The 454627-nt window shown below is 32.6% G+C and overlaps 26 protein-coding genes and 1 long non-coding RNA gene across 56 annotated transcripts in view; 16 read left to right on the plus strand and 11 right to left on the minus strand.

The window, feature by feature from the left end:
• Window positions 1-16773, plus strand: part of LOC129804040 (zinc finger protein 665) — a 39255-nt gene extending 22482 nt beyond the window's left edge. For 6 of the 19 annotated variants that reach the window (XM_055851042.1, XM_055851039.1, XM_055851038.1 and 3 more), the window contains exons 3-10: window positions 2467-2606; window positions 2669-2730; window positions 2824-3024; window positions 3190-3308; window positions 6270-6721; window positions 6815-7539; window positions 10677-11038; window positions 16285-16773. In XM_055851042.1, the coding sequence (XP_055707017.1) occupies window positions 2467-2606; window positions 2669-2730; window positions 2824-3024; window positions 3190-3308; window positions 6270-6721; window positions 6815-7539; window positions 10677-11038; window positions 16285-16536 (2313 nt within the window). In that variant the 3' untranslated portion in view covers window positions 16537-16773. Of the gene's footprint in view, window positions 1-2466; window positions 2607-2668; window positions 2731-2823; window positions 3025-3189; window positions 3309-6269; window positions 6722-6814; window positions 7540-10676; window positions 11039-16230 lie in introns of all 19 variants that reach the window. The other 13 variants (XM_055851045.1, XM_055851044.1, XM_055851048.1 and 10 more) reach the window with 5 other exon arrangements.
• A 3604-nt stretch (window positions 16774-20377) lies between these two features.
• On the plus strand, window positions 20378-79215 carry LOC129804042 (protein yippee-like). 3 transcript variants are annotated; one of them, XM_055851051.1, is made up of 7 exons: window positions 20390-20657; window positions 20735-21024; window positions 65933-66162; window positions 68734-69012; window positions 69105-69148; window positions 73336-73444; window positions 73509-79215. In XM_055851051.1, the coding sequence occupies exons 4-7, from the start codon at window positions 68911-68913 to the stop codon at window positions 73596-73598; spliced, it is 345 nt and encodes a 114-aa protein (XP_055707026.1). In that variant the 5' UTR covers window positions 20390-20657; window positions 20735-21024; window positions 65933-66162; window positions 68734-68910; the 3' UTR covers window positions 73599-79215. The 3 variants fall into 3 exon arrangements, with proteins under 3 accessions (XP_055707027.1, XP_055707026.1, XP_055707025.1); XM_055851052.1 differs by having other exon boundaries at window positions 20378-21024; XM_055851050.1 differs by lacking the exons at window positions 20390-20657; window positions 20735-21024 and adding an exon at window positions 52292-52665.
• A 10875-nt stretch (window positions 79216-90090) lies between these two features.
• On the minus strand, window positions 90091-139598 carry LOC129804043 (mucin-2-like). Of its 3 annotated transcripts, none has more exons than XM_055851055.1 (11): window positions 138254-139598; window positions 131881-131954; window positions 103825-105816; window positions 99753-99947; window positions 94659-96041; window positions 93959-94210; window positions 92522-93274; window positions 92215-92457; window positions 91315-92058; window positions 90704-90829; window positions 90091-90635 (listed from the first exon to the last, which is right to left on the minus strand). In XM_055851055.1, exons 2-11 carry the CDS (start codon window positions 131938-131940, stop codon window positions 90558-90560), a joined length of 5826 nt encoding a protein of 1941 aa, XP_055707030.1. In that variant the 5' UTR covers window positions 131941-131954; window positions 138254-139598; the 3' UTR covers window positions 90091-90557. The 3 variants fall into 3 exon arrangements, with proteins under 3 accessions (XP_055707030.1, XP_055707029.1, XP_055707031.1); XM_055851054.1 differs by having other exon boundaries at window positions 90704-90871; XM_055851056.1 differs by having other exon boundaries at window positions 90704-90871; window positions 95589-96041; window positions 138254-139596.
• Window positions 139351-147861, minus strand: LOC129804044 (polyglutamylase complex subunit TTLL1). Its single transcript, XM_055851057.1, has 4 exons — window positions 147777-147861; window positions 147382-147716; window positions 143682-144468; window positions 139351-139736 (listed from the first exon to the last, which is right to left on the minus strand). The coding sequence occupies exons 1-4, from the start codon at window positions 147827-147829 to the stop codon at window positions 139604-139606; spliced, it is 1308 nt and encodes a 435-aa protein (XP_055707032.1). The 5' UTR covers window positions 147830-147861; the 3' UTR covers window positions 139351-139603.
• Window positions 147862-147992: 131 nt separating this feature from the next.
• Window positions 147993-148650, minus strand: LOC129804045 (39S ribosomal protein L23, mitochondrial). Its single transcript, XM_055851058.1, has 2 exons — window positions 148268-148650; window positions 147993-148202 (listed from the first exon to the last, which is right to left on the minus strand). Exons 1-2 carry the CDS (start codon window positions 148559-148561, stop codon window positions 148044-148046), a joined length of 453 nt encoding a protein of 150 aa, XP_055707033.1. The 5' UTR covers window positions 148562-148650; the 3' UTR covers window positions 147993-148043.
• A 2871-nt stretch (window positions 148651-151521) lies between these two features.
• LOC129804046 (cytochrome b-c1 complex subunit 8) lies at window positions 151522-151859 on the plus strand. Its single transcript, XM_055851059.1, has one exon. It carries the CDS (start codon window positions 151548-151550, stop codon window positions 151794-151796), a length of 249 nt encoding a protein of 82 aa, XP_055707034.1. The 5' UTR covers window positions 151522-151547; the 3' UTR covers window positions 151797-151859.
• A 125-nt stretch (window positions 151860-151984) lies between these two features.
• Window positions 151985-171922, plus strand: LOC129804047 (heat shock 70 kDa protein 4). 2 transcript variants are annotated; one of them, XM_055851060.1, is made up of 6 exons: window positions 151987-152310; window positions 157752-158629; window positions 161708-162330; window positions 166345-166449; window positions 167225-167347; window positions 170851-171922. In XM_055851060.1, the coding sequence occupies exons 1-6, from the start codon at window positions 152204-152206 to the stop codon at window positions 171589-171591; spliced, it is 2577 nt and encodes an 858-aa protein (XP_055707035.1). In that variant the 5' UTR covers window positions 151987-152203; the 3' UTR covers window positions 171592-171922. The 2 variants fall into 2 exon arrangements, with proteins under 2 accessions (XP_055707036.1, XP_055707035.1); XM_055851061.1 differs by lacking the exon at window positions 166345-166449 and having other exon boundaries at window positions 151985-152310.
• Window positions 171923-175608: 3686 nt separating this feature from the next.
• Window positions 175609-187772, minus strand: LOC129804050 (uncharacterized). The gene is made up of 5 exons (XM_055851063.1): window positions 187255-187772; window positions 180298-181257; window positions 180035-180192; window positions 179490-179692; window positions 175609-177026 (listed from the first exon to the last, which is right to left on the minus strand). The coding sequence occupies exons 1-5, from the start codon at window positions 187584-187586 to the stop codon at window positions 176400-176402; spliced, it is 2280 nt and encodes a 759-aa protein (XP_055707038.1). The 5' UTR covers window positions 187587-187772; the 3' UTR covers window positions 175609-176399.
• Window positions 187773-196275: 8503 nt separating this feature from the next.
• LOC129804065 (uncharacterized) lies at window positions 196276-196944 on the minus strand. The gene has a single exon (XM_055851085.1). The coding sequence runs from the start codon at window positions 196745-196747 to the stop codon at window positions 196301-196303; it is 447 nt and encodes a 148-aa protein (XP_055707060.1). The 5' UTR covers window positions 196748-196944; the 3' UTR covers window positions 196276-196300.
• Window positions 196945-207825: 10881 nt separating this feature from the next.
• LOC129804049 (probable serine/threonine-protein kinase nek3) lies at window positions 207826-258180 on the minus strand. The gene is made up of 7 exons (XM_055851062.1): window positions 257834-258180; window positions 251035-251782; window positions 230632-230740; window positions 225046-225415; window positions 224582-224669; window positions 211866-212112; window positions 207826-211792 (listed from the first exon to the last, which is right to left on the minus strand). The coding sequence occupies exons 3-7, from the start codon at window positions 230738-230740 to the stop codon at window positions 209169-209171; spliced, it is 3438 nt and encodes a 1145-aa protein (XP_055707037.1). The 5' UTR covers window positions 251035-251782; window positions 257834-258180; the 3' UTR covers window positions 207826-209168.
• A 4420-nt stretch (window positions 258181-262600) lies between these two features.
• On the minus strand, window positions 262601-304612 carry LOC129804051 (protein Fe65 homolog). Of its 4 annotated transcripts, none has more exons than XM_055851067.1 (14): window positions 304430-304612; window positions 288024-288057; window positions 283498-283665; window positions 283214-283406; window positions 282802-283142; window positions 282419-282731; window positions 276953-277142; window positions 276743-276870; window positions 276385-276483; window positions 276132-276262; window positions 271201-271403; window positions 270950-271129; window positions 269059-269137; window positions 262601-265579 (listed from the first exon to the last, which is right to left on the minus strand). In XM_055851067.1, exons 3-14 carry the CDS (start codon window positions 283640-283642, stop codon window positions 265545-265547), a joined length of 2037 nt encoding a protein of 678 aa, XP_055707042.1. In that variant the 5' UTR covers window positions 283643-283665; window positions 288024-288057; window positions 304430-304612; the 3' UTR covers window positions 262601-265544. The 4 variants fall into 4 exon arrangements, with proteins under 4 accessions (XP_055707042.1, XP_055707043.1, XP_055707039.1 ...); XM_055851064.1 differs by having other exon boundaries at window positions 265516-265579; window positions 268976-269137; XM_055851066.1 differs by lacking the exon at window positions 304430-304612 and adding an exon at window positions 291192-291641 and having other exon boundaries at window positions 265516-265579; window positions 268976-269137.
• A 244-nt stretch (window positions 304613-304856) lies between these two features.
• LOC129804057 (transcriptional adapter 3-B) lies at window positions 304857-314503 on the plus strand. The gene is made up of 3 exons (XM_055851076.1): window positions 304857-305777; window positions 313229-313628; window positions 313703-314503. The coding sequence occupies exons 1-3, from the start codon at window positions 305005-305007 to the stop codon at window positions 313862-313864; spliced, it is 1335 nt and encodes a 444-aa protein (XP_055707051.1). The 5' UTR covers window positions 304857-305004; the 3' UTR covers window positions 313865-314503.
• Window positions 314114-318916, plus strand: LOC129800935 (pupal cuticle protein-like). Its single transcript, XM_055845679.1, has 2 exons — window positions 314114-314128; window positions 318460-318916. The coding sequence occupies exons 1-2, from the start codon at window positions 314114-314116 to the stop codon at window positions 318787-318789; spliced, it is 345 nt and encodes a 114-aa protein (XP_055701654.1). The 3' UTR covers window positions 318790-318916.
• Window positions 318917-324343: 5427 nt separating this feature from the next.
• On the plus strand, window positions 324344-325239 carry LOC129804063 (pupal cuticle protein-like). Its single transcript, XM_055851083.1, has 2 exons — window positions 324344-324437; window positions 324527-325239. The coding sequence occupies exons 1-2, from the start codon at window positions 324426-324428 to the stop codon at window positions 325115-325117; spliced, it is 603 nt and encodes a 200-aa protein (XP_055707058.1). The 5' UTR covers window positions 324344-324425; the 3' UTR covers window positions 325118-325239.
• Window positions 325240-328561: 3322 nt separating this feature from the next.
• On the minus strand, window positions 328562-329266 carry LOC129804068 (odorant receptor 4-like). The gene is made up of 2 exons (XM_055851087.1): window positions 328885-329266; window positions 328562-328822 (listed from the first exon to the last, which is right to left on the minus strand). Exons 1-2 carry the CDS (start codon window positions 329155-329157, stop codon window positions 328769-328771), a joined length of 327 nt encoding a protein of 108 aa, XP_055707062.1. The 5' UTR covers window positions 329158-329266; the 3' UTR covers window positions 328562-328768.
• A 7967-nt stretch (window positions 329267-337233) lies between these two features.
• Window positions 337234-338143, plus strand: LOC129804067 (pupal cuticle protein-like). The gene is made up of 2 exons (XM_055851086.1): window positions 337234-337332; window positions 337418-338143. Exons 1-2 carry the CDS (start codon window positions 337321-337323, stop codon window positions 337832-337834), a joined length of 429 nt encoding a protein of 142 aa, XP_055707061.1. The 5' UTR covers window positions 337234-337320; the 3' UTR covers window positions 337835-338143.
• A 4146-nt stretch (window positions 338144-342289) lies between these two features.
• LOC129804069 (uncharacterized) lies at window positions 342290-343331 on the plus strand. Its single transcript, XR_008751934.1, has 2 exons — window positions 342290-342590; window positions 342658-343331. It is a non-coding gene; the product is annotated as an uncharacterized LOC129804069 (long non-coding RNA).
• On the minus strand, window positions 343020-350713 carry LOC129804058 (septin-2). Its single transcript, XM_055851077.1, has 4 exons — window positions 350624-350713; window positions 349741-350001; window positions 349404-349590; window positions 343020-344162 (listed from the first exon to the last, which is right to left on the minus strand). The coding sequence occupies exons 1-4, from the start codon at window positions 350654-350656 to the stop codon at window positions 343381-343383; spliced, it is 1263 nt and encodes a 420-aa protein (XP_055707052.1). The 5' UTR covers window positions 350657-350713; the 3' UTR covers window positions 343020-343380.
• Window positions 350714-353233: 2520 nt separating this feature from the next.
• On the plus strand, window positions 353234-354654 carry LOC129804060 (DNA polymerase interacting tetratricopeptide repeat-containing, protein of 47 kDa). Its single transcript, XM_055851080.1, has 2 exons — window positions 353234-354429; window positions 354509-354654. Exons 1-2 carry the CDS (start codon window positions 353363-353365, stop codon window positions 354606-354608), a joined length of 1167 nt encoding a protein of 388 aa, XP_055707055.1. The 5' UTR covers window positions 353234-353362; the 3' UTR covers window positions 354609-354654.
• An 83-nt stretch (window positions 354655-354737) lies between these two features.
• Window positions 354738-355292, plus strand: LOC129804064 (cytochrome c oxidase assembly factor 6 homolog). Its single transcript, XM_055851084.1, has 2 exons — window positions 354738-354808; window positions 354882-355292. The coding sequence occupies exon 2, from the start codon at window positions 354895-354897 to the stop codon at window positions 355156-355158; it is 264 nt and encodes an 87-aa protein (XP_055707059.1). The 5' UTR covers window positions 354738-354808; window positions 354882-354894; the 3' UTR covers window positions 355159-355292.
• A 2217-nt stretch (window positions 355293-357509) lies between these two features.
• LOC129804052 (U4/U6 small nuclear ribonucleoprotein Prp3) lies at window positions 357510-369283 on the plus strand. Its single transcript, XM_055851069.1, has 3 exons — window positions 357510-357660; window positions 357747-358993; window positions 368439-369283. The coding sequence occupies exons 2-3, from the start codon at window positions 357799-357801 to the stop codon at window positions 369188-369190; spliced, it is 1947 nt and encodes a 648-aa protein (XP_055707044.1). The 5' UTR covers window positions 357510-357660; window positions 357747-357798; the 3' UTR covers window positions 369191-369283.
• On the minus strand, window positions 362147-364332 carry LOC129804061 (uncharacterized). The gene is made up of 2 exons (XM_055851081.1): window positions 363971-364332; window positions 362147-363820 (listed from the first exon to the last, which is right to left on the minus strand). The coding sequence occupies exon 2, from the start codon at window positions 363422-363424 to the stop codon at window positions 362531-362533; it is 894 nt and encodes a 297-aa protein (XP_055707056.1). The 5' UTR covers window positions 363425-363820; window positions 363971-364332; the 3' UTR covers window positions 362147-362530.
• A 3638-nt stretch (window positions 369284-372921) lies between the features above and the next one.
• On the minus strand, window positions 372922-374644 carry LOC129804056 (trafficking protein particle complex subunit 12). 2 transcript variants are annotated; one of them, XM_055851074.1, is made up of 3 exons: window positions 374485-374644; window positions 373372-374417; window positions 372922-373305 (listed from the first exon to the last, which is right to left on the minus strand). In XM_055851074.1, exons 1-3 carry the CDS (start codon window positions 374552-374554, stop codon window positions 373048-373050), a joined length of 1374 nt encoding a protein of 457 aa, XP_055707049.1. In that variant the 5' UTR covers window positions 374555-374644; the 3' UTR covers window positions 372922-373047. The 2 variants fall into 2 exon arrangements, with proteins under 2 accessions (XP_055707049.1, XP_055707050.1); XM_055851075.1 differs by having other exon boundaries at window positions 373372-374408; window positions 374485-374624.
• A 3785-nt stretch (window positions 374645-378429) lies between these two features.
• On the plus strand, window positions 378430-388659 carry LOC129804062 (mitochondrial inner membrane protease ATP23 homolog). Its single transcript, XM_055851082.1, has 3 exons — window positions 378430-378685; window positions 378746-379203; window positions 388424-388659. Exons 1-3 carry the CDS (start codon window positions 378540-378542, stop codon window positions 388618-388620), a joined length of 801 nt encoding a protein of 266 aa, XP_055707057.1. The 5' UTR covers window positions 378430-378539; the 3' UTR covers window positions 388621-388659.
• Window positions 388660-388914: 255 nt separating this feature from the next.
• LOC129804054 (chitin deacetylase 1) lies at window positions 388915-416041 on the plus strand. 2 transcript variants are annotated; one of them, XM_055851072.1, is made up of 6 exons: window positions 388915-389061; window positions 389143-389269; window positions 390195-390352; window positions 390476-390725; window positions 410410-410731; window positions 411234-416041. In XM_055851072.1, exons 2-6 carry the CDS (start codon window positions 389215-389217, stop codon window positions 412060-412062), a joined length of 1614 nt encoding a protein of 537 aa, XP_055707047.1. In that variant the 5' UTR covers window positions 388915-389061; window positions 389143-389214; the 3' UTR covers window positions 412063-416041. The 2 variants fall into 2 exon arrangements, with proteins under 2 accessions (XP_055707047.1, XP_055707048.1); XM_055851073.1 differs by having other exon boundaries at window positions 388915-389050.
• An 8123-nt stretch (window positions 416042-424164) lies between these two features.
• On the plus strand, window positions 424165-439343 carry LOC129804053 (chitin deacetylase 1). Of its 2 annotated transcripts, none has more exons than XM_055851070.1 (5): window positions 424165-424554; window positions 429853-430018; window positions 430132-430262; window positions 434814-434963; window positions 437770-439343. In XM_055851070.1, the coding sequence occupies exons 1-5, from the start codon at window positions 424503-424505 to the stop codon at window positions 438921-438923; spliced, it is 1653 nt and encodes a 550-aa protein (XP_055707045.1). In that variant the 5' UTR covers window positions 424165-424502; the 3' UTR covers window positions 438924-439343. The 2 variants fall into 2 exon arrangements, with proteins under 2 accessions (XP_055707045.1, XP_055707046.1); XM_055851071.1 differs by lacking the exon at window positions 430132-430262 and adding an exon at window positions 430454-430566.
• A 3040-nt stretch (window positions 439344-442383) lies between these two features.
• Window positions 442384-444021, plus strand: LOC129804059 (endoplasmic reticulum-Golgi intermediate compartment protein 3). Its single transcript, XM_055851079.1, has 4 exons — window positions 442384-442592; window positions 442679-442837; window positions 442905-443136; window positions 443201-444021. Exons 1-4 carry the CDS (start codon window positions 442511-442513, stop codon window positions 443895-443897), a joined length of 1170 nt encoding a protein of 389 aa, XP_055707054.1. The 5' UTR covers window positions 442384-442510; the 3' UTR covers window positions 443898-444021.
• Window positions 444022-454627: the final 10606 nt, after the last annotated feature.

Consider the following 454627-nt stretch of genomic DNA (forward strand, 5'->3'; position numbering starts at 1 on the left):
ACATAAATTTCTCTAGTGTGTAGAGGCCATTAGGCTCTCTGTTTGAGTCATATGTTCCCTTCAGAGGGGTACTATTGCACAATCCCAGGACCTTCTGGATGCGTCCATACATTTTGAGGGCGGTTCAAGATCGCGGTAGGGCTTGCAGGAAATGGAGGAGCTTCGGTCAGTCTTCTGACTGGTCCGCTTTTAAAGTTCTTCGTAACAAAATGAAAACTTTGTTGTGAAGCGAAATAGGGGGCTTATCTTGAGTCATGTGGCCTCCAATAACAACTCGTCCTAACTTATTGTATAGGACCAACCTTTGTTCAGAGGACCCCTGTAGCCGATCGGCCGCAAAGTTTCATAGTACCAGAAAATTCCCTGGAATTTATCTTGTATTTTTCCGCGAGAGTTTTCGTGGAAATAAACGCTAATATTCCGCTTGGAATTCTGCGGAGTTATCAGCTTTTTTTCGCGTGGATTTCCTGGAAAAAAAGTCCGAGAAATTTTCTTGCAACATAAATCTGAGAGCATTCACTGGAAATTGATTCAAAATTTCTTTTGAATATTCCGAGTATATTTTCTGATATCTTTCCGACCAAGACTCCACGGAAATAAATGCGAAAATTCTGCAATTATTTTTCACCCTAACGCTATAATTCTTACGAGCTAGACATACTCAAATGAACGATATGGTAGCAATATTTTCAATTCAAAAGCAGATCAATTACGTGTTTGTCTGGTAGATGAATACTCTCCAAGTTCTAAGCTGCCAATTGGAACTGATCGTCCATTTATTTGTGGATGTTTTTGTGTGTTGAAATTCTCTATGAAAGTTCCACGAAATTTTTAATCAATTTTTGGAATTATTTTGAAGAAAAATATATTTAAAAAATCTACTGGAAAAGTCGTGGAATTTCGTAATATTAAACCACGGAAGCCACTAAGGCCGTTGCATGGAAATTTCCACGGAGAATTTCGTGGAAATACAGAGGATTTTTCCAAATTCTTAAAGGGTTAACTGCCGATTATACGCTAATAATTCATAGGAAAAGCCGTGGAAATATTCGTCAAAGAAAAGTCCATGGAAACTCGCGGACATTTCTTATTAGATGGTCTTATACAGAGTTCCACAAACGTCTATGGAACGCTAGGAAGAAATTTAGCGTCAAATTCAATCTCGGAAGCTTACGCGGATTTCGAGCGGTAAAATCCAGGGAATTCCACGCGGATTTTTAGCGGTAAAATCAGCGAACATAGCAGAAAAGACTGCTTGAAATCCAATGGAATCGCCGCGGCCGTTGGATGTAACAGTGTCTCCTGTCAGCCAATCCCCCACACGGAGGGCAACAGAACTATACTGCCAATAAAAGGCTTTGGTTGTAGCGAGAGACGGAAAATACGAATTACCCGCGAACAGGGAAGGGAATCCACCAGCAGGGCTGAATTTCGCTATCAGGTGTAAAATATCGACAACAAGGGAATACTTCGAAAGCCATAGGTAACACTTGGGTACTCATGAAGTGTTTCTGACTTTAGTTCTTTGGAGTTTATATTAATAATTCAAGGGAACTCACGCGGACTGCTGGCTTACACTGAGAGAAATCCGAAAAACTTAAAATAACATTCCTGAAATGTTAATTTTACCCTGCAGTATTGATCCAAAATCGGTGTAAATATTACCCTTTTTAGGTGTATTAGGGGTTAAAGTTACCCTTTTTCATGTTAATTTTGCCATTAACAAGGTGTAAATTTAACATTAAAATATGTTGATATATTTTTACACATAAAAAGTGTTAAAGTTCTGAGGAAAAAAAGTTAATCGCACCCTCTTTTTTTCTCAGTGTAGGACTCGGGAATCCATTGGAAACTCGACCACTTTGATTTTTTACCCCTTGGGGATGACCAATACCAATTTCCAAACTAAAATGTTCCTCCGAAACTTTCAAGTGAAGCATTGCACTCTCTTATAGTTGCTACTTTTACGTATATGCGTTGCTCGCAAGAATTGTAACCTAAAGTGAAAAATTGCTTTCTTGCGGAAAGTCGTAAAAAATCGCAACAACAAATAAAAGGATTGAACAATACTAAACAGAAAATGAAGATAAAGAAGCCCTTATAAGTCTAGTGAAGAAGGAGTTATAATGATTTTAAATTAGTAAAATAATGTAAAATTAGACTGTGTGTGAAGAATTTTGTTACAGAATTAACATAATTATTTCATAGAAAAGATATTTCATTATTAATTTTATGTATGAAGCAGTATTTCAATGAATTTGTTTTATGATTTTGGTTTGGAATAGGAAAAACCAGCTTTATTCATGTCATTCTGTTGTTGTATCTCTTCGTTAAGTTGCAATTATGAATGATGTTCGATAGTTGAATGAATGTGAATGAATGAGAAATCACAATTGAAAGCTTTTTCACTGTACACACTGCTTCTTCTCTTTTATCATGCGCGATTTATTTGCGCACATTTCACAGATGCCATACTTGCAGTTGACCGATTCTGGTGGGATTACGGTGCAGAAGGATTCAAAAGGAGCTATAGCTCATACAAACAAAGGAGTTGTTCGAAGGATGATTGTCATGAATGAGCCTTTCCCGCAGACCACAACACAGAGGTGGGTGGACATAGTTGATATGTTGCAGATAGAATTACTAAAATCTCCAATATCCTTTTCAGGGTTATTACAACAGGCAGTGGAGCCACCACAGTCACTCACCACAAGAAACATGATGTGCTGAGTACGTGATAGTATTATATACTTTTCAAAGTCTTGCTATCGTTTGAGGTTTGCCTTTCATATTAAATTTGCAATGCTTATTCTTTCTTTTCAGCCAATGGAATAATTGATACAAAAGCCCAGACAGTTTTGACAACAGCCAGCGGAAAGATGCATTTTATGAGTCCCATTGGACCACTTCAACTCACAGCAGAGGAGTGTAATGAGATTTTGGCTAAGAGAGCCATGAGTGCTGCCCAAACTCAACATACCACAATAGCAACAACTACAGATGGGCATCATGCAGGTTGGTCTGGTCTGTTAAACATGATTTTATTTTATTTCTGTTCTTCCTATGATACGCCTTGGCTTTTGTTGAAATCCTAGTGTCATGCATTAACATTTCCTCTAACGTAATAGAATAGCATATAATATATATAATGCAATGGATGAACATTAAGGATAATTTTGCTCTTTGCAGGAATCGCCGTACAAGTGCAAAAAGTTATTCAGGGTTTGGAGGAAAATGATGATTCACAGACAGCCTCATCGACACATTGCAAATTGGAACCCGTTATGAGTATCTCACCGAAATTGGAGGTAAGATTTCCCCAACATTTAAAGTACCTTTCCTTTTCATCTATTCAACCATTTAACCTTACTGGACTTTAATGAGAGTTAAACCCCGGAAGGAAATCTTAATTTTTGGAAAAGATATAATCTTTTAATGTTTGATCCATGTGCTCTGTTGTTGCAGATCTTTGTTAGAAAAGAATAATTTTCCATGGCATTATTACCTGTTTAAAGGAACATTTCGTTTCCATGAGGTCTTCTTTCCTCTTGTTGTCTCTATCGTTCGGGAATGAAAAGTTTAATATCCGGCTCAAAGGATCAAAAATGTCTTTCATTCACTGAACTTTATTACCTCTCGAAGGTACATATACAAGTGAATCGCGTTAATTTCCTTTTGAAATTACTATCTCTCTTGGAGAACCATCCTTTCCTGGTTCAAACAAATTCAAGATTTACTACACCAATTATTATTATATAAAACGAATCACACGTGGCATATTCCAAGGACTTAATTTCAATAAATAATAATTGCAATTGATGGTAGTATGTAAAACATAAACCCACATTTCAATTCATTTCTATAAATAAGATAATTCAATTCTACTTTAATCTCAAACAGATTCCGTTTGCTTCCATCAAATTGCAATTTGATTAAATAAACTTCATCCGATTGCCATATTGAAACCTTAATTTTCTATTAAGCTACCAAGTTATATACTCTTAGTCTTCACTCAAAACTTAGCTTGATCAACATGAGAAAAGATGATTTTCTTAATTATCATCAAAAAAGATTATCACGCAAATTACAGTCCCAAAAGGATTTCACAATTGCACGTCATGCCACGCTTTCTACAAAAAGACTGACAATTTTGCCGGAAGGGGTTACATAATAAACTTTCGAATTAATTCCGCCAGTTGGCGTTCGCGTTTGCAACAATCTCAAACGATTAATTCACTTGATTCATATAATTCTACATCTCTATTGTGCAGTCCTTAGCTTTAATAAAGAATTTGTAGTGGAAAAAGAATGTGAATTTACAAATAAAATTAATATTTTGACATTATTCGAGATGTTTGAGACACTGAAGATAAAAAAAAACAAAGGAATGACATGTGAGCTTACAGAGTGAAGTTATTCGCATTTGCTAACGATCAGAGGGCCATCACTTGCACTCGTACCCGTCAGCTGTTTAGTGCCCGAGAAAAATCTGCTCGCACATTCCGCTGATTCAAATCCTTCTGTAACGACTGCTTTATAACATAAAGTACAGTAGACTTTCTCTGAAATGGGCATTTGGGGCGAAATGTCATCCAGTTTATCGATAGATTTGGTCGTCAAAGCCTTTGCAAATTCCACAAAAAGCGCTCAATTATAAAAAATCACGATAAAATAGGAAGAACTACAGCGAATTTGAGCAAATTAGCTTCATGTTTAAATGTGAAAATTGTCAACAAAATTTTGCGCTCGATTGAAGAAGAGCCGATTGAGCGAGAGCCTACTGTAGTCGTTAGACGTACTCAAGAATCTGCGGGGTGTGCGAGTCGAGTTTCAAAAATTGGCCCTCAGATTCTTATTGAAATTTAGCCCCAAATATTGAAATTGGTTGTCCCCCAATATGGCAATTAGGTTGGAAACATATTAATATAATTACAGTAAATACGTTGCTATAATAATGATAAATTGGGATGTGGGCCAATCCTCTAACCATGAACGTAATACGAGTGAATTAAATGTCCATGAGCTTTCCTTTACTACTACTAAAAAAGTTTAGTAATTATGAGTGTACCGAAAGGAAAAGTGTACTCTGTGTTCACAAGTTCATGAAATTTAGGAAGTTCAACAAAATTTTATTTCGTTAAATATAGAAAACTAATAAATGCATTGTTAAGAAGTTAGTGGTTGTATTTTTAAGCTAAATAAGACATTCCTTGTGTGGAGGATTTACCTGCACAATTCAAAGTAAGGGTTAGGTTAGGTTGATTGTCTTCCTACAGAAATCCACATGTGCCCGGAATAGATACCCAAATGAATCACAATGATAGCCTGATTAATTCCTGATCTATTACTGCAACTCACTTTCAGCAGTATCTGTTGAAGAGACAAAGTGATTAAATCTGGTTCGATTGACCGGATTGACCGGATTTCTTTGTGCCACTTTGACTCCTTGAAAAGCTCCCTGAAGTTCAAAAATATGAAATCTATTCAGTAAATTTTTAATCAATACTCTTCCTGACAAACTTCTTAAATGCTACAACTCTATTACAATGATATCACAATTAATTAATAAATTGAAAAATTCAGAATAAATCTTAGCGTTTGTTAATGGCGTCTTTTCTCGACGAAGATTTTTCTCCAAGTCAAAGCGGCTTCTTCTTCAAGAGCTTTATCCAAGTTGCCGTTAGATAAAAATTTCCCTTTTTTCCCCTCTCTTGGGAAATTACATTTGACATAATTCCAAAAACATGTCCATGCTGAAAATATGGACCAATTTCCAACACCTCGTTTCACTTTTGAAGATTACATCACATTCACCAAAAAATGACAAGTGAAAAACATAACCTCAAAATGAATGCTTCTTTTGAAGTTGTCACCGTTGTCACACGTTTCTGAATCTTACTATGAATCGGTCATGAATTATAACAGGAGAATCGATCAACCGGCTGGATTAGGGGGGTCCCTTTAGTAATGGAAACATATAAAACCCGTCTTCTGAACTCTAATACCTAATTTGAAAAAAAAAACGCAGTGTCTATAGCTACCCCATGTCTGCTACTATCCGAGTTTCCTTTATATTCTACGTAATACTGAAATATTTAATAAAGTATTACAAATTGAATAGCGTAGTAATCCTATGTAAAGGTATTTCCGAAATTATAGGTTTCATTTTTAAGCCTTTTAAGTATCTTAGTTAATTTTTTTAAATTGATTTTACCTAAAAGTAATTTTAATTTAATAAACTAAAAATATAAAAACAATTTGAAATGCAGTTCATCGAACAACCAAGTAGCCATGAGGAAGCCATACCGAAGAAAGAACGTCCCTACTCGTGTGATGAGTGCGGCAAATCTTTTCTGCTAAAACATCATCTTACGACTCATGCTCGGGTACATACGGGCGAACGGCCGCATGTATGCGTCCACTGTGGCAAGAGCTTTGCCCACAAGCACTGTCTCAACACACATCTTTTGCTGCACTCTACGGATCGACCGTATCAGTGCAATGAATGCAAGAAAAGCTTCACACTGAAGCACCATCTGCTTACGCATTCACGTGTCCACAGTAGGGAACGTCCATTTGTGTGCCAGGAGTGTGGGAGATCGTTTCCATTGAAGCGTCATCTCGTCACCCACAGCAAATTCCATGCCGGCGAACGACCATACGTGTGTGATGATTGTGGTGAGAGTTTTGCACAGAAGGAGCACCTTGTAATGCATTCACGGTGAGTTAACTTTGTGAATTGGGAACTGTTCACTGTCAGACAAAGGAAAATATGTTGGAAAGGAATTAACAATGATTTACATGTGGTTTTCAGTTTTCACGGATCCCTGAATCCTTTTGTCTGCCAAGATTGTGGTGCAACGTTTCCACGGAAATTCCAGTTAGTGAACCATGGACGAATTCATGGACGAGTGCCCCACTCCTGTCCCATTTGTGGTAAGGAGTTTCTCCAGAAGCGCACTTTGGTTGCTCACACTCGTCTCCATACGGGTGACCAGCCATATCCATGCACAATCTGTGGAGAGGGTTTTCGCACGAAGCCCGAACTCAATCAACACAACCGACAAGTCCATGGCGGTCAATCAACCACAACAACCGCGACAGCTAATACAATTGTGGCAACGAATGCAATTGTTGCAAACAATCAACACGCACAGCATGTTCAGGTGCATACATCGCAGCAGCAACAACCACAGCAGCAGACGCATCAGGCACAAGCGGCAGCACAGCAGCAGCAACAACAGCAGCAGCAACAGCAACAGCAGCAGCAACAACAGCAGCAACAGCAACAACAGCAAACGGTGACTGTGGTGACCAACACAAACAACGGACTAGTTACGACGATAGCAACCCCTTCGACAGCAGCAGAGGCGGCCCGTCCGCAATTTGCTTGCCGTGAATGTGGCAGTGCCTTTAACAGTCGTGAAGCCCTTGCTCTCCATTTGCGACTTCATACCGGAGACAAGAGCCTCATGACAGATCTATGTGCTCTCACAGCAGCAATTCCTGGACATTTCTTAAATACCAACATTAACTCCGGTAAGTAAAACAAATTGACAAAGTTAATTTACAAATTGTCATTTTTTGAGAACGGTGCAAAATCAACAAAATCCCGAATATCAATTTGATTGAATAGATATTATGAAAACCAAAAAATCGTGATACTAATCTTGGTCATTCTAGTTAAAAATCTCTCTGTTATCTAACTTAATCTTAAACAAGACTAAAGAAAAAACGGTCAGTATTACTTCGAAAGAAAAAGAGGAAGAAATAAATAATAGCAAACAGGTTGTCCGATAATGACTTATCGTTTTTGGCAACTCGGAATCGTGCGTGAAATTAGCTGCAAAACCGATTCTTCACTGTTTTGTTTTTGACGTTTTATTTACAAGTGACAGTTATTCAAATAGTTTACTATAGCCCAGAGGTGCGCAAGAACCGTTTAAAACCGAACAAACATCAAATGAAACTTGTACGTCAATGGTCAAAACGCTACCTGAATAAACTTATTTTGACGTTTATTCGATTTCAAACGGTTCTTGCACACCTCTGAGCCGAAACGTGTACTGTTTTCATATTTTTTCTTTTGTGCAAGGCGAAATATCGATTAGTTATCGAAAAATATGAAGACTAAGATCGTGGTCGCGGGCCAAGGACACCTAGATTAGTAGCCTACATCTGACGAATCTCCGCTATTACAGAAAGTATTCGAAGACAATCCCAAAATCAAAGCAAGATCCTGAATTTGATTCGTTTATCTTGTCCCAGGTCCCGGGTCTGCACTGAAGTTACAATACCTTTAAAATTAGTGATTAAAACAAAGGTTAACCGGTTTTGAAAAACCGGTTAACCGCCCTATTTTGGAGACGGTTTCAAAACCGGTCTTTAGAGATGAAACCGGTTTAAAACCGTCTCTTTATTGCTCAGAAATTCCATAATCTAATCCTAAATTTGAAACCGGTTATAAACCTGTTAACCGGTTTAAGACCTGTTAGGGTTTACCTGAGAAAATGAGCATTAAAAGCATGAGTTCCAATGTGACTATAGTAGAGTCCATATTTGGTTCCAGATTTGACGCTTGGGTCGCACTATAGTCCATGTCATTTTTTAAAATTATCGACGACTTTTAGTATTGAAATTGCTCGACGGCTTCCACTTTCTTTGCGATTGTGGTACTTGTCCTCGCTCTCTTCAATATGGATCACAATTATCACAATTACTCAATACAGTTTGCCAAAAATATTATATTAAAATAATTATGACAACATTTCATGTCGCGTACTAAAAAACATAACCTGACTTAAAATCAGTGTTTTAAAATCAACGGTCGCTAAATTGTGGACTATACAGCGATGGACTATAGCGGGACTCTACTGTATTCTTGTGAGGGATGATTCCTATGATTTACCTATGATCGAAAGAATGAAAGCATGAGATCCTGAACCTCAAGTACTTCCGTGAGAATTATGGCAAGAGATATACCTGTGAAATATATATTGGGTTAAAGATGCGGCGAGAAAGAACAATTTTTGATATTTTCTCCTTTTTATATATACTTCACTTCACTCACAACTAATTAATCTACAAAAGGAACTTAGATATGATGCGTTCTGATGAACGATGTAGATGATAAATTTAGAAATTTATGGAATTGGTGATAATGTGATATTGCGCGTGTCGCGGTGTAGAAGGCAGAGAGAGAGAGAGAGATAAAAAGAAAGCTTGACAGCATAAAATGTGAAGCTAGCTACAGGTCCGAAATTCCCGTTGGTGTCGCTGTCTTCGATGAGGAGGCAGTGGCGCCAACAAGACCCTTCTATAACCGGTTAACCGTCTATTAACGGCCGGAAAAAACCCGGTTATTTGGAATCACTATTTAAAATGCCGTTGTTGTCGCAGTAGGTTTGCCAGACCCAATGTGACTTTTTTGCAAGCGGAGTACTGTTAAACAAAGTGCAAGCCTGAGGTCATAGGCCTCCTTACCTAGGAGACAGGGGTTTTGAGGTGGTCCGTTGTTTTGTATTTACTAAGGACTTCTCGTAGATGCAAGACTGCCAATGCATGAATGCAGAAATTCCCAACAAACTGTAAGCGACATTTGGGACCATTACTTTCTATCGTTAAGATGACTGAACAGACTTTTGTTCGCTTGGTACGTAATCCCGAGAAATTTTGTGTTTGTGAACAGAGAGCGACAATCAGAACAAGTGATTCCTAACCCACAAATTTAACACAAATAGAGACTAGAAATATTCCTGCCTCCACCCAAGCTTGATCGGGGGCCTTTCGCTATCTAGGCGAATTCTCTACCAACTGAGCTATGGGGGCACTGGCTCTGATTGTCTTTGCCACTGATCTCAACCAATAGCCATGTGCACTTCAAGTCATTTCTGTCCGTCACATGGGACATGCTCGATGGGGTACCCCAACCGCACGCATGAAAAATAGAAAACATGTTTTTTAAGGTAACCATTCCCTTCGAAAGAAAAAAGACGCTGCTGTCAAATTCAAGTTCTGAAATAAGTTCCACAGTCGAGACACCCCTGTGGATCTTAAGCTATTGTTTGGAACGTTAAAAATTGAATATTCGGGTCAACAATGATAAGTGGCGGGATGGATTATCTTAAGCTCAGTGATTGTTCTAAACTTTACTCTCAGGTACACAAGTATTAAACAGGTTCCACAGTCATGAATTTCTCATATAACTTAGACTGTGGTCACAATCTAGTTGGCCGCTGGGTCTCTCTTAATTTTTTCTGTCTTAAAATTGTTTAAATGTGTTAGCAGAAGCGTTTTCGTTAACCTCCTGACTTTCGGTAGAAAAATTCGATACACACATTATTGTTTTCTTTTTACGGATTTTCTTAATTTTCTGTCAAATAGAGAACAATTTAAAGTAGAATAGTATGAGGAGAACAGTCGAAATAAAAATCCTACAACTTCATTCCTTATTTAGTAGTCCGTCAGAATACTAAACACTGTATTCATTAGCTCTTCGTTTCCTATTCATACAAAATAAAAGAATACGCATCAACTCATCTCTTATAAAATGAATAATGTGATGCAGAGTTTCAATTTTGTTGAGAAACGTGACCAAAAGAAGTGATATCATTGGCATTTTAATGGACTGCTTTCAAATGGGTGTCTTTTTTCTTGTGTTTCTTTATGGTGTGCAGGAACAACTGTCGTGGCTGCAAATCCCGCCGTGGTATCTCCTACACCCGTGCCCGTGCAAATAATAACATCGTCGGGTCAAGTGGTGAGTCAAGCCATGGCGGTGCAGAGTGCACCTCAACCACAACAAACGGTGGTGCAGACGGTAGCACCTCAGCAGAAGCCCAAGACGCACTTCTGCAGCAGTTGCGGTAAGGGATTTGCTGCCAAACATGGCCTCCTGCAGCACAATAGACGTCATACAAATGGAAGTTGCACGCTGAGAACACATGTTTGCGAATGCGGAAAGGCCTTCTTCCAGAAGAACCATTTGATGCTCCATCAACGTCAGCATCTAGAGACCAAGCCCAATATCAGCCAGCAGGTCAGTGAACACAAACCTTAAGTATAAACACAATCAAAAGGTACTCTTTCAATTTCCATTTCACTTTCATTTGATCATCATCATACGGGAAGGCATTCTTTTGCATTTTCTTTTTATTTGTTCATCATAGAATTCAATGCTCAATCATTTTATTGTAACGTAAGGTGTAGGAAAGCATATTTCAGGTCATCAAGAAGCATTTAATTAAAAATTATGCTTTTTTGGATAAAAAAAACAAATTTTAAATTTAATATCTTGTGACTCCGATTTTATAAAAATTTAGTTCATTAACTTCAAGATCAGAGCTGAAATCTGATTTCGATGAATAAGAAAAATCTCTGAATTGGTATTTATAACTCTGCAAAGCTCTCTAAAATAGTGAATAAAGAATGACATTTGCGTTTACAAGAAATTAAAAAGGGATAGAAAAGGGGGGTCTTCGCAGAACGGAAACTGATATATCTTATCGTTTGAATTTTATATGGACTAGAAGACCGAAAAAAACGAAAAACAAAATGAAAACAAAACGAAAAACACGAAAAATAAGTCTATTACTTATATACTTTGTCCGTGTTTGTCCGTACTATTGTGCCCGATGAAGTTGGGTTGGTAATTTCAAGACCTTTCAGATAAATCCAAATTTGACCTAATTGGTTGAAAATTAGGCCCTCCCAGAGTGGTTGATTAACTAAATCAGGTTGTCAAAAAAAATCATCAGCCTTTTTGTATGAAAATGAAGCATTTTTGGATTCGTGGTGGCGACTAGTGAAACTAAAATCCAGTAATATTTATAGAATTTTCATATATTTTAGAATTAGTTTCTTACAGATTAATAGATGATATTTTTGAAAAGATTTTTATTATTATTGAAACGCGGGAAGCGGCTGTCAAACACACGTCTTAACGATCACTGAATTCAAATTCTTTACAAATTTATTACAAACTATGGATTTAGATAGAGTAACTATCTAAGAAAACAAATTGGCAATCAGAATTCAAAAGAAAGGGGATTGAGGTTACTTTTAATAAATTCGACGGGATGTCGAATTTTCTGTCCGCTATTTTGATTAACAATTTTACATAACTCCGCGAAGCGAGAAAAGAACAACAAAATATAATTCCGATTGCTATTGGGCTATTTTTCCCAAGTAATTGTAGGACTAAAGTAACTAAAAATCCATTGCCGACAGCAATTCGGATAATAATTGTCAAGAAATAAATCATCTAAAATCACTCAATTTGCGTATAATGTGTAATACCATGGTAAGGAATGGGCTAAACTAGTGAAATTCTGGAAATGACTCTATTATAATAATGCTAACTATATTGGGACTATAAAGGTGCTATAATGGCTAACTTCAGAAGGTACTAATCGCTAGTTTCCGCCGATAGACAAAGTGGTTAGCAGCCGATGAATTACCCCTGTAATCTCGAAGCCGTGAAACGGTTACGCAGTCCGTCTTAACAAAACAATGAGAATTCCAGATTTGTGGCTCTCTTGGAATGGACAATGGCGTTTAATGGGTGGTTATGAATTACCTGTTTGTAAAGATAAAGAATAAATCCGGTGAAAAGGACCAGTTTTATGGTTAGGAATTACATGTTCATAACTAATCTGCGTTAATAAATGCGTCATGTGATACTTCCCAGAAATACCCAAATCAGATACCTCTTTGTAAAGATAAAGAATAAATCCGGCGAAAAAGGATCAATTTCCTGATATCACTTCTTTATTTAAGAGTTAATAAAAAAACACCTTTAAAACAACTTTCCAACAAAATAATGATTAAATTAAATGGATAATTGATTATTTTCCACGAGGTCTTGACAAGAATAGAATGATGGATGATTTGACAAATTTTGACAATTTCTTTAGTACTCAAAAAATATAGTTCTAAAAAATTATTTCGGATGATTTCCGACAGAGCGTATGGTGTTCTTCACCAATGGGATCATATCTAGGACAGTTGAAAGGAGTGCCCTTTGCTTTTCGTAAGCTTTTCTTTAATTATAGAACTTAGGGATAATCTTGATCGATCAAACATGGTAGATTGGACCGACGAAGACCATCCTTCAATGCTAGAATAAATGAAAAGCTTACGAACAGCAGGGGGATAAAATCTGCTCCGGAATAGGTCAAACTCTAAGTATTAAGACATTAAGAGACTCTGAGGCACAACTGCTAGCCAGACTTTTGTCCTGAGCTATTTCTTATGGAAAATAGCTCCTAAACTAAAGAATATCGCGACAAATTGCCTGGAAGTGACAGTGACCCTGTTCTGTGGCCCTAAATACTTCAAGTGTTTTCTGATAGCCAACAGAACTATACCGAAAGTAAACAGTAACGAAAGTACGGTGTTTTTACATCGGTACACGTATAGGATTCTGCATCCTATACACTTTATGGAAATTTTGTAATTTTTTGTATAAGACGGTCCTGGAACTTAATTAATTCGCTATGGCGCCCACAAAGGTCTGATGAAATTCGGAAGTCATGATCGTCAGAATTTCTCGAATCCCGAACTCTTTCGTTAGTCCTTACTTGGAACGTGTGGCGGGAATACGAATTTCCGACGAATAAGGAAGGGTATAAACCAGCTGCAACCAGCTGGCCTTTAATTCGCTATCAAAAGGAAAATCTCGACAACAATATCACACATTCGAACGCTCATTAGCGACAATTAAAGTGAATCATATTAAAAGTTTAATGAGCAAAAATGTGCTATACCATTTTGATAATTTCATGGACGTCAGTGGAAATATCTAAATTGGAAATCTGGAAATTATCCATGGTTTATGTCTAAGATATCAATAGATGTGTGTCATCTTTTTATAGATTTGTGTCATCTTAAACTCGGTAAATACCAAAATGTTAGTATTTAGATAGTGCAAAGAGGAACTAAATGGGCACTCAATGGGTCAAGTAGTAGAGTACACGCTCTCTCATTGCACTTGATTCTATGGGACATGGGATTGACAATCCTATCCCTGTAGAAGAAAAAATAATAATGGCCCAAGTTCCTCTATGGAACGTTGTGCCATCATTATTATTATTATTATTAACAGGAACTAAATCAAGAGATTTTTCACAGGTTTTGTTTTCTTAAGTAATAAATCTTATATAATAAATTTTACTTTTTAAAATTTTGGAATATTCACGGTTTGGTCTTGGATAATAAAATGTCAAAAATGACAGTCTTCCCATGACATAGATGAAGTTTGATTCTCCAATAGTGTCTTGGATAAAACGTAAATGGAACTCTATTTGCGCAAAGTCTTTGATCTCTTTGGTGTTCGAAGAATCTAAACTCAATTTTGAATTTTCGGATAAAATTTTCACAGAAAGTTGGGAATATCTATAATTTATCTATCGCATAAGCAGGTGAATTTTTTGATTGTCCCCACAATAGGGTAAATGTCCTAATTCAAAACCATTTCCAGACGCTTTAACTTTGACAGAAGATTCAACACTTTAAGTTCATATTTTTTCTGTAAAGAATTACATAAATTTGCTCCTTGACTCTTCTAAAATGTTACTAGTGAAAATTCTTTAGATATAATTTGAAAACTTCTTAAATACAAGAAAAATACGCGAGTGTAAAATGCTTCTATTGGAAACAAATTAATCCAAATGGAGACAAGGGAAAGTTTCTAATTGGAGACAAACAATGAAAGTGAAACCGTGACGAAAGGCTTCCAAAACTTTGTTGAGTTGCTCTTGAGTGCAGGATTTGTTCTTATTCCTGGTCTTTTCTCCTTTCCTATCTAAAACAATAAGAAAATCTCTCCAAAAAAAAAGTCATATTTCCGGAGTTTCCTATTGCAGCATTTGCATACACTTCAGAAAAACCCTTTTCGTTCACGAAATAGGTAATTGTTTCATTTGAAAACTTCACGTACCGTTAACAATAAAGATTAGGACTTAATTTAAATAAAATTAGCCAGAAATATGACATAAATGTTAAACGAAACGTATAAACAACGGTCACTTTATTGTATTTTTCATTGGAAGACATGGTCGACCGATAAAAAATTCGATGGTGAAAAAGTATACTTTAAATTTTTCTGAAAAATTGACAAATTAAAATTTGTGAATATGAATGGATTTTCGCTTCATTTGGAGCGAAATTAACTAAACAATGAAACTGTGATATAGAAAATATATAATAATTTACTGTATTTATCGTGCAAACATTGACGTTCCCATTTGGAGTAGCGAAAAATTTCCATTTTAAGCAGGTTTTGAATTAGCTTAATTTACCCTAAAGCAAAAAAACAGATATTTTTGCACTCAAGACACTTTGAAATTCGAACAGGAAGTACTTTAGCTACCATGCTAACGAAACGAGAAGTAAAAATGTATTTTCTTTTGCTTGCGAAACCGGTCCTCGAATTTGCTTGTGAATTTCTGTTAATGAACCAACTTTTTTTTTAATTTGAGAATTTTGAATATTAGCGTGTTTATTTTGATCTCGGAACTCGGGCCGTTATCCTCAGATTGAAAAAATTCTATTGTTAGTAATTGGATTGTATAATTTCGTAGAATAAACAATATATTTAGCAGAAAGATCAAAGAATTTACTGTTCTAATGAAACGCAACAAATGTTTATTTTAAAAGTATATTATATAAATACTTATAATTAACAAATAAATATGGTAATTTTTTCCACATTTAACAAGTTACTGGTAAATAATACTCGTGGGAAAATTGTTTGTTTTCGTTAAATACAAAGTGCACGTGTATTTGACGATAAACTCGCATTGACATGAAGCAGTCTTTGAAGTGCTCTGGATGTAAGTCAAGTTTTTTAATCTGTCATTTAGTTTAGTAAAATTTCTAAAGTTAAATGCTTCTTGATTGAGCTGTTGATGCAAACAAAAACAACAAAGATATTATTGTAGTGTCTATCGATTTCATCATTTTATAGTATAATTACATAAGAGTTCTTTTTTTATTTATTTATTATTTTTTCCTCCATTTTGGGTAAATCCTTTGGGATAATTTACAACCGGATCATACCTGGGTTCCCCCTTTTCCCTTGCTGGATTCCGAATATTGTTTTGCCTCCTTGGATGCATAACCACCAATCTAAACACACACACAAAATATTCCAACGCAAATGAAATGAAATTGAAATTGATGGGAATGCAAAAATAAAAAAAAAAACAAAAAACAAAAAACAAAATGCAGACTCAAAGTCAGAGTGCACAAGAGAATCAAGACAATACATTATCTGCTCAGCAGCAAGCTCAGCAGAATCAGCAAGCGGCGCAACAGCAAACGCAGGCTCAGCAGGCGCAGCAACAGTCGCAGCAGCAGTCACAACTTAGTCAACAGCAGGCGCAACAGCAGTCACAACAGCAGTCACAGCAGGCCATGACTAGGGAACTGGTTATCAATTCGCAACCCGTGCAGGTGCAGGTGTTGCAGGGCAATGCACCTCAAATTATCAAATACGAAATAATGTCACATGAGCCGGGTCAAGCAATTGAGTGAGGACAGGAGGCCATGCTCCGTATACAGCATCCAGATGGTACGGCAGAAATGCGCAAAGTTATGATCATCAAGTGATCATTCAAATGAGGAGAACATTGTCAAGTGAAAAAGTGACAGGTTAGGAATATAGGATGAAGCTTAAGATTTTCTTTTGAAAATTATATATTTTTCTTTTTATTTTTTTTTCTTTACTTGTTAAGCTGGAATGAAATAAAAGTTATTGAAGAAAGTAAAAAACATACAATATTAATCTTATTTTGTGTCTGTGGAATTTAAATATTTTGTTATTACAGATCAAATATATATTTTCAAGGCCTTGATCGATGTATCTTGTACATAAAATAGATATATATGATACTTTTATAGAATTTTAGGCTATAAACTATTTCTAAGAACTTAAAAGGATAATAACATGGAACATTATAATTCACAATGTTGTCTTATATCGTTCACCTGATGTGGGCAAAGCCTCGTCGAAACACCTTTTTTTTAAAGTCATTTAAAAAAGAAACACGTACGATTGACGACAAAAAAAAAGTTCTAACTTGTTGAAACAACCCATTGTTTGCCATATTTGCTTTTCATTTATTTCGCAATAATAACTTTTAGATAGTTTACTATATTTTCAATAAATTATATCTATTTTTTCTATATTTTAAATAACAAGTACAATACAAATTTAATTCTAAAAGTCAATAAATACTGTAATATTTTAATATTTTTGTGTCTTTAAATTAATTGAAATAAAACAATGAAAGAATTTTTATTTTCGATAATGACTTTCGAAATTTCGGATGGGGTGAGAGAGATGATTAGATTTGACTCGTCCTGTCATTCAAGTGTCAAACATGTTTGACATTTAATGACATGTTTTTGATACAGTAGAGTCTCTCAAATCTAAATCTTTCAAATTCGAACGCCGTTTGGATTCAAAACGTCAATTGTGAGGTTATGCTAGAAAGTTCGTATTCTTGGTGAATGAAAATCGTATTTATGTGCTTCTTCCTGAATGTTTACATGCATTATGGTCGTGTAAAATGAAAAGGAAGTATGTTACCACTAAGACTTGCGAGAAAGTACGGGAATTTGATTCAAAGTACAATTTAATCTCACACGAATTTCGTTAGTTTTGAAAAAATCGTTCGAATTTGGGAGGTGAGAAATGTCAAAAATACCCCCCGAGCGTTCGAATTTAGAAGATTCTACTGTATTTGAATGAGAGTGAATGAAATTTATATCTAGTCTTCTCGCTCACTCTTATAGGCAGTTTCGAAAACATGTTTACAAAACAAAAGTTTTTGTGTGCACTGCACTATTCTCGCAAAAAAAAACTGAGGGCAAATGATTGAAATCGTACTCGCACCTGTCAGTTCTTTAGTGTCCGAGTGAAATCTACTCGCACACCCCGCAAATTCTTGAGTAGTGGAGACTGGGGCAAGAAGTCACAAAACGGATATTTTATTTTTTTACAAGCTACTCGAGCGCTTCAAAAATGTCTAATTCGCGCAGTTTTATAGGAAATTTACCGCTCTACAACTTTGTGAAAGTAATTTTCCTCTATTTTGTAAGGAAATACGTTTATCGAGCCAATTTCTAAAAGGTAATTTTGTGACTACAGTTGACTCTCTCTCAATCGGGAATATGGGGCAAAATGTCATCCGGTTTAGCGATAGAATTGAGCGTCGAAGCCTGTAAATTCCACAAAAAGCGCTCAATTATAAAGAATCACGATAAAATTGGAAGAACTACAGCGAATTTGAGAAAATTAGCTCCATAATTAAGCGTGAAAATTGTCAACAAAATTTGCGCCCGATTGAAAAAAAACCGATTGAGTGGGAGTCTACTGTATTCTCAAAAATGCTGGGGCAACTAGTACCAGACATTGGGTATTATCATATTTTGATTCGCTTCATTACAGGCTTCCGTAAATTTGAAAAAATACCTAGAGGACATATTTTCATAGAAAATTTATTCATCGACACCTTTGTAATACACCGTTTTCTCTGCGAGAAAAGTGAGAAAACGAGAAAAGGGCTTTTCAAGCTATTTTAGAAAAAAAAAACACACAGAAGACTGCAAATCGTTTGACCAATGCAAACAACAAGCGGCGAGACTTGCTAATGACGTTTCTTTTCGCCGTGAGACATCAGAAACTGCTTTTTTTACTTTTTGCTCTATACCTTTTGTTACTTTTTACCCCAAGTGGCCATTTTTAATAAAAGGATTTCTGGAGAAAAGAACTTCTGTGAAATTCTAAAATAGATAGCGGATTCGTATTCAGAAAATGGAAATTATTTGGAAAATATTCACTAGTGCATCAATTTTGGAAAATAAGTAGATAATAATTGTTATCTTCTGCAAGGAAAATATTTCAAAAATAGGGTTAAAAATTTCGATATTTTTTATTTTCTAAATTCCCTGTTCGAATTCTAAGAAACTTACGACATTGAAAAAGGTCTATGGAGGCTATCTATAGAAAAAAAATTGAGCCGCTATCTTTTTCACCTTGGAAGGTATTGAATTTTGAATTTTTCGATTTGTGACTTTTTGCCCCAGTCTGCCCTACGTACAGCATGTACTTCATTTTATAAAGAAGTAATTACAAAAGGATTTGAATCTGTCGGGAAGAGGTGTGCAAGAACCGTTTGAAACCGAAAAAATGTCAAATAAAGCTTGTTCGTCAATGGTCAAAACGCTACCTGAGCAAACTTATTTTGACGTTTATTCGGTTTCAACGGTTCTTGCACACCTCTGCTGTCGGGTGTGCGAGTGGATTTCTCTCGGCCCCTAAAGAACTGACGGGTACGAGTACGATTTCAATAATTTGCCCTCTGCATCACACACAACTCACTGAAGAGTTTACTGAAACTACGTTACAGGATTAACATTTCTCAAGATAACTGATAATATTTAATGAACTGAATAGTGGTTGTATATAGTCGTTTCTTCGCTTAAGAATAAACTGCGTGAAATGAGAAAAAAAACATTGTATATGACTACAGAAATAAAAAAAAGTATATATATATAAAACTTATCTTAAAGTTTAGAAAGCTAGAGTAATTACAGACCTAATTGATTTTTAAAAGATAAGAATTACAGTGTTAGGATATCAGAATAATAATAATTGTGAGAAAATATAATAAGAAGCACCATCGATAGAAATATGATACTTGAATGAGAATTGTAAAGAACATATTACCAGATTAAAAATTCTCAGAAAAGAAAATATATTTGAGAAAATCTTTTTTTTTTAGTTTTAGGATGAAGCAAAAATAAATGTAGGAAGTTGAAAACAAGAGAAGAGAAAATGTCAAAAGGAATATTCTTAAGAGATGAGATATATATTATTGTATATCAGAGGTGTGAGAAAAAATAACGATTTTTTCGTATTATTTTAATGTAAAAATATTTTATTGAATAATAAATAAATATGTTTAATAATTGATTTTGCCATGATTTTAATTTCTCAAAAAAAAAAAAAAAAAACAAAATATGAAATATATCTATAAAGGCTCCAGGATTTTCTGTTTCACATGCGAGAGCGAGATGGATAGAGATGGTCGTGTTACGTCTAAAGAATGAGACAAAAGAGGAATTTTCCTAGAGAATGACAGAGACAGGACGTTTTCTCGATTAAACGAACACATATAGTTGACTCTTTCTAACTAAAAAACAAATTGCTCGAAAAGAGTGAGATGGATCTAGTTTACAGTGAAAACTGTAAAACTCCACCTATTTCCATCTCTGTCTTTGATGCAGCAAGTGGGTGAATGTGTGACAGAGACAATTGGTATATTAAACAAATAGTCATGTATATTGCTCTCTTTAATATATTTTATCTGGCTTATTTTGTTGTATTCCTTTGGTAGTTTCACATCAAAGTCGACATTTGGGTCTAGAAGAGAGAAATTTCTCCGTGGAAAACGTTCAATTGGTTCTTTTCCATCGAAATTGCTCCCTGCAGGTGGTTCGTGTGCATTTCGAATGGGACACTATTTTTGCATCAAGTGACAAAACGCGAAAATTGTTCGTCAGCTTGGAAATACTTTTCAAAGCGTTACGAGAAAATTTTGACGTTCAATTTCACTTTTGTGCCAGGTTGAACGGGTGTTTTGCTAAACGTAGGTTGATAGCCTAGATCCCTTTTTGTCATCAAATAGAGGTCAGGTGATCCAAAGTGTACAGTTAAATGTTCTAGGTCTTCTAGGCATACCTATAAAATCGTGCTAGGCTGACTTTTTTTGGGATTTTCCTGTGCGATATTTGCAAGTGTTTGGGACATATAAGCAATTTAAGACGTCAAAATCCAGTTTGCTTCGATTTTGTCCAGAGAGACATTGTAGTTGTGTTTGCAGAGAGATAATCTGCAATTCTGTTTGTGTGTGTCCTCCAGGTCACTAAGTTTGATCAACAATTGCTCAACTTACTGAATATTTCAGACAGCATTTCCCGAGTTAACTAATAACTTTTGGATTGTCGTCAATGAAGGTGAGTTTACTGGTTTTTTACCTTTCGATCAATTAACATTTAAGCAGGTATTGCCTCATCCTTACTCTAAGTTCTCTAAGTCCAATTCCAAAGATTGATAGATTACCCTATGTGTCCACCACATTATCAATTCCCTTGTAACCTAGAAAGTTTTCTGATAGTGGCTAGGAAAAGAAAAAAAATTGTGCGCAGAAAATTTTCACCCATATACATTTGCGTTGAAAGAACGCAAATATCAACACTGCGATGGAGACGAAGAAATTGGAGCAGAAAGTACACACAATATGTAAGAATGAAATGGATTAATCGGAAAATCCATGAAAAAGACTGAGACAACATGTCCTATTCGATTTCGTCGTCCTGTATGACCGAAGGATCTGCAGAAAGGCACAGTTTTGACATCATTTCTCATACCCTGAATCAACATACAACCTCCCACACAACATATCCTATCCCATACAATACACCAAACAGAATTATGGCATTGAGTGAAAAGTTTGGTGAAAGAGAGAAAGCAAATGAATAACAAAAAAAAAAAACAAGAAAACAGCGATAAGATAAAATCGTGTGGATTTTTATTTTATAAATAAACCCGATAGCGCTTTATCTCCCGCATAGAAATATCATTGCATTTCCAAAGCAAACACTACAATAACAAAACATGTCTCAAAGTTTTCTGTATACTAATAATAAATTTGAGTGAGAGAGAAAGGTCATGTAGTGAAGGGAGAAAGACAGATGTCACATTGAGATGTAAACAAATAATGTTCTATCTGAAAAAATTAAAGGATCCTCCGTCATCTCACTCCCCATGAACTCTCATTTTGGTGGCGTCTCAAAGTGAAATTCACATACAATTTTCCATCCAATTGACTCAATTTGCTGTTATTTTCTTTTTATTTAAATTAATTCATCTCAATTTTAGCTTTTTAGATTGACTCTCTCTCTCTAAATTGATATACATGTACACAATGTCACAAGAGGGGTCGATATTCATGTTGAGAATTTGACAGAAATGAACAAAAGTATCCAATAATACGTATGTTTTATCAAAATAATTAAAATAATTAATATACAACATACTCGTGAATGTTAATTGAAGGATACGCTTACCTTTGCGAAAAGTGTCGACCCTGTAAGTTTTCGTAGAGCCACGGCTGCTGTACCTTGCATTCACAAGTTCCTGGTTGGCCTGTAGGTGAAAAAAAACTTATTCGGCTCGAAGGAGTCAAAAATGATCCTTTTTGTATCACATTTAAAGAACAACTAACAATCCATGAGGAATTGCATATGCTATTTGACGTCTGATAGCAATGCTCTGAAGATAGGTACAAATGCAAATTCTTATAAATTTCAAATTTGAATCAGTTAATGGACAAAACTCAAATTGGTTTATAGCACAGATTACATAAAGATCGATACACATTCACAGAGCCATATAAAGCAATAGTCGGAGTCGTAAACATTAATACAGCTAAAAAAATATCAGAACGATCCGATATTTATTTGTTTTAAAAGAAATACAAGCTATCAAAGAACAGGACAACTTGTGGTGTAAATCAGGAATCAAGATATTTATAAAGGGAAGTGGGGCCCCTCGGAATTGGAGCAGCTTTGAAATTGGGGATTTTTCTCCTATTTTCAAATGAAACTGGATCCTACCATGAATAATTAACAGAACGAATCGAGTCTTTCTGAATATACATACGCTCTGAAAAAGTCAGAATGGGAAAGAATAGCAAAACATTAGAGAACATTCACTTTAACGAAATATCTTGGAAATGCGAATAATGTTTAGAAACTTTTTAAAAATGTAACTGACGCCAGGACTATTACAGGTACACGGAAAAGCGATTCACTATAAACATCATTACTAATTATTATTACAAATTATTATATTAAAAAAAATACAGCAAATGCTTGTTATTTTAAAATTGGAATTTGGAACCAGATTAAATTAAGTTTTAGCCTCTGTAAAATACCGGATTTAAAACCGGCCAGTGCAGATTTTTCTGGTCATATCAGTTTTTAATTCGACTAGTGAATGATTCCAAAACCAGTGTTATCATCCTCTTTAAATGCGACATCAGCGCCAATGCTGAAAATAAAAAGCTTCACTTTGGGTGTTTTTGGATACTTTTCGAAATGTCAATTGGATGAAAAAACATGATTGAGTCTGACAGCCAAAAATATAAAAAGAAGAGAGAGAGAGAGAGTTATGGGAAACTACTCTCCTTTCGAACGTTCATGCCTTCGAATAATGTGAATTTTCTTTTGGCTTTACTAGGAGATTTTCACATTTCCATTATTAGTTGGCTTACCATCAGTTCTTGATAATTTCGTGGCAATTTAGTGTAAATCTCTTACGAACAACAAAAGAAATTCTCATTATTCGAAGGCATGAACGTTAGAAGGGAGAGCACTTTTCCCTAATAGTTCGCAATGTTGCAATAAGATTGGAGTAATGAGAAGGTCAGAGTGCTCCTTCCTGTACGAAAAATCCATTGATAATGCACTTAAGAAGTGTTTCAGCAATCAAAGTGTGGAGATTTAATAGAAATTTACGCTGTAAACGCTAATCCTTAATCCTAAATCCTCAACGTATGATAGTTTGGGTTGGTCCTTTACCGCCAAATTTTTCGAGCTGAGTATTCTCCAGGATCAGCCTGTGCCTATTTTTGGCATTAGAAGGAGAAATGATGGTTCTTGGGTCCCCTTAATGCCGAAAATAGACACAGGCTGATCCTCGAGAATACTCAGCTCGAAAAAATTGGCGGTAAAGGATCAGCCCAAACTATCATACACTGAGGATTTTGGATCAAGGATTAGCATTTTTCGTAAATTTCTATTAAATGTGCAGACTTTGATTGCTGAAAGACGTCTTAAGTGCAATATCAATGGGATTTTCGTACAGAAAGGAGCACTCTGACCTTCCATAACTCCAATTTTAATGCTTCTCCTCATTATTCTGCATGTTTTTCACCCAATTGACATTTCGAAAATCACCCAAAAACCCAAAAGTGAAGCTTTTTATTTTCAGCACTGGCGCTGATGTCGCCGATCCTTGTGTCTATTTTAGGCTTAACGCTAATGAGAAATGTTCTTCGTGAACTAAAGGCTTTGCCCTTTTATTTTCGGAACTTGGATTTCAAATTTAAATGTTAATAACATGTTCAGATAGACAGGTTAATTATAAATATATTTCAGTCACACAGACTAGAACAGTAAAGAACTTATGTCAGTAATATTAAAAAATGGACATGCTGGTAAATAGTTCAGTATAATGGGTTCCCATCTTATGCCGAAAATAGACACAGGCTGATCCTGGAGAATACTCAGCTTGAAAAATTTGGCGGTAAAAAATCACCCCAAACTATCATACACTGAGGATTTTGGATCAAGGATTAGCGTTTAAAGCGTAAAGACTTCTTAAGTGCAATATCAATGGATTTTTCGTACAGATAGATTCACTCTGTTCTTCCCATTACTCCAATCTTAATGCATTTTAAGATTTTGCGACAATGCGTACCATTACTCTCTTTTTCTTCTTCTTCTATTTTATGTAAGGCTGTCGGACTCACTCGGGTCCATATAGCCAACCATTACTCTCCATGTTTTTTCACCCAATTGACATTTCGAAAAGCACCCAAAATACCCAATGTGAAGCTTTTTATTTTCAGCATTGGCGCTGATGTCGCCTAATCCCCTTAATTTCAATAGACCTAATGAATTTAGAAGATCAGCCTGATCCTCCAAATTTTAGGCTGATTCCTGAACGTATCGACACCAATCCTCATTTTTCGGGCTGATCCCTAAGCTGATCCCTGTGTCTATTTTGGCTTTAAGCTTTAAGCTTACGGCCACTGACTTAACTGGAAAAGCCATTTCGTATTTGCTTTTTTTGGTTATGTCTCACAGACAATTTGACATATTTGGCGTTAAAAGTTAATATTATATGTAAAATATATACTTGACTAGAAGACAATGACAATTTTTTCAGTTTTATGAATTATGAAAGATAATCTTTTGCTGTAAGATGAAGGTCTGTGTCACCCAGTCACCAAGCAAATTAGGTTAGTGTTAGCAATTTGTTTGACTTGTTAAAATATCATGAATTATCGTTTGATGTTGTTTGTTATTCAACTTTCTATGCCAAACCATGGAAACATACAAAGTGTATTTAGGTTATCAAAGCATTGATATTGGTTTAGATTAGGATACAACATGCATATGGGGAATTAACTATAACAATGATGTGCATTGTTTATAAAATTTGTATATCTTATCATGGAAAGAAGTTCTTAAATATTTCATGTATAGTTCAGAGGGACAAATTTCTGTAGTTGTTTTGTTCTGTAATTTGAATTTAAATTATGAGATATTATAAAAATTAGAGCCAAATTTTACGTCATCCTTAATGCCAAAACAAAAGGGTCTTGGCACTTGCAGAAGAAAATGTTGGAACAATTCTTTGATTGCATAACAATAATGTCAAGTAGGGATAATTTGGTTTAGCTTAACTCTGACAACTACCATGTATTTGTTTAGTTGAAAAGCATGAATTCAAATGAATGTTTATAGAGGAAGTATGTAATATTTAATACAGTGAGAAGGCAAATATAATGGTTCTCTTCATATTACTACATTGCAATTTTCCCTATCTCTTTATCTAACAATCCATGTATGGGAGTCAAAGTAAAAAAAAGGCAGTATGAGGAATTCAAAGAAAAATGACAATTACACCTACTTTGAATTCAGTACTTTTCTGCGTTATGCAATTCAATTGTTTTGCTTAGCATATAGTACTTATGGCAGTGTTCGTGAGATTGTTTTTTTTTATATAATCATTAAATGATCGATGCTAGAAGGAAGAGATTTCTTAATAAAATGGTGGGTTCTCACACGAATGTGATGCGTTGTTTGGTGTATGAGAGGGATAGAAAAGGTTCGAAAACAAAAACATCTCGAGGAAAATAATTTTCCCGCTTCACACCAAGTAGGCATGGGGAAGGGGGTATCAAGTCTAAAAATGTATGACGCTTTTGGCTTCAATCCCAGTAAAAACATCTTTTTCGGCGAAACATAACACACACTTAGGCAAAATTGCTTCTCATCTTGAAATGTGGTTTTCTTGCAACATACGTTCTGAATAATATGAGGATTTTCTGCCAAAGTTTTTCTTTTCGCTCTTTTACTGCAAACGTAAATAAAGTGGATTTGAGGAAACATCTTCACGTGGAAATAGACAAGGTAAAGCTTAGCTCAGGTGTGGCTGCTTTCGTTCACGATTAAAATGTTGTTTCGGAATTGAGCATAGCGGCAAAAAATATTTCGTTATAGTCGATGTTCTATTTCAATGAAAACTTCCTATTCGCATAGTTCTACTTTGCACATAATTTCTTCTGAGCTAGTTACACTTAAAGTACAATTTATGTTCAACGAAAAGAATAACAGGATATATCCAAACTGAAAAATAATTGTATGGCAGCTGGCAGCTAAACCGGCTAAACCTTTGTAATACTGGTAAACAATTTTTATGTTTCTCTTACAGGATAATCAAGTTATTTCTTATTATTAAATTGCCTGAAATATGGTAGTTTTACTGCAAAGTCTCTGATGGAAGATTCTTTGTTATAGATATAAATTAAAACACTTCAGAATTGATATAACAGCAACATAGTAAAAGTGTTATGCTACTATAAAGGTGTCTACACATTGGGAGCAATTTTCGTCAAAAATTGCGTTTTTGACAGAAATTTGACGTTTCCCCCTACAACGCTGCAGGGAATTTCCTTCAAAAAGCAATTTTTGACAAAAATTGCTTCCAATGTGTAGAGGCCATAAGATATGACATACAAAAGATTGTGGATTACATTGGGAAAATGGGCAAAAAACATAAGATTTCTCATTGTTTATAATGATGCAGTCATTATGTTTTAGAACTAAGGGACAGAAGGCTTCCGAAAGAGACTTCCAAAATAACCTTGACAAATTTCGGAGGCGACGTCTCCTACGGAATAGTTTCATCTCAGGCTCAAACATGATGGCACTGTGCTTCTAAGAAAGCTTTCCAATTAATTGCCCCATTTTTGCAACATCGCTGCCAATTTGGCATTTGGGATGCAAATCAATTATGGAAGAGCATTTTAATTAGTTTTTTATGATGTTCTCTCCCGGAGTATGCAGTTAAGAAAACTCCGTATAGGGTTGCTGTCTCTGGCCTTGTTGTATTCTTGCCAGTTTCGTGTTTGAACTAATCTCACTCTCGGCAGAGCGTACTATCAAGTTACTTTTTAGAACTTTCCCTCCCGAAGTATATATAATTCTTTATTAGCGTCCATTATGGACCTTTTAGAAAATACATTAGTTCTTACATTGTCAACATCGGTATTTTTGTTTGACTCCAAACTTCACAAATATTCTTAGTTTTTTCTATACTACCCTTTTATTTTTTTTGCAAAATCCTCCCGAAGTATAGGGTTAATTTTTTTCATAGGTAATTCCTTATTTGTATTTAAGGTAAAGTAAGCTCAAGTCGACCAGTTCGTCAACGCGGCCGGTGGAATTATTTTATCATTTTTTAACGTTTTGTAGTCAATTTCTATAAAATTTTCACTATTAAGTAAACTGAATAAATAATCCTATATTGACCGAGTTGAGGAACAGGCCGACTGAAGAACACTTTATCGTATTTTAGCATAAAGGCGCTCTAAACCCAGTGTGAGAATATGGATGTTTTCGATAGCTATCTTCTAACAGAGTACTGTTGTTAAGAACAAGGGGTAACTCATTTCGGATAACTCGAGCCAATCTGGCCACGGAACCCACGGGGAACCCGGGGAACTCACGGGGAACTCGGGGAACTCATACATTTTTTTCAGGGAACCCGTCGAACCCATGTATTCTTTTTAGGGAACCCGGGGAACTCATATTTTTTAGGGAACTCATGTATTTTTTCAGGGAACCCGGGGAACCCATACATTTTTTCAGGGAACCCGGGGAACCCATGTATTTTCTCAGGAAACCCAGGGAACTCATGTATTTTTTTCAGGGAACTCGCGGGGAACTCAGGGAACCCATACATTTTTTCAGGGAAGCCGGGAACTCAAGCCACTCTATTTGCATATGAATAACCCCTTGGTTAAGGAAACTAAAGCGATATACTACACTGTTCTGAATTAGAGTTTTGAAACCATAATTTAATTTAGATCAGGATTTTCGGTTCATTATTAATTTCTGAGTTTGCCAGACTGATGACAATTTGGTATGAGCTGGTAATCTTAACACCATTATTAGCATTTTTACAACCAATTGCTGACATTGACCTGCCTCAGCACTTCGGTATTTGAACTTCTCATGCTCAAGATCCCTTTAATTCGACGTCCTCAATGATAAGGCGTCCTAGATTTGCATTATGCTATCGGTGACTCATAATTTAGGTTAGTTTTGTCTGATATAAAACTTTAGCATAACATCACTTACTTCTTAATAGCGCTGTAGTTGCATGAGATTCACAATACTTCTTTTTCATATAAGGAATAAAGTAGTCAAAAATATTTTAGAATTTGCAATTCCAAGCTAAGTATCGAGTACCAAGTACACCAAGTACACTACAGTTAATTCACTACTGTTAGTTCTGTTGAGAGGGCGTTGACAGTAGAACTTCTGATATAAACTGATAAGATTTCTTAACATTTTGCGACGTATTTGTTAGTACTACACGACATCTTTGGAGTATTATAAATTCATAATTCATTACTGATATTAAAAAGTTAGAAGCTAGTGAAAAAAAACTAACCGGTATAGGGATTGTTGTCGAGTTTTCAACAAACTCACTTTTACAGTATTTTAAATAACCCCATGTGTAAAGAAATATCTGAGTGTACAAAAAGGTCGATGAATATTCCATATCTTGAATAAATCGATAAATACGTACTTCTATATAAGTATATCATATATACTTTCAGGAAGGCAAGATTTTGTTGAAGAACAGGCGTAGGAGGGCAATGAACAAGTTAATTGGTCATTTTCGTGTAATGTTTTTATTTTTGTATTCAATCTCTTCCCACTCAATTTCTGATGTGTATACATAAAAAGGAACAAAAGGGCACAGAAAGAATCTCATCTGACCCCATGACATTATATATTTGTTTTTGTTTTTCAATTTTCGTCGTCAAATTGATATATTGTATTTAAGGAAATGTAGGACAGTTCATCATGACATTTGTAGAGAAATGCACGCGACAGATTTTGCAAAATGGCAAGAGGTATTATGGCTTGTTCCAATGTAGCTACATACTCTACATAAATTTCTAATGCTACATATACCTACCTATGTCGTTTACAAAGTGCGCAACACACAATAAGGATCCGTATCCTACCTGTACGTACTGAATGTATGGCAACATAGCAAGCAAAGCAATAGAGGTAGACAAAAAAATGAGAGAATGGATAAATTCTGAGAAATAATTTGACATAAAGAGAGTAAGAGAGAGAGAGAGAGTTCACTGAGAGCGGGGTCAAATGAATGTTTTCTAGCAGCGAGTCAGCTGTTTTACATCTCGTGGGCTTTCTTGAATGTGTTTGTGCAAGAATTGTGCGAATAAGCATGAGATATCATTCTCAGGAAGCACTATAGTTGTCTCATTCTCCCCAAAGCAACTCCATTGAATTTCTTTGTGTACTGTATCAAAACTTGTGTATTATTAATTTTTTTTTCAAGATTGAGAATGAAAAAAAACATGTCTTTAACGTGTATGCGTGTGCCTTTCAATTATGCCTCGCAAATGGAAATGACCCCCTTAGAGATATATCTCTTTCGCTCTGTCCCTTTCGTGTGTTTGAAAAAATGATGTTTTCGTAATATTGTTTTTCTTTTTATCATGTAAATAGAACCAGCCAGATGAAAATAATGAAAGGGAATTTCATTAAGTGTATAAAAGGTTATATAAAAAATTGCACTGTGAAAAGAGATTAATGTTATTTGCAAATTTATTACTTGTCCTATTCTTTATAACAGTGAACCTAAATTTTTATTACATATTAGTATCATATTACCAATTTACAAATTTAAATTACTAGAGCAGTAGAGGTAATGGTACAGCTAAGAGAAGGTTGATTTAGAACTTTAGTATTTTATTCTAAACTAAAATATAATTTTGTTTAGAGCTTGTAAGACACAGTGCTTCAGTTGTTCTATGTCGAGTTTATCACTTGTATAATTGGTTAAAACTGGTATAACTGGTTTATAACAGTTTACTAAGTCTGACTTGTTAAGGATTTCAAGACCTTTACAAGGAACCAAATCTTGCCCAAATCGGTTAAGAAATACCCACATTCAGAGTATTTTTAACTCTTGAATTTCTATCGTCCTAAGTTAATCTCAAAACATGCAAAAACTAAAAGAAATTGAATGACGTGACAGCTTTTTGAGTTTGTTACAGTTTGTGACAGTTATAAGTTTTTGGAAATTTTTTTTGCCAATTTTGGTAAATTTCTTAATGATTTAATATATTTTTAATTGATTTTTTTTATCAGTGAAATAATTTTTTTTAATATTCACTACTTAAAGGTCTTTACACATTGAAAGTACTTTTCGTCAAAAATTTTATTTTTGACAGAATTTTGACATTTCCACCTACAGCAGTGCAGACAAATTCTTTCAAAAAACCTATTTTTGACGAAAAGTGCTTCCAATGTGTAGACGCCTTGACTATGTTCCGAAGAAAACTAATTTCAAGTACTAATTCTGTATAGGGGAAAGTGACCATGCTTGATACTGTAAAATGATGTCCGAGTTTTGGATTTTTTTTCTGACTACCACATAAATCGCAGCGTTTTTTTCCACTATGACAAAAAAATGTTTTACTTATAAGGTTCATAATCCCACCTGAAGTAATTCCTGGAAATCCTTCTAATTTCCTCAGAAGGAAAATGAAAATACAGTGGCGATTTTTATAAAGGTTGGACCAGATGCCTACCTGTATAGAGATTTTCCCTACCTATATAAGCCCATTTTCCGCTGTAAATATTACACCGGACACAAAAAATGACACATTAATATTTAGACAGAACTCCAATCTACCTGATTAATTTGTTTGCACATGGGATAAGATAATAAAGAATCACTTTTAAGCAATTTTTCTAGGACGTATTTTCACGTGAAGACGTATTTTGACGTATTTTCACAACAAAAATGAAACCATTCTTCTAAAATATGGACACGAAAGTTGAAGGTTACATCAATTGACATAAACGAAAATAAAACATCTGATGAATAATATTACTAAACAATTCTATTTTCCAATGTTTTATGAATTTTTAAGTTAATAAGTGAGTGAAGAACGTGAAGAGGAAGACCACCTAAGTTCCACCGTTGCCTTGTGAAGCCTGATATCCTCTAAAAATTTCTTTGGAGGCACGCACAACTCCCTGAAGATATCCAATCTACACAGTAGCAGAATTAGGGATTTGGCTCAGGATTAAAGCTTTATCGGATGAACAGGACCATCAGTATAGATTTTGAGAAACCCTCAGGAGCAGTTGAGCATCTCAAGCGGTTTTCATTGAGTAAGATTTTCGTAAGATTTCATTGAGTAAGATACCACTTCCGGAAACCATTGAACTCAAAGTCCACTGCTGACTTTCCGGAAGATCAGGATTCCAAAGGCTGCAGAAGTGTCCTGTCCCTAGTTTTCGTTCTGTTTTGGGAAATTTCCTGAAGATTAGTCTGCATTGACTGTCTCATCCAAACTGTTGCGTTTCTCGCTTCTCACTTTGTTTTTCACCATCTTCTGGATCTTCTGCGTAAATAAATAGAATATATTTTATATTGTATTTATCGCTAAAATGAATAAAATAATTAACTCACCTTACTTTGAACTGAATCACAAAATGTTTCACAATCTTCATGAACTTACTCCTTTTGAAAAACAAAAAAAAACAAAATATGAAAGTGAGGTTATGTTAAAGATACACAAAAATCAGTTATAAGCTGTAGGAGCTTATGGGAGATGTGATTCTTTCATTGTGTAATCGGTTTTTGCAATCTTGAAAAAATATTCTTATGTGAAAATAATGCAAATTTGTTCCATAAATACTCAACTGCGGCATAACTGAGTCAGATTATTTTTGGTTTATTGACTTTAAGTTTTTTTTCTTTCTAGATTCTAGTATTCGATCAAATCGCATGATTGCAATAGGTGTGAGGACGAAAGAATCTGACATAATGATAGTGAATTATCAAGCATGGCTCTTTCTTATTTTAAAACATGGACACAGGCAGGATTTATTAATTTTCCACCACCTACACAACAAGGCTTTCTTAGGAAAAAGATTTTTCCAGAAATATTAACCTTGATGAACCCTCAATGACCTGTAATTGAAATTTCTTTTGATAAATAATATTAACTATGAAAAATCGTATGAAATATCATCCATCGAAATTACAGATTTGGGTCTATTTTTGATTTTTGCTTCCCAAAACTGGGAAAAAAGGGCTACGCTCCTAATTTTTTCAGGAAATGTGAGGCTTAGGACTAGCTATTAAAATATATTGCCATGAGTCACAATTATTGATTAACATAGGAAAAAATTAGTTATTATCAAGGTTGAACATTATCAAGCATGGTCACTTTCCCCTACTCATCTATATTTCAAATTTTATAATTTTTCATAAGAAAGTTAAGTTAACCTGGCTTATCTGTAAAACTTAATAACCTGCTTATTAGAAATGTGCATTCATATTACAAACTCTGAGGCGATATACCTTTAAAGAGTGTCTTTTGACGTAATAGGAGATGAAATAATAGAAGGTGTGGATTTACCTTCCATCCAATCATTTAACTCGTAATTCATTTTCGTATACAAAATGAAAACGACACGCATCATTCCACCGATTCAATCGATGACCTGCGGAAGTTGCGTGTGGTAAAATGAAGATGAACTGACAAGAAATTCAAACGATGACCACCCACTTGTCAGCTTTTCCGGCTTTTCCACTCAAAATGTTCATCATTTTGCGTTTATTTTATCTTCCTTAAACATAACTATAAGATGATTGGAAAATTATGTTCTATAAGTGATTACGTCCTTTGTGGCACGAGGCGTAATTGTCACGTGTCTTCGTCACAAGAAACATCAAAATTGTGTAATAATAAATAGGCGTCACTAATTTTATTTTTGGTATCACGCTGTTTTACGTGAAGTGAAATACGAAATGAGGATTAATTATGCAAATTCACTAATTTTGTTGTAATATATAGGTATTTTAAGATGTATATTTTCTGCTACTGAACTGCTACTGAATTCATTATAGGGTGAATGCACCTTTTTTTAATCTCACCCTACTTATATCTGTGCAATAAAATAGTTAATTTTATTCATTATTTATATCACGCAGAGTTCAAGCGAAATGAGAAAATTTGTATGATATAGATTAAATTTACTCTAAGTTCAGTTGATTTAAGTTTAAAATTTATAGAACAATATGTACTAAATTTTAGGATATTGAGGATGACTTCATAAATCGTGTCACTTCTGTAGAATTATGATAAGTCTTTTATGCAATGCCTATACTCTAGCTTCGAAAACTTCACACATATTTTTCCATATTCTTTTAATGAATAAGAGCTAGGGTAAAGTGGTACAAGTTGAACAGTGCTTTTTTTCTTTATAAATTTAGTACTTCTTTTTTATTTGTATATTTTTAATGCTTAAGTTTTATAATTTGGTTCCTTGTGCTTAAAAACAAATTTTGTACTGTATTTATCAAGAAAAAAAAGCCATGTCCAACTTGTACCGGCGAATTGTCCAACTTGTAACACTATGCTCAACTTATATCACTTTACCCTACTGGCAATATATTTTAATAGTCTTAAGTCATATATTTCCTAAAAAAAATAAGTCAGATTCATTGAAGGAATATGGGAAAAATGTTAAGTGCTCAAAGCCGGAATATGTACGAAGCCTGAAAGACTCCACCTACCCTCTAATGCTGCTTAATCTTTTAAGGATCAGTGGGTCTCCGATATCTCAAAAAAATTCTGACTATTTTTAGAGCACAAAATGTCCTCCTATAGCAAAAGAATGGGTTTGTTTTTGGGTCACAGGCGAGGGATCAAAATTCGAAAAATTGAGTTACCCATATGTCTGAATTAATTAACATTTTGGTTTTAAAAATTTGTCATTAATGACGCTACCATTCCTTAAACACTCAACGTTTTATTTTCAAAATTATTATCGTAACTTGATTAAATTTTTCAGTAGCTCAGGCTGTCATGTTTCCGTTGAAAAGTGTCCCTATGTTTTGATAGAACAGGAAATATAATGTCTTCACTACACCTTTCAGCTCGGTATAATTTCATGAAGTCAAAATTCGTGTCCCTTTTTATTAAACTAAATTTAATTTGTTTTGATGTTTAAAAGAAGAAGAAGAAGAAGAAGAGTGCAAAAAACTAGAAGAATTTTGACTTTAAGAAATTTTCTTGAGCTAAAAAGTGTGCCGGAGCCAGAGGCATGACATTTCCTATGTTTCCCATATGTATCTTGCGAGCCGAAAAAAACTTTTGGGTTTATTAGCTGTTTTCTGTCAGTGTAGAATGAATTAGCAAAAAATAAAAATATAAAATAAAAGCCAAGTTAATATTGAATAGGCAACCGAAAACGACAAATTGGCAACCTACGTAGTTTTGGAGATATCTTGTGAAATGTGTACGAAAACAGGGAAAAATTTAAGCTAAAATCGATCTCATTTTTCAGAGCTAATGTAACCCCCCTGGCCGGAGCCATAAGGAAAGGAATCAAGATTTTATTTGATGATCTCGGTTACAAATGCAAAGTCTCACTAAATAGTACTCGTAAACTGTCTGCAGCATTTGAAAAACTGCGTAGAATGGTAGAATCAACAGTAGAATTTTGTAATATTTTAGAAACCGATTTCTGTAACATATAACGTCAAATATTTTGAGTCTTGGTGGCTTCCGGAGTCTCTTGACCCCCTTGACCGAATTTGATTATCTACTAAAGTACAAAAAAAGTCCATGAAAAATAATTACAACTTTCTAGGATCAACTTGCTAGGGTTTAGCAACTCCAGTTCCCACAAAAAGAAAGCCACATTAGAGCACCAAAGAAGAAAGAAAGAAAAGTGTTTTAGCCAAAGAAATTATTTATTGTAGAAATTGTTGAAAGTTTTTTGTTAATTGCTGTAAAGTTATCTAAAAGTGTTTAAACTTAGTTATCTATGTACCAAGGAAAGACATCATCCTTGTCCCCCCATCGAAACGAAGACCCAGAAAAAGACTAACATTTTCGACCGCTGAAGAAGGTGCCTGGAGCATCGAAAGCTCTGGGAAGAAAAGAAATTTTTATTCTGGGCTGAACCTCCTCCCATCCGGCGATCACCGGATTTGTTCATTGATTTAACTTTATAGGCCCTACGCTAGGACGATAAATTCACAAAAGACTTTCGATAACACATAACATCCAAAAATGTCAATTCCTGTTTAAGGCTCTCTAATTATTTGACGAATAATTTTCGTCAAAAAAGCAATTTTTGACGAAAATTACTCCCAATGTGTACAGGCCTCAAACGATTTTGATTATTTTTTGACATATTAATTTTTTGACATTGTGATTTATATTTCGTTTGGGTTACTACTCGCTCAGTTTATTCTTTAGTCAACCATAATTATCTCGACTCCTACGTAACTCATAAGGTCATGTATTTTGATAAACCGATAAAGGATATTTCAAACCTACATTTCAGCAACATATAATTTATTCAATCCTTTTCGGTCTTAGATTTTTTATTTAAAGACCAAATCAATAAACAATAATAATACAATAATTAACAATTAACAAAAATTTGCAATAAACTGATATCAAATTTTCAAAACCATAAATTTTATTTTAAAAAATTAGTATGATGTTTTACATAAGTGACACCCTTATCGTTTGGTTTCTATAAGACACTCATGAGCGATAGAGACAATCAAAAATTTAATTTGAAATTTTAATCACGATAAATGCTATTAATAATGTTAAAACCTTGACATATTGGCGCAGTTTCTTTATTGGTTTTTTTTACGCACTTTAACGCGCCATTTCCTGCAATGTGACAGAGTTATTTTGCGGCTTCGTACAAGTAAATGTAAAGAAGTAGAAAAGTGAGACAGTAAACATTGAGTGCAAATCTGCTAAGATGAGTGTTAAGTAGTTCTGAATTGTTGACCATTTTAACTTGATTAACCCACATTTCTCAATTTTGTATTTCATATTCTAGGTTTATTCGTACAAAACAAACTATGACGATTGCTTCCTTTTGCGTTGTAAAATTTTAACACAAAGACTTTTTAGTGGTAGAAATATTGAGCGTTTAATTTGTTTATCACTGAAGAGTTATCTTCGTTGGAACGATTATGAAAATAGTATTTGAGAGACAAACAAAATAAAACCCATCAATTTGAATAGCAAAAAAAATGTCAAGAAGCACTAAATTGTTTTATTATCATCCCTTTCTATTGGAATCTTAAGGTGGTAATTTAGAAAGTTCCACCACTTTTCTTGTTTGATCGTTCTACATTAGCTAAAAATAGTCATGGAAAATGGCATAGAATGCGAAACGCGTAGAAAACTCACCGTCCTATACCCATGGGCATATTGACGAGGGTTGGCAATGGATGGAGGAGGTGATTCACCTCCTGGCAGATATCAATAACCTCGTTGTCTGGGATGTGATATGTTAAAGTTAATTATTTTGTTATGGCGAGTTTCACTCATCATCGTTGTCATTTCTGATGAGATTTGCTCCCTCTTATCATAGAAAGGGTATGGTGTTGGGTGTTTGTGTCACGTAATAATTAAGTTCGTACCATGACGGGACGATTTTCATATTAATATCTCATATAGTTAAGCTCAGATGGGGGAATTACAACGCTAAAGTGAATAATCCTTTTCCGATAATCCCAGCGTAATTGAAAATAAAATGCAAATATATGTTATAAAAATATGTGATATAATATCAATTTTATTGTATTTAAGAGTTTCGAAAAATCAATTTGGGTTAAATGTGTTTAACTGTGTGAAATTTCTTGTTTTTTTTTTTTAATTTACGAATTTATGATAAAGAAAATTGGAATGATATCAAAGAGTAAAAGCATTCCTTAATTTTACTGCTTTAGTTATGGCCACCATTAAAATAAATAATAACAAATAAATAAGGATTTCCTTTATTGCAATAAACATTTAATTTATTTAAAGTTCTTAGTATAAATACAGGGTGTGGAGGACGTACCTTTAATTAAAATAAAACACGAAGGTTTAGAACCCCTGCCCTGGCTATGGCTTCTTCCTCCTCGTGAATTACCTTAAAATAAAATATCACTCCTATGAAAACTCCTGCAAGTCAAATGGACTCACTTTCCCTTGTTGGTTACCTTTAAAATGATAAAATAGCAATTACAATCCGTCGCGAACGACCGGATAAACGCCACAGGATCCAGATGCTGACCACCGCTCCAGAGAAAAACTTTTTATTAAACAAACTAAATTTATTTTCACCAATTCTCAAAAATTCTCCTGAACACGCTGTTCTTCACTCCTTCTTCTTTTTTGACAAATTTTCTCAAGACTTTATTTTTCAAATTTTCCACTAGGGGGCAACTTCTCCAACTTTCCAGTCACCCCTTCAACCAAAGTGCCGTGGATCTTTCCGCGGAATAGTCGACACAGGGAGAGGGCACTAGAGTTAGAAAAAAGGGTAAAAAAAATAAATGTTCGAACAGAAGGAATGAAATAATAAAACTCATTATTTTAGGTTTGGAATTAAGTATTTAAAAGTGCATTGTGTATGATTTTAGGATTTTATCACTTCTCTTTAGACTGTTGTAAATTGGTACGTGCCACAAGTTATAATATTTCTTGGTAAATTACATATTATTTATAATTTACATTCATAAAGCAACAATTTTAACACTCTAAAACTCTTTTGAATAATATAAAACTTATTTAAAAGTTATATTATAATATCGTCGGATCAGAATATAAAACGAATAAGTCGCGAATGGCTAACCACAAAAGAGCGATTTCAAGATTAGATTTTGCATGCTGAGGATAGAATTTTTAAGATTTGAAATCCACATAAGTTTGGGAATACTTAACTTTCTGGTATAATATTGCCAGAGACGGTAAGGGATATCAAGGAGTACCCAAGAAGCGAAAAAACCGAATTTTTCAAAGAAGAAAGACTTATTTGATTTATATTCTGAGAAGTCGATACATTGTTTGTCGCGCAAAATTTAAAAATTATTATTAATTAACATTTGATTAAATACTTTTTTATCTGTTACTTGCAACAATTCATAACATACTTCAAATGATTTTATATGTGTATTTCTTTAAATCAGCTCCCCAAATTCTAAGACAATTTTACTAAAACAATAAATCAACATTGAAAGGCTAGTGACAAAGATTTATAATTTTAAAGTGTCAGATTTAGTAACCTTTAAGCTAAAGCGAATCAAATGTCACAAAAAAAACAAATTTTAAATAGAGAAATAAAAATTTCTTAAAATATTATATGTATGTTATATTCTGAAGGTGGAGTCTTAAATTATTTTAATTTTTTTCTTTTAAAATGATTTTGAAACTAAATTTTTAAATCGAAATTTAAAATATCTTAAATAGTCAAAATTTTGAATTTGTAAATTATAGAGCATCATTAAAATTCCTAGAATTTAGATAAGTATTTAAAATTTTACCTCATCCACTTTTGAACCTTTTTTAACTAAATACTGAAAAGTAAAAGATGTTATTAGGTGAGATTCTTAACAATCTCACCTACTATAATCCTAACAAAATTTCATGTCGTCCGATCGACCTCAAATTTGGCCAAAATGTGTTTCAGCACTTCCTGATCACGAATATATATGTGGCTAATTTACGTTCCCGGCCGGCCGGCCGGCCGGCCGGCCGCTCTTTGGAGCTTAATAGCTCCTAAACTAAAAAAGATATCGACTTGCGGTTTTCGGCAAAGGTTATATATCGGGTGAAAATTGCAACTTGGTGCATAGACCCCCCACCCCCCACCCCTCCTTCCGCCATTTTGAAGACCCCCCTTTTTTTGTTTTCTCAATAGCTCCGCCCCTATGGCATTCAGCGGACTCAAATTTTAGTATGTTATAGCTGGGCCTTAGAGCTTTCCATCAATACCAAACTTAAGGTCCCCCGACCCCCCTGACCCCAGCTATAAGGGTCCAAAAAAAATTTCTTAAAATGGCCATAACTCCGGTTCTAATTGTCAGAATTTAAAAAGTGAGGGCTTTTTGGAAAGCTCTCGTGAAATGCCACTTCCCCTTCTAACATCGCAAGTTCATAAAACCACCGCTAGGGGCGCTTTTTTTAAAAAGAAAATTTTTAAATCTTAAAAGTTAAATAACTCAAAAATTCCATTGTGCATCGGGCTGAAAATTTAGTATGTTGTAGCCGTTGATTATACCTATCAAACAAAAAAAACCTTAAGTCGATCCATAACCCCTGACCCGAGCTATAAGGGGTCAAAGTTCGAACATTGACCGGCCTCTATCTCCGGTTCTAATTAACATAGCGACCTAAATTTTACCTTTTTGGTTTCGTCTCGATGAGCACTTTCAGATGGAAGTTCAAAAAGTCACCACAGGTGGCGCTGTGATAGCGTCAAAATTCATCGAAATTCAAAGTCACTTTTCTCAAAAACGGCATTGTGCAAGTTAATGAAATTTTAGTATGTTGTAGTCCAGTCTAGGGCGTTTCCAAAATGGTGCGTATGCGCGCTGTGGTTTCAATAGAACCGGAGATATGAGGGGTCAAAGTTCACGAAATTCAAAAAATCATATCTCCGGTTCTATGTGACCGATTTTGATGAGTGAGGGCTTAAACGAAAGATCTCACCAAATGCTACAACTTTCTAGAATATTTGAACTTCGTGGGACCAACACCAGGGGCGCCACAGTCGAAAAACCAATTTCAATATCACATAACCTCAATTATCTCGACTGTCGCTAAACCGATTTTGATGATTACTTCGACACAATTGTAGAACACATTTGTCTCTACATTTCGCCCATACATCATTTTCCGCTCAGACTACGCTATCACTCCGATTTTGCCGTTTAAGTGTGAAAAAAATGATTTTTCCAATAATAACGCTTTGAAATCACTCAGATGCCAATTTAACTGCCTCTACTCCACCAAGACACTTAAAATAGGGTTTTAAATGGAAAGTCCCACAAAATACAACAATTCTTTCATATAGTTGAAGTTCAACAAATGACTACTTGGGGCACTCTGGATGAAAAAACGAGTTAAGAAACAAAAAACCTCGCTTATCTTGGCTTCTGAGTAATCGATGAGATCATGTTCTATGGGAAAATTATAGAGAACATTCTGGTCTACATTTCACCCATATAACACTTTTCTGTCAGTTCATCCAAATCCTTGACATTTTGGTTCAAATACAAAACTTGTATAATTTCACGAATTTGGTTCAAGATAACTGAATGGCGTCTCCCTACTTCAGCATCAAATCGAATTTGCATGCACTCCGAGTTAGCTCACGTTAAGAATCTCACCTACATAAGCCGGTTAGGATTATCTGTCCCTTTTAGCTCTATTCAAAAGATAAAGGCAATGCAAAGCACTAATAAATCGTAGTGAATTAAGTATTTAAAGGTGACGTTATGTAATTAGAAAGGATGAAATGCATATTTGAAAAGGACGGAAAGCTGGATGTAGGTTTATGAAAATTGTTTATGAGTTGTAAAAAATAACAATGGCCTATACGACCAGTGATCCAGGATTTTCTGCCGTCTTGCCCAGTTAGGTTGGTTGTGAAGTCGGCGGCAGCCGTAGATGGATTAAGAGAAAATAAAATCTATTTCTGGTAGGGGCAAGTAGGGCACTTTGGAATTGGGGTACCTTTGAAATTAACCTTTTTCTTCTATTTTTTAAAAGGAATTGAGGCTTATAACAGTGTAATTTAGCATCACAATTGGTTTATGAAGGCAAATAATATCACGGTAAAGTTCAGTTCCATTTAAAAATTAGAGAAAAAAGCCTAATTTTAAAGGTCCCCCCACTAATTCCTCCTCTCTATATTCTTACTGTTTTTACAATCATTCTATACCAAATTACTATACAATTTATAAAATGTATTTTCAGATAATCCAAATTTGATTTTTAATTTTAACGATTTTATGTATATTCTGTTGTGATTTTCCATTAAATTAGACAAATAAAGACACAGATTCACACCGGAAATATTTCTGGACGTTTTTCTTTCTTTTAACTTCTTGTAACTCGCCATTTTAATCTAAATTATAAATTAACAAAAAGTACAATATTTATCTTTACTTTTATATGCATATATTGACCACTGAAAACTTTAGAATTGTGCAAACTGACTAAAATAACTTCATAATATAACTGGTTTTAGGATGTTGATTGCAACGTGTTTGACTATTTTGAGCCTTTTTTTTAAATTTGTAAAGAAACTTTTGGCCGAAGAAAATATTCAACTTTTGAAAAAGAATTATTTTTGATATGAAATTTTTTTCTGAAATACATAAATAACATCTCAAACATTGCTTTGTCAAGAAACTTTTGGCCGATACTGTATATTGCTATTAGGTCGTATTCATTAAAGGAATACGGGAAAAAATAAAGTTTTCGAAGCTAGAGTGCATGCGAAGCCTCAAAGCCTTCCCCTACGGATATTTCGAGGTATCAAAGAATCGAAAGAATAACATATATTATATAACAAATTGTTCTCTCTCTCTCTATGGGATTTAAGCAATAAAAAGTAAGTCAATCTATTCAATATAACTAGATTCGGAATAAAAGTATTTTTATAGCTATATTTTGCCTACATTGGCGCTCGATGTATTACATTGCCAGTTTAGTAAAATTTAAAGCTTCATTTTATTTAACTCCTAAATTCATGTCCCTCCTATTAATATACTGTCGTAATTTAATTCAATCTCAATCAATTTGCATCATTCTACATGATGTTTTTGTCCTACTTTCTTTCACATGGCTGAAATTTCAAATTTTCCATGAGCAACAAACGGGGTAGACAGAATAGGAAATGGAGTGAGAAAAAGAAGTTGCTCAAGTGTCATTAAAGCTATTAAGAGAAATAAACCAAGTTAAGGCTAATATAGTGTTTTTAATAGGATAAATTGCTGGCATATGGCTTAAAACATAGTATTACATTTTATTGTGATAATTTGCATAAAAATCAATTGAGAGTTTAAGCATAAGGACTTTCTCATTTAAACTCTGGTGAATACAGCATAAATGGGTGTCTGAAAAGATTGAAAATGCACCGAGTTCTCCATCGTCTACAACTTTATGATTGGGATCTATTCTGAGCTTAAATAGGTCACCGGGCCAGAACATTTTGAGCTCTAAAATATGCTCTCCCGAATAAACGTTGGGAGTTCTTCCGGTTGCAACACTAAATAATATAAAAAGAACTCATAATGCACTCTATGTGGGTGGAAGCATAAGACATTTTTTTTATAGTTTCTCAATTGTGAAATTTCCACACGGAAAATTTCGTAGAAAAAGAATATGTTTATTTTTCTAGGAGACAGAACCGTTCCTGTTATATATTTCGTAAACTATACTAATCTATAAGTTCGAAAAGTATAAAAAGATATGATTCTCAAGAAAATTTCTTATAGAATTAGTAGATGAGTGTTTTCTCTGAATCACAACTTTCAGAGAAAATTATTTCTTCTTATGAACGATGCAAGAAGAAAGTGGTTATCTATGTGTCGTTATATATTTTTAAATAATACCCATTTTACCAATACATAATGTAATGAAATATTCTGTCTTCATCTAAACTTCTTATTATATATTTCCTTTGTTCGAAATTCTCTTTTCTCCGAAACACATCACTATTTATAAGTTAGGTAATCTAATAACAAGTTGGAGGAATATTTTACTTCTTAGAAAATATTATTAATATTTAGGAACTGAAAGATATTTTTATACTTTTAAACAATATCAAGGAAAGCAAAGACAATGGCTGGGGGGGTAACATATTCCATACTTTATTGTTGTCAATTCAAAAATATTTTTTTTTTATAATAAAGTTTCCGTCATTTGTACAAAATGATTTAGAAGTTTTTTAATATTCCCTTACATAATTCTCTTTTTTGTAAATTCACATTCAACTATTCATTTTTTAACTTGATAATCCTGTTCGAAACAGTAAGTAGAATGTTATATGCTTTCAGATTCTTTTTTGTGCAACGTGAATCATAAAAGTACTTTTTTCATTATGTGTATGAATAAACAGAATTTTGTCTGGATAAAAACCCTCAAAGGACTAGCGGGTATTCCCTCCGTAAAAGAATATTTTAAAATATTTAAAAACCGAATTTTTTTTTTAATTTTGACATATCAAAATATATGTAATAATGTCTTATTAATAAGTTAATGCAAAATACTAAATTTGACTCTCAATCCTTAGTTAAACATAATAAACTTCACAAAAACTAAACAAATTGGAAATTTTAAACTTTCTTAGATATGTAAAGATTTTTTAAACTTTAACTGCGATATATTCAAAAATAAGCCATTAAATAAAGCATCATTCGCTTTTACAAAGGGAATTTTTGATTTTAATAACAAATAATTTAATATTATATCTTAGGACTGTCTTTAGAAGCAAGAGAGAGAACTCATTCAATTTCGTATTTTATGATATTAGGTCTTAAGACAAGATTTTCAATCACCTTGCATCCTTAAATTTTACAATGTTTGAGTATGCGTTTCCCGTCGTCTTACCATTCCTACTTTTCAAATTTTATGAGCCAGTAAAAAAAATGAATAGTAAATACAATAATAGTACATAATATTACAATAGTCATAGTTTGCTATAAATTAGCGGCATAGGGAAATACACAGAAAAAATATTTTGTTAAAATGTTTGTAAATGTTTGTGAATTCCTATGGGGAACTTACAAAATGCTCGTAAATCTTTACAATCCACTAAAAAATTCGTAAAAATTTTTACTTTTTTCACAAACATTGTTCGTAACATGATCATTTCAAGAGCATTTTTTAAACCTTTACAAACATTTGTTCGTAAATGTTCATAAACACACTAAAATGTTCGTAAATTTTGGTTTGCCTGATGAACATTTTACGAACAAATGTTTGTAAAAGTACAAAAAATGCTCTGTTACAAACAATCTTTGTGAAAAAGTACAAACTTTTGCGAACTTGTTTGTGGATTATACGATTTAAGAGCATTTTGTAAGTCCCCCATAGGAATTCACAAACATTTACGAACATTTTTACAAAATTTTTTTTTCTGTGTAGGAAAAAGCTTTCAGGCTTCGCATATACACTGGCTTCGAACATTTCATATTGATGATGAGCCTGCAAAGCCAATCGGAGGAAATGCTTCTTCTCAGGCTGTAGGGGTAAGTGGGGCACCTTTGAATGTGGGGTATACCTTTGAAATTGGGATTTTTCACCTATTTTTAAATAAAATTGAGCCTCATAGAGATATAATTCAGCTGCACAAACAGATTAAGAAGCTAAATTACGTTACGATATGGCTAAATTCAATTTAAAAAATAGGAGAAAAATTCCAATTTCAAAAGTTCCCCACTTTCAAAGGTCCCCACTTCCCCCTATAGTCTTATGTCGTATTAAACGATATTTCTCTGAAGTATAATAAATGCGGTACTCACAGGGCTTTATGGGAAGGAGACTAACTACTTTATAAGACACGTGGGAGATTCGATAAAAAACATAGATTTTTGTCTCCGGGGCGCGTTGTCCCTTCAGGACTTCAGTAGTTCAATATAGAGACGGCAAGAAGCGTCAAGAAGACGTGAGGAAATGCATTGATAAAATGAAGAAATTTCTAACAAAGGTGTCGTCTGGAAAAGTTCAAAGATGAAAATCCATGGTACTATACCAACAAATTTATAACTGAGAGACGTAACACAGGTCGGGCTACAATAAATTTTCAGCTAAAAGAATTTTGGTGGTGTAACTGAAGGTGAATTACTAGCACAAAGACGGTTCTAGAAAAAAAAATAAAATCCACAGTATGAAAAACGTATTTCCACCATAGCTTTACTTAGAGATTCAGAATCAGCTTCGCATTTCTGAATTAAAAATGCAGCTTCTCTTGAATGCTGATTAAATATACTTTGGACAAAGCAAAAATTAAATACTATTCCAAACATTTTGTTTTCTAATTTGGCACAAATCATTGTTTAGTTCTTGTCCAACTGCTTGTTTGGTATTTTCAAGTAAATAAATTGTAGCTCTGCAGAGGGCAAAGTTTGAGGCGTTAAGTTTTATGTAATGAAATTCAATGACTAAACAACGAACGTGAGAATGAACTCAGTACGTGTCGAAAGAACGAAGGCACAAATACAAAATTGTTTTGTTTTCAAAATATAATTAATTGAAATCCTCAATGAATGGAAGTTAAATTGGCTTTGTTGGTAGTTCGAGAAATATTAATCTATGCTGATGAAGTTTCTGGTGACTAATGATGGAGTGTCTGGAAAATTGTCTGGCCAGGGTGCAATTTAATTGATTCTGGGTATTTCTCTTTTATTTTCTTTGGATTTCTCAAGCACTTCCTCTCCTAAATATTGATGTGTACTTGAGAGTGCATCACCATTAATTTCCACTTTGTTATATCGTTCTTTCGCATCAACTCCTGCTCGTGTCAATGACATTTTATTTTCCCTTTGTTTTCCCTTATTAAAAGTCTGATAGGTATATATCTATATCTCTGTATATATTGTCTATGTAAATTTTATTATAATATTCTGTTTGAAAAAAATATATGAGGGGGATTATATTGACACTTCCTTCTTTTTGCCCCCATTAATCTGCATAATTCAACACTTTATTAAATTATCCTCTTAGCATAAAATCAATCGTGTTGCACAGCTGAAAATTTTGCTTTAACAGTTGTTTTTTCTCTTTTTGTTTATCCTTTGCTAAATATTCTTAAATTTACAGAAGTAAAATTTAATTATTACCTTTTGTACTGAAAGGAAATAAATCATCTTCGTCGCTTCACTAATTGCGTTAGAAGTCATATAAAGAATTGCCAAGAATTGCGCATTAACCCATTGAATTGTTAAGAAGCAAATATTATTCTACTTTTATTATGTTAAAAGCAATGCTCAAAGTATATGGTATAAAATTTATATCAGATTATCATATCATTCCTGGTACTTTATTATTTCAGGCTAAATAAAGTATATGAGAGACGATTGAGCTAATTGTAAACACGCCACAAGCGTTTATCCCAGGTTCTAAAGAGATAAAAACTGATGCGTAAAATGCGTGATAAACAAAAGGGTAATGGTAGTATCATTAAGTTATTGGTGCATCGCAATTTAGAATTTTATAAGACTCACTTTACTATATTTTTAGAGTTTAATATAAGGGGAAGCACTTGGTGTTTAAATTTTTTCTACAATTCATCAGTAGAATATTATCAAAATTATAATAAATTAGCAAGATTACTGTAATTTAAATAAATCAAATATTTAATTCCCTTTACCTAAAATGAAGTAATAAGTTTACAAAATTTCTTGGACCTGTGCAAATTTCTTTAAAAACATGCAGGGGAAGGTTTTCAAGCTTCGCATACCTTCTGGCTTCGAACACTTCATATATTTTCCATATTCCTTTAATGAATATGACTTAATTTTTTTCATGAAATGTGTGATTTAAGACTATTAAAATATTAGGTCTGATTAATTAAAGGAATATGTTAAAAAAATGAAGTATTCGAAGCCAAAGAGTGTACGATGTCTCAAAGCTTTCCTCTAGTTGGCATTTAGAAGGTTTTTTAACGGTGGCAGTCAAAATCCCGAAAGCCAAAATCCCAAAAGCCAAAATTCCGAAAGCCAAAATCCCAAAAGCCAAAATTCCGAAAACCAAAATCCCGAAAGCCAAAGTCCCGAACGCCAAAATCCCGAAAAGGCCAAAATCCCGAAATCCAAAATCCTGAAAGCTAAAATCCCGAATGTTCAAAATCCTGAAAGGGATGAAATTATAAGTGGAAAAATGTTTAGAATAATTTGCAAGACACAGAAGATTTCCCTTTGCCTTCAGAAAGCACGGGTGCAATCGTGGGAGTAGCTATGACAATTTTAAGAATTCGGGATTTTGGCTTTCGGGATTTTGGCTTTTGGGGTTTTTGGCGTTCGGGATTTTGGCTTTCGGGATCTTGGCTTTCGGGATTTTGACCGGGATCCGTTTTTTAATACCTCTCAAAAATTATTAAATTTTGAATATATGTCAATTGAGGCGCACGGAGCAAAAAAAAACTCTAAGTCGTATGCACTTCCCTATTAAAATAGCGTTTTTTTGCTCTGAGCTCCTTAATTAAAAAAACATGATGATTTTTTTTTAAAAATAAATATAAATAAATGTTTAAATTGAAATATTATATATTACAGTAGGAAGTTCCTTGAAACATTGCAATATTTTTGGCATGTAAAAAAGTTTTTCAATACCTTTCGAAAGTATAAAAAACTTTAAAAATCTAACGATCAACAAAAATAATTACAATATTTTAGGTAAAGGAAATTAGGTAAAATTTTAAACTAAAATTTCTATATTAAAATTAAAATTTTTAAATTAAAATTTAAATTAAGTTCGAAAATTGACCCGCTTTCCTGTTAATTTTGGTCTTCTGTATTTTGGTTTGAGCACCTTTTCTATTTAATTCAGAGATTTACAAGTGGTGTTTTTGATTTAGAAAAGAGGACTTTTTAATTTTTTTACGTATTGCATTATAGATAAATTTTTTATGCATTTTTTCAATTTCTTCTGGAAATGAATCTCCATATTTTGTGATTACGCAAAGAAATTGTGTAACAAAGAAGTGATATACCAAGGCCCCTATACCCAACAGTTCAGTGGCTTCACTATATGGCATCGGCCGGCACTTCAAATGTATCTACTAGTTATATAGCAGGTGTATATGCAACTTAAGAACGGGACTTCTTATCATTTACCACAGTTAAACAATAATTTTTATTCCATTTACTCGTCTAGCTGATATAAATAGTGTTTATTGCTTGTTCTAAGACGTATTTAATTGTCCTCTTTGTCCTGTATATGTTCTGTTTTGACTTAACCGGGGATTTTCTAGGATATGTACACATAAGAAGTCATATAGTAACAATTTTAATAAAAAAGTAAATGTTCCTTCCCAGAACAAAATATTAGATAATTTTGAGGTAAGACGGAAAAGTGAGACAGTTGGAAAACAAAAATATTTACAATGTAAATTTTTATTTTGGTTTCTAAGCTCATAATTCCTTGATAATGATTTCTTATCATTATTCTGTTAGACACTTGTATACACAATAAGAAATGTGAGAATATCATTAAATGACGTGGGTTTCAATGTCTCCTCCGTAGTAGAAGAAAGAACACTCTCTTGTTATTGGAATTCTTCATATAAAATTACTAATTGATTTCAGGTTTAACACCTACACATTCCAAGGAAAAAAGAACATTTTCGTCACAATGACCGTAATTCTGTTCATTATGTATAGCGTTTCAATTTGTCATAAAACATTAAAAATTCATAAGTGACGCTACATACAAGTGGAAAAAGGGTAAAATTTATTATCTTCTGTACAAAATATCTCGATAAGTGGACTTATTGTCACTTAACCTTTTATTATGAAAATGTAAATTATTATTTTTTTAAATTATATTTTTTACCATTTTCTAGAAATAATTTCTAACTAATTTCAATTGTTATTTTTTAACCTTTCTGTTTTTTGATTACATTTTTATGGTTTGTGAATTAAAAGATAAATTTAAGAACCCTCAAAATACATTTTTATTTTTGAGATTTCGAAAACCTGTCCGAATGTCAAAAAACAGATTTTTATACTTCATTAAGAAGTAAGTCAAAATAACCAAGGCTAATAACTAATATCCCACTTAATGATTAAGCAACTTTCAAGTCTATCTCTATATACAAAATTGAGACCGAATTTTTCGAATATCAATAAAGTTTTGTGCTAACAAATCATAAGGTACATTTTAGCCGAGACACTTTTAAACAGAAAAAACCCTAAAGCTGTTGACAATTATAAAGTCAAATAAGTAAAAATATTCATGACACACAGTTGCAGTTTAAAAGATTCAAAACCTCAATGACATTTTTACTTCTCGTTATGGTTGTCATAATTAGTACATTCTGTTGGAATTTCGAGGTATCTTGAGTGTCAAAATATATCTCTTTTGCGCTGTTATGGAGAAAATTCAAGCAACAAAACTCATTTTATTATAATTATCCTCATAATATCACTGAATCAGCTGCTTATTTCGAAAATTTAAATTGAAAATTCGGAACTGAGTTTAAATTCTTCGAACATTAACGACATTTTGTGCAAATAAGAGTTTCATCTACCTTCTGGCCAAGACACTATTGAATAATCAAACCCAAACTGTCAATGGAAATGATTATTAACCTAATTACGCTTCTGTGTTTAAGAATGGGAAAGTGTCTTGGATAAAAAAAGTGGTATGTTGTACTTACTAAATAATCAGCATTTTCCATAGCTCAATTTCTGTTTATCATTTGAAAATCGCCTAAATATTGAAGATAGTAATCAGGTCCCTTTGATTACGATCGTGAATTTGACTTGTGATTTGAAATGTTGTAGGGTAAGGTGTGGTATTTCTGGACAAGGTGCTTTTCGGAACATAATATGAGTATTTTGGGACACATCAAAAATCTTATAAATATTTGTTTTCTAACTATTTTTAAGTTCTATATGAAATATTAAGCTCTTTACATATCAGATAAGCATTAAACTTCTGAAATTTTATTTAATATAAAGCGTGAAATATCCGAGAATTGTAAGTGTCACATTTCCCTTTTTACAAGACCTTCAGTGTGGTCAATTTTAGAGATGTCAACACAAACAGTGCTTTGTTTTTTTCGATTTAGGGCACTTTAAAAGTCAAATTTAAACAACATTTTTATGAAAGAGTGAAGTTTAGAACTTCTACTTAAAGGTAAATAATCAGGCTCGGTGAAATTTATTTGTATAATAGCGACTTTTGTCTATCCCGAAATACCTAACTGTCCCGAAATATACCACTCTTACTTCTTTACATTTTTTGATATTTTATATAAAAAATTTTGCATTTTTCAACATTTTTCGATAAGAATCATACTCTGGATAGCATAAGGAAAATAAATATTTGTGTCAACAAAGAAAAAAATTATTTGAGAAATCATTAAGCTGTTTGAAACTTAAAAGTGCTAAAAAGTGTCCCGAAACACCACACGTTACCCTATGAATAATTTGCTATAAAATTTTTAAAACTAATTAATGTGACATATGATTAAAGTTAAAAAATGGTTGAGAAGAAGAGTTTTAGACTACAGGTTTGGTCCGGTTCAAGATTTTGAATTTTTAAAGTTTGTTAAGTTTTTGTAATTATGATTTTCCAAAATCTGATGGATCAATTATCCAATCCTTATTAAAAGTTTTGGTAAAATATTCCCGTCTAAGAATTAAAAGTACTTAAGCTACATGGCTTATCATTAAAGCCCAAATAGATTCAGGCTGATTCTCGAGAATAGTAGACTGTAAATTTTAGCAGTAATGGATTAGGTAAAAGAAATTTATGCAAGGGATCTCTAATTGATAATCCGAAACCCTTAACGTATGACATTTTGGGATAAATCTTTACTGTTAAATTTTTAAAGGCTAAATATTCTCGAGGATCAGCCTGAGCCTATGTAGGCCCTTATGCCCTAGACACACTTACGACTTAAGCCGAGAGACGACTTAAGTGAAAAATGATGGAAATGTATTTCGACCATTATTTCTAATATAATTACGCTAAGCCGTCTCTCGGCTAATCCTTATATTAAAAAAAATTAGCCCATAAAATTTTGCAAGTAAGAATCAGCTGAAACGGATAGTCGTTTACAAAAGCTTTTTTGAAAGCAGTGAAAAATTTATCCTAAAAAAGAGTTATAACCTGAACAAAACATATCGTTGTCATTTTTGTTTATATTTACTGCACTATATACTTAAACTTTATCGTGTGATTTTTTTTTTCGGGAAATAAATTTCTTTGAATTCATTGTTTTTCATTTACACAATTTGTATTCTTGTACTCTTTTCGACAATACTAAAGCAATATAAAATGTTTTTATTTATATTGTGCAAAAAAGGTTGTTTTTATTTGTCAACAATTTGTACCAACTCTGTTGAAATAATTCACCTTGAAGAATGGTTTTTTTTCTCTAACTATTTCATCTGAATTAATTTTAATCTCATTTCACAGTGAAGTAATTTTTCTACTGTTTGTTTTTTATTTCAATGAAGTAGCAAAAATCTGAATTACACAAACACAAATTAATTTGTATCCGCGAATTTTCTCAATTTTCACTGTTCTGGGTCTTTTCTGTCTCGGTCTTGAATTCTTCGATTTTTCTTTATGTTTTGCTATTTTGAACTCTAAAATGGGGGTGGAAGTGCATGTAGACGAAAAAAAAGGAGTGAAAAAAAAAATGATGTGACAGAATAAAAACTCGTCTAGCCAGAGACCAATTGGGGGTGGTTGAGGTTATTTCCACCAACTTTCGTATTTTTACAAAAGCTCTACATCTTCCAATGAAATTCATATCAGCAGGTTATCTCATTCCCTGCACCCGCGCACAGTTAAAATGTATTTCAGTGGGTGGATTGGGTTGAAAATTTATTTAGATCAATGTGTGTGAGTGAGTCAGGTTATGGTTTTCGTCCTATGTGGACATAGTCATAGGGATTTTTGGATTTATTTGGAAATACAATGAGTGGGAGCGAGAGGGAAAATTTGGATTTTCCGATACAGACGCAAAATTGATGCTCTGTTTACATTTTCTCATTGCAAATGTGAGAAAATGGGACAGAGAGTGTGGGAATAGAAAGAGATAGAGAGAGTTAGTATCACATTGTCTAGTTGTAGCAATTTTTTTTAAAATGATAAATATATAGTTGTCTCTGTCTAATCAACTCTTTAATTCTCTTTCACACAGTTCTTTGTGTGCAAGTCTGTTAATATTTTTTTTTATTTATTTATATCCTCCTTTTATAGAGACTTGAACTTTTGTTTCTTCTCTTTCTCACCACACTTGGATGGATTTCTATCTCTTTCACACACAAACTGTGTTTTGTTTGTGATTTGCGTTTCTTGGATTGTGTGTTGCAAGATTCTTGGTTCGGAAAAGCACAACCAACAACACTCGAGAGAGTGTCTGGCAGAACAGTCAGTCGTTGATTTTCACAGTGGACAGATCATTTGGGCTGAAGATTTTCCTTTGTACAGAAAATTGTTAGCTTCAATGATACTTTAAAATTTTTGACAAACTTTATTTGGTGCTTTTTGTTTTCTAAATTCATTCAAAACATTCCTCTGCCTGAAGGCTTTTGTCCATTAGAATAACTTGAATTGGTTTTTTAAACTAAACTGTACTTGGTGGTTTTTCTTGTGGAAGAATGAATAAGTGAGCAGAATAACTGTTTATCCAAGAAGCAAATTTGGTTCTTGCACAGCATCCACTGTAGTAAAGGTAAGACAAAAAGCTTCTTGTCGTAACTGCTCTGGATTCTTGCTCAATCTTAAATTTTTCAAAATTTGTCAAATCAAAAGTTGTCTGGGATGATGCCTAAGACTAAGACTAAAGGGGGGGGGTCTAATATTGTTCTGCACGGGAGGGTGATGGGTGCAAGACGCATGAAAGGTGCACAAGACGCTACCGGATTTTATATATATGTACATAGGTATGTCAGATATTGTGGATGCGAGGTGAACGTTTTCATTGTTCTCGTAGGTCGGGATTTTCCGTGTGTCACAGACAAGGATCTTCTTGGTATAGGTTTGTGTGTAGGAGTGAGAAAACTCGAGACAGTCATCCAAAGTACCTCCCAGACTTCTATAGGGATAAAATAGAATTTCCCTTTGTTTCACACTTGGACAAATTTCATGTTACTCTCTTCTTGCTGGGAAATACCATGAAAAATTGTTCTTTTGCACTTCTCTTCTTTTTCTCTGCTGGTGCTTTATTTTGAACTTGCTCTAAAGTATCCGCCATATCGACAAACTCTTTATATAAGCTTATTTTGAAATAGGGGATAGCCAGGGTCTTTGAAACACTACAATATTTCGTAGTGTTTATTTAAGCTTTCTTTTATTTCTTTCCTCAAGGAAACTTTAATATTAAACAGATTATATTAAATATATTGGCCAATATGTCAATAAAATTAATTAATTCATTTTTTTAATGAAATTATCAGTTTACACCACTGAATTCGCACTTATCTAAATATAAAAGAAATTTCAGCTAATGTCTAGCATAGGTGCAAGTACATTGCGACTCCAAGAGTGTCAATGCATCTAGTTCATGTGTTCCTACCACGGGCCCATCAAGTATAATAATAAGTGAAGCTATTTTTCACTTTTCCTTGCAAAAATTTTGCAGCTATTGCACCGCGACAAACAAATTTGCTCGTAGTTCTTGTATAATTTTGGCGAACATAATGAAATGTGTATTTTTAGATAGCTTTTAATGCACGATTTCGAAATATATCAGACTGATAAGTAAATTCTCTTTAGGAAAAAACTTGCCAATAGTCTTCAGTGCCTCTATACAAAAACGTATGGAAAAATGAAATGTCGAGAGGCCCCTGGTTCCTATAGTTTTCTAATGTCATATTTATTCTAGTTTCTATGTAAATAATTTAACAGTAGATTAAAAATTTGACATTTACCTTGACATTTTATTACTGTTTAAAATTTTTATGCATCGATACAATTGAAGTCGTACTGTATGTAAGTCTTTTTCCTGTTTATTTAAATTTTCAGTATACAAGTAACGAATCGACACTATAAGACTAACGGTGCTATCACACTAGGATTTTCACAATTTAATTTTAAATTCAATTGAGCCAATTGAGCATTATAAGATTTCTAGTGTTTACTTGAAAATTCTCACAGCCAGGACACATTTTGCAAGAAATTTGCTCAATTTTAAATAGTGCCGCTAGATTTTTGATTGTGAATGACTCCGGAAAATGTGTGATAGTACTTAAAATGTCTTATAAGTCACTTATCTTTTATGCAAAAGAATCCTTAAAGCCAGAAGAAAGGGTTGTAGGCAAGGGAGCTCATGAAGAGACTCTCATACAGTCTTGTTGAAAATTTGTATGAAGTCATTCCAACTGAGATTTCCTTCACAACAATTTCCTTCGAATTGCTTTGGATGAACTTAGCAAATTACCCCCGATACTGAAGCTTCACTTGCGTACAAGTTTATCACTAAATTACAGTACTTATCCTATTTTTTTGGCCACAAATAATAATTACTTACGAATAAATAAATTTAATAAGAAAAAATTGGTTCAAAAGGATACTTGTTCAATTGCAGTAAAATTGAAATTAATGAGCAATTTTAACATTTTAATTTGCTGAATTCAAATTTAATTGAGCAACTACATTTATATTGTTTTGGTGGATCAAATGTTAGTGTATATCAATAAATAAGCGAAAATCTATCAATACCAAATGATTTTTAGTGCAAAATAACGCATAGGAACAATTCATCTGAAAATTAAATTGAATTTACAAATTGAAAAAATCCTAGTGTGATAGCACGGTAATATTCTATTAAAAAACAATGACTCCCAACTTCCACAAAATATAGGAATATCAACAGAAAGTCAAATGACACTCATTCAGATAAAATATTAAAGTTTAAAAATTTTATTTAATTTTTGGTATGTCGTAGTACACTGAAGACCTCTGTGGATTTTTTAACTCTAAGGAAGAAAATCCTGTGGACCAACCTTTAACAAACAGACTTACAAATGAGATTCAAATGCATACAAAGGAGACCCTTCTTGCTCTGAGCGTCTCAAATTTCTTATTTCAGAGTAGTTTTTAATATTTGCTCATATGAAGTAATAAATTTCGACACCACGTATGTCTCAACTATGCCCGCTTTCCCCTAAAAATGCATAGCTTTGTTGCTGCAGATATTTGCAGCAAAGGCTATGAGGACCAAGAGACAAAGAAGAGTTCTTGCAATACTTTTTTTTTGTTGTCTCGCAGAAGTGAAGACTTTATGTACAATTAACAACGTAAATAAACTTTAGTCATAATTCCTGATAAAACTCTAATTGTTCTTCTCTAACATGCCTTTTCATAATTTGCCGTTTTGTTACAAAATCCATTGTTCTATATTCAGATAGGTTGACAAACAGGAAATGATTGTACGATGGTATAAATTTTGCAAAAAGACTTACAATATGATTTCAAACAATGCAGTATAAGATTTGATTGGTGGTAAATTAAGAAAATCTCTTTTCCTGATACACTTGGTGTATCACATCCCGAGAGTGAATATGTGTTGAATTGCGTTGGGGTAAAGGACCTGTCGAATTGGGCAATGAATCAGTGGCTTGAGAAGCAATATCATGGGAAAAAAATATCGATAAAATATATTTGGTGGAAGAGAGGTTCCCTCAGTCATGATCGTGTCTCAGACATATGATCACTAAAGTGTAAGAGTGAGACACACAAAGTGCATTGACCATTTGAACACCGCAAAAGTCTCACAATGGGTATAGAAGATCACTGCGCAAAATACACAGAGAGAAAATGAGAATTTCTTCTCTTCTCCACGAATACACAAATCCCATGACGACTTTACATTTTCAATTCACGTGCGTCTTAAATCATGGCTCAATTCGCTAAAAGATCGTTATTAGAGCTTGTGTTTAATTTTTCTACATTTGTCTCATTTTCACCTCCAAGAATGCTATATATTTAGGGTGGAGTCATGATTTATGGCCACATCCGCCTGTTTACAGCCGTAGCTTGATTCTCCAAAAATGTCTCAGCTAAAAAGCAAATACGCAGAGCTTTTCGATATTCGGGTGACAGCTGTCAAATACACGAAAGCTGTCAAAATCCCCCCTTCTCGCAAAGGTATTTATATGTGATCTTCGGCCCCAATCAACAGGTGATCGGAGTTCTGTGTAGCTTTCTATTTAGGCAATATGTCGTTTATGTTCGAATCTAGCAGAATTTCGAATTTTAAAGGCCTCTACACACTTGAAGCAATTTCTTTAAAAAATGCCTTTTTAATGAAATTTCCCCTATTCTTGTAAGCAGAAACGTCAGAATTTCTTAAAAAGGCAATTTTTGACAAAAATTACTTCTAGTGTGTAGACACCATAAAAGTTCATGCAAACTTTTACAAAAATCAAGAAGCTGTCAAAGGAGTTATTCAGTGACTATGAAGGGATTTAATAAAAAGACAGGAATAATCTGAGGCTTATTGCTTTGATTCTTATTTTGAGGAAACACTTCTGCCACCACGCGAGCAAAACATGAATTAAAAATGTCAATCCTGTGGCGCTTTGGCTTTTCGAAACCGATCTTCGAATGTCTTTTCTCTTGCGGAAACTCCGAATGCAAGCACGTGTACGATTTAGAGAAAAGCACGTTAAACTTTGAAGATTCAAAATAAATTTCAAATCGTAGTGCGACTTCGATAGAGTAAACGCTTTATAATTTCACAAACCATAAAAATGAAAGTAAAATTAAAGGCTTTTTTCAAACTTTTAATTTTTTTATTATTTCTATTTAATTTTTTAGCAAAAATTTCTGAGAAATTAGGAAATACTTATGAAATGCTTTTACGTAGAATCGGCGCCACTTCGAAAAGCAAGGGATTTAACTGTTGGGACTAAAGGCCTCTATACATTGGGAGCAATTTTTGACAAAGACTGTTTTTTGTAAGGAAATTGCATGCAGTGCTCTAGGTCGAAACGTCAAAATTCTGTCAAAAATGCAATTTTTGTCGAAAATTACTGCCAATGTTTAGAGGTCTTAAGCTTGTGATCCTAGGTGATTTTTGTCATAATATCCAAATGATGAATAAGTAGGGTTGGACTTTTCTTCATTCTTTCGTCTCTGAATGACATTTTCGTGGATTCGTTCTAAGTCCTAACTAATAATGTAGAATTTCTATCACACGTTTCTTTTCTATCACCTTCATTTTGGCTCTGCGATAGGCTCCGTGAGCACATGTTTTGGAGATTTCCCAATACGAACTGTTGCGGTCTCGATCTACATTACAATACCTCATAGGGGAAACTGGGGCACCACTAAACATGAGGACCACCAAACACTGCGATTTTTTAATCGGATATTGGATATCAGAGGATAAGACCGATAGGAATTTATAGGCACTATAGGGATGCTTGTCCACTGAAGGAATGGTCGAGATAGTTTAGAAATAAAAATTAGGGTTTGGTGGTGCCCCAGTTTCCCCTACATCCTTTTTCGGTGTTTTCTGTTTTGTCTTTATTTGGCAAAACGATAAAAGGCACAAAGAAAAAGCTAGGTTATTGAAAATTACTAGGTTATTAAAAATCTAATTGAAATTGAATACTGTTAATTTTGTGCTTCTCCAAAATCATTTTGTAATAAAGATTTCTGCAAAACTTCCATAAATACTTTACTAGCTATAAATCATACTATCACCCTATGTAACAAAATTCTCTGAGATTCTGTCTATGCTCGAATTCATGGAAGCTAAAACAACGGATCTGCTATTATGAAATGTGTAGTATATAATCTCTCAAATTCCCCGTGTGAATGTGGCGCAATTTACAATTTCGTTAATTCTTTCCTGCTATTTGTATGTGTTTTATTATTTCTCGTCTTATTCATCATCTTGCGGTTCTTTGATTTTTTTTAACATTTTTTTTGCACTCATCATGTAAGTCATACAAGAAGTTTTGCAAATAATGAGGTCAGAGGAGTATATTTTTTTTATCTTTTAAAATCCAACGGGTTTTCCTCCATCCTTTAGGTCAATGAATCACGAAATATAACGTCTGCAACAGCAAAAAGACACTTTTTTATCGTGTCGGAAATTCAACGTTTTTAAGTGACAATCAACATAAAAAAATTAGCACATTTTCGAGCTTTACATCAAGGCCGTACAAGCTCAAGTCATGCTATTGTGAACTGTTGTTGTTGATCCTAGGCTTTAGCATTGTCGTTTAAATCATATGGCTAAGACGGTTCTAAAATATAATTACGACTACCTAGAGGTTATCTTAAACTTTGGTGTTTGTAAACTTTTTGGCACTCAAATGTGCTTTTTAATATATACCTTAGTTTTCTATCGGTGCTATCACACTAGGATTTTCACAATTTAAATTTAAATTTAATTGAGCCAACTGAGCACTATAAGATTTCTAGAATTTACTTGAAAATTCTCACAGCCAAGACACATTTTGCAAGAAATTTGCTCAATTTTAAATATTGCCGCTAGATTTTTGATTGTGAATGACTCCGGAAAATGTGTGATAGTACTTAGAATGTCTTATAAGTCACTTATCTGTTATTCAGAAGGATCCCCAAAGCCAGAAGAAAGATTTGTAGGGAAAAGGCTGATAAAGGGACTCTCATACATCTTGTTGAAAATCTGTGTGAAGTCATATAAACAGGAGATTTCTTGGCACAATAATGACTTTGGAGGAACTTAGCAAATTACTCCCGAAACTGAAGCTTCACTCGCGTACAAGTTTATCACTAAATTGCAGTACTTGTCCTATTTTTTGGCCACAAATAATAATTAATTACGAGTAAATAAATTTAATAAGAACAATTTGGTTCAAAAGGATACTTGTTCAATTGCAATAAAATTTAAATTAATGACCAATTTTAACATTATAATTTGCTGAATTAAAATTTAATTGAGCAACCACATTTATGCTATTTTACTCAGGGAAACACATTAACTATCTCCAGCACTTTCGGCTTGGTCTCCAAGCCTTCATCAGTGGTCAAGTCTTGTAATTTTTCTCTGAGACTCGTTCAGGGTTTTGGTCTGGATTACAACAGGACATGAGAGGGAACAGGGGCACTATTCTTACACTGTCTTTTACAATTTTTATGTAATATTTGGCACAATTTTCGGATCTTCTTCTTCGTCTTGGGTCCTGAACGATTCTCAGAGAAAAATTGCAAGACTTGACCACTGATGAAGGCTTGGAGACCAAGCCGAAAGCTCTGGAGATAGTTGATGTGTTTCCATGTGTAATTGTCTCTTCCCGACGACTTCCGGATTTCCCTATTGATTGCAATTAACGTCGGCTTATTTCCACATATGGCTATAAGTCTTAGGTCTGAAGCCGGCCTTACAATAACTTGTGAGCGGTATATACACCTTTTCCGACTTATCATAATATATATATTTTAATTCCTAATGGTGTAGAAATTCTTCCCCACCCCTTATATATTTTTCAGTCTTTAATTTATTAGTGCCGTGGAACATGTAAGAGTATGTTTTATTTTGACAGAAATTTAACACATAAGAAGCAAACAGCTGATAAAATTAAATTAGTGCTTTTAATTTTATGATATTTGCCATGAGAGTTTAATTGCAAATGTATTGTGACATATTTTAAACTCAGTCATTGATAATTCAGTCATTCTTATCAATTTGTCATAGTATTGCTGTAGGCAGGAAATAAAAATCAAAATGATAATGAACGTAGCACTTAACACAAAAATAGCAATTGATAATCAAACACGCGTTTATTATTATTTATTTTTTTTATTGTTGATTTAATAAATTACATTCCTCTCTGAAATATATTTTTTCTAATATCTTGGGAACTTGAGAGAAATGTCAATTGATGAAATGGAAATTATAGCTGGGATTTTTTGAATTAATTGCGTTGAATGGAATGAAAATCGATCTGAAACATGACATTTTTCTTGCGTGTCGATGAATATATGATGTGAACGAGAAAAAAAGGCTGAGGGAATTGTAAAATAATTTCACAGAATTTAGCAAAATTGAATTTTAATGAGAATTCATCGAGTTCTCTTCAAAATTAATCCCATTGAAGTGGCCCAGAAATTGGTGGGTGGGATGTTTGTGGGTATTGTAATTCGGTGAACTTGAAAGCTTCATTAAATCGATTTATGTGACTCGTTGGTTATTTTGTCAGGATGAAATAACAATTGCAAAGAGGAGGTACATGAGATTGGCCAAAGAGTGGTCATCAATTAAAGCAAAAGGTGACACTTTGGACAGGGAAATTTGTGAAAGCTACATAATTTTCAATTGTGGTCAGACTGGAGAGTGTTCGAACTTGACCTTCGTTTTAGATCATTTTGCGTGTCAAAAACCTCGTTGGTGAGAGGCAACGTGCAATTGGTCACAGTTCAAATAGCTATCTACAATTTAACAACCACGTAGAGAACTTATCGATTTTCTATTGTTTTATCCTTTATTTTCATAATTGCTTTTCCCATTTCGAAGACTCTTCATATTGTACTAAGAACTACCTGTTACCGGCTTCTCTTTTGTTTTGCAATTAGGTTGAAAATAGAATACCGCAAAACTTGCGATGAGAAGGTTAATTGGTGCATATATGAAAATTGTTTTGAGGGTATTATAAGTACACTTGAAAAGGAAAAAACCTGAAGGTTTCGCATTGTAAAAATCCAATAAATTATACATATTTTGAGTATTTAGGGGAAAGCGGAGTAATGTGAGTGCTTTCCAGTAGAGTTTCCTGAAGAAAAAAAAATTTGAAGATCGGTTTCGAGAGCTAACACAAAATTTGGCTATTTACAAATGCAGTTTAAAAAATTCGAAGATCGGTTTCGAAAACCAAACACAAGATATTTTTACATCTTATTATTCTTGAAATTAAAGCAACAAGGCTCATTTAATTATAATTCTCCTCATAATCACTAAGCAATACCTTTACCGTTTTCCTGGGGAGACCTGTAGTGAAGTCGGTCGGCAGCCGCAAACAGTTGATTGAAATAAATTTGAATTGAATTGAATTGAATTTAACACCTTAATGTGATACTTTATAAAACTTAACCACCTTGTGCGAAAATTTAGTTTGAAAATTCGAAACTAGGTTTGGATTCTTCGAACATCAAAAACTGCGCAAAAAGAGTTTCATTGCGCCCAAACAGAAGTAGATTTTGATTCTCCAATAGTGTCTTGGATGAAAGATAAATGGAACATCTATTTGCACAAAAAATCGTTGATGTTCGAAGAATTCAAATTCAGTTTAGAATTTTCATACTAAATTTTCGAACAAAGTGGGGAAAATTTAACAAATATCACACTAAAAAGCTGGCAAAAGAGTTACTCAGTGATTATGGAGTGACTAAATACTGGGGCCACTGGGGCAAGAACAGTAAACGTCTTTCTGTTTTTTCCTCACAATAATGTGAAGATCGTCACATTTTGACACTTGAGCACTTCGAAATTCGAACAGGATGTAACTTCCGCCACCTTGCGAAAGTAATAAGAAGTAAGAAAGTCTCTTCTTTGGATCTTTAGATAGATTTTCGATTTTTTCAAGATCTGCTTCTGTAGATAGTATTCGAATACCTGACATTTTGTGCAAGTAGAATGTCATTCACCTTTTACCAGAGACACTTCTGGGGAATCATACTTTAGCTGTGAGAACATGGATCTACGATAATTCAAATAAGTTCGAATATTGTTTACTAAAATATCGCATAATTTTTCGTACATTTGTTGAAACAGGAACTTTGAATAAATACATCCTATAAACAATTACTCAATCTTATTTATTTTTTATTTACGTTTTATCCAAGACCCTATTGTAATTAACCTCTAACTGTAAATTGGAAGATTTCCTGTTCAAATTTCGAAGTACCCAGAGTTTCAATATGTAACGAACGATTTTCTCTTTCTTATTATTTTTTGGTGCGAAACAAAACCAAAAAGATCTAAGAATTAGAAATAATTAGCTAATATTTTTTTCAAATAATTTTCAAAAACTGATTTGAATGTACTTATCGTACTTATCAGTTCAAATGACTATACTTGTGAACTCAAGGACTTTCTTCCGGTTGCTCTTCTCAATATTGATTATAACGACATACAAATTAATAGGTTAAGTCTTAAGAATTAAAATTCTGCCACATCATTCCTATTCAAGTTGCCTTGCACTCCCCTACTCCAAAACTAGTAATCAATTTAGTTTTTTTTTTGCTCGTGCGAACCTTCGATATTCAAGAAAACATAATGATGAACAATTTAATGTCCTTGACTCACATGTTACGTTTGGTCGCCAAACTGTTAAAAATAGATTTCACTGAACATGGTATTTTCTGATAGTAAACTTTTGTTTATAATCATAAATTAAATTTGCAAGAGGAGATAGTATTGATTTTTTTGTATTCTTATACACACATAAAGAATTGTAATCAATAAAAAAAACGGTCAATACTGTCCTAGTATTATAACCGTGAACCATTAAATCATGAAATAGAATAAAATGTTTGCTTTCTCACTTTTTTACAATAAATTGACGAATTTCCTGGCACATAATTAAATAAATATTTCTTCTCTATTTCGCACAAATGCAATAGGTGTGTATATGAAATAAAATCATTGAACCTCATGGACTCCAAACAAGTTATCTTGAAATTTTTGAGTGGCTTGTCGGTTATAAAAATACAATTTCATTTAATTGTTATTTAATGGATAGAAAAAAAATACCTTAGTGATAAAGGAAATATTAAACCAAAAATATATTAGTAGTGCGTATTTCAGGGTTTTCTTCGCAGTTACAAATTTTGTTTAGATATTTCATTAAACTTCCGGGTTACGAAAAGTTTTGTTGAACAAGTCTTACGGCTTAGCTCTATTTTCTTTATACTTTATCAGTGTCAACTCTAATCAAGTTCAGTACCATTTTTTCAGTTCATCGCATTTTGTTTTGCTTTTCAATGAGAGATAGTGGAAAATACAGATTACAGTTTCGTTAACACGTGTTACTTTTAATCAAAAATCAAAATAGTTTATTTTCTTTCTAGTTCCTTAAACAGCTGATTTTTATTTTTTTTTTATTTTCGAATTTATTTTTGTAAACATGATTTCGAAACTGTTGAGTTCTTCAAATTGTTTTGAAAATAAAGATTTATTTATAATTGTCGAAAGTTGTCCAATTTACAGCCAGTCATTAATTATGAAACGTGTCTTGACTAATAGGTAAATATAAAATTTTATTTTTATATAAAATGTCGTTCATTATTGAAAAATTCAATTTGAATTTTGAATTTTCGAACTTAATTTTAAAGTGTTAAATTATTAAAGTGCTCAAGAATCAAGAAATTAAAATCTCTTTAGTCTTTGGGATCGATCTACTGATTTTTTAAACCGTGGCACAAATGTGTACATTTCCTGAATTTTGCAAAAAAAAGAAACAAGATAGCTGAATTTGAAAGATGTGTCCAGGAGGGGAATTCTGTAACACTCTGGCAATGCCATATGACAAATTGGGTTCGAATATTAGGAGAGCTTTTTCGAAAATGCGATTCTGTAGCCGTGATATTGGTATTTCAGCTCACGTGGCATTGTTAGAAGTCACATATTTGAGATTTATGGCAATTCAAATGACAATAAATTTAGTTAAACAAATCAATAAAGACGTACTGTATTTTCATAAAATCATCAAGTAAAGGATTTTCATTAAAAATTCAATGAATTGCATTTTCGACATTTTCGAACTCATATGATATGACAAAGAAAGCTCGAATTGCATTGTCAGGTTTCGAAGTCACGCGTTACAATGCCACGAAAATTACAGAATCCCCTACAGGCGTTCACAGCTGAAGTTTCTCCAAGCGAGAAAACCTTCGAAGATAGGTTTTAAAAGTCATTGAATAGACATTTATGATTCTCGTCTCTTCCGCGTGGCGACTGAAATTTTTCCTGTCCGAAGTTTGAAGTGTCTCGAGTATTATGTCAATTGAACATTAGTCAATCTTCACTTTGACATTTGTGAAAAATTATATAAGGTAACTACCATCATTATACTGCTATCCCATCCTCTCGCTCACTAATAACATTCCCGATTTGAAAGCTCGCTCCGATTGAGTTTTTTTTCTGTACCAATTCGAAAGTATATCAGAGAGAACTTACCTAAAACCCCGTTGGAAGTTTGAACGTTTAAATCGACGAGTTACATGAAAGTGAGCAAGTTCATCAAAAGAATATTTACTTTAATGAAATGCAATTCAAACGTTTTTCCATCCGGAAATTTCACAAAATTACACAAAAATTCACTTTTTGTAGCAAATGTTTACTTTTGTTGACATTATTGACGACAATCAGCGCTAAAGCGGCGAGTACGTGAACTTACACTTCAGGCTTCCTGTAGATTTTCGAATTCGAATAGATTTAGCTTGGCTTGAACTGGCTTTGTCTCTTCGAAAGATTATTACTGATCGGAGCCAATTTCTTTAACCACTGTAATTTTTTTTAACAGCTTTTTAGTGTAGTAATTAATAAATTTTCCATACCTTGTAGGGTCGGAGGAATGTCTGTTCGACAGGGAACCCCTATTGACACTTTTGTCAAAATGTTGAATATTATTTAATGTATCTAGTAAAATATAAGTTGGTTGTGAAGTCGGCGGCAGCCGCAGATGGTTTAAGAGCAAATAAATCTATATCTATCTATCTATCTATATAACGTTTTTTCTGTAATATACATTTTACTATAAACAGACAAGTTCAAATTTTATATCCCAAATGGTACAGAGTAGAGTGTCAATAGGTGCTGACACGAGTTCTTAAAGTGTCAATAGACGTTCCTTTCACTCTATAAAAATTTTGTTTCAAAATTCGAAATTGCGTTTCAAGTATTCGATCACCTGACATTTTGTGCAAGTAGAATGTCATTCACCTTTTACCAGAGACACTTTTGGGGAATCATACTTTATCTGTGAAAACACCAATCTATGATAATTCAAAAAAGTCGAATATTGTTTACTAAAATATTGCATAATTTTTCGTACATTTGTTAAAACAGCAACTTTGAATAAATACATCCTATAAACAATTAGTCAATCTTATTCATTTTTTTTTAATATTTTTTTGTAAAGTATCCCATAATATGTTTTGCAAAATGAAAAATTAAATTTTTAGGTAAACTTTTTTGCATTAAGATTTGTAAATATGTTATGTGAGGTAGAAGAACTGTTTGAAGTTTGAACTAGTTACTCTTTTCTCTGCAATATCAAATTCATATTTACGAATCAAAAATAAATTGTGTGTTACCTATATGTAACTTACTACTATGTTGATACGTCTGTGAAACATACAACACAAAGGGAGATTAAATACGTTCCTGTGTGGAGTATGATAAGAGAAAATGCGCAGATTTTATATTGGCAAACTGTTGAGGCTTGCAGCTGTATATTTATAGTCTTGACAGCTGGATGACAAGATGTTAATTGTGTTTTGTTTTTCATCCACTTATCGATTATCAATTTTCCCCCACTCCCGGTATAAAATTATCTGCTTCTCTCTAGGTTTCCCATTCATTGGCACGTACAAGTAGTGCTACAATTGCTCTATGTCAATATGTGTAATAATTAATATCTGCGTGATGGATTTCCTGGTGTTATCACGATGGAATCAGGTGCTAATATGATATGGGAAAATTATTAACACTGTCCACCCCAATGTGACCTACTTTACTTCCCCTTAAATTTTCTCTTATGTCGCATGATAACCCTTTTGCAAAAAAAAAAATTAAGATCAAGTAGAAAAAAGGCTCTCTTAAAGCTCATTGAGATAATAGCAATATAACATTGGCGGAAATTTCCAAATTAATATTGTTCTACTCATTGAAGCCATATATCATTTATGATTAAGAGAAATCAATAAGTCATTGACATTTCGAGAAATTATACAATTTTGTTTTCTTTTATTTTTAACCCGCATTCCTTTCGTCACTTTTGTAGGTTTCACAGCTGTGACACACGCCTTCAGCCGGCAGAAACGGCATTAAACATCATTCGGAAGTTGTATTGCTAGAAGGAAGTAGCTTGCAATTGTCCAGGGTCCATAGAAAAGGATTCACGTTGTCAAATTAACGAACGACTTCGTAGGACTTCCTACATTTTTCTGGACAATTTCTTCTTTAGGAGGAATATTTTAGTTTTTCGGACTGGACATCGATAGGGAAAGTCAAGTAAGTTTCAGAGAAATCCCAATATAAATTTTTATTTTGCCTTTTAATTTCTTTTCTAAGCCTAATTCATTTTTATTTGAAAATGCTAGTGCATTATTGCAATAGAAAAAAATATCAATTAATGTAATGTTTGAAAGACTTTGCCGTATTCGAAATGATCATTTTCTATTGGTTAACCCTTATAACTTCCAGAAACAAGAAATTGGGTAATGAAAAACTACAACTTTCATCAAAAATCCATTGATAAAAAGAACTGTTTAGCTAATTGGTTGCAAAAAAAGGTAAAATTATTTCAAATTAAATTCTTCGTCAAGCGGTTTTCGATCTTTTTTTTTATGCTGTTCGAAATCAGAGTTTTAGAAATTCGGAGATTGGTTTCTAAAGCCAAAAAGATTAGAAATTTCGAATTTCGATAACTCCGAATGAGCATATGTGATTGCCCGTTCGAATTGTGAAGTGTCTATGGTGTTAAATGCATCAATCTTCATAATACACTCAGTACTTCGTTATTCGGCACTTCTATATCCGGCTGACAGCTGTCAAAACACTGACGGTTGATGAATTCAATTTTTTTTACTAAGCGTGCACTTCTCCTGTATGATTTTAATTTGTTCAACTTTCTTAATAAACAATGCATAATTATTGTAATACAAAATAAAATGTAAATATACCACAAAGAAAATCCTTTTCTTCAAACCAAGCTCAAAATAGAAAAACAGTTGATCAAATTCTAAAACCCTAAATGACATTATGTCCTCTAATCATACGGATATCGAAAGAGCTAAGTACACTGTAAAAACAAATCAAATCAACAAATAGAATTAAAAGAAAAGTCCTGTAATATCTTCTTAATGTGATATTTCATAAATTTTTAAAAGCTTTAGCTTTTGAAAAATTCAAAATTCGGTATGAATTTTTCGAATATTAACGACATTTTGTGTGTAGCGATTTGGCAAAGATACTTGTAGATATCCAAATTCCGGTCATTAATAGCACCGTAAGGTAAATGTCCTAATTCAAAACCATTTCCAGACGCTTTAACTTTGACAGAAGGTTTAACACTTAAAGTTCAATTTTTTTTCTGAGGAGAATTACATAAATTTGCACCTTGACTCTTCTAGAATGTGACTGTTTAGTGAAAATTCTTTAAATATAATTTGAAAACTTCTTACAAGAAAAATACGCGAGCGTAAAATGCTTCTATTGAAAACAAATTAAGCCAAATGGAGACAAGGGAAAGTTTCTAATTGGAGACAAACAGTTTAAGTGAAACCGCGACGAAAGACTTCAAAAACCTTGTTGAGTTACTCCTAAGCGCAGAATTTGTTCTTATTCCTCGTCTTTTCCCGTTTCTTATCTAAAACAATAAGAAAATCGCTCCAAAAGAAATCATATTTCCGGGGTTTCCTATTGAAGCATTTGCAGACACTTAAGAAAAACCCTTTTTGTTCACGAAATAGGTAATTAATTCATTTGAAAACTTCACGTACCGTTAACAATAAAGATTAGCACTTAATTTAATTAAAATTAGCCAGAAATATGACAAAAATGTTAAACAAAGCGAATAAACAACAGTCACCTCATTGTGTTTTTCATTGGAAAACATGGTCGATCTATGAAAAATTCAATGGTGAAAATGTACACTTTTAATTTTTCTGAAAAATTGACAAATTAAAATTTGTGAATATGAATGGATTTTCGCTTTATTTGGACCAAAATTAACTAAATAATGAAACTGAGGTATAGAAAATTTATAAATATAGTAATTTAGTACTGTATTTATCATGAAAACAATGACGTTTCCATTTGGAGTAGCGAAAAATTTCCATTTGAAGAAGGTTTTGAATTAGCTTAATTTACCCTACTTCTTCCAAGTGAAGAATTATGAAAGATTGAATTCAAAAGCCAAATAAGCCATTTTGACTTTGTAATAATTCCGCTATAGGGCCTAAAATTTTCTGTATGAATTTCAAAATGCAGCAAGTGACAATTTTTAGCCTGGTATTTCAAGAATTGCACAAATTTGCTTTAAAAATAATTTATTTCAAATTAATTTTAACCATTCGAACTTTGAAAAAATACTCGACATTTTTTCCAAGTTCAGGCCCTTTTAGTCAAGACACATTTAGGTAAAGAAAATACTGCTCTGAATACGCGGTTGAGCTGAAATAAAATACAATGTTTCTGGTAAAATTCAATAAGTTTTTAAGTACAATAAGCTTCTTTGAGAAGTAAATTGAATTTTTAAGATTTTTTTGTTCGAATCGGAAACTTTTTGACAGTTTATTAAGATGAATTCCGAAAATTAAATTTTCGAGAAGAAAGTGTTCAAAATATCGCGCAAAATTGCTGTCAGTTTCTTCAAAGGTTTTATTCCAAATTCGATAGGCGAAAATCGAACTTCATTCCTTAAGTGTCTGGATTCTCTGAACATCACATCAGCATAAATGCAAAGCATTTTTATATTACCTTGATAGAAGATTTTTTTTTTGAGTTTATTTTGCTACATTCTTGTCCGAAAATATTTGTGGATAATTTGCTATTTTCTTTTTTTTTCTTTTACCTTTTTAGTTACTTCCCTGTTTGCATGAGAAAAGGTCCTTTTCTTTCTGTCTGGTAAATTATTTGTCCATCCTAAAATTAATTGTTAACAAAACAACCTCCAAAAAGGAGGAAGCGGCGTCCACAAACGGCGGACACGCAAACGGTGGGACCACAAATTCAACAAACGGCGCCAACGGTGGCACAATGGTGAAGACGTTCCAAGCATATCTACCACCGACAAACAGAACTTACTCCTGCGTCCACTGCCGGGCCCATTTAGCTAGTCACGATGAGCTGATATCTAAGGTGAGAATTTACCTCTCTCTCTTAATACAACTTGCATTGCCTTCAATATTGAGTTCAAGCACCGCAATGAGTCTCAATTTCTCTCTTTTCAGTCGTTCCAAGGGAGTCAAGGACGAGCCTATTTATTCAATTCCGTGTAAGTTTCATGAATTATTACTCTGTCTTTTTTTTTCATAAACATACATGGGAGACTTACAAAATGCTAAAGAACACGATTTTGATCTTGAATTTAATCTTGTTTGTTAAACATTGTTGGGTTCTTAGTCGATTCTTGTAAGATTTCATTTCTTTGTTCATGTGCCAATGAAGTCTATCAGGGACTAAAAAGTATCTGACAGTGAACTTTTCTATCGTTAAAATACGCAGTTGATTTGAATTTCCGATATACTTTTATCAGGTAAATCTCTAATTACGCGGAGAAAGTCATTATTTCAGATCCATTTCTACCTAGATAACCTTATGATAGCTGAGATTCTTTTTAAATAGTTTCGGAGTGTTTGCAAAATCGATTGCAAGTTGAACTTTGAGGGTATTAAATCGTGACGAAACCAATTAAATTCACTATCGAATTTGCATGCATCCCTAGTTTCAAGGATTAATAAGTTACATGAAAAGGATCAAAGCTATCATAGGCCTATTCGTGCTTTATCTCCAATTTGGCTCTTTCAATTAGTTTAATTGCAGGACAACTTCGTGTGCCTTACAATATTAATAAAGTTAGTTAATTTCGATGAGAAGAATGATCTCGAGTCTTTCTAATTACAGTTGTTTTGTCAATGCGTCTTTGGTGGTTTAAGATTTTAATTAAATTTTAACAATAATATTTAATTAGGTACCACTTAGAAGTTCAAACAGTAAAACCACAATTCGAACTATTAGAAACAAAAAAATAGTAAAACATTATTTTTTATTAGGAGTTTCGTAAGTAGCAGTGCCATGACCAATCTTAATGATTTATTCTGCAAGACTATTGATTTAATTACTTATTATGTCGTTGATTTAAATGTATTTTGAACATTATTAAAGCATTATTGAAAGATCGGTTTTAAGATGTAAAGATGAGACCTGTTTTCTTTTCGAATTTTGGAATGTCACAAGTGTCAGTAGAGACAATTTTTATTTTCTGTCTATAAGAAAATTTTAGCAACATAATACATAATTATTTATACCTCATTAAAATCTCTAAAAGATACAGTAATCTGTCGTATTGTAGTATTTTGTCTAAATAACTCAACGCAGTAATAATCTTTGAGTATATTTTCGAAAAGACAAAGCTAAAACAAGCTTATTCGAAAATAAATCGTCAAGCGCAATTTGAATTTCAAATATTTGCCGTATGATTACTGAAAGTAATTTCTGTTTGAACTTACTATATTTTCGATTTAACAGAATATTTAGGTTTTTACTAAATATAAATATGCATTTTAGAATATTACGATATTTTCTTTTTCCTTCTAGAAGTTATTATTACTAGTTAAATTAAAAATTGAAAACAACACCCTTTTAATATTTTAATTGGCTTAAAATTTCGAACATCAGACGGTTTTTTACATAAATTCTTTTCGATATATCTTGTTTTCTGTAATATTCCTAAATATTTTCAAAACAGAAAAAAGTTTAGAAGGCCCTGTGGGCTATTAGTTTCAGTAAAAACGAATAAATACCGAATGTTCAGTTCTCCTGAGAGACAAGAAAAATTCCTGCCTTTATTTTATATCAGTATGGATTGGTATAGATCAATTTCAGAGGACTTGAGTTCTTTTATCGTTTCTACCCAAAATTTCAAAATCAAAAATCACGAAACAGAAAAGCCCGAACACCAAAATCCCGAAAAACCAAAATTTCGAAAAGAAAATCCCGAATGGGTCTAAATTCCGAATGGATAAAATCCGGAAACGTCAAAATCTCGAAAGCCAAAATTTCGAACGAAAAAATCTCGTAAAAACCAAAGTTCTGAAAGCCAAAATTTCAAAAGTTATGATCTCGAATGGTTAAAATATTGAAAGGATCAATTTATACGGAGCAAAAAAATTGTGGAATTATTTCCTGGAATACAGAAAATTTCCCTTTGCCTTCAGCAAGCGCGGGTGTAATCGCCTGAGATCCCATGGCATTTTTAAAAATTCGGGATTCTGGTTTTCGGCATTTTGATCCATTTGAGATTTTAGGTATTTGGGATTTCGACCTATTTGAGATTTTGGATTTTTGGATATTCACGTTCGAGATTTTTCTATTTACTCTAGTAAAAATGAAAGGTTCACTGTGGCCTTTGGAGTTGGGGATAATATTTGATCTGTTTAAGAATCACTTTTCCTTCAAAATGAACTTTTCGGCGCTCAAAATCTACCCTAAAACTTTTCAGGGTTTAAAATCACCCATGAGAAGTTCCAAATGATTTTACATATCAACTTTTTTTTGGTGTTCAGAACAAGATTCTGAATCAAATCGGAAAGATTTAATATTTTTTTCTTAACAAAATTTATTATTTAATTTGGGATTAAAAATCAGCTCTGAAATATTCAAAATGAAACCTTTTTCATCAAAATAAACCTTTTGATATTCAAAATTAACCCTTAAAGCTTTAAATAAACCTTTTGTTCGTAAAACTCAATCTTTTTATGTTCAAATTTCATCCCGAATGATTTAAAATTATCCTCTTTTCTTCACAATAAACCTTTCGTGGTTCAAAATCAACCCTGAAGGGATCACAATAAATCTTTTTTTTTTCAAAAAATGAATTTTTAGGCTTCAGAATCAACCATGGAAGGTTTTAAATGAAGAAACTTATTGGTTTTTATAGTTGAAAATCACACACTGAAAGGTTTAATTTTTTTTTAAAGGAACTGTTAGAGGTTAAAAGTCAGGTCTAAAATTTTTAAAATGAACTTATATGTCTTCAAAATGAACCTTTTGAGGGTCGAAATTAACTAAATTAACCCTGAAAAGTTCCAAATAAACAATTTTTCTTCAAAATCAACGTTTTTAAGTTTAAAAACAACCCTTAAAAATTTTAAATGAACCCAACTTTTTAAAATTAATCGTGAAAGACTTAATTGCATGAAATTTGTCGAGTAGGGAATCTCTAGGGAATCAATTGTCGCCTCCGTATGTACATAAACACAAAAATTCTTGGGATTACGTACATGGTAAAAAATTTCGTCAAATATTTGTTTCAAAAATTAGCTCGTCCACGGACACCATAATTTTTGGCATAATCTTGTTCATTTTACGAGACTCAAAAAGATGCCCAATATTAGTAACGAATTTGTTCCAAAATGTAGCTCGTCCACGGACACCGAAAATTTTTGGAACAAATTTGTACCTTTTAGGAGGAACAAAAAGATACCCAATATTAGTAACGAATTTGTTCCAATAAATAGCTCGTCTAGTATATAAAATCGTATCCCTCATCCTCTCACACTCAGTCACTCGTCACCAACGAAGCTAGGAGGACGCCAAATCTATCGCAATTTTCGTGCTATATGGTTCCACTTTTTTAATTCGAGATTCCCTTCCCCTCCTGCTGCCAGCACTCGCATATGATTTCATCATGCACGCGTCTGTATAAAACACTTTTAAGTTGATTTTTATTTGATGTTCCTTATGAACTTTCGCCACCGAAATCCATCTCGACTGAAGTATAGGCCTTAACTGTAAGACGAAAGCACTTACACGAAATTGTTTCCGACAATGGGAACAAAAAGATTCCCCATATGAGTAACAATTTCGTTCCAAAAATTGCTCGTCCACGGACACCGAAAATTTTTGGAACATATATGTTACAGATGTAGGAATAATGTTGTTATAAAGAAAATGTACCAATTTGTTCCTGAAAGTGGGGACAAAACCGCCGAGTGCAACAAATTCTGTTCCAAATTTCAGGAACAAATTTGTATAAAACGAAATCAACTCAAATTTGTAGACATTCCACTGTATCAAAACGGTTCCAAAAGAAAACTCTAACAAAATTATAATTGCATTACATAATAAAACTGTAAAGAAGACTTTTTGGAAGAAAAAAATCTTTTCCAAAAAAACTTGTTCCAATATATTGGTCAGTGTCCAAAAGTTTTTACCGTGACCAAACGAACAGAGGTCTGTTCAAAAACGCTCACAATTAATGTCTTTTCTTCACAACAAAACTTTTGGGGTTTAAAATAAGCCCTGAAAGGTTCAAAATTAATCCTCCAAGGAAATTAAATAAATGTGCAGACTAGAATATTCCGCCAAGCTTGTACTGTTTGCTATCCCCTTTTAAATGCAACAAGTTGAAGCAGTAAAAACTTAACAGACAGTTTCAAGATTGTTTTATTTTCTCGACAGAGTTAATGTGGCGTGTGGTCAAGCAGAGGAGAGAGTATTACTAACAGGACTCCATGCAGTTGCAGATATTTACTGTGAATGCTGTAAAACGCCTCTTGGCTGGAAATATGTAAGGGAAAAGTAAAGAAAAAAGTAAGATTTTGCAATATAAATGCAAATTTGTCTTTCTGCAGGAGCATGCCTTTGAGTCGAGTCAGAAGTACAAGGAGGGCAAATATATTATCGAATTGGCACATATGATTAAGGAAAATGGCTGGGATTGATCGATGAGCGCCTGCCACATGGCTGAATCCCATCATCCCACGCAAATTTGTCCCATGCAGTGAAGTGAAAGTTTTAAGAAAAGCGCGTGTTTTTTGCGTAGAGGAACAAGAAAAAAAGAGAGAAAAGAATGCGAGAAAGTTGATGAGAAAAATCCCTTTTGACGATGCAGAGGAGAAAGAGAGTTGAGAGAGTGTGAAAAAGGGACTCTTTTCTTTTTTTTGTAAAATGGGGATTGTTTCTTCAAAGCTTTTTCTTTTTTCACGTCAAACAAATTTTCTGGAGACAACAAACAATCTTCCATCCCCATTGCAACACATCACATCTTCTGTAATATGAGAATGTGTTCAATGGATATTGATGGAAATGTTCACAATAGATGCCAATAGGTCCCCCCCTTACCCCTGAACGTCTCCTCCAAAATTCTTTACACTGAAATTGTATGTTGAGTAAAGAATGGAGACTGTGAATCCTTTGGGATCTATTTTATGGTGATTTAATGGAAAAATATGGGGACCTCATACAAGAGATAAACAATTTTCTCTTATTTTATTCATACAGATTTTTTTCAAAATTAAATTTGACTTTGCAAACTTGCAAATTGGACATTTTGACTTCTTTGACAATATATACAACTATTTTTAAAATGAATTTTTAGTCAGTTTGTTAATTTATTTTGATTTTTTAAATTTCAAAAAAAAATTTAGCGTTTCTCCAACAATCCAAGAAATGAGAATGGTAAATTTGGCAAGAATGGTAAATGATGAGATGATGAAATTAAATCATAAAACTTTGCATTATAGACTGATAAATAAATGAAATTTCTGGAAATGGCGAAATTTTTCCGGAAATTGCATCGTTTTAGTTTAAATTTTTGCACTTGTTGTTTTTTTTCTTCTAATTACTATTTCCTTATAGAATTGGCAAATTAATGGGGGATATTAGAAATGAAAAAGAAAAGCCAGTAGAGAGAAAAAAAGAAAAATTATTGCGAATTTAAAATTTAAGGCTCACGGTGCTTATTTCGGCAACAGAAATTCTTGCATCGGTTTTCTATTCACTTTGACAACAAATTTCTACCGTTCAAATACGTTTCATTTATTTTTTTAACAAAATGCTCAGAGGACTTTTACAACTTTTACCCTAAGTTATTCCTTGAATTAAATATAAAGGGGAAAAAAGGGAAAGCAGAGAGAATAGAATGGCTGGTGGCAAGTTTTCTTGTACCGCAATATCGCTGTCATTCACCTTTTTTTCCTAAATAAACTATTAGCTGATATTTTTTCTTACATAATTGCTGGAATGTTAAATTATTCTTAACACGTGAAGGAGAGAATAATATAAGAAAAAAATACGTGAAATAACATAGAAAAAAATATTAATATTGAAATTAATTTTCGAGAGAAAAAAAAGCTGAAAAACAACCAAGATTCAACAACGATTTTTGTTGTCATGAATATTCATGAAATTTTTCTTTATCTTATCAAAAATATCAATCATTCTTGGAGAAGATGAAGAGAATACCAAGAACAACAAATACAAATATTTTCTATTATAAATGGAAAAAAAAGAAACTAAATATGAAAACTGCCAAACAAAAATGTCGCTCTTAAAGAAAAGATAAAATAAAATAAAACCTTAAATTAAAAAGGAAAATAAAACAAATAATAGTTAAATACAATATGCAAATAAACAGCAAAAACCACTACCAACACTGTTAAATGGGGGAAAAAAATAAAAAATAAGCATGAAATAGACTAGTGAAATATTATCTCGTAATAAGAAATCTTTAAGGACATGAAAATGGAACTCTTAAATGTTAGAATCAGTTGTGGGATTTTCTAATTGCACCAGCATTTAGCAGATTCTGACAATTTCAGAAGCACAATCAATGTTCTTTAGCTACGTGAAAGAAGTTCATCAAGCTAGAAAAAACATTTTGTTACAAAATTTGATTGGGATTTTAACCTCAAAATAAATACAATCTATAAAAATCTTATTGCTTCATAAAAAATTAAAAGTTATGTTGAAAACATTGACTTCAAGACAACCTAACAGCTGTATAACCCATTGAAATTTTATTGCTAGTCCAATAAAAGTTAATTCGATTTGACTTTGCAGCAAACATAAGGTTATGTTGCAAAATTTTTCCATGAGTTGATCTTAAAATGACATAACCTATAAAAGTTTTATTGTAGGTTTCAATTAAATTTTAATTTGGAATACTTTGATATATTGGACTTTATTTTCTTATTTGACTAAGAACTTGGTTTAGAAATTCCAGGATGTGCTACACATAACCTCAAAAGTAGGAAAAGTATGGAACAGCAAGTTTTTATTTTAGATTTTGGGTCCGGACACAAAAGTTTGAACTGTAACTTAGTTTGAAACATCAGATTTTTTTTTATAAATTCGCAAAGAAAGTTAAAATGGAAGTTTTATTATCTTAATTCTAACCTCTCTGGTTCGAGTTAGGTTATGCTGCAAAATCAAAAATAAGCTCTGAATAAAAAAGAGATACAACTGGATAGACACATTAATACTCCAGTGATCTAAAGATTTTGTTGCAAATGTAACTACCTAAAACATAACCTAAAAGCCTCATAACCTAGTGGTCATTTCATAAGGAATGCTCCACAAGGAAGTTAGGTTACAAAAGATATTTTAATGTCATTTTTAACAAATGGGGCCCATTCTCTAAATTACCTGACAGATTGAAAGACTTCAAGGTTACAATTTGATATCTTTCAGATTAGAAACAAGACTTTTAAAATGTCTGTCCACCGAATAAAATTAAAATCCAACTACTTCTCTTGACAATGGACAGCTTTGTGAGAATAATCTTTCCATCTTTGGAGAATTTTGAAGTTTTTTTCTATTTGAAGTTGAAATACCTTTTTTAAGGTTATGTTCAGTATAACCTCACATTACAGATTTATGTTTTTACTAACTTAAAATAATTGTGCAAAATATACACAATGGGCACTCAATGGGTCAAGTGGTAGAGCACTCGGTCTATGATGCAAGTGTCCCGGGTTCGAATCCCCTTTAGGTCACCAGGAATTTTTCTGGCGTTAAAGGTGTTCGGATTGCATCCAGAGAGATTCACTGGCATGAGACTGACAAGACAACCTCATCCCGTACAATAAAAAAATAATGCATGTCTAGAAATCCCCTTGCGGGAAGGCCTAGTTCCTTCATTGAATGTTGTGCCAGTACAGTAGATTCTTTCTCAATCGGGCATACGGGGCAAAATGTCATCCGAATTAACGAGAGATTTGGGCACCAAAATCATTGTAAATTCCACAAAAAGTCCTCAAATATAAAGAATCACGATAAAACAAGATAATCAAAATAAAATAAATGATTTTTTGAGAGAAAATTCTGTTGTTCATAAGTCATTCAAATACGTAATTTCTGGATAACGGTATATTTTACGACTCTATGATATTCAGGGGACTATTTTTGTAAAGGATTCAAGTCGTCCCACGCATCCTTTTCATGGATTTGGAGGATATTTAGGGGTTTATGAAACAAATCTAAAAAAATGAAAAGATAGGGATATGCGAGGTTCCAGGAAAATTGTCCTTAAATCCTCCTCTACACATCCTTGAGTTATCATTTGATACCAAAATCCTAGGATGTACCGTTATTGATCATAAACAAGTTTTTTTCAAATTTTTCGAAAAATTTCTTAAAGATCTTTTTCTTAAGATATCTCAGAAACTTGAGGTGATGGACAATAAGTTTCTTCGGGAGAAATGTTCAGGACATACCAAGGAACAAGAAACTACTCATTATTTTCCATCCCATTTGTGGCTGTTGCACAGTGTTATCTACAACACATTTTGAAACATAAAACATAGGGCCCGGTCCTCTAATTTAGTACTGAAAATCTTCTAAAGTTTGAGGTTATATATGCTACCTCGAATGTGTGCATTTAGAAAACAAAGAGGCAAGATCATAGCAGAAAACTTTCAAGTTCAACATAACACGTATTATTCTCTTTAAAAACAAAATATTACAGTCCATTCTGCCTCAGAATTTAGTAAACACTTCAAAAATACTTTTAATTTAAAACGATAAATTAGGTTTTTGAGGTTAGATTCGCTTAATACAGAACTTCTTGATCGTTTGTTTTGTTCAATCAACAAAAAAAACATGTGTAACAGACAAAAAGATTCTGCAACTACAAACTTTGAGTTTTGAGGCTAGGCTTAGCATAACCTAAAAGTTTTTCAATTAACCTATTGGTCAAAAGAGAATAAATTCCATAACTATATAACTCTGAGATGGTGTCTTATATATGCAAACGAGAACTTTGCAAATGTTCCAAAACTGAAAAAGATGTTTTCAAGCTACTGTTTTTGAGGTTATGTACCAATAATAAATAATTAAGAATACCTCCTATAAATTATGAAGGATTAAAATTATTTCAATATAATCAAAATGTTTCCCAAGTTGTCGCTTTATATTAACATAACCTCAATTTAGTTTTCGCTGTTGCAATTAGGAAATCTCACACCATGAAGAATATATCACTTCTCTTGATTATATAGAGGAAATGCTGAATATTGTAGTGTTCTCGACAGGCTATGCGTATAAATTATAAGAGAGTGAAAGGAATTCTTTCTATTTTCATTGAGCCTAGGTTTTTGGTGAGAAATAAGAAGTAGAAAAGAAAAACAAACTGGAAGGTTTTTTTCTGACAATTTAAATTTTTGTTTGTGAGATAAACGAAACATAATTTTTGTGATAATGAATGTTAAAAAAAAAGAATAAAAAAGCGGTAACTGATACGGTGTTAGATGTTGGAAATGTAAGCTGACGATGGTAATTAGATTACGTGAATTTCAATGAACAAGAAATCAATGCAATTTTTTTATTTACATTTTTTTATAGTTTGATATGAAAATTAAGTTTTGGATGTATTGCAAGAGTTAATTTTTGCCGAATGGATTTTGTATTCCGATTTGCAATTTTTTTTTGTAAATTTTGCTTTCGGTAAGAAGGAGAGGAAAGAAATTTTATCGAAATTTAATTACTTTTATTGCGATAAACCTTTGCTATTCGTATTTTTTCAATGGAAAAAGAGAAAGAATTAAAATATTTTCATATTAGACACATTAAGCATAAGAGAACTTATTAACAATAATCAATATGATTAGAATAAAGAAAATATAATGAAATAAATTATATTAATATTAAATGTATAACTGTGCAATTGTGATATGAGAAACTTCTATAAAAACATAACTCTAAAAAAAAATGTATGGAAAAATATGAATCTAAAGTAGTGACAGAGAAAATTATAGAGAGAGAATATGTGGAAGAAATAATGCTATGAAGAAAAGGAAGATTTGAAAATTTCTTTTTGAATGGTGAGACCAAACCTATTGAGGAAACGTGTGATATACATAAAATTAAACTTGTAAAAGAAAAAAAAATTTAAAAAAAATACTTGAAAATCTGAAAATATTTGTGGAACTTTATTATTAACATTTTTTAGTAGAATTAATTGATGTTTGTTTTAATTTTTTGAAACACACACAATCTGCTATTTTTATGATAAATTAGAATTATAATGAATTTTTCTATTAAATAATTACTGAGCTGAAATTACCTTTTTTTATTTTATTGGTTTTCTGTTTTCTTTCTTTTTATTTCTTGTAGACATCATCATCTAATTTGAGTTTTGTTTTTACTTTCCAGAACGTGAGTATAACAATCATTTATTTTTTTTAAATAATTTTTTGGAAGCAAAGATAAATAAATGGGAAAATTGATGTTGACACAGAAATTTCTTGAGGAAATGATCAAACATCGAAATTATCCAAGACAGAGAAAACTTATTGATGATAAAAATTCAATTTTGAGGCCTTTATAACATTTTAGACAAGAATTAAAAAAAAAGGAACACATGATGATAAATTTGATAGAATACAATCCCAAATAAACTAAAGAATATAGCTAATATTTAACTAATTTCCCAGAAAAAAAATGCAATATTCTTTTCTCTATTGCCAAGAAAGGATTAACAAAAAGAGAATCGTCAACATCAATTAGAACCAGCACAAAAGAAATTATGGAGATTACATAAAACACTTCATAGAAGAAATATTTAAACATAAAAAAAACAGAAATAATCGTGAATTTGATGAAAATGTCTTACATGGAAAATAAAATTTATGCAGCTATTATATATTTGTGCATCTTGCCATTGAAATGAAACATTAAAAAACATATATTGAGATGGAATAGTGAAAAAAAATAATATGAATAATTTCAATTTGTAGTATCAACACGAAACTAGACATAACTCTGATTAGATTGAAGAATATTAGTATAAGGCCGAATCACAGTAACAGAATAACTTCACTCTGAAATATTTTCAATTTTTTAAACATTTTGGTGCCCTCCATTTAAAGAAAAAGTTGTCAATATTGGAATTTTACAAAAAAAAAAACTTATATTTCCATCCTTTTTGCAATTTTTGCCTTTCCTGAATTTTGGAAAATCTTCCCTATAGGCGTCTTCTATACGGGGGGATTTCGAAATGCACCCCACTGACTGTACTATGCACCAATGAGTCTCGGGAAATCTCCCCTAGTGGTTCATTTCTGAGATAAATTTTCTCCACCCTCTGTTATAAATTCTCCAAGTGTGCTCTAACTAAAAAAGATAGTCTGGAAGACTCTGTTTTATTTCGAAACGTTTCGAACGTCAATCACACCAGTGTTTTACAATTACAGAATTTGTTAAAGAGTGGTAAAATTATTATTTATGCCTAGTGACGAGCACTTTATAAGGAAGAGGAGATGGGACACCCAACCTCTATATCAAACGCAATATCAAAATAGCGGTTTCGAAATAAAATCCCCTTGTTTAGATGCTCCCATAGTGGTTTGCTTCTGGAATTAGATGTATCTGCTGTTTGTTATACCAATCTCCCTACTTGCGTATCTGCTAAAATAAAAAAAATCAAAATAATTTGCGAAGAATAATTTACGAATTCTAAAAGCACAGATCTTTTTCAGAAGAATTGTAATGTGTCAATATCTTATAAACATAATTGTAAGCTCAATGGGAGATATTCATTTCGAATGGAAGATTTGAAATCCAAATGCCTTCGTTAGAATTGATCTAAATTTCCATTTGGAAATAAAAATCTTCTAATAAGCTTTATTTTATCAAAGCTCTTCTTGTTTGAAATAGACGTTGTGTGATATGATTGTGCTATAAAAGAGATATTACAATATAAAAAGCTTTTAACAATAAAATTGGGATATTCTTCAAAAATTTAATTACTTCACATAATATTCTCAAAGTCTTATTTAATTAGAGTTTATTTTATTTACAATTTATATTAATAGAATAAACCTGCTCTCATCTATAAACGTTTCAAAATAACGAAAAAGTCTGTTAAATTGTTAATTGTAGTCAAGAACACATTCTCCCCATTCACAGCTGGAGTTTGATTCTCAAATTGTGTCTTGAATAAAACATAAATGGAGCATTAGGGGAATGTTGGTATGGTTCGCACAGAGTGAACCTTCAAACAATGTAAATTTTCTCTTTGTTTGCAAAGAGCTAGTTCGTCATTTCTTAGCCGTAAGATAGATAATTAAGGCCATGAAACGAGATGAGAAATGGTAAGTCAGCTCTTTTCTAACAAAAATAAAATTCGCATCGTTTGAAGGATCACTCTGTGCGAACCATGCCTACATTCGCCTAATTGCACAAAATGTTATTGATATATTTTGAAGAATGTAAACTTAGTTTCGAATTTTCAAAGTAATTTTCGCAAAAGGTAAGCAAGATTTCTGAAAAATGGCACAGAAGAAGTTAAAAGTATTACTTAGTGACTTAAAGAGAGGAATTATAATGAAATGAACCTTTCTGATTTGATTTTACTTACGACAATTCGAAAATCTCAGCTAACATATACCTTTTGGCACTCGAATCATTTCGAAATTTGAACAGAAAATACTTTAGCCATCATGCGTACAAAACGAAATATAAAAATGTCTTTTCGATTCGATCGAAAATCGATTTTTTAAGTCCTGCTAATGAAGCAAATTGCTTCACTCACAGCTGTTGTTCAAGATATTTGAAGATCGATTTCGAAAACCTAAGAAAAGGTTTTTTTTCCTTTGTCTGCATGGTGGCCGAAGTACTTCCTGTTTGCAATTAATTTCATTCACAGGTTGTCATTTAGACCTTTTGATCCTCCGTCACTGGAAAAGAAGGATTTCGAAAATAATTCCTATAGACGTTTGAAGATGAGATCCGGAATCTAATTCAGTTACCTAGTCTACCCCGTATAGCTTCTGTCCCCTCATAATAGCTTGCAAAGATTTTCTGGGAAATCTTTCTTTACTTTTGTGTTGGACATGTTTATATCATTGAGTCTGTGACTTACCAATATAAACAAATAGCTCCATGACCTTTAGTTACTCTCGAAGCTCTCGAATTTCAAAGTTCCTCACTCGATTTTTGCAACTGATTCCCTTAATCGCATCGGAAGAATTATGTCTCTGTAGCCTGCAGTTATGACTTATACTTTATTCTTTTGGTCATTACCCAAATCCTATGAGCCATATATAGTCAATATAGAATAGAATCAATAGAAGAGGGTGAAAAAAACATAGCTTTGAGATTCAGTTAGTACTTGCATTATGAGACCTAATGACCAAACTCTTAAAAGAAAGAGTTTCTAAGGTTTCTAGGGACCACCCTAAAGACGAATATGGGATTATCAGGATTTAAGCTTTAATTTTCTTTTAAATTCTTGTAGAACCATCCCGGCTAACACAATAATTTTGAATTAAGCACTTAATAAGTATTAAAATTCAATGAAATGTCAAAATTTTAGGTAAGTTGTTGAACAACTAACTTACTAACCAAATGTATGAAAATGAGACAATCAGAGTAAAACCCTTGTGTTAGAAGATATGGTTTTTTTTTTAATTATCACGAAAGTTCATCGTACATCGTACAATCTTCTTCTTGGTAGATGATCCTTTTGCCATCGCCTTTAACCTTAATGATAATTCATGTTAACCGTTTTTTTTTCTTAAACCGTTTCGAATATATTTTTAAAGGGTCTTTCAATGTTTTGAGAGTCTAACTCGAATTAAATTTGGTTTAACCTTTTAAAGACGATTGGGTCACCGGTGACCCAAAAATGAAATTTTTCCTACGGTCATCTAAAGTTGTGTATTGCTCTAAAAAGTCAGAAAAAGTGATTTTTTCTGACCCTCGATTTTTGACCTTCTCGCCTTTAAAGGGTTAAACCGATATTTGTGTTTCTTACCTGAAACTCAGAACTAGGATAGGCTTGAAAGCATTAAGCTAAGTAACTCCTAATTAGTTAAATTATACTTGAGATATTCGAAAATCATCAAAAACTTTTGATAGTATCCTTATAATTCAAGTTTTTAACATTTTACGAGCACGATTATAGCACTATAACAATTCTCATTTAAAAATCTAAAACATATAAAAAAATTCCATATTGACATAATCTTGTGTGGAGGTAACTGAACATATTTATCACTATCGAACAAATGTTTTGAAGGTTTTTAAATGTGTATATTCTCATTTTTTTAAAGATTATTTTCACCGTTTAATATTATTTCAAATTACATTTAGCATTCCACAAAAAAACATATTGAAATTGTAATAAGGGCAAAAAGATTATTCTGGAACAAAAGCATTATTTTAGGAAAAATTTTAAAAAAGGAAGAAGACTGGATGACATTTTTATATTTAAAATTCTTTCGTAACCTTTATGTTTTAAAGATCTTAGATTATTCTTTTAATTTTTAATTTTCATAATAATTTCTTTTTAGATATTGTTCATTTAAAAGAGTGAATAACATTTGAATATAAGAGAATTTCCGCTGACATCATTCTCGACAGTTTGAACTCTTAAATATAGTATCGTACATTTGAAAACAAAAAATGAAAAAAATGCACATAAGTATGTTAGAAAATAGAGACTTCTAATAAAAATAGAAATGAACAAAAAAAAGAAGCTGAAAAAATATATTTTGGATAACAGAATGGAAAAGAAAATTATCATATAAAACAAATACAGAGAAATTTACAGAAAAGAAATATTTTTTCACAGAATTTTTTTCCAAGGGTAGCGTTGAAAACAACGTGTGGAAAATAAAAAAATGAAACTGAAATCGTGACGAAAATTTTGCCTCAAAATAAAGAAAAAAAAAACACAAACGGAAAGAATACATGTATTTTTTGATAAACAATACTCAAATCCATTTAAAAGAAAATAAAATTTTAAAAGAAAGCACTAAAATAAAACAGAAATTTATGGAAAATTACAAATGATGTCAGTTTCTCTAAGAAAACAACAAATGCAAACATGAAAAATTATTTACAATGCTTTTAGGAAGAGGAGTGAATGTTACAGAAACCAATCTTCAATGTACTAGTTGGACAAGTGAAAAATTAATTGCTAAATCAAAAATATTCTGATAAAGAAAAACTATAATCATTGTACTGCCAATAGTTGATAACGTTTTAGGAAGGTTACACATAAACAAGTTTAACTGCATTTCTTGCATAGGAAAAACAAAACTAACACCAGAAAATATCTCAATTGTTCACAAAAGAGAAAAAAAATATAGGAAAACCAGGTCTATTCTCTCAGAAATTAAGAAAAAAAGACAGAATGAAATATTCATATAGAAAAATTTTGAACCCATTGTTCCCAATTTCATTTATAATTTTTACTTTCATTTTAAATATGACATTTTAAGAAACTGTTGATTTTTTGAAAGCCCAAATGCAACAGATATCTTTTGACAGCGGAAGAAGATCAATGTTAATCATAAGACGATAATAAATTAGAAATAAATAGTGAAATATTTGACTATAATTAACACTTATTTCATAGCGTTGTAGTCGTTTTAAGGACATGTTTTTGGTATTACTCGAATTAAGTATAATACTTGAAAACTATAATAAATTGAATATTGAAAATGAACTGAATATTTCATTGAACTTTTTATTCAATTTGGAGCATTTTGTGCTGACTTTGGCAGTGTAGACGCCAAGTGATCGTATAAGTGAAAGCAATGGTAACAATGGAGGCGCCTGGTGGCAATGGAGACGCCATGTGATGATGGAGGCGCCTGGTTATAACTGAATTTAAACAAACCTCTCGGAGAATCATTCAAATTAAAATGAGCAAAAGTAGGGGGAAGTGGGGCACCTTTGAAAATGGGGCACCTTTGGAAATGGGGCACCTCTGAAAGTGGGGCACCTTTGAAATTAGTATTTTTCTCCTATGTTTAACTCTTTCACGTCTTTAGGGTAATGTCATGACTCGGGGAAAAAAGTTTTTTTTTGGGTATTTACATTAATTGAAATCTATCTGTTCGTGCACGACATCATAATAGAAGGATGTAAGATTCTTGGCTCATTTTCTCAAGACTCCAGTTAGATTTAAATTAATGTAAATAGCCAAAAAGAAACTTTTTCCCCGGGTCATATATGACCCTAAAGACGCGAAAGAGTTAAGTGAAACTGAGCCATATCATAATGTAATTTAGCTTCGAAATCTATTTCTGCAGCTAAATTATATCACGATAAGACTCAATTTTATTTAAAAATAGGTGAAAAATTCCAATTTCAAAGGTGCCCCTCTTTCAAAGGTGCCTCAGTTCCCCCTAGATAGATTGTGTAGGGAGTGTTGTGCAATTCCTAGGCTGCAGACACCTAGGCTACATTTGATTACCTTATATCTACCCAAATAACCTTACTCCAATTTTCTAAAAATTGCCTGAAAAGCAAAATAGCTTGAGCACTTGCTTTTTCCATATTTTCCAGTATTAGCATTTCTTTTTAAAAATTTAAATTAGTTTTTCTGGCTTGATAATTTAGAACCTTAGGATAAAATATGTACTGCTGTTTCCAAACTCTCTATACAATCTTTGAAAATTTAGTTAACATTTACTCTACACCCTATACTTTGCAAGATGAAAATTTAAACACTGCAGCCCTATATTATCCTATAATAAATGCTATAATTTCCCTAAATTTTCTTAGGATTTTTTTTATATTTAAACTACCTTTCACAGATTTTACGAAACTCCAGCTTTGGACTCTAGTCCAAAAGAGTTGTATGCTCTCTGTAATATCAATATATCTAGGGGAGACTGGGGCAAAAAGTCACAAAACGGATATTTGATTTTTTACAAGCTACTCGAGCGCTTCAAAAATTTCTAATTAGCGCAGTTTTATAGGAAATTTACCGCTCTACAACTTTGTGAAAGTAATTTTCTTCTATTTTTTAAGGAAATACGTTTATCGATCCAATTTCTAAAAGGTAATTTTGTGACTATTCTCAAAAATGCTGGGGCAAATAGTACCAGACATTGGGTGTTATCATATTTTGATTCGCTTCATTAGGGTCTTCCGTAAATTTTGAAAAAATACCTAGAGGACATATTTTCATAGAAAATTTATTCATCTATACACCTTTGTAAAACACCGTTTTCTCTGCGAGAAAAATGAGAAAACGAGAAAAGCGCTTTTCAAGCTATTTAAGAAAAAAAACACACAAAAGACTGCAAATCGTTTGACCAATGCAAACAACAAGCGGCGAGACATGATAATGACGTTTCTTTTCGCCGTGAGACATCAGAAATTGCTTCGCTTTTTGTTACTTTTTGCTTTATCTTTTGTTACTTTTTACCCCAAATGGCCATTTTTAATAAAAGGATTTCTGGAGAAAAGAACTTTTGTGAAATTCTAAAATAGATAGCGGATTCGTATTCAAAAAATCCAAATTATTTAGAAAATATTCACAAGTACATCAATTTTGGAAAATAAGTAGGTAGTAATTGTTGCCTTCTGCAAGGAAAATACTTCAAAAATAGGGCTAAAAACTTCGATATTTTTTTTTATTTTCTAAATTCCCTGTTCGAATTCTAAGAAACTTACGACATTGAAGAAGGCCTATGGAGGCTATCTATAGAAAAAAATTTGAGCCGCTATCTTTTTTACCTTGGAAGATATTGAATTTTGAATTTTTCGATTTGTGACTTTTTGCCCCAGTCCCCCCTAATATATATTCTGCAATATATACCATACAAACACGAGTATACCTCACCCACCTCACCAGCTAACAGTAAATATTTCGTTTTTGGACGTCAGATGAATTTATTTTGAATAATCTTACCCAACGCAAAGTAAGTTTTTTTCAAAACCCATCTCCGGAAATCAGCCCCAAATGGCTAAATTTTTATAATTATTTTAATGAGAAATTTCAGAAAATATAGGGTAAGTGTGCCAAATTTCGGCATAGTTGCATGCAAGCGTCATAGTCTTAAGTTTGAAATGTAATATTTTAAATACAAATTGATTTTTTTATTCTTTCTTCTGAAAGAGTATTGCTTGGAACCTTGTAAAGAGTTTACCGTCTTGATTTACTCTAAAATCATTCTGAATACATTTTAAAATGAATAAAAATATAGGCATAGCTTTGGTGCCTTATTTCGGTCACCTTCATTCTCATAGTTCCTTGCCCTTCGGGAATTCTTCCAATATCTTTTTGACGTCATCTCGTTCGTCGAAGCTACATTTTTTGTTATTCTTTTGCATTGTATAATCTCTAGAGTACGTAAAATCTAAAAGTTCATGGAAATTCGAGGAACAAAAAAAGGTGGCCGAAATTGCAAGCTGGCCGTAATTTGGCACACTTACCCTACTTTAAATTTTCTATTTTTAAATTGAATTAAATTATTTTTTATTACGTTGAAAAAAAAAAGTAAAGAAAATATGCTGTTTTTTAGCCTGTATGACCCTTTTAACCCCTCAAAGCTTGTTAAGTCTCAAAGACCGATTTATGGCTTATCACGTCTTGATGAACACCAATCTCCGCAAGCCTCTCTTCTAATTTATTTCCTCATTAAACTTAGTAAAAGAAATAGTTTTGTCTATAAGAAAACATTCTTTATGGAACTCGAAATAGTAGTATGATTTTGAATTACTATATTTTGTATTAGGCATTTGTAAGATCTCAAACTTAAAATAGACAAATTTTTACGAATAATTAATATTGTTCGCATATACAGACAGCGCAATGTTTTTGAACATTGAAAATTTTTCAACATATTACCGGGGTAAAAGAAACTGAGGCATTAGTAAACCTGAGACAGTTAAACATTGATTTTTATTTGTACACTACTTGAACTTATTTCGACAAATTTTTCAGTGGACAAGGATCCGTAGTATCTGTAGTGTCGCCATCGAAAATCCATACATTAAAAAAACGTAGTGGTTATTCTAGTAGATAAGAGAGGTAGAGGTACAATGATAACAGATTTCAACTTCTGGTCTTCGGTGACCCTGGTAAGGTGTTTTCACTTTATTAAAATCCTATCCTTCAAACTTATGAGTTTTCCAGAAAACTGTTTTTGGATATCATGTCAATGTCAAAGATACCAACTCTGGAACGTTTCTTTTTCGGCATTTTTGGTCAATTCAGCATGTTTTTTAGCTTTAAAAGATTTAAAAATTTCCTATTCCACTGAATCAGTCCCAATCGGGAATAAATCGGTAGAATATCCAAATTTCACTTATGCTTTTCGAATATTACTTCTTTAATTTTCATATTTTTGCAGCCCAATCAGAGGTTGAACGGTTAGATATATAGACTTTCTGTCTTTAGTAACCCCCTCACCCTATCTCAGCATTTTTTCTTCTTCCCCTCAATTAACCCTTTTCGTAAAATTATATATTTTTTAAAAGATTTTTCAATAAAATTGAACCAGATTTAACCATTTCTACCCCAGTAATGATTGACCAATATTTTTTTTTCGAAATTTCCTTGTACGATAACAAAAAAATGATATTCAAATGTGTCATTAAGTTTCAAGGTGATCTGAAAGCTTACGGTAATCCATGCAGACGTCCAAAGGCGCATCAGTACCAAAACCACTAAAAACTTTTATGTTACTAGTTCTTAAGACCCGAGTGCGACTACAAGTTAAATTTCACCCAGGTGTATTAAATAGGGTCGCATGAACACCTCTTCGACAGGGAACCCCTATTGACACTTTTGTCAAGATCTTTAAATTTATAAAATGCATCTAATAAAATGTAAGTAATATGGCGTTTTTTCATTAATTTACGTTTTTCGATAAGTGTTCAATTTTCGTATTCCAAATGGTATAGAGTAGGTTGTCAATAGGTCCTTACACGAATTTTTAAAGTGTCAATAGGTGTTCCTTTCACCCTAAACGGATTTAAAACACTTTGTAAAAAAAAATAGGATAGTGGAACCGTCTAAGGGATAATATCTATCTGAAATCTGAACGAAAAATTACAGAGTTTTGTAACTTTTTAATGAGAGGCGATCAGTATGAAATTTTTAGGGGTTTATGGGGTTTATGTCTTGAAGTCTTGCAGTAAAAGTCATCATCGATTAGAAGGGTCTTGGAAATTTTCATAATTTTGTACCGTGTTCTTCAATCGGTCAGGAATCAATAACCAAACAGTTGAACCTGTAAGTAATTTTTATCCTAAAATAAATTTTATTACTTCTAATCTGAGGATCTCAGTGACGCAATAAGCAAAACTGTTTTCTCCTGGGCGGATCGATCCCCGTCTTGACGACTCATAGTAATTGTGAGTTTAAGTCCCGCCCGGTGCAAAGATCTGAATGTCTGATTTAGACAATTATCACATGTAATAATAATGTAATATAAAATGTACCGCCTTCGCCCAACAACTCCGGGAGCATGGAAAAAGCATCCACGCCACGGAAAGGCGCTTCTGCGCAGTCTACAATGGACTTAGTAGATCTCAATACGAGAATTGATATTGTAAAAAAATGATTGCATTGTAATAAAATATTTCGATACGATTAAAAATAATAACTTTTAATCTATTTTTGGTGTTCGTTTGAGATATTTATTGGACAATTCAAATCGGTAAGATGCGAATTTATTTACTTTATCTTTTTTTAATGTTATTGTTTTATCTATCTTAAAAATCGTGTATATACACTTTCAGAAACACATTTCTGCTATGCAACTGAATTATTGGAGTGTCTTTGGACCAAGTTGATTGAAGTCAAGATAGATTAATTAGTAAAGTAAAATCATTTTTTTTTTTTGGTATTAGGGGATAGCCGGCATGTTATGGATCACTCTTTTTATGTTTTGACTTTAAGCATTATTTCCAAAACTCAGAAAATTATGTTAAAATTTTGTATACTTAGTATCCTTAATATACACTTTATTTACTGCTTTTGTCACATTTAAATAATAACAGAATAAAAAAATAGAATAAAAAATAAGGAATAATACTCTTCCTTACGTCTTGTTTTTTTTATATCCATTTTACGGACTTTTCAGGGTATCTGTACAAAGCAATATTTCTTACCGTTTGTCTTCCAAAAGATAACAATATCATGTCCTAGAGAAAGCATCCACCAAAAAGTAAAACACAGTGTTCTTAATTGATGTCCTATTTTAATTATGCTCAGGCAAGTATATAGCTCACAACATATTCACTAAATTTGAAACATAATCGATCTGTCCCTTTGCTTTTTTTCTCTAAATCTAATGGCATCTTACGTGACGTAAACATTTAAATATATGTAAATTTATACTGATTCTTCAGACAAGAAAAACAGTAATTACACAAATTTATCTCAGTTCTGCTTATCCTTAAGACATTATTTACACACATCAAATTCTTATTTTCTGCTACAAAATTAAATAATCATCATAAAAATCGATTAAGACTTCCACGTTCGTTGGCGACATAGAAAACTTCTTTATACATAAAACAACAGTATACCTATGACAGAAAAATTCCTAAAACGCATTCTTGAATTCTCATTACCACAAAAAAAAACTTATGCGAGTCCTTAAAAATCTAGTGACGTAGAGATTGAGAGAGGAATTGTGGAAATTCTATCATCTTCCACTCAAGCGGTAATAACGATCATCTGTTGGATTGCTGTTAAAAGCGTTCTGGAACGATCTTGTTGCTCCCTAAAAAAATTATTAAAACTTCAATGAATGATCGGAAATGCTATATTTTATGCCGCGGAGGGCCTTACTTGAAACGCGACTCCCAGAAATTGTGTCACGGCCTGAGTCACGCCAATTGCTGCGTTAAGTAATTGTCCACCTACGCCAAATCCTGAACTACTTTGATTCGAGTCATAGTTTGCATCCAAAGGTCTCTGCAGAGAAATAGGTGATTCAGAATGATGCACAGAAGCATTCTTTCACCATCAGACCAAGTGTTAATTGTTTTGTCAGTATGTGTTTTCAATAAATATGTTTCAAGTTTAATTGAAAGCCTATTCAAATGAAGGACATTCGTTTGGAAATTAGTACAGAGTTTGTCAATTCTATGTAAGTAAATACCAAAATTAACTTCACTGAACCATTACAACTAAATATCCTTAAAAATTCAAAATTGAGAACAGTTGCCAGCGCCACTCGCGGAAGAAATCAATGCCTCCTATCGGAGAAAATGTTGTGAAAAATATAAAAGCCAATTTTTGTATCTCGCGTCCAATTCACAATGTTGATTTAGTTTGCATTCGGATTATGTCTAGTTGTAATGTTTATAATGTAAATTGTTTTTTTTTATCGTTTGATTTGTGCTCAAGAATGTCTCAAATATGTATGACTATTAAGAAATTAAAATATTCCCACTTACCGGAATCGCATCTTGATCGATGCCTCCATTGTCAGGACTTTCGTTATCTTGTGTGGATTGATAGGCTTGGAAGCCAGAAATTTGAAGAATCGGTCTAGTTGGTGGCGCTGGTTCTCGATTTGAACGCGGTGCTGTATCTTGCCACGTGCGCCATAGCCATGCCAGTCCATCGAGTATAGGTCGTCTTGATGTTGGTGGTAATAGTCTGGGTCTCGCTGTTGTGGTTCTTGGTGTTTGGAAGAGTTCCTCAATAGGAACACTGTTGTGAGATGGACCAATGCCTCTCTGTTTGAGAACTGCCGCCAGAATAGCATCATCTGTCTTTCCATAATCCGTTGGCCGAATGCCAATATCACTTGAAGTTGATGTTGTACTTCGAGATGATGTTGATGAAGCTGTTGACGCTGTTGCTGATCCAAGTGCTGAGCGTGTTGATGAAGGGAACTCCTTCGTGAGATTTGGTAAATCAGACAGAGACACTGGACGACCAAGAAGTTGAGATAACAACTCCAAATCCTTTGAAACGGATTGCAAATCTTCTTTTAGAGATTCAGGACTATCTTTGCTGGTAGTTGATGCAGTTGATGTGCCCTTTGTAGGAACTATGGGTGTTGTTGCAACAGAATCTCTTGGATATTCACTAGCAGCCTTTCCACTCCTATTTACAGCCAATTCAACAATTCTACTCGCTAAAGTTGGTCCCTGTGAGGGTCGTGGCGTGTTGATTAAATTGGCGTAATTCCGCTGTATTAACAAACGAATTAAAGGATATTCTATAGGTCAATTACATTTGACTTTTCATTTATGTGGGTTTGTCCAATAGAGAAAACAACAAACAATTTAACAAATTTAACAAAACAAGATAAAGAAGATTTAGCTAGTTGTTGTGGTTAGACCTACCAAACTATTCAGGAATTCAATATCCTCTTTATCCGTATGCACCGTAGGAATTCTAGATGGTGCACTTGTGCTGGCTGAAACCTCGTTGAGTTTCAATAAAAGTTCTAAATTGTGAGTCTTCGAAGTGGATGGTTCTTCTGTTGTAGTCGTTGTAGTGGTTGTTGTCGTCGTTGTTGTTCTACTTGTTGTTTTCTTCGCTTTTGGCCGAGCTGTTGTTGGACTGACTACTTGAAACAGTTGCCTCTGTGAATCACATAAAAGAATTTAGAATTTGGTACACAAATGAAGAACATGTTAATCTTCTCACTAGTCTATTGAGGAAGGCCAAATCTTCAAAATCGGTATGCGTTGTTGTTCGAACAGGTTGCTTTGTTGTGCTCCTCCTCGTTGTAGTTGATGGAGTTGTAGTTGTGGTTGTTGTTGTTGTTGTAGGGGTTGTTGTCGTTGTTGTTGTAGTCGGAGTAGTTGTCGTGGTTGTAGTTGTAGGTGTCGTTGTAGTAGAAGGAGTTGTTGTAGTTGTGGTAGTTTTCCTTGTAGTTGTAGTTGGAATTGTGGTTGTAGTCAATCTAGAAGTAGTACCTGGTGTAATTCCTGTTGTCTTTTTCTTCGGTGGCTGAGTAACTAATCCTAGAAGTGTTTGCAAATACTCTAAATTCTTTTCCAATGTTTCCCGTTCCTCTTCTTCACTCAGAGTTGGCTTAGCTGTTGTAGTTTTACGCCTTGTTGCCTGTTTCTTGGTTGTTGTAGGTCGTGTGGTAGTTGATCTTGTTGTTGTTGTCGTCGTTGTTGGCTTTGTTGTTCGTCCAACAGTTGTTGGTGGTGATGTTTCTTCATCGAATATTAAATTATCCCTATCCCTTGGTGTTTCTGTACCACCAATGCCAAGAAGTGACTTTAAGGTTGTCAACGATTGTACAACAGATTTCTCTCGAGCCGGAACTACAGTATTGATCTCTTCTGTGACTTTTGTTTCTGTTGGTAAATTTGTCGTCGTGACAGGTTTCCAATTATATATTGTTCCATCTAATTTAGTATCAACTCCTGTTCGCACTTGATTTGCCTGCAAAATGTGGGGAAAAATACCGCATGAGTTAAGGCAAAGGTCTTATTTACAATTTTTTTTACGCAAATTTTTTCGCTTCATTGTACACAAATGATGCAACACGACGCTTTTATAATATAACGAGCTAACAAGTTATAGAGTTGAAAGTGAAAAGCTCAATATTGCTTCTCTATTTTTGCCCATAAGTTAAAACAAGAAATGTATGCTGAATTTATTGGAGGAAGTATGCAATTGAAATAACCAGAGCATTTTTTTTACATTAATAAAACATTGAAATGAAGCGCATGATATATAATTTTCTGCACTCAGGTGAAACAAAATTGGATATGAAGGAGATTTTATTTAAGAAAATACACTTTCCGCCTCTGTCCAAGAGATTTTTTTTTAATAAATTTATCGCCGGAAAAATTCACAACAACCTAATTATACATTGTTAGTGTTACTGGTGTGGTCTGTAATTTAGACGAAAATAAAACATATTCGAAACACTTAATAAAATTGTATGATAGAAAGTTGAATTTTGTGCTTTACTGATCAAGTCAAAATTAAAAGTAATTTTAAAATTTCATCTCGTTTAATGAATAGTTTGGGGAAATTGTTTCTTGAAAAGTTTGGGGAGTAACTTGCATTTTAGCAACCACAAATTTAATTATATATTTTGATTTTTTTTTCTTAACTGACCAGTGGATCGATGTCCAAAGTGAGATAATTAGTTGGCTTCTGCGTTCCTGGACTAACGAATTTGGTTGTTGATGTTGTAGTGGTTGTAGTTGTTGTAGCCGGCGTACTAATCGGTCTAACCGGTGTCACAATTTCCACATTGCCCATGTTCTCGGCTCTCGAAGGCACTAAACTGATAATGTGATCAGTCTTAGCACGTGCCTCTTCAGATTGATTGAGACGCCTCAGAAGATTGATGATTTGTGGTGAACTCTGCAATAATTGTACATAGGACACACATATCCAACAAAAATACTTGAAGATATATTGTGTTTAGCTACACAGAAATCTTTTCTCATTGATCTCTGAATCTAAGTTTTTTTTTGCCAATTCTTACAAAAGGTTGGGGATGCAAATTTCTCTCATATTTTTTTTTTCTTCTTCCTCCTCACACCACTTCTCCAGCTTCTACCATAAATATTTATAATATTTTGAGTTGTATATGGAATAGGATGTGAAGCAACTAATGCACCTAGTATTACAAAAAAATAGTCTCCTATTAAGCACCTTAGAGCCAAGGACTAACTAATTAGGAGTGTTATGGGAATTTAGTGAAGGAAAAAATTGATCTACTAGTTAGTGAGTAGTAAGAATACTTATCTCTCTAGGACAGTATACATACAGTGAACATGGGAAAAAATATCCCATTGGAATTAGTTACCGTTGTGACACTCTGGGGATCACTTAAGAGCCGATGAAGTTCACTATTGGGATCTGTGAGACTCTTTGGATCAATATCAGTTATTAGTATTTGATTTTTAGTGATTTCCGGTACTATTGTGCCATTGGGATACTTTCGAACCACAGTGTTGTTGGGATAGATGCCATATACGATGAGGGAATTACTGCCCTGGTCCTCTCGAACTACCTCTTCTTCCGGATACCTGGCGACAACGGTGTTGTTTGGCAAAATTCCAAACACCACGTAATCCCTTCGTCGTGGGATATGTGTTGCTGTTGTCGGAACTGTGGTTGTTGATGGCGGTTGTGGTGTTGTTGTCGAAAGACTACGGGTTGTGATGATACTCCCTAGTGGCAAAGCTGGTAAACGGTAGTCACCGAAACGGGATGGGAAGCTAGTAGTTGTCTCTAGGCTTGTATCATAATCTTTAGTAATCAAAGTTGTATAATCAACCATGGTTGTAGGTCTATCCGTTCGACCTAAGCCATCATCGTCTCTATCCACAACAGATTGTGTTCCCGATGGTGTCATAGTGGTAGTACTAGTTTCAATTAGTGAGTATGTGTTAGTTTCAGCAGGGGTGTCTGTGCTAATGGCAGTGGGTTCAAGTGTAGTGCTTGGAGGGATTGTGGTGATAACGTCCGTTTGGACATCATCTTCCACAGGGGTTGTGATAGTTGATAGGATACTTTCTGTGGTGACAACAGTGGATTCTTGTGGGATATAGGAAGTAGTGGTGTCTGGTATTGAGGTATCGGGAATTTGCGATGTTGTATCAACATCGGGCATCCGAAGATGCCGAATGTTATCTCTTGACACTTCATTTTCATCCTCATTGTGACTTTGGCCAAACCCACCCACGTTGCTATGTACAAGGAGTGTTGAAACGGTACTGGGCATATCCACTACCTGTTCCGTGGTGGTACCACTGGCCACAGTTGTTGTGGGTTCTGTGGTAGTTGTGGTGGTGGTGGTTGTAGTGGTTGTGGAAGTAGTTGTGCTAGTTGTTGTCGTGGTAGTAGAAACTGGTGAAGTAACCGACGAAGTGGTGTCTTCAGTATTCTTACGATTATTTGTGCTACTATCGCCAATGATGGGATTTTCCGTGGAGCTAGACGACATTTCAATACTTTCTGTTGTCTGGGAGAGTATATCCGCAAGGGCACTGAAGATTGACACCGTCACAGACGGTGAATGATTTGATGTCTCAACATTGATTTGACTCTGGGTCAAACCACTACTGTACGGCTGCTTTTCACCCTGACCATCTGCACGACGCTCGGCAAATTCCGAATCATAATCATAGGCATATGGATCTCTATTGAAACCACCGCGGGGTCCGCGTGCTCCTACAGCAAATTCCTGCAAATTTGTTTTGTTTGTTTTTTTTTTTCATACACCAAATTTACGATAAAAGTACATAATAATCTCTATAAATTTTGCTGCACACTTATCAAAAAGCTAATTTGAGACTCCTTTACTTTACTGACACTGAAGTTTTTTTTAAAAACTTTTTCTTTATAGAGTTATGATTAAGACCTTTTCAGAAAAACATATCCATAAATAAATTTAGGTGATACACTCTTTTGGACCTTAAAAGAAAATCCTAAAATAAATCGTGTTTAGTTTTTTTTTAAAGACTTCGCAAAAGGAAACTTAATTAGTGCACATATTTAGTTTATTTTAAAAATACGAAGTTATATATGTTTTGCTAGAAGAATGCGATTTTGCACTTTAAGGCTATAGTTCTTGTGAGCAACACATATGCAATTGCAATTATATGCTAGTAGAATATTTCATTTAGCAGATTGAGTACAATGTCGATTTATCTAGCGATCCTAGAGATCTGCCCCGGTTGTCTAGGGAATCTTTTGAGAAGTTTTCCTTTTACGCCGAAGACTTTTCTAACAAAGACCTTAAGAAATGTTTACTTTTCAACTTATGAGTAGGGGAGACTGGGACAAAAAGTCACAATTCAAAAATTTTAAAATTCAATATCTTCCAAGATAAATAAGATAGTGGCTTAAAATTTTTTACATGGATAGCCTCCATAGGTCTTCTTCAAAGTCGCAAGTTTTTTAGAATTTGAACAAGGAATTTATAAATTCAAAAATATTGAAATTTTTAGCCCTATTTTTGAAATATTTTCCGTGCAGAAGATATCAATTATAAGCTACTTATATTAAATTTTATGCACTGGTGAATATTTCCCAAATTATCTGGATATACTTTGAATACGAATCCGCTATCTATTTCAGAATTTTACAAAGATTCTTTTCTCCAGAAATCTATGTTACAAAATGTATGTTACAAAAGCTTGCTCAGATAGAGAAAAGGGTGTTTTACAAGGGTGTAGAAGAATAAATTTCCTATGAAAATATGTAATCTCGGTATTTTACTTAAATTTAGGGAATCCCGTAATAAAGCGAATCAAAATATGATAATATCTTATGCCTGATACTATTTGCCCCAGCATTTTCGAGAATGATCACAAAATTACCTTTTAGAAAACGGCTCGATAAATATATTTCCTTACAAAATAGAAGAAAATGACTTTCACAGAGTTGTAGAGCGGTAAATTTCCTATAAAACTGTGCTAATCAGAAATTTTGGAGGTGCTCGGGTTGCTTGTAAAAAAAAATAAAATATCTGTTTTGTGACTTTTTGCCCCAGTCTCCCCTATAAAAAAATCTAAGCGCAGGGCAGATAAGGGGCGATAAGCGAACATTCAGCAAGTTTAGGAGTTTTACTGAGAAGACCCTCGAATTGACTATGAATACGTTCCTTAAGTAGCGATAGATCGAGAGACGTTAATGGCTTATCTAACATCTAATAGGTATTCTTAGTCTGCTACCCCGGCTTGAAAGATTCTGGGATTACCTAAATCTGTCGGAATGAACTGTCTAGGACAAGTGGGGTTAACTCACTCTTAAGCACCCTTCTATAAGTAATAGGACATAAATAAAAGGCTTGGATAATTTTGACCGCTGACTAGGTTAAAAATTGTCAAGTAGGTCGCACACTTTACGCTTATATTGAAATTTTGAAATATAACCTCTGTCTAGGTATAGGTTTCGCAGGGGGCGTGGCTTAAATTTATTTATGGATAGATCTTACTCATAAGATCCACTATTAACATCTATAATATCTTTTAGTCAGCAAAGTAAAGTCACGTCACAAATTTTGACTAAAAACACAGAAGAATCAGACCAAAAATATAGTAAACACAGTAAAAAAAAGAACAGTAAATTTTTCGAAAGAAAGTATAACAAGGGAAAATCGCTTCATCACTTCAAAAAGCCAAACATCGGCGTAATTCATCGAGTTGCATCTTCGTGAAAACTTCACTCAAATTCGTCCAATGAATGAATGAAATTTGCATTAATGATGTATGAGATAAATTTCAACAAATATTGCAATAATGAGCCCAATAACCTCTATGTATAAAAACTATATATTGCAAGCTACACTTAATAAAAAATATCATAAATTATAATAAAAATGAAAAATGATTCTTGACTTTTTGAAGCATGAAACTACATTAAAAAAACAGAAACCATTTATTAACACCAATGTCCTTTTTGCAATGAATTTTATCAAAATAATGCATTTTAAATTGCAATTACTGCAGCAAATTATTTTTGCAAATTAGTGGAAAAAAAGAGAAATAAAACGACTCAATTGAATGGATAATAAAATCAATCATATTCCACATGACCATGATATTTATAATAATGCATACAAGCAAGATATATAAAAAAAAATCAATAAAATATTGTTAGAATAAATGGTGCATAAAGGGTTATTTATAATAAAGAGAAAATAACAAATAATATGTAAATGAAATTAAATGAGTCAAATGATGATAACAGCAAAAAAACAAACAAGATGAATTGATGATAAATGGTGGTTTTGGTATCTCGTCAGTTTCTTTTTTTTAGTTAAATAGGAGCGCCTTAAAAACATTGTGCAAAAACTGGGGACAGGAGGTCACTCTCAGATAAAGAAAAAACCATCCCTAAACGGTTCACCCAAGGTCCACCGATGAGTCGGGAGAGGACTGGAAATCAGGCTCCACGGCGATTCGCTATGCAATTCGTTGATCCTCACCGGTGGATGCAATATAGACCATTCCCATTCAAATGCCTTTGCAAGAGAAAAAAAGAGGACACAAAAAGGATTTTCTTTTACTTTTCCCACACATCAAAAAAAAACAACAAATAAAACACACACTCAAAACAAAATGTGCAAAAATCTTAAAAACTTGTGGGGTTAACATTAACTAACTAACTAACTAATAAATTTCAAACGAATCGTATTTTATCGTTTGGTTTTGCTAAGAAATTCAAAAAAGCAAATTTTGCTAAGAACTAAAAGTGTGTTTTTTGTGATTTTCTTTAAACTAATAAGGTACCATTTCGTAAGTATACCTTTTTTAAAAAAAAAATTTGCACTAATAACAAAATTCTAACAAAGTGATTTGTGAAAAATTGTGGTGGGACTACAACAAAACTCTGTGTGTGGGTGTGATAAGGAAAGAAAGAAAAAAAAGAGAAAATATAAGAGAAAAGAAAAGTATTTTAAAAAAAATACATAAACGTAGGGGAAATAACAGAAAAAAGATGAGAGAGAAATGGTGAATGATGAAAATCAATGTGTGAGAATGAAAATGAATTTAAAATGAGCAATATTATATCTTCATTTTTTTTCTTCGTGTTCTTCCGTCCGGTCTCACCATAAAATCAAGGTGAAGATGTTTTGTCAATTTAATTTGATGATGATGCCATTCTTTTTGTCAGATGTAGAAAAAAAGAAATTGTAATACCAAAAGAAAAAAATACAAAATTATAATTATAAATTTCACCAATGTTTGGCTTTCTTTGTCTTCCGATCACCAAAAGTGACCTTGGCTTTTGAAGCGCCACTGCCAAAAAGCGCTTTATTATCCGTGGCGGATGCATCTGAAAATGCCTTGACCACCGTAATCATCACGCGCTGTCGCAACTTATGCAAATATTTCAATAAAGAGTGTACAGCGGCATTTTTAGAGCCAGTCTCATATTTGAAACGTACCGGTTGTTGTGTTGTGGAATGGGTGGTGCGTATGGATGGAATTGTGGGAATGTAAACGGGATGACCAATTGCTGCAGATGGACCATGTCTTTGGGACACAAAGGAACTCGCTGGTGCCCTGTAAACGTTCCTGTAGCGTGAACTAAATCGCGATGATGTTGTTGGAATTGTTGATAGCGTTGAAGAATGTGAAACCTGAAAAAGTAAAGATTTGATGAGGATTTTTGGTGAATCATATTAGGGTCGAAGGAACACCTCTTCGACAAGGAACCCCTATTGACACTTTTGTCAAAATATAAAAACAAGGGGTAGGTAACTGTGCCGCTCACAATTCACTCGATTGCCTATCTTTTGTAAAAATTGTGCCAATTTCACATAAATTTTGTCGATCTTCGTGCCGGTTTGCCGAGTAAGTCTAGAAGATTAACCCATTCCTTACCATGGTATTATACATCATACGCAAATTGAGTGATTTTAGATGATTTATTACTGGGAAATTTTTATCCGAATTGCTGTCGGGAATGGATTTTAAGTAACTTTCGTCCTTCAATTACTTGGTAAAAATAGTCCGACAGAGATAAAAATACATTTTGTTATTGTTTTCTTGCTTCGCGGAAGGTCATGCAACATTTTTGCTCAAAATGGCGTACGGAAAATACAACATCCCGTCGAATTTGTTAAAATTGGCATCTTTCCTCTTTCTTGATTTGAATTCTAGTTGCCAATTTGTTTTGTTTGGATAGTTACTCTATCTAAAGCAATATAGTTTGTAATGAATTAATGCACATAATTTAAATTCAGTGATCGTTACGACGTGTGTTTGACAGGGGCTCCCCGCGCCCCCATAATAGGTAATTTTTTTTTCTTTTCAAAAAATTCATCTATTAACCTGTAGGAAACTAATCCCAAAATATGAACATTCTATCTCAAGTATTTCTGGTACATTGACTGAATGGGTTAATGTTTCCAGTATACAATACATTAAAATTTAGCACTGGATTTATCTGTAGGATATTTATGGTGTTATACGAGTTTAAAGGAATCTACTCTGCTATTTCAGGATGAAATTGTCCTTCCAGTGAGCGTCGGTGAGGTGGTTTAATCCAAACTTAAAACTTAAGTATCCAGAGCTTTCGACACTGTATTGTGTCTTCTTCAGTGGTTCTTGGTTAGTCTAATATCTTGGATTATGTCACTATTCTGTCTCATTTTCCACTCATTAGATTTGGAAAACAGTTGGGAGCTATTAATGAAAAATTACAAAATTATCACTAAAAATATTTTTCTGACTTTTCGCTGCAAACGGCTTGGTACTCGAATCTACGGATATTTCGTTAATATTGTGTCGATCGGCGCAATTTTAACTCCAGATCGGCACAATTTTACCGATCGCCGTTCACGGTGCACTCTGAGAGCCATTTATTCATCCCTTGTGTAAAAAATTATTTAATGCATATAACAAAGTCTAAGTAATATGACATTTTTTCATTAATCTGCGTTTTTCGATAAGGATAGGTATTCGAATTTCGTATTCCAAATGGTACAGAGTAGGGTTAAGTCCTGACATGAAAGTGTCAATAGGTGTTCCTTTCACCCTACCAAAATAGAATAGAATTAGAATAGAATATTTATTTGGTTAATGCCCCGGTTGAATGCAACAAGTTGGGACTATACAATAAAATACAGCAGTAAAGAACATTTCTAGGAGCTACTGGTTAAAAATTATCTGATAAACTAGGTTAGGGATGTTTTACCGTACTTAAAAAAAATTTAAAACATTTTCTTTCCTGGTGGCTACACACTAGAAGAAATTTTCCTCAAAAATTGTCTTTTTTTAAAAAATCTGACGTTTCTGCCTACAAAGATAGGGGAAATTTTCTTTAAAAAGGCATTTTTTTTTAAATAGCTCCTAGTTTGTAGAGGACATAGAGGAAAAACTAAATTAATCGAACTATAGATGCATCAAGATTAACCCACATCCAAGTTGGGTCATCTAATGGCTAAAAGATTCCAAAAAAGGGGTGAGGAAAACGTTAGAAATCGCGTCAGACAACCTTATCAGGTAGGAATACTGTAAGTAAGTTATCCGTTCATTTGCATTTTGAATTGATCAATTACATTACTAGACTTTTTTAAAAATATATAAAAAATATAATGATAATTTTTAACGCATTCTCAAAACTATTTATACATTTTTTTCGATTAAATAACATGCACGCACATCATCTAAATTTTTCATTTTCCTGGTGAGTCATTCATTGACAATAGTTAGAAAATCCCTTCCCTTGATCTGGAAGGAGGAAGTGATTAAAATTAGCTGTAAGGAAAAAATTGGACTTCTGAACAAACCAATTTTAAAGCTTGGACTTTGTTAATTTACTATTAATGATGTAAGTGCAAATAATTTAATTAAGAAATATTATTTAATTGATTTTTAAATAATATTGAAAGTTGTAAAAAGAACAAAAAATATTGCAAATTTCTTCAAATAATTCTATTTTTTTTTTAAATTTATATAGGGGAAATCGCGCTACCTTTTAACGATTTATGCTACGCACAAATAATTTTTTTTTGTATTATAAATGAATTTGGTCCATTATTTTAATAGCTAGTTTAATGCCTCAAATTTTCAGAAAAGACCTATGGGTGAGTTCCACAAGGAACCTAGAGAAAAATTGAATTATCCGACGCTTGATCCGTCCGAAGGTAGCGTGCTTTCACCTATATAATAAAAATACTTTAATTCCTTGAAATAATTGTGAATAATTGGTACAAGTAGTTATGGATTCATAAGGATAATGTAACACCAATTTTCTCCACATTTCAATTTTTTTTGATATACCGAATATTACCTTTAATAATTTCCTTGTTTAGCTTTTTTCCTAAAATCTCGTACAATTTGTCTTACAATAGTACCCTTAATGAGGCATAACTTATTTAAAGGGAGGATGAGCGTAAGTTTTTTAATAATAGAAAATTTAATAATAATAATAATAATAATAATAGGAATAATTTTATTTTATAATGCCAAACGCGCAATAACTTTTGTTTAAAAACATATTTTTAAAATTTCCTGTGAGAGCGAGCGAAATGACTAGATCCACATCTTGCTCAGTCGTCTTACTGAAGCATCAATGCATCAAAAGCATGTGGAATAAAAGCTCAAGTAACTGTACATAAAAAAATTTAAAATAAATACTGCATTAAGGTAAAGTGCCCTCAAATCGACCGGTAGAGGTTTTTAATCAATTTATTTATATTTGCACTAATATTTGGCGTATGATCTAACATTAATAGGTAAATAATTCAATAAATAAATACGAATCGGTGACAATTTTATAGAAATTCACCATTAAAACATTCAATATTGACCACCGGTCGACTCGAGGGCACTTTACTTTACTATGTGACTTGCTATGTCAAATGCAATCTTGAAATTTAAAAGCATAATACCTCCCCTCTTAACTTGCTAAAATAACTGTCGAGAAAATATCATAAATAGACAAAAGGTAAGAGGGTACATTAAAAAGTGAGATGGTACTAAAACTTATGTAATTTAGACGAAAATATAAAGAAACGGCAGTTAAGTTCAGTCTTTATGCTCACATTTTATGGTTTTTTTTGTAAAAAAATATGTATTGGTATTTATTAATGATTAGCCCTGATTTTAAATCAAATTCTGGGATATTCCTAATCGTGGAAATATTTTTTTTTTATTACAAAATCAGAATGCATTAATGACGTATGTAATAAAATATATCCATTAATTCGTTTAATTTTACAAATCTTGTCAAATGTTCATTGACATTTAGATCATATTGATTAGGTAATGCTTAATTAAAGCAAAACTTGTTATGCATATCATTATGCGATATTTCGACAATTTAGATTTTCTTAAAATAAAAAAAAGACAAAACCAGAAATGACAAGATACTCAAAGGTTAATAGACGTTGAATAAAAATGGACCAAACAAATTAAACATGAAAAAAGATTATGATGCTGAGATTAAGCAGCAATATAAACGAAATCACAAATGAAAGTTGATCTTTTTTAACATATATATATACTTACTGTGGGAAGGTGAAAATTTACATAATTCCCCTGGATCAGATTTTGATGGTGTGGCTGAGTTGGTGTCACTCGACCACTGTATTGATGGGTGTATGTGCCGAAATCATCAAAGTCTTTTGGGAAAGGATTAAAACTATTGCTGAAGGTATGTACGAATTTTGCCGTAGTCACTGGTAGTTCAGATGTTGTAGTTGGTGTTGCCGTTGGTATAAACGCTGTTGAAGTTGTTGGCTTCCTTGTGCGTGACCTCCAATCAGATGGTGCGTCCCAGTTCTTGGTTGGTTTCTTCCTTTCCACCGAACTCTGTGTACTTATGCGTGAGTAACTTTCCTGGACAACAACCTTGGAGCGTTTTGGTGATGGCGAAAATCTCGGTGTCTCTTGGGTAGTTGTTGTGGTGGTGGTGGTTGTGGTGGGAAAAGTGTGAGGTATCGAATTATCACCATCAACAGCAATTGCCGGATTAAAATTCTCCACCAATTTTACACGTTGCGCTTGTTTAGGCGGAAAATTCACATTGCCATTGTCTCTTGTACCGCTCAATTTCACTTTCGACCCCACACTGCTACTTATTGTCGTGGTCGAGGTTGATGACGGTGGTGTTGGTCTTTCACGAGGAATAAATCGTGGTCTTACTGGTTCAACTCGACGGGCTTTTTCTGTGGCTGTACTCAGAGAACCTTCTTTTTCTTGTTTCTGCCGAAGCAATTTCTTAAAGTGTTCTGGATAATTTTCTTCCTCATCATCATCTGAGCCTGATGTGTTCTCTGGCTGTTGTCTTGTGTAAGAGATCGCATTTCCTCGTGATACCGTTGCTGGACGAGTTCTCTGAGTTTGTGTCTGACCTAAGGAGTTTTCCAAATTCTTGAAGTTTTCTGAATAATTATTTTCCTTGTCATCATCTGACCCTGACAAATTCTGTGACTGCTGTCTGGTGTAAGCATTCGCATTTCCACGCGATACTACTGTTGGACGCGTCCTCTGGGTTTGTGTCTGACTTAAAGAGTTCTCTAAAGTAACCTTAGTCAAACTTGAAATTTTAGATGGTTGTTCTGTAGTTGTTGGAGAAAATTTGTTTAGAGGTCGTAACTTTGTTGTAGTTGGTAATTTTGTTGTAGTTGGCAATGTTGTTGTAGTTGGCAATCTCGTTGTAGTTGGCAATTTTGTCGTAGTTTGCAATCGCGTTGTAATTGGTAACCTGGTTGTGGTAGGTGATGGTGTGGTTGATGGATATTTTCTAGGAGTTGTTGTGGGACTTTCACTCCTTGTTGTATATGGTAATGAAGTTGTAGTTGTTGGCACAAATTTAACTGCAGTCGTAGCTATTGATTCAGTTGTTGTAACAATTCTACCCCTACGACTTCCACGATTTACCGGATTATACGTTCTCTTTTCTTCTTTTCTAGGAAGTTCCTTTGAATCTCTCGTCTTGTTTTTCACCATTGTTGCATATCCTCCACGTGACCTTATTGGACTCGATGGAGTCTCATTCTGTCTACGTGAACTTGTCTCTGTTGTTCCCTTAGTTCGACTACGAGGTTCGTATCTTCTCGGAGGATTCTTACTTTCTTCGTCTGTCTTCTCATAAATTACATCTTTTCGCCAACTGTATTGGCTTTCTGGGGTATTTCTTGGTCTCTGTGTTGTCGTATAAGGTCGATTTGGTACATTGACTTGTCGATTTCGTGAATACTTTGACACTCGCGACGTTGTCTCTGTGGCTCTCGTAGTTGAGTCAGATCTTGGGGAGGAGGGTTGAAACCGTCCTCTACCTCTTACTTTTACTCCTACACTCGTTCCATTTTCTTTGTCTTGCGACACTTTGGCATCGTCACTTTTCTTTGTAAAGTGTGCATTTGGCGCATATGCACGTACAGCCCTAGTATCTACAATTTTTTCATACCCATAGTCTTCATATTCTGGAAGATCTACAGGATCTTTGTCTCTGTCAAAATCATCCCAGCTACTGTGCCATGATCTTCGCTGTTGTGACTGTAAAAATATAATCCAAAAATGAAATAAATTAGTAGACGGAAAATACATGATAATGTATAATATACACTGAAGAGAACTCCGAAAAAGTTAAAATAACATTACGGAAATGTTAATTTTACCCTGCAGTATTGATCTGAAATCGGTGTAAATATTATGCTTTTTTTTAGGTATATTATGGGTTAAAGTTACCCCTTTTCATGTTAATTTTACCCTTAAAAAAGTGTAAAATTAAGATTAAAAAATGTTGATATATTTTTACACCTAAAAATTGTTAAAGTTATGACGAAAAAAAGTTAATCGCAGCCTTTTTTTTCTCAGTGTTAGTATACTACACTTTATTTAAATAACTCGATTAGTACTTTTGTCACATTTAAATAATAATAGAATAATCCAGCACAGTTATGAGGAAAAAAAGTTATTATTGATCCTAAATCGGTGTAAATATTACCCTTTTTAGGTGTATTGGGAGTTAAAATTACCCTTGTTCATGTTAATTTTACCTTTAAAAAGGTGTAAAATTAGCATTAAAAAATGTTGATATATTTTTACACCTAAAAAGTGTTAAAGTTATGAGGAAAAAAAGTTAATCGCATCCTCTTTTTTTCTCATTGTATGATATGGTCCTTTCCTAGATCCTATTCAAAATAAAATTTGATTCCGAGTTTGGCCGCTCATAACAATCAACAAAGACTTGGAAAATTAGCATTGGCATGACATGCGAAAATACTCAATGAACCTATAAGGAGTTATCCTGATTATTTGATGAGGGATAGCTTTCAGTATGAAGGAGGTTTTCGTAAGAAGTAAGTTAGTGTGAAAATAAGCATTTAGTGAGGGGTGAAAAGAACGTTAACGATTAATCTATTAAATCCGAAGGGGGCTGATAGGCTTTAACGATGGATCCAATGTTGAGTGCTCTTTGGGAGCTGGTTACCATTGTTCTATTTCAGATCTTCAGCTAAGAGACTTAGTGTCCTTTTTCAAAGGACAACAATATTACAGTCTCAGATTGCTTGAAATATTGTTAAAATCGATCTAGTAATTATGAGAGTCTGGCCTATACTGACTACTTAGGAATAGAGAGAATTTATAGGGTTTATAGGCAATGAAAAAGCGCACCGCTTGGAGGTTACATGAGCTAACGTCAACTTTATTGTATCTAAGCCAGTAGTAGGAGTATCCTCAGAAACAGGAAATCTTGTGAAAAGAGAAATATGTTCAAAGCTTTTCTATTCTGGACCACGGTAACTAACTGTCGTATGTTTAGTAGATAGTTTACAAATGATATTAACAGGAAATGGGTAATGTATGTTGTGAGCGGCAGGTGCATGAGAGCTCCACGAGGTGCTAATCTCCTAACTAAAAAATTCCTGAATAAGCACTTGAATAAGATGGACTTCCACTTCGATATATTATGCAGTAGATGCAATGCAATTCAAGAAGATGGTCATACATCTTGTATCATCATCTCCAGATGTCATACAAGAATGTCATATTATTCAGATATTAGCATAGCTAAGTGTACTACTTAGAGAATCGTGTACTACTTAGTGTACTACTTAGAGCAGCGATCAATTTTGTTTTGAAGTATTATTTCGTCCTTAAAATATTATTTTTTTTAAATGTGAAACTGATTGGGCGAAATGTCTCTTTTTGAATATTTAAAACTTATAAATTTTCCATTTTATTATTTTTTTCACAATTACAGAAGAGCATGTGATCTAAAATTATTTTCCTTACTTCAAAATTATAAGAAAAATCATAAGAAGCTTTTAATAGGGAACTGTGCCAAATTTCGGACAGTTTGCTTATTAGGACCAGTATTCCAAGTTTAAAGCGTCATATTTCAAATATAAGTTGATTTTTTATTATTCCCTTTTCAAGAGTATTATTTGGAAATTATGGTTTGTTTAACTTGTTTAAATAATTCTTGATACAATTAAAAATGCATAAAAATATAAACATTGCATTGTGTGAAATATCGGACACAAAATTTTTTGAAGTTATTTTACCATTTGGAAACTCTTCCAAAGCTTTGCAGAGCATCTACTTCATAGAGGCTACGTTTTCTTGGAATTCTACAAGTACAACCTCTAGAACATAGAAGACTGAAAATTAATGAAATTTTGAGAAACATAACAAGTGTTCGATATTGCAAGCTGTCCGAAATTTCGCGCAGTTGATATTTTATTTATTTTTCTATGCATTCTGGAAATAAATAAAGTTAGTTCAGCCCTTTCATAAGACCAGAGAACAAAACCTTAGTGTCAGTATTTCCAAAAACTGTCTCCATCTATGACAAAGAATGTTCATTTATATTGCAAAGAAAGGGAAAATAATTAAAGAAAAAACACAAGGTTTTTAGCGTCATTAAGCCGGAAAGAAGAAAGTTCAATTGGATTAAATTACAGTGAATTTCAATTGTAAATTGATTGTTGTCTTCAAGTAATGTGTTTTTTTTTAGCTTTTATACTTTTTACATATCTATACTAAATCCACATATCCACACTTAAATCTGAAAAGTGGAAATTAGGGAAAAATACATATGATAAAAAAACTCTAAAATATCTTAGCAAAATTAACAAACTTCCTCGTTTCTTCATTCATTTTTTTTTTCAAAGTTTCTTTTTCACAAATGGCTTAATGTTGTTGATGATTAGTAATGTCTTCACTAAATGCTTGCATAATTTCTACTCAAAATATTCTTTCCTTACGTTGATTGATAGGTTTTTCTCCCAACACGAAATATCTCCACCAATTTCATGTTTTGCGGCACTTTTTCATTATAGTATTTTCATTTTTGCACCTTCTTCGCAACAAAGGTTTCATCTTCAAAATAAAAAAGAAAAAGATTCGTAACACAACCCCCATGTCGCTCTAAAGTATGTACAAGTTAAAAAACTATAGCTCACATTATCACTTTCATAACATCTTTTCTTTTTTGCTTTGAGTGATCGCTTTTTTTTTAAATCGAACTACATGGTTAAAAAAAAATCATGCACCTAGAGTTGTAATATCTATAATCACTGATGCACGTAATCATAGAGTCTATCGATGTGTAATCCTCAATGTAAAAGCGATTAGTCATGAAAATGAAGAAGTCGCAAGTGGTAGAAAGTAAAATTGATCGCGAGATGCGTGAGTAATACAAGGTGATCGCATCATAATAAATTTGCTGTTTACTCAATGTTAGTAATGAGGAAAAGAAAAAAACAGAAGAACAACATTTGTTAAAATTTAGACACGATATGCATTATTTAATTTACACCTTGAAATTTCTTCCTAAAGACTTATTTTCTCTTTCATTTGATATAATTTTGTTGAAGATGGATTAGACCTATTTCTTTTCTTCTTAACTCAATTTGTATTTCCGGTTTAATATGGAAAGTTTCGTGGAAAATCTAAAAGAAATTAAAATCAGAAATTCAAAAGATCAAGAGAATTTTGTCACAACAATGTAATTACATTCCTATACTGATATATCTCAATTTGTGCATAAAATTTCACATCATCAAAATAAGGGAACCATAATCACCCAACAAGACTTGATTTGACTCCCACGCATTCACTTTTCAGTTGATGAGCACTAGTAAATTAATTTTGGGCTATTATATTGTCCTTCTTGCTAAGATACCATGAAATTTTTTTTAGTATATTTACTTATACTGTAACTTTTGAGAAAAAGACAGACTTTTGCCATCTCATTTCACTTAATGGTTTTATTGCTCAACATCTCTCTTTTTTTTCTCAAGCTCAAGAGGAAGAAAGTGCTGTAAACCACAGAAAATGTTTTTATCGGACTTAAGCTGATTTTATTATACGCCCGTGCATAGGAATAAAAGTCAATGAGATTGATTGAGCTAATGATGAGAGACGCTGTGGCTTTAGTGATGTCAAGTCTGCATATGTATATGGTCTTATCACCCAGCTACTTCTTATATATAATTTCTCGATCATTGACTGACAAAGTATTATCACCCACTTTCTTCTTACACTTTTTTTTACTTATGCATAAATGCAACAGAAAAGGAACAAGAGAGATGAAAAGGAGAGTGAAAAACTTGTAAAACCGGTATATGGAGCACACCAGAGATTCGTAATTAAATTGTAAGATCACTTCATCGAGTCAAAAGAATTGCACGCCATCAACACAAACGGAAAGATTTATAATTACACTCATGTAAGTCCATAATCTCCCATTATTACTGATATTAAATATTGCAAGTCTTTTGAGATATAATTTTTCACACTGAAATACTTAATCCAATTTTTAATGCAATAACTCTTCAAAGCCATTCAATATAAGTAATAATAAAAACCAGATAAACTTATGGTAGTTAAAGTTCTTTTTGAACGACACTGAACTTCTTGTTATACAACCATTTCAAAATTAAAAAGAAAAACGTTTCTAGTTTTCTAAAACCTTGTATAACTAGGCTGGAGACCAAACAGTAAGAGATATCGACTTTTAATCTTTGATGATCACGAACGGACAAACAACGTGACATCATAAATTTGAAATTTCGGATTTCCAAAATTCTTACAAGATTTTGAGGAGTCGAAATATGTTATATATACTCCATCTAATTCAAAAAAAAAAGTCGTATATTTTTTTATTAAAATGTAATAGCAAACGTATGATTTTTTTTTGGAACTGAGGGAGTATAATTTTACTCAAAATCAAGGGATTATTGCTCTTTCTGTGGAGTTTAAGTTAAAGTAGTAAAGTGTCTAAGTCAACATTTCGTTTGTACAATATAAATAAAGGTTTTGATACAAAATTAATACAAAGAAAAACAAATGAGCATTTACAAAAAAAAAACTAAACATAAGCAAAATAATCAAAACTAAAAAAAACATATATCTTTGCAATAATAGATTTAGGATAAAAGGAAGCAATTTGAATTTGAAACCATTTTCAATTTGAAATTTTGAGATTTCCTTATTGTTTTAGAAATTAGGGCAGAATCACATTGACCGTCAACCATTTTTCTTTAATTTACGCATTTTCTTTGCAATATACTTACGCAAATTCTCAATTACTGTATTACCTCATCATATATTTTGAGTTGCGGCACGAGATGAAAATAATTTAAGAAAATTAAAGAAATAAAACGAAAATGCTATAAACGGTGAGCAAAAAAATGGTACGATCAATTTCTCGTACAGTTCTTTTACTCGTATTTTCGTTTTATTTCTTCAATTTTCTTATATCATTTTCACCTAGTGCCATTGAGTATAAGATTAAGGTATAATACGGTATTTGAGAATTTGCGTAAGAATTGCAATGAAAATGCGTAAATTAAGGAAAAATGGTGAGCTTTTGACGGTGACGGTGAGAATATGACTGTCAATGTGATTCTTTTCCTAAAATAAAGTGCTCTTTTTCTTGTATTTTGTGGTCTTTTTTCCTATAATGCATATCTAAAACAGGGAGCAAATCTTAAAATTGTAAATCGGAAATGATTCCAAATAACTCTACCCCTCAATTCTAATAGCACCTACACACTAGAAGCAATTTTCGTCAAAAATTACCTTTTTTACAAAATTCTGATGTTTCTGCCTACAAGTATAGGGAAAATTTTCTTTAAAAAGTCATTTTTTAAAGAAATTGCTCATAGTGTGTAGAGGCCATAAGATAAATAACACTGTGCAACAATTTTGAACTTTTTTTTGTCCCTGGGTTCTCATGCTATTTTTTCTATTGCTAGGGTCAAATGATTTACGAAAATACTTATCATTTTGATTTCATTTGGATTTTGTGTCTGGAATCTAGGTAAAACCGTTTTTGCCGTTTTTTGATATTTGGGTGCCTATATCTCCGATTCTGCTGAACCGATTTATTTCTCACTATGGAATAATTTGTTTTCCTTTACATGCCCGATAAATCCTCTGAACAGATGAAGTTCGTACAACTGACACCAGGGGCGCTGTAGTCTCAAATATGTCAGAAAACATGGGAAAATCGAACTTTTTAGCAACTTTGATCAAAAATATCTCGAAAACTAGGACTGTCCCTAACAATCTGATTTATGGGTTTGATAGATAATTTAATCAGCTACATTTTTGTCCATGTACAACTTTTCTCTCAGATTATTTTTTAACCTCGATATTGAGGTTCAAACGAAAAACGAGCTTTCAGCCAACTAAAGAAAAACTTAACTAATTTCGCAAATTTTGACTTTTTCTTTTCAAGTTTAGATAACCCAGAGTATTATTTACACTTTTCTTACAATTGTAGGACTTTATTAATACTTATTGCATTATAAAATGTGTTTAGATATAATACAAGGTAATAACTCAAACAATATCTTCAGTAAGATTTCAGTGTTATTTCAATCTCAAAAGACTATTACAAAAAAGGCATATTAACCGCATATTGCAAAATTTTAAATATTTCAAAGAATATTTCTTGTTAAATTTACGTTTTAGAATCAATAAGTATCTATTTTACCTTTTACATACCAGTTACATATGGAAAACTTTGCAAAAAATCCTTTTTCTAAATTCATTTCTTTTTATAATTCTTTAAAAAAATATCCTACGTTTATCTACAATCCTACAATTTTAACCTCATAATTACGTGATTTTCCTCGAAATAAATCTAAAACTAGTTTTTGAACTTGTAATTGTTACTTTATGTATATCACATACGTTAAAGTTTTTTACAAGTTTCCAAGTAATAAAATAATATTTAAAAATTTAAAATGTCATATAAAAATCACCATAATATCGATATTTAAGTATTAAACAATATAATAAAAGCTTGTACTGTCTAATTGCGAGGAAAAAAAACAATAACACTCGAAATTATGAAGGTTTGATTTAATTGGCTGAATGCTCATTTTTCGTTTGAACCTCAATATCGAGGTTAAAAAATAATCTGAGAGAAAAGTTGTACATGGACGAAAATGTAGCTGATTAAATTCTCTATCAAATCCACAAAACAGATTGTTAGGGACAGTCCTAGTTTTCGAGATATTTTTGATCAAAGTTGCTAAAAAGTTCGATTTTCCCATGTTTTCTGACATTTATGAGACTATAGCGCCCCTGGTGTCAGTTGTACAAACTTCATCTGTTCAGAGGATTTATCGGGCATGTAAAGGAGAACAAATTATTCCATAGTGAGAAATAAATCGGTTCCAGGCGCAAAATCCAAATGAAATCAAAATGATAAGTATTTTCGTAAATCATTTGACCCTAGCAATAGAAAAAATAGCATGAGAACCCAGGGACAAAATCATCGTTGCACAGTGTAATAAGCTTGAAGGTTTAAAATTACATATTTAATGTCAAAGCTAGAGATTTTGGGTTCTACGTGGAAGCTTAATAACGCTTCATAACAATTTTACGAGTTCTCATAATTAATTTTCAGTATTCAAAAATTAAAAAGGTCCTCGTAAATTTAAAGAAAACCCAGAAAACCTAAAGAAGCTTGGCAGTTCCAATTCAGCTCCACTATTGTGCAGTGCAGTTTATAATATTACAGTTTTAAGGCTTAAAATAATTGACACTTTTAAATTAAATATTTTTATAACACATTTCCAAACAGCCTTTCAAGGTCAATTTAAAAATTTAAAATTTGGAAATTTATCTTAGAATTGCAGAGCTAATCATAATTAACATCTTGCAGTTTAAATGAAATACTTTTTTTTCTTTACCAAAGCTCGTATAGTAATTTCATTTCTTTTAAAATTTTAAATACTTTACTGCTAATTTGTATATTTCTTAAAATTAAGGTTTTGTTTCTTGCTATGGTTTTCAGAACTTGGCAGATGGGGTTAGCTTTAAAAAATTGGCTGTGTACTTAAGATTTTAGGTGTTTTAATTTAACATATTTATACAGTAAAGGGAAATAAAAAAGGATTATAAATAGTTAAATGATTGATCTTTTTATTGAATAAATTAAAAGAAAAAATATTTTTGTTAAAATTCCACCAGTCAGTGGCTTATAATAATCCAATCGCCTTTGATTTTAATTTTTCTAACGCCGACTGTAGTAGCATAAATTGGTAATGTTCTAAAAGGTTAATAGTATTTCAAGAGCCTATTTAAATGCGTTATTAATTAATAGATGATCAAACGTGGGTTGTGTTAATTTTAAAATCAATTTTTGATAGCCCAATATCTAAGATCACCAATCCACCTTATGGTGATGCCAAGTTCTTTTTTTTATAAAATTTTAGAAAGAAAGGAAACAAACCATCCAATTCCGAAAAATCTCTACAATTACTTATTTTTTGGGAATTTGAGATAATCTTTAGTCTGAAGACCGCTTTCTGGTCGTGAAATCGGCATCTGAAAGTTATGAGAAGCTATAAGTAGATTATTTGGTTTGGTATTAAAGATATTTAAATTCAAATCGCTTGCAGGAGTCTTACTGCACTTCATTCTACAAAACTTTGGTCTAAAACTCGTATCCCTATTGAAAAAACTGTCGTGTATTGAAATTAGCAAGTGACGGTAACTGCTATTGTACTAAAATATGTACTAAGTTAATAATTATTGTACATAGAGGGAGTTACTGTTAGTGAAAGAATGAGAAGGTCACTTGTAGCTGAACCTTCGGAGAGACAACATCTAATAAAAGTAAGTCTGTAAATAAACTTTAATATCCTTCCCCAAAAGTGTGTGTTCATTCGTATCGGCTGAAAAATCCACTCGACCACCACGGATTTATCAGCTGGCGACGGGAAAACTGAGAAAAAGCCAGTGATCGCGAAGATGCCTACGGAATATGAAGAGGGCACGTCGAAAAACGTGGTCACCGCGTGTGGAAAATTTCCCGCGGCAGACCCTGAAGAAGACTTTGTGGGGTACAAAGACCGCGTGGAACAGTATTTCATCGCCGGAAGTGTTCCAGAATCATTGAGAGTTGCGTCATTAATCGCTAATATGTCCAACGAAGTATATAAAACCCTCAAGAAGCTTTCTTACCCGAAATTGCCCAGCCAGATGACTTTTAAAGAAATTATGGCGCTTTTGGGTCATCATTATAAGAAGACAGTGAATATCCGCTCTGAGAGGTTTAAATTTCACCAAGCAAATCAGCAGATTGGTGAAAATATTAGCGATTATATTCTACGACTCCGTGGGTTAGCCGAGAGCTGTGAATTTGGAGAGTATTTGCCATCTGAAACAAAAGATTGCGCAAAACTGAAGCAGCTTGCGCTCGAAGACAGTCTAATGGACAGATTCGTCAGTGGTCTTCGCAGTGAATATATTCAGCAGCAAGTCCTGGCAAGTGAAAAAGCTAATTTCAAGGAAATGTGTGAATATGCATTGAACTTGGAAATGGCGTCTAAGGAGGAGAAGAACATTCACGGGGAGCAAAATGTCCAAAAAGTCTCTACAAAGTCACATCATGGCGGTCGTCATAACCAAAATGGCGCTAAGCCGAAGTCCAAAGTGAAGACATCCGTTGGTAGAGCAGCAGAGACACCCACCAAAAGTGACAGCAAATCGTTGTGTCGTCGCTGTGGAAAGTATTCCCATGACTCGGATAAATGTCCAGCCAAGGATTGGAAGTGCTTTGTTTGTTCGAAGAAAGGACACACATCAAAAGTTTGTCGTGATAAGCAGAGTTCCAGCAAGGGGAGTGTCCAGTATATCAACGAGATAACCGGAGCATCGCTTGAGCATCGTCCGGAGACAGTTACGCTGAAGATAGAGGGGGAACCGGTGACTATGGAGGTGGATTCAGGATCGGGGCCGTCACTTCTTTCGATTCAGGATTATAAAGCTAAGTTAAAACATTTGCCTTTGAAAAAATTCACATGTAAATTAAAATCCTTCACTTCACAGTCAATTCAGGTGGTAGGAGAAATCACTGTTCATGTGGAATTGGCGAACTCGGCAGTGTTTGAACTTCCATTGATCATTGTGAAGAAAAAAGAGAATTTCAACCCTCTCTTGGGACGTTGCTGGCTTGACACGATGAATCCTAGTTGGAGGAAAAGTCTGGTCTTCAACGTGAATACTCCAACTGAAACAGGTGTCGTGAATACGATTAATACCGATATGCAAAAAGAAATACTGAGTAAGTACCCGTCTGTTATTTCTCAAAATCCAAATCAGGCGATTGTGGGGTATAAGGCTGATGTTCAAGTTCAATGTCAACCCATATTTCACAGAGCATATCAGGTGCCTATCAGGCTCCAAGATAAAGTAGAGGCTGAATTGAATCGTCTAGAGTCCGAAGGGATAATTGAAAAAGTCTCACATTCATTATGGGCCAGTCCAATTGTCGTGGTACCCAAGACTAATGGGGATATTCGGTTGTGCATGGACGCTAAAGTAACAATAAACCCATTTATGAAAGTTGATCAATATCCTTTGCCACATATTGAGGACATTTTTACGTCTTTGGTCAATTGTAATTGTTTTACAATAATTGATTTGTCAAATGCATACTTACAACTCGAACTAACTGACCAGTCAAAAGAAATCCTCACAGTCAATACCCATAAGGGGTTATATCGCTATAACCGTCTCCCTTTTGGAGTTTCATCCGCGGTTGCCATTTTTCAAAATATCATAGAAAGGATATTGTCTGATATTGAAGGCGTTAGGGCTTTTCTGGATGATCTCATCATAGGGGGAAAGGATAAAGCGGAATGTGAGAAACGAGTTCATGAAGTCCTGAAGAGATTGAATGATCATAAAGTTAAGATTAATCTCGCAAAAAGTTCGTTTTACCAAGAGTCAGTCGAGTATTTGGGGCATATATTGTCTCATAATCAGATTAAACCCAATCCAAAAAAGATTGAGGCTATCATGAATGCTCCGTCTCCGAAAAATGTCAAGGAATTGCAAGCGTTTTTGGGTCTGATTAATTATTACAGGAAGTTTATACCTGATCTCAGTACGAAATTAAATTGTCTTTACGCATTGCTCAAAAAAGGAGTTAAGTTTAATTGGTCTCGCGAATGTGAAACCATTTTCAGTGAAGTCAAGTCACTCCTAACTAAAGAATCGGTTTTGGAAATATTTGATCCGAAAAAACCTGTCATTATCACTACAGATGCATCTCCTTATGGAGTATCTGCTGTATTAAGTCATTCGGTCGGTTCAATTGAGAAACCAGTCATGTTTGCCAGTAGTGTTCTTTCTAACGCTGAAAAGAATTACTCACAATTGCATCGCGAAGCACTTGCAGTCGTGTTTGCTTGCAAAAGATTTTTCAAGTACATTTATGGAAAACCATTTGTCTTGTACACTGATTCTCAAGCATTAAAAGAGATTTTCAGTCCGTCAAAGAATAATGCTTCTGTTGCTGCTGCCAGATTGCAACGATGGGCAGTACAGCTTTCGATCTATTCTTATAAAATTGTTCACAAGAGCGCAAAGAATTTGCAAAATGCTGATGCATTGTCAAGACTTCCGTTGAAAGAATCTACGGGAATCACAGAATTTCAAATAAAAACTATCGATTTAATTTCGTCACTAAAGATCAAGTCCGATGAGATCAAGACGGAATTAAGTAAAGATGTCGTTTTGTCAAAAGTCTACAAGTTTGTCATGTGGGGTTGGCCTACAAAAATCGATAGTGATGAAGTCAAAAAATATTTCAAAGTCAGAAATGAGTTGTCAGTCGAAAATGAGCTCTTGTTTTACAGAAATCGTTTAATTATGCCGTTCAAGTTAAGGCAGAGAACATTGCGTTTGCTTCATGAAAACCATAGTGGTATAGTCTTGATGAAGAAACTTTCGCGCAGTTATGTCTGGTGGCCAAATCTTTCTGTTGAAATTGAATCATGGGTCAGATCTTGTATGCCTTGCCAGAAAACTCAAAATGTACCTAAACCAAAAATTGAAACCAAGTGGGCTCAGACGACGTATCCTTTTGAGCGAATCCATTTGGACTTTTTCCATTTTGGGGGTAAGACTTACTTAATCTTAGTCGATTCATTCAGTAAGTATATTGATGTCCATTCAATGTCATCCACCACCGCGCAAATGGTAATTTCTAAATTGAGCAAAATCTTTAGTCAATTTGGTTTGCCAAAGAAAATCGTAACCGATAACGGTCCACCGTTTTCATCCTCTCAATTCAGTGCCTATTGTGTGGAAAATGATATAGAGCTTGAGCACAGTCCAGCTTTTTTCCCTCAGTCGAATGGTCTGGCTGAAAGAGGAGTCCAGACGGTGAAACGCGTTTTGAAGAAATTTTTGCTGTGTCAGGAAGGAAAAGTATCAAACGAAAAATTGATAGAAAAATTTCTGTTGCATTACAGAAACGCGCCAAACACTGTCAGTTCGACAAGTCCTAATGAAGTCGTGTTTTCATATAAACCAAAAACACAATTAGATTTTTTGAGACAAAAAGATCAAGTTGAAACTGATGATTCAGATTCTGTGAGCGAAGATTTAAATCAATCAAGAGAATCCATTACAGTAGTAGAGTACAAACCTGAAGAAAAAGCGTTTTATAAGAATTCTCGAGTTGGATTTGAAAAATGGATTCCATGTGAAATTAAAGTCAAAGTCTCACCAACATTGTATATAATTGAAGTTGAAGGAATCATCCGGAAGGTTTCAGTCTATCAGTTGAGGAAGTACAAGAAACCATTTGCTAATAATTTTAATAGCTATAAAGATTTTGAATTAACAGAGTCTCCGAAACGCAAAATTGTCAAAAGAAAACCAAGCAGATTACCTCAAAGTTTAAATTTGTCAAGAGAGGATAAAAATCTTTTCAAGAAAAAGAAGAAGAAGATAATAGTCCCGAAAACAGTAGTTACCAGGTCAGATGCAAAGAAGCTGTCTAATAACGAAGCAGACTAATTTCAATAATTGTAAATAGTTTAATTAAGATTGTACAAAGTTAGATTAAGAATTTTTTTTATACTGAAGTAATATCAAAAAATTAGGGGGAAATTGTCGTGTATTGAAATTAGCAAGTGACGGTAACTGCTATTGTACTAAAATATGTACTAAGTTAATAATTATTGTACATAGAGGGAGTTACTGTTAGTGAAAGAATGAGAAGGTCACTTGTAGCTGAACCTTCGGAGAGACAACATCTAATAAAAGTAAGTCTGTAAATAAACTTTAATATCCTTCCCCAAAAGTGTGTGTTCATTCGTATCGGCTGAAAAATCCACTCGACCACCACGGATTTATCAAAAACCTAATTAATATTTGTCTATAAGGGTCCCGGTTAAAATCTCGAAACCCAAAATCCCGAAAACCAAAATCCCGAACGCCAAAATCCCGAAAGCCAAAATCCCGAAAACCAAAATCCCGAACGCCAAAATCCCACAAGCCAAAATCTCAAATTCTAAAGTGTCATAAGGTACTCCAATGATTGCATCCGCGCTTTCTGGAGGCAAAGGGAAATTTTCTGTCTTGGGAAATTATTTTACACATTATCCTTCATATAATTTTATCCCTTTTAGGATTTTGGCTTTGGAGATTTTGGGGTTCGGAATTTCGGCTGCCTTCGGTCTATAAATCTAATTTACGAGAAAGCCTATGTAGTTCTTCTCTAAAATATTGTGCCCGCAATAATAAAATTAATATAAATCTTCTGTCGAGTTACTATAATTATTTCAATCGCTGTTTCTTACGATACATTATGTGAATGAAAGTGAAATTAGTGCAATTGCAGTACATCAGAAAATTTATTTTCCGTAAAATTATATATTTTCCGTGTGACAACCAGAGAAAATGACTCAATCTTCTAAAAGTCAATTTTTATTGGTGGTGTTCGGTCCTAACCCACTAAAATTGAATTTAAATTAAGTTCTTTTTCATGCTTTTCAAAAGGTTTGATTCAATTTGCACACGATCCTATTGATTTTAATTTTCAAACGAATATTGCAATTCACTCTCAGCAAAACTATATATAAGAGATTGTACAATGTTGATTAGTTCAGAGACCAAAAAATCACTCAAGATCGTATGCATTGCGAGTGTATGTAAATTCTATTTTTTTTTTTTATTAATCCACCTCAACGACCTTGTTTTCACTTGGCGCACTATATATATATTAAGACTAGATATATTATTATACCTCCATGCAATTAATAGGTGAACATAAAAATCTGATTGTATAGCGTTTAAAGAAGTGTCTAGTTGAGTTCTTTGTATGAACCTTCGGACAATAAATGATTCAAAATCAACAAAAAAAAATGGATCATGTCGCGGAAAAGCTTTTTTTTATCAAGAAGTTCACTGACAAAAAAATACAATATGATCCAATTGAGTAAATTGCACGATATTAAACCGGTTGAACTCGAAATAATTGATCAACTTTAAAAAACTTAAATGCCATCGAGATTCCACAATATCAAATCCGCATTCAGATAAAAAAAAGCCTGCATTCTATTAATACAATCCTTCTGGCTGCTCTTTCTGTCGAAATTGGTGAGAAACGGACTCACCTTGCTCTTTAATTTTCTTGTGACTTTTATATTTTCAGATGGTTTTATTTCTTCTGTTTACAGAATTACATAAAATTCAACGCGGGCATAAATTAACTTTCATTTTTGACTTGCCGCATTCTTTTTATAACAAGACACCAACCATTCTTATTTTGCACCACTTCTTTTTCCTTACAATATTTTTTTCCACCTTTGTACGAGCTTATCAAATTTTATAATTGAGTAAAAAAAAACAATTTTTTTTAAAGGTGTCAGGCAAAAGATGATGAATTAGCACGGAATTTCGTGTAATTTTGTGAAATATGTTATCATATTTTTCCTCGATCACGACAGCAACCAATTCCGATTGCATGAAAACCAAAAATCACGATTACAATTTTGTAATACGATTATCTATTAAATTACATTATAACATGTAAATGAAAAAAAACAAGAAATTAAATAAGAAACTAGTGGTAGTCAAAATTTTTGTAATTTTTTTTAACGTTTTGTGCTCCAATGGTTATATTTAGAAATTTTTACCTTTTTCGTCTTTTAATTTTTACTAAGCGAAAATTTAAATCATGTTTTTATTTTCTCTCAGTACCAAATCCACAAATGGTAGCAATTAAAACGACATTGATGTTATTTTATTTATACTTGCAGAAGAGGAAACATTCGTGATTTTCACTGGAGCTCAACGACTCTGTTCACCACTTTGGGTGCACTTATTAACTTTTCTTTTCATTTTCATAAAGAGAAAACCAACAACTTCTTATATTAAAGAACTCTCAATTATCAAAACAATAAATATTTTTGTATTATACAATGGAAGGCATTTTTTACATTTTTTTGTTTTATTAGTCTTTCTTCTTGTTGCTCCATTGTGAAAGACATTGAATTTGCAAAAAGATGTATTCAATTTTATTTTGTGTATGTTATATTTATGAACAGCATCAATAAAAGAGTGACTTTAGTAACTTAATCATTCCGGAAGACTTGGTTTTAATAATATGAAAACTCGTTTTTTATTATTATTTTTTTTAAATTTCATATAAGGGTAGTTTCAGACATCGCATCGTCTAGGCTTGATCTATTATTCTTATCATTTTCACTTCAGGGCACTTATAGACTCTCTGTAAATCTTTAAGGCCCATAGGGACACCAGTGCTTCAAAAAAGAAATGTTTCCTACGGCCTTCTAAAGCTTTAGCTTAAAAATTAGAAAAAGTGATTTTTACTGACCTCCAATTTTTAACCCTCTCGTCCTTAAAAGGTTACAGGTTAAATAATCTTTAATAATAATGTGAGTTAATAAACCCATGAAAATTACCAATTTTAATCAAGTAGAAGGATAAGCAAAGTAATTTATGACCTTTACGATAATTCCTTGCTCGCAAAGCTTCAAACACTAATAGGAAAATAGGAATACTAATAGGAAAAGTTTTATCTAATGGCCCGTAAGTGTTTGAGGCTTTAAGAGCAAGGAAAGATCTTAAAAGTCATAAATTACTTTGCTAAATTGTTGAAATCAATAATTCCCTACTTTTTAAAGTACTCCCTCTGTTCCGAAAAAGTCATACATTTGGGATAAAATTAAGATTGAGAAACAGTCCTAAAGCAAATGAGTTGTATATACTACAAATATCTTTTGTATGAACAATTCTACATGTTTAGTGATAATATTGGGGTTGAGCCACGATTATAAATTAAGGAACCAATGTCTTAAAAATTCCTTATTTCCTTTTTTTCAAATTAAATTTAGGTGATTGAGAGATAGCCACTTGTAATGTTAAGAGGACCTTCCATAAGTCAACCTTGGGATTATTTACATGACTATCATTTTCCCCCCATCCCTCTCCTTCTCTTCTAAAAACATATATTTTTGGTCGGTGGCAGCCATAATCCCGAAAGCCAAAATCCCGAAAGCCAAAATCCCGAAAGCCAAAATCCCGAATTTTAAAAATCCTGAAAGGGATGAAATTATATGGAGGAAAATGTTTAGACTAAATTTCCAAGACACAGAAGATTTCCCTTTGCCTCCAGCAAGCGCGGGTACAATCGTGGGAGTAGCTATGACACTTTTAAGAATTCGGGATTTTGGCTTTCGGGATTTGGGCGTTCGGGATTTTGGCTTTCGGGATTTTGGCTTTCGGGATTTTGACCGGGACCCATTTTTGGTATATCTTCCAAACGACTTAAAAAATCTTTTATTTTTGATATGCTTTTTAGATAATGTCCAGTCGAATATTTCTTCCATTCGCCAATGGACGTAATATCACTCCTAACAGTTTTCTGAAGTCAAACTAGGTTCTTCTGCAATGTTCGAGCAATTAAAATTGATATGACGGAATTGACTACTGATTTCTCCTTTTACACACTAAGATTAGAACAAACGTTAATCGCAGACCAATTTTTAACAATTAACTATCTACCGGAGCTTATTGAAAAAAATGCAACAAAAAGTCAATTTTAATGCTCTCGTTCTTTAACTTATAGTCGAAGCAGAACCCCAATATTATCCCTGAACATGGAGGGTAGTTCATACTTAGGATAGGTATTTACCAATAACAAAAATATTCCCTGAAATAATTTCTTAATCTTTGATTTTTTCCCAAACGTACAACATTTTTCGGAACGGAGGGAGTAATATTTTCATAAACTTTACACTTCTAAGAATATCCTTTGAGCTAATCTTTTAAATGAAACAAGATCAACTCTGAATTTTTAAAATGTAAAATGTTCTAAAAAATTACTTTTAAATTGATATTCCTAAAAAAAATGTAATGCGGAAAATCATCTCAGGTAAGTCCAGAAAAATTTAAAAATGAACTGTGATTGATTGGATTGTTGTCGTGGCCGATAATGATGACACTGTTAATATCATTGAAAAGAGAGATGTATTATTCAACAAGTACCAAGCTTTCAATGAGGATATTAGCACAAAAGTACTTCTTTCAAATGACACTAGCATTTTTCGACGGAAAATGCTATTCGTGACACCATCTAAACAAGAGCTAGTATTTGCATCAATCAGAAACCTTTTTTTTCAATTTGTAAGAATATTATTTTATTCACATTTCTCTATATATAATTTTTCAGACTTCCCCAAATTCCCAATATTTTAAATAAATGTATATACTTCCCTCAATTAGTCGAAAAATACGTTTTGAAATATTTTAATATTCAATTATTAATATTAAGCTGTTTAACATTGGACCCAGAAAGAACATTTTATAAAACAAAAATGATTTAATGCCATTTTTGTATAGGAGAATGTTGGCATGGCTCGCACAGAGTGATCCTTCAAACGATGTGTATTTTCTCTTCGTTTTCAAAGAGCTGACTTACCATTTCTCATTTCGTTTCATGAGCTTAATAATTATCTATCTTATAGCTAAGAAAAGACGAACTAGCTCTTTGTAAACAAATAGAAAATTTGCGTTGTTTGAAGGTTCACTCTGTGTGAGATTAAATAATATACAAAACCATGAGTTTTAGTAAGGAAACGTTTAATATTACTGGTTATTATGTAATTAATACAAATGCTGACATATGGGAGGGTCTTCTGAAAACCCGAAGCCACTATGTGCAATCACTTGGCTTGTAGTTCTATCAACGACCAAACGGACGAGATTAAAATTTAGGTGTTACTATAGTATATTGATCTCTCAATGGTAAAAAATCCAAATTTGACAAAAAATATTATATTATCACAAACTTAGAACATCAGTGTTAGTTTTTATTTGCGAGTAAATAAAGACCTAGTACAAGGATCCTGAAGAGTTAAAAACTTTGCCAATAATTATTCTCTAAAGATCAAAGGGTCCTTTTTCGGTCTGTAGAAAAAGTTTTTAGATACTAAAAAACATATCTTTTATATTCTGAAAAAAAAAAAATTGTCAAAGTAACAAGAAAAGTTTGTCAAAACGACGTTCTCCTATACAGAATATGACAAAGTTTTTCTTAAATCGACGGCCAAGTGAATCTTGTTCAACGCTTGTTAAAAACGTTTATCAAGCATATAAAACGCGTGAAAAAGTATTTTTAAATTAGGAAACAACATTCTTTTGAACAAATTTTAATAAGATACATTGTCCGCTTAACAAACCTTTTTTGAAGTATTCAAATAGGTTGTAGAAAATTAAGAATTTGTCATCTGTGTTGTTTTTCACTGAGATAAAAATGGGGATGCGATTAACATTATTTCTCATAACTTTAACACTTTTTAGGTTTAAAAATATATCAACATTTTTTAATGTTAATTTTACATCTTTTTAAGGGTAAAATTAATATGAAAAAAAGTTAACTTTAACTCCTAATACACCTAAAAAGCATAATATCTACACCGATTTCGGATTAATACTGCAGGGTAAAATAAACATTTCCGGAATGTTATTTTAACTTCTTCGGATTTCTCTGTGTTAATAAATAATTCAAACTTAATTATACTTATGAGTATCTATCAATCAATTTGTTTTATTATTTTTTACAAAATAAAATTTGATAATTTATTGAAACTAGTAATGAAAATTATTAAAATTTAATGCAAGTGCGTTATTGTAAAAGTGTTGAAAATGTTAAATTTTATTAAACATGCTTTGTTTTATTACAAACAAGAATGCAATTTTATAAATTCGAATTTCATAAAGTTTGAATATAAACTGCTAACCATCATGGAATTATTGATTGCAGTACTCGTAAAATAAAGAATTGCTATAGTAGAGCTTAAATCACTTTGAAATCGGCACTGTTACAAATGAGCGATAAATAATTAAACTTAATCAACACACAATTTAGAATATTAAAGGCAATTAAATTTTCATGGGAGTTTGAGCAAAAGCAAAATAAAGAGGTTTTCATTTCACCTGCAACCATATTAAAAGTTGATTATACAATTAGATACAATTTATTTTTTATTTTAAATAATTTTTAACTTTCTGATCAAATTTAATTTTTTAGTGTTTCAGTTTCTATTGCTCATTTGGTTTTTTGCTAATAAAATTGTCTAATTCTTCATTAAATCTGTGAAGATAGGGGAATGTAGGCATGGTTCGCACAGATTGAGCCTTCAAACAATGTGAATTTTCTCTTTGTTTGCAAAGATGTGATTTATCATTTCTCATCTCGATTCATTAGGTTAATAATTATCTATCTTATGGCTAAGAAATGACGAACTAACTCTTTGTAAATAAAGAGGAAATTTGCGTTGTTTGAAGGTTCACTCTGTGCGAACCATACCAACATTCCCCTAGAGATATTTAAATTTGTAACATTTGTAACAGCCCGATTCAGGTTCAAGTCAGTTTAAGACTTCATTTGTATTAATAAGATCTTTCAAACCTTTTTGGCCTATATTTGCAGAAATTTTTAAAGGTGTGTAGAGGCTGTTCTGTAAAATATATTAATCTATCTTAAAGTTTCTTCGAATTCGTTGCACAGTGTAGAAGATTAATTGTTTAAACTTATTTTCCTTTCACCTTAGTTGACAATTTTCTCTTTTGGCTCCTTTTGTCTGGCATAAATCATAAATTATGCTATAATCCAAAGAAACACTTGATCTGCATCTATGATAAAGTTGCTCTAAATAAGAAAAAATGTAAAGAAAGCCAAGCTATACTGTCTCTTTTACAAAATACCAGAATGCGATTAAACACAAATTGTATGTTTTCATTTTTTTTGTCATATGTCTTAAATAACATTTCTATATAACGAAAGCTTTAAATGCATATATACATGAACGAGTTCTTATAAAATTTGTATATACTGTTTCAATTGACTTTTGTTTGTATCCTAGATAATAAAAGTCTGGAGATTAATGTTGATCTTTGTGTTTCTTTTTTTTTCAAATATTTGTTGCATCTGAAGAAAATGTTTGCAAATGTTGAGAGCATATAACATTATACCATGTACAATTTTAATGTCTTGAAATACGCATGATACTGCGGGCAAAAAAATAATTCTCGTGTCTTGCATCAAAACATATTAAAGAAGAAGTATTCTGCGTATATTCAAGTGAGTGGAAATAATTGCAGTGTGATCGAAAATGTATATACAACTTGTATTATATCTGCAAATGCTCTCTTGTAGTCTCAACACTCTCAACAGATGAAAAAGAGCTTTCTTGTGAAATTTCCTCTTTTCAAAATAACATGGACTCTTTGTAAAACATAAATTTGCACAATTGACTCACCATGTCCCTACAAATTACCATCCTCATTCATATGTAAAATTTTTTAGATGCAATATTAAAAAAAAATGTAGTCACGTTTACAAGTGTTATTAGTTAAGATGAAAATGAATATGTCACATTCCAATTTTCATGCTCCTTTATAAGAATAATAAGTCATGTTTTAACTATGCACATATCTTTTGTAATCTTACATCTCACCATTTGTCGTTTATTGCAAAGTTTATAATATTTTTTTTATTCCATATTTTGGAGAGTGAAAACAGCACAATGACGTGGTTGCGATTCAAATTGATTCAATCATAAAGTTTACTTTCGCTTTTTGCCGCCAAACCGGATTACAAGGCTCTCTAATAAAGTATATATAAACTAATAGCCATATTCAAAATAGAGGGATAAGATTTAACTTCAGGATACCATAGCACCTTTCAGCTATTATTTTATGCAATTAAACAATAATCTACAGGTGTTCAAAATATATAAAAACAAAATATATATAAATATAATAACTTTATATCTTTATTTTCCATAGGAATGTAATATTGAAATTGAAAAAACTCGTGTCGTCTCATTAAGTATCACCCAATTTACTTTAATGAATGCTTCTTATGTCTTCATGGTTCCATTCTCATCTCTTTAGTTATAAGCAATTTTTGCTGCTTTTTCTGTTCAATTTCACATTTGACACACATCTTCTCTTCTTTTTTTTGCGTGAGATGGAAAATTGAGCGAAAAATCACAAATTTAGCCCTCTCTTTATTGTCTTTCACCGTAAAAACAGTGAAGAAAGTTTTATGCCCATATTATTAGCCAGAATTACCTAAATTATCATGATAAACTAATAAGCGTGACTATATTTTGTCACATGCAATAAAATATTGACATTTCTTTTTACCAATAGAGTTGATCATAAAAGAAGAAGGATTTATGAGAAAGTACCAGTGGTAGTGTACCACCCAGTAGCACTTAATGTACATAGTTGGTCTATTAGAATCACGTAAGTTAACAAGAAGTGAAATAATCTGACCAATTTATTAACACGAAGATTGAGTTACCAACTCCCTGATTATGTACCCTGAATGGGATAACATTTATATAAAATAATCACCTCTTCGTGTAATGATTTAACTACTTGGAAAGTGAACACACGAAATATCGTTGTTTGACCTATAAGTTCCTAATCAACTACTCACCTCACGTATCCTAAAGATTGTGATAAATTGGTCTGTTATCGAAATTAAATTTTTAATCGTAATTCATTTTTAAAAAATAAGCGTTTAAGACTTTTGAATCATTTCGATACCCTCTACTCAGCATTGACTTAAATTTTATAAACAGAAGACGACGATGGAATATCTGATTTTTTTTCAATTTCCAATTGTTGTGTTTCAGTAAAAATATAGCAGAACAAAATAAAAAGGAATTTCTTAAAGTAATTATATTAGTTGAACACATGTTTATATTTATGCTTATGATACAATAGGTTTAAAAATATTTGTACATAAATATTTGGTGTCTAATTTTAAGAACAGTTGTATTCCTATGACTTGGAAGTAAAACATTTTTCATGAAAATGATCCTATTCAAAATTAATTCTCTGATAAAAGGGATTCCGTAAAACTTTTGAAATTACTCTAAAAAACATTTTTTGTATTTTTTTTTAATTTCAGAATATTTTCTTTTCTTCTTAATGGATATAATTTTCAATAAGTTTCATATGTTCTGGTAACTCCAACAACAAACTAAAAAACTTATCAAATTTCAATATTTTTCATGAAAATTCATTGATTTTCAAAAAGATAAGAATAAAGCAAGTTAGATATAAAGCTGAAAAATTGGAGAACTCTATAAAATTGGAAAAAGATAAAATATAATAACTCTCGTATATTTTATTTTAATCATAACCAACATACGTATGTATAGAGTAGAATAACCTAATTCAGAACATGATTCAAATGAGAATTTTCCACAACTCCTGATGGGAATACAGATTTTTTTTTATTAAACATAATATTTTTTATATATTCTCATTATTATTATCATATTATTATCTATCGCTACTGATAAATTAAAATTCCTTTCATAATGATAGGTTTTTTAGGACAATCTTCCGGTGAGCGTCGGAATCTGTTGATCAAATCCTATGAATCAAATACACAATTTAACAGATTCCGAATATCTTCCATTCCATTCCATTGATATCTTTTGCTTAGAGCTAATCTTATATTATTTACAGTAAAATTGTGGGGTAAAAGTTCGATTATTATGGTATCGAGTGATTTTCAGTTTTTTTCTTAAACATTTGCAGGAATAACTGAACCAATATAACATTTTTTGGGGATGTAGATTCAACGTTTCTGCATCCAATGATACCATCTTTCTTATACTACTGTAAATAGACTTAGAATAACCTTATTTGGAGCCGACGATATATCTGAGCATATCTAGAAGCTAAACGAATAAAGCTAACGAAATTGAGCCTTCGAAGACCCCCTACAAATCAACCTTCACATAATTATCAGTCCCTTCATTTTACCTCGCCTTTTATCACATATTATAAATTACTATTTGGTTGCCTATATCTTTGAAATATTCCTTATAACAGTTTTTTAAGGTAAAATAACCAAAACACTTTGGAATGCACATTTGGGAAAAGATAGATAGTTTTTTAAACGGTCTAAGGAACCGTTTAGCATGAAACACTATGAACCCTGTTTCTGAACCTATTTTAAATATAAAATCCAGTTATTTTACAGTAGACTATCTTAAATTCGGGCATTTGGGACCGAAATGTCACGCGAAAGAGAAATTCGGGCGTTAAATTTGTTTGAAATGCAACGGTGTTTTGTACTTCTGCATTCTCATATTAAGCTTATAAACTCTTATGATAAATTTAATGAAAATCCTTTAATAATGCATAATCACATGATGACTAATACAAACCATGGCAAATTTGAGTGTATTGCTTCATTTAAAAACTTAAAAAATGTCGATAAACCTTTTCAAATTTAACTGCTGCCCGAAAGTAGTCCGAACTTAACCCTTTAACGAGGAAACACTTTTTACGGACTGAAAATCAACAATAAAAATTAAACTAAACAACATAATCAATGATAAGTTTTACGCCTAACCTTGGAAATTCCAACAGAGTCTGATTCGGTGTATTTTGTGCTTCTATGAACGATAGGGACAAAAATAGCCCAAAAATTTAAGTAATTTTTCTAACAAAACCAATGAATAATGACATCAAGAATGAATAAAGTTGGTAGAGCACTCGTCTAGTTAACGAGAGGTCTCCAGTTCGATTCTGGGTGGAGGCAGGAATTTTTCCTACCTCCATTGAGAAAAAACTGGATGATTTGAGTGTCATTTGCTCTGATTGACGATTTCTCTGTACATAAATACAATTAAAGAACTAAAGTTCGTAAAATTCTCCCAATGACTAATATTTTTCGCTTTAATGAAAAGTATTACGTATGAGTATTGTAGTTTTTATTTCCAAAAGGGTTTTCTTAAAAAACAAATTAGAAATATAAAAAATAAATAAAATCAATTATGAAATTGAGAATTTAAAAATTCGCCATTTTTGAGCTTAAATATTTACTACATAGTGAATAGCTAGAGACTTGCAAAAAATATGCTACATTCCTTTAACCTTCTACTTTACAATTATGTACAGACATAAGAAAAAAATAATTTTAGGTAGTCAGGAAAAATTATTTTCTTTATGGAACACCGGTATTCCAATCGTCCTTAAAGGGTTAAAAGAGTCAAATTAGCAAGAGTGTATTGTACTTTTTAATAAAGCATCAAAACCGCGATATTCATAGTGATGGGTACTTTTTCTCTCTTTTTTGCAATAAAGCTTATACCTTTAGGGGGAACTGGGGCAGTAGTAAACTGGGGTAGTTGTAAACACTGTGATTTTTTCCATTAATTTTAAGACTCCAGAGGATAAAACCCATAAGCATTCATAGATACCATGGGGATGTATGTCCACAGATGAATTGGTCAATAAAATCCTAATACTTTAAAAATAAAAATCACTTTTCCCGAAAATGTTGATATTTCCATTATTTTGGTTATTTGGATTTCCACCTGGAAATTAAAAACTGTGTAAAATAATCGAAATGTAGCAATACCAGTTCTTTCCTACATCTTTTAGGATAATATTTATGCATTTACTAGAGAAATTGAGATTCACATTATTTCAAAAGAATTAATAATTGGTCAGAAAACAGCATTTGGGGTAGATGTAAACAGGCAATTTCAATTTCACAAAATGAGTAGGTAAAAGAGCGGGAAATTGACCTTCATGCGAAATGTCTAATTCATTGACTACGAAAAAATTGGTGGTGCTGTGTTCAATAAAAAGTCACATGATGTCAAAATATGGGGAAACTCCATTGAAAAATGTCTTTGATATGCATGCTTTTAGTTTTTTTTGCTATTTTAATTATTCTTTGTAAAAAGTATCGTGATTTTTTGAAAAATATGCAGTCTTTATATATCTCTTAAGTAATTAAAATAATCGAAAGTGGTGCAAAGTTAATTTCAAGGGTGGAAAAAAGGGTGTTTACATCCTCCCCAGAAAGTGTTTACTTTTACCCCAGGTATTTTGTGAAAAGAGAAAAATGCACGGTGACACAAATTTTATTTTTATGGAAAACTCAATTGTTTTCCAGCATCCGCATTACCTTCGATGTATTGCCTATACCCAAGGGTAAAACATTAGCTAAGAAAGATTTTCCAAAAAATTACGGTGTCCTTGGAAAATCACCTCAAATTCGCATATCTATCGAAAATGGTTACATGTGCCCCAGTCTCCCCTATGGACTTTAAACAAGAGGTTAGCCTAGATCCTGACAATTTTCATTTTATAAACAGCAAAGAATTTCAGTGTTTTATTCGAGATTTAATAAAACAATTTCTATAAAATATACATTACTGAGTGAGTAAATATTTTCTCAAAAATAATACATACTGAAAAATTGCAGCAGTTAAACCATTAGGCTTTAAACATTACATCTGAAGCCCGCATAACAATGTTGTACACCTAATAAGTTTTTTTTTAGCAATAAGTTTGTTAGATTTCCTATATAATGAGCATTGAAGAGTTACTTAGGATTATCTGTTAAAAAAAAGTACTTCAAAAATACTTCAACTTTATTGAAGTGTCAAGAAAAAAACAATAAGGAAAGTGCGAAATGTACAAAGTTTGGTATACAATATAATAGGATCTAAAGTCTAAATTGTTTATACTTTAGAGAGCATTTATTTTATATGAGAAAGTATATGTATACATAACTACTTCTGCTTTAAAATACTCGCATAAAATTTAATTATTTAAAACTCTATATATCACAGACTCTTCTTCGACGTAGAAAAAAATAGGAAAGTTGTGAAGATGAATGAAAGATGCAAATTAATTGAATATTTTTCTTTGGGAAGAAATTGGAAATCACATATTTTAGAAGAAAATAAAAGTTTAAAAGTTTAAACTTACATTGACAATTCCAAACAGACTGAAGAGTGCAACGACCAGTAGGAGGTGGATCAGTCTCATGGTGTAATGTTCACCTACAAAATAGACGGTAAAAGCAAACGTAAATTAATGTGAATTAATGTCGAGGAGAACAATAATCATGATTCAATTGTTGGCACGTGGCTGCAGTGTGGGAATCATATTAGTTACATATGCTTAGGTTTTCAAAACAACAAACTGCACAAAACCTCAAGATCAACTGTGAAGATCATGCAATACACACTGAGGATTTACCATATATATATATATATATATAAATATATATATATACATATATATTTTCTTATTATCATGCACGAATTGCTCAAATACCATTAGCATTCTTGCAACATTCAACCGTATATAGCCAAAAGATAAATGCGGATGGATATAGGAAATTTTGCACAAAAAAAGAAATGTTCATGTTACAAGGAACACTCGTTTAAACAATTAACGTGCTTTTAATGGATGTGCTTATTTACAAAATGTATGCTTTTTTCCACTTTTAATGAACTCTTGTTCGTTGTAATTATTTGCTTCAACTAAATTTTATTTAACATAACAATTAGTGTAAATGATGTTCCATGAATGAAAAATTAGTCTTCTTTAAATGTGTTTATTGTGTCTTCAAGTGTCGTTTCGACAATCTCACGCTTTTTTTAAATATTTTTTTTTATTTGTGACTTGTTGTTTTCCAAAAACAGCTTAGTTAACTCTACATTATAAAAGCTTTTTTAAAGAAATGCTTCAATTCGATAACTATATGAAGAAAACATTCCACAATGCCATTCAAGCAAAATAAACGTAGATATTCTGCAATATGGTTTTTCCTTTCTAATGAGCCACGGAGTGTTGAAAGTTCATTGAAATATGTACATAAAAATCCATCAAGAAGTGAGAATTTAGTTCATTAATAATAGCAATAATACTAAGCTAAGAGTATTCAAGCTAAGGACGTTCCTTTCAACATTTTTTTATTGTACATCATTCTCTCTTTCACTCTCAATTTTTTTTTCTTTTTGGCAAAAGTTTTCAGTTGAGCTTTTTGCACCTTTTTTTAATCTTCTCCTTATGCACAATCTCTTCAGCATTGGAATAACATTACCATATATAAATTATAACTATTTATTGTATTTTGTTATTATGTTAAGTGCAATTATCATGCCAATTTCGCTTTCACAAATTAATAATACGCTATTTTCCTCCACTTTTCAATTGACTCCGTGGCAATTGTTACCTGATTTATACTTCTTTTGGTTCTCTTGTTGAATAATAAAATTGATCCAATATGCCTCAATAGCATAAAACAAAACAGGAAAATAGTCACACATAAAAAGCACTGTAGGAAAATTTTGCACTGTGACAGAAACTTAAAAGCGTTTCGGTTATATGTCACAAATTATCAAATTATATACCTAAACTTTTATATTCTTCATTGCACAAAAGTGGATAATTTGTATATATATAAATTGCACATTCCCCTTTTACAATAATGAATGAATGTGTTACAGTAAAAGTGACTTCTCTCAATATTCCGTGCTTCAAGTATTTTTATTAAATTATTATTAAATAATAAAATATATAGTAAAAACGAAACGGAAAATTTTTTTCTTCTCTAATTCAATGGTTCAATAGCCGGAACCATAGTCAGAGTCCATAAAACATCGTCCATGTGTATAACTTAATTTCCTACTTTCGATAGCATTTTTTTCTACATCTTACACACTCTTTTTTTTTTAATACGTGCCTGAACATTATACTTGGGTATCTCTTCCAAACCATCCCACCTCCTCTTTTGTGATACATCTTTCACTCACTTTTCATTCCAATAAACGAAAATTAATATCAAAAATTCGTGGGTACGAATTTCAATTGAGTGAAAAGTTCACAAAAGAAACCCCATGCAGTGCAAACACATTAACATACAACTCTATCATAGAAAAAAAAATCATTAAAAGAAATTAGATGCCTTCACGGGAATTTCCAACATTAAATAGCAAATATATTTAAAGATCTAAATTATATAAAAAAAATCTTTCAAAGTAAAAGTATTCTATTTTACAACATACTAAAAATTTAGTTTTGATTAATTTCAGGGATTCCTTTGCATTAATATTTCATTGGCAGTCTTCCTGATGTAAAAAATGATTAGAAAAAAATTTAAAAAAAAAAACAAAATTGAAAGAATCATAAAAAAAACACGAAGTAATATTGCCCAACGCACAATAACTTTTGTTTAGTAAACATGTTTTTAACATTTCAATGAGAGTAAGTGAGATCTAGATCTAGTCATCTCGCTCATTCTCATGGGAAATTTTGAAAACATATTTACAAACAAAAGTTATTGTGCGCTGGTCATAACAACCCATTAAAATATTTAACTAAAAAACATTAAATAATTTATTTTATAAAACAAAATCTTTAAAGTTGAAGAAGTGCCTTGTTGATTACTTTGTTGACATTATATTATTAATAAATTAAGTTAGAGTGAAAGAGAAAAAATACGAAAAATTTTTACATTATGTCTAGCATACAATAGTTTTTGTTTTGTAAACATGTTTTCGTGACTGCTCATAATGACCAGCGCAGAACAACTTTTGTTTGTAAATATGTTTTTGAAATTTTCTATGAGAGTGAATAAAACCGTTATCTATTCACTTCGTCCACTCATAGCAAATTTTGAAAACATGTTTACAAACAAAATTTAGGGGAAACTGGGGCACCACCAAACACGGGGTACCACCAAACACTGCGATTTTTTAATCGGATATTTGACTTCAGAGAATAAGACCTATAGGAATTTATAGGCACTATAGGGATGCTTGTCCACTGAAGGAATGATCGAGATAGTCCGAGTAGTTTGGAAATAAAAATTAGTGTTTGGTGCTACCCCGTGTTTGGTGGTGCCCCAGTTTCCCCTATTGTGCACTGGCCATTAAACTGAGACACACACTAAAAAAATAACTTTTACACTTTCAAAAAGTGAGTTGAATTTGTCTTGTTCAAACATAAATAGTTGAAATTGAAAAAAATTAAACTAAGTGAACAGTCCCAACCTCCCATCAATCCATTTCATCTTATTGTTTTTTTTTTATTTTATTTATATATTTTATTTTTTTGATAATTAATATGATAATTAATACCCCTTGAATTATATACATATAATTTTTTTTAGAATAAGAGGAATGTGCCTTTCGAATAACTATACTTATTGTTATTATATTTATTCTATTAAAGTTTAATAAAACGTTTACTTTAGTAAAGAGTCTTCTTAATCCTTATCCACATTAAATATTTAAATTAATAAAATATTTTAGTCAAATCACGTTCTCTGATCGATAAGACCTTTAACATCTCTAAATCTTTAAGGTTAAGGGTAGAATCACATTGACAACAAAATGCTCGCCATAGCCTCACCGTATTTCATTAATTTACGCATTTTCATTGCTATTCTTACGCAAATTTTTCATTACCGTATTACCTTATCTCATACTCGATGGCACTAAGTGAAAATAATATAAGAAAATTAAACAAATGAAATGAAAATTCGATAAACGGTGAGCAAAAAAACTGTAAGAGAAATTAATCGTACAGTTTTTTTTGCTCACCGTTTATCGAATTTTTGTTCTATTTCTTCAATTTTCTTATATTATTTTCACCTAGTGCCACCGAGTATGAGATAAGGTAATACGGTAATCGAGAATTTGCGAATGAATTGCAATGAAAATGCGCAAATTTACGAAATAGGGTAAGCATTTTACTGTAAAAGTGATTCTGCCCTAAACCAATCAAATATTGTGATAAGATTGAAAAAAAGGTTTTATCTATATTTTTAAGTTATCAATCATGTTATACCAGATAATATTTAATCGTTCATATGAGATTATAATTTCATAATTTCATTTATAAAATCCGAAGTGATAAGGATTAAATAGGGGAAAGTGGCCTGTCTTTGAATAATTAAATTTTTCTTTTATAGTTAACTAAAGTTTATGTTTTTTTTTACTTTTAAAAATAAGAGACAAATTGAAATATTTAAAGCATTCAAAGGCAGGCCACTTTTGCTTACATGGAAAGGGACAAGTGATGCATTTTTCTAAAGAGCTACTTGAAGCGACTCCAAATAACAAAATAAAATTAGTTTCCTAATTCATGTTTTAATTTATTGTTCTTCCGGTGCCATCACACTTGGATTTTCACAATTTAATTTTAAATTCAATTAAGCATTAATATTTCTAGAATTTACTTGAAAATTCTCAGAGCCGGGATACATTTTGCAAGAAATTTCTTTTGAAAGGCTTTGAAAGAGCTTAGCAAATTGCTCCCGATACTAAAGATTCACTCCCGTACAAGTTTATCACTAAATCACTGTACTTATTTCATTTTTGGTCATAAATAATATGTATTAGTTACGAATAAATAAATTTATTAAGAACAATTTGGTTCAAAAAGCTACTTGTTTAACTGCAATAAAATTGAAATTTATGCTATTATTACCACATTTATGCTATTTAACCATGTTTAAACTTGTTTTTGTGAACCACGTATAAATTTATATCAATAAATAAATGAAATCTATCAATTCAAATGATTTTTAATGCAAAATAACGCATAGGAACAATTCATCTGATAATTAATTTGAATTTACAAGTTGAAAAAATCCTAGTGTGATAGCACGATTCGATACGTGTAAAAAATTTATTAGCAGTGTTTTTAGCAAAAAAAAATGGTAGGAGAGGGCCTGCATGTTTAAGACGCAGGTTTTTCGAAACGCGGTCTGAAAAGTTCGTAAACGGGATTTGAAAAAATAATACCTAAGGAAGAGCCTGCATGTTTGAAAAGTTGTGGAATATTTTTTGAGTGTTTAAATGTGACAAAAGCACTAATCGAGTTATTTTAATAAAGTCTATACTAGTGAGTACACAACATTTCAAGATAGTTTCCTGAGTTTTAAAAATATTGCCATAAAGTCAAAATCAAAACATAAAAAAAGTGTCTCAACCATGCCGGCACTTCCCTAACTATAAAAAAAAATTTCCATCACGATTAAAAAGCTAAAATTTGTGATTTTTTAAAAGCGGATTGAGCAATTAAAAAGTGTTCTTACAAAAAGAAGATGCTATCACCTATTCTTTGATTGATCACAGAGAAACTGAGAACCAATTGATAACGAGTAGGGTGGTGTCACCACTTCTCGCCAGTGACCCACTTCATATAATATCATATAAAATCATATAATATGAGTAATATTAAAAAGGGTATCAGGAAGAAAAACAACGCTGAATATATTTTTTAATAATATTGTCCAAAATAATTGAGTTTGGACCTTTTCAAGTAAGTGGCGAGGGCGAGAAGTGGTTATTTTTGAATTTTTAATAAAAATATATTTTTTTAAGTAATCCACCGTTAAATTGAGGGACTATTAGTTTGATATTTCTATAGACAACATATCTAAGTAACTTTGTGTCAAATTTAAGTTACTTTATAATAAGGGTTTAAAAAATTATAATTAAATTAATTTCAGTTTTTCCTAAAAGTGGCGATAAGTGGTTACTCCACCCTATGTAATTTCAGAAGTTTGAATTTGAACTTTACCCGGTCAACCAGCATGGCACGCACTTATTCTCTTTTCTTTGAAGATCAGGAATTTGATATGAAAAGTAGTTTCATATTTCCAACTTCTAGACTGTTTTTCGTGGTATTCTTACAAGGTTGAAATTAAAAATTTTAAAATGTCGATAGAATACTACGGAAGGAATACTTAAACAATATAAAACAGAAAAGCAGATAGTGGACGGAAAAATTGACTTCTCTTGGTGTTTTCTTACGAATCCTTTGAGAGAATGGATGTTCTCTTTATCTGCTACATCTCATTAGACCTAAAATTCATTCAAAACTACTTTTTAAAGTCAAGATTGAATTTTTTTTTTCAAAATTGAGTCCATCGAGCCTCGATAAGTTCAAATTTTAATCTGGGAAGAATAATAATGTAAAGGATATTCTAATTAGAAATTTGAAGTTACTTTACTGTTTAACGAACTTACATAGACGTCCTAATTCTCAAAGGAATCATTCTCATTTTTTGATAAGTCTTTCTGGTTTCTCGAGTTTCCCGATGCAAGAATTGGGTTTCTCAATATGAGTTACATACCTCTTGCTATTTTTTTTACTTCTAAACGTTTAGATATAGCAAATCATAGTACAAAAGCAGAGGTATTCTATGTTAATGTGTTTTGCACAGGTTGTTAAATGGTTAATGATCACAAATTAGATAGGTGATCATTTACAAATTGCTGATAGTCATTTAGCAAAATGAAAAAAAGATATATATAATATGCAATGATGAAAGTCTCACCTTGAGATTAGACAACGTTGATGATCTCAATGATGTTAGTGGCTTTTACTTCAAGTCCTCCTCAATGTGCAATTTCTTATCTTCACTTCCTTCTCCAATTCCACGTTGGGCAAATGGTTATATATTAATGTCGCTGAACTCTGTCATATCACAGCACTGAAAGTGGTTTTCACTGAATTTCCTTCTTCTTTTTTAATTAAATTTCACAATTTAATCACATCACTCTCCTGTTTGGTCACACAAGTCTTTCACTTCTTTAGCGGAAACTCAAGAATTTTTCTTTCTTTCTTTTTTCACAACAATCCAAAGAATTTCCTATTCTACAGATTTCATTCTTTTTTCTTTTAAGTTTCTACAGTGGAAAATTTTGCAAATCCATAGTGTTCACTTTTTCTTAAGGTGATTTGGGAGGGAAGGAATAAAAAAAACGGATTTTCGTAATAGGTCTAACCAATACTTTTTGGAGTCTTTTTTTTTCAAAACATAAAAATCGATTTACTTTCTTTTTCTCTCTCACAACATTTCTTTTTTTTTTCTTTTGTGCCACAAAATATAAAATTCCACTCACAGCACACAGTCACTTAATACGATCAAAGGTGTAATAACTATAATAGCACAACTTATGGTCAGGTTAAAAGAGTTATAGTCAAAGAGAAGGCAGGAGAAAGATTACGTTTCAGCTGCCCAGACCAACCGACTGTCCGCACAGTTTAAATTGAACTGAATCACATGTGGCGGTAAAAGACTTGAATGCCTGCTTGAAACTGAGCGTGATGGTAAAAATTCACTTCGCGAAACGGTAGGTGAACTGTGCAAGATTTTTTTTTAACAGTCTTTCCTTTCCCCCCACAAGGCACTTTTTTTTTGTATATACTATATAAAATAAAACATTATGTATTTAAAGGTGTTTTACTTGGAAATCTTAGCAGTGTCTGAGAGACTCCTTCGTTCATTGCCTTGGCAAAGTGGCTTTTTTCCATCCCCTCCGCCAATCATGAAAAATCTATTTGCTCGAAAAAAAAGCACATAAAGAAAATTGCAAAGTTGCAGAACTCCTTTCGCGCGTGCACATTTAACCATATACATATACACAAAAATCCCATTGACAAGAGTCATTTTATCTCTCCTCCAAAGCATTGAACGACACTCACCGCACAGTCTATCTCAAAATAATGCAATTTTTTGTCCATTTAACCATTTACCATTAAGTGCACTAAGCCTCCCACTTGATTGATGAGCAGCTGATGATTTATACCTTTTCTGTGCACTTCTTCCAATCCCAAGATAAATTTTGAACAAGTAAAAGTTAGTGCGTGTTGTTGGTTGAAGATCTTTCGAGTGACTTTACGGTCATTTCCAGCGATTTCCGTTATGTTTCTTGCTGACAATTGACGAGTTTTCATCTTGAGCTGCAATCTCCTCATCCAATAGCAATTCAAAATTTCCCAAAGCCTCTTGACTGGGAATTTTATTCCAGCGAACACTAAAAAAATATACACAAGAAAGCCAAAAAATACCAATGATTACTCACCATCCACGATGGACTTAAAGTATTTCAATAAAACGGAAATAAAGCAATATAAATGGTAAGTTGCCGGACTTTGAGAAATAATAAAAAAAAATTGCAAAATGATAAAATCGGTCAATTTCACTTGTGACATTTTGAAAAAACCGCAACTATAAAACTTGTCATATTGGATTAAATCTGGTCATCATGGGAAATATGTGATATTGAAACGATAAAAAAAATAAGTTAGCGAAGAGCTAAATAATTTTAATTTGCGCAATTGTATTTCATAATTATGTTGGTAATGTTCAGATTATTATATCAAGAAAGATTTTTTCCTTGGAAATTCAAAAATATTTTATCTAAATACCTTGCTATGCCGGTTTATAGTTTTGCATCATTCTGTATTTCATTCTGTTTAATGAACTAACAACACTTTCAAATGCCTAATTTATCTGTAATACTAATTTTTCCGAAAAAATATTTAATAACTTGTTCTTTGTAACACAGAATTTTTTGTACTGACTTCTTAGATGAATACTACGGAATGGGTCCATAGAACATTTTCCTAAGGAGCTCATACAGATTTTACGTTATGTTATTAGTAACTCTTCAGGCTAAGAACAGGGGATGTACGATCAGCAAGTAAAGCATATATGTTAAATCGGCGTCGGTCGACCTGCATGACCGGTTGATCGGCGCCGATCTTGCTTAATGATCAGCTAATTGAGATATAATTCAGGAAATAATTTTCAGAGACCTGTTTTGGAAAAACTTACTTTCCGGTAGTCAGAATTTAAAAAAAAATCCTGTAAGCAGATAGAGTTAAACGTGTAATTTTGACGAAGAGTTTTTCGCAGGGGCATGACATTTCCTATGATTCCCATATGTTTCTAGCGTGCCGAAAAAACTTTTGGGTTTATTATCTGTTTTCTGTCAGTATAGAATGAATTAGCAAAAAATATAAATACAAAATAAAAGCCAACTTAATATTGAATGGGCAATCTACATAGTTTTGGAGATATCTTGTGAAATGTACACGAAAACAGGGAAAAGTTTACAATAAAATCGATCGCATTTTTCAGAGCTAATGTCATCCCCTTGGTTTTTCGTTTCCCTGATCACAACGATTACAACTTATTTTACATTGTGGCAAATACACCAAAAATGATAATTTTTTGTATTTTAATTTTCCTGAAAAATACAAATTATTTTTATGAAAAATACTTTGTTTAAATACTAGTTTCACTCATCAGTTTGCAGGAAATATTTTGTTTTTTTGACTTATGATGAAGCTAAATTAAGTAATCATGACTACTGTAAGATAAGTTTTCACCAAAAAGAGTTTCCGAAAATCGAATATAGTTTTAAAACATATTATACTACTATATACTTAAGAGTTTGAATTAAATAAATTTTATCGAAAGAAAATTAGAGAAAATATGCAGTTTTTTTTGTTTAACACATGTAACCCCTTAAGTATTTGATCTAACATTAAAGTTAGATTTTTTTTTATTTCTGTTTAGAAGTTTTCACTTCAGTTTTTTTGTTACATAGTGAATTATTCATAGACCTTGTTTTTCATATTATATTTTTAAAAACATTTTCTCCATAGAATGAGATGGTTGATGATGATGAGGATCAAATTATTCTACCGGAGGATTTTCAACCCGTGTGAAAACGCATCGTCAATGAAGAATTTGCCACAGTTCTCGGCAGTACTTGTATGAACTCCATAGAAGCTGCCAAATTTATGACAGCGACAATCCAGAGTCTTGACCAAAGCTCTCAAGATTACAAGATTTCACGGTCAACTATCTAAAGAAAAAGACTAACTAAATAGCTAATAACTAAACCAAAAGTAACTTTCAACCACTAACCCTTTAATTGGATGGAAAACTTTTTCCTGATCTGGTTCACTGAGAGAAATCCGAAAAAGTTAAAGTAACATTCCAGAAATGTTTATTTTAACCTGAAGTATTGATCCTAAATCGGTGTATATATTACGCTTTTTAGGTGTATTAGGGGTTAAAGTTACCCTTTTCCTATGTTAATTTTACCCTTAAAAAGATGTAAAATTAACACTAAAAAGTGTTAATATATTTTTACACCTAAAAAGTGTTAAATTTATGAGGAAAAAAGTTAATCGCACCCCCGTTTTTTTCTCAATGTTGGAAGAAGTATAAAATTAAACGCATTGCAATAGTTCTAACAGGACCATCAACAGATAGTCTTAATTATTTTGCCAAGAAGTAGTAGTAGAAGATCTGTAGACCGGTTCCGGTCTGACCAGTTCCGGAAGTCGCTTTGGAGACACCTTGGAAATCATCTTGAAAAAAATTTGATCTAACAGGATGTAACTGGCAATGGACTGAAAACTTAAACCCTTCTTGATATATCCGTTTTATTTTTCAACAAGGAAGTAGTAGTTAGAATGTATGTAGATTTGTCTCCAATTTATTCTTCGACAGATCTTCAACTACTTACTACTTTGTTGTTGGCTTCGTTTTATCCTTCTACAGATCACTACTATACTTCTTTATTGGAGAATAAAACGGAAAAATCAAGAAGGGTCTAAGTTTTCCGTCCATTGCCAATTACTTACATCCGATCAGATCGAAATTCTTCAAGATGAATTGTAAGGGCGTCTCGGGCGTCTCCAAAGTGATTTCGGCAAATGATCATACCATTGCCGAAGCTATATTTGCGGAAGTGCAGAAATGGGATGTCGATCATGGTATTAAAGTATTTTCATCTGACAATACATCCGTTAATACAGGCAAGTAACTTTAATTGTGATTTTTAAAAAATAACTTTTATTACAAACCAAACGTATAAAAGTAATTTTGTAAAATTTACCATCTTGCACACAAAATTCTACTAGCCAGCTAATAAAAAAGTCATTAAAATTAGGAGACTTTTCTTAAATTGTTTTTGTGATGAGGAGAAAAAGTGATAGGAAAGTTTTTTGTCTCATTACAAAGAACAATTTAATAAGTGGTTTATTGAGATTTTTGGGGTAGCCTTAGGGCCTTGACAGACCTGAGGATTAGCCGAGAGACGGTTTAGTGTTATTATACTCGACATAATAGTTAAACTTCATTTCCAACATTTTTTATTAAGTCGGCTCTCGGCTCAAGTCATAAGTGTGTCTAGGGCATAAAGTAACTTTCAGATCAGAGGTTTAGCCCAGTTCCTGAAGGGCTCAATATCCTGAATATAGCAATCAATTTTATTGGTTTCTCAGAATTTAATGAATCATTATCCCTTAGTATATAATCTTAAATCAAAATATTACAGAAAAATCTTGAGTGATAAGAAATTAGAAAAGTTAAGCCATATGGCTAAGCCTTTAGATCTGATGCCCGTATAATGCACTCTAATGCACGCACACTCATTGTATTCCACTTGGAATCTCACCTAAAATAATCCTCTTCACATTTTATTATTCAAACTCAAAGATAGAGCGGAATATATGAGATCCGTTTCTTTGCTAAAGAGCTCCTTCCGTAGTATTCTTTCAAGGTTTATTCTAACTTCATGTCATTTTAACACATTGTGTTACTGTAATATTAGATTAACAAGGGAAAAAATAGAATTTTACTGTTTCGAGAACAATGACGTCATTGTTTATTCATAGGATTTTCTATACTCTCCTGCTTACAGGGCAAACTGTTAGAGGTATCGTTATCTGGACTTCTATGACTTTCCATGAATCAGTATTTTCTATATTGAAATTATGACTAAAATTTTAAAATTAAAATTTATCTGAAAGAGATTATATAAAGCGAAAAAAGATTTTTTAAAGAAATTTTTACAAAATTACCAAAAATTCAATCTTAAAATACCGTGGATCTGAATGCCATATGATATAATTTTTTTGTAAAAAAAATGTAATGCAATATAATCCAATTAACTTACTCTGGGACTCCATCAGGTGGCAATACAACGGAAAGGATGTTATCGATGAGTTTATATTTGAGAATCCTGTCGTTAACCGTTGTTGACGTCAACGATGGTGATGCATTAACTTCTACCAGCCAGGGTTTGAGGGTGTTATCAATGATGATATCATAACCGTAGCACTCAAAGCAATGCCTATCACTCGCCATAACAGGAGACACAGCTCTCAATGAGTGCACAATTAACCAAGTAATGGATCCAAATAATTTATCCGTCACCTCTTTGCCGCGAGTTCCCTCCAAATAGAGCCTCAAGTTCTGGACACTCCATTTGCCACCATGGAGATTATTGTACTCACCCCCATGCTTCTGCACACTCACATTGGTCAGGTGGACGTACATATTGTCCAGTTCGGTGACACTGGTGTCATACTTGACGGTACAGAAGCGACAAAAGCCCAATTTGAATTGATACGCCTTCAGGGGACGAAATGATGTAACGAGCACATAGAGACGCAGATCAAATTTCTTCCCACCGATTAGCAGTGGATTATCAATATAGCGCGATATCACGTAACTTTCTTTTCCAATTTGCGGATGAAATGCTGTTTTAGCTTCTCGGGACCATTTTTTCAATTTCGAAAGTTTATTTATCAGAAATATTCCAGCTCCTTGAGACTTTCCGCAAGGCTTCATGATCCATGTGCTGGAAGGATTTTTTCTGTATTCCTCCACAAACATGTTGTAATCAGCAGGAAGGACAAATGTTACAGGAATAAAGTCCAAGTACAGATACTTGGTTCCTCCTACAATAAAGTTGAAGAAGACTTTTATTATTTGCCTCTCTTAATCCTAGATTATTATTTGATTATTCTAGATCCATATTTAACTTTTTTTGTCATTTCGTAAGTTCGTGATTTCTTTCTTTTTTTTGATAATTGATTGATGGTATAGAGTAAGTATCTTGCAACTCTTCTAACTTCCTCCACCTAAGTTATATTAATGGTAAAGTTTTATCATTTCTTAAATTCGTGAATATCGTGCTTAATGGCTCCACCACACCTTTTAGATCAGGGAAATTTCATGAAAACAAAATTCACATTACTTTCTTTCTCACATGTTTTGCATCTCATTCTTTCGCGCTCGAAAATAGATTGAACTAAATTTAAATTAGTCTGATGTTTAAATGAAGGAGAAGAGTCCGAAAGTATGGGATAGACATATGCAAAACGTTTGAAAAAGAAAGATGTGTAAATTTCGATTACATGAAATTTTCCTGATCTAAAAGGTGTGCCGGAGCCATAATGGTCCAATTTAATAATTTTTCATAATTTTTTTCTTAGAAGGTATAAGATTATTTTCCCAGAAATATTTTTGACTAATAAAAAACCAAATTTGGTCAGTAAAAATTCAAATTGACCTAAATATTTACAAAAATTGATCAAATTTACATAATTAGTATCAAGGAGATAATTATATTAAAAATAAAAAACTCTCATCCTTTAAAACTGTAGAAACGCCCAGTAAAAATTTAAATTTGATCAGCAAAAAATATAAATTCATCGGCTCAATTTAGGATTTAAATTGCAGTGAAATCATCATGCAAATTTTAGCAAAGGGAAAATAAAGAGTTTTTAATTTTAACTACAACCACATTAGATTCTATGGCTCACATTTGGCATTATAATGACAGATCTTTTAAATCAAGATTTCATGAAATCAAAATTCCTAACAATTGTTCTCAAATGTTTTACATGTTTTTCTTCTCCTTTTGAAACCCACTACAAATTCCATTTAGTTCAATTTAATTTGAGTTGCAAGAAGTAGAATGTGGAATTTATACAGAATCTTCCAGAACAAAAAGTAATATGAATTTTGATTTCATGAAATTTTCCTGATCTAAAAGGTGTGTTTATTTTAAATAAATTTCATTAGGGATTATTTCTGAATTATTAAATTAATAAATTAATTTAAGAAAGTTTGATAAAGTAATTGTACAATTGAATAGGATTAAGATAACTGATTTTACTGTTCGAACTCCACAGAGAGAGCAGTACAATATAAATCCCTCAATTTTTTCACCGCCCCCCCCCCCCCCCAAATTTCCACCTTCCAACCCCCGGAGACCACTTTTATCAACAAATCTTCACGTTTCAGACGATTTCTGAGAAATGTCGTCACGCTGTTTGTCCGTCTGTCCGTCCGGCTGTCGCCAGCTTTAGAGGCCAAACGGTTAGAGATAGCGACTTGGGACCTGCGGGGGACCCCCCATAAGTCGACCCAAGGATCGTTAACATGCCCCTCATTATTCCCCCACCCCTCCCCTTCTTTGGGGAGGGTTTTTTTTTCATTTTTGGATATGTTTTAGAGATTATCCAGGTGGACATTTCGTCCTTAGACCAAAATACCGTTGAATCATTCATAGTATCGGTTTTTCAAGGTCAAAGGTTTAAAAGACACTAGAGAACGCATTTTTCAACAGAATGGTATCGTGTTTGCGCTTATTTGAAAGGTATTTGAATTTCTTATAAAACTGAATCGGTTCTAATCGGTTCTGAACCGGTAATAAACTGGTTCATATCCGATAACTAATTTTTATCCGAAAATCAATTCTATTTACTTTTAAAACAATTTTGGAGGATCTTTATGAATCGGCTCAAATCGGTTGAGAACCGGTAAATGATAAATGATGCGAAGTTACTTTTAACGTACACTGAGAGAAATCCGAAAAATTTAAAATAACATTCTGGAAATGTTAATTTTACCCTGCTGTATTGATCCAAAATCGGTGTAAATATTACCTTTTTAGGTGTATTAGGGGTTAAAGTTACCCTTTTTCATGTTAATTTTACCCTTAAAATGGTGTAAAATTAACATTAAAAAATGTTGATATATTTTTACACCTAAAAAATGTTAAAGTTCTGAGAGGAAAAAAAGTTAATCGCACCCTCTTTTTTTTCTCAGTGTATAGATCTAAGTCACGAGTAGGAGCATTTCGCAAAGCCTGGGACGCTTTGCCACCCCTTTTTTTTAGGAATTCTGTGCAAAACATTATGACCTAATTGGAGTAGAATAACTTACAGCTAGTTTTACAAAATTTCATATTTTTGAATACCACACGTGCCTGAAATGGCTCCAACCTCCCCTACTAATTTTTGAATATATAAGCAGTAAAATTACAAATTGGAAAAAGTACTTGTTTTTAAACTTCAAAAATAATTTCTTAGTCAACATTAAAAGGCCTGCAAAGATTATTAGTAATCTTATAGGTTTTTACCGAACAATAATAATTTTTTGTTGACTAACTGACTAACTTCAATATTTTGATTTCTTCTACAATTTTGAAGATAGAGTCGCATCGAACAAGTCGAAAATCACCTATTGCTTAGCAGACTGTTATTGATAAGTTTATTGAAAATTTTTTGTTAATGATTAAAATAGATTTAATTGGTTCAATTTATTTCTACTTCTTAGGATTTATATTTGGATATTCCCTTCGATAAAAAAAATTTAATTCAAGATAAAATGCATTTGTTCCTGGTTGATCAACAGATCAATATCAAAACATGCTCAACAGGTATATAAAGTTTCATAAAACAGGAATGAAACACTGATTTCATGCGCAAATACCTATGAAACATCATCTCAATCAACATTGATATTTAAAACATGTTTCATGAAATGTGCTACCCAAAATTTTCTGGAGATTTTCTTCTTACCTGATTGATTAGTCTCTGTCTTCTCAGCCAGGGGACTTCCATCCCTCTCCAAGTCCTTCCTGTACCTTTTGATATTCTTCACGAGGAGATCCTTCCGAGAAAGTTCATAATGATTAGGAAAATGATTGATGATTTGATTATCGTGCATACGATAGCCACTATCAACGCTGAAGATATTCCTACAGGTCTGAGTTCCTGCCCAGTAAAAGTTCCAATCATCATCTGCAGCCACTTGAACCCATCCCCGTTTTTCAAAATTATTTATCAGCACGGATTTGTCGAGGTCAGTGCAGAAATAAATTTTAATCTTCTCATGATTCCCCGACGGTGCAATCCTGGAGGGAAAGATTCTTTTGACGCAGAGGGTCTTATTTATTGGAAATATCTTCACTTACCTGCCATACATTGTGGTCAAATTTGTGGTAACACGTTTAGAATCGTGAGCCATGATTGATGAAGTTTTAACAATTTTCCAAGAAATCAATTGAGATACAACAAATCTTTTAGTTTCCCGGACAACATCTTTTGACCTACTCAACTCACCTTTTCCTTAGTTTCACGTACATTTTCTTTTATAGGAATCAGAAGAAAAATGAAACAAACTCTTCATGATTTTTGTTGATAATTTATTCAGCCTACTGGAAAAATACATTCAAAAGCTCCTAAATTGAATACCATCCGGGAACCGAGGGCCGCGATTTGTTTCTATCTAAAAATTTCTTGTGATTCTTCTTGCCTTCATCGAGGGATTTTTCCTCCTTCAACTTCTCCTTTTTGTCTTTAGGGAAGATATCAGGGAACTCAAAGCTCATATCCTTTGGCTAAAATGAGAGAAAATTCTTTCAGAAATATTCCAATTAAAATGTCGGTTCCGGGAGATACTTACAAGGATCACATAAGCAATTTTCACGTCATCAGCCTTTTTCACGAAGCCAAAATTAGAATCTTGAGTCGTCTTGCCACTCTCTATCCTCGTCCTTACATCAACTACGGGAACTTTGTAGATTTTCTCTAGGTAATTCTGAATGTCGTATTTTGTCATTTCCAAGGAACATGAGAATTCAACAACATTCTTTGGCTGCTCCTCCTTGGACCTTATGAGTTTCATCCAGAAATTCGGCAGGAAGACTCTCAGTTGAGGATTCCCCTTCTGATAGATGGGATACCAACGAGTCGACATGGTATTCTATGGAAAGAAACAGGAAAATAAACTGGACTTCACTAATTCCCCGGAAAATTGTTTTGACAAGAGCGCGTGAGAAAGGCCTATTCGGTCTTAGACTTTGAGAAACATGTTTCGTGAAACACACATGAAACATTTTTAAAATTGTAATTTAAGTTATTAGGAACAAGGGGTGAATCATTTAATTCTCCAAGAAACACTTTCGCTAAACCCGAAAAAAACTTTTTTCATCGCGAAATTTAAGAAACCAGAGATCTGTTAGTAAAAATGGAAATGTGAGTTACCTCTTGATCAAGAACGTTAAAAAGAATTTTGTTTAACCCTTTAAGGGTGAGAGCAGGAGAGGGTCAAAAATTGCGGGTCAGAAAAAATCTCTTTTTCTGACTTCTTTAGAGCAAAAGCGTAGGAAAACTTTTTTTGGATACTGGTGTCCCTATCGACCTTAAAGGATTAATTGAGTTAATTCGGTTGATTTATTTCAGCATATTGAAATTTTTCCTCTTTTCTTCACAAATTTTCGAAAATTTCTTCGCTTAAATCAACGTCTCCTGTGTATTTGGAGAAGGACTGTAATTGGTTCTAAATTCAACATTAATTCTCTCAATTCAATATTAAAATTTGCAGAATGTGTCTGTAATATTGATTTTATTAATAATATAATAATTAAAAACAAAGTTAATCTAAAGTTCTTTTATTTTCTTATTTGAAAATTTTTGTAATTATAATTAACAGAGAAAACGAGAAAACTTTTTATCAAAGTGAAATTTTGAAAGCTCTAGAAAAAAGTTTTTTGTTTTTTTTTGTATTAAAGCACGGATGTAATCATAGTAATCAAATTGAATCATTTTTTTCTGTGAATTCATGAAAATAGAACATACAGTAGAACCCCGCTATAGGCCATCGCTCTATAATCCACAATTCATTGACCGTTGATTTCAAAACACTGATTTTACAGTAGACTCTCTCTCAATCGGGAATATGGGGCAAAATGTCATCCAGTTTATCGATAGATTTGGGCATCAAAGCCTTTGTAAATTCCACAAAAAGTGCTCAATTATAAAGAATCACGATAAAACAGGAAGAACTACAGCGATTTTGAACGAATTAGCTTCATAATTAAACGTGAAAATTGTCAACAAAATTTGTCGCCCGATTGAAAAAGAGCCGATTGAGTGAGAGTCTACTATAAGTTAGGTTATGTTTTTTAGTACCCAACAGCAATGTTGCCATAATTATTTTAATACTTTTGTCAAACTTAATTGAGTAGTTGTGATAATTATGATCCATAATGAAGAGAGCGAGGACAAGTACCACAATCGCAAAGAAAGTGGAAGCCTTCGAGCAATTTAAATACGAAAAGTCGTTGATAATTTTAAAAAATGACATGGACTATAGTAATTCGTTAAGATCTGGCTACTTTTAAATTTCGGCGGCAGTTAAATTTGAAAAAGTTTGTTGGCATTTTTTAAATATATTAAGATTAAGGTTATTTAGTTAAGCAAATATGCTCAAATTTGCCATGGTTTTCTTAGTGTTATGTTGTAACTTTTCGTTCAAAAATTTAATACACTCAGTCCCGGGATTATGCAAATTTTCGGGACCGATAGAAAAACGCGCGAAATGGCTTTAAGCATCTAGAAAATTTGCATACTCGCAGACGATTTCTTTTGAATGAATCGGTCGTAGAACGAATTTTGCGCGGAGTAAAAGTACACTCAACTCTTCGTTATCCGGCTGACTGGGGGACAAAATGACATTTAGGTTTTTTGAATGATCAACGGTTTTTCTATTTTGTGCTGTGTGAATTTATTTTCTGTCTGACAAAAAACAAGAGAATTTTCTTCATGGTATGCTTATGTTTCATTTTTTATCACAATTATGTATTAAAAACTTCGATACAATGATAATAATACTTTAATTCACTATAGAGAAACTTTATGTTTAGTAAAAATAATTTTGAATACATCAAGCGCCAGTGTTTGGCAGCTGTCACCCGGATAACGAAGTGCCGGATAACGAAGAGTTGAGTGTAGTCAGAATAAAAAGATTCAACTGTTTGAAAGAAATTCATCAACAAACACTACGCTATGGCCAGAGTTCTTCCATAAATTGTTAAAATATTTAAAATTTTTACCTTAATAAAATAAATCGGCACATGAGGCAAATTCGTCGCAATTAGCCAGGGGGGTGACATTAGCTCTGAAAAATGCGACCAGTTTTAGTGTAATTATTTCCCTGTTTTCGTACAGATTTCACGAGATATCTCCGAAACTATGTAGGTTGCTAATTTAGGGTCTTCGGTTGCCTCTTCGTTATTAAATTGCCTTTTATTTTGTATTAGTATTTTTTACTAATTCATTCTACAATGACAGAAAACACCTAATACACTCAAAAAGTTTTTCGGCTCACTAGAAACATATGGGAAAATAGGAAATGTCATGCCCCTGCAATTAGCAATGTTTTGGAAAATGTTTCTGGAAACATTCTTAGTCTTAGACAGAACAATTTCTAGGTTTCATAATTCCTAAACAAAAAACTATTAGAAAGAAAAAAAATATTAGAAAAATATGTTTTTTATATACGCATGCCCACAATAAAAAATCTTAATGAAGGCCAATTTCTTTAAAAAAAAATAACTATTAATTTTAGTGACTACGCCCTTGTCTCTAACTTCAATGAAACATGAAACATATTGAATCCAATAGGCTTTTTTACAATAGTCTTTCCACTGCGCAAAAGTCATCAACCGCTGTCAGTGTGTTTTGCAAAAGGTGAGTAAATTTTCTTGATTATTGCTGCTTTAAATAGTTTTATTAGTGAAAATCATCTTAAATCTGTGAATTTATTGTTTAGTAATGTCTTCAAAGTATAAATTATTCTTCAAGAAGCATTTTTTGCCGAGAAATTGATTATGTAATCTTTTGTTTTGCTTTCCTAACCTCTCGACTGCCTTTCCAGGGAACTTGAGAAAAGTTGGTGAAAAATGGGAAAACACTTTGGCGAGTTAGCAAAGGTGCGTGGGATTGTTACCTACAAGCTGTCCCCATTCGAGCAGAGGGCATTTGCCGGTGTTGTTAGCCATGGAATCCCAAATACGTTGAGGAGGATCCGTTCAAGCATATTCCGAGTTGTTCCACCATTCATCGTGGGATATTTGGTGTACGACTATGTGGAGACACTCCATCACAAAATGAGCCGTAAGAATCCAGCTGACTACGAAAATGATGTTTAGAGAAATCATGTAAAAAATAAATTATTGTAGACCTAAAGGGGAATATAAATTGCTGGGCAGTCATTGAAAAATCATTTTTATATCATTGTGGTTTTTGTCTTTGGTTTTGTTGAGTGTTTGCGGTGGTATTCTGGTAGATGGCGGTTTCGTATTCACCATCTTTTGGATATTCACCATTTTTCCGTCAATCGATTGTCATTCGAAACATCACATTGAAAGCTCTCTGTTCTCGAATCTTCCAAATTTCTCTGAGAGTTTGTGGTGTTGCAGTTTTGTGACGCTGATTTTTCAGTCATTCACAAATCCCACTGTGTCCAGCATCTCGGCAATCGAAGCTGTGTTTCTTGGATTACCGGAAAAGTGTGTTTGGATATTGCAAGAAGTGGCGAAAACCCAAGTGAGAGAAGATGTCTGTGATCGGTATCGATTTGGGGAATGAGTCGTGTTATGTGGCTGCCGCAAAGGCCGGTGGTATTGAGACTCTGGCCAATGATTACAGTTTGAGGGCTACTCCGTAAGTAAATTCATTCACAAACCCATTGACTTTCCCATAAAACAGAAAAAGAAAAAAAATGTCAAAATTTTCCAAGAAATTTCCGGATATAAGATGTCTGTACTTTTTTTTCTCGAAACGTTTCCATGGCATTGTGATTATAGCGAAAAATTCGCAGAAATCAATCACAATTGGCCTTATCTCACAAAGGATTTCTAATAAAGAAATCAATAAAATTCGTATTTGGAAGAAGAAAAAATGATTGAGGTTAGGGATAGGAGGCGCTGTGGAAAAATTGCACGATGCGCTATTGTGTCAAGGCCAGCGGTCTGGCGATTGTTGGAAGAATTTTCCAGAAGGTTCTTGACTTTTTCCAGAAACTTCCAACTGGATATCCCGAAGACCAATGGAATCGTCCCTTGGCAACGTGCTAACCCCGTGCCTCCTAAGTTCGTTCTGGAAAAAAATGAATATAACTATTTTTTCTCTCGCTCTCTCTCACACTCCATTTAGTCCGATCTTTGCCTTGAGCTTTACCTCTCATTAGCAACGTGAATTTATCGTCTCAAACACTCCAATTCGAAACCATATGGGATATTCCTCTCCATCCCTCTCATAAAGTTAGGCATCAGTCAGATCCATGAGCAAGCGACATTAGATGACTTTTCTTAACACGTGGTGTCGCAATTTTTATCAAAGATCATTCATCGTTTTATTTATATCTCAAAAAAAAAAATTCTTCACGCAATATTTCCCAAATTTTGCAACTTTTACAACTCTTGAGGCCACGGATGAGACAATTCTCAGCCTAAATTTGGCCAGAGAGGTAGAACGCGATGGAAGAGAGAAGACAAAAGACACACGATCAATGAGATTTATGAGAGTGCAAGAGGGAGAAGGATAGAGAAATAAGCCTTTAATGGAAACTCGCGGGTCTCCAATAGCAAATAAAATATTTTCCGCACGATTCTATTGATGCTGACGCATTGATTTTTTTTATCTGCATTTTTTTTTCTTTTCAATCTAGGTGTTTATTTTTCTCTAGCTTTTTTTTGCTAGCCTTCCAAAAAAAGCAAAGTTGCAGTTTTCATTTTTGGAATGAAATTGGGCTTTTAAATGTTTCATGTTTCATTCTTGCCAAGAGATCTCAATGTTTCATGTTTCTTTTAAGTAACGTCAGTTAAATAAGTATTTGTCGTAACTTTATATTTAACATTTGATTGCTTTAATGAACTCACTTCGGAAATAGGGAAATTTTATAACCTTGTTAAAAAACGTTTAAAAAAATTATCCTAAATGCCTTACTGTGTTATCACACTTGCACATTAAAATTTTAATATGATTCACATTAATTGTCGCTGGTGAGAGTCCAAATGTGTAATTTGTGTGTGTGAATCATTTTATATTCAAAATTTGATCTATTTGTTGATAAAAAACTAGACTTGGCCCGCAAAATTTGATATAAATTAATTTATAGCATTAATGCGAAAAATTAATGCAATTTTCTCTTTAATTTTTTAATGTGAAAAATATTTATGCTTTAAGTAAATTTAAACTTGTTTTTGCAGGCCAAGTCCACTTCTTTATCAATAAATAGAAAAATCCCAAATATTAAATGACTCAAAGACACAAATAACATATTTGGACGCTCACAAGTGACAATTAATGTGAATAACATTAAAATTTTAATGTGTAAGTGTGATAACGCCGTTAAATTAATGAAAATTTATAAGTAGGGGGACTGGGCTGGGGCAGTAATAAACATAGGGTAGTTGTAAACACTGATTTTTGATTCACTACCTGGACTTCTGTTGATCATTACTTGAGTGGACAAGGATCTTTATAGTTTCTATGAATTCATAGGTCACATTTTCTGAAGTCTAATAGTTAATTTTTTAAAAAAAAATCAATATTTATAACTGTACTGACTGCCACATTTCCCCCTAGTTTTTGAAACACCCATTTTTTGTGAAGTTCCGATGAATTTCTAAACAAAATTTTCTTCAACAGCATTTGTGGTAACTTTTTAAGCTCATTTGTTTTTCTTTTCATTTGTTGCAAATAATAATTTATTGTAATAATTTCCTAATTAAACATTCACATACTTTTCCAAAATATCCAAAGACAGCGTTGATAACGTGTTGAACCATATTTAATTGAATATTTGTAAGAAAAAAATGCGAACATAGGGTAAAGGCTCATAATTTTGTCCAGTCTGCTTATAAGCATCGATGTTCCAAGTTTGAAGTCCGATATTTTCAATCTAATTGACTTTTTTTTGTTACTCTTTTCAGAAGGGTTGTTTATTGTCTTTGTTTTTACTAAAATTAGTCTTAATACGTTTAAAAATGAATTGATATGTAGAGGTGAATTTGACCCGAAATTTGGACAACTTGACTGTAAATTTGGACAGCTAATCCGCCTCAACTGGATGCCCATTGTTCTTCATTTCATGAACCAATCTTACCAAGTCCTCTTCCTGTTCATGTAAGGCAAACGTAGAATGTCACAGAAGCCCGGAAACTTTCCATATCATTCATTAAAGTGAGTTGACTTCGGTACTCCAAGTACGTGCGGATTCGCTCATTCCCTGACCTTTCCGGGAGCCTTTCAAGGCATTTCTCGCTACATCTCTTTCGTAGAGATGATGTTCCTTTGTTTCTCCAGGCATTTGTCCAACCTAGTCATCACAAAAGCTAAAACTTCAAGAAATTTCGTGAGAAAAACACCTGTCCAAAATAAGGATTATCACCTCACTGGTAAATGTCTTAAAAACTTTCCCATTTTTCACACGAAAAATCTAATTCACAAGGCAAATCTCACTTCAAGTCAAATGTACAAATCACCAGTAACGTGAATCAACACAATATTCAATGAATATTTAATAATATCACTCAAAAAAAGCGAAGAAACATTGTTAGTACTTCACCGCAGCTAAATAAGACTGAAGTAAACACGAAGATCTGTCATATTTCTCGTAAGCAATTGCTCACACTGAATTTTCAACAAAGCAATTTCAACTCAAATCATATTCAAAATTTAACGTATTTAGTGTCAAAATCTTCCAAAAAGAACAAATATTTAGATAGAATTCATTATTTATCAAATATTGGAATAAAAATCCATCATTTTAATCAATTTATTTTTAGTGTCCATTGTTATCCTCAAAGTGTCCAAAATAAGAAACTGGACAAAATTATGAGCCTTTCCCCTAGAGGTGAATTTGACCCGAAATTTGGACAACTTGACTGTAAATTTGGACAGCTAATCCGCCTCAACAGGATGCCCATTGTTCTTCATTTCATGAACCAATCTTACCAAGTCCTCTTCCTGTTCATGTAAGGGAAACGTAGAATGTCACAGAAGCCCGGAAACTTTCCATATCATTCATTAAAGTAAGTTGACTTCGGTACTCCAAGTACGTGCGGATTCGCTCATTCCCTGGCCTTTCCGGGAGCCTTTCAAGGCATTTCTCGCTACATCTCTTTCGTAGAGATGATGCTCCTTTGTTTCTCCAGGCATTTGTCCAACCTAGTCATCACAAAAGCTAAAAATTCACGAAATTTCGTGAGAAAAACACCTGTCCAAAATAAGAACCATCATCTCACTGGTAAATGTCCTAAAAAATTTCCCATTTTTCACACGAAAAATCTAATTCACAAGGCAAATCTCACTTCAGGTCAAATGTACATATCACTACTAACGTGAATCGACACAATATTCAATGAATATTCAATAATATTACTCAAAAAAAGCGAAGAAACATTGTTAGTCCTTCACCACAGCTAAATAAGACTAAAGTAAACACGAAGTTCTGTCATATTTCTCGTAAGCAATTGCTCACACTGAATTTTCAACAAAGCAATTTCACCTCAAATCATATTCAAAATTTAACGTATTTAGTGTTAAAGTCTTCCAAAGAGAACAAATATTTAGATAGAATTCATTATTCATCAAATATTGAAATAAAAATCCATCATTTTAATCAATTTATTTTTAGTGTCCAATTTTATCCTCAAAGTGTCCAAAATAAGAAACTGTACAAAATTATGAGCCTTTCCCCTATATCTCAAATACGACTTTGTAGAACAACAAAAACAAAAATATGTTGCGTGCTCCATTCTAAAGAAACAGAAAAATCTAAGAGATATTTTATTGACTCGATAGCTTCCAAGATATTATTAAAATTGTTAACGAGGTGTATAAGTAAGACAAAAACGATTGCAAAGTGTTCGAGCTTTGCGGAATGCTCTGAAATACCATAGATGCTTGCTATCTACGAAGAATAATTTCTCCTTATATATCTACCCAATAGTAAAGTTTTTTATTTATCAAAATGATGGATAAAGTATCGTACTATAAGTGTCATCATTCTGCAATGTATTTTTCCATTTTATTTCTTTTTTAATGTTTATCGGTTTACAGCGTTTACAGCCTATTTTATCAATTTAGAATTTATTTTAAAAAATACCGAAAGTAGGGAGAAATAATACAGTTATTTTCGGATAAAATATTTGTATCGGTTCATAGCCGATTGGAACCGAAAATTGTAATAAAATTTTCAAAGACCGCGTTATGAACAGCAAACCTTCGTTTCTGAGAATTATAACACCTATCGAACACATTTAATTTAGCCCAAGAATTGTCCCCTTGGTGAGTTCAATCTTTGGTAATGAAAATACCTTTAGAAGGAACGAATAATGCCTTTGAGGAGTATGGACGAAATTTTCACATAGATAACCTCTGAAGCATTTTTTTTATAATTATTTAACAATGATAATGTAATTTACCTCTAAATTCTTTGACTCTAAAATTATCGAAATCGGTTTTTATTACTTCTTTTTTTCTTGAGTTCGAAAAACAAAAGAAACGATAAAAATTATATTAGACTTGAACAGACAGAATTATCAAAATAAATTTAAAAATTTATCTTAGATTTTAAATACGTTAGGTTATATCAGTTTCTAGGTTATTTATTCACTGAGAGAAATCCGAAAAAGTTAAAATAACATTCCGGAACTGTTAATTTTACCCTGCTGTATTGATCCGAAATCGGTGTAAATATTACCCTTTTTAGGTGTATTAGGGGTTAAAGGTACCCATTTTCATGTTAATTTTACCCTTAAAAAGGTGTAAACTTAACGTTAAAAAATGTTGATATATTTTTACACCTGAAAAGTGTTAAAGTTCTGAGGAAAAAATGTTAATCACACCCTTATTTTTTCTCAGTGTTTTAACAAGACAATTATTTTTTCTAATGTCACTATGTTACCTAATGGTTTCAGACATTATATCTAGAATTGTTTTTGGCATGCATAAATATTCTTATTGGATTATTCATTCATGATTTCCCAAAATATTTCATCATAATTTCATGATAAAACCAAAAAATTTCATCATTCATTCTTAAAAAATAAAGAATTAGAGTTTATACAAAAATGCATTAAATTTTATCCCCTCAGTTCATGTGTCGCTTTTGCTGGTAAAAAACGAATACTGGGAGTAGCTGCGAAGAATCAGATGGTGACGAATCTGAAGAATACCATTTTTGGATTCAAGAGGCTCTTGGGACGCAAGTTCAATGATCCCCATGTCCAGAATGAACTGAAAAAATTGCCTTTCCGCGTCGAACCGTTCCAGAACAATCTCATTGGCATACGTGTTAACTATTTGGATAAGGAACATGTTTTCACGCCGGAACAAATCCTGGCGATGCTCTTTACCAAACTCAAAGAAACATCAACGAGTGCCCTCGGTGGTGCTCAGGTGAATGATTGTGTCATTGCTGTTCCTTGGTATTTCACAAATGCCGAACGAAAAGCCCTTCAGGATGCTGCAGCTATTGCTGGATTGAATGTTCTGCGTCTGCTGAATGAGACAACAGCCACGGCACTTTCATATGGTTTCTACAAGCAAGATCTACCGGCACCTGAGGAGAAATCTCGATTTGTGGCATTTGTAGATTGTGGCCATGCATCACTCCAAGTGTCCATTTGCGCCTTCAATAAAGGCAAATTGCGAATGGTAACGAGTGCATGTGAGCAGTATGGAGGACGGGATTTCGATGAAATCCTGGCCAATTACTTCAGTGATGAATTTGTGGCTAAATACAAAATCGATCCACGATCAAATGCAAGGGCATACTTGAGACTTCTCACGGAAGTTGAGAAGATCAAGAAGCAAATGTCTGCAAATAGCACAGTTTTGCCGTTCAACATTGAGTGCTTTATGAATGACATTGATGTGTCATCGAAATTGCAAAGATCGAAATTTGAGGAATTATCTGGACATCTTCTGAAGCGCATTGAAGAGACTATGAGAAAATGTCTCAAGGATTCAAGTAAGTAAATAATTTTATTTTTGAATAATTATTTCTTAAATTCAATTTGATTTATTTATAAATTTAAATTGCATTCTGAACAATATATTCTTAAGATAAATGGGATAGGGGACGCTGAGGCAGTTCACGCAGCTGAACTTTTTACATACATATTTATTTATACATAAATAATGTAAACGAGGAAAATTGGAAGAGAAATGCATAAAAATGTCTAAAAAACTTTAAAGTCGATTTTCTCGGAAATTATGAGAGATAGAGGCCTCTAACATGACATCACATTAGAGTTTCATTTAGGCTTAAGAAGTGCAAGATCCGCAAACAATTTCGCGACACGCGAAAAATTTCGCGACCCGCAAAAATACGCGAAAAAGCTCACGATCCACGAAAAATTTCGCAAGCCGCGAAAAACTTCGCGAGCCGCGAAAATCCGCCAAAAATTTCGCGAGCCGCGAAAATCCGTGAAAAATTTCGCGAGCCGCGAAAATCCGCCAAAAATTTCGCGAGCCGCGAAAATCCGTGAAAAATTTCGCGAGCCGCGAAAATCCGCGAAAAATTTCGTGAGCCGCAAAAATTTCGCGAGCCACGAAAATCCGCGGAAAATTTCGCGAGCCGCGAAAATCCGCCAAAAATTTCGCGAGCCGCGAAAATCTACGAAAAATTTTGTGAGCCGCGGAAATCCGCGAAATATAGAGGGAGAAAGAGGGGGAAATGGCACAACACCATGTGTCACGCAGTTTCTCCCGCTTTTTTTCCCACCAGACGCTACGAGCAAAATTTTTTAAAATTGCAATCTTCAACTTGAAAAATCTCGAGAAATCATGAAGCAATCTCCATTTTTTTTTAAATTGTTCTACTCAAGTAGCTCTACAACATGAACATAAAATGGTTCAAATTGCATAGGCCAATTTCTAGAAAACCTATAAAAACCGGTTTAGAATGGGTTTTTCAAAAAACTAATAACAGAAATCGTCACATGCGCTAGTAAATATGTTTAAAAAAAATTTATGAAGATATCTCTTTCCAAACCGGAGATATTGCGTACTACGGACGGCCGGCCGGACCCGAAAATGGCGGCTTATCATTTTCGGCATTCGGGATGTTCAAAATATATACCCTGTGAATTTCAGCTCTATCGGAGCACTTTTAGGAAATCGGAGTATCACAATTACTGTGATTATGAAGGAATCACACCTAATTAATAGATGTCCCAAACTCCTCTTAGGGTATGACCCAAGTTCTTTTATGGAATATTGTGCCTGCATTATTGTATTATCACTGATTTATTGTCAATTCTAAATAGTTTTAAAATAGATACCTGATGAAAAAAGAAAAGTTCATAAGAAATCGATTAAGAAGTATCGGGAATAGTCTGGTCAAGTGTGCCTTGGGTCAGGTCAGGATGCATTGAGGGGAGAAGGATGTCACCTATCATTGAAAATGTCTCGATCTTGCTTATAAAATATTTTAAAATTTCGAAATAAAAAATGGAGTATCTCTAAAGAATCAAGATTACAATTTTCGAAAAAATGATTTTTCACGTTTCATCAAGGGAGGAGTGTAAGTCATTTTTGGAAGGCCTCGATCTCAGCATAGGATACTAAAATTTCATCGATATGCATCGTATGATTTTCGAAATATTTTACGTTGAATTTTCGAAAATCGATTATTCGTTTTAAGCACTCCTAGTGGTGGTTCAACGATGTTTTGAAAAGTTTTAGTATTGTAGAACGATGCATCACGGATTCGATGAAATTTTATTAAAAGTCCCATTAGAGTAGCATAATTAATACTTGAGCCATCATCGCATCTGTGCTCGTTGGGATAGAAGCCGTCACTTAAGGTGTTAACGTCTTGAGGGGAGCTGTGCGCACGTCCTTTTCTATCAGTCATTCTATCGTTGCCTTTTGGTGAGTGCAGTGAAAAAACACGTAGGATATAATTTGGAAAGTCGGCTAATTAGGAAAGAGCTTAATTTCACATGGAATATTGTGATGAAGCCGCCTTCGATGTGCCCGTCTTTCGATGTGTCCGACCTTCGATGTGTCTGACTTTCGATGTATCCGACTTTCGACGTGTCCGACATTCGGTGTATCCTACTTTCGATGTATCCGACATCCGATTTTCGATGTGTCCGACTTTCGACGTGTCAAACTTACGATGTGTCCGACTTTCGATGTGTCTGACTTTCGATGTATCCTACTTTGGATGTATCCGACATAGGATTTTCGATGTGTCCGACTTTCGACGTCAAACTTTCGATGTGTCCGACTTTCGATGTATCCGACTTTCGATGTGTCCGTGTCCGACTTTCGATGTGCCAAATCTTTCAATGTGTCTGACTTTCGATGTGTCTGACTTTTGATGTGCGCGTCTTTCGATGTGTCGGACTTTCGATGTGTCCGACTTTCGACGTGTCAAACTTTCGATGTGTCCGACTTTCGATGTGACTTTCGATGTATCCGTCTTTCGATATGTCCAACTTTCGACATGTCAAACTTTCGATGTGTCCGACTTTCGATGTATCCGACTTTCGATGTGTCCGTGTCCGACATTCGATGTGCCCGTCTTTCGATGTGTCCGACTTTCGATGTATCCGACTTTCGATGTGTCCGACTTTCGGTGTATTCTACTTTCCATCTATTTGACATCCAATTTTCGACGTGTCCGACTTTTGACATGTCAAATTTTCGATGTGTCCGACTTTCGATGTGCCCGTCTTCCGATGTGTCCGACTTTCGATGTGTCTGACTTTCGATGTGTCCGTCTTTCGATGTATCCGATGTGTCCGACTTTCGTTGTGTCCGACTTTTAGTAAATAACCCAAGAAAGTCTAAACAATATAAAATTTAAGTTCCGATCTGTCGAGGTTTCTATTTCCCTCGGGTCACAGGAGTTCATAGATTGCAAGGAATGTCAAACTAATTTTATTCATTAATTTAAAAAAAATCAATTCTAGGCTGTATATATTTCAGTTCAAAAATAGTTTTTTTTTAAATTTACTACCATTACAAACATTTAAGTTAAATGTGTGAGATCACATTTGGATTTATTGAATTATTGTATTTGAAAATTCAATAGAACTCTCTCTGGATGAGATTCATTCTGTTGAAATTGTGGGCGGAAGCACACGTATTCCGGCAATTAAAGCAGCAATTGAGAGAGTATTTGGCAAGCAGGCCAGTACGACTCTGAATCAAGATGAGGCCGTATCGCGTGGTGCTGCACTTCAGTGTGCAATTATGTCGCCAGCTGTCCGTGTGCGTGACTTTAAGGTGCAGGACATTCAGAATTATCCAGTTCACGTGAGTTGGGACGGTGATCCGAGTGTTGAGAATCGAATGGAAGTATTTCCAGCACTTCATGCTGCACCATTTAGTCGCATGTTGACCCTCTACCGTCGCGACCCATTTGCCATGGAGATTTTCTATGGTGATGTTGTACCGTATCCGGATCCACATATTGGACGTTGGGTGATTCGTGACATCAAGCCAAACAGTGCTGGGGAGTCACAGGAGGTCAAAGTGAAAATCCGTATTAATCAGAATGGCATTATAACCATTGCGAGTGCATCGTTGACGGAGAAGAAGGATCAAAATGACACCAATGAGGCAAATGCTCCTGAAGTCAGTGAAGGAGGACAGCAGGAGCAGAAGCAACAGACTGCGCAGCAACAACAGGAAGAAATGGATGTTACACCTGAGGTATGTAGTTGCTGTTTCATTTCACAAATCCTACTTAGCAGGTAGATTTATTTATCAATATTCTTTTCTTGCTCTTACGAAACTTTTGTGTAAATTCCACATAAATTGTCTCTTTTTTTTCAACTTTCACCAACATGACAGAGTGATGGATAAATAATCAAAGCTTTATTATCTCATTCTTTACACATTCTAATTTCTTAAATTTTCCTTATTACAAAGATTTTTTTTTGATAAAAACTTTGAATGTAATTTGTGTACAAAGGACAAGGAGGAAATTTTTATATTGCATTGTGTGCTAAGGATTCAGGAGAAAACAGTGTTGAATGCGATTAAATTTAATTTTGTGTTGAATTTTGGGGACAAAAAATCGCATCAGGGGAGGCTATAAATAGACCTGCAGCCAACTTCAGTTCTGTTCTACAGATTTTAAACTGTTGGTCATAGCCTACTCTGATTTCGCCCAATGCAAATCTCTTGTGGACCCCAAAATACTACCGTTCGGAGAATCTTGCCTACTATTGAAAGCTTATTTGTAAAATAATTCTAATACCCTTGAACAGGGGCATGGGGGGCCGTGACATTTCCTGTGTTTCCCATATGTTTCTAGCGTGCCGAAAAAACTTTTGGGTTTATTAGCTGTTTTCTGTCAGTGTAGAATGAATTTGCAAAAAATATAAATATGAAATAAAAGCCAACTTAATACTAAATGGGCAACGGAAAACTACAAATTGGCAATCTACGTAGTTTTGGAGATATCTTGTGAAATATGTACGAAAACAGGGAAAAATTTACACTAAAACTGGTCGCATTTTTCAGAGCTAATATCACCCACTTGCCTCTGAATGTGCACAATTTCTTACGGTAAATTTTAAAACTAAAACTTTATGGAATTTTCATATATGAATGAAATGGCCGAAATTGCAAGCCGGTCGAAGTTTAATGCAGCCCCTTAGGATAATTCTCTAGACACACTTACGACTTAAACCGAGAGACGACTTAGTGGAAAACGATAGAAATGTAATTTAACCCTCTAACGGTGTTTTCTTTAATATGCGAAAAAAAGTTCTAAAACAATGTTTTCTATGATAATTATGATCCAATAAAGTTGAAAAAACTATCCATTCTTCATTATCTCTTTTAGTTTAGGCGCTAAGTGAGAAAATATAGAATTTTTTTGAAACTCTTTTTGCTTCTAAAATTCACATTTTTAGTTTTCTCAATTTTTTTATATAAAATATACAAAGGAGAATGACATATCTTTCAGTAAAAAATAAATTTATTTTAGTCAGATAACTTTAAATCGGTATTTGTATGGAAATTGGAAATGATTTTTTTTGCACAAATATTTTTTGTTGCTTTTTCTCTGACCTGTCCCACAAAACTGGGAATAGCAACAAAACGAAGAGTCAAAATGAGTTCAAACTTTCATAAGATGTTTATAAGACTATTACCGAGGACACTATAGCACTTTTAAATAAATAAAACCTTTATTGTCGCTGTAAATGTGATTTTTGTGAAGACCGTCTGGAGGCGGTCTTACCCGTTAGAGGGTTAACCATTACTTCTAATATAATTACGCTAAGCCGTCTCTCGGCTAATCCTCAGGTCTGTCAAGACCCTAAAGCGGCCTTCAGACTAGAGGTTTAATCCAGTTCTCGATGGTCTCAAAATCCTAAATAACAAAAAATTTTATTGCTTTTTTAGAATTTAATAGGTCATTTGCCCTTAATAATCGAATCCTAAGTCATTTTTTTCCAAAAATCGTGATTGCTGAAAAATTAGAGTAGTTAAGCCATATGGCTAAGTCTTGCGTCTGAAGCCCGTATAAGACGGGGTAATTCGGAATCATGTCTATTTTGGAATTTTGTGATTTTCTCTATTTCAGATGTTCAAAAAGAAAAAGAAGACCACATTTCCTAAAAAGGCGAGCTTCCACTTTTGCGCTTATTTTTTTAAAAAAACATTCAAAATTTCATAACATTTTCAAAAAAGGAAAAATACCAGTTAAACACAAAATTTTGAGTTTAACTTTTCAGGGAATACAGTACTCCACAATACTTATAAACAGTTAAAAAATCAAAATTTTTCGAAATCGCGTTTTTGAAAAATATTGTTTTTTGATTTTTCAAAAGAAAATGTATTTTATTGACAAGTTTACAAATTTAAGATACATTTGACACACGTGTTGAAATGTTGATTTTTTTAACCGGAATTAAAAAAAAATTTAATTTTTTCAAAAAAAAATCCAAAAATTTTCAAAAAACATTTTTTTTGAGAAATTAAAAAAACAAAAAAAAACATAATTAGTACATTTATTAAATGTGATTTAAAGCTTTATTTTGTCAATAAAAGGCATTATTATTTGAAAATAAAAAAAAAATGTTATTTTCAAAAACGCGAGTTAGAAAAATTTTGATTTTTTAACTGTTTATAAGTATTGTGGAGTACTGTATTCCCTAAAAAGTTGAACTCAAAATTTTAAGTTTAACTGGTATTTTTTTTCTTTTTTGAAAATGTTATGAAATTTTGAATGTTTTTTTGTTTTTTTTTTTTAAATAAGCGCAGAAGTGGAAGCTCGCCTTTTCAGGTAATGTAGTACTCAATGTTACTGATCAACAGTAAAAAAAATGAAAATTTTTGAGAATGGGGTTTTTGAGAAAAAATAATTTTTAAATTTTTTCAAAAAAAAATTCAAAAGACCGTTACAAAAAAACTTAAAGTTATACTTTAAGTAAAACTTTAAGTATAACTTTAAGTATAAAACTTAAACTTATACTTTTAAAGACTATAAAATTATCTTTCAAATAAAAAAAGAGTAGGAAGAAATCTCAACCCGTTCGCGAGATAGAGCATTTTGAAATATTTGCTAAAAATCTCAATTGACGAATGAAGCGCGAGACGCCATCTTTGGCGCCCTGTATCTCCGGCCAGAAAAATTTTTTGGGCAAAAAAAAATAGTGATATATTATTTTATCGTGTATTTTAACATATGTAAAATTCAGAAACATCTGAGACCATGAAGGGTACCCGACGGTACCCCTACGGTCGTCTTGAGATGGATTGGCCCAAATAGAATTGATTTTCGGATAAAAATTAATTATCGAATATGAACCGGTTCAGAACCGATTGGAACCGGTTCAGTTTTATAGGAAATTCTAAGACCTTTCCAACGAGCCCAAACATGACCTCATTCGCTTGATAAATACGCTTTCTAGTGTCTTTTTAACCTTTGACCTTGAAAACCGTTATTAGGAATGATTCAACGGTATTTTCGTCTAAGGACGAAATGTTCGCCTGGATAATCTCTAAAACATATCCAAAAAATGAAAAGAATCGCACGACGCGTTTTCGAACAATCCCAAAAAACATGGTTTTGAACAATTTTTTACAGTTAATGTAAAATGGAGCTTTGGGAAGTTTCTGGCATCATTCTCCAATGTGAACTTCAAAGGATTTGTAATGTAAAAAGTTCCGTGCGCAGCCCTTTAGAATAAAGTATATCATTGTTCTCATTAATAATGGAAAGTTGGTCGATACAATGTAGTTACTCCAAAGAACTGTTAATAGAAAGGAAAGAAATGAGAGCAAATGAATATTAAAATGCATAACTTGGATGTCACTGACCCTGTTGGTAGTAAAAAGTTTCCTGAATATTTTTTTTGTGATTCTGAATTATTTACATGTAAATACATGCAAATGTTCTAGCAGGTGCTGAATTATTGGTTTTTATTCTAAGAAAGGTATCCTTTTGAAGAATTAAATGAATTGTACTTAGTTTTTTTTTATTTAACCATTTATTAAACTTCTATTAGGATTTATCCATGCATATTCAACTTTCGTAAAGAGTTTTCACTAATTAAAACGTAACACAACATGTTGAGAAGAAGAAAAAAAGAAAAGAAACAATTTTGGAAAAATATTCTAAGTTGATTTTTAATTTGAAAGAACAAAAAAAAACAATAAAATTGTAGAGAAGTATTTACCGGGATAATTGATACATTGCATAATGCACAGGATTGCAGTGACAATGAGGATGAGAAGTATGATGGAAAAGACATAAAATCGCCATCGGCATCAGGACCAGGGTGGGCGCAGCGGGTAAAAGGATGGTTTACCTCGGTACGTGTATTTGTCAACCCTATTAATTTTTCTGCGATCACTTTGAAATTCCAGTCAGAGAAAAGGCAAAATAAAGATGATGAAACTAAAAAAAAAAGCCAATATCCATTGAAAAACGTTTCCAATCTAACACTAAACATTTCATTTAATAAAAAGTTTTGACCTTTTTTATTTGGATGACTGGATCTGAAATTGAGTCTAAATCTTTTTTTTTTGAGTAACTTTGTATAAAATTTACCATCAGCCGCCTGCCTGCCCTGCTCCACAGTGCCAGTGTTATAAAAGCAAAAACTGAAAAAAGAGCGAAAGAGAGAGAGAGGGAGAGAGAAAGTGATAAAAGACACATTGTGATGTGAGAAAAAGGGGGTGGAATTTTCTTTGAGAAAGAGAATGTGTTGAGTTGTTTTTGGCTTTTATCATTATTTGTATAGTTTGCATGTAATTTTCATCAAATTTCGATGGATTTTTATTTATTTATTCATTGTACATTTTTTTTATGATATTGTTTATAGTTTGTGTTGATAATTTTGTTTAAAAAAAGTCGTTGAATTTAGGTTATTCATTGGAGCTTTGTCCTTTTATTTATCCATCCTTCTCTTTTATTGTTTATTTTTCTTTCTTTTTTTGTAAAATAGTTTTAGCTTTTGTTGGGGGCATGTGGAGAGCATCCAGGCTGGCCAAATTAGATTATCATAGTGATATCATTCATTCATTGTTTTAAAGTGAAATTAACAGTAGACAATCTTTTTCTTTTCTCTTTTCCTTTGATCAACAGGATAACAGTGGCGATGCTAAGAAAGAAAAGAAGAAGTCAGGTGTAAAAATAATTGAATTACCAATTGATGTGCAGACTCATGGATTTTCATCAACTGAACTGGGCAGTTACATTGAACAAGAGGTAGGTTCATTTATATTATGATTGGGCAATGGTTTATTATTTGTTTTGCGAAATATGAGAAATCGACTTTGATGATACACCCCAAAAAAATGGTTACGTATTGAGTATTTTATTGGGGAAAGTTGTTTAACAGTATTAAAATGAAAAAGGATTTTATCACTTCTTTTTTTAAACCGGGTAAAAAATTAAAATTTACTCAGAATTGAGTTGAAAATAATCCGTTAATAATATATTATCTATGAATTTTCTGTTTATTATCTCTTCATAACCGGTAGAAAGTGGTTTTGACTTTTCTGGGATGTAAAAAGCCCTATCAAGTGAATCAATACTTCCCTCAATGGTTTTAGCAATATTGTCTCTAGATTTACCGTTTACCGATTCTTAACCGATTCATAAATCATTCAAAAGATCGGCCAAAATATTTTAGAAGTAATAAAATTGATTTTCGCTAGTTACTGGTTCAAAACCGATTGGAATCGATTCAGACTTCTCAAAAAATCCAAGATCTTTCCAATGAGTCCAAGCATGATATCATTCGGTTTAGAAATACGCCCGGTCCTCCTACAGTCTTTTAAACTTTTGATCTTGAAAAACAGTTATTATGAATGATTCAACAATATTTTCGTGAAAGGGCGAAATGTCCGCCTGGATAATCTCAAAAACATATCCAAAAATGAAAAAAGCACACGACACGCTTTCAAGCAATTGTTGGGGAACGGGAGAGATATCGGAACAATAAGGAACATCTTAATGGTCCCAGGGTTACTCCGAAGTTAAGCTCGCAAACCGTTTCTCATCTAGATATGATAAGTGAAAAAGCAAAAAAAGACTATCCAAGATAATATTAACTTACGGAGGCAAGGGTGGTGTCATTGAAAACCAGATGCAGATATCTTGTACGTTTAGCCTCTAGCCTTGTGGCAAACTTTCGGACAAATTTAAAAAAAAAAAAGATTTTTTTAAAAATATTCGAAAAGACTATCTCAGTAAAATAAAACAATCATGGGTTAACCGATTAAGATCAATACAGCCGAGTTGCAATTTTCAATATCTTTCAAAAAAAAATCCAAATTTAAGAAAATTGGTTGAGCAATAGACCTTCTGATGTGATTTAACTTTGACCTTCGAAAACTCTTGTTGAACCGTAATCATTGGTGCCTATTGACGAAATATTCACCTTGACTATCTCCAAAATATAACCACAATCAACGTGATTCTGAAGAAAGGGCAAGGAAGAAACGTCTGATACGTCTGATGATAATATTCATTTATAGAGGGTCATCGAAAACCGGAAGTCAATATCTCTTAATGTTTGGGTTCTTCCGACGCGACTGGTGATAAATTAAAAAATCGGATTATCTATTTTTGAATTCGAGCACGAAAAAACATGGTTTTGAAGGAATGTTGAGAAAATTAACCCTTTATGGACGAGAAGCTTTCCGCTGAGCGAAATTCAATGAAATCAAGTTTTCCTCGATATTTTAGCGTAAATAAGAGTTTTACGGTTAAAAAGAAATTTTCCCATCCCTACGAGTCTTGGAAAGCTATGGGTCATATATAACCCAATCGTCCTTAAAGGTAAAAAAACACAAAATTTTTCAGACGACTAGTTTACTCGTTTGCTCTATTATTTTTGAAAGATAAATAACTTGAATATATTTGTAATATTAAAAAAATATATTTAGAATACGAGTAAAAATTAAAACGATCAAAAATTAATTTAAAAAAATCTCATTCAATTTTTGGCCTCAAACACTCTTGGAGACTTGTACACAAAAACAATAATTTTTATGAAAAAATGTATTATTGTTTACTTCATTTTTAATTTTTATGATATTCTCGAAACAAATTTCGCATACTGGTAAGGGTGGTAAGGTAACACAGAAATAAATGTCGCATGCCTCACAAATACAATTGGTCTTATAATCCTTTTTTCTGATAGCACCATGTGTACCTCAGTTTTCTTCGAAACATGTTTGATGGTAATGTTGTTTGTCTCTGGGAATTTAAGACGTACAGTTGCACATTTCTGTGGATTCCGGAGTTCTTCCGGAGTTGATGCGTTCTCGATGAAGACTTCAAAGTCCACTTCTTCCACGTCTTGTTCCAAGTATATTATGTCGCTTTCGTTCACGACAAGATTGTCGGCATCATCGCTATCTTCCGGGCATAATATGTGGATGATTTCGGGTTCATTGATCATGAAATTTTTTTTTCCATTTTTGAAGTCATCTACAAGATTAAAAAGTTATGAATTTACAACATATACGCAGAAGTATCTTATAAATTATCAAAATATTACCTTCTTCAGTCAGTATTGCACTGGGAAATCTCAGCTATCTCACCTCAACTATTTTGCGCACACATAAACAAAAACATGAAACAGTCTAACCTCAAATCTTCGAAAATCCACTAGAGACAAATTCGGTGTTTTTTACCTTTAGGGACGATTGGGTCATATATGACCCATGAAAATTATGAAGCTTTTCTGAAAATACCAATAAACTATCACTTTTACATTGTTGAGAAATATTATGTATAGTTATTATAGTTTCTAGTCACAAGAGGTTTTTGCTTAAAAAAAAATAGAAATATTAAAAATATTAAAATTCAAGTACCAACATGAATATTTGAAAATTCTTTATTTTTGAGCTCAAATATTTTTTATATAGCAAATAGCTGGAGATTTGCAAAAAATATCCTAGATTCCTACATCTTTCTACTTCGTGATTAGGTACAAACATTAGAAAGAACTAACTTCAGGTAGTCACGAAAAATTATTTTCTCTATGGGTCACGGGTGACCCAATCGTCCTTAAAGGATTAACCTTTTTTTTATATTTAGTCACATCTGATCTTTGGGATACAGAAAAAATTAGTTAAAAAAACGAACATATTCAGTCATCCTTTGCCAGCAATTTGTCTGAAATGAAGTGATCTTTTAAAAAGATATGAATAAAGATGTAATAGGATTTATAAAATTTATAAGAATATTCAAATCTAAATTATTTAGGAAGTTTTTGGTTCATGAGATTCATACAATGATGGAACTTGTCAAGAGTCGTCTTGGGGCGGGGGAGGGGGTTGTTGAAGCTCTGAAATCGCTATCTCAAACTGCTTGATCTGTAGTTCAAAAAGTAATCGTCAAACGCATGTAAAATGTTAAATGCATGTGTGTAAATACGAGCAAAGAGTTTTTGGGAGTAGTAATTCGTCTAAATCGTCTTCCGGAAGCCTTCTCTCTGTCCAAGACTTGCTCTTTTGAAAATATTGTTCAAATTTGAGGAGTGAGAAATGTCATCTATATCCCCCAAATGTTCAAATTTGAGGAACTCTACTGTATTTCCAAACTGAGGAGTTAATTATTGCACTCTCTGGTTGGAATTGCATATGCGTTGCTCACAAGAATTATAGCCTAAAGCTAAAAATTGCTTTCTTGCGAAAAATCACATATAAAATCGCAACAATATATTGATGCATTATGAAATTATTTGTGCGTTTTAGAGCAAAATGATCTTCAATGATGTCGATGAGAAGGAGAGGGTAGATGCTAGAAATGCTCTGGAAGAGTATGTCTACGAAATGAGAGATAAATTGCAGGAAGATGGTCCACTAAGTAATTATGTTGCATCGAGTGATCGTGAGAATTTGGTAAATCAATTGAATAATTTGGAGAATTGGCTGTATGAAGAGGGTGAAGATTGTCCCAAGGATGTCTATCGCAATAAATTGACATATTTGCGTGAGCACATTGATCCAATTAAGAGTCGCTGTGCGGAATATGAGGCAAATCCAGGGGCACTAAATGAGCTTGGGCATGCTATACAGTTGGCTCATAAAGTTATCAATGAGTATCGCAGTGGTGATGCAAAGTATGAGCATTTACTGGAGACGGATATGCTGAATATCAGTGAAACGGCTGATAAAACACTGAAATGGCTGGAGGATACACGAGCAAAATTGGTTGCTACGCCCAAAACTAAGGATCCACCTGTGAAAATTGTCGATATTCAGCATGAATATCAAACACTTACCACATGTGTGAATTCTGTACTTAGTCGACCTAAGCCGAAGCCACCTACGCCACAGCAGCCGCCGCAGCAGAATAATGGGGCGACGGAGGGTGGTCAGGCGAATCATGATCAACAGCAGCAAAATCACAGTGAGGACAAGAGCGGAAGTCAACAGCAGCAACAATCGCAACAGCCAAAACATGCCAACGAGGACACAATGGACATAGATTAAATTCAACAATATTTACGTATGTAAACTTTAATTTGCTGAACATGTCTAAATTAATTCAAATAATTTTTTTTTGATTGATATGATTGATTGATGAGAGTAGCTGATTTATGCGGAATTGACTATAATTATTATTATTATAAAATTCTAATTGTTTGGAATTATATACTGAACATTGCAGAAATATAATACCCCAGCACAGAATCAAGAATTTCAACAGTTTCGCTTCGAAAATGTTTTATTGAAGATTCGATCACAAAAGAAAAAGAATACTGCCCCATTGTACCTTAGAACAGAAAGTTAAGTCCGTTTATAGTTTGCATAGATTCAAAAACTGATACCGCAAGGTGTCCTTCAGGAAAATTTAGGAACTTTAAAAAAAAAATCTTTAAAAAAAAGCCACTGTGTCTGAATCAACCCCATTGCCCTTGCTAGGTTTTCAATCCATTACTAAAAAAAACAGAAAAATCACTTTGTGAAGAATTTCTCAATATAAATTGAAGAGTTCAATAAAAAAAAAGAAGAATTAGTTATAAATAGAAGATAATTTAAATTGGTGGAAAAAACGTGGTATTTTAATTCATTGCAGTTTTTTTTTAAATACTATATACAGAAAAAAAAAGAAGAAAGTAACAAACTAATGAATTGCACTAATATTGCTTCATTCCATTTCTTCTCAAATTTTTGCAAAAAAAAAATGAAATTTCAACTTGAAATTGTTATCCTGAGAAATTATCCGCAGTAAATTGCTGATTTATGCGATTGATAATGTCCATAATTTTTGAGGAAAGTAAAGGAAAATAATAGAAATGATTGTAATCACAGAGAGAATGAATGATGATATGATTTGTATTCTCTTTGAAAATTTGAGAGAAATAAAAGGTGTAAACATTTAATGTGTATCATTTATTTTTTTGGTTTGAGGGAGTTTTTGGGTCATTGCATAACTTCATGCCGTGTTTCCTATATTTTTTTTAACCATGTGCTTGACGATTCCATTTTCAAAGAACGAGAATGCTTTTCTTTCGAGAAAAATAAGTTTTTGAATCTCTGAAACGTGGCTGACCCTCTGTCCCTTGTCAAGAGAGAAGCCAAGTATCCCGGGATTCCTTTTGAAACAAGACGATTGAGAAACACAAAGGAACCCATCAAAAGAAAGGTAAGTTGCATCCAAAAAAATACATCCTTCCGACCCTAGACCGCAGATAGTTATACCTTATGCAGTTTTTGAAGGCTACAAATTAAGCGGTACATCGTCTCACTATCTGCTAAAAAAAAACTTACAGTGGCGACAAGATAAATAGCACAGTTTCGGGCACTGTAAAAATTACACTGTAAAATTACGGAAAATTATGCTTTTGAATTATGAAACTAATAATAATAAATAAACTTGTGAATAATTACATTTTGAATATGAAGAAAAAACCTGAACGTTCTATCAAAAAATTTAGTACGGTAAAAAAATTCTTGAAATGGCACATATTAAGGGGACAATATAAATATCACACTCTATAAGAAGTGATAGTTTTTGGCTTCTACTGTAGCAATTAATAACTTACGAATTCTATTTAAAAATTAAATTTGGATTACTTTAGTATTTAGTTAAGTAACTTCTGGAAAAAATAAGCGCTTGACAACGAAGGATCATTAAGGAAATCAGGATTTGGCACTATTCTAATGTGATTGTATTTCATGTAGTGTGAATATCTGCTTAAAATTATTTTAAATTAGTCACATTCGAGAGATTTATCGTCTGATCAATCTTTTCCTTTAAGTTCAACAGGATTGATGTCCTTAGATCGTCCTGACCAATCCAGAAGGTCAATTTTGTCCTGATTGAATTACTTTTTAAAACTCTTGACAGTGTGTTTGGGATCATTAGCTTGATTAAAACTTAAAAACCAAAAGCAAATTCTTTTCGATCTTGAAGTACATGTCTTGTCCACAGATATCCTTGTAAACAAATTGGTTTATATTGCCTGATATTCCATATACAGACCATACGCCACTTCGCAAAAAGTAACCCCATACTATAAAATTACCACTGCTAAGTTTTACATTTTTAGTTATGTATCAAGGACAAAATTCTTCACTTTTGAGACATTTAATATTTTATTATGTCCAATGATATTAAACTTAAAGAATATTATTCCAGAATTACAGGTCCTCCTGCATATCCTTTAACAAAAATCAAACAACAGGTACGGTTTCGTTTAAATACTAACTTTGTACGTCTGGCAACGCTTCTAAACCGGGTATTTTTACATAATTGACTTTTAGTAATGCTCACTTGAGTTATTTCTTTAAATTTCTTTAAATTTTGTTCAATTTGTTCCTTTGTTTTCGGTACTGCTGCAGAAGAATTCAATTTTATTATACGAACAATGGCAGAGTCTTTACTAGAAATGGTAATTCTTTTCAAAATTTATGATTTTTTGCGTGATTTTTAAGTTTGATCATAAAAAATTATTGAATTAATCGTTCTCGTCCTTGAACAACACAATTTATTAAAAACATTTTAGTTATCCTAAACTTTTTTTTTACATAAAGCTTGTACATTTGCACCAAAGGCTTTACTTACATGATTTTTAAGTTCTCATAACTTTATTTTACGAAAATTTGTGGCATTAATGTCTACAAAGTCTACAAATGATCAAAATTACAGGAATATAATGAATTTGCAAATAAAACAAAATTTCAGGTAATATTCTTAGAGAAAATTTAAGTGTGCTATTTAAATTGGCCGCACGAATTATCCCTAAACTCATTAAATGACAAAAACACATAGTTTTAACAGATACAAATATTAAATAATTATCATTTTTATTTATAAAGGTCATTATATTTTCAAAAAAAAAAATAAAGAATAATCAGGTATAAAGATTGATATTGTATCAGAAAACATCAAAATCGGAAAATCGCTGAAGGTGTGCTATTTATCTTGTCGCCACTGTATGTGGGGGTTAAGCGGTCTTCAGACTAGAGGTGTAGCCTAGTTCCCGGAGGTCTTACGATTCCAAATGGTAACCAATTTTATTGCTAAATCTAAATCTGAATCTAAAAGATCATTTTTCTTTGATAATCCAATCCTAAGTCTAATTTCCCAAAATATCTTGACTTGACTGATAAGAAATTATAACAGTTAAGCTATATGGCTAAGCCTTAGGTCTGAAGCCCGTATTAGAGTATCGAGTTATTTCTGACTGACCGGACTGAATCAGTTAAGTATATAAAAGGTATAGAGCGACAATCAGAACAAGTGATTCCCAACCCACAAATTTAACCAAAATACAGACAGGAAAAAGTTCCTGCCTCCACCCAAGCTTGAACTGGGGACCTTTCGCTATCTAGGCGAATGCTCTACAAACTAAACTATGGGGGCCACTGGCTCTGATTGTCTTTGCCACTGATCTCAACCAATTGCCAAGTGCACTTCAACTCATTTTCGACTCACTACGAGCCTGGAGAAATAGTATCATGCGTTCAATTGAACCAGCAGCCCATGTCTTCCATGGAGAATTAATTTCTCTCTGTGCATAAACACAAAGTCTGTTCAATCACTTTCACAATAAATTAATTCTACATGGAAAACATGGGCTGCTAGTTCAATTGAACGCATGATACCGTTTCTCCATGATTCTCGTTTTCTGGCGATTTTTTCAGGTCAGGTATGTTTGGACGAAATGTTCGCCTAGACCACCTCCAAAACATATCCAAAAATAAAAGAAATCAAAGGAGCCGTTTTCGTGATAAATCAAAAGACAAGGTTTTGTAGAGGATTTAAGGGGGTAGGAGGGGGGAAATTAAAAAAAACGTCTAGAGCTACGATTTTTTTATTGGGGGTCACGAAGACCGGAACTTGATATCTCTTTTCGTTTAAGCTCTAGGACGGTGCCAAGTTAAAAAAAGTCGATTATATAATTGCTCTCTCTTTGAGTTCGAGCAGTAAAAATAGAATATTTCGAAGAAAGGTTCACAGGAAATGCTTTTTAGTGGAAAATAGAAAAATATGTTGTGTGATTTTATTAAAAGTTCATTTAATTTTGTTTTTATGTCCATTTGGTAGATGTCTTAGCTAAGGGCCTTGACAGACCTGAGGATTATCCGAGAGACGGCTTAGCGCATTTATATTAGAAATAATGGTCGAACTACATTTCCATCATTTTCCACTAAGTCGTCTCTCGGCTTTAGTCGTAAGTGTGTCTAGGGCATAACTGTTTTTAGTTATTGGATTTGATTATTTCTGTTGTTTCTCTTTGAGTAATGTTTGTCAAATAATAAGTCAATCAAATAATAAGTCAAAAAAAGACTAAGTATATCTTTTTTTTTAACAATTTTAATCAAGTTCCATTTCATTTTCAATCACACATTTCTCACCGAATTAGATAATTCAAACTAACATTTGATATAAAGAAAACATTCTAATTTGTTCAACAATATAGTTACATAAAAGATTTTTTCCAGTGAATAACAGTATCATAAATATTATTTTGACTAGATGACTTTAGCATGATATTTTTTAAAAACGATTTTTATAAATCAGGAGATAAAAACTTAATATCTTAAGATATAAAAAAAGAACAAATTGAAGAGAATATATTACGAGATTGGTTTTATTTTAGCAAAGAATTTTTAAGGTCTCAAATATATATTAATATTGTATTTTTTAAGGATTTAAATTCGTTTTTGTTTTAACCTTTAAAGTTCTTATTGTCATGTCAGCTTTCAAGCTATTTTAGCTCATAGAAAAGCACGCAGATATAAGCATATCTTGGAATATAGCATACAATCCACTTTTCCAAAGATTCTTCTTAACTTTCTGCTGCTGACTGAGTATCTGTACTAAGTTCTATTTTGGGGCTGGTTGAATGAACCGAATGAACTGATGCTAAATCCACTGGTGATCCATTCTGTGAATTCTTTAAAGATGCTTCTTCAGCCATTTTTAGTCCAATGGTAGCTCCAATCTTGGCACTAGCATGCTTAAAGCTATCACTGAGTTTCACTTGAACGACATTGATGCACATTGATGTGAGTGAGAGGCCAAACATAAGGTAGACAATGCTAGCCATCATGTACATTGGATGATTTGGCACGAAATCTCCAAAGCCAATTGTTGACATGGAGATAAAGACAAAATAGAAGGATTCGAAGAACGACCAATCCTCCCACGTGGTGTATATACTAGCACCGATAAGGATATATGTGATGAGTATGAAGAAAGCCAAGGATATAGGAAGATTGAACTCATCGTCTATCTCGATTTCGGACGGCATCGGAGTTTGTGGAGTCCCAAGATCCTGCTGTGATGGTGACAAATGCAAGCCCGTGGCGTTTCCTTCTTGAGAATTTTTGGCCTCCTCGTCCTCCTTTGTAAACATACTCGGACGTCTAAATGTTGCAATTTCATACGCCATGTTAATTCCACGCATCATGTCCTGTTAGAAGAAGAATCAATTTATTAGATATGATCTATAAAGGAAATAGGGGAGACCGGAGCAGAATTAGCCACGCATGGTATTAGACAGTGGGATACTATTGCCTGCCCTAGAAGGAATATTCAAGAAACCATTACTTATTCGAAGAAAACACATCGCTTTCTATTCATTGAAATATTTATCAGCCTGTTGCAAACATTTTTCTTACAAATTATAAGCAATGAAAAATTTCGTTTGCTGGCTAATTCTTCCCCGGTCTCCCATAATAGAGGAAAGTGGGGTCTAAATTGTGAATCTTTTAAAATTGCTATATTTTTTGTAATTTTTAACTAGAACTGGACCACATAACGGTATATAATTTAGCTTCATCCACCACTTATTGTAAAACTAAATTGTAGGATAAGGCCTAGCCTAGCCTAGTTTCATTTAAACAGGCTTTGTGAACTGCTCGAACTCCCGAGAAGGAGCTCTGCCTTATATTCCTTTTCGCAATTTTTTCTGGTGCATATAAAATTATTATCGAATTTAATTTGTCTATAAATCACCACAGAACCATCTTGAAGTTGAAAATTGTTCAAGAAGAAGGTTTCAAAAAATCATTAACCTTTTAATTAATGGCAAAAAAACAAACGAGTAGTAAAAAATTCTAAATGGGCAGTAAAAAATTAAAAATGAGCAGTAAAATATCTAATTATGGTCAGTAAAAAACTTAAATCTTTACAAAAATGGGCCTAATTTATATATTTAACATTTAAAATTGTTGCAGATAGAATGAAAAGCCCTTTATTTTCCCTTTGCCAAAATCTGGACGATAATATCACTGTTTGAAATTTTTTTGTTACTGATCAATTTTAACTTTTTACTGCTCATTTATTCAATGCCATTAATAAATTAATTGACCAAAAAGGATGAAAATTAGACTTTTGACCTTCAATAATTCAAGATGGCGACTTTTCCGGTAAAAGGTGTCTAAGGACGAAATGTTCAGCTTGACTAACTACAAAACATATCCAAAAATCATTGAAATCGCTAGGGTCAATTTTTTGCAATGTTAGAAAAACCTCATTTTTGACGTATTTTAGGGGGATTTTGAACGCATGAAGGGGGAGGGGGAAAAACTAAAGAGATTAACTTCGAGATAATGTCGTTTGAGTAGGGGTCATCGAAGACTGTAAGTCGATATCTCTTACCGTTTGAATTTTATATGGGTCAAAAGACTGAAAATAGGAGAAAAACCCAATTTCAAAGATACCCGACTTCCCTCCGCTATTCCATTATTTTTTAAAAGCAATTTAAGGGGAGTGCAATTTCGACTTTGACTTTACAGCCGTAAAGTCAAAGTCGGAATTAAACTAAAGCTTGATTTGTCCAAAATTCCACGTTATTCTAAATTTCAAATTTTTAGCAGGAAATTAAATGTCAATATCGATCTCAATAAATTCAAAATCTAGGTTTTATACAAATTCTTGAAATAGAGACCAATAAATGCTGAAATTTTTGTTGTCTCATACAAATAGGACATTTTATAAAATTAATCTAAATTATTATCATTCTAAAAAATTTAATAACTGTTTTTATTTCTTATATAGGGGAAGGTTTCGCAGCTTCGTAAAAGTTGATTTTTTCAAGTTACTTAACAAATTTCATCCATGGTCATATATTCTAAAAGCTAGTCCAATATCTCACATTTCCTGACAAACTTGGAAGCATAGACCTTTTTTCCTGGGTCCAAAACGCAAATACAAAAAAATGGACCTAAGTCATGTGTCCATGTCTTCATGTGTTCTTGGATCCATGGAGAGGATAGACACAGAATCCTGTGTCTATCCTCTCCATGGTGATGAGCTCCGTGATCCAACCTTGTCCACCAACTCCAGTGCAAATCAAGTGTAACGATATATACCTTACGTGTTTCTTCCTTAATTATGCTATACCTGATGAAGGGGACATCGTATTCCCGAAACGTTGTAGCGAATAAAAATTGAAAGAGGCGAAATAGGGTCTTACTCCGTTTTCACTAAATATAGCCTAAAATTGTTTTTTTTTTAAATGCGTGGTACCTCCTACAAACGGTGAAAACAAATAGATGAAAGTTTTAGCTAGGTAGTGATGCGAAATTTTTCGTGTACAGTGTAATGTTTTCGGGGAAAATGAGGCCTACAGAGGTGGGAAAAAGTGGTACGAAGCTGAACAAACTAGGGCAGCTTCGTAAAAGTCGCCACTAAATTTACATTTTCCTGTAAAGGAAAATCCAAGGATTTCCAGGAATTTTGTGAGGCGGAATTATGAACCTAATATGTAAGAGATTTTTTTGACATAGTGACATAATTGATTTGGTTTTTGTAGCATTCAGTAAAAAATCTTAGTCTTGGACAATTTTTTCCCTACGAATCTGCACAATCTCCCCTTAGCTTTAAGATTTTAACATTTTTTTATTATGGGTTATATATCGGATTTTCATACCTGGACTTGAGCTTGCTTCCGAACTTTACGACAGGATCCTGTGTAGTAGAGTCGCCTTACGTACGACCATAGGAATTTTATTCCTCTTGTGAAAAGTTTACCAAAATCTGCTAGAAGAATTAAAAAGATTGGTATCCCTATGACAGCGTATACAATAGTAATGGCCCTTCCTGTAGTAGTAGCCGGAGAAATGTGACCATATCCTTTTGAAAGAAATTAAAAAAAAAGAAAATATCAAAAAAAGAAATTCAATTTTCAATACAATTTTTTGCAAAAAGAGTATACCATCAGGGAGTTAACGAGTACCTACGTCTACGCTTAGTACGAGTGAACTACGAGTGATAGACTTGTTTACTCCCTGAATATTAGCCAACAAGAAACTTCTGTATTTAGCATGACGGTCCTTAAACTATTTTCTTTTGGTATTTTTTAATTTAAGAATGTAGCATTACTAATTAGGATTTATTATTATGATTTATTATTTAGTCTATTATTAAATATTCCCAGGATTTATTATAATGTTGTTCTCAAGGATGTTTAATTACCAATTGTTGTGACAACAGTCAGACAATAGGCCCAACCATTGAGAAAAGACCATGCCTTTTGACCACTGTAACTCGTCATACCGGCCTCATGAGCAGTATGGAGTTCTTCTTCAAATTTGCGCAACCGAGCACGAGCTTGTGCCTTCCAGTCCTCCTCCCTAATCAACATGTAGACCCAAGTACAAGGAAGAAATATTTTACCACAATAAGAAAAGAAAAGTATAATCAAAGATACTGAAGGAAGAAGGAATTTATTTGACCACCTGAGATTGTGACTGGAGATCCAAAGTTGATCAACAAAGTCTCGCTTGACTCGCTTGACGCCACACTTGTAGAAATTCTCAAATGCTCCCTCGACAAAGCGAAAGATGATACCACCAATTCCACAGAAAATAATCAAAATTATAAGATTGGATAGGCATCGATTTCGTAGGAGGCAAATCTTTTCAACTTCTTCGCTATTTGCTGCTTTAAACTCCTGCCAAAGTTCCCATTTGGTTTTCACCTTAGTTGTGTCCATTGTACCCAACTTATCCACTGAGGATGAAGTCTTTCTATCGCTTTTACTTATTCCTGGAGCTTGTGCATGTACACCATTAGACCTAGGCAAATTGGTATCAATCAATTTCCTCAGATCATTGGAACTCTCAGTCGGAGTATTTTTATTGTTTGTATCACATTCAGCTTCATCTCCAACGTCTTCCTCAGTGGTCGAACAAGAAACGGTTGATGATTCAAAATCCACAGGTTCAAGAGACACTTTCCTATTGGTCTCCCTCATGGATGACGATCTTTGAGGTGTTTGGGATCGTTTCTCCGCAACAAGTAACTTAGGCTGTGTTTCTTCAGGAAGCACCTGTTGCTCCTGATTGGTCAGATTAGACATCTTCTGTGCTCTATTGAAATTTTCAATTAGAGTTTGCTTGTCTTCAACACCCTTCCTGGCACTCATTCGTGGAATTTGAGATTTGAATTGATTGTATCCTTCAGTGATACGTTTTCGGTCAAATTCTTCAAGTTTTCTCACCCTCAAACGATCCAAATCACGCTTTTCCTGCTCAAATTTGCGCCTCTCAATTTCCAGACGCTTCCTCTCTTCCTCAAATCGCTTGAGATTCTCTTGCACTTTGCTTGCAGATAGTCTCATTGCTGCTGGTGGAGATTCTATCTTCTTTGTATCTCTAGTGTCTTTTACACAGTTTTCCAACGCCTCATCCTTGTGTCTAAAAATAATGAATAGATTTATCTAGGAATAGTTAATAAAATTATTGTCTATGTACTTGCAGCATTTAACATGATTTCGCTTAAGATCGGGGATTAATAGAATTATCCTTTTTGATGAACTATCATTACAGAAAATCGAAAATTCGAAAATTTCACATAAAGGTGAACTAGGATCTAGATTCTAGTAAAAGGATTGATTAGGAGAATGTTGGCATAGTTCGCACACAGTGAACCTTCAAACGATGCGAATTTTCTCTTCGTTTGCAAAGACCTGGAGGGGAATTCTGTAACTCTCTGGCAATGCCATATGACAAATTCGGTTTGAATCTCAGGAGAGCTTTTTTGAAAATGCGATTCTGTAGCCGTGGCATTGCCATTTCAGCTCACGTGACATTGTCAGAAGTCACATATTTGAGATTTCTGGCAATTAAAATGACACTGAATATTGTTAAACAAATCAACCAAGACAGACTGTGTTTGCATAATATCACTAAGTAAAGGCATTTCATTAAAAAATCAGTGAATTGCATTTTTGAACTCATGACAAAAAAAGCTAGATTGGCATTGCCAGGTTTCGAACTCACGCGTGACAATACTACGAAAATTACAGAATTCCCCTACTGGTTTATCATTTCTCATCTCGTCTCGTGAGGTTAATAATCAACTATCTTATGGCTAAGCAATGACGACCTAGCTCTTTGCAAACAAATAAAAAAATCGTATCGTTTGAAGGTTTAATCTGTGCAAATCATGTTTACATTCCCCTAATTCATTATAAGTTTTGGCTATCGATCTACGTTAAGCGTGAAAGTTCTAAAATCTACGACAAATTCAAGTGAGAAATGAGAATAATTTTGATATTTAGAGGAAACTGGGGCATCATCGAACAGTAATTTTTATTTTTTTTATCTTCTAGACTATGACGAACATTTCTTCAGTGGGCAAGCATTTCTAGTATCTATGAATTCATACAGGTCTCATCCTCTGAAGTCTAATATCAAATTAAAAAATCGCAGTGTTTGGCGGTGCCCCAGTTTTCCCTAATATATAAAGATTAACAAATTTCAAGCAATGAGCAACTACTCTGTGAAGTTACCGTCGCTAAATCTATAAACGTGTTAAAAATTTTCATAAAAATCATTTAAAAATAAAATTGTTTTGAGTAATGCAGTCGACGATATTGTTACGGTTGCATGGCCTCTACAAACTAGACAAATTTATGTCCATATTGAACATTTAAAGCTTCTACAAACTAGAGAAATTTATGTCCATATTGAAGCATGTTCCCTACGCTTGTGTAGGAAAAAACTCTTCAATACGTACATAAATTTCTCTAGTGTGTAGAGGCCATTAAAGGAATCATTCTCCGAGATCGAATGGGGAACGTAGCCGTTCGTGAGGAGCTGAAAGTCGAGGAGTTGCTTCTTCGAGTTGAAAGGTCCAAACTTCGATGGTATGGTCATGTTCATCACATGAATAAAGAAAGATTCCCCAAAAAAGCTATACAAACCATTGTGAGGAGATCTCGAATTTGGGGTAAACCTAGGACAAGGTGACGGAATCAAATTCAGGATCATGCCTTAGAGCACTCTGGCCTAGGATCGAACCCGAACATCTTCCTGAAGTGGCAGATGAACGACAGACGTAGTGTGTTAACCTTGATGTAATGGGTCCGCGTTCCCAATAGAGATAAACGTTTGAAAATGCAAATGATGAATTTCTATAAATGAAATACAAGTCTACCAGGGAAGCGTTTAAACGTTCTCTTGCGTCCATAATCTTCTGTCACTTTCCGTTCGGTCGGACGTTTATTGAAAGTTGCTACAAAGGGTGGTATGCTTTTACCCTCTCCAAGCATTAGTAACTATATATTATTACTATTTCAGAAAGATAGTCCTTTGGGACTGAGCATTTTATGGAAAAGGATTCACAGAGTAACAGGTGGAAGTTTAAATAATTATTGATTATAATAAGGGTCCACCGTTATCTAAGCGTTGGAGGCCAAACTTTCAGATCCAATCAATGGAAATGTTTTTTCTCGGGTTATAAAAAACCAGTAAAATAAGGGAAAAGAATGGGGAAAAAATGAAAAAATCAAGTAGGGAAGACTGGGGCAAATTTGTCAAAATAAAAATTTCAATATTCACTATTTTCTAAAATAAAAGAGCCTTCATGAACCTTTTTAAACTTACAAAGTATCAAGGGATTCGAGGAAGGATTATGTAAAATAAAAAATAATGAAATTTTGAGCCCTATTTTTGGAATATTTGGCTTACAGAAAATATTAATACTGATTTAGTTCAATTTAAGCACATTTCTCGTTAAGATAGAGAAAATTTATCTTCGACAAAGTTGTAGAGGAATAAATTTCCTATAAAAATATGTCTATGTGATATTTTTAACGTTTGCGAGAGTAAAACGTCACAAATTATACGAAAACTGACAAAATTTGCCCCGGCAATCTCCACAAAATAGACTTTTAGAAAATGATTCGAAAATCACATTTTTCCGAGATAGAGGATAATAGTCTTCTGCAATGTTGTAGAGCAGTAAATTTCCTAAGAATATGCTCATTATAAAACGTGTAAGTTTTCTCAGAGCTCGTGAAAGAATTAAATATGGGTTTTGATAAGTTTTGCCCCAGTCTCCCCTAATCAGTATATTTTCCAAATTTGAAATAATCCTAAATTTTATATTTTTGAAAATTATATGTCCCAAAGATCCCTACCCTCTCCTATACGCTACACCGCAAAAGTGGTCTCGCATTAATCGTCTAAAGAATTATTAAGTTCTTTAGCGTTCTAGCTCATAAAAATAAGCCTCATGCTCACAGTTTTAGCTTTCTGCAAAAATATTTTCAACTGCACTATTTATCTGGCCTAAATTGATTGAAACCTAGGTTTGTGCGAGATTTAAAGATCATTCATTGTAGAATTTATGCTTTATCAATGGGGTAGAAGAATACAATGTTTACCACTTTCATAGCCCTTAACATTGGAAAATTACTAAAGGCTATTTAAAGTTATCGTCGTATGGTAGAAATATTTTTCTGGGAATTCTCATAATCATAATTGTGGAGCTCAGAGGCAAAATGACACATATCCTATGCTTTAGCCATAGGATATGTGTCATTTTGCCTCTGAGCTCCACAATTGAGACGCTCAGAATCGAAGTGGACTGTTTTAATAGGGAAATGCATACGAAGGAGACCACTTCTGCTCTGAGCGTCTCAATTAGGAATGAAAGAAGAGTGCGACATATCATCGAAATGTAAAAACATAATTTCGACTATGAAGGGGAAGGGTGAATGTAACTTAAAACCATGTTATTAAGATCGATTTTTGTGTGGTTCCTCGACAACTCGAAACCGCTATTTCTAACCGTTCGACCTGCATATAAATCTTGTAACCGCCCGGATGTAAAATCAATTTCAGCTATTGACACCAATTAAATTAAAAAAAAAAACAGAAAGTAATCCATATGGGATGCAATTTTCGTTAAACTTGTAAAATTGTATTAAAATCTTTACAGGGAGGTGGGGCTACTTTGATCTGTAGAGCTACATTGATATACGATTTTTGTGCATATTTCTAAGGAAAACTGGGCTTTAACGTAATGTAATTTAGCTCTACAAAGCAATTGTGAAACTAAAAAAAAATAGGGGAGAGCGGGGTAGAATTAGCCACCAAATGAAAATTTTCATTGTGTATAATTTGTACAAAAAATGTTTCTATGAGACTGATAAATATTTCAATGAATAGGAAGGGAAGTATATATTTAAAAGGGACAGATAATCCTAACCGGCTTATGTAGGTGAGATTCTTAACGTGAGCTAACTCGGAATGCATGCAAGTTCGATTTAGAGCTGAAGTTGGGAGACGCCATTCAGTTATCTTGAATCAAATTCGTGAAATTATACAAATTTTGTATTTAAACCAAAATATCAAGGATTTGGATGAACTGACAGAAAAGTGTTATATGGGTGAAATGTAGACCAGAATGTTCTCTATAATTTTCCCATAGAACATGATCTCATCGATTACTCAGCAGCCAAGATAATCGAGGTTTTTTGTTTCTTAACTCGTTTTTTCATCCAGAGTGCCCCAAGTGTTCATTTGTTGAACTTCAACTATATCAAAGAATTGTTGTATTTTGTGGGACTTTCCATTTAAAACTATATTTTAAGTGTCTTGGTGGAGTAGAGGCAGTCAAATTGGCATCTGAGTGATTTCAAAGCGTTATTATTGGAAAAATCAATTTTTTCACACTTAAACGGCAAAATCGGAGTGATAGCGTAGTCTGAGTGGAAAATTATGTATGAACGAAATGTAGAGACAAATGTGCTCTACAATTATGTTGAAGTAATCATCAAAATCAGTTCAGCGACAGTCGAGATAATTGAGGTTATGTGATATTGAAATTGGTTTTTCGACTGTGGCGCCCCTGGTGTTGGTCCCACGAAGTTTAAATATTCTAGAAAGTTGTAGCATTTGGTGAGATCTTTCGTTTAAGCCCTCATTCATCAAAATCGGTCACATAGAACCGGAGATATGATTTTTTGAATTTCGTGAACTTTGACCCCTCATATCTCCGGTTCTATTGAAACCACAGCGCACATACGCACCATTTTAGAAACGTCCTAGACTGGACTACAACATACTAAAATTTCATTAACTTGCACAATGCCGTTTTTGAGAAAAGTGACTTTGAATTTCGATGAATTTTGACGCTATCACAGCGCCACCTGTGGTGACTTTTTGAACTTCCATCTGAAAGTGCTCATCGAGACGAAACCAAAAAGGTAAAATTTAGGTCGCTATGTTAATTAGAACCGGAGATAGAGGCCGGTCAATGTTCGAACTTTGACCCCTTATAGCTCGGGTCAGGGGTTATGGATCGACTTAAGGTTTTTTTTGTTTGATAGGTATAATCAACGGCTACAACATACTAAATTTTCAGCCCAATGCACAATGGAATTTTTGAGTTATTTAACTTTTAAGATTTAAAAATTTTCTTTTCAAAAAAAGCGCCCCTAGCTGTGGTTTTATGAACTTGCGATGTTAGAAGGGGAAGTGGCATTTCACGAGAGCTTTCCAAAAAGCCCTCACTTTTTAAATTCTGACAATTAGAACCGGAGTTATGGCCATTTTAAGAATTTTTTTTTGGACCCTTATAGCTCGGGTCAGGGGGGTCGGGGGACCTTAAGTTTGGTATTGATGGAAAGCTCTAAGGCCCAGCTATAACAAACTAAAATTTGAGCCCGCTCAATGCCATAGGGGCGGATCTATTGAGAAAACAAAAAAAGGGGGGTCTTCAAAATGGCGGAAGGAGGGGTGGGGGGTGGGGGGTCAATGCACCAAGTTGCAATTTTCACCCGATATATAACCTTTGCCGAAAACCGCAAGTCGATATCTTTTTTAGTTTAGGAGCTATTAAGCTCCAAAGAGCGGCCGGCCGGGAACGTAAATTAGCCACATATATATTCGTGATCAGGAAGTGCTGAAACACGTTTTGGCCAAGTTTGAGCGCGATCGGACGACATGAAATTTTGTTAGGATTATAGTAGGTGAGATTGTTAAGAATCTCACCTAATATAGAGTGGTTTCCTCAATATTCCTTCGCAGGTAAACTATAAGATACCACTAACTAATACTATACGTGGCTAATTCTGCCCCGGTCTCCCCTAATTGTAAGGCCCAGTTTCCTTTAAAAATATGCGAAAATATCGTAAAACAATCTAGCTCCACAGCTCAAAGTATTCCTACCTCCTCCTAATTGACATAGTTTTCTTTTTCAAAATCGCGTGAACCCCTCGGTTTGAAAAGGATTTTGTTCTAGTGTGTGAAAGTTGAAAGGTGTTATCTGCTGCATATTACTTTAATTCTTACATGGGACTGTAAATAGGTGTAAGACCAATAAAATAAGTATATCAACTTATTTTCACGATCAAAAGCAAAAAGAAATTAAATGCTGCAAGTAAATTCTAAAATTCCCACCGTGGTGATGATAGACTCCTTCTGGCTGTTCTCATGAGAGATGCAACCTCAGTTGTGCTATTTGTGGGATCAACTCTTGGTGTACTCTGGCTCCGTGTGTTGCTCACTTTGCGATCGCGACGTCCCAAGATTTTTGATCGATATGCTGAGACACCTCCACGTGCCTCACGGTGACCTCTAGCATCTTCAGCTACACCATAGACATTCTCATCTTCATCTGAGGAACATCTCTGGCCCAGACGATATCCCTCAGCCAATTGTCCATGGTGCTGACGATTAATTTTGCGCCTCCTACGCACAACACAAGGCACATCGCGATTCCCATCAGCCATTTTTCCTCAAGCACTCCACACACCGAAAATTTTATTATCACTTTTCAATCAAATTTAAATAAAATTTATCACGGACACAGTATCATTGCAGATCAAAAAAATACCCTTTTCTCTCTCTCAATTTTCACTGAATATCCGGGGAGACCGATCGAATCAGTGGCCTTAAGACTTGCGCCATTTTGGAAACTTGTGTAGAAAATTTACTGTGGTGTGAAATTTTCATCTCGCGAAAGATCCCGAACAGCTAAATATAAAACATAGTGTGGAAATCATGCTCATTTTTATGATATAATCTATTTTGGACCACACTCTACCGTACACACAGAAGTGATCTGCCTTTCTGTAAGATCAACAAATGCGGATGACGTTAGAGTAGAAAGCTCTAAATATTCTGAACACATTCTCTCCTGAAGACTCAAACCACATTGACTAATTCAAGGAAGCAAGTTCATTGAAACATCTTTATTATGTCATCAGTTAAGTATTGCAAATATTCTGTTTGAATGTTTGTAGTATTTAAAGATCTTAATTTAACAGGTTCCGAAGATCAAAGAATGAAATTTGTGATAATTCTGTTATGCAGCGGGTGTGATTTACTAAAAATACTTTTGCGACAACCAAATATAAATTCAGATCAATTTTGTATATAAATAGATTACGATCAGTAATTGTGTTATTGATGAACACAACTGTCTCTAAATTTATTTGAAATCATTGAACGTTGTGTTAATTATGATCATAGCACGATCAATTAAATAAATAGTAGAGAAAATGGTCACGCAGACATCCATTAGTGATTTGTTACAATACACGAGAAATTTATAACTGAAAATTCACTTTGAAATTGCAATATTACTATGCTACATCTTACATTTTCATTCTTAAAAGAAATTTAAAAATAATGCTCTTCACTCTTCCTAATAAATTTGTTATGCAGATCGTTCCAGATGACATGAAACATTTTAGTAGCAATTAACTAAGATGCTTTATTGAAAATTTCATTGAAGCATTGAGAAAATTCAGGAGGACGATTTTCAGTCTTCCACATTTGTCACAAATGTTTTTAACGCCTCTTAAATTGACAACATTTTAAGTATAGCCTGGTACATTGTACTTCGAAGTAGATCACATCAAAGGAAAAGAGGTGACAAAATGACCAAGACTTCGCGGAACACTTGAACTTGCTGTGACTCAAAAAATGTAAAAGAGCATTAATGTGAGTCTCATTGTATTTATTGGAAGAATAGAATTGTTTAGGGGAAAGTGCCCATGCTTTACATGGTTCCAAGCTTTACAATGACTAAGTTTTTCGTATGGTTCTCAATAAATGTGACTCATCACATCCATATTTTAAAAACTAGGGGAAGTTGTCTTGTTTTTAAAATATAACTTGGGGTCGCATTTATTCAAAAACATAGGAAAAAATTAGTCATTATAAAGTTTGGGACCGTTCAAAGCAAGGGCACTTTCCCCTAGCAGTCTAAGGGCTTTGACTGACTTGAGGATTAGCCGAGAGACGGCTTAGCGTAATTATATTCGAAATAATGTTTAAACCACATTCCTATAATTTTCCACTAATCCGTGTCTTGTCTTAAGCCCTGACTGTGTCAAGGACCTAATACTCATGGAAATCTTAGGCTGAAATCATAACTTGCGGCTGTATTTGCGTCATTTTCGTATTTTTTACTCAATTTAAATAAAATATTCAGTAAAACTCATATACGGAAGAATTCGTTTTGAAATATTCAGTCTTAACGTATTTTTAGAATACCTTCCTTAACTTTCAAAAAAAAAAAAAACTCCTGCTATTCTGTAAATTTGGAACTTTATCTGATATTTATCTGTTATTCTACTTTGAGCAACTCAAGTTTCGAACAACTCTTTTTTTATCAATATATTCTTAATTAATTTAACCCATTATAATATCATATTTTAATAGCTAATCCAATGTCTCCGATTTCTTGATGAGACCCATGAGTCAAATCCACCAGGAACATTGAGAAAAATGAGACGTCCGAAGCTTGAGTCCTTCGAAGGTAGCGCGTATTTCCCTACGCTTTGTAGGGAAATTTGTAAATATTTTACGAACATTTAACTAAGCGCTCCAATTAAACCTTTTTATGAAACGGGATTTAAGCTTCCGGGAATTTGGCTTTTCGAGGTTTTGGCCAATGCCACTTTTGGATACTATTTCGGCCAACCTGATTTTCGTAATAATTTTGCCATTCGAGAACTCTGATCAGGTCTTTTCCTTATCATCTCGTTTATATGGGCGACACATTTTTTTTATTTTCTAGTGTACAACCTTTAGCTAGAGAATAAAAAAAAAGACTAAAAATTTATGGAATTTTCAGAAACAAATATAGGGCCGAAATTACAAGCTGTCCAGAATTAGGAGCAGTTCCTCTAATAACACTAAAAATTTTAAAAATTGATCTGATTATTGGCAGAAGTTTCGATTCTCGGTTGGGACATTTCTCAACTGTTTGATCTTTTTTTTATAACGGATAGAAAGCATTTTGCCTGAACACAGCCATAGTTCTCCCAAATATACGAACGGTTTTGTAAGCCAAAAGCTATAGATTTTGATCAACTCATTGAATTCCAAAAGGATACTCATAAGATTTCTTGTTCGAATTACGATGTGCTTCGGGTATAAACGTGGAAGTCATTACTTTATTGCAATGAAAACCAAAATTGACAAAAAAAGGAAACAAAAAAAAACAACATTGTTTTGTCTCCTTATGTGAAATCACGCACGTAATCATTGAGCAAATCAATGCTAATGCAAAAGGTAGTTCGAAAATTGGAATTTCATATTGAATTTTTGAAAATCAATAAAATTTCTGTCTAACTAGAGCTAGGAAGTTTATATAGAGATTGGCTGGGCTCACAGTTGAAGTTTGACTTCCCAGAAGTGTCTCCACTAATAGGTAAATGGCGTTGTATGAGGCTCGTGCTTATCCGGGCTTTTAGGGCCAAAATGTTATTGAGGGACATCAAACTGTTTGAAATCTAATGCTTGTTTAGTTTTAGGCGAAATATACTCTGCCGCTAAAGAGAAGACATAGAATCTCTATAATCATAACTGGAGTTTGATTAATCAATAGTGTATTGGATGAAAGGTAGATGAAACTTTGTACAAAAAGACGTTGATTTTATAAGAATTTAAACAGTTTCGAATTTTCACAGTGATTTTCTTCCTCAGTAATTATATATGAGGAATTATAATAAATTGAGCGTTTGTTACTTTTATTTTTTTTCACACAACAAAGCCAAAACAGATAAATTTTAAAACTTGAGACACTTTAAAATTCGAACAGGAAGTACTTCGGCCACTATGAGGGCTAAACGAGGACTAAAATATTTTTTCTTTGGCTTTCGAAACTGTTACAGTAGACTCTTGCTCAATCGGCTCTTTTTCAATCGGGCGCAAAATTTTCTTGACAATTTTCACGTATGATTTTAAAGCAAATTTGTTCAAATTCGCTGTAGTTCCCCTTGTTTTATCGTAATTCGAATGTTTTTTTTGTGGAATTTACAATGACTTTGATGCCCGAATCTCTCGATAATTTGGATGACATTTTGCCCCATATGCCCCATTGAGAGAGAGTCTACTGTATTCGAATTTTTTAAACTCAAGCCGTGTATCGTACAAACAAGAAATGAAGACTGATAGATAAGTACTTTGATAAAATCGAATATGAAATATTCCAGCCAGTATGTGGGATAAAATGAGAAGTAAAATTCCTTTTCTCTGGTTTTTCAATATCGAACTTCGAAAGTCTTTTTTGGTGATGCTCTGACTGTGAACACTCGGATTTTCTATTTAGCTCAGACACCTTAACTAGGTATTGACAAACCTATATATTTTTTATTTTCAATCTAAATCATTACCCGTGTCTGATTAATTAATTTTAATTAATTAATTAATAATTAATCTGATTAATATGCAAATTTTTACGAATTGGATAAATTACGAATAAATTTGTAAACAGATTTGCAACTTCGGAAGATTTTTTTATATTACAAAATATCTAAAGGTTCATGCTGCAGACGTAATTTTCTTTGACTTATCACTATTCCATTGTTACAACAGTCTCTTATTGTTATTGTAAATATAATTTTTACATATCTTAACCATCCAACATTTTATGTAAATTCCTACGTATAGGCTCAAGAGTATTTTAGAAATCTCGTAAACACAATATTTTTGTCAGATTTTGCAAGAATTTTCTTCTTCTGAGAAAAATAAGGAGAAAATTATAGCTTTTGTGTGTTCTTTCTTTATTCTGTGGGAATGAGATAAGAAATTGAAAAAAGAAGAAATTTTTGAATTGCGAAAATGTTGCTAGTGTCATCCATATTTTGGCACTCAACCAGAAGAGTGAAGAGTTGCGCATCCTTTGCGTGGTAAATGAGTATTTTCGTGACGTAGCGTTTAGTGTCACTAAATCACCGTATAGTATGAATCACAGATGGAGAATAGAGCAAGGATGAAGTATCTCAATAAATTCTACATTATTCATCAAAATGAAATTAAGAAGAAGAAAAAAAGAAAAATATTTTGCTGAAAAATCACAAATATTTGTGTCTGTGACATCTTACCGATTGTCGTGTAAATAGTACCGCAGTAGAATACAGAATTCCAGAATGACCACACTTTCTCCGGTGAATTATTGTAACCATTTTTGTAGTATTGAAAGAGACTTTGACGAAAATCATCTAATTTTTCTACAATAGCATCCTCCCATTGCTCTTGATCCTGTTTAAAGAAAAACATCAGCGATTTAATTTTAAGCATTAATTTATGAATGTATTAATCTACTCACACGTGTTAATCGAGGATTAAAACTCAATTGTCTGATTGCTTTCGCAATAGCGAAACTTTCTTTTCTTACATCCATTATGAGTCTTTCTTCATGAGATCCTTTAAAGAAGATAAGAAAAGAGATAAGAGCATAGATAAAATTTCGTTTATTTTCTTGATGATGAACTTTTTTAATCATATACGGAATTAGTATCTCACTTTTCATTTTGTAGAATTTTAAATTATTAAAATATTTGATTTATCGCTATTTAAAAAAAAACATATTTTATTTCTAAACTATTTAGAGTGTTTTAACAAGTTGAATACTATATAGTGCTCGTGCATATAACTCTTTTTAACCTACTACCGTAATTAATAGACTGTTAATACTAACATTGATATCAGAACAATGCAAGAAACACTTATAGAAAAAGTTAAATTATAAAATTTTAATTACCTATAACTAACTTTGTACTGTTTTAGGCTAACAAAAGCTGCTAAATGATTTATCTATAGAGTAAATATTCCTTCAGTGTGTTCAATGTTATTATATTGGCGTAATCAATATTACATTTTGCCGAAAGACACCTTAATATTACTAAGAACACTTATGAAAACGATACGTTTTAAAGTATCAAATGTTCCTTTTTACTTAATTGATAACCTTGAGCATATTAAAATGACTGTTAGCACAGGATTCTTTGAGTACATATATCACAAAGCACTAACAATATAGAAACCTCGATGATATTTAAAATATTTATATCAATAACGAAAACAACATAAGCCTACACCCCCACAAAATTAACTTCGTATTTCTGTAATATTTCAGGAAATGTCGCTTTTAGGATTAGTTGTCCTCCAAATAAAGATATTGTAATCCCAGATAAAATAGAGAGTCCAAGGGATTAAAAATCTTTTGAAGTTTAGGGAGTTTAGGCATTTGGCATAGATCTTTTTTTAGATTTCATTCATATCTTAAATATTTTTAGTATTCCCATTTTATATTCTCCTTTTAGTGCTCATTGATTACTATAGGCTTTCCTGTTTTAAACTATCCACGCATTGTGAAAATTATATCAAGACTGATATTGAAAAGAACTAATTATTTAAATTCAATTGTTAAAATGAAGTTGAATTAAATTTTTCCACAATTAGGCGAATTACCAATTTCTTTAAATATTTTTTAATTCATTATTGCTGGTTTGAGAATTTATATTATAGATATAGACCATTGCAGTTTAAATTGTGCAATTATTGGTTTAAAAATATTCTTAACTCAATATATTCTACTACTTATGACAAAGAAACCTCTTGTGGGCGCTTGATCTTTTTGCACCAGATGGGAATCGATATCAAAACCGCAAAAATCGAGCTAGGGATCACTCCATTCAAGAGTTAATACCTGTAATTGCACCACGAGATCTTCTGGTCTAGAGAATTTATTTATTATTTTGACATATTGCTTATGTAATTTCATAGATGTGATGCTCTTGAAATAGTTTTTTTTTTGCAAAAAAAAACAGCTTTGTATTGTATAAATGAATAGTGTTTTTTAAGGGGTTACATAGGCCATGAAGCCTAAAAAAAGCATATTTTCTCAATTTTTTTAGAGTAGTAAAAATATTATGTAATTCAAGCTCTGTAATTACATTTAAATTGTATTTTCTGAAGTTTCCATATAAACATTTTGAAAATTCAGTCGTTCGTGCCAGATTTTCAGACACACTTTAGGAAAAGAAAAAGATTTTACAGTAATCTCGATTACTCAGAATTGATTACAGTGCTGTCTCTCTATATGCACACTCTCTATATGCACAGCTTTTGTGTCGGTTGCATTCAAAATCAATTTGTTTACATTTTGACAAAGTAATAAAGAAAATTATTTTCTTCGTAACTAATTTTTCTTGTTTTTGATTTTCTTAATTTATTTTTTCTGTCTCATATTATATTTAAATAAAATAACACGGGAAAATCTAGAACAATAAAAAAATGATAATTTATTAAAAGAAAGAAAAAAAACCGTTGGGAATTTCAAAAAAAGTTGTGCATATTCAGAGAGAGAACTGTCAAAAAAAGTACCCAAACTGTGCATATAGCGAGACAGCACTGTATTCTCAAGTCAAAAAAACAAATGTTTTCCATTATTTAAACTCTTACTTGAACGGTGGATTTTGTGTTTCCTCAAACACAACTTATTTTACAAGACAAAACGCTGTGTAAAATATCCAAAAAATTATAATTTTTATATACTCCGAAAACTACATTTTTTCAAGAATTCTTCGTCCAAGTACGAGTTAAACTTATCTTTTATCAGGAAATATTTTGTTTTTCTACCTTCAGATGAATCTACTCTGTGTAATCTTGTTCACCGCAAAGTAAGTTTTTTTTTTCTAAAAGCTCCCCGAAAATAGTTTCCAATGCAAAAGGTAAATTTTTAAAACTTTTAAATAAAAATTTTAGAAAATATATTTAAATGTTTTACTATTATGTGTTTAACGCTCAACGTAAAATAACTTTTGTTTAAAAAACATGTATTTAAAATTTCCAATGAGAGAGAGCAAGATAACTAGATGTCGGTTTCATTCGCTCTCATTGAAATGTCAAAAACATGTTTACAAAATAAAAGTTATTGTGCGCTGGGCATAAGAGCTTCAATTAAATATTTTTTTATATTATTTTGAAAGAAATAGAAAAAAAATCATGTTTTTGGTGTTTGTGACCACGTAACCTCTTAACTCTTTATGGACGAGTGGGACATCGGTGTCCCAAAAACAAAAATATATTTTTGACTATAAAAATTTATCATGTCCTCTAAATAAGTCATAAAAAATAGTTTTTGTTTTTGGGACACCGATGTCCCACTCGTTCTTAAAGGGTTAAAGACTTTTGGACAAGTATTTAATTAATTTTGGAAAAAAAATGAAATGTATGTGTTTGGAGAACCTATACCAAACCTATACCTATGGAGAATCTATACTATTTGCAAAAACATTAATTAAAATGTCAAAAATAGTTTATTCTCTTCCAATTTTTTTAGAACATATCAAAAAGAAAATATTAAATTGTTTTTCCAAGAAACCAAACTCTTTCGCTTTTTAAAAGAGAAGTAATGTTTTTTTATAGTATAGTGTTAGCAGTGTTTTAAGAAGGGAAGAAATGGAAAAAAATGTAAAAAGTCAGATCAAATTAATAACAAAAATTTTGTACATACATTATTTATATTCAATATTGCGAAATTAGACTTCAGTATATTTCATGCCTTTTAGATCTACACACAGATCTCTTCTTAAGACTATATTTGGAAATAATAAAATTATTAATTATTTTTCCAGAATGTGTATTAGTATTTAATAGGGAATTATTTTTTTTATTTTATTTTTTTATTTTTTTTGGAAATATTCTTATTTTATTATTGTCCTTGTGTTAAATCTGAGTCGTCGAATTATTGTTTTACATACTAAAAAAAACATAGACAGTATTTCTCAACACTTTGCAAAGGGGAAACAATTTCTTATCTTTGATAAATTTATTGAATTAAATTTCTTTCAAAGGAAAGAAAGTTTTATACGGACTAAGGTTAAAAAATATGGCTTAGCTGCGTTTATTTTTTAAAAGTAAAATATTATATAAATAAAAGATTAGTCTATGAAATTTTGAAGAAACATTAGTCCTGCTTCTTATTTAGAAATTTTGAAATTTTAATCATCAGACGTATTAACCGTGCAGTCTGATATTGCTTCATAACTTGTCAAAACTTTTTATAAAAATGACTGAAATTGGTAAAACTAAATTAAGCACTTTTTGTAAATGTAAAAAGACCGTAAATTCCTTCTGTTATATTTGAATATTTGTTAATTCTAATTTTTTGTTGTAAAAAATAAAATAAAATAAATAATAAAATTTAGACAAACTTACCCTCAACAGCTTTGAAAATATATGCCCCAGCTAAACTGTACAGAAGCACCACAATCACAAGGAAGATATGGGTGAACCACTTTTTGGACCAACTACTGAACTTCTCATACACCCATAGGGCAACTTTTTCCCCGTGCCCCAGTCCCAATTTGGTGAAATCTTTGATACCCTCGAATTGCTTAGACATAAAGTCGCCATACTTGGCTGGATGGTCAGTGCCGAACGGATCAAAGAACGAGGGTTTTCTCAGGTTGGCATCACTGGTCATAGCTGTGGGTGGCATAGTGGTTGCAGTTGAAGGTCCATAGGGAGAATACCGAAACGGTGATTGTTGGTGATTTGGTGGAATTGTAATGGTAATTCGAGGACGATTTGGTCGACGAATTCCTCCGCCAGACAGACTCGGTGAAGCTGGAGTCTTTGGCGCCTCCATTGTGTACTCAGTAATTTTTCCAGCAGAATTTTCCAATATTTGATTAAAAATAACTAAATGCACCCTCCTCAAGTTGATACACAAGCAAAAACCTTCTTTTTCACTCTCAGAAGATTTTCATTTTGCTCCAGTTTGAAATCACTATCCCACATTTTATTTAAATAACTTCTTCTCTTCTATATAACTTTGAAAATACATTTATCTAAAATCTTGCATATTTTTGAGAACTTAATAAATTGTTCGAAAAGTAAAGTTATTACTTCAAATTTGCAATTTAAACTCAATTTACGTGCACTTTTCAACTTAGTCAATTTACAAATATTTGCATTGAGAAATTTATAAAGTTTTCGCCTATTTTCAGGTTAAAATATTGAAGTTCTCCCTCGATGAAACAGAAGATATTCAGAGCAGAGTTCTAGTAAATAAATTAATTTATTGTGTTCTTAATTCTCAATATGTTTGTATAGTCTCTAAATTTACACAATTTCCGGTCATATTACATGCGTATTTACTATTTTGAGTGTAGTCTCATTTACACTGCAATCATCATTTGAAATAAATTTTGATTCATTCACAGTCACAGCTTCTGTAATCTAGCAGTTCACAAATTGCATTCGACCCCTTCATAAGTCAATAGGATAGTCTTTTTTCTTCCCCCCCCCCATCCCTCTCCTTCCCCTTCAAAACCATGTTTTTTTATTTATTTCGAAAACGGGTCGTACGATGTCCTTCATTTTCGAATATGTTTTAGAGGTAGTCAAGCCGAATATTTCATCCTTGTATATGTTCGAAAACCATTTCGATATCGAATTTTCGTAGATCAAAGTTTAACCACTTTAGAGGAGCTATTTTTCAACTGATTTGCTTAAATTTGGATTTTTTTGAGAGACCTTGAAATTTCCAACACGACTGTTTTGAACTTAATCGTTCATGAGTCGGTATAGTACACGTAAATGATTTACTTTTTTATAAATTTTCGAAAGTTTGTTACTCATGCTCAAGTAAAGTAAGTGTACCAAATTTCAACCAGCTTGCAATTCCAGCCACTTTTTTTGTTCCTCGAATTTCCATGTTCTTTTAGTTTTTGCATACTCTAATAGATTATACAATGCAAAAAAATGGCAAAAAAAACCGCTTCGACAAACGAGATCATGTGATATAGACATTGGAAGAATTTCGGAAGGGGCACGGAACTATGAGAATAAATGTGGCCGAAATAGGCCACCAAAGCTATATCTACGTTTTTATTCATTTTAAAATGTATTAAGAATGATTTTAGAGAAAATAAAGACGATAAACTGTATACAAGGTTCCAAGCAACACTTAAGAAGAAATAATTTAAAAAAAAAATCAATTTGTATTAAAAATATTACATTTCAAACTTGCGACTACGGTGTTTGCATGAAACTATGCCGAAATTTGGCACACTTACCCTATTCTAAAACTTACTTTTCATACGTGATTTTTTATTTCGGAATGATTTTTTTAAATTTATCAATCAATTTAATCGGTAGTAGTAAAGCAGTATGAATCCAAAATGCATGCGAAAAGCTAATACACGGATGGCTCTTACTGGAGAGTTCGACCACTCCGCAAATCTGGGACGCTTTGGCATTTCTTTTTCAATTTGATTGAATTTTTAAGGCCTTTACACATTGGAAGCTTTTTTCTGTCAAAAATTGCATTTTTGACAGAAATTTGACGTTTTCGCCTACAGCAATACAGACCATTTCCTTCAAAGAGACATTATTTGACAGAAAATGCTCTCAACTCAACAAAAAGTGGCCTTTACACTAAAAGTTTGGGAATTAAAATATAGAAACAACTACTAGCGCCACTCACGGATGAAAATAGTGCCCTCACGCGGAGGAAAATGTTTCAACTGTCAAACCTCTTACGTTGTCTTTAAATTTGAAGCGTATCATGATGATCATTCAACTCTTTCGTATATGGAAGAGTAAGGAATATGGGGAAAAATATGAAGTGTTCGAAGCCACACTGTATGCGAAGCTTGAAAACCTTCCCCTACTTGTTAATGAATACAAACTATAAGGATATTTAGATTATCCTAGAATACCAGGATTCATTTCTGAGCTAAAATATTTTTAATCAAAAAATCGTGAAGTTGGTCCAAGAAGAGTTTAACCTTTTCATTTAATATTGAAATTTTTGAAGTGATCTTGTAATGTCTATCAAATCAATCCTCATTTATGTAGGGGAAAGTACTCTCCCTTCGAACGTTCATGACTTCGAATAATGTGAATTTTCTTTTAGTTTTCCTGAGAGACTTACACATTTCTATCAAATATCATTTGGCGTATCATCAATTGTTGATAATTCCGTGATAATTTAGTGTAAATCTCTTACGAAAAACAAAGGAAATTCACTTTATTCGAAGGTATGAACGTTCGAAGGGTGAGCACTTTCCCCTATCTTGAAACTCAGAAAAAGAAATTTTTGAACTCTTCAATTTTAGCACTAAATATTTCACTTTTAAGCTTTTTTACATACATTGAGAAAAAACGGAGGTGCGATTAACTTTTTTTCCTCATAACTTTAACACTTTTTAGGTGTAAAGATATATCAACATTTTTTAATGTTAAGTTTACACCTTTTTAAAGGTAAAATTAACATGAAAAAGAATAACTTTAACCCCTAGTACACCTACAAAGCATAATATTTACACCGATTTCGGATCAATACTGCAGGGTAAAATAAACATTTCCGGAATGTTATTTTAACTTTTTCGGATTTCTCTCAGTGTAAGAATTGAGAGCTTTGCTATTTAAGATTTACTGTTTGTCAGTATATAGGCTTTATACAAAAAAAGACAATACAAACTAATTCAAAATGTGATTTTTTTCAATTGTGTGAAAAATTTCAACATTAGCAATTCCTGATTAGGCATAAGTTATCTATTATAACAATTCTGGTATCTACATATGAACTTTTGCATCCTCTCGTACGAGATAAAAACCACTTCCTTCAAGTTAAGTCCAGGAACAGAATTTTCAATGAAAAGAAATCACAGTTGTTGTAAGCAAAAACAAGCTTATCAGTACCTTTTGGTATACGGAAAAGTGATATAAAGAATTCAATAAAGGAGATATAATTTTACATCGTGAAAGAAAACAGTGGTTATTTTGACTTTTTCAAAGAGTTTCCTTGTTCACTTATTAACATCTTGTCTTTCTTGCTAAATAATGTACTGGCTAGCACTTTTTGAACATTTGATTGGACTGGTGGGTGATATAAACAAACATATGTTGATTTGGTGAGTTTGCTGCACACCAAACAGAAATAAATTGAAATTTTCATCTCTTTTTCCACTGCCATGTATATATTAGCAGCCATTGCCATTGAGCAGTTGATTTGTGAAAAATCGTAGGTTTTGCGCAAAAAAATTATGAGCTAAATTTGATTGAGAATTATTTCTGGACACCTAATCTGCTCTGAATTTGATAGAACACAAAAGGAAATATAGAAAGACTTTCAACACAATCACAAATGTTAAGATTCGTCTAAGAAGTGGATTATCTAAGAGGTCAAAGAGTGCACATGAACCAAGTTCAACAGTTTTTTTTTATCTCTTTTTATACTTTCAAAATCCAAATAATAAATGAAAGTCACATAATTTTTAATATATTCATTTTTCTCTCACTAAACACTTGAAATCCTTTTTGGCACAACACATAATGCGAATTCAATTGCCGATCTTGGGTTAGACGGATTGGCAAGGAAACGTTAAAAATACAAAATCTCCTTCATACAGCATTCCGTCAGGGCAAAGTTGCCGAATGAGACTGACTTGGACGATTTGTATGAATATCTCGTGAAATGATGCTTGAGAAATTTTCAGCATTGCGACTCCACGAGATGACAATGACGACGTCGACGCAAAGATAAAAGCGTCAGATTACTCACAATTTTCTGTGGTTTCTCAAAAAAAAAAATTATATATATGTAAATGCCATTCACACTAACATCCTCTCAAATATCTTATTTTCCAATTCTTTTTCACTTCTTATACCCATAATCACTAAATTCATCTGTATGGTGTTTTTTTTGTCTCAATTATTATTGTTAGGCCTATTTTTAAATAAATCTTTTGACTAATCAGCAAAAATTTCACTCAGTACATTAGAATATGTCTTCCACACCACTTCCATAGGTTTATCGGTTTTTCGAATTTTCAAAACGGATTCTGACTACGATATTTTTAAATTTTTCCCAGTATTTTGGTAAAATAATAATAATATCATTGCCTCTTGGATTTATCATGAATAACCAATTTCAGAAAAGACGATTATTAATTGACTCGATTTAATCCATTTAGAACGATGCAACTGATTTAGAGTGTGTCATCCTTGCGCAGGGAAATTTCAAATATTAATTTAGATTTGGTCAAATTAAATATATTATCCATTTTCAAAGATCTAGAAAATCTACAAAAATCTTCTATTTTCGGGCAATTTTCAACAGCTTTCACAGGAAAAATCTTTCCTGTAGTATCAGCATATTTTTATCTTCTGAATGTACGATTAGAAATATGGACATTTGCATTGCATATCGGACAGATAGAGAGCTTTAACTCTTTCCGGACCGCAGCATATGCTGCAAGCCAATTTCACAATTTTTAATCAAAAATATCTAAGCTCAAGAATTAATTGAGGTCCTACAAAAAATATCTTACATTTGGACATCCTTATAGTTTGTAATCATCCACAAGAATAGGATTTTTATCAGTTCTGAATAATTAAAAAACATTGTTTTTCATAGAAAATGCATATGCTTCTTTGGGTACTACAGTCCCAAAAGAGACGAAAGAGTTAAGAGAAATTGCAGAGAGAACAACTGATGATTCATAACTAATAAGAAAACCCAACAAGTGTCCACAGCTAATTCTCAGTGAAAATAATAATTTTGTTCTGAAAGGATGGATTAAGCATTTAGTATTGTCATATGAACAAATTTCAGTTAAAATATCACGAGTTTAAATGTAACCTTACATAACTGCTAACAATACAATGGCACAAATTGAAGGTAGATAATTAACCAGGATCAACTATCCCAACTAATACGAGCTTTAGACTTAAGGTTTTTCATAACTCATATTCAAAAAATGTCGCACATTTGGGAAAAAATAGAATGGGACAGTCTTACGGCGTTATCACACTTGCACATTAAAATTTTAATGTGATTCACATTAATTGTCGCTCGCGAGCGTCCAAATATGTTATTTGTGTCTTAGAGTCACTTAATATTTAGGGTTTTTCTATTTATTGATAAAGAAGTGGCCTGGGCCTGCAAAAATAAGTTTAAATTTACCTAAAGCATAAATATTTTTCAGATTAAAAAATTAAAGAGAAAATCGCATTAATTTTTCGCATTAATGCTATAAATCAATTTATATCAAATTTTGCGGGCCAAGTCTACCTTTTTATCAACAAATAGATCAAGTTTTGAATATAAAATGATTCAAACACACAAATTACACATTTGGACTCTCACCAGCGACAATTAATGTGAATCATATTAAAATTTTAATGTGCAAGTGTGATAACACAGTTAAGATAAATCTTTTGTGTTAAATATCTTTTGTTAAGGTTCAGTGCTAATATTGGAGTCCAGCAGCGACGGTAAGTTGAGAAACAAGTCTTATAAATGTCTCATTTTCCGTGCTTTATTTTTTATCTGATTTAGAAGCTTAACGATAAAAAAGATAGCAACTTGTAATGTTCAAAGGATGTCCCCATGTATAAACTTTAGGATCATTACCATGTCCTTCACTTTTAGCCCATTCCTCCAATTGTTTTGTAAAAAGCAAATGTTTCTAGTATTTATTTAAAACGGCTTAAAGGATCTTTTTTATTTTTGGATACGTCTTAGATATAGTCAAGATGAACATTTCGTCCATATTCATCAATTACGTAATGTCACTTTTTCTATCGGTTTTCCAATGTTAAATTTTTTTCTGCAAAGTTTCAATAAAAATAACATAACGGAATTATCTGTTGATTTTTCCATTTACACACTAAGTTTAAATCGAACAAATCCTATTTGTTATAAATTAAGTTGATCTAAATTTGATTCTTTTGCAAAGGATGGATCAAATTTCAAACTTTGAATGCACATTTGTCATAATAGAACATGTTAATTTGATCCATCCTTTGCAAAAGTATGAAATTTGGATCAATTTGATCCTTTTATTTTTATCAATGTTCAGTAATTAATTATCTACCGGAGCTCATTGAAAAAAATGCAGGAAAAAGACAACTTTAACATATTTGTTCCTCAACTTACCATCGCAGCAGCACATCAATGTTAGCATTGAACATAGAGAGTAGTTCACATTATAAGATATTTACCAATAACAAAAACATTTACTGCAACGTTTCCTTAATTCTCGTTTTTTCCCCAAAGGTGCGACTTTTTTTTTATACGAAGCGAGTATGTTATTTTAAGATTTTAAGACCTTTTGGGAACCTGAACCTTTCTGTAACCTTTCATTGAGGAACTGGCATTCTCCAAAGTTTCATTCCAAATTACAAATAATTACAAATAATTTTCAAATTAGGATCATTTTTTTACTTTTTAAGGAACAAAAATGGGTTTTCATTCATATCAGAATATAGTTTTAAACTGTTAAAAAAGCCAGGATAAATCGTATGTCTTTACATCCTTAAAAGGATACGAGTAATTCAACACGACAGTTGAACAGTTTTGGCTTTACCAAGACTTCAGAAGGGTTTTCGTTGTCCCTCCTTTTTAAGTCAATGGAAAGGATTTAAGATCAATAAGAGAGGAATAGTTTAATTAATATATATATACCTATCGTTTTTAGTTATGGTTAAATCGAGTCAGTTCACGAAGTGCCGTGAAAGTGCCTCACTTTAAGGGCAAATATTAAAAAAACTAGGATGTTAAACGATCATGAACTTTTACCATCCTATTTTCTGTATCCTTAAGTTTACTTTGTATTGGTCCCACTCTAATCGTTAATTTTAAAGATATTACAAATTGAAAATTGTCAAATTCTTATTGAAATTAAATCACTACTCTCAGTGTTAATGATACTCGTCCATTCCCTTCTAGATCAGCATTTTTGTCAAAAAATTAAAGAAGTGCAAATTCTGATTTAGGATAAAATTATTATTAAGGCCAAAGCTTGTATTAAATTTTGAAAAACAAATTTATTTGGTTGCTATTTAGGATTTTGAGATCTTCGAAAAAGGTCTAAACCTCTAGTCTGATGATGGCTTTACGATCGAGGGTAGATTTTTTAAGGAATATTTCTTGGGTGAATTTCTGTTGGAGAATTTATTCGCTAGAGGCATTTATTTGTCGGGCTGCAAGAATAGGAAATTTATTTTCTGATTTTAATTTAAAACTCTCTCGAGCAGCTGCGGGGATAGCCTACACAAGGCGGGCCATTACTGCTTAAGTCCGGTGGATCGAAAAAGCCGTTACGAGAGGCAGTGAAAACAGCCGAGAATCAGTTCGAATAGAGAACGAATTCCCCGGAAATTCCAGGAATATTCTTATCAGAGTAAGGGAATATTCTGACAGGGTTCGGACTATTTTTATTCTTTTGTCTTGGGCTCTTCAGCTGAATGGAGTCGTAATACTTACCGTCTGCCAAATCCTCCTTCAGGATGCGCAAATATCCAAGAAATGAGATTACGGGCAGGGTTTCGAACATCGATAGAGAAAAACTTTCATGTTGTTGAATCTTGCGACAGGTTTTCATAAGTCTCAAATGAGAAAATTAAATATTGTGAAAGGATACATATGAACATAAATCCACAATAAATCTGCTCGAAAATTAAATGGACATTGTCATTAATTGACGGACATTCCTCGAAAATCTTTAAGAATTTATTGATGGATTAGATATTTTTGGAGATTGTCCAAGGACTAAACTAAGCCTAGAATAAGACTTCGATCTTCTTGATTTTTAGATCAAGGCAGAGAGAATTTGGGGATAAGGGATAGGATCATCTTATCTTTGATCTTTTCAAAAATCTCTTAAGATCTACATCTTCAACATAATATGAAAGTTTTAACTTTTCGAAAAAAAAATGGGTTAACCATAAAAAATTTAACTGAAACGAAGAATATATGTTTATTTTATATATATTTTCTCAGGTATTTTAATGAACTTCAAGGATTGTGAATAGAAAAAATCATATAATCTATATCGATAGTTCTACAAATATCCGCGCTTTAGTGAACCGTGAGTAGCACTCTGCTTAATAATTTCTTTCTTAATCACTGGATAAATCAGGGAGTGATTTCATTCGATTATGAACATTATGAATTATTTATTTAAGACTGCTGAAATAAATACAAACCTCTAATACTGCTTATTTGTAGAAATCCATTTTTGTAATTAGCTAATTAAAATGAAATGAAATTATTTACTTAAACAGCAAAACAGCAAATAATAAGTACTTTGAAGCGAAATTTCACTGAAGAATGAGTTAAAGATTTTGCATAATGTTGTTTTTTTTTTATTTATTGAGAATACTTCTATTAACATGTATGAGCTTTACTTTACTTTTAAACCACATACACTGTTATTATATCTCTCGAATAACTAAATGACATTTTAGTAAAATATTTACTATGTACAATTTCAAATAATGTCAGAATATCTATAATATTCAATTTTAAGTTATCACATAAAAAGTTATTTTATGATATATCATCAATTCCATAATTCTTTTAACGCTAACCACTTTGTGATACAACTGTCAATAGAGTACGTTTTTTTCCTCAAATATACTTTCATTTTCTCTAAAATGCTTCTCAACAATTTCTATTAGTTTATTACGTCCTATTAGGTTGTAATTTGTCATTCTCTAAAACAACAATTAACATCCAATAAAATATAAACACTTTTAAAATTTTCTATATGAGCAATTATGTTCTTGAAGACAAACTTTTTTGATTGATTTGATACACACTTAGGAAAATTTAACTGTGCTATTTTTTTTACTGAGCAATGAAAAATTTTGTATATTACTTTCGACGGGGTCCTTAATTTTCAAATACATATATATAAGTTTTTTTTAATGGCAATACATTTTTTTTTTACTAAACATTTTCATGGAAACATTTTCGTCTAAGGGTAATAGAGAATACTCTGTGTATGTTTGTTCAGAAAAATTTTTAAATTACACAAAATATTTCGCGTAATTATCTATAGTGTTTAGCAAATCAAGTTATGGGATATACACAATTGTTTTTGATTTCTAAACATATTTTTAAATCTGGGTATTAAAGTGAGCGAGAAAAATACAAGGAAGTCTTGCTTATGCCCAATGCACAATAACTTTTGTTTTGTAAACATGTTTTTGACATTTCAATGAGAGCGAGTGAGATCTAGATCTAGTCATCTCGCTCTTTCTCATGGGAAATTTTGAAAACATGCTTACAAACAAAAGTTATTGTGCGCTGGTCATGATATCCAACGCACAATAACTTTAATTTTGTAAAATGTTTTTGATATTGCAATTTTAGTGAAGGAAATGGAGATCTAGTGATCTCACTCACTCTTCTTAAAAAAGTTGAAAACATGTTTACGAACAAAAATTATTGTGCGCATATCCAGTGCACAATAATTTAATGTTTGTAAATGTGTTTTCAAAGTTTCCTATGAGACTGAGCAAGACGACTAGGTCTATATTTTATGCCTAAAGCACAACTTTTGTTTTGTAAACAAGTCTTTGACATTTCAATTTATTATTAATCGTATCGAAATATATTCATTACAAAGGTAATCATTTTACAATGTCCATAACCCGTGTTAGAAAAATCTGCTAGTCCGTTTGTAGACTCGCTCAAGAGCGAGGGGAATCGATCCGCCCAAGAGCCAACGATCTTGCCTATTGCGTCACTGATTCCCCGACATTTCAATGAGAGTGAGTGAGATCTAGATCTAGTTATCTTGCTCACTCTTATAGAAATTTTTGAAAATATGTTTACAAACAAAAGTTATTGTGCGCTACACAGTAAAAAAAAATTAACACTATTATAGTGTGTAATCTTTCACACCACTATTATAGTGTTAAATTTGGAAAAAGTGTTTAATTTAAAATTGTTTAAATTAAAGTTGTTGAATTTCAAGATGTTGAATTTGGAATTGTTGAATTTAAAAATTGTTGAATTCTGTTTATTGTTGATTTTTTTTTCATTTCGGAGATTTTGATTTTTTTGCCTTTTTAGACATTTTTATTGGTTTTTCCTGTACTCGGGATCCACCCTAATGCGAAATGATTATATCTGATGCTCGGATCTTCATGATATACTTATTATGCATATAAATATTTGATGTTCTATATGAGTTTTGCCCAATGAAAAGCATCTCGACTGAAGTATAAGTCTTAATTGGAAATTCAACAATTTTTACACGACTTTTGTTTAAAAATTCAACAAATTTGGTTGAAATACATAAGGCTTCACAATATAATAGTGTTAATTTTTGATCATGTGACAAAAAATACCATAAAATTGTGTATTTTTTCACACTATAGTAATGTGAAAAACTGTAATCATACTATAATAGTGATAATTTTTAGAATTTGTTAAACAGTTTTAAATCACGAAACATTGTTGAAAATTTTTTATGATTATAACAGTGAGAAATTTTACACAGATCGCAATTAAATAATTAATTTATCCGATTTCACACTATTATAGTGTTAAAATTTTACACATTTTCAAATTAAACAATATTGTTGAAAATTTTTCAACTACACACAGAAAAATGGAAAATTCTTAAATAGAAACACCCAGGAATTTAATTTCAAATCCCATCCAATGAATGCCAATATAGAGGCCAATATCCTAATTCTAAATCCTTGATCATTTAGTTTTAGTTGCAATTTGCAAATCTGTATACATTTTTCATTTTCCAGCTAATGCAGAACTTAAGTTCCCGATCTCTTAACTTGAAAGAGCTACGGATTCTAGCCCATTTCTTTCGCTCAGAGCTTCCAAACTTAAACTCCCTGGGGATTCACGTCCAATTTAAGTTCCCAGGATTTTATATATTCTTAAATTTAGAGTCAAAATTTTTCTGTGTGTATAATAGTGGTAATTTTCAATCACGTGACAATAAAATTACCAAAATGTTGTGCATATTTTAAACATTTTTAAATTAAACAACCAAAATGGTCGATTTTGCACTATTATAGTAGTAAAATTTTACACATTTTTTTACTGTGTAGTCATTATTCACTCTCACTAAAATGTCAAAAATATGTTTACAAAACAAATGTTATTTTCAAAATTGTAACATATTCTCAAGATTGCCGATGAGAGTGAGCGAATTGACTATACACAAAAAAAAATGTTTTGTAAAATTGTTTGTAAATATTTGTGAAATCCTATGGAGGACTTACGAAATGCTCGTGATTCATATAACCCACAAACAAGTTCGTAAAATTTTCTAAATTTTTCACAAACATTGTTCGTAAAATGATCATTTGACAAACATTTTTTGTACTTTTACAAACATTTGTTCGTAAATGTTCGTAAACACACAAAAAAATGTTCGTAAAATTTTGTCAATTGTTCGTATCTGTTCGTAAATTGTTGTTTGTCTGGCAAAAAAAATTACGAACAAATACGAACAAATGACAAAATTTTACGAACGCGTGTTTACGAACATTTACGAACAAATGTTTGTAAAAGTACAAAAAAAACTTCGTCAAATGATCATTTTACGAACAATCTTTGTGAAAAAAGTACAAAATTTTACGAACATGTTTGTGGGTTATACGATTCACGAAGATTTACAATTTTATAAAATTTTTTTTTTCTGTGTAGATCTCACTCATTCTCATTGAAATGTCAAAAACATGTTTACAAAACAAAAGTTTTTTATGCGCACAATAACTTTTGTTTTGTAAACATGTTTTTGACAATTCAATGAGAATTAGTGAGACATGGAGATCTAGTTATCTCGTTCACTCTCATAAGCAATTTCGAAAAACTGTTTACGTAACTAAAGTTACTGTACATTGAACATAAGAAAGAAAAAATCTAAGATTCAGTTTGTGTTGTCCCGCTCACTCTTTTATGTAGCTTCGTAAAAACACGTTTAGAACCGAAAACTATAAATGTTTATACGCCATTTTAAAGAACTAGGGTAAAGTGGTATAAGTTGGACAATATGGTACAATTTGGACAGGGCTTTTTTCTTGATAAATTTAGTACTTCATTTTTATTTGTATATTTTTAATGCTTTAGTTTTATAATTCGGCTCCTTGCTTAAAAACAAATTTTGTACTGGATTTATCAAGAAAAAAAGCCATGTCCAACTTGTACCAGCGAATTGTCCAACTTGTAACACTATGTCCAAATTATATCACTTTACCCTACTGTTTGTATTAAAGAATTATTTTTGATTTATTTACTTGCAAGCGTCCTTAGCTCGTTTCTCCCATTCAGCGCGTCGTTGCAGGATCCCCTTAAATTCACAGATATCCTCATCCGTGGAGCTAACATTGTCATCTGCTGTGGTATTTGTCTGACCTGCAGAGACTGCATGTCGTCCATTAATCGTTGGATTGTTGTTGTTATTATTGCATACACCATTGGTGATTGCAACATTGTTATTGTTGTTGGATTGATTTGTTTGATTTGTCGGTTCGAGTGTGGTGACCGAGACACCTAAACTCTTGCGAATATCATGAAATGTTGTTGGTGTTGTACGATAGTTCAGTACACCGCTAGAAAAGCGATTTGGACTATTTGCAGCAAATGGCTTTGGAGTTATTAGGTTACTCTTGCGATAATTATCACAAGTTTCAACATTCTTTTTCGGTGTGACCACTTTCTCCTCAATCTGTGCACTTTTTTCCCTTCCTGACGGTGGTTTTGTAAAATTCCCATTGGTCACTGTTACAATCTGGGATTCGGTCTTGGACAATCGATCGAGCTTCTCCTCACTCGATGACTGATTCTCTTTATCACTATCTACATTGCTGGACTTTGTGGATTTACCAACAATTGTTCCTGCTTTCTCAAATTGCTCATAGAGTTGCAATTCATCGGAATCTTTGATCTTCAGAGATCGTCGAGCAAATACTTTCATCAATTCTGGTGTATTGTCCTCCTTTGATGAATTTGCCGATGATTTCTTCCGCAGTACAACTACATTTTCATCATCTGATGATGCCTTACGACTACTAGACACAACTCCAGAATCTTCAGATGTTTTCCTACTGGGCCGTTCAACTTTTGTATCTTCACTCACAGACAGTCTCCGTTCAATTTTTGCTTTCTCATCTGACACAGACAATCTCCTCTCAGCAATAACAGTCTTCACCTCATTCAGTGCTTCAGTTGTCCGGGAAATTATTGGTTCAGGCACCTGAATGACATCCGTTAGGATTTTCTTTGAGGCATTTTTGTGTACAGGGGCAGGTGTAACTTTTGGTGGTTGTTTCTTGTCCTCCAGTGATACTTTAGTTGTATCCAGAATTTCTGTACTATGTCTTCTGGTATCTTCCTTGACATTCTTCGATAGCACCACATGACTCTTCGGACGGGTTGAATCCACCCGATTCAGTTGAATCTTCATAAATTCAGGAACTTTTGGATCATCTTCCGATGCAAATGTTGCCGATCGGCGATTTTTTACCGCGTCGGCGCTACTGTTATCTCGTAGATCTCCTTCAGAACCATCACGATCAATCGATGTCTCCCGGGTTGGTGTATGGCGAATCTTAGCTTCAACCACTTCTGTGCCATTGTTCGCAGACTTTTTCAGCACCGTAACAAAGGTACTTTTAACCAATTTATCGATGTTCTCTTCAATTTGCGAAATATTTGTGGGATTGCTGACTTTATTGGGAGTCAAAATGATATTCTTGCCACACGAATTGGTCATCTCAAAGTGATGCTTCTCTTCCTTCGGATTCACCAGATTGTTATCATTTATCTCAAATTTCATGCTTGGTGTGTACTTTAGGGAATTTCTCCTCGTGGTCGATGACGATTTATCATCATACGTGGCCAGGGAGAGATCTGGTAGACTCGGTAGGTGATTCTGTGACAATTTTTCTGCATCATTTTCCGTATAGAAACGGAAACTCTTGGATTTTTCTACACTCTTTCTCCGTGGTGACTTTCTCATCTCTACAGTTCTGGTCTTTCCCGCCGAAAATGCATTATCTGGCCAGACTACCTTCGGTGGAGGTGCCACAGCATCCGAATGCTCATCATTGCCTCGAATTGGTGTCACAGTTTCGCGACATTTCACCGAAATTCCACCCTGAATCAGAGACTTGGCAAATAATTTCTCACTTGAGATCTTTGGTTCGGATCGTGGCAGATAATCACAAATTTTTGGAATCTCCGATGTCTCCTTCAGCACAGCTGAAGTAGTAGTGTCACCAATTGCAATTTTTGTGCTTCTTGTGATTTCTGGAGAGAATGACAAATCTTTGGGTATAATACGTTGCCTGGCTGCTGCTCCTGATCGTGGTTGTCTTATTTTATTCTCCATCAATCCCTTCGGTCTTCCACTTTCATCACTAATTTCCTTTATACGTTCCTCCCCATTCAATTTATCAAGATTTTCCCCACTTCCATTACTCAATTTGCGCAATTTCGCTTTTATGTCCACAGCCAGGGCATCTGATCGTTCCTCTGATGACACACTCTCGGTCTCCTTCTCAAATGCATAACTCTTGGACAACTGCGGATTGACATAAATTGTAGATGATGATGACTCAGTTGAACTTGTGAACATATTTGTGGATGATTGCAGACAATTTCCAGATTGTTGTTCCATCATCTTCGAATTAACACCCGGTGGCAGAGACTTTGATCTCACTTTTTTGTCCAATGCATCCCTCGACGCTGACTTAATTGTCTCTTCATTGAGTTCCGGTGTGACTGGCAAAACTGTATTTTTTAGCTCAATTGCCTTACGATGTCTACTGGGCCCCTTCTTCTTATTCGGTCGTACAGCCATTTTATGCTTGGCAGCCGAATGACTCAGTTTTGATCCAATTGACAAATTCAAGTCTGCAAAATTGGACCAAATTAAAATCCAGACTCACACAACTATAATATATATTTTTTTTAAAGAAATTCTTACCATGTTCTTCTGAAATTTGAAAGATGTCAAGGGATCTCTTTGCAGTCCCATTGCTGCCGCTTAGAATGGTGTAAGGTTCTGGCTCCATGTCCGAACTAACCATACTCAATAAACTCAGTGATCCTTCGCTGTGATTCAACGGGTAATCCTTCCTCTGTGGTGTCGTTGGGCTATGTGGTAAACCTAAGTCCTCGTCGGATGCATCAGGACGATTTCTCCGTTTTCGCAATACATCAACTAGTTCAGCCTAGAAGTGTAAATAAAATGCAAAGATTTCCTTTTACTGTAAATTGTATGCGCATCTTTTCAATAAAGAAAAAATTGATTAGCTGAATGATAAGACGGCAATGGTCGCTAAATAAAATGCAAAGATTTCCTTTTACTGTAAATTGTATGCGCATCTTATCAATAAAGAAAAAAATGATTAGCTGAATGATAAGACGGCGATGGTCGCTGAGGTAAAGTTAATTAATTGATTTGGAAAACAATGTTTCAGACCATAAAGATAAATTCAGTTTTTACAATAACCGTTATTTTTAAATCCCAATCATGTAATGGTTCAGTATAGTAAGGTATGGGGTAACTGGATCGTTTTCCGAAGAGTGCTGCTTAAACGCTTGTTTTTGGACTGATGAAATTCTTTTTTACTTCTTCTAAATCCATAAAATTAATCACTGTTTCATTCAGAAACATAATACAAAAAAAATATCAAAAATATTGAAGAAAATTTTTTAAAATAATGATAATACTGAAATAAGTCAGCATGCACTGACTGGGTCGCCTTTTCGCTATTTCACTTTTAATTCAACCTTTGGATTTAAAATACTTTTTTCATAAAGAAAAAAACAATAAATGTTTTCGATCAACCAGTTGTCATTAGCGAAAATATCACTGCTAGAAAATTTTTGGTGAAGAACCCAGCTGGCACAAGATTGAAATGAGTCGATTACACTCACTTATTTAATGGATAAAAATATTATTTTTGCTTTTTCTCAAACTTATAGTTATATATTATGTTACTGTAGTGACTATATTACGGAAATAAAAATAAAAATATTATTTTAAGTGGATTAGTCATAAACGATCCAGATAGTGAAGCCCCCAGATTAGCACACTTGACTGTAGACTCTCTCTCAATCGGACATATGAGGCAGAATGTGATCCAAATTATCGATAAGATTTGAGCGTCAAAGTCATTGTAAATTCAATAAAAAGCGCTCAATTATAAAGAATCACGATAAAATAAAAGGAACTACAGCAAATTTGAGAATATTTGCTTCATAATTAAACGTGAAAATTGTCAACAAAATTTTTCGCCCTATTTAAAAAAAGCCGATTAACTCTTTCGTCTCTTTTGGGACTCTGAGTACCCAAAGCAGCATATGAATATTCAGTGAAAAGCAGTGTTTTTTAATTATTCAGAACTGACAAAAATCCTATTCTTGTGGATGATTACAAACTATAAGGATGTCCAAATGTAAGATATTTTTTGTAGGACCTCAATTAATTCCTGAGCTTAGATATTTTTGATTAAAAAATTGTGAAATTGGCTTGTAGCATATGCTGCGGTCCGGAAAGAATTAAGCGAGAGTCTACTGTAATGGTACTATTCCATTAAAAATGAACATTTTTACTTTGTCAATATACTGTGCTCAAGTGCTTCTGCATTATCGACTTGTCTTTCTGTTAGTTCCTGTCTCAGCTGTTTTCTCCAGTCCTAGTCGTGTTCTAAAATTATCAAACAGTCGTGACAGGAACCAACACAAAAATATCGATTATGTTGTATAAGTATTTGAGAATAGTAAAATGCTAAAAGAACATGTTCATTTTTTTTTATTGGAATAGTAATAATAATGCTGGCACAACATTCCATGAAGGAACAAGGCCTTCCCGCAAGGGGCTTTCTAGACATGCATTATTATTTTTTCTTGTACGGAATGAGGTTGTCAGTCCCATGCCCGTGGAATCATGTGCAGTGAAGCTCACTGGATACAATACGAACACCTTTAACGCCAGAAAAAAAATTCCTGGTGACCTAAAGGGGATTCAAACCCGGGACACTTGCATCATAGAGCGAGTGCTCTACCACTTGACCCATTGAGTGCCCATTGAGCTATTTTATTGGAATAGCTCCATACATTATGTTTTTTTTCAATAAACATTTATTCTTAATAGGGTAAGTGTGCCAAATTTCGGCATAGTTGCTTGCAATGTAAATGCAATGCAAATGCCAAAGTCTTAAGTTTTAAATTTAATATTTTTAATACAAATTGAATTCTTTGTTATTTCTTTTTAAGGAGTTTTGCTTGGAACCTTGTATACAGTTTATTGTCTTTATTTGCTTTCAAATTATTCTTAATGCATTTTAAAATGAATAAAAATGTAGACATAGCCCTGTAGTTTGACGGCCTATTTTGGCCACCTTGGTTCTCATAGTTCCGTGCCCTTTTGGAATCCTTCCAAAGCCTTTTTCACATCATCTTGATCGTAGAATGGACATTTTTTTTTGCTATTATTTTGCATTGTATATTCTCTGGAGTTTGCAAAAACTAAAAATTCATGAAATTTTGAGGAACAAAAGAGGTGTCCGAAATTGCAAGCTGGCCGAAATTTGATACACTTACCGTATTAACTGTAAATTGAGAATTTTAATTGTGTTTACTAACTAAGAAAATTATTGGCCAAAATTGCATATTTTTTACTAACCAAAAGAACAAAATACTCTACCACTTTATTATCTTTTGGACTTCAAATTGCAGGGGTGGAAAATAAAATGATTTTCTATGAATAATGAGGAATTCAGCAATTTTTTTTTACTAACCGTCCTTTCAATTAAAAAGTAAATTTGCATTGGAATTCAAAAGTTATGAGTTTAATCAACAACAACAAAAAAACTTCTAATGAAACTCAATTTCACTGATTTACTGTAAATATTTTAAAAGTTTGCAACGAGGTGAAGAATTTTTTATAAAATTATTTATAAAAATGAGGAACGAAATTTAATAATTCTTACTCTTCAATATTTATACAACAGAGAGAGAACATCAATTTTGAAAAATCTCTTTATCTTTCTTCCATTGGCACACCTTTTAAAGAACAGATAGTTCAAACTTTAAAATTCACACACCTCTTTTTTCAGTTATCAACAACATTTAAGCGGCAATATTATGAAAGACACCGTCAAAAAATGCTAGGAATTTCTTTAAATTTCTTTAAGAAAAAACAAAGACTATGAATCGAAATTATTAACACTTGTTTCGTAAATATTTATCAAAATCAATGTGGGAGTTCGAATAAAAGGTGGTCCATAAAAAATTATTAAATAATCAATAATAATTCATTGAATCAAATGATGTTACAGATTAAGAAAACATCTTATTAGTAGCTTTATTTTATGGACATTACTAATTACAAATTCAAGTTAAATCTGTATTTAAGTATTCAAAAATTAAGCCTGAATTGTGAAATAAATATGGATTTAATTTTTGAATTGGCCTATAAAACTTATTACCAGCCATACAAGACCAATTGGTCATCTAAGAGATTAAAGCAAATTTAAGAGATATCTAAATAAGCATTATCATAATGAGTTTGCATTTTGCTTATCACAGTGATATTAGCATGAAGTTTGTTAAGCAAAACTTTCTCTTTAGTTCAACAAATATTAATTGTAAAATTATATGAGAAATTTTTATTAAAGCTATAATACTTTTACGACACATTCTTCCAATACTATTCCTAATATCAGATTGAGTGCAACAGTAAGAAAGGTTCACGTGAAGTAAAATGCATAATCTTAAAGAGCAATTAAGAAAAAACGAAGGGAAATAGAATTTATGTAAATAAAATAATAATATAGTTTTATTTTACATAAAAGTTTTTAATTCTGTATATGTATACATATACTCTGAAAGCTGGTTATCAATGCCAAGACAGCGGTGGACATTAAAACTATGACGTAATTGCATTGTATTTTTTCCGTGTTGAGCTTTATCTATTATAGCTTTAAATATTGTAAATGAAAAAACATCTGTAAATTAATTTATCTATAATACAAAATTTAAGCAAGGAATTATGTGCTGAGATGATTGAGCACTTATAGGGTAAGTGTGCCAAATTTCGGCATAGTTGCATGCAAGCGCCAAAGTCTCAAGTTTGAAATGTAATAGGGTAAGTGTGCCAAATTTCGGCATAGTTGCATGCAAGCGCCGTCTCAAGTTTGAAATGTAATATCTTTAATAGAAATTGATTTTTTCATTCCTTTCTACTTAAGGAGTGTTGCTTAGAACCTTGTAGACAGTTTATCGTTTTTATTTACTCTAAAATAATTCTTAATACATTTTTAAATGAACAAAAATGTAGACATAGCTTTGGTGCCCTATTTCGGCCACCTTCATTCTCAGAGTTCCTTGTCCTTCAAGAATTCTTCCAATGCTTTTTTCACTTCATCTTGTTTGACGAAGCTACATTTTTTGTTATTCTTTTGCATTGTGTAATACCTATAGTATGTAAAAACTAAAAATTCATGGAAATTCGAGGAACAAAAAAGGTGGCCGAAATTGCAAGCTGGCCGGAATTTGACACACTTACTCTACTGTAATTTTATTTTTTTAATTTAAAATTCTTATTCTGCAGCATCTCTTTCTGAATAAATATCTGTCTCTGTACTTATTTTAGAATGACACTATACAACTGAGCAGTAAAAAATAATTTAAACAGCACAATATCAAATTTGTGTAGTGCTGAATTTAAAACTTTAAAATCAGTGACTTTATCATGTATGGGAAAGCGCGCTACCTTCGGAAGATTCAAGCTTTGAATGATTCTTGTTTTTTTTTAATGTGTTTCAAATGTTTACGATAACGATAAAACGAGGTTTCTTTGGACCAAAATCATTCATACATCTAATATTTGACGTCTTCAAAATTAGCAAAGTCTGCTCAGGGATACCTTGAGAAGTCAACCAACGCCATGAGAAGTCGGAAGGAGCTAGATCTGAATAAAACAGCGAGGGTAGTAGCATATCTCAATTTAGCTTTCGATCTTGTCTTATGCCAAAGAAGTGCAATGCTACGAAGCATTGTCGTGTTGTAATATCATTTGTTAGTGCTTTGTTTTCACTAAATTTGGCCCATTTTCGACTAATACATTATCGAAATTGATCGGTAGTAATGTCTATTGATAGTATCACTTGATTTAAGAAATTCATCTTGCATGATCCTCTGTCGGTCCCACTTAACGTTTATGGCACTGTCTTCTTCCAAAGAGAATTGGTCGTGAGTTCAATTTTGATGCTTTGATAGAGGAAACCTACAATATTTTGGATTTTGAATACTCAAGCCGCTTGATTAAAATCAAATTTAACTTCTTTTATTCCGCAAAGGCAAAACTTCAAAAGTCGATTTTTGAATTTTAATTTGCCTTTCAGTCAAACCGGTAAGCCCATGTTGTTCTCCATTTGGATTTTTGCATGGCTCGTAAATGCTATAAAACTCCTTGGAGAAATATATTTAATGCTTTCGTAAGCTAATCTTGTAATTTCCATCCAGCAACACTTGCAGATCGGCTCCATCACTTGGTTTTGGTCTTCCTGTACAATGCGTTCAAATAGTCATTTTTGAAGCATTTAGACTTATTTTCTCAGATTGTTCTCGGTCGTGGATGTTCGTTATAGGACTCCTTGACCAAATAATATGCTTTATGTAATTTTATGTTTGAGATAAAGAGCAAAAGAACCACTCCCCGCAATTATTGCTTCATTTAGCAGAAAACTAAAATTCTTAGTTGTCAGAAAAAAAGTTTTATTGCGATATCTATCGGTATTGTAACTGGTTATTATTGACAGATTTACTAACCTACACTGGTAAAAATAAAAGGGTCAAATTGACCCTTTTTAACAAAAATGAATGATATTTGACCCTTTGAAAGGTTCACTTGAATCTTTTGAAATCTTGTAGGCATGTTTATCACGATAAATCGTCTTTTATCGTAAATTTATTACTCTTATCGTATTTCTCTCATCTAAGCGAACACCAAATGTGACTTTTTCATCGTTTTTATTCGTTTATTTCGGAGATAAATAGGTGTCAAAACAGTTACCCTTTCAAAGGGTCATCGGTGACCCTTTTATTTTTACCAGTGTAAAATAAGTGCAACTTTGGATATGTATATACCAACTATGTGTGGCATCAGTATCAGTATCACTTGTGTCTGATGTCTAAAAAAATATTTGCGGCCCTAGTACATGATCACAAGAATTAAATTAAATTTAAAAAAAATACTAATGCAATAAAGTTCCTAATTCCTGGATTTTTTTTACAAAAAAAATCTCATACAATTAAATCATTCTGAATGAAAAGGAATATTATTCATCATATATTTTGAATTTTAAATAAATACTAACACGATTTTATGCATTTCTCTGAGTAAATATATGCAGATCATTATTCAAGATCACTTAATAAATTTGTTTCATTAATTTTTTATGAAACCAAAATTTTCAGTGTAGGTCACAATAAATCATTGCATTGGGAATACTTGTAATAGAGATTAGTGAGCAGAAAAAAGTAAAACGGTTTAGCAAATATGATTTATTGCATTCATTTTTAATTAAATTACTACTCTTGAAACATTAAAAAATTAACTCACCGCACATAATTTAATTATAACTTTACCATTAGCATTAGCGCAATTGATAATTGTGATTTAATTTGTAAAATTCATACATAGAAAGCAATGCGGTAGAAAAATGTAACTTATTTTCCATTAGAATTGGAAATTACAATTGTAAAATAAAACACAATGAACAAATGATGACAAACATAAAAAGGGTTAATTTTTTACGCATATAAATAGAAAGATAATAGTCTCCATAGCAAATCGTTCAAAATAAATCAAAAATTTCTATTTCCCGCATTATCTTTATTCATTTCCGGATGTTGTCACCTTTGTTTCATTTCGTTTCTTTTCTATTTATCTCCAATTTCCAAAGAATTTATACATTGGGCCAAATTGTTACGTTGATTTTTGTTTTTGAGTTCATTCACATAAAATTAGTTGGAAGTGAACTGAATAGAGTCGATTTCAGGTAATGTACAATGAAATAAAGCTTTAAACGAATTTTCTTCGCTAATTTATAGAGTTTAAAAAAAACACGAATTTTCACAATAGATGGAAACGCAACATTTTTTTCCAATTTGCAACGATAGTTATTGCCAATGGATTGGCACAATTTTCATAAAATGATGCCATAGCCATAAACCACCTACACGAAAGTTATTTCTCACCTACATATTATTAGATTTTTTTTCAGCTTAACAAAAAAGGTAATTCTGAATTATTAACTAGTAAATTGCGTGGATAATATCTCCACTTCCATACTTCATCAGTAATTGTGATCATGTTATTTCTCTTTTTTTTCATCTTTTCATCTCTTGTGATACTCTGAGAAAATCACAAGAACATAAGACACCACAAACATATTCAAAATCACAATGAAAATATTTTTTTTATTCTTTCTCTCTCAAACTAAATTATACCAATGAATGTCTTACAAAGAAAATTTCTCTCACTTATTTCTCTCTTAGTCACTCCTTCACACATTGGGATTAAGAGGGAAAAAAACGTGTTAAGATTTAATTTATTCCGTTAGGTTGTGGTCTTTCTTTTTCACCAGATCTTCTTCCATTGAAATATATTTTATAACACAATTTTGTCTTTTCTCAAACCAAAAAAAAATCAACCTCAAACACACAAAGTGAAGATCAACACACTCAATACCACTCTTTCTATGTCACTATTCCTATTTTTATTTATTCCAAACCGAAAAAATGTGAATAAGTACAAAGGGATTGTTACCAATGTTTGCAAAACACAATTTGCAAATTCAAAAGACAAACTTCTCTTCTAAACACTTAACCAGGAAATTAATATTCACCTAAAAAAAAGTTGTTGATTTAACTCACTTTAATAATATTAATCAGGTTCAGCAATAAACTTTAAGGAAAAAAAAATAGCAAACACTCTGAGGTGGAATGTCTTGGAGGAAACGCGTTTTTATGAGACTTTGAGGTATCGTGGTCAGACGACAACTTCGTCTCGTCTGCAGAGAGTGATGCAAAATGCCGTTTCCCGACCTGACATTTTCTTCAAAGTACACCAAGATCTTAAAATGTTAGTGGTAGGGGAACCTTGAGACTCTTGCAAACCTACATAGCACTAGTAACAATTGTATGTAACACCAAAAGAGATAGAAAATAAGATTATTATACACAATCACTCTACATCTAATACACTAGAATTCAACCACAAAGTGAGAAAGAATTTTTTTCCAAACAGCAAAATTTATTCTCACTGAAAATCCATTACTTTCGTTTTGATTAAATGCGCGAAAACGATTGATGGTCAAAGAAGTTTTAATGCAACACTAAATAAAACGATATTAGAAATATAGTGTAATAGACAATTTGAAGTGCACCAAAGTGTTGCAAAGTGGAACGATGAGTATGTACAACTGAAGGGAAAAAAATTGTAAGAAACAACACCATAAGCTCAATATAATGGGAACTCCTTCACTCCCATAAATGAAATTGGAAAAAATGCTTTAGCAAAACCTAAGAGCTTTTACATTGTGGTAGTTACTTTGAGTGCTTTGTTGAGGATTGTTGAAGTTCAAATTCAGGAAAGATTTCTTAACCCTTTAAAGATAACAAAAAGATAGTGTGTTGCAAAGCTAGGCTTTTTTTTGTTGAAGAGAATCAAATAAAGGGGAGACTGCAATAAATGTTTTGATAGATAGCCCTGAAAAAAACCACAGTTCAAATTCATAAAAAAAAATAGAAAAAATTAAATTGTCCTATTTAAGCTTAAGGGCAGAATCACATTGACAGTAAAATGCTCACCATATTGTCCTAATTTACGCATTTTCATTGCAATTATTACGCAAATTTTCCATTACCGTATTACCTTATCTCATACTCGGTGGCACTAGGTGAAAATAATATAAGAAAATTGAAGAAATCAAACGAAAATGCGATAAACGGTGAACAAAAAAACTGTACGATTAACTTCTCTTACAGTTTTTTTTGCTCACCGTTTATCGCATTTTCGTTTTACTTCTTCAATTTTCTTATATTATTTTCACCTAGTGCCACCGAGTAGAAGATAAAGTAATACGGTAATGGAAAATTTGCGCAAAAATTGCGATGAAAATGTGTAAATTAACGAAATACGGTGAGGCTACGGCGAGCATTTTATTGTAAATGTGATTCTGCCCTAAATCATCCAAAGGTACCGAACTTTCCTCTTTATTGAAAAATTTCAAAAAATAATGCTTGCTCCAAAATGTGTGACATACAAATTTTAACTGTTCATAATATTCACAACCATAGTTTAGTTATAAGTGTCTCGCGCAAATAAAAATTGCATTCTACTTTCATAAAACGTTATTCATTTTAAAATTTTCGACAAATAAAATTTTCTAATAAGTTTATGAGAATTTACAAAAAAAAACATATAGGAAGAACCCGTGACCCCAATAGGGCCAAGCCGTTGAAAATAAATGAATGAATCTATAAGAAAATAAGGCTTTATAAATCAAAGTATTTCCATTTTATATTTTTCATAAACCCGACCATAAACCCTTTTCTTAGTACTATAAAAAAAATTTGGAAACAAAAAATCAAAATTAAGAATTTTCCGTGATTTTTAAATTTTTTTGTGTTTTTTAAACTGTGTAGTCAAACTAGCTTCTAAAACTAACGAAGAATTGCCGGATTCTTGATCTTGTGTTAGTTATTTAAGTAAATATTCATATATGAAATATATTATAAAAAATAAGAATATAATTCTCTTATTAGGCCAATTAATTAAATCCAAAAGTTTTTTGTCTAAGCTAACGTCTAATCTAAGCTAACCTTGAAAATTTAGTATTATATTTTTATTAAGTGACACAAAATAATGCTTTTTAAAACCAAAAACTACAACAAAACATCATGATTTGTAAATGAATTAGAATCTAACCATAAATACAATTTAAAAAAATATATAACAAATAAGTAAAATAATGAATCAAATTTACTAAATCGTTAAAAAATTCTAGTTTTTAGTTGTTTGTGTTTTATCTAACCACAAAAATCTGTAAAATTTTTGAAAATCACATTTTCTAAATTTTATTTTAAATTATATATTGATGAATTCAAAGACAAATTGACAGTTTTGTAAAGTTTTTGCTTGGAATTCAAAACCGAATTGAACTTAAAAAAATAAGCCTCGAAACATTTTTAAATTACAATAATTAAATTTCAAATTAAATGATATTAGGAAATTAATTAATTAAAGTGAACCAAATTGCTTTATTCCTCAATAAATGCATAATTTAAAGATGATAAGGAATTTTGAAATATGAGAGGTTATGCTAAACCTCACCACAATATTCATAACCTCTTTGCCAAATAACAGAACCAGACTCTAGATATGTGACGAAAATTTGATGCCTTGTATGTCTCCAATTAGTAATCAAATTTTTCTCAAAGGACTAAATTCAAACTCGTACCGCTAATTCTTATAACTAGTTAAAAGATCTTCATATTTGAGGTTATATTCTCCTAACTATTTGCTATATTATTTGAAACAATTTTATCACTACTACTTTGCAATACAGTTATGTTACTAAAAACATCCAAAAAATAGGGAATCTGAAATTTTCGTTTGTTTTTGTAAGGCTAGAATTAGATACTTTGAGATGCAAATAATATTAACAAAATAAAACAAAACAAAGTAAATTATTTTGTTTCTGAATGTATAAATTGATGATAAAATTAAAAGTAAAATAAAAATAAAGAGTTGATCAAAATAAAGGATTGGGTTCAATATTAAGTATTTTTAATACCCAGAGTATGATTTTGATATTTCGGAATTTTTATTAATATTTATTCCTCACAGAATTTGTAGAATTCCTCGTTCTGTAGTTATGTGAAATGCAATAAATTTGCAATTTGAGCTGTATTTCGGCAAAAAAAAGTAAAAATCCGATATTTAGGCAATTAAAACAGAAAACATGAATTCTCATATATTTAAAATTACAGAATTCTTTCAGAAAAATTATAAAAGTTATGGATCCGCCACATCTTTTAAATTAGGAAAATTTCATGAAATCAAAACTCATATTCATTTCTTTCTCATATGTTTTGCATATGCCCATTCTTTCGCATTCCAAATTCGATTGAGCTAAATTGAATTTATGATGAAGTTTAAAAGAAGAAGAAGAGTACGAAAGAATGAGATAGACATATGCAAAGCGTGTGAAAAAGAAAGAGATTAAAATTTCGACTTCAGGAAATTTTCCTAATCTAAAGGTGTGCCGGAGCCATTATGAATCAAATTGGCAACATCGATTTTAATTGAAGCAATTTTTGATAATTTTTTGCATTTTTTACCAACCAAAATGTTTTTTTTTCTGATATAAATTAAATATTTTTATTATCAATATTTTTAACTGATCTATTTTTTTTGAGAAATTTTCAAAAACTCTTTAAAATACCTATAAATAATATCACAAAAATTTGAAAATAAGATCTATATTTGGAAAATTCTGTCATATTGACAATCAAAATTGTATCAATTTTTGAGGTTAGGAGTTAAGACATACAATGTGACATTCTGAAGTTAAACTAAGGGGTAAACTTTGAATTGGATTAGCAATATGTCGGTATAATAAATCCAAAAAATAAATATAAAAAATATATTTAGTAAAAGAATAAAATGCATAATCATAACGCAATCTTTGAATGATCGAGATCCAACAAAGGAAAAGATATATGTATTTGTAAATATTATTTCTAACAAACATTTCTCTGTGGCCAATAAGACAGAAGAAGTTAGTGCGCGATGTTACAATTAAAACTGCAATAGGAAACTCTCTTTGATGGAAGGTACAAAAAATGCACTTACGCAATAAATTCAAAGTAAATAGAATTTACATAATGTTAATTCGCCATTAAATACCAATGGTCAATTGGAGGTGGAATATCCCTCCTACAACAAAATCGTATTGGCGTTCAAACAAATAATGATTTCCCTTACTGATTTTATGGCAGAGACATTAACAATGCGACTGATAGAACAAATTCAATTAACTTTATTGTTGGGATATTTTGAGAAGAAAAAAAAAACAACAATCATTAAATGGGTAATAACACTTATACTGATACGCATGTCACAGATAATTGCGATAACGAATTTTATCTATTCCCCTTCATTAATTAATTGGCATTGAATGCATGTTATGTATAAATATCTCTATACACAAATTTATGTGTGGACAGCAGAGATAAGCTTTTTTTTTGTTTAAATATAAACAATAAGTTGATAAAAAAGAATTTCTCATAGAAATCCACATAAAGGAGTGAATGAATATATGAATATGAATATGAAAACCATATTACTATGTCGGAGATTATTATTTTTTTTTTGGCTGAAGGTTTATTTTCCTACTTTTTGTGCATGAAATTTGCATTGGATTTACATTTGACATACTTTAAAATTAACTCATCCGTGATACCAAGACTGGTTTCAAAGAATTTCACTTTCACTATCTCAAAATATTTCACTATTTTCTTGCAAAATCACACCATTTACACCCACGCATAGGTATAGAGCAATTATTGTGAAAAAGATAATAATTCGGTAGTATGTAATATAGGATGTTTCTGGCTTACCTTCAGAACAATTGATAAACTGCTAGCCGTAGCTGATTCGGAGAATACGCTATCATGAGACTGCGATAAAGCCTCTCGACTGTATCCGCTGAAAATAAAAACGTTTGCAATGTTTAGTATTTATAACCACTTAATACAGCAAAATTCACTATTATCGAAACGCTTCAAATCAATTTTCACTTCATTTTTTAAGATTGATAGATGTTACAATATACAGACTGATTGGTTAACCATCGAAATGCTATTTCGTGTTTATGATTTCTTTTATGGCAGAATAGTCTATTCTTGTTTTCCATAATCTGTTACCATAGCAAAACTCACATATATTTATTTAATCAATATGCAATATTGATTAGTAGCACTCAAGAACAAAAAGAAACTGCTAAAAATGGTACAAAACTCCGATTGCAAAATTTTCCAACATTCAAAAATCTTGGAATTCTAAATACGCATTTTTTTCTTACCTGTCCAGGAGTAGTCCTTCACTAAAACTTCTTTGATAGTCAGTCATGTCTCGATCCATCTCATCCAGCGTGTCTTTTCTTTTACCGACCCTTCCTGTTCGGCTGTCTAAATTAGTTTCCAGTCTTTCCTTTGTCAAGTAAATGGTTGTCGTATATCCACCAGACGTGACTGATCCAGATGCCGTAACATCAACTATTGATGGTGGTGAACTGGAGTCAGACGAATTAACCATCTGACTAGTTCTACCGCTCGGAATACTACTGCAGTTGTCGCCACTTTGTCCTGCGAAGTCACCTCGTGGAACAGTTCGTCTCCGGAAGATTCGCCGAAGATTTCTCAGTGGATGAAATCGCCTGCGTTTCTGTGTTTCTGCAAATTCACGATATCCTTCTAAGTTCAATATTTAAAAACAATTTTCTTTCCAAAAAAAAATTAATAATAATAACCACGCACTCTTTACACTTGAGCTGCTGAAACGCGACTACATGAATTCTATGGTACTTGAAGAAATTCAATTGGTATCTTTTTTTCTTGTTTTCCCTTCCTTCAACAGAAATAATCGGGAAAGAGTAACTTAGTTTATTGCAACTGAAGATTTGGATGAATACCATAGAAACAAAATTTGTCTTATAAAAGTCAAAGATTCCGTGATTTGTATTCTTTTGGGTCATTTAAAGCAATTTCGGATGCATTTTTCTAAAATATAAAAATATATTGTTCTTTTTATTTTTTCAAGACTTTTTTCTATATAGCCAACAAAATAAAATAGATTTGAATACTTATGAATCAGGGTAACTGTAGAGGAGACTGGGGCAAAAAGTAACAAAACGGATATTTTATTTTTTACAAGCTGCCCTAGAAATTTCTAATTAGTATAGTTTTATAGGAAATTTAATACTCTACAACTTTGTGAAAGTCATTTTCCTCTATTTTATAAAGAAATACATTTATCGAGCTGTTTTCTAAAACGTAATTTTGTGATCATTCTCAAAAATGCTGGGGAAAATAATATCAGACATGGGGTGTTACCATATTTTGATTTGCTTTATTACGGGCTTTCATAAATTTAAAAGAAAATAGCTAGGTGACATTTTTCATAGGAAATTTGTTCCTTTACACCTTTTTAAAACACAGTTTTCTCTATCTGAACGAGAAAAGCGCTTTTCAAGCTATTTTAGAAAAAAAAATACACAAAAGACTGCAAATCGTTTGACCAATGGAAACAAAAACCGGCGAGACGCGGAAATGACGTTTCTTCTCGCCGTGAGATATCAGAAATTGCTTCGGTTCTTCTTACATTTTGCTCCATACCTTTTGTTACTTTTTACCCCAGGTGGTCATTTTTATTAAAAGGAATTTCTGGAGATAAGAATCTTTGTATAATTCTAAAACTGATAGTGGTTTCGTATTCAAAGAATTGAAATCATTTAGGAAATATTTACCAGTGCATCAATTTTGGAAAACAAGTAGGTCAAAATTGATATCTGCTGTAAGGAAAACATTTGAAAAATAGGGCTAAAAACTTCAATATTTTTTATTTTCTGAGTTCCTTGTTCGAATTCTAAGAAACTTACGACTTTGAAGAAGGTCTATGGAGGCCATCTGTGGAAAAAAATTTAAGCCGCTATCTCTTTTATCTTGGACAAATTTTCAATTTGTGACTTTTTGCCCCAGTCTCCCCTACCGAATTTCGGCACAGTTGTATGCAAACACCAAAGTCTCAAATTTGAAATGTAATATTTAATACAAATTGAATTCTTCTTTACTTCTTTTTTAGGAGTGTTTCTTGAAACCTTGTAGATAGAATATCGTTTTTGTTTTTTTTTAATCATTCTAAATATATTTTAAAATGAATAAAATATAGACATAGCTTTGGGTAATATTTCGGACACCTTGATTCTCACAGTTCCCTAGCAAAATTTCGTTCTGCAATTCTGCAATTTTTCTTCTTCTCCCTTTTTTTTAACGGATATCAAACGCTAACCGCACTAGTGATCACGACGGCAATTAATCAAAGTTATCCAAATTTGTCTCGAATAAGCGCATACCCGTCACCTAATGGCTGCTTCAGGGATGTTTATTTAAAATCTCTACATTTTATTGCAAAAATTAAGGAAAATATACTTCTTGAAAAGAAAAGAATAAGTTTTTCATAAATAATTTATAGCCCTCTCCTTAATATCACACCGTGAAAACAATTTTTGTTCTCAAGAAACTTCTGGTACAATTTACCAAAAAATGAAGAATTTTTGGTTGGAAATATACTTTATAATCCTATTTGACCATTCTCTATAGACAGCATACCCTTGCAATATTTATATGTATATTTAAAATACGCCATGAAGCTCATGATTATGAATTCCATCAAGTTGATAAATAATTTCAGAGAAAATGTTCCAAGTCCATTTTGGCAGGTCGTCATCTTGAGAAAAGTGCCGAAAATTCATAAAATTTTCATACAACGATCAGATCCACCTTGGAGTAAAATTCTGCAGAAATTATGCAGAATTATCGTCAGTTACATTTTCAAATCTGACGAATTTTTGCAGAATTCTGTAGAAATTTCTGAGTGGGTCCTTGCCCTTTCGGACCAATTCCAAATGAAAAGGAAAAATCTTTCTGATGAACATTTTTAATCACTTTGCTATTCCCAAGTGCTTCTGCATCATCAACTTTTCTTTGTTTTGGTTCCTGTCTCGACTGTTTTCCTTAGTCCTCGCAGTGTTATAAAATCACCAATCAATCGTGACAGAAACCAACACAAAAGAAAAGTCGACTATGTGGAAGCAATTGAGAACAGTAAAGTTCTAAAAAATAACATGTTCATTTTTCATTAGAATAGGACCATTATGCTCCTTTTACTCTTATAAGGGATAAGATCGCGGCAATTCTTGTGGTATATATGATTAATGATAACACATCACATTTTTTTGGTTTTTGGAATTATTTTCTAACAAAAATTGCGATGAGGCCATAAATAAAGACAGGCCACAAGTAATGCCGCCACACTATGTTATGCTTAAACTAGTATTGAAGGCTAATTGGTAAGATTAGGGCATCAAGTCTTGATTGTTTATGTACATATAGGGGAAAGTGCGCTACCTTCGGACGACTCAAGCTTTGAACAATTCATCTTTTTTAATGTGTTATAAATTAATTTGGGTCCTTATAATATTATATTATAATAGCTAGTCCAATGGCTCATATATCGCAATGTAGGGGAAACTGGAGCACCACCAAACACGGGGTAGCACCAAACACTGCGTTTTTTTAATCATATATTCCACTTCTAAGAACAAGACCTATAGGCGTTATAGACATATATGCTTGCCTACTGAAAAAAAAAAATGGTTGAGATAGTCCAAGTAGTTTAGAAATAAAAACTAGTGTTTGGTGCTACCCCGTGTTTGGTGGTGCCCCAGTTTCCCCTAATCCATGGGTCAAATCCATTAAGAACAAAGAAAGAAAATTGAGTTGTCCGAAGCTTGAGTCGTCCGAAGGTAGCGCGATTTCCCCTATAGTAGATATCATAATTTGGATTTTTCCTTTATGAAACAATATAAGACTGAAGTAGGGCTACTTTTTGGTGTTCCCGATCAACTTCCTGTCTTCGGGCCTATTCTCCAGGATTTTTCCATGTTGTAGATTCTCATCCCTGTCTCCTATTTTCTTCTTTATACGCTTATGATCTATTTTGGATCCTTTTTATTAGGTTTTTCAAAGTCAAAAGTCAAAACCTAATAAAATAGGGGGAGGTGAGGCTACTTCGAGCTGTGGGGCTACTTTGTAATACTAATTTTTTTGCATATTTCTTATGGAAAGTGGGTTTTAACGTTATGTAATTTGGATTAGACCAAATATTTGTGGATTTAAATAAAATAATTGTAAGAACAAGCTTTATTTAGAAATAGGCGAAAAATTTGTATAACAATCTAGCTCCACAGCTCAAAATAGCCCCACTTCCCCTTACATCTCATCTTATGTGCTGTGTATTAATATATGCTTCATTTAAAAGATCTCTAAATTCTGAATAAAGTCTAAACTGGTTCCAATCCTGGTTCCAATCAAAAAATATAAACTAATCTAAATCATGAGATATAATACGTAAACTCTCCTTATTCTTTGTTCTTTCTTCCAATTAAGAAGAAGTCTTAAGGTTATGTCAAATTATTGGGTGGTCATTGACGACCAGAAGACGATATCTCTTACTAATTAGCTCCTTCTAGATTTATGATGAACAGACAAAACAAAGGTCGCAAACCATTGGGGATGTTATATGTACTCAAGGGACTTTCTGAGGCCCCAAATAAAGAAACAAGAAAAAATGCGGAAGAACTTAACACTCGTCTAAATCGATTACAATAGCAGCGATAGCAGCTCAGGTAATAAAGCCACAGATAAGCGATAATTGTCTATTTGAATTCTTATCTTTTAAATGGTAAATATTACAGCAGTAAAAGTCAGAAACGAAAAGGCACTTTGCGTATTATTTATATCGTTTCGAATACCATACACGTGACAAATTTAAGCTTCTGCAAATTGCTTATAGCTAGAGAACTTGCAAGACGCAAAAGAATTATATAGCAAAAACGATATGTTTATTTTTTTTAAATAAGAAACCAAATTTTTTTTTAATCTGGCTTGTATTTTTTTAAAGATTTAATTTATTTGTAGGGGGAGATACAAGAATGGGTTTCCCTTGCACATCTCCGAGAAAAGATTCTTATCCAAAATGGTAAAAATAAGCAAATTGATAACCTTATCATCAATGTTCGAAGATCACAATTAGACAAATTTAAGCAGAATTCAATATTTACTCCCTCACATTTTTTTGTGTACATTTTCAAGTATCATATAAAACAATTTGCGATTGCACAGACGAGGGCGCAATCGATTAGATAATTTGTTCTACTTTTTGTTAAATGAAATTCAATTGTAATTCACCGAGAAAATGAGGGCAATTGGACCATTTATTTAATGTATATACACACTTTTTTTTAGCATGTCGCAAAAAAAGGAAAAGTCAATTGAAAGAAAAAAATCGCAACCTGTATGCATTAAATGGATTGGTCTGGTGAGAGGGAGGAGTTCAAAGACCATATCAAATGGTTGACTTGTTTTTTCACAGACAAAAATTCCTTATTTAGCAATGTTTAGGTTGTCACACAATTCTCCTCGCGAGACACAATTTCTTATACACTAACGTTAGTTCTTGTAGAAAATAAATTATTTAACAAACTACATAAAATCCGGCAATTTTACACATCAAGCGCTTACTTCTTCTATCGCGCCTTAGATGGCGTGGCTGGAAATACTTAACTTGAATCTTAACTAAATAATTAATAAAGAAAAAGTTTTATTTTGTGCTTTCTGTTTCAGAAAGTCTCTTTTAGTATGTGGAAACGTGAATCACACATTCTCTGTTATAGTAGTAATTCTTATCTTGACTCACATCCTCTAGAGAAAAATTTCTTCCTCTTATTCTTTGTGATAAAATTATAAACAAAGTCATTCTTGCAAGTTTTTTGTAATATTTCAAAAATTACTAGCTAAACTGTTGAGGTCTTTCTTAAAATACAATTTACCTGGTGGTTCAGGTGAATGTGAGAATCCCCCATCATCCTCCTGTTGTATGGATACACCTTCCAATGGAGGTGAATTTTCGCGCACACAAGACATTAATCCAGTTGACATCTGCAATAAAGTGAATATTAAATTTATTATTAAAGTATATTAATTTTATATAGGTTTAAAGATACTAAAACTAAAATATGATATGTAGTAGCTTTTCCTATCTGTTTCATGGGCAGAATTGCAAATCGTGTTATAGGTTGCGCACAAAGCATTTAACGCAAAAATCAGAATGGTCAAATGTTAAATTTCGTTACATAGGGGAAAGCGCGCTACCTTCGGACGACTCAAACTACGAATATCCCATGTTTTTCAATGTGTTTTTAATTAAATTGATCCATTAAAATTTTATGTTTTAAAAGTTAGTCCAATGCCTCAAACTTCCTGAAAAAAAAGTAGGGGAAGGCTTTGATGTTTCGCACACAAAAATTATGTTCAAGTTCAGTGATTTTTTCTGACTACCATGCAAACCGTATCGATTTTCCAGCTATGCCAAAAATATCTCTTACTTACAAGGTTCATAGTCCCACATCACAAAATCTCAGGATACCCATCGATTTTCTTCTAGAGGAAAATGAAAATTTAGTGGCGTTTTGTGCTATGCATCTATCAAGTTTCCATCTCTGCACACGATTCACGCCATCTTTGAACACCCCTTTTTCACCGTAAATTTTGCACCGAACAATAAAAGATGCCCGTCAAATCAGTGCTCTACCTGCCGATTTTACTCGGAGGTTTTTTGAATTTTAACGGTATATTCTAGTACATTTAGAGAAATTCTGCAGATTTTCGGCAGAATTTCTGCCTGAAAATCTGTAGATTTTCGGCAGAAATTCTTCCGAAAATCTGCAGATTCTCGGCAGAATTTCTGCATAAGAAATCTGCATAGTCTCCATTGTCTCAACAAAAATATTGTTGATTTATCAAGAAACTGTAGAAGTTACAAAGAAAATGGTATGCGCTGCTTAACAAGCATTACCCATTAAACATTTTAGATGAGTAAAAAGAATCAAGACAAAAATACTAATTTCTTAAAAATCGCCCATGAAATGATACAAAAACACGAAATTTAGGTCGACACTGTGTTTAAAGATAATTACTTCACTATTCTCTACTTATAACACGACGTCGCAGAATTCTTTATTTTATATAAACACTGTGATATCACCAAGAATAACTCTATTGAATTTTGCAAACAAAATTCAATGAAAAATATGCACAGCATTGTTTGAAGGGAACCCTAATCTACTTGATTAAACCGTTTTTATAAGGAATAAAACGTTTTAATACCACTTTTTTGGAACTTTTCTGAGAGATGTTTTCATGACACTAAAAACCACTTTTTTGCTAGATTCCATGGGAATTTTATTCTGGAAACGATAAATCTGGTGAATGCTTTCTTGAAAAGTCCAAATATCACCAAATTTACACAAATCAATAAGTTTTTAACCTAATCTAATTTCACTAGACCTCCCGAATTTAGAAGATCAGCCCGATCCTCCAAATATTGGGCTGATCCCTGAGTGTATTGACACTGATCCTCATTTTTCGAGCTGATCCCTAAACCGATCCCTGTGTCTAATTTGGGCTTTAGTCTTTAGTGGTGGACCAAATCGGCAGATTACAGTAGATGTGAGTATGAGAGATCGCATCTAAAATGAACTTTCCTGGAAAATGTCTGAAGAAGCAATGTCTTCTATGTGCGATCAATCAATGTGAGTCAAGTTTTTGAATTTTTTTCCACCCACAAAAAGGGGCTCCTCCAGCCTAAAAGGTTTTTACATAAATATAAACCCTAATAACCCCTCTACCCTCTGTGATAGTCGTTTTTCTGAAAAGTTATATTAATTGTGCAAAATCAGCAAAATTACAGTTTTGGACTTATTTTTAATTTTTGCTTCCTGAAATTAGAAAAAAAAGGATTAGACTCCCAAGTTTTTCAGGTAAGGTGGGATTTAAGGCTAGCTATTAAAATATATAGTCATAGGTGAGATTCATAAAGAAATACCGAAGAAATACGAAGTATTTGAAGGTAGCGTATGAGCAAACCATCAAAGTCTTCCCCTATGGGTCAAATCTATCAAGAACATAGAAAAAACAAGTTGTCCGAAGTTTAAGTCATCCGAATATAGCGCGTTTTCCCCTATATGCACTATTTGTAATATAATTTCTTTGACACAACAACGTTTTGATCATTTATAACCAAAGTATCATATAAAACACCTCTCATAGTGTTTTGCATCACAACGTAATATACATCAATACGTCATCCATCACGTTTGCAATACAATGACGCAAAACATGTTCTCTATAGGCAAATCAGGATAGCAGTCTTATAAGTTATTTTTTCCATAAAATTATCTATTTTTATTATTTTATTAATTAATATTTTACCCTGTATTTAGCTAAAAAATATTTTTAGAAAGGTCTTAAAATTCACTGTCGAAATATAATAAAGCATTATTTTTTCCATATCATTTCAAAATTATTCAGCTTCCTTAATTCTATATAATGTTACTTATTTATGAATTAGAATTTTAATGTAAATTATTTACTAATTCTCTCAGCTCAATTTAAAATATAAACTTTAATGTTATTTATTTCCAGACAGTACAAATCTGTTCATATACCACCTTATTATTAACCATGTATTGAAAAAGACAACAATATCAAACCATGGAGAATGTACAAACAATATATTGTTATTGATAGTGAACAATAGAATTAAGAGAATTAGCGAATTATCAACAATGTTCTGCAATTTGCACCTACATCTTAACTGATTGTATCTTATCCGGATCACACAAATACTTTAACTCGGTTGACACCTTTTTGTGATAAAGTCTAATAATATGTTATTGGCAATATTATCGCTGTCTTCATAAAATATTGTGCCAAATCTGTGATCTAGACTATTTAAGAGTTTTAAATAAATTGATTGCAGAGTTTCTTCGGTTGTTTGACCTACATTTTTTTTTTTACTAAATAAATCATTAAATAGTACAATTACCTTTTTGTGTCTAATTACGAAAAGTCAGTTATAAAATTACAGTCAACTTAAATTTTATGAGAGTGTTACTTGAATTGCATCTTTTATATACTAAAGTTATGAGCAGTAAAATTGTTATCTCGTTAGTAAATCACTCAAATAAATCATTAGATGAAATAATTGCTCTCTCGGTAGAATTCGAACAATTTAATAACTGGAAATTTTAAGGATATTTATAACAATATCATCGAATTGATCATATTTTTAGACAAAAATAGAAGTTTTTTGATCTAAAAAGAATAAAAAGTTAATTCATCTAAAGGATATAATCGAACTTCGCCAATATAAGATAAAATTCTTTTAGAAATGTAAATTAATTCGATATAGGTATAGGAAGAGCACCACCGATCGGCAGTATTCATCGGATCGTCCGGTTAATACCGTATCGTTTCTCCAAATAAAATGAATTTTTAAAAATTATTAGTTATACTTTTTACCATTTAACTCTCATAAAAATGCAGTGAATTAACTCAGATTTAATTTTTAAAAATAATTTTCTATGAGACAACAGATTAATCGCTATTTTATCTTACTTTATTGTAAATATTTAAAAATAAAATGCACAGATATAGTTAAATGGATAATTAGTAGACTAATAGCAAAAACAAATATACCAAAAAGTGTTTGGAGCTCATATTTTCAATTAAATATGAAACATTCTTAATATTCCGATCCGTGGTGCTCTTCCCTTATACTAATACGATAAAACAAGTTTTCACATTTTCAACAGAAGCGCATGACATTTTAATAATATCCAATGCTTCTTTCGAATTTATTACAGTCTTTTTATAGCTTTTTTAGTGAAGTTAGTATAAACTTTTGCCAAAATTTGTTGTTGTTGTTCAAGAAAAGAATTTGTTGTTGTTCAAGAAAAGTTTAGTGTTTCCGTTCATCTCCTACTGCTTTCTTTTTTTCTAAAATATATATTTTTTTATTTTTTCCCATTTACAAAATATTGCTTGAATTTTTTTGTTACTTTCGTTACACGTAGGAAGTTTTTTTTAAAAATAATTCAGCTAGATTCTATAGCTGTCAATGTGTAATTTTTTAAGATTAAATGGATACGTTGGAAGGGTGTAAATCGTATAAATTCGTACATCAAAATCATTGCAAAATTAATTATCGACTATCACGAAAGTATTGCAAATAGGGGAACCTGGGGTAAAATGTGACAACACGATTAATTTTTCACGAGGGTCGAGAAGACCTAAAAACATTCTAATCAGAACATTCTTATAAGAAATTTACCTGTTCGAATCGTTTTCTAAAAATTGATTTAGTAGGGATTTGCAAAAATGCTTGGTCTAAGTATTACCACAGAAACGGGATTATTTGGGACATTACGCTTTCTTATGGATTCTAATTCTTTTATATTATTGTGTGTATTACAGTAGACTCTCGTTCAATCGGCTCTTTTTCAATCGGGCGAAAAATTTTATTGACAATTTTCACGTTTAATTATGAAGCAAGTTTGCTTAAATTCAGTGTAGTACCTCTTATTTTATCGTGATTCTTTATAATTGAGCGCTTTTTGTGAAATTTACTATGACTTTGACGCCCAAATCTGTCGATAAATCGGATGACATTTTGCCCCAAATGCCCAATTGAGAGAGAGTCTACTGTATTTATGTTATATTAGCGCGATGAATCGAATTTATTGGAAAATATAGGAAAAATTAAGTCATTACAAAGGTTGGGATCGTACGAAGCATGGGCATTTTCCGCTCTAATCCGGTAAAAGATCCGCTAGAGAAGGGAATGAAACGAAAGTATTTATATCTATATAATATATAATATTAATATCTTTGAGGTAGAAAATATTTTAAAAATAAGACCTAACGTTTTAATATTTTTCATTATTTTTATTCCTTGCATAAATTGTTTTAAGATTGTATGTTTGATATCTTAGAAATTTTCAGATCATCACATTTTATACTAGATTCCCTGTAGGGAAAGTGTGCCAAATTTCGGCATAGTTGCATGCAAGCGCCAAAGTCTCAAGTTTGAAATGTAATATTTTTAATACTAATTGAATTATTTTATTACTTCTTCTTAAGGAGTGTTCACTGGAACTTTGTAGACAGTTTATCATCTTTATTTTCTCTAAAATCATTTTTAGTACGTTCAATTAATGAATAAAAATGTAGACATTGCATTGGTGGCCTATTCCGGCCACCTTCATTCTTATAGTTCCTTGTCCATCCGGAATTTTACTAATGTCTTTTTCAAATCATCTTGTTTGTCGATGCGACATTTTTTGTTATTTTTGCATAGTATAATCTGTAAAACTGAAAATTCATGGAAATTCGACGAACAAAAAATGTGGCCGAAATTGCAAGCTGGCCGGAATTTGGCACACTTACCCTACTCATTACTGGACAAATAAGAGTAATTTTTATAAATTTTACAAATTGCACTTTTAAATTATTTTCAAGCAAAACGGTAAATACCATTAAGATTGATGTTATCCCTATGCTATAAATGCTTAAATGCTTTTTTCAAATTCCAAAGTGAAAACGGTAAAAAATAAAACTGTAATTACAAAGTAATGAAATAACATGGAATATTTCTGCATCTCCCCCGCTAATGTGCAAAGTGCATTAAAAAAATGCGAATATGCATTTTATGATATTTCTCAATGAATAATCTCTCATATAAGAACACTTCTCTTATTTAATTATTTTTTCATTCTCTCTCTCTCTATGACACTTCCATTCTTTTTCTTATGATAAATCATAATGAAATGTTCATCCTAATTTGTGTTACTTTGCAAGCAGTAGACAAAGGGGCATAAACAATGTCAATATTGCACAATATCTCTCCTCAATAGCGTGAATTGTTGAAACTTACAAAAAAAAGAGACAATAATTACTCATAATGAGAAAATTACTATATAAGTATAATCTAATTCAACTACCACCTACATAATGTACCTTTAATCGCCGTTTGCGTAAATTTCGAAGTCAGTGAAGGTTATATAGTGAAGAAAAATATTTTATTGCCTTATTGCAAAGATCTTTTTTCTTGCCTCAAACACGTGAATACAATTAAATAGAATAAGCTCTACAGAGCAATGACATAAGAGAAGAAGAGCGCATTTACATTACTTTATCGTCTTCCCCATGTGACGCCGCAGCATCCGACGCCAAATGTAATCCTCCCTCTCTCATGGAGTATCTCACTTCGTCCTTTTCCTTATTTTCGTGTCATTCGGAAAGAAAGCGAACCAAGGAGCAAATCAAGGTCATCACATGGGATGGATCAATATGTAGCAGTAAGAAAAGGGATGAAACGAGAATTGGAACATATTAACGCAAAAAAAACGCATAACGACAAAAATTATGACTGGCCTCCCATTTTAAAATTTTTTATGAGATTGTGCTAAAAAATAGGTTATATATTTAAAGTTTGCTTTCAATGCGTTAAAATTAATCTATGAAGAGGTTTGAGTCATCAAAATAAAGAAAAAAAAACGGAGGTGATCTTTCGTTCTACTCCAAATATTCACATGAATTAGGCATTGGAATATTATATGCGTATTGGAGCGGTTTGAGTGAATCAGAATGAATCATTTCTGGCAATGCAGAAGAACAAATTACTCAAATTATAAACTATAAAAGAAAATTGCTTACACATTGAAATTCAAGCAAGAAATAATATTTTAAGATTCACTTTTCATATACAGATAATTCATATATTCAACGAGGAAAAAGAGGAATGACATGACCTATCTCATTGAAAATTTTATTTTAATGTGAAACGGTATATAATGTTATTATATTGAATATAATAAAGAAAATGTTGTTCTCAGATTTTTAGCACATGACTGTTCTACAGCAAGTCGTAAAATATTTTTTGAATTTTATATAGGGGAAAGGCTCATAATTTTGTCCAGTTTCTTATTTTGGACACTTTGAAGATAAAATTGGACACTAAAAATAAATTGATTAAAATGATGGATTTTTATTCCAATATTTGATGAATAATGAATTCTATCTAAATATTTGTTTTTTTGGAAGGTTTTAGTACTAAATACGTTAAAATTGAATATGATTTGAGTTAAAATTGCTTTGTTGAAAATTCAGTGTGAGCAATTGTTTACGAGAAATATGACAGAACTTCGTGTTTACTTCAGTCATATTTAGCTGTGGTGAAGTACTAACAATGTTTCTTCGCTTTATTTGAGTGATATTATTGAATATTCATTGAATATTGTGTTGATTCACGTTAGTAGTGATTTGTACAATTGACTTGAAGTGAGATTTGCCTTGTGAATTAGACTTTTCGTGTGAAAAATAGGAATTTTTTAAATACATTTACAGCATTTACCAGTGAGGTGATACTCTTTATTTTGGACAGGTGTTTTTCTCACGAAATTTTGTGAATTTTTCCGGAAACCGGAATACCGGAATACCGGCTTAAAGCCGGCGGCTTTTAATTATAATGACTGTATTTTGAAAACTCTCAATACGAATATTTTGATTTTTTTTAATTTGATATTTAAAAAAAAAACTTTCTACGTCTTGGCTGCAGTAAGATTAACTTAATTGCAATATTCGTAATCATTTGAAACGATTATTCTATCCGTAATTACTACCAACCCGCCTGACATAGGATAAGGGGGCCCGGCGCTAAGACTTTAATTTACTTCCCAGCCTTAGGCATTATCTCAGTCCTTAAAGCTAAGATTTGAGTGGTAGGTCTTAATTAAGGACTGAATTTTTCTACGTATATTAAATGCCGGACGAATGAAATTGTCTCCGGCACCTCATGTTTTTAATTCCAAATATTGTACGAATGGTAGAATGTAGAATTAAAAACTACAATAATACATTTCGTTTAATCAGTGATAACGACTAAACACTTTAGAATGTATAAAAAATACCCCCTAAAAAATATCCATGTAAAATTAATAGTAATACGTTTGCAACTAATGTCCAACGTACAATAACTTTTGTTATGTAAACATGTTTCCGAAATTGTCTATAAGAGTGAGCGAGATGACTTGATCTAGATTTCATTCACTCTCATTGAAATGTGAAAAACATGTTTACAAAATAAAAGTTATTGTGGACATAATAGTAATAGGTTTGCTACTTTTTTAATGTGTAACTTTCAAAACAATAAAACATCTTGGAGATTAATTTCATGTTATCAATGACACCTGAGCAACACGGTTGACACCCCTATTTTTTTTTAGTTCCTATGCTCGTCACTAAGAGCGCAAAAACAGTGCCCTTTGAATGTATTTGTTAAGGTGTATTTTATATCGGAGCTTCTTAAAAGTCAGGTATGAAAGATAAGGATCATTTCAGGGTTTAATGCAGGATTATCTGATCAAACGGGAATAGAACAATCAGTTGTAACAGCACTATCTGTCAAATTTAATTCATGTCATAGGTTATTCCTAATCTATTTCAACGATGACTGTACAAATTTTAAGGGTATAGAAAACCATTCATTACTTGTCTTTCAATATCCGGGAGATAGCTGTCATATTACACTTTTTATCCGAAATATGCGGATTGAGTGAATTACTTTAGGTTACTGACGTTAGTACCAATGTACAAAATGTTCAAAAATGGACAGGCGTTTTCAGGAATAGATGTCAGATTCATAAACTAATGACTAAAGGCCTCTACACACTAAGAGCAATTTCTTTAAAAAATTCCCTCTTAAAGAAAATTTCCCCTATCCTTGTAAGGAGAAACGTCGGATTTTTTTTTAAAAAGGCAATTTTTGACGAAAATTGCTTCCAGTGTGTAGAGTGTAGACACCATAATGCAAGTCAAAGGATAATCGAAATTAAATTTCCCTTGTACGATTTTTTTTGGTAATTTTTTTAACGCTATTGCTCCGTGTGCTATATTTTTTTTAATTAATTTTATCGATGTATGAGTCATACAGTAGACTCTCTCAAATTCGGGCATTTAGGATCGAAAAATCACCCGAATTAGAGAGAAATTCGGGCATCAAATTGTTTGAAATTCAACGATTTTTTGTTTATCTGCATACTCATATTAAGTTCACATGCTCATATTAATTGTAAATTTAATGAAAGCCCCTTAATATGCAAAATAACATCACAACTGAGATAAAGCATAGCAAATTTGATCACATTTGCTTCATTCGATAATCATAATCGAACTTGAAAAATGTCAACAAACTTTTTCCAAATTTAACTGCCGCCCGAATTAAAAGGTAGCCCGATCTTAAAAGAGCCGAATTAGCGAGAGTCTACTGTATTTAATTTATAAAATTAATTTTTACATTATGCCTTCCCATCCATGGGTTCATTCCATATTACTCTATCTCAGAATGGCAATTTTTCAGCAGAGCCATTTGAAGTTAGCAATTTCCTAAGATGCCCTTGTAATTTTTTTCCGAAAAAATTGAATATCTCCTTATCCGAACTTCTGATGACCACCAAATTTTTACCAATTTTAGATCTCGATCCCAGAAACAACATATATCTCGCAGTAATATGATTCTAAGTAAAATTAGAATAGTATGAAATGAAACCGTTGATATTTACGTCTTTTCGTGTTGTGCCTGATCTTTATATATAAAATCCAGTTGATATCCATTTATAAAACGAAACATATCCCTCTTCTGAAGAATGAAAAATCCTTTAATAGGTTATATTTTGAGAATCTTGCCGCACAATCAGAATTTTGAGATTTTTTATGCTTAGACAACCAAAAAGCTCACCATTAAACTATTAAATCACTAAATAGGTAACATAACTGAATAACATAAACATAATAGAAACTTTTTACTATTTACAACTATAAATTCAAATAAATTTGGATGTTTTGAATGTTTTACAGGGTTGTACCAAATGGAGTATAACATCCAATTTCCTGTTTTATTTTTATTCTATATAGTCTAACAACATAATGGAAGTGAATTCAAGTATCAATGTATTCTTTTTATTGTTATATTACATAAGAAACATCTCTACATATACGGCTTTTGAATATGTCATTAAAATTCCTATTTTGCCGACTATAATCAATGGCACTATTGAAAAAGTGAATCAGTTTGGTTTTGTCTTTTCACAAAACACGTGGTATTGAAATTGCCAATAATAGCCACTCAAGGTTTCACACGTAATATGTATTTTACAGAATATTCTCATAAACTTAGTTAAACTTTAATTTAATTACTTGAATTATTGCGCCTCATTGTTTTTCGCAGACAAGCTTCATAAGACTTGCACTTGTATGATTTACCACGGTGTGTAATAAATAAATTTCATTCCAGACAACAAAAATTTTCATACTTCATTTTGTCAAAATTTAACGAAGCATCATTAAAGAATATTTATTGGAGTTAATTGAATGAAGTTCATTTTTACGTAATTTAATTTGACAGTTGTTCGACTTAATCATCTATTTTTAATTTTTTTGAAAATGAATCCTTAAATTAGTTAAGGATTTACGTTAGTCCATATCTTAAGCATTTTGACATCTTAAGCGAAGCTTCAGGTTCAATGACTTTTTCACTTATGATGATAGAGATACAATATTATAAAAATCAAGTGGTTGTTAATATTAAAGTGTTTTATCTGACATAAATTTTAATAAGATAATTTCAAATCTAGAAATATTTTAAAATTGCAGCAAATTACTACACATTGAAAACACTCGAAAAAAGTTAGTGACACTTTTAACCCTTTAAAAACGAGTGGAACACCGGTGTCCTATAAACGAAAACGATTTTTTAACTATAGAAATAGAAAATTATTTTGTCCACTAAATAGTAAGAAAAATTATTTGCGATTTTCGGACAGCAGTGTTCCACTCATCTTTAAATAGTTAACATTAAATCAACAACAATTAAATTATTAAATATAAATTATTTCAAATATAAATAATTGAATATTTAAAATAAATTTTGAAAATCTTGAATCCTAATAAAATACTTTAGGATTTTTCTAAAACAAAAAACGAACTTCAACAAGAACAACATTTAACAAAAAAATCCAAAATCTTTGAAGTTGGGCTACGATATCAACAAACGGACACAACATGTTTTTATACTAACTCTCTATTTTAATTCATTTTTAGTAAACTTTTAAAGTATAGTCCCAATTTGTTGCACTCCAAAAGGGGCATGAAGTCCTGAATAAATCTGAATCTGAAGAAATCTGAATCGAATCTAAATCTGAGTGAATTTTCAATTCAAATTAAAATTCAGTATTTAATTCTAAATCCGATCCCACTTCTGAGAACATATTTGGAGATCTCGTAATGTAATTTGTAAGATTGACAGCACTTGGACGGAGTGATCTCTGGCCCGACGTCTTGCTATATACAATAGTCTTATAGGGTAAGTGTGCCAAATTCCGGCCAGCTTGAAATTCCGGCCACTTTTTTGTTCCTCGAATTTCCATGAATTTTTAGTTTTTACATACTGTAGAGATTATACAATGCAAAATAATAACAAAAAATGTAGCTTCGACAAACGACATGACGTGAAAAAAGCATTGGAAGAATTCCCGAAGGGCAAGGAACTATGAGAATGAAGGTGGCCGAAATAGGGCACCAAAGCTATGTCTACATTTTTATTCATTTAAAAATGTATTAAGAATGATTTTAAAGTAAATAAAGACGATAAACTGTCTACAAGGTTTTAAGCAACACTCCTTAAGTAGAAGGAATGAAAGAAATCAATTTCTATTAAAGATATTACAATTCAAACCTGAGACTTTGGCGCTTCCATGCAACTATGCCGAAATTTGGCACACTTACCCTAAAGCGTATTAAGATAAATAAACACTTTTAAACTAGTAAAATGTACGATATAGCCCAAAGTGGCCAGTATAAATAAATAAAATATAATTTATTTTAAATTCTAAAGCACTCGTGTAGGTATAACGTTTATGTGTATAACTTGAATCTACCTGTACTTTGAATCGTATTCTGTGCCAAATGGATGCATTGTGTATGTAAAAATTAAGCATATTAATGCGATTTGAAGGTCGTAAAGAATAGTTCTTGTGTTGCGCAGAGTTTTCGCATTAAGATTATAATTCATGCCAGCGACACATACCATTATACGTTAGTCCAATGACCTAAACCAAGTCACGTGCCCGTTTTCTTGTCTTAAACAAACAATTTTTTGATTTTGATGCCACTATTATCATTATACTTATGTCATTATTTCCTGATTTTTTAGTTAGTTACAAAAACTTTTTATTAAACCAGGGTTATTTCTCTATTAATCGATATTATCCTTTTGAATTTATCAAACTTTCCTAATTCACAGTAATTTTGAAACAGAAATAACGATTTAATCATCGATTTTCAGATCAATCCGGGAAGATCCGTAATTGGGTCAACAAAGACCATTATTTTGAAGAATAAATTCCAACTGATTAGTGGTCCAATTAAGGATATCTTCTTCTCTCCAGACAACCAGCGAATTGTTTGTAAAATACAAATTTAACAAACAAATGTCCATGATCATGAATATTTGGAAAAAAAGTGGAACAAGCTCATAAAACGAGAAATCGAGAAATATAAATATGAAAAGAGCTTGTACACTATTAAATCCTTTAAGCAAACAAATATAGCTCATTTTACACTTTTTCCATACAAGTTGATTGTGATAATTGTTCGAATAGAAACTTGTTTCAAATACGTATATGATAGATATATCAAATTACTAAAATATTATAAACAGTGTGTTTGGTGCATGTATGACAAGTTAAGTATTTTCTAAAGAAAATTCTACACACAGTGTCAGTATATGAATGTAACATACCTATTTTGTGATTCACGTTGTTATATACAATGTATGAAGAAAACCGATTATGTGAATAAAGAAAAAAACAAGAGATAGACAGTATGAGAGAGAGTGTACAGGAAAATTATTATGCAATCGTATCTTGGTCAGATAATTTACATAGAGTGTCTCTGAAACGTAGATTTTCAACTTAAAAACTACTTTCCATGGATTCAGTCTCAAGACTAGAATTTTGCATATGATATTTCACTCATCATGTAACAGCTATATGCATACATAATTTATGTAACTGATTTCAATTGTATCTTTCTAAATTCACTATAACATTTTTGAACCACGTCTTCCATGTGATTTTATTAAGACATTGAATTTTCAAAGCAGAAGTAAGAGTTGAAGCTACAATAGTATATTCTTTGTGCGGTAGAATGTACCAAATTTATTCACAGTTTTCGTCATATTTTCACTTTCAAGCCCTTTCTTGTGGTATTCTAAATCCGAAACCCATGACCAAAGCGAGTTAAAGAGTTTGGGTGCATCTCAGTCAGAACCTTTGAGTAACTCAAGTCAAGCGAATGGGAAATAAACTATCGGATCGTTAAACGAATTTTCCATTAGCACCCAGCTTACCTTTTAACCTGTAATTTTTGTGCGTTCAAATTGAAGAAAAGGTCACTGATTCCTTTAGCAATTAGCGCTTGTGTGGTCAGATCAGTCATGAATTTTGGGTCAAACTCGATATAACAAGCAGGTTTCGGGTGTGACTCAACTTGCAAAAAGCACCATTTTTGTACATATCTACGTGTATATATAGTGGTTAGTTATAAGAGTTAGCAAGTTTTTTTATGGCAGCATCGTTTAAAATAGTGAATTTAGGACAAAAAAAATTTTAAGGGCAAGAATTTCTTCGCAAACACAGTAAAATGAAATTAAATTCGTGAGCCCCACGTTAGTTCATGTGTTGAATCTTTCGCGTTCAGAGAATCATGACGATGGAAAGATTATTAACCGGTTCTACGGTCTGTGATCACCATCATCAACAACACACCAACGAAAAATTTCACGGAATACATCCAACACAATGAAAAAGGAAAATGTGGAAGAAGTTTTAAAGCTATCAAAGTGCAATTGCAAACCAATATTAAGCATTCAATGATGCGAGAGATGCATTAAATGTAAATATTAATAAATTTATTTTACATGGGCAATTATTGTGATATTGAGCACTTCATAAGTAACCAGATGAACTTTCCATATACATTCATTTTTAGATGCTTTTTTTGCCATGCCAATAGCTTTTTGTGTCATTTAAATTGAAAAGTCCATTGAACAATAAAGTTATGTATGCATATTTGCAAGAAATCATGTAGACGAATACCATACTATAGATATTTCTTGCTAAAGAAATTGTTAAATGTCTTGCTCATTCTTGAAAACCTTGATGATTCAAATGATGCATAAATTGGTTATGTTGAACCCTCAGGCAAAAATAAAATTATAAATGTTATAATTCAGTCAGAAAAAAAATTTTCCGCTTTATTGGCAACAATGCAAAGCACGAAATCATTTTTTTTCTCTTTCATCATACATCAATGATTTTCTTACAAATATCATACGCTATACATAAATAAACTCATACATTGTACATGTGCCCAAAACCAAGATGGTTTAGTGACTCCATCCACGACTACAAATTTAACAAAAAGTTACTTGCATTATGTCGTGCAGTTTGTTTTATATATTTTACCACTTAAATTTTCTGTTGATTTTCTCACTTTATCCAAATTTTCGAATAGAAAGAAGCCACTGATTTGGTGAACGGAAATGTTCTCGAGATCGATAATTAGTATCTGAAATTTTCTGACTTATATTGAGTAATTTAGGAGCTCTCAGAAAAACCATTGGATAGGACAACTGTATCAAATTCCGACCAGCTTACAATTTCGGCCACTTCCTTTGTTGCTTAAATATCCATGATTTTTTTAGTTTTTGCATACTCTAGGCCTATAGAGACTCTACAATGCAAAAAAAAATGTGTCACTTTGACGAACGAGATATTGTGAAAAAGACTGGAAGAATTCCAGAAGGGCAAGGAACTATGAAAATTAGGGTGGTCGAAATATAAACCAAGCCTATGACTATATTTTAATTCTTTTCAAAATGCATTAAGAATGATTTTAGATAAACCAAAGACGATAAACTGTCTGTAAGGTTCCAAGCAGTACTCCAGAAGTACCAAAAAATCAATTTGTATTAAAAATATTACATTTCAAATTTAAGATTTTGGCGCTTGCATGCAACTATGCCAAAATTTGGTACATTTACCCTATATATGTTACAAAGTTACATATATATGTTGCAACGTTTTGTTTGTATTTTTACTAACAGTTTTATTAACGTTTTTTTAAATTTCTTTTTTAAATATTTTTAGAAAACTGGAAAATAATATTAACCGGAAGAAAGTCCACAGAGTTCATAAATATGAAAATTTTGCTCCAATTTCCAGAGAGTTTACGGTTTACCTGAATTTTTCTACTTAATCTTATAAGTGAGTTTTGCTAAATGAAAATCATCTCAACCGAAGTATAGACCTTAAGTAAAAATTTTCGTGTGATTTAAATGGAAATTGCGATAAACGGAAAAATAACCTGTTTATAATTTCTCGAATGTTTTGTTGACGGCTTTGTTAAACGAAATATTGAAAAATTTATAAATTACAAAATTTTTCAGCATTTTTCTATGTATAAGATGGGGTATTTTAGAATCATGTCTAATTTGGAACTCTGAGATTTTCTAACAGTTTTAGATGGCACAAGGAAAAAATAACGAAAGAGTAGTCCCGAATGTGAAGTCTTGTAATTCCTCGTGGTTTTATTTTTCTCTTTGACCATTTAAAACAGTGAGAAAAACGAGAAAAACTCAAAATGCTAAAATAGACATGGTTCCAAATTACCTCATCTTGCCGTAAGTACAAGAAAGTTACCAAAATTGTCACTAACATGCTCTCAAAAGTGTAATTTTTGTCTTTAATTCAGTTAATTTGCTAGACATTTGATTCATTTAGTGATAATAAAACGAACTTATAGGGGCTAGGGCTTCTTATTCCTTTTAATATGAAACATTAATAATGCTATTTGTATCAATTTTATATAATTTTCTTAGGTCAAGGCGAGCTCCTATCACTAAAGAAAAAAATCATAATTTCAGTTATTAAATGTTAAAATAATACACACATTAGCACATTTAAGCAGCAAAAATTTATAAGAATCTTTGTTAAAATTTTAATTTGTATTGTGTCACATTATAAAGTTTTTGTTTTCTTTTGACCAAATAACCGATGAAAAAGCTACTTTATACTAGAAAAATCCCAAAATTGTCTCATAAACTTATAATTTCTAAACGAAAACAATTTTTTGCAATTTATTATATTTTATATAAACGCAGCCGTAGAGTAAATTAAAATAAATTCTGCGTCAACATCTCCTTAATGTGGTTTTTTTTATAACTTTGCACTAAATGATGCAAACACCGATTAATTTTTCATTGTTCATTCCTAAGGAATTAGAAATGACTTTAAGATGGTAGTGGCTACATATGAGAAATGGAATCTAAAGATAGATAACAACCCAAGTAGCAAAAACTAGTCATAACCACGTAAATTTTACTGTCACGTGTAACGTACTAATTACACTTATATGAGTCGCTTCAAAGTCATTTGTCTGAATTTATAGAATTATTAAAAAGAAATACAACATTTCAGAATTTTCTGAGAATCTTTTATTATAAAAAAGATTATGACAAATAGGATCAGAGGTTTTAATATGACAAATTTTGAATATTCTAAAAAAGAAAGTTAAGTATATGCAAAAACACAAGTTTTTGCAAAAACTCTTCGATGATTTTTAAGGGATTGTGGGTAAAAATAGACAAAAAAGCATATTTTATTTAATTTTTGTTTCAACATGACAAAAAAATTTTTTAATTCAAGTTTTTAGACACATAAAAGTAAAACATAGATAAACTTTATTTTCTAAAATTTTCATTTTAAAATTTTAAAAATTCGGCCATTGGGACCTGATTTTCGGGGACCTTTTTTGAAAAAAAAACGTACGTTTCTGTGGATAAGATTTCTCTAAATTGGTTTATCTGAAACCCAAAAACCAATATTTCCTATTAATTGATGAGTTAAACTAATCCTTGAACGAAAGATTTTTGTAAAATAATTAAATTTGAATTTTTGAGAGAATTTCATACACAAATACCATTTTTGACGTATTTTACATTAGAATCAAAGGAACACCTCTTCGACAGGGAACCCCTATTGACATTTTTGTCAAAAGTAGGGAAATGTTGGCATGGTTCGCGTAGAGTGAACCTTCATACAACGCAAATTTTTCCTTTGTTTGCAAAGAGCTAGTTCGTCATTTCTGAATCATAAGATAGATCATTATTAAGCTCATGAAACGAGATGAGAAATGGTAGGTCAGCTCTTTGCAAACAAAGAGAAAATTCGCATCGTTTGAAGGATCACTCTGTGCGAACCATGCCTACAGTCCCCTAATAGGGTGAAAGGAACGTCTGTTCGACAGGGAACCCCTATTGACACTCTCATCAAAATATTGAAATTTATTTAATATAAATTGTTTATATCTAGTGAAATTCATGTAATCTGACCTGCTTTCCTTTAACCTACCCTTTTCTAGAACTGTTCTGCGAATTTAAGAAGGTTTTAAAAAGGTTTAAGCAATTTCAATTGTCGACGTGGAGAAATTTCAAGATTCTTATGAAAAAATGTAAGAAGGAAGCTTTTACAAAAATAATTTTTTTCTATTTTTTTTTAATAAAATGAACGTATAACTGTTGCATAACAGTCAAAAAATAACTAAGTTTTAATTTAATACACAATTTGCATCAATTTATTTTAATTAAAATGAATTTAATTACAGTGTCAATAAACCGAGACAAAATCGTCGATTTCAACGTCTATTGACAGGTACAGATTGCCGACTTTTGTATCAGGTTGATAGATGAAGAAGAATAAGAAGAATGAATAAAAGTAAGCAAAGTTGCTGCATTTTTGTGAAAGAAATAGTGAAATTACTAACAAGTTAAGTGTTTGTGCGCAAAAAAGACTAAGAATGTTTGTTGATGAGTTGCCACTGGTGATATTTTTATAGTAGAACTTCCTTCAGCTCTAGCACTGCAGAAATCTAATGCGTGAGAAAAATTTCGACTGCACCAGAGATGCCCCAATGGAAAGAGTATTGTCTATAAGCTGTTGAGAGAGAATTCTTAAGGAGAGTGTCAAGTTTTATAAATCTAAAAGCTGCCCATTGCATCCTGTAAGGAATACAATGTAAGATTATGAGGATAGAGAAGTTTATCATCACGAGAATGGCTGCTGTGAAGGGACATAAGATTTACAGAAATCTCTGTGAGGGAGAGTTTCTTACGGAAGGACGGGACGTTCTGGATGGAGATTTAATAGATTCCCTGGTTGGCAGTCCCCCAGATGGAGTCATCCAGTGCAATAAGGAAGTTTTCAGCCAAAATCTCAATCAAAGGTGTAAAGAAAAAGTGTCCAATAGGTGTTCAAATTTCGTGTGTCAATAGATACCGAAAGTGTCAATAGATATGGCATTTAGTCATGATCTTAAAAAATACAGTTTTTTTTAGTTTTTCAAACATTTTGAGAAAAGTGAATGATACTGAACGGTAGTCAAATTAATAAGTTGATATAAGTTAATATTTAAACACAAAAAAATTTAATACAATAGAAGATATCAGTCAGGAAAGTCACGAAAGTTCTTAAAGTGTCAATAGACGTTCCTTTGACCCTATGATGTTTTTTTCTGTAATCTACATTTTCTTATAAAAAAAAGTTCAAATTTCATATCCTAAATCGGTACTAAAAGGGTCAAAAAGTATGGCATGATAAATTTTTAAAGTGTCAAAAGGTGTTCTTTCACCCTATGTTTCGTCTTGTAGAATAAGTTGTGATCGAGTAAACATAAAAATCCTTCGTTCAAGGGCTAGTATAACCCATTTGTTGACAGGCAATATTTGTTTTTTGGATCTCAGATAAACCAATTCTGATAAATCTTGTCCACCGAAAAGTATGTTTTTTTTTTTCAAAAAAAAAAAGATCTCAAAAAATCATGCCTCATTGGCTGATTATTTTTAGATGAAAATTTTTGAAAACATAGTTCAATGGATATACTTTTATATGCCTAAGATCTTGAATAGCATAAATTTTTTATAAAGTTGAAAAAAAAAAATTTTTGGTCTTCTCGACCCACGTAACCCTTTAATTCAACTCTAAATTTGTTTTGAGCATTTTAACCCCATTATATTCCTTGATAAGTCAATGTGTCAGGTCGAAGTTTGAGAAAAAAGTATCAAATAAAATAATTGGAGAGGAAATTACTTCACAGTGTAGGCTAGCATTAAAAAAATAGTCAATGGAAACTCTTTGGATTTAGATATTTCATTTTGATGGCCATTGAGCACGTCATAATTACTCGTCACCGTAACATCGGCACTTCGAATTTTGATTGTCGTTAAATAGGCAATTATTAATCTGCTAATGCAGCATTAAACACGTTCAAATGCCGTCGTCATGACCTAATTTCATGCATCTTGTGCATATGTGGTACCCTCTTTGAATAAAATCAAATTTAATTATTGTAAATTTCGTGAATTGAACAGAAAATGAGAGGGTTTTATTTTGTGATCAAGAAGGAATACCTTCCACCTTCAAGCGCTACAAAAGACTCAGAGTAGGGGAAAACTTTCAGGCTTCGCACATACTATGGCTTCGAACACTTCATCGTTTTCTATATTCCTTTAATGAATTTGGCAATATATTTTAATAGCTAATCTTAAGTCACACATTTTCATTAAAGGAAATGATATCAAATAGGGAAAAGCGCGCTACTTTCAGACGACTCAAGCTTCGGAAAACTTAATTTTTTCTTTATGTTCTCTATGGATTTCACCCATTGCTCTTTTCTGAAAATTTGAGGAATTGGACTAGCTATTAAAATATAATATTATAATGAGCCAAATTAATTTATAACACTTTAAAAAAAAAATGATTTGTGCGAAGTATAAATCGTCCGAAAGCGCGATTGCCCCTACTGTTAGTTTCAGAGTTTAAAATTCTAATGGAATAATTTAGAATACCGGAGTAAAACAAGAGTATTAATTCTTGATTTTTGCACGGAAATTTCTTAGGGTTATTACCAGACTAATGTATTCTTTTGTCTTGATTTAACGATCAACAATTAAAACTGTTAATTGTTTAAATTTAAATAGTTCGACAAATTTACACTGTGACGCATCTTTAGTGTTTAGTGCAACACTCATTATATTTGAATTTACATTCATGCCAAATTTTACGCAAATTTAACCATTCAAGATCATATGAATTAACCATTAGGTGTTTTGTTTCAGAAATTAATTATCCGAAGAGGGCTTTTTGTTTTTTTGATCTGTGAATATCGTATCCAGTCAATGATAAACGTGAATGTACAAAAAAAAAGAAGAGTGGTCTTACCTTGAACAGATTGAGGAAAAAATCTGTCAATAACACATCCAGTGGACAAAAGAGAAAGATGAGAGTTAATTATCCTTGATGATGTGTGTAAAATCCGTGCAGTTTTCTCTATATCGATTGTTGAATCCACTTGAGTGATTTCTGTGTTAACCAGACACTTTACAAACTCTTTTTTCTCCTCTTCTTTTTATCCTCCAATAACGTTGAACTAACAGTATTTCACATCTTCTTTTAATAAAAAAAATAATCTTTCTTTTTTTTTCTTCTTAAACCACACGAAGCACTCAAATATTTATAATTTCACTTTACTAACCAGTGAGCACAAACACCTTCGAAATACTATTTCTTTCTTTTATGTTTTAAAATTATAATACTGGTATAATAATAATAACACAGAGAAATGAATTAATGTGAAGTGTTGAAAAAAAAACACTCGAGGTGCTCTATAACCGTCCAGCGGAGTAGAGCAGAGTTATCTCATGTGGAACCAAATAGCGCAATTCGCCATTTAATGTTAAATACTCGTGCCTTTTTTACGAAAGACTGAATTTCAGTACTTTTCGTATTGAAGATGTGGAGAAAAGAAACTGCACTGGATCATCACGAACAAATCCACTCAGTAAATAGCACAGAATTTAATAAATTCCACTTTAGAATGCACGTAAAGATGAATTCACGATTGGCATTTTGCAGAAGTAATATCTTTACGGAGCTCTGAAGATATACCAGGAATATGCGCGTTCAAAATCTGAAAAAAATATTAATAATATTTTTTTTGTTATAAATCACAAAAAGAAATTCCTAAATGATTTGTAATAAAAAATTGTAGAGCATGAGGCAGAGTGATAAATTGTTTTTCTATGACAAATCGCATTTTGCAATGGAAAATATCTCTTCTCTATTTTCACAATTTTGCAATTTAAACCTAATTCTGTATAAGACGTCTAGAAAATTACTTAAGAAAAAATTATAAATACCGCTGACATAATGAGCTTATTCAATATGCACATCATTGACCTCGTTTTTTTCCAATCATTTTTTTTCCAAATTGCCAAGGTCAAAACCAGATTAAAATGCGTATTTTCAAATTATTTGCATGACACTAGTTTTACCTGTTTTGGAATGTTTTATTTATACACCGGTTGCTAAAATAGTGACGTCTAACTTTCAGTTTAATTTAATTAGTTTTTGGTGACAATGCTTTGTATAAAAACTTCCTAATTTTCCTCAACACACTCACTACCGCCAATTCAACTTTCCAATTTAACTAATTAACGGACTGAGATAAATCGCCAACGCATCAGTCTTCAGCCTAATTAGAATTATGACTAATTTCATCTTAATGATTTTGAAACAGTAGCAGACAATTATCAACATTTGGAATAAGATCTCTAAAGTCTGAGCATTCACTAAAAAAATTGAGTTTTGATTTAAAAACAATCAAAGTGAGGATAAATCTAGCATAAGATTAGTGATAAAATTTACTTATCTCTTCTGAAGGATGCAGTCATGAAATGCACTGCACTTATCACCCTGAAACTGCAGGAAATGCAATAACTGGGTTGATAGGGAGAAAGAAAAAAATGAGGGTTTATTATATTATGGCCATTTCCTCTCAGTCATTTGCACTAACTCAATAAGTTGCTTTGAAACTTTCAAGTGATGCTTTTAGCGTAAGGCCTCGAATAGACGAGGAAAATATAAAAACTTATTAATTCTTTTGGCTCATCACACGCTGTTTGATCGTTTGATGTTTTTTGATATACTGATTCAATAAATTTATTAAATTCATAAATTATTGAAATATTTCTTTGATAGCTTAATGTTGAAACGAAGATAATTTTAGGTGTACAACAATTACATGAGCTTCAGACAGAGACTTATGTAATACGGGCTTCATACCAAAAGTTTAGTCATATGGCTTAACTGCTATAATTTCTTATTAGGGTGAAAGGAACACCTATTGACACTTTAAGAACTCGTGTCAGGACTTATTGACACCCTACTCCACGGGGGTGACATTAGCTCTGAAAGATGCGACCAGTTTTAGTGTAAATTTATTCCTGCTTTCGTACATATTTCATGAGATATCTCCAAAACTACGTAAGTTGCCAATTTAGAGTTTTCGGTTGCTCATTACATATTAAATTGGCTTTTATTTTGTATCTGTATTTTTTGATAATTCATTCCACAATGACAGAAAACACCGAATAAATTCCAAAGATTTTTCGGCACGCTAGAAACATATGGGAAACATAGGAAACGTCATGTCCCTGCCCTACTCTATACCATTTGGAACACAAAATTCGAACACTTATCCTTATCGAAAAACGCAGATTAATGAAAAAACAAAATATCACTTAGATTTTGTTAAATGCATTAAATTAATTTCAACATTTTGAAAAGATTACCAATAGAGGTTCCTTGTCGAAGAGGTATTCTTTCCACCCTACTCAATTTTTTTTTTTTTGGAAATTTAAATTAGGATTGGATTATTTAGAGCAAACGATGTATTATGCCCTAGACACACTTACGACTTAAGCCGAGAGACGACTTAGTGGAAAATGTCGGAAATGTAGTTCGACCATTATTTCTAATATAATTACGCTAAGCCGTCTCTCGGCTAATCCTCATGTCTGTCAAGGCCCTTAGATTCTGAAAAACCAATAAAATTGGTTGTTAGTTAGGATTTTGAAACTTTCGAGAACTATGCTAAACCAAGGGGTGAATAAGTGGCTATCAGAGTGAACTGTGAGCGGCAAAAATCAACAGATTGGCACTCTTTTGCTAAGAAATCGACAGATCGGCACAATTTGACCAGAAATCGTCAGATCGGCACGATTTTAGCGAAGAATCGGCGTATTTAACTGACAGTTCGCTCTTATAAAGTATAGCGTTCGTTTAAGCTCATATAACATTATAAATTTCCTACAGAGAATTCCAGTGGTAAATTTTAATGCAGGGCTGAGCAAGAACAGTTTGAAAACGAATAAACGTCAAAATAAGTTTGTTCAGGTAGCGTTTTGACTATTGACGTACAATTCTCATTTGACGTTTATACGGTTTCAAATGGTTCTTGCTCACCTCTGTTTTAATGTACTTAACTGGAAACACTAATTTTGTAGACGTACTTGCAGAAGATCGGCAAGAGATCCACAGATCGGCACTCGAGTGAACCGTGAGCGGCATAGTTATCTACCCTTTGGGCTAAACCTTTAGTCTGCAGTCCGTATAAGAGTCTTATGTCCTCTACACACGTACCACTTAAGCCGAGAGACGACTTAACGTAATTGTAATCAAAATAATCATCAGATTACATTTCTATTAGTTTTTAACTAATCCGTGTTCGACTTAATTAGTGGGAAACTAATAGGTATTTAGTCAAATCATTATTTTGAATTTAATTAAATTACACCGCCTTCAGACTTAAGTCGTTAGTGTATCTAGGGCATTAAAGTTTAAGTCACAGTCTGATGTACTGGATTGGGGCTAAAGATCATTACACTTTAAGAGGAATTTTCATTAAAAAAATATTTTCATAGATTTTGACATTTCTTCATACAGTACTACAGAAGATTTCTTTAAAAAAAAAAACAATTTTTAATAAGCTTTGGGTCTGACGATCGTGGTTTATCAATGAAGACCTAGTCTTGTAGTGATACAATAAAGCATAAAATTGATCCTAGCGAGGGTCAGTAAAATAGTTGCTTAGAATGCGATATTTTTTTTTAAATCGACGGTTCAAAATAAAACTTGAACAAATCGAAATTTCATAAAATTCGTTTTTTTCACTTTATTAGTATCTCGTGACACCAGAAAATGAACGAAAAGACTAGACCTTCCTTGACTTTCATAATTTTATTCTTTACGACGCTTTGAGGATCACAGCTCGAGATTAGCAGTTCATCATTTGAATGATCGACAAATCGATCAGTAACGATAAACTTCAAATTACGAGCTGTGATTTAAGTCCAAGTGCAGTGTAACTGTTTCCCGTCTATACGTGTTTTTCTTAATAATATTCGATACCTGATTAAGAGACATTCATCTTCAAAGCGTCGTTAAGAATAAAATTTGGAAAATCAAGGGAAATTTTGTCAATTTTCTGCCACATCCTATTAAACCTAGATTTTTCACTTCTTCATACTCTCTACCTTCCCTGCGTGTGTAAGGTTATAGGATTTTTATATCATTGGTTGCATCGATCGTTACCTGTCTGTATTTATTTTGTATCTGCATTTGGTGCAAAGGACGATATCTTGTATAAAATTCTGACATAAAAAATGTAGATACGATAACAGTCGTAACAGGTACGATATCTTAAAAACTCTATACTCTACATGAAAAATATCGGCTTTAAATTTCTCTCCTTAAAATTTGTCGTTTGGCAGTTAGTCTGAACCATCGAAACTTTGATGGATATGTTTTGCAGTTTTCGCTAAGACGGCAGCGGACACACGGTTACCATTAAAAAAATGTCATTTCACAGCCTACTAGCTTTTAATGATATATATGATGTGAGGGACAAACCAAATTCTGTTCTAATATCTATAATAATTGGGAATGACCTGCTTATGCATCGACTGGTGTGGGCTCCAGACTGTTTCGAGCTTCCGCACTACGTCCTAACACTTTCACGACTCACCAAGTACTGACGTCCGTACTCACTGAGATCGTACGATCGACTAACTCTAACACAGTCGTCTTCTCCACCACCAGAGACGCTGGCCTAGAAAGGAGACATTGCGTCTTTAATATTTAGGGTTGCCTTAACAGAGCATTTATGGCTATTAGGCGGGAAATTTGACTGCTACAATAAGAAATTTAAATAAACACTAAATCTAAATCTCAATTTAGATATAAGGTATCACTCCTATCCTTAGTTACCAACTAAGTTATTAATCGTATCGGAATACTTTGTTACAATGTAATCACGTTGTTATATTGCTGTTGTATTCCGTGGTGGAAGAATCCGCTAAGTCCATGTGAAGACCATCCAGGAGCGCCTTCTCCGCAGTGTGAATGCTTCTTCCATGCTCCCAGACTTTTAGACAGAGGCGGTGCATTTGTATTACGTTTTATCGCACTTAAAATGTCTTTTCCTGACATTCAGTTGATTGCACCCGGCGGGACTTGAACTTATAACTAAGAGAGTCGAGTCAAACATTTCAACCGCCCAATCCGGTCTTGCCTATTGCGCCACTGAGATCCCCAACTAAGTTATTTCAGTGAGGAACCGTGACATGAATATGAGATCTAAAGCCGCATTATTTAAGAAGATACGTAGGTTTCTACAATTTTATTTTATGCCAGAACGTAAGTAATATGGCATTATTTGCCTCATATGGCAACCCTATTTTATAGTTTTTATAGCATGTCAAAAAATATGAACTCAGTAATATCTAAGTCAGAGGTGTGCAAGAACCGTTTGAAACCGAAAAAACGTCAAATAAAGCTTGTTCGTCAATGGTCAAAACGCTACCTGAGCAAACTTATTTTGACGTTTATTCGGTTTCAACGGTTCTTGCACACCTCTGATCTAAGTTCTGTTAAATCTGATTCTATGAAGTTTTTTTATTATTTCTTAATTATCTTGAAATACCCAGGCTTGATAAATATCCATCAAGATAACAAAAATGTAAATCGAAATTGTATCAAAAGTCACAGATGCATTATAATTCCGGAATGCAAGAAAAGACAATCCTACTACAATAGCGTCTAATTGAACTCAACCGAGGTCAGTTTTATGTGATCCATTTTTAAGTGTGATTTATTCATAAATCACACCTGTTTTGAAACCATTAATTTAGTTTATTTAGACAACTCAGTTTACGATTGATGGAAATAGCTTAATAATTATTTTGATTGTAATTACGCTAACCCATCTCTGCTAATCTTCAGGCCTGCGTCGGCCCTAAAGATAACTGTTAATAACCTTATTTATCCTTATACCAAAATTTAAATTATACAATACGGTAAGGGCATTATTGCTCTTATTAAATTTACACTACTGCTAGTTAAAATGCTAGAAAACGGATGATCCACTTTCAAAGTTTGTCAATCTCGTTGTGTCATATCAAAATAGGGAACCGATTGCATTAATCTTTTTAACTTCTTCTGCGACTGTTTTATCACTCCGACTCACTACACGCATTCAATGCATTAAATCTTCAATTCATTCAATGATATAAGAAGAATTCCTAAATTTTTCAATAAATTTCAGATGAATCATAGATATTTATAAGATATTAACCAATTTTGTGAAAGAGTACTATAAAATTATAAAAGCATTATGAAAAGCTTTCAAAGGACAATTAGTCATTATGAATGAAATGTTTCGAAATTTTATGAAGTTCAATATTTTATTATCTCAACGATTTTATTCACTTGTCTAAGACTTAAGATTAATATATTGATTAAAAAACATATATAAAAATCTCTGCATTTTATTTTATTATAAATATCATTTATTATTAGTTATTAAAAATTATTATGAATATTATTAAATATTAACCAAGGTATTAACTTAGATTTTGATATCAATTTTGCATATTAATAAATAAAACCTTTAGCAAAATGTAAAAGAATTATCCTCCATTTTCACTGCATATCCGGAGCGGAAGGGTTAGCAATGCACTATGATTTTGCTACTTTATTCGTGTCATTGTATTTGTATGGGATAATGTCATCAAACCATGAAGGTGGGGAAGAATTTCAGCATTTTTATGGAATTTCAATATTCCTATGTCATTTCACAATATATCACTCTAATGCCCTTTTGAAGAAGAAATATATTCACCAGAGGTCACCAGGGTGTCTTATGATGGAAGACTGCCATATGCATCCAATAATGATGAAAAATCACTTTGGAAATTCACTTATTTCCTGCCTGGGCTGGCGTCTTCCTTGCACAATTTTCCCGAATTTTACTTTTACAACAATACAGAATACTGTATTTTAAAATAAAATCAGTATTTAGGCTTTTTAACTCATTTACTGTCACAAATTAAGACGAAGAAAAAAAAAGATCACATTAAATTCAACAAGACCAAATGAATGAGAAGAGTGAATTTTTGCAGCTGCTGCGTCTGCCTTCCAGTCGGGTTCACTACTTTATGTTGCTGTAGCAAATGCCTCAACACAACTGAACCTTCGACGGAGCTCTTTCTCTCTCGCTTCTCTCATTTTTGCTATTCGGTGACATACGCATACATACCCATGTCGTAGGTTAATATATGATTCAGTTACACATACATCGATATTTTGGGATCGGGAAGTTTCGGAAGAAAACGACCACTTCACCATAATTTCTTGTACGGCGTTCTTGCTGATGACAAAAGAATCAGGGGTTGCTCATTGCTGTGTATTTCAGTTCGGTTTGTTCCTCTTAAACGTGATAAAAAGAGAAGTTTGACAGTTTCATAGGATTTGCGCTCATGGCCTCTCTTTCTCTCTACAAACATCTTGCTGCAGGACATGTTTCAGGCATGTTTCGTACAATTCGGCTACTTGCGATCAGTCACATTTTAATAATCAGTGAGATAAGACGATTAAAACGTGAGAAAACTAAGCATAAAATAAACAAAACTGTTTTGCATTTTACATTTACATTTATTGATAAAACAGTTGGGCATGCCCTCTTATACAAGAAAAGTGTGCGTAATAAAAGAAAAAAATGCAAATGAACAACAGGAAAATAAAACGAAAAGGAAAAACAGATCTTATACACTCCCAATCAATGACGAAAAACGACTCAAAAGCTCCCGCTTACGAGTTCGTGGGAGTTCATTCCAAAAAATGACTCCCCCAACGAATAAAGAGCAACGCAGGATACGACCCACCGATCTTGGAATGAGCAGACACGAAGACCTCTCCGACGGCCCGCGCTCAATCAACTCCGCAAGATATGCCGGTCGACCTGTCCATAACAGGCGACAGATGAACCCAACAGCCCGAGACTGAAAGTGGTCCAGCAATGCCCGTCCCAGGATCTTGGCGGCCCAAGAGGAGACATAATCAAAACGGCCAAGGTCAAATACATACCTCGCAAGAGAGTTAAATGCTCTAGGGTAAAAGGAACGTCTATTGACACTTTAAGAACTCGTGTCAGCACCTATTGACACCCTACTCTGTACCATTTGGGATACGAAATTTGAACATCTCTGTTTAGTAAAAGGCATGTTACAGAAAAAACGCTATATTACTTATATTTTACTAGATACATTAAATAATTTTCAACATTTTGACAAAAGTGTCAATAGGGGTTCCCTGTCGAATAGACGTTCCTTTGACCCTATTCAGCATTTTTGAAGAAGTCTTGTCAGTTGCAAAAAAAAGTTCCGCTCCGTACGTAAAATGTGGAATGAGCAAAGCTCTCACCAGAAGTAGACGAGTCTCGATAGGGGTAAAGGACTGGAGTCGACGCAAAGTCCGAAGACCATAATAAACCTTCCTACACACCTCAGAGAAATGATTACTCCACGTGAGAGTATCATTGAATATTACTCGAAGATTCTCCACACAATCAGTCAAAAAAATCACCTCATCCAGCAGAACAATAGAAGAAACAGCATGGCACCGAAAGCGACTATGAGCTTCGAAACCGTTGAGTTTTCGAAACTGCTTATAGAATGAGCGAGATGACTAAATAGAGATCTCACTCGCTCTCATTAAAATTAAAAAAAAAAATGTGTGCAAAACAAAAGTTGTTGTGCGTTGGGCATTAAACTCGAATACTTTAACTCCGCATATGAAAGAAATTGCTTCAGCGGATGAACTCAGTGTATAGTATCTCAGAAATTGATGAAAACATAGAACCGAGGTTGGAGAAAATAATTGCAAGAACAAACTGAAAATTAAAAAAAAGAACTCTTACGATTCTTCATGTTGGAGCAGATAAGAAAGGTATAGTAAGACAGTCTAAACAAACTATAAAAAATAATATATATTTTTTCGAATATAAATAGATTCAAATAAGACTTCATTATTGTTTGTTCTCCCAATAGGTATTAGCAGTTACTACCATCTGAAGATATAGTGTGAACAACAGTGCGAACGGAATAAGCAGAAGAGATGATGCCCTGTTACAAAATAAGAGACTGTCCCAGTTGAATCATTTGAAACACATTATTGCAGAACGCAAACGTTTTAATTGCCCAACATTGAAGTTATTTTAACTGAAAACTATTTATTTTATTATTATTTTTTTATTATCATCTCTCTGATTTTGGACCCACCCCCTATGCGACCATCGCCGTCTTAGCGTCGATTCCAACCTACTCTGGGCAACACACCAATCGCGCAGAAAATAATCATACGATAAACGCGGCTTATTAATAGCAAGAGTGAGTTTGCCATATTTTCAATGTAAGTTTTTCAGGAAGCATCTCATCAATGTCATAGGACGCTCCACACTCGCGGTTAAGGAAACATTCGTCGAAGTAACCGCAACAAATGAGAGAATGGGACTTAAGGTTAACGAAAGTAAAACGTAGTACCTAGTACCTACATGATCACTGGCTGGCGACACATCATGCAGATCCCATCAGAATGTTACTTTGGAAAAGTGGAATTTTGAGGTTGTTAACTCTTTCGTCTCTTTTGGGTATCCAAAGCAGCATATGAATATTCAGTGAAAAACAGTGTTTTTTTAATTATTCAGAACTGAGAAAAATTCAATTCTTTTGGATGATTACAAACTATAAGGATGTCCAAATGTAAGATATTTTTGTAGGACCTCAATTAATTCCTGAGCTTAGATATTTTTGATTAAAAAATGGTGAAATTGGCTTGCAGCATATGCTGCGGTCCGGAAAGAGTTAAAGTATTACACTGTGCAACAAATTTGAACTTTTTTTTGTCCCTGGGTTCTCATGCTATTTTTTCTATTGCTAGGGTCAAATGATTTACGAAAATACTTATTATTTTAATTTCATTTGGATTTTGCGCCTGGAATCTAGGCAAAACCGTTTTTGCCGTTTTTTGATACTTGGGTGTCTATATCTCCGATTCTGCTGAACCGATTTATTTCTCACTATGGAATAATTTGTTCTCCTTTACATGCCCGATAAATCCTCTGAACAGATGAAGTTCGTACAACTGACACTAGGGGCGCTGTAGTCTCATAAATGTCAGAAAACATGGGAAAATCGAACTTTTTAGCAACTTTGATCAAAAATATTTCGAAAACTAGGACTGTCCCTAACAATCTGTTTTGTGGGTTTGATAGAGAATTTAATCAGCTACATTTTCGTTCATGTACAACTTTTCTCTCAGATTGTTTTTTAACCTCGATATTGAGGTTCAAACGAAAAACGAGCACTCAGCCAACTAGAGAAAAAATTAACTATTTCGCATATTTTGACTTTTTCTTTTCAAGTTTAGATAACCCAGAGTATTATTTTAACTTTTCTTACAATTGTAGGACTTTATTAATACTTATTGCATTATAAAATGTGTTTATATATAATACAAGGTAATAACTCAAACAATATCTTCAGTAAGATTTCAGTGTTATTTCAATCTCAAAAGACTATTACAAAAAAGGCATATTAACTGCATATTGCAAAATTTTAAATATTTCAAAGAATATTTCTTGTTAAATTTACGTTATAGAATCAATAAGTATCTATTTTACCTTTTACATACCAGTTACATATGGAAAACTTTGCAAAAAATCCTTTTTCTAAATTCATTTCTTTTTATAATTCTTTAAAAAATTTTCCTACATTTATCTACAATCCTACAATTTTAACCTCATAATTACGTGATTTTCTTCGAAATAAATCTAAAACTAGTTTTTGAATTTGTAATTGTTACTGTATGTATATCACATACGTTAAAGTTTTATACAAGTTTCCAAGTAAATAAAATAATATTTAAAAATTTAAAATGTCATATAAAAATCACCATAATATCGATATTTAAGTATTAAATAATATAATAAAAGCTTGTACTGCCTAATTGCGAGGAAAAAAACAATAACACTCGAAATTGTGAAGGTTTTATTTAGTTGGCTGAATGCTCATTTTTCGTTTGAACCTCAATATCGAGGTTAAAAAACAATCTGAGAGAAAAGTTGTACATGGACGAAAATGTAGCTGATTAAATTCTCTATCAAACCCATAAAACAGATTGTTAGGGACAGTCCTAGTTTTCGAAATATTTTTGATCAAAGTTGCTAAAAAGTTCGATTTTCCCATGTTTTCTGACATATTTGAGAATACAGCGCCCCTGGTGTCAGTTGTACGAACTTCATCTGTTCAGAGGATTTATCGGGCATGTAAAGGAGAACAAATTATTCCATAGTGAGAAATAAATCGGTTCAGCAGAATCGGAGATATAGACACCCAAGTATCAAAAAACGGCAAAAACGGTTTTGCCTAGATTCCAGGCGCAAAATCCAAATGAAATTAAAATAATAAGTATTTTCGTAAATCATTTGACCCTAGCAATAGAAAAAATAGCATGAGAACCCAGGGACAAAATCATCGTTGCACAGTGTTATGGAAAGGTCGAAGAATTCGGCGACGCCTTGTGTTTAGGAATCAAGATAAAAACAATTCAATTAAAAGCAATGCAGTCATTTATTTTGTAGCAATCTTTTTTTTTCCTTCAAATAATGTGATACAAATGTTGGACTTAATTCATCTTATTTAGTGACAGAAAACGAAAATTTTATCAATCATGTAAACCTATCTCTCTTCCTGATTAGGACATTAAACATTTTTTTTTTGTCTAATGAAGACCGTGTTAAATGTTCCAATACATTCTTTATTAAAAAAACAAAGTTAAAATATTCGAAAATCAAATTTCAATGTAGTGACTATTTTTCAATTATTACATATTGTTTATCTCTATTTTTTCTTTTTTTCTTAATTTTTTTTCCGCATTGTGCACAAGTGCAAAGCAAGCAGTAATTTTACATTCAACGTTCGTCTTTCATCTCGCAAGATTTAAGTGTTGGTTTTTTTGTCTAATTTTATATGATAACAGTTAGAAAAATCTTGCCAGGAAAGAATTTACCTTTTTCATTTTCTTTTTTTTTCTGTGGACAATATATATTTCAAGGTTAATTGATAAAAAAGCTTGATTACTGACGTAAAATTCTTGTATAGAATTAAAAAAAAAAAGAAAGCATAATTGTTACATGACGTTATTATATGTTGTCATAAAAAATGGACAATTTTTAACTCTTAATGGCAATCTGAATCGTACAAATAAATAACTTAAAGAATAATATAACATTTAAAATGGCACGTTTATAGAGTATTAAGTTTCTTGAGTCATAGTAATAAAAGTTAAAATTAAAAAAAAAATGCTTAAAAAAGATTTTAAAAAATGGGATTATAAATTTAAAAAATATATATATTAATATATTTTCAATAAATAGAGAAAACAAAGCTATATCATAAAAAATAATCAGAATAAAAAAATATGTAAATAAATAATAAAAAATCCTCATTGTTTATAAACTGCATAGACCCTTGCTTTAGTATATTTCATTATTTTCCTTTTTTTTTGAGAATTTCGTTATTGCAATTAAAATAAAAACACTGCGTTAAAAGGAATGGTAAACATACATACATCTTTAAAATAATACCTTTGTGTCTGTATATGAATAATTTTATCCTCGATTGTACAGCTTATGTTGCTTACTTGTCTGTTATTCAATTCAATATTACGTCACAAAAAGCTCCTACATTGTTTTTTTTTTTAATATTCCTCATTTCTTCTCTTCTTTAATTTATGTTTTCTTTTTTTTCCTTTTCATCTAATATAATTAGTAAAATACCAATCTGTGTTAAATCTTACTAAAATTCTTCACAATTCTTCCGTATTTGAAGTTCACTTCAAAATGCTCGATTTTTCTCTTCATTTTCCCTCTTTTCCTCTCAAATTTATTCATTTTTTTTTTGTTTTCACAAAGGCAAGAAATTATTTACATTTTTATACTAGATATTTCATAATCTTTTACAAATTGCTAGCCGAGGTACACAAATACTAGTGGAGCACATTTCTGACTTTTTTTTTCTTTTGTAATTAGCATCAATAATTTTTTCCAAATTCAATTTTTACGTTATGCAATTATGTATAGTCAATAATACATTGGACAGCCTGTGCATTAATCGCTTTTCCATAGCAACATTTTTGGCGTTTCTTCTTTTTTTTTTCTTCTAAATAACCAGATTTTTATTTTTTGAAATATATACTTCTTTTTTTTTTAATCTGAATTCGAAATGAAAAGTCAAAGTTCAAAAGAAACTAATAGTAAATAGCATACCAATTCAGTTTTTGATGTAAATATATGCTTTTATATATGTTCTTTTTAAATAGGATTGTTAACACCGCAAAAGCCTAACATTTTATATATTTATTTATAAATATTCTTATTTTTTTTGTATCTTTCTTTTAACTTCTACTATCCATGATCATTTTTTTTCTTGAAATTAAAATAATTGTTGCCATTTTCTTTACCTTTTTTTTCTTTTTTCTAAGTTAAAATTCAGTTACTTCTTTTTTTTTAAATTTATATACGCAATTTGTCTTTCGGTTTTGTAAACTTTTAAAAAATGAAATCTATTGAACTAAACCTACAAAATTTCAAAGACTTCCATTCGCTAAAACATTTTTCCTTCATAAGAACAAAAGAAAATTCAAATTTTTCTTTTTTTGAAATATTTTCAGTAGATATGTAACTGGTTTTAATATGTACGCTTTTAGTGATTCTAACAATTTTTTTTCTCTGAATTTTTGGTTGAAGTTACGGTTTTGCCACGGAAATGGAAATAAGTTCGAAATGGAATCATTAGATGAGCTTTCTTTATACTCATTCAATTTACTATTTTTGTTTTTAACTATTTTTAATGTTTGTGTTATTAATATGTTTTAGATTAAGAACTTGTATGTTCTTTTTGTATGCATTTTCCCTTTTTCTTTGCTTGGTCTCAACTATGTTAAAAAAAAAACAAAGCACACGCCTATAAGAAAATGTTATTGGAAATAAACTAATACTATAAGTTAAGAAAAATTAGATAATATACATTACGTCATCCATCCTTTTTTTTTAATACTCACTATAAACAAATCTCGCGGAAATGTTTGAACTGCTCCATTAAAATATTTTTTTTTAATCAAAAACTAATTTAAAATCATGTCTCGTGAATGGTTGCTTGATCTGGAACTATTGCACTAGTCAGTTCTACTGACAAGAGCAAAAAACTTCTGATCCGTTTTTAAAAAAAAAAAAACAAATCTTTCTAGAAATTCCAACTCTTGTCAATAGTAAAGTTACATTGTTCAAAAGAACTTAAGAAATACAAATAAATATGCCTCAGCTCTCAATAAAATTACACTAAAAAAGTAGGAAAATTTTGCAGTTTTGCCCAAGAATCGTGTATACAATATAAATAAATTTCCATAACAAAAGAGGCAATTGTTACGGACTGTGAGGATAATCAAAATGTTTCTTACTAATTAATGGTGACTGCAGGTGTCTATGTGGAATTACCTCACGTTCTGTTCCCATGGAAAGTGGCCAGATTTCCTGAAACAATTACGTTGAACGGAGAAAGAGTAAATTTTACGCATTATTTTTTTTAATTTTAAAAATTTTTTCACTTGATATTACCTTTTTTGAATTTTTTTTCCTACAATTTTGCAAAAAGATTATTGATCTTCTGAACAAGATCCATGCTTAAAATTGACCTGTAGAGGAATTCGTGAGTTCAAAATCTTACAATGCCAATCGAGCTTTTTTCACATATCACATGAGTTCGAAAATGCAATTTATCGCATATGTCTTAGTCATTTGAATTGCCAGAAAACTAAAGTTCATGACTTCTGACAATGTCATTTGAGCTGAAATGACAATATCACGGCTAAAGAATCACATTTTCGAAAAAGCTCTCCTGAGATTCGAACGCAATTTGTCATATGGCATTGGCAGAGAGTTACAAAGTTTCCCTTTCTGGGCATGACTCCGTCAGAAAATATCATACATTAATCTTGATACCGTAATACGGGCTTCAGACCTAAGGCTTAGCCAAATGGCTTAATTGCTCTAATTTCTGATCAATTACGAGTTTTCGGAAAAATTTAACATTGGATTGGATAACTAAAGATAAATGACTTTTGCGGCTCTCAGAAGGCAACGAAGTTGCTCGCTATTCTTTCCGTACAGAAGTAGATCTCGAAAAATTCGAAAATCTATTTGAAGATCCAAAAAAGAGACATTCTTACTTTACGTAAATTACATCCTGTTAGGGGAATTCTGTAATTTTCATGGCATTGTCACGCGTGAGTTCGAAAAATGACAATATCAATCGAGCTTTTTTGTCACATCATATGAGTTCGAAAATGCAGTTCATTGAATTTTTAATGAAATCCCTTTACTTGATGATTTCATGAAAATACAGTACGCCTTGGTTGATTTGTTTAACACAATTCATTGTCATTTTAATTGCCAGAAATCTGAAATATGTGACTTCTGACAATGCCACGTGAGCTGAAATGGCAAATGTTGTCATGGCTACAGAATCGCATTTTCGAAAAAGCTCTCCTAAGATTCGAATCCAATTTGTCATATGACATTGCCAGAGCGTTACAGAACCCCCCTTCTGGCTACGTCCTTGTTTTATAACCTGAATTTCGCAGTTATATTTCGATTATGATGAAGTATCTCAGCTAAATGAGATTTTTTTTGATAAATTGACTTTGATGTTCGAAAATTCAAAGTAAATTTCGAATCTTGAACATTAATTTTCAGAATTCAAATAAAGCCTTGTGAAAATACCGCTATAAAAGATGTTAAAGGAGTTGTTCAATTCAGCAATTATGTAAAGAATTGTTGTATAGAATAGGTATATTCTGAAATTTATTAGGAAATTTTCCTAACAAAATGGTAGTTCATCTGATAACTTAATAAACAAGAAGCCAGAATATTGTGCCGCATTATTATCATTTTATTATTATTTTGTGGAAATTGTTTTAGTAAAACCAATAATTCTTATTCTATTAATAGGGGAAAATAGTCTGCCTTTTAATTTTTCTCTTATTTCCCGAAGCAAAAACTTGAAATTATAGAAAATAGTTAAGAATATTGACTAATATTTTATAGAATAGAATTTTTCTTTAAGGAAAAAGAGAAAAGTTTAAATAACCAAATGCTTACAGAATCAAAGACATTCTACTTTTTCCTTAAATTTGGAATAAGATTTATTGATCTTACTATTTCGATTTCCGCAAAGGGGCGTGGCCAATTGTTTCTAGAATAATATTTATGTAGATAACAATAGGTATACAGTAAAAAATTTTTGGCTGCTTTACCATGATTTTCACTGTAAATTTTACATTAAACATGTAATCGTGTGTACTAATACACATTTGTGTAATTTGTACACATTTTGTGTGAAAACTGTGTAATTTGTACACCTTTTATTTGTAAACTTTGTAATTTTACACAAAATATGTAAGAAAATATACAAAACTGTGTAATCATTCCCAGTTGATTACACGGTTTACAATTGCATAAAATTTAAATTACACATTTTCAGACTACACGTTTTGTTGAAATACATAATTTGTGTAACTTTACAAGAATAATCGTGGTAAAAAAGCAAACCAACGATTATCCTTGTATTTTTTTTACTGTGTAATAATGCGGCACGATATCTCACAATGGTACTAATCCTTTTCCAAAGTGACATTTTTCTAGGAATGCTTTCTTGTTTATTTCAAATACAAGAATATTATGGTGTCAAAGAATTAACAGCATTGAATTGCATAAGATGATGCAAGTCGAATATCTTAAAAGTTAGATAATTTCTAGTGTCCTTAAGAATATTCGAAAACGGGACACTTTGCATCATAAATCAAGTGTTTTTTTTTCACTCAGCGTAAGATTTCCGACAAGGGCGTGGCCTATTTTTACATAAAACATCTCGAGACACCGCCCAAAATATTAAATATTAGGTAGGTACAAGAAACTTACGGGATGATAAAAAATCCAGGAAAGAGCCAGATCCCAGATCGACTCTTGCAATTGTCAGATCAAATCCCGCCTAGTGCAAACAGATTAGATGTCCGAAAAATGACCTTATCAGATATAGTAAAATGTATTGACATAAAAAAACACTTTGTTAACCAATAATTGTACAATATACAGTAGAGTCTCGCTATAGTCCATATTTGGTTTCAAATTTGACACTTGGGTCGCACTATATAGTCCATGTAATTTTTTAAAATTATCAACGATTTTTAGTATTGAAATTGCTCGACGGCTTCCACTTTTTTTGCGATTGTGGTACTTGTCCTTGCTCTCTTCATTGTGGATCACAATTATCACAACTACTTAATAAAGTTTGCCAAAAATATTAAAATAATTATGCATGTCGCATATTAAAAAACATAACCTAACTTAAAATCAGTGTTTTGAAATCAACGGTCGATAAATTGTGGACTATAGAGCGATGGCCTATAGCGAGACTCTACTGTAGCCTGAAATGGCCCTGTACATAAATAAATTTAATTTTATTTAAATTTTCTGAAGGAGCTGTAACTGTTATAAGTTCTCGCACGGATCATTCAGTAAACCCAAATAATCTTCATGTAAATTATTAAAAAAAAAACACTCAAATTAGGTAATACCAGGTAAAATCGTGGCAAATTTTGCAAATATGTCTTATCAATTTCTAGACAATTTGTACCACAAATTTGGTAGCACAATGTAGACAAGGTTCTACTGAATTTAGCATTATGCAATATGAAAAGAATGAAGTTCAATGAAATAAATTAATAAATTTGGAATTTAGGTAAATACGATGCAATTTGTCAAAGCTGCTATATTTTCTTACTTCTTTTTTTTTCATTCTAATATGAAAAATTTTATGCAAATGCGTCTCTAATGGTTTTCTTTGACAGATAATGAGACAAGCTAGTCTACCTGCAGAGATTGAGCTCTTTCTCAGGAACTAGCCTTGTCCTTTTTAAGTGAAAATGTATTCATCAAGTTTTTTATCGTCGCACCTAAACCTTTACTCGGTGTCTGCGTATCAGCCAGCAAGCGATTCTCCGGATGAGCATCGAGACATTTCTGATACCGCAACTGAAGACAAATATTAAAAATAAGAATTAAATTTAATCAATTTAGTAAAAAGCCTAAGATTTGTTTCAGTTTATAGGAAAGGTTATTTTTTCATTGTAAATTTGGTTTGTGAATCAACTCGAATGAAGTGAAAGATGTAGGGTAGAATCACATTGACAATAAAATGCTCGCCGTAGCCTCACCGTATTTCGTTAATTTACGCTTTTTCATTGGAATTCTTATGCAAATTTTCCATTACCGTATTACCTTATCTCATACTCGGTGGCACTAAAAGTGAAAATAATATAAGAAAATTAAAGAAATCAAACGAAAATGGGATAAACGGTGAGCAAAAAAAACTACGATTAATTTCTCTTACAGTTTTTTTTTGCTCATCGTTTATCGCATTTTCGTTTTACTTCTTCAATTTTTTTATATTATTTTCACGTAGTGCCACCAAGTATGAGATAAGGTAATACGGTAATCGAGAATTTTCGTAAGAATTGCAATGAAAATGAATAAATTAACGCAAAACGGTGAGAATTTTATTGTCAATGTGATTCTGTCCGTATTCCGAAAACGACTTAAAGGTAAAATATCGAATTTCTGACAACCAATTTGGAATTTCATACTCTGGCAATCTAGTAATTTAGTAAATATGCAATTTTAGAATACTTTGAAGATTACTAAATTGATTTTTGTAAAATTTCAAGCTTGAACTCTAAATTCCGTTATTCGAAAATGCGCGTTGTCCGAAAATCTGAATTTAACTCTAATGAATTTTAGGTATTAAATATTTTCGAACGTTCTGAAGTGAAGTACGCTTATAATCAGAAAGAGGATTCAACTGATAACCAATTTTTAAAAAATGACAAGGAAACCACGAAACCAGATAATTTTGAAACAGATTTTTCTTAATTTCGAAAAAAAAATACACAGGAGCAAACTTATATCTTTAAAAAAAATGTATTGATTTATGGCTTCTTGCATCAACAATTGTTCTATTTTGTAACTAAGTTTTAACCGTTAAAAACGCAATCGAAATGTGATACAGCTCCTCACTAGGGCACACTGCTCCCTAGCGGAGAGATTACAAACATCTATGACGCTCGATAGAAAGTTTCCGGTTGTCTACTTGTTCGCGAAACCAAGCTCTTGGTTTATTAATTCAAAATCACAGCGTTCTGATTCAAGTTCTGGTACTTAGGGGAGACCGGACCAGAATTAGCCACGTATAGTATTAGATAGTGATATCTTATAGTTTGCCTGCGAAGGAATATTGAAGAAATCACTCTTTATTCTAAATATATACTTCCCTTCCTATTAATTGAAATATTTATCAGCCTCATACAAACATGTTTTATACAAGTTATACTCAATGATAAATTTCATTTCGTGGTTAATTCTACCCCGGTCTCCCCTATCCCTTATATCTAATTGAAAAAATGTTAAAGACTATTCAAAATTCAAATTAAAAAAAAATGTCGGAATCAGAACCATCGATTTTCAAGTATGGAATCGTATTAGACTAGTCTCAAGTAGGTCTCTAGCATCCAATAAGTTACCCTTTAGTGACTAGTTAGTTTTCATAAATATTTTAGAATATAGGAGCTGTGTAAAAGCAAGCTAAATATTTAAATTTAAAAAAAAGTTTAAATCTCTTTCAAACCGGATCTTTAGAGGCCGATTTGATTAGTTTTTATGCATATTCATTTTCGGAATCAGAGATGTTAATAAAAGCTTAAACGGAAAGGAATGACTAAACCGTTGTTGTTATTTTTAAAAATCACTACTTAAAATAAATATGTCTTTACGAAATAAAAATGTCTTTACCTTGCAAGCCGCTTCAATTGTTTTGCAGAGAGCCCCACTCGATGGTTCACATTGGAATACATGAACAATGAATTTATCCTGTGCCGTGTGCATTATAAATGCACAATTTTTCACATTTTTCCCAATTCCCAGAAAACTCAAATATCTAACGCGGCATTCAACTAGCAATCGAGAATCGTCCTAAAAGACAAACAAAATTCAGATCAATGGAAAATAGTCGCCGGATAATTAAAGATTTATTATGGACTTACCCCAGCTGAGTAAATACTAATCATACTAGGAGCTACCGATACATTGACTTTTTCCCATGATTCCGGATTAGTTTGCTGCAACACAGACTCAATGGCACTATTTAGAATATCCATTCCAGTTGCTTGATTGACTTCTTGTGATCCCAAGTACTGTGCCTTTAAAACCTTCTTTGGCTCTTCCATTGGTGTTGGGAACGATTGAGCTGAAAATAAATCTCATTGTTACATCGGTATTGCTTCTTACTAACATTTATTTTAGGCTTGAAAATAGAAACTTCACAAAATGATAATAATTTTGGAAATAAAAGAATTTTAAATCAAAGTAGAAACTAAATATACAAAAGTGCAACAGAATAATGGCAAAAAAATCTATAGCCTCTTTTCTAAATTCCCTATTGAAAATGCGTTCATAATATGAATTTCGTATTAGGACTTTCGTTCATGGAAATTTCAGAATTAGCATTCTTGGCAAGGACCCATCAAGCCAAAAAAATAGTGACGCTATTTTTCACTTTTCCCTGTAAAAATTTTGCAGATATTGTACCGCGACTTAAACAAATTTACTCGTAGTTCTTGTATTATTTCGGCGAACATTATGAAATACATATTTTTAGATAATTTTTAATGCACAATTTCGAAATATATCAGAATTATAAGTCAATTCTCTTTAGGAAAAAACTTGCCAATAGTCTTCAGTTCAGTGCCTCTATGCAAAAACGTATGGAGAAATGAAATGTCGAGAGACCCCTGATTCTTGTAAATTTCGTACTACTTATCTAGTATAAGTTTTAAACATAAAATCTATTTTGAAAATACAGTTATAGTTTAATAAATAATTCCATTCAAATAATCCTATATCTTCAGTTAAATACTGTAATAATAATGCTGGCACAACATTCCATAGAGGAGCTAGGCCTTCCAGCTGGGAACATGCATTATCAATTTTTTCTTATACAGGGATGGGGTTGTCAATCCCATGCCTCTTAAAATCAAATTCAGTGAAGCTCACTGGACACACTACCCTGCAGTTCAAACACCTTTAACGCTAGAAAAATTCCTAATGATGCAAAGGGGATTCGAACCTGGGACAATTGCATCATAGTTCAAGTGCTCAATCATATGGCCAATTGATAAAATCGTGAAATATCCTTCCGTTCCGAAAAAAGTAGAACAGTTGGGCAAAATTTTACGATTTAGACATGCTCTCAGGGAGTTCTTTTATTACTTGTAATAAAATTTTCATACATGTGACTCATTTGTATAACATTAAACATGTACTTCAAAAGTTCCATTATTTTTAACTATTTTAATTTTCAACCAAAAACATTTTTGAAAAAAAAAACTTTCTCAAACGTACGACTTTTTCGGACCGGGGAAAATATTAAATAAAAATTAGACCTAAAATTATACAGAATGTCTACTAAATTGGATTGCCATGTCTGGCATTCCCGGCATTCCCAATAATTTTTTAATAGCTTCTATTCAAATTAGTTCGTAATTGTTCTTTTCTGAAGGAGTATCATGACCAAGAGCACAATTTTAGTATTATTTCTTGATCTTTATCTTCATTGAATTATCTAGTAAAATTACTAGATAAACAGTGTTCTAGTTTACTTTACTCCAATAATATAGACATTATTAATACACCAATATTCTGCTAGATGATTAATTTACTTGACTTTCATAATAGGGGGAAGTGGGGCACCTTTCAAATTGGGATTTTTCGGATTTTTCACCCATTTTTAAATAAAATTCAGCCTTATCGTTAACATTGTGATATGGCTAAGTTCTTTTAAAATATAGGTAAAAAATCTCAATTTTAAAGGTGCCCCACTTTCAAAGGTGCCCCACTTCCCCCTACTGTAATTTTAGTAGATATATAAAATATTTTTGGGATGTTGTCTTTCGCCATAAACGACCTAGAAAATGCTTCACGGTGATATTTTACGAGGTGAGTGCTGTCCTTGTAGATTTTCTCTTTACCCGTATACTTCATCTGAAGAACACATATAGCCTATGTGTATTGTACCGAAATAATTTTGAAATTGAATTTGAACTTAAGTTTATTCTTCCCTCCTGTTTTTTAATCTATTATTACTGTCTTAGAGCGCAAAACACTCGTCTGAGCGTTCTTATGACATTTTGTGAAAAAGGTATGTCCAAATGGAACATTTTGACACTTTTTGACGCAATTAACGTGCACAAATATTTAAGGGATTTTCTTCAAAATGCTTTATTTTAGATAAAAAATCTTAGAATGTGTAGAGCATACTGGGGCGCCAATGAAGAATTAATTTTAGATAATCAAAAAAAATTATTATCTCTTGGATTACGACACCAGTGAGTGGCTCACTTGTCCTTAAAGGATCAAAGTCGTCACAAGACTCACTTCGCAAACACATCCACTGTAACATTAGTAAATGAAATAAAATATCCAATGGAGCTACTCGAGCTACCCCTTGTGGCTTTGTCACTAATTTCACAAAATCCTCCACCAATGTAACTAGTAATCTAGTAATTTGATTAATTGGAGGAAAATCACTGTCCCAAAGATTGCTCAAGGAATACCTATTATATTTCCAAAGGAAGGGGTGACAAATTGTGTAACCTTTGCGAAAGGCACTAACTATTAATTTTACACGCCATAAGTTGGTTACTTACTGTATCAATTGGAAAATGAACAATGAAATTAGCAGAATCTTCTGAAATTGTAGGACTTTGTATGTTTTGTGAGTGTTCTCTTTACAAAGAAAGTGTAATAAAATATCCTACAAAATGCAGAAGTGGGATAAAAATCTGGGGTGACATCATAACTTCTTTTCAATAGTATCGACTGCCGATTTTGAAAAATTGAAACAATGACTCTAGTTTTGGTATCTTATACAAACATTTACAAATATTTATCAACAATCACATTCTACCACTGAGAAAAAAAGGGTGCGATTAACTTTTTTCCTCGTAACCTTAACACTTTTTAAGTGTAAAAATATATCAACATTTTTTAATGTTAATTTTACACCTTTTGAAGTGTAAAATTAACATGAAAAAGGGTAACTTTAACCCCTAATACACCTAAAAAGCATAATATTTACACCGATTTCGGATCTATAATGCAGGGTAAAATTAACATTTCCGGAATGTTATTTTAACTTTTTTCGGATTTCTCTCAATGACTAAGAATATCATAATAAATGGCCTAACAATGCGTAAAAAGTCACCATTCACTTAATCCAACAGATACAGATTTATTGATACTATCGATTCGATAGCATCGAAAGTTATCATTCTACTCCTACTTTAGTTTCTGATATATCTCTGTTCTAAACGATGTTGAGACTTCAGCACCCTCGGGTGTCTCTCATACTAATTCCATTAGTTTTTAAGGAATTGTTGCTAATTAAAGGCCTTTTTTACTATAGAGAATTACACTATTTTAGTGAAACAAAAGCTATAGATAGGCTTTATATGGGGTAGATTTGACCTAGTTGTTTCAGAATGAACAAAGAGAAAAGGATGAACAGGCCCTGTAACTGAAGAACATTTTTTGCCTAGTCTATTTCTTCTGCCCATATGAAATAGTAAGAAATTCTCAAAGTTCAAAATTAAATGATGTTCAAAATTTCCCATTTTATCGTATTCAAATAAAATAGTGTAGGGGAAAGTGGCCTACCTTTGAATGCGGCAGCCTTTAAATGCTTCAATTTTTCTTTTATTTCCCAAAGCTGAAATTCCATTTTGTTAATCGAATTTAATAGAAATTCGTTAATAGTATTAACTATAGTTCACAAAATACAATTTTGGCTTTGAGAAATAAGAGAAAAATTGAAACATTCAAAGGCAGACCACTTTCCCCTAACAAGATTGCTACAGGTCTTACACCAGAACATGCTGGAGCACCCTTCATCGCTAGCCTCCGGGAATTGAGCCCCATTGCCCATTCCAAGACACCCACGACTCTGTCGTCCTCTTCGCTTCACTGATGAAGACCGACTGAGGAGCACAAGACCAGAAGGCTAATTTTTGAAACTCTCACTCGCACTCGCAATCTCTTTAGTGGCCGAGAGAAAATGACTCGCACACCCCGTAGATTCTTGAATACGTGCAACGAGTACTTTAGGTTATAAAGAAATCGTTATAGAATGATTTGTATCTGTGGGATGTGCGAGTCAATTTCTCTCGGCCACTAAAGAGCTCGCGAGTGCGAGTGAGAGTTTCAAAACTTGGCCCTCAGATTCGATTGTGCTTTCAGAATAACTCGTCAAGTACTCACAACCCCATCTAGCGGAACTATAGCGATATCGTAACTTGAAGTTAGCCACCGTTATAGCACCCCTCAAGTCACCACCTTAGCTGAACAGTGATTGGTACCGTTGGCTTAGAAAAGTCTTCGTCAGAACGGGCTTTCTCCCTCAAACTCCTCTAGGCTCAACAGTCCTACTATAATAGTTTGGCCCAGGGGCATTACGTTTCCTATGTTTCCTATGTGTTTCTAGCGTGCCGAAAAAACTTTGGAGTTCATTAGGTGTTTTCTGTCATTGTAGAATGAATTAGCAAAAAATACAAATACAAAATAAAAGCCAATTTAATATGGAATGGGCAACCGAAAACCCCAAATCGGCAACCTACGTAGTTTCGGAAATATCTCGTGAAATGTGTACGAAAACGGGGAAAAAATACACTAAAACTGGTTGCATTTTTCAGAGCTAATGTCATCCCACTGGTTTGGCCTATAACGCGCGTAAAAGCAAATTAACATCAAAATTTTCGTTATTGATTGCCCTAATGTCGTAAAAAAAGTAGCAAGAGAATCCTAATATAAAAAATCATCTTAATACATCTTATAGTGAAAATACGATATCCTGTTGAAATGTTTATGCTAAAATAACTGAAAATGTCGATCTTAATAAAATAAAACTTAAAGAATGACTTACTATGCCGCACCCAACGCCGATTCTCAGTTGGTAAATCAGTGGGACGTATTGCAGATCGAGCACCATTCGAATTTGTACCACTCGCATCCAGCTGCAAAGAACGTTCTATCATGATCCGCTTGCAAATGTCCCTGAAAATATATACATAAATATTTTAATAAATTTCACAGAATAACATTTTTCTTCTTTTTCCCCCGGTTTATAGATAAGTCGTTCAAATATTATAAATATTTAATTGTAATAGTAGACATACCTTAAAGTGTTAGCTATGGTTCTGGCAGCTGTGTCACAGCGAAAGACGTGACACATATGTATTCTGGTTAGACGGTCTCTGGCTACATATGCAAAATCCCTATAATAAAACCATTTCAAGTCAGTCATGCCATTCTGTATGTGTACATTCAAATATGTAATAAAGAAAAATAAAAACAAATAAGAATGCAAGAGAACAAAAGGACATTCAAACTTACCTTTCTCTGTTTTGAAGGAATTTTGATACAATTTGTTTAATTGATTGAAAAGAAAACAATATGGAACAATGTTATATTTCTGAATACTTTGGAGTAAGATTTTAAATACTGAACATTTCAAAGGAAAAAAAAAGAACTTACCTTCCATTATCTCTACCAACACCCCAAACTCGAATAGTATGAATTGGTTGTGTGTTGAGTATTGTCAAGTTTTCTGGGTCTATTAATTTTAAAGCACCTTCATCTAAGTCCATAAACAAATCTTTGCCCTGAAGAAAGAAAAAAAAGAGCAAACATTGTTAGGAATCTCGGGCAACAGTACACAGATAAGGATATTGCAATAAAACTTACATCTCCCCAGCGTCCTACAACATCCAATAAATCATTTCGGCCCAGTGATAAATCCACAATACATTTATTTACAGCTTTTGAGGAACGTTCTGGTGTTAAGTCCTCTTCTGCAATTTCCACCCAACCAAGAGATCTTACGGCAAAACGTATGGGTCTGTCTGATTCAGATTTAAGAGGATAGCTCCGACGTCTACAAATCAGACATGCAAATTATTATTAGCATTAAATTATGCAATTTCAATGCGCAATAAGCTGTGATTCCTTCATAAATTGAAGTTCTCCTTTTATCCTGTCATTCAAATGATTTTAGGGGAATGTTAAACCTGGTTCGCACGAAGTGAGCCTTCAAGCAATGCAAATTTTTTCTTTGTTTGCCAAGAGTTAGTTCATCATTCTTCATTTTATTTCAGGTTTCTGAGTACTTATCGTATGGCTAAAAGAAATTACGAACGAGCCTTCTTGCAAACAAAGAGAAAATTCGCATCGTTTGAAGGCTCATTGAATGCAAATCTTGCTTATAATTCCCATTTTAAGAACCATCCGCAAAATCTATGCCTAAAAAGATCGTGCTACGCTCTACATTTGTTATAAATGACTTAACAATTTTTTTTAAAAACGTTTTCAACGATATTCAAACTTTTAAACGAAATTCGAATTCTGATAAAAATTATCACGAAAAAACTTCAACTTTCATGGTGAGAGATCAAAACTTCGATATTATGATCATGTTCAACGTATGAAGAAAGACTTCCCAGAAAAGTTATGGAAGTTACAGTAGACGTAGACTCTCTCACAATCGGGAATATCCCCATTGCAAAAGAAAGCGGAATAGGAATAACAAGCGAAAAATTCCTTGGAATTTTCCACTATTTTTCCTTAAAAAATTCCATAGGAATTTTTCATAATAGGTTCCAAGGAAAATTTTATGGATTTATGCTGGATTTTTTCTATAGAATACATCCATGGAATTGCTCGTGGAATTTATGTGGATTTTTCCACCAAAATAAAATGGAGAAAAAATGAACCTGTCACATGCACCTCATGATTTTACTTCCGAATTTTATAGAAACGGCAAAGATTACGAGGATTATAATATGTTTTTAAAAACCAGCAATAACGAATTAACACTTTGAGCAATAAAAAAATATTTTATTAAAAAAATTTTTTTTTCCTAAAATATATAATTATTAACATAAAAACAGCATTATTTTAGGTTGGCGACCTATTTAATGTAATCACTTCATTATTATCTACACGAAACGCAGCATCGCATAATTAATTATATTATAATTGCCACATGAATCACTAGAAATGTTTGCGGAAGGTTTGGAAACAAATTCTAAAAGTTGTCGCAACACCATTTTATTTGTTTGACATTTCAGAAAACTAGTGGAAAAATCCATATAAAACACTATGGAAAGATAGTGGAAATTTCCATATGTTTTTTCCAGCTTATCCCGCGGACGTTTCACGTGTGAGTTTCCATATAAATCTTCCGCGGAATACCGCGGAATTTAACGCTGGAATTCCAGCATGTGGTACTAGTAAATTCCATGGAGCACTATGATTTCCATGGAATTTCCGGCTTTAAATTCCATAGGAAAACTTAGTGGAATTTTAGCGTCAAATTCCAGCGAATTTAGCCATTTGGACGCAAGTTTTCCATTGGAATTTTTGCGGAATTTTGCTATAGGGATCCCAGCAAAACTTCGATCTGCAATTCTGGACTTTTGAAATTTTAACGTTTCTTGTCAATCAATCGGATACTTCGTGTGGCTTCGGGATAGTCGTGCGACTTCGTGAGCATCGCGAATTTCTTTCGTGTTTTCTAACCATTTCCTTCCCCTTCGTATTTTCTATTATGGCTGATTTAATAATATTGTATTATAACATTATAATAATATTGTAAAAAAAAGAGAGTATTCACGTAAAATTGTTGAATAAAAATTGAATTTTAAATAAATTGAAATACATATTTTTATGTAGTTAAAATAATGTTTAGAAACATTAGAAAGGGTAGAAGAAATGTAGAAATAATCTAAATACTCTAAAGAAATTCTGCCGATAATTTTAAAATTTTCTATAGAAATTCTGCAGAAAATTCTGCAGAATTTTCATACAACGATCGGATCCACCTTAGAACAAAATTCTGCAGAAATTCTGCTGATTTTTCGGCAGTTAGTAATTCAAATCTGACGAATTTCTGCAGAATTCTGCAGAATTTGCCGGGTGGGATGGGGCAAAATGTCATCCGGTTTAGCGATAGAATTGAGCGTCAAAGTCTTTGTAAATTCCACAAAAAGCGCTCAATTATAAAGAATTACGATAAAATAGGAAGAACTACAGCGAATTTGAGCGAATTAGCTTCATAATTAAACGAGAAAATTGACAACAAAATCTCGTCGGTTGCCTCAGCAACTGTGCTAACTGCATCTGCTTTGTGTCTGCATTCGTTGCAAACGCCGCGCAGCGATGCGTTGCTTACAACAAATGCTGACACAAAGCAAATGTAGTTAGTCCAGTTGCTGAGGCAAACGACGTTTGTCGCCCGATTGAAAAACAGCAAATTGAGTGAGAGTCTACTGTATTCTGAAGAGCCGTCGGCTTCGAGACAGATCTAGGACAAGGTGGCTGAAGCCCAAAAACTGCCGTCCGTACTATGCGATATCTCTGGTTTGGAAAGAGATATCTTCATAATTTTTTTTTAAATATATCGTCGGTTGCGTCTACCTCTGTCGTATCTGCATTTCTTTTGTGTCAGCATTTCACGCAAGATGGGACGTCTGTATTGCAGCTTGCACCAAATGCTGATACAAAACAAATGCAAATACGACAGAGGTAGACGCAACCGACGATATCTACTCGCACGTACAACGATTTCTGTGCTATTAGTTTTTTGAAAAACCGGTTCTACACCGGTTAAAGATCACGTTTTGTAGTTTATCTCGAAATCTAAGAATACAATTTTGAAAATTTTATGTTTATGTTGTAACCCAGAAAATTTAGACCAATTTTAAAAAAAATTTAAGTCATTCATCGAGCAGTTCTCGAGATATTTCACTTTAAATATCTAAATTTTAAGAAAATTTGCTAATAGCGTCATGCGGAAAAAAAGCGGCATCGGACAAGCTTTTTCCATATATATATAGCACTCTCTCACTCTCCCTTTCTCTCTCTCTCTCTCTCTCTCTCTCTCTACATAGTGAACCTATATTCGAAGATTTGTAAGATGACATATACAATTCGCGATCCGCGATGTCTTTCGCGGATCTTCGCGAGGCGCGAATTTTCTCGCGGATTTTTGCGGGGCGTGAATTTTTCCGCGGATTTTCGCGAGGCTCATATTTTTTCGCGGATTTTCGCGGGGCGCGTATTTTTTCATGGATTTTCGCGGGGTCCAAAAATTTCCGCGGATTTTAGCGGGGCATGAATTTTTTCGCTGATTTTTGCGTGACGAGTTTTTTCGCAGATCTTCACGGGCGTGTATTTTTTGTGGATCTTCGCGAGACGCGAATTCTTTTTTTAATTTTCGCAGGGAGCGAATTTTTTCGCGGATTTTCACGGGGCGTGAAGTTTTCTCAGATTTTCGCGGCGCCCGAATTTTTTCGCGGATTTTCGCGGGGCGCGTATTGTTCGTGGGTAATAAATATCTTCGCAGATTATCACGGGTCGCTGACAGAGGTTCTAAACGGATGTAAAGTTTGAGGCCTCTGTTCCTCATAGTTTCCGAGAAAATCAAATTTAAAGTTTTTCAGACACTTTTATGCATTTTTCATCCAATTTTTCTTATTAATAACGATAATGTTACATACAGTTTAAGAATTATTAAACGAAATTTGCATTATTTATGTATAAAGATCGTTCGAGTTTGCCACAATCCAAATTTACAATGAAGGAATCGCACCTCTATAAGCTAAGCCAACGATAAGACTAGATCAGCTTATAAAGGTGCGATTCCTTCATTGCAAATTTGGATTGTGACAAACTCGAACGATATTTATACATAAATAATGCAAATTTCGTTTAATAATTCTTAAACTGTATGTAACATATTATCCTTAAATAAATAAACAAAATTGAATGAGAAATGCATAAAAATATCTGAAAAATTTAAAGTTGATTTTCTCGGAAATTATGAGGAATAGAAACTTTACATCCATTTAGAACTGTCTGTAGGCTTGAGGTGTGCAAAATTTCATCAGTTTCCGAGATAATCAACTTTACAGATTTTCAGATACTTCTATGCATTTCTCATCCAATTTTTCTTATTAATAACGATAATGACTTACATACAGTTTAAACGACATTTGCATTATTTATGTATAAATATCGTTCGAGTTTGCCACAATCCAAATTTGCAATGAAGGAATCGCACCTCTATAAGCTGATCTAGGCTTATCACTGGCTTTTTCTCTCCCTTAACCTTTGATACAGCGATCGTCCGTCTGTCCGTCTGTCCATCCAACTGTGTACAGGTCTAGAGTTCAAACGGTTAGAGATAGGGAATTGGTACATTTTTGCGAAGCCCCATAAATTGATCCAATCAACCCAATCGATCTAATCGTAACAGGGATCCAAGTCGAAGGTCAAAGGTCAAAGGTTTAAAAGGCTCAAAAGAGCGTATTTCTCAACCGAATGGTATCATGTTTTGGGATCGTTGGAAAGGTCTTAGAATTTCCGCTAAAACTGAACTGGTTTCAATTGGTTCTGAACCGGTTCATAACCTTTTTTTATGCGAAAATCAATTATATAACACCTCAGGTGTATTTTGACCAATATTTTGAATGATTCATAAATAAATCGAAATTGGTTGTGAACCGATAACGGACCGGTTATGAATCGTCATCATCATTATATGCTTCTCGGGCACGCGGCGGTCAGGGCCATATGCGGTTATGAATTGATAAGTAATCTTTGTCCGAAAGTCAATTTTATTACATTTAAAACTATTTTGGGCGATTCTTGAATTATTATTTGGATCAGTTCAAATCGATTATATGAACAAGGATGACATGATAATTTATTTTCGATAGTATCGATTGTCGATTCTGAAAAAATTAAACGAAAGTTGCATTTTTTGTAGCTAAAATAGATATTTACTAATAGTTACATTCTTTTAAGAATATTATTATTTATTAAATGGTCCAACAATGCGTGAGAAGTTGTAATTCACTTAGTTTAACAGATATAGATTTATCGATACTATCGATTCGATAATATCAAAAAATTATCATTCCTCCCCAGGTAAACGGAGTTCGAGCATTTCGCAAAACATAGGACACTTTATTACCCTTTTTTACCAACACATATATATGATGACTTAAGAATCAACTTTAACTCTAAAATTTCAAAGAAATAATCAAGAATTTGAATTTAAAGTTTATCGAAGGTTCTAATGAAAGAATCACAGCACCTACAATTAAACCCCAAACTTATTTCTTTTAATTAATTTTCAATAAAACTCACTTAAATGCCAGATCCTCCTTGCGTTTACGTTCTTCTTCTTGATCAAGCGCTGAGCTTGTATTGCTTCTTGTTACAGATAAACTCTGACTTTCCTGTATTCGATTGCCCAATCCATCTTTATTGTTGTAGAAACTTGTCATAGCAGATGAAAAAGAATAATTATTGTTTGGGCTCTTAGCAAATGTTAGAAATTGTTGTGGATTTGTGGACAGAATCGGTGTTTTTAATTCTCTTGGTGGATCTTTTGGCCAAACTGGTGGCTCTCTCTGAATTGTACCGGACTTTATGTGCCAGTAATAGGGACCATCAGTATCTGGAAAAATGACCAAATATTCATTACCATGTTCAATTGCAATAATTTTGGAGCAATAACCTGATCATACCTTCATGTTTTTCCCATCCCGGTGGTAAATCTTTATTGGCATCCTTATCTTCAATCCCTTCAACTTCTTCCTTTCTACCCTTCTCAAGTTCCTCTTCGTCATCCTCAGTAACATCTTCTTCGACTTTTACTGCATTGGAAAAGCTGCCCTTTCTCTTATTTGGCAGAGCATACAAATCATTGGAGTTCATATTGCCAGAGATGTGTCTAATTGTATTATTTGCCTCAGCATTATTCGTTTGTTCTTTCATAACTCTTCCTTCATCCTTTTCCGATACTTGATCAGACTTGCGCTTAGCTTCCGATGGAGATGAGTCCATAAGGCTCTTCTTCTCCGCCGATCTAACAGAATCCAATAATCATAAATAACCAAACCATATATAGACATTCTAATTTATAGAAAAAAAACTCACCCAAAATTATCCTTCATGTCTATTCCGAGAGATCCCAAATCCATTCGACTGTAATCCTTTCTGCAGCTTGTTCCTTTCAGTGAATTCTGCTGTTGCAACTCTGACAGTATTTCCTCGTACAAGTGTGAATTTCTCTCAATACGCTGGGGATCCATATGATAATTTGGATTTTCATAGCTCATTAATCCATTTTCTGTACATTACGACAAAAAAAAACAGATTACCCAAAATCACTTAAAGATATAAAATGTAATGAAATATTGTAGAATTGAGACTACATTTACCCAAATATATATCGTCATCATCAATGTTTTGTTGATTTGCCAGGGTGGCGATAGTCGCCATAGCTTTGCAGACTTTTATCAATGAGGGTGGCGGCAACAGGGCCACGCTCAATGGTGCTTGACTTAGTATTTCACCTGACAACATTCAAAATACAAACCACGTCCTATCTGAAAATCATACAAAGGATTTTTCAGGAGAATTTCACAAAGAAAAATACAAAATATGTGACTTAATCTAAAATCTATATTGTAAAAAATGACCACAATAATCGTTACAGAGGAAACTGGGGTAGTAGTAAACATGGGAATTCTTATGTCTACACTATTTCTTGGATTTATCTCGACCATTTCTTCAGTGATCAAGGATCCCCATAGTACCTATAAATACCTAAGAGTACCTATGTCCTCTGAAGAACAATATATAATTATAAAAAATCACAGTGTTAACAACTACCCCATGTTTACTACTGCCCCATTTTGACCTAATATTTTCAAGAATTATCGTACTTAGTACAAAGCTCATTTTTTTTTAAAGTTGGTATAATAATATTGTTTGAATTTAATTCACAGTAAAAATTTCTAAAAATTACTTGAAATAAAGCGATAATAGTTGAAAAAAATTATCCAAAAATTAGAACTTTCTAATAATATCATAAAAATATTAATTCCGATAAACACAGGGTAAGATGTTACTAGCGCAATGCTATAAATAAAGGCATAGTTCACTGTCTTAAATAAGAGCCTTGTCCAAGTTCATCACTGAGAAAAAAATGAGGGTGCGATTAACTTTTTTTCCTCATAATTTTAACATTTTTTAGGTGTAAAAATATATCGACATTTTTTAACGTTAATTTTACACCTTTTTAAGGGTAAAATTAACATGTAAAAGAGTAACTTTAACCACTAATAGACCGAAAAAGCGTAATATTTACACCGATTTCAGATCAATTCTGCAGGCAGGGTAAAATAAACATTTCCGGAATGGTATTTTAACTTCTTCAGATTTCTCTCACTCAAGTGTAAAGTAATTACTCAATAAGTACTTATTAAGTCCTTAATTAAAGCATTTTCGGGCGGAAGTAGTAACATTTAACGGCAAACAGTGGAAATTAAAATAGAGAATGGGGTGTACACATGTCCACTATTGGGCAGAAAGAGATCAGAATGAAACAATCTGATATGTCAAAAAAAATCATATGACTCCATTCCATACGATGTAGGGGAAAGTGCTCTCCTTCGAACGTTCATGCCTTCAAATAATATGAATTTATTTTGTTTTTCGTAAGAAATTTACACTAAATTATCACGGAATTATTAACAATTGATGATAAGCCAACTAATATTTAATAAAAATGTGTAATTCTCTTAGAAAAACTAAAATAAAATTCACATTATTCGAAGGCATGAACGTTCGAAGGGAGAGTACTTTCCCCTACGACTTTTTTCGGAACAGAGAGAGTACGTTTTATCATAGTGAAAATGCTGAAAATGTCTTCCTAACATTCAGTTTTTCGTTCCGCGCAGGACTCTCGAATTCACAACTGTGAGAGTTGAGTCAGTGATCTCATCTGCCCAAGACCCAATACGGTGTTTCTTATTGCGCCACTAAAATAGTCATATCATTGAGTGATAAATCCAAATATTTTAAAAATCAGTGAAGTTTATGAAATCTACATTTTTATCTGGTAGGTGGAAGTGGGGCAGTTTTGAATTGGAGTACATTTGAAATTAGGCTGCTTTATCCTATTTTTAACCTTTTAAGGACGAAACAGTTTTTACTGACCGAAAATCAAGAACGAAAATGCAACCAATAAATAAAAATTATAAAACGTCATACATCTAGGGTAAATTAAGCTAATTCAAAACCTGCTCCAAATGGAAATTTTTCGCTACTCCAAATGGATACGTCATTGTTTTTATGATAAATACAGTACTAAATTACTATATTTATATATTTTCTATACCTCAGTTTCATTATTTAGTTAATTTTGCTCCAAATAAAGCGAAAATCCATTCATGTTCACAAATTTTAATTTGGTAATTTATCAGAAAAAATAAAAGTGTACCTTTTCCCCATTGATTTTTTCATACATCGACCATGTTTTACAATGAAAAACACAATAAAGTGACTCTTGTTTATTCGTTTTGTTTAACATTTAATGTCACATTTCAAGCTAATTTTAGTTAAATTAGGTGTTAGTCTTTATTGTTAACAGTACGTGAAGTTTTCAAATGAAATAATAACCTATTTTGTGATCATAAAGGGTTATTTTTGAAGTGTCTGCAATTGCTTCAATAGGAAACACCAAAAATATGATTTTTTTTTGGAAAGATTTTCTTATTGTCTGATATGGGAAAGGCGAAAACACCAAGAATAAGAACAAATCTTAGGCGGTCTTCAGACTAGAGGTTTAGCCCAGTTCCCAAAGGTCTCAAAATCCTGAATTGCGAACAATTTTATTGTTTTTTGAGAATCTTATAGGTCACTTATCTTCAATAATGCAATCCTAAGTTAATTTTTTTCAAAAAATCGCGATTTATAAGAAATTAGAGCAGTTAAGCTATATGGCTAAGTTTTAGGTCTGAAGCCCGTATTACATTCAAGCGCAACTCAACAGGGTTTTAGAAGCCTTTCGTCGTGGTTTCACTTACAATGTTTGTTTCCAATTAGAAACTTTCCCTTGTCTCCATTTGGATTAATTTAGAATTAATTTAAAAAGTTTTCAAATTATATCTAAAGAATTTTCACTAAACAGTAACATTCTAGAAGAGTTAAAGAGCAAATTTATGTAGTTCTCTTCAGAAAAAATATGAACTTAATGTGTTGAATCATCTGTCAAAGTTAAAGCGTCTGGAAATGGTTTTGAATTAGGACATTTACCCTAACCTTCGAAAGTATAACAGAGTCTGATTCGGTGTATTTTTTGCCTGTTTGAACGATAGGGACAAAAATAGCCCAAAAAGTTGAATAATTTTTCTGACGATACCAATGAATGATAATTTTTGATCTTATGAAAAATATTATATATAGTTATTTTAGTTTCTCGTACAAAGGAAGTTTTGCTTAAAAAAAATTTGAAAATATGAAAAAATAATAAAAATTATTTGTCAATGAGGTAATTTGAAAATTCGTCACTTTTGAGCTTAAATATTTCCTAATAGCAATTGGAGATTTGCAAAAAATATTCTACATTCCTACAGCCTTACACTTTACGATTACGTACAAACATTAGAAAGAAATTACTTTTGCTAGTCAGGACAAATTATTTCCTTTATGGATCACGGGTGACACATAGAGTAAAGAATAGTAAACTTAAATAGTAATTAGGTAAAATGCCTTAATTAGGTACTTTGTGAAAAGTAGCTTTAATATCCCTAATACAAACTACTTAATTATGGACTTTGACAAAGGCCTTAAATAAGTACTTAATGTTAAGGCTGAGCTATACCATGTTATTATCTCTATTAATTTATTTTTTAAGACATTGAGATAAGAACTTATAAAGTTTTTAATTAGTACTAAATATGTTATGCCCTAGACACACTTACGAATTAAGGCGAGAGGCGGCTTAACGTAGGGGAGACTGGGGCAAAACTTGTCAAAACGAAAATTTCAATATTCCCATATTCACTATTTTCTAAAATAAAAGAGACTGAAGTTTGAAATTTTTATTATAGATAACCTTTATGAATCTTCTTAAACCTACAAAGTTTCAAGGGATTCGAGGAAGGATTATGTAAAATAAAGAATAATGAAATTTTGAGCCCTATTTTTGGAATATTTGGCTTACAGAAAATATCAATACTGATTAGCTCATTTCTCGTTAAGATAGAAAAAAATTATCTTCGACAAAGTTGTAGAGGAATAAATTTCCTATAAAAATGTCTATTTGATATTTTTAACGTTTGCGAGAGTAAAACGTCACAAATTATCCGAGGACTGACAAAATTTGTCCCAGCAATTTTAAGAATCTCCACAAATTCGACTTTTAGAAAATGATTCGAAAATCACATTTCTTTTGAGATAGAGGAAAATAGTCTTCTGCAATATTGTAGAGCAGTAAATTTCCTATAAGAATATGCTCATTATAAAACATTTAAGTTTTCTCAGAGCTCGTGGAAGAATTAAATATGCGTTTTGACAAGTTTTGCCTCAGTCTCCCCAAATTATAATTAAAATAATGATTTGACTAAATTCGCTTCAACCGTTTGTCGGCTCAAACCAAGTGACGAATTAGTCAGAAAGTAATGGAAATGTAATCCGGTCAATATTATGATTATAATTACGTTAATGTGTCTCTCGGCTTAAGTCGTAAATGTGTCTAGGAAATTATCTGGGAACTTTCAACTGAAAAATGAACTTTTTGCTAAGATAATCGTTGATAATATCAATCGTATTACTTCCATTACACACGATAATCGTAGTAATTCATATTAAAATGAAAGATTACTATACGATTTTTGTATTTTTGGGAATGCTACTAACGAGATTTCAACTAATTTTTTATTATGTAGAGTAGACTTACCGACTGGAAGTTCACTAAAAATCCTAGTCATAGCCTGCAAGAAATAGATAAAAATATACTTTAGTCAATAAATAGATAATACAACGAGATTTATTAAAATATGAATAAATTTTAATACTAATATTCCTATTACTTTCTTTCACTATCAATATTTTATGTTTATTGTTATTAGGAGAACCATGTTAAGGAGAAATTAAAGAATTAATAATTTAAAATAATTAAACGCATCTTTCATCAAAATGAAAATTATACTGAATCCATTCAAACGCAATACCTTAAAATCAGCTCCTTTTAAATGGTAATTAAACAATTAAATAAAACAGTAAAAACTTTATAGCATGTTCCTTATTTCCTTTTTTTCACTCCAATTTTGAAAACAAGAAAAAAAAATAATACCAGCTCATGCGCTTATGAGCGTGAGAAAAGCTTCACTATTACTTGGAAATAAAAAATGAGTCACCCCAAAGCCCATCTATTGCTGTATACGCTGGGTAATACCACAATTTTGCTTGTGCCTCCGTATTCCGAAACATATCCCTCAATCACCCTCTTACACCACAATGTAACACAATGTAAAACAATAGGGAAAACACCAAATTATCCACATAACAATTCTCCTTCAGAGAAAGGAATATAGACATCCCTCTAAATACCTAATATTAGCAAATGAAGAGCGTAGTTGTAATAGGATGTCTGTGTAATTAATGTACATATAATAAAGTATGTATATTTATATATTCCTTTCAATTAATTAAAATCCACTTGTATCCTCAATAAAGCTGATAATACTTTGCACAAAATAAAATTTAGGACTCAAGATAACATTATTAGTATACTGGAGTTTCTTAGGAATCATTCAGTTTATTTAATTTTCTTTTGCAACATAAAAGCAATTTCTCTGTCGAAATTAAAATTAAAATAACCTATTTTAGTATTTTAAATGTTGTATACGGAAACCACAAAACCCTAAACCTAACGTCAATATTGTAACAAATGTATGAACTCAAAAGGTCAACTTATTTAAAGTGAATTACATTTAAATTTCAGTAGAGTAAATTAAGCTAATTCAAAACCTGCTCCAAATGGACATTTTTCGCAACTCCAAATGGATACGTCACTGTTTTCATGATAAATACAGTACTAAATTATTATATTTATATATTTTCTATACCACAGTTTCATTATTTAGTTAATTTTGCTCCAAATAAAGCGAAAATTAATTCATATTCACAAATTTTAATTTGTTAATTTCTCAGAAAAATTAAAAGTGTACCTTTTGACCATCGAAATTTTCATCGACCGACCATGTTTTCCACTGAAAAACACAATGAGGCGATTGTTGTTTATTCGTTTAGTTTAACATTTATGTCATATTCCTGGCTAATTTTAGTTAAATTAAGTGCTAATCTTTATTGTTAACGATACGTGAAGTTTTCAAATGAAATAATTACCTATTTCGTGAACAAAAAGCGTTTTTCTGGAGTGTCTGCAAATGCTTCAATAGGAAACACCAGAAATATGATTTTTTTTGGAGATATTTTCTTATTGTTTTAGATGGGAAAGGTGAAAATATCAGAAATAAGAACAAATCCTGCACTCAGGAGCAACTCAACAAGGTTTTGGAAGCCTTTCGTCGCGGTTTCACTTACACTGTTTGTCTCCAATTAGAAAATTTCCCTTGTCTCCATTTGGATTAATTTGTTTCCAATAGAAGCATTTTGCACTTGTGTGTTTTTCTTGTATTTAAGAAGTTTTCAAATTATATTTAAAGATTTTCACTAAACAGTAACATTCTAGAAGAGTCAAGGAGCAAATTTATGTAATTATCTTCAGAAAAATTGAAGTTAAAGCGTCTGGAAATAGTTTTGAATTAGGACATTTACCCTATTTAAAACTATTTAGCTCATGAAATTTAGAGGCAAAGGGATAGGTAAAAATATGCAAAACACCTTTAAACTCAGATCCTAGTGTATGATATCTTGGGATGATCCTTTACCGCCAAATTAGGCTAAATATTCTCGAGTATCAGCTGCACTGCATTTAGGGCTTTTGGGGTATTAGGAAAGTTGCCAAATGCAAGATTCTAAATGAGTTATTTTACAATATTTTTGGAGTAAAGGATCTGTGTTAAATTTCGGACAGCTTACAATATCGAACATTTTTTTTGTTCTCAAAATTCTATAAATTTTTAATTTTCTTTTTAAATTTCCACAAGTTGTAACTGGCGATGAAATAAAAGAGCGTCGGTTCTACGAAAAAGAAATTCCTTGAAAGACTTCTGAAAGGGTAAGTAACTTCGAGAGAGTAACTTCACTGAGACAAATCCGAAAAAGTTAAAATAACATTCCGGAAATGTTAATTTTACCCTGCATTATTGATCCGAAATCGGTGTAAATATTATGCTTTTTAAGTGTATTATGGGTTAAAGTTACACTTTTTCATGTTAATTTTACACTTCAAAAGGTGTAAAATTAACATTAAAAAATGTTGATATATTTTTACACCTAAAAAGTGTTAAAGTTACGAGGAAAAAAAAGTTAATCGAACCCTCTTTTTTTCTCAGTGTTGGATGAGTAAATTTTTGACAAAAACAAGTTACTCATTCACGAATAAGAGCCAAATTTAAAGGTATTCAAATAAAACTTCCACTTTTTCGCCACCAAAGAACTAAAGCCTAAAGACCTAAGAGAACTAAAGCCATAGTTACACAAAATCTAAATCGATACAACATTTTGTAAAATGCAAAGATTTTACAAATCCTTCGCAAGCTTTAAAATGCGATGAGAATTGGAAAAGTCACACAACCTTGTACTCGGTCAATAAAAAGAATAAAAGTGTATAAAGTCATACTAAAAATACTGAAGAATTTATCACTTAATACAAGCTCAAAATGTCCTAAAGCTACAAAGAACCACAGTCAATAAATAAAATCTTCCCTTATTTGTACGTTCACTCCCTCATATTCACGAGCATTGAGGCATTTTATGTACATATATAGTTAGAAAAGCTTAGTGATTTTTTTACGTCGCACATATGAACCATGTAGGAAACCACAAAAAATCGATATCTATCCACAGTTGTAACCATCTTTTCGTTGTATGATAACTTTGCTATTATATTGCTTGCAAAAAAATTTAATCAATAGCCTCCACTATTATCAATACTCACATTATTTTCTTCACTCACAAAATGGCACAATATTCAAAATTAGTTGTTTTTTTTCGTCTTTATTGACCACAGAAAAAGTTAGTATGTAATTGTCCTTGGTGAAGGATATTTTCAATGTACTTTCGTACCTTTTGTGTACATAGAGTTTCTTCTTATTCACCCACTGTGTATTGGAAATATTTCCTATTTCCTTATAAAAAAAAAGGTATATGTACAAGTCCATCAATGATTCATTTGATTTGAAAAAATTGAATCCACCCCTTTAGAAAAAATCACAAATTCGTAACATTTAGGTTAATGATACTTTCAATTTCACTTCATTTATCACCCAAAATTCACTTATTTATCGCAAAAAGAGGATTTTTTGTGAGATATAAATGAAATTTTACTGAAGGAACACACCTTAAGGAAAAGGATGTTCTACGTGATTCACTGGCCAGAGACATTTTGGAATCAACTCAACTTTTAGTAGAACATACGCCAATAGACTAATGCTACAGAAAGAGCCAAATACATTTGGATAGTCTCTCTCCATTAGAGCAGTACAACTCAGTGTCTGATTATGACGTCACATGGAAAAATATATTATTGCATAGGTAGATAAGTACTTGTACTAACACTAGAACACATTGCCCATACATACTCCTAGGAAATTCAGTACAATATCCATTTTTTTTTCAATATTTTCCGCTTTCATTATTTTTTGAGTAAGTTTTAGTAAAACTTGTACTAAAAAATAAAGCATTAGGGGCAGGGGGATGTGGGGTACCTTTGAAATTGATTTTTTCACCTATTTTTAAATAAAATTGGGCCTTATCATGATATAATTTAGATGCACCAACAAATTGAGCAGCTAAATACATTATGATATGGCTCAGTCTCACTTAAACATAGGAGAAAAATCCCAATTTCAAAGGCGCCCCACTTTCAAAGGTGCCCCACTCCCCCCTATCCAAATGTGGTTAATTCTTTATTCTAATATAAAATATTTTAGTCTCTTCATGCTCTCCGATTAACTAAAGCTTTTAGGAGCTTTGAATACTTTTAAGCTCTGGCCAATCAGGAAACGTGATGGTAGGGGAAAGTGACCATGCTTGATACTGTAAAATGATGTCCAAGGTTTGTGATTATTCTCTGATTAACACACAAACCGAAGCGATTCTTCCACTATGACAAAAAATGTCTCACTTATTAGGTTCATAATCCAACCTCAAATAGTTCCTGGAAATCCTTAGATTTTCCTCAAGAAGAAAATGGAAATTCAGTAGCGATTTTTATACAAGTTGGGTCCGGAGCCTTCCTGTATAATAATTGATTCGACAATTCGGAGGCCCATTTTCACTGCAAAAAATTCACCGGATACAAAAAATTGCACATCAATATTTAGACGGAACTCTAATCTATCTGCTTAAATCGTTTATATGACTGGTTATTAATTTTAGAATCACTTTTATGTAATTTTTCTAAGCCATGTTTTTATGACATTAGGGCGCTAGCGAAAACCATTTTTTCACTTTGAGTCCATGAAAATGTCATTCTGCAACCTTAAAATTCAGGCAACAGGGTTGAAGATTATGTCAATTGTCGATAAAATTGGCGGATTGCAATATGTGTAATTATGAAATAATCACATCTAATGATATAGTTGCCACATTAAAATTATCATTCATGGACCCTTCTTAAAATATAGGATGGACACAAGTAGAAGTTATGAATTTGTTACCACCCACAAAAACAGTGTCCATCAAGTAAAAATATTTTTACATAAATATTAGTACTGATGACCGCTCTATGTGCCTATGATAGTAGTTTTCGTGAACAGCGACATTAATTAAGAAATACTTATGAAATATCATGTATCGAAATTACAGTTTTGGGCCTATTTTTGATTTTTGCTTCCTGAAACTAGGAAAAAAGAGCTAGGATCCTAATTTTTCTAGGAAATGTGAGGCTTAGCACCAGCTATTGAAATATATTGCGATGAGTCATAACTATTGATTAACATAGGAAAGAAATAGTTATTATCAAGCTTGGATCGTATCAAGCATGATCACTTTCCCCTACTAAAATATTTAATGGGATTTAATATTTAATTATTTTTAGTTAGGTGCTTAGGGGCAAGTGGGGGCCACCTTTGAAAGTGGGCAACTTTGAAATTAGGATTTTACATTATGACATGGCTCAGTTCTTAAACATGGGAGAAAAATCCCTATTGCAAAGGTGTCCCAATTTCACTTCTCCCTACTTAGCACTAAAGATCAAGTTGCGATATATTATACGAATATTCATTTAAAAAAAAAAACATATGATATGAGTATTGAACCAGTTTTATTTAATAAAATAAATAATCGTAATCGTAATCTAGTTTAAATTCAATTATCTTAAAATAGAAAATATTATTTGCGATATTGTATATTTAATTAATATCCTATTACGGTAATCCCTAATATCCCAAAATATGGAAACGTACTACTTTTTTCGGGACAGTGAGAGGTTTTTATAAAAAACATATTAAAAAAAATACTAGAAAAAATATGAAAAATCATAAAAATGAGTATTGATTCAAATTCAACAAATTTTTATGTAAAGTACACTTTTGTGTAAAAAATCTAGCCAATGAAAAAGTTGTACACAAAAAAGCTCTTTTTGTGTAAAACTATGCACGAATTCATACGATTGTACGTATTTCATACATTACACAATTTGACTACACCCATTTCACATATTAGATGATTGAGGAAAAATACACAAAAGTTACACAAAAATTACACGTTTGTGTAACATTGCAGGAATGATTTTGTGAAAACTTTGTGTAATTACCGACTTTTCCATACTGTGTGATTTTATTTATTTTTATTTTATTTATTTTTTTAATTCAAAATACACAGTTTCGATTTAATAATAAAATAATATTCAGAAACTTAGAGTCCGAGAATAATAATTATTCTTGGACTTAATATGAAATAATCCATATTTCAACGTCATATATAATATCAATTGATTGATTACTTTTATATAGATCATGCATTATTCAACACTTCTACTTGATATAACAAATACTTAATTAGGTCCTCTAAATACGGTTCTGTTGGACTAAAAGGCGGCGTCAATTTATTGATTTGCAAACCCTCTCGCTCACTTATTCATCTCTGTACATAGGAAAATATTAACCGAAAGAGAAAGCAACGAAAACGAATATCAAACAATATGTCTCTCTCTCAACAACCTTAGAACATCAGAACAAGTGTGTCCTTTGAACTATCCTTTTTTCCCAATGTAGTCTCTCTTGTTCGTCTCTTTCTGACCTTTCAAAAGTTTTGCTTTTAACAGTGTATCGAAAGGATTACAGCGTTGGCGCAGTGAGAAATTCTGAGAACGTGTTGAGTTTTAAATAAATGGCTATGTACCAAAGTTGTGCATCAGACAAACTGCTTGTTTCATTAGCTATTTCAGTTACGTATGAAAGGATCAATTTTTTTTTGTTGAAGTTGCATCCATTGCATCCTTTCTATCAGGAGTGCAACATTGTCTTCTTCACACAACTCATCATGCATTTACAATAGCAAAATGTTATGAAATAAAGGTAAATCCTGGCCTAATCCACATTCGTTGCTATTTATAAGGGAAACAGATTATAAATTGTTTATTCAAACTTGTCTTTAATAGTGGATTAGTGCCTTTTAAAAAATCCTGCTAGAGCTTTACTATTGGAATTTATTTGGACTTTTAGCTTTGCTCATGTTTATGGATACAGAATAATTTGGTAGAAAGAAATATACCTAAATGTTTGAACTTATACATTAAAAATAAAGTATAGCAAAGAAAAATTTTCCACGTAAACTGACTTAACCATATTTATTTGAGCCTATATACAAGTTAACTATCGATTGAAGTTGGTTTATGAATCATCTCTAAAGCTGCATAAAGTAGTTGGAAAATACGTTTAAATGCCTAGCAATAGAGATTGCCGAGAAGGCAAAGTTTTTAAGCTTTGCGCAATATTCGAACTTGTCCGAACTCAAAGACCTTTCCAAAGAGTCCTAAATGTCCCTAATCGGTTGAGAAAAGCGCTCTCTATGAGCTGTTCAAATTTTGTTTTTGAAAAATTGTTAGGAGAGAAAAGATTATAAAAATAAAAATGTGTATAAAAAGGGGGAGGTAGATAATAATGGAAAAAAGAAAAACGAGCAGTAAAAAATTAAAAATGAGCAGTATAATATTTAATTATGGTCAGTAAAAAACTTAAATCTTTACAAAAATGGCTCAAATTTATATATTTAACATTTAAAATTGTTGCAGATAGAATGAAAAGCCTTTATGTACTAATCTATGTTCTATTTTATTTACTGCCCTCTATTTTCTATTTCAAATTTTTTTGTTACTGCTCATTTATACAATTCCGATAATAATTAAGTGAAAATTCCCCAGGGCCAACTGGTGAAAGGTTTCCTTTAAGACCCTAATTCATTATCTGTAGCCGTTTGACCTCTTATTATCTCATCGGACAGATGGAAAGGACGGACTGAAATATCTCAAAAATACACTCTCAGAAAAGTTTAGACGTGATTACTAATGAAAATTAGTTGTTCGGGCGATTATTATCAAATCTATTTAAAATAGTTCTTATATTAAGAATATAAGACAATATTTACGTGGATAAGTTGCGGCAATTATTTCATAATGCTTTCATACAATTATATTTGTTTGTGTTAATTAAATGAAATCATTATCCCAACTAATATTGGTCACTAATTCCTTTTAGTTCTCACAACCAATGTAAATAGATGGGCCTATATTTTCATAAAGTTATGACTACTTTTCCAATAGTAAAGAGTGGTTTTTATTAGGTGAGATTCTTAACAATCTCACCTACTATAATCCTAATTTTAGTAATGCGTTGAAGCTCTTTCGAATTTTAAGCAACTAATAAGAAATATGCATCACAATGAATGCTATATAGTAACCACAACTAATATGATATAGTTATTACAGCCAATAAGATGGGTATCAACCCCATTTATTTAGTAATTGGAACTAATATGTTATAGTACCCATTACTATTTTGATTTAGTTGTGATAACTAAATGAAAAGGATACTTTAACTAACTGTGGTCAACTATTTCATTTAGTTACCCAAACTAAATATATAGTTGGGTCTATATTTACTATATTTTATAGTTCTAATAACTGCATATGAGCTTGTACGAACTAATTTTTTCTAAGAGTGTAGACATTTTACACGAACTGTTCACAAATTGGATATGGCATCCAGTGAAGAATCCTATTGCGGAAATCCCACTCAAACAATAAAACATATCCTGGAAGAATGTCTATCTCGTTGAGTGAAAGAATTAGTGTCTTGAGCAAAGTGACAGGTCAAGCCATGTTCTGGATACAAAATCTTAACGTTTGTAATATAAATTCTGATTTTATATTTTTCTGCATGATCCTCAATAATTTTACCCCTACTATACGATATTATACATGTGACCAAATTACACAATTGCTCAATTTTTATTGATAATTTTGTCTGTGACAAGATTTTTGAAAAGAAATTTAATGTAGCTAAAAATAGGTTAAAAAATAGCTAAATGCAGTGCCCGTTTTGTTATTCGGATGATTGGGAAACAAAATGACAGATGTCCGCTTCGTTATCCAGATGGATTTTTTAGATATGTTCAACATCTCGAACATATAATACAAGATTTTCTTTTGATTTTTTTTGTAGAATTAAAATGAAAGTTTTAATGACGATTAAAAAGACATAATTAGAGAATTCTATGCTATTATTATACTTAATTTATTAAACAAAAACATCCCAGGATAATTCATTTTCATTACTGAACAGATATGCATACATAACCTCAAAATTATTTTAAATGTAATCGTCGAGAACTCGTCCGGATTACGCCGATCTGGATTAGAGAGCCGGCACTGTATTCCGCATTAATTTGCTTAGTGTCCGCAGGGAGATTTATTTTCTCTATCATCAGCCTCAAACGCTGATATGATCATTCCAATTTTCATACAATTTATTAGCATTTTTTACAAGAACTTCTAAACACTTAACAAAAATAAGCTAAAATGCCTGTTTTTCAGCCTTGAGGTTAGCTGGATAATCTTAATGGTTAATCTTAATATATGTTCATCTCTTTCTCTCAAATGAAAATTGAATTTTCAATTTCAATTTTCGTTTGACAGAAAGAGTCAGCTATATCTAATTTCAGTTTGAAAGAGTAAGAGTTAAAATTTGAATCGATTGAATTTCACTGAATTGAAAAGTGTGTGGTAGCGCCATAAAATTTGAAATTAGGAATATCAAGCGTAAAACGAATTTCACGAATTTAGATTGAATTCCTATTGGCGCTGGCGCACCTTTTCAATTGAGTGAAATTCAATCGATTGAAATTTTACTTCTTACTCTTTCAAACTAAAATAAGATATATTTGTCTCGTTCTGTCAAATGAAAATTGGAATTTCAATTTCAACTTTCATTTGACAGAAAGGGACAGCTACATCTGATTTTAATTTGAAAGAGAAAGAGGTAAAATTTCAATTTATTGAATTTCACTCAATTGAAAAGGTGTGCCAGCGGCATATAATTTGAAATTTAAAAAAAAAGTATAGGCATAGAATAATTTTTAAAATGATCCCGTACAGAAGTCTAAAATCCTAATTCGCTTCTGGATAAACAAAATCTGCTTTTGCGGCAAATTAATTATTTTTTTTAGTAATGACTAATATGTTGAAGGGTTCAAATTCAAAATAAATAGAGCAATAAACATTAAAGTTATGGTCAATTACAATTAATGGGCTTCATATGAACAGTTTTCATGGAAAAGCTAATATTTTTCTCATTTTCCCTATGTTTTCTATCATCAAAAAGTTATATTTAATTAGACATTGCTACTATTGTGCTATTGATTTTGGAAAATATGTAGCACGTAAAAAGTATATAAAACTCGAATTTTTTAATCAAACTTAAAATGAGACGCTCAGAGAAAAATCAACATTTTTCCATATTAAAATATCACACTCATGCTCCTTGAGAGATACATATATTCATTGTTTTCTCTTTTTTTCGAAGTATAAATTTTCTATATGCTTACAGTAGACTAGATCTAATCTAATCTACAGTAAATTTTATACCATGTATTAATAATAAAATATATTTAGAAAATTTTGGAAAATTTAATTGTTAATATTGTCAATTGTGTCAGGATTCTTGTAGGGGGAGGCTTTGATGTTTCGCACATACGCTACCATCGGACACTTCGAATTTCTCCGGTATTACTTTATAACTTTCACTGATGGCTATATATTTTAGTAGCTAGTCTTAAATCACACCTTTCCTGAAAAAATTGGGAGTCTAATCCTTTTCCCCTAGTTTTAGGAAACAAAAATTAAAAACAGGTCCAAAACTGTAATTTTGCTGTGCAATATTTCATACGATTGTGCAGAATTAATATCACTTTTCTGAAAAACTACTATCACAGAGGGTAGAAGGGTTATTAGGAATCAGATTTAAGTAAAAATCTTTTAGGCTGAACAGGCACTTTTTGTGGGTGGAACAAAATTCACAAATTTGACTCAGATTCATCGATCGCACATAGAAGACTGCTTCTTTCAGACATTTTCCAGGAAACTTCATTTTAGATACGATCCCTCATATTCACATCTATTGTAATCTACCGATTTAATCTACCACTAAAAAATAAAACTTACAAAAATTAAAGTTGATAAACAAGAAGTAATTTGACTCAAATAGGTTGCAGTTGAGTAATTATTAAGCAATTTTGCATTTCTTTGATATAAAAATATTTTTCAAGCTTGCACAAACTGAATGTGCAATGAAAGAATCACATCTGCAATAAGCTCATACAGTTTACAACTGGTTTTTGACAATCTTTGACATAACCTCACTATTGTGTTGTTTTGCATGACAAAGAAAAGAAATTGTCCGTAAGAAGATGTTTTGTGAAAATTTTAGCTTGTTCACCTGCTGAAGCTCAATATCTGTGCTAAATCCCGATTCCTGCAGCTGCAGGAACAGAGAAATCTTCAATGATGCGCATTCAAACGTTTTTGTGCATATCCGGCTCCGTGGAGGAATGGTGGAATCTTGTGTGGTCTTCTCGCTTGCAGAGTTTTAGTCAATTTTTAGCTTTAAAAACTTATTGATTCGTGTAAATTTGGTGATATTTGGACTTTTCAAGAAAGTATTCATCAGATTTAACCGTTTCCGGAGTGAAATTCTCGTAGAATCAAGCAAAAAAATGGTTTTTAATGTCAATAAAACATCTCTCAGAAAAGTTCCAAAAAAGTGATATTAAAATGTTTTATTCCTTATAAAAATGGTTTAATCAAGTAGATTAGAGTTCCCTTTAAACAATGATGTGCAACTTTTAGTGTCCGGTGCAAAATTTACGGTGAAAATGGGGTGTTCAATGATGGCGTGAATCGTGTGCGATAATAGAAACTTGATTCATCTATCGGACAAATCGCCATTAAATTTTCATTTTCCTCTGGAGGAAAATCTAAGGATTTCCTGGGATTTTGTTTGGTGGAATTATGAACCTTATAAGTAAGACATTTTTTTGGCATAGTTGGAGAATCCATACGGTTTGCATGGTAGTCAGAAAAAATCACTGAACTTGAACATCATTTTTGTGTGCGAAAGTTCAAAGCCTCCCCCTACTGACTTTCATGATTTTTCGTCAGGAGCTTTCGGTCATATTTCGTAATTCAATCATTTTTTTAATAACTTTATTTTTATTGACCCTAAAACATCTAAAATTAAAAGTGAAATTAGAAGTGCTTAAATTAAATTGTAAGTAAAATAAACCGAATTTTCTTCAATTTTTATTAGTTTAATACTTTACGAGGATAATAAAGTTTATGCATGACCAATCATTTCATCAGGTTTAGAATTAGGTAAGAAAATTCGCTTGTACGTGATATGTGTCTGTTCGGGTGTATACCAAAATCAATTTTTGCATCTTCTTCTTTCGACTGCATCAGAACAAAATTTGCCAATTTTCGTTTATGAATAAATATTGATGATATAAGAGTGATGACGGATGACTAATAAGCCAATAAATTAAATTAAATTAAATGTAAAATAAAAGATTATTCCCTTTTAACAAATTTGTTTTTTTTTTTCAAATTTGAAATATATTTTAACATTACATTCTCCATTTAAATTTTAAAAGAAAAAAAAATTCTTATTAATCTTATTGGAAGATCAGTAATATGAAAAAAAAACATTTTCTTATTGCTCCCCCTGTCTCAAAAAAAGAGCAAAAAAAACTCTATAAAACAATAACTGACGCTGAATCTCATGGGACAAGTTTAATAGTATTTTTTAAAAAGTACGTCCTATAGGCAGGACTAATTATTTTCGGAGTTTTAATTTTGCAAACCGCTTTTAATTTCAATTTCTTAAAATACCTGAGGAATTTCTAATTAGCAAACCATTAAAGGAAATTTTCCACTAATACGACTTGACTGAAGTCCATTTTCTTCTACCTTGAAGGGAAATATACTTTCGAGCTTCTTCCCAAAAGCTAATTTTGTGGATGTTCTCGGAAAAGCTTTGGTAAATAATTACAGGTATGTAATATTTTGTTATGCTTTGTTACTGATTCACGGGATTCTCGTTTACTGAAGGAAATATTTATTTTTATAATTTTTTTGAAGAAAATTTATTTTTCAACAACTTTACCGGACACAAATTTAATTTCTTAATGGAAAACGGCTTTTAAATGTAATACTGCATTTTTTAAGTTTTCCAAATACCGTTGCGATCACCGAGTGGTTACCATCACTGTTAGAAAAGAATAAGAAAAAATCGGAACGAAGATTGAGGTTTTGATGAGTTAAACAGTTCTTCTCTTGAACCAGAACCACCAAAAGGTTTGGAACTAAGGAAAACAGCCATGACAAAAACCAACACAGAGAAAAGTCGATAATGCAAAAGCACATAAGAGCAGTCATGTTCTAAAAATATAAATGCTCAGGAGAAAAATTTCCCCTTTTTAGTTTTTCATAACAAAATTTTTAAGCTTTAGTCTAATTGGTAATCCATAAGTAAACTCGAATTCCTGTTCCTCAAAAAATGTATGGATTGCACGAGTTCTCTGAAAATTTGTATCAGTTGCCCAGGTTCCTTTTAAAAATGAATGAGTATCCCTGATTTCTATAAAAATTGTATAGATTCCCTTGGTTTCTTGTAAAAATGAATGGGCTCCCCTGGTTTCCTGAAAGCTTGTAACGGTGTATAGAGACACCTGTAAAATATACGGGTCCCCCAGGTACCCTGAAAGAAATCTATGGGTTCCGATTGCCTTGAAAAATTAGATAGGTTCCCCGGGTTCCTTAAAACAAAGACATGGATTCCCCTGAAAAAATGTAAAGGTTCCCCTGGTTCCGTGAAATAAAAACTACAATGGGTGTGATTATGAAAGAATCACACATAAAAAATGTATGGGTGCTCCGGATTGTCTAAAAAATGCAGGGGCCCATCAAGCCTAAAAAAAAGTGAAGCTATTTTTCACTTTTTCTTGTAAAAATTTTGCAGATATTGCACCGCGACTTAAACAAATTTGCTCGTAGTTCTTGTATTATTTCGGCGAACATTATGAAATATGTATTTTAAGATATCTTTTAATTCACGATTTCGAAATATATTAGACGGATTAGCCAATTCTCTTTAGGAAAAAACTTGCCAATAGTCTTCAGTGTTTCTATGCAAAACCGTATGGAAAAATGAATGTCGATAGGCCCCTGAAAAAATGTGTGGATCCTACGAATTCCCAGAAGAATTGCATGAGTTTTCCGTGTTCCCTGAAATATAATAGGTTCTTCTGGTTTCTTGAATAATGCGTGTTTTCGAAATGAGTAATCATGCTATTTCAATGAGAAATGAAAATGTTTTTTTTTAGCTCTTCACTGTTCTCAAGCGCTTCTGCATTATCGACTTTTCTTTCTTTCTGTTCCTGCGTTTCGACTGTTTTCCCCATTCTCCCCGTGATCTAAAACCATCAATCAGCAGTAATAGAAACCAAGCCAGTAAAATCGGGAATAAAGTACTTCAAAATAGTAAAGTGCTATGTTCTCAAGTAGAGGAGACTGGGGCAATACTTGTCAAAACGCATATTTAATTCTTTCACGAGCTCTGAGAAAACTTCAACGTTTTATAATGAGCATATTCTTATAGGAAATTTACTGCTCTACAAGATTGCAGAAGACAATTTTCCTCTATCTCGAAAGAAATGTGATTTTCGAATCATTTTCTAAAAGTCGATTTTGTGGAGATTCTCAAAATTGCTGGGGCAAATTGTCAGTCTTGGGATAATTTGTGACGTTTTACTCTCGCAAACGTTAAAAATATCAAATAGACATATTTTTATAGGAAATTTATTCCTCTACAACTTTGTCGAAGATAATTTTTCTCTATCTTAACGAGAAATGTACTTAAATTGAGCTAATCAGTATTGATATTTTCTGTAAGCCAAATATTCCAAAAATAGGGCTCAAAATTTCATTATTTTTTATTTTACATAATCCTTCCTCGAATCCCTTGAAACTTTGTAGGTTTAAGAAGATTCATAAAGGTTATTTATTATAAAGGTTATTTTATTTTAGAAAATAGTGAATATTGAAATTTTCGTTTTGAGAAATTTTGGGCCAGTCTCCCCTGCTTATACATAATTGATTACTCTTTGTAATGGTTCCTGTCACGACTGTTTGATTTTTTTTTTTTTTTGAAACACGACGTAGGATTGAAAAAAACAGTCGAGACAAGGACCAATACAAAGGCAAGTCAATAATGCAGAAACACTTGAGAATATTCGGTATTGGGGTATTGGGACTGAAAATGACAGATAAAAACCATGAAAAAATGAGAATTTTTTTTTTATATTTTCGTGTTTCACTACTGTTACCCGAATATCGGAAAAGTCTATGTATTTCAGTGAAAAATGAGAAGAGGAAATCTCTCCCGAATATTTTTTTAGCACATGACTGTTCTTAAGTGCTTCTGTGTTATCGACTTTTCTTTGTGTTGGTTCCTGCTTGACTGTTTTCTCCAGTCTCGACAAGTTCTAAAACTCCCAACAGTCGTGGCAAGAACCAACAGAAAAGAGTCGATTACGAGTAGCACTTGAGTTCTAAAAAAAATGTTTAGTGTTGGAATAGCACCAATATGGTGATATTCCAATAAAAAATGAATAATGGGGATTCCTTCTCCTGGAGCACTTTTGATCTCTCCCGCTCCCGCGTGTGTTTCAATGCTGTCACTGGAATATCGGAGTGGTCTGTGTATAAGGCAAGGTCAGGTGACATTCTTAACAATTTCAGTGAAAATTGACAAGAGGAAATCTCTTTCGCGAACATTTTTTGGTACAAAACTGCTCTCATGTGCTTCTGTGTTATCGACTTTTCTGTGTATTAGTTCTTGTCATGACTGTTTTCTCGTTGTGTTCTAAAACCACTAAATAGTCGTGACAAAAACCAACACAGAGAAAAATCAATCATGCACAGTCAGTCGTGTACAAAAACAATTTTCAAGAGAAAGATTTCACCTTTTTATTTTTTTTTTATTGGAATAGTGCCATTATCATTATCCTTTGCTTTGAGCTGTATTATGAAATCTAAATTTTTCAAACTTTTGGCTTGTTACATTTTGCCCCACATTCCTGTATTACTTTCTCATCAGTTTCTTCTTAATTCAAGCAATAAAGCAATAAAACCCTTTTATCTAAGAGCATATCACGAATGGAATCTGCCTCTCATTTATTTACCAGACTTTTTTTTTCTAGAAGTAAACAAGTAATAAATTTCCTTTTGGATCTCTTGCAGAAAAAAAAACAGACCAATAAACTATGCATCAGCATTGCTAGTGATTCCGTTAATTACATACATATTTGGCAATCGATGAAAGTAATTACTGGACATCCTTCTTTTCCTTCCCGTGGACGTGAGGAAAATTCCAAGTAATTTTTGCTACTTCTTTGGATTCATTTTATTTCTCAATTATTAGCAAACCGTAGGAGAGAGCTTTATTTGGGAAAAAAATTCCTGTGAATTTTCACTTCAATTGCGCACAGTGAAATGTATAAAATTTTCTTTACTTGGAGAAACAGACGAGGCAATAATAAAAATCGATATCCGTGGAAAAATTTTCCTCTTTCATATTCAATTTTTCCGACATTTCCCTAAGAATTTCTTCTACTCACCCTAAATTTCTGCAAGATGATCCTTCATGTAGAATAGGATTGTAATGATGATGTAGGAAAATGCACAAATTAGGCGGAAATATCCGAATATAATGAATGGGATAAAGTTCTATGGCAAAAAATTCTCAAGAGGACTTCTTTGACACTTGCCCAGCAGAGGAAATGTCTGAAAAGACAAGAAGAATTTGTCCGCGAACTTCGCGTGAATCGCTAGAATTATTAAATTCAGTTGGGAATGTCCCAGGACATGTTTGTCGAGTCCTAGGACAAAGTAAGGGATATTCGCAGTATATTTAGTTATAGGGGCAATAATTGGTGAGAGCCATCTACCGTCTGGTAGATTTATTGAAATTCTGGTCTAAAAACGTCGTATAATTTGAAATTAATACCGTTTTTTCTCGTTTTTCTAAACTTTTCTATACAAAAACATAACCCCACTTTTTAGGTGGATTTATGGGATTTGACAGCTGTGAAGTGGAAATTTTTGTGTTTTTATGTAAAAATCTGCAATTTTTCCCCCATAAATACGTGTTTATCTGCATTATTTGAACATTATAGTCCCTGTGGGAGAAGTCATGCTAGGCAAAAACGGTGCATCTACATCAAAGGGGCGTACTCTATGTGGAAAGTCAATTTCAATACCATCGCCTGATTCTACCGGATGCACTTCACTGCCTCATATTAAGACCCAAGATCTTCTAAAATTACACGCTGCCCTTGGAAGACCCCAAGATTCCTACCTTCCGACCGAGGATTTGGACAGTATTCAGTTGGAATTGGAGAATCTGCTGTCAACCGTAGCCCTGAGGTTCCGATACCTCAAAGCCGAGTACGAGACACTGGACAAAGTGGAAGATCGTCGAGAGAAGAAGGGGAAGTTCATGGAGAAGGCTCCGGCATCACCGGGGAAGCGCAAGAAGTTAGAGGAAAAGAACAAACGTGATGGTCCCAGCAAGATGTTTGGCGGTCAATCGAAGATATCCAAATTGAAGCCACATCAGGTGAATTCACCTGCTCCATCCCAGCACACGGACGACAGCATGGATGCTGTATTGCAGTTCCATGGAAACCTCAAGGATAATCCCAAATTATCATTGCCACGCAATGACACGCCAAATAAATTTTGGCTCTCAGTGGAACCCTACTGTATGCCCCTCACGCACGAAGATATTCGCTTACTGGACAATCTCATTGAGGAATATTCGGACAATTTGATTCCCCCAATTCCAGAACTTGGGCCACATTTCACCGAACAGTGGTCCATTGATGACATAAAGGATGAACATTTCAACAAGGGAAAATCGAGAATGGGATCAGCAGGACTTGTGAAGAAAAGCGAAAGGCCAATGTAAGTACATCTTCATCTTGAAACATTTTAAGTTGCGTGAAACATGTTTTGGTAACTTCAAGAATTAGAAACTTTGTTGAAACATGCAATATTGCAAGAAAATTGAAATAAAAAATCACTAAAGAGCAATCATTTAAAAAAAAATAGAAAATTATATCTTCACATTTATTTAAGAAAAAATGAAGAAACAAAAACTTATTGAGGAATTTTAGATATTGTAGAATCTTATTAACTCTTTCCGGACCGCAGCATATGCTGCAAGACAAATGCGCCATTTTTTAACTCTTTCCGGACCGCAGCATATGCTGCAAGACAAATGCGCCATTTTTTAATCAAAAATATCTAAGCTCAGGAATTAATTGAGGTCCTACAAAACATATCTTATATTTGGACATCCTTATACTTTGTAATCATCCACAAGAATCGGGTTTTTATCAGTTCTGAATAATTGAAAAACACTGTTTTTCACTGAATATTCATATGCTGCTTTGGGTACTCAGAGTCCCAAAAGAGACGAATCAAAAATATCTAAGCTCAGGATTAATTGAGGTCCTACAAAACATATCTTATATTTGGACATCCTTATAGTTAGTAATCATCCACAAGAATCGGAATTTTATCAGTCCTGAATAATTAAAAAACATTGTTTTTCACTGAATATTCATATGCTGCTTTGGGTACTCAGAGTCCCAAAAGAGACGAAAGAGTTAAAAATGCCCCTTCGGTTTTTTACTCACATTATTTCCTTCAGAATTTTGAGAAATTATCCGTTTTATGGCAACATCGCAGAACTAAGAATAAACAATTCCGACATCAAACAAAACTTAAGGATTTCTAAGATTTATTAGAAATAAAAAGCAATGCGGAACAATTATCTTCCAGATGGGCGCTTTAAAAAAAGCAATTATACTTTTTATTATGTTTTTTTAACATCCCAGACCAAATTATTAAAAAAAAAAATAAGAACAATAAAGCCCTCTATCTTGAAAAAATAAGCAAAGGGTTACCGCTTTGCGAGGAACTCAACTTCGTAAGTAATGACAAAAATAATGTCTAAAAATTGGTTTCGCATCAATTCTTTTTGGACCGTAAAATATCCTCTCCTAATGGTCAAAAAATTACTCCTGTTTGGAATCTTAAAAATTAGTCGCATTCGCGTCGAATATTAGTCAGAGCATTATACTCAAAATTTAGTTAGGAATACATTAGTTATTTTATAGGTTTAAAATTTACTCTAATATGAAGTAATAAAAACGACTCCAAGGGACGGTCCTTTTCCGTACGAAAAAATGACGCGCCAAAAACAGTGCACTTACCATCCTTCTCTACCGCATATGTACGAAATGGACGTACGTACTCTCAATGTAGAAGTCAAATGCAATTCAACATTTTATAGGCTTATCAGTAGTGTTCAACTTGATTTGCTCTTTAGAATTTAGAAATTTCAGAAGTTGAATATGGCATTGAATAAACGAGCAGTAAAAAGTCAAATTTGGTCAGCAAAAAATTCGAAATGATCAGTAAAAAATAAAAAAAAATGGTCAGTAAAAAATTAAAAAGGCAGCAAATAGTTTTAAAATATCAGTAAAAAATTAAAAAAGAGCAGTACTTTATTAAAAGCGGTCAGTAAAAAATGAAAAGTGGTAAGCAAAAAATTCAACATGATCAGTAAAAAGTAAAAAGTGATCAGTGAAAAATAAAATATGATCAGTAAAAAGTAAAAGATGATCAATAAAAAACAAAAAGTGGTCAGTAAAAAACAAAAAGTGGTCAGTAAAAAATTTAAAATGAGCAGTAAAAATATTGAATTTGGTCAGCAAAAAATAAAAAATGAGCAGTAAAAAATAAAAATTGGTCAGCAAAAAATTTAAAACGAGCAGTAGAAATATTGGAGATGATCAGTAAAAAGTTAAAAAGTGATCAGCAAAGAATTAAAAATGAGCAGTAAAAAGTAAAAAATGGTAAATAAAAAACAAAAATTGGTCAGCAAAAAATTAAAAAGTGATCCGTGAAAAATAAAATATGGTCATTAAAAAATTAAAAATGAGCAGTAAAAAATAAAATTTGATCAGTGGAAAATCAAAAGTGGTCAGTAGAAAATAAAAAGTGGACAGTAAAAAATTAAAAATGGTCAGTAAAAAGATTAAAAATGAGCAGTAAAAAATAAAATTTGATCAGTAGAAAATAAAATGTTATCAATAGAAAATAAAAAGTGGTCAGTTAAAAATTTAAAATGAGCAGTAGAAAATAAAATTTGATTAGTAGAAAATAAAGTGGTCAGCAAAAAGTTCAATAAAAAACAAGAAGTGGTCAACAAGAAATTGAAAAGGGACAGATAATCCTAATCGGCTTATGTAGGTGAGATTCTTAACGTGAGCTAACTCGGAGTGCATGCAAATTCGATTTGATGCTGAAGTAGGGAGACGCCATTCAGTTATCTTGAATCAAATTCGTGAAATTATACAAGTTTTGTATTAAAACCAAAATATAAAGGATTTGGATGAACTGACAGAAAAGTGTTATATGGGTGAAATGTAGACCAGAATGTTCTCTATAATTTTGCCGTAGAACTTGAACTCATCGACTACTCAGAAGCCAAGATAAGCGAGGTTTTTTGTTTCTTAACTCGTTTTTTTCATCCAGAGTGCCCCAAGTAGTCATTTGTTGAACTTCAACTATATCAAAGAATTGTTGTATTTTGCGGGACTTTCCATTTAAACCCCTATTTTAAGTGTCTCGGTGGAGTAGAGGCAGTCAAATTGGCATCTGAGTGATTTCAAAGCGTTATTATTGGAAAAATCAATTTTTTCACACTTAAACGGAAAAATCGGAGTGATAGCGTAGTCTGAGCGGAAAATGATGTATGGACGAAATGTAGAGACAAATGTGCTCTACAATTATGTTGAAGTAATCATTAAAATCGGTTCAGCGACAGTCGAGATAATTGAGGTTATGTGATATTGAAATTGGTTTTTCGACTGTGGCGCCCCTGGTGTTGGTCCCACGAAGTTCAAATATTCTAGAAAGTTGTAGCATTTGGTGAGATCTTTCGTTTAAGCCCTCATTCATCAAAATCGGTCACATAGAACCGGAGATATGATTTTTTGAATTTCGTGAACTTTGACCCGTCATATCTCCGGTTCTATTGAAACCACAGCGCACATACGCACCATTTTGGAAACGTCCTAGACTGGACTACAACATACTAAAATTTCATTAACTTGCACAATGCCGTTTTTGAGAAAAGTGACTTTGAATTTCGATGAATTTTGACGCTATCACAGCGCCACCTGTGGTGACTTTTTGAACTTCCATCTGAAAGTGCTCATCGAGACGAAACCAAAAAGGTAAAATTTAGGCCGCTATGTTAATTAGAACCGGAGATAGAGGCCGGTCAATGTTCGAACTTTGACCCCTTATAGCTCGGGTCAGGGGTTTTAGATCGACTTAAGGTTTTTTTTGTTTGATAGGTATAATCAACGGCTACAACATACTAAATTTTCAGCCCGATGCACAATAAAATTTTTGAGTTATTTAACTTTTAAGATTTAAAAATTTTCTTTTTAAAAAAAGCGCCCCTAGCGGTGGTTTTATGAACTTGCGATGTTAGAAGGGGAAGTGGCATTTCACGAGATCTTTCCAAAAAGCCCTCACTTTTTAAATTCTGACAATTAGAACCGGAGTTATGGCCATTTTAAGAAATTTTTTTTGGACCCTTATAGCTCGGGTTAGGGGGGTTGGGGGACCTTACGTTTGGTATTGATGGAAAGCTCTAAGGCCCAGCTATAACATACTAAAATTTGAGTCCGCTGAATGCCATAGGGGCGGAGCTATTGAGAAAACAAAAAACGGGGGGTCTTCAAAATGGCGGAAGGAGGGGTGGGGGGTAGGGGTCAATGCACCAAGTTGCAATTTTCACCCGATATATAACCTTTGCCGAAAACCGCAAGTCGATATCTTTTTTAGTTTAGGAGCTATTAAGCTCCAAAGAGCGGCCGGCCGGCCGGCCGGCCGGGAACGTAACTTAGCCACATATATATTCGGAATCAGGAAGTGGCGAAACACATTTTGGCCAAATTTGAGGTCGATCGGACGACATGAAATTTTGTTAGGATTATAGTAGGTGAGATTGTTAAGAATCTCACCTAATATTTAATTCAGTAAAAAATTGGTCAGCAAAAATTGAAAATGTGCAGTAAAAAATAAAATGTGGCCAGAAAAGATAAAAAATAGACAATAAAAAATAAAAAGTGGTCAGGAAAAAATTAAAAATGAGCAGTAATTTTCTTCATTTTCAAGTGAAATTTCGCACATCTTGAGCCTAAAGGAGACTTTAATAAGGTGTAAAGTATGAGGCCTCTCTCTCTCATAGTTTCCAAGGGTTTGCGGAATCTTTGTTTTTTTCCATTTTGTTTTTTTCCAATTTGTCTTTGGAATCTTAGTCTTCGGTAACCTTTGTTTTTTGGAAACAAAAAATAAAGGTTTCGTCCTTCAGGGCAAAAGGAAATTTTCTGTGTTTTGGGAAATTTTTAGTTTCGTTTTTTGGGGCAAAGGGAAATTTTCTGTGTTTTGGAAAGTTATCAGTATCGTCTGTCGGGGCAAAGGGAAATTTTGTTTTGGCAAATTTTTAGTTTCGTTATTTAGAGAAAAGGGAAATTTTCTGTTTTTTGGGAACTTACCAGTATCATCTGTCGGGGCAAAGGGAAATTTTCTATTTCGGGAAATTTTTAGTTTCATTATTTAGGGCAAAGGGAAATTTTCTGTTTTTTGGGAAATTTTTAGTTTCATCCTTTGGGACAAAGGTGTTTTAGGAAGTTAACAGTATCGCCTGTCGGGATAAAGGGAAATTTTCTGCTTTTGAGAGGTTTTTAGTTTCGTCCGTCAGGCCAAAGGGAAATTTTCTGTGTTTTGGGAAATTTTTAGTGTCGTCCTTTGGGCAAAGGAAAATTTTCTGTATTTTGAGACATTTTTAGTGTCGTCCTTTGGGGCAAAGGGAAATTTTCTGTTTTGGGAAATTTTTAGTTTTTGTCATTTAGGGCAAAGAGAAATTTTCTGTATTTTGGGAAATTTTTAGTCTCGTCCTTTGGGACAAGGGTGTTTTGGGAAGTTAACAGTATCGCTTGTCAGGACGAAAGGAAATTTTCTGTTTTTGGGAGGTTTTTAGTTTCGTCCTTGAGGGCAAAGGGAAATGTTCTGTTTTGCGAAATTTTTAGTGTCGTCTTTTGGGGCAAAGGAAAATTTTCTGTGTTTTGGAAAGTTATCAATATCGTTTGTCGGGGCAAAAGGAAATTTATGTTTTTTGGAGATTTTTAGTTTCGTACTTTGGGGCAACGAAAAATTTACTACGCTTTGGGCAATTTTTAGTTTCGTCCTTTGGGACAAAGGGAAATTTTCTGTGTTTAGGGAAGTTATCAGTATCGTTTGTCGGGGCAAAAGGAAATAAACCTAAAAACTAAAACTAAGAACCTCCAGTTTCGTACTTTGGACAAAGGGAAATTCTCTATGGTTTGAGAAGTTTTTAGTTTCGTCCTTCGGGGAAAATGGAAATTTTGTGAGAAAAAGGAAATTTTTGGAAAGTTATAAAATATACTCGTGCAAAATGTATTACAGACAAAATTTATGAAAATTGTGAAAAATGTATGAAAGACAAGATTTCCAAAGACAAAGTTTTTTAAAAACAAAAGTTACCAAAGACAAAGATTCCAAAGAAAACACTGGGAAAAACAAAAGTGTAAAAAACAAAATGGAAAAAACGAAGATTCCCGATCCCGAAGGAAATGCACTTCTATAAGCTGGATTAGGATTATCACTGGCTTAATTCTTCGCTAACCAATTTATATTTTTTACTGACCAATTTTAATTTTTTACTGACCAATTTTAATTTTTTACTGACCACTCTTAATTTTTTACTGACCTTTTTTAATTTTTTGCTGACCACATTTCATATTTTACTGATCACTTTTAATTTTTTACTGGCCTTATTTAATTTTTTATTGTTTACTTTTAATTTTTTACTGACCAATTTTTATTTTCTACTTACCATTTTTGATTTTCTACTCGTCAAATTTTATTTTTTACTGACCATATTTTATATTTCACTGATCACTTTTAATTTTTTGCTAATCACTTTTTATTTTTTTACTGACCACTTTTTATTTTTTGCTGACCACTTTTGATTTTCTACTGATCAAATTTTATTTTTTACTGACCAATTTTTATTTTCTACTGCTCGTTTTTAATTTTTTACTGATTAATTTGTATTTTTTTACAGACCACTTTTAATTTTTTACTGACCACATTTAATTTTTTACTGTTCACTTTTAATTTTTTACTGACCTCTTTTAATTTTTTGCTGACCAATTTTTATTTTTTATTGACTACTTTTAATTTTTTACTGACCGATTTTTATTTTTTACTGACCACTTAATTTTTTACTGACCCGAATTTTATTTTTTACTAACCTCTTAATTTTTTGCTGATCAATTTTTATTTTTTACTGCTCATTTTTAATTTTTTACTGACCACTTTTTAATATTTCACTGATCAATACGAATATTTCTACTGATCATTTTTAATTTTTTGCTGACCACTTTTTTTACTGCTCATTTTTAATTTTTTACTGTTTCTTTTAAATTTTTTATTGCTGCTAATTTTTAATTTTTTGCTGATCAACTCGAATATTTTTACTGCTTATTTTTAATTTTTTACTGACCATATTTTCTTTCTACTGATCATTTTTAATTTTTTGCTAATTAATTTTTAATTTTTTACTGACCAACTCGAATATATCTACTGATCAACTCGAAGTTTTTACTGACCAAATTTAACTTTTTACAGACAAAATTTCACTTTTTACTGACAAAATTGAAAATTTTTGCTGATTATTTCGAATTATTTGCTGATCAAATTTGATTTTCTGCTGACCACTTTTGACTTTTTACTGACCATTTGTTTTTTGCCGTTGAATATTATGGTGCTGGCACACCTTTTCAATTCAGTGAAATTCAATCGATTGAAATTTTACCTCTCTTACTCTTTCAAATTGAAATTAGATATAGCTGTCTCTTTCTATCAAATGGAAATTAAAATTTTAATTTCATTTTCAATTTCAATTTTAATGGCGCTGGCACACCTTTTGAATTGAGTGAAATTCAATCGATTGAAATTTTACCTCTTACTCTTTCAAATTGAAATAAGATATGTTTGTCTCTTTCTGTCAAATAAAAATTGAAATTTCAATTTCAATTTCAATTCAAAATTTCATTTGAAAGAAAGAGACAGCTGTATATGATTTTAGTTTAAAAGAGTAAGAGATAAAATTTCAATCGATTGAATTTCACTCAATTGGAAAGGTGTGCCAGCGCCATTAGAATAAATGATTTATGTTTTTCTTCATTACAAATTGAAAAAGAGGTTGAAGTGATTTTTCTGTAACAACCATCTTGATTTAGGGGGGACAATGTAACAGGTCCATTGACTCAGAGACTTGTCTCTGCGCTGATGGAGGAGAATCTCATACCGGACAATGTGACAACGAGTGCAGAGAATAGCAATAGTGGTTCGGACAATACATCATCAGACTTTGCAAGCAATCGCAGTTCTTTGCCGCCACTGAAAAATGGCATTTGCATTGAGAGACGTGTTCGGAAGGAATTGATTGATCAGGGAATACTCGATCCGGATGATTTTCCGCGGGATGATGAAATCCTGTCGGAAATCAAGAGAGTCAGAACTGAATTGTCTGCCATAGCTGAGTATAATAGCAATGAGCTGAAGAAGTTGTATACGTTGGCCAAGGATGAAATGAGACGGTTGGAATTGAAGAGAAAATTGGATTCAGTTGATCAAGAGGTAATTTTTGAAGAAAAAAAATGAAAAATTTTCCGCGTTATTTGGTATATTTTTTTCGGCCCATTTTTTTGCAGATAATTGAAACGTACAAAAAAGTTGTTGCTGCCAAGCAAAAACGCAGAGAACTCACCAAGCAGGAGCGTGATGATATTTTCCGTTTGACAGAGGAGCAGAAAAAACTCTCTGATCAATTGGAAGCAATGCTTGCGCCTGGATTAAACAACACCGTCAATTAATAAGTTTATTCTGGGCTGCCAAAGTGACTAATAAAATATTTGAAGTTTTTTTTTTGTAATAATGCAATCATCCATGCTCACCTCAATACAAGAATATTATGTAGTTGGTATAAATATATCTAATAAAAGAAGACATAGACACTTTGAATGCATCTCTTTTGCCTTTATACCCACAGAGATGACCATTTGCAGATTACATTATGTAGATATTAAATAGTTGTCTCTATACTAGCACAGCATTCAACTGAAATGCTCTTTCTCAATGTAAGTGAAGGAGTTGCTTCTTTTTTTTTCTTCTTTATTCAATCACTATTAAGATGGACAAGGTTCCACACGAAAGAGACGCACCTTCTTCACCAATAAAAAAAGATGTAAATTAGCATAATTATGTGGCGCTGAAGTTGCATTAGATAATATTTTCTGTATAAAAAGTACCATCGCAGCGTGGATTTCTCTCAGTCTTCATCCAAGAGATTAGTGTGTTAGTTTTGATTTAAATAAATAAAATGGTAATAATTTTTGCATACAAAAAATTGTAATAAATATTCTAGATTTTTGTGTGAACAATTTTTTTTAGTATTAACCAGTGGAAGAAGGAATCTAAATGAATAAAATGAGATAATTTTAAATACTGAAAAATTACAAATGAATTTTTTATTGTGCTAATTTGGAATGAGCTCATACTTCGTCATTGAGAAAATTTTATGCATGAAATTCAGATAAGGCACGTCAAAAATAGCCCGAGATTTTCGGAACTGTTAAGGTAGTGATCAGTTTTTTTTCGTTTCAGAAGAACTTATACTAACAAAGTGGTCATCATATCGTGAAGCCCCTGTGTCTAATAGATTTTCAAACGAGATTACAATTTCTTAAATAGATCGTAAAAAATATTTGTGAAAAAAAAATAAAAATATAGTGAATGTGGCAAGAGTACGCGCTCCATGATGCAAGTGCTTCTAGTTCGGATTCCTTTTATATCATTAGAAATTTTTTTGACATTAAACTTAATATTTTATTCAGTGAAAACAATTCGATGAGGAGTGGACGTTCCAATAAGACTCGACACTGTTCATAAATCGCACGTTGACCTAAGAAATACCGAAGACCTCAAATTCGAGCATTTGGAACCGAAATATCATCCGACTTACAATCGGATACTAAAAATCGAGCATAATGCTCAACGCACAATAACTTTTGTTTTGTAAACATGTTTTCGAAGCTTCCTGTGAGAGGGAGTGAGATCTAGATCTAGTCATCTCGTTCACTCTCATAGACAGTTTCAAAAACATATTTACAAAACAGAAGTTATTGTGCGTTGGGCATAACAATGTTTGAAGAAATCTGACGATTTCTTGTTTATCTTCATATTAAGTTTACAAAGTTTTTATAAGTTTTACAAAAAAAGGGGTGGCAAAGCGTCCCAGGCTTTGCGAAATGCTCGAACTCGTAACTTAGATGCTATAGGGTAAAGTGGTACAAGTTGGACAGGGCTTTTTTTCTTGATAAATTTAGTACTTCATTTTTATTTGTATATTTTTAATGCTTTAGTTTTATAATTTGTTTCCTTGTGCTTAAAAACAAATTTTGTACTGTATTTATCAAGAAAAAAGCCATGTCCAACTTGTACCGGCGAATTGTCCAACTTGTAACACTATGTCCAACTTATATCACTTTACCCTACCTCAAAATTACTTTCGTATCATTTATCATTCACCGGTTTTCACTGGGGCATGACATTTCCTATGTTTCCCATATTATTCGATGTTTTCTGCCATTGTGGAATGAATTACCAAGAAATACAAATGCAAAATAAAAGCCAATTTAATTTAGAATCGGCAACCGAAAACCAGAAATTGGCAACCTACGTAGTTTTGAAGATATCCTGTAAGATATGTACGAAAACAGGAAAAAAATTACACTAAAACTGGTCGCATTTTTGAGAGCCAATGTCACCCCCATGGGTTTTCAACCGATTTGATGTGATTCATAAATCATTCAAAAGATCCACCAAAATTGTTTTAAAAGTAAATAGAATTGATTTTCTGATAAAAATTAGTTATCGGCTATGAAACGATTCATTACCGAATCAGAACCGATTGGAACCGGTTCAGTTTTATAGGAAGTTCCAAGACCTTTCCAACGAGCTCAAACATGACCCCATTTGCTTCATAAATGCGCTCTCTAGTGCCTTTTTAACTTTTGACCTTGAAAAACCATTAGTAGGAATGATTCAACGGTATTGTCGTATATAGACGAAAAAAATCGCACGACGCGTTTTCGAGCAATCCCAAAAAAACATGGTTTTGGAGGGGAGATGTGGGGGAAAATGGGGGGGGCATTTTAACGATCCTAGGGTCGACTTATGGGGGCGTCCTCCTTAGGTCCCAAGTCGCTATCTCTTACCGTTTGGCCTCTAGAGCTGGCGACAGTCGAACGGACAGACGGACAAACAGCGTGACGACATTTCTCAGTCAGAAATCGTCTGAAATGTGAAGATTTGTTGAAAAAAGTGGTCTCCGTAGGGTGGAAGGCGAAAATTTGGAGGAGGGGTTGTAAAAAAATCAAGGGATTATTATATACTGCTTTCTCCGTGGAGTTCGAGCAGTAAAAATTCTTAACGATATAAATAATAACAATAAAACTAAGAGGGACCATAGCAAATAATAGCGTACTGCTTCATTAAATAACCACAATCAAACTTGAAAAAATATCAACAAACTTTTATGAAATTTAACTATCGTCCGAATTAAAAGTAAGTACAGTAGACTCTCTCAAATTTGGGAAAATTTTTCAATGTTCTAAGTTAAATAACTCAAAAATTCCTTTGTGCATCGGGCTGAAATTTTAGTATGTTGTTGCCACAGATTATACCTATCAAACAAAAAAATACTTAAGTCGAACGATAAACTCTGATCTGACCCGAGGTATAAGGGGTCAAATTTCGAAAATTGACCGGCTTCTATCTCCGGTTCTAATTAACATTTTGAGCTAAATTTTGGGTTTTTGGTTTCGTCTCGATGAGCACTTTCAAATGGAAGTTCAGAAAGTCACCACAGCGTCAAAATTCATCAAAATTCAAACTCATTTTTCTCAAAAACTGTATTGTGCAAGTTAATCAAATTTTAGAGTGTTTTAGTCTAGTCTATGACGTTTCCAAAAAGTGGCATAAGTGCGCTGTGGCTATAATAAAACCGGAAATATGAGGGGTCAAAGTTCACGAAATTCAAAAAATCATATCTCCGGATCTATTTGACCGATTTTGACGTGAAGGCTCAAACGAAAGATCTCACAAAATGCTACAACTCTCTAAAACATTTGAACTTCGTGGGACCAACACCAGGGGCGCCACAGTCAAAAAACGAATTTCAATATCACATAACCTCAATTATCTCGACACGTGCTTAACCGATTTTGATGATTGGTGCGACATAATTTAGAGGACATTTGTGTCTACATTTCGTCCATACATCATTTGCCGCTCAGACTACGCTGTCTGTCACACTTAACCGGCAAAAGTGTGAAAAAATTTACTTTTCTCATAATAACGCTTTGAAACCACTCAGATGCCAATTTGACTGCTTCTACTCGACCAAGACACTTAAAATCGGGTTTTAAATGGAAAGTCTCACAAAATACAACAATTCTTTGATATAGTTGAAGTTCATCAAATGAACACTTGGGGCGCTCTGGTCGAAAAAACGAGTTCAGAAGCAAACAACATCGATTATCTCGGCTTCTGAGTAATCGATGAGATCAAGTTCTACGGCAAAATTATAGAGAACATTCTGATCTACATTTCACCCATATATCACTTTTCTGTCACTCCATCCAAATCTTTAATATTTTGGTTTAAATACAAAATTTGTATAATTTCACGAATGTGATTCAAGATAACTGAATGACGTCCCCCAATTTCAGCTCTAAATCGAATTTGCATGCATTCCGAGTTAGCTCACATTAAGAATCTCACCTACATAAGCCGGTTAGGATTATCTGTCCCTTTTTTTAATTTACGAAAAAAAAGTTGTAAAAAAATGATTTCTAGGATAATCAAGATCCAATAAAGTCGAAAAAACATCCATTCATCATTATCTCATTTAGTTTAGGCGATAGGTGACAAAATACAAACATTTTGTGAAACTTTTTGCATCTAAAATTCACATTTTAACTTTTTTCATTTTTTTAAAATAAAATACACAAAGTAGAACGACATATCTTTCAGTAAAAAATAAATTTATTTTAGTTAGATAATTTTAAAAAATAATTGCTTCCATTCTTATTTTTAGCTCGGAAACATATTCAGCGATTCTTTGTTTTCGTCTCTGTATCCTTCAAAATACTTAAAATAGTCTTCTAAATTTTTGTGGTATATTCTGGCATACCATCTATCTATTGATGCAAAAAACTTGTTTTCTTTTTGGCCTTATTGAGCAAAACTATTTTAACAGCAATAAATAAATATGACTGAATGAAGATGATATTTTGAGAATTACAATCATGAAGCGAATCTTCTGAAATTTCTCAAAACAAAAAATGCTTTTTCATTTATCATGCAGAAATAAATTCAATAAATAAGAAAATTATTTTAATTCTAGCATTTATTACTTGTATTCCTGGCACTTTTGGGATTAACCCTGGCTGGCCATCAAGTCCCAATTCTTAAACAGAGCCAGGAGATGAACCAGGGCCAATACAAGTATGCCTACGAGACTGACAATGGAATTGCTGGCCAGGAAATAGGTGAAGGTGGGAAGTTTGCAGCTGGCAATGGGCAGTGGGTTGCTGATGATGGAACGCATGTCTTTTATGAGTTTACAGCCGACAAGGATGGATATCGTGTTAAAGGATCACATGTACCAGAAATTCCTGAATACATTCAGCGAAGTCTCGATTATATTCGAGCACATCCTCCTAAAGAAATCTAATAAAACATTTATAAAACTTTTTGTAGTTGATTGCATCGCTAATGACATCGTTGGCTTTATTTCTGGCCATAAGCTTTACAGTTTCTGCCGCTTCTCTGTTCTCATGAAAGTGAAAAGGTTAAATGTCTAAAACGGATTTCATCACTAAATTTTGCTGAAGGTCACCAAGAATGTAAATTTCTATGGGTTTTCGCTTTTATTTCTTTTAGTCTTCTAACATCTATGTTGAATCACACGAACCGGCAAAAATTAAATCATCTTGATTATTTCAAGTTATTCATCAATCTCGTGGAGACCAATGAACTCGGTCAAATACTGAATAAGTATCGGAAACGGAAAGAAAATGACGCTTCAAATAAAATCATCCATTTACAATCTTCAAGGAAGGAACTCTTTGAAAGGACTTGCTAGAAAAATTATTTTTTTCACAAAGGCAGGAAAACAAGTTTATCGCTATGGTGTAAGAATGAGACCAAAAAACCACACCCCAAGAATCTTTGTTTTTTTTTTCTTATGTAGCAGTTTGGAACATGGTCCATATTGTCTGATTATTTTTTCTTTTAAACGGATGTCAAGTTTAATATCTTTCTCGTGTTAGAAGTTTCCCAACCATCCTTGAACTCGTGTGAAAACTTCTTAGGCAAGCTACTGTACAAGGGTAAAAACTTAAAATAAAAAGAACATTTTAGATGAAACAAACTTCGATACGATTTTTCTTTGTTTTAGTAGGAATTCTCCTATATAAAAAAATATTTATAATACATACCATCCGTATTAGTATTAGTTTTATTTCTACAAAAAAAAGTTTATCAATATCTTTTTTATATATTAAAAAGTTAAATTTATAACCACTGACTGACAAAATTGAAGGCTATGATATTTTCTTGATTTTGCTGGCATTGATTTACATATTCTTCCATAATTTTCAAAATTCAGATGCATAAAATACATGGATCATAAATACAATGCTTCTGATGATGATAATATAGCCTTTTTTAGAATCTTGTCTCATGTCTGTATATTTAAAAAAAAATATATATTAATTTAGTATATGTATTTAAGTCTGATAAAAAAACAACATTGATAGATTATGACCTCTACACGTTGTGATTTTCATGTCAAAATGGACCACTTTTTATGAGGTTTACGTTTATGTATGGACTTATGTTCTTACACAGAATTATTAAAAACAATTATTTTTCAAATAGTTACCTACTCTTGCTCCGCTTGGCAAAAAAAAGTATTCAAAGTTTGTGGACGAAGTTATGCACGAAAAGTTTGTTATCGTGACGATTTTGATAATATTTTCCCTCATTTCCTTTCCTGATTTTAATTCTGCTTGATAAATTCTTTTTTTAGATAGTTACATTATATAAATACATGATTTTTTAAAGGTTTAACACAAAGAATTTAAATTTTGTGATCGTTAAAAAAACGTGTTTGCTAACGTTTTCTGGCTATCCCTCAATACACTTTTTATTTCGTTTCACAATATTCACCTGTTAATCTATATCTATAAAGAGCTAACCCCAAAATATGAATACTCTATACGTTTTAAACAACCCCTGGTAAGTTGGACTTTTTATATGGAGCTATGGAGCTATTTGAAGCCAATTCCTAAATTGATCTCGGACTCAGCTCACAGTGCTCAGAGGAAAAAAATTATTTAAACAAAAATTTAGTATATTTATCCCTCCACACGGAAAGGTATCTTATAATACGGAAAAACTTCTCACTTTTTTGTTATTTAGTGTAACGGTCGTGAGTGCAAAAAAATTCCCATATAAATTTAAATCGAATGAGAAAGTGGCTTCAAATTTCAGGCAACTTACCAGAGGATTGATTTTAAAGGTTAGTTTTAAAGGACTAAGGACTACTTAGTATCACAAAATAATTGAAAAGTTAATGTTTTCAGAATAAGTTGGTAATTTATTACCTATATAGGGGATCGTTTTTCATCTTGAACATAAAAACTCCCTATAACGAATTCAAATTTAGAACACTTAGCAGTAAATTCTGTTTACTAAAAGGCAAAAAACAAACGAGCAGTAAAAAATGAAAAATGGTCAGTAAAAAATTAAAAATGAGCAGTAAAATATCTAATTATAGTCAGTAAAAAACTTAAATCTTTACAAAAATTAGTCTTATTTATATATTTAAAATTTAAAATTGTTGCAGATAGAATGAAAAGCCCTTTATTTTCCCTTTGCCAAAATTTAGACGATAATATCACTGTTTCAATTTTTTTGTTACTGCTCAATTTTAGCTTTTTACTGCTCATTTATTCAATGCCTTTACTAAAATAGCTATAAAAGAAAAAGGTGCTTACATATCGTCAGTTGGATCAGCAACTAATGTAACTACATTTGTTGAAAACGCCACACAGTGATGTGTCGTTTACAACAAATGCGGTTAGAAAATAAGGCAATCGCACTCTGGAGATTTGAGTGACATTTTGAGGATTTTTAGGTTTTTTTTCATTATTACAGAATTGAATAGGGAATTTTGTGCATTTTCAAAATCCGGTTTCATCTCGAAAAGGTTGCACTGATAAGTGACGTTTTCAATACATTCTTAAAAAGATTAGACAACAACGAGTATACATCGCAAATACCTCAAATAAAGATAATAATGATGATAATTAAGCACAAAAACTAAAATCCTTTAATATTAATTTATTAAAAAAATCTTGAATTAAACTACATAATGTGCCGCATTTGTAAAAAATCTGACTTGGATCCCCAGAATAGCGTTTCCTATGAATAAAAGCGCCGTATTGCGCTAAAATATCATGTCCTAAACCTAAAAGAACAACGAGGGGTAAGTCAGAAAATGACATTTCTATCTCAAATGTAACTGAAAATAAGCATAATAGTGACAATTTAGAAGTAAAAACAAAAAATATCAATTTTTTAAATGTAATAAATCGGTTTTTTATTAATTTAAAAAAATATGGAATTTAAAATATATTTTATTTTTTAAACTTTATTTGACCCTTTAAGGACGAGAGGTCCGTAATTGAGGGTCAGAAAATATCACTTTTACTGACTTCTTAAAAACAAAACGTACCTTTAGAAGGCAGTAGGAAAAAAATTGGAACACTGATATCTCTACTGCCTTTAAACTGTTAAACTGTAAAAATTTTTAATTTTTTTGATGCTTATTCCAACATAATATCGATTTTTGATATTGATATTGATATTTATTTGTCTCAAACAAATAGGGTCCGACCCTCTTACATTGTTGATAATGAAAAAAAGAATTTTTGAAAAAAGTGATTAGAACAAAATTACATTCTCATTAGATGAAATAAAGAATGAGCAAAAGAGAAAAGAAAAAATAAAATGGCAAAAATTAAGCAAAAAGAGAAAGAATGTTACTAGCTCACATCCTACCCAGACTGATATTGCCTAGAAATGCCATCCTGTGAAGTTCTAGCACTCATAGGGAGGGAGTTGTAAAGGATTTGTCAGAATATGTGAGTTGAATAAGTCGATATTTTGCAACCGTTTTCTTTTTCGCTTTTCTGGTACTCCTTGACAGAGTAATCTTGTTCTCGAAAAAATTTGGATTTTTCAAAAAGGTCTTCTAGAATTAGGTCCCAACGGTTGAATTTTTAATATATTTAAATGAATATTTGAGAAATTATATTTTAAAAGTTGTACTTTTATATGCTTAAATTTTTAATTATACTTAAATTAGAATTTAAAAAAATTTATGTCGAAAAAATTAGTCAAAATATGGTGTTTTAAAGTTTTTTTGATCCATGTAACCCCTTAAATACAATTAACCACCACTGACGCACCTGAAAGGAGTTTATCTCCCTGATTCTTAAGACATTTGTACAAAGTTCCACTCACTTGAAATATTAATTGTGGGGCTCTGAGCTCCACAATTATTAATAAAAATATGAAAGCTGTAATTTAATGTTTGAGAACTTTTACCTAAAAAACAACTCCAAAGTGCTAAATGTGTCACTCAAATCCCCAAAGTGCCAAATGGAGTTAATACAGTTACTGATTCAACTATGACGATATTATTACATTATTATTTTGATTATTAATATATAATATAATAATAAAACAAAATCAAAATGATTTAAACCCGGGATTCATTACTTCATTCATTGCTTTCAGAGTTTTAGAATTCAAGTTTGTTATCAAAATATTTTAATAGGAAAAATACATTTCAAAGTAGTAAATTGATCTTTTAATTTTCAGAAGAGTTTTAAAGCTTTAAAAGATTTTTTATTTCCATATGAAACTATTAAAACCGGATAATTAATAAGGATTAAATAATGCGATAAAATATTTTATTTATATTTATTTTGATATACTGGGCTATTTTTACCATTTTGTACATTGTTCAGTTTACAAATTTATTATTCAGTTTATAATGTTTAGTGAAAAATATTCATTCAGACCATTCAGACGCTTCAATCATTTGCACCGGGCAGGACTCGAACTCACAACTGTGAGGGTCGAGCCGGGGATCACACCGCCCATGCGATAAAATATGTTTTGTATAGTTCAATTGATTTTTTGTGCATTTGTGTGTCTTAAAAATAATGTAGTATTTAACCCATTTTGTCATACTACAAGTTTCAAATTAAAATTAATAAAATATTCTACTCACTTAAAAACTGTCCCATTTTTGCACGAGATTGTCCTGCATTAGATAACTTTTATACGTTCTGCCATTTAAATAAAATTATATTCGTTATCACAGAAAAATTGAAACACTTTTTTTCTTTTTTTTTGTTAATTCAAATCGCACCCGTAATTCATAAGATATATTAATTTTTTGTTCACTATCATACTTTTGTAATATAGTCTCATAGTCTAATTCAAACTTTATAATAAATAATCTCTTTTCAATGTGATATAGAAATTAAAAAGCTCGTGAAAAAAGAAACTAAAGTTTACATTAAAATTCTCAAAAAATTGGATGGGGTTTTTAAGTGTTAATGAAAAGTTAATTATTTATTAAGTGTGTTTCTTTAAGAATATTATTTTGCTAATATTCTTAAAAGAATGCTTTGTTTCAAATAAGGATTGACTATGCTGAAACAAGATATTGTTTTAGGATATTAGAATTTATACAATTGTTATAGTTCATAAGAAAAACGCATATAAGTGCTTTTAAAACAACCCAGAGATAAAACTTCTGGAATATACCCAGAGCTTCTTAAAGCTTCTAGTCATAAACTATTCTATGCAAAAAAACCTATTTTCCAATATCTATTGAAAAGACGTAAAAAAATACATGTTCATAAATTTTCAAATAGACACCAAATATTCAAGTCTTTGGAACGATTTCAATTATTGATATGCTGAAAATCTATTGTCATCATTCTACCTGTGGTTCTTATTTCACAGAGTGATGTAAAAAAAAGAGCAGACGAATTTTATCCAAAAACTTATAACCACTTGATGGAGCAAGTTGTAATTTATGTTCTATGGTATTTTAATGAAGACGATTAGAAAGAAACAGAAAATCAAGTTCCTCTCCCACCCCAATTCTTCCCAAATGCCCGGCACGATGTAGGATTTATATAAAAGGCGATTGATATCCACGGGATATCACCAGTTTGTTGAAATTGAACATCCAGGGGAGATCTACACCTTGCAACCAGAATGAAGACTTTTGTAAGTTCTACTCAATTCAGTGAAAATGAATCAGTGATTGTGTTCAGTTATTCAGTGAAATTCAAAGTATCCTTTTCTATCCTCAACAGTTGATTTCACTTGCCCTCATTGCTGTCAGCTCAGCAGCAGTGTTACCAGTTGATGTCCTGCACAAATCTCAGAACATCAATGTTGATGGTTCCTACCAATTTGCATATGAGACCGGAGATGGAGTTGCCGTTTCACAGTCTGGAGTTGGTGGAGAAGTAGCCGAAGGAACTGCCCGGTGGGTAGCTCCTGATGGTACTCCAGTTGAGTTCTCCTACCGTGCTGATGGTGCAGGTTACGTTGCCAGCGGAAGTCACGTCCCAGAAACCCCAGAATATGTTTACCGTGCCATCGAGTGGATTCGTTCCCATCCATCAGTTGGTGAGGAGAAATACAAGTACCCCACATACAAATACACCGAACCAGTGCCAGTTCTCCCCGGTGTCGTAACATCCAAGCCTGTCACCACTACCTTCAGCACAGTCACCCCAGTTGTGCCTGTTGTGCCATTCTCCCCTGTTCCCAAAGTGGCCAAACCCACAGACTTCAAGTACAAATCTCCAGTCTTCTCCACCCTCAAACCCTCAGTCACTGTCTACAAGCCAGCCACCTACACAACACCCTTCCCCGTCAAAGTTAGCACTTTTCATTAAAATAGATACCCCCAAAAAATTGAATTATTGACCACAAATTCTGGTTGCAGTCTGATTTGTTAATGTCTTTCAATATGTAAAAAAAACAGGATTAAGAAAATAAATGTTTGTTTCATAAATAATATCAAAATTGTATCTTATTTAAAAAATTTCCATTTGTCCTAATTTTGGTTTTCATTGAAGAAATTTTCTTTTTATTTATGATTGTATTACCTTGATCATACTTGCTCCTTAAAATTTTTATACCAGCGCAGCGTGTGATTTGTCTCTTTGAATCATTTGACTTAATCATTAATTAAAAGGTAAACTTGGCCCACAAAAATTGGTTTTAGTTGACTTAAAGCATAAGTAGGGGAAAGTACTGTGCCTTAGAACGTTCATGCCTTCGAATAATGTGAATTTTCTTTTATCTTTCCTAACAGACTTACACATTTCTATTAAATATAAGTTAAGCTTATTATCAATTATTGATAATTATGTGATAATTATGTTTAAATCTCTTAGTAAAAGTAAAAGAAATTCACATTATTCGAAGGCATGAACGTTCGAAGGTAGAGTACTTTCTCCTATGTTTTCATATTAAAAAAATAATAAGAATCACTTTAAAATTTTAATAAAAATTTGTAATAGGGTAAATGTCCTAATTCAAAACCATTTCCAGACACTTTAACTTTCACAGAAGATTCAACACATTAAGTTCATATTTTTTCTGGAGAGAATCACATAAATTTGCTCCTTGACTCTTCTAGAATGTCACTATTTAGTGAAAATTCTTTAGATAAAATTTGAAAATTTCTTAAATACAAGAAAAATACGCGAGCGTAAAATGCTTCTATTGGAAACATATTAATCCAAATGGAGACAAGAGAAAGTTTCTAATTGGAGACAAACAGTGTATAAGTGAAACCGTGACGACAGGCTTCCAAAACCTTGTTGAGTTGCGCTTGAGTGCAGGACTTCTTCTTATTCCTGGTCTTTTCTCCTTTCCCATCTAAAACAATAAGAAAATCTCTACAAAAAATCATATTTCCGGGGTTTCCTATTGAAGCATTTGCAGACACTTCAGAAAAACCGTTTTTGTTCACGAAATAGGTAATTATTTCATTTGAAAACTTCCCGTACCGTTAACAATAATGATAGCACTTAATTTAAGTAAAATTAGCCAGAAATATGACATAAATGTTAAACAAAACGAATAAACAACAGTTACCTCATTGTGCTTTTCATTGGAAAACATGGTCGATCGATGAAAAATTCGATGGTTAAAAGGTACACTTTTAATTTTTCAGAGAAATTAACAAATTAAAATTTGTGAATATGAATAGATTTTCGCTTTATTTGGAGAAAAATTAACTAAATAATGAAACTGTGATATAGAAAATATATAAATATAATAATTTAGTACTGTATTTATCATGAAAAGAATGACGTTTCCATTTGGAGTAGCGAAAAATTTCCATTTAGAGCAGGTTTTGAATTAGCTTAATTTACCCTAGCAGCTTTAAAAAGTGATGTTACAGGGTGTTAGCATATGCATATTCTCAAATGATTTTTACTTCCGACACTCTCAATTAAAAAATAAGAAATGGCAATTGGTTTTTGGGTCTATACCGCTTTATTACCGATTAAATTTATTCACAAACTGGAAAACAATTCTTAACTAGAAATAAATCAATTGCGATTACTTGACCAATTTATTAGCGTTTGAGACTGACATAGCCGGATGCGAAACGTCAATACTTTTCCAAAAAATCCAAATTCAACCAAATCGGTTATAAAAAATGAGCCCTATAGAGTGATTCACCTTTGATCTTCTATAATTTAAAATAGCGATTTTTCCGGTCAATGGTATGTTTGGATGAAATGTTCGCCTAGGCTACTTTTAAAACATATCCAAAAATAAAAGAAATCTGTAGTGCCGTTTTTGAAATAAACCAAAAAACATGGATTTGGTAGGATGAAGGGGGTTAAGGAATAAAGGATAAAAGACCGTGTTAGATAATGTCCACGAGAAGGTCGCCGAAGTCCTGAAGTCGATATCTCTTACTGTTTGACTCCAAGTGCAGGAAAAAATTTAGGATGGAGTAATAAAATAATTTCCGTAAAAATTATTCAATTATCTGAATTTAACCGATTCATTAGCGATGAAGAGGGGATCTCGCAGTGGCGCAATAGGTAAGAGCGCTAGCTTTTAGATAGATATATCCCCGGCTTGACTCACAGTGATGTGAGTTCGAGTCACACCCGATTCAAAGATCTGAATGTCTGATTTAGACAATTTTCAAATGTACTAATGATGTAATATAATGCACCGCTTTCACCCAGAAACTCCGGGAGCATGGAAGAAGTATCCACACTACGGGAAGGCGCTCTTGGGCGGTCTACAATGAATTTAGCAGATTCGTCCAACACGGGAGAATGCGACACGACATTGCAAAATGATTGAATTGTAACAAAATATATCCCAATACGAAAGGTTCAATAAGTTCAAAATTTCAATACCCTTTCAATAAATCCAAATTTAATCAAATCGGTTAAAAAATTACCCCTCCAAAGTGATTCTTTGACCTTTAATAATTCAAAATGGAGAATTTTTCGATCATAGGTATGTTTGCACGTAATGTTCACCTAGGCTACCCCTACAACTTATCCGAACATAAAAGAAATCTATCACTGAGAGAAATCCGAAAAAGTTAAAATAACATTCCAGAAATGTTTATTTTACCCTGGCAGTATTGATCCGAAATCAGTGTAAATATTATGCTTTTTAGGAGTATTAGGGGTTAAAGTTACCCTTTTCACGATAATTTTACCCTTAAAAAGGTGTAAAATTAACATAAAAAATGTTGATATATTTTTACACCTAAAAAGTGATAAAGTTATGAGAAAAAAGTTAATCGCACCCTCGTTTTTTTCTCAGTGATAGTGCTGTTTTCGAAGTAAACCAAAAAAACATGGTTTCAGAGGAGATGGAGGGGTGGAGGCAAAAATAAAAAAAGTTTTCTTTGTTTATTGGGGGTCACCGAAGACCGGAACTTGATAACTTCTACCGTTTAAGCTCCAGAGAAGTTGGAAAAAAACGGATTATAACTGATATCTCATTGAGTTCAAGCAGTAAAAAAATATTATTAATATAAGAGAAGGATTTCAGGTTTTGCACACACTCTGGCTTCGATTATTCGACATATTTTTCGCATATTCCTTACTAAATAAGACTGAAGTTTTCCAGAAAATATGTCACATAATATTAGTTATTAATTTATATCACTGAGAGAAATCCGAAAAAGAAAATAACATTCCGGAAATGTTAATTTTACCATGCATTATTGATCCGAAATCGGTGTAAATATTACCCTTTTTATGTGTATTAGGGGTTAAATTATCCCTTTTTCATGTTCATTTTACCCTTAAAAAGGTGTAAAATTAACATTAAAAAATGTTGATATATTTTTACACCTAAAAAGTGTTAAAGTTACGAGGAAAAAAAGATAATCGCACCCTCTTTTTTTCTGTGTTCCTATAGGTCACATTCAATAAAGGAATATGGTAAAAAATGTGAAGTATTTGAAGCCAGAATGTGTACGAAGCTTGAAGGCCTTGCTCTATTTTATTTTAAAGACCTGAAACGATGCCAGTTAATTAGCGTGACTTTCAATTGAACACCGTGTACATAACCATTGCATAAGATCCAGCAGCTTTGCAAATCTGTGAAAAAGGGATTTGATTAAAATGTTACCTAAAGCTATTACAGAAAGCTCAGGTTTCACCTGAACAAAGGTATAGATGGAAATTGCTCCAAAGCCAAATGTATCAATTTTAATTGAGTTCTTGAAGATTATCATGAGCAGAAGTATATTTTTCTGGTCCTTGAGGTCCATGTCGTACCATTTAGTTAGATAGAGAGCCTGGAAGATGCTCTCTGAGCTATTTTCCAGCAATTGGCTGAAGAAGCAAAGAATGAAGACTTGAGTGATCATTGCGACTAGGATAAATGTCCCCGGGACCATTGAGGAACTAAAGTCTTCGAAGAAGAAGTACATGCAGATAAGGTAAAGAGTAATTGCGAGGAGTTTGTGAAAGTACAAATGCCAATAGGACGATGTAAGTTGCTTAACTTTCTGCAAGAGAATTTTGTGCGTGTTATGAACGATCCTGATGAGATCCTTTGTTGAAGGCTCATAGCCCAATTGATTTATGAACTCAGCCAGGGCACAGAATTCCCCGCGAAAATACATAATTGTAACCATAATCAAGGCATCAGCAGTCATTATGTTCTCCAGCAATGAGATAAAGAATACATATTGATAGACAAGATTAACTGGATAGAAGAAAATGCTGCTAGGGGGAATGCCAGGAATCTCAAAGAGCATTGGAGTATGGAATTCTGAGGCTATCAAACAATAAGTTGTAGCAACAAAACCACCAATTGTGATGAAAATCAAGAAAATTCTGCATAGAAAGAACATTCTATGAAAGTGGTTTTTCAATTTAAATCATAACTTTTTACTTACTTTGTAGCATTAAGAGCAATTTTTGTGTTCTCTTGGAGATGTTTCCGTCTGACATACATAATTTCTGTGCCGGAGGAATATACCAGAGTCTCAAAGTACTCAAGAATATCAAAGATTTCCTTCTTGTTACCCAGAATGACGGTAAAATAAACAGCAAGACCCTGGTATACGGATATACCGAAGGTAATGCTGAAAGCAAGTTCCACAAGATTGCCGTAATCTTCCATTTGGACAAAGATATGCCACAGGATACAGAATAGTCCTGATACAAAGAGTGTTGGATGTACCAATAATTTGGCATCATTAAGGATTTTCCATCTACAATCCGGCAAAAATTCACTTCTCCATACTTTGAAGACAAAATCCACGAATTTCTTCAATTTTTCATGATTTTCTTCCAACATTTTGGAAAAAAAAATATTTTAAGACAATGCCTATTTTGAGATTCTTAGTGATAGAGCTCCTTCCAAACACTAAAGGACTCTTACCAGATTATAAGTTAATATATCAAGGCTGTTCTACTCAATTAACTAATTAGTAAATTACTCATTAATGCTCTGAAATTTTAATGCGAATTGTTTCGAAGAAGATTAGAAAGAAGCTCTTGGAAGAGATTGTTATACCAAAGAAAAATTTATGCAGGATTCCTAAAAGTAATATACCGCTATAAACTCAAAAAATATCGATGAAGATCTTTTTTTTCAATTTTTTAACTTAAATTCTAATCGCTATATAGTAACATTTTATTTATATCTAATTTTCTTAATTCTTTTAATAAAAAGAATTAAGATTTTTAAATAAATTTAATTTGATATAAATTGAAAGAAACGCGTTGTAGCAACTGGTGGCCAACATCTTCAGTTTGGAGAAGCCCTAGCTATGACAGCTATGCCCTAGCTATGACAATGTTATATAAAATCATTTTAATTTGAATTAATTGATTACGTGGGTCAAAATATAAAAAAAACGACATAAGTAGGCAAATTATCATTTTGGATGATGCAGATGTCATATTACTCATACAATCTATGAGAAAGTTATTCACCGTTTTATTCTGGAAGTAGGTCACCAATGCTAAGACGGCGGTGGTCGTTATTAGTCAATTTTCAAATTCTTAAGCCTTTAAGGACGATTGGGTCACTGGTGACCCAAAAACGAAATTTTTCCTAGGGTCGTCTAAAGTTATGTTTTGCTTTAAAAAGTCAGAAAAAGTGATTTTTTCTGATCACCGATTTTTGATCCTCTCGTCCTTAAAGGGTTAAAGGTCTGTATATCTTCGAAATATGCTTTCAAGAGTCCTAGCTCAAAAACAGTTATATATTAACTAATTGAAATTTATAAATCTTTTCTGAAATTTTCATTTAAAAATCTTAAAAATTCTGTCACTATGGGCCTGCTTTTCAAACCTTTCCGAAAAAAAAGTATATTTTACAATAAATAAAATTACTCAAATTAAATTTATGTGAAGTCAAATAGAACCAAATATTCCTTGTTATCAGATGAGTTAAACTAAGTCTTGGATGACGCATTCTTAAAAAAAATCGATTTTCGGAAAAATTTTATACAAAAAATATCATAATTTTCGGAGTGTTTTAACGATAGATATTCTAATAATTCAGAAGTGGGCCTTTTTCCAAACTTTGACAATAAAAAAAACTGAAATATTTTTTCCTTGTTCTCAATGTAAATCATCCTTAATTGTCAAACTTTTAAACTACTTATGTTAATTAAGAATCTGAAAGAACTTTTAATGAGTAGACTAATAACTACAACTACTAAGAAGTTATAAATGCAGAAATACCTACAAGAATCAAATGCTTTGATTCATCGCTCCATTGCTCTAATAACATTAGTAATGAGAAGATATAATGAGCATCTTTACTACGTAGTGGCGCTAATGAACAGTGTAATGGCTTGGCAAGTGTTCCGAGTGTTCCAGTATGTTAAAATTCAACTGAACAAACAAACAATCAGTTACAATTTACAAATATTCCAAATAATATTCTCTGTATTTTATAAATTATGCGAATCACTGATCAAAGCGACGATTTGTGTTATGATTATTGTGATAACTGACCTGTCTGCCGGTTTTTGTGACTTTTTTTTATAAAAAAGATATTCTTTCGCACTTATAGTCTCCATAAAACATTTTTTTTCACTTGAAATTATCTTAAAAAAGATGACAATGCGTTCCAGCTTTGCGGAGTGCTCGAATTCATGAGATAGAGCTCTCCGTGAATTTTTTTCGCATAGTCCTTTGGTGCTAATTGGTCTACTAGCGATTATATTGGTTCATAAATCATAAAAGCATTCCAAAATCAAAAATTGGTAAAGAATTGCGCATTTTAGAATATTCTGGGATGAGTTACAAGGGTTACAAGCATATGGACAAACAAAAAATGTAAATACGAGAAAATCATTTACGGATATTTAACCAAATCATCCCTGACTTCAAGACCCTTCCAAAAAGTCCAAATTTAACCAAATCGAAATAAAACAAAAAACCTAGTATTGGAGGGGATAGAGAGAAGGGGGAAAATAAACGTCATAATAATGATCCATGGGTCGACTTATGAGGGCTCCCCAAAGGCAGGAAGTTCATATCTCTTACCGTTTGACCTCTAGTTACATTCCAAGTTTACGGACAGAAAAAAGAATATTTGAGAAATACAAGTCATTTACGTAAGGGAAGAGCCTCAAGTGGGTCAGTAGATAGAGTAGTGGCTCTATAACTGTGAGGTCTCGGGTTCAAAGCTGAGTAGCAGCAGAAGAAGATTTTTCATGCCATATCGGCTTTGAATTCGCCGAATGAATGAATAGTAATGCCAATGGTGCATATTGACAAAAAGAAAATGAACCGTCTAACTCTAAACAATAAAGACTGGTACGAGAACGAGTTTCGGCTTGAAAATGGCACTTCAGTCAATGCAAATATTCGCTGTCACTGATCCTAAACACACACCGAGAAGGGATGCTGTGATATAGTGTTTGTGAAAAAAGTACAAACTTTTACAAACTTGTTTGTGGGTTATACGATTTACGAGCATTTCGTAACTCCTCCATAGGAATTCTCACAAATACTTACGAACATTTTTACAAAATATTTTTTTCTGTGTACGTAGGATAAGATCAGATTTTGCCAGGGGTCAGTTCTCCATTTCGGATTACCGATGCATCCAGGCCACAATTCATATATTACGAACAATGTTTGTGAAAAAGTACAAACTTTAACAAATTTGTTTGTGGGTTATACGATTTACAAGTATTTCGTAACTCCCCCATATGAATTCACAAACATTTACGAACATTTTTACGAAATATTTTTTTTCTGTGTAGGGGAAAGCGCGGTACCTTCAGACGACTCAAGCTTCGGACAATTCACGTTTTTCTCAATGTTCCTTATGGATTTCATCAATAGCTTTTTTTTGAAAATTTGAAGTATTGAACTAGCTATTACAATATAATATTATAAATAATGGGTCCGGCACACCTTTTAGACCAAGAGAATTTCATGAAATCAAAATACGAATTACTTTCTTTCTCACACGTTTTGCATATGTCTATCTATGTCATTCTTTCGCGCTCAATATTAGATTGAATTAAATTTAAATTGATCTGATGTTTAAAAATGAAGAAGAAGAGTCCGAAAGAGTGGGACAGACATATCGTCGGTTGCGGCTACCTCTATCGTATCTGCATTTCTTTTGTGTCAGCATTTCACGCACGAGGGGACGTCTGTATTGTAGTGTTGCTTCGAATGCACATACAAAACAAATGCAGATACGACAGCGGTAGCCGCAACCGACGATATGCAAAACGTTTGAGAAAGAAAGATGTGTGAATTTCGATTACATGAAATATTCCTGATCTAAAAGGTATGCCGGAGCCATAATGGACCAAATTTATTTATAACACATTGAAAAAAAAAATGAATTGTTCGAAGCATAAATCGTCCGAAGATAGCGCGTTTTCGCCTATACTTTATCGAGTCATTACTGATTGTGTGCTGAGTTGAAAATTTCAAGGCCTTTTCAAAAACAATTCAAATTTAATCAAATCGGCTGAAAAATAGGCCCTCTAGACTGGTTAAACTTTAACCTTAAAAAATTCAAGATGGCGAATTTTTAGGTCATAGATATGTTCAAAGAAAATGTTCACATAGACCACCTCCAAAACACATCCAAAAATTAAAAAAAAAATCGTAGGAGTTATCTTCGAAATAAACCAAAAAAAAAACACGGTTTTGGAAGGCATGGAATGGAGGGGGTGGAGAGGGAAAGGAAAGTGTTTTTCATTGGGGGTCACTGAATTTAATTACCATTTAAGCGCCATACAGGGAACAAGTTTTAAGAAACCGAATTATAAAACTGATCTCTCTTAAGATTCGGGCGGTAGGGGGAAGTAGGGCAACTTCGAACCTGAGGCAGCTTTGAAATTGGGCTTTTTCTCCTATTTTTAAGTGAAACTGGACCTTATTATGATATAATTTAGCACAGCAAACTAATTGCGAAGTTAAATTACATCATGATAAGGCTCAATTCCATTTAAAAATAAGAAAAAAATCCAATTTCAAAGCTGCTCCACTGCCCCCTAAATTAATAAAAATGAGAAAATGATTACACCTGTGTTGTTATTTTTTTCTCACTTCACAATGACAAATTTTAACATATTTTTACTGCACAGTAAATAAATATTGAAATTTTGTAGTTGAGTTTACCCGTTGAAAAATGTCAATGTTTATTTATATGTATTTAAAAAGGAATAATCTTAAGTAAATAGAATTAAAATGATAATTTAGCAACTTGCTGGGGAAATAGTTTTTGAAAAAAAAACTAAAATATCTAAAATTGTCTATCACCATGAAAAATTTCACACCAAACAGATACCGGAAGGTCCTATACGTTAGACACGAAAAATCCAGATTCCATTGAAGCATCAGATGACATGGATGACATCTACATAAACACCCCATCATGTTGCCTAAACACTTTGCAAAGAGATGACAAAGCATCCCAGCTTTGCGAAATGCTCGAAATCACATGCTTATGTAAATATCGACGATTAATTCAATAAATTATGTGAAAACAGGTGAGCGTCGGAGATAGCTCAGAAAAAGACGATTAGTCTCAAAAGTCTCAAAACTTTTGGTTCAAACTTTAAAGCGGTTGTCGGACTGGAGATTTATCTCAGTTTCCGAAGATTTTACAATCTTGAATAACAAAGAATTATATTGGTTTTTTAATAGATCAGTCATCCCTATATTAACTAATTGATAATGGCATCACCAGAGCACACCTTTCAGATCAGGAAAATTTCATGAAATCAAAATTCACATCTCTCTCTTTCTCTAACTTTTTGCATATGTCTATCTTACTCTTTCAGACTCAAATTGGACTGAACTAAATTTAATTTATTGTGATGTTCAAGAGAAGAAGAAAAGGGCGAAAGAGTGGGATGAACATACGAAAAACGTTTAAGAAAGAAAGAGAGTTGAATTTCTATTTTACAAAATTTACTTGATCTACAAGGTGTGCTGTGAGGCATAAGATTTTAGGAATTTAGAGAATTTAAGCCATATTGCTAAGCTTTAGGTCCAAAGTCCGTAAAAGCTCTCAGAGCCGTCTGGTTCGATTTTACGATCTTTGAAGATCGGTATACCGGAATAATAATCGTTATTGATCATTATTCCAGAGAATTGTCATCCATTTATGTAGTCTTAGCTTTTACGGTTTATTTCGGTTCGATTATTTCCAAATTAGAAAAACATAGAATTATTGCCCCATTCATTGTTTCGATTTTGAAAGTAGTACTAATACAGTAGACTCTCACTCAATCGGCTCTTTTTCAATCGGGCGTCAAATTTTGTTGACAATTTTCACGTTTAATTATGAAGCTAATTTGCTCAAATTCACTGTAGTTCTTCCTATTTTATCGTGATTCTTTATAATTGAGCACTTTTTGTGGAATTTACAAAGGCTTTGACGCCCAAATCTATCGATAAACCGGATGACATTTCGCCCCATATTCCCAATTGAGAGAGAGTCTACTGTAATATTAATAATTTGTTCAATATTCTCTCTACACGGTAAAAAATTTCAGCACAGATTTGTTCCAAAAATTATCTCGTCCACGGACACCATATTTTTTAGCACAATCTTGTTCATTTTACGAGACTCTAAAAGATAATCAATATTAGTAACGAATTTGTTCCAAAACGTAGCTCGTCCACGGACACCGAAAATTTTTGGAACAAATTTGTACCTTCTAGGAGAAACAAAAAGATACCCAATATTAGTAACGAATTTGTTCCAAAAAATAGCTCGTCTAGGAATACTATAAAATCGTATCCATACTCTCACTCAGTCACCCATCACCAACGAAGCGAGGAGGACGCCAAATCTGTGGCAATTATCGTGCTACATGGTTTAACTTTTTTTAATTCGAAATTGCCTTCCCCTTCTGCTGCCAGCACTCGCATATGAATTCGTTATACACGTGTCTGTACAAAACACTATTAAGTTGATTCTTATTTGATGTTCCTTATGAACTTTCGCCACCGAACTCCATCTCGACTGAAGTATAGGCCTGAACTGTAAGACGAAATCACTTACACGGATTTGTTCCCGACAATGGGAACAAAAAGATTCCCCATATGAGTAACAACTTCGTTCCAAAAATTGCCTCGTCCACGAACACCGAAAATTTTTGGAACAAATATGTTACTGATGTAGGAATAATATTGTTATAAAAAAATGTACCAATATTTTACAGTGGGAACAAGACAGCCGAGTGCAACAAATTCTATTCCAACTTTCAGGAACAAATTTGTATAAAACGAAATCAACTCAAATTTGTAGACATTTCACCGTATCAAAACGGCTCCAAAAGAAAACTCTAACAAAATTGTAACTATATTTCGTAACAAAACTGTAAAGAAAACTTTTTGGAACAAACAAATATCTTCTCCAGGTACAAATTAATTCCAAAAAAAATTGTTCCAAGGAAAACTTGTTCCAATATTTTGGTCAGTGTCCAAAAGTTTTTACCGTGTAAGGAAAAGTGTAACATCCCACTGTGTCGTCTGTCTAAATCTACCCTTGAATAATTCTGTTCCGGTATCCGCTAACGAATTCTCTGGAAAACACCAGAAAAGTTGCGACTACATAAAACTATTTCCTAGATTATGGATGCAAATGCAAAATGAAATCAAAAATGAAATTTGAAAAATTATTTCACAAATTAGCTCCCAATGGTAGGCAAACTTGCGTAATTGTTCAATGTACATAAACCAGTAAGGTGCACAGTCCCGAGACCCCCTTTTCTCAGATATCGTCTGATTCGAGAAGATATGTTGAGAAAAGCACTCCTGGGTAGTGTAAATTTTGATGGATCAAAATATGGAGGAATTTATAGTATACAATGCTCTCTCGGAAGAGTTCGAGCAGTAAAAAGAAGACGAACTTTATAAAACATTATAACCATTTAATAGGTCAAGTTGTATTTCGCGTTCTAATATCGTATTTTAATGAAGATGATTAGAAAGGAATATCAAATCAAGTTCATCTCCCACCTCAAAATTTTTTCCAAATGTCTTCCGTAATAGGATTTATATAAAATGCGATCGACATCTACAGTATATCAATAGTTTGTTGAAATTGATCATCCAGGGAAAATCCACATCTTTCCACCAAAATGAAGACTTTTGTAAGTTCTTCTTAATTCAGTGATACAGTGACTTGTGTTGAGTGTGTTCAGTGAAATTCAAAGTATACCTTTCTGTCTTCAACAGTTGCTTTCATTTGCCCTCATTGCTGTTACCGGAGCGGTAGATCCGAATGTTCTCAAATCTCTGGTCGGCGGCGGTGGTGATACTGCTGATGTTAGATTTTCTTTATCACCACTCGACGGTTCCTACCAATATGCATATCAAACCGCCGATGGAACAGCCGTTTCACAGTCTGGTGTTGGTGGAGAATTAGCCGAAGGAACTGCCCGTTGGGTGGCTCCTGATGGCACACCAGTTGAGTTGTCCTACCGTGCTGATGCTGGAGGATACGTCGCCACTGGAAGTCACGTCCCACAAACCCCAGAATATGTTTACCGTGCCCTCGAATGGATCCGTTCTCATCCATCCGTTGAGGATGTACCATACAGGAACCCATATTCAAACAGACCAAACCAATACCGGTTCCCCCCGGCATTCTAAAACTTATGTCAGTACCACCTGCAGCACAATTACCTCAGTTGTGCCATTTTTCCCCTTTTCCAAAGTGCCCAAACTCAGACTTTAAGTGAAAATCTTCAGTCTTCTCTACATTTAAGCACTCGGTCTCTATATATAAATCAACCACCTACACAACACCCTTCCCCGTCAAAGTTAGCACTTTTCATTAAAATAGATACCCCCAAAAAATTGCATAATTGACCACAAATTCTGGTTGCAATCTGAATTGTTAATGTTTTTCAATATGTAAAAAACCAGGACTAATAAATGTTTCATAAATAGTATTACAAATGTAGATTTTACTTATTTCAGTGTTTCTTTTTTTTAAGTGTTTTTTTTTCTTATTAAAGGTTTAAAACGTGATTAAACGAAATGTTTAAATTTGCTAAATATGAATCAAAGTAAATACTAAACATAAAGCGTGCGTATACGAAAAATGTTAGCCAAGAAGTCAATCGCAGTAAGCTTTGGATTTTGTTTTTTTTCTTCAGTGTCGTTTTGAAGATAATTTAATTAGCTTTCTTTTTGGTGAAATTCTTGTGAAAAAATATTGATTTTTGACTAAGTTATTGCAAAAAGATGAAGAGCATGCAAACATTAAAAATTGACAAATATCTTAAGAATCCAAATGCGAGTTATGCTGAGATCGCGAAATTGACTGGGAAGTGTGCCACTCTATCATCCGGAAGACTATAATCCGGTTCGGAACTCAACACTATTGCTCAGAAGCCAGAATAATGTGGGCGAAAGCCTGGGATTCCAAGTTAAGAGGGTGGAAAAGAAAGTGCTATAGAGCTTTATGGGATGAAACTCAACCTTTCTGTGTGAAATGTTGCCAAAAAGATGCGAATACTTTGGAGCATGGTCCATAAAATCAAAAAAAGGAGTAGTTTGATAACCTACAAAGCTCAGGCTGCTCCCCATCGGACCGACAAACACCATCAAAGTGTTCAAAAACGGTCACGGAATCTCAAGGGTCATCTTCTCAAAGGATTCTAACGGATTCTTCCATAATTTGTACAAAAACTGTTTGTATCGGTGGCAGCCAAAATCCCGAAAGCCAAAATACCGAATTTTCAAAATCCTGAAAAGGATGAAATTATATCGAGGAAAATGTATAGAATAATTTCCTAAAAGACACAGAAGATTTCCCTTTGCCTCCAGCAAGCGCAGGTGCAATCGTGGGAGTAGCTGACACATCTCTTTCGCGTCCCACTTTTATTCAGCAGATGAATTCATGTAAAATTGAGTTTTTCCTAATGCTTTATGATCAAATATAATAATTCTGAGGAAAAAAAATTTCCATTGCGTGAAAATTCGGAAAAACCCCGGGTCATATATGACCCTATTGTCCTCAAGGGAAGTGTACTGTACATACCATTTTCAAAATCTATATCACGGGCTTTTTAAGAGTTTTTTTTGCTTGAAATTATTAATTTGGCCAAAACTATGGCAAACTGGATTGCCTTGATGAACACTGTACTCCTGGTGTTCAAGGAATCTTCCTGGTAATCCTGGTAATCCCTTGAATTGTCACTGTCACAATATTTTGAGTGGTATTTGGCAAAAATAAACTTATCCACTATTTATTCACACACAATGCAATTGCACAATATGAGACGCTTGCAGAATACTCTAAAATATTGCAAAATATGTTATAATTCATCAGATATAAGATGAAATGTCCAGGAGCAAGATGTTCCACCTGCATTTCACAAAGAAAAACAATGTCCCAACTACATTTCGCTATAGGTTTGGGACGAAAACACTGTTACCCTTGAGGACAATAGGGTCATATATGACCCGGAAAATTCTACACGCTTTTCTGGAAAATTGAGAGTAGTTTATTATATCAAAATATGCAATATACATTCTTTGGATATTCTATTTTGTGTTTCTAAAGAACTTTTTGCTGAAAAAAAATAAATTAATTTAAAAAATTTTGAAAAAGAAAAGTCATTTCACAAAGTTCGAAATTAGTGATTTTTGATCTTAAATATTTTCTTTTCCTGAATATCTGGAGTCTTGAGATAATTAGCCAAGAATCTTACATCCTTCTATTACACTGTGCAACGATGATTTTGTCCCTGGGTTCTCATGCTATTTTTTCTATTGCTAGGGTCAAATGATTTACGAAAATACTTATCATTTTGATTTCATTTGGATTTTGCGCCTGGTATTTACGAAAAACGGTTTTTTCCGTTTTTTGATACTTGGGTGCCTATATCTCCGAATCAGCTGAACCGATTTATTTCTCACTAAAGAATAATTTGTTCTCCTTTAGATGCCCGATAAGTCCTCTGAACAGATGAAGTTCGTACAACTGACACCAGCGGCGCTGTAGTCCCATAAATGTCAGAAAACATGTAAAAATCGAAATTTGTAGCAACTTTGATCAAGAATATCTCGAAAACTAAAACTGTCCTTAACAATCTGATTTATGGGTTTGATAGAGAATTTTATTAGCTACATTTTTGTTCATGTACAACTTTTTGCTCAGATTATTTTTTAACCTCGAAATTGAGGTTCAAACGAAAAATGAGCATTCAGCCAACTTAATAAATCCTTCACAATTTCGAGTGTTATTGCTTTCTTTCCTCGCAATTAGGCAGTACAAGCTTTTATTATATTATTTAATACTTAAATATCGACATTATGGTGATTTTTATATGACATTTTAAATTTTTAAATATTATTTTATTACTTGGAAACTTGTATAAAACTTTAACATAATGTGATATACATAAAGTAACAATTACAAGTTCAAAAACTAGTTTTAGATTTATTTCGACGAAAATCACGTAATTATGAGGTTAAAATTGTAGGATTGTAGATAAATGTAGGACATTTTTTTAAAGAATTATATAAAGAAATGAATTTAGAAAAAGGATTTTTTGCAAAGTTTCCATATGTAACTGGTATGTAAAAGGTAAAATAGATACTTATTGATTCTAAAACGTCAATTTAACAAGAAATATTCTTTGAAATATTTAAAATTTTGCAATATGCAGTTAATATGCCTTTTTTGTAATAGTTTTTTGAGATTGAAATAACACTGAAATCTTACTGAAGATATTGTTTGAGTTATTACCTTGTATTATAACTAAACACATTTTATAATGCAATAAGTATTAATAAAGTCCTACAACTGTAAGAAAAGTGAAAATAATACTCTGGGTTATCTAAACTTGAAAAGAAAAAGTCAAAATTTGCGAAATAGTTAAGTTTTTCTTTAGTTGGCTGAGTGCTCGTTTTTCGTTTGAACCTCAATATCGAGGTTAAAAAATAATCTGAGCAAAAAGTTGTACATGAACGAAAATGTAGCTGATTAAATTCTCTATCAAACCCACAAAACAGATTGTTAGGGACAGTCCTAGTTTTCGAGATATTCTTGATCAAAGTTGCTAAAAAGTTCGATTTTTACATGTTTTCTGACATATTTGTGACTACAGCGCCCCTGGTGTCAGTTGTACGAACTTCATTTGTTCAGAGGATTTATCGGGCATGTAAAGGACAACAAATTGTTCCAAAGTAAGAAATAAATCAGTTCAGCAGATTCGGAGATATAGGCACCCAAGTATCAAAAAACGGAAAAAACCGTTTTTCGTAAATACCAGGCACAAAATCCAAATGAAATCAAAATGATAAGTATTTTCGTAAATCATTTGACCCTAGCAATAGAAAAAATAGCATAAGAACCCAGGGACAAAAAAAAAGTTTGAAATTGTTGCACAGTGTTATGATGTCGTGCACAAACCGATAGATTTCAATTAATGTAAATAGTCAAAAAAAATTGTTTTTCCCCGGGTCATATATGACCCTAATGACGCGAAAGAGTTAAGAATTCTGGATTTTAGCTTTCGGGATTTTGGCTTTCGGGATTTTGGCGTTCGGGATTTTGGCTTTCGAGATTTTGACCGGGACCAGTTTGTATGAGGGCTGATAAACATTTGAATAAATAGGAAGGGAAGTATATATTTAGAATAAAGAGTGGATTCCTCAATATTCCTTCGAAGGCAAACTATAAGATACAGTAGACTCTCTCTCAATTGGGCATTTGGGGCAAAATGTCATCCGGTTTACCGATAGATTTGGTCGTCAAAGCCTTTGTAAATTCCACAAAAAGCGCTCAATTATAAAGAATCACGATAAAATAGGAAGAACTACAGCGAATTTGAGCAAATTAGCTTCATAATTAAACGTGAAAATTGTTAACAAAATTTTTCGTCCGATTGAAATAGCCGATTGAGCGAGAGTGTCTACTGTATAATTGGACGTGAACTGTGCAGTATACTTAATTTACAAATATAGTTTCATCTTCAACAGAGTTTGGAGAGTTTCATTTCCATCTTGTCTTTGTAGTTTGTAGTGTATTAACGGACTTTTTTTTTAATCTGTTCTGTCAATTTATTGCCAACTTCAGCTTGAAATGAAATCCTTTCTCGAGAGAAAATTATAAGAAGTGGATGTTCAGTTACATTTGCTTTCTTTACTTACTCTGTTACTCTATCTTCTCCTGCCTTCGTTATTTTATTGCTACAATAAATTAATTATTTAATCAAACTCCTGTACCCAGAAGGAGTCCCGTTCTCGTATGCACGAGAAAGGGCACTCCTTGCTGCTATTACCTAACCTCATTCAAGCCTCCGGACTGAGGAATTCTCATGCTGATCTATTTTTGATCACATGGAGCTGACTATTTGACTTATGTTTTATTCATCCACTTTGAATCCTTCAGGTAGGTACAGAGACCTCATGATTTTCCAGACAAGTGCAGTGCATTAAGTTCTTCTGTTCTTTTTAAGGTATTGCAGTAGTATGAGCCTTGAAAGACATTCAGTGCTTCCGGACACTACGTTCAACTCCTCAACTCATTCTGGAGGGTGCAATTGCCCTAGAAAGATATTCAGTGCTTCCAGACATTACGTTGCACCTCCTTCAGGAGCGTCCGCAATAGCCCTTGAAAGGCATTCAGTGCTTCCGGACATTACGTTCAACTTTCCAACTCCTTCAAAAGGGTAAAATTGCCCTTGAAAGATATTCAGTGCTTCCAGACATTACGTTACACCTCCTTCAGGAGGGTCTAATAGCCCTTGGAAGACATTCAGTGCTTCCGGACACTACGTTCAATTTTTCAACTCCACAAAAAATATAAAATAAAAATCCCTTTTATACTTTGAAAATTTTTATATTTATTTCAAGAACATTTCTCTTCGATTACACATTAAAAAAGCAGCTTTTTATAATAATTAAAATTATGATACTACAATTTCTTTGATAAAAAATCTGTTTTTTTTTCAAAAATAATTTAGGACAAGTGAATAAATTTCCACGACCACAAACTCTTAATGTATATATTTTGTTTCTTTTTTCTTTTCATTTAAAATGGAAAATAAGCAGAAATATGCTTATTTCATAAAATGTTAGGCATATTTAGCTTGTTGGGAAATAATAACTGAATTAATAAATGTATATAAAATACGAAATGCATTTTTTGAGAAGGGAAAGAATTGTCTCAGGATGAGAAATTATTTCTTTTTGCTTTTGCCCAGAGTTAAAGTATGATGCGAAGCTGTGAGTTGAGCCTTACGTCGACTGAATTCAACAAATTCCTCCTCCAACTTCTTGCGAGATTCTTCAAGCTTTCTCTTTTCCTCAGCATGATCTTTCTTTAATTTATCAAATTTAGCATGTAAATCCTTCTCACTGTCCTTGAGCTCAGCCTCCTTCTCCTTGACACGCACAACAAACATCTGCCTCATCTCATCCTCCTTCTGTTGCAACTCCGCCAAGTGATTGGAGCGCTTAGCCTCAAAAGTCTGCTGAAAGGACACCGGCTTATTGTCACTGTCCACATCAGTAAATCCCATCTGTTCCAGCCGTTTCTGCCTGTACAATTCATAGTGACGCGTATGGGTCTTCTCACGCATATCCTCCATATTTGTCCGTATCAGCATCTCACGCAACTTCACAAAGTCACAGTGAGACTCATTCTCAACTTGCACAGAACCCCAGATATACTGACGGGCACGGATTTGCTTATTTCCAATCCGAATAAATTCTGTGCTGCCCACAACGGCAAATGGAACATGAGCATTCATCGATGTATTCACTTCAGCCACAGACTCATCATCTGTAGGGAACTGATAAATGTGCACTCCATTTGCCTGAAGTTCCTCAATGATTTTCGTTTTAAACTTCTGAAGCTCAGCCTTAGACACTGAATCAGCTTTTGCAATTATAGGTATTATGTTGACTTTTGTGTCGAGCTTCTTCATGCAAACCAAATCAATTGATTTCAAGCCATGTCCTGAAAAGGACATTAAACTTTCAGAAAACATTATAAAGCAGAATATTTTTTTAAGAAAATAATAATAATTTCCAACTTATTGTGATTTTTTGTTTCAAAAAGGACGCATGATCCCTAGTAATGTCGAAGGGTTAAACCACCAAGCTAATAAAAGTGATTAACAAAGAAACTTCATTAAATCACATTAGTCTAAGCATTCAAAATTGAACACTTCAATTTTTTGAATGGTTTTCTGAAAATTTACGAAATAGTTTAAATCGGTAGTCAATCAATTCACCAAAACAATACGAAAAAAGCAAAAATATAGTTCACGGAAAGCTCGGTCTTATGAATTCAAGCGTTTCCATGAATTCGTGGGTCCTTGTCACAAAAAATAGTAAAGCATTTTTGTGTTCCTCTGCTTCAATGTAATTGAGGAAAGAAGAGAACATTCTTATAAAATGATTGAAAAAATTAATCTTAGATTTTCAAAATTTTGTTTTCGACGTTTACTTCACTTCATGATCTCAAATATTCGTGAAATTGAAATTCGGAAATTTCGAGACCTTTCCGAAAAATCCAAATTTAAGCAAGTTTGTTGAAAAAAGGGGTCCTCCAATGTCGAAATTTTTTCGATTTATAGATGTCAATTGACGAACTATGTACTTTTACTAGCTCCAAAACATAACCGAAAATAGAAGAAATCATCGGAGATACTTTCGAAATACAGTAGAATCCCGCTATAGGCCATCGCTCTATAATCCACAATTTATCGACTGTTGATTTCAAAACACTGATTTTAAGTTAGGTTATGTTTTTTAGTACGCGACATGTAATGTTGTCATAATTATTTTAATACTTTTGGCAAATTTATTGAGTAGTTGTGAACCGAAGATAGAGGCCGGTCAATATTCGAACTTTGACCCCTTATAGCTCGGGTCAGAAATTTTCGATCGACTTAAGTTTTTTTTTTTCTTTGAAAGGGATAACCTGCGACTACAACATATTAAAATTACAGCCCGATGCACAAAGGAATTTTTGAGTTATTTAACTTAGAAAATTGAAATATCTTCATTTTAATAATAGCGCCCGTAGCGGTTTTTTTTTTATGAACTTGCGATGTTAGAAGGGGAAGTGGAATTTCACGAGAGCTTTCCAAAACGCCCTCACTTTTTAAATTCTGACAATTAGAACCAGAGTTATGGGCATTTTAAGAATTTTTTTTGGACCCTTATAGCTCGGATCAGGGGGATCGGGGGACCTTAAGTTTGGTATTGATCGAAAGCCCTAAGGTCCATCTATAACATACTAAAATTTGAGCCCGATAGATGCCATATCATGGCGGAGCCATTGAGAAAACAAAAAAGGGGGTATTCAAAATGGCGGAAGGGGGGGGGTCAATGCACCAAGTTGCAATTTTCATACGATATATAACCTTTGCCGAAAACCACAAGTCGATATCTCTTTTTGTTTAGGGGCTATTAAGCTCCAAAACCGGACGGACGGACGGACGGGAACGATTTTTAGCCACCAATTATATTCGTGATCAGGAAGTGTCAAAACACGTTTTGGCAAAGTTTCAGCTCGATCGGACGATATGAAATTTTGGTAGGATTATAGTAGATGGGATTATTAAGAATCTCACCTAATACAGTCCCCTATCTCTTGATTTTGTTTGACCCAGGGTACTTGGTCCCCAACAGATACTTTGAAGCAATATCTATCATTTATTCATTCATCTAGGATACTTTGCGAGAATTTAGTGAATCTCATTGAAAAATATGCATTTTTCCCAAATTATGCTTGTTATCAGTACATTTCGTCACTTGTTTTAAAATCAATTTTAAATAATTAAGAAACGTAAGTGGTTGAAAGTACCACTTATTCTTAAATACTTTAAATTAGTAATGATTTGTTTTATCTTAAGTGGCCAAAAACTGTTTATAAGGCGAAAAGAGCTGACTCTACTTTAGTTCCTTTTGTAAGTCTCAAAATACGAAAAAATGCAGGTATCTCTACATTGATTTTCTTGTTTATTTGCAGATAATAAATCATCTAAAGGAGGATAATTTGGAACATCAAACAGTCAGTGAGTAATTGAGGCAAACCAATTTGGTATTTCAATCTCTGATAATTTAGCAATTATGCTATTCAATATTTACCTTGAAAATTTTACAATTGATTTCTTTTAATCAAATTTAAATGAAGTTGTCGAACTCATAACTCTCTTCAATTAAAACAATTTCTTTTTCAAAATAGTTTTTCTCCAAAGCTTTCGACCTTGTTGTTTGTCTTTAGAAACTTTAATATTTTTTTAAAAAATGTCTAACGCTTGATTACTGCTACGGATCGCCACATTCGCTTTAAATTCCCCGGGATATTCACTATTTTAGTAACTTTTAGTACTTTTTGATATTTCTGGCTACTCTACGAGTTGGATCTCTCATTATAAAGCATAGTACATTAAGCGACAGTGACAGTGAGGAATTCAATTGAATAGTGAATATCCACAGGAATTTACAGCGAAAATGACAATGCGTAACAGTAATCAGACGATAGACGTTTTTCAAATAATCAAAAGTTTCTTAATTGACCCACAAAAGAAGACCCGCACGAAATGTCGGAAGCTTTGGAGAAATATTTGATTCTTTTTATTTTGAAAGAAGAATAATTTTCTGACGAATACCGGAAGAATTTATGAGAGCACAAAGTTTCCGTCAGACATCAGATACAGAACTCACTATTCTTTAAAATTTAGAATAGAATATTTAGAATTTTTATTATTAATCAAAAAAGGTTCATTCCTCTTACAATTGTGATAAAGAGAAAAAAATTAAAAGGAAAAGAACAGAAAAGTGGAAAAAAGTCAAAAAAGAAGGAAAAACAAGTGAAAAAAAATTAAAAAGCATGCTTAACCCTTTAACGACGAGACACTTTTTACGGACTGAAAATCAACAATAAAAATGAAACTGTTAAACATAATCAATGATAAGTCTTACATCTAACCTTGGAAAGTCCAACAGAGTCTGATTCAGTGTATTTTGTGCTTCTATGAACGATAGGGACAAAAATAGCCCAAAAATTAAAGTAATTTTTCTGACAATACCAATGAATAATATTTTTCGCTTTAATGAAAAATATTACGTATGAGTATTGTAGTTTTTATTGCCAAAAGGGTTTTGCTTAAAAAAAAATCAGAAGTATAAAAAATAGATAAAATCAATTATGAATTTGAGAATTTGAAAATTCGCGATTTTTTAGCTTAAATATTGACTACATATCAAATAGCTAGAGACTTGCAAAAAATATGCTAGATTCCTCTAACCTTCTACTTTACAATTATGTACAGACGTAAGAAAAAAATAACTTTGGGTAGTCAGGAAAAATTATTTTCTTTATGGGACACCGGTGTTCCAATCGTCCTTAAAGGGTTAATTGACCTACAAAAGAAGATCCATATGAAGGATCGAAAGCTTTGGAGAAAAATTTGATTCCTTTTATTTTGAAAGAATAATAATTTTCTCAAGAACACCGGAAGAAGTAATGAGAGCACAGAGCTTTCCGTCAGACTTCAGATACAAAACTCACTAATCTTTAAATAGAATAGAATATTTAGAATTTTTATTTTTAACTCTTTCGTCTCTTTTGGGACTCTGAGAGTACCCAAAGCAGCATATGAATGTTCTGTGAAAAACATTGTTTTTTAATTATTCAGAACGGATAAAAATTCTATTCTTGTGGATGATTACAAACTATAAGGATGTCCAAATGTAAGATATTTTTTGTAGGACCTCAATTAATTCCTGAGTTTAGATATTTTAGATTAACCCTTTAAGGACGATTGGAACACCGGTGTCCCATAAAAAAAATAATTTTTCCTGAAAACCTGAAGTTATTTTTTTTATGTTTGTACGTAATTGCAAAGTAGAAGGTAGAAGGAATCTAGGATATTTTTTGCAAGTCTCCAACTATTTGCTATACAGTAAATTTTTAAGCTAAAAAATGGCGAATTTTTAAATTCACATAATGAAAATTAATTTTAAATATTTTTTATACTTCCAATTTTTTTTAAGCAAAACCTTTTTGGGACAAGAAACTACAATACTCAAACATAATATTTTCCATTAGATTGAAAATTATCATTCATTAGTATTGTCAGAAAAATTAATTAAATTTTTAGGCTATTTTTTTGTCTTTATCGTTCATAGACCCACAAAATAAACCAAATCAGACACTGTTGGCTTTTCGAAGGCCAGATATAAGACCTTTTACTGGTTTTGTTCATTTGTTTAATTTTTATTGCTGATTTTCGGTCCGCGAAAACTGTCTCGTCGTTAAAGGGTTAAAAAATGGTGAAATTCGCTTGCAGCATATGCTGCGGCTCGGAAAGAGTTAATCACAAAAATAGGATTCATAACTCTTACAATTATGAAAAAGAGAAAATATTAAAAGGAAAAGAACAAAAAAGTGGAAAAAAGTCAAAAAAGAAACAAAAAGTGAAAAGATTTAACTCTTTCGTCTCTTTTGGGACTCTGAGTACCCAAAGCAGCATATGAATGTTCTGTGAAAAACAATGTTTTTTAATTATTCAGAACTGAGAAAAATTCAATTCTTTTGGATGATTACAAACTATAAGGATGTCCAAATGTAAGATATTTTTTGTAGGACCTCAATTAATTCATTAGTTTAGATATTTTTGATTAAAAAATTGTGAAATTGGCTTGCAGCATATGCTGCGGTCCGGAAAGTTAAAAAGAATGGTTCCTTAAGATTCAACACCCGGAAAAAATCGACGAATCTCATCCGCCCCTTTTTTCAGTCCTTGTTTTACCTTATTTGTGCATAACATACAGGGCCACGTTAAAAATCTAATCCATGGCATAAAATCCATAAAAAAATCTTGTTATGATTTGGAACTCACACTGAAGCATATGCTTCATAGAATATGCTCGTGAAACATGTTTCACTCGTTCCTTGAAACAATTTCTAAAATTGAAATGAATGTGAAACATGAAACAGGAATGAAATATTCAAATTTTTGCTTAATTTTTATTAATTCTTATACGTTTTTTGCTCTATGAAAAGGGACACCATTTAACTCAGTATATCTTGGAATTTTTCATATAAGAAAATTCATCTCACAAAAAATAAAAAAAGCGAGGAACAAATTCTTCAGGGAAAAATTTAATTGGGCGGAATATGATTTTTCTTTTAGCCCTTATAACCATTTAATTAAAAATATATTTAATATTTCGCACTTACCTGTTGGACAAATAAAATACAGACAAGCATGAATGCGAGCATCGTGATAAGTAGACAAGGATCGTTTGATCTTCAGCTCTTCCTGAAGATGAGCCTCAAACTGGGCATCAATGTAGTCCACAACAGCTTTAAAAGAGTCATCTTTGTTGATTTGGTCACCATATCCAACTGTGTCACAAATTGTAAGCTAGAAGAGAATAAAAAATATTTCTTTAATCAAAAAGCTGATTTAAGCAAATGGACATGCACTAAAAAGAAGACATCAAAAAGTGAAGACTAAAATTTTACAAAAAAAAAAACTTTCACAATTTCACTTTGAATTTATCTCATTTTTTACCTTCAATTTGACGTTGCTCTCTTGCAGTTCGTAGGTGTTGGACTTTAGCTTAACATTGGGAAGGGAATGAGGACTCGGAGATGACTCAAAGTTAGTATTGAAGAGAGTATCCATCAAAGTTGATTTTCCCAATCCCGTCTCGCCGATGCACATGATATTGAACACAAATCCATTCTGGACACTCTTGTTCACCAACTGATCTGGAAGGCTGTCGAAGCCTACGTGTCCTGCCAATTTCAGTGTCCTCATCTGATTCTCCACCTGAAGGATAACCATTATCTCAATCAACTTGATCAAAATCCTGGAAAGTTAACTTCAAAATCCAGAGAGAGAATGCTTCTTATGTCACAATTAATTTTCAACTACAAAGATTCTCTGAATTGCTTCCGAGACAAAGCGCACAAAATGGAATTGGGAAGAATAATTAAAATTCCATGGAGCAGATTTATTTTTATGTCAATGCATACAGAGAAATAACTGTGAATTATGATTGAAGCCCCCAATTGAAAGCCCACATCATTTATGCTTCTATTTATGATACACAGGGCATAATTTCCACAGAACTTCAAATTGTGGTATTCTTCCTCAAGCTAAATTGATTATTCTTGCAATAAAAATAGGCCCATTTCCAAAAGAAAAACAACAAAAGAGAAATGCAAAAAGAAATGAAAACAAATCACCGACGAAAATGAATAATTTTTCCAATAGGCCTCAAAGCATAAGAAACGCCCCCAATTTAAGCAACGAAAAAATGGTATTTCCTCCAATTAAATTCATTCAATAAAGGAAAGACTTATTAGCTATACATTTTAAGAAGTAGAAGGATACTTTAAAAAGATCAGAATTGTAATATTTAGGGAGAAAAGACTGTATTTTCACTTACCTTACCAGCAGCACAAACTTCTGCAGAAGCCATCTTTGTCACTGTGAGCCACTAATTATTTCGCGGCTACCTCATGCAACTAACCCGACTGACCTACTGTTTTGCTAGTGAGGAAAAGGTTTCAAAAACACCATAATCGAAGGATTTATTTTTATACCCTGTTTGACTGTCACGGTGGAAAAATGGCCTCAGTGTCGATGGTGTCGATTCACCAAATAAACCAATTTATCTATCTATTTTTATACCGCATTAACTCTTTCCGGACCGCAGCATATGCTGCAAGCCAATTTCACCATTTTTTAATCAAAAATATCTAAGCTCAGGAATTAATTGAGGTCCTACTAAAAATATCTTACATTTGGACATCCTTATAGTTTGTAATCATCCACAAGAATCGGATTTTTATCAGTTCTGAATAATTAAAATTCATTGTTTTTCACAGAATATTCATATGCTGCTTTGGGTACTCAGAGTCCCAAAAGAGACGAAAAAGTTAACACTTAAAAACCCGAGCCAAAAAATCACGTAAAATACCAAACTGGCATAAAATACCGGCGCTGATATTATCAACAAAAAAGCATCTTTTCAATAGTCTTTCGTTCTGTAAGAATTCTATAGCAGTTCTAGGACTCATAAATTAATTTACCACTAAATATTTTCTCATTTACTTATCATTTTTATATAATTTTTCTGAAAATTGACAAAAAAATTTCCAAGGTCAATATTTACAGATTTTGTAGCAAAAAGCCAATTTCCATTGAATTTCCTTTTCCTTAGCAATTTGGCAAGGATTTTAGGACTCATATCAAAAAATTTTATTGTAAAATTTTCAAATTCTATATATAGTTTGCGCTTTTTTTAAGGAAATTATATGTGAAATTCTAACAGTAATTCGAAAAAGAAAAACAATGAATTGAATTTTCACCTTATTTTTCTCTACTGTACCACTTTACAACAATTCTAGGTATTATATTATTTAATTTTTAATAATTATTTTAACATTTTCACGTATTTTTTAGGATTATTTCCAATCGTGACTAAACTCAAAAAATGTTAACATTTTTTTAGGTTATATAGTATAAGCTATTCAAATGTCCATTTCGGATGCCAACTCTAAATAAAAAAGGTGGCATTTTACGCCAATTTGGTATTCTACGAACATTTTTTGGTTTTTTCCCTATTTTTTAAATAATAGAAAAGTTATTAACAATTTTTCCACTAAACGAAGCTAATTATATTCTCTACATTCGTGTTATCACTTTAGCATAATATTGAATAGAATTCCTACTGTGAAGCTCTGAACTTAAAATTGGAGTAAAATGCCACATTGGGTTTTATAAATTAATAAATTATTTTTTTCATTGATGTATCAATAGATTTATTCGTTTTCTCGGATTTGCGAAAACTTTTGAGTTGTTCTCAATTTAGCGAAAAAAATTCTCAAAAATTAGTATTCAAAAACTTATGAAACCTATCGACCGTTTTTGGGGTAAATGGCAAACCACGGTAAAGTAGGAGACGTAAAAAAATGTTTTGGAGGAGAGCAAAAAATTAAAATTTAAAAATACTGAAAAATATATTACATGCATATTTTAAGAAATTCATAAAGTTTGATATTGACATTGTTCCGTTTAAATATGTGTTAATTTTAAACCGATCAATTTGATTGGGTCTTGTTTATTTAATCTAAACTTAAATTAAATCTAAATTTTCTTATTGTTTTAGATAGGAAAGAAGAATAGACCAGGAATAACAACAAAAACAAACTCAAGAGCAATTCAAAAAGGCTTTGGAAGCTTTTCGTCTCGCTTTCACTGAAGCTGTTTGTTTCCAATTAGAAAATATCCCTTGCTTCTATTTGGATTCATTTGTTTCCAATAGCAGTGTTTTGCACCTGCGCATTTTTCTTGTATATGAGAAGTTTTCAAATTATATTTAAAGAATTTTCACTAAACAGTAACCTTTTAGAAGAGTCAAGTAGCGAAATTTTGTGTTTTTCTTCAGAAAAAAATCGAACTTAATGTGTTGAATCTTCCGTCATAGTAAAAGCGTCTGGAAATGGCTCTGAATTAGGACATTTACTCTCAAAATATTTTCAGATTTCACTAACTATTTTAAAGCAATGACAGATTTTATTTTTAGTTTGTTTACGTTGACAAATTTAAGTTGCATTAAATTCCCCGGATTTCATGAAATTCTGATGCTTTTTTGAGTTTTAGGAAATCTTTCTTTGGTTCCTCAGATTTAGTTTTTTTTTTTTTTGTACAATTATTGTCAGAGTATTTTCTGTAAGTTATGACTTAATTTACATTTTGTTACAATGCATTTTCCGTACTCTCTTAGTTTGTTTAATTCTTTCGAGTTAGAGCAGTCAAACACTTCTCTAATATCAACGAATATTAAAAAAAATCAAAATGGCAGAAAATAATGCTCTTAATTATCTTCTTTAACCTATTAAATAAATTGAATTAAATAAATTGGAGGTCGTTGTGTTAATTCACCACTATTTCATTAATTTAAACTTAAAGCTTGATGTTTTATATCCCATGAAACACTAATACCACTATAATTTCAGTACGAGTATGACATAATTTATGTGTACAACTGGGCTGTTGTTTTGATGTGTCTATAACCTTCAACAAATAGACCCTCGTGGATAATTTATCGGCATTTCTAGAAAACAACTCAAACATTCTTTTATAGTTCACAATATAAAATTTTGCAGTTTCAAGTGTTAAAATGGCTAAGCAAATGAGTGATGAAGAACGTATTGAGCTGGCGGCCAAACTGGATAAGGAACTGGATGAATTTATTGATGGATTGGAAAAACGTCGCTACACTGAAGGCTGGCCAGAAGATCGCTGGCAAGAGGAAATGGAAAAACATCCTTTCTTCATGAAACGTCTCCCAGAAGTTGGAGAAGAAGTTGATCCCCTTGTCGAAGGAATGCAGCAACTTAAATATGATCCACTTGAGAATACACCTGAAGAATTGGCAGCAAATTACAAAGAAGATGGAAATTTTCACATGAAACACCGAAAATACCGTATTTCTATCTTCAGCTACACTGAAGGTATCCGTGCGAAATGCGAGAACAACGAACTCAATGCTGCATTGTACAATAACAGAAGTGCTGCTCATTTCTTCCTGAAGAACTACAGATCAGCATTGTTGGATGCACAGAAAGCATTAGAACTGAAACCGGATTATAAGAAGGCTCATATTAGGGCAGCAAAATGTGCTGAAGCTCTACAAAAGTATGATTTGTGTGTTGAACTTTGCGACCAAATCTTATCAGGAGATTCCGGCGAAAAGGACATTTTGAAATTGAGGCAAACCTGTTGCGCCAGAAAGGCAGAAAAAGAACGGCAGGAGCGGAAATTGGCTGCTGAGCAGAAAAGAAAACTCGATGAACAACAGAAAACGATTAATGAGATAAAGAAACGAAAAATACGTTTCGAAGAAATAGAAAATCAAACATTTACCGATATTACAATGGATATTCTAAAGCCAAAATATGCTCCAGTAGAGGATTTTCCTGTCTGCTTATCTCCTGATGGACAGCTCTGTTGGCCGGTAGTATTTTGCTTTCCCGAATACAATGTAAGTGATTTCCAACAGCAACTCGATGAAAGCTTCACATTGGCTGATTGCATTCAAGATATTCTCTTTGAGAATGAAGATCGTGATGAAGAAGGAAAGTACAATATTGATAATGTGAGGGTATACTATGAAAATACTATTCTTGGAAAGCCTTTCACAGCAAATCTGACAAACACTTTAAAGGAAATCACTCAATTAGAAACGTAAGTATTACTTAGAACAAATGAATTTTGTTTGTTATACTACTTTCGAAAAATTTTATGATTTTTTTTCTATTTATAGGTTCCTTGTAACCGCTGGATGTCTGACCTTTTATATTCTTCCGAAAAACTCAGATGAAGAAACTGAATATTTAAATCTCCAGAGAAAACCATTGAAATAATTTATCATTTCTGAGAAGCTCAATAAAATTATGAAGTATCTACAAATTGTATACTCGTATGGAAATGAAAAAGAGAATGCGTTGTCTGCTGGGTATACTGCAAAAGGCCTAATGAATTCCAGCCGGCGGATTTTTTTTAGCGCACACTTCATTAAAAAATCAGCTGTTTTTAACCTAACCTCAAAGAATCGGCAAAAAGGGTAAAAATTTTCATGTTTATCATTTTCCTATTTTTTAAATATTTAACTTAGTTTACATCTTGCATTTAAATAGAACTGATAGCAAAATGAGTGACTTCCCGACAAAAGAGGAGCGTACGGTATGCTGGACTAACAAAGATAAATACTGGGAATGCCTGGATAAGAACGCACCTACGCACAGCACAACAAGCGGAGCTGAAGAACCTGCTGCCTGTCTAGAACTCAGGAAATTATTTGAGAAAAACTGTCCAGGTCAGTGGGTGAAGCACTTTGACCGGAAAAGAAGTTATGAGCTGTTCAAGAGGCGCATGGAACAGGGCTTTGATCCCTTGGAGAAAAAGACTAAATAATAAAATTGGAACTTATTTACACCAAAAAAATAGTTCCAATAGCAACATTTTATTATAATGTAAATTGATTTGTACTATACAAATTTAGTTTGATGTGTAAACCTAAGATTTATTAAAAAACTTGCTGAATATAATTATTTTACCATTTCCCTGCAAATATATTACAAGTTGGATTATTTAGGTGAAGAAAGAAAATTGAGTTTGAATCTAAGAAGTAATTATTAAGTAATATGATAAAAAAATTTCTCTCATTTTCTTGAAGAAAACATTTAAACTTAAATCAGCCGGCATTTCTTTAGACGCCGGCGGACGATGGAATTATTAACCCGGTTGACCAAAGATCTTCGACCTAACAAGGCATCAAAATATATACTTAATATGGTTTCCATAAGGGAAAAGCCGAAATCCATTTAAGGAACTCAACTGTAAGGGCCGTGACAGACTTGAGGACTAGCCGAGAGACGGCTTAGCGTAATTATATTAGAAATAATGGTCTTCTTCTTCTTCTCTTCTTTAAAGTTTTTGTAGGGGCCGGACCGGACGTCTCTTGACATCCACACAGCCCGTCACATTGTATTCACCATTCACCACACACTTTTTAAATTTGAATTTTTCCGTTAATTAATTTATTATTATTTAGATTAGATTTTAGATTTCGCGAAATTTATTTTTATATCACTTTTCACTTTTTTTTTAAATTTATATTTCAATTTTATTTTTTCTGAAAAACACACACTTTTTTAACGTTTTCTGTTTCAATATTAGTTGCTATTTCTGTCACTGTTTTGGCTCTATTTATTTTTGGGAATTCTTTTTTAATATTGCAGTATTTTGGGCATTTAATGAGTGTATCGTCGGTTGCGTCTACCTCTGTCGTATCTGCATTTCTTTTGTGTCAGCATTTCACGCAAGAGGGGACGTCTGAATTGTAGCTTGCACCAAATGCAGATAAAAAACAAATGTAGATACGACAGAGGTAGACGCAACCGACGATATGTTGAATATCCTCTCTTTCGCCGCAAAAGTCACACTTGTCATCATCGGTTACTTTCATTAATTTAAAAAACTTCTTTGTGTATCCGTTGTTGGCTCTAATTCTGTTAAATGTTTTGATACTTGTCACACTCATTTTTTTGTATTTAAACCATGTAATTTTCCTAGGTGTATGTGCTACTACTTCCGCGTACGATTTTCCTTTTGTGGTTGTGATTTCTCTAAACTCTTTGTTCCATTTTTTGAATATTCTGTTTTGACTAATTTTGTAGTTGTCTTTGATTGGTATTTTAATGCTGAATTGGTTTTCTGAAGTAGTTCCATTTTTCGCTGCCTCATCAGCCTTTTCATTTCCGTCGATACCGACGTGACTTGGGATCCACTGCAGAACAATTTGTGTGTCTCTATTTTTTGTTGCTAAGTGGTGAACTATGCTCTCATAATATTTGTTTGCATCTGGATTTTTGATGGAGGTCAAAGCACTTTTGGAGTCAGAGAAAATTGCGATTTTCTTTTTTTGCATTTTTGTTGCCAAGATAATAGCATATAGAATTGCTACAGTTTCTATCGTTGCAATGGATGTCTTCTCTATCACTTTCCTGCAGATCGATTCCTCTGTCTTATCAATGTACAGCCCAATTCCTCTCATATCTCGAATAATAGATCCATCGGTAAAAATTTTGAAGAACCCTTCATATTGTTTCATACAATCTAATGCACACATTTTTAAAACATTATTGTTAATTTGGCTTTTTTTTCAAATTCTTTAGACTTGGGATATTTTCATGGACAAATAAATTTACTTGGTTATCAATATTGTTACTATAGGAAGGTGTTGTTTTAGCAATGTTTTTGTGAGTATTCATTAGTTCTCTCAAATCAGGAATCTTTAGAATCGTATCACACAATTTATTTTGGTCTTTATATTGAGCAAACTTTTTCATTAAAAATTTACAACTAAGTTTTTCTATGTCATATTTTATCGGCATTTCAGCGGCTTCTGATAGTATTGTTGTTATTGGTGTGCTTTTGGTGTATCCGAGTATGTATCTTAAACTTTCATTTTTAATAGTTTGTAAAGTGTTATATGGTTATATGTAGTTAGAGAAGCATTATGTTTGTAAAGTATTGGTGCTCCATATAAAAGTCTAGATTTAATAATAGCATTATAAACTCGTAGCATAATATCGGGATGTACAGAAATAATGGTCAAACTACATTTCCATAATTTTCCACTAAGTCGTTTCTCAGCTTAAGTCGTAATCGTAAGTGTGTCTAGGACATAAGTGTTTTAATGGTCAGCTGGGTGAGTAGAGGTAACCATATTTTTTGTAGGGCGGTGTTTCTTTGCCCGACGATTTGTTTATAGGGAAGGCCTATTATATGTCTATTCGCGTGTGTCAGCTGCAAAAAATCACGTTTGTCCAAGATCCAAACAATAATAAAAATATTTGAATATTTCTCCAAAATATTTTACCTTCCTGTTCCTCAAAAGTGTATCAAATAGAGGTTAGATATTGCTAAATTAATTATATTTCATGAGAAATGCATGAAAAGAACTACAACTAAGATACCTGCGAAATTCTCTCCCACAGAGTCCAACCTCAGTAAACGTTTACAGTTGAATTTGTGAAAAATTTGGGAAGAATGTCGTATTTTACACGAAAAGATCTCACGGATGTCCAGTCAGATCTCGAGAGGATGGTATCAAATGCCCTGGGAGCACCGAATTCGAATGTGCTGCAGATTGTTCAGTCTTCCCTCTACAGTGGCTACGATCGACGGCGAATTAGTGAGAAACTGGCTACTGCGATCGACAGTAAAAGTTCAAGTAGGTTACTGGAGAAGCTGGATAGTTGGTTGATAAACTACCAGAACAGCCAGAAGCTTCGGAAACGCCATCACGAGGGGGAGGATGCTAAGGAGAGAGACATGAAAAAAGGCCGAATGAATACAACGGAATCCTATCAGCGCCCTGAGGTTAGATCCGATGCTGAAATGCCCAGAAGTGAGACAAATAGCACCAAATTAACATCGGATCGGATACAGCAGATGATGCTCAATGCCCAGCGAGAAATAGAGGAGCGAAAGAGAGCATTGAAGAATGTTACAAGTCACAAGGATGTACCGGATGCACCTCGGAATGTCCTTCCTACAGATGATCCTTCCAGTGCCCAATCGAACGTACTGCCCTCAATGGGCAATACCCCGGAAGATATTGAACGAGCGCGGAAGATTGCAAATTTGCAGGCTCAAATTAAAGCCAAACTCTCTGGGTCCCTGGCAAAGATTATTACGCCATTGAGCGAGAGACCGAAACCCCTGATTTTGGATTCTGAAGGTCGGACGGTAGATAAAAGTGGACGGGAAGTGAATATACCAACTCTAGCGCCCACCCTCAAAGCCAATATTCGTGCCAAGAAGAGGGAAGTGTTCAACAAAGCTCAACTCAATGATCGACAAATTGATGAGAGTCAGGAAACGACATTTTTCGACGATCGCATCAATTTGAAGGCGCCCGTGAGGACAAAGCGAGCCCTGCGCTTCCATGAACCAGGAAAATTTCAGCAGATGGCCGAGAAAATGCGAATGAAGAAGCAATTGGAAAAATTGCAGAATGAAATTAGTCAAATTGCCCGGCGAACGGGCATCAGTTCAGCCACAAAACTGGCCCTAATCGCTCCGAAGCAGGACAATTACTCAGATGATGTACCTCATATGGAATGGTGGGACTCTGTGATCCTCGCTGATGATCTGCACACATTGAAGGACGGAAAGATCTCCATTAGGGATTCGGCTATTACCAATCTCATTGAACATCCAACTCAAATGAAACCTCCAAGTAAGTAATATTCTTTCAGTTTCTATTCATCTTTTTGTGATTAATCGATAAGATCAGAAGGGGAATTCTGTAACGCTCTGGCAATGCCATATGACAAATTGGGTTCGAATCTTAGGAGAGCTTTTTCGAAAATGCGATTCTGTAGTCATGACATTGCCATTTCATCTCACGTGGCATTGTCAGAAGTCACATATTTGAAATTTCTGGCAATTCAAATGACAATGAATTTTGTTAAACAAATCAACCAAGACGTACTGCATTTTCATGAAATCATCAAGTAAAAGGATTTCATTAAAAAATCAATGAATTGCATTTTCGAACTCATATCATATGACAAAAAAAGCTCGAATGGCATTGTCACATTTCGAAATCACGAGTGACAATGACACGAAAATTACAGAATTCCCCTACAGAAAGTATTTAGAAAATACTGAAACGAGTTGCCAAAGCATCATTATTTTGCTGAATGCTCGAATTCACAAGATAGAGCTCTATGTATTTTTCAAAAAGCCATTTCAAAATTAAAAACTCGCTATAAGTGAATATTTTTGAATATTTTGACCTAGTACTTTCAAGGAATTTTGAAGGAAACGAGGTTATTGGAATATATCAATCAAATATTCGCCTGGATACTTTTTATTCATATCCGAAAAAAATCTAGGATCAGTTTTCGAAATGAAAAGAAAAACGAAAAAACAGTCCTGAATGGATTTGTAGGGGAGGTCATTGAAAACCAGAAGTTGATATCTCTTATAGTTTGTCTTCTAGCATACTTAAAAACGACCTTTCGGGTACACTCAGTCCCGGCATTATGCACATTTTCGGGACCGAAAAAAACGCGTAAAATGGCATTAGGGTAAATGTCCTAATTCAAAACCATTTCCAGACACTTTAACTTTGACAGAAGATTCAACACATTAAGTTCATATTTTTTCTGAAGAGAATTACATAAATTTGCTCCTTGACTCTTCAAGAATGTTACTGTTTAGTGAAAATTCTTTAGATATAATTTGAAAACTTCTTAAATACAAGAAAAATACGCGAGCGTAAAATGCTTCTATTGGAAACAAATTAATCCAAATGGAGACAAGGAAAAGTTTCTAATTGGAGACAAACAATGTAAGTGAAACCGCGACGAAAGGCTTCCAAAACCTTGTTGAGTTGCTCTTGAGTGCAGGATTTGTACTTATTCCTGGTCTATTCTCCTTTCCCATCCGAGACAATAAGAAAATCTCTCCGAAAAAATCATATTTCCGCTGTTTCCTATTGAAGTATTTGCAGACATTTCAGAGAAGCCATTTTTGTTCATGAAATAGATAATTATTTCATTTGAAAACTTCACGTATCGTTAACAATAAAGATTAACACTTAATTTCACAAAATTTTGTCAGAAGTATTACATAAATGTAAGAAAAACAAATAAAAAACAATCACCCTATTGTGTTTTTCATTGGAAAATATGGGCGATCAATGAAAAATTCGATAGTGTAAAGGTACACTTTTAATTTTTCTGAGAAATTAACAAATTAAAATTTGTAAATATGATTGGATTTTCGCTTTATTTGGAGCAAAATTAACTAAATAATGAAACTGAGGTATAGAGAATATATAAATAAAAATTTAATACTGCATTTATCATGGAAAAAATTTTTGTTTCCATTTGGAGTAGCGAAAAGTTTCCAATTGGAACAGGTTTTGAATTAGCTGAATTTACCTTAGATGGAGGGAAAAGAACATATGTCTGAATATAATATTTAGATATTTATAATCTATAGGAAGTTAACTGAAGTAATATGCAGCAGATCACACATTTCAACGTTTACACTTAAACAAAATCTTTTTCAAACCGAGGGGTTCACGGGGTTCAAGTGATTTTGATAAAGAAATTGATGTCAATTTAACGATTTTAATACAATTTTACAAGTTTGACAGCAATTGCATCCCATATGGATAACTTTCTGTTCTTTATTAAGTGAGATTCTTAACAACCCCCCCCCCCCACCCTCCCTTCCACCATTTTGAATACCCCCATTTTTGTTTTCTCAATGGCTCCGCCCCTATGGCATCGATAGGGCTCAAATTTTAGTATGTTATAGTTGGGCCTTAGAGCTTCGACAAATACCAAGCTTAAGGTCCTCCGACACCCCTGACCCGAGCTATAAGGCTCCAAAGATTTTTTTAAATGCCCATAACTATGTTCTAATTGTCAGAATTTAAAAAGTGAGGGCATTTTGGAAAGCTCTCGTGAAATGCCACTCCCCCTTCAAAAAAGAAAAGCTTACAATTTTCTTAGTCACGCAACTTAAAAATTCCTTTGTGCATCTGGCTGAAATTTTAGTATGTTGTAGCCGCAGATTATACCTATGAAACAAAAAAATACTTAAGTCGATCCATAACCCCTGACCCGAGCTATAAGGGGTCAAAGTTCGAAAATTGACCGGCCGATATTTCCGGTTCTAATTACCATTTTGACCTAAATTTTGGGTTTTTGGTTTCGTATCGATGAGCACTTTTAGACGGAAGTTATAAAAGTCACCACAGGTGGCGCTGCGATAGCGTCAACATTTAAACTCATTTTTCTTAAAAATGGCATTGCGCATTTTTATCAAATTTAAGAGTGTTGTAGCCTAGGCTATGAAGTTTCCAAAAAGTGGCGTAAGTGCGCTTTGGTTATAATAGAATCGGAGATACGAGGGGTCAAAGTTCACGAAATTCAAAAAATCATATCTCAGGTTCTATTTGACCGATTTTGATGAATAAGGGCGCAAACGAAAGATCTCATAAAATGCTACAACTTTCTGGAACATTTGAACTTCGTGGGATCAACACCAGGGGCGCCACAGTAGAAAAACCAATTTCAATATCACATAACCTCAATTATCTCGACTGTCCATGAACCGATTTTGATGATTACTTCGACATAATTATAGAGGACATTTGTGTCTATATTTCGCCCACACATCATTTTCCGCTCAGACAACGCTATCTGTCATATTTGGTCGTTTAAATGTGAAAAAATTGAGTTTTCCCATAATAACGCTTTGAAACCACTCGTATGCTAATTTGACTGCTTCTACTCGACCAAGACACTTAAAATAGGGTTTTAAATGGAAAGTCCCACAAAATACAACAATTCTTTGATATATAGTAAAGAGAGGTAATCCGGATACTTTTCATAGAGTGCGACTTTAATGCTTGTTTTTGGACTGATGAAATATTTTTTTCGCCATTCCAAATCAATAGAATTATTCTTTGTTTAATTTAGAATCATAATAGAAATAGAATTTTAGCAATAATATTGATGAAAATTAATAAAATTACGATAATATTAATATATGCGCAAGAATGTTACTGCGACGCTTTTATGTAACTCCGTTGAATTCGATCAAACTCGGATGCTCATTTTAAGGAAAAGTTTAATGCATAAAAATGAGAAGATATTATTTCAAAAACATTTTTTTAGAGTTTTATTCCATCAATTCATTTCATTAATTTATTATTTAATTATATATATTTTTATTTATTTTAAGATTGCACTCAATTCTTTGATTTTTCCTCGGTTTTCTTGGCTGACTTCTTCCCACGTTTTTTCTTTTCAGCTTCAATTGGCATTTGAGCCTTTTCCTTTACCATGTTTTTCTCCTTTAGTTTTATCTCCTTTTCTTCTGCCCTTATTTTTTTGTTCCTCTCTCTGGTCAACTTCCGTTCAGCAATTTCTTTCTTTTTTTGTAAATCCTGCCTCAATTTTTCCTCCTGTTCCGCGATAATTTCCTCGGAAGATACAATATACTGGTGTTTGACATTGCTGGCTTTGACCCTCTTCTTCTGACGACGTTTTGGAATTTCTCCTGGCCAGAAATAGCATTGTTTTAGTGTGTCGAAGATCGGTTGAGTCTCAGAAGTTGCAGAGAGTTGGTTTCCAGGGATGACTGGATCATTTGAAGGATTATTGTCGGTGGCCTGATCGTGCTGGTTATTGATAATGGACTCCTCTGAATGTTGGAAAACAATTTTCGGGAAATAAAGACCAGCATAGAAAAGTGGCCCATCCATCCAGCTACTCTGTGGTGACGTTCCCATTTTCCATCCTTCTGCGTTGTGAATGGCAATTTTTGGAGTAATGTCAGTTTTATGAACAGCCATTGGAGGAGCAAGTTCGCCAGTAGCTGACACCATGAAGAGTACTGTGATACATTGCTTCGGTCCTGAATTTTTAAGAGATGGAACTACACGTGAACCTCTCCTGGACAGGACATTTCCATCTTCCGGTGTCAAAAAGAAGGCACTTTCGTCGCAATTAAAAACACGGTCTGGTGAAATGCTCAGAAGGTTGTGTTCTGTGAAATATCCAAGACAATTCTGAAACCATTCCGTGAGGTCTTCAGCAGTAACAGTAGCTCTTTCCAATGAGAAGGATTTTGGCTTGCGCATGCTGAGCTCTGGATGACGCTTAAGAAAATTCCTGAACTAAACGTCTCCGGGTCTTCCAGCTGTAAAATGGTTTGGAATTTTGTAGACCTCACAGATGAGTTTAACGCTGTCCAGAACTTGTTCCTTCCCGATGGGATGCCAGCCATCCGCACATCCCAGGATCCATTTGACAAGTTCTTTTTCCTGTTCTTTTGAAAGAATTGTTGGCCTGCCATTGGGGCACTCCTCTGGGTATTTGCCGGTCAATTTGTTGTGCAGTGTTGTTCTTGGGACATTAAATGTTTTGGATGCATATGCTATGGTAGAACCATCTCGTACACACTGCAAGGCATTCCTAATACCTTCCTTAGAGTCGGGCTTGTCCTTATAGGTCTTTTCTTTTGTTCCCTTTGGCATCTGAAACAGAAAAAGAGTCCTGAACAATGCAAATTCTGAACCAAAACATTGACTTTCACCGCATCCGACTTGCATCGAAATGTAAACATTCACAAAAATCACTTATTTCTGTATGAATTATTAATATATTATCAATAAACTCTTACTCACCTTGTAGATCAATAACTACACTAACTTTTATTGATAATTTTGATTGCAAATAATGTTTTATTATATAGAAAAAACACTAAACTTTTTCCAGCGACGAGCTGTCAACAGCAAAATTTTCTCAGAAATTAAATTTTTAGTACACAACCCAGCTGACCCGAGCTTAAAAAAATATTTCTTTTACCCACTTATTAAACCGATAAAAATATAATTTTTGGTTTTTCTTAAAGTAGAATAGTTATATTATGATACTTCAGTAATTAATTACAGAAATAAAAATATAAATTATATTTTAAGTGGATGTATCCGAGTTAAATCGGTCGCGGCATCCGAGTTTTGCAATCGTCGGAGTTACATGGCCTTACTATAGTTGAAGTTCATCAAATGAACACTTGGGGCGCTCTGGTCGAAAAAACGAGTTCAGAAGCAAACAACGTCGATTATCTCGGCTTCTGATTAATCGATGAGATCAAGTTCTACGGCAAAATTATAGAGAACATTCTGTTCTACATTTCACCCATATATCAGTTTTCTGTCACTCCATCCAAATCTTTGATATTTTGGTTTAAATACAAAATTTGCATAATTTCACGAATTTGATTCAAGATAATTGAATGGCGTCCCCCAACTTCAGCTCTAAATCGAATTTGCATGTATTCCGAGTTAGCTCACTTTAAGAATCTCACTTACATAAACCGGTTGGGATTATCTGTCCCTTTTTTAACATCAGAAACTTAGATAGATTAGCTCCTATTGATAAGTTTCAATAAAAAAAATATAACTTTGAGCAGGTTCTTAATTAGGCTACTCTATCGACAATTTAAAGTTGTATTTCAAAATTTGAAGTTTCGAGTTTTTTTCACGTCACAGTGGTTTGTCCATCTGTGTCACCACCTCTACAGACTAAATGGTTAGAGATAGGGGATTGAGACCTTTGGGGAACCCCTCATAAGTCCGAATTTTGGGATTGTTCGAAAACACGTCGTGCGATTTTTTTCTTTAGTTTTTTGATGTTTTCAAGGTCAATGATTAATAAGGCTCTAGAGAGCGTATTTGTCAACCAAATAATATCATATTTGGGCTCATTGAAAAGGTCTTGGAATTTATAACAAGTTCGAACCGATTTCCATCGGTTAAAACTAGTAATAAACCAATTATGAACCATTTTTTGTCCGAAATTCAATTATTATTACTCCTATAGAATGATTTTTAGGTTCAATCTGTTCAATAAATTGGTTGTGAACCGGTAATGAACTGACAATGAACCGATAAATAATTGTGGAGGTTAGAGCGAAAATGGCACATATCCTTTGTTTTAGCCATACGATATGTGCCATTTTTGCTCAGAGCTCCATAATTTTTGTCCGAAAATCAATTCTATTACTCTGAAAAATATTTTTTAAAGATCATTTGAATGATTTACAGTAGGTGTCAAAAGTTTGTTGCCTCATGTGTGATTGGGAAACCAGGTGTAAAAAATGATAGAAAAAATTACTTTTTCGATTTTTTCTTTTTGCAAATGAATTTCCTGTAATCCGTAGATCTTATTTATGTATTTCGAAAAATTATTTCATTTTATTACATATAAAAAATAATTGTTTTCCAAAAGTTGTTCATTTATCATGTGTCAAAAGTTTGTTGCCTCATTTGAAAAAATAATTCAAAGTGGTCTAAACATGCAACCAACTTAATGTAAACCAGTTACATTTGGAGTTTATGTCATTTGAGAGGCAAATGATGGGTTTGTATATTTCTAAACTTGTCAATGGAAAATATATGTATATAACAGTATTGATAAATAACAAGAAATAATCTGTTTCTTAATAATTTATAATTTAGGTTAAAAATTGCAAATTACAAAAAGTTAAAAGAAGGTAAATTGTCCAGATATACTGCCGGAATGAATCTTCGTCTTCAATTGTTTAATTTTATAGAAAATCTCTACAGGATATACATAAAATCGTCAAAATATATGGTGATAAGGCACGACTACACCTAAAAAACGCTACTGGCAGACCTAGGGTTTTGACTCAGGGGGTCGACAACAGCATTATAAGTATCTCTGATAGTGACCATTTGATGTCTGCTCAAAAAATTCACAGTCAGTTGGTTGCTGAAGAGACACAGGTCTCTTAAATAGGTCCATATTAAATGAAAATGGTAAGAATGTTTGGGTGACAAGCAATATTCCAATGGTTAGCTAGTCTAATCTGGTTAAAAGGTTGTAGTTTTTCTTGTTTTACATGTTTCAAGTAAATCTACAACCTTTTATTCAGATTGGTCTTGTTTACCAATGGAATATTGCGAGCCACTGGAATATTGCGCTTGTTTTTGTAACAGTACGGACCTGTGTCCCTTCAGCAACCAACTGTCTTTCAATTTATGAAGCATACATATCATTGGGTCACTATTAGAGATACTTACAATGCTGTCATCAACCTTCTGAGTAGATAACCTAGGTCTGCCAGTAGCGTTTTTCAGATGTACTCGTACCTCATCAGTATAATATTTGACCATTTTATTTATAACTTTTTGTAATTTTACGTAAAATTTGGGAATTAACGACGTAGGTAGGTTCATTTCGGCAGTATCTCTGGACGATTTCTTATCTTTTAACTCCTTCTAACTTGTTATTTTAAGCTAAATTATAAAATATCAAAAAAAAACAGATTATTTCTTGTTATTTACCATCACTTTTATACACATCTATTTACCATTGGCCTCTCAAATGACATAAACTAAAAATATAGCCGGGGTATTTTAAGTTAGTTGCATATTTTTGACCATTTTTTGAGTAACTTTTCAAATGAGGCAACAAACTTTTGACGCATGAAAAATCAAAAACTTTTGGAAAACAATTATTTTTTATATGTAGGGTGGAATAACCGGCTATCGCCATGTTTAGGAAAAAATTAAATTCATTTAATCAAATTATTTACCCAAATAGGTATTTTTGGCCTGATGAAAATTTGACGACACTTAGTACATTTGGTAAGAGATGTTGGATTCGATGCACTTGCTTAAAATATTGCTCTAAAAAGGATCAAAATCGTGAATCCAAAACGAATAATTATTATTTTTCGATTCTATGCATAGAAGCAGAAACAATACAAAAAAATTGCGACTCATTTATTTCATAAATTGCGAAAAATAGCGATTTCAATATAAGTGGCGAGAAATGGGGCACTGGCGAGAACTGGTGATTCCACCCTAATAAAATGAAATAATTTTTCGAAATACTTAAATAATATCTACGGATTTCAGGCAACTAACTTGCAAAAAAAAAATTGGAAAAAGTAATTTTTTGCACCTGGTTTCCCAAAAAATACATTAGGCAACAAACTTTTGACACCTACTGTATGAATCGGTTCAAGTCGATTGAGAACCGGTAAACAGTAGATGATGCTAAAGTACTAGGCATAGTATCTAAATCGACAGATCGAGCATTTCGCAAAGCATAGGGCACTTTTTTCATTTTACCGCTCGAACTCAAAGAGACAGCAGTTATATAATCGACTTTTTTTTCAACTTCTCACTGTTCTGGAGTTTAAACGGTAAGAGATATCGACTTTCGGTCTTCGATGATCCCTCCTCAAATGACATTATCTCGTACCCAACCTCTTTATTATTCCCACCTCCCCTTTCATACGTTCCCTATCCCTCAAAAATAAGTCAAAAATGAGGTTTTTCCAATTTTGCAAAAAATTGGCCCAAGCTTTTTCAATTATTTTTGGATAGGTTTTAGAGCTGGTCCTGGCGAACATTTCGGCCAAACATACCTATGACCGGAAAATTCGCCATTTTGAATTATTGAAGGTCAAATGTCAATCACTTTGGAAGGCTCATTTTTCAACCGATTTGGTCAAATTTGGATTTTTTGGAAAGCTATTGAAATTTCAAACCCGGCTGCGTCGGTCTTCATCGGTAATGAACCGGTTAAGTACCGATTTTTGTATAATTTTATATCCCTAATAAGTAATTGATATTCCCTAAAAATAAAGTTTTTTCGATTTTTCTCAAAATTGGCCAAATCTTTTTCAATGATTTTTGAATATGTTTTAGAGCTGGCCCAGGCGAATATTTCGCCCAAACATACCTATGACCGAAAAATTTGCCATTTTGAATTATTGCAGGTCAAAGGTCAATCACTTTGGAAGGCTCATTTTTCAACCGATTTGGTTAAATTTGGATTTTTTGGAAATGTATTGCAATTTTGAACCCGGCTGCGTCGGTCTTCATCGGTAATGAATCGATTAAGTACCGATTTTTTGATTTTTGAAATGCTTTTGTGATTTATGAATCAATTTGATCTCCAGTAGATCAGTTATTCCAAAAGATTATGCAAAAAGCTAATTCACGGTGAGCTCTATCTCGTGAGTTCGAGCTGGGACGCTTTGCCATCTCTTTTTAGCTGAGATTTTACAATTTTAGAAAAATTAATTTATTCTATAAATTGAAAAATCTTTTTTAGGTGAACCCCTTAAACCCATCTATATGCCCGTTTTCTTGACCAAGAAGGAGCAAAAGAAGTTGCGTCGTCAGAATCGCCGTGAGGCTTGGAAGGAGGAACAAGAGAAGATTCGTTTGGGTTTGAGTGCTCCGCCAGAACCAAAGTTGCGTATCTCAAATTTAATGCGTGTCCTGGGAACAGAAGCTGTTCAGGATCCTACAAAAATTGAGTCTCATGTGCGTGAGCAAATGGCAAAGCGACAGAAGGCTCACGAAGAAGCCAATGCAGCACGTAAGTTAACCGTTGAGCAGAAGCGCGAGAAGAAGATTCGGAAGATTAAGGAAGACACGAGCCTTGGTGTCCATGTTGCTGTCTACCGGGTGAAGGATCTCCATGATAATTTGAGTAAGAAGTTTAAAGTGGAAACTAATGCTAAGCAATTGCATATGACTGGAGCCATTGCACTATTTCGAGATTGTTGCGTGGTAGTGATTGAGGGAGGACCGAAGCAGCAGAAGAAGTTCAAACGGTTGATGCTGAATCGGATAAAGTGGGAGGAGGATATGGTGAAGAATGCAGATGGGAATGAGGTGCCCAATAAGTGTTGTCTGGTGTGGGAAGGGACGAGTCAGAGGAGACATTTTGGTGAAGTTAAATTTAAGAATTTCCCAATGGAAAAAATGGCCAGAGAATTCTTTCAGAAACATTTAGTGGAGCAATATTGGGATTTGGCTTATTCTGGGGCTGTTTTAGAAGCATCCGAAGATACATGATAGGCTTAAAAAGTGCATCAAAAGCAGTGACGTAGTGAAGAGGTATTGTAAGTTTTGATTGAACAATAAATTAGATATTTACTTTCGAATAAATTAATCACAATTTTCAATGCAAGTTGTCCACATCAATTTCTGCATTTGTGCGATTTCAGGTCAGCATTTAGAACTTTCCGCAAAGTCCTTTTTCATTTTAGTATTCCTTTCAGCTGCGATCTTTTCAATCAGAACTTCTTTTAACAATTCTAGAACGAGGTCTGAGCCAATTATTGAAAATGTGCTTTTTGTGTATTTTTTTTTCTAATTAAGTGTCCCAATGTTTTGCAATTCGGTATAAAAAAAAATTTAATATTTCATGATCACCTTCAACTTTTTTTTCCTTAAATGCTCAATTCTAAAGCTACTAAGATAAGTGTGCCAAATTCCGGCCAGCTTGCAATTCCGGCCACCTTTTTTGTTCCTCGAATTTCCATGAATTTTTAGTTTTTACGTACTCTAGAGATTATACAATGCAAAAGAATAACAAAAAAATCTAGCTTCGACAAACGAGATGACGTAGAAAAGGCATTGGAAGAATTCCCGAAGGGCAAGGAACTATTAGAATGAAGGTGGCCGAAATAGGCCACCAAAGCTATGTCTACATTTTTATTCATTTTAAAATGTATTAAGAATGATTTTAAAGTAAATAAAGACGATAAACTGTCTACAAGGTTCTAAGCAACACTCCTTAAGTAGAAGAAATGAAAGAAATCAATTTCTATTAAAGATATTACAATTCAAACTTGAGACTTTGGCGCTTGCATGCAACTATGCCGAAATTTGGCACACTTACCCTAAATGAGCCTTATAAGGATTTTTTGAGAAAAGTTACAATTTTTTTTAGAGCCTTTTACAAAGAGAATGCATTGGGCCACTTTTGCCGGTAGTGTCCAAATGCCACTTTTTGATCCTAAATTTTACTTTACGCACAATTAACGTAAATTAGGTTACAGTATAATGGCTTCCGGGTTGTATACAGTGGCGGCCAAAATAATAGAATCACCTCCGCAAGGACCACTATTTTACCTTTAGCATTTTTGTTTATTCCAATTCGTTTAAATGTTCTACACCTATCACTTTGTTAAATTTTGTTAAATTTGATTTTTTGTAAAGGTCTTGTAATTCTGAACCCGACTGCATCGGTCATAATCGGTTATGGATCGGGAAAGTAATGGTAATAGCTCTATTTTAAAAAGGCTAAAACATTTTTGGTAAGTATTTTGGTAAAAACGGTAAGGAAAAAATTCATTTGGTAAGTAAAACATCAAAATTGGTAAGTAAAAAATTGGGTTAGGTAAGTAAAATGTTGGAATGGTAAGTAAAATTGTAAGTTTGATAAGTAAAAAATCAAATTGATAAGTAAAAAATCAAAAATGGTAAGTAAAAACCCAAAATAGGTAAGTAAAAAATCAAATTGGCAAGTAAAAAAATCAAAAATGGTAAGTTAAAATCTAAAACAGTAAGTAAAAAAACCAAAAATGATACAAAGCGACACTGATAAATTTCCCAAAACATAGAAAATTTTCCTTTGCCCCAAAGAGCGAAATTCATAAATTCCCAAAACACGGAAATTTCCCTTTGCCAAAAAGGGCAGAACTAATAATTTCCCAAAACTTAGAAAATTTCCCTTTGCCCCAAAGGGCAGAACTAATAATTATTTGCCCAAACACAGAAAATTTCCCTTTGCCCCAAAAGGCAGAACTAATAATTATTTGCACAAACACAGAAAATTTCCCTTTGCCTCATAGGGTAGAATTTATAACTTCCCAAAACACAGAAAATTTTCCTTTACCCAAAGAACGAAACTTATAAATTCCCAAAACACAAAAAAATTCCCTTTGCCCCAAAGGGCGAAACGCGAAACTACAAAGTTCCCAAAACACTGAAAATGTCCCTTTGCCCAAAAGGGCAGAACTGATAACTTCCCAAAACACGGAAATTTCCCTTTGCCCCAAAAGGCAGAACTAATAATTTCCCAAAACTTAGAAAATTTCCCTTTTCCCCAAAAGGCAGAACTTAACACAGAAAATTCTCCATTCCCGGCTAGGAATTTCTAACAATCAACAGCGGAAAGTAACAGAATGTTAACAGCCGCTTGTTACCAATTTCATGCAAATGGAAAGTAGGTGACGGTTGGCATGAAATTCATGCCAGTGCTGTTAGGTTTTTCAGTTATTTTAGCGCTGCATTATCCTAACCATCCTAACAGTGAAACATTTTAACATTTTTAATTTTTTTTTACTTACCAATTACCATTTTGGTTTTCTCTACTTACCATTTTCGATTTTTTTCTTACCAAATTTGATTTATTAACTTACCATTTTTGATTATTCTACTTACCAATTTTGAGTTTTTACTTACCAATTTCGATTTTTTACTTACCAAATTTACATCTTTTACATACCATTTTTAATTTTTTTACTTACCATTTTACTAAAATATACTTAACATTCTGCTGCAGCCTTTTAAAAATACTGTTCTTTGCACTTTTTCAGTCTTTTGAAAATTCAACTAGTAATATATATCAACTTCCGGTCTTCGATGACCCCTTCTCAAATGACATTATCTCGAAACTATAATCTCTTTATCCCCCCCTCCCCTTTCATGCGGTAACTATCCCCTAAAAATAGGTAAAAAATGAGGTTTTTCTAACTTTACAAAAAAATTGCCCTAGTGATTTCTTTAATTTTTGGAAATGTTTTGGAAGTAGTCTAGCTGGAAATTACTTCCTTTGACACCTATCACCGGAAAAATCGCCATCTTAAATTATTCAAGGTCAAAAGCCTAATTTTCATCCAATTTGGTCAATTAATTAATTAAAGGGTTAATGATTTTTAGAAATCCTTTTTTTGAATAATTTTCAACTTCAAAACGGTTTTGTGGTGATTTATAGACAAATTAAATCTCTGAGAAAAAAAGAGGGTGCGATTAACCAAATAATTATTATAAACCAAATTATTTATTTGATTGAAATGCTGATTTATGGTTCCGGCACACCCTTTACTGTGTTATCACATTTCCACATTAAAATTTTAATATGATTCACATTAATTGTCGCTGGTGAGAGTCCAAATGTGTAATTTGTATGTTGGAATCATTTTATATTCAAAATTTGATCTATTTGTTGATAAAAAGGTAGATTTGGCCCGCAAAATTTGATATAAATTGATTTATAGCATTAATGCGAAAAATTAATGCGATTTTCTCTTTAATTTTTTAATGTGAAAAATATTTATGCTTTTTGGTAAATTTAAACTTACTTTTGCAGGCCAAGTCCACTTCTTTATCAATAAATAGAAAAAACCCAAATATTAAGTGACTCAAAGACACTAATAACATATTTGGACGCTCACAAGTGACAATTAAGGTGAATCACATTAAAATTTTAATGTGCAAGTGTGATAACGCCGTTAGGTCAGGAAAATTTCATAAAGTCAAAATTCACATCTCTTTCTTTCTTAAAAGCTTCGCATATGTCTATCTTACTCTTTCGCGCTCTTCTTCTTCTTCTTTTGAACATCAGACCAAATTAAATTTAGTTTAGTCCAATTTTAAGTCTGAAAGACTGATAGAATATTTATGCAATTTTGAAAAAGAAAGGGATGCGAATTTTGATTTCATGAAATTTTTACCGAGCTAAAAGCTGTTTGGGGAACAAAAAAAAAAGAAAACGTGTGTTCTAAACTAAATATCTGTTTTTTTTTTTATTTCAGGAAACAACTTTTTATTTCAAGCATTTTTTCTTATGTCTAAAATTTATAAGAACTAAATTAAAATGTAAATTAATTATCCACAATTCAATCCAAAGTTATTCCAAGATTTTAGTTGCTGGAATGCAATTTCAGGCATATATCCACATTCATGCAGAGATCTCGATGCTGCCCTGCAATCCTCTGAAGCTGCACTAATTTCTTAGGTCGAGAAAAATTGGATTCTAATTCATAAAGTGTGCATAAATTGATCAAAAAATGCTCATTGATAGCCTGTTTGGTATTCTTCTCCATCATATTCTCGTAGGTTTCAATGGCATTCTTCATTCTGCCCAAATACAGCAAACACACTGCCACGTTATTTGCAATCTGCAATTGAAAGAAATATTGCAAAATGCAATAGGAAAACCAAAAAAAAAAAAAAATTATACTCACCATGACATTGGTTGGTTCCAGAGTAGCAGCTTTTTGGAAATTCTTCAGTGCTTCCTCAAAATCATTGTGAGCCACGAAAATTAAACCTCTGTCTATGAATTCTTGAACTTGGAATGCCGGACTCGTTAAACCAAGTTTCTTCATGCTGGTCAATTTTTTCTCAGCAGCCAGAATATCTCCGCATTGGAGATAAATTTTTCCGGCTGCAGAATATAAGGCTCCGAGTTCCTCATTGGTCCAGCAAGTTTCCTCAATCAGGGACTCAATGAAATGATTAGCCACATTGTAATTCTTCAGCAGGAGGGCACAATTGATGATTGAATGCTGGACACGAACGCGTCTTCTCCTCCAGAATTTCACATTATTCTCCACTTTTGTGTGACTCATTAATTTCTCAATTCTCTTGCAAATATTTGCCATGGCCGTGAGACGATGCATTGCAACGTTGGGAGCACCCAAGTACATGGGAAGTTCAGCCAGGAGGAGGCGAAAACTGAAGCTGGCCATTGATCCACGGCGATTGGTGTACATTTCTGGGTAGAATTCAAAGAAGATATCCGGGCGACTCAGTTCACCAAAGGCATCAGATTCCATCTGACACAAATCATGAAGGCCCAATTTGGCCAGGAGAGCAAAACGAGTGAACCAGAGCTGCAGGGAATGTGGCGTATGCTTCGCTGGTTGTCCCAGTCTTCCATATCCCTGCCCATATATCGTCAATAAACGACTGGTCAGATTTACTGCAGCCCTAAAACACCCTTCATCAATCAGTTTTCGCAAGCCACGTTCATCCTGGGTCACATCATTGCAGGTCAACAGTGGCATTTTCTTTGCTTCGTCAGCTCCAAAGGCTGTTGCCACTGTTTCCTTGACCGGATCATTGAGATCTTCCACTGATAGAACTCCTGGCATCGTTAGAAGTGGTGGAACTCCGGGTTCCTGCTCCACAGGTTCCCAGACATCCCTAATCTCATCAGCAACTGTGATTGGATCATTGGACACTCTTGTGTTGAGAAATTCAGTGTCTTCATCTTGGCCTAAAATACCTAAAATAAATTCCCACAATCTTTAAAAATTTGCTAAAAAATTATTTTTTAAATAAAATAAACTCACCTGATGGATTAGATACAATTTTATCGAAAATACTTGGTTCAGCACTACTAGAAAAATACTTTTCAGTCATTTTCTTCAATTTGTGGCTCAAGAAAAAATCATCATAAACACGGAATGTCAGTGACTATACAGTGCCTGTGTAAAAAATTGAGTCAATACTGAAATAACATACACAGTAAAAAATGTGTAGAATTTTACTACTATAATAGTGCAAAATTGACCATTTTAGTTGTTTAATTAAAAAATGTTTAAACAATGCACAATATTTTGGTAATTTATTGTCACGTGATTAAAAATTAAAGTTGAAAAATTTTCAACAATATTGTTTAATTTGAAAATGTGTAAAATTTTAGAATGTGTAAAAATGTGTAAAATTTTAGAAAAAAACCCAAATATTAAGTGACTCAAAGACACGAATAACATATTTGGACTCCCACAAGCGACAATTAATGTGAATCACATTAAAATTTTAATGTGCAAGTGTGATAACGCCGTTACACTATGTATTATGCATTCACATGATATAACTTCTAAAATTGTTAAATTTAATGAAACTTTCACTGGTAAATTGTTCTATCACAAAAGAATATCTAATAATGGTTATGAAGATGATAGCTGAGAGCGCTGAGCGCGATTTTCCACAAAAAAATGTGCCGATTCGAGGAATAGATGAAAGAAAACGTACTTGTTCGCAAAAAATAATTTATTTTCAATATACCTTGCCGAAGCAATTAAAAAAGTGTATTGATAGTGAAATTAGAGTCACTGAATATTAATTTTTTAATTAACACAGATTTGTAAATCATTTTAATCAAGCATAATTCCTCATATTTTTTCAGACAAATTCTCGCGTGAAATATTAAGAAAGTGGTGAATGGCGGATTTTTTGCTAAGACTCTGATACAGTGATTCAATAAATTAGGTAAATAATATCAATTTTGTTTGAAACTCGACGAGAAAATTGGTTCTGTAGATTAAATATGAACTAACGTGATGCATCTTGCTAAAGAAAATTACTAAAATACAGTGAATAATTTTCAAAAGCACATTTTATTTTGGTGTTCCGATACGCGGGACAACTTTCCGATCCGAGGAACACTGACGATCGCTAGTACATTTACCTTATAATTTTAACACATGAATCTCGTAGTACGTTTGGTAGAATGGAGACTCTAGCTTAATCCTTTAACGGCGTTATCACACTTGCACATTAAAATTTTAATGTGATTCACATTAATTGTCGCTTGTGAGCGTCCAAATATGTTATTTGCGTCTTTGAGTCACTTAATATTTGGGGTTTTTCTATTTATTGATAAAGAAGTGGACTTGGCCTGCAAAAATAAGTTTAAATTTAACTAAAGCATAAATATTTTTCACATTTAAAAATTTAAGAGAAAATCACATTAATTTTTCGCATTAATGCTATAAATCAATTTATATCAAATTTTGCGGGCCAAGTCTACCTTTTTATCAACAAATAGATCAAATTTTGAATATAAAATGATTCAAACACACAAATTACACATTTGGACTCTCACCAGCGACAATTAATGTGAATCATATTAAAATATTAATGTGCAAGTGTGATAACACAGTAAGGATGATTGAGTCACCGGTGACCCAAAAATGAAATTTTTCCTATGGCCTTCTAAAGTTCAGTTTTGCTCTTAAAATTCAGAAAAAGTGATTTTTTCTGACTTGAAAAAATCACTTTTTGACACTCTCATCCTCATTTAAAGGGTTAAAAATTTTGGTTTCGTTTAGATAAGTTTAAGTTTTTAAAATTTTTTTCTTCATTTTTTTGTTTTAGCTGATATATGTTTTATATTATCAACAATTAAGATCACATTTGCTAGAGAGTGTTCAAAAATTACCCTGAATTAGTATAAGGTAATTGACGTGTATGTATCGAATACACAGATTGGATCGTCGCCCCAGAAGTCCCAAATAAATTCATTTTACTGCTCAAACTCAAAGAGGGAGTAGTTATATAATTAAATTATTTTCGATCTTCTCATCGGCCTAGAGCTTAAACGTTAAAATATATCAAGTTCCGGTCTTCTAGGGAATATATCAAGTTCCGATATCTGCAGTGAAAACGTTGAAATTCTGTAAAAGAGGCAATTTTTGACGAAAACTGCTCTCAATGTGTAAGCACTGATAATTCTACTATGGATGGTAGGTAGAAATTTTCGTGTCGCATAGAAGTGCAAACAAAACAAATAAAATTGTATCAAAGAATAATGCGATATTTTAGGGCCTTGACAGACCTGAGGATTAGCCGAGAGACGGCTTCGCGTAATTATATTAGAAATAATGGTCAAACTACATTTCCATTATTTTCCACTAAGTCGTCTCTCGGCTTAAGTCGTAAATGTGTCTAGGGCATTAGAAATGAAAATGAAGGATTTGAGTGATTTTCAGTCTCGTGAATGTCAAGAAGGAAGGGTGGGGCGTCTTTATTCGCACTCATTAGACGAATAATTAAAAAAAAGTCATTTTATTTTGGAGTGACGATTCAACCTTCATGGTCGATACATGCTATTTTTTTGTGTCTATTAAATACGAAGATTTTGTAAACCGACACCCTCCCGTCACCATTACTGTGCTATGCTGTGCCACTCTCATAACAGCTTCATGAATATATTTTTTGCGATCTTTGGAAATCACTTAAAAGATATTTTCCATTCTTGTAAGAATAATTGAGTTAGTTCCTCAAGCCCCTAATTCCCTTTCTCATTCAATTTGGATGCAAATAGTCACTTCGAAAATTGTGTCTCAAATCAGATTGATTTAAGATACTAAATGCTATATAGCCTTTATATTAAATATAAATTTTTTATACACCACCAAAATTGTACAAACAGACGTTAAAATTATAATAAATTAGTTCTTTTTAGCTGAGTTTTGCAAACGTTTTTTAATAGCGAACACGTTTTCCTACTTATTTATTTTTTATCTTTGTTTTAATCTCCCTTTCAATACCGTTTTCAAGAAATTTGTGAATTATATTAAATATTACTGTAACTCGGTCTAACGGCTAAGATCAAAGTGTAGTATCTGTTCTTAATAGTTTGTAACCGGTTTTACGGCGGTGAGGAGGATACTAGTCCCACTATCAGAATCATGAATTCGAAAACCGTTCGGTGTAAAAGATTGATTAAAGCATTCGAAAGACATTTATAAAGATATTGTAAACCAAATAATTTGCAAAACGGCAAAAATTAGGGACGAATGAGAGGGTAAAAATTGGGAGTCAGAGAAATTTTTTTTAACGTTTTTCCTGAGCCAAACGTTCATTCGGGCACTCAATGGTTTAAGTGGTAGAGCACTCGCTCTATGATCCAAGTGTCCCGGGTTTGAATCCCCTTTAGGTCACCAGGAATTTTTTTTTCTGGCGTTAAAGGTGTTCGAATTGCATCCAGTGAGCTTCACTGCACTTGATTCCACGGGGCATGCTCATCCCGTATAAGAAAAAATTTTAATGGATGTTCCGAACTTCCCTTACGGGAAGGCCTAAGTTCCTCTATGTAAAGTTGTGCCACCATTATTATTATTTTTAATCGTCCTTGAAGGGTTAAAATTAAATCAACAAATGGATTACCATAACGATCATAATTCAAAGGGATATACATACATATTCTGCCTTGGCATTGGAATTTTCTCGAACGTTTTTCATAAAAATTTTGGAAGTGCCAAAAAAGTATTATTAGAAAGTGGTGTAATTGGGTGTAACACATTATTCTCAAAATAAACTTTTAGACTTGTGATTTCGTATAAATTTTAAAGAAAAATGTCTAGAAAAATTGATGTGATCCTAATATTAGTGTAGCTACTGTACATATTGGAAGTGTCAGCAGAAATTCTAAGGAAATCGTAGATTTCTCGGCAGATCTTCTTACTTTTGTCCTAATTGAGCTGGAAATATTTTCTGCTGCCTATTCATATGGCAGACAAGTTTTTTAATGTGTATGTTTATCTTGCATAACTCCGGTGACTATCTTTGTCAAATTTTCATAAAACTCCTGAAAATACTACCTAAACTTTAAGTTAAAATGGTGAGTGATAACCAGAAGAATGCAAAAACGCCAGAGACACTGGAGGTCAATGGTAATAAGGATGACACCAAGAATACAGCAAAAACGGACAATGATCTATCAAAGTGGGGTTATGACCTCTATCCGGAAAGAAAAGGAGAAAAGTATGAAAATGTCTTTTATTTAAATATATTTTCTAATAAAAAAATATCCACTATTTTTAGGTATAAAGCTTCCTGGTCGAGAGTTTTCTTTGGTGTGGAAGGACGTGAAAATATGGATAAAGTCAAATGTGAAAGGACCGTCTTCAAATGCGTGCAGAATTCTCCATTGGTCAAATTGATGATGGGAGCTCTGAGAAGTTCCGGTTGCCCTATAGACATCCGGAGGCACTTCTCGTGCGAAGTGTGCGATCCTTCCGTCACAGGCGGATACGATCCTGTTCTCAACCAAATTGTCATTTGCCAAAATTCTTCCCGGAGTGAAGGAATGGTACAAGGAGTTCTTACCCATGAGCTAATTCACATGTTTGATTTCTGCAAAAACGAATTGGACTTCCAAAATATTGATCATCTTGCATGTACCGAAATACGAGCAGCTAATCTGGCTCATTGCTCATTTTTGAGTGCATGGTCCCAGGGAGATGCATCGATGTTCAACATCAAAGCTGCACATCAAAATTGTAAGTTTTCAGTTAAAATTTCTTAAACAAAATTTCTCACTAAAAATTTTATTTTTTAAGTTGCTTTTAATAATATAAAAAATTTTTAAAGTCCCAATTTCTACGAACATAAAAATTAATAAATATTACAAAAGAATTTCGTGTTAAAAAATAGTGGTAAAGCGTCGCAGACTTTGCGAAGTGCTCGAACTCGTGACTTAGATGCTTCGCCTCACTGGCTTTCCAGTGAGAAATTTCTTCTTCAGTTTACCGGTTCACAGCCGATTTAAATTGATTTAGAATAACTCAAAAGAAAACATCACCCAAAATTGCTTAAGAGTAATAAAAATGAATTTGAGGTTAAAAATTAGTTATCGGTTTTGATCCGGTTTATAACCGATGGGAACCAGTTCAAATAATTTGATTGAAATTCCAAAACCTTTCTAAACAGCTGAAAAATGACCACATTCGATTGGAAAATATGCTCTATAGATTCTTTTTAACATTTGACCTTGAAAAACAGTTATTATGAATAATTACCAGGGGACGAGGACCCCCGAAGGTTCCAAGTAGCTATCTCTAACTGTTTGGTCTCTGTAGCTGGCGACCGCCGGACAGGCGGACGGAGATAACATACAGCGAGGCGTCATTTCTCAGAAATTTTCTAAAAAAGCGCGAAGATAAGTTGAGTAAACCGATCTGCAAGAATGTAAATGGAAATTTCGCGGTGTGAAAAAAAATCGAGAAATTTTATTATACTGCTCTCTCTGTGGAATTCGAGCAGTAAAAAAATATTGGTTCATTACTGGATTATGAACCGATTAAAATCAGTTGGAAGTTCAAAAATATATCCAGGATTCGAAGACTTTTTATTGAATTAAAATTTCTTTAAATCGCTTGACATATTTGCGTCCTAGAGGTCTCTTAGTTAACGATCTTGAAAAATCATTATAGGAAAGGGATAGAGGTAATTAACACTTCGAAGAACCCTAACTAAAAGTGTCACGGAAGGACCAAGTGGCAGCCGCTGCCACTTATCGGATTTTACATAATATTTTAATATTTTTACATATATTTTAACATTCGGAGCCTCAGTCAGTTCTTTTCTGGTGTCTGAATCAGAAATTTCACCTCCTTGGGTACTGTATCTAAAGATTTTTAACCATTCGATGTTTTCATTTTTATCAGAATCATGGAGTAAGGGAAAGTAGTCTGCCTTTGAATGCGGCAGCCTTTGAATATTTCAATTTTTCTCTTATTTTTCAAAGCAAAAATTCTACATATGAACAATAGTTAATACTATTAACTATTTTCTAATAACTTCGCTTAACAAAATGGATTTTGAGCTTTGGGAAGTAAGAGAAAAATTGAATAATTCCCAAAATTATTCATATTTCCCAATTCAATATTTCCCATAATTCTTCTCAATAATTTGCAAAAACACTTTCAATTTGTTCTTTTAAGGCTTTTATACACTAACGATCAAGAAAATTACATCTGCAGAACGTCAAACTTCCATATAAAATGCATATGGCAGCAACTGCCACTTGGTCCTTCCGAGTGCATTTTTTTGTTTTTGCAATATATTTACATTAATATTTAATTTTTATTAAAACTTTTATAACGAAAAAATAGCCAGATAAATTCTGCACGCATTCAATCGGGTCTCCAGGCGAAATAATATATTCTTCACTATAAAGAATAAAATTGAAAATTAAATTGGCAGCGGCTGCCACTAGGGTCCTTCCAAGTGTTAAGGTATGTAGATATTCCTGAATGAACCAGACGCATTTCGGGCCTTCTTGATCCCGTTTTAACACTGAAGTATCGGACCACCCTGGTATGTAGATAAAATTTCCGTCTAAAAATATCTAAAACATATCAAAACAGGCTTTGCGAAATGCTCGAACTCGTGACTTAGATGCTATACCTCAAAAGTATTTTCACTGAGAAAAAAGAGGGTGCGATAAATTTTTTCTTCATAACTTTAACACTTTTTAGGTGTAAAAATATATCAACATTTTTTAATGTTAATTTTACACCTTTTTAAGGGTAAAATTAACATGAAAAAGGGTAACTTTAACCCCCAAACACCTAAAAAGGGTAATATTTACACCGATTTTGGAACAATACTGAAGGGTAAAATTAACATTTCTGGAATGTTATTTTAACTTTTTCGGATTTCTCTCACTCAGTGTCCGCATCATTTACCGTTTACAGGTACTCAACCGATTTGAATCAATTCATAAATCACTCAATAGATTCCACAGAATAGTTTAAAGAGTAATAAAAATTATATTCGAACAAAAATTACTTATCGGTAGATAACCGGTTCATTACCGGTTCACAACCGATTTGAACCGACTTATAAATCACTCAAAATATTTCCCAAAACACACCTCATTTCACCTCAAATTTCAAAATATACCTCAAATTTAATTGAATTTCGTATAAAAATTACTTATCGGTTATGAACCGGTTCATTATCGATTCAAAACTGATTGGAACCGGTTCAGTTTTGTCGGAAATTCCAAGACCTTTCCAACGCCCTAAACATGACCCCATTCGCTTGATATGTGCTCTCTAGTGTCTTTTTAAACTTTGTCCTTGAAAAACCGTTATTAGGAATGATTCAACGCTATTTTCGTCCAAAGGCGAAATGTCCGCCTGGGTAATCTCTAAAACAGAGGTGTGCAAGAACCGTTTGAAACCGAACAAACCTCAAATGAAACTTGTTCGTCAATGGTCAAAACGCTACATGAACAAATTTATTTTGACGTTTATTCGGTTTCAACGGTTCTTGCACATCTCTTCTCTAAAACATATCCAAAAATGAAAAAAAATCGCACGACGCGTTTTCGAGTAATCCCAAAAAACATGGTTTTGGAGGGGAAGGGGAGGGGTGGGGGGAAAATGAGGGGCATGTTAACGATCCTTGGGTCGACTTATGGGGGGTCCCTCTTAGGTCCCAAGTCGCTATCTCTAACCGTTTGGTCTCTAGAGCTGATGACAGCCGGACGGACAGAGTGACGCCAGAAAACTCGAAACTTCAGCTTTCCAAAATTCTACCAAAATACGACTCCTTGGGGGGTAAGGAGTTGAAATATATATATAACTCAAAATCGAGGGATTATATACTCCTCTCTCCGTGGAGTTCGAGCAGTAAAAGGAGTAAATATTGTACTAAGAGTTTCTCAAAAAAGTCCCCCAGAAAAATGGTATGGAACGATTACGGGAAATATGAAGGACATATTAACAATCTCAGGATCTTCTGCTTTAAGTCCCAAAGAGCGACTAAATGGGCGGAAAAGTTTTTCAGCCGCCCATATATTCATTCCAAAGTCTGTAAATTACGGGTAATTATTTTGTTTGAAAATTTTTATTTATTTATCGTATACATTCTGCGGCCTTAGAAGAGGATAAATGGTGTGAGACGTGTGAGAATACGATTTATGATCCTTGATGAACCCTCCCATTAGTAGATATTCTTTGCAGATTTTTTTCTTTTTCTCCTTGATCTCTAAAACTATTCAAGCGATTCCTTTCAGTTTCGGATATGATTTGGAAAGAACATTTCGTCCACAAATGCCAATCGCCCTCGAATCTATCTAAATTCGTGGTATTTTGTTTAAACATGTTGGTTCATATTAAGAAGTTCATCTGCAGTACCCTGACTATGATTTCCGTAATGTTCATGAACTACCTGAAACAATTAATCCGTTTATTTTCAATTAACTAAGCTTCAATAGGTTATTTATAGAAATATCCCTGAGTGGCCTAGTCTTTTACATTTTACGAGCTTGAGTTAAATCATCATAAAGTCTTTCGAATGAAGACTAAGTTCAACCTTCAAACTTTTTTTTTCATATGAAGCATGATTTTCATTATAAATATTTAATTAAGTCTTCACAGGAGATTAGAATCTCTCTGATTTGAATGCTCAAAAATTCTTGGATGATGTTATAGTTGAAAGCACAAACAAATTAATTTGCTATTAATATTCACACGAAACCAAAATTTACATACTAAAACTTGTTTTTTTGAAAACGTGTGACACATTTTACTTTTCATGTGTATTATGGAATTATTGTAATATTTTCGCAGAAAAAATGAGATAGAAAAATAAATTTCCTACACCGGCAGTTTCATTTTCTCTTGGTTGTTTTTTAAATAATTTTTTAATAGTAGAATATTAGAATTTAACATTAGAACTTATGTGCTTGCAAGTACTTAGAGTAAGTGTGCCAAATTCCGGCCAGCTTGCAATTCCAGCCACCTTTTTTGTTCCTTGAATTTTCATAAATTTTTAGTTGATACATACTCTAGAGATTATACAATGCTAAAGAATAACAAAAAAAATGAAGCTTTGACAAACGAGAAGACGTGAAAATGACATTGGAAGAATTTCCCAAGGGCAAGGGACTATGAGAATGAAGGTGGCCGAAATAGGACACCAAAGCTATGTTTGCATTTTTATTCATTTTAAAATGTATTAAGAATGATTTTAAAGTAAATAAAGACGATAAACAGTCTAGAAGGTTCCAAACAACGCTCCATAAGAAGAAGTAATAAAAAAAATCAATTTGTATAAAAAATAATGTAATATTTTGCCGAAATTTGGCACATTTACCCTACGAATAAATGTTTGAAAAAGAATAAAAAATGCTCGTCAAATGATCAAGTTACGAACAATGTTTGTTAAAAAAGTACAAACTTTTACAATTTTTTTTGCAAGTTTAGATATTTACAAACATTTCGTAAATATCAATATTTAGTAGGAATTCACAAACATTAACGATTAATTTTACAAAATATTTTTTTCTGTGTGACATCTGGTTTATGGTGATCCTTCTTATAACTGGACATTATTTCGAACGGTCTTTTTTGTGATCATCCTAGTCCCTTCCGATCTCTCCAAAATCATGTTTTAGTATTTTCTCGAAAACAGTTCCAGCGATTTGTTTTATTTTCAGATAAGTTTTGAAGATAGTCCAAACGTTCATTTCTTTTGTAGATGCCTGTGATCGAAAAAATTTTCGATGGTGATTTTTCAAGGTCAAAGTTAAATTGTTCCTGACGGTGTATATTTCTTAAAAATCTTGATTAAATTTTGATTTATTTGAAAAGGTCTTGAAATTTTCAGTCCCATTGCATTGGACTCAAACGGTAATGAATCGGTAAAGTACATAACCTGTATGTGATTACTTGTTCGAACATTTTTTTTTATTTATTTGTCATATTTTCGACCTAGAAGCTAAATGGTAAGAGATAATGATTTCCAGTCTTCGATAACCCTCCCTAAGTCGATTAAGGGGAGTTTTTATATACTCTTTTTTTCTCTACTCCCTCGCACCCTTTCAAAACTATGTGTTTTCGGTTTAATTCGAGATCAGCTGTAGCGATTTTTCTTATCTTGGGATGTGATTTAAAAAATCTTTAGGCAGATATTTCGTTCATGTGCCAATGACCTTAATTAGCTCATTATTCTACCTATTTTTCAACGTGAAATGTTTATGTTTTAGACGCGTTGTATTATCCTTTGATTATTTAATTAAATGTGATAAAAACACTAATCGGGTTTTTTTTAATAAAATTTATAACCTGTGAGTATACTAAACGCTATACAAAATTTCAACATAATTTTCTAAGTTTTGAAAATAATGCCTTAACCTTTAAGGACGAATGGGAACCAGTGTGCCAAAAACATTTTTTTTTGACTATAGGAAGTTTTTTTGTACTCTAAATATAGTTTAAAAAATCGTCAGTTAAATCAGCATTTATCGTAACTTCATTTTTGCGATTTTGAGATATATACATATTTGGAATCAGCGTAATTTTGTATATTAAACGCACTTGTGAAAAAGAAACTTTTATAAGCCCAATAAAAATTATTTTAAACAAAAAATTATCGTAAGTGCCCTTAATTAACAAAAATTTATCAGAATTTGTCGTAACTTCCATTTTTGGGGAAGTTACGACAAATTTCCATACAAAATTTTCAATAATCAGCATTTGCCGTAACTTCTTTTGCTCGTTTGCGTGGCTTGTAATTTGCAGCAAAATTGCAAAATTTCTCAATAAAACGTTTATAAATTATTCCAAATATCGAAAGACAGTGCGAATAGTGTAACATGAAATCATTTTAATTCAATATTTGCGAGAAAAAAAGTGAGAGAAAATCCCTACCCATCTGTCATTAATTCAAAACAAAACAAGCGACGTGGCGCACAAAATTTATTCAATAAAACTTATGAAATAAAAGCTTTTAGGGACAGGGATAACAGTATTATTGACTAATTTAGTCAAATAATGGCGCTTATTATCACTAGAATAATTCAAATTGATATAATGCATTTTAGAAAATTGTCGTAACTTAAAGAAATTCCATACATTGGAAGTTACGGCTTTATAAATGATGGAAGTTACGATAAAATATTATTGTGCTTCTTTTAACATATTTTTCAATATTGCAGCTTTTAAATGATTTTATAAAGATTTTCTCGAGTTAACTTACAGTTTATTAGTGCCACTTTTATTATTTTGACTCAAAAGTGTCGCATTCGGGGCTCATTTTTAAGAAAAATAATATTGAACTGAAAATTTCGTCTCCTGAAAAGTTGTCAAAAGGAAGTTACGACAAATGCTGATTTAACTGACGAAATTAGTATTTATTTTTGAGACAACGGTGTCCCATTTGTTTTTAAAGGGTTAAAGTTAAAACATAAAAAAATGTCTCAGACATGTCAGCTCTCCCCTATTGCCATTAAATCAAATTCATTGAAAGAATATGGAAGGGCTGTGTGGATGTCAAGAGACATCCGGGCCCTACAAAAAACTTTAGCGAAGAGAAGAAGAAGAAGAAGCAATCGTGGAAATATCTATGACACTCTGAACTCTGTATTTTGGATTGAGAACTCCGGACTTTGATTTTCGGAATTTTTAACCTTTCGTGATTTTGGATTTTCGGAATTTTGGCTTTTTGGTATTTTGGTTTTTCGAGATTTTGGCTTTTTTGGATTTTGACACGTTCTGGATTTTGGTTTTAAGGATCTTGACCTTCAGATTTTGAGCGGGACCCAGTGAGAACTTTTTTTTTCGATCCAACTAATCTTAGTAATTAGCCTTCAAAAATTTTCTATGCGACTTTGAGAGAATCACAAAAGCATAAATAAATTTAAGTTACAAAGAATTAGATCTTACGATCATAAATCATGATAAGTATCCTCATTTTTGAATCGACATAACAATGTAAAAATGTTTATAATTTTTGTCTGGAGAAGGTTCATCTTTCAAAATTTTGGGCTTATATGGATCACTCTTTGTCTAATTGACAAAAAATCATAATGTTTATATTGGGGGAGACTGGGGCAAAAAGTCACAAAACCGATATTTTATTTTTTTACAAGCTACTCAAGCGCTTCAAAAATTTCTAATTAGCACAGTTTTTTAGGAAATTTACCGCTCTACAACTTTGTGAAAGTAATTTTCCTCTATTTTGTAAGGAAATACGTTTATCGAGCCAATTTCTAAAAGGTAATTTTGTGACCATTCTCAGAAATGCTGGGGCAAATAGTACCAAAAATGGGGTATTATCATATTTTGATTTCCTTTATTACGAGCTATCGTAAATTAAAAAAAAAATAGCTAGGTGACATATTTTCATAGGAAATTTATTCATCTACACCTTTGTAAAACATCGTTTTCTCTACGAGAAAAGTGAGAAAACGAGAAAAGTTCTTTTCAAGCTATTTTAGAAAAAAAAAACACACACAAAAGACTGCAAATCGTTTAACCAATGCAAACAACAAGCAGCGAGACAGGATAATGACGTTTCTTTTCGTCGTGAGACATCAGAAATTGCTTCACTTTTTTATTACTTTATGCTTTATACCTTTTGTTACTTTTTACCCCAAGTGGCCATTTTTAATAAAAGGATTTCTGGAGAAAAGAACTTCTGTGAAACTCTAAAAAAATAGCGGATTCGTATTCAAAAAATCCAAATTATTTAGAAAACATTCACCAGTGTATCAATTTTGGAAAATAAGTAGGTAATAATTGTTATCTTCTGCAAGGAAAATATTTCAAAAATAGGACTAAAAATTTCGATTTTTTTATTTTTTAAATTCCTTGTTCGAATTCTAAGAAACTTACGTCATTGAAGAAGGTCTATGGAGGCTATTTATAGAAAAAATTGAGCCGCTATCTTTTTTACCTTGGAAGATATTGAATTTTGAATTTTTCGATTTGTGACTTTTTGCCCCAGTCTCCCCTACTTTGGTCAAGGTATATCTTGCGAAATTCCCATTAGCATAAGATCATAGAATTCTAAAAATAAACATCTGATAAATGACAAAGAAGATCACAGGGAGAGCAATTATATATAATATCATGTATCAATAGAAAGAAAGAGAGAATAAAGTGGACGGACATCTAAAGAAGCAAGGAGTCTTCTTTATTTTCCAAATTCTGATTTCCCCGTTCAGAAATCAATTAAAGATCTCATATAATCTAATTTTCTTCTTATAGAATTAGGATGGAGACTGCAAAATCTAAATCTAAATGTCCTGTATTACAATTATCTACAAGAACATTTTTTTTAAAAATATTTTTAAATAGTTTAAATATCGATCCCTCAGAATATAATCCGAACAACTCGATTTTTTGCAAAATTCGTTTTTTTTGCTTTTCGGGTACTCCTTGACACCCTTTACCTTCCCGGTGAATATTATACCGAAAAGTTAATTATTCCCAAAGTTATATGGGTTCCAAATCTTAAAAAAACCTATGATCAGTATGTAAAATCTCAGTTTTAAATCGCTCTCCTGAAAAGTTGGCCATTCGCGAGTTGTTCGGTTTATATTCTGAGGGATCGATATGGTCTTGTTATTGGGTAATAAGAAAGCATCTTGACGACTAAGAATATAAGTCGAACAACTCGGTTTTTTTTTTACAAAAATCATTTTATTAGCTTTTGGGATACTTCTATATACCCTTTATCTTCCCTGTGAATATTATACTTGAAAGATAATTATATTCAAAGTTATATAGATTTTAAATCTCAATAATCCCAAACTTTGTATTTAAAAACTCAACTTCAGATCGCTCTCCTGTAAAATTTGCCTACTGCGAGTTATTCGTTTGTTATTCTGAGCCGTCGATCTCTAAAGAGACAAAAGAGTCAAGGGTCTTACCGGGTTTTAGGTTTCATTGCAAATGAATTGTTCTTGTTTTTTTTGTACAGGTGTCAAAAGCAAGGCCCTTGCATCAGTTCTTGCAGTTCGGAAAATAACAAAGGATGAGGCAATTGATGCAATTGAGAGAGTATTTCCCAAATGCTACGCCGATCTAGAGCCAATTGGACGACGTATTAGAAGAAATTCCCGAGATATGCACAATGCATTTATTGAAGGACCAATGTACGGATATGATGTATATTAGTGAGAATTGTAAAATAAATAAATATAGAATTTATGTAAACAATTGAATATTATTTGGTATTTATTTGCAAATGATAATGAAAATTGAATGAATGAGGATCATCAGCATTGCTATATAATAGGTATGTAAGCATGTAAAAATTGTGGTATTTATGGGACAATCTACGATCACAAGATATGTTTTGTCACTTTCGTACAATTTGGAGGAGAAGTGCGTTTCCCCAGCAGTAGCTTATTCCCCACAAACTCATTTCCCCTCATATTGTATGGCGATATAAAAGCAAGAATTGCAGATACTCTCTCTTACGTTTATTGGGAATCCATGACGGTTTCGTTGCCACGTTAAGCTCAGTTCGTGTTTAAAAGTTTCTTAATCAAATTTACAAAATAAAAAAAATTGAAAGAGAGAAAAATAAGACAGAGTGATATCTGTAAGGAAGACGTCAGTAATTAATTCTACGATATCCTTTGCGTATTTTAATTTTTGTTTTTTTTTTCTTAAATCCTTTTCTACATTAAACAGGAACAAAAACCCATGTTTAGGGAGTTTATACCATAGATCTGTTTTCCAAATAATATTCAAATTGTTGAAGTTATGGAAAAATTATTAGTGCTTTTTGTTACACTTATTGCACTTTCAATTTCAAATGGTGAGTGAAATTTATTTAAAAAAAGAAAAATATCGTTTACAATCATTCCATCGGCCAGATTATTTTTCTCTTATACAGTCGTAAAAATATTAGTTAGCGAATAAATGAAGAAGTAATATCTTCAAAAAATTTTCTTTTCTTTTTGTGCTCTATTCAAATAATATTTCTTTTGTGCATGATGGCCTAGTTTTCACCATGTTATATTGGTTTTGGCTAACAAACAAAAGTTTTTTTTCTCTCCTTTTTTCAAAAAGCTTCATTTCAATAGATGAAATACCATCTTAAAATCTGTGAAAAAGATACCTTGAGTTGGAGGAAAAATTGAGAAGAAAGAAAATAAAAAAAAAAGTTTGTGGCAAGAAATTATTCCATTTAGTTTCTCTGGAAAATTATATTCATAAAGTGGCACAAATTACGCAATGGATTTCGATTAAAGTGGAAATCGCATATAATTATATTACAATAACGGAAGAACTCGTGTATCTTATTCTTTTATTTATTTTATTATTGAAAAAAATATATATATTTTCAAAGCTCTTACGTGACTTTCGATTTCTGTGATGTTTTTACTGTATCTAAGGCGACACATATATATCTATATATGTATGTAATGTTATAAGAAAAATGTTGTTCGAAAGCAGCAATGGAGAGACAGCTAATATTGTACATAAAGAAAAAAACGGAAAGCTTCACATTTTTTCCTCATATATAAATATGTAAAGATCCTAATAATAAGAACTTTATTTGACCGTATATACAATGGACTTTGAAAACCGGTTTGAAGAATTTTTTGGATTCTTTATCCAATACTTCTTTCCATATTGAAAAATAAAATTTACAGAGAAAAAGAACTAACGAGAAGAAAATAGAGAAATAAAACTAAGACATTAAAATTTATTATTTCACTTTTCCCTTCTCTCAAAAGTGTCATGTGTGCGTGTAAAACGACAATCAGATGATTCGTCAAAAAAAGAAGAATCATTTGAGCAGGAGTTGTGCAAGGACAAAGATGCCGGAGAATGGTTCCGTCTTGTGGCTGGTGAAGGTGACAATTGTCGCGATGTAATTCAGTGCACGTCATCGGTAAGTGATCAGTAGCACTTTTCACCATTTTCGTATATTCTCTATATAATACATTCAATTTAATTTTATTGCTTAATTTTTTGTTGTTGGATTTCATTGGATTATTTTTTGTGACTCTTTCAGGGTCTTCAAGCTATCCGTTGTCCAGCCGGTCTATATTTCGACATTGAAAAACAAACATGTGACTGGAAAGATGCTGTGAAGAATTGCAAACTAAAGAATAAGGAACGCAAAATTAAACCACTTCTGCACACAGATGAGCCCCTGTGTCAGGAAGGATTCTTAGCCTGTGGTGATGGTAATTGTATTGAAAGGGGTCTCTTCTGTAACGGAGAAAAGGACTGTTCCGACGGATCTGATGAGAATAGTTGCGGTAAGTCATATTTTTATCTTTTACTGACTTTCTTATAAACTGTTCAGAAATCCTACTTGTCAAATTAATAAGTTATGTCCGTTATGCTTGCATAACTTAGTAAAAAAAATTACTGTAAATGTGGATAACTACCCCCTGCCCAAGAAGCAAAATAGCTGCCTTATAGAACTAAGTATTAGACAAGTCTTTTAGTGCACTTTTAAAATACTTAAAGTGAAATTTTTTTATGGAAATTCCTATAACAGTTCTTAAGATCCTTAAGAGTGCTCCACTTTACTTATTGTAATCCCAGTAATGGAAGCAAGAGCGTTATAAGTAAATAAAAAGATTTATAGTTCTATAGTGCCTCACTTAGGGAATTCTACAAGACCATTTTAAGAAAAAATTGCTGCTTGGGTGGTGTTCTTAAGCCTTTCTTTAATTTTAGGACTTAAGGACTTTAAGGATAGTCTCCACCGATCCTATCTATCATGTCCGATCGATGAAGATCATCTTTAATGCCCTATACACACTTATGACTTAAGCCAAGAGGTGCCTTAACGTAATTATAATCAAAACAATGATTCGACTAAATTATCACTAGTTTCCCACTAAATAAGTCGTTTCTCCTGCTTAACCCATTCCTTACCATGGTATTATACATCATACGCAAATTGAGTGATTTTAGATTATTTATTTCTGAGCAATTTTTATCCGAATTACTGACAGGAATGGATTTTTACTAACTTTAGTTCTTCAATTACTTGGGAAAAATAGTCGAACAGAGATGAAAACACATTTTGTCATTGTTTTCTTGCTTCGCAGAAGGTTATGCAAAATTTTTGCTCAAAATGGCGGACGGAAAATTCGACATCCCGTCGAATTTGTTAAAATTGACATCTTTCCTCTTTCCTGATTTAAATTCCAGTTGCCAATTTGTTTTCTTGGATAGTTACTCCATCTAAAGCAATAGAGTTTGTACAGAATTTAAATTCAATGACCGATAAGACATGTGTTTGACAGGGGCTCCTCGCGCCCCCATAATAGTCAAAAAAAAATTTCTTTTCAAAAAAATCATCTATTAATCTGTAGGAAACTAATCCCAAAATATGAATATTCTATCTCAAGTATTTCTGGTACATTGACTGAATGGGTTAAGCCGAGAGTTGGACTAGGGCAGAGTCACATTGACAGTAAAATGCTCACCGTATTTCGTTAATTTACGCAATTTCATTGCAATTCTTACGCAAATTTTCAATTACCGTATTACCTTATCTCATACTCGGTAGCACTAGGTGAAAATAATATAAGAAAATTAAAGAAATAAAACGAAAATTCGATAAACGGTGAGCAAAAAAAACTACGATTAATTTCTCTTACAGTTTTTTTGCTCACCGTTTATCGAATTTTCGTTTTATTTTTTCAATTTTCTTATTATATAATTTTCACCTAGTGCCACCGAGTATGAGATAAGGTAATGCGGTAATGGAAAATTTGCGTAAGAATTGCAATGAAAATGCGCGTAAATTAACGAAATACGGTGAGACTACGGCGAGCATTTTATTGTCAATGTGACACTGCCCTTAGTCAGAAACTTATGGAAATGTAATCTGATCATTATTCTGATTATAATTACTATCGGCTTAAATCGTAAGTGTGTCTAGGGCATAATGATAGAATTAAAGAAAAGCTTACGAATAGCCAGGATGAGTCAAAGTCACCCCCAAAGGCCAGTTGGCACCTACGGTTCGTTGGATACAAAATTGAAATTTAAAACCGTTTATGTTTTAACGCTGTTTAATATTTGTTACCTTTGTTACTGATCTTAGGAAGATCTTAAACAGTTTCCCATTTGAAGGTCTTCAATTGGTAAAGAGAAAGCAGGCAGGACCATTTAATTTTAAGTTTCAATGATTAGTTGCTCGTTTACCACTATCTTGAGTAAACACTTTTAGAAGATTAACTCATTTTAACAAAATTATAATCACTCTGTCCCATAAAAGGACCAGAAAATGATTCCTTAGAATTCTTATGGTGAAAATCTTTAATATGACCATACATGAGGGATTTGCAGAACATTAAGACTTTACCCGAAAGGGCAATTTTTTCAATTTTTTTTCCCAAGCATAAGAGCTTTTTTCGGGACAGAAGGAGTAGATGTTGAATTATTCGAGTTAAACCTTAAATTTAAAGAAGCATTTCAGATTGAAAAATTGAATATTTTTCGTATTAATAACTTGACTTAGACGGTCTTCAGATTGGTGGCAAAATCTCGTTAATGGAAGTTCTCAATTTTTAAATAAAAAAAGTGTCATTGAAATTTAACAATTTAAAGAATTAATTATACTTATTTTTCATTCTATTTTAATTTTCCCAAAATTTCTCATATTGAAATTATATAAATAATGCCATGAAGATAAACCATTGCAATTTGAAGCCGATGTTATTGATTTGTACTTCAAAGCTTTTCGTTAAAGTGTCGTTTTGAAATTAAATGATTATTCCTTTTAAACGTAAAGTTGAAGTTATATAAATCAGTTTTTATTATTCGTAAAAGTCTTCTATGAATAGGATGTACGATATTCTAAAGATAATCTTTTTCTCAGGAAAGATCATTAAGTTGTTTTTTTTTAATCAAGAGAAAATTAAGAAAAACTCTAAATTTAAAATTATATTCCGTCCAAAATATGACCCCATTGTACCCTAATAATTACATTGTAATCAGCAGACAAAATCAAGTATTGATAACTTTCCAAAATTTTCAATTCAAAACTATTTATTCAGCCGATTTAGCCACTAAAGAGAGCTTTATCAAAGCTGATAGTTTGGAAAAATATGAAAATTTGTTTTCGTGTAATTTTTAATATTTGTCTGAGTACTTTAAACTTACTTTAACCCTTTAAGGACGATTGGAACACCGGTGTCCCATAAAGAAAATAATTTTTCCAGACTACCTAAAGTTATTTTTTCTTATGTCTGTACATAATTGTAAAGTAGAAGGTTGAAGGAATCCAGAATATTTTTTGCAAGTTTCTAGCTATTTGCTATTTGGTAAATATTTAAGCTCAAAAATGGCGAAGTTTTAAATTTTTAAATTCTCAAATTCATAATTGATTTTATTTATTTTTTATACTTCCAATTTTTTTAAGCAAAACCCCTTTGGCAATAAAAACTACAACACTCATACGTAATATTTTTCATTAAAGCGAAGAATATTATTCATTGGTTCTGTCAGAAAAATTACTTAAATTTTTGGGCTATTTTTGCCCATATCGTTCATAGAAGCACAAAATACACTGAATCAGACTCTGTTGGACTTTCCAAGGTTAGATGTAAGACTTATCATTGATTATGTTTCTCAGTTTAATTTTTATCGTTGATTTTAAGTCCGTAAAAAGTGCCTCGTCGTTAAAAGGTTAACTCTCCGATAAGTGAAGATGTTATACAAATCATAAATATTTTGAAAAAAATATTATGATTTTCTCAGAGAAGAGGATTTCTATGATGCAAATCTTCTTTGTATTGTATAAAAACTTCTTAAATGGATAACTTATCTTCTGAGAGATTTTTATGATAATTAAATTATTTACGTGATTTTTTCTGTGATGAAGAGCGCAATACATCAATTAAAGGATTTTTTTTAAATAAATATACGCTTAATTGATTATAATTAAATCTTCATTTAATTCTCTACCAAAACTTTTAGATTGGGAAAATTTCATAAAAAACAAAATTTCCATCTTTTTCTTTCACAAACGCATTGCACATTTTTATCCCGCTCTTTAAGATCCCGCTCTTGAAGATCTCGTGATATATTATGTGATCGTCGAGACAAATTCAATTTAGATTTGAAATCGAAACAATTAGATAGGCACGCGCAATACGTCTAAGACCGGGATGGAAATTTTGATACCATCAAAAATAAATTTTAAACGAGAGTGAGATCTGCGTAAATATTGGTCTCCTTAGAATTTTTAGGTGAATATCAGTTTAAATATCGATTTAAATTAGGCCATAAATCTTCAGAAAACTATCTCGAATTGAAAATTGATCAACGGGATTATTTTAATAATATTGCCATTTGATCTTGATTGATTCAAGATGACGATTTTTCCGGTGAAAAGTGCCTAAGGACAAAATATTCAGCTTGATTACCTCCAAAGCATATCCAAAAATTTGCAAAATCGCCTAATCCAATTTCTAGATAAATAAAAAAAAATATGTTTTTGGAAAGGGTAGAACGGGTGGGAGGTATTTTGAGTAAGTTACTTCGCTAGAGAATGTTGACTTATGGAGTGGGGGTGTCACTGAAAACCAGAAATCGATATCTCTTACCGTTTGACCTCTAGCTCGGGAACATATTTAAGGTCAAGTACCAAAAATTCCGAAAAAAAATTATTCAGAAGATTAAAAAAAACCACAAAAACAGAAATCCAAATTTGTTCAAATCGGTTAAAGGGTTTTTAGGAATGAAAGGGGAGAAGGACGATTTGAGATATTAAGTTCGGTAATGTCTTGTACGGGGGTCAGTGAAGACCGGAAGTCGATATCCATTGTCGTTTGAAGTCTGAGGATGGTAAGAAGTTGAAAAAAGTGGAATGTATATAATGCTCTCTTTTAGTTTGAGCAATAAAATCGATAAACATTGAATGAAAATTCAATATTCAAATTCAAATATATTCTAAGAAATCATAACAGCAAAAAAGGCTAGGGTAAATTGGGTAATTTGGAATCGCATCTAAATTGAAATTTTGAAACTCCCTCACTGTTTTAAATTAACAATAAAAAGGAAAAAACACAAAGAACTCTTGAATATAGAAGCTGTATTTTTCATTGTCTTCTTTTTTCTTTACCCATCTCAAACAGTTCGAAAAATCTCAAATTCCAATTTTAAAAACTATTCCAAATTACCTAATTATACCTTAAAAATTATACCTTACGTTAAATAAAAAAGTGCCAATCTTCCTAAATTTTCTAGGTCATACCGGGCATTCTTCCAATTAGACAAAAAATCCATACAAAAGCGGAAGCTTTTATATGGATAAATCAAAAATATATTCCACTGGACTGAACTTGAGCTAACAAAGTCGCAAAAAAGCATTATGTTTGATGGGAAAAGAAAGCATTAAACGAAAAAGAAGTTTGTTTAAGTAATATTTCTGGAATAATATTGGAAAAAGTTATAAAAAAAAGACCGGTTTAAAATCGAGTTTTCAAAAATTTACTGCTATTAAAAGTTACGCAGGAGCAAGTTAATATTGCATTTAAATAGAAATTGATATTGAGAAACTCTTACAAACCCGAGTATTATTGCTTAAGCGGAATTATAGGTTGGGAAGGCCGGCCGGCCTACGAGTAATCATTATCAAAATCAAGGGTGTTTAGTGAACCAAAGTGTTAAAGTTTCAGGCCAATAAAAACTTTATTATACTTGGTAATTTTACTTGAGATCAAAAACGTTTTTACAAATATGCTTTATCTAGCATATAAATATTAAATGTTACAGAATATTGTAGTTCTTTTGCATTCTCTATTGGTTAGAGCTTTATGTTTTTTATGGCTTAAAGCTCTAGCCAATTTGAGAATCAGATGGAAATAAAGTGTTTAATGGAAAATTGGTTGTACAGCTGATTGGCGATATTTGATTAAAGATGGTCTGTATAAAACAAGAATCACATATTAAATGCCAAAAAAATAATGAAATAATTTTGGCTAAGAGATAAAATGAAAAAGATATGAACTTTTGGTTCAATTTAAGAGAATTTGTGATCACATTTTCATTTTTTACTGAACAAATTTAAATGATTTACTAATCCCGGATACTAAATGATAAAGAGATGAAAAATTAGAAACTCAATTGACCATTTTGATAGCAAACTACCCCTATTCATGTTTGAACATTAATTATACTTTTATTTTGCTCAAATTAAAGAACAATTACATTTCCTAAATTTACTGACGTTTTTTTTTTTCTAAAAACTATCATAATGTCATTGTAGTGTAATGTATTTTCATAAGAAATGGGCACTGAATATCAAATTACATAAAATCTTATGAATTTACATATTCATTAATTTTTATATCTGTGTAATCTAATGCAAGATTTTCGTAAAAATAAAATTAATATTTTAACAGAATCACATTCATCTAAATCGGACAAGGAATTGAATCCTTTGATCGTACTAAAACTTAGCACTTGTTACCTCTCGTTATCCCCATCTTATTCACTGACAAAAATTGAAATCCCCATAAATTTACATATATACCTTGCCTCCTCAAAAAATGTGGGTTTTTATGTAATCAAACAAGTACAGTTCAAAACTGCACGATTTCGATTTGAATTTCTCTGGGTGTGGTGTGAGGTATTCAAAGGAGGGACCAAATAGTATAATTTTAATGTCAACTGATTTTTATTAAACTTGCAATATGACCCGGGGATCTCCTTCATGTGAGAAGAAATGTTGTCATAATCAATTGATTTTAAAGCAATTTCGTATGCGCAATTTGTGTTCAGGTAAAATAACAGATCAAGTGAAGAAAAAAAAAGTAGGACAATCATGCTTTGTGATGCAACATTGATAATTATTTAATTACTGAATTATCGGGAGACAATAGATTTCTTCTTTACATATTACCATTTTTTTTCCTACAAAGAAGTAACGCAAATTGCATACACACGATAAATTAACCATAGCTTTTTCGCACAATTTTTTTTCTCATCTCCCATTCTTTTCGGAGTGAGAAAAGAAATTAATAAGCAAGAAGTAAATTTTAGCAATTCCTATTACTCACTACCTAGCTCTTTTTTTTTTGACTCAAAAAATTTGGACATAGGAAATATATAGGCATTCAATTAGATCTCTTGTATTAATGTATCAATATTAGCTTTTCATTACTAAATATTCTAAAATGATTTTTTTTTCAGTATAAATAAATCAATAACAAGAATATTAGAAAATAATTTGTCTTTCATATATTTTTAAATTTAAAATAAAAATGAAAAAGTATAAAGAAACGAATAAATAACCAAAAACATAAAAATAGATATTCCTAATTTTATGATTGTTTTTAACCAATTTGCAAACAAATAGCGTTGTGAGTTTAGCAACGTAACGCACATTTAAACTCGATATTTTATGTATATGTAGCAAATAGAAAATAGTTATCATTAATGAATTAATAAGTAAATAATTGAAGTTAATCACCTCCAATTTTCCATTAAAAAAAAGAAAAGTAAATTTGCAAAAAACAACACTTAACAAAATTCTACAGAGTTTTAGAAAATTTAATATTTTGTGAGTAAGTAACAATCTAAATCTATAGAAATCAATTGGAGATACTAAATATCTTGCACATAAGACACGATAAAATGAAAAAAAAATAATAAGAGACTCCCACTTCATAAAGAACATTTAAGAAGAGTAAAAGGGGTTGTACTCCCTATAAGGTGCCTTAACTCTTTAAGGACAAGAAGGTCAAAATTGGGGGTCCGAAAAAATCTTTTTTTTTCTAACTTTTTAGAGCAAAATACAGTTTTAGAAGGCCGTAGGAAAAATTTGATTTTTGGGTCACGGGTGACCCAATCGTCCTTAAAGGGTTAAGAGTTAAGAGCCATTATCAAGACTGCAGTTACACCTTCCCACTCTCATACTCCTTCAATTCAAATCCATGATATTTTTGATAAACTCGAAAAAGTTTTGTGTAATATTGCGTAAATCGCTAAATTTTAAAATTAAAATATTTAAAAAGGGGTTGCAAAGCGTCCCAGGATTTGCGAAGTCCTCGACCTCAAGACTAATGTATACCTCAAAAGTACTTTCGCAACATTTACCATTTACCGATTCTCATCCGATTTAAACCGATTCATAAATTACTGATATGGTTTAAGAGTAATACAATTGATTTTCTGATAAAAATTGCTTATCGGTTATGAATCAGTCTACTGGGAATTCATAGCCGATTGGAACCGGTTAAGTCTTGTCAGGAATTCCAAGACCTTTCTAACTAGCCCAACATGACCTCATTCGGTTTATAAATGCACTCTCCAGAGCCTTTTTAACCTTTGTCCTTGAAAACTCGTTATTGGGAATAAATCAACGGTATTTTCGTACGAGTACGGAATGTCCGCCTTTAAAAAGGTTAGAGGTCCTCGGGTAGAGTAATGGGGATAGGTTCTCTCGAAGGTTCCAAGTAGTTCCCAAGAAAATTATAGTCTATATTATTACGTAACTATTCAAATTAGTTCGAAATTATAATATATTTACTTAATGAATCTTCAGGGTGATCTCTTTCAATTATTGTTTTGCGAAAATTTGAAACTTTTGACAAGTGACAGCAGTGACAGAAGCAAAGTTCTCCTTCACAGATGTGGAGTTTTATTCGGCAAAGATGTCTCGACTAATGGCGTCTACACACTAGAAGCAATTTTCGTCAAAGAATGCTTTTTAAAAAAAAATATTTTAACGTTTCTACCATTCTACCCAGGGGGGTGACATTAGCTCTGAAAAATGCGACCGGTTTTAGTGTAATTTTTTCCCTGTTTTCGTACACATTTCACGAGATATCTCCAAGTCTACGTATGTTGCTAATTTATGGTTTTCGGTTGCCTCTTCGTTATTAAATTGGCTTTTATTTTGTATTAGTATTTTTTGCTAATTCATTCTACAATGACAGAAAACAGCTAATAAACTCAAAAGTTTTTTCGGCTCGCTAGAAACATATGGGAAACATAAGAAATGTCATGCCCCTGATTCTACCAATGATTGGGTAAGGGCCTCGACAGACCTGAAGATTAGCCGAGTGACGGCTTAGCGTAATTATATTAAGAATAATGGTTAAAGTGCATTTCCGTCATTTTCCACTAAGCCGCCTCTCGGCTTAAGTCGTAAGTGTGTCTAGGGCATAAGTTTTCTTTTAAAAGAGCATTTTTTAAAAAGATTGCTCCTAGTGTGTTGAGACCTCAAAAGACAAGCATTTGCTATTTGCACAAAATGTCATTGATGTTCGAAAAATCAATTTCGAATTTTATAAAAAATATTCGTGTTAGATTATAAAAATTTATGATTAAACAATATGATGGATATATTGTAATCCTCGTTGCTTCTGATTTTTCTCACAACAAAGTGAAGATTGTCTTATGTGGATACGAGGAGCGCTTTAAAATTTGAACGGGACATATTTCAACCACCACGTGAATGAAACAAGAAGTAAATATGACTTTTCTTTGGCTTTCGAAACCGATCTTCGAATGTCTGCTTTCTTGGGGGAACTCCGGCTATGAGCGTTTGGAATATATTTCTTGCTAAATTACATATAATTTCTGATTCTTACTCTCAATTTTCTGATATTCGGATGATGAGATGGGAAAAGGATAGATTTCTTGAATCTGCGTTTAATGCTTGACAGCTACCATTCGCGGAGGCGGATACCAAAAAATTATGTGTTTTCAAAATTTCGAACTTCCAACGACTGAAAGAGTAAACTACCTCCGAACTTGTAGAACAAAACGACTAAAGTGCAGACAAAGCTCTGACATCCGGAATACTACTTGTGAACGTAAGGAAAGTTTCACTATAACCTTGGTTTCATATACTAAACTTTCCACATGTTTTCGAAAATTTCGCTTAAATGTCCTTTTCTAAATCGTAATGATAATGAAAAAGATAGAGCGAAAGGCCTCCGAATATATACTAAACATTTGATATGAAATAGCATCATAATTCATTTTAAAAAGTCCTCGTTTAACTTGTGCTAGATTTTTTTCTGTCTTACTATTTACTTGTAAATATATTACATATTATGTATAAGTTGCCTATTGAAGATCTCTCAGTGAAAAGAAATTCAAATAACATTTTCGAATTGGCATGAAAGCTATCTGCATCTTTTGCATATTTTTTTCAATTGTCGAATGATACAATTGAGTTAAAAATAACTTCTTTCGTGCATACAGAAAAATCTTTGCTTCTTATGAACGAATGCTTTCCCTTTCACATTTTTTTCTTCTTTTTACTTTTTTTTTCTTTTTAAACTCACTGGTGTCTGCGTATAAACCACATGTGATTTCCTTATACAAGTATTTGTGGGATGCTCTTATGGGTATATGTACGTATTCGTATAAATTCATAGTAGTTTTGCCTTGCTTTCACATCTTGTAAATAATATTGAAACCGATCAACAAGTTTATAAACCTGATAAATCTGAAACACGTTAATGGGTAAATACCGCAAAAGTGCCAGTAGATAATATTCCTTTCGAATTTTAATTATTCACTCTATATCGTCTTCTTTTTTTTTTCTTATTTAATTTAGTCACATTTAGCACCTATGGTGATTTTTCCTCTAATTCATTTTTGGTTTATCTCAATTAATCTAGGGTAGTGTATACTGATGAAATTGAACAGTATAAGGTATTTCTTGTACTAAAATTGGGTTACTTAATGCCCCGAAACATATGGAAAATTCCAAGAAATGTGAATTTATGTCGTAAAATTCATATTTTTCTTTCTTTTTGCAAATTGTCTCAAATTATTGCACTCATCCACGATATATTGCAAATGAAACAATTAAATTTCGAGTGAAATGCTTTTTCAAATGATTGCAGGAAGTTTTCATTTTAACACTGAACTCTTTCGAAAAACTTCAGGGAAAGTGAATTTCAATTTTATTGCCTCCAAGGTACATAAAGCATCTCTTGTGCATTGCACAGACACCTTTCTTATGTATGCGATTTATAAGAAAAACTCTGAGACGGCGACTGGTTTGAGTTTTGCTGCCAATTTAACCTTGCGAAAATATTTAGCATATTGGCATTTCTTAATCAGGGGAGAGAAAAAATCTGGTATGTAATATACATATATATAAATGTACAATTTGGTGAGAGAAAGAAGACGAGATATACATATATCGAGAGGGATTGCGGACTTTCTGTTTTTTTTTCTGGTGGATTTGGCTACGATGTAGCATTTAAATGTGAATGAAATGTGTATAAAAGCAGGAGATGAGATTCAAACTGGTGACGTGATGTTTGTAACATCTTCAGTGGTGCGGTTGTATGCCAATCTCTGTGAAAATGTCACACATTTCCAATTTACATATATCTCGAAGCATCACGCAATTACAATTTAAATGCCAACAGTTAAATATACCTATTATAAAGCTATTCCATGAACAGAAAGAGCAGAAGAATTGCTAAAAAAAAAAATTGAATAATTTACAAATTTCATGAAAAGACAATTTATGGTTGATCACCAATTGAGCACAGTATGTAATTTGAAAGATACATTATTAAATGATACACCAAAATTAGTGTTCAGTGAATTTGGACATTGAAACAATTCATAATTTGTAGTTTTGCAAAGCTTAACCGATATCATCAACTGTTTGGCATACATACCGGTATTTGAGAGACATGGTCAAATGGGTAACCACGAGGACGTAATATTTCCCAAAAATTCTGATTTGTAAAATTTCACTTTGAATTGCAAATAAGCAATAATTAGAATTTTTATTAGTGATAAAGTGATTCATACTTCTCGTAATAACTCTAACTCGTGGTTTCGATGTTATACTAAAAAAAAATGGTTTTGCATTAGCTCTTTAAGAGTTTAATTATAAGTCTTTTTTTCAAAATTCTCGAAAGACAGTTGATTTATCAAATTTATATGATATGATTTAATTTTGGATGAAAAATTAAATAACCGGATGAAATAGTTCGAAATTGTCTGCGTTTTGTTAGGACCGTTAAGATCTTTTAATTGCAACCAATCTTACGCCAAACCGTTAAACTGGATTCTAAGGTTTAGGTAAATGGCTTAACTTCTATAATTTCTTCCAAGACTAAATTGTTCAGAAAATTTTCACTTAAGATTGAATATTAAGGGCAAATGATACATTAGATTTTGAAAAACCGGTCAAATTGTTTGTTATTTAGAATTTCGGAACCTTCAAGAACTGGGCTAAGCCTCCAGTCTGAAACTCGTATTAAGAAAGATACTTATAGACCCGTTTAACATTTGATATTAAAAAAGTTTAAAAAAATTGATAGATCAAATAAGATAGATTTTGAACATTCACAGATAGAATTTGTTTCACAGAAAAGATATTCGAAGATTGAATTCGAAACCCAAAGACAAGACATTTTTACTTCTCGTTTCACCTGCGTGGTTTTACAGTGCTTCTGGCTTGAATTTCGAAGTGTCTCGAGTATTAAGATGTGTCAGTCTTCAATTTGTTGTGGGAAAAATCAAAGCGACGCCGACGAGGTTTCTAATATTCTTGATTCATTTATGAATATTCTCCTTAAAATAAAAATGTCATTTTTAATAGTATTTGTCACTTTTCCCAATTCTGTGAAAGTTTTATTTAATAATTCGAACTCAATTTTGAAGTCGCTAAACAATAACGTCATTTTGTGCAAATAGTGTTTCATTTACCTTTTAGCCAAGACATTATCAGATAATCGAATTTCAGCTGCGAACGGGAAGATTCGATGTGCTCATAGCTGGAGTTTGATTTCCCAAAAGTGTCTAGGCTTAAAAGGAAGTGGCTCTCTATTTCGACAAAATGTCGTTGATCTTCTATCAATCCAATTGAATTTCGAATTTTCATTAAAAAAATCTCAAAGTTATAAAAAATGTATGAAGTATCACAGTCCCTAGGTTCAGTAATAACCTTCCGGATTTGAGAGCTCTTTCCGGTTGACGTTTCTCCTTTACCGATTCGAAGGTATATCAGAGAGAACTTACCTAAAAACTCGTTAGAAGTTCGAATGTTTAAACCGACGAGTTACACAAAAATGATCAAGTTCATGAAAAGGACATTCACCTTAATAAAATTGCAATTTAAACCTTCTGCCATCCTGAAATTCCACAAAACTACTTAAAAATCCACTTTTTGCAGTAAACCTTTACTCACTGTTGTTGACATTGTTGACGATTGAAGTATCAAGAATATCGAAATTCGAAATGGCAGGACAATCAGCGCTAAAGCGGCGAGTATGTGAACTTGCACTTTAAGATTCCGAGAATAGAATATTAATAATAATATCGAATATTAATAACCAATAATATGAAATCGATTAAGAATCACTGTACGGATTTTATCGAAATTCAAACCGGAAGTACTTCAGTCACTATATGAACGGGTCGAGAAGTAAAAACATATTTTCTATTGCTTTAGAATCTGATTTTAGAATGTTTTTCGTTGAGAAAACATCGACTGTGAACTCTCGGACCGTGTGATCACGATCACAGACGTAATTTAGAAAATTCGAAGATCAGTTTAAAAATCTCAGCTGCCGATTCTGCAAAAAACTCATTTAGTTTTCTATACGAATTCGAAAAGTCTCGAATGTCAAAAAATACCAGTTTTCACTTCGCAATGGAAAGGTCAAAATAATGAGCTTAATAATATTCTTGTTATATTTACTCTTGGAAGCATTCTATAACAGTTCCTTAGCGTGTTTCATAAATTTTCCCAAACATGTGCAAAAATTTCGTTTCAAAAATTCAAAATTCAGATTCAATTTTTCGAACATCAACGATGTAAATAGAGAGTTGTTTATCTTTTAGCCGAGACACTTTCTGAGAATTAAGCTCCGGTCGTGAGCTTACAGATCAATGACATATGCAAGGTCATTAACGTTATTTCGACGAAAAGCAGGTCTAGACAACATGACAGTAACATGAAGGTCCAGTCATGGCAAAATCAACCTTAAACACTTGTAACAGTGTAAATTTCTAGATATCGAAAAATAGAGTTGGACTGATCACTAAAATAATGGAAAAAGTGATGATATAAAATCATATTTATAACCATTTATTCTGAAAAAAATGTCTTACTAATCTGTTTTTCATCAATTAAGTTTCCCAGAGCAAATTATTACGCTCACCAAGTTGATCTATTTTTTGCCGGTTTGTTTAAAAGAGAGAAAAGTGTCTCAGATTAAGCAGAAATGGTGTATTGTATGAGATAAATTGTATTTACCGATCTGATGAGTAAATTTTCGGAAGAAACAAGATAAGTGACAGAATTGACGAATTAGCAATAGGGTAAAGTGATATAAGTTGGACATAGTGTTACAAGTGGACAATTCGCCGGTACAAGTTGGACACGGCTTTTTTCTTGATAAATACAGTACAAAATTTCTTTTTAAGCACAGGGAACCAAATTATAAAACTAAAGCATTAAAAATATACAAATAAAAATGAAATACTAAATTTATCAAGAAAAAAAGCCCTATCCAACTTGTACCATTGTCCAACTTGTACTACTTTACCCTACTCTAATCAGGAACTAATCAAGTTAGAGATTTTACAAGCTTTTATGTACTTCCATAATATGCTAATATTACGTTTTTGTCATAATTCGCGGAGATCTTCAGAGTTTTGCATTTGCTGCATATTTGTAGGGCATTAGGTGACCTTTCCAAAGAGTTGAAGGGGAACATAAAAGATAATAAAAAAATCTCAAATATGACCAATTTAATTTCATGGAACATTTTTTTTCCGAACTGAAATACTTCTGAGGGTAATTGTGGGTTAAATGTGCATTGATGCTGTAATTATGGAATTTACGAATTTATAGCAATTTCTTCGTTCAATTTCCTAAGCGGCCGGCTGAGTAAGTTCACTATCGGAATTAATAGAGCGCAAAATTTTCATGAAATTGAATAGTTCGGAAATTAAAAGTGCGTACATTTAACGCATTATTATCTTTTTGTTACTTAAATTAATATCGTTATTATCGATAACATTTAAATTCCATAACGTTTTGATGGATGTAGGATTCTGTGACAAGTTATCAGCAAAGTGCTCTAGCCAGAATTATACTTTTATGAATTATCTCCTTTTTAATATTAGGCATGAGAGATTTAAAGAAATTTTAGTTGCTGCAATGAAGTAAAAACCATAAAAAGTGGAGTCTTTCACAAATTACTTCATTGAACTGTTGTATAGAAATTTTATTTGTGGGATTGAACCTTCAGTTTGGAAGTCTGAAACCTCCAATGTACCAACTCCTACGATATACTCATCTATAAAATCAGACATAATTGTTTAAGTTTTCAAAAGTTGTATATAACAGTATTTTATTCAGTAAATATATTGAAATGAAATGGTATATGGTATGCTGTAACTTTTTATTTTCACATTTTTCAGCGTGATATAGTGTTAGACATTCTGAATAAGTTACACCCAACAATAATTTTAGGACACGCCTCCTTTAGTCTTTACGTCAAATTAAAGTTATTAATTACCTTTTAATTTTTAAGTTTTAATTAGGAGATGTTTCAACACCAGTCAATTCAAGCTTTACAATGAATCTTGTTTTCAGTGCAGACTCAGTTTTCTTATTTATTAAAAATTAGACCACGCCCCCAATTTTAGCATTAACTGTAGGCAATGTATATCTTTGGGAAATTTGTTTTTTAATATTCCTTCTTTTTGCAATAATTTTATGATATATTGAATGAAAATCAGAAACTTTGAGTGGAAACAATGCATACAAGTGGAACATTATTAAGTAGTATAAGTAAGCAAGCAACAATTTTATGAGAAAATCTTTTTTTTTTTGAATAGCGTCATTAAAAATATTGAAAATTTTTTAATTTATACAATTAGTGACTAAGTTGCGTTAAGTGAAATTCCTTTTAATTGTCTTGATAAAACGCACATACTGTTGCTGTTATTCTGCAATTCAGAAGATTTGACCACAATTATGTCTAGGAAATTCTTTTATTCCATTTTTGAAGCCGTTTAGACGTACGTATATTTCATTCATCATACACCAATGTCTTCTATTCCCAGTAGTGGTCAAAGTCGGATTATCTCCGAAAAAGGCCATTTTTACATCTTTTTTGAAAGCAATAAAAAAGACATTTTTACTTCTCGTTTCTTCCGTGTGGTTGTTGAAGTATTTCCGGTTTGAATTTCAATGTGTTTTGAGTTTTGAGTGTCAACAAGTGTCAGTTTTCACTTGTTGTGGAGAAAACTAGGCAATGACGCCTCTTCTTCATAATGATAACAAGCCTGTTTCAATAGAATTTCACTCATAATTACTAAGTAACTATCCTTAATCTTTGATAAGATATTTTATAAAGATCGTAACGTAAAGTTTTATAACTTTGCGCGAAAATTTAGTTTGAAAATTCGAAATTGAGTTTAAGTTTTTCGAAAATTAACGATATTTTGTTAATGCAAAAACGGTAGAAAGTTATATAATTATCTTTTAGTCAACACGGCTAACACACTTTTGAAGAGCCAAACTCCAGCTGTGAGCACATAGATTGAGTTTTTAGAACGAAAAGTCAAAATTCTATTAAATGCTAATTTTTAAACCAAGTATTAAGATTGAACTTATATACAAGGTTTCGTTGGGTTTCGAGATGTTCTGCAAGGCTAATCCAGTTTCAATCAATAAAGGATAATAAACTAAAATTCAGTTTTATTATTTTGATTCAATTTTGAGATAGTTTTGAACAGATTTATTATCCCGTTTTAATTAGAAATAGGGAAATTTGGAGTAGAACTTAACATTTAATACAGTTGTAAACACTGATTTTTTTCTATACTACTTGGACTTTACGTCAACCACTTCTTTAGTAGACAAGGATCCCAATAGTATGTGTGAATTGATTAGTTCTCGTTCTCTGAAGTCTGATTTCTAATTAAAAAATCACAGTGCTTACAACTACCCCAGGTTTACTACGGGAACTAGGAAGATAAAACTCCCTCCGGTTGAGCCAGAGTTATTTATCCTTCCAGGGCGGGAGATACAGAGGTATTTTTGCCAAAGCTTTCGGCACTACAACGTGACTTCCTCAGTGGCCAAAAGGCGCGAGGAAGGCGCGTTGTTGCGCTGAAAGCTTTGGCAAAAATATCTGTGTTTTCCCTGTCTTGGAAGGATAAACAACTCTGACGCAACCGGAGGGAGTTTTATCTTCCTATTTCCCATATCATTTCTCACGTCAGTACTTCTAAAATTACATGTTTACTACTGCCCCAGTTTTCCCTAGAACCAAAAACAATATTTCGCATTAGTTCTTTATCCATTTAATCCCTCGAGTTCTAATAAGATTAATATATCTTAACTCACCAATTATTCTATATTTATAAATTGATTTAAAAATGAGTTTTACTATTACTTTAGAGAGAAGGACTAGTACATTTGGAGAAATCATCTATAGAACTCGAATTTAATTCAATTCACGGGTTGGTTTTTTGCAGGAATCCCAGAAATTAATCAATTACTGATTTAAAAATAAAATCAAACATTCGTTGTTTAATGTGGATCAAGACACTTTTTCATCATAAATATGTTTTAAATATCATCTTAACACTATAGGGTAAGTGTGCCAAATACCGGCCAGCTTGCAATTTCGGCCATTTTTTTTTTTGTTCTTCGAATATCCATGAATTTTTAGGTTTTACATACTCTAAAGAGTATACAATGCAAATTATAAAAAAAATGTAGCTTCGAGAAACGAGAAGATGTGAAAAACACATTGGAAGATTTCCCGAAGGGCACCAATGTTATGTCTATATTTTTATTCCCTTTAAAAATGATTATGAATGAATTTAGAGAAAATAAAGACGATAAACTGTCTACAAGGTTCCAAGAAACACTCCTTATTAAAAAGTAACAAAAAATTCAATTTCAATTAAAAATATTACATTTCAAACTTGAGACTTTGGCGGTTGCATGCAACTATGCCGAAATTTAGCACTCTTACCCTATCTACCGACCGTTTTTGTTCGTTTTTCCTAGCGCACTCGGTCTATTGATATACCGCGGTAGGGTAGAATAGGGGAGACCGGGGCAGAATTAGCCACGCATGGTATTAGACAGTGGGATGTTATAGCTTGCCGTAGAAGAAATAGGGTGGAGTAAGTACTTTTGGCCACTTTAAGGTTTCATGTGCTTGTAATTTTTATAAGCTTTATTTAAATAAAATGAAATTTTGTACAGATACCTTAAAGCCGTTTCTTCCTAATAATCCAAGAGAATTCTCAAATTTTTTTGGATATTTTAGTGAAAAATGCATTTTATGCAACTATGCATTAGGGCGTTTCAACTAGGAAAAAATTTTTTTGGCACTATTCTCACGGTGTTGTATTTGATGAGACAAGAAAGTTTTTCTTCGACGACCATATGATCAGACGCTGTTTAGAGGTGGCTGAACGACCCTCTCTGTAGAACAAATATCTGATTTTACCGGATTTTACACTACAGAGAGGGTCGTTCAGCCACCTCTAAACAGCGTCTGATCATATGGTCGTAGAAGAAAAACTTTCTTGTCTCATCAAATACAACACCGTGAGAATAGTGCCAAAAAATTTTTTCCTAGTTGAAACGCCCTACTATGCATGTTTCAGTACTTTTGGCCACTTTGTAAGCAGTTTTGGCCAGTGTGTGTAAGCACTTTTGGCCACTTGTTTCCAATAGAATTTTAATAAAATAACAGAAGAAATAGCTCTCGAAAACTTTCACAAATACACAGCACAAGTCCTATTCTTATTTAACACCAATTTTACGTGATTATTAGAGTATTTTAAATGAATTTTTGCACATTTTCTATTTCATGTAAAAATCAGTAAAAAGTCACGATTGTTTTTACTGAAATCCGCGAAATGCGCCACGTGTGAAATGTATGGGAAATTGAATGACTAAAAGTACTTACACAGCCGAAAAAAGTAACCTCTTTTAACCACATCCGATTTTCATTTAATTTGTTAGAAAATCTTATTAAGGATGATATCACAATAAAATTTAGTTAATTAAGAAATGGACTTGCATTGAATAACATAAAATATTTTCATCAAAAATATGAAATAATGCAAAACAATTTCTCTTAACATTAACAAGTTTCTTAAGAATCCCATGTTTTTTTTAGCGATTGTTTACCTTGCGGAGAATTTCTTTCAATAACTTAGAATTAATCAAGTCGATACAAAATCAAATATGATTTTCTGATTCGTTAGATTAGAGGTCACGAAATAAGACCCATTTTTCTGTTCTAAATGAACTCATAATTGCCTTACAATGTGATTGTACTTTAGGTAGCCAAAAGTGCTTACATGGCCAAAAGGGCTGACTCTACCCTATTGAAAAAACCACTACTTATTCGAAGAAAACACATCCCTTCCTATTCATTGAAATATTTATCAGCCAGTTGCAAACATTTTTCTTACAAATTATACGCAATGAAAAATTTTATTTGCTGTCTAAGTCTGCCCCGGTCTCCCGTACTCAACAAATTCTTCTTGGAAAAGAGGAAAACATTAAAATTTAAACACTGAAAATTATATTTCATGCATAATTTCAAGAAATTCATAAAGAAATTCATAAAAAAAAATTCATAAATTCATAGCGGCATTTTACCGTTTAAATATGTGTTAAATTTAAAAAAGGTCTTAAACCGGTCAATTTGACCGGGTCTTGGTAGGTTTATTGTTAGTGAAGCAAATATTTAACTAATGAACATATTTACAAATATTTGAAACCCATCGCGTTTTTTGATTGGCTGAATCTTTGAAGTATTAGCCAATCAGAGAATGGACTGAGAGTTAAATATTTTATAAAGTTAAATATTTAATTTTCTTCTAAATGATGCTTAAGTGTTGAAAATTATTGATATACTGTTACTGTCCGATAAGACTCATTTAAAATATGATTTTTTTTTTAAATAAATTGTTTCTTTTGTTTTGCAGATATTGATAATGACCCCAATAGGGCTCCCCCCTGTGATCCCTCCGTGTGCGTTTTGCCCGATTGTTTCTGCTCTGAGGATGGAACAACCATTCCTGGAAATCTTCCCGCCAAGGATGTCCCAATGATGATTACAGTTACATTTGACGATGCCATAAATAACAACAACATCGATCTCTACAAAGAAATGTTCAATGGACGTCGCAAGAATCCCAATGGATGTGAAATCAAAGCCACTTTCTTCGTGTCCCACAAATATACCAATTACTCGGCAGTTCAAGAGACACACCGAAAGGGACATGAAATTGCTGTCCATTCAATCACGTAAGTACCCAATACTTTCATGAAAATTTTATGCTTGTGTTGTCTCTTAAAATGCCAACTAGGTCAATTGAGTGTCTTAAAAATTTGAGATTTGAACCACTTTTCTGGCAATCCTCTCACGTATTTGTACGTGGAAAAAAAGGATTGAGCAAAGAGTGGTGTTAGTTAGCAGCAAATAAATTTTAATTGCTGTAATGCCAAATTAACTAATTTGATGAACAAACTCCAACTCGGGTCTTTTAGGAAAAACAAGTGAGTAATAGTTCAAAAGCAAGAAAAAAAATGAAGTAAAGGAAATGACATTTGCAAACATTTTTGAAATCCGTATTTGGAAAAATTTTTTGTTATGCAAATAGCACAAAAACCTTGACCAGAAAATAAATATATGAGCTTATCAAATATTTAGATTTAGAGAATTTGATTGGCTCATATATAGAGAAAAAAAAGACTTATCAAGATGGTAAAGTTTGCAAAATTTAATTGATTTTTGCAAATTTTACAGCCACAATGATGACGAGAGATTCTGGTCCAATGCAACTGTTGACGATTGGGCCAAGGAAATGGCTGGCATGAGAATTATCATTGAGAAGTATGCAAATATTACGGATAATTCTGTTGTTGGCGTAAGGGCACCATACTTGAGAGTCGGCGGAAATAATCAATTTACAATGATGGAGGAACAGGCTTTCCTCTATGATTCTACAATCACCGCTCCACTATCCAATCCACCACTTTGGCCATACACCATGTACTTCCGTATGCCCCACCGTTGTCACGGAAATCTCCAAAGTTGCCCCACAAGATCACATGCTGTGTGGGAAATGGTGATGAATGAACTCGATCGCCGTGAAGATCCTGGCAATGACGAATACCTCCCAGGTTGTGCCATGGTAGATTCATGCTCCAACATTCTCACCGGTGATCAATTTTACAATTTCTTAAATCACAATTTCGATCGTCACTATGAGCAAAATCGTGCTCCACTTGGTCTCTACTTCCATGCTGCCTGGCTGAAGAATAATCCAGAATTCTTGGATGCCTTCTTGTATTGGATTGACGAAACCCTAGCTAATCACAATGATGTATACTTTGTGACAATGACCCAGGTAATTCAGTGGATTCAAAATCCACGGTCCATCAATGAACTGAAGAGTTTTGAGCCATGGAGGGAAAAGTGTACAGTTGAGGGAACTCCTGCCTGCTGGGTACCACATACATGCAAACTCACATCCAAAGAAGTGCCCGGAGAAACGATCAATCTTCAGACATGTGTACGCTGTCCCAACAACTACCCATGGATTAATGATCCAACAGGGGATGGCTTCTTCTAAGTCAATATTACTACCTTCTAATCTTTCTTTGTTCTCATCACACTACCCTAATGCCCTATTCTCTTCTCCCTCAATCCACAACTACACTATCACTTTCACTTTAATTTTCCCACTGATTATATTTGATATTTACATTCTAAAACACATTATACTTTGTCCGACATTACTTAATGTATTTTTTTCATTTTGCATGAGGATAGTATTCAACCTTACGAATAACTTCCGTCTAGAAATTTGCCCGGACATTCTTCTTTTGGGAGACAGAAACATTTAAAGTTGGCATTTTTTTATTTATTTAATGGGATAATGAACTTGCCACAATACCCCACCCATTAAAAAGAGGCCGCGCCCCTTTTATTATTCGTTATGTACACCCTTTAGTTCTTGGCCACCTCCCATTCCAACAACCCTAATACGGGCTTCAGACCTGAGATTTAGCCATATGGCTTAACTGTTCTAATTTTTCAACAATCAACATTTTTGGAAAAGTTTGACTTACAGTAGACTCTCGCTAATTCGGCTCTTTTAAGATCGGGCTACCTTTTAATTCGGGCGGCAGTTAAATTCGAAAATAGTTTGTTGACATTTTTAAAATTCGATTATGATTATCAAATGAAGCAAATATGCTCAAATTTGTCATGATTTGTCTTAGTTTTGATGTGATTTTGCATTATTAAGTGGTTTTCATGCAATTTATAATAGCAATGAGCATGTAAACTCAATGAGTATGCAAATAAACAAAAAATCGTTACATTTCAAACAATTTGACGCCCGAATTTCTCTCCAATTCGGTTGGCATTTCGGTCCCAAATGCCCGAATTTGAGAGAGTCTACTGTATTATTGGACTATTAAGGACAATGACCTATTATATTCTGAAAGAGGCACTAAATTGCATGATATTTAGGACTTTGAGGCCGTCGAGAACAGGGCTAAACGCAGGGGCCCATCAAGCCTAATAAAAAGTGAAGCTATTTTTCACTGTTCCTTGTAAAAATGTTGCAAATATTGCACTGTGACTTAAACAAATTTATATGTATTATTAATATGTATTTTTAAATAGCTTTTAGTGCACCATTTCGAAATATATCAGACTTATAAGTCAATTCTCTTTAGGAAAAAACTTGCCAATAGCCTTCAGTGCCTCTATGCAAAAACCTATGGAAAAATGAAATGTCGAGAGGCCCCTGGCTAAACCTCTAATCTGAAGACCGCTTAATATTACCTGATCTAGAAGTTCGTTATTTTTTACATGGTAAGTATTTTAGTACAGGCTCCTTGGGGGCGTGGCTTGTGTATTTAACCCTTTAAGGACGAGAAGGTCAAAAATTGGGGGTCGAAAAAAATATTTTTTCTGACTTTCTAGAGCAAAACACAACTTTAGAAGGCCGTAGGAAAAATTTAATTTTTGGGTCACCGGTAACCCAATCGTCCTTAAAGGGTTAAGGCAAGATAGTTTAGTCCACGCCCTCTTCGTCTTAAAAGTTATGACGTAAAATCCCTAGTTTAGTTTATGATTTTTCAAACTATCTAATTCTAAGCTTTTCTTAGATTTTGCCAACTTCTTGTTACGCTATTTCATGAAACTAAAGATCATTTTATGATTTTAATTATTTTATTATTCATTTTTTATTTGAGTGATAGAAGCTCTAATTGTCTTTTAGAATTGCTATTTAATAAATTCAGTTACAAATTAATATTGTTTTGTTTTGCTTTCCGGAGCCAATGTAGTCATTTTGAAAACATTCAGAGTAGAAATGTGATTAGGGAAGACTGGAGCAAAAAGTCACAAAACGGATATTTTATTTTTTTACAAACTACTCAAACGCTCCAGAAATTTCTAATTAGCGCAGTTTTCTAGGAAATTTACCGCTCTACAACATTGTGAAAGCTATTTTCCTTTAACGAGCTGTTTTCTAAAAGGTAATTTTGTGACCATTCTCAAAAATTCTGGGGCAAATAGTACCAGGTATGGGATATTATCACATTTTGATTTCCTTTTTTACGAGCTTTCGTAAATTTAAAAAAATGGCTAGGTGACATATTTTCATAGGAAATTTATTCCTCTACACCTTTGTAAAACACCGTTTTCTCTATCTGAAGGAGAAAAGCGCTTTTCAAGCTATTTTAGAAAAAAAAAACACACAAGAGACTGCTAATCGTTTGACCAATGCAAGCAAAAAGCGGCGAGACGCGAAAATAACGTTTCTTCTCGCCGTGAGACATCAGAAATTGCTTCGGTCTTTGTTACTTTTTGCGCCATACCTTTTGTTACTTTTTACCCCAAGTGGTCATTTTTCATAAAAGGATTTCTTTGTAAAATTCTAAAATAGATAGTGGTTTCGTATTTAAAGAATTCAAATCATTTAGGAAATACTTACGAGTGCATTAATTTTGGAAAATAAGTAGGTCAAAATTGATATCTGTTGCAAGGAAAACATTTCAAAAATAGGGCTAAAAATTTTAATATTTTTTTTATTTTCTGCATTCCTTGTTCGAATTCTAAGAAACATACGACTTTGAAGAAGGTCTATGGAGGCAATCTATGGAAAACATTTTAAGCCGCTATCTCTTTTATCTTGGAAGATATTGAATTTTTAAGTTTTCAATTTGTGACTTTTTACCCCAGTCTCCCCTACAGTTCTGCATTTCACAAACTAAAATTTAAGGTTAGTTGGAAGCCTTTTTTAAAACTAGATTTGCCTATTAGTCTTTTCAAACGAGTATTTAAAAATAACGTTTTTGGATTAAGAAAAAAACACGTGATAAATGGGCGTGACTTCTAAGAGGCGTGTACTAAGTACTCTCAAAAAATGGTGTATCTTTTTTTTAAACATACAAGTATGAATAGTTTGACATAATTGGAACTATTACACATCGAAAATAGAAGAAAAAATATCAGTAAAATTCTTGAAGCTATTTATATTCTTTTGCTGTAAAGGGGAGTGGCCAATTTTAAGCAAGTAAAATCTTTAGGTCCGTCCCAAAAAACGATCAAACGAAGTAGCTGATTCATGGAGTCTCACAGTATCCCATTACCAGTAAATAAATAAACAAAAATATTTACATTCATTTAATCTTCGGACTACAACAAAATTTGTGGGCGGAGTTTGTTTGGGATGGTAAAAAAAAACACCTCCATGCAAGAAAAAGTATTAGTAATTCAAAGTAAAAAAGTGTTTTTCTTATTGTGAAAGAGTCCCCAAACTGAAGAAAAATATATATTTTAAAAAATGAACGAAATTGCTATAAAATCATTACAATACGATTGCATAGCCTTGATATGTGGATTAATTCGTTGCTAATTTTGTACTTTTCTTGGCGACGTTTTTCTTTTAAAAAAAATTTTTTCACCTTCATGATTTACCAATTCACGGACAGGCAGTTTTTATATCTTCTACACTTTTCGTCTCACCAAGTCCAATAACCATAATTTCCATTTTACATAGTAAAACTACCTACATAATTGGTATTATGTATTTTATTGGCGTTCTGGTATTTTTACGATTACAACTTTTGGATGGATACCCTTTTTTAAAGAAAATGTAACACGTGAGTTAAGTATTGAATTGCAATGAATTCTGTAAATCACTCATTTATATTCACTAAATTTTAAAAATGTGAGAGAGATTTTTTTTAATATAAATTAGGGTATATTTGTCATTATAAGAGATATTGTAGGGATCTCACCTGTAAATACTCCTAATGATATTTTTCGCCTTAAATTGAAATTATATAATTTTATGAAAGAAAAAAAAGAAAGTTCTGTTCCCCTTCAATTTTTTACATTCCTTGTCTTTTGCAATGTTATTTCCATTGTTTTTTTGCAAATGAGAATATTTTATTTTCTTTAGGCATATTTTTGATAAATAAAAATAAAAATCAGATGAATTGTAATAGGAAGAACTGTTTATAAAAAAAAATGATAAAAAATACTTCAATGTGAATTAAATAAGAAATATCACCATAGTGATGGAATAAGAACATTGTTTCACTTTGCCCTTCTTGCAGTTATGTGGTACCTTTTGCAATAGTGCATTTTGAGGTGGTTTTATCATCCAAGGTGATCAGGTAAGTTACAGAAAGTCTTATGTGAATACACTTCTTGTTCCATGTCGTTTTGCAAAGGTGTCTTTTTAATTTCTCTTCCTGCATGTTTGAACAATGACAGAAAAGCTCACATACCGTTAGTATTGACTATGTTTACTTATAACTAAAACTATAGCGTGGAGATTTCTTGCACGTTTTTAGCCCACAAATATTGCACTCTTACAGAGCTTATAGCAATTGATTACCTTCGTGAATCGTGAAAAGTCTTTTATGAGAAAATCAAATAAAATGTTGTTTTGTTAACATTATATATATCTACAATTTTCTATTTAAGCACAATATCTCACACATTGTACGTCATAAGAATTAATAAAAGAGGTGTGTACTCTAATGTGACAAGACAATCTATTTATGCGAAATATAGAGCTTCCTACATAGCATATTAATCCATGCATTATAAATCAATGTATGAGTAAGTAATATTACTTTTCATTCAATCAATGCAAGAATTCTAAGAAAAAGTCTTTATAGTTATTATGTCGTCAGATAACAAAGTAGTAACATGGAAATGTATTGGAACTTGAAGAAATTTTTGAACGCCCTATGTACATTACAGGTTCAGTATCAACTTGCCATGATGCATATTAAACTAAGGGTCATAGGGAACAATGAGATAATTTGGAATCGAACTTTAATTAAAATTTTGTGATGTCCTCAATGTTTCAGATGGCCAAAGACTAAGACCACGAAAAAGTACAAGCCCTAAGTACACTTCTTCATGGTCTTTCTAAGAGTGAAGAAATCTCAAAATTCAAAATTAGATCTTGTTCTAAAATGTCCCATTTTGCCCTATCTTAAGAATATCTTCTTTAAGCCTTTGAGGACGAGACACTTTCTACAGTCCGAAAATCAACAATAAGAATGAAACTGGTAAACATAATCAATGATAGGGGGAAGTGGGGCACCTTTGAATTGGGACAGCTTTGAAATTAGGCTTTTTTCTTCTATTTTCAAATGAAATTGAGTCTTATCATGATGTAATTTAGCTTCGCAATTAGTTTGTTGAGCTAAATTATATCATAATAAGATCCAGTTTCATTTAAAAATAGGAGAAAAAAGTTCAATTTCAAAGCTGCCCCAATTCAAAGGTGCCCCACTTCCCCCTAAGGCTATTAAACTAAGGGTCATCATAGGGAACAATGAGATAATTTGGAATCGAACTTTAACTAAAATTTTGTAATGTCCTCAATGTTTCAGATGGCCAAAGACTAAGATCACGAAAAAGTACAAGCCCTAAACCTCTTCATGGTCTTTCTAAAAAAGAGGAAATCTCAAAATTCAGAATTAGATCTTGCTCTAAATGTCCCATTTTGCCCTATCTTAAGAATGTCTTCTTAAGGCCTTTGAGGACGAGACACTTTTTACATTCCGAAAATCAACAATAAAAATGAAACTGTTAAACATAATCAACGATAAGTCTTATATCTAACCTTGGAATGTCCAAAGAGTCTGATTCTCTGTATTCTTTGCGTCTCTGAACGATAGGGTCAAAAATAGCCCGAAAAATAAAATAATTTTTCTAGAAAATACCAATGAATAATCATTTTCGCTCTAATGAAAAATATTACGTATGAGTATTGTAGTCTTTATTTCCAAAAAGGGTTTTGCTTAAAAAAAATTGGAAGTATAAAAAATAAATAAAATAAATTATGAATTTGACAATTTAAAAAAATCGTAATTTTTTGACTTGAATATTTATTACATAGCAAATAGCTAGAGACTTGTAAAATATATCCTAGATTCCTTCAACCTTCTACTTTACAATTATGTACAGACATAAGAAAAAATAACTTTAGGTAATCAGGAAAAATTATTTTCTTTATGGGACACCGGTGTTCCAATCGTCCTTAAAGGGTCTTGGATATAAGGTAAATGGAACTCTATTTGCATAAGAAATCGTTGATGTTCGAAGTTCAAAACAGTTTCGAATTTTCAAAATTAATTATCGCAGAAAATTGTGGAAAATTTATGAAATGTTACTCTCAAGAGGCTGTTAAAAGTATAACTGAGCGATTATGAGGGGAAATTATAATGAAATAAGTCTTATTGCTTATTTTCCGCACACTCGAGAAGAGATTTTCACACTCGAAAAATTTCGAAATTCGAACTGGAAATACATCAGCCTTCGGCCACCATACAGACGAAACGAGATGTAAAAGTATCTCTTCTATGGTTTTAGAAACCAATCTTTGAATTTTTGAACTTCAGCTGTGAATAAATTCAATCATCTATATTTCTGAAAAAATATCTTGTAAAGTATCTTGTAAAATAAATTGATCCATATGAAAAAGTAACAAGATGTTTGGCTACCCCTGTCCTGTCGGCTTAGAGATTTTTGTATAAAATCTTTTCGTTTTTAGCAAGATATTTTGTTAGAACCGAATTCACAAAATTAATACACAAGATTCTTGTCAAAGTTTGATTTTTCTTGAAATTCCTTAGGAGATAGCGCTAGAAATGAATTTTTTTTTCTCTAAAATCATTTAAATAATTTGGTGGAAGTGATAATCACTTTTTCCCTATTTTCATAATCTTTATTATGTATTTAATATCCATCCGCCCGCGCTGGTATGCTTAGTGTAAAAAAATATTAATTAGAATAGAGTATTTCCGACCGAAAAATTTTTGGTGAATAAAAACAACATTTACGGTAACCGGCCTTTATTCATTCAAAGAAGTGCTTAATAAGTGTAAACTAAAAAAAAAGTTTTGTCAAATTAACAAGAAAAGTTTTGCCAAGACGATGTTTTTTCATACGGAATATGCAATATGTTTTGTGAGATTGGTATATCGTTACTTTTCTACGAGACGAGATTTCACATGACTTTAAGAGCGATTTTTTCAGAGATTGAACCATCTTAGTATATCAAACTACGCTAAGGAAACACTATGCGACTCAAATTGTTTTAAATATTTAAATGTTTAAAAATTTCAAATCCTGTTTAAAAGGGGTGGTAATGCCAAATCGTCCCATGCTTTGCGAAATGCTCGAACTCGTGACTTTTAGATGCTAACTTCAAAAATATTTTATCAGCATTTACCTTATTTAAGTTTTTTATTGGTTCAATTCATGAGAAAAATAGTAGTAGAAGACTTAATATTCAGTAACAGGTAACAGTAAAACGTATTTTTTAAAAGGTATTGTTCGGCTTTTCTTTCTGTTTCAAAAGTGTTTTGGCTAGAAAAGTGAAATTGAAGCAGATTGAGCAGAAGTTTGCTGAAAATGGTCAGTAAAGAGAGCTAGTGATCTGTAAGGTCGCCTCGTCTATGAGATACTCCTCTCTTCAAAAAAAGTCGTACGTTTGGGAAAAAAAATATTTTGAGAATAGAAGTTTTTGTGTAACATCGTTGATAATATGGGATCCTTTAAGGTAAATGTTTAATGTTTTATAAAAGTTTCTGATATGAATATATTTAAGATTTTGATCAATAACAAAACAATTCCTATACAAATCATTTCGAATTCCAAAATTTTGCCTAAACGTACACCTTTTTTGGGACAGATGGAACATTTATATATAAATTCTTTTACTTGTACCCTCTCTCTGGGGACTCACTCTTATTGAAATTACAAAAACATATTTACTAAACAAAAGTTATTGTGCGTTGGGCATAAAACTTCGTATAAACATGGCGTTTGATACAACAATTGCATATTGTGTATCATCTGATATAAATACTTTACAATTTTACCTAAAAGAAATATTAAGTTTATTTGTACACATTTTAATAATTCTATGGTTTGAAATAGAGTATTATAGAATGCTAATTCTTAAGAATTTATTAAATTTTTCTACGGTAGAATATTAATTCAAGCAACGGTAACTCAATTTTAAAGACCTAAGGGGATATGTGAGTCACTAAGTCTAAAAACAACATAGTTTCTCATTTTTTTTCAACATTTATTAGGTGAGATTCTTAACAATCTCACCTACTATAATCCTAACAAAATCTCATGTCCTCCGATCGGCCCCAAACTTTGCCAGAATGTGTTTTGACACTTCCTGATCACGAATATATGGATGGCTAAAAACCGTTCCCGTCCGTCCGTCCGGCCGCTCTTTGGAGCTTAATAGCTCCTAAACTAAAAGAGATATCGACTTGCGGTTTTCGGCAAAGGTTATATATCGTATGAAAATTGCAACTTGGTGCATTGACTCCCCACCCCCCACCCCTCCTTCCGCCATTTTGAATACCCCCCTTTTTTGTTTTCTCAATAGCTTAGCCCCTATGGCATCGAGCGGGCTCAAATTTTAGTATGTTATAGCTAGGTCTTAGGACTTTCCATCAATACCAAACTTAAGGTCCCCCGACCCCCCTGACCCTAGCTATAAGTGTCCAAAAAAAAATTCTTAAAATTGCCATAACTGCGGTTCTAATTGTCAGAATTTAAAAGATGAGGGCTTTTTGGAATGCTCTCGTGAAATTACACTTCCCCTTCTAACATCGCAAGTTCGTAAAACTACCGCTAGGGCGCTATTTTTAAAAAGAAGATTTTTCAATTTTCTAAGTTAAATAATTCAAAATTCCTTTATGCAATCGGGCTGAAATTTTAGTATGTTGTAGCCGTTGATTATACCTATCAAACAAAAAAATACTTAAGTCGATCCATAACCCCTGACCCGAGCTATAAGGGGTCAAAGTTCGAATATTGACCGGCCTCTATATCCGGTTCTAATTCACATATCGACCTAAATTTTGGCTTTTTGGTTTCGTCTCGATAAGTACTTTCAGATGGAAGTTCAAAATAGCGTCAAAAGATAGATAGATAGATAGAAGATAGCGTCAAAATTCATCGAAATTCAAACTCATTTTTCTCAAAAATTCCTTTGTGCAAGTTAATGAAATTTGAGAGGGTTATAGTCCAATCTAGGACGCTTCCAAAATGGTGCGTAAGTGCGCTGTGGTTTCAATAGAACCGGAGATATGAGAGGTCAAAGTTTACGAAATTCAAAAAATCATATCTCCGGTTCTATTTGACTGATTTTGATGAGTGAGGGCTTAAACGAAAGATCTCACCAAATTCTACAACTTTCTAGAACATTTGAACTTCGTGGGACCAACACCAGGGGCGCCACAGTCGAAAAACCAATTTCAATATCACATAACCTCAATTATCTCGACTGTCGCTGAACCGATTTTGATGATTACTTCGACGTAATTATGGAGAATATTCGTGTCTACATTTCGCCTATACATCATTTTTCGATCAGATAATGCAATCTGTCCGATTTTACCATTTAAGTGTGAAAAAATTGACTTCCCATAATAAGGCGTTGCAACCACTCAGATACCAATTTGACTGCTTCTACTCGACCAAGACACTTAAAATAGGGTTTTAAATGGAAAGTCTCACAAAATACAACAATTCTTTGATATAGTAGAAGTTCATCAAATGAACACTTGGGGCGCTCTGGTCGAAAAACGAGTTGAGAAACAAACAACCTCGATTATCTCGGTTTCTGAGTAATTGATGAGATCAAGTTCTACGGCAAAATTATAGAGAACATTCTGGTCTACATTTCACCCATATATTACTTTTGTGCCAGTCCATCCAAATCTTTGATATTTTGGTTTAAATACAAAATTTGTATAATTTCACGATTTTTATTCAAGATAACTGAATGAAGCCCCAAACTTCAGCTCTAAATTGAATTTGCATACATTCCGAGTTAGCTCAGTTTAAGAACCTCACCTACAATAAGCCGGTTAGGATTATCTGTCCCTTTAATTCAAGCTCTACCATATATACGAAAGTACAACTAGAGTTCTGATTTTCGGACACCTTGACAATAATTTTTTTTGCGGTGATGAAGATTACTCACTCAGAGAAGGATTATCTAAAGCCAAAATTCAAAATATTTCCGGTTATTAGATGAGTTAAACTCGTAAAACGAATATTTTTTTTTGTTTTCTTGAACACAATTTATTTTACAAAACGAAATGTGGTGTAAAATACATCAAACACGATAATTTTTAAAACTCCTTTTTTAATTATTTTTTCTAAAATTTTTCATTCAATTATGAATTTAACTCATCTGTTATCAGGAAAATTTTGGTTTTTTTTTGACTTCAAATGAACCTACTCTGAGTAATATTCTCTAACGCGAAGTAACTTTTTTTCTAATTGGTGTCTGAAAATCCGGCCTTAAGTTCATTTTTTATTACGTTGAAAAATAAATAAGGTAAAATATTCTGTATTTTCTTGTATTTGTGAACTACGAAGAGTTATTTGAGAACCACTTATGGACGTTATTTTCTTATGGACAGCATGCGAAAATCTGAAGTATACTAACCTAAAACAGATTTCGAAAAATCATAAAATAATTGGTTTATGATATAATTAAAATTCTTGGAATTTTTCGAAACTAAAGATTTTTGTAGTCTGTCCATAAGTGACGACTCTGCCCTAATACCTTAATACGTGATTAGAATTATTTTTCTCCTTCTTATTGTTATTTTGAGAATTGCGGAAATTAAATATGTAAACAAAATACAGAAATTTAGTTCTGAACATAACTATAAAAATTGGTTTTATTTCTTTTTTTATTAGCACTAAATGAATTGCACCGGAAACGATGCGAAAGGAAATTGAAAAATATATTTATGGTTAAATATAAATATTGTAGGCTTTCCCACAGTTCCCCTATTAAAAAAAAAGTATTTGACATTGATTTTTTGTATGTCCAAGAAGACATTGACTCTACCAATGTATGTATGATCGGAATAATAATATCACAATACTAGTACATTGACCGTTGCATTAGGACGACAAAGAGTTTTTTTGATCGACAGCTAAAAGAAGTAAGTTTTTCTAAAAATGTTTTGAATGCATAAAGTAATTTTAATTATATTCATAAAAGTGGCATGTTTTATCACATCCTTATGTACAATATTTTGAAAACTAAATAAAAAAGATAAAATGAACTTTTAGTAACTTCATTTGACGTCAGATCATTAAATTTTGTGTTTGATTTATTATGGATTTGGTGGCTATAGGAGATTTGTATTTATGCAAAAACACCTGTCTGAATATGATATAAAAGATTGCAAAAAAAAGAGAGATAAAACCTTTCACACAAATTTCCATTGGAAATCAATAACCGATTTACTCAATACGACCTCTGCTTGACATTCCCGAATATTGCCACTATTATTATCTTCTCGCGTTCCTGGTAATCGATAAGTCCCCAAAAAATATGTATAAGAGTGATTTAACATAAGTTTTCTTAAATTCTCAGAATCAATATATTAAAATAATTGCCTTGCGATTTTTTTTTTGGTGTTGTTGGACTTCATGCAGCTTCTCGTTGGAGAAGGCAGAAAGATTATTTCAATCAGCCAACACAGGCATAATCAAAGACCATCAACTCCTAAAATGAATGGAAGAATAATTTTTTGGGGAAGATGTGTGTGGGGGCAAGTTGATGCTGAAGACATGGAGAGAGATCCAAAGAGTGATCAAAATCAGTGGCTAAAGTTAGAAAAGACCTACGTCTTTTCGTATGGTTTTTTTTTCTACTTGTCTCACCACACCAGGTCTGTACAGATAGGTTTGGTAGGGGGATTAGGTGATTGATACTCAATCCCCCACTTTGATAAAAGCCTAAATTGAGTGGGAGATCGAAAACGGGTGGTAGACACGAGGAAGAGATACCTTAAAGTTCAGCTATCTTTCTTGAATTTTATATTCCATTTTAGAGATAAGGAAATGTTACAGAAGATGATACTGGCTAAATTCTGTGATCAGTCTCAAATGGATTTTGATAGAGGAAAATTGCTGGAATGATGTAGGATCCGGTTGACAAAAAAAAAGAGAAGAAGTACTTTTTTCCCCTTCTTGGATTTCACCGTATAAGAAGTTCACCACCAGCATCAAATTCCATGAATTGGGAGGGCAATAGGACTCCCCATATAGCGTATCTGTATGCTTTTGGGGAATTCTCCCCACTAAAGTGAAAGTCCTCATAAATAGACCTCAAGTGAGACGAACAACACCCAGTAGTTGTGCGACTTTTAGCGGAATCTGTAGCCTTTCTTGGTCTTAATGCCAAGACTATAAAACAAATTATAAAAGGAAAACTTTTAAGACTTGAAGATAGAATTTCGCACAAATTAATTTCACTCTGAAGGATAACCACTTTTTTTTAACTCTTTAAATTATTTTGATTTAAAAAAAAGTTTTCACATCACGCGATTGTGTGTATGTGTGTGAGGGTGAGGGTGTCACAGTTTTTTTTTTTCTTATCTCTACCCCATAAGACTGGAAAAATTCTAATTTTACCAACAATTTGATACTAAAACTCTAGGATATTGGCACGGCCAATTAGAAATGGTGCGTGTCTACAGCACGATCTTTTTGATCGTGATCTCTGTGATTTTAGGTAAGTTCGTACCTTGTTTTAAAAGAGATGTGATGTAGTGAAAGCGAAATTTATATATTAATCATATCTGCGCTTCAACACAGATGAGCATGTTTCACGCAAAAAAAAACATTCCCCCCATAATATATAAGATCAAAAAGTCTCCCCACTTTTCACCACCAATCATCTTGAACATCCGTGATGGATGATAAACCGTGTTCCTTTTTTTTTAAACAACTTCATTAATGGAGACACAAAAAAAACTGATTTTGAATACTCTTTCTTCGATCTTCTTTTTTTATAAAATTTTCTTTTATTACTTGCTTTAAACCAACACATTATTTTAGCATTTTAAACACTCCCCTGATCATCAGTGTATTGACGGAGAAAAAAAAAAGTGGCGATGGGATTTCTTCATGAATTTTACGCTCTTTTATATCTTTCACCGTATATATACGTTGAAAACTGGTTTCCCTTCTTTTTCTTATAAAATACAGCATACAGCACCTAAGAGACACCTTTCCCATTGTCAGCGGCAAATTCTTAAACCGAATGTCACCACGAGTTTTGTTACCGTGCGGAATCATTCACTATAATATATAATGAATCTTTTACACCAATTACTGTTGTTCGTGTGTAGATTTTATAATGAGATTCACACCCATTATTTCAATAAATAAATAAATATATACAATGTGTGAGGAGGAATCTCTCTCTATCCCTCTCTCTGTGGCTGAGTCCGATAACTCGATGACCTCCACGCGTTTCTTTTCCCATAAAACAACATGATTTCATTTTGAACAACGTGGATGTTTAACAGCTCTTATTTGAATTTTCATATCAACTTCATTGTCTTTAACATTTTAAACATGTTAGGAAAGAAATCTTAATGATGTTGCTACTCAATTTTTTTTTTTAAATTAACTTTGAATTAAAAAGAAAATTGCAAATTTTACTTCATTTTTCTCATTATTAATACTCAATTGTACATCTTAACAATAATAATTCAATAGGTAATTTGACATGATCAATTAATCATTTAGTTGTCATGAATTAGTTTGACTGATTTGATAGAAATAAAAAGAATTTCAAAGAAAGTCTCATAAACAAAATTAACTGGTAAAGTTTTCCTGTAAATTCTTTTTCAACTGTGCATACAATGATCGACCAGAATCTTGGATGAACCGGAAATATTTCAGTTCTTTTAGTTTTTTTTGGTCTCGTTTCAATGCTGAAGTAACAGACCACAACAGTAATAATAATACTTAAAAAGTTCTTTTATTATAATTTTCTAGTTAATTTTGAAAATAAGTTTTAGATTAACATTCCATGCATTTGGTAAAAAAAAAAATATACCTAAAATATGTTTTTGTCGGCATATGATACGTGATAATCAACACAATATTTTTTTTTAATAAACGAAATTGTAGAACAGATTTTCAAAACAAAAATACATAAATAAATAAGATACAAAAAAAAATCAGAATTAATGGTAAAAAAGACTTTTCTAATTAGATAATAAGATAGTTATAATAAAATATAATAAATACAATAAAATACAGTTGATCATAAATCTTTGATTCTAAAACCTACTGACAAAATCGAAAATATTTAGTATTTCAATAAATACTATGGGGAAGTGGGGCATCTTTGAATTGGGGCAGTTTTAGATGGTTACCATTTTTTAATTGTACTTAACCATATTATAATGTAATTAATTTTTACAATTGGTTTTTAGAGTTAAATTATATTATGGTAAAGTCCAGTTCGATTTAAAACAGAAAAGGCCTTATTGTAAAGGTGTCCCAATTTAAATTTAAAATCAAATTATAAAGCCCTATGTAAAGACTAAAGATTTATTTCAACATTGAAGATGAATTGTAGGTTTTGAAGAATTTAGAGATTATCTTTTATATGTATTTCGGAATTGTTTTTTTATTAATTAATAGACCAAAAATCTTTGAATTTAACTTCAATTATAAGACTAATATCAGAATGTAAGCCAAAACAAAATGAAAATCGTGGTATTAGTTTGCCTTTATATCTTGAAAAATTCGCTATAAAATTCTACTTCTTAAAGCACGTTTTGCTTTTACTCAAATTTTAATATTCATGATCACAAAATTCTTATTTTAATTGACCTAATTTTTTTCTTACTTTGATTTTCATATATGTCTTAAAATAAACACTATTTGATCTTGAACTTGATCCCGAGATTCAAATGAGCTTAAAATATTATTAGAGGCCTCACAATTTTTTTCAAAAACGATTTAAAAAGCGCTTGTTTTTATTTTTCATATAAATTTTCGGAAACTTTTTCTTTAAGATTTAGAGGTCAGAATCTTAGAAATATTATGGTTTCAATTGAACATTGATTTAGATTTCCGAGTTTTAATGATGACTTGAATTCTTATTCCATTTATTCTTATCAGTTGTATGGTCATTCTAATTAGAACTTTATTTTACTATTTACTAGTTAATATTTTTACTAGTATTTTATAAGACTAATATGAAGATTACTTCGAAAAAAGTCGTCCTGTATTTTTGATAAATTTTAGTCAAACACAAACAAAGTTATATGAGCTTAATTTTCCTACCCAAATCGTATGGAATCCTAACGTTTTAGGTTATAGCAACTATTAATATTGTTTACGTATTTTAAAACTTATTTTATTAATTTTATTAATATTTCATTAATGTATAGTAAATTTAGTAGATTTTAGCAATTGAAGTACAGCAGCGGGATTACCAAGAAATTGAAAGCTTTCAGGCTTCGCACGTACTCTGGTTTCGAATACTTCATATTTATCGCATATTTCTTTAATGAATCTGATCTAATGGAAATATAAATTAATAGCTAATTAATTAGTATTAAGTCACACATTTTCTGAATAAATTAGGTCAGATGCATTAAAGAAATATGGGAAAATATGAAGTGTTCGAAGTCCGAGTAAGTGCGAAGCTTGAAAGCTTTCCTCTAATTTTATTTCATTTTAGTCCCTTCCGTAAAATATTTTGAAAAGAGAGTGGTGTTGCTGTTTGAGATAGTTTGTCCGAAAACAAAATATACAACTTTAGTGCAGCGAGATTACCAAGTAGTTCATTTCATTTTAATCCCTTCCGTATTAAATTTTAAGAAGAAGGCGGAGTTTCTATTTTAGGAAAAAATTATCCCTATCATGATGGCACAACCACATCTGTACCGCTTGGACTTGCATGGGACTTTTGAACTTTTCGAATTTTCTCATGTTATTTACGAGGGATACGAATTTTTAGTATTCTTATCAGACTTCCAGAAGTCCAATGTATTTTGCATTCGTCTAGAAGAGAATAGATATTTCGATTTATATTATATACCCTCAAAAACTTTCAGGTATTCGTACTAAGGTTTTCAAGGTCAAAGTTCAAGGCCATCATAGAGAATGTATTCTTTTACTGATTTGAAAAATAATAAGTTTTTTGAATGACCTTAAAGTTTGGACAACCTTACACTTAGAGGGAAATGGGACTCTTTTGCAAAAAAAATTACTCCTATTTTAAAATGGAACTGGACCTTTCCATGATATAATTTAGTTCCACAAACAAATTGTGAAGCCAAATTGTATTACAATAAAGGCTTATACCGGCTTCAGACCTAAGGCTTAGTTATATTGCTTAATTGCTCTAATTTTTTTTTCAATCAGATTTTTTTTTGGAAAATTTAACTTAGGATTGGATTATTAAAGATAAATAAATAACGTATTAGGCTCTCAAAAACCAATAAAATTGCTCGCTAATTAGGATTTTGAGACCTTCGGGAACTGGGCTAAACCTTTAGTCTGAAGCCTGTATTAGTTTCATTTGAAAACAAGAGAAAAAAGCACATTTTAAAAGTGTTCTAATTCAAAGGTACCCGACTTCCCCCTATTGTGAACATATTTGATAAAAATCCAGAATTTAATATTAATTTCTGAATAACCTGAAACAGTAGTGAGGAAATCTCAAAGTTCAAAATTAGATTCTTTTCCAAAAGACCCTATTGTACCCGAGTCATTACTAAATGAAGCCAACGTGGTATGAGTAAAGTTTATGCTTTTTCGTACAACGATTATTTTTTTGTAATTTCTTATAATTCAAATAAAATTTTAAAAATTAAAATTAAGAAATAAATAAAAAAAATAAATATTATTGTTCAAAATCTCTACCGGTGAATCATTACTTTCTTACTTAATGCTTTTGCATTAATGAAATTCTATTTTATTTAGGACATATTGTATTCATGAAATATTCAAAAATTCATAATAAGCATTTCTTTTTGTGTCATAACAGCAATTTTAATAAATTGCATTTAAATGAACAATTTCGAAGTAGCAATTAGCATGAATCTTTTTTTCTTGATTTAAGTAAGAGAAATGAATTATCATAAATAACATTGGGTATGGCTATAAATATTTATGTATGATAATTGTGTATTACATTGGAAATAAACTTTCGTGATGAATCATTTGCAAGATCACTCAATTGTATATTATTTAATATTCAAAATTATAATTTTGTAAATTCTTTTTGCCTATATGCCCACAATGTTGTATAAAAAAAAGGGTTTGTAGGAACAACTAAGTTAATCAACATATTGTACATAATAAATCAGGAGGGTGACATTAGCTCTGAAAAATGCGACCAGTTTCAGTATAAAATTTTCCCTGTTTTCGTACACATTTCACGAGATATCTCCGAAACTACGTAGGTTGCTAATTTGGGGTTTTCGGTTGCCCATTCCATATTAAATTGCCTTTTATTTTGTATTTATATTTTTTGCTAATTCATTCCACAATGACAGAAAACACCGAATAAACTCCAAAGTTTTTTCGGCACGCTGGAAACATATGGGAAACATAGGGAACGTCATGCCCCTGTAATAAATCGTATAATCATAAACTATACGAGTAATATTAAGGATGTAAGGGAAAATTACTATATAATGTGTTAAATTTCCTCTAAATTTCTTTAATGACTTGTTTGGTATTGCATTTTATAACTCATCATGACCAATCATTAAATTATGGATTATTGAATAGTCATTAAACAATTTTTGCACTTTTATGTTAGTAAATGTGTGTCGGTTAAATACATGATTTCCCTTTCAATTTCAATTTGTGCTCTCTATTTTATATAAGTGCCAATTTCTAGTCTCCCTATTAACCTTTTTCTTGTTGGTTGTACCACATGAGTATTACTTTTTGTGTTGAAGCAGTGGGGAGAAATTGTTCATTGCGATTTTTTTTGCTTAATTTCACTGGTTATATTTTCTTTTCGTTTATGAAATTGTTTTTTTTCTAGTCATCGCAACACCTTCTGCTGATGAAACAAATCATCAACGGGTGAAAAGACAAGAGGACGATCCCGAAGGACCAGATGTAGGATCAATTGAAGAATTGTGCCACGATAGGCCCGCAGATGAGTACTTCCGACTGACCACAGAAGGAGATTGTCGAGATGTTGTGCGGTAAAACCAAAGATTTTAATTTAATTTTCAATTGTTTTTTTTATGTTTGTTAATTTTTATTTGTGTAATGTCCAATCATGAAACTTTTGGTGTATAATTAAATTTGCCAATAGGTGTGACAATGCGGGTGAAAATGGCATCACTCGCCTGGCCACAGTTCGATGTCCCATTGGACTGGCATTTGACGTTACTCGCCAGACATGTGACTGGAAGTCAAATGTTAAAAATTGTGACCAATTAGGGAGTAAGTCAAATGGGGAACAGGAGCATTCCATCATTTATCACCTTCATCTCCATACCATCACCACCTTCGGGAGTGATAAAGTATGATACCTATGATGATGGTGCTAAATATGGTGCAATTGTCATCCCCAAAAATCAACTTTCCTGACTTTTCTAAGCGCCACTTTTCCTTCTCTTCGTGTTGCAATATAGGTGTACCAGGGCTGGACTTAAACAAATTACTTGTCCCTCCGGTTTAGCGTTCGACATTGAAAAGCAAACGTGCGATTGGAAAGCTAAAGTAACAAATTGCGAAAAAAAAGAAAGTAAGTCTCTCCACAGACAACCCACATTGACACCCACAAACCTTCCCTAAAGGGATTTTATCCATGAAACATTTTATTTAATAAAAAAAACAATATTCAACAATGCGGATATTTCTTAGAAAAACAAAAAAAAACAAACGTCTTACACAATCAAACTGCTGGAAATTGCATTCGATTAATACCGTTTCTCTATGAATTTCAAATTTATATTTTTTTTAAATTTATTATTTTTCCCTGGTTAAATCGTTTCTTGAAGATCGAACCATTTTTTATGATGACCTACAATATATTCAACAGTTCTAGTAAAAAAAATATAACTTATTTAAGATTAATCACCATAAAATAGAGATTATAGACACTGTTTTTTAAGATACAGATTTTTTGTGCCAAAAAAAAATTAATGACAAATTATACCTTTAACGGATTAAATAAATAAATTGTCGTAAAACGGAAGATCTTGATTTCAAGTGTGAGAAATCACAAATAAATTGACGATTTTCGTGTATATTTATATCTTATACTCAATGTACAGAGATCACCTTTCACAAAGTTACTCATGGGGCCTTGTTGGTCACGCATAAGCACGTGAATGTTAATCACGGAAATGAAAATTAATGATAATGCATTTCTTTTCACTGGAAGTTCTCTTTAAAGGAGCGACTTGACGATGTTTTTCATCATTGCAACTTCGCTTCGAGTTTGTGATTTTTGATAATTTGTTTATCAATTTGAAGATGAAAAATAACGTAAAGATTAAAATGAATTGTTTATATCGAAAATTAAATGTTTGTTTTCATTCTGCTTTCTGTTTCCATCACGCTCTGCCGTATTAACGTATTAATAAATAGGGGAGACTGGGGCAAAGTCACAAATCGAAAAATTCAATATCTTCCAAGGTAAAATAAATAGCGGCTTAAATTGTTTTCCATAGATAACCTCCATAGACCTTCTTCAATGTTGTAAGTTTCTTAGAATTCGAACAAGGAACTTAGAAAATAAAAAATATCGAAAATTTTAATCCTATTTTTGAAATATTTTCCTTTTGCAGAAGATAATAATTATTACCTACTTATTTTCCAAAATTGATGCACTTGTGAATGTTTTCTAAATAATTTGGATTCTTTGAATACGAATCCGCTATTTGTCTTAGAATTTCACAAAGGTTCTTTTCTCCAGAAATCCTTTTATTAAAAATGGCCACTTGGGGTAAAAAGTAACAAAGGGTTATAGAGCAAAAAGTAACAAAAAGCGAAGCAATTTCTGATGTCTCTCGGCGAAAAGAAACGTCATTACCACGTCTCGCCGCTTGTTGTTTGCATTGGTCAAACGATTTGCAGTCTTTTGTGTGTTTTTTTCTAAAATAGCTTGAAAAGCGCTTTTCTCGTTTTCTCGCTTTTCTCGCAGAGAAAACGGTATTTTAAAAATGTAGATGAATAAATTTTCTATGAAAATATGTCCTCTAGGTATTTTTTCAAATTTACGGAAGCCTGTAATGAAGCGAATCAAAATATGAAGTGAATCAAAATATGATAATACCCAATGTCTGGTACTATTTGCCCCAGCATTTTTGAGAATGGTCACAAAATTACCCTTTAGAAATCGGCTCGATAAACCTATTTCCTTACAAAATAGAGGAATATTACTTTCACAAAGTTGTAGAGCGGTAAATTTCCTATAAAACTGCGCTAATTAGAAATTTTTGAAGCAATCGAGTAGCTTGAAAAAAAATAATATATCCGTTTTGTGACTTTTTGCCCCAGTCTCCCCTATAGTTATTTTCCTAAAAAAAAGAACAATACATTTTTTTATTAAAAAAAATTTTACCTATTGTCTATTAGGTATCTTATAGAAATAGATTAATAGTGCCGCTGTAACCTGTTCAGGGCTTATTTCAAAAAATTAAAATGACAAAGAGAAGATTTTGTCTTGAAAAATTGATAATGTGCGTGCAATGGTGCATGATGTAATCGACGATATATTATGAGGTTCCTTCAAAATTCTTAATATTTAGAAATATAAAAAAATATGTTTGTACTTGTTTTAAAATTATATAGAATTTTCGAAAGTTTGATATTTTTTGTTTACTAAGTTATTTTGAAGTTTATTACATTTTCTTCTAAAAGCTTAAAGAAAAATTAAGCATTTTAAAAATAAAGTTTTAAAAAGTAGATTAAAAATTAAAAACAAAAAATTCAATTAAGAATTGAAGAGTTAATTCGCAAGTTTAAAGAGATACATAATTTTTATTTTATTCATAAAGCATGTTAATTTATTAATAAATCTTGAGTAAAGTAGCCTATATACATTTTTTGACTTTAAATTTAAAATTTATTAAAATTACCTCTCATTTCTGGCACAATAAAAAAATAAGAATTTTTATCAAATAAGTTTCAAAAATTTCCGAAATCAATATCAATGATGCTTTTAAGTTTAAATAATTACTTGAAATCTCATCTGAAAATGTTCAAAATTTAAGGATTTAGAATGAGCTTTTAATTTAAGAGTCAATAAGAGAAGTTCCAAAATTCCATCTGAGTTTCTTAATTGTGAACTTCATTTTGTTTTAGCTTAATTTATTCAAGGAATTAAAGAAATTTGACACTTTAAAAAAATAAACAAAAGATCTTTGTGTAAGGATACGAATTAACATTAGAAGTTGGATTTAAAGACTTAGTATTTAAATATTTATCTAAAATTTGAAATTCAAGTTCTTAATAATAAACAATATACAAAATAAAAATTATTCTATTTCCAATCTTGTGGTATTATGGATATACTGAGAGAAATCCGAAAAAGTTAAAATACATTCCGGAAATGTTCATTTTAGCCTGCTGTATTGATCCGAAATCGGTGTAAATATTATGCTTTTTAGACGTATTAGGGGTTAAAGCTACCCTTTTTCATGATAATTTTACCCTTAAAAGGTGTAAAATTAACATTAAAAAATGTTGATATATTTTTACACCTAAAAATGTGAAAGTTATGAGGAAAAAAAGTTAATCGCATCTCCGTTTTTTTCTCAGTGTAGTGTCTAGTCAATTCGGCGATTATATTGTTATAACTAGACCATTTTTCCGCAGTTTTTCTCTAAAGAAATATCCGCAATTTAAATTTTCTTTACCACAAAATGAAATATACAACAAATACATACATTTACATAATTCAAAACAAGTACTATTTGTGCATATTTCAATTCAAAAAGAAAACTAAAAGTAATCTAAATTTGAATAGGAAAAATGTATTGGTATTTGGTTTTGGCTTATTGTATTTATTTCAAATTAATTAATTTTTTTTCCTACATCTTAAAGAACATACTAGAAATGGAGAGAGAGAAAATAAGATAAATGATTATACCTAACTGGGAGAGATATCAAATTTTGTAGACAAATTATTTCTGCTGTTACAAATTGCCAAAGGTTTAAGGTCCAGCACATGGTGTAAATATGGATTTTTTTTCAACAATTTTTTTAAACGAATAAAATTGTAGCATAATGTTTTCAACAACAAAAGTAGATGAGAATTTTTTTTACATCTATGCATGAATTTTTTTTTTTTTGAATAATTATATGTTTATTTCTTTTTATCACTTATTCTTTTCTATTCTGTGTTAATGTTTTTTTTGCTACTTCAATTAATTTATGTTTTTATCAAAAAAAAATCTGTCAATATTTTTCATTTCGATTTTATTTGTTCTATTAACATCTTGAAGACTTTTATGTGTATTTCTAAATGAAAAGAAAAAAATAACGTAATCCAATTTTTTAGCTTAATTTTCTTCAATATCATGTGTTAAATTTAAATACAAAATTTGTAAATAAAATTTCATTTACTTGAAAATACATTTGGCAAATTAGGAACTTTGTATTTATGATTTTTTTTGACTAACATTTAAAAGTAGTTTATTAATGCACAAAACATGCTTCAACTAACAATGTTTCATCATTTGCTAAAAGTAGATTAATGGTTTTTGGCATCAATTTCTTACACTCTACTGACCTCTTGTGTCCGCTACTTCTTCATAAACTATTCAGTATTCTCTACTTCTCTATTTTTTTCCTCTCAAATATTTCTTTCAAAAAAATTCACATCAATTGTATAGAAAGTTGTGTTATATGAAAAATTTACCACCTATTCGCAACACGTACAATTGGCACTAAACGACTTTCAACCTAATTTACCAAGTATAAAAAAATAACAAGAGTTAAACTAAACAGATTATTTTATTTCTTGTGTTTGAAAAAATGCAGAACCACGAAAAGTATTGCCAATCCTCAAGACGGATGAACCTGTCTGCCCCGAAGGACGTTTGTCATGTGGAAATGGCGAATGTGTGGAAAAGGAACTGTTTTGCAATGGAAAACCAGACTGCAAGGATGAATCCGATGAGAATGCATGCAGTAAGTACAAATTTACAATAATGTTAATTTATGCAATATTTTTAGTATTTGTATAAAGTGCGAAAATATAGTATCTATATTTTGAATTGTTAATAATAATATAATACAAGACTCAGGAGAAAAGGATCTCAAAATTTTAGAAGCGACACCGTGTTACACTTATCAAGAACCTATAAGCTGAGCAGAGTGAGATATTGAATTCGAATTTTCGGTGACCCCTTTATAAGTCAATGTTTATTTAAAGGAGTTTTGCTACATTTTATTCTTAAATTTTCTCCTAAATATTTTTGAAGGTAATCCACGAGAACATCTCGTCATCTTAACAAATTATCTCTATTCACTCCTTTGCAACATTTTTATTGTGATCAAAGGTCACAATCTTCTGAATAGGGGGAAGTGGGGCACCTTTGAATTTGGGCAGCTTTGAAATTGGGTTTTTCTCTTATATTTAAGTGGAAGTGATGTAATTTAGCTTCGAAATTGGTAAATTATAGAGGTAAATTATATTTTATCATAAAAAGGCCCAATTTCATTTAAAAATAGAAGAAAAGATTCCAATTTCAAAATTGTCCCAATTAAAAATGCCCCACTTTTCCCTAACATATTTCTCAAGCTCATAAAATTCCCATTAATAAATTCGTACATTTTGTTCTTTCAAGAATTAAAAAAAAAACAAATATGAAAAAATAAATAGTTCGTAGTATTGAACTTTTCACGGTCTTTGCGAGGTATAAAATACAATCCACCTTTTTGAATTTTTCAAATGCATAGGTTAAGTGTGCCAAATTCCGGCCAGCTTGCAATTTCGGCCACCATTTCTGTTCCTCGAATTTCCATGAACTTTTAGATTTTACATACTCTACAGATAATACAATGCAAAAGAATAACAAAAAATGTAACTTCGAGATGACGTGAAAAAGACATTGGAAAAATTCCCGAAGCGCAACGAACTATGAAAATGAAGGTGGCCGAAATAGGGCGCCAAAGCTATGTCTATATTTTTATTCATTTTAAAATGTATTAAGAACGATTTTAAAGTAAATAAAGACAATAAACTGTCTACAAGGTTCTAAGCAACACTCCTTAAGTAGAAGGAATGAAAAAAATCAATTTCTATTAAAGATATTACATTTCAAACTTGAGACTTTGGCGCTTGCATGCAACTATGCCGAAATTTGGCACACTTACCCTATCTGAATAATATTTTTGATATTTCCTTTGTTTCTGCTGAGCAAGTCGGCTGAGGCTGTGAAATATTCTAGGTAGAAATTCTTCTCTTTAAGAAAATTTCCAGAAGGTCAAATATTCTTAAACTGAAATGAAAATAGAGGCCAAAGGGACGGGTAGTAGAGAAAAAAAGAAGACTTTCGGTAAACAAGTTTGATTGCAAAGTTTGGGAGATCTTCTTCAAAACATTTCTGGAATAATTAGGAATAAAACACCCCACAACAAAGTGTTACATCTACCACAGATGCGAAATGGAATTGTACCACCAAAGGACTATTTTTAGCAACATTTAATCAATTTAGCATCTGGAATGCAAGTGGTTTACCTTTTGGCAGAGTGCTCTTTAATTTAATCTCTATATCGTCGGTTCCGAAGAAGACTATTGTAAGTCTAAAATGCAACTTTTCAGGAGAGAGGTTTAAAGTTTGACAACTAAAATTTATTATTATTAATTTCACTGGAAATAATATATTTTTAGCTTTCGAAACTATTGTATCACACTTACGCATTGAATATCTTCTGGTTAACGCTACTTTTAAGTTATTTACAGTAAAATTGTGGACTAAAAACTCGATAATCGGGCAGGCTGATTTTCAGTTTTTTTCTTGTAACTTTTCCAGGAATATCTTGATCAATATAAAATTTTGTGGGGATGTAGATCTAAGGTTTCTGCATCCAATTATACCACCTTTTTATGCTACTGTAAGTAGACTTACAATAGTCTTCTTCGGAACCGACGATATGACTTTCTCTCCCGAAGTATATACTTTAATGTTGATCTCTTTAAAAAGATGGAGTTTAGGGAATTTTTGAAGTATCACTGTATGGGATACTTTAACTCAGATCGCTAAGGTGTACAGAAGAATCACTTTCTGAGTAAATTGATCAAAGCATTTTTTTTGGGCAAAGATTCTTTTTGGAAGGATGCCTGGTGAATCTTTCCTTTTTTCTAAAGAGTTTGTCATATTCGAAAGAATTAAATGCGCTGAAAATTTTTGGGATGTATCAAAAGTAATGTGTCCCTATAAAAATCTAAAGCTTTAAGCGTCGTTAGTAACATTGGCAATGTTGGCAATAATAATTATTTTTTCTTATTGTTACCTATTTATCGTTATCAAAGTTAAGCAATTAACGTCTATTTTAACGTTGGAAAGTACTTCTAAATTTGATTTTTGTAATAAAATGAGCGCTTGAACACTTGAACAATCAATGTTTGAACGCTTGATTGAGGAACCCTAACAAAATCGGTTGAGGAATTGGGTTCAATTCCCTGTAATAACGTTCTTTGCTTTCTACTTTTGAAGTTTATCATTTAACTGAAACATTTGGTTGAAGGCCTGGATGTAGTGATCTAGCAAGGAATCGTCCCCGTAATAATCCAATCTAATCTGGTTACTGAACGATTATAAAATCGAAATATCAGAAAAGTTTTTGGAGTGCGTTAGTCTTGAACTCAGGGTCCTTTCTAAGTTTCTAAGAAGTTCTAAGTTTCTTTTTTGGTTTCTAAGTTTCATTGAGTTAGAATTTAGTAAATCCTCAAGTTTGATTTTACTAATCCGTACTTTTTTTTAAATTACAGCTGTGGACCTTGATCCCAACCGTGCCCCTGAATGTGATCCAACACAATGTATCCTTCCTGACTGTTTCTGCTCAGCCGATGGTACCAGAATTCCTGGAAGCATTGAGCCACAACAAGTACCCCAGATGATTACAATTACTTTCAACGGTGCTGTTAATGTAGACAACATTGATCTCTATGAGGACATTTTCAATGGACAACGTCAGAATCCCAATGGATGCCAAATCAAGGGTACCTTCTTCGTATCCCACAAGTACACTAATTACTCAGCTGTACAGGATCTGCATAGACGTGGCCATGAGATCTCCGTATTCTCTCTGACTCACAAGGACGATCCTAACTATTGGACACATGGTACATACGACGATTGGTTGGCTGAAATGGCCGGAGCCAGACTTATTATCGAACGTTTCGCTAACATCACAGACGGATCAATTATTGGAATGCGTGCTCCATACTTGCGTGTCGGTGGTAACAAGCAATTTGAGATGATGGCTGATCAATTCTTCGTTTACGATGCTTCCATCACAGCATCATTGGGTCGTGTACCCATCTGGCCGTATACTCTCTATTTCCGTATGCCACACAAATGCAATGGTAACGCACACAATTGCCCATCTAGAAGTCATCCCGTTTGGGAAATGGTAATGAACGAACTTGATCGTCGTGATGATCCCACCTTTGACGAATCCCTACCAGGTTGCCATATGATTGATTCTTGTTCTAACGTTCAAACTGGCGAGCAATTCGGTCGTCTTCTCAGGCACAATTTCAACCGCCACTACAATACCAATCGTGCCCCACTTGGCCTTCACTTCCATGCCTCCTGGCTCAAATCCAAGAAGGAATACCGTGATGAACTCAATAAGTTCATCGAAGAAATGTTGGGTCGCAATGATGTATTCTTCGTGACAATGCTTCAAGTCATTCAGTGGATGCAAAATCCCACAGAACTCAATGCTCTGCGTGACTTCCAAGAGTGGAAGGAGAAGTGTGATGTCAAAGGACAACCCTACTGTTCCCTGCCAAATGCATGCCCACTAACAACAAGGGAACTGCCTGGAGAGACCCTACGTCTCTTTACATGCATGGAATGCCCTAACAACTACCCCTGGATCCTTGATCCCACTGGGGATGGATTCTCTGTGAAATAGTGCGTAAGAGAGCAATAAGACACTTAATAAATGGAAGAAGAAAATGAAAAAAAGAAAAATTTTCCGACATCTCGGAATACATACTGCATGAGGGGAGTTACATAAAATGTGGCCAAGTTGGATCATGCACACATTATCTATTGAACAATGATGTAACTTCGACATCTTTCTATTCCATTTGAAACTAATATCTTTTTATATATACTGTTTTAAAATACAAAATCTCACATCTTTTGCTATAGTTTGTAAATACTGAAATTGGACACTATACATATTTATAGTGATATGGTAAACTTCATTTCATTTATCTCAATTTCCTTTTTGAATTAAATTTTGTAATACAAAAGCGATAGTATCGTTTATAATTTGACTCTTTTTTTTACAAAATAAAACAGAAATAAAATTATTTCTCGAATTATATTTACTTTGTGTACTCAATTTTACTATCTTGTTGGACGATCGTTTCCCTTTTCAATTTGAAGCATTACATTATAAGCTATTAGCTACGTTAGTATTCACGTACCCAAGTAATCACGTATAAACAAATGTTTCCAGGACCAATCAGCAAGTAAGTAAAGCACTAAAATATTCGATATGGTTCGGTGTAGAGCACAACACGTGATCCTAACTACAATCTAGGGTCGGTATCTTCCTCGCCGATTTGGATGTTAAATGACACCGAAAATGCTTGAACGGCGATGACAATAATTAAAAATAATTAACAATAATTAATTAATTAATTAACAATAATTAAAAATTTGACAAATTTTTAATTATTGTTAGCCTAGTTCAAAGGATACCTCAAAGTGTTCTCTCTTGGGCTCTGAAGGTCAAAGGTTAAAAATAAGCAACAAACACTTTTATCAGCAGCCTCTGTAGGAGATCAGCTTAAATGTTGATCAATTCGGAAGCATGATATATCTGAGATTCTTTACGATCTTTCACAGGTCTGAGATCAAACCTGGCCGGGCCCAAATTTTGGATTTACACGTTTCGATAACCATAAGATCACGAATATCATCGATTTTCTAAAAATCTATTTTCGTCGCCGTCCCGTCATATAACTGCTTCTGGAGAAAGAACGGAGAGAGATATCGAAAAGCGTTGTTCGGCAAAGTTGAAACGTCTATGGGCGGCTAGAAGAAGTAGATGATATCAGATCCATCCTACCACCCCCTCCCGTTATTTTGGAACACCCCTAATCGCTATTATAAAAAACGTTCCCGTTCGTTTTTGACCAGTTTTTAATAGCTTGGAACCGATTTTGATTGACAGAGATTTAAGAACCTTTCAAATGAATTCATAGATTCCCAAATAAATAATAGAAATAAGTAATATTGCTTTCACGACGTTCTATAGAGAAACTGCCTATAAGCACGCGAAATTTTTGGGACATCCATTATTATTTTTTCTTATACAAGGATTGGGTTGTCAATCCCATTACCCATGCAATCAAGTGCAGTGAAGTTCAGAAATGCTCGGTGACCTAAAGAGGATCCGAACACTAGACACTTGCATCATAAAACGGGTACTCTTACATTTATCTCATTTAGTGCCCAATTGACTGAGGAATACGACCTACAAAAACTGTTTAATCTTTAAATTTGAAAAACTAAAAATTAAGTTATTAAAATAACCCTTAAATTAATTAAATTGTACGCTTTAATTCTAAGTAAAATGGTTAATAATAAACCAGAATATTGATTATTCTCTTTATGATGAGCTGGTAACTCAATTTTTGAGTTAGGTGTTTTTCTACAATGAATTACCCAAGGAATAATAAACTGCGATTCCCCCTCTTTGATCTTTTTAAAAAATTTTGCTCTTTATTCTTTGTTTTTCTATTTCTTTGTAATTCTATTGTTAATATTTACTATTGCTCTTTCGTTAGCCTACACCATGCCAGAACAACTCTTTTCACGGTTTAGCCCTGGAAGTTGATCATGAACGGTAAGACGGCTGTGGACGGTTTTTCCCCTTCATTTATTTTCTACTTGAAAATTTAATTCTAATAATCAGAATAGTTTAATTTCGAACGCTATTTGGTTTATATGTAAAAGAAAATAAATAAAAAGTCATATATGAAGTGTTTTCTAGTTATCGTAGATGGGGTTACTTTGACCTTGGTGCCCCTGCTATTCGTAAGCTTTTCTTTAATTCAACAACTTCAGGAGGGACTTTACCGATCGCATCTGGTAAAGGCTATCTTTAAATGCCAGAATTAAAGAAAAGCCTACAAACTGCGGGAGGGGGTCTGGCAAAGTCATCCCCGAACACAAAATTTATCAGCATCTGCGATGTCGTTTGCCGCAAAACGATGATACTAACAAGCCATTTAAAAGTGAAGATATGGATATTACAGAGGTCGTGCTTTTGGTTAAGATATGGCGTGGTTGAGAAGATTTTTAGAAATTCAAAAAGACTATTTCTCCAACTTGATATATTTTTTGAATACTTCTTTCAAATTTTGAATTAATGGGGTTCAATGTGCAATTGGTAAGAGCGTTCGGCTCTTGGGCGGTGTGACCCCCGGCTTGACTGTCACGAAACATTGTAAACCGAATAATACATTTGTAAACTGAACAATGTACGAAATGGCAGTAAAAGCCCGGTACATCAAAATAAATAAATAATAATTTTGAATTACTGATAGGGTAAGTGTACCAAATTTCGGCCAGCTTGCAACTTCAGCCACTTTATTTTGTTCCTCATATTTCTATAAATTTTTAGTTTTTGTATAGTCTAGAAATTATAAAATGCAAAAGACACAAAAAAAATCGCTTCGCCTAACGAGTTGATGTGAAAAAGACTTTGTAAGAATTCCTGAAGGGCAAAGAACTATGAAAATCAAGGTGACCGAAATATTGTCCAAAACTATGTCTATATTTTTATGCATATTAAAATGCATTAAGAACGATTTTAGAGAAAGCAAAGATGATAAACTGTCCAGTCCTAAAGATTCCAAGCAACACTCCTTAAAAAATAGTTACACAAAAATTCAATTTGTATTAAAATTACATTTCAAACTTAAAACTTTGGCGTTTGCATGCAATTATACCAAAATTTGGTATATTTACCCTACCCACTTCATATTTAACTTACTTCTTTTAATTAAATGGATAAGATAATGCTTGGAATTCCGGACAATGTGGAATTCTGGACACACCAATTTGGAAGTTTGGCCTTCGATAATATAGTAATAATTTAGTAATTTTACAATTCTAAAGTATATACATTAAATTTTTATTAACTTTGTGATAATTTTTTTTATCAAGTTTTGAAACGATTGTCCGAACTTTAAATTTGCTTGTCCGATATTTCACACCTTTCACACTGTATCTTACAAAGAGCAACGCTTCACTTTTTGAATTCAATTTAAAAGACCTGTATGCGAAGGTCAACAATTTGTTACACGTAATTTATCAACATTGCTGTATTGACACTCCCCGAAACCTTTCAAATGTGAGTGCACATTTGGCAATTGCAAGATATCTCGCTAAACAGAGGGATTATTTTATTAAAAATCCTGATAAAGGAATATCAAATTTTAACTGAATTTTTATTTTATGTGAAGTAATTTTAATAAAATGTTAGATTTACTAAAACGTGTGGATGCCTATCCAAAAACATTCGAGGAATTTAGTTTTAAAACTCTCATGGGAGCAATAGGTAAGAATTTCTTTAATTTTTTCCTGAATGTTTTTTTCCTGTATTTTAAAATAAATATTAATTTATAATAATTGTATTTTATTTAGTCACAATTATTAGTTCAGTACTTATTGGTGTTCTGATTCTACTGGAGGTAAATGCATTCCTTACACCAAATATCTCAGAAGAATTATTTGTTGATACTACACGAAGTCACAAATTGCAAATCAACGTGGACATTACTGTTCCAAGAATCTCTTGTGATTGTAAGAATATTTTTACTTTGGAGTTTAATTTTTTTTGAATAATATTGGGTATTGTAAAATATTTTAGATCTCAGTGTTGATGCAATGGACACGGCAGGTGAACAACATCTGCACATAGAGCATAATGTCTACAAACGCCGGTTAGATCTCGATGGAAATGTTATCACCGGAGATAAACCAATCAAAGAAATGATGACGACAACTGAAAAGAAGACGGAACAGTCTTCAACTGAGAAAGCCGTAGAAAATACCACACCTGCTTGTGGCAGTTGTTATGGTGCCGGAGTTAATGATACCCAGTTAGTAAAGAATTTTCTATTTAATCTTTTCCGATTTCAACTAATCTCCACGTCCAATTTGCAGTTGCTGCAACACTTGCCAAGAAGTAATTGATGCCTATCGTGTTAAGAGATGGAATCCCAATCCTGAAGATTTTGTCCAGTGCAAAAATGAGAATATCACCGGAAAGGGCCAGAGTAAGAATGCTCTCAAAGAAGGCTGCCAGATTTATGGCAATATGGAAGTTAATCGAATGGGAGGCAGTTTTCACATAGCTCCTGGTCAGAGCTTCTCCATAAATCACGTTCACATCCATGATGTTCAACCCTATACCTCAACAAGCTTCAATACATCACACACAATCAATCACCTCTCATTTGGCGAAAGAATCAACTTTGCCAATACCCATCCCTTGGATGAACTAAAAGTTACAGCTTCTGAGGGTGCAACAATGTTTCAGTACTACGTTAAAATTGTCCCAACCCTCTATGTAAAACGCAATGGGGAGTCTGTGCACACAAATCAATTTTCTGTGACACGCCATCAGAAAGTCGTATCCGTTATTACGGGTGAATCAGGAATGCCTGGTATCTTCTTCAGCTATGAGCTATCACCACTCATGGTGAAGTATACAGAAAAGGACAATTCCTTGGGACATCTGGCCACAAATATTTGTGCTATTGTCGGTGGGATATATACGGTAGCAGGAATTTTCTATTCTATGCTACATACATCCCTCAATGCAATCCGGAAGAAGATTGAATTAGGAAAATTTAGCTAAAGAACAGAATGTAACCAAATTACATAGAAATTTTGATCTGATGACTGAGAGTATATGGAATGTGGGTGGTTTTACCAAAATTCGATGACAAAAAGAAAATAAATTATCAAAATTTGATAAAGACTACACGTGGTATGTTATTTCTACAAATTTTCCCTCTTTCCTTTAAAAAAGTTATGCATTCTTTCTATGCATGATGAATTAAATTCCTTTTAGTGCTAGAATTCTACCGAGAACAGTAAATGGGACGCTCAGAGCAGAAGTTGACTGTTTTAATAGGGAAATGCACACAAAGGAGACCACTTCTGCACTGAGCGTCTCATATTATAGTCCCTCGATTTTCTGATCTCACCTTCCACCATCTGGGGACCATTTTTCTCAACATATCTTTGCGTTTCAGATGGTTTCTAATAGATGACGTCACGCTGTTTGTCCGTCCGCCCGTTATCATGCCTAGAAGGCAAACAGTTACAGATAGAGCGTTGGGGCCTTTGAGGGACCCCTCCATAAGTCGACCCTTGCGACCATTAAAGCCCAAAGCAGCATATGAATATTCAGTGAAAAACAATATTTTTTTTTAATTATTCAGAACTGATAAAAATCTGATTCTTGTGGCTGATTACAAACTATAAGGATGTCAAAATATAAGATATTTTTTAAGGACCTCATTTAATTCCTGAGCTTAGATAATTTTGATTAAAAAATGGCGAATTTGTTTTGCAGCATATGCCGCAGCCCGGAAAGTTAACATGTCTCTCATTTTCTTTCTACTCCCCCTCTTCCCCTACAAAATCATATTTTTCGGAATTACTCAAAAACGGATCGTGCGATTTTTTTTTCATTTCTGGATATATTTCAGATGTTGGTTAGGAGAACATTTCATCCATATAGTCAAGAGTAAAAAAGGCTCTAGTGAACGTATTAGGTGAGATTCTTAACAATCTCACCTACTATAATCCTAACAAAATCTCATGTCTTCCGATCGGCCCCAAACTTTGCCGGAATGTGTTTTGACACTTCCTGATCACGAATATATGGATGGCTAAAAACCGTTCCCGTCCGTCCGTCCGTCCGGCCGCTCTTTGGAGCTTAATAGCTTCAAAACTAAGAAAGATATCGACTTGCGGTTTTCGGCAAAGATTATATATCGTATGAAAATTGCAACTTGGTGCATTGGCCCCCCACCCCCTACCCCTCCTACCACCATTTTGAATATCCCCTTTTTTGTTTTCTCAATAGGTCCGCCCCTATGGCATTGATCGGACTCAAATTTTAGTGTGTTATAGCTGGGCCTTAAAGCTTTCGATCTTTAAGAGCTTTCGAGCTATAAGGGTCCAAAAAATTCTTAAAATGGCCATAAATCCTATTCTAAGTATCAAAATTTAAAAAGTGAAAGCGTTTTGGAAAGCTCTCGTGAAATGCCACTTCCCCTTTAACATCGCAAGTTCATAAAACTAACGCTAAGGGCTCTATTATTAAAAATAAAATTTTTAAATTTTCCAAATTAAATAACTCAAAAATTCCTCTGTGCATCGGGTTCAAATTTTAGTATGTTGTAGCCGCAGATTATGCCTATCAAACAAAAAAATACTTAAGTCGATCCATAACCCCTGACCCGAGATATAAGGGGTCAAATTTCGAACATTGACCGGCCTCTATCTCCGGTTTTGGGGTTTTGGTTTCGTCTCGATGAGCGCTTTCAGATGGAAGTTCAAAAAGTCACCACAGATGGGGCTGCGATAGCGTCAAAATTCATCAAAATTCAAACTCATTTTTTTTTTCAAAAATTCCTTTGTGCAAGTTAATCAAATTTTAGACTGTTGTAGCCTAGGCTATGAAGTTTCCAAAAAGTGGCATGGGCCAGTTTGGCCAAAAATGCTACAACTTTCAGTACAACAACAGTCGAACAACAAATTTCAATATCACATAACCTCAATTATCTCGACACGTGCTTAACCGATCTTAATGATTACTTCTACATTATTGTAGAGGAAATTTCGTCAGTTAAATCAGCATTTATCGTAACTTCATTTTTGCGATTTTGAGATAGGGGAAACTGGGGCACCACCAAACAGGGGTACCACCAAACACTGCGATTTTTTAAGTAGGTATAAGATTTCAGAGAATGAGACTTACATGAAATCATAGATACTATAGGAATGCTTGTCCAGAGAAAAAATGATCCACATAGTTCAAGTAGTTTAGAAATAAGAAACTTTTTTCGCAAAATTGTGAGATTTTGATAATTTTAGTCATTTATATATCTACCTGGAAAATAAAACTGAAATAAGTTACATCAAATTTCACTACACCAGTACTTTCCTACATGTTTTGGGATAATATTTATGCACCTACTAAAGAAACTAATGTTCACATTTTTTTTTTAAAAGAATATAAAATCCATCACAAAACAGAGTTTGGGGCACCAACAAACAGGCAAATTTCTTACAATTGCAGATGTCGCGAGCGTAGCTTGAATGGCAAAATTTTTCCTCTTATCTTTCTTACTCTTCATCTCCCTCTTTGTTCGATTTCAGAAATTTATATCCATTCATGGGATTTTCATTCAAGACTCAGGAGAAATATAGTTTCAAGAACCCAATTTTGCATTAAATGATTCTTAATGATTCTTAAATGATTTTAATCGAGGATTGACGAATGATTTCTCGATTTTATTACAAATAATCAGAAGAGCGCGCAAAATTTGAACTTTAGGTATAGTGTTTGCCACGATTTTAGTGGCGCTGCTTTCCAGTCGGAAGTCGAATGTTGTCAAAATGATGAAAAATCTATTGAAAAATATGTTCAATCACGTGGTAGGCGCGAATACGGTGAGTGCTTATGAAATTCAGAGCGTAAGGAAAATTGATTTACGGATAAAAATTAGAGCTGTAAAATTCAAATTGAACGTCCAAATCGCATTTTGAAATAGAAGGATTAAATTATAATAGAAACTACGCTAAGAAATTTGATTCAGAGGGAAAAAGCAATCAGAAGAAGTGAAATTGAGGTTAAAAACGACGGCGTCCCTATGAATCCATTCAAGAGCAGGCAGCAAAAGCCCCCACCGGCGAGAAATGTTGCAAACTTTCCGATGTGGGGCCAGCCAGAGGATATCGGAAGAGAATTAGAAGGAGCAGCGAACTGGGAGCATGAAGTAATCAAAAGAGGAAGGAAATATTTGATGGCAAAGTCCGTAGAAGGAGAGTCGTTGGCACGAGCGCCTCCATATCTGGTAGAGGAAGCATTTAATCATGTAGGAGATGTGGAAAAAATCGTTCGTAGAGAAAACGGGAGCATCTTGATCACTGCCAAAACAGCTCAGCAAGCTGAGGAACTTAAAAAAATTACAAAAATTGGGAACATGACAGTGAAAATAGAAGAATATGGAGCATGGAATCAATGTAAGGCTCTGGTTAGAGATGAGTACATGATATATTGGGACAAAAAAGAGCTGCTTGAAAAACTTGCGAGCCAGGGAGTAGTGGAAATTGAGAACATCAAGAAAAAGAGAGCGCCAATACAAAATAGAACAGATAATGTGCAAGGGTCGGAGAACCAGGAAGAAATGGAGGCAACCCCACTCTTCCTGTTAACCTTCAACACACCGGAGAGACCATCTCATATAAAAGTAGGATATCTTAACCTACCAACCCGAGAATTCATCCCGAACCCTCTCCGATGCTTTAAATGTCAGAAATTTGGGCACAAAGGCTCGGGATGCAGAGGGATCGCAAGGTGCTTTCGATGTGGGGAACCCGGACATAGTGAGAGATGCATCGGTCCAATCAAGTGTGCAAACTGCGGAAACGGGCACTTCGCGTCATCCACACAATGCCCGATTTACCAGGAGGAGATGATAATCCAGAGAATCAGTGTGAGGGAAAGAATCACCCACAGAATGGCAAAATACATGTACATGGAACAGAAAAATGAGAAAAGTTATTCAAATACAACAGCAAACGACACGACAAGCCATGGACAAGAACCAGAGCACAACCCAAATAGCATCAACAGAGAACAAAATGAAAAGACTGACCACAACGACAATCAAGGTGCAATGCAAACTTCTGAGCGCATAGATATAGTGAGGGAAGAAGGCGAGGAGCAACAAATTGAGAGCATGCAATCTCTAAATCCGGAAGATGCAAGAACTGATACAGAAGAGCAGGAAACTGAAAGGGAGGACAAGGCAGACAATACTGATGCAAATATATCAAACTCCTCTGAGTTCGAAGGTTTTGCAACATCCGAAGAATTTCTTGACAACACTCTGGAGAAGGAAACAGAAGAACAGCCACGGTCTGCTGAACAGTACGGAGTTACAACAAGAAATGCTGCCAAGGCAAAGAAGGAAGTCAAAAAAACCAGTGGAAATCGCGTGAAAAAAATAACAAAGAAGAAGTAATGATGATTTTAGTGCAAATAAATATAAGAAGTTTGCGTCATAATAAGGACATTTTAGAACACTACCTAAATGAAATTAAAGCAGATATAGCGATTTTAAGTGAAATATGGACTAAAAGTGATGAAAAAATTAAGATCTCAGGCTACTCAGTATTTTTAAATCCAAGGGATGAAGGACATGGAGGAACTGGAATTTTAGTTAGAGACAACTACAATGTTAAGAGATTAGACAACACGGACTGTTTTCCCATAGAGACATGTGAGGTGAGTGTGAATTTTGAGAACAAGACTTTAAACATAATATCTTGCTATATAAGTCCTGAGAGAACCCCAAAAACAGTAGAAGAAAATCTAGTGAAACTAATAAATAAGTATGATAGGAAATGTAATGTGATTATAGGGGGAGATTTCAATGCACATAATGAATTATGGGAGAACAAATCAAAAAACGATAGAAGAGGAAAAATAGTATCAGATTTAATATTAGACTCGAATTTTACTTGTCTAAATAACGGAGAAAGCACATACCTAAATTTACAAAGAGATATAAATTCAGCCATAGATTTAACTTTTGTATCTCAAGACCTTTTAACTAATACATTTTGGAGCGTAGATAAAGAGAATTTAATTACCGATCACTACCCAATAAAAATAGAAATAATATCAAATGAATTTGTAGGATATAAAAAAGTAAGGAACAAAATTAATTATAAAAAAATAGAAGAAAAAATCAAAAAAATAAATTCAGAAGAAATTCATGATATAGCAACCGTTGAGAAAATCCTAGAGAATATAATAGAAGAGAGCACTATAGTAATAGATGAAAGTAATAACAAGTACAAACCGAAAGCATGGTGGAATGAAACTATTGAAAAACTTTGGAAAATAAAAAAAGGAAAAAAGAAAATTTATAATAAAACTAAGAACACTTTCACACGAAATGAACTCAAAAAAGTATCTTGTAAACTCAAAATCGAAATAAGAAAAGCGAAAAGACAGGCATGGGATAAGTTTGTACAAAATTTAGATCTGTCCATGCCCGCCAGACAGTTATGGGAAAATATTAATAAATTCAACAAAAAAAGATCCAAGAAAAGAAATAACCTATTTGAAGTAAGAGAAAAAGGAAAAGAATTTTTGGAAAAGAATTTTAAAGCAGAAAATGAAGTGGATTATAACGTACACAATGAAATTATTGTTACTGAAGAATTCTGTGATCTAAATGAAATAATAGATACAATCAAAAGTAGTAAAGATAACGCACCGGGAATTAACAAAATATCTAACAAGATTCTAAAGCTAATGCCCAAAGAAATTCTAGAGAGTATAGTTAAAAGTTTCAATGATCTATGGAGAAGTCAAAAGCTACCTGAAAATTGGAAAAAAATTAAAGTAGTACCTATACCAAAGCCTTTTAAAGACCATACTTGTATTGAGAACTTTAGACCTATATCTTTAATCAACAATATAGCAAAACTATTCCATGCGATACTAAAAAAGAAAATTGAAAAATTTGTGAACGATAAGAAACTGCTACATGATAATGTGTATGGATTTAGGAAAAATACAGGAGTAAATGACTATTTGTTAAACCTAGTGGAATTTGTTAACAAGAATAGAAGTAAAAATATGAAGACAATTTCTATAGCTACAGATCTAAGTAAAGCATTTGACAGAGTAGATACTAGAATACTAATAAGAACATTAAAAAAAATGAATTTTCCGCCAGAATACACAAACTGGATAAAACAATTCCTATTAAACAGGAAAGTACACATAGTAGGGAACGAATACACAGAATTTATTAATACAAATTCAGGATTACCTCAAGGTAGTAAATTGAGTCCCTTGCTTTTCAACTTATATACTACCAAGGTGCACAAGTTAAATTCAGAACATTGTAAAGTAATGCAATTCGCAGATGATATCACCTTACTAATAGCAGGGAGGAATGATGAAGAACTAATAAGTAATGCGAAATTTTACTTAGAAGAATTTACAAAGATAATTGACAAACTCAAATTAGAAATAAACACAGCAAAATGTAATTATATGATTTTTGGGAACTTTAAAGATAATGATAACATAGAAATTAAAATCAATGAGAGAGCTATAGAAAAAGTTAATGTACAAAAGATATTAGGAGTTATTATAGATAAAAGACTAAATTTCAAGGCTCATATAAGAAAAATTAAGGAAGAATGTAAACCGTATCTAAACCTGTTAAAGATATTTAGTAACATGAATGGGGGAGCGCATCCTAAAAGAATGTTGGAAGTATACAATGCACTGGTTAAATCGAGAATAATCTATGGAGCACCAGTAATACAATATGCAGTACCAGAAGAAAAGTTAGGCAACCAACTGCAGATAATCGCGAACCAGGCACTAAGAACAATCCTTGGTTTTGTCAAGTCGACGCCAGTAAACACTATACTAGCAGAGAGCGCAGAATTACCTATAGCAATGGAACTTGAAAATACTACAGCTAGATATATAGCTAAAAAGAAAATGATGGACCTTCGAATCCCCGAGACAAGAACAACATTAGAAATTATGAGATCGCATGAATACATACAAGACATCGCAAGGGACAGAAAGAGTGAAAGAATGCCAGACAACCTAACAATCAAAGAAGAGTTAGTTAATAAAGTGAGCAATAAAAAGGATACTAGCATAGAAGAATTGAGAGCTTACGCATATGAAACTATAAACCAATATAAGGATCAAGAGCGAATATTCACGGATGGATCCATCATTGACGAAGACACAGGAATTGGAATATTTTTCGAAAAAACGGAAGAAGTGTTAAAGTGCAAAATAAAACAAAAAATATCGATCAAAGAAACAGAACTCATCGCAATATTTATTGCAATCAAACTCAGTGTTGCAAAAAAGGCGGAAGAGATAGTCATATTAACAGACTCCAAGAGCGCATGTTTATCACTTTTAAAAGAGAGTAAAAAATATACGAAAACAAAATTAAAGAAATTGTGAGCGCTAATAAAAATACAAAAGTTACCATACAATGGATCCCTGGGCATATAAATATTAAAGGAAACGAGAGAGCTGACAAAGCAGCTAAGGAAGCAACGAAGGATGGGATATGCATCGAATGTAGCTTAAGTAGAAAAGAGGTGGACAGAACAAGAAAAGAATTTATGTGGAAAAAATGGACAAATTTGTGGAAAAAAAATTGTGAAACTAAAGGAAAATTCAACCATGACATCAGACAGGGAATATTAGAAAAAAAACTATGGTTCAAAAATATTAATTTAAGAAGTGATCAAATAAAAATAATCCAAAGGATTAGAAGTGGACATTGCTGTGACAAAAAGTTCCTAAAACTAATAAAAAAAGAGGACACAGAATTATGCGATAAGTGCGAAACCGTGGAAGATATAAATCACATAGTGATCCAATGCAGAAAATTTAATAAGATAAGAGAAAACTATAAGTGCATTAATAATGAAAAAGTGAGCATAAAAAATATTCTTAAAATAGCAAATGAAAAAACATATAAAGAGATCTACAAATATATCAAAGAAATAAAAGTGAGCATATAATAATTCAAAAACTGTGATCGTATAACAACAATAAGTGATATAATAATAATAAGTGATATAAAAAAAGAGTGATAATAAACAAGAGACAAATAAATTAAAAATACAAATAAAATAGTGAAATTAGTGAAGTACATGGGATAACGGAAAACCTAAATTTGAACTAAGTGAACAAAAGTGGCTATATGGACCCGAGTGAGTCCGACAGCCTTACATAAAACAGAAGAAGAAGAAGAAGAAGAAAAATATGTTCGATGTGCAGTGCTTTAGTTTTTAGCTATTTTGGTCACTCATTCTAAATTTTGCAGTGCTTTCTTGAGAATTATTTACATTTTCAATACCTTCTTTATAATTAAGAGTTGTGGTGAATGCCCAAAATAACTTCAATGGGTGAGAAAATGAGGTGTTTTTTGGTGCCCCAGAAAGTGTTTATTGGTACCCCGGGTGGTTGGAAAAAAGCGAAAAATGCATGGTGACCCAATTTTCCTTTTTACGGAAAATTGGAATGCTTCACATCATCCTTGTACACATTAATATGCAGCCTATACGTAAGACTATAACATGGGGTAAGCAATATTTTTCTAAAATTCACAGTTTTCTTAGGAAATTCAGTCAAAATCGCATCTTTCAAAAGTGTTTGGTGGTACCCCAGTTTCCCCTATATACATATTTAGAATCAGCGTAATTTTGTTTATTAAACGCACTTGTGAAAAAGAAACTTTTATAAGCACAATAAAAATTATTTTAATCAAAAATTATCGTAAGTCCCTTAATTAAGAAAAATTCATCAGAATTTGTCGTAACTTCCATTTTTGGGGAAGTTACGACAAATTTCCTTACAAAATTTTCAATAATCAGCATTTGCCGTAACTTCTTTTGCTCACTTGCATGGCTTGTAATTTGCAGCAAAATTGCAATATTTCTGAATAAAACATTTACAAGCTCTTCCAAATATTCGAAGACAGTGCGAATAGTGTAACATGAAATCATTTTAATTTAATATTTGGGAGAAAAAAGTGAGAAAAAATTCCTACGCATCTGTCATTAATTAAAAAAACAAAACAAGCGACGTGGCGCACAAAATTTATTCAATAAAACTTATGAAATAAAAGCTTTTAGGGGCAGGGATAACAGTATTATTGACTAATTTAGTCAAATAAAGGCGCTTATTATCATTAGAATAATTAAAATTGTTATAATGCATTTTAGACACTTAAAATAGGGTTTTAAATGGAAAGTCTCACAAAATACAACAATTCTTTGATATAGTTGATGTTCAAAAAATGAACACTTAGGGCGCTCTGGTCGAAAAAACGAGTTCAGAAACAAACAACCTCGATTATCTCGGCTTCTGATTAATCGATGAGATCAAGTTCTACGGCAAAATTATAGAGAACATTCTGGTCTACATTTCACCCATATAACACTTTTCTGTCAGTCCATCCAAATCTTTGATATTTTGGTTTAAATACAAAATTTGCATAATTTCACGAATTTAATTTAATATAACTGAATGGCGTCTCCCAACTTCAGCTCTAAATCGAATTTGCATGCATTCCGAGTTAGCTCACGTTAAGTATCTCACCTACATAAGCCGGTTAGGAGTATCTGTCCCTTTAACCCTCTAACAGTGTTTTCTTTAATATCCAAAAAAAAGTAGTTAAATAATTTTGTCTAGGATAATTAATGGTCCACTGAACTCAAAAATAACATCCATTCTGCATTATCTCTTTCCGTTTGGGCGCCAGGTGAGAAAAGGTAAAGACTGCCTGGAGGCGGTCATATCGGTTTAAGGCATAAAAAGACTGAAATATTTTTATTGAAAGATAGTGAACAAATAGTAAAATAAATGAATTTTAAACGTTTTTTATGGATGAAAGTTGTATGATTATCTAAGAAATGATAATTTTTATGAAAAAAAACGTTTATAATTTTTATAATTAGACGTTAATGAAGCTCAAGGTGTTTCAATAAGACTGATTTTTACCGAATAGGTCACAGATCAGCTATGAAAACGTCACCTTCTTGTATAATTTGAAAGTCCTTTGAAATACATTGCTCATCTTCTGGTTTTATTTCACGATCTGGGGCATTAAGGGACGAATTAGGGAACTTATCATCACTGTTGAAGTCTGCTTCTTTATCAATTTTGCTTAATTCGCAGAAATCGACCAATTTACTCATTCTGGACAGTCTTCGTGTAATCTCAATTGTTTTCCATGATTAGTATATTGCAAAATAATAATATATTTTTCCAGAACAACCAAAACAATTAAATAAAAAGTTCGGTAATTTTTGAAAATTTTACCCTTGAACGGTTAAGAACGCCCACAGGCGGTCTTCCTTTTTTTCTAAAACTCTTACTGAACTCTTATTGAAATATACAAACTAGAGTAGCATATCTTTCAGGAAATAACACTCTTGCTACAGTTAGATTACTTTAAAACAATCTGTTTTGCACTTGAAAACGCAAAATGTCGCGAACGACATTTTGTTGTTTTTTCTCTGACCTGTCACACAAAACTGAAGATGGTAAGCCAACGAAAGGTCAAAATGAGTTCAGCTTCAGAAAATAAGTTAGTAAGACTATAACTGAGGACACTGTAGATCCTGTAGTATCCTGTAGACACTGTAGTATCAACTTCAAATACTTAAGTAATATTATCGCTGTAAATGCGTTTTATGGAATGGCCGCCTTGAGGCGGTCTTACCTGTTAGAGGGTTAAATATACTGAAAATGAACAAATAATAGTAAATTTC

The sequence above is a fragment of the Phlebotomus papatasi genome, chromosome 2 (genome assembly GCF_024763615.1).
Source record: "Phlebotomus papatasi isolate M1 chromosome 2, Ppap_2.1, whole genome shotgun sequence".
Taxonomy (NCBI): domain Eukaryota; kingdom Metazoa; phylum Arthropoda; class Insecta; order Diptera; family Psychodidae; genus Phlebotomus; species Phlebotomus papatasi.

What these genes read in the sequence shown, in the direction of transcription:
- LOC129804042 (XM_055851052.1), top strand. Translation starts at nt 68,911, where the DNA reads ATGGTGAAGACGTTCCAAGCATATCTACCACCGACAAACAGAACTTAC. An exon ending in GCCTATTTATTCAATTCCGT is followed by an intron (nt 69,149 to 73,335) that starts GTAAGTTTCATG and finishes TTTTCTCGACAG; the next exon opens with AGTTAATGTGGCGTGTGGTC. An exon ending in CGCCTCTTGGCTGGAAATAT is followed by an intron (nt 73,445 to 73,508) that starts GTAAGGGAAAAG and finishes GTCTTTCTGCAG; the next exon opens with GAGCATGCCTTTGAGTCGAG.
- LOC129804043 (XM_055851054.1), bottom strand. Translation starts at nt 131,940, where the DNA reads ATGAGACTGATCCACCTCCTACTGGTCGTTGCACTCTTCAGTCTGTTT. An exon ending in CTTTGGACATCGATCCACTG is followed by an intron (nt 93,275 to 93,958) that starts GTCAGTTAAGAA and finishes CACATTTTGCAG; the next exon opens with GCAAATCAAGTGCGAACAGG. An exon ending in TGGCCTTCCTCAATAGACTA is followed by an intron (nt 92,458 to 92,521) that starts GTGAGAAGATTA and finishes TGTGATTCACAG; the next exon opens with AGGCAACTGTTTCAAGTAGT.
- LOC129804044 (XM_055851057.1), bottom strand. Translation starts at nt 147,829, where the DNA reads ATGGCTCACGATTCTAAACGTGTTACCACAAATTTGACCACAATGTAT. An exon ending in TTGACCACAATGTATGGCAG is followed by an intron (nt 147,717 to 147,776) that starts GTAAGTGAAGAT and finishes CTTTCCCTCCAG; the next exon opens with GATTGCACCGTCGGGGAATC. An exon ending in GACAGAGACTAATCAATCAG is followed by an intron (nt 144,469 to 147,381) that starts GTAAGAAGAAAA and finishes ACTTTATTGTAG; the next exon opens with GAGGAACCAAGTATCTGTAC.
- LOC129804045 (XM_055851058.1), bottom strand. Translation starts at nt 148,561, where the DNA reads ATGTCGACTCGTTGGTATCCCATCTATCAGAAGGGGAATCCTCAACTG. An exon ending in AAATTGCTTATGTGATCCTT is followed by an intron (nt 148,203 to 148,267) that starts GTAAGTATCTCC and finishes CTCTCATTTTAG; the next exon opens with CCAAAGGATATGAGCTTTGA.
- LOC129804046 (XM_055851059.1), top strand. Translation starts at nt 151,548, where the DNA reads ATGGGAAAACACTTTGGCGAGTTAGCAAAGGTGCGTGGGATTGTTACC.
- LOC129804047 (XM_055851060.1), top strand. Translation starts at nt 152,204, where the DNA reads ATGTCTGTGATCGGTATCGATTTGGGGAATGAGTCGTGTTATGTGGCT. An exon ending in TACAGTTTGAGGGCTACTCC is followed by an intron (nt 152,311 to 157,751) that starts GTAAGTAAATTC and finishes TTATCCCCTCAG; the next exon opens with TTCATGTGTCGCTTTTGCTG. An exon ending in TAAAAGGATGGTTTACCTCG is followed by an intron (nt 166,450 to 167,224) that starts GTACGTGTATTT and finishes TTTGATCAACAG; the next exon opens with GATAACAGTGGCGATGCTAA.
- LOC129804050 (XM_055851063.1), bottom strand. Translation starts at nt 187,586, where the DNA reads ATGGCTGATGGGAATCGCGATGTGCCTTGTGTTGTGCGTAGGAGGCGC. An exon ending in AGGAGTCTATCATCACCACG is followed by an intron (nt 181,258 to 187,254) that starts GTGGGAATTTTA and finishes CATTATTTTTAG; the next exon opens with ACACAAGGATGAGGCGTTGG. An exon ending in GACTGTTGTCACAACAATTG is followed by an intron (nt 179,693 to 180,034) that starts GTAATTAAACAT and finishes TTCTTTCAAAAG; the next exon opens with GATATGGTCACATTTCTCCG.
- LOC129804065 (XM_055851085.1), bottom strand. Translation starts at nt 196,747, where the DNA reads ATGGAGGCGCCAAAGACTCCAGCTTCACCGAGTCTGTCTGGCGGAGGA.
- LOC129804049 (XM_055851062.1), bottom strand. Translation starts at nt 230,740, where the DNA reads ATGTCAACTGGATTAATGTCTTGTGTGCGCGAAAATTCACCTCCATTG. An exon ending in ACATTCACCTGAACCACCAG is followed by an intron (nt 225,416 to 230,631) that starts GTAAATTGTATT and finishes GTGAATTTGCAG; the next exon opens with AAACACAGAAACGCAGGCGA. An exon ending in GAAGGACTACTCCTGGACAG is followed by an intron (nt 224,670 to 225,045) that starts GTAAGAAAAAAA and finishes TTTTATTTTCAG; the next exon opens with CGGATACAGTCGAGAGGCTT.
- LOC129804051 (XM_055851064.1), bottom strand. Translation starts at nt 283,642, where the DNA reads ATGTTGTCAGGTGAAATACTAAGTCAAGCACCATTGAGCGTGGCCCTG. An exon ending in TGATGACGATATATATTTGG is followed by an intron (nt 283,407 to 283,497) that starts GTAAATGTAGTC and finishes CGTAATGTACAG; the next exon opens with AAAATGGATTAATGAGCTAT. An exon ending in GGGATGGGAAAAACATGAAG is followed by an intron (nt 282,732 to 282,801) that starts GTATGATCAGGT and finishes TCATTTTTCCAG; the next exon opens with ATACTGATGGTCCCTATTAC.
- LOC129804057 (XM_055851076.1), top strand. Translation starts at nt 305,005, where the DNA reads ATGCTAGGCAAAAACGGTGCATCTACATCAAAGGGGCGTACTCTATGT. An exon ending in AAGAAAAGCGAAAGGCCAAT is followed by an intron (nt 305,778 to 313,228) that starts GTAAGTACATCT and finishes ATCTTGATTTAG; the next exon opens with GGGGGACAATGTAACAGGTC. An exon ending in TGGATTCAGTTGATCAAGAG is followed by an intron (nt 313,629 to 313,702) that starts GTAATTTTTGAA and finishes ATTTTTTTGCAG; the next exon opens with ATAATTGAAACGTACAAAAA.
- LOC129804068 (XM_055851087.1), bottom strand. Translation starts at nt 329,157, where the DNA reads ATGTACTTCTTCTTCGAAGACTTTAGTTCCTCAATGGTCCCGGGGACA. An exon ending in CCATCTATACCTTTGTTCAG is followed by an intron (nt 328,823 to 328,884) that starts GTGAAACCTGAG and finishes CCTTTTTCACAG; the next exon opens with ATTTGCAAAGCTGCTGGATC.
- LOC129804058 (XM_055851077.1), bottom strand. Translation starts at nt 350,656, where the DNA reads ATGGCTTCTGCAGAAGTTTGTGCTGCTGGTAAG. An exon ending in AAGTTTGTGCTGCTGGTAAG is followed by an intron (nt 350,002 to 350,623) that starts GTAAGTGAAAAT and finishes GTTATCCTTCAG; the next exon opens with GTGGAGAATCAGATGAGGAC. An exon ending in GTATTTTATTTGTCCAACAG is followed by an intron (nt 344,163 to 349,403) that starts GTAAGTGCGAAA and finishes TGTCCTTTTCAG; the next exon opens with GACATGGCTTGAAATCAATT.
- LOC129804060 (XM_055851080.1), top strand. Translation starts at nt 353,363, where the DNA reads ATGGCTAAGCAAATGAGTGATGAAGAACGTATTGAGCTGGCGGCCAAA. An exon ending in GAAATCACTCAATTAGAAAC is followed by an intron (nt 354,430 to 354,508) that starts GTAAGTATTACT and finishes TTCTATTTATAG; the next exon opens with GTTCCTTGTAACCGCTGGAT.
- LOC129804064 (XM_055851084.1), top strand. Translation starts at nt 354,895, where the DNA reads ATGAGTGACTTCCCGACAAAAGAGGAGCGTACGGTATGCTGGACTAAC.
- LOC129804052 (XM_055851069.1), top strand. Translation starts at nt 357,799, where the DNA reads ATGTCGTATTTTACACGAAAAGATCTCACGGATGTCCAGTCAGATCTC. An exon ending in AACTCAAATGAAACCTCCAA is followed by an intron (nt 358,994 to 368,438) that starts GTAAGTAATATT and finishes AATCTTTTTTAG; the next exon opens with GTGAACCCCTTAAACCCATC.
- LOC129804061 (XM_055851081.1), bottom strand. Translation starts at nt 363,424, where the DNA reads ATGCGCAAGCCAAAATCCTTCTCATTGGAAAGAGCTACTGTTACTGCT.
- LOC129804056 (XM_055851074.1), bottom strand. Translation starts at nt 374,554, where the DNA reads ATGACTGAAAAGTATTTTTCTAGTAGTGCTGAACCAAGTATTTTCGAT. An exon ending in AATTGTATCTAATCCATCAG is followed by an intron (nt 374,418 to 374,484) that starts GTGAGTTTATTT and finishes AATTTATTTTAG; the next exon opens with GTATTTTAGGCCAAGATGAA. An exon ending in TGGAACCAACCAATGTCATG is followed by an intron (nt 373,306 to 373,371) that starts GTGAGTATAATT and finishes TTTCAATTGCAG; the next exon opens with ATTGCAAATAACGTGGCAGT.
- LOC129804062 (XM_055851082.1), top strand. Translation starts at nt 378,540, where the DNA reads ATGGTGAGTGATAACCAGAAGAATGCAAAAACGCCAGAGACACTGGAG. An exon ending in CCGGAAAGAAAAGGAGAAAA is followed by an intron (nt 378,686 to 378,745) that starts GTATGAAAATGT and finishes CACTATTTTTAG; the next exon opens with GTATAAAGCTTCCTGGTCGA. An exon ending in CAAAGCTGCACATCAAAATT is followed by an intron (nt 379,204 to 388,423) that starts GTAAGTTTTCAG and finishes TTTTTTGTACAG; the next exon opens with GTGTCAAAAGCAAGGCCCTT.
- LOC129804054 (XM_055851072.1), top strand. Translation starts at nt 389,215, where the DNA reads ATGGAAAAATTATTAGTGCTTTTTGTTACACTTATTGCACTTTCAATT. An exon ending in ATCTGATGAGAATAGTTGCG is followed by an intron (nt 390,726 to 410,409) that starts GTAAGTCATATT and finishes TTTGTTTTGCAG; the next exon opens with ATATTGATAATGACCCCAAT. An exon ending in ATTGCTGTCCATTCAATCAC is followed by an intron (nt 410,732 to 411,233) that starts GTAAGTACCCAA and finishes CAAATTTTACAG; the next exon opens with CCACAATGATGACGAGAGAT.
- LOC129804053 (XM_055851070.1), top strand. Translation starts at nt 424,503, where the DNA reads ATGGTGCGTGTCTACAGCACGATCTTTTTGATCGTGATCTCTGTGATT. An exon ending in CGTGATCTCTGTGATTTTAG is followed by an intron (nt 424,555 to 429,852) that starts GTAAGTTCGTAC and finishes TTTTTTTTCTAG; the next exon opens with TCATCGCAACACCTTCTGCT. An exon ending in ATCCGATGAGAATGCATGCA is followed by an intron (nt 434,964 to 437,769) that starts GTAAGTACAAAT and finishes TTTAAATTACAG; the next exon opens with CTGTGGACCTTGATCCCAAC.
- LOC129804059 (XM_055851079.1), top strand. Translation starts at nt 442,511, where the DNA reads ATGTTAGATTTACTAAAACGTGTGGATGCCTATCCAAAAACATTCGAG. An exon ending in TCCAAGAATCTCTTGTGATT is followed by an intron (nt 442,838 to 442,904) that starts GTAAGAATATTT and finishes AAAATATTTTAG; the next exon opens with ATCTCAGTGTTGATGCAATG. An exon ending in GCCGGAGTTAATGATACCCA is followed by an intron (nt 443,137 to 443,200) that starts GTTAGTAAAGAA and finishes TCCAATTTGCAG; the next exon opens with TTGCTGCAACACTTGCCAAG.